Source organism: Mesoplodon densirostris, chromosome 1 (assembly GCF_025265405.1).
Source record: "Mesoplodon densirostris isolate mMesDen1 chromosome 1, mMesDen1 primary haplotype, whole genome shotgun sequence".
NCBI classification, from domain to species: Eukaryota; Metazoa; Chordata; class Mammalia; order Artiodactyla; family Ziphiidae; genus Mesoplodon; species Mesoplodon densirostris.
The window spans coordinates 143214006-143765143 of NC_082661.1; the positions used below are offsets into that span (position 1 = coordinate 143214006).

At 39.4% G+C, this 551138-nt stretch overlaps 6 protein-coding genes and 1 pseudogene across 23 annotated transcripts; 3 read left to right on the forward strand and 4 right to left on the reverse strand.

The window, feature by feature from the left end:
• Nucleotides 1–892: 892 nt before the first annotated feature.
• SRP72 (signal recognition particle 72) lies at nt 893–28078 on the reverse strand. Its single transcript, XM_060109176.1, has 19 exons — nt 27920–28078; nt 25676–25796; nt 23222–23345; nt 21546–21689; nt 21355–21466; nt 19762–19793; nt 18375–18499; nt 18224–18281; nt 15798–15929; nt 14796–14924; nt 13547–13619; nt 11526–11590; nt 10146–10241; nt 9180–9283; nt 8975–9052; nt 8609–8746; nt 6087–6124; nt 3362–3521; nt 893–2315 (listed from the first exon to the last, which is right to left on the reverse strand). Exons 1-19 carry the CDS (start codon nt 28026–28028, stop codon nt 2138–2140), a joined length of 2016 nt encoding a protein of 671 aa, XP_059965159.1. The 5' UTR covers nt 28029–28078; the 3' UTR covers nt 893–2137.
• Nucleotides 28079–32518: 4440 nt separating this feature from the next.
• On the reverse strand, nt 32519–84495 carry PAICS (phosphoribosylaminoimidazole carboxylase and phosphoribosylaminoimidazolesuccinocarboxamide synthase). Of its 4 annotated transcripts, none has more exons than XM_060109196.1 (17): nt 84114–84495; nt 79023–79109; nt 77043–77426; nt 75820–75909; nt 71002–71073; nt 69808–70179; nt 69417–69482; nt 67214–67350; nt 62994–63060; nt 58296–58493; nt 51823–52001; nt 44004–44183; nt 43794–43907; nt 42857–42940; nt 41732–41912; nt 40071–40229; nt 32519–35111 (listed from the first exon to the last, which is right to left on the reverse strand). In XM_060109196.1, exons 1-17 carry the CDS (start codon nt 84493–84495, stop codon nt 34945–34947), a joined length of 2919 nt encoding a protein of 972 aa, XP_059965179.1. In that variant the 3' UTR covers nt 32519–34944. The 4 variants fall into 4 exon arrangements, with proteins under 4 accessions (XP_059965179.1, XP_059965171.1, XP_059965198.1 ...); XM_060109188.1 differs by having other exon boundaries at nt 77043–77477; XM_060109215.1 differs by lacking the exon at nt 77043–77426.
• Nucleotides 63705–101368, forward strand: PPAT (phosphoribosyl pyrophosphate amidotransferase). Its single transcript, XM_060109229.1, has 11 exons — nt 63705–64013; nt 86347–86413; nt 90852–91058; nt 92066–92178; nt 92282–92427; nt 92952–93024; nt 94069–94220; nt 94700–94827; nt 95787–96008; nt 97210–97330; nt 98956–101368. The coding sequence occupies exons 1-11, from the start codon at nt 63886–63888 to the stop codon at nt 99219–99221; spliced, it is 1623 nt and encodes a 540-aa protein (XP_059965212.1). The 5' UTR covers nt 63705–63885; the 3' UTR covers nt 99222–101368.
• Nucleotides 101369–108346: 6978 nt separating this feature from the next.
• On the forward strand, nt 108347–144984 carry AASDH (aminoadipate-semialdehyde dehydrogenase). 4 transcript variants are annotated; one of them, XM_060109282.1, is made up of 16 exons: nt 108347–108591; nt 108709–108796; nt 111333–111607; nt 111699–111819; nt 115394–115719; nt 125263–125455; nt 132476–132717; nt 133088–133194; nt 133724–133896; nt 134316–134508; nt 135525–135640; nt 136734–137526; nt 140206–140369; nt 141572–141694; nt 142536–142667; nt 144362–144984. In XM_060109282.1, the coding sequence occupies exons 2-16, from the start codon at nt 108785–108787 to the stop codon at nt 144752–144754; spliced, it is 3363 nt and encodes a 1120-aa protein (XP_059965265.1). In that variant the 5' UTR covers nt 108347–108591; nt 108709–108784; the 3' UTR covers nt 144755–144984. The 4 variants fall into 4 exon arrangements, with proteins under 4 accessions (XP_059965265.1, XP_059965291.1, XP_059965273.1 ...); XM_060109308.1 differs by having other exon boundaries at nt 108347–108796; nt 137178–137526; XM_060109290.1 differs by lacking the exon at nt 108709–108796.
• On the reverse strand, nt 110219–425757 carry CRACD (capping protein inhibiting regulator of actin dynamics). Of its 4 annotated transcripts, none has more exons than XM_060109251.1 (10): nt 296405–296489; nt 296068–296216; nt 211748–211919; nt 181290–181454; nt 178326–178394; nt 175901–176083; nt 172456–175246; nt 156601–156791; nt 155514–155676; nt 110219–110648 (listed from the first exon to the last, which is right to left on the reverse strand). In XM_060109251.1, exons 1-10 carry the CDS (start codon nt 296414–296416, stop codon nt 110551–110553), a joined length of 3993 nt encoding a protein of 1330 aa, XP_059965234.1. In that variant the 5' UTR covers nt 296417–296489; the 3' UTR covers nt 110219–110550. The 4 variants fall into 4 exon arrangements, with proteins under 4 accessions (XP_059965234.1, XP_059965243.1, XP_059965226.1 ...); XM_060109260.1 differs by lacking the exons at nt 110219–110648; nt 296405–296489 and adding exons at nt 150793–153517; nt 425351–425757; XM_060109243.1 differs by lacking the exon at nt 110219–110648 and adding an exon at nt 150793–153517 and having other exon boundaries at nt 296405–296488.
• Nucleotides 216297–216819, forward strand: LOC132499444 (coiled-coil-helix-coiled-coil-helix domain-containing protein 2-like; annotated as a pseudogene).
• An 8592-nt stretch (nt 425758–434349) lies between the features above and the next one.
• On the reverse strand, nt 434350–522206 carry CEP135 (centrosomal protein 135). Of its 9 annotated transcripts, none has more exons than XM_060109370.1 (26): nt 521975–522206; nt 518405–518561; nt 516320–516510; nt 515041–515208; nt 512465–512606; nt 510472–510556; nt 500474–500602; nt 498340–498555; nt 495645–495710; nt 493000–493138; nt 489563–489786; nt 485842–485994; nt 484787–484939; nt 480063–480140; nt 473328–473479; nt 467029–467144; nt 466800–466954; nt 466319–466374; nt 463995–464163; nt 463029–463139; nt 462560–462745; nt 456537–456746; nt 455200–455402; nt 454178–454282; nt 451792–451902; nt 434350–434369 (listed from the first exon to the last, which is right to left on the reverse strand). In XM_060109370.1, exons 2-25 carry the CDS (start codon nt 518542–518544, stop codon nt 451803–451805), a joined length of 3447 nt encoding a protein of 1148 aa, XP_059965353.1. In that variant the 5' UTR covers nt 518545–518561; nt 521975–522206; the 3' UTR covers nt 434350–434369; nt 451792–451802. The 9 variants fall into 9 exon arrangements, with proteins under 9 accessions (XP_059965353.1, XP_059965362.1, XP_059965306.1 ...); XM_060109379.1 differs by lacking the exon at nt 434350–434369 and adding an exon at nt 440745–440774; XM_060109323.1 differs by lacking the exon at nt 434350–434369 and adding an exon at nt 444352–444625.
• Between the last annotated feature and the right edge of the window lie 28932 nt (nt 522207–551138).

Genomic DNA, 551138 nt, shown 5'->3' on the forward strand with positions numbered 1-551138 from the left:
GCTATGCTTAAAAACTGAAAAAATGTTTACTCCTCAATTTGTTTATATACAGATATCAACACTGATGAATTTTCAGTCAAGTTAAAACTGGGTTCTGTCAATCCCATTAGTTTAGTTTTCCAGTTTTAGGGGGAGAGGCAGGGGATAATTTTAGATACTCAGCTTAAAAAATTCTTAGATATACTAACAGAAGTCCTCTGTAAAATGCCAACACCCCAGAACACCTTAATCCATACTCACCGCTAGATTATTTTATTTTAAAATGTGCTATAGTGAATGGATGTATCCATATTGGCTTTTATAAATGCACACACACAAAGACACACATATATATATACACACAAAGTATATAGGTCATTGGTTAAAGACCTGTCCAAAAGAAGAAATAATTACTAGAAAGTTAATGTAGTTGTTTACACTTCATTTGACAATTACAATTTATTTGAACTGAGGTTTCAGTTGCTTAATAATGACTGATAATAACGACTGGCAATTACAATGACTTAAATAGAGAACTATAAATTTCTCTGTGTGCCTTGGGTCAAAATTTTCATTGGCAGATAATTTTCACCAAAATTCTGTAGCTTAGTTAACCTAAAAAATGATTATCCTTCACCACAGAAATTTAATGGAATCCTAAAATCATAAATTTACTAACAATTATTTTTGTAATGGGGTTTATATTCAGAAGGAATAAATATCTGTCACTTACCAAAAGACTATTCTGAGAGCTCAAAAAGTATAATGCCATAATAAATCATTCATATATGAAGATCTCTTGTTTAGATGCTACCACAGTTTATGTTAAACAGAAAGGCAGCACCACATTTCTTACTCTTGTAAAGGAGAAAAGCCTTTAAAAATACTCTTTGAAGAAGTTTCAGTAGATATGTTCAGAGTCAAACACAGCAGCACTTTATTAATAAGGACAGAGCAATATGATCACAAGGAAATACTCGTAAGTCTAAACTGAATGCTATCTTGGGCAGCATAAAAGGAATACTAACAAGTGTAGGTATCCCAGTGTGTCTGTCTCACACCTGTCAATGGGAAGGTGACTCGTAAGCAAGGCAAGAACAGAGCGACACTGATACCACACACTGACTACAATACTTCATTACTTTGAGAAGGGTAGTGAGTGGTCATACCCCCAACTAGAAAGAGGAGTCATTTGAGACCTATCAATTGGGCCAACAGTTCTGTTAAGCTTTAATACTGCTTATTCCTGAACTCTGGTATTGACTTCCTCTCTATGTAGGAAGTCAATGTTCATGCTCTTGATAGGGGCTGTTTAAATCTTTCTGATTTCTGTCAAATCCATCTGACCTCAGAACACTGGGTCTAAGAGTCAACTTCTTGCAACATCGATGTCTTTCCCTTGAGATCTTTAATAGTGCTAAATCAGCATAATGTTATCATAATTTGAAAATGACATGGGGGCACAAAAAAGTCCTAATTTATATACATGTGTATATATCTATATACATACACATACTTTTCATTACTATATATATATATAGCATCCCATATTCCAGTATCACATGGCAGAGAGAATTTACAGTCAGAATAATCAAGACATTTAATTTAGTTTTCCTGTGGCCACTCACGTAGTGAACTGAAAAATACCAGTGTATTGATAAGGTCCCCTTTTATTACATGCTATTTCTAAGCAGATATTTGGAATGCTCAGAAGACTCCACTTTCAGTCTCCTAAGGCCTCCTAAGACATAATTTAAAGTGGGACTTGACAGAACAAATATCTTTGCACTCTAGTTGAAACAGAAGTAGTTTCTGTTTATATCCTAGGGAACCTTGGATAACATGCCTTGTTTGTGAAACTGAAAAAAACAGCAGATCAGCACACAAAGAGAAAGGATGCAACAGATATCAAAGTAGGTAAATGCCCAACTATTCTGAGCCCTCCTCATCTGTGCAAAGCAAGGTGGTACAAGTAGGCCAAGTCTGACTGGGCAGAGTTTGAAGAAGATGCTTTTCTGTTTGATGCACAAGAAAACAATTTTATGAAAATGTGGGGATGGGAGAGGGAGCAGCTCTGTGCTTCTTGCTGTGTTACCTTTATTATGTTCCCAGTGTCACTGAGACTAGTTTAAAAATAGCCTGCAAAAGAATGTCCTAATCACCAGCCACCTTTTCCACCTTTCTTCTTTTTCTGTTGCTGTTTCTTTTTTGTTGCTGGAGCCCCTGCAGGTTTCTGGTGTCTTGGGGGTATGATATTACTTGTAGATGTAGATGCTGTTGCTGCGCTGCCAGGTCGTGGGGAGGTGGGTGGGCTGCTCACAGTTTTACTGGCATCCCTGAAATCATCAGATCAGGAAAGTGTTGGTCATTCATATATTCAACAAAGGAAAAGGCTATAAAAATGTACGTACACGGATTTCACTTTCCACCTCTCACAATCTCCCACACACATTTTCTTTTTCTTCCTTTCTTTCTTTTTTGGCCGCGCCACACGGTATGCGGGATCTTGGTTCCCTGATCAGGGTTGGTATGCGGGATCTTGGTTCCCAGACCAGGGATGGAACCCGTGCCCCCTGCAGTGCCTCCGAGCTCGGAGTCTTAACCACTGGACTGCGTGGAAGTTCCCACACATATTTTCTTTTTTTTTTTGCGGTATGCGGGCCTCTCACTGTTGTGGCCTCCCCCGTTGCGGAGCACAGGCTCCGGACGCGCAGGCTCCAGACGCGCAGGCTCAGCGGCCATGGCTCACGGGCCCAGCCGCTCCGCGGCATATGGGATCCTCCCAGACCGGGGCACGAACCCGTATCCCCTGCATCGGCAGGCGGACTCTCAACCACTTGCGCCACCAGGGAGGCCCTACATATTTTCTTTTAAGGTGCGTTCCCCAACTCCCTATCCGTTTTTCTTTTGAATAAAATTTTTACTGTGTTCTAATTTTTAAAAATGTAATTGATGGTACATGTCAATTTTTAGAAAGCTTAGAAAATAAAGAAAAAAACTTTTAACGACCTATAATCCTACCATGTAGAAAGAACTGATTTAGTAACATTTTAAATTCTGCTTTCTAGTCAAATTATTTATTTATACCTGTTTCTCTAGATATTTAGTTAGTTGAATTACTCAGTGTATATAGTTTCCTTTTGAAGGTACTGTAATCCTAACATCTGCAATATAATCCTACAGTTATAGTATTTACAATACAACCAAGCCAGAAACAGCACGTTTTCTTTCCTTTACATAAGCATATTACAAAACATTTATTAAAGATATCTGACTATACTTCTCATACTGAAAACATATTTCAAAAATTCTTAATGATGACCCTGAGTCAATCTCAGAAAGAAGCAACCTATGCTCTGAGGACTGGGAAGCAATGACTTACAGTTCAGATGAAGCTCCTGCAGTTGCTCCCTGGGTCCCTTTTCCAATCTGATCCTTCTTTTTACCCTTCTTTCTTCCTCGGTAGTAAGAACGTTCACGCATTGGTAGCCATCTTTCTGGATCTGGGGTCACTTTTGGGTCATAATTTTTAGGCAGTTTTCCTGTGTAACAATTAATTGATAAAGAAATGAGAGATCTGTCCATAATGTTTTCGAGATAGTTTGTTTAAACACTGTGTCCAAACCTGGGAATAAATAACGTTAAAACTGATATAAACTTATCTGAGAAAGTTTCATTTGTATAATCTAGCAGGGGAAAAAGGACTTATTTCTAAGCATGACACAAAATTCAGAAGGCATAAAAAGATTTCATAGATGTATCTGTATAAAAAAATTTAAATTTTCATTTGGTAAAAGATAATTTTTAAGAGAAATAACGAAACAAGAACACATTTGCGTACTATGTAACAGAGTGAATTAATATTCTTAATATAGAATGAGTTCTTGATAATCAGTAGGTAAATCATGTAAAGAAAATGCGCATAGCTGTAATTAGAGTAAGCCAAGAAAAATAAAAGTCATTAACCATGTGAAAAGATGCATGACCTCACTAATTAAAAATAATAAGGATAGGGCTTCCCTGGTGGTGCAGTGGTTGAGGGTCCGCCTGCCGATGCAGGGGATGCGGGTTTGTGCCCTGGTCCGGGAGGATCCTGCATGCCGCGGAGCAGCTGGGCCTGTGAGCCATGGCCGCTGGGCCTGCGCGTCTGGAGCCTGTGCTCTGCAGCGGGAGGGGCCACAACAGTGAGAAGCACACGTACCGCAAAAAAAAAAAAAAAAAAAATAATAAGGATAGGGGAATTCCCTGGTGGCCTAGTGGTTAGGATTCCAGGCTTTCACTGCCATGGCCCGGGTTCAATCCTTGGTCAGGGAACTGAGATCCCATAAGCTGTGCAGCATAGCGCCCCCCGCAAAAAAAAAATTAAAAGATAAAAAATTCTATATTAAAAAGCGTAATATGCAGTGTTTGTGAGACAGTGGGCAACTCTCAAACACTATGGCAGAAGTATATACTAGTATAGCCTCTGTAGAGAGCAAATAATTGGCAGTACCAGTCAAAATTTATACTTTTAGAAATTTATCCTGCAGAAACTCCTAAGTCACAAAGCTATATATGTGTAAGAATACTCTCTGTGATATTCTTGAAAACAGCAAATTCTATATTTAATAATTTGGAAAAACATCTGCACAATATAGTCTAAAGTAGAAGATTAAAACAAATTATCTTGATTTGTTTATATCAGTTTTGCAAAAATATTAATTGAGCATGTAAATGTGTATGTGTTTCTATATACAAAAAAAGTTAAGTAATTATCTCTGGGAGAATGAATTTGGGGTAGGGAATTTTCCATTCTTCATGCCATTCTATAATGACAGAAGTCTGTTACCTTTATTTTGTTTTTATTTTCTTTTGTTTTTATAATGAGCATATCTCTTGTAAATTAAAAAAAGTACTCATCTGGAAACCACGAAAATAGAAAAGAAACTGAAACTGGAGGTTACTGATACCTATAGTTATCAGCTATTTCCTTGCAGTATTACTAATAAATAAAACAACATGAAACGAATACTTTAGTTTTTACCAGTTTCCAAGTACAGTGATAAAAGTGAAGAACTAGTAAGACTTGTAGGTAAAGACAGTGGAGTGAATGCAACATTGGCTTCTGCACTATCCAAAACTCCACTAAAATAGTAATAAACCCATTAAAAGGAAGAATAGGAGAAAAGATATTTTCAGTAAAATTCTAGAAGCTGGAAAACAGATGGAGGAGTGGTAATAAATTTAGCAGATTTGGGAAACCTGAATCCTTGATTTTGCAGTAAGCAAAATCAAGAAGCAAACTGATTTATACCACAGATTTCCCAAAGACTTGGGAACAGGTAGGTGGTTCCAGGGATATCCTCTGACTAGTTGAAGCCAAGCATGGTAATTCCACCCTCTCTTGCCTTGGATTAAAATACGTAAGCCAATCAATGCATGGCATTCCTCTGGTTAATGGTTCAGGGCTCGACACTGACCTATATTGGCCCAATCAGGTTAATGGGAAAGATTTGCCAAATGCAGAGGCTCTCTTTACATCCTGCTGGATATAAATGACAAGTATATATGGCTCTGTTTCCAACAAACATCTGATTACTCTAATGGGATTCATTTTTGTGTACAGGAGAACAAAGAGATACAACTACTGGATAAACTAACCCTGATACAACCTTCCTCTACACTGCCAGTTTCATAAACAGTAAATTTTCTTAAGCCAGTTTCACGGAGTTCTACGGTACTTGTAGCCAAAAGCACTCTAATGTAGAAGAGCTTACTGTGTGCCAGGCACTGTTCTAAGAGCTTTACATGTAGTATCTTATTTAATCCTATGAGGTATATACTATCATATTCCATCTTACAGATGAAAAACTCAGGAAGGTATGTTAACCTGTTCAGAGTCACAGTGAAAGAGCAATGTTACTAGAGCAACAATTTGAATTCAGGCACTCATAAACTTCAGAATTGCACTCTTTAAAGTTATAAATTTAAGTAAATGTTAGCTATAGTCAAGACAAAAACTCAGTTTCAAAGATATGAGAATTTATGTCTGAAGATTTCTATGTAAGGCCAAACTCAAGCTTTTACCTTATAGAAAGAAATCTAAAGATTAAAAAAAAAAGCCTTACCCTTCTTTTTTTTCTTCTTTTTTTTCAAATCTCCCTGTCTATAAAGAGAAGAAAAATCATTATCATCATTGTGATAAAATATTTATAGCGCATTAAGCATGTGCAAAAGAGTGAGCTGGGTACTTTGTCACAAAGGTGTTTAAGATTTGGCGTCGCCTCACCAAAGCTAATAAACCAGTTGGGATATTAATTCAGGTTAAATTTAATCAAGCTTCAAACACCGTTACTTTTTGCAAGGTGCTTTAGAAAAGAGGGGTGACAACTGTTTTCAGAAAATAGATATCATTTACACTGGCACATATTAAGTCTATGTAAAAAGGTAAGAAATCTGTACAAGCACAAAAATCTATTATAGTTCTGTGCTAAGTTACCTTATACTTGGCAAAACTAGAAAACAGATCATTTAAACTCTTTGCCAGAAGAACATGTAAAGGTATCATACATGCAAAGAATATTTCTGGGAGGATACGCAAGACAAGTAACATTGGTTGTGGCCTTGGGTGGGAAGAGGGCAGACAGGGGTGGGAGGAAGACCGTACTTTTTTAATCTTTCAGGCTTTGAACCTTGTGAGTTTATTGAATTTTTTAAGTAAGTAAAATCTTAAGTACACTGACAAAAAATAAATAAAGGTATTGAAAGAGCATAAAAAGTCAGGGGAATACTTCAAAATAACTATTAAGTACTCTGACAGCTATACTCTGACAGCTACAGTAGAAAAGAGGAAGACATTTTAAAAATCCCTCTGGATATACTCATGTGATATACCTCTACGGGAACTATGAAACAGTGAACTAAAAAGATAAGACAGCAACAATGTCTGCCCAAATTTCATTCTACCAAGTCATTCAATTGTGAAAGTTCTTTTAGGGTACCCTGAAGAATAAGAAATGCAACATACAGCATCTTACTTTAGAGCTTCATCTCTCACTCAGACTATGCAACAGTCTTCTGAATTGTCTCCCTACAAATCATACTACACAGCCATATCTGCAATTTCCCAAAGACTCTCTGCCATTTCTTACTTCTTTGTCTTTGCTCACATTTTGCCCATCTCATCCTCATCTTCCTCCAGAGTCAACACCGTCTCCTCCTCCATGAAGCCTCTCCTAACCTCCCACTGTCCCCAGGAAGGACTAACTATTCCCTCTGGTGTACTCCTCTATGCTTGCACTATCACAGCACGTGCAACCTTTATTTCAAATACTGCTTAAGTGTATTTCCTTCTGCTAGACTGAAGTTCTTTTCAGGGCAAGGACAATGATTTATTTTTGTCACCCACATAGTGTTAACTTCAAAAGAAACTACACCTTTTTATATATCCAAAAGTCAACATAAAATAAAAGGCATTAATAATGCCTAATGAAAATACTGTGCTGAAACTGAGAAGCTTTAAAGTCAATGTACATCTTAATAATTGTCTAATGGAAAAGATAAAGACGATTAAAAGATTAGAAAAGAACTGTATGTTCTTACTAATTACCCAGCCCTGTTTTGGAAAAGGAAAAAAAAATACTGAAAATATTTAAATACACATTGTATGAAAATCTCCTAAGACCTGGCTTGAATTCATTATTTTGGAGTTCTTGATAAGGCTTGAAATTGGGATCATGATAAAATGAAATGTGGAACAATGTAGTATCTCTGAGACTCTAATTTCTTATTTAACTTTTAAAAATCTATTAAGAGGATGGTAATACCTTTTTAACAAACACAGAGTTCATAATGAAGTCAATCATATACTGTTGCTGATATATATATATTTTTAATTATGAAAAATTAGATTTCAAAAGTCATTCAAAAAAAAGAGAAAACTGAAAAATTATGAAAGTCACAAAACTGGGGAAGTGCTATATCTCTTCCGTTCTCTATTCATCCTGAGTCAAAAATAGAATCTTAAAACAGTTTATTTAGTAGGCCTCTGCTATTTTTGAGATGACAATGTACGAAAACAAGAAAAGAATTGGAATTTGACTTCTTATAAGTTACTGAAGCTGGCTAACTTTCCTCCAAATCAGCAAAATAAACCTTATCTGAAATTTGGTCTAGAATTCTAAATGATGTACTAAATGTACATCAATATCTCACAGGTAAATAAAGTAAGACACATCCAGCCTACGGAATACTCCTCATAAAAAGAATAAAATATGTCTACATTGAGAATATGGAAAAATCTCTAAAAGACTTATTAAATGAAAGAAAATTCAAAGACAGTTAAATACAATATAATCCCATTTCTATATAAAAAAAATCTAATCTAAGAAAAGTATTTCTACATCAGCTCTGTATGCAAACACGAAGAAAAAGATCTGGAAGTAAACACACTAAATTAGTATCAGAGGTAAATTGTGGGTGGGGAGGAGGAGGGGAAACAAGGACAAAAAGCTGGGCACAGCACAAGAGAAGGGAAAAGAAACAGAGTGGACTTAAACTTTATTCACATGGAATTTTTACGAGAGTGCATTTTTTATTCCTTATATAACTTAAAATCAGCATTAGAGAATGTTACAATGAAAAACATTACCCTTGCTCCTTTGGTTGACTATCTCCAGCAACTTTTCCACCCTTCTTCCGAATGTACGTAGCACCAGGAGAATTTTCAAGAGCCTCCACATCTACTTTTAGAGACATACTATCTGATGAAGGCAAGTGTTTACTAAGGCTGGGATAGAACAAGAGTTCAGGAACACAATATATACACATATATATGTTTGGATCTATCACTGTATTTTTCAGGCACATTGATCAATAAATTCTCATTTTTGCTTTTACTAGTTAGAGGAGGGGTTTTGTTTGTTGAAATTTATAACAAAAAAGCCCTGGTCAAAACAGGTAAGGGAAGGGATTTATTGCACTACTTGGGAGCTGTCTAGAACAATCAAAAGGATACGCTTTTGCCTTCTCAGGATCTACAAGTGAGTAAGCAGAAATAAGCTGTGCCAGGGTGTGAATATCTTTTGGATTTTGTCTAAAAGAAGAAATAAGAAAGTCACTAAACAGTTTATAAAACTGGAGAAAGTAACATAAACAAGCAAAATAACTCTCTCATATCAAATAAAACTTGGATTTCTGCACCTCCACCTTTCAGAGCTTACTTCCATAGCTGTTCTAGGTCACTAATTGCCTCCTTCTTCCGTCCATATTTGAGTTTGAAGTTTGCAGCTTCTCTTATCAAGGACAAATGAGCAGGAGATTTGGGCTATAGGTTCAATAAAGAAAGAAAAAAGTTTTAAGCTAAATATCTAGCAAGTCAATGAAGTTATATTCATTAGATCTTTAAAATGGACCTATCTGTTAGATTTCTCATCTTAAGTTTTACTGAATGCACAAAACAACAAAAAGAAATTCACACACACACACACACACACACACACACACAGAGGGATAGACAAATTAGTACAAGTGAAGACCAATTTATGCATTTGGTATACAACCCATCTCTATTTAGATTGTCTTGTCTACAACTAGAAATATTGCATAACCAAATCTTAAAGTTACGTCACTATAGTTCTCAAACATTAATTTGACACGATACTTCCTAGAACACTGATATCTCTTCACTGCTAATAGTGCTAACAGTATTAATGCCCCCTGCATGTATGTATATCTGTAGGTTGGATATTGCCTATGCAAAGACCCATACTGGAAAAAACGAAGATGTTTCTATTAGATAGAGATATACAATTATTCTATGTACTGCCGTTCTACCAAGTACTACCATCCACGGGCTCTCTAGCCACTAAAGATGAGCTCTCTTGTACACAAGCACATACAATTAATATTCTTATTTCTTGAGATTACACATACAAACACACATACATACACTCAGGAAGGAGCTTCAGAAAATATAACTGAGCTTTTTTTTTTTTTGGTAGCCATTTCTTTCTTCTAATAACTTTATTTGGATCTGGTATACTTAAAAACTGAGTGACAGTCTAACAGCATTCCATTTTTTAAACAGTGAGTTGAAGTGTTTCAATTCTTAATTTTGAGTTCACTGCTGCAGCTTTTTATTCTTATGCAAAAATGTACCCTCATAACATTTTACTCCATCTTTTTACCTGATGGTTTTGATACCACTGGATAGCTTGTGTGAAGACCTCAATGGCACTGTCAATATCTTCCTCATGGCTGTACATTGTCACTAATGCAGACACCTACCCAGTCAAAGGTATAAATTAGTGAACAGAATTCCTCCTTCCCTCTCAGAATAAACTTTTTGAAAATGAATAACGTTAAAGAAACAGCAAATAAAGGTTGTTAGGCTCTGTGCTAGTACCTAATTCATCATAAAAATTGCTAATGCATAACTAGAAATACCATGAACAACAATGGTGTTTTCCAAACACAAAGGTGATTATCTGTAAAAAAAATACCTCCCCTAAAGCTCATTCACAAATGGTTTGTTACCAGTACACAACAAGGTAAATACAGAAATTGAGAAGAAGCACTTAGAAAATTAGTTTATATGATCACTGAGGTGCACACACTAGAGAGGCTAAACTTGCATGTGGCCTCCACTACATGAAGCCAGTGAAAGCTTGCCTAGTGTGCTGGAGGGACAGCAAAGAGGCCCATGTAACTGGAGTGGAGTGACAGGGGGAGGAGCCATAGCCAGATGAGAACAAAAAGGAAACAGAAACAAAAAGCCAGATCATTGAGAAAAATCAATAAAATTAACAAACCTCTGGCTAGACTAATTAGAAAAAAAAGATAATAGGGACAAAATGTCCTACAGATATTAAAAGGATAAACAGGGAATATCTGAACAACTTTCATGCCAATAAATCCAACAACCTAGATGAAAGATTATTGTTAGCCATATATTATATTTGATTCTAACATAATCACAGCCCGGTCTTAAAGTATGATTCTTCAAAAGAGAAAACACTACCATAATACTATTATACATTTATTGAGTGCCATTTGTAAACAAGCTGTGTTGGAAAATGAAACAGTCCCTGTACAATAAATGTACATACCACCACTACAGAATGTCTTTACTTCGAAACAGATGTGCTCACAGCTATATTAGTGATCTAAACCTGTGATGCTTGAATAATCAGAGAACTAAAAACTAAATTCGTAGGCCATTATTACCAAATTGTTTTAACTCAAAGAAATCACACTGAAGACATGATAAAATAATAGGCTAAGAAATTCCCTATATATGTCTTAGGATATTTAAGGTTGGCTTTCAAGTGGTAATATAAGGCCTAAACAGTTCCTGACACATTTGACTAAATAATAAATCAATGCAAAGCAGAGCATAAAATGTAATTAAATTTACACCAGAAAGCTATTATTTTAACTACAACTTCTACATTTTGAATAAAGAAATAAGCAGAAATTAAAGTGAAAACAAAGAAATATCAGACATAGCAATGAACTATTAATTCCATTACTTTTTCAGTCTTAAAATATTTTAGTTATAAACTCACCATGCCTGGTTTATGCTTTAACTCCTCTATGCTTCTCAATATCAAACATGCTTTGGAAATATTACCTTAATAGAATAAAAACAAAATCAGCATCACATTGAAGAAAGCATCTCACGGAGGAAAAAAAAGATAAAAAATTTAAGAGTCATATTTGGTAACATCTCTAAACACTCAAGCTTTGGGATCTTGGGAATATGTATTCTATTTATTCATTTTACAAACAAAGGAAATTAAATCCTAAAGAAACAATGCATCTTGCTTATGCCCACAAAGTTAATGGCAGAGCTGCTACCAGAAAAGGAGTCTCCCAGCTTCCAATCTTTTGAGTTCTGCTTCTCCCTTTTCAGAGTGTAACTTAAAGGTAGGAGTCCTTCCCTAAAGGCCTTGAAATTGTTACTGTAGATATGAGTGCAATGGATAGTTTCCTACAATGTTAAAGTCTGATTTTCTACTCATTGCAAACCTCAATAACAAACCTTCCAAAGTCTTTAAAGACAAAACAAAACAATAACCATGACAGACTCATTCTCAGTAATATTAGTATGATAAATAATCCTCACAAAAATAAACTGAAAACTGGATGAGAAAACAAGATACAGAGGAAAGCAAGAAAAAGAAGAAAGAGAGGTGGGAAAAGGAAAAAGAAACAAAGGAGGAAGATAAGAAATGTGAAAGTAGGGTAGCTATCAGGTCTCAACCTGATTTTCATTACTACCCCACTGAGGTGCCTTTTTAGACATTGATTTTTCCTAATTGCCAACTCCTCTCCCCTCTACCCATGAACTTTTCATTTTAGCCATCACAATATCTAAGATTTTTTTCAATCCTGTGCACCAAACCAGTGATCACCCCCACTGAGAATGTATGGTCTACACCAGAGCTGTCTGATGGAACTTTCTGTGATGATGGAAACATCCTCTATCTACGCTGTCCAACTACCCACATGTGGCAATGAAACTTCTGAAATGTAGCCAGCACAACTGAGGAACTGAATTTTAAATTTAGTTTAACTTTGGGACTTCCCTAGTGGCCCAATGGTAAGGAATCCACCTTGCAATGCAGGGGACGCGGGTTCTATCCCTGGTCAGGGAACTAAGATCCCATACGCCACAGGGCATCTAAGCCCATGCGCCACAACTACTGAGCTCGTGCACCTCATCTGGAGAGCCTGCGTGCTGGAAACTACAGAGCCCACACCCTCTGGAACCCGCACACCACAACTCAGAGCCCACATGCATTGGAGCCTGTGTGCCACAACTAGAGAAGAGAAAAACCCCTCACGCCACAACTAGAGAAGCCTGTGTACCACAGCAAAGAGCCTGTGCACTGCAATGAAGGATCCCACATGCTGCAACTAAGACCCAACACAGCCAAAAAAATAAATTAATTAATAAAATAAATAATAAATAAATCTTTAAAAAATAAATTCCGTTTAATTTTAATTTAAAAATAGCTACATATGGATAGTGGCTACCAGATAGGGACAACACAGCTCTAGATACTCAACACTGGTTCAAAATTATAAACAAAAAATTGTCAGTTCTCTGTAAGATTCAAAAACACGAGTTCTCATTAAATTTCCTTGCCTCTTCTCTACCAAAGATATGGGTTATAGAGTATAAATGAAGAATAAAGGGCTAAGAAATTTTGAAAACTAGGAAGCAAAGTAACTCTTAATTCATGCAAATACTACCAAGTGACAGATATGAGCATTTCTACACATGACGTACACAGGAAATTCAAGTACAGAACAGAGGAATTCTATGCTTCTACAGACTTTCAAGGCATGGATTGAGAAACAGTCTAACAATTTAGGAATTAATCCAAGAAAAGGCCTCCTAACTTATTACTAAATCTGTTGGAGTTCACACAATCTAGCTTAATATTTGAAACAGCATTATGCTTCAGTATTATGCAAAAAGTTTTAAAAATCACATAGTCCACAACTACTTCAGAATCATTCCAATCATATGTTTTCTTTAACAGGATTATTTTAATCATAATGAAATAATCATGAATACCTTGGGAAAGTTTCAGCTGTGCCATGGTCAGCTTAATTTCAGCAGCGTTTTCTGGATGCTGATCTGCAAATTCCTAGAATTTTTTTAGTTGGGGAAAAAAAATCACATTTACACAACTAAGCGCACATATTCTAATTACTTATTTCAGCCTCATTAAATTTTTCTTAATTAATTAATTACTTTATTTATGACTGCATTGGGTCTTTGTTGCTGTGTGCAGGATCTCTCCATCACTGTGAGAGTCCATCACAGACTCTCAATCACTGCGCCACCAGGGAAGTCCCCTCATTAAATTTTTAAATCCAGTTTTGAAACATTAAACTTCTGGTTTCAGGTCAAAATTTTAAATTTGGAAAAATTTTATTCGACACCCACTTTGCTTAAAATTGTGCTCTGAGGGCTTCCCTGGTGGCACAGTGGTTGAGAGTCTGCCTGCCGATGCAGGGGACATGGGCTCGTGCCCCGGTCCGGGAAGATCCCACATGCCGCGGGGCGGCTGGGCCCGTGAGCCATGGCCGCTGAGCCTGCGCGTCCGGAGCCTGTGCTCTGCAACAGGAGAGACCACAACAGTGAGAGGCTCGCATACCGCCAAAAAAAAAAAAAAAAAATTGTGCTCTGAAAGAAACTGCAATAATGTCAAGTCTCTAGGAAGTCGCCAGTAGAGAAATAATAATTAAAATTACTACATAGGTTTTTCTTTTTCTTTTTTTTAAAGAAAGATACTCAAAAAAAAAAAAAAAATGACGACTCCTTACTGAGGATCCCTGCTTGGCAACTTTGCCCCTCAGGATGGTCCTAATTTTATGCTGTCCAACTTCCCAATGTAGTCTACTTCAGGAAATTCGAATGTGATTTAATGTTTGGTTTAGCTTAATTAAAAACCAAGTCAGTATCTCTGTAATCGTTTGAGGTTTTGGATTGGGACTTACTAGAAAATACATTATTGAAAAAGGGGCTAAGCATGTTCTGGTATTTTAAGTCTAAAACAAACCGTTAACTAGTGTTACATCTATCTCCAAATGAAAAGCATTCTTCGGAGTTTATAGCAAACATTTACTAATGCAAATTTATATAAAACAAAGCTGCTGCCCAAGAATTAACTAAAGTGACACTCTGGCATGTGTACAGTGGTATATTACCTATTAGTTTTCCCATGAAATTTACAAGCTTGTATATTATTATAATAATGAAAATAAAACAAGGCTACAACTACCTGACATCTCATTAAAAATGCAAGTAATTGTTTTACCTGAAGCAGCTCTATGGCTTTTGTGTGCTGCTTTTCACGGCAGAGCTGGGCAGCTTGGATTAACACAGGAAGGAGATGCTCAGGACTTTGGGACTGTAAACTGGCAGATATTTTGCGACATTGTTCTGCCTAAAAGACAGTATTTCCCCCCCACAAAAATAAGCTGGTTAATTAAATCAAACATTAAGTGAATGACCAAAAAGAAAAGAAGGATGGGGAGGTGGAAGGAAACCAGTTGAAACAAAATAGTAAGTGAAGAACTACCTAGGGTAAGAGAGGTTGTTTACAGTATCCGCAATTTTTTCCTGAAAGAAAAATATTTCCATTTACTGAATGTAAGCTATGAGTTCTTAAAGCATTTAGGAAAGAATAAGTCCTAAACATTCATTTGGATGCTTAAATTGCAGAATTTTGTTTAAAAAAAACCAGAACACATCAAGTGTCAGCCTTTGCTTCAAAGCAACAAAATGTACAGGTATTTCTTGCTACAGTATTTAGGAACAACTTGACTCAGTTCTAAATAATGAAAATGTTACTGCCTCTCAGTCCCCCACTGAAAACCTCTGCTCTAGAAGGGTATAAAATCATAATTTAATTAGAATTTACACATATTGGAGTCAGAATTGCCCTTCTTATTTATAACTTGATGTGATTACGCACAAACTAAAAAGATGGGTCTTAAGTTTATAATCATGATCAGCATCTTTGATGATTTTTCCTTTAATTCAGAGAAATTAGAAATAAGGTAATGAGAGAATTTTCTCATTTACAGCAGTGAATAGTGTTTTCTTCTTAAAAGCCACCACTGTAGACCTTTACAAAGAACTGGGCAAATTACTTACTTAACAGATAAAATCTATGATACATGACCTTCTGAAGACTACATGAGCCTAACACAAAATATAAGCAAAAACATAAACAGACTGGACTGATACACCCATTATGCCTCATGTGCCATACTCCAAAAGGTTTAGCCAGGGGAACCAGAGGTCTGTTGCCTACCTGGTTTGTGTACATAGCAAGTAAAGCTTTGTTAAATTCTATAGCTTGCAGTTGTTTCTTGGAAAGCTTAAACTCCACTCCTTCTGCATTGGTTAATTTCACCTTCTTCTTGGAGTCAAAGACGTTTTGGTCCTGACAAAGAAAAGTTCATTCACCATTAACAGCAATCTCAGACTTCAACTCTTTTAACACTCCAAGGCCTTATTCCTCTTTCATTTCGTTATTTTATGTAAACACAACAAGAGAGCTTGGAAGATAATACACCTACCTGGCTGGGGTGCCTATGCTCCTAAGGTACATATAAATTTGGCTTGCTTTCTTGGTTTGGTTTTATCTTTCTACTATTAATTGCTTTTTTTAGCTTTTTGATGAAAAGTACAAAGGGACTACACAAATCTTACAGTGGAAATTAAGACTACAACGACACCTAAATTTGTAATTTCTACAAACTATCTTTAGAATTTAGATGACAAATGAGGAAAGTAACTTATTCCTCTCTGACATATTGTCATACATAAGCAAATGGAATGGAATAAGAATGGAAGACAATTAAGTCACACTGCACCCTGAGAAGGACAAAAAGGGCATCTAAGTGTCTACTATGTGCACAGTATTCTAACTTTGTTAAATATTATTTGCAAATATGTTACCACTGTGCTTTTTAAACCATGTCTTCTACTAGTTTAAAGACTAAAAGGAGGCAAAGAAGAAATCTAAAATAAATTCTACTTTTTACTGTGAAGCTCCAAACCAATGTGAAATTATTTTAAATGTACAGCAAGAAACTGGCTTTCATATAAATCAATCCTCAAGAAACCATATTTCTAGTTGGTACCCCTATGTCACTATTTTAGTACTTAAACTCACCATGCATGCCACTGTCAGACTTCTCTTAAACTTTACTACCATGACACTTATTAACATTTTTGATTTTTCAACGTCTCCCACACCTTGATTATTACTCAATGTAACCTTTTTTTTTTTTTCTTAACTAGCCAGCATGTATGTATCCTCATATCTTTTGCTCTCTCACTTTCCCTCCATAAGTCATTTGCTTATGCTGTTGCTTAACCTTCAAACCATATCCCTCCTTCATGGCTCTACTCAAATTAGCCAACCCAGATCTTCCTTCACCAAATACTGTAGTTACAAAGTATATAACAAGAAATTTAAATGTGCACAATTTTTTTCAACACTAGTTTTTTTTATACTATGTAATGATCAAGACCACGTTTCATGTTTATTTTTGCATTTCCTATTGCATCCAGCACCATACTGAATAAAAAATTAGAAATAAATGTTAACTGAAGAAAAATTCAGTGTATAAATACATTTAGATTGAGATATTTAGTACTTCACATACCCTCCTCCCCACAATTATATATCAGATAAAAACAATTTGTCCTCACTGGCATTTCAAATTGTTCATACACATAGGCAGGTACATCTTGCTGCTAAGAGTCAAATGCCAGCATCAATTTTTGGAAACCTAAACCATGTCAATGGCCTACAACATCCTATATCTATTACCCCCCAATGCCATTATCCTATGTCTGAGAACCCTCTGAATTTCTGCTATAGGGGGAGAGAGATACCACAGAGGCCTAAAAGGAGAGTGCATTGGAGTCAGAGACTAGAATCTGAATCCAAGTTCTACCTCTTAGTGGCTGTGATCTTATACAAATCACTTAACTCCTTTTAGCCTAAGATTACATTCCTATAAATTGGAGACATGTACTGCCACCTAAAAAGATAATTGTGAGGATGAAATAAGCTGGCACTTGGAAAATCACATAGCCTATCAAAAGAAACTAAATGTTACTTTTCTAATTTTCTGTTGACTTGAATTTCAAATCTGAACTTGAAATATCTTCCCATTAGAACAATGTTCCAAAAGGTGGTTAATCTGACTAGTACAGTACTCTTTAGGATTGTTTATATACGTGCTTGTAATAGTTTACACAGGGCTTGCAGGCGGGGTGGCAGAGAAAGAGAGAGAACCTGTCCATGCCTCCTTTCCCCCAGAATAAAAACCACTGGAAAGAGAAAAACTATATACGGAAAACTCATATTCAGACTTACTAGATGAAGAAATCAAAGTCCAAACAACTTATTTCTCTAATAAGTATTCTCCATATAACGATAATAATGGGAAATAATATTATAATTATATTAATAATTATATAGAATAATAATTTTAAAAAACAATGGGAAAAGGGTAAGATTTTAAAGTCCAGGGTATGTAACTACAAAATAGTTTTATTATTTGAATATATCTTGCAGAATCATTATGAGAGTTAAATAAAACTCTCCATTGTGATTTTGCTGCAACTGGACTCTGTCATGGAAAAACTTATCCCAGAACAAGGCTGGGGTAATATGCTTCCAGCAAAAAATAGTGTAAGAAAACCATGGATATTCCGTACCTTGTTAATTGTAATGATGTTATTTGCAATCACAGCTAGCAATGCTACATCTGTTGGTCTGCGAACAAAAAGCAACAGTCAAAAAGGAATAAACCTTTAAAAAGAAAACTCATACCCTATAAAAGACGCTTCAATTTAATAACCCACTTACTTTAGTTTTATTATCTGATTGTAAAGTTGCAAAGCCTCCTCTGTATGACCCTGAAGCTGCATAATATAGGCCATCTGCCCGTGGATGATGGCCAGTTCTGCCTGTGGGTCTTCTTCAGTCCCATCCTAAGCAGAAAAAGAAATATTTTTTTTTTCCTTTGAGTTCTCCAAATTGATCCACATATTAACCAAGTGATCCAAACATTCAGAAGATATATCATCCTAAAGAAGACATACAATTTTCAGGAATTTTCTTGTAGAGTCAGCTTGTTAAAATTTAGGAATAGCTACCAAAAGAGGGAAGCTTAAATGAGAATGGCAAAAAGACAAATTCTGGAAGGACATGGCGACAAGCTCAGGAATACCATTCACTGATAATTTTTATTCTCTAAAAAGCTAAGACTTAAAAAAAAAATGTGAAAAACAGCATACAACTTTTTACAATACCCCTAAATTCTGGAAACAATTTTCTCATAAGAAACACATTTTCAAAATGCTTCACTCTTAATTCTAAAATAATTCTAATCCAAAGACTACAAAATTCTAAGTAGTATCTATCACTGTACAAAGAACTTCAAAAGCTGAAACTAATTCTGTAATTAAAGTAGCAGCTCTCTTAACTGATAACCCAGATCAATCTATATTTTCCATTCCTTTGGAGAGGTTGACTGATGCCCACGTAGAGTGAATGCTCAAGGCTAGGAGGCTGCTATTTTTTGCCATACCAGGCGATCCTACTCTCACCTGGTAAGCATATGTTCACCAGGAGGTCAGACTTGTTTGTTTCCAATCCCATTATGCCAGTTGTGTTTGATAAAGAAATGATAAAACTTAAGTATTGTAGTAAGACAAGAACTATGCATGAGAAAAGAGACTTGCTTCGATGAAAACTATGCTGAACGCTCAGAAATATTTGACAAAGGTGAGTTCCTAAAGAAAATTACTATCTAATTAGGTATGAGCCAGAAAATGAAGAAAAAAAAAAAGGACTCTGTAATGAAACTAATTCACAACTGTCTTTAAAGTATTGTTACACTTAAGAAAAAAAACCTGGAGATCATGACTGTTGGATTATGTATAGTTTATGTAAGAAACATGCATGGAATTCCTATGAATAGGACCTTACTCAAAGACCTGAGCCCTACATCTAAAACAGGAGAATGAATTTATATGAATTTAAAATGAAATGCATAAGGCATATAAAATTTTGTATTGTAATTTCTCACCCTAAGAGAGTCCATCAAATAACTGGTCAAGAGGGTTTCTGTGATTCTTATCTAATGAATCAATATCATTTCAAAAAGTCAATAAATACTACAAAGAAGGCTCCTACAAATTTATATTAGCAGAAGTGTAAAATCTGGGTTTAACCACAGTGGAATACTTACAGAGTCTTCTGATAATGAACGGCGGCAAAGATCTATAGGAGAAAATGGTTTTAAAATTAATATTGCTGGGTAACTCTCGTTTCTTTCATGTTCCAAAGAACAAGAACTAAATTCTTAGGCAGAAGATTTAAGATAATTTTAATAACAAGCAAATTTGGAATTTATCGTTAACATCAAATATATTACATAAATATTATCAATCCTTGATTACTCTAGCTCTTTGGCATTTTCTTTCACTTGTAATCCCTATGTTAAAAAAAAGTTTAAGGGAATTTAAAATATATAAATGTAACAAATGTTGATTGCAAAAAATCAATTATAGAAAAGTATAAAAATAAGGACAATAATCCTGCCACCCAAAGATAACCACTGAAACATTTCAGCTATTTTTTTTTAATGTAAATGCACAGTTACATTTTTAAATAAAAGTGGGATAGTCTACTATTTTGAAACCTCCCTTCCCCCATTTAATATACTGTGGACATCTTTATGTTATAACACATTTACATTTACATTATTATTTTTAACATGATTATTGTTAATGACTGCATGGTAATCTATTCTGTGATTATAATAAAGTCTTCTAATAGGACAGAAACTCATGTTTCTAAATTTTTGTTCTTATGAACATCCCTTCAATTAAATTCATATATATATATATATATATATATATATATATGGATGGATGTTATCTAATTATTCCCTTATTTCCTTAAATTTCTAAAAATGAAATTCTTAGATCAAAGGGTATGAAAATTTCAAAATCTGCTATAGCACCAAACTGCCCACTGCAAAGCCTCTATTACTTTTACATTCATACCTGCAATATATGAGGATGTCCTCCCATACCACTGTCAATACTGGGTATGAGCCAGAAATTATAATTCTTAAACATATTTTTCTCCTCATGATGCTCTAACCTCTGCCCTTATTTTAACCATCAATATTTAAGACTAAAACAGACCGTTTCACCATTTTTCCTTCCCACCATTCATTGCAGTCCCTACAACATCACTTTTATAGCTTCCAAGGGAAATGTATGGAGAAGAAAGTCAAAATGTTTCAGGAGTTGAGACCAGACATAAGTTCTCTAATAAATTATTTTCTTTTTCACTTAATTAAGAGCTTCAAAGCATGCAGATATTGTATATAGAAACATACTAAGTGGAGTTAAAATGTGCTTGAATAGTGTTATCAATGCATAAATGTGGCACACCATATTGTTACTATATTTGTGTACTTGTTTAATACCAATAATGATGATAATAATATTTACTGAATGCTTACTAACTCAGTTAATTTACATTTAACATTCACAGTAAGTTGTTCAAAAACCTACTCCTCAAAACTCAAACTTAAGGTTTGGTGTGGTTGAAAATGGACAAGTAGACTGGCTTAGGAATAACATAGTAACAGAGGAGAGATAAGAGTCAAGAACCCAAGAGAAAGGCTAGATGGATTTTGAGAAATTTCCACTACATCAATAATTTCCATTTAAAAACTTCCCAAAGTTTTTAACTTTTTAACTTTTGGAAATACTTTGCAAAGTTATATGCACATTACATTTACGTATCATTTTAACAAACTTCCAACCTTCAGCTTTTTGCAGGATTTTCATTGCCTGGTTCAGCTGGCCTTGTCCTATCAGTGCACATGCAGCATTGTAGCACAGTTCGTGTGTGCCTTCTTGGAGACCCAAGTTCTCCTGTCACAGAGCAAAATACCAGTCAAACACTAGACAGGAATATTATGTCATGGCTGTATAAGTACACAGAGATACTCACTGGAACTACTTTCTCCCAGTTACTCTGAGCTGCAACAACTGCTGAAAGGTTTGTTTTTCTCTCCTCATCATAATCATCTTGAGAGTTTCGGACAAGATCTCTATACACAGCCAGGCATTCATCATAGCGTTCTAATCGGTACAACTGAAGAGATAAATAGCAAGTAAAAAATCAGAGAAGACAAATATTGTGTTACATCCCTAACACCATATAAACCCTTTTTTGGATCCACCATGTAAGAAACCTAACTCAGCATAATGTGGGCAATTATTGTTTTTCCTTTACAATTTTTCAATTAGTTCTGTATGCTACTAATACTTCCCGAAAGTTACTTGCAATGAATCTCTACTATATTGCATATTTGTAGGCATGATTCAGTTAGAAAAGCCATTGTACTGACCCCCGTCTTGAGGTGAGGTAAGTGTCTAAGTGGGTTGTGAAAGAAAACCATTCTGTAGAAATCAACCGTTACCTAAATCTGACTTACAATGAAAAAAATTTCCCACAAGTTTACTAAGCCCCAGTAAACAGGAACAAAATTAGATGTTAACAAAAGGACTTACTATTTCCTAGTTCACTATACTGAAACTTCATTCCTCTTTTCCAGAAACCAATTATTGTATAGGGTAGTATCAAGTATACACAACATAATTCTTGCTTATTTCATTCAAGTTGTTCTTAAAGGGTGATAAGAACTGCCACTCTGGGTAAATTAGTCTACATGTATGGCAGAGATGGGTGCCTTTCATCAATATCAAAATGCTGGAATCTACCCTAAGCTAACCCAGTTTACATGAAAAGTTCTTTATAGACCTACAGTCCATGAACTTGCCCAAGTCTTTGTTAAACCAACACTACCTTTTGGGGACAATATATTCAATACATTATTTGCCCTAAACTAACTTTTTTTTTTTTTTTTTTTTTTTTTTTTTTTTTGCGGTATGCGGGCCTCTCACTGTTGTGGCCTCTCCCGTTGCGGAGCACAGGCTCCGGACACGCAGGCTCAGCGGCCATGGCTCACGGGCCCAGCCGCTCCGCGGCATGTGGGATCCTCCCAGACCGGGGCACGAACCCGTATCCCCTGCATCAGCAGGCGGACTCTCAACCACTGCGCCACCAGGGAAGCCCTAAACTAACATTTTAAAAAATTTTAAGAGGGTTTTGCTAGTTCTAATATAACATTTCTGTCCTCTTATGATAAACAACCCTATTTTACATTAGGCTTAATTGTATGTCTCAAAACTCTTTTAGAATAAGATATTTCCAGGGATTTCATGAACCATCTGAATTCATCCAAATTCTTATTCATCACGATTTTCTTTATTTTACACTTAGAATAAAATATCAGTTAAAAACTAAAAAGACTGTTTCAAAACTGTGTAAGTGTATAAGCTTACTGGCCTTCATCTTTCCAACTAAAAAGTCCAAATTTCATAGGATAGTTCTTAATTTTCCAATTACCCTTAGGAAGTCATTCGTTCATAGAACACTATACATGCAATTGTTCATAGGAAGATCAAGGAGAGGGAATATGTTCAAACCTCAAGAACTGGTTTGGTGGCAAGTTTTATGGAGCATCAGGATGGGCTGGGGTTCCTCATCCCTGCTCCTTGCTATAGGTAGAATCACGTTCACGCAGGATGACTGTCAAACAGGGATTTTAAAGCAGTAATTACCACTTGTCCATAAAGCTCCTTTAGTTTGTCTGTCTGCTGGTTGGCACTTTCTATTGTCTTCAAGGCATTCTCAATTCTGTTCAGCCTGTACTCACAGTATGCCTTCTCGAAGGAAAGAGAGTTACTGAAAAAGGAAAAACCAATGTCTGATTATTAGCTAACACTGCAGAGCACCCACTATAAGCCAGCCACTGCTCTAAGCACACTTGATACATATTATTTAATCCCCATTAACAACAAATGACAAAGGTTAGCGACTTGTCTAAAATCAGACAGCTCATAAGTGGCAGAAAATATTACATCCATTTCCCTAGGCTTTCTTGCTTTCATGGATATTCTTATTAGAATCACTGGCCTCTGAAACGAAAATATAAGAATGAAATCCTGAATTGGCTAAAAACTGTTTCAGATATAAAGACAATCTGAACATTGTTTTAAATGGGTTGTTACAGAAGTTTCTTAAATCCGTTTAAGAACCTATGATAAGCCATATAATGCTACTCTAACTTGTCAAGAAGCAAATAATTAGCAAAGAAAAAGTAACTAGAAATCTTAAAAGAACATAGCACTTGTAATCAAACAACTGGTGAACAGACAACTACAAAAACACTACTTACATACATAGACTTAAAAATTCATCTACATTAATGTTGCATATGAAACATTTTGAAGTTTCAACCATAATCTGTGAGGAAAAATAAACATCAAGCAAATGGCAACATCCTTTATTCACCTAACAAAAAATTATTTGAAAATTTCCCTCTCTCACAAAATGACCAAAAATCAAAACACTGAATTTTAGCATAAACATGTTTACTAGTAGAAAGCAGTGTCCCTTTTATTACCCTTTTATTTTTAATAAAGTTTAAAAATTTGTTTTTAATCTGTAATACATGCAGTTGGCCCAAGTAAAAAAAACCAAAAAGGTATACACTGAAAGGGTTTTACTCCCACTGTTATTCAAATCTACTCTGTTCCCCTCACCTCCTACAAGTAACTATTTTTATTCATTGTTTCTCCATTTATTGTTTGTCTTTGCAAATACAAAAAAATACACATGTAAATTCTTTTTTTTTAAATTTATTTATTTTATTTATTTATGGCTGTATTGGGTCTTCGTTTCTGTGCGAGGGCTTTCTCTAGTTGTGGCGAGCGGGGGCCACTCCTCATCGCGGTGCGCGGGCCTCTCACTATCACGGCCTCTCTTGTTGCAGAGCACAGGCTCCAGACGCGCAGGCTCAGTAACCGTGGCTCACAGACCCAGCTGCTCTGCGGCATGTGGGATCTTCCCAGACCAGGGCTCGAACCCGTGTCCCCTGCATTGGCAGGCAGATTCCCAACCACTGCGCCACCAGGGAAGCCCACATGTAAATTCTTATATCCTCCTTTCCTTATACAAAAGGAAGTATACAATATACTGTTCTGTACCTTATAAACATTAAACAATAAATATGCTGCAACCTTCATTTCAACACACATTTCTTTTGGGGCTCAGGCATAACTGTAAAGAAAAATGAAATTACAGTACCAATTCAGATTATAAGTTCACGTTTCATAAAATGATAAGTTAAATAAGTAAATGAAAAAGATTAAGAATAATAAAAAACTGCTGTAGGGCTTCACTGGTGGCACAGTGTTTAAGAATCCACCTGCCAATGCAGGGGACACGGGTTCGAGCCCTGGTCCAGGAAGATCCCACATGCCTCCGAGCAACTAAGACGGTGCGCCACAACTACTGAGCCTGCGCTCTAGAGCCTGCGAGCCACAACTACTGAGTTCATGTGCCTAGAGCCTGTGCTCCATAACAAGACAAGCCACCGCAATGAGAAGCCGGCGCACTGCAACGAAGAGTAGCCCCCGCTCGCTGCAACTAGAGAAAGCCCACATGCAGCAATGAAGACCCAACGCAGCCCAAAATAAATAAATAAATAAAAAGTAGATTGAAAAAAACGGCTATATATTCTAAAGGCTGCTAAAGAACTCTGACACTGAAAGATCATGGCCTAAAATCATACTCACCTAAACAATTCTCAAAGGAGGTAGGCACAGAGGTCAGCTAAGACTGCCATACCATCCTAGAGGCCTCGACTAATACATCCCTACCCTATATGTTCTGCCCTCTCTGCTCTTTTTTTAAAATTAAACTTCTGCTGAGTTGTTCTCCCTATGTCTTCCAAGAAATCTTGTGACTCTTGTTTACACCCCACATCCCTCCAGTTTCCCTTCTTCTTAGTGGTTCAAAGGGAAGACAGGGGTAAAGAAAAGGCTCCTTAAGGCAGAAAAGAACAAAAGTTACTATGGCTCTTTCCAGTTTCAGAAGCACCATTGGCAGGCAAAAGGAAAAAAGAGGGGAAGGAAAGAAAAAGGTCAAAAGTCATTGAATAGTGGGGGAAAAAACACGGAAATGGTTATAGCTATGGTAAACATGCACAAACAACTAATTAAATCACTTACTTGGCAAACACTTTGGTGTGAGTATTGATGACATTCAAGGCTTCCTTGAAACTTCCATTCTGGATAAGGCACACAACTTTACAGTGTAGGGCAGTTACATCATCCTTGTTGATCTGCAGTACTAGACAGCAATTTTAGGAAAGCAATTTTTAAATCCATCCCCTTTCCACATTTCCCATCTCAGGAAGCTACATTTCCAATTTTATTGCAGCAGAAATGATTAGTTAAAACATTTTTTTAAATGACTGATCTTTATTTTTAAGTTAAGAAGTGACAATAAGGAGAGTTAAGGTAGACTTTCCAGTGAGATAGCTTCCCAAGATGCATGTACCAAAAAAGTAAAGTGAGATAAAGAAGCAAGAATGAAGTTGTTTTCTACTGCTTTTTCATCTTGCAATGCATGCTATATCCTACATATTTCATTACTTCACAGGGAAAGAAAAAAGTTCACATAAAACTTGGCAGCAAATGACTTAGGTTTGAGTACAACCTTGTCACTAAATGCCTTGAGGTCTTGGACAAGTCATTTGATTGCCAAATCTCAACTTTCTGATCTGCAAAACGAGTATGAAAGCATTACCTATTTTACAAGGTTATTAAAAAAATTACATGAGAATATTTTGAAAAAAATCTATAAGCTGTAAAGTATACAAACATAATTTGTTTTGCTGGCAATATTTCCAAACACCATTCAAAATTTCCCTTTTCAGCTAATATAACTAAAGAGAAGTGCAAGGAAGGAGTCAGATGCCCAAATTTCAATGCTAAACATCTGTTCGGTGTCAAAATGGCTAGGATCACTCCCCTTGCACCTGGGCAACTATAGGAATTCAAATCTCAGTCTAAGAATCAGAGTAATTTCTATCAATTAAGAAAATAGGGCCTCCCTGGTGGCGCAAGTGGTTGGGAGTCCGCCTGCCGATGCAGGGGATACGGGTTCGTGCCCCGGTCTGGGAGGATCCCATATGCCGCGGAGCGGCTGGGCCCGTGGGCCATGGCCGCTGAGCCTGCGCGTCCGGAGCCTGCGCGTCCGGAGCCTGTGCTCCGCAACGGGGGAGGCCACAACAGTGAGAGGCCCGTATACCGCAAAAAAAAAAAAAAAAAAAAAAAGAAAATATATATTGGAGAACTGACAGGCCTTGCTGATTAAACAATTCCTGCACAATACTTACTACATTGCTGATTAATATTGGTTGCAGGCCTACCAAAGGCCAAAGTTAATTCAAAACAAGTTTAACAATCAAATAATTATCATTAGTAGCTATTCTCCTCAATGTCTGAAATCACCAAAAGTTCACTGTGGGCACAATCATTTCTTTTCACATTAACCCAGCAATAGTTTGCTGAAAATTCACACTTGTACGTTACAGACATACCATGTATGTTATTACTTCTTTCAACAGTCAAACCCTGTCCTGGTAATTACATTTCCAAATCTAACAAATACAGGCAACACCTTCAATAAAGAATTTAGCACGACAGAGAACATTAAAAAGCATGGCCGTATTACAGTTAAGCAGTAAAGGATAAAAGAATATAATGAGTTGAACCTCACACCGAAGACAGTTCACTCAAAATGATCAGTTACCGGGCAAAAAACAGGATTAACATTTGTCTTTGCAACGTTATTGCAAATGTTAGTGCTTTCACACACACATTTTCTGGTCTAAGGACGCTGGAGGGATTCTATCTGTGGGAATGACAGGCCTGACATCCAGATCCAGCCCTTCCCTCTACCCCGAGTCTGTACAGCTTCCACCTTGTCAGCGCCAGCTTCCAAATTACGTGTCCCAGGCAGGTTCCTCCCCCCGCTGCGGCCCAAGAGAAAAAGCTCCCTCAGCAATACTGTCTTGATCACTCCGCTATAAGGAAAGCGAAAAGGAGGCAGTGTGGAGGTTTTGCGAAATAAGGCGTGAAAGCAACGGAGTAAAATAAGAAAGCAGTTTGGAAGAGACGTCGGGAGCTGCGGTCTCTTTAAATCCCTCCCTCGCTTTCTGCGTGTGTGCGGGGCGGGGGGGTAAAAACGGAAGTACACGTGGCTCTAAGCCACCCAGGACCCAGGGCTGGACATGGGGAGCGGAGGCACCGCGACCCGCGCCCGCTGGGCGTTCGGGCCCCAGCGGCGGGCGGCTGGGGTCTCCCTTCCCGCTGTCTGCTCGGAGGTGGTCGAGCGCTACGGAAGGAGGCTGCATCCTCCCACCGGCCCGGGCCCGCCCCCGCCCCGGCGCCCGCCGGGACACTTACTCTTGTTGACGGTTTTGAGAGCGCGCGTGAAGTCGCCGTTTTGGCCATAACGGTTCACTTCACTCCAGAGCGCAGGTACCGAAACCCCCCCACTGCCGCCGCTCGCCATCTTGGAGGAGACGCGGGACGACCCCTTGCCCCGGAAGAGGATCTTGGAGGTGGCCAAGCGGAGAAGGAAGCCGGTGGTTGCTAAGCGTTTCGCAGTCGGAAGCGTCTTTATTACTGAGGTGGCGTCAAAGACCGCAGTCTTCACTCTCGTACCTAGAAATTTGTGAAGATAGAGTCGATACACCTTTCTAGAAGCGGGTCTGGAGGAACGAGGCGTCGGACCCCAGGAAGGGGTTGAAAAGGATTCACCAAACAGATTTGGCTAAAAACAGCGTGCGTTTCCGGGGCGACCGCTGGGGGCGGAGAAGTGTCCAGGTCCCTAGAGGCGGAGCTGGGCGAAGGTCTATGGAAAATAAATAACAGGTCTATGGCGTGGTAAAATACCAACTAGAAACCGTAGGGGGTCATCTGAAGGAGTGGGAGAGAAGGGGAGGGGGAGAGACGGCTTCTTGCTGCCTGGGAATACTTCATAGAGGAATTGGTATTTGGCTGGGATTTTGAAAGGTGATTAGGAAAATCTGGGGTTGGTTCTGGGTAAAGTTCAGTCAGAGAAGCGAACATGAGGAAAGGCAAAGAAGAAGAAAAGAATCTCCAAGTGCAAAGCACGTTTGGTGAAAACCCCCTGGCTACCCTTTGGGCTGCATTTCAGGAGCAGTTGGCAATAAGGCTGGAAGGGTGATGTGTTTTGGTGTGAGAATACCCAGGTTCAGTTCCTGGTTTATGTGACGCTCTAGATGTCTGACTTGTGAACGTGTTATCAGAGTCCCAGTTTTCCCGGCTGTAAAATAGGGATAATATATAATTGTTATAGGGAAAAACGATACTTCCTCCACCCTGTCATAGTAAGCACTCAAGTAACACACAGATATAGGGGATTTAGAGTTTTTGTAAGACCTTAAATATCAAGATATGCTTGTCCAAACCGAGTACCTACTGAGTATTCTTGATGAGAACGACAGGACATTTTATTGAACGCCAACTCTGCAGGCTCATTTCTGGTCACGATCCTACCAGTTCCTGCCTCTTCCCCCCTCCTCTCTTTCTCAGCAAACTAGCTAATACCTTTTCATCCTTCAGTATTTCTGTATCCTTCTGGTTCCAGGTTAAAAGTTACCTCTTTGACTTTGCAGACTCTGACAGGTTCCCCATTACACTCTCTTATGGAGCTCTCTACTTCTGAGCACTGCTCATCGTTTAAGGCCTCTCTCTCTCCAGATGGACTGTAATTTCCATGAGGCCAAGGACTATATTTGCCTTGCTCACTGCAGCATCCCTAGGATCTAGCACACTCCCTGGCATATAGTTGGTACTCAACTTTTTAACTGAATGAGTTTTTGCTTATTTCTCCCTTAATATGTGAGTTCCTTGTGAGCAGAAACTATGTTCAGCTCATGGCTATATCCTGTGGTGCCTGGCACATTTCATGTCTGGTTAATATGTACAATGCAAAAACAGCACTCATGACCCAGTGAGCTCAGGAGGATATAATCTCTGTGAATTAGTAAAAATCATGAGAAGGGCTGTGGACTTCTACTAGCTGTGGAACTGTCATGTATTTCAAGCTAATTATGCCTGGATTTCAGAGGGTTTAAGGGAGTTCTGGAAGACATTTGGTATACCCAAAATTTTATTAGAATTTTTCTGAGGAAAGATTTTGTAGCTTCCATTGGATTCTCCAAAGGTGTTTATACCAACTCCCCTCTCCCCCTCCAAAAGCTAAGAACCACTGCCTTAGTAGTGCATTTCTCTTTTCAGAACATTGACTTTATGTAGGATTCAGTTTTGATTTCTATATCAGTCTGATCTCATATACTTTGTAGCTTCTAGAAATTTCCTCAGAATTCCTCTGCTGTGGATTCCTGTTTCTCTTTCTTCTGTCATTTTTAATGGGGTTTTGTGGCAAACAATATATAATTGTATGGATTTAATTTGTCCCTTTTGAAACAGGAGTCTTCCAAACCAGAGTGATAAAAAAATAATTTATTTTACGCTGCGTTGGGTCTTTGTTGCTGCGCACGGGCTTTCTCTAGTTGCAGCGAGTGGGGGCTGCTCTTTGTTGCGGTGCGTGGGCTTCTCATTGCGGTGACTTTTCTTGTTGTGGAGCACAGGCTCTAGGCGCATGGGCTCCAGTAGTTGCAGCACGCCAGCTCAGCAGTCGTGGCTCACGGGCTTAGTTGCTCCACGGCGTGTGGGATTTTCCTGGACCAGAGATCGAACCTGGGTCTCCTGCATTGGCAGGCAGATTCTTAAACAGTGCTCCACCAGGGAAGCCCCAGAGTGATGTTTTAAAGCATATACCCGATGTCACTCTTCTATCCTCAGGATAAAGTCCAAACTACAAAGCCTAGCATGTAAGGTCCTTTATGATCTTTTGTTACTGTCTACTCCCCTTGCATGTTATACTCCTCTAATATTTAGTTATGTATGGGTCCATGTTGCCATACCTATGGGAATTTGCACATATATTCATTCCACAAATATTTATTGAGTGCCTTCTAAATGCCAATGTCAGGCATTATATCAATACTAGTCGCTTGGGATACAATTAACAACAAAAAGACAACCTAGTGTACTCATGGAATGTATTTTCTAGTTGGGAGAGAGAGGCAATAAACAAATATATACCATGTTTGGTGGTAATAAATTCTACGAAGAAAAGTAAGGAAAGGCAAGAGGGATTGAGGACAGAGTGCAAGGAGTTACTGAAGCTCAAAGAGAAATGTGCCCAAGGAAATCTTTTCATTCCCATTCTACTGCTATTTTCACTGTACCACAGTGCTGGGTTAACAACCCCACCCCAAGTGTTTGAGGTTGTGAGGAGTTAAATGCAAAAGGCACCATTAGGGCTTCCCTGGTGGCACAGTGGTTGAGAGTCCGCCTGCCGATGCAGGGGACGCAGGTTCGTGCCCCGGTCCGGGAAGATCCCACATGCTGCGGAGCGGCTGGGCCCGTGAGCTATGGCCGCTGAGCCTGCGCGTCCGGAGCCTGTGCTTCAAAACGGGAGAGGCCACAACAGAGAGAGGCCCACGTACCGCAAAAAAAAAAAAAAAAAAAAAGGCACCATTAAAAGTAAGCGTTTCCACTGGGTTTCCAAGGACTGCTGGGCTGAAGATGGCAGGGAGAAATTGTGGATGTTCTATGGCATGGCATGTTTTATTTAAGTCACATTATGCTGACTCTCTGCCCTTTTTTCCTCTTTTTAGAAATTAAATCAGCCTTGGGAATATCAAATTCAAGGTAATTTTTATGGAATCAACTCCACTCATTCTATACAGTCAGCCAAATAGATTTTTACATAATGCATTCATGTGCTAGGATATACTTTACATATATTGACTCATTTAATTCTCATAATCACCTTGAGGTAGGTAGTATTAGTCCCACTTTACACACGAGGAAATTGAGGCACAAAAAATTTAATTAACTTGTTGAAGGTCACATCTTCTCTCAACTGGACTACAGTAGCTTCTTAACTCATCTCCTTGTTTCTCCTCTAATCCACACAACAGCCAGAGAATACTTTAAAACCTGTTGAATACATCATGTCAGCCCCTGCTCAAACTTACCAATAGTTTTTCCTGACACACTTCGGTGTGGTCTGTAGGCCCTAAGTTATCTAGCCTTTGCTTACATCAACATCTCCTTCCACTCTTACCATTGCTCACAGAGCTCCAGCAATATTAGCATGTTTGCAGGTCCTCAAAAAGGCAAAGCTGTTTTACTTTGTTTTTCGTCTGGGAAACTATTTCCCCATATCTTTGCATGGCTTCCTCTTTTACATCATTGCCCTGCTCTCCTTAAAAACCTTCCTTTTACCCCATCACTGTCCTCTCACCTTGGCTGTTCTTCATGTGCACTTATACTTTCCTGAATCTATCTGATTTATCTTTTATGGTTTGTTATCCCCAATAAAATGTAAATTTTGTGAGGGCGAGGGCCTTGTCTCTGTTCAGTGTTGCTTTCCTAGGCCTAGAATAAAATAAGGCAAAACATGTATTTCACACATGGATGAATGAATAAAGCTTCACACAAGAGCTTATCCTTGCCTTTTATTTGGCTGCTTTGTTTAAATTTCAGAAGGCATTAAAGCAATTCTAAGTGTGGCTTTAAGACATAATGTTTAAGTACAGCGTTATTCGGACACAATTTTTCTTCCTCTATTTAACTATAAGCCCACAGAAAGTATAAACACCCAAAGATGGCAAACCAGGTAGGTTTGTGTAAATTACTTTTTATAACAGTTAAAATACTTTCAAACAAGTATTTACTCTAGCACTGATGAACTATACTACTGAGGGTATATGTACTCTATTAAGAAACTAATAATGACCATTAATAAAGGTCAGTCCTATCTACGAGTCTCAATCAGTGTTTGAAATTTTTATGTACTGCATAGAAACAGGTGGAGCTTTTGCTAGGTAGGGATAGAAGAGTTGAAATAGCAGCCAGTGACTATTCAGAGACTAAGTTCAAAGCCCAAGTTCAAAGATGTTAAAATCAAATCTTTTTAATTGTTCTTGTGATCTAACTTTAGAAAACAAAGCAGTACATGATTTTTATAATTCCCCCATTTCTAACAGACAGCTAGGCATTAGCACATCAGAGCATAAGACAATGTAAGGGAAATAAACTGTAGAATTACATTTTCTCCTCTTTGGGAGCTTACAATCCAACAGAGAAAGTACTTGTAGCCACTGTAGCTGGAAGGTTTATCAGGGAAGGTTTCATGGAAAAAGCAAAGATGAAGCTCTAGTAACTAACAAGTAGATTTTAATGACAAATGAGAACATTCTAAGAACTAAAGGTACAGATATGCAACAGTCTGAAAAAGAGGAAAGCAAGTTCCCTTGATGGGTTACAACAGCAATTCTTAACCTACAGACTATGGATAGGCTTCAAGGAACCCAGGAACAAATGGAACCTGTTAGTAAACATACTGTGCAATTTTCTAGGGAGAGGGTCAACAGCATTCTTATTTTCAAAGGAGTCTATGTTGCAAAAGAAATTTATTTAAGAGTTTTTGTTTTAAGTCCTTGGACAATCAACCTCAAAAAGGTTGGGTTAAGAATGAAGACCTAGGGCTTCCCTGGTGGCGTAGTGGTTGAGAGTCCGCCTGCCGATGCAGGGGACACGGGTTGGTGCCCCGGTCCGGGAAGATCCCACATGCCGCGGAGCAGCTGGGCCCGTGAGCCATGGCCGCTGAGCCTGTGCGTCCGGAGCCTGTGCTCCACAACGGGAGAGGCCACAACAGTGAGAGGCCCGCGTACCGCAAAAAAAAAGAAAAAAAAAGAAGACCTATTATCAGGCTAATACAGAATTTGACCCTTGCTTGAGGTTTATGTACAGTGGATGGGTAAACGGTAAATTCAAGACTTAGTGATGAGTTAGAAATGAAAGGTCAGAGAAAAACATCAAGGATAAAATTAAGCTTCTGATTTGGGACAGTGAGTGCAGCCAGATATAGGCTTGGTGGAAGATGAGTTAAGTTTAGAGCATTCAGACAGAAATGGACAGCTGAAAATACAAGTCTACAGACATTCACTATAAAGAATTAAAATTATCCTACCATTATTTGTAAACAATGGACTCAATAGTAGGAAACATCAATACTTAAGGGAAAGAGTAAAATATGAGGAATGATTAAGATTGAGGTTGGGACAACTTGGTGTATAGCCCAAGAAAGGAAGTTAGGTCAATCATACGCCACAGAGATCAGTGATGAGATGCCAGCTTGTTAACAGTTGAGAGGGAAGTGAAAAAGCGTAGACCAGGGTAGGCCAGTGGCAAAAGTTTTAACAAGATTTCATCTGTAGTAGAGATTCTTAACATTTTGGGGGGGACACATCTTTTTGGTAAAAATTGATTGCCCCCTTCTCATAGAAGTGAACATATACATAAAATTTTACATGTAAGCTTAAGGGGTTCATAGACACCTAGATTAAAGTTTAATGATCTATAAAATCCTCAAGGCTGCATAATGTAACACTGATATTTCCAAATATGGTTTATAGACTCATGATGAACTATCATACCTCTCAGTAACAACTTCTCCTTTAGAAGTGCATTTTGCTGGGTATACTACCTAGACTTAATACTAGAAAGAAACTAGTTATGGGTATTAACTGGGAGATTCCAATTTTTGAAAATGAGGGTAGGCTGGGGATTGTTAGTCTGGCTAAAATATGTGTTATCAGAATTAAAAGAATTTTATGACCTACAGAGCCAAGTAAGATTTACTAACTCATTTGCAATGGCAAAGGTGACTCTACTTTTTTTCCATGGGAAATTGCCCTGACCCTTAACAGAGAAGTTCTCAGAAGTCTCTCCATGGTTTCCACAGTGCCCCTTCATCTTGTTTCATGTCTTTCTTACCCCCAGCATCAATCTCAGCTTTTCTTTAAAAAGGCAATATCAAACCCAAACATCATCTCTAGCTATAGCTAGAGATAAATACAACATCATTTTCTGACATACTGACTGCAAATAAAAAACCATGCCCTAGAGTTTTGTAAAGATCATAATGTGAAAGAGGACTATATTGCTCTTAACCACCCTAAGATACAACCATTTTAAGTTTCTAAAACTTACGGACTGAGATGTAGAAATTAGTAACTTTACAACTCTATAATAGGACATTATTATCATTTAAGAAATATATTTAATTATACTGCCTACCTAACTGACCATATGTGGGTAAGAGATTAATTTTAAATGTATAGTAATTTCACTACTTATAAAGAAATACTAATAAATATGGACATTTATTCTACTAATACATGAATCTAGAGAGGCATTTATTCACTTATGAATTTTGTTTTCTCTGATTGATTTAAAATCTTTTCATCTTGCTTTTTTTTTCCTGCAGCTAAAGTAGAAATTTACAGTTTTTCTCCTAAAAAATGCAATGATGTTCTTTCTTATAAATTGCCCTCTCTGATTTTCTTGTCAGCCTGCTTCAAGGAAATCCAGGTGTTCAATACACTTGCTCGCAGTTTGGCCCAAATCAAATGGTTGTTTAATCCAAATATCTGAGCAGCAAACTGAGCTGATCCTTCTGGAGAAAGTATGGTTGAACAGCCAAGACCTATTCATAAAAGAAAAGACAGAAAATTGAGCTGTAAATTAATAATGAAAATACCACTTACCCAACTATTTTATACTCTCAGAAGCCCTGCTAGCCACAGACAATACAGCTACAATATTATCCTTGTCTGAAGTAAGATCTGTGGAAGGAGTTTCCATCTTTACTCTTTAGAGAGATAAAGTGATTATAAGATGATAAGTAATATTTATCAGCCAGGAACAGATATTTTATATACAACTATCACTCTTCTCACTGAATCCACTTGCAAAGAAATTTACTTTTTTCAAAGTTCTTTTCACATACATTATCCCTTTAAATCCCTGGTGAAATGAAATAGAAATAAAACAAGGAATGAGGTAGAATCATCTGTTCTTAGACAAACCTGAGGTATGTTAATTGTTTTGGTAATTTTCTAGTTATTCCTTTTTTTTTTTTTTCTTGCGGTACGCGGGCCTCTCACTGTTGTGGCCTCTCCCGTTGCGGAGCACAGGCTCTGGACGCGCAGGCCCAACAGCCATGGCTCACGGGCCCAGCCGCTCTGTGGCATGTGGGATCTTTCCAGACCGGGGCACGAACCCGTGTCCCCTGCATCGGTAGGCAGACTCTCAACCACTGCGCCACCAGGGAAGCCCTCCTTTTGTTTTTTCACTTGAATTATTCTAACATTTTTAAGCAGTGGAAAAGTCAAATCCATAAAATAACTTTAAGAAATATTATAAATAAATTCAATAGTAATAATATCTAAAAGACAGTAGACTAAGAAAGTAACTTCCTCGGGGGCCACAGGTTTGCTCAGGGAGTTTCTTGAGGTGGTACTATTATGTCTGTGTCATTAGAGTCAAGGACTAAATATAGATTATAGATCCAAAAGCTCCAATTTCCCTAAATACTCTTGGAATTCATCAGGCTCTTTGACTCTCATTTTCCCCAATAAGAACAGGCTAAAGTATAAATCACAAGACTTAATTTGTATTAATAAATCAACTTACACAGCTCTGCTACTTACTACATAACCAACATCAGCCAAATTAATTTTAGTGTTCTTATCTGTAACATGGGAATGATAACTAGTAGCTACCTTATGTGAGGATTCAGTGAGTTAATAAGATAAAGTGCTTGGAGCAGTGCCTGACACATAGTAAATACTCAATGAATGTCAACCATTAGTAGTAGTAGTAGTAAACTAGGTAGAGCATTCCACTCTAGCAACTGAAATACCTGTGCCTACTGCCCATGACTCACTTTCTGATGTCAAGAAAACCTAATTAGCAAAAAATTAAGTTACCTGGTGAGCATGCCATAAGAGCGAGAGGAATGGAGTTTTTAGGATCTTACACAGGCCACTGTGAAAACATTCCTCAAAAGATTCTCCCCAATTCTAATGATCAGAATCTAAAAATATTCTAGGTTCTGTCTCTCCTTGGATATTACTAGGTAAAAACTGCCACACATTTGCTCAAAATTCCCTTTTCTAAGCTCCATGGATAATAATATCTATACTATTCCTCTGGCATAAATTTGGGTATAGTTTCATCTATAGTTATAGATTTTTAACTTGGGAAGTTGATATAATCAGATCAGTCTAGCTAAAGATAGATTAGTCACAAGATGTATGTATCTCTGAAACCTATAAAAACAACAGTAAAGGGAATAAAGAAAATAAACATACACAAAGAGATAACAGCAATAACATTTTGGCAAATGGAGTAGTAACTAACTTAGCAGACCAAGAAAATTTAATCCTAACTAGAAGCAGGGAAAGATGAGAAGCAACCTGACATTACAGAACCCACTCAAAGGTTGAGGAATTGGTGACACCAGATACCTTTTAGGGGAGGAATCAGGTTGAAAATGGGGCTAAAAAGAAGAAGACTGAGTGAAAGTCAAGAAGAAGTAAGGCCATCAGATCCTCCTCCCCACTCTATGTACCTGAACAATGGCCCCTTCTGCACCGTGGCAGAGTTTTAAATTCTTCTGGAGGCAAAACAGACTTTAGTCCAGACTTCTGTGCCAACAGGGCACAGGTGAAGCAAGGAATGCCACAGTGAAAACATGGGATTAAGTTTGCACACGTTAAGAAACTCAGGCAGGAGACTGAGACTGAAAAGGTTCTCTGGGTAATTCTGGCCAACACATGAGAAAAGATCAAAGACACTGATGTGAGGGGTTAATTCAAAGAATGACCCTACAAGATCACTCACAGTGGAGGCCACTTTTGACAAGCCCTACCCACTTGCAGAGCTTCCAATTGGTTTTTTATGACACTTAAAAAAAAAAATTTATATTTATTTATTTGGCCGTACCAGGTCTTAGTTACGGCGCACAGGCTCTTCGTTGCCGTGTGCGGGATCTTCATTGCAGGATGTGGGATCTTTTAGTTGCAGCATGCATGTGGGATCTAGTTCCCTGACCAGGGATGGAACCTGTGCCCCCTGCATTGGGAGTGTGAAGTCTTAGCCACTGGACCACCAGGGAACTCCCTTCAACTGGTTTTTACAGTGCCATTCTTAAGCAAGAGAAAACAGCCAAGGCTTATTAGCAAACAGCTATGGAAAGGAACTAATATGAAAGGAACAATAATAATCTCAGAGAGATAAAGGAGGTTATTGCAAAGATTAAACAAGAAAAGGATGTTTGGGGAGGTGGTAGGGGGAGACCAGAGAACAAAAAAGAGCTGTAAGAAATTCAAAATACCACGTTCAAAATGAAAAGCTCAACAGATGGGTTGAAATGTAAAGTTGAAGAGATCTTCCAGAAAGTATGGCAACAAGAATAAGAAAACAGGGACTTCCCTGGTGGTGCAGTGGGTAAGACTCCATGCTCCCAATGCAGGGACCCCGGGTTTGATTCCCGGTCGGGGAACTAGATCCCACATGCATGCTGCAACTAAGAGTCCACATGTCACAATGAAGATCCTACGTGCCGCAACTATGAAGTCCGCATGCCACAACTAAGACCCAGCACAGCCAAAAATAAAATAAATATTAAAAAAAGAAAGAATAAGAAAATAAAATAGAAATCAAGGCAGTGAAAAGTAACTCCAAAAATGAAAGAGAAAAGAAAACAGAGGCGGAAGGAAATTATTAAGTAATTCAAGAAAATTTCCCAGGACTAAAGAATCAAAGTTCCAGATTAAAAGAGCCCACTACAAGCTCAGGATGAAAACACTCACCAAGACGCATCTTCGTGAAATTTAAGAATAATGGATTGATAAAAGATCCAAGAAGTTTCCAGAAAGAAACAAAATTCATAAATGACCTAGAACCAAAATGGTGGAAGGGCCCTGGAGTTCTCAATAACTCTGGAAGCTAGAAGACAGCAGAGTAATGACCTCAAAATTCTGACAGGGCTTCCCTGGTAGCACAGTGGTTAAGAATCCACCTGCCAATGCAGGGAACACAGGTTTGAGCCCTGGTCCGGGAAGATCCCACATGCCACGGAGCAACTAAGCTCATGCACCACAACTACTGAGCGTGCGCTCTAAAGCCTGCGAGCCACAACTACTGAGCCTGCCCACCACAACTACTGAAGCCCGCATGCCTAGAGCCTGAGCTCTGCAACAAGAGAAGCCACCGCAATGAGAAGCCCGCACACTGCAACAAAGAGTAGTCCCTGCTCACTGCAACTAGAGAAAGCCCGCAAGCAGCAACAAAGACCCAATGCAGCCAAAAATAAATTAAATAAATAAATTAAAAAAAGAAAAAATTCTGACAGAAAATAGTTTTCAACCTTGAATTCTATTCCTAAATTATCAAATCAGACTGAGCTGCAATAAAAACGTTTTAGGTATACAAGGTCTCAAAAAGTTTATCTTCTGTACCCTTTCCTCAGGAAGTTCACTAGAATGCTCTCCAACAAAAAGTAAACCAAGAAGGTAAAGATATGGGACCTAGGAAACAGGAGATCTGAGATTAGAGAAAGGCAAAAATGAATGTCCAGGATGCTGTAGAGAGAGATCCTAAGACGAGCAGTGCAGCAGGCCTAGAGAGAAGCCAGTCCATATGGGAACATGTCAGAGGGCACCCTTACTTAACACATATCAAGAGCGGATTTACACTTACACGACTGTGAGAAAAATATGAGGTTTATTAAGTGATAAGCAAATCGACTCTTACTGAAACAGTATTGACACTTAGGCCTTATAGATCAGATCATTATCTTGGACCATGATGAGCACACAACAATACTGTTATTTTATGAGATCCTGCTCAGCCAGCCAACTGATGAAACTTCCTTGGTTTTAATTATTCTAATCCCTAATTTTTAAATATTTTATTTCCTCTACAGAAGTAACAATCACATTTACAAAAAACAAAACAAAACAAACAACAAAATACCATGAATGATGTATTCTTGGGTGGGGAAAAAAACCAAAACCAAAACCAAATCTGAACTTGATCTAATTACAGATTTTACCACCACTTTACAGAAAATAGGGGATGGAAGAGCATGTTAAACAACACCCAGGAATGTAATCAGCTAAGTCCAGAATGCAGAAAATTCTATAGGAGAAATGAAAGAGGAAAAAAAAAAGGAAGATTAAAAAAGACTTAAGAGATATATCAACTAAATGCAATATAAGGGCTATGTTGGATCTTAATTTGAATAAACAAACTGTAAAAACAAATGAGACAACTGGAAAAATGAACACTAATTGGAAATTAGATTTTAAGAAATTACCATTAATTTTTCTTAGGTGTGAATATGGTATCATAATTATGATTTAAAAACTAGAGTCTTTATCATTTAGAAAGACATACATAAATATTGAAGTATAAAATGCCATAATCTCTCAGATCTGCTTTAAATAATCCAGCAGGAGAGGGCTATAGATGCAACAAGATGTTAATTCCTGAAGCTGGGTAACGGGTATGTGAGATTTCATTATGTTATTCTCTCTACTACAGTGCATATTTGAAACTTTTTAGTAAACGTTTTTTAAAAATTCAATTATCTTACCACTGGGTAATCGAAGAGAAGACCACACATCCTGAGCTCCCCAGTCTGGAGTGAGGGGAGGACAGCTGATAACTGGATATGCTGTGTTACCAGACATCACTGGTCCTAAACCATTGCTTCTGCCTGCCACTGCCACAAATACAGTAGGAATGCCATCCCCTAGGCAAATTACAAGTTTAAAATTAGGCTAAGCACTCAAGAGATTTAAAGATAGGTTTAAAAAAAAAAAAAAGGGCCCATGTGTAGTAACTCCTTGAGTTCTTTAACAGTAGTCTCCAGAAAAAGCACTATACTGACACTATTATTAAATATATATTCAAAATATAAGGTTCACTCTGCCACTTACTGTATATCAAGTAATGAAGTAGCAAGAAGTTTGGCCATCTTTGAGATCTGTAGTATAAAGGAGGTATAACACCAGGGTGTGAGTGAGGGAATGGTTCAAAGGCCCCTTCCACTATTGCTGCTTTGGCTCGCTGAAGCAAAGGATGACACCACCTGAAGCGGCATCTGTCCTGGTGTCTTTCAACCAACAGGGTATGGGAGACACAATTAATAGAGACTAGAGGTTTAGTGACACTTTTTTTTTTTTAATTTTTCAATTTTATCTTATTTATTTTTTTATACAGCAGGTCCTTATTAGTCATCAATTTGATACCCATCAGTGTATACGTGTCAATCCCAATTGCCCAATTCATCACACACCCCCCACCCCCCACGGCTTTCCCCCCTTGGTGGCCATACGTTTGTTCTCTACATCTGTGTCTCAATTTCTGCCCTGCAAACCGGTTCATCTGTACCATTTTTCTAGGTTCCACATATATGCGTTTAGTGACACTTCTTGAAATAAGAGTTGAGGAACTGAATTCAATAATATAGTACCCAAATATTTAAGACCCTTCAATATATTTTTAAACATACCTCATAAATATTTTATTCTTTCATAAATTCATAAGTTATTCCTTTGTTTCCTACAACAGTGATTCCTAACTTAGAATCCAAAATTTTACATTTGCATTTTTCTGGAGGAAGAGATCTGGCTTTTATTAGCTTATCAAAGAGGTCTGAGACATTCCCACCCACCCCCTAAAAAAGAAAACCCTCCAAAATTCAGTAACTATGCTCCTATAGCAACTACCTTCAGAAGGAATACTCAACCAATATTTTTTCCAGTTGAGAAACATTGCAATCTACAGGGCTCCATATTTTAGATGCTATCCCATCAAGACATTTCTTTTATATACTAAATTCTGAAATTATTCCTTAATTTCATGTTTGAATGCCTCCCAGGAAATGCCTCCTTAAAGATACTTGAGAGGATCTGCTGCTTCAACCCTAGGCCCTCCTTCTGTAATTGACATGGGGCCTATCTTCTGTTGGAGCATATTAGAAATGATGCTTGAGGGGATTAGGTAAAGACTAACGCTAGTCTTCATTTTCCTCCCATGCTTGCATTTTCAGTTCTTTCTCCCTGGTCCATTCTTTTATAAGCTCCTAGAGCACCTTAAAACTTTTGGAGATAAACATCATGAAAGCCTAGAATATCACATTTTTTCCCTTGGAATGTGGTGAAACTATTTTCCAGCATTATTAGTCTAAACATAAAATTTGGGGCAAAATCAGGAGAACTTCCTGAAACGCTCTAGTTATTCTACATTTACCTTCATACTCAGCTTTAATCCTCAGAGTTTCATCTGGTCCTTTATGGGCAGATGTTACCCTAAGTTCACAGGGAATTCCAAAATTTCCACAAGCCTTCTTAATTTTTTCACAGTGACTAAGATCAGAGGTTGAGCCCATCAGTACTATAACCCTGCACTGACTTTCTGGTTTCAGAAGCAGCTGGAAAAGAAAAACATGAATATGCAAAAGAAGGCAAAGACAAAAATGAATAAATATAGGAATGAGTACTGTAAGAATAGTCAGTTTACAGAGCTATAGTTTATAGTAAAATTACAACCTGCCACAATATTTCCTTTAATAGACCAAATTTAAGACAGACAAGCAGAACAAAATGATAGATTTATTTTTCAAAATAACCTCTCTATACAAAGGAAAGTGGTCTTCATAACTAAGACCTAATGAGTAAGATTTTTTAATCAGATAAATTGTTTACTATTGTAATAAAAAGCAAGGATAAATACTCAAACCTTTTAATTAATATTCAGGAAGCTACAATATAAAATATGTCATTGAAGATTTTTAGTACATTCTGTTCAATAGGGGTTTTAAGGTATAATTTGCCATAATAGAAGTCATATTATAAATCTTTTTAAGTTAGTTGCTTGGAATTCAAAATGCATGTTCCTATGGAAATGATGTTCTAAAAAGTAGTTACTACCCTTGGATAACCATAAAACCCATTCAATTTCCATGGAATTATACTAATAATAATACCATAAATTTTAGAGTGACATTTTAATGTCACATGGAGTTCCAATTCTAAACTCTTGCTAGTGGAACTCTGAGTAGCAGTGGAGAGGTGGGTAGGACATGTAAGGCTTCTCCTATAGGGGGCAAGGAGGAAAGGATTCCAGATTTCCCCAACAGGATTTGGGAGATGAGGACTGGCCAGTTTCATAGCAGGGAGTTCCAGTAAGCCAGTGAGGATAGTTCAGCTGGTACATTTTTTAAAGGTGCTCCTTTCTTTAAAGTCACTGGAAAAAAGAAAAGTACTGCACCCTCTCATTTTTTTCTTTTTCTTTTTGAAGCAAGATTTTCTTGGAGAAAAACATACAATAAAAAAAAAACATAAAATCAATACTGATTTATTACAAAAGGTTTACCTCTACTCTTTCTGCAACCCACTCAAAATTTTTCTTTACCATCTGCAGCCCTTCAGGAGTTACTTCCTTGAGGTCACGATACGACTAGAAAATAAGATAGAAAGTTTAGAATACAACTACTAGATGTGCATGAACTCCCCCTACTCCCTCCTCCAAAAAACACCCAGCAACTAGCTCTAGTAAGCAGAGATGACTGATGTGAGCCACCATTATAGAGACTCACTACCTCTCACCCAATTCCCAGACCTAAGTCAATTCAAAGAGCCAGAGTTTTCTGATAGAAAAGAAGACTGGGTAAAGTATTCCATTAGTAATATTCTTCCTATCTGAAATTATTTGGTTTCTGAGTTTTGGGTACAGATTATGAAGAGTTTGCATAGCAAAGGATATATCTGAGTCAACAAATTCAATTCCTGAATTAGACTAGAGAAAGTTCAGATAGTGATGTATACTTATATTTTCATTTGAGTTACTACACCAGCAACTACAATTAGCTGCCCTGACAATTCTTATGTATTAAGTATAGAGAGGGTCTTGCCCTAATTTTGTTTTTCATAGGAAAGAGCAGATATGGAGCCTGATAAGATCTGCAAGACCCGAGATCCAGATCTGCCACTTACTCTTGTAACTGTGAAGATATCTATCATCTTAGAGCCTTAGTTTTCAATTAGCCAAACAAGGATAATACTTCCTCTGCATGAGTCTATTAAAATAATAAATGAGAAATCTGCTTCATAAATGTAAAGTATCACTCCTATCTTTTTTCCATGATATATGAAACAAGAGATATTTATCTTTAAAAATAAATAGCAATCAACAACTCAGGTTCATATCATAAGTAACAATAACTGACTTTTCTTTTCCTCCCATCTTCCTTTTCTCCTCTATCCCAGCCTGATCTCGCAAAAGATTAAAGAAAACCTGAAGCATTACCTACCTGTTTGTCTTTTTGTTGGCTTCGATCTCCTGATGGCCAGAGTCTCCAGGAATCATTATCAATAACATCAGCAAGAACAATTTCTTTGGTGGTTACATCAACACCAAATTCAATCTAGAAATAGCATATCACCAAAGAGTTTTTCAAAATTACTACTAAAGACATTTCTCGGTTATAACCTTTACTTTCAAAACTCCATTTCATTTGTACCTTCATATCAACCAGTGTACAGTTCTGGGGCAACCAGGATTTCTCCAGTATTTCAAAAATAGCCTGTGTAGCATGACTCATGATATCCACTTCAGTTTGGCCTATAACAAGTCCAGCAAAGCAAAAATTTGCAGCAATTAGCTGTTCCTCAGACCACTGTGGATCATTATTAGCATCATCCTGAGAAAAAAGTATAGAAGTACAATTAAATACAAAAATTTTGAACTTTTCAGATAAACTAAAGTCCTTTTTCCCTTGAGCACGATAAATTCCTCAGAAATATTCATTTTCTCTAAAGATTTAATGTTTGTTTAAAATACCCTTTAATTCACAGCAATCATTTTAAACTCTTCTATTTTCAATAGCTACTTTAAAATTCAAAATTTTGGGGTAACTTATTCTATGTCATAAAGTATTTGTAAAGAATTTGCTTTCCATATATAAATAATTTAAATACAAGTTTCTGATTTTTATCTTTCCTTAATCAGAGGCAACAGAGATGGTAAGAAGGCCAAAACACATTTTAGTCCACCAAAATTTTTCCAGAATGCAACTTTCATAATCCCCTGACCTTACTTTTGACAAGAATTCATACAAGACTATAAGTTCTCAGGGACATTACTTGATAATTCAAGAGACTTCGTGCAAAGTAAAGAGATGCGTGAAAAAAAAAATACTTTCATTTTATTCTAAGTAGTGTCCCAACTGAACATGAAATTTTTCTTTTATGGATTCTTGATTTGTATAATTATAAAACAATGCTTTAAGCTGTGCAGTTCACTGAATAAAAGTGCAACAGCAGGGAATTCCCTGGTGGTCCAGTGGTTAGGACTCTGTGCTTTTCTGCCGAAGGCCTGGGTTCAACCCCTGGTTGGAGAACTAAGATCCCACAAGTTGCACAGCGCAGCCAATAAACAAACAAACAAACAAACAAACAAATAAATAAAATAAAAAGCAACAATAACATCGCTTCTGAAATAGAAGAAATATACTTAACAGCGTAAACAAAGATGAAAAGAAAAAAGCAGTTTCAATAAAGAAAACCAATAAAAATTCATGACTGTTGATTCCTACATCCTTTATTTTATGTTTCTGCTTATAAGAAACATTGAGAGTAACAGTTTTTCTGTATTAGAATATAAAAAGATCCCTTGGGAGTTCCTTGGTGCATATTGGTTAGGATTCCAGGCTTTCACTACTGTGGCCTGGGTCCAAATCCCTGGTCGGGGAACTGAGATCCTACAAGCCACATAGTGTGGCCAAAAAAAAAATAAAAAAGGCCCCCTTATTAGCCTTTACTTCAAACTTTTCAATAATAGATTTAAAAATTTACTACATTGTTACTTTTCTTCCTAATAACTGCTAATTGTACTTTTTATTTACTTATTTTTTAACATCTTTATTGGAGTGTAATTGCTTTACACTGTTGTGTTAATTTCTGCTGTATAACAAAGTGAACCAGCTATATGTATACATATATCCCCATATCCCTTCCCTCTTGCGTCTCCCTCCCACCTCCCTATCCCACCCCTCTAGGTGGTCACAAAGCACCAAGCTGATCTCCCTATACTATAAGGCAGCTTCCCACTAGCTATCTATTTTACATTCGGTAGTGTATATATGTCAATGCCACTCTCTCACTTCGACCCAGCTTACCCTTCCCCGTCCCCGTGTCCTCAAGTCCAATCTCTACCTCTGTGTCTTTTTTCCTGTCCTGCCCCTAGGTTCTTCAGAACTTTTTTTTTTTTAAGATTCCACATATGTGTAAGCATACAGTGTTTGTTCTTCTCTTTCTGACTTACTTGACTCTGTATGACAGACTCTAGGTCCAACCAACTCGCTACAACTAACTCAATTTCGTTTTTTATGGCTGAGTAGTATTCCACTGTATATATGTGCCACATCTTCTTTATCCATTCATCTGTTGCTGCACACCTAGATTGCTTCCATTTCCTGGATATTGTAAATAGCGCTACAGTGAATATTGTCATACATGTCCCTTTTTGAATTATGGTTTCCTCAGGGTATATGCCCAGTAGTGGGATTGCTGGGTCATATGGTAGTTCTATTTTTAGTTTTTTAAGGAACCTCCATACTGTTCTCCATAGTGGCTGTATCAATTTACATTCCCACCAACACTGCAAGAGGATTCCCTTTTCTCCACACCCTCACCAGCATTTATTGTTTCTAGATTTTTTAATGATGGCCATTCTGACTGGTGTGAGGTGATACCTCATTGTAGTTTTGATTTGCATTTCTCTAATGATTAGTGATGATGAACATCTTTTCACGTGTTTATTGGAAATCTGTATATCTTCTTTGGAGAAATGTGTTTAGGTCTTCTGCCCATTTTTGGATTGGGTTGTTTGTTTTTTTGATATTGAGCTGCATGAGCTGCTTGTATATTTTGGAGATTAATCCCTTGTCAGTTGCTTTGTTTGCAAATATTTTCTCCCATTCTGAGGGTTGTCTTTTCATCTTGTATATGGTTTCCTTGGCTGTGCAAAAGCTTTTAAGTTTCATTAGGTCCCATCTGTTTATTTTTGTTTTTATTTCCATTACTCTAGGAGGTGGGTAAAAAAGGATCTTGCTGTGATTTATGTCATAGAGTGTTCTGCCTATGTTTTCCTCTAAGAGTTTGATAGTTTTTGGCCTTACATTTAGGTCTTTAATCCATTTTGAGCTTATTTTTGTGTATGGTGTTAGAGAGTGATCTAATCTCATACTTCTTCGTATACCTGTCCAGTTTGCCCAGCACCACTTATTGAAGAGGCTCTCTTTTCTCCACTGTATATTCTTCCCTCCTTTATCAAAAATAAAGTGACCATATGTGCATGGGTTTATCTCTGGGCTTTCTATCCTGTTCCATTGATCTGTATCTCTGTTTTTGTGCCAGTACCATACTGTCTTATTACTGTACCTTTGTAGTATAGTCTAAAGTCAGGGAGCCTGATTCCTCCAGCTCCATTTTTCTTTCTCAAGATTGCTTTGGCTATTCAGAGTCTTTTGTGTTTCCATACAAATTGTGAAATTTTTTGTTCTAGTTCTGTGAAAAATGCCAGTGGTAGTTTGATAGGGATTGCATTGAATCTGTAGATTGCTTTGGGTAGTAGAGTCATTTTCACAATGTTGATTCTTCCAATCCAAGAACATGGTATATCTCTCCATCTGCTTGTATCATCTTTAATTTCTTTCAACAGTGTCTTATAGTTTTCGGTATACAGGTCTTTTTTTTTTTTTTTTTTTTTTTTTGCAGTACTTGGGCCTCTCACTGTTGTGGCCTCTCCCATCGCGGAGCACAGGCTCCGGACGTGCAGGCTCAGCGGCCATGGCTCACGGGCCCAGCCGCTCCGTGGCATGTGGGATCCTCCCGGACCGGGGCATGAACCCGTGTCCCCTGCATCAGCAGGTGGACTCTCAACCGCTGCACCACCAGGGAAGTCCTATACAGGTCTTTTGTGTCCTGAGGTAGGTTTATTCCTAGGTATTTTATTCTTTTTGTTGCAATGGTAAATGGGAGTGTTTCCTTAATTTCTCTTTCAGATTTTTCATCATCAGTGTATATGAATGCAAGAGATTTCTGAGCATTAATTTTGTATCCTGCAACATTACCAAATTCATTGATTAGCTCTAGTAGTTTTCTGGTGACATCTTTAGGATTCTCTATGTATACTATCAGGTCATCTGTAAACAGTGACAGTTTTACTTCCTCTTTTCTGATTTGGATTCCTTTTATTTCTTTTTCTTCTCTGATTGCTGCGGCTAAAACTTCCAAAATTACGTTGAATAACAGTGGTGAGAGTGGGCAACTTTGTCTTGTTCCTGATCTTAGTGGAAAGGGCTTCAGTTTTTCACCATTGAGAACGATGTTTGTTGTGGGTTTTTCATATATGGCCTTTATTATGTTGAGGAAAGTTCCCTCTATGCCTACTTTCTGTAGGGCTTTTATCATAAATGGGTGTTGAATTTTGTCAAAAACTTTTTCTCCATCTATTGAGATCATCACATAGTTTTCATACGTCAGTTTGTTAATATGGTGTATCACATTGATTGGTTTGCATATATTGAAGAAACCTTGCATTCCTGGGATAAACTCCACTTATCACGGTGTATGATCCTTTTAATATGCTGTTGGATTTTGTTTGCTAGTACTTTGTTGAGGATTTTTGCATCTATGTTCATCAGTGATATTGGCTCGTAGTTTTCTTTTTTTGTGACATCTTTGTCTGGTTTTGGTATCAAGGTGATGGTAGCCTTGTAGAATGAGTTTGGGAGTGTTCCTCACTTTGCTATATTTAGGAAGAGTCTGAGAAGGATAGGTGTAGCTCTTCTCTAAATGTTTGATGGTATTCACCTGTGAAGACATCTGGTCCTGGGCTTTTGTTTGTTGGAAGATTTTTAATAACAGTCTCAATTTCAGTGTCTGTTTTTGGTCTGTTTATATTTTCTATTTCTTTCTGGTTCAGTCTTGGAAGGTTGTGTTTTTCTAAGTATTTCTCCATTTCTTCCAGATTGTCCATTTTACTGGCATATAGTTGCTTGTAGTAATCTCTCATGATCCTTTGTACTTCTGCAGTGTCAGTTGTTAGTTCTCCTTTTTCATTTCTAGTTTTGTTGATTTGAGTCTTCTCCCCCTTTTTTTTTTTTGATGAGTCTGGCTGAAGGTTTATCAATTTTGTTTATCTTCTCAAAGAACCAGCTTTTAGTTTTATTGATTTTTGCTATCATTTCCTCCATTTCTTTTCATTTATTTCTGATCTGATCTTTATGATTTCTTTCCTTCTGCTAACTTTGGAGTTTTTTTTATTCTTCTTTCTCTAATTGCTTTACGTGTAAGGTTAGGTTGTTTGAGATATTTCTTGTTTCTTCAGGTAGGATTGTATTGTTATAAACTTCCCTCTTAGAACTGCTTTTGCTGCATCCCATAGGTTTTGGGTTGTCGTGTTTTCATTATCATTTGTTTCTAGGTATTTTTTGATTTCCTCTTTGATTTCTGCAGTGAACTCTTGGTTATTTAGTAGTGTATTTTTTAGCCTCCATGTTCTTGTATTTTTTCACAGTTTTTTTCCTGTAATTGATATCTAGTCTCAGCATTGTGGTTGGAAAAGATATTTGATATGATTTCAATTTTCTTAATCTTACCAAGGCTTGATTTGTGACCCAAGATATCATCTATCCTGGAGAATGTTCCATAAGCACTTGAGAAGAAAGTGTATTCTGTTATTTTTGGATGGAATGTCCTGTAAATATCAACTAAGTCCATCCTGTTTAATGTGTCATTTAAAGCATGTGTTTCCTTATTTATTCTCATTTTGGTTGATCTGTCCATTGGTGAAAGTGGGGTGTTAAATTCCACCACTATTATTGTGTTACTGTCGATTTTCCCTTTTATGGCTGTTACCATTTGCCTCATGTATTGAGATGCTCTTATGTTGGGTACATAAATATTTACAACTGTTATATCTTCTTCTTGGATTGATCCCTTGATCATTCTGTAGTGTCCTTCTTTGTCTCTTGTAATAGTCTTTAAAGTCTATTTTTGTCTGATATGAGATTTGCTACTCTAGCTTTCTTTTGATTTCAATTGCATGGAATATCTTTTTCCATCCCCTCACTTTCAGTCTGTATGTGTCCATAGGTCTGAAGTGGGTCTCTTGTAGACAGCATAAATACGGGTCTTGTTTTTGTATCAATTCAGCCAGTCTATGTCTTTTGGTTGGACCATTTAATCCATTTACTTTTAAGGTGATTATTGATATGTATGTTCCTATTACTATTTTCTTAATGTTTTGGTTTTGTTATTGTAGGTCTTTTCCTTCTCTTGTGTTTCCTGTCTAGAGAAGTTCCTTTAGCATTTGTTGTAAAGCTGGTTTGGTGGTGCTGAATTCTCTTAGCTTTTGCTTGTCCGTAAAGGTTTCAATTTCTCTGTCAAATCTGAATGAGATCCTTGCCGGGTAGAGTAACCTTGGTTGTAGGTTTTTCCCTATCATCACTTTAAATATGTCCTGCTACTCCCTTCTGGCTTGCAGTTTCTGCTGAAAAATCAGCTGTTACCCTTATGGGGATTCCCTTGTATGTTATTTGTTGCTTTTCCCTTGCTGCTTTTAATGTTTTTTCTTTGTATTTAATTTCTGATAGTTTGATTAATGTGTCTTGGCATGTTTCTCCTTGGATTTATCCTATATGGGACTCTGCACTTCCTAGACTTGATTGACTATTTCCTTTCCCATATTAGGGAAGTTTTCAACTATAATCGCTTCAAATATTTTTGCAGTCCCTTTTTTTCCCTATTCTTCTTCTGGTACCCCTGTAATTCGAATCTTGGTGCGTTTAATGTTGTTCCAGAGGTGTCTCAGATGGTCCTCAATTCTTTTCATTCTTTTTTCTTTATTCTGCTCTGCAGTAGTTAATTCCACTATTTTATCTTCCAGGTCACTTATCCCATCTTTTGCCTCAGTTATTTTGGTATTGATTCCTTCTAGAGAATTTTTAATTTCATTTACTGTGTTGTTCATCATTGTTTGTTTGCTCTTTAGTTCTTCTAGGTCCTTGTTAAACATTTCTTGCATTTCCTCCATTCTATTTCCAAGATTTTAGATCATCTTTACAATCATTACTTTGTATTCTTTTTCAGGTAGACTGCCTATTTCCTCTTCATTTGTTTGGTCTGGTGGGTTTTACCTTGTTCCTTCATGTGCTGCATATTTCTCTGTCTTCTCATTTTGCTTAACTTACTGTGTTTGGGGTCTCCTTTTCGCAGGCTGCACATTCATAGTTCCTGTTGTTTTTGGTGTCTGCCCCCAGTGGGTAAGGTTTGTTCAGTGGGTTGTGTAGGCTTCCTGGTGGAGGGGACTAGTGCCTGTGTGCTGTTGGATGAGGCTGGATCTTGTTTTTCTAGTGGGCAGGACTGTGTCTGGTGTTGTGTTTTGGGGTGTCTGTGAACTTATTATGATTTTAGGCAGCCTCTCTGCTAATGGGTGGGGTTGTGTTCTTGTCTTGCTAGTTGTTTGGCATGGGCTGCCCAGCACTGGAGCTTGCTGGTCGTTGAGTGGAGCAGGGTCTTAACACTGAGACAGGGATCTCTGGGAGAGCTCTCACTGATTGGTGGGGCCAGGTCTCTGGTGGTCCAATGTCCTGAACTCGGCTCTCTTACCTCAGAGGCTCAGGCCTGACACCTGGCCGGAGCACCACAACCCTGTCAGCTACACGACTGTAGAAAACAGTAATTTTTTCTTTAATCTTTCTATTGGTTTTCCTTTTAGAAAACAGGCAGTTCAATCTCGTTATGTGAAGGCCTCACTCTGGCTTCACCTAATAGGGTTCAAAGAGTACAGGTGATTTGGATCTGGTTCTTGTGTTCATCTTCTTTTTTTCACCCAGGCTTCCCACCAACCTGTTCCTGGGAATTCCCTGGCTGTCCAGTGGTTAGGACTCCAAGCTTTCACTGCCGAGGGCACACCGTCAATCCCTGGTTGGGGAACTAAGATCCCACAACCCGCCTCGAAAAACAATAAACACCTTTTCCTGAGGACAAAGTGTCACTCCATGCTTCTGGGAAAGGCTCTCCCAGTGACTCGTAACTGCTAATTTTAATCTGTTCATTTTGTTAGTCATGTTGGTCCAAAATAAGATAAGCAGATTTTCAAAGGTTTTCTTTTAAAAATCTGAATTATCATTGCTAATTAAAGTGTACATTTTGGACAAATATTTCTGGAATGACAACTGTAGTATCAAAAGATTTGACAATATTTAAATCTTTTGACTTTGTAATAAACTTGTTGCTATGTTATAGTAAGACAGGGAGGTATAAAATAATTACCTTGAAAAACATCTCTACTTTAGGTGGGTAGAACTTATATCCTTCCTTGACACCAGGATTTCTTTTGAGAAAAGAACCAGTTGCTATTCTTCTACAAACCCATTCAATTGGAATCATTTCACACTTAGGTGCAATGAAAGCTGTCTCTCCACATTTTCTGGCGAAAGCAGTTTTGATACCTACAGATTGATGACAAAAAGAAAAAAAAGCATTAAAATTGTATTTCAAAAGGGAGATCTGAGGCATAATAAAACTCTACCCTTTACAAAAAACAAAACAAAAAGCCTATGTAGCCAAATGCATTACCCTTAAATAGCACTATCAAAAACAAATGTAATTTTTTTAAAAAAGGCAGACGTAGGAAAAAAAAGTATTAATATGGCTTTCTTCTGCTTATCAAAATATTCAGGTATATTTCATGTTAATGTTGCAAGGCAAGCTGGATCAAAAAATTTGAGTCCCAATGTTTTTACCATCATTCATCTGTTCAAAAAATACTATATCCTCTGCCACTGTGCACCTAACTTTGTACAAGGCACATGACTAAGTGGCACGAAATTATCTCTATATCAGATCTGGTGGCAGAATTCTCATTCTATGGTCCAGGATTATATGGACCTTGTAAAATGTTAATCTATTTATCATAATCAGATACAGCCCTAAATTCTGGACAGCCTTTTTCTCTCAATATTTAAAGCAAAGAGTCCTTGAAAAAAGCATTCAACAGGTAGCAGCAGGAACATGGAGGCCAATTTGGCCAAAAGCAAAGAAAATATTTGCCCGTCCTCTGTTCACTCTTACGCAAGCTGTCACTGGAAAACTAAGATAAAGAGCTAGTTTATGTGGCGGCCTTGGAAAATAACCACCTCTCTTATAGTAGTTACAATGTATTATAAGCTCTATGATCCCGCAATTCCACTCTAAGTATATACACAAAAGAACTGAAAGCAAGGTATCAAACAGATATTTGTACACCAATGTTCACAGTATCATTATTAAAAATAGCCAAAAAGGGGGAAATAACCCAAGTGTCTAACAACAGATGAATGCAGTGGACAAAATGTAGTTTACACACAATGAATTACTATTCAGTCACAAAAAGGAGGGAATTCTGATATATGCTACAGCATGATGAATGATTCATGAAAGCATTATGCTGAGTGAAATAAAGGTGAAAATTGTATAATTCCACTTATATGAGGTACCTAAAACAGGCAAATTCATAGCGACAGAAAGTAGAATAGAGGTTATCAGGGGAGAGTTATTGTTTAATGGGTCAGAGGTTCTGTCTGAAATGATGAAAAAGTTCCGGAAGTTGATAGTGGTGATGGTTGCACAACATTGTCAGTGTACCTGAACGCCACTGAAGTGTACACTTAAAAATGGTTAACATAGTAAATTTTATGTGTGTATATTTTACCACAATTTTGCAAGACCTACTTTAGGTTAGGCATTATAAATTTATTTTCTTTTTGCTTAATCCTCATAGCACCTGATAAGGTATGATGTTCATCCAAAGAAACAGATAACAACGCTGAGACACAGAGACACAGGATTTATGTCAGCTAGTACTAGGTAAAGCAGGGTTTCTAACCCACACTGTCTGAACTCTTTAAGCTGCTCACTTAACCACTATGCTATACTGCCTCTCCTAGACGTGTTATTACATCATAGCACTAATGTGAATTAAAGTATCTCCTGGAAACCTGCATGGGTTTAACATAATAATGCTAATCTTCGGGCTACAATATTAGTACCTCCAATCCCCGTCTAAACCTCTAATAAGATCAAATTTTTCTTATCAGGAAAGGAATGAAGATCTTTGATCTTATGTATGTATCTATCTATCTATGTACATATGTATGTATCCATATGTAAAGGGAACCTACATTTATGGAAACCCTGCATCATGCTGAGTGTTTTATTTATTTATTTTAAAATATTTATTTTAAAATATTTATTTATTTATTTTGGCTGCACCGGGTCTTAGTTGCAGCACACGGGATCTTTAGCTGCGGCATGCAAACTCTTAGTTGCAGTATGCGTGTGGGATCTAGTTCCCTGACCAGGGATAGAACCCAGGTCACCTGCATTGGGAGCATGGAGTCTTAGCCATTGGACTACCAGGGAAGTCCCCGAAGTGTTTTACATATTATCTCATTTAACCATACATAAAATTTTTGAGGTAGCTGTTATTATTCACATTTTACAGTGAAAGAAGTAGAGGCTCACAGCAGTTAAGTAACTTAATAAGTTAGGTCATGCTGCCAATCCGTAATGGAGCCTGGACCTGAAATGCACTATCCAGTTTTTAAACCTGTACTGTTTTCTCCACATTCCCTCTGGGTTCGACCAGGAAGATGCAATTAAAACAGGGAAAAGAATAAATTGTGGACTTCCCTGGGGGCGCAGTGGTTAAGAATCCAGCTGCCAATGCAGGGTACATGGGTTCAAGCCCTGGTCTGGGAAGATTCCACATGCCGCTGAGCAACTAAGCCCGTGCATCACAACTACTGAAGCCCACACACCTAGAGCTCGTGCTCCACAAGAGAAGCCACCGCAATGAGCAGCCTGCTCACCGCAATGAAGAGTAGCCCCCACTTGCCTCAACTAGAGAAAGCCCTTGGGCAGCAACAAAGACCCAATGCAGCCAAAAATAAATAAATTTATAAATAAATAAATAAATAAATGATATGCTGCACGAACAGCAACTCTGGGAAAGAATGTTAAAAGTGTCAATATTTAGGCCATTTTAACCTTTAATGAATAATTGGGCTCATGGGCAGGCAGATGATTTAAATCAATCCTTAACTGGAGGTGGTAAGTACATGTCTGGGTTTAAGAGCTCTTCTTTTTTAGGTTTGTTACCTAGTAGTCATATTTGCTCAGCTGTCTATCAAGCTTGATAGACTAGTATCCAAATCTATTGTTCAAATATACACAAGTTATTGTTACTCAGAGGAAAGTCCTCCCCTATACCTAAGGGAATCAAAACCACAGAATCAACTTATGGTAATGATCTTGTACATTAAAAAAAAAAATTGCTACTAAGAAAAAAGAGAGATTCAGTTTAGATGATATAATGATTGCTTCTAATATAGGTGTTAATCATTAAAGCAAATTGCATGGCTTCATACGGTGAGAAAAAGAAATCCTCCCATTAGTCTCAGTTGTTTACAAAATTCAAAACTCCTATCAAGACTACTAAGAAAATGTAAATGTCATTTCACATTCTGAATTACAATGGCCAAGTATGACAGCGCTGGAGCCATCCCTCTATTAAGGTTGCCCAGCTCCCCACCTGTGGTTTAACAACTGCCAAGACTGTTAATCATATCACTACTATCACACCAAAACGTAATCATAGAGCATTTCTGTGCAGGAGGGAACTGAAACTTAAAAGGTTAAATTTTGATATTTTAGTAATGAGACTAAATTCAGGAACTTTAGGTACAGCATGTATAATACAGTCTTTTATAGTTTGCTCATGAGTGACAAAGAGAAAACTAGAATTGTGATTTACCGATTCTCATTCTGGTGCTTTTTCCATTTGAATTTCTAGAAATATCTTAATTTGGAATATATGCCTGTTTATAAAGAAAGCAGTTTTATTTTACATTTTTAATAAACTTATTTATTATTTTTTTAATTTTAATTTTAGTTTTGGCTGTATTGGGTCTTCGTTGCTGTACGCAGGCTTTCTCTAGTCGCAACGAGCAGGGGCTACTCTTCATTGTGGTGCACGGGCTTCTCATTGCGGTGGCTTCTCTTGTTGTGGAGCATGGGCTCTAGGTGCGTGGGTTTTAGTAGTTGTGGCTCGCAGGCTCTAGAGCACAGGCTCAGTAGTTGTGGTGTACGGGCTTAGTTGCTCCATGGCATGTGGGATCTTCCCGGACCAGGACTCGAACCCATGTCCCCTGCATTGGCAGGTGGATTCTTAACCACTGCATCACCAGGGAAGCCCCAAGAAAGCAGTTTTAAATAGACCACTGATGGTCAACTAGACATAGCACTTAACTACTAGCAAGTAAAAATTATATAAGGCTTAACAGAACTCTTAATCCATACCCTAAAACTAATCATCTGTTTAAGAATTTTTAAAACCTTAGATTTTCCACAGTATATAAAACCTGGAAAACACCTTTCAGCATTTCTTGTGAACCAAGTAAGTTTTAGCTATGTTAAGTGTGCCAAATAGATGATTGCTGGAGTACTTCACGTGGATGACCAACCTTCCCAGCTGCATGCAGGACTTTGAGAGTCAAAACTGGATCACCCTAATTCACCTGTCCTTAAGCCCTGGCAAGTACACTGAATAGGTGCCTTATTAAATAAGCAAATAAAAACTTGGGCCTGTACTTATCCCCCATCACTTAAATGCATATATATAATCCCATAGATGGGTACAATTACTACGGGGACATAGAAGCTAGTTGTATTGTTAACAGCTTATAGTGTCTAGTAACTATAAACCATTTTAATGTGTATGGGGAGGAGATAACTTGTGAGGTTAAAAAATGGGGCACTTGGGGCTTCCCTGGTGGCGCCAATGGTTGAGCGTCCGCCTGCCGATGCAGGGGACACGGGTTCGTGCCCCAGTCTGGGAGGGTCCCACATGCCACGGAGCGGCTGGGCCCGTGAGCCATGGCCGCTGAGCCTGCGCATCCAGAGCCTGTGCTCCACAGCGGGAGAGGCCACAACAGTGAGAGGCCGGCGTACCGCAAAAAAAAAAAAAAAAAATGGAGCACTTATTTGTACTGCAAAAGAAACCTAATATTAGTTTGATGCCGTCTCTAGAAATCTACTCAGTCATTGGGAAACCACCAATCAAGGAGGCCTTGAAGTAAAAATCCTGGGTTGTATTACTTATGAACTGAGGGAGGTGCTTTAAATTTACAGCAATATTTTCACCCTCAATGCATAGAGGGATTTATGATATGGATGACAATTTAGGTTGTCAAGTAAACGTATTTTTTACACATTAATTAAAAATGTGAAACAAGGTACTCTGGAAGAGGCAAAATTACTCAAGTACCTATTCTGTATTGACGGAATGGGTTTAACTTGAATTACCTTGTTATTTTGTGGAAGGCAGATCTATCTTCACTGGAAACAAAGGTATTAAATTCCCCTTTGGATTTAAGAAAGAGTAACTAATTAATTTTAATTACTAATAATTAAGATTAATGCTTACTGGAAAATCTAAGAAATGTGAGGGCAACTGGGAATATTGGAAGTAAAAGGAGACAATGATATTAAACTGTAAAATTAGAACTGGAATGAAAAAGAACAAAGCTTTTACTTTACAGATAAGGAACTGGAGGCTTCACACGTTGAATGATCCAAGGCACAGGGTCTCTTACACTGTAGGCAAAGAGCTCAAATCTTTTGCTGGCTGAGATTTTATACACTACAGACCAATCAGCTTTTGCCTGAATCCCTGCAGAAAAACCGTTATCCTAATTTCCCTTCTTTCACTCCAAACACCCTCCACAGAATGTTTTGATCTGAATTTCATCTTTTGAATAGATTTCTCTATTGGAAATCATCTTCATTCAGTTTTAGAGCAGGAGGTAACACTGCAGATCTTGATCTAGTCCAAATCTCTCACTTGGGGAATGGCAGGATGAGAAGGCATGGTTGCAGTCTTCAATTACTTTTTAGGGCTTTCAAGTAGAAGAGGGATTTGAAGTTCTGTATAATCTCCAATGGGTGGAGCAAATTTATATAGAATTTTAGGGACTAAATTTCAATTCGTTAGAGCTGCCAAACACCAGAATGTGCTTCTTTCACAGGTTAAGTTCCTTAAGTTCCTTCATGCTTCATGAAAGCCTCTCCTAAGATTTCCTAGCAGAGGAAAGTTGCAGAAATACATGCCAGACAAAGACTGTAGCAAACTGCTAAGATTCCTTTTTTTTTTTTTTTTTTTTTTTTGCAGTACGCGGGCCTCTAACTGTTGTGGCCTCTCCTGTTGTGGAGCACAGGCTCCGGACACGCAGGCTCAGCTGCCATGGCTCACGGGCCTAGCCGCTCCGCGGCATGTGGGATCTTCCCAAACCGGGGCACGAACCCATGTCCCCTGCATCGGCAGGCGGACTCTCAACCACTGTGCCATCAGGGAAGCCCTAAGATTCCTTTTAACTTACTGAATGATACCACTTAAGTACTTCCAAACCAAGTAAAGTGTTACAGTGAAATTTAAGTTTCTGGTTTAATTTAAATAAGTTTAGCATGTGAGACATCCCCAAACATGTTGTTAAACCAGATAATGCCATCTCCCCATTAAAGAGATCAGAGTGGTACAGGAGGCTGTAGGGGGAGTCACTTACCTACTTCCTATAACAACTGAAAAAAAAAAATCAACTGGTTATCAACAATTATTTACCCCAATACTGTCATTTCCCAATGAAAAGGACCAGTATGTATACGTGAGAAAGAACATGAAGGGGGAGGCTACTGGGAGAGCCACTCACCTGCTTCCTGTAACAGCTGAAAAATATAACTGGTAATTTTATTTGAGATTGCAGCTTTTCCTTCAAGGTGATTCTTTCTGGCTGCATTTCCTGCTGTAATCTGGTCCTTGGACTGCAGGAGGACTTTTCCTGGACTATCCAACAATTCATAGACTTCTTTTGTTTTACCCTCATAGAGTTTTTTACCAATCTTCAGTACTGTGGAAATAAAACAGAAACATCGGATTTCAGGAAGTTTCGTAGAGAAGATAATTTAGAAGACTAAATTGTCTAGAACGATGAATCAGTGAACATAGCATAATTAAATAATTTTAATAAAAATGAACTCATCTGCATAGAACCTTACACTCTACAATTTTCAATGCATCATCACATTTCATTCATAAAATTTTGTGATGAATTTTAATTATGTAAATAATTATATAGATTAGGAAACTAAGTATCAAAAAGTAGAGGTCACACAGTTAAGAAATAGCAGAGCCAGAAAAAACCATGTCTTCCAACATCTAATGCTGTGTCGTGCTCTTTTCGCTATCAACCTGCCTCTCTCACAGCAGAACTGAAGTAGAATTAGTTAAAATACATTAAAATTAATGCAACAACATGAGTAGTTTCATATATGTTCTCACAATACAATAACTAAACTAGCTTGCAGGGAAAAAAATGCTGTATTTTTCCCATCTTCTGCTTTCCATGGCAGGCAAAATGGGAAAGTTCAGCCAGATATGTTTCTTGATTTCAAGTTAATGTGCAGGAGGGGGCACCTCCACCCACTGAAGTTAGCCCATTTGGAAGCATCCCCCATCCCTGATCCCCTCTCCTCACTAACAGCTACAGAAAACTGTGAAAAGTAAGGACAAGAGAATCCAATTTTGATCCAGGTCATCACACCTAAAGAAAAGTAGACTTGGGTCATTAGAAAGAATGATTTCGATGAAGATCAGAGATAATAGACATTTAAGGACTTAAAATTTCCAAGAGGAGAAATCACCTCTCATTCTCCCAGAACATCAACTCATTCTCAGTATCTGCATTTTTTAGTGTCCATGTGCCAGGTACTAGGGATGTACCAGTAAACCGAGTTCCTGCTCTCAAGTGACTGGAGTCTGAGGGAAGCTGAAATTAAACATCATAATAAGTATAATGTGAGAAATACAGACTATGGGATCACAGGTTCATAGCAGGATCACTTAACCTAACCTCTGATGTCTAGAGGTCAAAGAAGGAAGTCTAGAACAAAGTGAGGATTAGGCTGAGATCTGAGGAATAGTCAAAATTTAGCTGGAAGACGGCAAGGGGTCAAGACCAGGGGATGAAAGAGCACCTGGCAGAACTTCAGTATGTTTGGAGCACTGTGTGTGTGTACATTGCTGTTGGGTGTGAAGGGGTGGGGAGTGGGATGGGGTAGCAGCTAAGGAGTAGAAAGGGAAGGCAGGAGATAAGCCTGAGGAATTGGGCAGGGGTCACATCACCAATTAATGAAGGTAACGATTAAACAGAACAGATACAATTCAGTTTAATAGTTGCCACTGCAGGGTACCTAATTCAGTTTAATAGTTGCCACTGCAGGGCACCTAATTCAGAGGATGAATTCCCATCCTCTAACTGTAATGTCTTGATTCACTGACAAGGTTTAAAAGGTCCTTCCAAGAATGGAGTCCCAGCTCAAGGCTCCAAATTCAGATTTCTCTATTCCCTTCCTTGAACTCCAACTTTGTAACTGAATCTCTATATCCTCCTCTCAGGCTTCTAACACGCTCTTCCCTAGGCCTGAAACACTGTTTCCTTCCCTTCCATTTCACTACTCACCCTTGGGGTCTCACAAGCCATGGTGATTGAGTTTACACTTTATCCTAGGAACAACTATAAAGCTTTTAAGTACTTCAGTAAAATGACAGAGTTTCTATATTAGAAAGACCATTATGGCTGCTGTGTGGAGAATGAAATGAGGAAGGGGTGGGTGGAAGAAAACTAGAGACTGAGAGACCACTTACGATGCTGTGGCAGCAATCCAGGCAAGAAATGTCCTGGTCTAAAGAAAAAGCAGTTGGGTAAGACTCAAGATATTTAAAAGGTAAAAGTTTTTATAATAATTGATTCAATATGGGGGATAAAAGAAGGGAAAGTTAAGATGTTGCCTGGGTTAGAAAATTTATACCTACTGCTCCTCTCTCTCAATTTATTTGAAGTGGTATGTACGTATGTATGTATTTGTTTATTTACATATGGCCTCGCCGTGCGGCTTGTGGGATCTTATTTCCCCAACCAGGGATCGAACCTGTGCCCCCTGCAATGGAAGCAAGGAGTCCTAACCACTGGACCGCCAGGGAATTCCCTGAATTGGTATTTATTACTTAATTTTTAAACAGGGTAGGAATTTCAACTAATGGATAGAAATAACATAACATTATAGGAGACATTTGCTATAAGTGCCAAAATGCCTGCTACAAATTCATAGATGAATTCAGAAGATATCAATGAGGACTGAGAATAATTCATAGAGCTGACATTTAAGAGTATTGAAAAGTACAGAATTTCCACAAAGAGGTAAGAACATCTAGGACTGTGCTGTCCAATAAGGTAGTCACTAGCCACATGTGGCTATGAAACACTTGAAACGTGGCTACTCCAAATTGAGATGATGTAAGTTAAGCATAAAATACACAGTGAATTTCAATATGAAAAAAAGGTTTGCAAAAATCACAATTTTTTATATTGATTACATGTTGAAATGATACTACTTTGGATATATTGGGTTAAATAATATATATAAAAAATCATTTCACCTGTTTCTTTTTACTTTTAAAAATGTGGCTACTAGAAAACAAAGTTACATATAGTGTCACATTATATTTTTCTTTTTTTTTTTTTTAGTTTCTGCTTTATAACAAAGTGAATCAGTTATACATATACATCTGTTCCCATATGCCTTCCCTCTTGCGTCTCCCTCCCTCCCACCCTCCCTATCCCACCCCTCCAGGCGGTCACAAAGCACCGAGCTGATCTCCCTGTGCTATGCGGCTGCTTCCCACTAGCTATCTACCTTACATTTGGTAGTGTATATATGTCCATGCCTCTCTCTCGCTTTGTCACAGCTTACCCTTCCCCCTCCCCATATCCTCAAGTCCATTCTCAAGTAGGTCTGTGTCTTTATTCCTGTTTTACCCCTAGGTTCTTCATGACATTTTTTTTCTTAAATTCCATATATATGTGTTAGCATACGGTATTTGTCTTTCTCTTTCTGACTTACTTCACTCTGTATGACCGACTCTAGGTCGATCCACCTCAATACAAATAGCTCAATTTCGTTTCTTTTTATGGCTGATTAATATTCCATTGTATATATGTGCCACATCTTCTTTATCCATTCATCCGATGATGGACACTTAGGTTGTTTCCATCTCCGGGCTATTGTGAATAGAGCTGCAAAGAACACTTTGGTACATGTCTCTTTTTGAATTATATATATAGTGTCACATTATATTTCTATTAGACAGCACTGTTCTAGAAGAAACAGCAAGAACAAACATAGAGAAGAGTAAACTTGGTGAATTAACCTGCCTGGAATGTAGGCTTAGGATTCATAAGAGAGAAAAACCTAAGTAAGGGTTGAAGAGGTAGGAAGGAAGCAGTATGCAGGATGTGAATGAAAGGTTCTTCAGAATGGATTTCAATAGCTTTCGCATTGCCAGAGAACATTTTTGGGCAATGAAGTGCCATTTAGAAACCATAAAAGTGAAAATTTGGAAAAATTAACCTGCCAAAAAAAAAATGCAAGATGGAAGGAAGTGGAAGAGCAAAGATTTTAGAGATCTGTCAGTTTAGAGGTATGGCAGGGAAAATTCTGGTCTAATGCATTGATTTTATGGAGTTGTTACTTGTTATCAGGACCATTTTGTTTAGTCTATAGTTTTTAACCTAAATTTAATTTTTCTATGTGGAAGAGAATGTAGTGACCGGACAACACAAGAAATTTGGTTCACCGTAAGTTTAGAAATAGAGTATGGGGGCTGGGGGACAACGTTTTACAGTAAAAATAGCACAAACAATCTTTCCTGAGGATCCTAATCACGAGTGGCCAAAATGATTATATAAATATGTAATATAATAAGTGCAAAGTGAAGGAAGGAAATTTTTCCCTGGTGTTTTTGTAACTCTCCAAAGCCATCACTGGCATAAAAAGGCTAAACACACACACAAAATCTGCACAGAAAATAGCAAATTTTTCAGAAGGTTCAATTATTAACTTTCTGGAATAGCAGGTTATTATTAGCCTCACAGGAAAAAGCAAGACTTTGGTTTCAAGAGTCAACACTAGATGCTCCTGCGATTGTTTTGCAACATCTACTGATTGCAAACGCGATTTCCAAGCACCTCTCCAACCCCTGGCCATTTCTCTTCCTAATGACCCTTTGCGCCTTTTCCCCATCCCAGAAGCAGTTCTGGATGTTTCAGAAAGTTCGGAGGCCTGGGAGTGCTTTGTTTCCGACGCACCGCTCGGAAGCGCCTGGGCCACGTGCCCGCTAGCCCAGTGGCCTAGCGGGGCGGGTGCAGGGAGACCGGGTTCTGCCCGGGGAAGGCTGCCGTCGGGGCCGCGGAGCGCGCACGTGACGGCGTGAACCCTCGAGCTCAAGGCAGAGAGGCAGGAAGACCGTGGATGGCAGGGAGTCCCAAGTCCTGGGGACGCCTGTTACTCACCCTCGGTTGTCGCCATTATCCGGAGTGGTCTGGAAGCAGCAGCAGCTCTAGGAAGAGAGGCAGGAGTCTGGAAAAGAGGAGTGATCAGAGAGGCTCACGGGGCGGGGAAGGGAGGCACGGCCGATAGACACGCCCCCGCCAGGGCCGCGTAACCCAGAGTGCCCCCTCGCGGTCTCTTCGAGCACCACCGCGGTGACGGAACCTCGGGGGTCTCTGCGGATCGAGAGAACTTGGACTCTGGGAGCTAGCGCCTCCCGCAAGGCTTCCCGCCGCGCAGGCGCAGCGACGCGGATCGTACCCCGCCCTGCGCGGGCGCAGTTCCAGGAAAGAGGAAAAGTGGCGCGCACTGGCGGCCCCTCCCCACCCTACAGCAGCTCGCTGACTTGGCCCCCTCCTCGGCAGCGAGAGTGGCTCAGAGGTTGGAGCATACCAAGTAGTGACGGCCTGGGGGAAAGCATGTGGAGAGGGACATACAAAATTTACATCCTCTAGGACAGAAATGACGTTAACCCCGCTAGTCTCATCATCTCAGTCTTGGGTGTTGGAAAATAACGGAGATTTCCACGTGCAGAAAAATGATCTTCCCCCAGGCCTCCGGTGGAGGGCTAGCTCCACCCCCACAGGGCCTTTGACTCCGCCCCTCAGCCGCGGAGCCTCTCCCTCCGTCCTCGCTCATTGGGGGGCCTGTAGGGGCGGGGAAGGGTGGCGGTGGGCGAGCTAATCACTCTCACAGGGAAAGCACGCGCCGCCGCAGTAGCGAGGGTCGAGCCGCTGGTTAGGAAGCGGCTGCAGCTGGTCTGAGCTTTTGAGGCTTACAGGCCGAACGAACAACTGGTTGGTGCTTAGACCCCTGCCGCAGAGGCGGGTCCCTCCACGTGCTTTCGGCGGCGACATGGAGCTGGAGGAGTTGGGGATCCGAGAGGAATGTGGCGTGTTCGGATGCATCGCCTCAGGAGAGTGGCCCACGCAGCTAGATGTGCCGCATGTGATCACTCTGGGACTCGTGGGGCTGCAGCACCGGTGAGCGACTGGGTGAGGGGTGGGGATGGCGGCGCGTGTGCTTCTCCATCTGCCCGAGCCGCTTCCCGCGGCCGGAGTTGGCGATCTCGCTGGCGCTTGAGGACCGGAGGCCGGATCTCTCTCTTACCTGAACGGGTACCTGCCTGTGGCGTCCACCGATTGCCAAGGAGTGCGCGGGGGCTACCTTGCCTCCCTGGATTTCAGCCTGTTCCCCGCAACTCTTCGTGCTCTTTAGGGGCTCTCCCCTCTCTTCTGGTGTCGTGCACCCCTCCTTGGTCTGGCCAGTTTATAAGGCTCCGATTCGCTTGGACTAGCCCAGTCGGGGTTCTTTCTTGACTGCTTGCGGGTTTTAATCTCCCAGAGCCTGGAGCTGTTCTTGTGATAGGCTTGTGTGGGGTGACTGCTGGTCCAGGACCTACAATACACCTTGAGGTTTCGCGCGGAGCCTGCAGCCACCACAAGCTTTTGTTTGCAAGGGCAGAGCTACTGGGCAGATTGTGTATTTGAACGTAGGCATAGCTGTGGGAACTTAGGGATTCAAACCCGGGGAAGCTGAATTAGCTTGGTGTTCAAAAGGAACTACCGGTTCTAGATCTCATCTGAATTAACAGAAAATAACCCAATCGCAGGGAAGAGTGCATCTGCAAAAAATTCATTGGTAAACGTTTTAGATAACGAATGAAAAGGTTGGTAGTAAGGAAATGCCAAAATAACTCCCCTCTTTAAAAGAGAGAGAGGTCAAAAAAAAAAAAAAAAAAAAGAGGGAGAGGAAAGTAGTTCCTGTCTGACAAGATACACATTGACTTTGAAAAACTGATAGATCCTTTGAGTTAAAAAATAACTGCTTCTGTGATCTTTCCATTACCTACTAACTGAACTAACTGGAAGTTGATATAAACAATTTCCTTAAGAAATATAAACCTAAGTTTGGCATTATCACTGAAAGTATTACAAAGTTTCCATAAGGCACTACCTCAGCAACAACTTCTAGAACAGTTAAGGAACTTGGCAATAACGCTTATGGTCAGTATGGGAGCAATATGTATAAATGCATTCCAAATGATTAGCTTTCCCTCAACAAACTTAAATTAGAAGTAGTCTCTTTGGTTTTTTCAGGGTCCTGAATACTTGAGTTTGAGTTTCACATCTTGTGTACTCCCTGTTTACTAAGAGCTGAGAGTAACTTAGAATCTGGGATGAATCAAAAAGAATATTTCTAGTTTGACTTACTCTAATCTTGGATAATTGTGGGTTAACCATAATAGAAATCTTATTTTAAAATACATTTACATTATTGAGAGGATTATATATAATCCAAGGAAAAACTAAAAGTTATTTCGTATGGTAGTCCAGAGCAACATTAGTTTATAACATTCTTCGGAGAAGTTATTGTGGATATTCTGTCATGGGAAGAGGTATAAAAAACAAGGGATCTTTAGAGTTGCCTGGTGGTCTGTGAGAAAGAAATGAACTGACCTTGAATTTTTTTTTAACTATTTATTTTTTAGCTAAAATAACTCAGAAAGTTCATCCCAAGATCTCCTCTTTAAATGTGTGTGTAAAGAAGAGGGGGGTGATTTTTTTTTTTTTAATGAATAACTTCATTCCTAACTACATGCACTTTTCTGTAGTGACTTTTAAGTGAAAGAATTATGGGATTAGATAATACAAGGTAAGGGCAATAAAAATGTGATTACTACATGATGATAGAGAAAATTAAATGGATTCTATCAGGCTGCTTATTTGATGGAGCAAGTATTTGTTAAACTTTAGTATTGAAAATTGACCTTGTGATATTTTCAATAACAGTGGCAAAAAAAAACTAGCTTCTGGGGAAGAAAGATGTTAATGGAAAACTATTTAAATTTTCCCTGTGTAGGCATAGAATCATTAAGGTTCACTGAGAGGGCTGGTTCTTGCCGATAATCCTATCCAATTCAAAATTTTAAATTAGCAAAAGTCCTCACCCTTTAGGGAAACTGATTCTAAGAATATGAAACTTCTTTATGCCTAGAAGATAAAATCTTCTGCTTCTCTAAGCTCGTAAGTAGGGGTCGAAGGTTAAGAAATAATGTTTTTAATGGAATGGTTAAACAACAGGGTCTTACTGTATAGCACAGGGAACTATATTCTATATCCTGTGGTACCAATAATGGAAAAGAATATGAAAAAGAATGTATGTATATGTATAACTGAATCACTTTGCTGTACAGCAGAAGTTAACCCAACATTGTAAATCAACTATACTTCAATAAAATAAACTAACAAAAAATGTTTTTATATGGCATTGAATCAAGGAATGTCAAAATTAGAAGCCTAGATAGATTGTTATAGTTTAATATAGAGTTAGTTATATACAGTGTACACTGGCAAGTGGTGGTTTGTTGCAGAAGGCTCTGTCTACCTCCTCACCCTCCTCCACTCAATGGCTAGTTTTAAAACAACAGCAACAAGATTCAATTGATTTTTTTCCCCATTTTTGATGAAGGGATTTATCCCTTACACGTTTTCTTCCTAAGACATGGGATCTAGAAGGTGAAATTTCTATCACTTTTACATTGTATTTGGTTCTGTTTTTGTCTTAGGCATAGACATTTAGTGTCAGGGATAACAGAACACCTGAAAGTTGTAATGTTATGTATTTTATATATAAAAACAAATGGACTATCAATTACTCGACAGTCATGTACTGGATGCTTAATTCAGATGGGTTTGTCCAGAAGTACTTCTTTTTAGTAGTCTGCTATTTGCAGGTTTATACCATAGCTCTACTTTCTGTCAGGGGGACTTTTCAATGTTAAACTAACTAGTTGTCCTCTTCAGCTGTAAAACTGTGTGTGCATGCTTGTTCATGCCAGATTCATATAATCACCAAGTGCTTTTTCAGCCCTAAAAATATTAGTTCAGTGGTTTGCACAGTTCTGGACAAATCACACACCCCCTCACAGATCAGAAATCTTCATCTTTAAACCACAGTCACATTTTATGGAGACTAGAATGACATGGACATATTTGAAGATTCCATAAAAGGAATTACTAAAATTTCATAGATATACCCCATGAATCAACTAGTTAGCCTTTCCTTGGTTAGTTAGGAGATGAAAATGCCTTTCAGTGAATTATCATTTCCCTGGGTTAGGAAATGAACCCTACAACTGATAAACATTTTCATACTTTTTCTAAAAATTTATGACATTTACCTGATGAAGTTGGGTCACGTAGGGGGTCTCCTGACTGCAAAAACATTCTGTACAACCTTTTGCTTCTGTTGTTCTTTGAGGAAACTGATTTGCAGTGATCTCAGGAGCAGTTTTCTTGAGAGATACTGCCACTGGTTCTGCAAACAGAGTATATAGCATATCACTAGAAAGGCACTTGCGAGATAGATGCACTCAGACCAACCTGGGGAATTAGTTCCCAGTTATCTTCATTTAGTTTGTTGGAGAACACAGGAGTAGATTATCAGAGAACTTGCTTTGAGTTGCATATTAAGGCTGGAGTTAACTTTTTTTATTTTTATCTCTTAGAAATAATGACCAAACATGTTACATTCCTATAGTGTTTTACACTCCCTTAGTTGGAAAAGTGACTTATCCCCAAAAGGGTCTTAAAGTACTACTGCTTTGTTATTCTAGTGAGTATTAGGAACAGCCTCTTTAACATAAGACTTGAAATCTAGTCCCAGGTTTGCTAGTAACAGTTTGATCTTGGTCACGTCTCCTTAATTTCTGAGTCTGGTTTCTTACCTGTTGGGCTAGACTTACGTATTTTAAAGGTCCAGTGCACAAATTCAGTGTATTGGGAATGATACTTTTGTGTGGTTAATCCTTAGCAGTTTCCCTTTTCAATAGCATATCCATTAAAGGACATTAAGAGAAGGCAAACATGGGGCAACTCGTCTGATTTGTAATTTATGTCAAAAAATGGAGAATAAAATCTTCAGCTCACTTGAGGTATAAGCATTGTTGGCAGGGCTGGGGGGCAGTGGATTCCTGCTATTCTCTAATACTTCATTCAAAAAATATTTGTTGAGCTCTTCCTGTGTGTATGCAAGGCACTGTGATAGACACTAGGAATACTGTACTACACAGGGCTGATGTGGTCCCTGCCCCCTGACAGAGAGGCAGTGGAGCAACAGCTCAGACTTCTTTATGCCTCCATTTCCTCCTCTGTAAATTGGGGATGATGCTAACACCAATACCTCATAGGTTTGTAGTAGGGATTAAATGCGTTAATATATAAAGTGCTTAGAACAGTGCCTGGATATATGCATATCCAGTGACCCTGCATCCCACTCTTGGGTGTATACTCCACAGAGATGCATACACATGTTTATTGGGAGACATGCACAAGAATTTTTATAGCAGCATTATTCATAGTAGCCCCAATTTGGAAACATTGGATAAAGAATGTAGTGGGATGTATGTTCCTATAATGGAAAATTCTACAGCAATAAAAAAGAACAAACTCCTGCTACAAGTAAAATCATGGATGAATCTCACAAACAATGTTGTGTAAAAGAAGCTTGACATTAAAAAATACATACTAAAGAAAAAAACATACTGTATGATTCTAAAACTAATCTGTGGTGATGGAAGTCAGAATATTGATAACCGTTATGGGGGCTAAGAGGATGATTAATGATGAAGGGGGGCCTCTAGGGTACTGGTAATGTTTTATATCTTGACTTGAGTAGTAGTTCCATAGATGTCTTCACTTTGTAAAAACTGAGCTCTTTAACTATTTTTGTGAACTCAAAACAATTCGATAAATTATAAATCTATATGCTAAAGTTGGATCATCTTAGAGATCCAGAGAGATGCAGTCATTTGCTCCGTGTTGAATTTTTCGAGTAAAGGGAGACTAGAACTCAGGTTTTCTGAGTCTCAGACCAGTGCTTTTTCTTATATTCTCCGTTTTTCTTCTCTATGCTATACTATATTATGTTACCTTTTCTGATACTTATAATGGGTCAGTTTGCAATTACAGCTCCATAATTAGCTGGCTTCTGCGTTTGGCTTATTTGTAGAATTATCAATACTAAAATGTTACAGCCATTGCTGGCTACCTTTGGAGGAAACCAAAATTCAGAACTTACTAGTTTGTGGGGGGTTTTCCTTTTACATCCTAGTCTTCTAATAGCAATCACTGGAAAGTAATTTAAAGGCTCATGATAAATGCATAGGTGTGCAGAAATTTCTGATCTGGGAAAGTTTCTGTTTACTTTCTTACTTTCACTCTTAATAAGCTATGAAAGAAATCATTTTTCAGCATTTTTTGCTCTCACACAGCTCATAAACAATATAGTCTAATTTGTCAAGGACAGGAATAAACATCTACAGAAAAAAAAGCTACAGAAGTTTTTCTCAGTGTGAAAAAAGTTGGCATTTCTCAGACTCTTACCGTCTTCATGTGCTTTTCTCTTGATTCTCAAAGTTCTTGGGTTTTTGGTATGACTTTCAAATAATTCTTAAACGAGAACATAGGAGAAGAATCATTATATGACATCGCCTAAAATACATTAGTCTTCAAGCATTCAAGTACACTAAAGTTAGAACATTTAAGCAGTTGGACAGATGAAGAATGAATTTAAGAATTAGGAATGTTTTAGTACAAGATTTGAGAAAACATTGAAATTCTTAATTTATATTAGGTATGTGATTTATAATAATTTAGGGGGTCATTTGAACATAAAATAGTGTTAGGAATTTATTATTGAAGAATTTCTTGCTAAGTTAAATGCAAAGAGGAAAGTTTATAGTATTCATTTTGAAAGTGTCAATTCCAAGGTTACCATGTTTCCATTTTGCAGTTCTGAGAGATGGTTGTCTTAGGAGACCATCAACTTCTTCATAAAATCTCATTTTCCCTTGAGGGTTGCCATTTTTCTTTTGTAAAACTCTGTATTCATATTTTAAATTTTTGTATTTGGTATGACATTGTTTCCAGTCTCTGTCTATTCCAAACTGCATTAGTCTTCTGGCAATTTCCTCAAATATTTCTTTGTTTCTTGTGGCCCCTTCAAGCATTTGCTTAATTTTTTCGTCAGACCATATGTTTATAAGTGCTCTGACCTCATTGTCACACCAGTGTTTTCCAGCCTCTGTGTTGCTCACTGTTATAATCTGTAAATGACTTTTAGCATCTTCTAAAGGAATATGATTACCTATGAATCGACATGAGTTACAATTATTCAAACTTTTAGATACATCCTGTATTTGAATATCATTCATTTAAAACAACCTGGATTGATGTAAAGCACTGAGAATTTCAGTATAAGGATCATTTTTTTCATATATTCATATGCAAACAAAATATTTTTTAAATTATAAGGCAGACTAATCCCCAATATTAGTGAGAATAATTTAGCTGCTTTTCATCAATAGGTATTCTTCATTGGATATTTATGAATATGGAGAGTCTCTGTATTTACAGATTTTTTTTAGTAAGAAGTGGGAATAGGGACTTCCCTGGTAGGGCAGTGGTTAAGAATATGCCTGCAGGGGACACGGGTTCGAGCCCTGGTCCGGGAAGATCCCACATGCCTCGGAGCAACTAAGCCCGTGCGCCACAACTACTGAGCATGCGTTCTAGAGCCCGCGAGCCACAACTACTGAAGCCCGCGTGCCACAACTACTGAAGGCCGCGCACCTAGAGCCCGTGCTCCGCAACAAGAGAAGCCACCGCGATGAGAAGCCCGCGCAGCGCAACGGAGAGTAGCCCCGGCTCGCCGCAACTAGAGAAAGCCTGTGCACAGCAACGAAGACCCAACACAGCCACAAATTTAATTAATTAATTAATTAACTTAAAAAAAGAAGTGGGAATAGACATTTTCTTTACTCCCTACCATTTTCTCTACCAACTCAGGTATAATGAGGCATTTGGGATAATACATAATAGAGATCTTCCCTGTAACTATTTAAACTGGTATATATTAGATTTTCAGTATCAAAAGAACATTTAAAATTCAACAATGTATATGCTGTACCTGACCCAGTGATACTGTGCAGTGCTGTGGGGCTGCCCACCTCTTCTGAGGCAGTACTTACAGTGTCTTCCTCTGTCAGAAAACAAACAGTAACAATTTAAATTTGTTGTTCACAGAACCCTAATCTCCTTTTGCAATTGAAGATTGTGCTGAAAAAGTAGTAAGACTGGATCCCAGCATCAACACTGTAACCTCAAAGCCAGAAACATTTGCCATCTGTAACCAAACTTTGAGATGCCCTTATAGGATTCACCACCAACACCAAAATGTTGCAAGTATTCTGCCTTAAAAGTCTCAAGGCGGTATGCTCTGTTTGGGAGTATGAAAGTGCTTTGTGATCCAGTTTGGTAACATTTTTCATTGTTACATTTTAATGCCTGCCAAAGTGCTCTTACATCTCTTTTTCATTTGATCATCATTTTAACTGAGAATGATCCTTATTGCAATACATATAAAGGAATGAAAGACTCTAAGATTTTAAGTGGTTTTAGCAGTTTTCACATTCAGATGTTAACAGCAGACAAGTGATAAATATTTTAAGGAACTTAAAATGCTTAACCCGGTAAATATAATAGGGATTTATTCTAGTGGACCAGTCAGCATATGTTTAGGATGTTTACAAGTCAGATATTTGTAATTTGGGGACAGCTCCTCATATGGGTATGTTGGATTGCTATGTTGAAGTACAGCAATGCTGTGACAGTCTTCTTTTATCCCAGCTGTACTTTCCTATACACTGGGACATTTAAAAAGAAAATCTATATTACTATGATTAGGTGTCTAGTTGCTTGCAATGATTATTGTAAAATTAGACAAAGGTTTGTATTAGTAGATCTGCGAGGCAAAAATGTAGCTAAGAGGGCAGTAAGCATATGCAGCAATGGGTATGTGGAGATTTTATAAACCATAATATTCTGTTACTTCAAGGATACTGACATTGGTACAATCTGCCACTATGATTCTGATTTCCCAGATCTTATTTGTACTCATTTGTGAATGTGTGCATGTGCACTTGCAGTGTGTATTAACTTCTATAATAATTTTATCACCTATGTAGCTTTGTGTCTTTACTATCAAGGTCAAGATACTCAACAGTTTCATCAAAAGGTTGCCCTTTTATAACTACACCTACCACCTCCTTCCTTGCCCAGACCCTTCCTCTACCCTTGCCCCAGTGTAGGTATTATGGAGAAATTTTGAGTAATTAGTTCTAGACAGTAAAATGTCATATCTGGGGGGGAGAAAGGAATCCCTAAATTTAGTATCTTTTAAGGAAAGAGGAGCATTTAGTTTCTGTTATGTCCACCCCAACTGTGTGTACAGCAATTCAATTCTGACACTAACTGCCCAGAATTAGCATCAGACTCTGCAGTTTTAAGGACTCAAATCTTCCACAAGACTGCCTTTACTTCACATGTCGGCCACACTTCTGGCTGCCTGGCTATAAATTCAGGGGGTGCCATGACCTCCTCACGTTTGATAAATTTGCTAGAATGACTCTTGAACTTAGGAAAGTGCTATACTTAGGATTACAGTTTAATCGTAAAAGAACTCAGGAACAGCCAAATCAAGAGGCACGTAGGGCAAGACCTGAGAGGGTCCAGGATGTGTCACCCTCCCAGCGTATCAATGTGTTCATCCAAGAAGCTCACCTGAGCCAGAGTTTTCATCAACATGATTGATTTATGGCATGACCTACCTCCTAGAGGTCAGGCTGGGCCAAAATTCCAACTCTGATCACAAGGGTGGTTTTTCTGGTGACCATCCTGAAGCTATCTAGAAACCCACCCTGGATCACCTCATTAGAATTTAAAACAAAAACAACAAAAAACCCCCAAACACTTCTACCACTAGAAATTCCAAAGGTTTTTGAAACTCTGTGCTAGGAACTAGGGGCAAAGACCAGACATAAGCTTTATTTTGTCACAGCTTTTTAAAAGTTTATTAAAGTATAAACAGTAAGAATTAGAAAAACGACACCTTTTTAATTAACAAGTTGCCCGTGTTTAAATTCATCAGCTTACCTACGTCTTAGCTTTTTTTATATACTTATAATTTTTTTAAAAGTTTTCAACACTGTTTCATATGACTAAAGCACGTTAGAATATATAATAATTTTACTTCTAAGTTTATCCAAATTGTATACAAAATATACAGAAGTGTTTAAATATTCCATTTTAAAGAAAACTATAGACTAATCTTCAGTCCGTTAAAAGAAATAAATGAATTGGAGAAAACAAAATGCTTGGAATGCCTTCTGAGATACTAACAATAGATACTTTAATGCCCTCTGCTGGCCATCACATTGCTAATTTTTGTGAAATTGCCAGGATAGTGAATATTTTAATTTTGGAAATACATTTTACTACAGCCAAAAGGAAAATAGTTTTAATATTATTCTTAAAAGAACCATGTAGTCTTTCACATGTGGTTTTTAGGCTGACGATAAGAGTGGCCTCTAATAGGATATATGTGCCGGTCTCTACCCCTCTGAGTTGATCTACCTGTGACTGTCCTATACTAGAAAGCAGTGACTTTGGCCAGAATGCCAAGGTATTGAGGTATTCTACCTCATTTAAATAGCAACTGATATGGAGATTCATTAAGGCAATTTAATTTCTCCATATTCAGAAGAGACAGGTAGCTAGCTGATAAGACTGTCAAACACAAATTTCCCTTCAGACAACCAGTCCTTTCTCCCGCGGTAGCTTTCTGATTCCTTTTATCCTCTGTTGCCTATGCTCAGGCAGGGAGAAAAATAAATTTATTTTAGGTCCAAAGAAGTAGTTATTCAGTTTTCATGGGCCATTTCTTTTTACTTATTTACTTAGGCATAGCCTAAGAGTTCTATGATTCTTCCCAGTGATTAACTTCTTCATATTTCGTTGGTCATACATTTTTTAAGTGCTAATTTGCTGGAAGTAGCTGATTTTTCTACCCCAGGTGGAATCAAATTGGATTTTATGTATTACTGTCTTCAACCATCTGCTGGTATTATTCTCTAAAACCATGACAACCTGGCGGTGCTTGATGATCTTCTCTAAAAATACAGGTGCCTGAATCCACTCTACAACACACACTAAACCAAAATCTCCAGAAGTTCTAAGTTGGGAATTAATTAGTTATCCAGAATTCAGGGGTCCACAGCTCTAGCTGGATTTTTATTTGAAATACGAAAGAAGCTTATAGTATACTTTTAAGGTAGGAAAGTGTTACTTTTGGGAGATCGGTTTTATGACCAAGTGTCAACATTATCAATATGGAGCAATGGCAACTCCGATAATAATATTTATTAGTAAAATGTATAAAAACAAAATGAGGTGACCTCTACCTATTGATGTGAACTTTTTTCCTAAAGATAAATATCCATGTCTTTAACCTCAACAGAACAATCTTCCAAATAGTAGACTGGCAACTTGTGCATCAAGAGGTATATATTGCAGGTGTGCCTAAAATTCTTGACTATTTAAATTGTTTTCATATGTATTTAGCTGCTGAGATCCATGTGGGTTTATACCTTTGCTTTTATTTTCATCTGAAAGTTTAAAATAGTATTTCTAGAATGACTGTAAACATCCTGTTTCATATTTTCTAAATATATTCCATACTAACATGTAAACATACCAAACAACTTTTTAAAACCTATCAGTTTACATCTGACTTAATATTTTCCTTTTACATATAAAAAATTACCTTGAGGTGTTGTACTTAAGTGAGTTTTCCAGAGGACTAACAAGCTTACATCTTCTGAATGCTAAAATTTTTAACTTTTTTCATGGAAATCCTCTGCCTTATTAAACAGTATACGTAGTAATCTGATTTTAACTCCATTGCAGTGATATCTTTAGAATCCTTAGGAGCACAGAGCTTCGTTTACGTTTGTTGTCTCACTCTAGTCAGCTGCACATTCCTGTCTAGTTAGTCTCCTTAATTTCTCTCCATTTATACCTGTCAGTGTTCTGGCAGCTATCCTTTCTCCCATCAAGCTTTTTATCTGAAGTTTGCCAAGACCGTGGGGCACCTGATTTTTTAATCAGCATTGGTCTTTATACTTTCCAAGGCTATATGAAGCTTTGGACTGAAAGACTACATACAAGGTCTGTGATGGCTAGGCTTCTGCTTGGGGGCTTAGTGATCCCCTCTTCCCCCAATTTTGGTTTGTATAAAAGGCAAACCATCCGATAGGAAACACACAGTCTTCATCCCCTTACTACCCTATACCACAGGGCAGTGGTTCTCAAATTTGAACATATATCAGAATCACCTGAAGTACTTAACAGATTGCTGGGCCTCACCTTCAGAATTTCTGATTCTGGATGGGGCCCAAGAATTTGTGTTTTGAATAAGTTCCCAGATGATGCTGATGCTGCTACACTTTGAGAACAACAGCCTTAGGGAACTTTACTGTCATTAATAATTTCCACCTTCCATTTCTGTATTTTGGAAATGTATTATCCAACAGTACTTCATAATGTTATAACATTCTCGTATATGTTCTTTTTTTTAATAGATCTTTATTGGAGTATAATTACTTCACAATACTGTGTTAGTTTCTGTGGCACAACAAAGCGAATCAGCCATATGCATACACATGTCCCCATAAAACTCATCATGAAGGCCTCACCCTTATGACCTCATCTAAACCTAATTATCTCCCAACGGCCCCAGCTCCAAATGTAGTAACAGCGGGGGTTAGGGCTTCAACATATGAATTTGGGGATGACACAGGTCAGTCTGTATGTAGCAGCATCTTATAATAACATCTTATGTATTTTGTCACAGACCAAAAAAGAAAGACAAAACTGAATACTGTTTTACCTGTGCCAGGGCTTTGTCTCATATCTGTCTCTCTTAGGCCTTCTGACATATTACTGACCGAGTCGTCTTCAGCTGCATCTCCAGCAATGACTGTATGAACATAGTGGGATATATGGTGGTTTGTTTTTTATTCACTTTCAGATTTGTGTTTTAAGTTCTGATATATTATTTTCCCCTTTAGAGTGAACCTGATACTAAAAACTGTGGTTGTTTACTTTTCTGTAGCTTAGATTCCCCATCCTTAAACATATTTTTTAGTCTTAGGTCACTATAAATATCTGGTGTTACAAATCTCTTACTAGGTCTTCTGACATAAAACTGACAGTCACCTTCAGCTGCACCTCCAGCAATTACTATATGAACATAATCAGGCCACTGCTGTTGGGCTACTTGATCACCAGCTATTTTACATTTTAATTTTAATGGGGGAGATGTATAGTTCTCCAGGAGACCAGTTTCTTTTCTTGTCCACCAGTGAAACATTTTAGGGCTTCTCACCACCATTTCCCAGTCCTTACTCTCTATCATTTCCCTCTCTTTCCCCTAGACACACACTCATACTCTTAAGAATTAGGACTGCATCATTTAATGATAAGATCTAGAAACATTATGTTTGGTAGAGGTCTTTAAGAATGTCTTGTCCAGTCTGCCATTTTACATAGTCAGGTCGAGAGGAGAGACTTGTGAGTTCAAAGTTCCACAGAGACTGAGTTAGAACTTGGATTTCCTGACTCCTGGCCTAGAACTCATACCGTTTATTTCATGCTGTCTGTCATGTCTTTGTGTATATTGCATCTAAATCCTTTGGGTTAAACTTATTTTGAAGAACTTTATGATGTGTCCCAGGACAACTCAACTCACACTTACATTCTCACAGGTTTTGTATTTTTCTAAGTTTTTCAATGCCCCTTTTCTGTTTACTCATGATTTTACCACAACTAGTATGAAAATTTGCTTTAACTTCTGCCATCTGGAATTGCATTTTTGCTTTATTAAAACTGGTCTTTTTAAACTTCTAGAAATTCACATTTCTTTCCTCCTGTGTAACTCTGTACTGTTCTGTGTTCTAATCAAATATACGTGAAATCTGTTTCATGATAAATTGAGCAATTAGCTTGTTGAATAACATTTAATGAAACCTATTTAACTTAGACTGTATTCATGTATTGACATTTTTTTATATGGTAGCATGATGTTAAGATTACTTTTCTTTGACTTCCTACCTGTCTGATCCTCTTCCATTTTTACATTGGCACATCCTGTGGCTTCCTTTCCATCGTGGGATTCCTGTTCTTGTGAGTTTTCTGTTTTACTGTGTCCCAGAATAGCATCCAACTCAGTAAAAAATTTCATACTCTTAGTCATGCCTAGGTCTTGAGCCATTCTTACAATCTTGTATTCATGTTTTAAGTTTTTATACTTTGTTCTGCACTGCTTCCAGTCTCTCTCTATTCCGAGTTTCTGAAGCTCGGCAGCAATTTGTTCAAATATCCTTTTATTTCTCACTGTTCCCTCTAGTTGTTGTTGTATGCCTTTATCAGACCAGATGCCTATTAGAGCCCTGACTTCTGGCACAGTCCAGTGTTTTCCTCCTTCATTTGCTACAGCTGGAATGAAAGTTGGATTATTAGGGGGTTCCATTATTGGTGTAGAGTTACCTGTACCGGGTGGGGAGGGAAAGAGATATATGGGTTACACACGTCAGCTAAGATAAATAATTGGATGCAACATTAGTAAAGGAAGTAATTTTCTCTGTAGGAGATGGAATGCAAATCGTAGCTTAGCTTTTCTCTTAAACTAGTTGGGAAATGGAAGTACAGAACCTGAATCTGTTCCTTACCGTGACAGTGACTGGCTTTAATAAAGCTGTGTTTTTAATTAGTTACATTTCGATCAACTTTCTTCTTTATCGTTTCTTTCTCTTCCATTCCACTCCTTTAGTATGTGGGATGTATGTATATAGTGAAAGTTGAATATATAATTTTGTAATATTTATTTGTTTATTATTATAAACAAATAAATTATAAACAAATAAAACAAATAAATTATATTTATTTGTCAAAAGCAATAAATATAATTACATAAGAAAACAGCTTGTCGAAGACAACTTTTTCATGATAGGTGTGAGCAATTTATCTCCTTCCCATGCTTTTTCTTTATTTAATGTTTTCCATTTGCTGCATATCAGAATCTCCTAGGGAGCTTTTATAAACCACTGCCCTCACCCCTCATCCCTAGATTGTGATTCTAGTGTGCCGTTCAGGGTTGAGAACCAAGACTATTCATGAATGAAGGGCTTGGAAGAGGCACATTAATAACTGGTGCTTCCTACTCTTTGTGAAAATAAAAGATGTCCCATTGGTTAAAGACCAAATGCCAAAGTGAAATATTATATTCTTTTAATGCAAGGAAATGTGCCAGAAATTTCCTAATGCATTAGGCAGAATGTCTCCACTTAGTTATAAATACTTTAATAACTTTGTATTACATCTCTGGTACAGTTTTGCAACTCGTTTTATGGTAATGGCATTACTTGACATTATATTGGTTATTTAACAACCCATTATCTTGTTTTTCTCAGATTTCACGTTTAATAAAAAGGTAGTTCGGACCTCAGCACCCATAACATTACTCATTAAAAAACACTATAGTATTTACTTGAGGTAGGGAGTTGTTTTTATTTTGTGGTGTATTTAATTTCTTTTCTTTAAGATGCTTTTCAGTATTTTTCCATACTTGGATTAACTTTCAATAAGAATTTAGAAGAAAGAAGGAGATTTATGTTGACTTTTTGGGTGAATAAAATCATCCTTGACTTCATTATGGATTTGATATTATTTACTTTCATATATAAAATTCTGTTTTTCTTAGACCCCAGGAATGCTGAAGTCATATGCTCATTAAATATTAAGCACTTACTATGTGTAATTTTGGCCGTCAGATTCCTTACTATATTTAAAGAATAAAGATTGGAGGTTTGAAGGCTAATATTTTCAGGCAATTTACATTTTGTTAAGGAAATTATTTGTTTTAGAAATGATTTTTTTTTGTATAGGTTGGTAAAAAAGAGGGAAACATAAATTAATCTTAAGTGTTTCTACCAGGAAAACTCATCCATTTTCTCAGATTTGAAACCAATCTTACTTTCCAATTTGAAATTGGATCAGTTTCACTATATATTTGGCCCACCATACCATACCTACCTAGTTCCATTGGTCTGACATGAGAAACCAAAAGTAAAGGATTTCCTGGAATGTCTTCCTTGTCTACTGATGTAACTGACATTTTGCCTGGAAAGAGAGAATTCCTTTTAGAAATAAGTACGAAGGAAAATTAAAATTGGATTATAACTGATAATGCTAATAGTTTGAGTTGAATTTGTTCATATTCATGAAGGATTATAGATTTAGGGTAGATGCTTTTTGTAATAGTGGTATAATATGGTTTAAATATTTATGTCCATAAAGAGAAATCTAATTTCTTCCATCACATTGACATTTTGAACTTCCACTAGAATTGTTTGCTTATTTTATAAGTTTCTAGAGATGGTTGTAGTTAGTTTTCAAATTAAATTACGTCTTTAAAATGAGGTATTTTCTTTTTTTTGTATTTTAGGTGCTTTAACATAGTCGGCCCTTTAAGTGATACTGGTAATGTGAAAGAGAAATCCTGCAATGAGATAATCAGAAAATCTTGTTTTATTAGCATATATGGTCAAATAGCTGAGTTTGTATGTATCTTATGTAACTAGTTGATTGATACATACTAAACTTTCCAGAAATTAATCTAAGTTTTGCTTAAATGGACCAAGGAATGTACCATTTAAAAGAACCATGCGAGCCTTGAAAAAATGAAGACATCCCTCCTTGATCTCCTTATATCATTTCCACATGTTTTTCTAATTTTGTTTTACTGAGTAACAGAAATAGCATTATATTTTACATTAGGAGATCAAATATTAGGTATGATTTTGATGGTGTAAACGTTCATTTTAAAATCACTATTCACCATTATAATTACAAGGCATTCCATTAAAGAATAAGAAAATGAATGCTGTTTATCATCTTAAACATTATACTGGGGATACTTATATTAAAAAAAAAACAAGTGAGGGCTTCCCTGGTGGTGCAGTGGTTGAGAGTCCGCCTGCCAATGCAGGGGACACGGGTTGGTGCCCCGGTCCGGGAAGATCCCGCATGCTGCGGAGCGGCTGGGCCTGTGAGCCATGGCCGCTGAGCCTGCACGTCCACAACAGGAGAGGCCACAACAGTGAGAGGCCCACGTACCGCAAAAAAAAAAAAGTGAAAAATAAGGGAAGTATCAGTGTTTTCAAATGGCATAATTATATAAATTTAAAGCTCAAAATAAAAATTGTCAGTTTTTAAATCAAGTTTCATAATTATTTGAGGCTAACTTGCAGTTAGGGAATGTTTTGGATTTAGTTGGGAATATGGGAAATAAAAATCTGAAGTTACATAAGAATTCTCTTTAGAGAGAAGAACAAAAGATATTAATATCCCCAGGTAATTTAACAGCTGAGCTTGATGAGAACAGCAAGGAAAGGTAGGGTTTGCTATTCTGTTATCTGCTTTAGGGCCTACTTTTGTTTACTGAAAAGGTCCTGGAGCTGAACATACAGGTGGGGGGAAAAAAAGAAAAGCTCTCTCCCCAACTTCTTCAGGGGATTTCTCTTTTTTTTCCCTTAGGTTGGTCATTCCTAGCATGAATCCCAAAACTGTATGTAGGGGCCCCATGCCATGGAGATTTTAAACTGAAACTCTTAAGTCATTATTCCTAATGCATTTGTATATAGGAAGAGGAGGGAAAGAGAGCGGAAACTTTCTTTCAGTGAAGGAATATGATTTGGCTGCAGTCAGCCAAAGGTATTCTGAGGTTGAAGATAATTATAATTTCCGGAACATGAAGCGTCTTAGAATTTGTATTTGGGTCTTTTGCGAAGGCTCAGTCAGACTACCTGCTGCCTAACAGAGGGGACCAGATCCTCTGTCCTTACCCCTTGCATGAATGAGGTTGATCCCAACAGTAGAAAAGGCACATTCATTTCCTTCCCTTCCTCTTTTTACCACACCAATAAAAATTCTGCTGCTTCCACCAAAAACACCAGAAGACATTATAAATGAATTAGACCTGGAGAAAGGAGAGCTTTCTAAGCCTTAGAAAAGAAACTATGTGACTATGTTAAAACTTTCAAATTTTGTGGGTCGCATAAAAATCAGCCAAACTTGTAAGGCCAAAGAGGTCACGCAGATTTTTCGAAGACCTCAATTGACATGAACAGTCAATTTGTAAAACTGAATAAATATGTAGGAAAATGTTGCACAGCACTAGTAATTAAACAAATGCAAAGTAAAAGTTATTTATTGCATACACTGTTGTACTCAGTTCTTTATTAAATTAGCATACTCCATTATTTATTAAATTAGCGAAGTCTCTCCCCCTTTCAACCTCACTCCATAATCTTACTTGACAGGGTTCTATAAAAGGGATAGTCCCATTGTTAAATTACAATTCTTTTGGAAAGCAGTTATTTTAGCAATATGTTTCAAAGTAATTATACCCACCCCCCGACCAGAAATTGAATTCTGATAGTCTATCCTAAAGTAATAATTTTAAATATGGACAAAAGATAATTGATTGTAGGGAATTCCCTGGTGGTCCAGTGTTCAGGACGTGGCACTCTCACTGCTGGGACCCAGGTTCAATCCCTGGTCAGGGAACTAAGATCCTGGAAGTCGTGCGGTGTGGCCAAAAAAAAAGAAAGGTAATCGATTGCAGCATCCGTTATATAAGGGGGCAAAGACCCAAACTCTGGTATATGCACTCAGTTAAATATTATGGAACCATTAAGTAACATTTAACCCTAAATTATGGTCAATTCTGGGTATAATTTAAAGATTATTTTAAATGTAAACAAAATGCTAATTTTTTTGTAATTTTATAATTTAAAAAATTGTATAAAAACAATCAGTGGCATTGTGGAAGATAATGTGAGAAGGGGCTGAAAATTAGGGAGGCCAGTTAAGAGGTTATCCTAATATTCCATGCGATGATGAAGTTCTGGATGGTGGTAATGAAAATGGAGCAGAGAGATAAATTTATGAAACACGTCAGTAGATTTTTTTTTTAAGGACTTAGTGACTGACAAAAAATCAAGGTTGGGCTTCCCTGTTGGCGCAGTGGTTGAGAGTCCGCCTGCCGATGCAGGGGACACGGGTTCGTGCCCCGGTCCGGGAAGATCCCACATGCTGCGGAGTGGCTGGGCCCGTGAGCCATGGCTGCTGAGCCTGAGCGTCCGGAGCCTGTGCGCCACAATGGGAGAGGCCACAGCAGTGAGAGGCCCGCGTACCGCAAAAAAAAAAAAAAAAAAATCAAGGTTATCTCAAACATTTCTATTTAAGTGACCAGAAATACAGTGATAGTAAGGTGGAAGCAATTTGTAGGAGGATCAGTTTTGATGGGGGAAGAGAGTTGGTTTTAGAACTGGGTGTTTGACATACCCTAAACATACATGGTTAAGGTTTATTGTGGGCCCTCTGCTTATGAGTGAAATGGGGAGTTTGGAGCCATGCAAGTAGCTGAAAGGGCTAGAGGATCCCATTAAGAAGTGGAGATATTACCATCACATCTTCATTACACCAACCTGTGGTTAAATCAGGGTCTTTCAGAAAGCTCAGTGAGTGATTTACTTATTGTTAATCAATACTTAAAGCATTTAGATGATGATGAGTGCAGAGTGATTAATTGAATAAAATAATATAATTACTGTTTAACTTGGTAATGACTGCAAAGCTTTCTCAGAATTTGGTTTGGTATTAGAAGTGTAAAGGCAGTAAGTTGGGTGGATTTTTTACCAAAGGATTTTATTATTGAGCTTTAAACATGAAGTTCAGATAACCCAAGTTAACTCAACTGTAATCTCTCATCTTTAACCCCCCTTCTTTGGTACCTTTATTATACCACTTACCACTTTCTTTTGGGTTACATTTATTCACAGTTCCCTCCTTTCTGTGGTTACATCCATGAATGCATGTAACTCACTGCTTTGCACACGGTGTACACAGACAGTAGGTATTAAACAGATTTTGAATTGAATTGAACAACTCTGTTCTTAAAAATAGCTACTCTAAGATTTTGACTATGGGAGAAATCTCATTACTGCTGTTGATTTTTCCCAGTTTGCCTAGTGATACGTTGGGCTTCCACAGTGAGCAAATTCTATGTAAATAGTGTTGGGTTTAACAACACAGCAGCTCAAGAACCTTGTTTTAATAAGGCATATATTACTTTGCAGATATTGTATTTTTTGCAGATTAAAGGTTTGTGGCAACCCTGTGTCAAGCAAGCCTGTTAGTGCCATTTTTCCAACAGCATGCTCGTTTTGGGTCTCTGTCACATTTTGGTAACTCTCAAGATATTTCAAACCGTTTAATTGTATTATGGTGATCTGTGATCAGTGATCTTTGATGTTACTGCTACAACTCACTGAAAGCTAAAATGATGGTTAGCATTTTTTTAGCAATGAAGTATTTTTTAATTAAGGTATATACATTGGGGTTTTTTTTAGACCTAATGCTGTTACACATTTAATAGACTACAGTATAGTGTAAACATACTGTATATGCACTGTGATACCAAAAAGTTTGTGTGACTCACTTTGTTGGGATATTTGCTTTATTGCAGAGGTCTAGAGCTGAACCCACAATATCCCTAAGATATGCCAGTATTTAAATCATTTAATCATAAATCATTTAATCTATCAAATCTATTTGTTTTACTTACTGTTAAAATGGAGATGTTCTTCCAAACAAGTAATGAAGTTCTTTATCAGTTATTAGTATTTTAGTGCTTTTATTTATAAATTTAGGAAAATGGGAACATAATATAGAGCAGAAAGTTCTGTCTTATTTGGAGCTGTGGGAAAACAACAGTTGAGCAATTTTTTTTTTCACGACTCTTATAAAATTAAGACTTAAAATATTTTCAGAACCCAATCCATTTTCCAAAAACTGCATCAACATGGGTAAGGAGCAGTTGGCACTAGCAGTTGGTGTCATTTTAACGCGTTTTTTCTGTATTTTACAGATTTTTTAAATGGTTGGCATTAAACTCTTTTTTGAAATTAATTTTTACCTTGTGCAAAATAGCATATACATAACAGGTCAGTTATTTTTCTCAACCTTGATATTTCAGGCTATATTTATCATATGGACTCAAGTCTGGTTCTTTTACAGTTTGTTAGGTAAAAACAAAAGAATGGTACTTTTTCTTTTTACCTTCAGTGATCTCTGGGGCTGTACTTTGGCTCAGCGTTGCCAGGCACCTGTCATTTGCATCTTCCTCTGTTATTTGTGTGGCAGGTTCATACTGCAGGATCGCATCCAAATCATGGAAGAACTTCATAGTTTTACAGCTGTCTCCAGAGTTGTGGGCATATTTAACTGTTCTGTATTCATATTTGAGATTTTTGTACTTTGCCCGGCACTGTTTCCAATCTCTGTATACTCCTAGTGCTTGCAGCCTTTTAGCAATGTAGATAAATATTCCTTTATTTCTCAGTGTTCCATAAAGTTGTTTTCGTATATTTTTTTCTGCCCAGATACTTAGCAAAGCTTTAACCTCTTCCTCAGTCCAGTGCTTTCCTGCTCCACTCTCCATGTTGAAAGTGACCTGGAAATGATTCACTATTTCTAGCCAAGGTTTTGTTTCCTAGGAAACCAGACGGCTGGTTGTCAATAAGCTCTGAAGAGCTGAAAGGATCTAGTTTAACTGGTTCAAGCTGCCTGAGGGGAGTAACTTGAGAAACTGCCAAATAAGCAGGCTTTGTGATTAAAGAAGCCTGGACCTAAATGATTCCTAATGTTATTCATTTCAGCTTTAAAAGAAAAATTACCCTTGAGACAAAAGGGAAAGAAAACTTTTTTTGTGTTTATTTCTAGTTTACTATATGATTGTTGATTTTTTGTTTGTTTGTTTTGGAAATGGTTGGCAGAGGTTCTTTCTGCCCTGAGGTTTATGGCTAACATTTTTATTTCTCCTCTGATATGAATCACTTAGTCTTTGAACATTGGTTAACTACAAACCACATCATTTCACTAAATAAATAAATCCTAAGTCACAAATTATTCATTTATATCGGATGTATAGTATTATGCATGTCTGCTTTCAGCATAATAGTTCATAGTATTTAAAGCATTGGTAATTTAGTAAAATCACTTCAATTTTAATTTTTTAGATTTTTACTTTGCAAGTACATTTAATATTGTAGTTTTTCTTGTCATTAAAATGTCTAAACAATTACAATTTTGGAAAAGATCCTTTTTACCAAATAAATCATGTATTAGTTGTTAATGTATATATACATATTATGGTAGAGATTTACTTTTTATTTCTACCCTGATATATATTCTTTGGAACAAAAATTTGTTAATAAACATCTAGTATTTATAGCACTTGTTCAGAACTATTAAAAATTGTTGAGCACTTTGAACCTTTATTGTATCTTTTGAGTTTGTACTCCACTGTGGTGCAGGTCCTCTAAGTCTTACGAGTGTGTTACCCTACCTAGCTAGGAAGCCTAGCTTCTGGCTTTCTTTGTATCATCACCTAAAAATACTAATGCAGGAAATGAGATACAGAGTGCCTCATCAGCTTGGGGTTTTTTGAAGTAGCATTTATTTTCTGAAGACAAAAGTGATAGATATTTGACAGAAAAAAATTTGATGAGTGCAAAAAGCAAAACAAAACAAAAAAATAAATTTTGTTCATAATTCCAGTACCCACAAGCATTTTACCTGCTATTTTATTTGGAGCTTTTTATTTATATCTACATACTCAACCTTATTTAGAGGTCACATAATACAGAGGTTAGAAGTACAAGTTTTGAAGTCAGATTGTCTGTGTTCTAATCCTGGCCATGCCACCATTCTCTGTGTGACATTAGACAAGTTACTTCTGTTTCTTTAGTGTTGTCCTTTTCTGTAAAATGTGAATGGTGGGCTTCCCTGGTGGCGCAGTGGCTGAGAGTCCGCCTGCCGATGCAGGAGACACGGGTTCGTGCCCCGGTCCGGGAAGATCCCACATGCCGCGGAGCAGCTGGGCCCGTGAGCCATGGCCGCTGAGCCTGCGCGTCCGGAGCCTGTGCTCCACAAGGGGAGAGGCCGCAGCGGTGAGAGGCCCGCGTACTGCAAAAAAAGAAAAAATGTGAATGGTAATCATAGTACCTACTTCAGAGGATTGTTTTCAAAGCCTAACAAATTAGATCATTCATGTAAATGCTTAGGACAGTGCCGGGCATATTAGTCAGAACTCAGACAGTCTCATCTGCTGCTATTGCTAATTGTTGTCATTGTCATCATCATGAGTGGAAGTGCCACTAGTGCTAGTAGCATTTAATGTGTTGTAAGACTGAGTTCATGGATGTTATTGAGAAAAGTATGTTTCATAAAAGTTATTAAGAAGCTTATCCATGGGGTAAATTTAACAGCTGATACCTTTTTATATTCACAGGGGTCAGGAGAGTGCTGGTATTGTGACCAGTGATGGGAATTCGATACCAACATTCAAAACACACAAGGTATATTTAAGCATTAAAAAATGTTGGGTATAAAGGTAACAATAGCCCGAAGTTAACTAGTATATAGTGGTGAGGGGAGGAACTTTGAATAAAAATAATTTGTAATTAGAAGTATAGTTGACCCTTGAACAATGCAGGTTATGGACGCTGACCTTCGTTCAGTCCAGTATCCGCATATATCTTTTGACTCCCCCAAAACTTAACCACTAATAGCCTACTGTTGACAGGAAACCTTAACTGATAACATAAACAGTTGATTAACACATATTTTGTATATCATATGTATTATATACCGTTCTTACAATAAAGTAAGCTAGAGAAAAGAAAATATTATTAAAATCATAAAGGAGAGAAAATACATTTACAGTATAGTACTTGCCTTTATTGATACAATAAGCTTATGTTGTCTTTTTACAAGATAAATTCTGTCGGTACCTATGTTAATGCAGTCTTAATACAGAACACTGTAGATGTTATATGTATTACTAACACTAGACCTCAAAAATGAAAAGATAATGTGAAAAAATTCATATTTATAGGTATAACAATTCATGCATTGGTAACAAAGAAGCAGCAATATGATTGCTTTATGGTTGCCTAGCCTATACACTAATAAATGAATCGTTATAAAATATCACTCACTTTATGCCTGTGTAAGGATGGGCTATCCACTTTAATACCGGTCTTGCACATGATGTTGTACACAATGACTACTTAGGCAATGGTGATGTTGGTGACACCAAAATGTCTCATACGGTTTTTGCTGTACAGTTACTAGATTTTCACAAGAAGACTCTCACACATCCACAACAGATAAGTTTATTAACTGTACAGTATGTTGATGATTCACTCTTCGTTAAGTGGAAGTGGGTCATCATAAAGGACTTCATCCTGGTAGTCTTCATTCCTAATGAGAGGCTGAGGAGGAGGAGGAAGAGGAGGGGTTGGTCTTGCTGTCTCAGGTGTGGAAGAGGTGAGAAGGGGAGGCAGGAGAGGCAGGTACACTGTATGTGACTTGATGGAAGTATGTCCTGATTTCTGTCTGACTTTTTTGCTTTTTTTATTTCTCCCAGAATGTTTCTATGTGGTACCAATCGTTCCACGGTTTGCTTTAGTTTCAGTGCCTGTATCATAGAAGGGTCCATGTTGTAAAGTCCAAAAATAGTCTTGAATAATCGGAACCCTACTGCCAGAGTGTCAGTTTGTTTCTGGCACTGCTTCTTCTGTGTCTTATTCCTCATCATCTGGCACTGGTTCGAAAGCACTCATCTCCACCAAGTCATCTTCTGTTAATTTCTCCGGTATGGTGACTGTTAGCTCTTGAATTTCTCCAAGATCCCTATCTTCACCTTCAGCCCCCACATTTTTATTTATTTATATATTTATTTTTATTTATTTATTTTTTGCCATATCCACAATCTCTTTCATGATTTCTTTGACTGGTTCTGTTGTAAATCCTGGGAAGTCATGCACAACATCTGGACAGAGTTTTCTCCAGCAGGAATTTATTGTTCCAGGCCTGATGGCTTTTCCAGCTTTTTCTGTAACAACCGCAGCATCTTCAGTGGTGTAATCCTTCCAGGCTTTCATGATGTTCTTTCTGTTGGGTTTGTCTTCCATGGCGTAGACAGTCCTCTCCATAGAGTACCTTGTGTAATGAGCCTTGAAGGTCCTTATGATCCCCTGATAGGGAGGCTGAATTAGAGATATGTTTGGGGGCAAGCACACCACTTTGACCACTTGGGTCTGACCATGTTGAACTCATGGGGTTCTGGATGGCAGGGGCGTTGTCCAATATCAAAAGAACTTTAAAAGGCAATCCCTTACTAGCAAGGTACTTCCTGACTTCAGGGATAAAGCATTGATGGAACCAGTACAGAAAAAGTGTTCTTGTTGTTCAGGCTTTCTTGTTGTACAACCATGTGTTAAAAGACTAGTAGCCGGACTTCCCTGGTGGTGCAGTGGTTAAGAATACGCCTGTCAATGCAGGGGACATGGGTTCAAGCCCTGGTCCAGGAAGATCCCATATGCCGCAGAGCAACTAAGCCCGTGCACCACAACTACTGAGCCTGCACTCTAGAGCCTGTGAGCCACAAGTACTGAGCCAGCATGCCACAACTACTGAAGCCCGCATGCCTAGAGCCCGTGCACTGCAACAAGAGAAGCCACCGCAATGAGAAGCCTGCGCAACGCAACGAAGAGTAACCCCTGCTCGCCACAACTAGAGAAAGCCCGTGCACAGCAACAAAGACCCAACGCAGCCAAAAATTAAATAAATAAATAAATAAATTTATTTATTAAGAAAAAAAAAGACTAGCAGCTGCTGTTTATCTTTTCCCCTCAAGGCTTGGGGTTAACAGCTTTATAGATAAGGGCAGCCCTGATCCTAAACCCGACTATTTGCACAAAACAGGAGAGTTAGCTTATCCCTTACTGCGTTAAATCCTGGTGCTTGCACTGCTTCACTTTCTTACTGATAAATGTCCTTTGTGGTATTTTATTTCCCACAATAGGTCACTTTTGCGTTAAAACCTGTTTTTTTTTTGCGTTAAAAACCTGTTCAGGCAGATATCCTTTCCCTCAATGATTTTCTTAATGCTGTCTGGGAACTTGTCTGCTGCCCCTTGGTCTGCAGAAGTCACTTCTGTTATCTTGACATTTTAGTTATTTATTTATTTTTAAATTTATTTGTTTGTTTGTTTATTTTTGTGGTACACGGGCCTCTCACTGCTGTGGCCTCTCCCGCTGCGGAGCACAGGCTCCGGATGCGCAGGCTCAGCGGCCATGGCTCACGGGCCTAGCCGCTCCACGGCATGTGGGATCTTCCCCGACCGGGGCACGAACCCGTGTCCCCTGCATCGGCAGGCGGACTCTCAACCACTGCGCCACCAGGGAAGCCCTATCTTGACCTTTTTAAAGCTAAATCTCTTCCTAAAAGTATCCAGCCATCTTTTGCTGGCATTTAATTCTGCAGCTTTAGATCCTTCACCTTCCTTTTGCATTGCCATCATATAATGACTTCACTTTTTCTTGAATCATATTAGATAGGTATGCCTTTCTTATAGCAATCATGCACCCACATAAAAGCTGCATTTTCAATATGAGATAAAAGGGTATTTCACAAAAAGTGCAAGGTTTTTGTACCTGCTGGTATAGCTGCAGCAACGGCTTCACATATTTCCTTTTCTTTTTTTTATGGTCTTTATGCTGGATTCATTTATCTTGAAATGGTGGGGCAGCCGCAGCTGCAGATCTCAATCTACAGTAGACATCAAGCAATTCAACTTTTTCTTGCAAAGTCGTGACTGCTTGGGAGCACTTGCAGCATCACTAGTGGCACTTTGAATGAGTCCCATGGTGTTACTCAAGGTTTACGGTATTGCAGTAAACACGAAGAAAAATATGCAGGAACTGGGAGAGGAGACTTTTTACTGCAATAGGCAACTTGAGGTAGAGCTGAGGGGCTCACCCGGAGAGGGCTAGTGTCACATGGCATTTTAAGTCGGTACTTGCAGCACTTGAGCTCCCTGCAATATTAACAGGAGGTGGCTCCGAAATTATTACGGTATTACAGTGCAGACTGTGGTTCATTTTATGCAGTTATGATGTAATACTGCACCTTTATGTTTGTTTACATTTCTCGAAACAGCAAATAGCACAGTTTATGGTTTGTGTTTGTTGTGTGCATAAGTTTTGATAAATGTTAACATTTTATAATAGGATTGTGTATATTTTGTGGTAGTAAATGATAAAATAGACTAGTATCTACATATATTTTATTCATGACATACCCATCTTTTTCTTAATTTTTTTCAGTTACTCTAGGCTACACGGTTCGTCTGCCAAGTATTTTTAAATTGTTGCAAATCTCCAAAAAGTTTTTCTGATATATTTATTGAAAAAACTCCATGAAAAAGTGGACCTGTGCAGTCCAAGCCTATATTGTTCAAGGGTCAACCACTTCTATTTGTCATTTCTATTTTTATTTCTCTCCCAGTGATGGTTTGCTAGACTGACTCAGACAAGTCATTTATTTGAATACTTTAACATGCTTTAATTTAAAATTACAAATAATTTAGTTTATTGTATTTGACAAATGTTAACGCTTAGTACATCTGTTCTTCAATGTTTTATCAAAAAGTATCTTATAAAACAAGCACTTCAACATTGTGACTGCATTAAATACCACTGAAATGTTCACTTTAAAATGGTTAATTTTATGTTATGTGAATTTCACCTCAAATATATATTTTATTGCATCACAGTTCTTACAATTAGGTTAGTTTCCCCCCCCCCCTTTTTTTTAAGATTAGAATTCTGAAGCACAGAGAAATTAAGTGAACTGCATTTTCTAATTTGGGATTGTCTGAGCAAAGGCATATAAAAATGCTACTAGTGTTTTTTTCCCTAAAATGAGCTCTTACTTTGACTTTGCAAGGGAATGGGTCTTGTAAATCACGTCTTTACTGAAGACAATTTGAAGAAATTATATACTTCAAATCTTGGAATTGGACACACGAGGTACGCCACTACAGGAAACTGTGAATTAGAAAATTGCCAGCCCTTTGTTGTTGAAACACTTCATGGGAAAATAGCTGTGGCACATAATGGCGAATTGGTAAATGCTGCTCGCTTAAGGAAAAAGGTAAGGTTTTTTTTTAATGCATTTTCATGGTTGTAATAAATTACTGAAAAGAAGTTATTGAGGAGCTTGGAAAAGGGTATTACCCTTTTGTTGCTATCTGTTATCTAACTGCAAAGAACAACTGTATCAGAATTAGCTGGAGTACTTGTTATGATTACAGATTCTAAGAGATTCCCCCCCAGAGTCTGGGGAGGGGCCGGTTGCTGAGTCTGCATTTTAATATGCTCCTAAGGTGATTCTGATGCACTGCTTTGGAGTTGAGATCTGGAAAATTGATTTAAGTATTCCCAGAACTTTGTCCTGCCCTCTTCTTAGCCTCTGGCATTGTCATTACAATAATACAGTTTTTTTGCTCCTCAATGAAAAAAAATTTTTTTATTCAGACAATTTAAAAAATATAAATATGAAGTAAAAATTATTTTAAAACTCACTATTTAGAGGTACCACTGGAAGTTCCATTCTAAACAATACCCAGGTCATTATTTTTCGCCTAACCCCTTACCCAGATGCTAGACTTCACCTCTACACATTTTGCTGCATCAGGGATGATCAGTGAGGATGGGTAGCCACCATCACCACCACCAAGAAACCTGAGTTGAGAGTCTGCACTGCAGTGTGCCACTCTTACGGGAATGTGTCCTATCTGTCGAGTGTCGAGGGCTGAAAAAGTTAGAACCATAACCCCAAACCCTCATGCCTTCTCCGTCCCGCTCCTCCAGACACCCACTGCAAGTCTACATTCCATCAAACTTAGTTTTCAAAAGCTTTCCTGTATACCTTCTAAAACACTATTTTTTTTCCTGTTTGAAAAGATTCAGAGACTTCCCATTGCCTCCAGCAGCGATTCTCCATTATTATGCATACATACCTACCATTGGTAGGATGCAGGATTCCGTAACTGAGCATCTACACGATGCCTGATCTCTTCCTGTGATGGCAGGCTATTGGGTGAGGGGTGAGTTAAAGCTTCCCCTCTAATGACTGCAACTTTTCTCCTTTCCAACTAGCTTCTGCGTCACGGTATTGGTCTGTCAACAAGTTCTGATAGCGAAATGATCACCCAGTTACTGGCGTATACCCCTCCTCAGGAACAAGATGACACCCCAGACTGGGTGGCAAGGTAATGGTAAAAGTAGGCTGAGTGTGCAGGTCTGGTAATGAGAGCTTGCTCTTGCATGTGTTTGTAACTAAAATTATTCATTCAATTATTTAATTGATTCCAGGATTAAAAACTTAATGAAGGAAGCACCCACGGCATACTCTCTGATTATAATGCACAGAGATGTGATTTATGCAGTACGAGATCCTTATGGAAATCGTCCTCTGTGCATTGGTCGTCTTATTCCTGTATCTGATATAAATGATAAAGGTAATGAACTTCAAAAGAAATATAATTTTATAATGCTTTCCCAAGTCATTGTCCTACTATTGGCACACCCTGAAATCTGTAGGTATAAGGAGCTTATTGAGTAAAAGCTAGGTAAAAAAGAAAAAAATGGCACTTAGTTTTCAAAGTACATTTCCTTGAATATTTCTGAGCTGAGCCATTTTTAATATATTTAATGGACATTCCTGCTTTGTCCTGAGTGGCCTATTCATATCCTTTGCCCAGCTTTTTCATTTGTGCAGTATGATTTCAGCGATTTTCCTTTTGACTTATGAGATGTCTTATTCAAGCCATGAAACCATATTGTTTGAAGGAATCTTGGGATTATTAATTTTATCTTTGGTTCTAGTCAAATGAGGAACCATATGCTCTTAAAGTCATAGTAATGGATATTCTGTGAGCTCTTTTACTTATCTATTTGGTGTTTAACTGTTCTCTTGAAATACGTAGCCTCTTTTAAAATTTCTTGAATTCAGTAATTGAATCGATTGTCTTATGATTTACAGAAAAGAAATCTTCAGAAACAGAAGGATGGGTGGTGTCTTCAGAATCATGTAGCTTTTTATCTATTGGTGCAAGGTAAGTTTTATCTCACTCAACAGATCAACTTTTTCCACATCAATAAAAAAAATTTTTGTTGTTTCTGATGTCTGCAAGAATACATGTTTATAAATGCAGTTCCTTTTGTACATTGTGCTCAGCAGTTGCACTAACATTAATGTCCCAATAATACCTTCTAAACCAGGAACTGGCATCCTGTTTTCAAAATACCATGAGACTTATTTTAGAAAGGAAGAATCTCCTCAACAAGTAATAATTACGAGCAAAAAATTTAAGCCAGGATAAAAATGTTCTCTTTAGCCTTCATGCTTTTAAAAATCAATAAAATATAGGGCTTTTGGGCTTCCCTGGTGGCGCAGTGGTTGAGAGTCCGCCTGCCGATGCAGGAGACACGGGTTTGTGCCCCGGTCTGGGAAGATCCCACATGCCGCGGAGCGGCTGAGCCTGCGCGTCCGGAGCCTGTGCTCCGCGACGGGAGAGGCCACAACAGTGAGAGGCCCGCGTACCGCAAAAAAAAATATATAGGGCTTTTAATTTCTTAAATTCTAAATTTGAATTTAGGAGTAACAGATTTATGTAAATTACTGCTGGAGGAATACTACTTTTCTTTTTTTTAATAAATTTATTTATTTATTTGTTCTTATTTTTGGCTGCATTGGGTCTTCGTTGCTGTGTGTGGGCTTTCTCTGGTTGCAGCGAGCGGGGGCTACTCTTCGTTGCAGTGCGCGGGCTTCTCATTGTCATGGCTTGTCTTGTTGGGGAGCACGGGCTCTAGGTGCGGGCTTCAGTAGTTGTGGCTCACGGGCTTAGTTGCTCCGCGGCATGTGGGATCTTCCCGGGCCAGGGATCAAACCCGTGTCCCCTGCATTGGCAGGCGGATTCTTAACCATGGCGCCACCAGGGAAGCCCAGGAATACTACTTTTTAATTTTTTAAGCCAATATACTTTATATTAAATTGAGCCATTTTTCCTTTATAAGGGAAGGGACTCTGTGTGCTTTATAATAGATAATTTGCCTTAATTTGACTGGTTTATTTATAGTCTTTAATATTGTTTCCCAAGATATTACCGTGAAATCTTGCCTGGAGAAATTGTGGAAATATCCAGACATAATGTCCAAACTCTTGATATTATACCAAGGTCTGAAGGAAACCCAGTGGCTTTCTGTATCTTTGAATATGTTTATTTTGCAAGACCAGATAGTATATTTGAAGGTAAGTAAAATATCTCTAACTATTGATATAAATCTATTATTTACCTCATTGAAACATGGCAATTCTTGGGCCCAAAGGCTTACCTGGCTCTTTGAAGGCACATAGTTATATGTTGCGAATTTTGGGACTGAGCTTACAAGTCATAAGATCACAGTTTTTCCTTTTCATCTGACTCTTGGATTTTGTTTTCCTTTTAGGAGTAAGGATTATGATTTTCAGATATGTATTAAGGTTAATTCTTTTTTTAAAGAGTGAATTCCCCCAGTTTATGTGTTTCCACTTTAGCGTTTTTTTGTCTTGCTTTTCTTTTTCTATTTATTTATTTATTTATTTATTTATTTATTTTTGGCTGTGCTGAGTCTTCGTTGCTGCATGCTCAATTCTATAGAGTTCTAACAAGCTAGTTTCTTAGAATAGTGATATTATGCTGTGCTATATTATACTAAGTAAAAATTTATTTCCTTTTCCAAACATTCCAGACCAAATGGTTTACACAGTAAGATACCGTTGTGGTCAGCAGCTGGCAATTGAAGCCCCTGTGGATGCGGATTTAGTTAGCACTGTCCCGGAATCTGCTACGCCTGCTGCCCTTGGTTACGCAGCAAAGGTATTTTCTCTTAATTAACACACAGTGAATTGCTCATTTAGCACTGAGATTAGAAATCCATGTATATAAAGAGAAACTCATCAGTTTATTGTAAGGAAAAGGAAAGTGTTGGTTCCTTGGCAAGAGTTACTTATTTTCCAGCCTTTTCATCCAGTGGCACTATTTTTTAATGGGTTCACAAAAAGTTTACCCAAAGACTAGGAAAACGACCCCCTTCATTTTAAAAAAATAATATCATGACTATGTGTAGAATTTAGTGGTAATATTTGCTTATTATTAAGTACCCTCACAAGCCGCTGGTGTATTTATTCCCTACTGAGTGTGGGTGATAATAAAGTTGTTTATGTTAATTTTGTATAATGTTCTTAGTACTATGCTTAATTTCATTTTTCATGACCAGGTAGAATATGTAATTATAGTGATCCTGGTGTATAATACCCAACATTCACTACATTGGAAAGTTTAGTTTGTGAATTTTTAAAAGAAATAATATGCATTCATTTTAGAGAAGTATTACCTTGTTAGATGGATAAGTCACCTCCTGTCCCTCAGAAAGTATCTCCTTAGCCTACTGGTTTTAATTCATTTCCTGCTGACAATTTTTAAATATGTGAATTTTTCTGACAGTGATTTATTCTTTGTCATGTGTTCACATTCTTGGTATTCTTTTCCAAGATAGAGAAATAATATGTGTTTAAGAAAGAAGCATTACAAATTCTAATAAAATGAATTGTTTTTCCTACTAAGTAGAGGACTTGCAGTAATTTTTCTTTTTGCCTTTTCCCTACAGTTTAAATAGTGGAGGAAAATTGTAATCTGATGATGGAGAGCTCAGAATAACAACCATATTTAAAACTTTTTACATAGATGTTATAATGGAAGCATGACCTAGAGAAAACAGAACCCTAGAGTTCTCTGTATATGTACTGCTCATTGTCCTCTTATTCCTTCTCTGTCAGTGTGGGCTTCCATATGTGGAGGTGCTATGTAAAAACCGGTATGTAGGAAGAACATTCATTCAGCCAAACATGAGGTTAAGACAACTTGGTGTTGCGAAAAAATTTGGAGTATTGTCGGACAACTTTAAAGGCAAAAGAATTGTTCTTGTAGATGATTCAATTGTGAGAGGCAATACCATTTCACCCATAATCAAATTGCTCAAAGAATCTGGTGCAAAAGAGGTAAGTAATATTAAAACACCTATCCTAAAGCACCAATAATTACAACATGATAGTCATGAAAATTTTATGTTAAAATTTTTATAAACTTAATTTTAAAACTAATAAACCACAAAATAGAATACTTTTAAATTTGTAGAGTATTGATTACTTTTTCTTTTTGAAGATATGGAAGCAATCCTAGTGTAATAAATTTGACACATTAGGTTATACTTTCAAATCTCAAAGCTTATCCTAACTACATAGTTCAGTAATTCAAATTACTGAAATGAGATGTCATTTACAGCTAATAGTTGATCAGATTTAGAAATAAAATCTATTGTGGAGAAAATGGTATAGAAAGCAGTATGACAGTCTATTTAGAAAGCAAGTTCAGATCCATTACAATAGTAAAAAAGAATAGACACAAATAAACAAAAGAACTGGAAATAGCTCATATATCTACCAGCAGGAAATAATTTAGTAAATCAATACATCAGTATGATGAAATATGATGCAACCATTAAAAACTATAATTATGAAGACTGCAAAACATGGGAAAATCTTTGCTGTTACAAGAAAGGTAAAAAGTAAATGTGGACACTGATTACAGCTGTGTAAATGTTCCTGACAAAAGGCAGAAAATAATGATAGATAAAAAAATAGACAAACATAGTTCTTTGTAGTAGTAGTAAGGTTTTTATTATATCCTGGTAGATGTTATTTTTCTTTTTAAAAAGGTAAAATAAGAGGTAGGCAAAAGTGCCATTCAAGTGTTAGAGGAAAAAACTGAAGGTGGTCCTAGGAATATAATAAATGAGAAATGACAGATCAGAAGAAAGAAATGTCCTTGTTAGTAGGTGACAGAAGGAAACAATGGGGATCTCTGTAAAAAGAACCCTTTACAAGTGGCTAACATTTTGAAATTCTTGTCAGGACACTTTGGAGTCTAGGACAGGGCTGCTCAAGTAGGATTCTTGGTAATGAATTAATTCTAAAAGTAGTTCTGACTGAACACTGGAGTTCTATATATATATCACATGATTTTCTAAGATTCTTTTCCACCTATTAGAGTGAATAAATTTTTTAGTATGCTTTATTACCCGTATGTTGTTAAAGTATTCTGTAAAACAATTTTATGTTGTATTTGTGAATGACAGAATTTTGCATAATTGTTCACAGTGAATGTCAAACTAATTAATGTGTGAAATGATTTCTTTCCAAGGTACACATTCGCGTAGCTTCACCACCTATTAGATATCCATGCTTCATGGGAATAAACATACCAACAAAAGAAGAGCTTATTGCCAATAAACCAGAATTTGAGCATATCTCAGATCATCTAGGTAGGTATTACAATTTCTATAAACTTTTATCTTTATTCATTTATTAACAGAAAATCCAAGCTTGTCAATCTTTACACTTTTAATAAAAAATAGTGTTCAGTATTTATTGAAAGTAAATGTTGTATGTGTTGAGCAGATCAATAGTGAGAGAGCCTGATATGTGTGGACACCGTAGTGAGTGCTGTGATGGAGAGCTAGGCTAAGGTGAGATCAGAGAAGAAGAAAGGCTTTCCTAGTAGAGAGAACTGCTAATCAGTTAAAGCCTCCCAAAGGTCAGATCAGAAGAAAAACAAAAGTAATTTCACCACAGATTCTAATAGAATAATTTGGCTGTGGGTACAAATCAAAAAGTGAAAAGCTTATATAGGCTTATCTTTAATAATGAGGTCAGAAGTCTTGGAGATGGAGGTTATCCTTGATAAGACATTTGCCTTTCAAATTCAGGTGAGGTATAAACTATAAATATCACATACATGTTCATCCATGTATGGTACCTCCACACTGATTGTTTACTCTCTAGCTGCGGCGAGCGGGGGCTGCTCTTCGTTGCAGTGCGCGGGCTTCTCATTGCGGTGGCTTCTCTTGTTGCAGAGCACGGGCTCTAGGCACACAGGCTTCAGTAGTTGTGACGCACGAGCTTAGTTGCTCCGCGGTATGTGGGATCTTCCTGGACCAGGGCTTGAACCCGTGTCCCCTGCATTGGCAGGCGGATTCTTAACCACTGTGCCACCAGGGAAGTCCCCAGTTAAATATTTTGAATGTCACCCAACTGATATATTGTGAGCACTCACTCTTTGCCAGGAACATATCTATATTATCATAATAACATCACAAAACTGCTACAATTAGGCAATATTTCCCTTATCTGATAGCTGAAAAAAAAAGGCTTAGGAAAAGTAAGTGACCTTGAGCTTAAATTTGAACCCAGATCTTCCTGACTTCAAGGTCTGTTATTCAAGAAAATGACTCCTAAAGCCTTTTGAAGCCATTCTAGACTTGAATCCTCCACTGCTATTTTAAATTGTTATCCCTTAAATTCCAATTTAAAATTAAAAAAAAAAATAAAGGCCCTGAGTTTTGATTCTCCAGCCACCACCACCACCACCCCGCTTTTTTTTTCTTTCTTTTCGCGGTATGCGGGCCTCTCACTGTCGTGGCCTCTCCCGTTGCGGAGCACAGGCTCCGGACGCGCAGGCCCAGCGGCCATGGCTCACGGGCCCAGCTGCTCCGCGGCATATGGGATCCTCCCAGATCGGGGCACGAACCCGTATCCCCTGCATCGGCAGGCGGACTCTCAACCACTGCGCCACCAGGGAGGCCCCCGCCTTTTTTTTTAAGAGAGGCTAATGGAGAAAATTCCCTGGTGGTCCAGTGGTTAAGACTCCAGCTCTCACTGCCAAGGGCCTGGGTTCAGTCCCTGGTCAGGGAACTAAGATCCCATAAGCCACACAGCCAAAAAATAAATAAATAAATTTTAAAAATTTTTTTAAAAAGAGAGAGACAGGGGCTAAAGGAGAAATTTTTATTTTGGCTTATGTTTTTCTGTTTGTAATTATTCTCTGTTAAGGCAATTCTTCCTTTCCAAAGGAAGTCTCATGACCTTTTTCCCTGTCTTTCCCCCGTAGGAGCAAACAGTGTTGTGTATCTGTCAGTAGAAGGACTGGTTTCATCTGTACAAGAAGGGATAACATTTAAAAAACAGAAAGTGAAAAGGCAAGATATTATGGTTCAAGAAAATGGGAATGGTCTGCAATGTTTTGAAAAGAATAGTCATTGTACAAAGGAAGATGTTATGATTCAAGAAAATGGGAATGGTCTGGAATGTTTTGAAAAGAACAATCATTGTACAGCTTGTCTGACTGGAAAATACCCTGTGGAACTGGAATGGTAGCTGCTAGGGGCAGACATGATGTTTCAAAACACAAAGTTAGTGGAGAAGTTATAGTGGTTACACCTCCATTTACTGTTACTCGGTACAGTGTGAAATGCCACATGCTTGTGTTATAAGTTTTGAGATTTTTTTCTGAAAAGGGTACCAAAGTGCTATGATTTCTTTAGTAATCCTAGATAAATATTTTGGTATTATCTAGGAACTTGGATGATCCTTTCAGTTTTATTTAGTAGTTTAGTACTTTTATTTTTATAAATCGTATACATTTAACTTCAGATCATCAACAGTAATGCAACGAATCGGTAAATTTCTGTTTAAGAGAGGATTGCCAGGTACTCTGCTCTCCCACAGGTTCTTAGAGAATTTTGTGGAATGTTTGAGAGTTATGGAAATTCAGTTATAGAATATTTTCATAATTGAACCTTGCTAATTACATATAATACAACAATATGTGGTATTCTTTTTTTTCGCTCAAGCATTGGCTAGCCTTTTTCACCTGGTCAGAGAAGGCAGGTGGTCAGTGGCATTTGCCAGGTCCATGCTTTAAAGAGTTTGCAAGAGGTTAGACTAAGGTGTTGTGATGCAAACAGGACATGTGAGTTAAGTATAACATTTCATGCAAACCTTGAATCCATTATACCCCAAAGTTACCTAGCATCAAGAGTTCTCTTTAAAAAAAAAACAAAAAACAGAAGAAACACCTTTTTGTGCCTCACTTTCCCCACCTGTGCAATGAGGTGCTTATATTACTAAATTAAATAACTTGCAGCAGTTATTTTGGTGGTTAGAGCCATCATTCCACCCCTCAGTTTTAAGACAGTGCATGATTATTAGCTTTTGAAATGTTTGCCGTTGGTCTGCAATTGAGATTTCAAGAGGGAGACATAGAGCAGTAATTTGCAACCTATCTTTGAGATGCTCTGAGAATGACTGTAAAAACATGGCTGTGCAAAGTATTTTCCTACATTTGACTAGAAAGTATGATCCATACTACTTAGTGCCCTTATAGTAGAAGCCCAGCAAGTAACCTGGTACATTTGAAGTAAAAAATAATTTTAGATTCTAACAAACCTTTTATCCTTAATTTGATTATATGCTTTTTTAATGAAGTGCTTGATCACTTGCAAATATACTTTGTATGCAATGAGATGATCAAGTAGAAACATTGTAGGGGCCAATTTTACGGAACAAGGGGACAACAGCTTTTTTTAATTAGCATGCTCATCTAATTCCGAGCATCAACGTATCACTTTTTCTACTTTGTTTTATTGGGATCTAATGAATTAGATTTTTTTAAAGGTTTTTGTTTGTTTTTTAACATCTGAGATTTAAAACTTTAAAATGACTTGCCCTCAACCCTTGTTTATGTAAGATTTTTAAAACATAAAAGTGTTTGTTTCTGTGTTATTACCATGATTGGGTGTACATAGTGTCCAAATCCACCTAGAATTGTAATATTTATTAATAACCATAATCTTTTGTCTTCATTTGGTATTTAGTCTCATGTGTTGTATCATGGCAGGCCAAGAGAAAACGTTGACAGCTCTTTAAGCCCATGTGCAGCGGGCAGCAGTGGGTCAGATAACCCTGTGGTGGTACCACAAGCAAACTGGCATCTGAATAAAGCCCTGGGACCATTTGTGTGTATAGCCTCTTGCCTTAAGTGTATTCCTCATGGCAGCATATGGAGGAGGCAAGACCTTATGGGTCAGTTTTGAACCAGCCTTACTTTGATTTTTTTAAAAACAAGAGACTCAGGGAAAGTACTAAACCAAAATCTCTGATTTGACTTTTGTGTTTTCCATAGTTTTTATTTTGTTTTATTGAGATGCTTTTATAAAGGAAAATGGTACTGTGACAGTTTGGTAATTCTACAAATTTCTTACTCTTTCTCCATCATGGCCTTTTATTTCACAAGTTTCTGAAGTGTGAATTACAATTTTATACCAGTGTAATCTCAAATGTTGTTTAACTGCTTTAAATTTTTATAGATATTGTAAACTGCAGAGCAAATGAGAAATGTGTTTTCACAGGATCTATATTGTGAACTAAACTAAGCCTACTTTTTGTGACTTCCTTGTGATGCGTTGGTGACAAATATATGTAATGAGTACATTTAAATATGTGTGTGTACTTTTTCTAAATAGTGACTTTCAGGTACTGCATTATGGTGACAGTCACATCCAGGATCCATTCTTGGCACCAGCTACTCATATCTTATTTCTCTGGTTTGGGCATTTCAGTAAATAGACCATCTCTTACGAACCAGGCAAAACTGCTGGTTGAGTAGGAGGGACAAATAAAGTAAATAGAAATGCAGTGCTAAGTAAGCGCTATGTTAGTTCCAAGTTCTGTGGAGACACTAGCAAGAATAGGGAAGGTGTCACAGAAGAGGAGGCTTAGATTCCCAAACTGCGTGTGTGTGTTGGGGAGGAGTACTTTTTAAAATAAAAATAAAGTAGGTACATGAATAAACTGTGGTACATCCAGCCAATGGAATATTATTCAGTCTGAGAAGAAATGAGCTGTCAAGCCATGAAAAGATGTGGAGGGAACTTAAATGGATATTACCAAGTGAAAGAAGCCTATCTGAAAAGAGTACATACTGTATGATTCCAACTATATGACATTCTGGAAAAGGCAAAACTATGGAGAGAATAAAAAAGATCAGTGGTGGGCTTCCCTGGTGGCGCAGTGGTTGAGAGTCCGCCTGCCGGTGCAGGGGACATGGGTTCGTGCCCCGGTCCGGGAAGATCCCACATGCCGCGGAGCGGCTGGGCCCGTGAGCCATGGCCACTGAGCCTGCACGTCCGGAGCCTGTGCTCCGCAACGGGAGAGGACACGGCAGTGAGAGGCCCGCGTACTGCAAAAAAAAAAAAAAAAAATCAGTGGTTGCCAGGGGCTGGTGGGGAGAGAGGGATGAATAGGTGAAGCACAGGGAATTTTTAGGATAGCGAAACTATTTTGTATATTACTATGATGGTGGATACATGTCATTATATATTTGTCCAAATCTGTAGAATGTATGACACCAAGAATGAACCCTAATGTAAACTATAAATTTTGGGTGATAATGATATATCAGTGTAATGATTACCTGTAACAAATGGACCGCTTCCGGGGGGGATATTAATAACGGGGGAGATTATTCTATGCAGGGTGGGGGGCATATGGGAACTCTGTACCTTCTGCTCAATTTCGCTATGAACCTAAAACTACTTTAAAAAACAGTCTGTTTAAAAATAAAGATACCAGGGTCCTACCTCTAAAAAAAAACTATCAAAATAATGCATGCATATAGTTAAAAATGAAGAAAATAAAGAGGTCACTGCCCTCTCCAGTCCTCTGTAGTGCATCCACATTTAAATTTTTTTCTGTTGTTAATCTCTATGTTTTAAACAATTAGCTCATACTATTTACTTCTTACTGTACCAACTTTAGATATTATCTCTATTTCTTCCCTGGAATCTAGCAAAGTTTGCTCTGACAGGTAGACTTAAGTGAATCATATTAATATGATTAACTCACTTGAGTTTCTGATGCCTTTCTTAGGGTTTCAAGTAGGGTGTAGTCAACTCCTCTAAGGAAAATTGCCTTCATGTTTCATAAAGAGGTCAAAAAGAAAATCCAGCCCTCTCAGAAAAAAACTGCTCACTCAGACATTTTAGAGAAAACTGCAAAAAATGCCATGTAAATTTATGTTTTTGTGTGCAGAAATAGTCTTCTCATGTAGCTGAGAATTTGTTGGATGGCAGGAACCAATGCTTTTAACCTTTTTAGAATTTCTTTTTTTTTAACATCTTTATTGGAGTATAATTGCTTTACAATGGTGTGTTAGTTTCTGCTTTATAACAAAGTGAATCAGAATTTCTCACTGCACTATGACAAACAGAAAATGATTACACAACAGAGACCCAAGTGGGTGCTTGCACTGTACCTCAATCATTGAAGATTGCTTGTTTGGCTCCACTGATGGGTATGTTAGATGTGATGGTTAATTTTATGTTTCAGTTTGACTAGGCTTTGGTGCCACGTTGTTCAAACACCAGTCTAGACGTTGCTTGGAAGGTATTTTTTTTTTACCTGGGATGAACATGTAAATCAGTAGACTGTGAGTAAAGCAGATTACCCTCTGTAATGTGGGTGCGCCTCATCCAGTCAGTTGAAGGCCTTAAGAGTAAAGACTGAGGTTTCCAGAAGAAGATAGAATTCTCAAGACTGCACCCTAGAAACCCTGCCAGAGTCTCCAACTTGTTTTAAGACTGCAACATCATTTTTTTTTTTTTTTTTTTTGGCCACGGCACACAGGATCTTAGTTCCCCAACCAGGTATCGAACCCATGTCCTCTGCAGTGGCAGCGCAGAATCCTAACCACCAGACCGCCAGGGAATTCCCTCTAGAGAACTCTAACGGGCTCACTCTTGCAAAGAGCCTAACTTCCCTCATCCCTCCGTTCTTTCACAATCACCTGACAAAAATGCAAAACCTAAATGAACCCATGGGCAGCTGAGCTCCCTTAGAGTAAATCACACACCGCTGTCCCAACTGTGACGTGGGCTACAGTGCTACCAGAGCACATGACAGGGACCTAACCTTGTCTTGGTGTAGGGTCAAAGGTTTTCAAATATTTTGTTGTTGTTATTTAGAAATTTTTTAAGCGTATTTATTTTTTACATTTATTTATTTTGGCTGCGCTGCATGGCATGCGGGACCTTCCCTGACCAAAGATCGAATCCGTGCCCCTTGCGGTAGAAGCACAGAGGCTTAACCACAGGACCTCCAGGGAAGTCCCTCAAAATTACTTTTGAAATAATTTTTATTTTCAAAAGAAACAATGACATTGACAACTGAGAGATGAGTTGGGAAGTAGCTGAAGAGAAGCAGTGAAATGAGAATGTACCAATAAATGTGCAAAAGATCAGCAAGGTACTGGGGCAGGCATTTGATACTTGTTAGGAATTGGAATGATGTAGTAAATAGATGGGGAACAGTAAAAAGATAGTTCAGGAAACAGGTGCAAAACACATGAATCTGCTGTCAAGAAGGGATTAAATGAAGGCAGACTTGGAAATACTGCAGCTGTTACAGGTTCTATGAGAAGTGTAAGTCACCGTTTGGGAAGGCTTGTACCCTATTTAAAAGCTAATAAGCCACTTTGTTACTGTTTCATGGTAGTGGACATGAGATTCCTGGGTCAAAGAGAACTTCATTACTCATGGCAAAAGCAGTAGCCGGAGCTTCATGTCTGTCAATTCTCCATGCCTCCTAAGTCCCCCTCGGGTAACTAAGGCAGACATAGATGGATGTCTGCACACACAGTGGGTTGCGTTACAGGAAAGGAATACTAAGTTTGGGGGGATTCATTCCTTTTACAGGAAGTGGAAGAAAGCTTGCTGCTTGGGGAAGACATTACCTCAGCTCTGAAGATTGATCACCCCGAACAACCCTGAAAAATGACCTGGGTAGAGAGCAGTCAGTACCTTGCATTCTTTGCGTACCCAGCAAAAATTTGCAGAGACACTTGGGGGCCCATGGCAAATTGCTCTTCCCAGCAGTATGCTAGGTTTATGGGATGGGGGTTGGAGGAGGATGGGTAAATTCTCATACAAGGCTTGAAGAAAGGCATTGAGGAGGTGATGTTAGAACTGTCTTCATAAGAGGAATAAATGTTCATCAAGCAGGTGTGGGGAGGGAAAGGGTTTTTTCAGCCTGTGACTCAGCCAAAGCACAGGTGTGGAAACTTGATAAGGGTTTGGTAGGCTCAGAAGACTTACTAGGGTCTTATTATAGCTGGATGTTACAGTACCAGGTGTGGGGAATGTGGAGCATGGGGTGAGAAAGCAGTAGCCAACTGTGAGAGATTAGGCTAGAAAGATAACGAACTATCTTGTTTACCTTGCTAGAGTCTGAGTGTCATGCAGGCAATGAGAGGCCACTGAAGCTTCTTAAGCAGCTTCTTAAGCTCTGGTGTATGTTTTAGAATGATCACTCTAGATTACCAGGTAAAAATGAACATAGTCTTCTACATTTGCTCCCTCTTAGGCCCCCTGAAAATGACAGTGAAGGGATTTTTACAGTCACAAACTCTTAAGGATAGAGGGAAAGAGATAACAGAAACAAAAATTTTAAAGCAAAAGCAAAGGGCTCGGGCTTCCCTGGTGGTGCGGTGGTTGAGAGTCCGCCTGCCGATGCAGGGGACACAGGTTCGTGCCCCGGTCTGGGAAGATCCCACATGCCGCGGAGCGGCTGGGCCTGTGAGCCATGGCCGCTGAGCCTGTGCATCCGGAGCCTGTGCTCCGCAACGGTAGAGGCCACAACAGTGAGAGGCCCGCGTACCGCCAAAAAAAAAAAAAAAAAAAGCAGGGCCTCCCTGGTGGCGCAGTGGTTAAGAGTCCGCCTGCCGATGCAGGGGATACGGGTTCGTGCCCCGGTCTGGGAGGATCCCATATGCCGCGGAGCGGCTGGGCCCGTGAGCCATGGCCGCTGGGCCTGCGCATCCGGAGCCTGTGCTCCGCAACGGGAGAGGCCACAACAGTGAGAGGCCCACATACCGCAAAAAGAAAAAAAAAAAAAAAGCAAAGGGCTCAGGGAATTCCTGGGCGGTCCAGTGGTTAGGACTCTGCACTTCTACTGCAGGGGGCATGGGTTCAATCCCTGGTTGGGGAACTAAGATCCCGCACGCCGCATGGCGTGGCCAATAAATAAATAAACTCATTTTTTTTTTTTAAAAAAAAGCAAAGGGCTCGGCTGATTTGGAAAAGCTAGACTAAACCAGCAGTGAGCAAAGCCAATAAGCAATCCTGTTTACATCATAGAGAACCCTTAAAAACTGAGAAACTGGCTTTTGGAAGCAGGGGTAAAGATGGTAACTCAAAGGATTGGAAATTCGCTTAGGAATGAGTTATACCCTTATGCTACCTCCCATCACCCTTAAGCTTAACTCTGAAGGCCGTTTTGTTTGGGAGAGAGTAAAACAGGGGGTCATTGTGTTGGAGAACATCAGGCACCTGGAATAGAATTAAGTGAAAAGTTTTATACTGAATTCTGAGACCCTCCTCCCTCCCCTGCAGCCCTTTTCTCTCACTTGATTTTCAAAACACTTGCTCCACAGATTCAGAGCTTCCCATCAGCTTTTAAATGCCCACTTTTAAATATGATCAGATAATCAATGATTATTACCAGACACCCATGGAAGCCTCTAACATGAAAGAATCCAAAACCAACAGGAGAAATAGAGACTGCAAGGGGGGAAAAAAAACTAAAAAAAAGCTATCATTAACATCAGAATTGAAAAATGATATTTTCAATAATGAAACGGACATTATCCTGGCAGCAGTTCAGAGTCTACTGTAGCCCAGCAAGACTGGAAGGGCTTTAGGGAAACACTGACCAAGAAGACCTGAACTAAGATAGCAGTAGTGGAGATGACGATGTTATCATTTAAAGAATGCAGGTCGGGGGCAGGGGAGGAATGCAGATTGCAGGCCCCTCCGTCACTAGAAAATGAATTCAGAACCTCTTGGGATGGAGATCCAGGGATCTGGAATCTGTGTTGTTTAACATTACCACAAGTGATTCTGATATAGCCAACTGGGCATTGGTCTAGAGGTTGGGGAGTAGAGGAAGTAGGATCTAATTGCATACAGGAGGGTAAAAAAGAAGTTGGGTGGGATTGGATATCTAGGGTTTCACTGGGTGGATAATGGTGTCATTCCCAAATATAGAAACAAAGAGACACCTTTGAGTGGCCCCTCCCCAAATAAAAGACCCATAGTACAACCTGGTGAAAGTCTCATGGGCAAGTGGAGGTATCTCTTGCTTGGATTACTGCTACAGTTTCTTGCCACCAACACCTAAGGACACAAAAGCATCCTATGCCTTTTCATGTATCGTTTATTGATGCCCGGCTGCCTCCTCAGTCCTTCCCCTAGCCAAAACAAAACCAAAACCCTGATCACTTTGTAACTGAGCAAGGGATCCTGCGTGCTGGGTGCAGAAAGCCAAACTCTTTGACAGCAGGTGTTTGAAGCAAAGTACAGGTTTATTTGCAGGGTGCCAAGCAAGGAAGTGGGAGATAGATCTCAGATCCACCTCATCTTGGTCTTTGAGTTAGGGACGTTTTAAAGGGGAAGAACAAAGAAACTGGGGTTAATCACAGTCTTCTTACATTTCTTAATCATGGTTTTGTGAGTCAGGTTGTCTCCAGTTTATGATTCTGGCCAGGTGATACAGGTCTGTGAGCTCATCTTGCCTTGGAGAAACATCCTGAGTTTGTATGTTAATAATGATGCATATATCTATAACAGCAATTTTAGTACATTAACGATGTTATCAACAACAGCAGTCTTACTCATCTGACTTTGATTAGTGTTCAGTTAACACAGGATTGAGGTCAGAGGGGACAAGAAAGGGAATACAGTTGTGGAGGGAGAGATTAATCATAAACTCAGTAGGGAGGACTCGGTTTCAATTTCCTCTCTGCTACCGGCACAGTAGCTTTAAAAAATATCACTATTACTGCTGTTGACACTTTAGATAACTAACTTAAACGCCTCCAACTAAAATTCCCTTAAAAACAGATTTTTATTCAGCGTATAGCTTAAGTAACTCTCCTCAGACCTGTTTTCTTTATAGCTCCTGTTGAAAGTTGAAATATTCTTAGTTATCGTTTAAATTCATCTCTTCCAATTAAAATGTCAGCCTACTTATGACAGGGACTTCGTTTGCAGGCTTTATTGTTGCACAGTTCCCCACAGTGTAGGGCAGATTATAAAAAAAAGTCCAACGCATGAAGTCCAGTCACTCTTATTTCACAATGATTTCATCGCTCTTCACGTTAACTCTACGTAATATCTTTATCCCCACTTTGTGAACGAGGAGACAGCTGCTTGGAATTAAAGTTTCTTAGCAAATATGAAAGGGTACGACTCCAACCGGGTCAACTTCAAAGTCCTTGCAAACCCTGTCCAAAACCCATCAAGACCAGACCAGAGATCTGAATGAGAGCAGCTAGCAAAGCAGCCAACACTTCTCTCGCATTGGCTCCGCAGCTCCGGGAAGGGGCGGGGCAGCAGGACGTTGCCTGCCCCGGGTCGCTCGTGCTGACGTCAGCAAGGCGACGGGGAAGATTTCTAGGAAGCCGAGAGCTTGGAGTGCTGCGCGGTGGGCCGGCTTTAAGGTGTTGGTTTATTCGCTGTGTGTGAAGAAGTGTTGGGGTTGGATTGTCGGGAGAAGGTCCGGATGGGCTCGGACCTCCCCGCTACCCCCTCACCCCTACGCCTTCTGAGTGGGTCTCGGCAGGAGGTGGTATCCACTGGGGACACGTGTGAGGGAGCGAAGTACGAAGACACCTGCGGCTGACTGCGCACAGGTTTGCTTAGCTTCCGGGCAACCGCCTGGCCTCGGAGTTGAATCAGTGGTGTCTGGAGGGATGGAGTGGTGCAAAAGCTGAACTTGACCCGTGTGCTCTCCCCTCACCCTGCCTTAGACCCTCTGCTCCTTACTTCGAATGGAAATAAGCCTCCCCTGTCTTGTTAGCGTGGTTTCGAAAAGCAGTTGAAAAAATGTGTTGGAAGGTATGAAGTGCATTGTTATTAAACGTAGTTGCTTAGTGAAAGTTAAGAAGCCGGTGGATACGGGAAAATAAAGTTTTTAGATTATTTATGTCTTTAAAATAGCCAATAACCTAGGAAGAGCCCCTGAGACTTCTGATGACTATAAAGTAGCAGCCTCTACAGCTATGAAGTAGCAAATATCTTAAAACTTAATGATCCCATTACATATATAATCTGTTTATCAGATTTTGCTTCCCCCCCGCCCCCTTCTTACATGGTCCCAGAGATGTTTGGGCATCCAGTTATTATAGCATTCTCTATTGGAGCGAATGTACTTATGATTCAGTTAATGAAAATGAAAACCTTAGACAACAAGAATAGATTTTGCCTTAATTCTCTATAGCAGCCACTGGGAAACTGGCAATTAAAAGTTTAAAAACATCTTAATTGTATAGCTATGTGTGGCGAATCTTGTAATTTGTCATAAAAATGACTTTTTTAAGAAGAATTTAATCCATTTTATAATCTTGTCTCTTTGATGTCAAGGGATTTTAGATTATAGTGTATTAATCAGATTGTCCTCCTGTGGAAAATTAACTGCTGGATGTGTTTTTGCATTAAAACAATGCTTTTTTTTCATGTAGACTATAACTTTTTGTTAAAATGCTTTAGTATAATACATTCTGTAGTATAGGCAATTTGTTATTCATTTGGGGAGAGGGAAGCAGAAGGTCCCCTTCTGCACTAACTGCATCTTGCAGAATGGACTCATTCCCATAATTTTAGTGCATGTTATGAAAAGCTTTCCTTATATTTACGTAATGGTCATTTGTGTGTATGAGGAAAGCTTAAAATATTTATCTTGTGCATCACAGAAAGAGCTAGTATTTATAGAAAAGACTGTAAGTACTAAAGTTATTTTATATTTAAAAATTTTGTGTTTAGAAATCATATCATTTCCAAACCTTATGGGTGTCAGCAGTTATTGGTTCATTTTGCTCTCTTTAGAAATGTTTTATTTTCTGTAATTTATATTGATTAAATGACATGGATGAATCAGTAGGGAAATGAGTTCAAATAAGTATAAACAAATAAAAAACTTGAATAATTAAAATAGACTGTTTGATAAATCTTATTTGCTTTGAAATCCAGAAAATAAATTTCACAGCAGGAAAACAAAAATCACCTTTACCTTCAAGGAAATACTAGGAGTTGTGAAGTTTTTTTGTTGTTGTTCAGTCATCCGTAAAATTTCTTTGATGAAATACTGTTTCAGATTTTCTTTTTTTTAACTTAAAAATTTATTTATTTATTTTATTTATTTATTTTTGGCTGTGTTGGGTCTTCGTTGCTGCGCGCGGGCTTTCTCTAGTTTCGGTGAGCAGGGGCTACTCTTCGATGTGGTGCTCGGGCTTCTCATTGCGGTGGCTTCTCGTTGCAGAGAATGGGCTCTAGGCATGCGGGCTTCAGTAGTTGTGGCGTGCGGGCTCAGTAGTTGTAACTCGCGGGCTCTAGAACGCAGGCTCAGTAGTTGTGGTGCACGGGCTTAGTTGCTCCGAGGCATGTGGGATCTTCCCGGACCAGGGCTCTAACCTGTGTCCCCTGCATTGGCAGGCAGATTCTTAACCACTGTGCTACCAGGGAAGCCCCAGATTTTCTTTTTATAGAATCTGCATTGAGAAGCCCAAAGAACATTGTATTGATACAATACTTTATTGAGTCATAATACTATATTTAGAGTCTAAATTTAAATGAATTTATTGACAATTTAAAAATCAAACTAGAGGGAATTTCCTGGTGGTCCAGTGGTTAGGACTTGGCGCTCTTGGGGCCCTGGGTTGGATCTCTGGTCGGGGAACTAAGATCCTGCAAGCTGCCAAACAAACAAACCAAACAAAAAAACAAATAAATAAATATCAAACTAGAGTATGAAGAGCTTACTTCTTAACAATTATAAAAGTGGCTTGCTGTGTTATAATAATAATAAACACAGTTTTTATATAGAGGACTAAAACTGGATGGATGTAAGGGTTTTTTCTCTTCTTTCTATCAGAGGTTGGTTTTGCTTTCACCTAAATTCAGTTCCTAAAAGCAGACTTCATTTGCATTAGTCTTTTCAAAGTTACCATACAGGATTGTAACCACTTTATTTTAATCAATCTGTAACAACTGAAGAAAAATGAAAAAATTAAGCATGTTGTACTTTAAATTTGGTTTTATTTTGGGTAATTATTATTATTCATTTCTTTTTTACTTTGTGTTCTGTTTTGAGAGAATTCTACATTTATGCTTGTTTCATCCTCATCTATGTATATACCATTCCCCTCTCAAATTTTCTTCCACCTCTGACAGGGAGTTAGGTTGCTTGTATCAAAATTTCAACCTCGCCGTTCTCAGCAAAGTTACCATAGACAGTTGGTAGTTCAGAGATTCTTTAACTGTGTGTCTTTGATGTAGTTATTTTTGTGAGGAGTGATTGTATAGAATTTTTTCTCTACTCCCCGCCCCCCAGCAAACTCCCTAAAACTCCTTGTCTCCCTAACATTTCTGGAAATAGGTAGAACTCTCTGCTACCAGTGATGTTCAGATAAACTTCAGTGAAATGACTCTTCAGGAATTGGTGCATCAGGCTGCCTCCCGTTATTCGGATAAAATAGCTGTATGTTTTGATGAATGTAACAACCAACCTCCAGTTTATTACACCTACAAGACTGTGGTTAATGCTGCTTCAGAATTATCAAATTTTCTGCTGTTACATTGTGACTTTCAAGGAATTCGGGAAATTGGTCTCTACTGCCATCCTGGGATAAACTTACCCTCTTGGATTTTAGGGTAATATTTTTTAGAACTAAAAATTTGATATCTTAAAGTAAGATTATTTTCAACAGATATTCTGTGCTGACTCTGTACTTTATTTCTTTAGAATTCTCCAAGTCCCTGCTGCTTATGCACCTATTGATCCAGATTCACCACCAGCATTATCAATTCATTTTATGAAAAAATGTAATCTAAAGTATATCCTTGTTGAAAAACAGCAAATTAATGTAAGTGTGGATATCCAAGTTGTTTGTTTGTTTGTTTGTATTTTTATGTGTTACATTTACTTTTCAATTGAAGGGGTCCCATCCCCTGTCTTGATTTCTAAATTCACTAACTGAGCAAAATTTCTCAGCACTGTTGACATTTTGGGTTGGGTGTTTGTTGTGAGGAGTGTCCTGTACATTACAGGATGTTTAGTAACCCCCATGGCCTCATCTAATAATTGCCAGTAGCACCCCCTAGTTGCAACAACCAAAATTGTCTTCAGACATTGCCAAATGTCTCCTGGAGGCACCCTCCACCCCGCATGCTCCACTGAGAACCACTGCTCAATGGCATGGACATATCTTCTAGCCTCATAATAATGTATTGTGCATTGTTTTGAATTTACTTTCTCTTTCCAAAGTTGTTTTTATAGTAGGAAACTTTTATAATACTTGATACTTTTATCTTGGTGTATTTATGGCAACTTACAGTGGTCAGCAACATTAAAGAACTGTATCCAAGCTTAGATTTTGAAAAAGAGATTGGCACTTAACCCAGACCTTTCTGGAAAACTAAATTTATTTTATTTTTTTATTTTTAAGTGACTGCCAACCAGAGATCTAGCCAAGAAACACTGCTTTAGGGGCAAGAATTGGTATTATATGTTAAGCAGGGTACCCCATGTTTCATTATTATTTCTTCATTTCTTGTTTATAAAATATTGTTTTACCATGGAGAAAACATTATAGAAACTATATTCAATTTAGCCTATTATTACCGATTACCTATATGAACCATTTTATATTGGGGGTAACTTAAATGCATTTTACCTATTTGTGTATATGTGTGTGCATCTATATCTGTAATATATAGCAGTAAGACAATTCAAAAGCTTCAGATATTATATGGAGGCCTTCCTAGAGAATAATGGGTATTAGAGTAAGGCCTCCAGAAAGAGGCAATAAAGTATTAATTTAGTTAATAAATATTTTCTAAGTACACATATATCAGTGTCTGGCCACAGTTTTCTCTTCTGTTCCTCACATTGGTTATTTGTTGATAATAAGTTAACAAGACTAAAATGAGGATGTGATCTTCATTTTTTTAACAACCTTGGTGAAAGTTTTATAGACAAGGTGGGTGGGTGGGAGAATTAATTGTCAATATCAAGCTATTCCTCATAACTGCATATAGGAAGGAGTTGAGTACATAGCAGGAAACCCCACAGAAAGTACCTTGCTTTCTGTTCCATGATTTTGATGATGGTGTAAGTGTTCTTCCTTCACTTAACACAGGAGCAATCAGTGTATTTATTGAGCATCTACTGTATGCCCATGATCCACTAGAGTAGTGGTTTTCAGCTGGCCATGATTTTACCTGCCAGGAAACATTCTCCAATGTCTGGAGATTTTTTTTTTTTTTTTTTTGGCGATACGCGGGCTTCTCACTGTTGTGGCCTCTCCCGTTGTGGAGCACAGGCTCTGGACGCGCAGGCTCAGCGGCCATGGCTCACAGGCCCAGCCGCTCCGCGGCATGTGGGATCCTCCCGGACCGGGGCACGAACCCGTGTCCCCTGCATCGGCAGGCGGACCCTTAACCGCTGCGCCACCAGGGAAGCCCTGGAGATATTTTTTATTGTCATGATGGAAAGGGGGTGCCACTGGCTTCTAATGGGTAGAGGCCAGGGATGCTGCTAAAAACCCTACAATGCATAAGACAGTCCCCACAAAGATTTAACTGTTCCAGAATGTCAGTAGTGTTTAGATTGAGAAACTCTGCACTAGAGACTGGGTGTTTGGGAGGGCATTGGTATGTGAAAGCAGCCTAAGATATGATTCTTGCACATCAGTTGCTTATATAGTTGGAGAGAAAAGGTTAGTACTTCCAAGGTCTGCATAGTGTGATATTGCCCTAAGCAAAGTATACGTAGCCCAGTAGAGATAGGACAGTTTTAATGGAGGAGGATGGTTTTTGAGCTAGGTCTTAAGAATATGTGGGCCTTAATTTTTTTTACATTACAGGATATACCACACCTTACACCTAAAACCACAACACAAACACAAACAGAAAACTCCTGGTCCTGGGTTGTGATCTTTTCCTCTCATTTAAATTGATTTCTTTATTGTGAAAACTTGTTATGCTTCATTAAGCTGCTGCTTATCAACCTAAAAAGATATACTCTAAGGAAACTTCTGTATTAATCTATTTCCATCTACCAAATAACTGAGCCAGAAACTCAGCAATCTTCTCAGGCTCACTCCCTATCCAGAAAGTCATCAAGTCCTATTGATTCTTTCTTCATAGACCCTTTCTGTCTACTTCTGCTGCAACAGACCATTCAGGCCCATACAGCATATCTGAATTGTTATGAGAGGTTCATTAAAGGCTCTCATTTATCAGAGTCTTGCATATCAGTCTCTCCTTGACAAGCAAAGTCTAGCCTGTGCTACTGCCACTTTCAGTTGGATCCCATCACAGGTTAAGGTCTAAACTCCTTGGTGTTGAGTATACAGTTATTAAGGATTAGCATCTCATCTCCTATCAACAGCACTACTTATCTTCTCCATCTCCCCCAATTCTGCAGCTTATTGGAATGTTTACTGTTCTCCATAACACCAGCTTTGTCAGGTCAGATACTGTGTATTGACTTGTTTGTTTAAAGTACCCCTCTGTATTTGGAGAATAGCTACTTATAACACAAATATTACATATGAAGAATCAATCTCTGACCTTCCAGGCAAGTTAAGTTCAGCCTTCTCTGTTCTCATTCATGGTTTTTTTTTTTTTTTTTTTTTTTTTTTTCCTTTTTGCGGTATGCGGGCCTCTCACTGTTGTGGCCTCTCCCGTTGCGGAGCACAGGCTCCGGATGCGCAGGCCCAGCGGCCATGGCTCACGGGCCCAGCCGCTCCGCGGCATATGGGATCCTCCCAGACCGGGGCACGAACCCGTATCCCCTGCATCGGCAGGCGGACTCTCAACCACTGCGCCACCAGGGAGGCCCGGTTTTTTTTTTTTTTTGATTGATTGATTGATTTTGGCTGTGCCGTGGTATGTGGGATCTTAGTTCCAGGACCACGGATTGAACCTGTGCCCCCTGCAGTGGAAGCATGGAGTCTTAACCACTGGACCACCAGGGAAATCCCCTGTCCTCATTCACATTTAAAGCATATTTCATTATCACACCACATTGCACTGCAGTTGTGTGTTTTTATGTCTCTATTTTAAAGATGAGTTTGAAAGTAAGCACCTCACTTTACTCTTGGAGGTTTCTCATTTATCTTTTTATTCTTGGATATATAGCAAGTACAGTTGACCCTTGAACAACTCAGGGGTTAGGGGCACTGACTTCTGCACAGTGGAAAATTCACCCATAACTTTACAGTTGTCCTTGGTACCCACATCCGCAGATTCAACCAACCTCAGATATAAGTGGACCTGTGCAATTCAAACCCATGTTCAAAAGTCAGCTGTACTTAAAAAAAAAAAAAAGCTATGTTGAATGAGTAAATGAATACTTAATATTATATATACTATATAAAAGAGAATGCTTTTTAACATATTAATGTTGTAAAACTTTGTTCCCCATTAATATAGAAATTCAAATCTTCCTATGAAACATTATTGAACTATGATATGTTTACACTAGAACATAATGACCTAGTACTCTTCAGACTTCACTGGAAACATGTTGAGGTGAGCTTGATGCTAAATAATAGCATAAGAAGAGAGACATATGAAAAAGAAAAAATGACAAAGAGTGTGAATTCTGAGAACAGCAGTGAAGAAAAGTCAGAAGAGCACATGGATGTGAGGCTAAAGCATTGCTTGGCCTATGTTCTCCATACATCAGGCACCACGGGGATACCTAAGATTGTCAGAGTCCCTCATGCATGTATAGTGCCAAACATCCTGCACTTCCGGTAAGTTCTATCCTTAGAATCCTTCTTCAGAACTTGTATTTTAAAGGGAAAAATGAATTTTGAAATACCTGTTATTTATAACTCTTGTTCCTAAATGGACAGTCCTAAGTACTTGGGTCTCTTGTTTCAGCTATATCTGAACTTTAGTTCTCTGCAGAGTAGGGCTTTAGCTGTTTGATCCAGACTTGGAGCCAAACAACAATCAAATGATATGGCTGGAAGCTTTGCTTCTTAATTATTAGTAAGAAGAGAGGAAACATATTCCTGGCAGAGGTACCTACAGAGGTATGGGAGAAAGAAGGAGTTTGGCTTGCTAGAGTGCACTGGGCAGAGCTGAAGAGTGGGTGGGTAGGAGTCATATGACCTGAGGGGGCAGGCATCTGGTGTGCTTTGTTGGAGAAGTTTGAACTTAATCCAAGGAACCATTAAAAATTTTTACATTTCATTAAGTTTACTCTTGTAGCATCGTTGAGTTGGTTTTACTGTTACGGGAAATGAGAAATCTCAAAGTTGAGATTCTCAACTTTTTTCTTTTTTTTTTTTTGCGGTACGCAGGCCTCTCACTGTTGTGGCCTCTCCCGTCACGGAGCACAGGCTCCGGATGTGCAGGCTCCGGATGCTCAGGCTCCGGATGCGCAGGCTCAGCGGCCATGGCTCATGGGCCCAGCCGCTCCATGGCATGTGGGATCTTCCCAGACCAGGGCATGAACCTGTGTCCCCTGCATTGGCAGGCGGACTCTCAACCACTGCGCCACCAGGGAAGCCCGAGATTCTCAGCTTTTGAAAAAAGGAGGAAATAGAGGAGGAAGGGAACCAGAGGGGAGTAGGCTTAGAAAATCAGAGGAGGAAATAGAAATAGAAATGGAAACCTCATAGGACACATCTGTAATTTTATGTCATTATAAGTTTATGTAATTAAAAATTTTTTAGTAACCACGTTTAAAAAGTAAAAAGTGGGGAGTTCCCTGGTGGCGCAGTGATTAAGAATCCGCCTGCCAATGCAGGAGACATGGGTTCGATCCCTGGTCCGGGAAGATCCCACATGCCGCGGAGCAACTAAGCCCGTGTGCCACAACTACTGAGCCTGCACTCTAGAGCCCTCGAGCCACAACTACCGAGCCCGCGTGCCTAGAGCCCATGCTCTGCAACAAGAGAAGCCACCGCAATGAGAAGCCCGCACACCGCAACAAAGAGTAGCCCCTGCTCGCCACAGCTAGAGAAAGCCCATGTGCAGCAACGAAGACCCAATGCAGCCAAAATTAATTAATTAATTTAAAAAAAGTAAAAAGGGAAATTAATTTTAACAATATATCTTATTCAGTATACCCCAAATATCATTTTAATATGTAATCAATATAAAAATTTAGTGAGGTACTTTACATTCTTTTTTTTTTATTTTTTAAATTTTTGGCTGCATTGGGTCTTCGTTGCTGCACAAAGCCTTTCTCTAGTTGCAGTGAGCAGGGGCTACTCTTCATTGCCATGAGCGGGCTTCTCATTGCAGTGGCTTCTCTTGTCACAGAATGTGTGGGCTCAGTAGTTGTGGCTCGTGGGCTCTAGAGCGCAGGCTCAGTAGTTGTGACGCATGGGCTTGGTTGCTCTGCAGCATGTGGGATCTTCCTGGATCAGGGATCGAACTGGTGTCGACTGCATTGGCAGGCAGTTTCTTAACCACTGTGCCACCAGGGAAGTCCTACGTTCTTTTTTATATCTAGAACGTATTTTATACTTAAACATCTCTATGTGGACCAGTCACGTTGTTAGTGCTCAATAGGCACATGTATCTAGTGGTTACCATATTGGATGCCCAGGTCTAGAAGGAAGGAATGGTTAAATGCTACAGAGGTGTCTGTTGTAATTGGCAATCTGTTTTTTGTTTTTGTTTTTAATATTTTATTTTATTTATTTATTTATTTAAATTTTTGGCTGTGTTGGTTCTTAGTTGTGGCACGCACGATCTTCATTGTGGCATGTGAGATCTTTTGTTGTGGCGCATGGGCTCTTCGTGTGGCTTGTCTCTAGTTCTGGTGTGCAGATTTTCTCTCTCTAGTTGTGTGTGGGCTCTGTAGTTTGCTGCACGCGGGCTTCTCTCTAGTTGAAGTGCGCAGGCTTAGTTCCCCCACCAGAGATTGAACCGGCATCCCCTGCATTAGAAGGCGGATTCTTTAACACTGGACCACCAGGGAGGTCCTGACAATCTGGTCTTTAGTGACTTCACTTCTCTAATTACCAGGGCTGAAGACAGTACAGGCTGGAGATAAGAGAATGAGAGATAAGGAAATGGAGACAACAAAAGTAAAGTGTTATTTTCTAGAAACTAGTTTTAATAGAAGAGAAAGGATTCTGGGAGGGTGTAGCTTTTTTATCTTTGTTTTTAGGTGGGGGAGACTTGTAGGCTGAGCATAAAGACCTGGTAGAGAGGTTTGGTTAGAAAAATCAAGTAGTAGGAATATGGTAAAGGAGTAGGATACTTTGAGATGGGAGGAGATGATATTTAAAATACTCTCTCTTCTTTAGAGAGCCTTAAAAGGATAAGAGGGATAATAAGTTACATAAATTCTTTATGTAATAAGGAATGTTAGAGGAAGTTGATGGATTGTAACTTTAGAAAGAAATAGGATGCAATGTCCTATGCTAACATTATGGGAAGTGAGGTGGGAATGGAGATATAGGCAACTTAAAGAGAGTGGAGCTGAGTTGGAATCTAGGAGAGGTGGGAGAGACAGCTGACTAAGAGGCACTGGGCCTAACAGGCAGGAATTTTCTGTAAGGTGAGAGTAAATACGTGCTCAGTGAGGGATGAGGGGCTAATTTGTGAGTAGAGTGTACAAAGTTCTTGATAGCTATTTTGTGCTTGAACTTAATGAAATCTATTTGCTTATTAAACCCTTTTTGGTTTACTTTTAGGTTCACAAGTAAGCAAAGTGCTAAATAATTGGATTCTGAAAGATGAAATGTTAAGATATCCAATTTAGAAATTGAAACAGTGATGTTAAATTTTCTATTTGATTTGGACTTAAATCACCAAGCTAGGGAGTACCAAATTTCAGCTGACTCCCCAAATATTATCAGAATAACCTGTTAGTAAGATAAAGCTGAGTTTATTGCTTATATTGGTAGGAGAGAATGCTGCCTACCTCCAAGAGTATGATGGTCTCAGAGGGAGAAGGGCAGGATCTGATTTACTGAGATTTTGAAGTAAGATAGATCTTTTTTTTTTTAATTAAGTAATTTATTTATTTTTGGCTGCATTGGGTCTTCGTTGCTGTGCAGAGGCTTTCTCTAGTTGCAGCGAAGCAGGGGCTGCTCTTCTTTGCAGTGCGTGGGCTTCTCGTTGCGGTGGCTTCTTTTGTTGCAGAGCACAGGCTCTAGGCTCGTGGCCTTCAGTAGCTGTGGCTCGCGGGCTTCAGTAGTTGTGGCTCGCAGGCTCTAGAGCACAGGCTCAGTAGTTGTGGTGCATGGGTTTAGTTGCTCCACAGCATTTATGTATTTATTTTATTTATTTTTGTCTGCATTGGGTCTTCGTTGCTGCGCGCAGGCTTTCTCTAGTTGCGACGAAGGGGGGCTACTCTTAGTTGCGGTTTGCGGGCTTCTCATTGCGGTGGCTTCTCTTATTGCGGAGCATGGGCTCTAGGTGCACAGGCTTCAGTAGTTGTGGCTCGCGGGCTCTAGAGCGCAGGCTCAGTAGTTGTGCATGGGCTTAGTTGCTCCGCAGCATGTGGGATCTTCCTGGACCAGGGATCAAACCCGTGTCCCCTGCATTGGCAGGCGGATTCTTAACCACTGCACCACCAGGGAGGTCCCTAGATCTTTCAATACAGGGCCTTAATTTAAGGATTGGGTAAGGTTTGTGATATAATAATGATGGATTGGTGGAAATAGCAAAGGAACTTTTGAGAAAAGAGGTTCAGAGAGTCTTGGGTTGTAAACTGTTTTTGATGCTTTTGTTAAAGAGATGATTTGGTTTTCATTAATGAACAGTAAAGTTATATGTAACTTCTGTTTTCTTGGTTTAGAGTCTCCTACAATAATAAAACTGTGCTAATGAAGACAATGTAAATAGTAAGTCCTATTAATATAGGCAGTAAACTCAGTAAACTGTGTGAGGGTAAACCTTTTTTGTTTTGTTTTTTTTAGCTGTGACAGTACTACTCTCTGAAAGCAGATTATGGGACTTTGATTTGCTGTTTGTCTTTTGCTTTATCGTTTTAATAAGAACCTGTGAGAAGAATTGTGTTGTTGATGCCCACAGGCATTTTACAAAGACAGATATGGTATCTTCTGTAGTGATAACATGGAATTGATCTTCCCTTAAAATATTTACTAATCTTTCTAGATTATGCCAAAAAAAGAAAAAAAAGCTGAATAGTTGCTCTTTGATAGCTGTGCATCAAATATGTAGTCCTTAGTTGTATAAGCATTTGTGAGCTTTTAGTTTTTAAGGAACTATTTTGTTTTTTGTGCACAATTACCTAGTTTGATTGCAGAGTCAGAAATGAAATGGAAATTTAAAACTCCTTTTGTTTCAGTCAGCCAAGAAAAGTAGCTCAGTGAAGTTAAAAAAAAGTAAAAAGAAAAAGAAGTAGAACTTTTCTATTATTTTAGTGTGGCTTTTTTTTTTATATTTTTTAAAATTAATTAATTTATTTATTTATGGTTGTGTTGGGTCTTCGTTTCTGCACGAGGGCTTTCTCTAGTTGTGGCAAGCGGGGGCCACTCTTCATCGCAGTGCGCGTGCGGGCCTCTCACTGTCGCGGCCTCTCTTGTTGCGGAGCACAGGCTCCAGACCCGCAGGCTCAGTAATTGTGGCTCACGGGCCCAGTTGCTCTGCGGCATGTGGGATCTTCCCAGACCAGGGCTCGAACCCATGTCCCCTGCATTGGCAGGCAGACTCTCAACCACTGCACCACCAGGGAAGCCCAGTGTGGCTTTTTTTTAAAGCCCCCTTTTACTTCTGGAGCTTGATGACTTAAATATAGTACTCTGAAGGAATGCCCAACAAAACATATCCTTTTTATATATTTGTTTAGATTATTTATCTTGTTAAATATATTTTTGTAATCATATCTTAAAGAGAACTACATGGACTTCCCTGGTGGTGCAGTGGTTTAAACTCCACCTGCCAATGCAGGGGACATGGGTTCGAGCCCTAGCCCGGGAAGATCCCACATGCTGCGCAGCAACTAAGCCTGTGCACCACAACTACTGAGCCTGTGCTCTAGAGCTCACGAGCCACAACTGCTGAAGCCCTTGCACCTGGAGCCCATGCTCCGCAACAAGAGAAGCCACCACAATGAGAAGCCCGCACACCACAACAAGGAGTAGCCTGCTCACTGCAACTAGAGAAAGCCCGTGCACGGCAACGAAGACCTGATGCAACCAAAAAAATAAAGAGAACTATAGTTATTTTTCTTGCTGAATTATCTTCTCAGTTGACCTTCTTAAAATAAATTGTTGGACAGACATCTTTTCTAATATTACATATCTTGAATATTCTGTTGAAATTAATACAGGAACATACAGTTGTAAAGTCTTTTAAAAATTATATTTAAGTCTATTTTTTTTTTTTTTTTTTTTTTCTGCAGTACGCGGGCCTCTCACTGTTGTGGCCTCTCCTGTTGCGGAGCACAGGCTCCGGACACACAGGCTCAGCGGCCATGGCTCACGGGCCCAGCCGCTCTGCGGCATGTGGGATCTTCCTGGACCAGGGCACGAACCCGTGTCCCCTGCATTGGCAGGTGGACTCTCAACCACTGCGCCACCAGGGAAGCCCCAGTACTATTTTTTTTTAGTTGATATTTATGACTTTGCACAAGTTACTTAACCTCCCTGAATTTCCTTTTCCTCCATTTTTAAATGGTGTTAATAACCATATCTGCATCATAGGGTGGTTGGGAAAATGAGAAACAATAAGTTAGATATACAGCACCTAAGCCTCAGAAGTAGTAAGCTCAACATATATTTGTTCCATTCTATCTCTTTTCTTCTTTAAAATCTATCTCTTTTAACTTTTCCTATACTGAATACTTCTTAAGCTACGTTCTTTAAATTAACTTCCAGATTCTCCATGAATGCTTAACACTGCCCACTTTTGTTCACAGAATTGAGACCAAAAAAAATGATTTTCAGGGCTCAAGCATTATTGAAAGCCTGTTATAAAATATGTTCTCCCCTGAATTCTAACTAGGAAACCAGACAATATTTGTGAAGAACAAGTCCATTAAAAATTGAAGTTTGAGGGCCTCCCTGGTGGCGCAAGTGGTTGAGAGTCCGCCTGCCGATGCAGGGGATACGGGTTCGTGCCCCGGTCTGGGAGGATCCCATATGCCGCGGAGCGGCTGGGCCCGTGAGCCATGGCCGCTGAGCCTGCGCGTCCGGAGCCTGCGCGTCCGGAGCCTGTGCTCCGCGACGGGGGAGGCCACAACAGTGAGAGGCCCGCATACCGCAAAAAAAAAAAAAAAAAAAAATTGAAGTTTGAGTGTAGCTTTTATCATACATTGATTTTTTTTAGCTTACCTGAGACACAAATATATAATTAGATTAAATTATAATCAGATTTAGGGCTTCCCTGGTGACACAGTGGTTAAGAATCCGCCTGCCAGTGCAAGGAACATGGGTTCGAGCCCTGATCTGGGAAGATCCCACGTGCCATGGAGCAACTAAGCCCGTGCGCCACAACTACTGAGCCTGCACGCCACAACTGCTGAGCCTGCGTGCCACAACTACCGAAGCCCCTGTGCCTAGAGCCCGTGCTCCACAAGAAGAGAAGCCACCACAATGAGAAGCCCATGCACCGCAACGAAGAGTAGCCCTCGCTTGCCGCAACTAGAGAAAGCAGCACAGCAGTGAAGACCCAACGCAGTCAAAAATAAATAAAATAAGTTTATTAAAAATATTATATATATATATATATATATATATATATATATAATTAGATTTAAAAACCTATATTGTTGGGGAAGAAAAACTTTTCCTCTACCCTCTTAAGTTCAGTATCTGGGAACCTGTGAATTAGACTGACCAAAGACAGATTAACAAAGAAAAAATGTTTATTTATATACATATGGGAGCTAACAAAAGAAATAGCTCGCTCATTGTAGGGGAGACAAACCTTTACCTTTGTCAATGAAAATTCAATTAACAAATTAAGAAGAAAAAAGGGAATTTTATTTGAGCCAAACTGAGGATTATAACCCAAGAGAGTCTCAGAAAGCTCTGAGAACTGTTCTGCCTGTTAAAAGTCGAAGGCACACTCATACATTTTCCGGACAAATGATCATACACCAAAATGACATACTGATATTTTATATAAAGTTCTCCAAAGATATATATAGTCCAGGTAAGCATGTACAAAGGGAGTTGCAAGTCATTATGACCCCCTACAGTGTTGGGAAAGAATGCTGTTCTTTTAAGAAGTCACATTGCTAGCATCAGAAGAAAGGGGGGAGAAATGATCTTTTTCAGTGGAGGAGGCATTCACATCTTTGAGGAGGCTTGGTTAATGTGTAATGCAGATGCACGCTGCACAGTTGGGAAGGAGGTTGGGGAGACCCAAACAGACACAGGGAATTTTATGTTTAAATTTTCTTGTCCCGCCTTAAAACGTAAATTTTATTTCATCACTTTTTACCCTCTTAGGGTTCTATTTGGCTGGGTCTGAGAATTAGATTGACAAAAGAAAAGTCAACGGAAGAAAAGCATACATTTAAGTATAACAAGTTATATGTGACACAGGATCCTTCATAGGGAATGACCCAAAGAGATGACGAGACTATATTAGGTTAAACAAAGAGAGGCAGTTGTGGGAAAGTGACTAAACGGTGTGGGGAGGCTAAAGGAAGACAAGAATGATTTTAACCAGGTTTGTTTTGTATAGCGTTCTCTTGCTTTCAGCGTCTCATCCTTGATATGAAGAACATTACTTTCTTTCTGGTATAAGGAGGACATCTTTCATGTGGGAATTTCATCTGCCTTTATGAAAAACAGGAAGGTCAGAGTGTTTTTGTTTTGCTGTTTTTCAAGTGCCTTTCACTCAAAATGGTCAGTATACCAGAGCTGCATATTTTGGGATAGCATGTTCTGAACTCCATCATTAAATGCTTAAAGTTGGGGCTTATCTACCTAACTTAGTAGGGGAAAGGGAGGGGAAGAAAAGCTTCTATGGGAAATACAAATTGGTTTGTTTAGGAAAGACAAAAGCAGATAAGAAACTTTGTGGTAATGTTGGCCTATGCGTATGAGGGTAGTTTCATCATGTCGTCAGGGCCATAAAACTCCCCAGTAGAGGGGGTTTATGGTGGGTTTACTCTTGGTGTACTTTTGGGAGTAAAAGTCACCCTGAAGATGGAATTTATGGTAGTCTCATTCCCCAGAAGTTTCTGCTATCAATCAGATAAGGGAAGCTCCAGGAAGGCTTCTTTCTGCATCTGTTGAATCCAAAATGTCTTCAGCTTAAAATAATCTTCATACCAACCCTGGGGTTCCAAGTGGGTGCCCACAATACCATACTTTAAGATATTTTGAACTTAAGGTAATCCCTGCTTTTACATAGAATGAGTTTTGTGTCTTTAAATTGAAGAGTGTTATAGGCTCATCGCTGACCATCCATGCTCTGTAATACCCTTACCACATATATTCTGTTCTGCTCTTTGTTGAGTTACTGAGAGAAAATGCCATATAGTGGGAAAAGGGAGTCAGAGGTCTCTATTAATCATCATTCAATAAGTAGTATAGAATAAGTCAAGATTCTACCTGAAAAACAGAACTGGGAGTATATATCAGGGATCTATTACAAGGAATTGGCTTACATTTGTGGGGCTGGTAAGCAAGACTGAAGTCCATTGGGTAGACAATTAGGGGTGATTGTGAACAGACTGGAACCCCATGGGCATGTGCTTGTCCACAGGCAAGTCAGGAAAGAGGATCCAGGGGAAAGGGAGAGTAATTGCTGAACTAGCTAATTGCTGATCCAGCTGCTGTTTGGAGTCTCTTCAGAGAAAGTCTAAACACTCTCTTAAAGGCCTTCCAACTGAGTAAATCCAGCCAATGCAGGATAACCTCCTTTTTGATTAAAGTCACCTTATCAGGGACTTTAATCATATCTACAAAATCCCTTCACAGCAGCACCTAAACTAGTGTTTGATTGAATAAATGGGAGAAGGTGTGTGTGCTATCAAATGACAACTGTCCGCCTTCTGTCCTCCAACTGTCTAGAGAGAATACCCCTTGTCTTCTACCCTAACAGGAAACACACTGTCAATAGAAAGGGAATTCTGAGGACTGTAATTCAGTCCAGTCAAGTTGACGCATCAGAAGGCCATCACATACGATAAAACACGTCATGGTAAAAAGTGGCTTTGCTTTAAATGGCTTTTAATCCTTACATTTATAAAGACGAGTTCTAGAATTAATAGCACCATTTTGGTTAAGAGAAAAAAAAAATCTGGCCAACATCTGGAAACTTAATGGTTGTAAATACTTCTTTAGGATATGTGTTTACTAAATGTTAGGCATTTCTCATAATTACATTCTGTTTTGCCTTAGGGTGCTTTTTGAGATCACTCAGGAAGATGTTTTGTTTCTGGCTTCACCTCTGACCTTTGATCCTTCTGTTGTGGAAATATTTGTTGCTCTATCAAGTGGTGCCTCTCTGCTTATTGTACCAACTTCTGTCAAAGTGCTCCCGTCAAAATTAGCTGCTGTTCTCTTTTCCCATCACAGAGTGACCATTTTACAGGTACATTTTAGTAGCAAATGAAATGCTTTGTTTTTAATTATTCAATATTTTAAGTGTGTTAGAGAATATTTTATATTCTTATAGCTCTTTACAATGGATTAATGATAATCTAGTTAGATTATCAAGGGCTGTCTTCCTGATGATGTCACTTTTTGTTTGTTTGAGAATGAAAAAAATCAGTTAATTCTGTCTAGAAAATTATTTTACTATGTACTTTGTACATACTATAATAACTAAAGGAACTTTTACTCAAATCTGTTGGGATATGCCTCTCTTGTCTTAAAGTTTTGAGTTTATTGTGTTTCCCACTAAAAGCTGCTTTAAGTAAGTTAAATTATAATTGACTTAGAAATTTAGATTTTCTGATTTTTACATCGGTATGTTTTATTTTAACCTAAAAAAATATATTTTTTAAGTTTGGTATTTTTGAAGATTTAAAAAATATATATGTGGAAGTATGTAACTTGTACTCTAGCCTTAAGATATAACATTGCAAGTGGTTAATGAAACTAGAGAGAATTAATAAAATTATATGCATATCATGATAAATGAAAAGTTTTTTAAATGAGACTTGAGAGGATGTTAAATTTCTTCCCAGAGACAAAATTTGATGCTGACTTTCTTTTTAGGAAATGTGTTTTTCATCCTATTAAAAAAACCATTATATGTAAATGAAATGAGTATAGCAATGCAGTTTTGCTAGGTATCAGTGGTATAAATTCTCATCTGTTGGTGAATCATTCTATGAATCTGGGCAAGATTTTAATAATACAACTTTTATTTTCCTGTAAAATTCAAGGAGCATAATTTTTCAGGGAATATTTTTTAAGTACCTTAATAGTGTCTTATACCTCTTTAAATCTGACCCTGTTGCTTAATGTTAAAACACAATCTCAGATAAGTTTACTTTAGCAGTGGTTTTTAACTTTTCTGGGATCATAGATCCTTCTGAGAAATGGATACACATTTACTAACTCTGTTCCCAAAATACAGCAAATTTTGCATATAGTTTCATTGTGATTTTATATAACTCACAATACATATTTACTTGGAATATTATGAGCAGATCACATTTGACTTGGTTTGAGTAAAGAAGAGAAGCACAAAAGCTGACAGGCTAACCTTTCTTTTGTATAAGACACATGTCTTGTAGTGAATTTTAGCTTTATTTTATTATCAGCATTCACCTTTTCCCTCCAGAGTCAATTTCCTACCAAATAATATGTAAGTCATCAAGGAGATACATCAAGGAGATACATTTAAGAGCTCCTTGTACAGATTTTATTTACAAGTAACCTTGCCCAAACCTAATTGGATATTAAGCAAGGATCTTAAAAGCTCTCAAAGAGAATACATGCTACTAAAGTTTTGAAAATTGGAAAAAATAGAATATCTTGAGTTATTGCAGGGAAGAAAGGCCCCAAAGTGAGATGGACTAAGCTTTTAAGGAAATTAAGAACCTCTTTATCTCAGGAGTAAGAGTTTTCTCTTGCAAAGAAAGGGCCAGTGTTTGGTTTCTTACAAACCTAAAGTATATTTGGGAATTTTTTGCATACTCTGGGAAACAAAGTTATATTATTTAAACTTGATGCCTTTTAAAAGTGAAACCTTTTAGTTAGATCAAAATCTTAGGTTGCTGTCTACCAAAGTGTCAACATAAGTGTTTTTCATTTTTACATAAATTTTTACTTAGACAATCTGGAATTAAACTATAACATTTTCTATCACTTTTTTCTGTTATTTGCTAAGTCCTGTTTCCCTATGCCTAAGATGATTTGGTAGCAAAGGATGTTGAGTTGTCCTGTGCCAGTAAATTGATCATTTCAGTTTATGAGTATCTGAAAAGTGTTACTATGCTTTACCTTGCTGAATATTCATAGTTGTGCATTCATTTATAGAGTTCAAAATTGAAATTATCCTTAACACTAGAAATTAGGCCAGAATGTTTCAGATTTGCTTTACTGAAAATGGAGAGCAGGACCATTCAGTTGTCATTTTGACAAGAGATTTTCCTTATGATAAAAGTCTTGGGGGCTTTCCTGGTGGCGCAGTGGTTAAGAATCTGCCAGCCAATGCAAGGAACATGGGTTCGAGCCCTGGCCCTGGAAGAACCCACATGCCGCAGAGCAACTAAGCCCATGCACCACAACTACTGAGCCTGCACTCAAGAGCCCGCAAGCAACAACTACTGAGCCCACGTGCCACAACTACTGAAGCCTGTGCGCCTAGAGGCCATGCTCCGCAACAAGAGAAACCATGACAGTGAGAAGCCCATGCACCACAACGAAGAGTAGCCCCTGCTCATCGCAACTAGAGAGAGCCTGCGCACAGCAATGATGACCCAACACAGCCAAAAATAAAAACAAACAAATAAATAAATAAATTTGTTTTAAAAAAACCCAAAAAACTCTTGGTGGAACAGTTAAGAGCTTGATTTAGGATCATTTCAGGATAAATAGGGTGACCACTGTAATTTATTACCAAAAACTTGGAATCCTGAGAGTGAATGAAAGCACTAAATTCCCAGACAGTAATCTGGAACAATAAGTACATACTGGGATATAGGGTCATCCTACTACTTAAATATTTTGACAAGCCATGACCTTAAATAATCTCCCCAAATTAAAATTCAGGTTGTCCTTTTAGCTTTTATTGAAAGAAGCCATTTTAAAATCTTCATTCACGTAACCTCTGGCTATAGCCAAGTGAGGAGATTGGCAGATATTCTCCCCAAAAAACAACTATAAAGCTGGACAAAATTGACAAAAATAACCATTTCAACACTTTAGAAATCATCTGTGGCATTCTAGCCAGCAAGAAGGGCCTACAGCTCCAATAGCCTGAGGTTGCTATGGTGAGGCGGGCAAGCACATTCCTGACTGACCTTGAGGCTATGTGCATGCACATAAGAGACACAAAAAAGCCCATGGAAAATAAAAGCTGGATCAGACTTGAAAATGACCTAACTTTGAATGAGCTCGCCTATCCACACACAGATCCACCTATACAGACAATCTGTCCAGTCACTGGTTGACAGCTGAGCTATGCAGACATGAGGCGACACTTAGGAAGTAAGACTTAAAAATGAAAACAAGGGGCTTCCCTGGTGGCGCAGTGGTTGAGAATCTGCCTGCTAATGCAGAGGACACGGGTTCAGGCCCTGGTCTGGGAGGATCCCGCATGCCACAGAGCGACTGGGCCCGTGAGCCACAACTGCTGACCCTGCGCGTCTGGAGCCTGTGCTCCGCAGCAGGAGAGGCCGCGATAGTGGGAGGCCCGCACACCGCAATGAAGAGTGGCCCCCGCTTGCCACAGCTGGAGAGAGCCCTCGCACAGAGGCAAAGACCCAACACAGCCAAAAATAAATTAATTTTAAAAAATGAAAACAAGAATATGTATTTTGGGATTTCCCTGGTAGTCCAGTGGTAAAGAATCCACCTACAATGCCGGGGACACAGGTTCGATCCCTGGTCAGGGAACTAAGATCTCACATGCCGCGAGACAACTAAGCCCGCACGCCACAACTACTGACCTCGCGCACTTCAACTAGAGAACCTGCGTGTCGCAAACCACAGAGCCCACGCACTCTGGAGCCTGCATGCCACAACTAGAGAGAGAAAAACCCTCATGCCAAAACTAGAGAGAAGCCTGCACACCACAATGAAAGATCCCATGTGCTGTGACTAAGACCTGATGCAGCCAAAAAAAAAAAGAATATGTATTTTAAGGAATTCCCTGGTGGTCCAGCGGTTAGGATTCCAAGCTCTCACTGCCAAGGGCCAAAAAAAATGTATTTAATTAATTTATTTTTTGGCCATACCATGCAGCTTGTGGGATCTTAGTTCCCCCACCAGGGATTGAACCTGGGCCACGGCAGTGAAGGTGCTGAGTCTTAACCATCGGATCGCCAGGGAGTTCCCAAATACCTATTTTAAAAGCCAACTGAGCAGTGACATCAGTGACCATACGGGGGAGACAATTCACATTTAACCCAGGCAAGTTACAAACAAAGAAATAAACAAGCAAATAAAAAACCAGCAACAAAACATTTCATAATGATAAAATGGTCATTACATCAAGAAGTACATTGTTGGGACTTCCCTCGTGGCACAGTGGTTAGGACTCTGTGCTCCCAATGCAGGGGACCTGGGTTCGATCTCCGGTCAGGGAACTAGATCCCACATGCATGCTGCAACTGAGAGTTCACATGTCACAACTAAGGAGTCCGCCTGCCGCAACTAAGGAGCCGGCAAGCAGCAACTAAGGAGCCTGCCTCCTGCAACTAAGACCTGGTGCAAAATTAATTAATTAATTAATTAATTAATTTAAAAAAAAGAAGTATATTGTTATATCAAGAACATGATATCTGCCTGAAAATAGAGATTCCAAATACATGAAGCAAAAATGGACAGAACTGAAAGGAGAAATAGACGACTCAATGGTTTGAAATTTTAGTACCCTACTTTCAGTAATTCATTGAAAAACTAGATAGAAATCAATATGTATATAATAAAGAAGACTTGAATAACATGATCAACCATATCCCATATGTAGAGCACTCCATCCACCAAAGGCAGAGCACACATTTCCTAGGATAGGTCATATTCCAGGCTACAAAATAAGTCTCAGGAAATGTAAAATGTGTTGATGAAAAATTAATTAGTCAATCTAAGAAAGGAAGAAAGAATGTTCTGTGAGCCAAACTGAGGATTATAACCTGGCAGACAGTCTTTCAGAAAGATCTGAGGACCCTTCTGCCTGTTAGAAGTCAAAGCACAGTTATATACATTTTCGAGACAAAGAGTTATACATCAAAGTGACATATTGATAGTTTACATAGTCTAGATCTGCACATATAAGGCGAGTAGTGGGTCATTGTGATCCGTCACAGGATTAAGAAAGGAATGTTATCTTCTAAGGAATTACCTTGTTGGTTCGAGGAGAAATTTGCTTTTTACAATGTAGCAGGTATTTCTGTGTCTTCTAAGGTGGTCTGGTTAATGTATAATGCAGATGCACATTGCACTGTAAAGCGAGGGCAGTGGGGCCCAAATGGGCAGAGAGAGAATTTTATGTTAAAAAATTTTTTTTTGTCCTGCCTTAAAAATAATTTTATTTCATCAAATATGACTAAGTGGGATTTGTCCCAGGAATGCACATTTGCTTTAACATCCAAAAATCCACTGGTGCTATATACTAGATAAAGAATAATGAACAAAAAGCACATAATTATGTCAGCAGATACAGAAAAATTATTTGGCAAATCCAATGCCAATGATAAAAAAAGAAAGTCAACAAACTAGGAATAGAAGGGAACTTCCCCAACATGATAAAGGATGTCTACAAAAAGACTACAGCTAACATTATAATTGGATAAAAGACTGAATGCTTTCACCCTAAGATTGGGAACAAGGCAAGGATGTTTGCTTTTTCACTTCTCTTCAACATTATTCTGGTTGTTCTAGCCAGTGCAATAAAGCAAAAAGGAAGAAAGAAATTAAGCACCCACACTGGACAGGAAGAAGTAAAACTATTTGCAGACGACATGGGGGAACTACTAGAACTAATAAACAAGTTCAGCAAGGTTGGAGGGTACAAGATCAATATGCAAAATCAACTATATTTCTACATTATAGAAAAAAAGCCCAAAAATGAAATTAAGAAAATAATTATATTCACAATAGCATCAAAAATAATAAAATAGGAATAAATTTAAAGAAGAGTAAGGCTTGTACAATGAAAACTATAGAACATTGTTAATAGAAATTGAAGAGCTAAATAAATGAAGAGACATTTCATGTTTATGGATTGGATGTCTCAATATTGTCAAGATTGCAGTTCTCCCTATAAATTAAACCCAGTCCCTATCAAAATCCTGATGGACTTTTTTGGGGGAGAAATTGACAAGCTGATCCTAAATTTTATATGGAAATTCAAAAGCTAGTCCTGATCCATACAATAGAATAAAAAGTTCCTATGGTCTGAGCGTTTGTGTCCCCCAGAATTCAAATGGGGCCTTTGGGACTGCTTAGGTCATGAGGGTGAAGCCCTCAAGAATGGGATTTAGTGCCCTTGTAAAAAAGACCCCACAGAGCTTCCTATCCCCTTCCACCATGTGAGGACACAGCAAGAAGTCTAACCTGGAAGACAGCTCTCACCAGAACCTGACCATGCTGGCACCCTGGTCTTGGACTTCTATCCTCCAGGAACTGTGAGAAGTAAACTTCTGTTGTTTATAACCTACCCAGTCTACAGTATTTTGTTATAGCAGCCTGAACAGACTAAGACAAAAAAGAATGAATTATTGATATATACAACATGAATCACAAAGTATTTTCACTGAACATAGAGCAAAAGATGCTAGGTCAAAACAGAATACATGTTGTATGATTCCATTTTTATAAAATTCTAGAAAATGTCAGCTGATCATCAAGTGACAAAAAATAGATCAGTGGTTGTCTGGAGGAGAGGTCTAGTTGAAGGGAAGAATTACAGTGGTACATAAGTGATTTTAGGGTTGAAGGATATGTTCATTATCTGGATTGTGGTGATGGTTTCACCGATAATATATCTCAAAATTTGTGTTGTACACTTTAAATATGTATAGTTTATTGTATGTCAATTATATTATCTTAATAAAGTTGTTTTTTAAAATCTTTATTCATTGTTTTGCTTAGGCACTTCTTAACACTTTTATTTACTTTTTCTACATAGAAATAATGGGAAAGGAAATGTAAATTCATTTTATAGATTTTTGTCCTTTAAACCTTTTTGTCTAAACTGCATAATGAAACATAATTAATATTTGCTTTTTTTTACTGAAGCAAAATTTATGTCCACATTAAAAAGGTAATGCTGCTTCAGTAGTGTTCCAAATATGATTTGCCATTTAATAAACACAGCCTTAATTTCCTTGTGAGCTCCCAATGTTAAGCTTTGGACTAATCACTACAGTGTGTTGTTTTTTTTTTTTTAAAGAAGTGAAGGGAAAGAAATAATTTATTTTTAATGTATCTACAGGCAACACCGACATTGCTTAGAAGATTTGGATCTCAGCTTATCAAGTCAACTGTTTTATCAACCAATACTTCTCTTCGAGTATTGGCCCTTGGTGGCGAAGCATTTCCATCATTAACTGTTCTCAAAAGCTGGAGAGGAATAGGCAATAAAACACAAATATTTAATGTTTATGGTATCACAGAGGTATCAAGTTGGGCGACTTTTTACAGGATACCAGAGAAAATTCTTAACTCTACTTTGAAGTAAGGGTTTCAGTTACTTCAGGGTAGGGTAGAGAGAAACTTATTTTTCCAGTATCTTAACACAAATAGTATTTTTGGTAGGCACTGGAGTAATATTTTATAAGCACTATTTTATCTAGAATTTTAAGCTGGGAATCCAGAACCTTTCTTATTTTAACTGGTGCTACAGATCCTGCTAGAGGTTTTTGTAACTAAACAGCAATGAATAACATGATAACTTTTCCACCTAACCTTTTCCTCTTGTCAATCTTTGAATTATAACAAAAACTTTTTTTTTCTTTATTTGGTACAATGTGATTTAAATACACTGGTAAATATTCTATTCAAATGAAAACTTTTAAATTTGGTTTGGGTTGTTGTGTTTTCATAGATGTGAATTGCCTGTACAACTGGGATTTCCACTGCTTGGAACAGTAGTTGAAGTCAAAGATACTAATGGTTTCACAGTTCAAGAAGGCAATGGCCAAGTATTTTTAGGTTGTTTTACATTTGTTGATTGGGAATAATTTCTTTTTTTTTTTCAAGAAAAAATATCTGATGTGTCAATTTTATTCTTTCCTCAATTATTAAGTCTAGTATTCTTTTCGGTGATGGTAATTTTTAATCTCATCCTCAGAGTCATGAAACATTTAATTAGTTACCATAATTATTTCAGATAACAATGTCTAATACTCTAAGAGAAGATATAAAAGTAATTTAGAAACTGTAAATTGGTTGTTTGTATTTCTGTTTATAGCCCAAATTCTATTTAATTAGTATTTTAAGAATGTTTTTAATCACATGTATTTTTAGGACTAGATTGTGTTTCATCCCTTTGCTTACTTTACTAAGGTTCTTACTGTATATAATTTTATCAGATAACATTTAAAAGTGAGTCCCCTTTTTTATATAAATATTCAAACTTTGAAACTTAGTAACTGAGCTTTTGGAGATGTTCTGATTTCATGGTTTGTAATATATTTTCCATGAATTTAAAAAATTACATTGTTGTTTATATCTTGTGAAGGTGGCAGAAATAGAGTATGTTTTCTTGATGATGAAATGACAGTACCACTTGGCACAATGAGGGCCACAGGAGACTTTGTGACTATAAAAGATGGAGAGATATTTTTCTTGGGACGAAAGGACAGTCAGATCAAACGTCATGGCAAACGTCTTAACATTGAACTTGTGCAACAGGTAGAACTGTTTAAATATTAAATATCTATTAATATATGTAGGTATTAGAGGCAGCCATAACTACTTTTCTGTTCCAGGGTTCTCTGTCAGTATTATTTAAACCTAGAAGTATTATTTAAACAGTAGAAGATATGGATAATTCATTGTGCACTTTGTTCTCAGCATGAAGAGTTGTTTTTTAAATAAGTGACAAAGTGGATTTTGATAACTGAAAATAAGTTGACTTATTTTGCTCTGGGAGCTATTATTTTTGGAAAACATTAAGAACCTTGTGTGTTGGTAATAGTGATAGTAGGAAACAATTTTTTAAAAATCTCTAGTGAATTCCAGATTTTAATTTGGCTGTATTGAATACAGAGTATTTAGGAAGTTTGTTTTTAAATGTCCTTATTGGCAAATTGAGATAATCTCTCTCATAGGTTGCTGAAGGTCTTCAACAAGTGGAATCTTGTGCAGTTACATGGTATAATCAGGAAAAATTAATTTTGTTCATGGTGTCCAAAAATGATTTAGTAAAGGATTACATCTTTAAAGAACTGCAGAAACATCTTCCAAGTCATGCAATCCCGGATGAGCTTGTGTTGATTGATTCTCTACCATTTACATCTCATGGTAAAATAATTTGAAGCAGCTATGTTTCAGTGCCAAATGATACTAATTGTATTAACTAGTTTAAAGGCCACTTAAATCCTTATTATTATAAGTAATACTAATATATATTGTGGTAGACCCTCTGTTAAATACTTTGTATAATTAACTCATTTTATCTCCAGAAACTCCTGTGAGTATGTGGTATTATTCCCATTTACTGATGTGGAAAATAAGGCTTAAGAGGTTAAATAATTTCTCCAAAATCACATTGCTAGTTAGTAGTAGAGTTGAAATTCTGTAGGACTGTTTGACTTCAAAACATGTGCTCTTAATCACCATATTCTATTACTTTCCCAGTTTCATCTTTACTTAATATTTCAGAATGTGGTTATTGCTCAGTAAATAGTACCATTTCTTTAGCTTTTTAAATGAGAGCAACATTAGCCCCTCCTTTCTTTTTTTTTTCTTTTATTTAAAATTATTTATTTTTTGGCTGCCTTGGGTCTTTGTTGCTGCATGTGGGCTTTCCTTTTATTTTTTCTTTTTTAAAAATTATTTATTTTTGGCTGCGTTGTGTCTTCGCTGCTGTGTGCGGGCTTTCTGTAGTTGCGGCGAGCAGGGGCTACTCTGTTGTGGTGCACTAGTGTTGCGGTGCACAGGCTTCTCATTGTGGTGTCTTCTCTTGTTGTGGAGCACGGGCTCTAGGCTCGCAGGCTCCAGTAGTTGTGGCGCACGGGCTTAGTCGCTCCGTGGCAGGTGGGATCTTCCCAGACCAGGGATTGAACCAGTGTCCTCTGCGTTGGCAGGCATTGGATTCCTAACCACTGCGCCACCAGGGAAGTCCCTCCTTTCTTCTTATCTGCTACCCATTACATTCTGGGTAGCATGGGACTGTCTTCTTGATTATTGATTCTGCATGACAAACTATTATATAGGATTTCTAACCTTAACAATGAAAAATGTGTGTATTGTGACTAACAAAGACATGAAGGGGTCAAGCTGAAATTTAAAAATTGTTGTTTCTCTTTTATATTAAGGCAAAATTGATGTTTCTGAGTTAAATAAGATTTATTTAAACTCCATAGACTTGAGATCTGAGTGTAAACTCAATGGAAAAGAGGAACTTTGGGAAAAATTGCATCATTTGTGGAAGGTACAACTTTTAAGATACAAATTTGTTATTATCAGGAGGTTGTTGTATATCTTCAGGGAATGTAGCATCCTAATAAGTCTGATAAAATTTTCTAAGAATATTACTGCTGTGCAGATGTTAAGTAGTATAGCTTTGTTTTATTCAATTTGTATTCAAATAAGGGTTAGTTAGGTTCTCTACTGCAAGACTAGATTAAGCTCCCTATATAGAAATTTACTGGAAGTGAGGTAGTCATAAAAGGCACGAGTAAAAAAAAAAAAAAAAAAAAGGCACGAGTAGACAAAACCTCTCTTGACATAACTTTTCCCTAAGATGGTCAGTCAAGTGCAGTAACACTTGTCAGAGTTGAAAAAAATAGCCGAATCTTGCTGTACCACAATCTGTGGTATAAAGGCTTAACATAATTATTCCAGAAGAACTTTCAGTAACAACATGTATGTTTCTGCTTAAGGGAATTTATATATATATATATATATATATATATATATATATATATATATATATATATATATATGTATGTATATAACAATTAAAAATTTATTTTAAAATATATATTTTATTACCTATGATTTACAGGTCAGTATAATTTTTCTTAGATAAAATTTGGAGTTTTCTAAAGGGTTCTAACAAGAGGATGTAACTGTATAGTCTTGTCTGAAAATAGATATCTAGATAAAAGTAATATCCACTTCATTTTTAGATTCTTGGAAAATAATTTTGGTTTATGTGAAGTTAGTGAAAATAATTATTCCCATATTATAGAAATATCAGATATTGTTAATATCTGATATTAAATCAGGTGTTTTTATAATTCCATTCCCTATTGTATGGGTAGAAAAACTGCTCTAAAGGGAAGTATAATTTGCAGTTCTAGGGTAGTTCGTGACAAAATTGGTAGCATAATGATGGTCTCCTTTACTATACAGAAAATAATTTTAAAATTTATTTAAATTGTTAAAAAATTTATTTTGTGTGTGTTTTGTGTTTATCTCATTAATGTAGTTACCATCATCTATATATTACCTTTAAATGCTGAATTCTTTTGGTTTTAGATCTTTAACTTCACCATATTTCTCACTTCTCTAATCTGTAGTCTGTTCTGAGTCTCTCAGAAGACCCTTTGAAGGTTCCTGATGAGTCACTCTTCTTAAATAGTGGAGGAGATTCTTTGAAGTCCATACGGCTCCTCAATGAGATTGAAAACTTTGTTGGCACGTCAGTACCTGGGCTTCTAGAAATTATTCTTAGCAGTTCTATTTTAGAGATTTACAATCACATCCTTCAAACAGTGTTTCCAGATGAAGATCTGACATTTAGCAAGAATTATGCCACAAAAAGAAAATCCAGTGATGTTAATCAAGAGGAAACCAGTGGAAAATCTTTACATCAGGAATCTGTCATGCCTTTAAATTGTGACGAGATCAATGCTTTTATTGCACTGAGCCGAGGGAGTCAGATTTTGTCTCTGAATACTACTAGGTTTTTAACTAAGTTGGAACATTGCCCTTCAGCCTATTCTTCTGATTTAATTTCACAGACTAACATTCAAAATATGAAAAGCTTAAATCCTCCAGCTCTTATTGGGAAGTCAAAAGATATGTCCTGTGTTGCAAAAGTTTCTGAAGAGGAAACATCTGTGATGGGGGCTGAGAAAATGGAGTTTCATGTGAGGTGGAGGTCAGACACAGGCAAATGTGTGGATGCTTCACCTCTGGTTGTAATACCAGCTGTTGATAAGTCATCTGCAACTGTGTACATTGGCTCGCATTCTCATAGAATGATGGCAGTTGATCTTTACTCTGGAAAGGTGAAATGGGAACAGATTTTGGGAGATCGCATTGAATCCTCAGCATGTGTATCTAAGTGTGGAAACTTCATTGTAGTGGGTAAGTTTCTGAATTTGAGGTTTATAGAGTTAAATTTAATTACCATATGGTAATGCTAGTAGGGCCAAGTTAAATTTTAAAAACCTACGTATAGTAGGTTTGGTTGCTGTCAAAGAATCATAGTTAACTACATGCTGATTCACAGTGTGGGCCTTGGGTCAGAGTTTCTGGATTTGAAGCTAGCTCTAAAGCTGTTACCAGCTCTGTGACCTTCAACGAGTTGCTGAACTTCTTAGAACTTCAGTTTTCTTATGAGTATATGGGCATAATAAATAAAACATGGTGCTGCATCACAGATTATCCCCAGACTTAATGGTTTAGAATAATAAACATTTTTTAATTTTTTTATTGGGATATAGTTGCTTTAATAAACATTTATTATCTCACAGTTTTTATGGGTCAGGAATTTAGGAGGGGTTTAGCTGAAAGTTCTGGCTCAGTGTTTTTCCTGTGGCTGCAACCATCTGAAGCCTTGACGAGCTGGAAAAATCTGCTTCTAAGATGGCTTACTCACATTGCTGCAAACAGAAGACTTCAGTTTTTGCTGGTTTTTGGCAGGAAACTTCAGTTTCTTGCCACATGGGCTTCTCCATAGGCTGCTTGAATGCCCTCACAACATGGAAGCTAACTTCCCTCAGAGTGAGTGACCCAAGAGAGTGATTGAGGAGGAACGCAGTACTTCTAGTGTCTAAAGTTGTATACCATTATTTGTGCTTTATTCTGTTATTAGAAGAATGTCATTAAGTCTGGCCCACACTCGGAGGGGAATTAGCTTCACCTGTTGAATATCTCTTTGAGTATCAAAGAATTTGTGGATATATTTTAAAACTACCACAATAATCATAGAGCTTTTGAGAGGATTAAATGAAATAATTGCTTGTGAATCCTTTAGTACATTGCTAGGGACAGGCTGTGCTCAAATAATAATAGTTAACTACATGCTGATTCACAGTGTGGGCCTTAGGTTAGAGTTTCTGGATTTGAACCTAGCTCTAAAGCTATTACCAGCTCTGTGACCTTCAACAAGTGTTAGCTACTACCTTCTACTCAGTTTCATTAAGGTGTAGGTGACTTTTACTTTACAAAGATATGGGGGTCTAGGCGTAATGTCTCCTCAACTACCACTCTCTTTTTACCCCCCAAACTACCTCAAGTTTTACTTCAGTGCTCATGGCATCCGTTTACCAAAGCTTTTCAGACTAAGTGCTTAGGAATATATCTCCCTACTTATGTTAGCCTGGCTAGAATCTACTTGAATCTGAGTTTGATTCTTCTGTATTGAAAACCTACATTTTGAAAATTATACTACAGGAAACTTTCAGTTATACATGTGAATGATCATGAGTAATCCCTATCCATGAAAGTCAGCTCATTGAGGTTACTGTTTGCATTCCAAGTGTCTAAACCCAAAGCCTCTGGCACATGGTGGTCACTTAGTACTTTTTTTCTCTTTTTAAAAAAATTTCCAGTTTTATTGAGATGTAATTGACATAACATTTTATTAGCTTAAGGTATACAGTATAATGTTTGATATGTGTATATTGCAAAATGATTACCACGGTAAATCTAGTTAGCATACATCACCTCACAGTTACAATTTTTTTCTTGTGATGAGAACTTGTAAGATTCACTCTCAGCAATTTTCAAATATACAGTTCAGTGTTGTTAACGGAACTGTTAAATATACAGTTCAGTGTTGTTAAATATTTGTTATTAATATAATATACAGTAAAACCCTTTTTAGTATGCAGTTTTATATTTTGACAGATACATGCTATCATGTAACCACTACCACAATCAAGAGTCCACTGCTCCAGGGACTTCCCTGGCGGTGCAGTGGTTAAGAATCTGCCTGCCAATGCAGGGGACACAGGTTTGATCCCTGGTCCGGGAAGATCCCACATGCAGTGGAGCAACTAAGCCCGTGTGCCGTAACTACTGAGCCTGTGCTCTAGAGCCCATGTGCCACAACTACTGAAGCCCGCATGCCTAGAGCCCATGCTTCACAACAAGAGAAGCCACTGCAGTGAGAAGCCTGTGCACTGCAACAAAGAGTAGCCCCTGCTCCCGGCAGCTAGAGAAAGCCCGTGCGCAGCAACGAAGACCCAACACTGCCAAAATAAAAAATATATGTATATATGCATATAGTAGCACTTCACTGTGAGCATTACATGAGTTAATAGATATAAAATTCTTAGAGTAGTACCCTTCACAAGGTAAAAGGTCAGTAAACATTTGATCATTGTTAATGTTAGCATTTCTGGAACACCTACTATGTACTGGGCATTTATCCTAATTATCACAGTAACCCTGATGTAGATGTATCCACACTCAGCAGAAAGATAATCTAGGCTCAGCGATGCTAGGTAACTTGCCCAAAGGATGGCCATGACAAGATCTGAATCCAGGTCTGTCAAAGCCTGTTTCTGCTGCAGCATGCTCATGTTCATTGTTTTCCTGGTAGTGAAGCACTTTATGGTACTTTTAAAATGTAAGGTGTACCTACTAAATAGGTTTTTTATACGAATGGTTGCTGCTTTGCTGAAATGTAAATTGAGCCAAACGTAGAGCCTAAGTACACATGAAGAACATCGAATATATATTGTCATGATTTAAGCCAAATAATTATTTTCCAGTGACATATCTAAATCTCATCTTTTGTATTTTGTTTCCCAACAGGCTGTTATAATGGGTTGGTTTATATTCTGAAGAGTAATAGTGGAGAAAAATACTGGATGTTTACTACTGAGGATGCTGTCAAAAGCTCAGCAACTGTGGATCCAACCACAGGACTTTTTTACATTGGCTCTCATGACCAGCATGCATATGCTTTAGATATATATGTAAGAATTCAATTCATCAATTTCATACCATAAGCATAGATAGAAGAGTGTGAAACTATCAGGTGGTGGTGACTAGGGGAGCAGGTATTAACTATTCCCAAGTTTGTGATCTGGGAAGATTAAGGGGTTAATTAACAGCCATAATATCTTAAGACAGTTTTAACTTCCTTACAGAATTTTCACAAATAAATTTGCTACTCAGGGTTTTGAAATATAAGGAACTTAGAATGCCATCTTGACAATAGAGAAGAATCACAAAAATATCAATAAGACCTGATTACACAAAATTTTTAAATTTAAGAATTATAAAATTAAAAAGAAATAAGTTGGGAAAAGTTTTTGAAACAAGTGTGACAGTGTTAAAATATTTATAAGTATAAATTAAGAGCAAATACAAATTAATAAGAAAAATATAAAGTTCCAGATAGAAAAATAAACAAGGGATATAAATGCACAGGACCCCAAAGAAGAAATAGCTAGTAAATGTATTTAAATATTTCATATGTTTAAGAATCTAAGGAATGAAAATTTAAAACTTTGAGATAAAGAAGCAAATGTTATTAGAGGGTAGCATTAAATGCTGATGAGAATGGTGGGAGGTAAAGCCTTCGAGGAAAACAATTTGACCATAGGTAACAATTTCATATCCTTTGATTCAGTAAAATTCTTCTAGGAATCTGTCCTGGCAAAATAATCAGTAACATGGACAGATATATGCATGAAGGTATCTATTTCCAAATTGTTTATAACACCAAGCAATTAGTTCAAGACGATTTTCAATGATAAGGTAGAGAAATTATTTTGTGTTCATATGGGATATGATCCATTAAAGTAATATTTAAAGAGTTTTACAAAATAAGTGAGCTAAATTAGATAAAAAGTGTATGATATTCAGAATGATGATCTCAAGTATATTAAGCTGTGTGTGTGTATGCGTGTACCAAAAAGATCAAAAGGGAAAATGCTAAAATGTTAACAGTGGTAATCTCTGGGCATTGGCTTTTGTCATCTTTTTATACTAACTTGATTCTACACAGTGAGTATATATTATTTTTAAATGAAAAATAAAAATTATATTAACTAAGATAGACATAACATCAGGAGGGACACGATATGTATATTTTGTTAATCACCAGCAGAAACCAATTAATTTGCTTTCTTTTTCTTTCTTCTTTTTTTTTAATTTGCTTTCTTATTTGCAGAAAAAGAAGTGTGTTTGGAAGTTGAAATGCGGAGGAACTGTTTTTTCTTCTCCTTGTTTGAGCCTGATTCCATATCACTTGTATTTTGCTACACTGGGAGGACTTTTACTGGCTATAAATCCTGTAGGCATAAAAGAATATTTTTGATTTTATTACTTATTTTTCTTTAATATTTTTTATTTTTGCTTTGAATTCTGAAAATTTGAAGTAGATCTCAGTTAGATATAGTCCATACATTACTGAACCAGAATTCATTAAAAATGACTGACAGGAAGTATAGAAAGATGAGAAAAATCTAAGTTCTGTGTATGTCTTTTATCAATTTTTTATTTTATTTTAATTTAATTTAATTTTTTTGGCTACGTTGGGTCTTCATTGCTGTGCATGGGCTTTCTCTAGTGGCAGAGAGCAGGGGCTACTCTTCATTGTGGTGCATGGGCTTCTTATTGCAGTAGCTTGTTGCGGAGCACAGGCTGTAGGTGCTCCGGCTTCAGTAGTTGCAGAGCCTGGGCTCTAGGCATGGGCTTCAGAAGTTGCAGCGTGCGGGCTTAGTTGCTCCGTGGCGTGGGGATCTTCCTGGACCAGGAATCGAACCCGTGTCCCCTCCTTTGGCACACAGATTCTTAACCACTGCGCCACCAGGGAAGTCCTATCAATTTTTAAGTTGGCAGACTGTTCTCAGTCCTGTCAAGAACTTCATGTCCATTCTAAGGATGGAGTTTATGTGCTAGTTATTTCTTTCCTGGTTTTATTGCAAGTTTTTATCTTAGCATTCATAAGTAGCACTAATTAATTTTATAGCTGTGTATATGTGTACTAGCTTCATTTATAATGTCAGCATTCCATTATAGCATTTTCTGGTGTTCATAGCTTTACCTCTGGGAGATTTATGAGTTTATTTTATAAAGGGTAATTGATTAGTAGAATGATTTAAATGCTGTGAATTGCTTTTTGCCCATGACAGGCTACTGGGAAGAGAGTTTGGAAATATTCCTGTGACAAGCCACTCTTTTCTTCTCCACGGTGTTGCCTACAGTATATTTGTATTGGCTGTGTAGATGGGAATTTTCTCTGCTTTACTCACTTTGGAGAACAGGTAAAAATTTCTAGTTCTGTTTTACTTACATTTCTCAAAGGCATAGTAGCTGGTGACAACTGAAGTAAAATTTTAAACATTATTCAACCCATTGTGTTGAAAACGAATTCTATTTTAATTGTCAAACCATGGGTTTTTAAATTTTTGAATGACGCTATAATAGATTTAAAAGATTCTATCCAAACATTGTTTTACTTTTGCCATTCTCCTCTCACAATTTAAAAAATGTTATCAGTTTTTTTTTTTTTTTTTTTTTTTTTTTTTGCGTTACGCGGGCCTCTCACCGTTGTGGCCTCTCCCGTTGCGGAGCACAGGCTCCGGACACGCAGGCCCAGTGGCCATGGCTCACGGGCCCAGCCGCTCCGCGGCATGTGGGATCTTCCCGGACCGGGGCACGAACCCGTGTCCCCTGCATCGGCAGGCGGACTCTTCAACCACTGCGCCACCAGGGAAGCCCAGGTTATCAGTTTTTAGCCAACTTTATTATAACCTCTATTCCGATTGTGAACATTGAAATAAACTCCTGCTTCTTCTATGAAAACCTAAATCTGTTACATAACTCAATTTGCATTGTATGGAAGTTCCATCTTCAACTTCATGATCGGCAGGGTAGGCTCCTTCTGAGTTATAATAAGTCTTTCGTTGGGATAATAATCTCTACTTCTTTACCCATAAGTGACTGTGGCACAACTTCTGTGTTTTTGATTTTAGGGATTATTTTGTGGACTTGAGAGTGTACTAGCTCCAACATAAGTTAGCCCATTGCTGGCTAGAGTTGACTCTGGGTGCTTTTTATTCTACATTCACCCCTCGTAGCCTAGCAGTTTCTTTTGTTCTGTGTGACAATTACTTTGTGATGAAATCTTTTATTAAGTTCACTTAATATTTTTTATTTACAAAGTAATTTGAATATATTCTCACCTTTGGATTTCTAAAAAGAAGGAGCAAATGCTATTACCCCCCCCCTTTTTTTTTTTTTTACCTTTTCTGAATGAACCAAAAAGATTAAAGTGATTTTGTCCAAGTCAGGGACAGAATTGAGATTACAAATCATATTTCATGAATATACCCACTCTTTTTATTTTGCTTTCACTGTACTCCTATTACTATGGATTTGTAAACACTATCTTAGACTTATGCTTTTTCTTCCTTGTGTGTTTTCTTTAAAATATGACTGACAGGTTAATCTATAGTAGCTTTGAAATAAGCAAACAGTGTATATATCTACAGGGTAGACACACAACTCATAGCTCTTTGTTTAAAGCTTTAAATTATTGCACATAAACTTTTCCTTTCAGCCTACTTACACCCTTATTCCTCCATTAGGAGACCAGAATAAGATACAGTTTTTAATAAGATACACTGAAAACTGTGTAGTTTTTTCTTTGAAATAAGTGTCTCTGAACATATTAGTAATAACTTTTGAATGGGGTTTGAAATGAATTTTACTTCATAATATTATGAATAGTGGTGATTTATGTAATAAGGACACTGGTGGGTTTTGTGCTAGATTTTACCATTGGGACAGAGGTCTAATCTGAGGGTGCTACTTTTGGGAGAAAGCCATTATTTTCTCTATGTATAGTTACCATTCAGTAGCCTGCGTCTCTCTCATTTTATTAAGAATTTTGAAAAGCTTTACAGAACTGTTGAAATGAGATGAATGAATTATTTTTGCCTTTATCACCCTTCAGATTTGGCAGTTCTCTACCAATGAACCAATCTTTTCATCCCCATGTACCTCAGCATCAGAGCAAGAAATATTTTTTGGTTCCCATGATTGCTTTATCTACTGTTGTAGTATGAAAGGTCACCTCCAATGGAAATTTGAAACTACTTCAAGGGTGTATTCAACACCATTTGCTTTCCATAACCACAACCGTGGCAATGAAATGTTGCTGGCAGCAGCATCTACTGATGGGAAGCTATGGATCTTGGAATCTAAGAGTGGAGAGTTGCAAAGTGTGTATCAGCTTCCTGGAGAAGTTTTCTCTTCTCCTGTGGTCTGGGAATCAATGCTTATTATTGGATGTAGAAATAATTATGTTTATTGTCTGGATTTATTGGGTGGCAATCAAAGATATTGAAGTACAGTCCTTGCTAGAATATATCTGTGAGATGTTTGAAAATATTTTACATTATGGAGCATGTGGATAGTCTTATTTTATGTTAAAGATTATATTTTGTTTAAGAAACTTGTCTATTACACTTTATTGGAAAACAACCGTATTTTACTTCCTATAGGGGTAACAAATGCTTTTAAAAGGAATTATAGAACAAAACACATCAATATGTTAAGTGACAGTTTCTTTTAATTAGGCTACAGATGTTCTACTTGGTTTTTTATAAAAGACTTCTGGAAAAAAATATCAGAATATACTTGGTGGGTTAAAAAATTAGTCTGTGATGTAATACACCATTCACTCATTTATACTGAGATTCATAACAAAAGATTTTCAAAGAAAGGATCTATTTATCAAATTAGTTTCCATAATTTAAAATTTTTTATTATTTTTTTAAATAGTTATTTATTTGGTTGCACCGGGTCCTAGTTGGGGCAGGTGGGCTCCTTTAGTTGTGACTCGCGGGCTCCTTGGTTGCGGCATGTGGCCTCCATACATTGCTCCTTAGTTGCAGCACGTGGGCTCCTTAGTTGTGGCTCACGGGCTCCTTAGTTGTAGCATGCGAATTCTTAGTTGTGGCATGCATGTGGGATCTAGTTCCCTGACCAGGGATCAAACCCAGCCCCCTGCACTGGGAGCAGGGAGTCTTAACCATTGCGCTACCAGGGAAGTCCCTGTAGTAGTCTCTTATGATCTTTCATATTTCTGTGGTGTCAGTTGTAACTTCTTCTTTTCCATTTCTGATTTTATTGATTTGGGCCCTCTCTCTTTTTTTAATTGATGAGTCTGGCTAAAGGTTTATCAGTTTTTTTTTAATCTTTTCAAAGAAGCAGCTTTTAGTTTCATTTTATTGTTTCTTAAGTCTCCTTCATTTATTTCTGCTCTGATCTTTATTTCTTTCCTTATACTAACTTTGGGTTTTGTTCTTTTTCTAGTTTAGATGTAAGGTTAGGTTGTTTGAGATTTTTCTCATTTCCTGAGGTAAGCTTGTATTGTCATAAACTTCTCTCTTAGAACTGCTTTTGCTGTGTCCCATAGATTTTGGATCGTTGTTTTTCATTTTCATTTGTCTCCAGGTATTTTTTAAAAATTTCCTCTTTGATTTCTTCAGTGATCCATTGGTTTTTTAGTAGCATATTGTTCAGTCTCCACGTGTTTGTGTTTTTGCAATTTTTTTCTTGTAGTTGATTTCTGGTCTTCTAGCATTGTGGTTGGAAAAGATGCTTGATATGATTTCAATTTTCTTAAATTTACTGAGGCTTGTTTTGTGGCCTAGCATGTGATTTATCCTGGAGAGTGTTCTATGTGCACTTGAAAAGAATGTATTCTGCTGCTATTGGATGGAATGTTCTAAATGTATTAAGTCTTATCTCATCTAATGTGTCATTTAAGACACAGTGTTTCCTTACTGATTTTCTGTCTGGATGATCTGTCCATTGATATAATTGGGGTGTAAAACTTTCTTACTATTATTGTGTTACTATTGATCTCTCCCTTTATGTCTGCTGGTATTTGCTTTATGTATTTTGGTGTTCCTATGTTGGTGTTTATATATTTACAATTGTTATGTCTTCTTGAATTGATCCCTTGATCATTATGTAGTGTCCTTCTTTGTCTCTTCCAACAGTCTTTATTGTAACATCTATTTTATCATATATAAGTATTGCTACTTACCCTGGCTTTCTTTTGATTTCCATTTGTGTTCAATACCTTTTGCATCTCTTCACTTTCAATCTGTGTATGTCTTTAGATCTGAAGTGAGTCTCCTGTAGGCAGGAAGGCGGGATATATATGGGTCTTTTTTTTTTTTTTTTATCCATTCAGCCACTTTATGTCTTTTGATTGGAGCATTTAGTCCATTTACATTTACAGTAATTATATGTATGTTCTAATTGCCATTTTGTTAATTATTTTAGGGTTTTTGTTCCTTCTTTTGTTCTCTTGTGATTTGATGACTATCTTTAGTGTTATGTTTGGATTCCTTTTCTCTTCTTTTGTGTATCATAGATATTTGGCTTGTAGTTACCATTAGGTATTTATATAGTAATCTGTATTTATACATGATTGTTTTATGTTGTTGATCTCTTAATTTCAAATACATTTTAACAATCCTGCATTTGTAGTCTCCTCCCCTCACAATTATTATTTTTGGTATCATATTTTACCTCTAGTTGTTTTGTGTATCCCTTAACTGCTTATTTTAGATATAGATGATTTTACTACTCTTTTAACCTCCCTGCTAGCTTTGTGCATGGATGATTTCCTACCTTTACTATATGTTTGCCTTTACCAACGAGTTTTTTCATTTCATAATTTTCATTTATCTAGTTGTGGCCGTTTCTTTTTCATTAAGAAAAGTTCCTTAAATATTTCTTGTAAGTTTGGTGGTGCTGAACTCTTTTAGCTTTTGCTTGTCTGTAAAGATTCTGATCTTTCCATCAAATCTGAATGAGAGCCTTGCTGGGAGTATTCCTGGTTGTGGGTTTTTTCCTTTCATCACTTTAAATATGTTGCCCTTCTGGCCTGCAGAGTTTCTGATGAAAAGTCAGCCGATAGCTTTATGGGAGTTCCCTTCTATGTTATTTGTTGTTTTTCCTTGGCTGCTTTTAATATTGTCTCTATCTTTAATTTTTGACATTTTAATTATAATGTGTTTTAGTGTATTCCTTTTTGGGTTAATCTTGTATGGGACTCTCTGTGCTTCCTGGACTTGGATGTCTGTTTCCTTTCCCAGTTTAGGGAAGTTTTCAGTTATTATGTCTCAGATATGTTCTCAGTCCCCTTCTGTCACTCTTCTCCTTGTGGGACCCCTATAATGAGAATATTAGTGCACTCAATGTTGTCCCAGAGGTCTCTTATACTGTCCTCATTTCTTTTCCTTTCTTTTTTCTGTTCAGCATCAATGACTTCCACTACTCTGTCTTCCAGCTCACTGATCTGTTCCTCTGTATTATTTAGTCTACTGTTGATCCTTCTAGTGTATTTTTAGTTTCAGTTATCATGTTCTTTATCTGTTTGGTTATTCTTTAGATTTTCTAGCTCTTTGTTAAAAACTTTTAATTTTCACTCTGTGTATCCATTCTTTTCCCATGTTCTCTGATCATCTTTACAATCACTGCCCTGACCTCTTTCTTGGGTATTTGCCTATCTCCACTTCATTTAGTTTTTCTTGTGGGGTTTTATCTTGTTCCTTCATCTAGAACATGTTCCTCTGTTGCCTCATTTTGCCTAAGTTGCTGTTTGCATTTTTATGTTTCTGGTAGGTTGGTTATGTTTTCTGACCTTGGAGAAGTGGCCTCTGTAGGCGACGTCCTATGTGTCCCAGCAGTGCATTCCCCTCTTATCACCCAAGTTATATGCCCTGGTGGTTTTCTGCTGTGAGGGCTGTGTGGGTCCTTCTGTTGTGGTGAGCTATGTGGGCCGTCTGGTAGGCTTGGTTGGCCCCTGTTCAGGTTGGTTGCTGAGCCCTGCCCTGTGCAGAGGCTGCTGGCCACTGGTTGGCATGACCAGGTCACAGGGTGGCTGACTGCAGAACCCCAGGGGCCCCAGGGCTAGTGCTGGCTCGTTGGTGGGTAGAGTCAGGGTCTAGAAGACACCGAGGCTGTTGCCCATCCTATGGTGGGTGAAGCCAAGTCCTGGGGTTAGTGCTGGTCCACTGGCAGGCACAGCCAGGTCCTGGAGTCTGGATGCAAGGCCAATGGTCCCAGAGCTGTTGTCAGATCACTGGGGGGAAGGGGGAGGGGCTGTTCCTGACACAGTTGGGTATGGGGTTTGGGATGTCCCAGAGCTTATGTTGGCCTGCTAGTGGCCAGGGCCAGGACCCAGGCCCAGATAGTCCCAGGACGTGGTCTGGCCTACTGATGGGCTGGATGGGTCTGCAGCCTGTGGGATTGTGGTTTTCTTGCATCTGGTGTCTGCCCCCTGGTGGCTGAGGCTGGTCCAGAGGCTAGAACTGGCTGCCTGGACAGCACGGCCAGGGCAGGGCTGGGTCTTGGGGCTAAAAACCAGAGGGAGGATTCGACAGTGGCCCTTGGCAACACCAATGTCCATGTGGCGGAAGGAACTGCCAAGAATGGCTGCCACCAGTGTCTATGTCCCCAGGGTGAGCTGCAGCTGCCTCCTGCCTCTTTAGAAGACTCTCCAAGATCAGCAGGTAGGTCTAACCCAGGCTTCTATCAAATGACTGCTTTTGCCCTGGGTCCTGGAGCATGTGAGATTTTTGTGTGTGCCCTTTAAGAGTGAAGTCTTTCTTTCCCCCAGCCCTCTGGGACTCCTGAAGGTAAACCTTACTGGCCTTCAAAGCAAAATGCTCTGGAGGCTTGTCTTGCTGGTGCAGGACCCCTGGGCTGGGGAGCCTGATGTGGGGCTCAGACCTCATAGTGCTTTGGGAGAACCTCTGCAATGTAGTTATTCTCCTATATCTGGGTCTTCCTTCCAGGGGTATGGGACTTGACTGTATCACAAATCCTACCCTTCTACCCAACTTGTTGTGTTTCCTTCTTTATGTCTTTAGTTGTAGAAGATCTTTTCTGGAAGGTTCTGGTCTTTTTCATCAAAGGTTATTCTGCAAATAGTTGTGATTTTGGTGTGCCCATGAAAGAAGGTGAGCTCAGGGTCTTTCTATTCCACTGTCTTGGCCAGTCCCTCCAGAATGAATTTTTAAAAGAATATTGAGTCTCTTGCAGAATTACAAAGAGGGCTGGAGCTATATACAGCCAGAAACAATGAATGCCTGAAATCATCATATCATTTTGGCCAGAAGACAGCTGCTGTCCTTGAGGCTCTAAATGCTTATTACCTTATGGCTGACCCCACTAATGCTGGACACTGTTTCCTACCACTGCCAGACTTCCTCACAGTCCCCCCATCTTTTGGTCAGTTGCTCCCAAACCACAGTCCCTTCCAATTTGAAGTGAAACATGTTGTTATGCCCACGAGAGAGTATAGGAAGGCACCTAACAGGCATTTCAACTGTGGTAGGAGGTGAGTGCTGCCCTCTACCAAGACCCATAAGGTAGAGATTTCCGCAAACACAGAAAGGGGATTGAGGCCATGGGTGGCCCAAAAGAACATATCTTCTGCCAGGTTTTAGACCCATGCGGATTCATCTTTAATGTATTAACCACCTGGAGCTCTTGCTAAATGCACATTCCAATTGAGAGGGCTGGAAGGAGTGGGGCTTGGCTTAGCCACACTGGAGACTGAGGCAAAAGGAAAAATCAGTAATACTGACCCTGTCTTTTTTTAAAATTTTGATATTTGTTCATCATGGAATTTGCATTAACCTTGATTTTTAAAATATTGCATTAAAATAGCATTCCTCTTGATTACTTGATTTTTTGGCACCCAAGGCAAGTGCCTTGCTCATGTCACTCACTTTGCCCTTGTCTGGCCTCGTGAGTCAGTAGGTCTGGTCTGCGGCCCTAAGCTGCGTTTCTCACATGCTCTCGGCTTGTGCCCATGCTGTTGTTCCATGGCCCACACTTTGAGTAAAGAGGTTGTAGGATCATTTTGTGTGAGATGCCAGACCATTCAATTCCAATTTAGGATTGAGATAAACATTTGTCCCTACTCATTATTTTTCTCCAAAAAATATCTAGTTAAAAGTATAATAAGGTACCATATAAAATGCCTTGAAATTTTTCTTTCTCAACAAAAGCTATGTATAGCTACAAGCTTTCTATAGATGGTCATTGAAATCAGTAAAAACTTCAGCTTGAAATTCCATCAGTGCTGAAGATCTTGTGGGTATTTTTTTATTGAAAGATCTTTTTCCTTCAATAATGGACATTTTACATTAAACCTTTATACAACCAAAATCTCAAAATAATAATTAAATCACACTAAGGTATTTTTATTGTTAAGTCTCTACTTCATTTTATTGTTGATAAAAATATTGCAAGACACTTGTAACTCTAATGTTTCTGCTTTAAAATAAGCAATTAAAACTAAACATCACAAGAAGAGACAATGAGTACATAGTACAATTTGCTAATAACTGGCTAAAATGATAATTTAATAGTAATTAATGTATAAGAAACAATTGCACTTGAAAAATTTAAAAAGTAAAGAAAAACCTCTAGTTTTGTAATATGTCTTATGAACAGAGGTTAATCATCTATAACATTGCCAGAAGTGTATGTTTGTTTAAATTAAAAAAAAAAAGCTTGTGTATTTAACTAGCAATCATTCATTTCTTTTAAGTCTTGAATTTTTTATATGCTTTATAGAATTTCCCCCGTAGTTTGTTGTTGATCAGAAAAGACTGCAACACAGCTAAAGCAAAATAACACTTCATTGGTATTTAGTGCAAAGTAGGAGTAATTTTTACATGAAATATTAAACATGTAGCCTTTAGAAGTTGTTGGAAGTAAGTGCTATGACTTACTTCCAGTATACTTTCCTCAGTATACTCTTAAAAAGATTTTTAACTGAGGTATTTCTCCTCCTTTGTATGGGATCAGTGGTAGGTAAGCCAGTACAGAGTTGACTTGTCTACCATTCTTTGTTAATGATCTGATTTATTCACCTGTTCTCTGCCATTACTGTGATATTATTCAAAGCTGACAGAATGACAGAAAAAGACAATGCAGAAGAATTAATGTAGCAGTATAATTCCAGGGCTCTAGGTGGAAAGATTCCTATTAAGAAGTGTTATATTAGTGAGGAAATCATTGAAACTAACAAATGTCTACATATTTGATTTAGAAATGAACATCACTGTGGAAAACATGCAGTGGAATATTAATTGCTTCTCATAGCCATAAAAAAATTAACGTTCCATTGATTCTTAACATTCTGAAGGTCCACTATATATATTAATTCCAACTTGCAGAAGTACAACTATCCACTTCACCACACATGCCAGCTGCTACCATGAGGCTGAGCCATCGTTTCTAGAAAGAAAATGCCTTGTATATGGTAAATAACTTTGCTATCATCCTTTCTTTAAGGTACATAATAGTGTAACAGCACACTGTCTATTGAGTAAGCATAGAGGAAAATGATACTAATAAAATACTAATGTGTTTTTGTAGGAGAGGAAAAAAGGATGTAATTCCTTCCCCTGTTGCACTAGGCAAAGGATTTGTACTTAGATTTTGAAGTCAGGATTGAAGAAAAAGGTAATATGCCAACACCACGAAATGTAGGTTAGTACCAGCAATGTGTGAGTTTGCTGTATGTCTGTGTGTCATGTAAAGCAAATTTAGGGAAATAAAAGTGAATATATGTGGCTTTTAAATTGCCAAGTCCTTTTTTTTTAATCACATGTATAACAACAAGGCCACTTAAAACTCTGAGATGTTTTTAAAGGTAGCAAGGTGAATGCTCTACATTATAAATGCTATTGAACATTTGACTCTAAATATGAATTACTTGATTATGGTAAAGAAAGAAACTTCCCACAGGAAGTCCTTTAGTACAAAGGCTTCAAATCTTGTCTTACTGTTAACTTTCCCTAAAGATTTAAAAGATTTTCAGAGACATGTAATGTCAATAGACTCTTAAACCCTGTAAGAAATGGCTGGTTTGGGGGGTTGTTTTATTATTTTTCCTGTCTCACCTTTGCTGCTTTGGGTGATATGAGCCTCCCCTTCAGAGTTTTAAAAACTAGATTACACTAGAAGCAGTGTGTCCCACACTTCTCAACCTCTGTGATATACCGGAAGTCATCTGAAGAGTTTTTACCACAATATACACATCTGGCCCCATCCTCACAGGATCTCTGATGATTGAGTAGGTCTGGGATGGAGCCTGAACTTCTTAAGAACAACTGCACTAGACGGGGATTCTCAGAGACAGAGAATTTGTAGCTTTTTTTTTTTTTTTTCTTTAATCATTTTAAATAAAAATGTTCCCTAGGAGCCAGCTGGGCCAAATGGTTAACGTGTCCTTGAGGAGAGTTGTGGTATAACGGGGCCTGTAGCTCAACAGTGCAGTAGAAGACTCAATGGACTCGCTATCTGTGTTACAGTTTCCTGTTGGGGCAAAATCATGAGAAGCAGACATGGGCAAAGAGTTGGGAGCCAGACTTTTACTTAAAATTCCCAGTTACTCACTGCATTCAGGCGAATGGGCACTCTTGTTTATATAAGATCCTTTCACTATTACTATAGAAAAGGGTAGAAATCCCCAAGCACATGGTAAATGGTTTGGAACAAAGAAACAGGAGTACAGAATCAAGAAAACTATTACAAAGATTGGCAAAAGTACATGTTCTGAATGGTGTGTGGGTGTATGTGTGTGGAAGGGCCATGGAATGGGTGTGGCAGGCGCTCGTGAGAAGTTCTCAGTCTGGAGATTTTGCTTCATGTGGTCCCTAGGACGGATTTTTCTCTTTAGAATTAATTAGGAGGACCTCAAGGCACCAGGACCTAGGGCTGTGCAAATACACTCTTTACAAGGAACACCACCAGTTCAGTTTCTGAACATTATTTTAGAGCCTATAAAACATGCTGCTTTTCCCTAGCTTCGTTTCTTTCTTTACCTCATATAAAAAATAAATAAATAAAAAGGGCAAGAGAAAAGCCAATAACTGGCAGTAGGAATGGATAAGAGTCACTCTTTACTTAATAATCTGTGGACAGTCGCTCCAGGCCTTGGCTTTCCTTTTGGCCAAAGCCAGCCAGGCTGGTTCTGTTGACACGGGGGCAGCGTCTGGGGTAGAGAATCTCTTTGTGACTTCTTTCACCAGTGGTGCTGGGGGAGCCGAATCAGAGATCTCCACTAGATTGCATTTTGAAGGAAAAGGAGAGAGGAATAAGTCAGAGCCATATTTTGATTTAGCAGAAGTATGAGATTCAGAAAGGAAAAACCAGTGAAACACTGGGTATCTTTGGCGAGAAGAATTAGAGAAAGAAAGCTACGTGATCATAACTGTTACATACAGAATTACGGTGATCACAGTGCAGTCGATTCTAATTTCAGAGAATTTCTAGAAACCTAATTTTCTCTGTGCACAGAAGCTATGCCTGTGTGATAATAATAAGAGGTAAATTCTGTGATTCTAAGCATACAACCAGTCAATTTCATGAAGAAAAAGCTTAAACCAAGTAGTTTGAAGTTTGAACCTGCTAGCTGGTGAGGTTAAAGCTACCTCCTCTACCAAGCATGCCCTGGGTCCCCCCTCCTTCTGAGGCCCATGGATCCTGCCAGCTCTTATCACTCAGATTCGTCTAACAATTCCTTTGCATCCTATCACTATTTATCAGACCTTAGAGGCTTTGTGTGGTGAGCATTCCCATCTTATCTTTGGGTCTTATTGTAGGCAATGGCCTACAAAATACTGAAAATACAAAAACTTCAGAAGAAGGCTTGCTTTATTAAGGTGGAGCCAGCTCTGAATTGCATTAACCCTTTGGTGCTTCTAAGAAATCAGGCAGACAGGTTGATCTCTTTGACTTTGGAGCTTTCACTATTCTGCAAGAATTCTCTCTTGACACACACCAATATGATGTTTAGAATCCTTAATTCCTGGGTATAAGATCAAACGAAATAATGCCCTTGGAGGTTCTTGAGAAAATGCTCCAAAGTGGTTTTCAAATATAAAGTTTTTTTCTCCTCACCAAATAGTAAATATAGCTTTAATAGTGAGACCTCTTTACATTTCCAGACCTCAGCTAGCAGGTATCCAAGGCATAAAAAAATCTTGGGTCTGGAAGTTGGGTGTCCTCCGAGGAACAGGGCTGCCTAGTGGGAAAACAGATGCCCTAATAACCCCTGAGAGGAAGTTCTTTCAGACTCTCCATCCTCCAAGTGATATGTAACACGGAAATAGTTACAAACATTATTGGATCATTTTATCTTTTAACAGAATAAAGAGTTGTTTTTTTTAATGTGCATGTGTCTCCTATGTGTCATGAACATATAAACACTGCTGTTGTTAATTAACATCAAGGACTTAGAGCACAACAACCTTGCTCTGTAAAGTCACACCTGGGTCAGAAATTTGCTGTCTGAAATCACATCAGTGAGAAGGGACCAGGGACCACCCCACTTTTGCCTGGAGCATCTGAGCCACTTAGATGACCATGATTCAGAGAAACAATTTCCATTTCCAACTGGAGCACAGCTCCAGGTAGGGGTTTTCCAATACAGCTTCCTCACATTTACCTTAAGTTTGTGGTGTCAAAGGAAACAGGCTCCTGAGTCCACTTTTCAGCTCAGGCTTGATATCAACTACTTTGCTTTGAGTCACTGCTTCATTTAAATTTTACCTAAAATTCACCCTTCCCCCTGAATCCTAATATAATCTTATCTCTTGTTTTGTTTAGAAGGTTCTTGTGGTGTGCAGTCTTCCTTGCTGCAGGAAGTTAATAAACCTAATTTTGTTGGACTACAGGCAGTGGAGTTGGAGAGGGCTCATATCACCTTGTTAAAGGTTCAGGAATTTAACGAGTCACTTGATATCACATTAGTAGCTTGAAATTAGCCATGGTTGGGAGTATTTACACCACAGCAAATACTACAAATCAGAGGTCTCTCCACTCCCTGAAGAACTGATTGTTAAAAGTTTATCATCACACCACTGATTGTGGGTGAGTTTCTGATGATCTTTATCAGGCGAGCTTTATCATTGTCAGAGTTGATGAATGGGGCTGTGAGACAGCTTGTGCTCTGAAATGCCTAAAATGCTGTGCTAGTTATGACACGAGGAAATAAAACACACCCTAAGAAGAAAAACCTTTAAGTACGGTTGAACAGAAATGGACCTGTTCTCTACCTGTCACAGATGTAGGAAGAGTGTTGGCCTTTTTCAGCTGTTCTCGGCGCTCGAGCCTGGACGCTGTTGTCTCTGGCTTCTTCTCTTCTGGCTGAGCGGTGGACTTGTGCAGGGAACCAGCTCTGCCGACACTGCTGCTTCCAGGCTGCGGGCTGACGCTGACCTGGGAGGACAGAGAAAGTCAGGGGGAGACTGACCATGCAAGGCAAGGCCTTGGAGGCTTCCATTGGCCAGCCCCCCGTTCTCTGCTCCCAGAGGAGGGGCCAGACTGCACGGGGGAGCAGTGTGTGCTCAAGCACGGAGCCGCTCAGTGCAAATGTCCCAAAGAGGGGATGCTACATACTTTCCCAGAAGAGCCCTTCAAATTAACTATACCGTCAGGGCCACAGAGCAAGATTCCTAATTTCCTCTCGACTCACTGCTCAAATAAAATGCTTTTTGTATTTCTCATATAACCTATGTGAGCGGATTCTGCCAAATCAGGCTAACCTAAGAGCATAAGGAAACCAAATTTCTAACCTAAAACACCTCCTTGTCTTAACAGTGGTCAGCTTGTTTATTGCTCTACTGTCTAAGTATTCTCCACCACTCTAAGCTAGCCTTGTTTTGTTATTGTTGTTGTCTTAAAGTCCTCTGAACTAAAAGAGCCAAGCTGGGCCTCCCTGGTGGCGCAAGTGGTTGAGAGTCCGCCTGCCGATGCAGGGGATACGGGTTCGTGCCCCGGTCTGGGAGGATCCCATGTGCCGTGGAGCGGCTGGGCCCGTGAGCCATGGCCGCTGAGCCTGCGCGTCCGGAGCCTGCGCTTCCGGAGCCTGTGCTCCGTAACGGGGGAGGCCACGGCAGTGAGAGGCCCGCATACCGCAAAAAAAAAAAATAAATAAATAAAATAAAATAAAATAAAATAAAATAAAAGAGCCAAGCTCAGGAATTCCCTGGCGGTCCAGTGATTAGGACTTGGCCCTTTCACTGCCGGGGCCCAGGTTCAGTCCATGGTTGGGGAACTAAGATCCCACAAGCTGTGCAGCGCAGCCAAAAAAAGAGCCAAGCTCAGGAAAACAAAGTTAAAGCTGAAGACTAAGCTACTTACGTTTTCTTTGGAGAGCTTTTCTGCCTGTTTGGCCTCCCTGGCTTGCTTCCTCTCCTCTCGAGTCGCTTGCTGCTCCCGAAACCCCTTCTGCTTTTGCAGTGCCAACGTTATCCACAGTGGCTGCGCGGTTTCAACTTTCTCCGCAAGTTTGGAGCCGTCTAAAGAGTGTCTGCTCTGAAGCGTCGGCTTTTCTGTGGGAAAAAAGACTGTGATATTGTGATGTACAGTAAGAAATACATATTTGGTCTTTGTCCCTGTTTCTGGCACAGAACTAAAACCCTTGCAGTTTCCTAAGTGATGAAAGCATAAAGGTGTCTTCTGTTCTGCTAATAAGGTAACTTTTGGAAAGCACCTAAAGATGGAGGTTGGTTGCCAATAGAACCAATCATGTGATTAGAGGGCTAGAACTTTTAGTCCCACCCCCAAGCTCTCGGGGAGGGGCGAAGGGTTGGAGGCTGAGTTCAATCACCCATGGCCAATGATTTAATTGATCACGACTATGTGATGAAGCCTCCATAAAAAGCCAAAAGGACTGGTAAGGAGAGCTTCTGAGTTGGGAACACATGGAGGTGCTGGGAGAGTGACTAGCTCCAAAAGCATGGAAGCTCTATGCCCCTTTCCCCATTCATCTCTTCCATCTGGCTGTTCCTGAGCTCTATTCTTTATATATAAACATATATATATATAAACTAGTAAGCAAAGTGGTTCCCTGAGCCCCTCTAGCAAATTAATTGAGCAACGTAAATTTGCAATTGACATTTAATTAGTGGGGGCAGTCTGGTAGGACTGAGAGAAGTGAGTTGAATTGACACCAGCTGGTGTCAGAGAATTGTTTGGAGGTGTGGGCATCCACCCCCCACATCTCCCCAACAGAGTCAGTAAAAAATCAGATGTGCATTGAAACTAACTACTCACTTGTCTCAGCCCCTCATCCCCTAAAACTTGTGACAGTCATCAGGCCAAGAAATAGTCAACTATCCCTTTCTAACACAAACACGGTGCCAATACCTGAGTGACTGCACTGGGTGGGAAAGTAATATCTTCGATCAGTGGAAAAAAAACAGGAGCATGTGTCTCCCCTCAAAATGGAAGAAAAAATAGTCTCAAGTGTCAAAAAACCTCAGGCCTACAGAGGACCCAGGTAGTTATTTGATTCATTGTCCTGTTTTTATCTATTGCTTTTTAAAATTTTTTTCAATGGAAACTTCTCCATGTCCCCACTCACCCCCCGCTCCATCCAAACAAGTGGAATCCCAACGTATGAAAGAGGAAAAGGGGACACTGCAGCCTAGTGGGGCTGCTGAGGGCACCAGGACTCTGAGGAACACAGTGGGAAGCTGTGATTTTGGTCCAATGCCCTCATTTTTTTTGTTTTAAATTTTTATTTATTTACTTATTTACTGGCACACTGGGTGGCGTGTGAAACTTCCACAACCAGGGATGGAACCCGTGCCCCCTGCAGTGGAAGCACGGAGTCTTAACCACTGGACCGCCAGGGAAGTCCCCAATGCCCTCATTTGATAGATTTGAGTACTTGGGTCCATAACCATCAATTGCAGTGACCACGGTCACCCAGCAGTTAGCGCACGGGCTGAAGCCTGAGCCTAGGACTTCTGACTTCCAGTCTGTGCTTTTATTGTGGTGGACTGTCTTGCCTATGCAACTGGGGGCAACAAACTTCCCAGGTAGATGGGGTCAAACACTGAGTAGTAACTGGGCTCTGGAATTGAGCAGACCTGGGTTTGACCTTACGTGACCTTAGAAAAGCTACTTAACCTCTCCAAGCTTTCATTTTCTAATCCATAAAATGGAGATGAGAATGGCACATGCCTCATCAGGCTGATGTGAAGATTAAAAGAGGTCCTCGGTATGAAAACATTTAGAATAGTGCTTGGCATGTAGTAACCGCTCTACAAAAGTGAGTGTTCTTGTTACTCATGTCTGTGAGACAATGATCCCCACTCCCCTTCTACTCCCCAGGTAAAAATTACGCACTTTTAGAGATAACCATTCTGGCATTGGCACTGAATCCTTTACTATCTCCAAGGGAAAGGGCCCATTCTAGTCCTGTTCTTTGAAACCAAACAGAAGTCTACACTTTGATCCAGACCTTACCAAACAGGGCTTTCAGTTAAGTGAACTTCATATTGAGGAGAAAGAACCAAAATAAGTTCGAATTGGGAATTCAAGCACAAAAATTCAGGCAGATCCTTAATTTTCTACAACTCTTAGATCTATAATACTGTACAAAGAATTCATATAATGAGCCTTGCGAATTGTAATATTCCTAACCAAATAAGGATTCGGTTATGATCTAACATAGGAAAGAAAACTGACACATTTCAGAAGTATTTTTTTTAAAAACTAAAACTGAAACTGAATGGAGTTTTTGATTCGGTAACTAGAAAATCAAAAAATATTTACCACTTCGAGCATTCTACTTAACTGAGAAGCTTTACGTACATTGGAACGAAATGAGTTTCACCTTTTTACTCAAGGGCTGTGTAACACCTGTGTGTAAAATGGCTGAAAACCAAATTCCTCAGATCTAAGTGATTTCCATTTAAAGCAATTATGTAAAAGAGAGTCTCACCTGAACTTGCTTGGGAAGGTCATTCAAGCAACAGGCCAGTTTCCTGCCAACAACTTTGACTGGGTTTATCACAAGGGTTGAAATACCTTTAAAGCATAATTGCCTAAACTTATAGTTGACTAAAATAATTTGAAAAGATAAATCTCTAGCCAGATTTTTATCTTCTTAGATCTGTAGTTTGAATAGTACATCCTGGAGTTATGGACCAGACTCTTTGAAAGGCTGTAACATAATATGTATTAAGGGCCTAACAGGTCTGGATTGTAGTTGGGGATCAATAAACAGAAAACAGGATGTTAAAATGGGACTCATGCCTGAGTTTCAGCCAGGGATGCCCCAAAAGGTCATAACAAATAATTAATGGCACTTACTCCCGTGTTCAGAAGTGATGTGCTTGATCACCTACTCAGGACTAGCCAACGAGGTGACCAGAACAGCCACCTCGAGGTCCTAGGAAAATCAGAGCTGAGGCAGAAGCAGCCAGAGTAGAGAATTTCTTTGAAAAACACTGTTGGAGCATGGTGTGTTCCCACGTCCTCTCCCCAGCAGAGAAAAAGGGGCTAAGCCAAGTGAGAGGATCTCTAATGAGACCACTCAAGACAAACTCCTGGAGTCTGTGGGGCACAGACTTGAGGTTCTGTTCACACCAGGAAAAGTCCAAAGGCAAGGACAGTGGCTGCCAGGGGCCTGGAGAAGAGGCGTTTGTGCTGGGAAGACATCTGTTACTGAGTGATGCTTGAGGTTCAGGTGCTAGTCATGTGGATGGGAGAGAGAGGGGCAGTCTGGAGGGGAACCAGGGACCCAGGGCTGCCTGGAGGAGGCACCACTGAAGTAAGGGAATTGCAGGAGGAGAAGTGAACGTTGCTGCCTCACCTCTCTCCCTTCCTTCGCTCCAGCTATGGAGCCTGTTTCTGGGCCAGGAGGAAGGGCAGAAGTCGACCATGCCTGCATCCCCACTTTAGGCGTTTCAGCCCTAAGCAGGCCAAATTAGGAGGGAGACACTTAGTTTGAAATACTGTTTGGAGTTTGATTATGACTGGAGGCAGCATATTAATTACTAACATGAGATAGTTGTTACTAAAGGTGCCGAGAGGACTTTTTACTATCAAAAAGTAACTGAAAAGATAGAAAGAACTCCAACTCAACAACAACTAAAAAACCCAATTAAAAAATGGGCAAGGGACTTAAACGGACATTTCTCCTAAAAAGACATACAAATGACCAACGGCGTATGAAAAGGTGCTTATCATTCATCATCAGGGAAATGCAATCAAAACCACAATGAGGTATCACCTCACATCTGTGAGAATGGCACGTGTGTGTGTGTTTATCTCCCAGAAAATAACAAGCATTGATTAGAATGTGGAGAAATTAGAACGCTTGAGTGATGCTGGTGGGATATAAAATGGTGCAGCCACTATGGAAACAGTAGGGTGGTTCCTCAAAAAATTAAAAATAGAATTACCATGTGATCCAGCAATTCCACTTCTGGGTATTTATCCAAAAGAATTGAAAACAGGATCTAGAAAAGATATTTGCACATCCACGTTCATAGCAGTGCTATTCACGAAAACCAAGAGGTGGAAGCAACCCAAATGTCCATCAACAGATGAATGAGTAAACAAAATGTGGTGTATACATACAATGGGATATTATTCAGCCTTAAAAAGGAAGGAAATTCTAATAGATAACTAATGAGAACCTATTGTATAGCACAAGGAACTCTACTCAGTGCTCTGTGGTGCCCTAACTGGGAAGGAAACCCAAAAAAGAGGGGATACAGGTATATATATAGCTGATTCACTTTGCTGTACAGCAGAAACTAACACAACATTCTAAAGCAACTATATGCCAATAAAAATTAATTTAAAAAAGGAAATTCTGACACATGCTACAATATGACAAACCTTAAAAACATTATGTTTAGTGGAAGAAGCCAGTCACAAAAGGACAAATACTGCATGATTCCACATATATGAGGTATCTAGAGTAGTCAGATTCATAGAGACACAAAGTGAAACAGTGGCTGCCAGGGGCTGGGGGAGATGAAAACGGGAATTGATGAATGGATATAGAGTTTCAGTCTTGCAAGACGAAAAAGTTCTGGAAATTGGTTGTACAACAATGTGAATGTAGCATTACTGAACTATACACTGAGAAATGGTTAAGATAGTAAATTTTACATTATGTATTTTTTACCACAATAAAAAAAACTTGTAAAAGTGACTGAAAGAATTATGCCCAAGATATTATCCAAGAGATGGGGGGAAAATGAGCAAAACAGCCAAATAAAAAAAATGTAAACAAAACAAGGTTTTGCTAAATTCTATGGAATTTTTGAACAATTTTTGAACAAATATATGACTATGGTCATTCAGTCCAAGAAGTAACATTAGGAACATTTATGTAAAAAGTGTTTCTAGAGGCTTAATTACAGCATTTTACAAATACCAGGTGAGAATTACAGCAAGAAGTCCTAGGGTAACAAATGGGAAGATCATTTAACCCGGAAAAGAACTCCTCATCCAGGTTTTACCACTGTGAGGAACAGGCAAGTCACCTAACTTTTTGGATGTTGATGTCCTCATCTGTAAAATGGAGCCAGGACAATCCACACGTGCTGTGCGATTAAATGAGATGGTGTAAACAAAAGCAGTTTGTAAGCGATTAAGCACAAAGGATGACTGTTGTTGAAATTTTCCAGAACAGTAAAATCCCTAACTTCAGTCAAGGTTTTAAAAGACAGAGAAGTTCTTTGTTAATTGCATAATTTTTTAATGGGGGAGTTCAAAGTGTCTAATTAAAATTTTATTTTGTGACAATGCTTAAACCTATTCTCTTTCATTCTAAACTCACTGGATGAGGAGAACCACAGCCAGCCCACTGAAGTTCCCCCCTCTAGGTTCTGGGGAGATGAGCAAGTGCCTCCTGGCATCTAATCACTGCTCCTGTAGGTCACTTCTTGGAGAAAGGACCACTTAGTATCTGTTCTACCCACTGGAAGGAGGTGAGAATCTCAGAATGAGATGATATCTGGCGGTATCTATAATCAAAGCATTGGAGGACAGACACTGGGGGATTATCTTTGCTATTTCCATTCCCACTGGAGTGGGTTCAGTCAATGCCTTCCCAGGGCCTTGGCCCATGTATTGGTCCTTGCTGACCTCCACCTAGGGAATGGAGACCTCTTTCTAAATTGGTGTCTCCAAAAAAAAGTGTGTGTGTGCCTTAAAGGATGTGCAAGGCAATTCACTGAGAGTGAAGAAAGAAAAGATTAAAATTTCTATTTACCTATTTTAAAATCTAGAAATAATAGAATCGAACTTTTCTAATACTGAGTACCCAGATGCAGACAACCTCACTCAGCCCATGTATCAGAAGGCCGTGTATAACAAATGGTATGTTTAAGGACTCTGGAGGCAGGGAGGGATCGAGATGGCAGAGTAGGAAGATGTAGAGCTCTCACCTCCTGCCACAAACACATTAAAAATACATCTACATGCAGAACACTTTTCATGGAACACTAGCTGGAAACCAGCAGAAGAACTCCTATACAACCAAAGCTGCAAGAAAGATTTCCACAGGACTGGGTAGGATGGACAAAAAGACATAGGGTTGGGACTCCTGCCCCTGAGAGGGATCTGAAAGGAAGAGCAGGTCTGTATGGGTGGACCCTTGCCCTGGGGAGCCAGCAGGTTGAGCCACAGACTGGGCATCCCAATCCTAGTGTTGTACATGGAGGAGACAAGTCCCCTTGGCTGCCGGGAGAACCTCTGGGACAGACAGAAGGGCTGGAGAGGCCTAGACTCTACTCGTGAGGAGTGTGCATGCACTGGCTGGTCAACAATCATGGTGGAGAGAACTCTGCACTGGTGGCTGCCACCTTGCTGCACTCCCCAGTCTGAGCTGGGTGAACACCCCAGCCCCACTCACTCCACACCACCGCTTGGCGTGAAACCTGGGCCAACTGGCCCCCTGGGGAAAGACTCAGTCTGGCTACACAGAGACAGACTGGGGACCCTGGGTGTGATCCGGTGGGGTGGTGGTCACTGTCAGTGTGCGCTCAGGCGGCCCTACAGAAGCATGCTGCAGTTTGTCTCCCAGCCTACCAAGAGCTCCCCACCCGCTCCACACTGCAGCTTGGCTCTGGATCTGGGGCAGACAGGTCCTAGGATAAACCTGCCACAGAGGCAGCCCGGATTTCTGGTGGCAGCACAGCTATCTCAATTCCTGCAGCCACAACACCCGGGTCCCCAGCCCCAGCCTACTCCACACCACAGCCTTGCACCAGATCGAGGATGAACACAACAGGGGAAGGGATGTAACCCTGGGCTGCATCTGAGCAGAGCCATGGACGCCTACAGATGAGGTGCACAGGTCCTCTGGACGTGTGGGCCTCACTTGCTTCAGCAATCCCCTCCTTTGGGGAAGGGCATACACTAAAGGGGAACAGAGCCTGATCGAGCCCAACCCCACAAGGCTACTCCAACAACTGGGGAGCAGACCTTGCTGCTAACAGGGTGGCAAGAGTCACAGAGCAGAGAGGAAGTCCCATCTCACACCCTGCATAGGCTTTCGATCCCCCAACACCAACGACACCCTTTCTCAAGGTGATAACGGCCAGCACACCCTGAAGAAAGGCATGGCTGGCATCCATATCAAACCAGGCCTCATACCAAAGACACTGGACACATATAATCTACACAGGGGTGCTCCCATGTAAAAACACTCCTTCAAGACCACAATAGATAATGTTCCTCCTACATGCACAGAGAGAAAGTAAAATGAAAAGGCAGAGGAACTACTCCCAATTAAAAGAGCAAAAGAAACTCCCTGAAAGAACAAATAATGAAACAGAGCTCACCAGTCTACCAGACCCCAGTTCAAAAAGGTGGTAATAAAAATGCTAACTGAATTAAGAAAGACTATTAATAGAAATGCAGATCACTTTAACAGGAACTAGAAATTACAAAGATGAACCAATGAAAAATAGATAATTCAACTGCCAAGATTAAAAAAAAAAAAAGTAATCTCAATGCAATGAATAGATGACCAAATGACACAGAAGAATAAGTGACCTGGAAGATAGAACAATGGAAACCACCCAATCAGAACATGAGACAGAAAAACAAATGAAAAAAAAAAAAAAGAAGAAGAAAGCAACTAGGATTTCCCTGGTGGTCCAGTGGTTAAGACTCTGCACTTCAAATGCGGTGGTGGGGGTGGGGGGCCTGGGTTCAATCCCTGGTTGGGGAACTAAGATGCCACATGCTGCGTGGTGTGGCAAAAAAGAAAAAAAGCAACATACAAGACCTATGGTATATATAAAACTTGCCAGCCTATGCATAATAGGGGTTCTAAAAGGAGAAGTGGGAGAGAAGGGGATAAAATATGTATTTGAAAAAGCTATGGCTGAAAACTTCCCAAAGTTAAAGAAGGAAACAGAAATCCAGGTACAAGAAGCTCAGAGGGTCCCAAGCAAGATGAATCCAAACAGAACCACAAGAAGACATATCATAATTAAAATGGCAAAAGTTAAAGAGAGGATTCTAAAGGCAGCAAGAGAAAAACACTCATTTACAAGGGAATCGCCATAAGGCTATGAGCTGATTTCTCTGCAGAAATTTTGCAGGCCAGAAGGGAGTGTAATAATATATTCAAAGTCCTGAAAGGGAAAAACTTGCAACCTAGGATACTCTTCCCAGTAAGATTATCATTTAGAATAGGAGGAGAGATAAAGAATTTCTCAGACAAGCAAAAACTAAAAGAATTCAGCAATACTAAACTTACTCTAACAGAAATATTGAAGGGTCTTCTCTAAATAGAAAAGAAGCAAGAATCTGTAGGAAAGGGAAAATCATGATAGGAAAGGCGAACCTAGAGTAAGGATTGAAGATTACCTAAATAATCCAGTACTTACTCTAACAAAGAAACAAAAAAAATTGTAAAAGCAATTATAACTACAATAAACAGTAAAAGGATAAGCATGAAGATGTAAAATAGGACAGCAAAATCACAAAATGTGAGGGAGGGGAGTATAAAACTAGATCTTTTAAAATGTATTTGAACTTGAATGACTATCAGTTTAAAGCACGTAGATACAGTTATGGGTCAACATATAGGAACTCCATCATAACCACATATCAAAAACATACCATAGATTCATGAAAACCAAAAATAAAGGAACTGAAGCATACTACAAAAGAAAATCATCAAACCACAAAAGGAAAAAAAGAAGATGAACGAAAAAGAACTATAAAAACAATTGGGAAACAAAGATTAAAATGGTAATAAGTACATGCCTATCAATAATTACTTTATGTCAAATGTCAAAGGACTAAATGCTCTGATCAAAGACACAGAGTGGCTGATTGGATAAAAAAAATAAGAACCTACAATATGCTGCCTACAGGAGACCCCCTTCAGGGCAAAAATCATACATAAAGTGAAGGGATGGAAAAAGATATGTCATGCAAGTGGAAACAACAAGAAAGTGGCGGGGGGTTGGGGGGGGAAGGTGGGTCGGTAGCAATACTCATATCAGACAAAACAGACTTTAAAACAAAGTCCATAAAGAAAGACAAGGGCATTATATAATGATAAAGGGATCAATACAAGAAGAGGATAGTACACTTGTTAACATATACTCACCTAATATAGAAGCACCTAAATAAATAAAGCAAATACTAACAGACATAAGGGGAGAAATGGACAATAGTACAATAATAGTAGGAGACTCACACCCCACCGACATCAATTGTCAGACCTTCCAGACAGAAAATCAACAAGGCAAGAGTTCCTAAATGACACACTAGACCAGTTGGACTTAAATGATATCTACAGGACACTATATCCAAAAAAAGCAGCATACACATTCTTTTCAAATGCATGTAGGAAGTTCTCTAGGAAATATCACATACTAGGTCACAAAACAAGCCTCAACAATTTCAAAAGGACAGAAATTACATCAAGCCTATTTTCTGACCACAGCAGTATGTAACTAGAAATCAATTACAGAAAGCAAAATGGGAAAAGAACAATGTGGAGACTAAACAACATGCTATTAAAAACTAATGGGTCAATGATGAAATCAAAGAAGAAATCAGAAAATACCTCAAGACAAATGAAAATGAAAACACAACTTAACAAAATCTATGGGATGCAGAAAAGACGTTCTAACATGGATATTGATAGCGATACAGGCCTTCCTCAATAAACAAGAAAAATCTCAAATAAACAACCTAACCTACCACCTACAAGAATTAGAAAAAGAACAAATAAAGCCCAAAGTCAGTGGAAGGAAGGAAATAATAAAGATTAGCGAGGAAATAAATAAAATAGATTTATAAAAACTAGAAAAGATCAATAAAACCAAGAGCTTATTTTTTGAAAAGATAAACAAAAATTGACAAACCTCTAGCCAAGCTCAACAAGAAGAAAAGAGAGGACTCAAACAAAATAAGAAATGAAAGAGGAGAAATAACCAATATCACAGAAACAAAAAATCATAAGAGAATACTATGAAAAGTTATATGCCAACTTAGAAGAAACTGGACAACTTAGAAGAAATAAAAAAAATTCTAGAAAAATTTCTCAGCCTGCTAAGACTGAGTCGAGAAGAAACAGACAATTTGAACAGACTGAACACTAGAAGTGAAATAAAATCTGTAATTTAAAAACAAAAACTCCCTACAAAAGTCAAGGACCAGATGCCTTCACTGGAGAATTCTACAAAACATATAAAGAACTTAAACTGATCCTTCTCAAACTATTCCCCAAAAATTGAAGAGGAGGGAACACTCCCAAATTCATTCTACGAGGCCACCGTTACCCTAATACCAAAACCAGACAAAGACACTACAAAAAAATTACAGTCCAATATCTTTGATGAATATAGATGCAAAAATCCTCAACGAAGTATTAGCAAATGAATCCAATGATACATAAAAAGGATTGCACACCATGATCAAGTTGGATTCATTCCAGGGTCACAAGGATGATTCAACATACACAAAAATCAATGTGATACACCACATTAACAAAAGGAAAGACAAAAATCACATGATCATCTTAACAGACACAGAAAAAATATTTGACAAAATTCAACATCCATTCACATCAAAAACTCTCATCAAAGTGGGTATAGAGGGAACATATCTCAACGTAATAAAGGCCATTTACGACAAACCCACAACCAACATCATACTCAACAGTGAAAAGCTGAAAGCCTTCCCACTAAATTCAGGAACAAGACAAGACTCTCACCACTTCTATTCAACATAGCATTGGAAGTACTAGTCACAGCAATCAGACCAGAAAAAGAAGTAAAAGGTATCCAAATTGGAAGGGAAGAGGTAAAATTGTCACTATTTACAGATGACATGATACTCAATATAGAGAACCCTAAAGTCTCCATACAAAAAATATTAGAACTAATAAATGAATTCAGCAAGGTAGCAGAATACATGATTAATAAATAGAAATCTGTTGTGTTTCTATACACTAACAATAAACTATCAGAAAAAGTTTTTAAAAATCCTATTTAAAAATCACATCAAAAAAATAAAATACCTAGAAATAAACTTAACCAAAGAGATGAAAGACCTATATGTTGAAAAGTATAAAACATTGATAAAGGAAACTGAAGATGATTCAAAGAAATGGAAAGATATCTCACACTCTTCGAGTGGAAGAATTAATGTTGTTAAAAATGGCCATACTACCCAAAGCAATCTACAGATTTAATGCAATCCCTATCAAAATACCCATGACATTTTTCACAGAACTAGAACAAATAATCCTAAAATTTATATGGAACCATAAAAGACCCAGAATTGCCAAAGCAATCCTGAGAAAAAAGAAGAAAGCTGGAGGTATAACCTTTCCAGACTTCAGACTATACTACAAAGCTACAGTAATCAAAACAACATGATATTAGCACAAAGAGAGACAATAATCAATGGAACAGAATATAGAGAGCCCAGAAATAAACCCACACACCTACAGTCAATTAATCTACAACAAAGGAGGCAAGAATATACAACAAAGAAAAGACAGTCTCTTCAGCAAGTGGTGTTGGGAAAGGTGGACAGCTACATGTAAAGAAACTAGAACATTCCTTCACACCATACACAAAAATAAACTCAAAATGGTTTAAAGATCTAAATATAAGAAATGACACCACAAAACTCCTAGAAGAGAACACAGGCGAAACATTCTTGACGTAAATTGTAGTAATATTTTCTTAGATCAGTCTCCTGATGCAAAAGATATAAAAGCAGAAATAAGCAAATGTAACCCAATCAAGCTTAAAAGCTTTTGCACAGGGAAGGAAACCATCAACAAAATGAAAAGTCAGACTACGGAATGGGAGAAAATATTTGCAAACAATGCAAACAATAAGGGGTTAATATGCAAAATATACAAACAGCTCATATGACTCAGTATCAAAAAGGCAAACAGGGACTTCCCTGGCTGTCCAGTGGTTAAGACGCCATGCTTCCACTGCAGGGGGTGCAGGTTCGATCCCTCGTCAGGGAACTAAGATCCTGCATGCCGCATGGTGCGGCCAAAAAATAGAAGGAAAAAAGAAAAGACAAACAACCCAATCAAAAAATGCGCAGAAGACCTAAATAGACATTTTTCCAAAGAAGATATACAGATGGCTAACGGGCACATGAAAAGATGCTCAATAATCCTAATTATTAGAGAAATGCAAATCAAAACCACAATGAGGTGTCACCTCACACAGGTTGGAATGGCTGTCATCAAAAAGTCTACAGATAATAAATACTGGAGAAGATGTGGAGAAAAGGGAACCTTCCTACACTGTTGGTGGGAATGTAAAATGGTGTAATCACAATGGAGAAGAGTATGGAGGTTCCTTAAAAAACTAAACATAGAACTACCATGTGATCCAGCAATTCCTCTCCTGGATGTACATGTGGTGGGAAAAATGAAAACTCTGATTCAAAAAGATACACGTACCTCAGTGTTCACAGCAGCACTATTTACAACAGTCCAGACATGGAAGCAACCCAAATGCCCATCAACAGATAACTGACCGGGCTTCCCTGGTGGCACAGTGGTTAAGAATCCTCCTGCCAATGCAGGGGACACAGGTTCGAGCCCTGGTCCGGGAAGATCCCACATGCCGTGGAGCAACTAAGCCCGTGCACGACAACTACTGAGCCTGCGCTCTAGAGCCCGCAAGCCACAACTACTGAAGCCCGCGTGCCGCAACTACTGAAGCCCATGAACCTAGAGCCCTGTGCTCTGCACCAAGAGAAGCCACTGCAGTGAGAAGCCCGCACACCGCAACGAGGAGTAGCCCCCACTTGCCACAACTAGAGATAACCCGCATGCGGCAACGAAAACCCAACACAGCCAAAAATAAAATAAGTAAAATAAAAATAAGGATTAAAAAAAACAAAAAAACCCCACAGATAATTGACTTAAGATGTGATATATATGAGTGTGTGTATACATAGTGGGATACTCAGCCATAAAAATGAATGAAATATTGCCTTTTGCAGCAACATGGATGGACCTAGAGAATATTATGCTTAGTGAAAAAAGTCAGAGAAAGACAAATACTATATGATATCACATGCGAAATCTAAAAAATAATACAAATGACTGTATACAAAACAGAAACAGATTCACAGACACAGAAAACAAACTTATGGTTACCAAAGAGGACAGGGAAGAGGGAGGGACAAATCAGGAGTAGGGGATTAACAGATACAAACTTCTATACATAAAATATATAAGCAACAAGGGGATTATATCCAATATCCTGTAACAACCTATAATGGAATATAACCTGCAAAAAAAGCGCACAAAAAAGGAATCACTATGCTGTACACCTGAAACTAACACAGTATTGTAAATCAACTATACTTCAATTTTTAAAAATTGGAAATAAAGACAGACAGACAGACTCTGAGGGGAAGCTGGGAGTGCTGTGATGCGATGCAGGGAGAGGACTTGCATTCTTGTCCTCATTTGTTTTGCTTATTTGCATTGTGAGTTTCAGCAGTTCAGTGATTTTATGGCATATCATATTTTCTCTGAACCAGATGATCTGTTATGAAATGGACAAATGGTGTAAAGAAATTCCAGTAAACAAAGCACAGACTGGGATATACTACTAATAATGCAAGCATAGCAACACAGCAGAGCTGTCACGCTCTTTGCCTGATACTTGGTGAAGAAATCAGATCTGACAAGAAGGTGGCCAAAGAAAATAAAAAGCAGCACCATGATTTGCAATGTGGATTTACATCCATTGTTTTCTCAGTGAACCTCATCTTAAGTACATATGGTGCTCCACGGGTTTTAGCTAATGATGGTATTATATGTATACAGTTAACACATAAATTGGAGGTCCAGGCTTAACGTTTTTATCCTGATAAGGTGTTCAGTTAAACAAAGTTGGTCAGCCCAGGCCTGCAGTCACAGAGCGTGTAAAACCCTAATGGTCTTAGGTAGAGACTACCACATGGTCCTTGCTCTCATGCTTCTTTTCTACCAAATAAAGAAAAGTTCAATTAGCAGAGACTGTTAGCCCAGAATCTGGATACTGAGAAAGAAAACAGGGGCAGCAACAGTTTTTGGTAGAAAACTGTAAGAATCTCTCTAAGAGAAAGAAGCGGTACAGAGCGTTATTTCTCTGGGAGAAGACAAGAGAGTGATAGAGCGGGTCAGGCTGTGAGAGAAACTCTGATGATACCACCAAAGCTAACAGCACAAAAGCTAATGTCAAAACTGAAAATGGGGGTTCCGGTTCAAGAGGGTGACATAGGAGGATCCGGAACTCCCCTCCTCCCAGACACACTGGGTTTACAGCCACATACAGAACAATTCCTTCTGAAAGAAATCCAGAAACTAGCTGAGTGACTTCAACACATCAGGGGAACAGAAAAAAAACCCACATGGAAATGGGTAGGAGAGGCTGAGACACAGTCTCGCCATAAACCCCATCCCCAGCAGAGTGACCCACAACCAGGAAGGAATTCAGCACTCCCCGTTTCTCTCTGAGGAGCAAAGGGTTTGGACCCCACGTCTGGAACCTCATCTGTTAAGACTTCTACCTGAGTGACAGGCCCCCCAAAACATCTAGCTCTGAAAGCCAATGGGGCTTATCTCCACGAGACCCACAAGGCCATAGGGAAACTAAGGCACAGATCTTAACAGGCTTGTGGGGACTTACCGTGGCTATCCCCCCAGAGCCCAGTGCAGAGGTAAAACAACAACAAAAACCTGAAAATGGGTTCCTCTTCGGCAGGACAAACAGAAACCAATAGGGAGATACGGTCTGGACACTGCTGATCAACATGCTGGTCCAGGAAACCAAGCAAGGCTTGGTTAAAAAGGACGATAGCGTCTTCCACAAGGCAAGTAGCCAAACCAACATCTCTGGGAAACAGCTCTTTTCTCTGCAAAAATCACCCCAAACCTAAACAATTACCTAAATCTTCCCTAAAAAACCTGAGGGGAGAATTTTTCTGAGAAATACGAGTAACTTCCTGGGCTATGAACCACACCTGACCACCTACTCTGCAAAACAGAAAAGAAAAAGTATCAGATGAAGGTTCTTGGGGCCCCAAAGCCAGTCCAAGTGATCACCATGCTGCCCCAAAGGTCCAGCATGAAGAAACACTAGGGACAGTCAGGAGTAACGGTCGCTCTAAAATTTCCGTATCAGAGGGCTTCTCAGTGGCAAGCTGGTGGGGTCAGGATGCATATGTGGGCATTGTGCATTAAACTGAGACAAACTTGATTATGCACACAGAGGCTCCTTAGGGGGGCTGTCCAAAGCCCCCTAACTTCCCACGTGGGTGCCGCTAGTGCCCAGAGACAGAACACAGACACTGGTCTAGGAAACTCCAGTCTTCGCTGTCACTGCACAGGCCCCTCATAAAGATTAATGACATCTGCATTAACTTGGACCACGTTTCAATTTCCACTGCCAATCGAAAGCGAATCAGTCTGTGCCAGCACCTCCAACTTATTACTTGGGTAAATAAGGATCATTAATGGTGTGAACTGCAGACATGCAACAGCCAGTCCACATTTCCAAGACTGTAAAGAAAAGTAAAGAGCCTCGCTATGATCCATGAGTGAGGGCCCCTGGGGAACGGGGCACCAGCCTCTAATTAAGGAAGTGCTCCTACGCCAGCTCCGGGGGCTACCTCCGGCCCTGGGCACGGACAACAGGCTCGACAGAGGCAGAGGTTTTGCAACCTACGGTTACGCACCTTTCCTCCCCGCCTCGGGTGTCGCAGAAGGCTTTTCCTGCCGGGCGGCAGATGGCGCCGGGGAAGCTGGCTTCCTCTCTGTTTCCACCTCTTCCACCTCATCCCGCTTCTGGTCCTTCCTCTCCTCAGTCGGCGGGGGTGAGGGCGTCCGGGGGTGCCCGTTGTCCCGGCCCTCCTTGCATGGCTCGCCGGGCTCCGGGTCAGGCTTCCCCACCCGGCGAGCCAACAGCTCCACCAAGTAGGGCCTGCTCAGCTTGGAGATCGGGGAGGACGGCGGAGTCTGGCCCGCGGGCTTGGGAGCCAGGGCTGGCTTCTGGGCCAAGGGCGTTCTGTTTGCTGCCCTGTCCTGCTCTGGAGCCGGGGGCTGGCTGCTGGCTGCTGGGGGCCCAGGCTGGGCTGCAAGAGGAGAGTGGCTGGGAGCACTTTCAGCAAAGTCCTTCCAGGGGGCCGCGGCTTGCTTCCTCTCGTGGGGGAGGGAAGGGCCATGCTTGAGGGCCGCAGCCTCTGTCTCTCTCTCTCCAGCTGTGCTCCCCGGAGCTGACGGCGCCCCATTGATACTGTCCCCCGTGCTGCTGTGCCTTTTCTTCTTCTTTTGTTCTGTTTGTTGGTCGCAGTGGAAACGCAAGGAGTAGTTGGTCCTTCTCAATTTTATTCCAAAAGGGGAAGCTTTATCCTCCCCACCTGGCATCACGGGCTCCAGCTTTCCTACTCCACCTGTGGTCTCGCTGTCCGAAGTGACCATGGGTTCTGCTTGGGCCACTGCTTTCTGTGGAGGGTAAGGAAGGCTTGGAACAAGGAAAGATGGAAGGTCTTTGGCAAATTTGCACCCCTCCGTGGTGTCCATTGGCTTCTGGTGCACCCCCGGTTTCTCTGCACCCTTCATGGGCTCCTTAGTATCGGCAGCAGGGAGCTGGGGCCGGGCCTCTTCGCTGGGGCCTGGCGGGGATCTCTTTCTAACGCTTTCCGCTTCTGTGTTCTGTTTGGAGGTCTCCCCGCCCCCATCAGAGAATTTCTGCCAGGCAGGCTTAATGGAGAACTTTGCATTTACCGGCGGGGTCCTCCGGAGGTTCCCGCGGGAATCACATCGGCCCCTGGGCGTGTGTTCATCACCTGGCCGAGACTGGTCTCTCTCGCCACGCTGGTCACTCTCTGCGTTCTTCAGGATTCTGGACCGAATGGAAGCCCATTCAGCGAGCGCGGCCACGCTGCTCGGAGACTCCTGTGAGGGCCTGGTCTTCCCACTGCCTGCCCGGGGGTCGCCTGGGGCTCGGGGTGGGTTCTCCAGGGCGGGCACATCCACGTGCTTCTTTTCTTCTGACAAGCCCAGGAGAGACTTGCACGCCGTGTCCTTGATCTGGCTCAAGTTGACGGCCGGGCCGCAGAGCTGGGCTCCCGTGACCAGAATGGCCGTGTGTGGTATGCTCAGGGACGAGGGCAGGGCGTGGGAGGCCGGGCTGGCTTTGGGGGCCTTTGGCTCTTGGGGACCAGAGGCAAGCCCCTCATCTTTCATGGGCTTCACGGGGCTCAGATTGACTTTGGGGAAGAGAATCTGTTTCCCTCCGGATGACACCTGGAAAGTGTAGGGTCTGGGCATGGTCTGCCTCTCATCTACCTCCTGCCATCTGAGCTCCTCCACCTTTCTGTCTGTTTCTGGAGCGGCAGCTTCTTTCTTCTCTCCTGGAGCCAACGCCTCTTCCACCTGGGCCTCTTGTTTCTGGGGCCGCTCTGCGTTGGTTTCTTCCCTCTTTTCCTGCCATCCACAAGGATGATCCCCGGGAACATCCCCCTGCTCTCCGGGCTGCTCGCCCGATGGCTCGGTGGCCTCTTGGTTCTGCTCCACCCAAACACTCGGTTCCTCAGAGTTTTCTGTTGGCTTCTCGGGTGTCAGGTGTTCTTGTTCTGCTTTCTCTGCAGTGTCACTCTGAAGTGGGCTCCTCAAGCCCCTTTTGTGGTCCAGCAGCGGCTGATTCTCCTCTTCCACTCTCGGTGCTTCCGGAAGCTTCTTTTCCGCTTCCTGCCTCCTCTTCACCTCCGCGTCCTCCTGCCGTCTCTGCGCCTCCAGCTCTTCCTGCTTTCTGAGCTCCTGCATCCGTTGTTCCTCCGCCTCCGCCTCCTCCTCTCGCCGCCTCCGCGCCTCCAGTTCCTGCCGCCTCTCCTCCTCTTCCCGCCGCTGCTTCTCGGCCGCCCGCCGCCCCTGCTCCTCCAGCCTTCTGAGTTCCTCCAACGCTCTTTCCTCCTCTTCCCGCCGCAGCTTCTCGGCCTCCTGCCGGCTCCGCGCCTCCAGCTCCTCCTTCTGCGCGCGTCTCTCCAGGCGCCCCGCCTCTTCCTGCAGGCGTCTGGGCTCCTCCGCTCCCAGGCGCCTGGGCTCCTCCGCTCCCAGGCGCCCTCCTTCGTCTTGCTCCCTCCGCGCTGGGCCTCGGAGGCCTGGCTCTTCCGGACTCTGCGCCTCCTCTTCACGCTGCCTCTTTGCTGCCTCTAGCTGGACTCCTTCCTCCTCTTCCTCCCCTTCCTCCTCCAAGAGCTCCTCCTGCCTTCTTTTCTCCTCCCAAAGCCTCCTCTCCAGGTCCTGGAGCCTCTGCTCTTCCAGGCGTCGCCTCTCTGCCGCTTCGGCCTTTTGCCGTTTGCACTTGGCCTCAAGTTCTTGCCAGTATTCTTCTTGGCGTCGCTTCTCTTCCTCCGAGTCCAGCACCTCTGGCTCCTCTTCATGCCAGACTGGCTTGTCTTCTCCAGGGTGCCCATTCTGGTCTAGGGACAGCTGATGCGGGAAGCCACCTTGCTCGTTCTTTCGATCCTAACATTGGTAAGGGAAACAGAATTAGCTTTCCGTGTGCACAGGCTACCGTTACAATCCTATTCACAATGTGGGTCGCCCTCCTAATCTCAAATGTAGGGGCAACGTTCCCCTCTCTACGCACAGAGACAGGTAACCTCGGGTATCCCTCACACCAAGAGTAAACTGAGGGTGGGGCAAAGAATTTCATCTTTGTGTTTCCTCTCTACATGTCATCCTCAAATTCCTTTTTTTAAAAAAAATACACGTGAATAATCATAGGAAAACTGGTAGTCCAGCATTAGAAAGGTGAGGAAAAATGAGATTTGCGCTTCATCAATGTCCCCTGAAACTTGTGACTGAGAAGTCTCCTCTAATCAAACTGAAGAAGCTTTGGCTAAGCCGTGGCACAGGAAAGTGGGCCACCCGTCTGTTGCAAAGCACACAGTGTCCGGAGCCCCTCGGAAGGCAGCCTCTCTGAGGTCCACCAGCCACTGGCGGGCAACAAGTCAGAAAGGGTGGTGGAAAGGAAATGGGCCCCTTCACCCTTGTGCCTGAGACACAGCCATCCCCGACAGGGACAGACCGAGTTCCTTCCATAGGCCCCTCACAGCACCATCCTGCTAGGCAACATTAATGCCCAGCCAGCAAGGGTGTCTGCTAGGCCATACATACCCCGACAAGTCGCCTGTGCTTCCTTGACACCCTCTGGTTTTTTGGCTTAATGGACAGTTTGTGCTTGGCGGCACTGTTGTCCAGGCGGGCGATGGCCAGGGGGATGGCATCTAGGTTGACACTTTCGATGGTGCCGGCAGAGGAGAAGTGCCTTTTTGGCCGAGACGTTTTAACTGGAGCAGCCTACAGTGGAGATTGAAATGTGAAGTCAGTCTGGATCAGAGAACAACCTGCAGGGAATCCCGGGATAGCAGCACTTGTTGGAGCCTGCACCTTGCCCAGCCTGGCCCAGGAGATGCTGGCAAGTGGACGGGGCTCGTGGGCACAGTGAAGTGAACACTGCTTTTATAATCAAGAGACGTTGAGTATTTGTTTTGCCAGTGATAATCTGTATTAACTTGTAAAGGTCATTTAATCTTTCAGGGACTAATTTTCCTACTCTGAATGGTATGGGGGTTAGATTAGATCAGGGGTCAGTAAGACACAGTCAAGGTGGTCCAGTCCTGCCTGAAAACTGTTTGGGTGAATAAGGTTTTCCTGGTACAGAGCCACACCATTGCCCTTGGCTGCCTTTGCACTAAAAGGAAGAGCAGAGCAAAGCAGAGTCTGGTAGTTGCAACTTATGGCCACAAGGCCTAAAATAAGTAGTAGTTTGCTAAGCCCTGGACTAGCTCATCTCTATGCTAAGAACTCTGTAATTCTAAGAACCTTCTACTACCACAGACATGGTGTGTACATACCTCAGCTCCTACTTTAGCCTCCTCAAACAGGGAATGTATCTTTCTGGGCTTTGTATCAATCCTCTTTATGCCCAAGTAGCAAATCTCATTTGGTAAGTGCTCAATAAATATTTGCTAAAAGAATGAAGGAACAATAAAGTATAATAACATCTCTGCCTAGGGCATAAAATTTCTAATCAGCAAAAATGTTTTAGCACGATCATGCCAAAGTCACCGAGCACTGGTGCACTGGAAGTGAAAAGGAGGAGGCCTGGGTGAGAAGGTGAAAGGCAGAAATGTGCTACACACAGGGGAAAGGCAATTCTGCAAAGGATGAACCGCAGAACTGCTTGCGGCTCTGTAATACAGGTGTGGTCACTTACAAAGCGCAACCTCAGACCAACCGTATACATTTAGGTAGGTCAGAGAGACCGAGGCTCACAGTCCACGCTGAATCACGTGCTAAGGAGCCACGCCTGTAAGTTCAGAGTATTCACAGGCAAGCAGCGAGGCAAGGGCTCCTGGCCACGGCACGCCACCGCACAGCAGAGGGCGCTCACGGCCCTAACTGCCTTCTCCAGCGGCTGAGATACAGGCTCAGCATCAGCGGAGGCCAGGGTTCCCCTGTTTTGACTCTGTCCGTGCACAGTAAGGGCAGAGTCAATGGGGTTTAGCTGGTGGCTTTGCTTTTTGCAATTATCTTCCATATTTATGCACAAAGATAAAGGAGTCAGCTAGCTCCAAGAGCAAAACGAACGCTCAGTAAATACTAATTTATGACAAGAAGCACGGAAGTAAGGAAAAATAATCCCAGCCTTTGGTCTCCTAAGCTTTTATTTATCTTTATAAATAGGTGTCTTTATAGGCTATCTTTATAATAGGTGTCAAATTCTAAACTACTGTTGAAGAGAGATGAATTAAACATTTATTTCCATCCCCTAATGGATGCGTGAGTAAAAGGAGTTAAAGCCAAATGTGATAGACTGAAGACGCAGATAAAGCATTTCAAGTTGAGATTTAATGCCATGTTTCGTTTCTAGTTATTCAAGCTGGGCCTCTTCATCTGGGTGGTGGAACTGTCTTGAGTCATTCCCTTCAGAAGACTCAGGGACATGCCCTGTTCTCACCGTACTGTCTGCCAGACCCCGGGAAGACCCCTGGACCCCTGTGCAGGTGAAAGGTCCTCATGGGAGCGGACTGGCCTCTGTGGAAGTGGCGCACGTGATCTCCACAGGGCTCCCTAGGCTCCTGCAGGTAACGTCCCAGGTTTCAGTGGAACGTGTGTAAGTTAAAAACCAAAAATACACACAAGTAGAGAAGTGCTAAGGTCTTTTGTGGGGCATCTCTAAATAGGAGACTTTTCCTCACACACTCTTTACCTTCAGGTGTTTTTGAATGTTTTTCTCAATGGCTTACCGGTGTCTTAAAATCCATGCTACACCTAGGAAAACTACCAACACCTGAGACTCCAAACACAGGCGTGGCGGGAGCGTGGGTCTTTTTCAGAGCAGTGTTCAGTTCCAGCAGTTACATCACCATAGAAACAGATGCTCCAACATCTACCACTGGTTGCATTTTGAAGGAATTTAAAGTAATGGACAAAGGTAGCATTTATGAATGGAAAAGTGCGGCAGCAGATCGCCCAACAAAAGGAAGAATGGAAGTTAAAGTAAGGAAGCTGGATACACAAGTTCAAATCATACTACCTTCTCTTCCATCTCACTTCCGGCTCCAGGCAGATTCAGAGGACCCGGAGAACTTGGCGTCTCACTGGACTGGAACAGTAGAGAGAGTGCTCAAGTCAAACGCCAGCACAGGAAGTCCTGGGCAGACAACCAGACAGTGTCCGTGCAGGCAAGTGCCACCCCCTCCTCCACGCAGGGGCGCAGCTGGCTGCAGAGAGCCAGCAGGTTCACGGCGGGGACTCTGCTCATGTCCGGACTCCACCAGGGCTCCCGAGGCACGGTGTGTGCTCCCCTCTCCCCCGAGTTCAACACATCTCCCATCCGGGTGGTCTCCAACCTCAGTCCTTGATGTGTTTCCCCAATGATGAGAGAATCTCAGGTGCTGCCCTGATGCCACCCTACCTGGGAAGCAGGGCCCCAGCTTCAGAGCTCTCAGCTTTGCTGGCTGCCTTCCACCCCATGAAAAGGAAAGAGGGCCCTTCCAGGGGCACACAGGGGCTGGGCTGAGGAAATGGATGACCAGAGGAGGCAAGAAAACTTGGAAGGAAGGGAGGAAGGGAGGGAGGGAGGAAGGAAGGAGAAGAAAAAGGCTGATGATTCACATCCCAGTCGCCCTGCCTGCCCTGGGTACATGCACATCACGTCATCTGCACCAGGTATACCTTCTGTCTTGTATCGCCCATATTTACAAAAGGGTCTCATTGTCTCTTACAGAGCCATACCATCAGCTTGCCCCACCTCAGTCCCTTTTCTGTACCACACTTAGAAACACCTTTAGAAAACACAAATCAGATTATCACTGCCCTGCTTAAAACTACTCGGAGGCTTCCTATTACTTTTTGAACAAAATTCACCCCTTCTCCTGTGGTCTACATGATCCAGCCTCTATACTGTGCTCTACCTACCCTTTGCCCTCGTCCCCACTGGCCTGCTTTCTGTTCCTCCTTCAGGACAAGCTCAGTCCCACCTCTGAGCCTCTGTACTTGCTCTCCCTTCTTCCTAAAACACCCTTCACCCCTCCGGTTCTGCTCATGGCTATTCTGACCTCCTTATCTAAAGAAGCAAGCTCTCTCCAACCATATTACTCACTTTTCCATCACCCTGTTTTATTTTCTGTGCAGCATTTTTATTAATCCAAAATTATATGTATCTATTTGTTCACTTGTTTGTTGTCTGACTCTCCTCTCATTAGAATGTAAACTACACAGAGGCAGCCCCTTGTCTAATCCAGCCCATCTCTGCGATGCCCACAGCTGGGGGAACACCTGCTGAACGAATGACCCCCTTTCTGCCCCAGGCCACAGTGCCCTGCACTTATTAGATCTTTAGTAAGAGGGAAGACATTTGCTTTGGTCCATAGGAAATCCCTGAATCAAGGCTGATGACCCATGCAGCTGCCCAGCACCCAAGAGGCTGGAGAGAACATTGTTGGACCAGTGGGAGAGATGGGCCCCATGCCTGCTTCACCACCACCCACAACTGTGGGCGCCAGGAGTCATCAGGGCCAGGGCCAGGGCCAGGCAGAGATGGGCCACAGAGGAGACTGTCCACCTTTTCTTTCCTTCTTTCCTTTGCTCTACAAGTCACTTATCTTTTGTTCTACTCTTATGACATATTAGCTGATAACAAGCATGACTTCTTCCTGGGGCATCTTTTTTTTTTTTTTTTTTTCTTTTTGTGGTATGCGGGCCTCTTACTGTTGTGGCCTCTCCCGTTGCGGAGCACAGGCTCCGGACGCGCAGGCTCAGCAGCCATGGCTCACGGGCCCAGCCGCTCCGCGGCATATGGGATCCTCCCAGACCGGGGCACGAACCCGTATCCCCTGCATCGGCAGGCGGACTCTTAACCACTGCGCCACCAGGGAGGCCCTTCCTGGGGCATCTTAATAACACCCAATGTCATTTCAGGCACCATGGTAGGCACAGCGCAGAGAATACTTTCTTTTTTCTTTTTTTTTTTTTTTTGCTGTATGCGGGTCTCTCACTGTTGTGGCCTCTCCCGTTGCAGAGCACAGGCTCCGGACGCGCAGGCTCAGCGGCCATGGCTCACGGGCCCAGCCGCTCCACGGCATGTGGGATCTTCCCGGACCGGGGCACGAACCCGTGTCCCCTGCATTGGCAGGCGGACTCTCAACCACTGCGCCACCAGGGAAGCCCGAGAATACTTTCTTTTAAGCATGGGAAGACTCAGAGCCTCAGCTAGAGAACAGTTTATCTAGCTACTGGTAGGACTTTTCTTCCTTTTCCCATAAGGGGCCTGAGGGTGTCCCTTCTGCTGCTAGAGGGACTCTCATTTCAGGATATGCTCAGAGTGTTTCTTTCAAAGTGTCAAGAGACCAAATTTAGATAGGACAGTGCTGGACCCGTGTGACTTTCTTTCCACACTAAGTAGACTTCAAGCTGGTCTGTTTGATATGTTCTGTCTTATTGAGTACCTATTTCTTTCCTCACTTCCCTTTAAATTAGTCCAATTCGACAAGTAATCATTCAGTGCTCGTAAGTAAGCAGTAACGATGTCCTAGGGAGACAGAGACATGTAAGATCCAGTCTGTCCTCAAGGAACTCAACGTTTAGAGATGCAGAGAAAATAGTTACGTGGACACAGATGCAGACGGAGTACAGATGTGTAAGAAGTACTAAGGATGCGCAGTGACGACACAGAGGAGATAGTGCAGCTTGGAGGTGAAGCCGGGCAAGGCTCCCAGAAGAGGTGGGTCGGCCCGAGTCTCTGAGAGTAAGTGGAAGACACTGGGAAGAGCTGGGGCAAGGGGCACGTCTCCCCTGCCTCCCCCTCTTCCAAGCTGGCCCCCCTGCAGATCAAGGCACTGGCCCGGGAGGTGCCCTCCAGCCCTGGGCTACTCATCAGGAAAGCTTCTCCCACCTTATTCCCTACACTGCGGACCCCAGGGTTACTGATGCCCCTGTCCACTTCCCAGCACCCTCCTGGGCTTATCAGCAATCAAGTCATTCCCTGGAGGAGCCTTACTTTGTTCTCGGTGTCTGAGAGGATGACGTCCTGCTGAGTCACAGTTTCCATGGGACTGGTCAGGAACGGATCCTCTTCCAAGCGAGCCTCGCCACTGTCTGCCTTCTTCATGGGAATGGCATTGGGTGGTGGCTGCCCAAACTTGATGTTCTTGCCCAACTGTCGCTGGAGAGAAACAAAAGAAAGACGTTCTGAAGCAGTGAAGCGGTTCACAATAACCACAGCCAGATTCCCCATAGCTAGCAGGCACTGAGGCATATTCTGTACACGACTGGTTTCCAGACTAGACACCATGCCAGTAAACCCTGATGCAGTCCTGTAATAACTGAATCTGTTTCCCGGTATTTCTTTCCCACCTCCGAGCCGTGAGCTTTTTCATCCAGCCACCTCTTTCATGGAGATGCCAACATTTCCAGGGGGGTAGAGAGACCGTATTTCTGATCCAAAAGTTGGGTATGACAAAAATTTTTTGATTAACCTATAAGTTTATTTATATAAAAGTCTTTTAAAGGTACAAAAATTGGACAGAAAATAGTTTCATGAGATGCAAAAACCACTGGGGGAAATCAAGACCCTTGTGGTTGCACAAAGAAGGGAACCCTTCAGCACTTTTGGACATACTCCCCTTGAATATTTATATTTCATCTACCTTCCTCACCAGCCCCTAGCTTGAACATCCTGTTCGGGTTACAGTGGGTACCACTGCCAAATGGAAGAAGGCCCCAGGGCCCACAAGTCTTTCCATGATTGATGCTGAGTTCACAGAAAAGATGGAAGCAATCTTGTCCTGCCAATAGGACGGCCTCTTCGCCTTGCTGCAGCTACCCACTGTGCCCTATGGGTCAGAAGGAACCAAGTGGGTAAGGGACAGAGAAGGAGGCCAGAGGAAGGGCCAAAGAGGGACTGATCACTGGTGGGAGGGAGCTGAATGGATGGGGAGAAGGAGGGAAAAACAGGGGATAGAAATTAGGAAGATAAATAGTATTCAGAATTAGAGAAAAGCCAGATTAAACAAAGGAATTATATTCCCTGAAGAAAAATATATAAACATAATAGTTGTTAATAAGAGGCAAAATATTTAATGGGCTAGATATATTAGATATAAAATATTGAATGGGTAGAGAAAGCGAATGACACTCAGGAAGGAAAAGAGGTAAGCCGTGGTCATCTGAAAGACTACTGTACTGAATCGAACATATTGTACAGACTACTGCCTTTAACTACATCAGGGATTCTCAAGCTCGGCGCTACTGACATTTGAGGCCAGATAATTCTTTGTTGTGGGAGCTGTCCTGTGCACTGTAGGACATTTAGCATCACCCCAGGACAGCAGATGCTAGTAGCAACCCCTCTTCAACCTGTTTAGACAACGAAAAATGCCTCCAGGCTTTGTCCAATGTCCCCTGGGGGCTAAAGTCACCTCCAGCTGAGAATTACTGCTCTAGATCTAGGTACTTGGGTTTCACAGTCTTTTTATGCTTCAAAGGAAAAAAAAAATAGAGACTACATTATCTGATATTTATCTCTAATGTGGCCAATATTTAATCCCACAAAGCTGCAAAAAGCCTTAGCAATCACATTATCCAACCCCCTCACTTTACAAAAAAAGTCAGAGGTCCAGTGGGGAGAGGTGACTGGCCCAAGCTTATGGAAAGAATGAGTGACCCCAAAGGGACTTGAATCCATGTCTTCTAAACCACATTCAATGTTATTTTCATTGCACTCCACTGGTTCTCATAAATTTAACGTCGCACTTCCTTCTTCTTTTAGGGGCAGAAAGAAAGAGAGGATGCAGCATTTTTACTACCTCACTGAAGTTTCCCAGCAGAGGACTCCCTTGAGGGAAATACGCCCCTTCTCTCTCTGAACTCCAGGGTATCAAATCCACCCACCTTCACTCAGCTCCCCCTCGGCCTTGCATGGTGGATGGTGAGATTGCAGAGACATGAGAGCGATGAGCCCCAGGCCCCCCTCCCCACATCCCAGGGGCACGCCCCCCAGCATGCCAAGTCAGGAGCACAGAGAGACATGGACTCGTATTTGATCTGCTGGTATCCCAGCCTGAGCCTGGCTCCCCTGGCACCCCAGGGAGGGAGCACACATCAAAAGCCCGAGTTCAGCCAGTGAAGTACAGCTTGAGCAGCCTAAAAGGGTTTCGGGGAGGAGAAAGCTGAAAAAGGGTATCTTCTAAAAACAAGTTTAGCAGGAAGCGGCAGTTAGTATCTACTCTAAGCAGATCAATAAGCAGGCACAGTTAGAACAGCCGATGGTGTCAGACGAGAGGACATGGTGTAACAAAGCCACAGGCCCGTCTCACTTGCTACCCTGTGGGAGAGGGACGGGGATGTGGGCAGAAGTGGCCAGAGGGGTTCCAGCATCCTAGTGACAGCCTGAGCAGGGATTCATTCTGGGACTCCCAGCCCAGCCTTTGGTTGACCAGTTATCCCTTCTCTAGGAGTGCTGGCCAAGAGCTGGAAACTTTTCCCAATCACCTTAGACCGAGACCCCCTGCTGTCAGGGTGTCCCATCTACCAATGCTCTTGAATGTCTAAGATGAGGGTATTTCCTCTACTTATAATGGAAAGAATAACCCGTGAATGAGCTTCCAAGGAGAACCTGGCTTAATACCCTAAATGCCCTTTAGTTAGGATTTCTGCCACCATCACAGAAAAGAATGAATATGCTGATATTATTCTTCATTAGGGCACTTTTTAGAACACTGACGTTGGTCCACCCTGATGCTTAGGATAAAAAAAAAAAAAAAGAAAAAGAAAGAAAGAATATGGCCAAATGTAATCCCAGTCTGGATTGAAATAAACTCCAAAGATGGGATGGGTATCATGGCTGCCAATGGAAAATGAAAGAGAAAATGGGAAAAAAATATTAGATGCAATAGGAACAGGTGAAATAAGGTACATGGGACAAAGCTGGGAAATGGAGAGAGTGATATTAAGAAATGAAGTAGAGAGTTAAAGAAAGAGGCAACTTGAGAGGAGGGTGCAGGGGGCAGAGAAGAGGCACAGGAAGAAGCTGCAGCCTTGGTGGCAGGTACAGCAGCTGAAGGGAGCAGGGTGGGGTGGGGAAGGTGGGTGGGAAAGAAGGAAGAGGAAGCGGGAGGGAGGGAGGGAGAATGTGTGTGTATACCAGAGGGTTGATTTATGTCACAGATATGGGCATCCTGGCAAAAGAAACACAATGCTGTCGCCTTTGAGAATAATGATGAGCATCTCCATAAAACAGCTGGATTTAAAATCCCTCTAGAGAAAACAAGTTCGGGCTGCTGGCTAGGGAGCTTGGGAGGAGGGCGTGGGATGGAGGAGGGGAGGACCCAGGTCATGAAAGAAATTGGGCTTCCCTGGTGGCGCAGTGGTTGAGAGTCCGCCTGCTGATGCAGGGGACACGGGTTCATGCCCCGGTCTGGGAAGATCCCACATGCCGCGGCGGCTGGGCCCGTGAGCCGTGGCCGCTGAGCCTGCGCGTCTGGAGCCTGCGCTCCGCAACGGGAGAGGCCACAACAGTGAGAGGCCCGCGTACCGCAAAAAAAAAAAAAACCCAAAAAAAGAAATGACGGCCATCGTCTAGGGAGAGGGCTGCAGCCTCTCTGTCCAGACAAAGGACTGTCTTCACAGACACACCCTGCAGTGGTTGGGGACGAGACAGTGGAACAGGCCAGGCCAGGGCTGAAGGTCCAAGGCCATGGTGACTGAGCCTTGGACTCTTAAGGCCAAGGCTCTTGCACCTGCCCTGTGGGGTTCCTACTCCAAATGCTTCCTTCAGTTGACTCGAAGGAGACTGGGCTGTTGGACACTTTGTGTGATTTACTGACAACTAAAAGGTGACTGCTGAAACCTATCTGGCAATCTCAGGTGTCGAGTGAATTGAATATGGGGATAAATGTGGCTTTTTGGTGACTTTTATTCTGCCCGCCATTCAGGCATTGTCATGGGAAGAACTGAAAACTGAAAACCAGTCTGTTGAGATGAGCTTGCCCCTAAGTTTTCAGGAAAATAAACTATTACCACTCCCTCCATATATAGATATATATATTTTACATACTCATGGATTCTTTATGTGTACTGAGATAATAGCCAGAGGGGAGGGTGGAACTGCTGTGCCTAAACTGAGTCCATGTTACTTGTGGCTATGAATGGAGTTACTGTTAGACTGGAATGTGAGCTAAAAGGGGCGATATTTTATTCACTCAAATGGGGCCATTTTGTTGTAATATGGAATGTTGGAGAATGATGTTATAGGAATGCACATCCATATTTATGAGACTTTTCTCCTATGGTGTGGAAATTCCAAGCACATCATATTCTGCAGCTCTCACACTGCCAGTTTAGATTTCCCCAGACTTTTCACAGCCATCCTTCAGACCATGTCTGTAAGAACAAGGCAGAAGAAGAATAAAGTTGCTGTCCTCTTGAGCGAACTACGTATACTCCCATAGTTAAAATGAATTTAAAAGAACAAGCAAAATCAAAAGCTCACAGATTTAAGGACGTTCGCTCTGTGCAGAAGTGGCTAAGAGCAGCTATTTATTCTTTGTGTCCTCGACAGCTGCATGAGGTGCCCAAGTCCTCAAAGGTAAGACACTTTGGCATTTTAAAGTGAAATCCAGCTCAGCAGGAGATAGCAGCTACTGAATATGGAGGTTTTCCCTCCTGAGCTAAACAGTCCGTGGACTAATAGACTAAGCATTTTCTGACAAAGATCTGGTATAATTCTAAAAAATCACTTGCAGGCTTAGACTGTGATGTTCCTGAGTCTTATCATCGATAGGTGCATACATACTTCACAGCCTGGTTTGATCTGAAATAAACAGCCACCTCCCTATCTGTGCTCTGGGCAACTGTAGGGAACATCAAGGTCATTGTGGTCCAAATGCAGTGAAGTGCAGAGCTTACAAAGCCACTCTGTGCTATAGGAGGTGAACAGTGATTTTGTATAAATGGCAGATCTTAATAACTGGAGGGGCCCTTCAGATCATCCATCACGTGCATCCTCTTATTTTTCAGATAGGGCACATGAAGGTCAGAGAGGTTAAATGACCTGCTCCAAGGCCGCACAGCTAGGTGGTGGCAGAGGCCTGGCAGGGGCTTTTTATTTCACCCACTGGCCATAGAACAACTGACTGTTATGGATAGGGTCCTCAAAAAGGACACCACTGTTGTTTCTGTCCCTGTAACTGTCCTATATATTAAAATCTGTTCTCACTCTGCACATGAATTATTTTTATACTCAGGGGAAAAAAGTAATTTTTCTTTTAAAGGTTCAGTTGCTTGCCACAGAAACTTTGGCAGGTGGTAGATTCACTTTGTTCAGAAAAGACGTTCAGAAAAGAGTAGGCTTATTTATGCTGTATTCAGTCATTCTGTACTCAGCATCAGCAGACAGATACTAACCATCACGGGTGCAACATAGGACAGTTTGGCTGAGATGACTACGTGTGGACACTAGGGGGCAGCCTTTCCAAGTGCAGTCATTACAGGCGTGGCTCCGGTTTCCAAGGACTAGGAAATTTCTTAAGCCAGAGAAAAATGGCATTTTTTTTTTAAATGACATTCCAGTAGAAATCTCATTTCAAAAGAATGTCTTAATAATGGTGGCAAATCAGCTTGCTAGGACATTTACTGTCAAATAGGTGTTAGCCATTACTTCTCTCTTTTTAAAATAAACATACACACATACACAAAGACAATTTCAGACATAAAAAACATACATGCCTCTGACGTAACTAAACACCCTCATTCCATGCTGGAGTCTACGAGGGGGCAGTCTTTTATGCTGCTTACTAAGCATCAATACCAGCATAACGTTTTTATGGAAAAATGCAAAGCATTCATGCAAGTTAATAAAGTTAACTACTATTTCTACGACTTACCAGGAACATACTGCTTAGTCGACTGAAAAATAAAGCACAGTCTTTTGGGGGTGATACAGTTATATCTTATGTCACTCCAAAAATCACATTTGCTATGATAACGGTCCCCATTTCCCTCTTCGAAGAGCAAAAGTCTCTTATTTTATTGTTTAAAAACATAACTTTAGAGCTGTAAGGAAGCTTGTGAATCCATGCAGCAGAAGCAAAATTAGGCAGACCTTGTATGAGTAGATAGTGTCCAAAGGAGAGCACTTAAATTAGACAGCTATTCTGGTTTACTCACATTTCTTCTCCTGTTTTAACAGAATTGTTGCTTCAGGGAAGTTAGTTGTTTTACATTTTATTAGTTATGAGATCAGATACTTTAAACTTATGGCTTACATCATTAAGACAAACAACTGGCATTCACATATTTCTATTGAGTTTCTGTATTTTCAATACTGAGGAATTATCTATTTTTTACAACTCCAAACCCACTTCTTGGAGTGGCAGTGGCAGGTGGTGTGACATTACAAAGCTGATACCATTTAAGATGACAGACTATTATCGAATTTTTAAAGAACTCCTTGAAAGCCCTTGTAAAATACAGTTGTTTTGTAGACTGAAACCTGTAAGTCATTCCCCTTAGAAAGGGAGTATTATGAGGGTTCATTACTTCGTAGCAATAATACTCCAGGAAATAAAAGACTTCAAGAAGGAAAGGTAAGGAGGAAGGGGATCAAGGTTTTCTTTGGCCGTCACACCCTTCCCCCTTCTCCAGCTTATGAAAAGAGACAACTTACTTTTTCTTCTGAGTCTATAGAACGTGTAGCAGTACAATCAGCAAGAACCAAGAACGGGGGAGCTAGTTAGGAAAGCTGAACTTTGAAGGAAGTGCCTAGGTTAGTTCTGAGGGCAGGACTATGGCCTTGGGCAGTGGTGTGGTAGGTACAAAGATCTAGGCAAGTTTGGGTGTGGTTTCAGGGTGTTGGGAAAGGCTATTTCCCACCTCACCATATGCTATATTCAGCTGAGCGTGTGTGGAATATGTAACCAAACAGAGATCACAAAATACATAGCTAATAACCAGTAGAAACAAGAATATTTCAAGAAAATAGAAAAATCTGAGTGTCAGTAGCTATACAAGCCAGCTGTCCCCTTTATTTTTTTATGTTTTTGCTGGTTCATTCACTCATTCATTTATTGGTTCATTCGTTGTGGTAGACTTAGATGGAAACCAGCAGACTAGAGCCCCCTGTTCATAGTCTGCATTGCCTCCAACCACCCCCAGCTCAGAGAAGTGCTTGCTTAGGCACTTCTGTCGGGTGAGTGAATTCTACTGAGCACTCGGGCAAACCTACTTGGTCAGATCCCAAGGGTCTTTGCTCCCCTTGCTTTTCCTGGATTTCCCGTTATTTCAATCTCATTTAGTAAAAAATTATTTTATTATATTTTCATTCTTAAGGAGTTACCATCTGAGTCAATTTTATGTAGGAAAACTGCCCAACTCTGCAGTGTGAACAGGAGCAAAGCTGAAGAGCTTCACAGCACCCCTCTGAGACAGGGTGGCTCAGGGCAGCCAGATTTACAAACACAACAGAATAATAAAGAGTCTCACCATTCACTGTCCAAGTATGGAGACTTGGAAAGGGAACACTTGCTGTGCATACCCTCAGCTGACAGTCAACCCTGTGCTCAGGGATTAATGGCCAACACTTAATGGTTAGGAGCTCTTTCCTCTCACCCAAGTTCTGCAGCCTCTCTAGGGTACTTGTCCTCATTAAGTCCAGTTAAAAATGAGGGAACAACTTGAGAGAAAAAGAGAGGGGGTGTTATGTAGGTGGGTACAACGGTGATAGTGAACCTCTCACAGGTGGACAGAGGCTTCCAGAAAACGGAGTGAGGTTTGAGAAAGCAAACATTCTCCCCAAGAGCTACCCCCTGGACCTCCCAATCCACTACTCAAGGCCAAGTTAGGAACTTTCCCCACTTCCCTCCATAGCTGGGCCCCTTCCCTATGGCTCTGACCTTCCAATCTCAAGCTGTCTTACCTGAAGAGTTTTGACTTTGCCCAGGATGTTGTCCTGTGACATTGCTTGAACTGTCTGCTCACTTTCTGCTCCCCCATCAGGGATAAAAATACTGTCATGGGAAAACGCCCGGGTTCCCACAGAATAGTTGAAGGACCTGGAATGCAAATCATGTGCTTCATTTTATTAGGATGATAAGATTCCTTTTGGCAATTCAATTTCCTTTTCTTCCGGATTTAGGGGACTCCACCCACATCCCCTGTCTCATTCAGAAAGCACTTCCAGCATGGTGTCCTTTTCTGTGAGAGGTCAGCCAAGTAGCTGGGTAGACAGAAGGGTCCCACTGGAATAAGGGAGCATGTCTCCAACACAACAATGTTTCAGAGCCACTCAGTGGGAGAACTCAGACCGCTACTTGTTTGTAGAGAACCCAGGACAGAAGGCACTTCAGAAATGTTAACTGTAGGAGCCTTTCTCCTGATGAGCTGTCACTATCAGTTTTAGCCCAGTAAAGTCTTGTCAACAAGTACTTTTTAAGTAACATGCAGATCTAGAAGTAAGAGGCAAGAGTTTCTTTCTTTCAGATTGCAATCAAATTGGAAGAAAGATATATACATCTAAAACAAAGACTTGATGAGGACTGGAATTGCTATAGGGACGACAGGAATAAAGAGCCTCTCTGTCGAGACTCTAGGAATTCAGAGAAGAGGAGGAGAAATGTGTGTTAAGGAGATTCTAATGGGTGTCATGCATTGGGCAGCTTATAGGTGGTAGGCACCCAACAATAAACACTTTTCAGTTGAAAGGTTGGACTTCAAAGGAGTCTGGACGTCAAGGAAATCTGGACTTCTACCTGACTGTGAGGTATAGGCTGGGTGAACTGCAGGAAGAGGAAGCAGCAGACACCAACTGTTCCTTACTTGATCTTGGAAATTAAGTTACCTCTGGGAAGGAACACACAGGGGCAGAATCACACACTCCCCATAAGGCAAGGCAGGCACATTTCCATGATGCCAGGCACACAGGCAGCTCTCTCAGGGGTGAGAGAGCCCCACTTCTCCCTCTCCCCTCCCCAGAAAGGGGTTCCACCTGGAGGTTTTATCAGTGACCTAGGGCAAGAAAGAAGAGGTAGTACTGGGGGAAATGGGCCTCCAGCTGTACCTCTGAACTGAATTACAGAAATGCAGCAGGCAGGGTCCTGACCAAGTTTAGACCTACTTGGAAAGACTGAGTACCAAATTTTTTCATCGAATTTGCCAAATTACGAGCAGCATGGTAACAAAGCATATGAGGTTTAGAAACAGAAGACTTGGATGTGAGCCTCCTGGCTATGTGATCTTCGGCAATAATAAGATATATATATTAACATTTATTTATTTATTTTTGGCTGTGTTGGGTCTTCGTTGCTGCGCGCGGCTTTCTCTAGTTGCCAGGAGCGGGGGCTACTCTTTGTTGTGGTGCGTGGGCTTCTCTTGCGGTGGCTTCTCTTGTTGCAGAGCATGGGCTCTAGGTGCGCGGGCTTCAGTAGTTGTGGCACACGGGCTCAGTAGTTGTGGCTCACAGGCTCTAGAGCACAGGCTCAGTAGTTGTGGCGCACGGGCTTAGTTGCTCCGCGGCATGTGGGATCTTCCCAGACCAGGGATTGAACCCGTGTCCCCCTGCACTGGCAGGCAGATTCTTAACTACTGCACCACCAGGGAAGCCCCCAGCAATAATAATAATAACCACCAATCCCTACTTTGATGAAAACACTGTGCTGAGAGTTTTACTTTCATTATCTCATCACCAATATTTTGTGGCAAATAAAACTTAGGGAGTAAATAACCTTATTTAAAGTCGCCTAAATAGAAGTTGTAGCATAAGAAACAATTCAGATCTGCTGAATACTATCCCAGGCCAGGCAGCTGAAGTGTTTTAAAGTGGTGGAAGGTCTCTAGTATTCCTTCCCATGAGTGAGATGGGGTTTGGGCGGATCAGTGGGAGAGGAAGACAGGATGCCAATGCCATGTGGGCTGGAATATGGGAGGGCTGGAGACACTAAATAGCTGGAATAATGGGTAAGCCTTCGGCTAAATAGCACAAGGCACTATATAGCAGCAACCCACTTTATGAAATGTGAGGCATTGTTTCAGGATATGAATATGAATATGAAAAGGAAATTAAATGTACCACTATCTCCCTGTCCTCAGAGACTTTGTGACCTTTGCTACAAAATGAACTTCCAAGTTCACCTAAAGATGCTATGAAATAAACTTTCCGTTCAAAGTTATGGATCAAACCTTTTAATATGGTGTCTAAACTTTTTTCTCAGATCCCTGGCCATGATTCAGATGAAAGAGGTAACTGACTTCATTTTCTACACAGTGTTTTTACAAATGGCTTATATACGCACGCAGGCTCTCACATATTCTTATAAACACATATATGGACAAGTCCACTTTAGATGCTTAAGAAATGCTTACTAATGTCTCACAGCTGTATGTACATTATACACCAGAGCTAGGCCAAGTTCCCTTCCAGTTTCCAAGTCAATCTTTTGACTGATTCATGAAATTTAACTCTCTGCTCTAATTCTTTTTTCCAGGAAGGCTAAGAACTGACAGTTTCCTGCTCTTCTGTGTTGCCCCAAATATTCCTTGTTGCCAACCAGGATTTAATGTCCCCACATTCCCCACTTCCAGATGACCTTCTGAAAAATAGAGAAAATGAATAGTAATAGTAGTAGTAGTGATAATTATAATAATAGTGGTAGTCACAGTGGTAATATTAATACTGGCTAAATGTTACTGGGCACTTGCTATGTCCCCTCCATGTGTGCTAACTTCTTTAATATAACACCTAAATCCTTGTGATATATAATATTTAAACCTTATGTGGAAGGCACTATTATTAAGCCTATTTATAGATGAGGAAACTGACGCTTAAAGACAATGAGTGACTTGCCATAAATTGAATGACTGTATACGTGTGAACCTGTTTCTGGACTGTGTTCTACGGGTCTATTTGTCTGTTTTTACAGCAGTAATACCACACTGTCTTACTTACTATAGCTTTTTAATGAGTCTTGATATCTAGCAGTTTATGTTCTCCAGCTTTTTTTTTTTTTCCAAATGGCTACTCTTGTCTCTGCATTTCTACATAAACTCACACACACACACACACACACACGCACACACACAGACTGTAATGCACTCCTAGGATTACTTTTGTGATGACATTGGATCTATAGATAAACTTTGGGATACCTGACATCTTTACAATAGTCAATCTTTAAATCCATGAACACTGGATATTCCTTCATTTATTAATATTTAGATCCTTTTTACTTACTCTCAATAATGTTTTGTAGTTCTCTGTATAGAGGTCTTTTACATATTTTGATAGATTTATTCCTACATATTTGATGTTTCTAAATCTACTGTAAATGGTATAGGCTAAAATTTTTATTTTTCTAATTGTTTATTGGCAGAATATTAAAGTATCACTTGGTTATTGATTACTGATGTTATAACTAGGCTTAGCTAAATTTATTTGTTAATCATAATAATATGACTGTTGATTCTTTTGGATTTTCTATGTATACAATCATGTTATCTATGACAAAAGAGTTTTATTTGTTCATTTTCAATCTCCTTCTCTCCTTCCTCCCTTCCTTCCTTTCTCCTTTCCTTCCATACTGCAATTAGCTAGGATCTTCATATGAATTTAAACAGAAGTGGTAATGGTGGACTATGTCATATTCCCAAACTGAACAAAAAAGTATTCAATATTTTACCTTAAGTTATGATGTTAGCTATAGAATTTCTATAGATGCACTTATATTACTGCTTCTTTGAAAAGACAAGCAGTCTGTCTCCTATAGCTGAGTTTAAGATTTTTCTTTGTCTTTGGTTTTCTCAGTTTTAGTCTGTTGTGGCTAGGTGTGAATTTCTTCTAATTTATCTAGCTTAGGGTACATAATACTCCTTAAACCTGTGGCTTGGTGTCTTTCATCAGTTTGGGAAAATTATCAGCCATTATTTCTTCAAATACTGCTTCTGCCCCGTTTTTCTCTATTCTCCCTCTGATTCTCCAATGTTAGACCTTTTCAACATGAGCCACATGTCTTTCATGCTCTTTTCTGTATCTGTTGTTCTTTTTACTCAATATGATTCAGTCTGGATTTTACTACTGACCTAGCTTTTAGCTCATTAATCCTCTGTAGTGGTGTCCAGTCTGTTGTTAAAACTACCTACTGAGTTCTTAATATCAGTAGCATTTTTCAAATCAAGAATTTCCAACCAAATGTAAAATCGATAGCTCATGGGAAGCAGCCGCATAGCACACGGAGATCAGCTCCGTGCTCTGTGACCACCTAGAGGGGTGGGATAGGGAGGGTGGCAGGGAGACGCAAGAGGTAGGGGATATGGGGATATATGTATATGTATAGCTGATTCACTTTGTGATACAGCAGAAACTAACACACCACTGTAAAGCAATTATACTCCAATAAAGATGTTAAGAAAAAAAAGAATTTCCATATGATCCTTTTTAACAGATTCTAGTTCTCTAGTGAAATTATCCACCTTGTCAACTATTTTGTTGAATATATTAACCACAATTGTTTAAAAGGCTCTGTCTGAAACTGCAATATCTTAGCCCCCTTTGGGTCTATTTCTATTATCTTGTTTTCCTCACAGTGTGATTCTTAACTGCCTGGTAATTTTTTAATTGAATTCTGCACATAATGCACAAAAAACTATAGAGGCTGGGTTCTCTCCTTTCAGAGAGGACTTGCTCGCTCCTCTAGCAAGCAGCAAAGGAACAAAAACACCTCAATCCAATCAGAAACCAAGCTGATCTTGGCTGGTTAGCAATCTTTGTCAGGCTCAGACTACCTCTGCTTCATCCCCACTTGTAGGGTACAGGCCTCCTGGAGTCTTAACTAAGAATCTGTGTTATTTCCTAAGGCCCTTCTCCTTGGTGGATTCTCAAACTCCAGTTTTTGTCTTTCCAGCACCATAGACTGCCCTGTGTTTCAGCCTGCATTCCTGTGCAGCTGTATCAACAGATTCCTCAAAAGGAAAACTGTTGCCTAGATTTAGGTTCATTCTGGGCTTCTCTGCTCTTGGGGGGAACTTAGTCCCTCAAGTCCTGGCTGTCATGGTAGCCTCAAACTCTAATTTTTGTGTTCCCAGCTCCATGAGATTGCCTACAGCTCTGCTGCCTTCTCCTCCTCTTGGTAGCTACCCTGAGCCTTTTTGGTCTCTTGACCTGCACCTGAGAGTCAACTAATGCCAACAGGAGAGAAGCAATATGCAGAAAGTTGGTCTCAACTCAGTGGGCCTCCCTTCTCTCCAGGATCTCACTGCTCAAGTCTGGTGCCTTAGCAGCAATCTGACACCTTCAAACAGATGTCTCTGTTTTAATATTTTATATGTATTTCCAGTTGTTCTTGGTGGGAGCACCGATTTGCTACAAGCTACTTCATCATAGTCAGAAGTGAAAGTAACTAAATAATGTTTTGATATTTATTAAGTCTCTACACATGACAGAACCTACTTTTTGATAAGGCCATTGTTCTTAAGAGGACTACTTTTCAAAGTGATAAAAAACATTTGTACCTTTTTCTTCCTGTATTTGGTTTTTGTCCCTTTTTAAAGCTCTGAGAAGAAACAGTGCAGGAGAATGGTCATTGGTTTATTAGTTACACTAATGAACACTCTCTTCTAAATAATTCAGTTTACATAATGCAAGTGAACATTACATCCTTGGAACTTTGTGTAACTTTAGATCTTTGGTAATCATGGTTACCAATGTCGGCTCCAAACAACTCTACAATGTAGATTTATTTCCTTTTCTCTGAAGAGGAAGCTGAGACAAAGAGTGGGTAAGAATGTTGCCCAAAGTTCCAGATTTTGAGGCAGGGTTGGAATGGAAACTGAATAGCCCACGTGTGGCGATCTCAGCTTGAAATTATGTTCTAATGAACAAAGAGTTTGGTGGGAATCTTTGTCCTTAACCAGCTGGGAACTATAAACTACATGATTAGGAGATGGAGGGGCAATTTACTACAAATTGTACCTTAGCCGAGTTCACCTGGACTTCTTTACTCTTGACACTTAAAGATCTTTCACAAGTGATTGCACAGTAGGCCAATTCTCCCCCCTTCCATTTATTATGAGTGGGTCAAGAGGCGAGGGGCCTCTGAGCCTCAGTGCCGCAACTTACCCTCAGACTATCTGCTCAGATGGAAGAAATGGGACTTGCTGTGTGGGAACCTTTTCTTGTGATGCTTAGAACACGGAGTAGCCTCTTGATCGATTGTGAGATATATAAAGACCTCTAAAATCCCCCAGATTTTTAACTTGTAACTGAAGGATTGTCCATACAGTCATTTAACAGACATCTTAATGTAAACAAGATCTGAGGTCAACTGTCAAGCACATGTGGGAAAAGCAAACTCTAGAAGGAGAGGAAAAGAGGCCCACTTGGGAAATTTGGGACAACACTGGGCTCTGAGGAACAGTTTTCACAAGCTTAGAGAAGAATCGCAGAGCCATGACTTACAGACACCAGAAAAATGGTCCGTTAGGACTTAGAGGTCCAAAGAGCAGAAGTTCCTGGGGCCTTTATGCAAAGAAAGGTTTTGTTGTTGTTGTCATTGATGATAGTGTTATAGGCAGAGAGGTTGGGATTCCAAACATCTAATCAGAGGCTTCTAATCAGCCCAGGGAGGCCAGCTTTTCATCTTCTCCTCAACTCTTCACTGACTTCCCTGGTTATCTTTCCAAAGGCAGAGATGGTAGAACAACCTGAGGCTACTCTTTGGGCTTTAACAATCACTTTTAATAACTGTCTATCTAACTCCAATACTACACTCTCTTCTACCCACGGTGTCTCCAGCGACTTGGCTATCCCACTGTCTCTGCAAACTCAACATGAACAAAACCAAACTCATCAAGCATTTCCCACAAAACTCCCATCTTTCCTATTTCTGTGTTAAGAACATCCCTCAGCTTCTGTGCTATATTATTTTGTAAGTAAGGTCAGACCCAGGTTAGGGGAAAGGTATTGTGCAAAAGACCTTAGTGAGTAACAACTATTTGTCCTTTCACAGGCAGAAATCCTTCAAAAACAATACAGAAATCAATGAGTAGGACTGCAAATCCTGAGCTCCCAGACCCATTTTAGGCCTGCACTGGATTCTGCCTGCCACCCTCCTCCACGACTGTGCTTGGAAGCCCGGAGAGCTGCTCGTCACATCTCTAGTGGGTCTCTAATGGAAACGAGCACCAGGAGAGGGAGCTGCGAACCCAGGGCAGCGGCAGCCCTGGCGCAGCCAGCAGTCTCTGCTGACTCTGTGACCACGGAGGCCACGGCTGGACTCCTTCTGGTCCAAGAAGCTAAGGCCCTGGGAGGTGAAGGGAGAGACTCGGTCAAGACAGAACTGATACCAGGGGGACAGTGGCAGTAACACTCACTGGCCTTTCGACGGCCCTCAGAGGATCCTCTGCTTAGTTCTGTAATACGACGGACACCTGTAAATGGTCTCCAACTGAAGTCCTCTCCAAGTCCACTTCCTCTCCAATCCTACATCAATCTTCAAGCAATTACTTTGCCAGCTCAGAAACCTCTAGTGGTTCCTTTTTGCTAAAGTCCTACCAGATGAAGCTGTAATGGTTGCTTGGCATTTAACGCTCTTCATGTTTGGCATTTAAGGACACTGAACCACTCTGGCTCTATGAAACAGAGTCCACGCAGTGCAGGGATTTAGCGCTCAGACTCAGGCCACTGTGCTTCCTTGTGAAACCTGGTTCTCCCACTTCTAGCTGTGTAGCCTTGGGCATGTCACTAAACCTCCAGGTGCCTCCGTTTCCTTATCTGTAAATGAGGATGATAATAGGACCTACCTCATGGAGCTTTTGTTAGGATTAAATGAGTTAAGTTCTTATAGAAGTGTTACCGATGATTATCAAATGTTACCCTACTTCAAACATCCTGTAAGGCAAACCCAACCATTCAGTTCCCCTAATACCCTCTCTGGGCTCTATCACTGCATGGGCTCTTCCTCCCCATGGATGGACAGCCCAATGCCAATCTCTCAGTTCAGGTCCTATCCATCCTTCAAGGTCCAGCTCACATCTTATCAACCCCACACAGCCTTTCCTATTTCCCTGGAAGAAGGGGATCTTTTCTCCCACTGAAAGCCCTATGCATGCATCTCTTGTTACATACATGTCTATGTTATGGTTACTATCATCATGCCTTAAATGAGAGGGAAAATAAAAGTGCTTTGCATATTGTAAAATGCTCCACAGATGTGATTCTAATAATGATAATGGTATCATCTTGTCTCCACCACAGTACTAGGAGTTGCGTGAGGGCAGGGATCACATCTGTTATCTTTGTTTCTCCCACAGAACTTTACCAAATAAAGTTTGTGAATAAGTTTTCTTTCAATGGATGAGTAAAGGCTTAACACTGAAGGGTAGTTAACCGGATGTGTTTCCCATGGAGAGGTCACTGAGGGAGTGAAAGCATGATGCAAACATACTGATGGGAGGAGGGGGAACATTTTCTGATGGTGGGTATTGTTCAGGGAGGGCAGGCCTATGTAGGAGGCCATAAGAGAAAGTTCTGAGAAGCCAAAGGGTGGGCAAGTCAGGATGTTCAGCACCTTTAAAGGTTCCTTCCGGGCCTCCTTTTCAACTCAAACCAGGGAACTGCTCCAGGCTTTGTTTCCCACCTTCTATTTCATGCCTTCTCTCTCTCTCACCAAGTTTTTCAGGTTTCATTCTGTGTCAGTTATAGTTCTTTGTTGCAAGTTAACAGAAACTAACTTTGTCTCACTCAACCAAAAGAAAATCTAGTAGATGAACAGTGAGGGCTCAAAGGACAATGAAAGCTAGAGTCAAAGCTTGGAGAAAGACAGGGGTAAAGAGAGGTCTAGGCATCAGGAACCACAGCGGCCATCACACCGTGGGAAGAGCCCAGTTACAGGCTGCTCTCGTGGTTGTGTCCTTACTTCCCGGACCCACCTGCCAAGTCAAAGCCCTAGGAGACAAAGACTGATGGGCCAGGCTGGGTCACATGCTCATGCCAGGCTTCAGCGGGAGGGCATGTAAAAGATCTGGCCCTTTTGGCTTCTGTCATAGGAAGCAGGCACTATGTCCTGTCATAAGGGCACACAGTGAGGCAAAGTTGATTCCCTGAAAGGAAATGTGGGTGCTGTTGAGAAGAAGAACAGGATGCTAACAGCTGAATGACCAAAAACAGCCATCACACTATGCCTTTGGATCTCCTATTGATTCTCCTTTCCCACCTAGCCCATCTGCATGGACAGCTCATTTGAACATTTCTCTGGTGTTCTGATATCACTTCTCCCCCAAGAGGCTGCCTTTCTTTCCTGGTGGCACATGCTGCTGCCTGAGAGCAAAGGATGACACGCCCCATGCTCCTAGGATGTCCAAGCCCAGGTCCAGTGCTCTATGCCCATGCTTATCTGCAGAAGTGGTAGAGATCAGACAGAGGGTGTGTGATGGGCCTGTGGCCTGGAGCTTAGGCACTGGAAGGTGACAGTAAAGAGGGAAGGTGAGAAGGAAAGCAAAACAAAGTTATCCCTTAGACATGCTCTTCCATCCTTCACCCACTGCGCAGTTAGTGATAAGGAGCGCAGGGAGGAGTCAAGCAGAGCCATCTTCATTTTAAGTTCTGTTGTCTGGAACTACTGTTTGCAGTGGGGTCTGTTGTGAAAGGAACAATGAAAAGGGAGGGAAAGTTCGCTGGGGGAGGTGTTTCTGGGCAAGGTCTCCTCATGAATAAAATGTGACACAGACAGGGATGACCCCCTTTCCGTTCCTGGTCTGTGTCGTCTGCATGTGACACCTGGAACAGTGGCAGCCATCTTGGAGCTATGAGGAAACAAGCCTGAGGGCAAGAGCCTACTCCCTGAAAATACGAGAGAAAAAAAGGAATCAGACTGGATCTTGCTGATGTTGCTGGGTTGCTTCATTAATGGACCTTGGAACTTGGAAAGTCTTCCAGACTATCAGGAATCAGATAATATATTTCATTACTGTTGAAGAAAGATACCAGTAGAAGTGTTTTCTGTTACAACTGAAATCATCCTACCTGATACAGTCTTCTAGCCACTACTCTAAACTCTGGGCACATCTAAGACCCATTGACATCATCTAACCTTGGAGTATGGAGCCTACAGAGGGAAATTCTCCCCACCCAAAAAAGGAGAAGACTCTCTGCAGCTGCACAGTTAACACATGTCTCAGGCCAGCCCTCCTTTGTCCTTTGTCTTTTTTGGACAAGAATCATGTAATTTGGGACCATAGATATTGGGTAATTACCATGGCAATGATTAGGGATTCACTTCAGGAATAAGGAAATATAATTATAGTCCAATTGCAGCTTGTTTCCATGACAACAAGGGCAATTGTAATTGATCAGCACTTTTCTTCCTAAGCGGATCCGTGAGTCTCATTCAAATGAAATGCTAAAGAGCAATTAACTATCCTCATCAAACAAACTAGAGTTGCTGGAAGAGCCTGAAGTCAGATTACACATTGTGTGGCGTCTTGGAGGTTCATCCTGGACTCTGGTAGTTTATGAAAATATTTGGTACTCAATAGGCTATAGAGTACCAAATCACCTAATAATTACAATAGAAACAGGATACATCATAAAAAATTCAAGGGAGAGGAGGAAAGTTTGGAATCTTAAAACACAGATTCTCAGAACTGGAAGTCAAAGGATCATCTACTTCCGCCCCTTGGCTCAGTCCCATGCCTAGATCACGTGGGATGAGCAATCGTCTAGCCTGCCTCTAACATTCTGTAGGGGTTCCATGGGCTTCCATGCTATCTGTTCCACTCCTCAGATGCCCCACCTGGAGAAAGATCTTTTCATAAACATCTCTAGCCAGGCTTCCCTGGTGGCGCAGTGGTTAAGAATCTGCCTGCCAATGCAGGGGACACGGGTTTGATCCCTGGTCCGGGAAGATCCCACATGCCCGCGGAGCAAGTAAGCCCGTGGGCCACAACTACTAAGCCTGTGCTCTAGAGCCCGCGAGCCACAACTACTGAAGCCCATGTGCTCTGCAAAAAGAGAAGCCACCACAATGAGAAGCCCATACACTGCAACACCCGCGCACTGCAACAGAGTAGCGCCTGCTCGCTGCAACTAGAGAAAGCCGCGCACAGCAGCGAAGACCCAACACAGCCAAAAATAATAAATAAATAAAAATAAATAAATTTAGAAAAACACAAAAAAACCTCTCTAGCCACTGTTGGAATCAATTTAGTCTTGGTCTATGCTCTGGAAATAGAAAGCTAGTTATCAACAACCTCTTTATCTCAGTAGTAATATTATAAAAAGCTAGTTATCGACAACTTCTTTATCTCAGTAGTAATATTATGTCCTGCATTTGTAAAGTGCTTTTTTATAGCAGATAGTGTAATGTCACGTGCATTTTTTTGTCCTCATAATAATCCTTGAAGACAGCATATCTATTTAACAGATAAAGAGGCTGGCTTGGTTAAGGTCACACAACTCATGAGTGAAAGCACCTGTATTCACAAGAGGACCCTAGCTCCTGATCTGCTGCTCTCCCACATCTTGTATCTCCAATAATTGCCGAAACTGATTCATCATCCTTCTTTCCCCCAGACTTACTCAGCCCAGCTCTATTTGTTCTCCTGCTTAGTCCTAATTTTCATGCATTTCATGCTTTTGTACCTCTTCTCTACTCCCTGTTCAATTTCAGCACATTCCAGGTTCCTATGGATAGACGATAAATGATCAAGTAAAATAATTCTTTTCTGACTTCATCTTCTGAAAAGCAGCAAGGCCAAGGGACCTAAGCACACACGGTAATCAGGGAGCCTGAGCTTCACTGTAATTTCACTGGTGACATGCTGTTTCACTACACCAACCGTGTAATTTTCCTTTTCCAGCAGGTCAGAGGGACAGCGATACTCTTCATCATGATGGGAAACTGAAGGATGAATTAGACGAACACTGACTGGTACAGTGGGAAGAGTCAGTATGGTAACAAGGGCAGGATTCATGTACTCATTCATTCAATGAATAATTACTGAATGCCTGCTATGTGCCAGGCACAGTGCTAGAGGCTGGAAATACGATGAAGGGCAAGGCATGCAGGCCTGCTTTTACGGAAGCTGTGTGAACATTGGCGGCAGGGGTCCTGATCTAGGCTCAGGGGGCCAGAGAAAGCTTGCTCCCTCGAGGAAGGTGCATTTGCGCAGAAAACTGAACGATGAAGAGGAATTAGCTGGGGGAAGGAGGTGGAGATAGGGGTGGGGTTGTTCTAGACAAAAGGATTACCATGTGCAAAATCAGCTGACCTGGAGTCCAGTCATATCTCTAACACTAACAGCACTTGTGAAGTGAAGGTACTGGATCAGCACTAAAAACGACCTGAAATTTTAACACTGGTGTGCGCGCGCACGTGTGTGTGTTTGTCTGTATCTATGTGTGCTGGTGGCGGGGAGAGACTACTGAATAAGGGTCTCATACAATTTACATTATTGGGGGGGCAGGGGTGTGGGGTCAGCCAGAGGCACATATTTCAAGTAGGCAGCCTCAAACATGACCTGTATCTTTCCCCAGGTCCTCTCTCTGCTATCAAGATGTCCATGGACCCCCAATGCAGGGCACAAAACCCTCAAGTAAATGGGAGCAGCTGCTTACCCTTCCAAGCTAGGCTGTTACACTCTGCACCTATGTCCTACTTCAAAATTATCCCTTTCTGTTCCACGTCAAATTCCTACCTCTTATTTTAGGGTTTCAGAGGAGGAAAATACGCCCCTTGTCTCTCCTGCCAACATGAACTTAACCACCTCAGCCAGGTATAACCTCATCAAGGCTACATTTACTCCTTTCTTAAAAAACATCTTAAACGGGTAGGGTCCATGCAGTCCGCCCGGAGGACTCAACCCGGCGGCGGATCTGGCCGTGCCAGCGGCCCGGCGGATCTTTCCCGTTCCCCGTTCCTCCTGACCCCTCCCCCTCCCCTCCCTCCGCCCCTCGCCTCTCCCCCCGCGTCTCCGCAGGCGGGTGCGGGCGGGGGAGGGGGTCGCAGGGGGGTGCGCGGGGCCGGGGGTGGGCCCGGCGGGGGACTGACCCCTGGTTGGTGACCGGCAGACGCCAGGCGCATTTCCACTTCAGCGGTGCACTATGACCGGCTCCGGGACGGCTGTGAAGGCCGGCGGGGAAGGTTGCTAGCGGGGGCCTGTCGTCTCTGCAGCGGGCCCACTCTCCCCGACAGTTACAGCCCCCTGGCAGCAGGGTTATAAATATATATGCACACAACATAGGAGCACCTCAATACATAAGGCAACTGCTAACAGCTATAAAAGAGGAAATCAACAGTAACACAATAATAGTGGGGGACTTTAACACCTCACTTACACCAATGAACAGATCATCCAAAATGAAAATAAATAAGGAAACGGAAGCTTTAAATGACACAACAAACCAGATAGATTTAATTGATATTTATAGGACATTCCATCCAAAAACAGCAGATTACACTTTCTTCTCAAGTGTGCACAAAACATTCTCCAGGATATATCACATCTTGGGTCACAAATCAAGCCTCAGTAAATTGAATAAAACTGAAATCATATCAAGCATGTTTTCTGACCACAATGCTATGAGATTAGAAATGAATTACAGGGGAAAAAAACGTAAAAAACACAAACACATGGAGGCTAAACAATATGTTGCTAAATAACCAAAAAATCACTGAAGAAATCAAAGAGGAAATCAGAAAATACCTAGAGACAAATGACAATGAAAACACGACAATCCAAAACTATGGGAAGCAGTTCTAAGAGGGAAGTTTATAGCTATACAAGCGTACCTCAAGAAACAAGAAAACTCTCAAATAAACAATCTAACCTTAAACCTAAAAGAACTAGAGAAAGAAGAGCAAACAAAACCCAAAGTTAGCAGAAGGAAAGAAATCATAAAGATCAGAGTAGAAATAAATGAAATAGAAACAAAGAAAACAATGGCAAAGATCAATAAAACTAGAAGTTGGTTCTTTGAGAAGATAAACAAAATTGATAAACCTTTAGCCAGACTCATCAAGAAAAAGAGGGAGAGGACTCAAATCAATAAAATTAGAAATGGAAAAGGAGAAGTTACAACAGACACCACAGAAATACAAAGCATCCTAAGAGACTACTACAAACAACTCTATGCCAATAAAATGGACAACCTGGAAGAAATGGACAAATTCTTAGAAAGGTATAACCTTCCAAAACTGAACCAGGAAGAAATAGAAAATATGAACAGACCAATCACAAGTGATGAAATGGAAACTGTGATTAAAAATCTTCCAACAGGGGCTTCCCTGGTGGCGTAGTGGTTGAGAGTCCGCCTGCTGATGCAGGGGAAACGGGTTTGTGCCCCGGTCTGGGAAGATCCCACGTGCCGCAGAGTGGCTAGGCCCGTGAGCCATGGCCACTGAGCCTGCGTGTCCAGAGCCTGTGCTCCGCAATGGGAGAGGCCACAACAGTGAGAGGCCCAGGTACCACAAAAAAAAAAAAAAAAAGAAAGAAAGAAAAATCTTCCAACAAACAAAAGTCCAGGACCAGATGGCTTCACAGGTGAATTCTATTAAACATTTAGAGAAGAGCTAACACCCATACTTCTCAAACTCTTCCAAAAAATTGCAGAGGAAGGAACACTCCCAAACTCATTCTATGAGGCCACCATCACCCTGATACCAAAACCAGACAAATATACTACAAAAACAAGAAAATTACAGACCAATATCACTGATGAATATAGATGCAAAAATCCTCAACAAAATACTAGCAAACAGAATCCAACAACACATTAAAAGGATCATACACCATGATCAAGTGGGATTTATCCCAGGGATGCAAGGATTCTTCAATATATGCAAATCAATCAATGTGATACACCATATTAACAAACTGAAGAATAAAAACCATATGAACATCTCAATAGATGCAGAAAAAGCTTTTGACAAATTCAACACCCATTTATGATAAAAACTCTCCAGAAAGTGGGCATAGAGGGAAACTACCTCAACATAATAAAGGCCATATATGACAAACCCACAGCAAACATCATTCTGAATGGTGAAAAACTGAAAGCATTTTCTCTAAGATCAGGAACAAGACAAGGATGTCCACTCTCATCACTATTATTCAACATAGTTTTGGAAGTCCTAGCCACGGCAATCAGAGAAGAAAAAGAAATAAAAGGAATACAAATTGGAAAAGAAGAAGTAAAACTGTCACTCTTTGCAGATGACATGATACTATACATACAGAATCCTAAAAATGCCACCAGAAAACTACTAGAGCTAATCAATGAATTTGGTGAAGTTGCAGGATACAAAATTAATGCACAGAAATCTCTTGCATGTCTATACACTAATGATGAAAAATCTGAAAGAGAAATTAAGGAAACACTCCCATTTACCACTGCAACAAAAAGAATAAAATACCTAGGAATAAGCCTACCTAGGGAGACAAAAGACCTGTATGTAGAAAAGTATAAGACACTGATGAAAGAAATTAAAGATGATACCAACAGATGGAGAGATACACCATGTTCTTGGATTGGAAGAATCAATATTGTGAAAATGACTCTACTACCCAAAGCAATCTACAGATTCAATGCAATCCATATCAAATTACCAATGGCATTTTTTACAGAACTAGAACAAATCATCTTAAAATTTGTATGGAGACACAAAAGACCCCGAATAGCCAAAGCAGTCTTGAGGGAAAAAAACAGAGCTGGAGGAATCAGACTCCCTGACTTCAGACTATACTACAAAGCTACAGTAAACAAGACAATATGGTACTGACACAAAAACAGAAACACAGATCAATGGAACAAGATAGAAAGCCCAGAGATAAACCCACGCACCTATGGTCAACTAATCTATGACAAAGGAGGCAAGGATATAAAATGGAGAAAAGACAGTCTCTTCAATAAGTGGTGCTGGGAAAACTGGACAGCTACATGTAAAAGAATGAAATTAGAATACTCCCTAACACCATACACAAAAATAAACTCAAAATGGATTAGAGACCTAAATGTAAGACTGGACACTATAAAACTCGTAGAGGAAAACATAGGAAGAACACTCTTTGACATAAATCACAGCAAGATCTTTTTTGATCCACCTCCTAGAGTAGTGGAAATAAAAACAGAAATAAACAAATGGGACCTACTGAAACTTAAAAGCTTTTGTACAGCAAAGGAAACCATAAACAAGATGAAAAGACAACCCTCAGAATGGGAGAAAATATTTGCAAACGAATCAACGGACAAAGGATTAATCTCTAAAATATATAAACAACTCAAGCAGCTCAATATTAAAGAAACAAACAACCTAATCCCAAAATGGGCAGAAGACCTAAATAGACATTTCTCCAAAGAAGACACACAGGTGGCCAAGAAGCACATGAAAAGCTGCTCAACATCACTAATTATTAGAGAAATGCAAATCAAAACTACAATGAGGTATCACCTCACACCAATTTGAATGGGCATCATCAGAAAATCTACAAACAACAAATGCTGGAGAGGGTGTGGAGAAAAGGGAACCCTCTTGCACTGTTGGTGGGAATGTAAATTGATACAGCCACTATGGAGAACAGTATGGAGGTTCCTTAAAAAACTACAAATAGAATTACCATATGATCCAGCAATACCTCTACTGGGCATACACCAGAGAAAACCATAATTCAAAGAGACACATGCACCCCAATGTTTGTTGCAGCACTATTTACAATAGCCAGGTCATGAAAGCAACCTAAATGCCCATCGACAGACAAATGGATAAAGAAATTGTGGTACATATATACAATGGAATATTACTCAGCCATAAAAAGGAACGAAATTGAGTCATTGTACAGTCGTGGATGGATCTAGAGACTGTCACACAGAGTGAAGTAAGTCAGAAAGAGAAAAATAAATATCGTACATTTATGCATATATGTGGAACCTAGAAAAATGGTACAGATGAACCAGTTTGCAGGGCAGAAGTTGAGACACAGATGTAGAGAACAAACGTATGGACAACAAGGGGAGAAAGCGGCAGGGGGTGGAGATGGTGGTGTGATGAATTGGGTGATTGGGATTGATATGTATACACTGATTTGTATAAAATTGATGACTAATAAGAACCTGCTTTATATAAAAAAAACTAAAAAACAAACAAACGAAATCTTTATTGAGACGCAATTCCAATACCATAAAATTCACCCTTTTGAAGGGTACATTTAAATGATTTTTAGTATATTCACAAAATTGGGCAACCATCACTGTCACCTAAGTTTAGAAGATTTTTATAACCCCAAAGAAACCACGTACCCATCAGCAGTCACCCCCACCCTACCACACACCTGAGAACCACTAATCTTTCTGTCTCTGTGGATTTGCCTGTTTGGAACATTTCATATAAATGGAATCATATAATAGGTGGTATTTTTTTATTTGGCTTCTTTCACTTAACGTATTGTTTTCAAAGTTTATCCATGTTATACCATGTATCAGGATTTCATTCTTTTCTATTCCCAATATTCCATTGTATGGATATGCACCATGTTGTATTTATCCATTCATCTTTTGATGGACATTTGGATGGTTTCTACTTTGGGTCTATTATGAATAATGTTGCTGTGAACATTTGTATACTAGTTTTTGTGTGGAAATATATTTTCATTCCTCTTGGGTATATACCTAGGAGTGGAATTGCTGGGTCATATGGCAATACTATGTTTACCATTTTGAGGAGCTGTCAAAGTGTTTTCCAAAGTGGCTGCATCATTTTACATTACCAGCAATGTATAAGGGTTCCAATTTCTCCACATCCTCACCAACACGTATTGTCTGTCTTTTTTATTATAGCCTTCCTAATGGGTGTGAAGTGATCAGGTCAGAACCTATGTCCCAGGGAGGGGATTCAGAGGGAAAGGCAGATTATATGGGCAGAGATCCTCCCTGGGGAGTGAGGGGTTCAAGCCACATATTGGGTGCCCCTGTCCTGGGGTCCAACACAGGGGAGACAAGCTCCCTTGGCTGGTTGGAGGGCCAGGGGGACTACCAGGAGGGCTGTGGGAAGCTTGGACTCTTCTCAGGAGGAGTAGGTACATTGAAATGCAAAAACCCTAATCTCGTATTTTGCAGTCTGTTTCAACTTTATTAGTCAAATGGTTTATTTGTGGATTCCTTAGGATTTTCTATATACAAGATCATGGTATCTGAAAATAGATAGCTTTTATTTCTTCCTTTCCAAAATTGATGCCTTTTATTTCTTTTTCTTGCCTAACTGTCCTAGCTATAACCTATGGTATAGTACAGTACAGTGTTGAATAGCCATTCTTGTCTTTTTCCTGATCTCAAGGGGAACACATTCATTCTTTCACCATTTAGTATAATATTAGCTGTGGATTTTCATAGATGTCCTTTATCAAGTTGAAGAAATTCCTTTCCATTCCCAGTTTTGAGTGTTTTTATCATGTAAGGGTGTTGGATTTTGTCAAATGCTTTTTTCTACACCAACTGCGATGATCATGTGGTTCTTGTCCTTTTTTATTAACATGGTGTGTTATATTGATTGATTTTTGTATATAAAACGAACCTTATACTCCTGGCTTAGATCCCATTCGGTCATGGTGTAGAATCCTTTTTTATATGTTGTTGGATTCAGTTTGCTAGTATTTTGCCTGGGATTTTTTATGTCTTTATTCATAAGAGCTATTGGTCCGTAGTTTTCTTTTGTGTGTGACATTTTGGTGTTAGGGTAACACTGGCCTCACACAATGAGTTGGAAAGTTTCCTCCTATTCTATTCGCGTCACACTCATTCTTGTGTGAAAGTCTCTGCTCATGCCATTCCTGATCTGAAACACCCGTGCCTTGCCTCTCAGCACTCCAAGTCCTGTCCCTTGTTGGGAGACAGCTCAAGTTCTCCTCATTCCTGAGCCCCTTCCTATCTGCTCCAGCCCCACAGTGAGCTCACCCTCCGTGGAGCCCCTTCGATTCTCACCATGCTTACAGCTGGCGCTTACTGTAAAGTGCTGTAGCTATTCATAATCACAGTAAATGCCAGGTGTTAGGCAGAAATTGGAAGTAGGACAAGTGGTGTCCCAATAAGTAGCAGAGCCTCCATCAGGCAGCCAAAGGCAGGAAGACACCTGAGCCTGGTGACCCAGGATGAGCGGGACAACTCAGGGCCATATGACTAGCTCCCTAGTATGGCCGCAACAGAACACAGAGGCAGAATAGCAGCAATGCACTCATTACTGCTTGAATAGTGGCTCAGCAACTTACTAGCAAGTCATTCTCTAGCCCTAGTTTTCTCATCTTTGAAATGGGAATAATAATGTCAATCTCAGAGTCACGGTAAATATTACAGGAATTCACCTATGCAACACACATTGTATTAAGTTTAATATGTGGTAGCTTTAATATACACCAATGGATATTCTCTGTGAAACAAAAATTTGTGGTTAAATCTTGGAAATGCTGCAAACTACATCCCTCTTCTTGGAAATTCCCAGGGCACACTGGCATAGTAAAAGATCTTAAAAGTCCCACGTAAAGAATCCTATTTAATTCATTTTGGTCCAGGATTTCCCAGATCTCTTTGTTAAACTGACCCTCTCCTCCTTTCAAATTTAACATCTATTTAACACACTTTGGGAAACACAATATTAGCTGTATTTAGTTACTAAAGGAAGTCACATTCAATTGTTAAAAACTGATCACGTTTTACTGTTTTGCTTTTCCCATAGGCATGTATAATTTAAAAGTAGTAGCCTAGGAGAAATAAAGGCTTCTAACCTAGAGAGAACAGAATGCTTTGAAACCCAAAGGCAATGAGAAATTTCAGGCAGAAGGAGATCAATAAAGAGCTATTTTTGGCCATGGAGACATTTCTAGAATTACAGATTCTTAGAATTTTATAGCATGTTAAAGTTCAGCTCCTTTAAATTCTCACCTAGTGCAGAAATTGCCCTTCATCAGTTCCAATGCCCCTGGCACATACCCAGCCTCCTCATTTTTAAGCAGCTCTAGTAATTAAGAAATTTTCCCTCACACTGGGCTGAAATCTGCCTCCTTGGAACCTCCACCAGAGATCATGTTAATGGAATTTTGACTTTTGTGCTTTAGTGAGAGCTGCCCATTTTGGAAATAGCAAATAAAAGGCACAGACATTTTTTGAATCCTTACGCAATGTGAAGTAACATATCTGTTAATTGAACAGTGAACTGAAAATAAGAATTGTTGGAAGCAACATTTTTCACTTTCTCCATCTGTAAATAGGGAGAATAATCAGAAGTTCAGCTATACTGTAAGTGATGCATGTAATATTTACTTTGTGGGTGGAATTATTTTTCAATTGGAAGTTTCTGAGTAGAAAGAGGGAATATATATTTTAATCAACTTCTATTTTCCTATTTTTAAACTTTTAAAAACATTTAAAGAGCCTTTTTTAAACTCATCATCTCAAGTTTATCCTTCTAGCTTCCTGTATTATACAAATAAGTATTAAATAATTAAAATATAGCATATGTCTCATAAATATAGGTTTATCAATAAGAACAGGTAACATTACCTACATTTAATGGAAATGTAGCTGTTTGATCCAATGTAGATTTCCCCAAGGCAAATCTTAAAATCTTTAAATTTTAAAACTTAAAACCTTAAGGAAAACCCCAAGGGGTAAACAGAATACCACTTAAATGGGAAGAGAACAAGGGTCTAGGGTCTTCTAAGAGTCTAATAAAATTCAGCAAGAAATCAGAGACTTGAGAAAACCATAACCTGCTATTAAAAGGACAAGTTGTGTTTTCATAGGACAGTCCTTCCAAAGGAGAACTTTCCAGACTTGATCTCAGATTTTGCATTAAACTGCTACTTGGTCACATTTTAGTATCTGTACCTCATTCTGATGCTGTGAAGCAAAAAGATTCACACTCCTGTTTTGCAAGGGAAGAAACCAAAGTAATGTCAAACCTGATTCGTGCTGGACAATACTCAATTCTATATTGATACTGACATACCAACAATTGGGTTAGTTTGGTGCTAGCTGTGTTCTCCTTTCAGTGAAATTGTTCTCTTTGGTTCAATTCAATAGTTTCCTTAATAAAGACAATGGAAAACCAATATAGGCCTGTGGAGGAAAAGAGTCAGCATTACTTAGGGCTAACAAATGCTGTTGTGGGCACTGTAATGCTTAATGTGCATGGCTTGCCTGAGGATTCTGTAACCTGGGCTCAACTGTAGTTGACAACACTATACTCACAGACAGACCACCGAGGCTGTTTTCGTCTTTGTCCTTCAAACACAGTGAGAATATCACAGGTTACATCATCTATGCCTTCAACACGTACTAGGGCAACTTAATGCAGTAACAGTCATTCACAGGAAACACTTTTTGAGTGCCTAAGGTGAGGCTGAATAAAACCTGGTCCCTGGCTTCATAGAACTGGCAGCTGAGAGAGACAGACTAGCCTATCAATCATTTCCAGAGAAAGTAACAAGCTCTTTGCGGGAGCCAGGCAGTCAAGGGCAAACAAATCAGAGCGGGTAGTGGGAAAGGGCTTCTCAGAGGAGCTGACTTCTGAGCTGTCAGTAGCAGAACGTAACCATCTCTGACTTCAATTCCCAGCACTCAGGTGAGAAAGTACCTCCTTACCCTGCTTGTCTGAGTTCTTGACACGGTAACAGCCAGATGTAGTGCCTGTGCTCTAAGAGGAAGAGAGAGAGAAAAGAGGAAAGAGCAACGAGAAGGAGAGAGAGAGAAGAAGGACGACGAGAGGGAGACGGGAGGGGAGGAGAGAGAGAACAAGAAGCAGAAACTAGGGCTTCCCTGGTGGCGCAGTGGTTGAGAGTCCGCCTGCCGATACAGGGGACACGGGTTCGTGCCCCGGTCCGGGAGGATCCCACATGCCGCGGAGCGGCTGGGCCCGTGAGCCATGGCCGCTGAGCCTGCGCGTCCGGAGCCTGTGCTCCGCAACGGGAGAGGCCACAGCAGTGAGAGGCCCGCATACCGCAAAAAAAAAAAAAAAAAAAAAAAAAAAAGAAGCAGAAACTAAAAGCCCCATTGTAGGTCGGTTTTGAAAGTTGCTAGACATGGCCAGGGGGGATGAAGGGTGACACCCTGTGCCCCAGCAGTTTGCATCCTCAACGCAGGTGTAAAACCTAGTGTACGAACCACCCTTCCGCCTTGCCAGGCAATGGGACAGGGGAACATGGTCTCCTCCAACCCAAGGAGCTTGGGTTGAGCCAAGGCAGTGAGCTGCTGCCTTCCTCCCCCCGTGAGGGCAGCAAGATGAAGGCAGACATCTCTATGCTGTCCCACAAAGTGAGGCCAGACACGTATGCTAATTCCCCGAGGTAACGTCTCCGCACAGAGCGCACCACGCACCGCAGTCCTCCACCCTCCCAGAAGTGGAGCCCATGAGGATGCCGCTCTGTCTCCTTCGGGATCCCACTCCCCACCCCGGATCTCCGCTGAAGGTCAGAAAAAACAGTGCGAGTGATTACCTCAGGCTGTCCTCCAGGGTCTCCTCGTCCGAAGAGAAGGTCCCATTGCTGACACTCGGGGGAGAGCGACACTTGCGCCCTGCAGACGCCTCCCGGGCCGCCGACGTGCCTTTCTTTTTCCTTTTGCCAAACAACTTCTTCAAAGGCTGGAATTTGCCTCCCTTCTTCTTGTCTGTGGATTACAAGATAAACACACGCTGCAGTTTGACAGGACCTAGAGCGAATTACCACCGGGCTGCGAGCCCGGGGCAAAGGGCGGCCCAGCTGTTGGAGCCAAGAGCCACCCGGCCGCAAGCCAACGCCGTCTTTGGGCAGCCGGTGCGCGCAGCAGCCGCAGCAGCGGGCGAGGCGGGCCCCGGGCATGGGTCCTACGCGCCCCCCCCCCCCCGGCTCTCGACAAGCGCCCGCGGGCACCACGAAGGGCTTCCAAGCTTCATGGTGGTCGGCAGGGCATCCATCCCCTGCACGTGCCACCCAAAGCTGCTGCCTGCTTTCTTTTAACAAAGCAGATGGCCAGGGCCCCTTTCCACGAAAGAAGCTGAGAAAAACACCTAAGTCAGACAGGTGGTTAAAAGATTTATATATCTAAGTATGTGACTTACATATATATATATCATCTCCCCTGAGAATCACTCTCTTTCAGCCTTTGTTAGGTAACAGAAGATAACTGCTAACTCATGGCATAAGCTTTGTCCCCAATTCCCTCCATCCCCATGTATTTCCAGTTTATTCCTCTTGTCTCCTTTTAAGATCTACTATGAAGAGCCCCCAGAGGAGCTGCTATGAACATCTTTCCATATATTACTCGATCTAGTCAGGACCCAGGGTCACTGCCAGCACTTTCTACAGATATTTTCGGTAATACCTTTCAGTTCTGCTCCTTCAGATACAAGTCCCTCCAAATTACTCCATTCCTACCCCAGAAAAGAAAGTGTAAATCAGCCTCTACTAGGAGAAGTATCTTCTCAGATCTTTCCTTTTCTTTAAGAAGCTTAAAGAGTCATTTATCCAGTGGTCAACCTTTTTTTAAAATTATTTAACCCTTACTATGCACGACTGCTCTAAGACCTTTACAGATATTAACTCAGTTATCTTCAAAACAACCCTGGGAAGAAGATATTACTAACATCCCTATTTCACAGATGAGGAACCTGAGGCCCAGAGAGATGAAATTACTTGTGTGTGTCATGGGAGACATATCTTAGAAGATGAAGTCAGGAGCTTTGAGAGAAAAGGAGAGATGAACACTCACAATGTGTATAGAAAAGTACTTGCACAAAACACACAGGTACGAGCCCGCAGCTGGGTATCAGAGCCCCCAGATCTCTGCTGGCCAGAGTCTACAGAGAGATCTGGGTATAAAAATGAGGTTAATGATGTTCAGTGTAGTCATCCCATTTCCTCTGGTGATCTGCAGTTCTGGCCTTACTAAGAGTTCACAGAAAATCTGACGTGAGGAAGCAGAAAGTATAATCACCAATTACAGAAAGATAACAGTATGGGGCTTCCCTGGTGGCACAGTGGTTGAGAGTCCGCCTGCCAATGCAGGGGACACGGGTTCGTGCCCCGGTCCGGGAAGATCCCACATGCCGCGGAGCGGCTGGGCCCGTGAGCCATGGCCGCTGAGCCTGTGCGTCCGGAACCTGTGCTCCGCAGGCGGGAGAGGCCACAACAGTGAGAGGCCTGCGTACGGCAAAAAAAAAAAAAAAAAAAAAAAAGATAACAGTCTGGAATCCTTAGTATAAATACAAACACACCTTCAAACTTCATCGGTCCCTTAAATAACATACTGTATCACCCTTAAAAGGAAAGGAGATTTACAACATAGCAGATGCCCCCATACATAAGGCACTGTGCTAGGCATGTAGTCCTCAGAATTAAATTATTTAAAAGACAAGGAAATGTGCAATATAATTGAGATCATATCATTTAAAAATGGTAAAAAAAAAAAATTGGAGGGTTTAATTTCAGAATGTCTGTATATTTTCAAGTTGTTATTTATTCAGGAGTATAGCCCAGAGATTTTCATGAAACCTACTTTTGGTTCCCATCAGTAAAATCTCCAAAGGCTAACATAAAAAATTATAATCAGTAGTTTTTGAAGACCACCACAGAATATTAGTGAAATGTTAGAAGAATTGATTCTATATAAAATGAGTCAATTTAAAAAATTTAAATTAAAAGAATTCTATAAGGTGCCACAAGTATCATTACATTACTATAGAATTGGTCTTTGGCACTGCCTGATGAAATAAGTGAGTACTTTCTCTACAACTGTCAAAGGCTCAAAATATGTAAGTGACATCTGATTTCTAAGTTTGACAGCATCATGGTAAATGGTCAAACAGTAACTTATGCTACATTTCACTTATTTCTGAGGTAAAATTCTTTTTTTTTCCTTTTATATCAATTGCTTTTTTCCCACTGTAGAAATACCTAACCCCAAATTCTCTAATCAGAAATGTTCTAAAAGACCATAGCAAAATTCTAAAAGTATCAGTTATGATAACATCATTACCTCCAGCCTGGGCCCACAAATTTAGCTTTTAAGCTAAGTAGAGAATTTTAGAATGTTAGAATTTATTGATGGGGGGAAAAAAGTCATCTTTTTCTCTAAAATCAAGGTGGATTTGGTGGGGTTCAGTTGAGCTGGAACCAAGAGAGTTAACTATAATTAAAGGCAAATTAAATTACAGTTTCTTGCATGGGTATTTAACTGATGGGTGACTTGGTCTACATGGTCAGCCAAGAAGGCTGATGAGGGCCTTTGTAATGCTCGGCGTCTTTTTTTTTTTTTAATTGGGGTATATTTGATTTACAATGTTGTGTTAGTTTCTGCTGTACAGCAAAGTGAATCTGCTATGCAAATACATATATCCACTCTTTTTTAGATTCTTTTCCCATATAGGCCATTGCAGAGTATTAAGTAGAGTTCCCTGTGCTATACAGTCGGTCCTTATTAGTTGTCTGTTTTATATATAGTAGTGTGTATGTGTCAATCCCAATCTTCCAATTTATCCCTCCCCCCATTATCCCCTGGTAATCATAAGTTTATTTTCTACATCTGTAACTCTATTTCGGTTTTGTAGATAAGTTCATTTGTAGCCTTTTTTTTACATTCCACATATAAGCGATATCATATGATATTTGTCTTTCTCTGACTTACTTCACTCAGTATGAGAATCTCTAGGTCCATCCATGTTGCTGCAAGTGGCATTATTTTGTTCTTTTTTATGGCTGAGTAATGCCTCAGTCTTTTTTTTTTTTTAATTTATTTTTGTCTGCCTTTGTTGGGTCTTTGTTGCTGCGCGTGGGCTTTTCTCTAGTTGCGGTGAGCGGGGGCTACTCTTCATTGCAGTGCACGGGCTTGTCCTGTTGCAGAGCACGGGCTCTAGGCGTGTGGGCTTCAGTAGTTGTGGCACATGGGCTCAGTAGTTGTGGCTCATGGGCTGTAGAGCGCAGGCTCAGTACTTGTGCATGGGCTTAGTTGCTCCACAGCATGTGGGATCTTCCCGGACCAGGGCTTGAACCCATGTCCCCTGCATTAGCAGGAGGATGCTTAACCACTGCACCACCAGGGAAGTCCTGCCTCAAGTGTCTTGAATGGGGGCAGCCACCAGATAAAATATTTGCTGCACTGGTCATATTGGGGGGGGGCGGGGAAGAAAGTGAACAGACAGTCTGGGAGAGGACACCAGGGTGTGGAAGCCTCAGCTCGGAGAACTTGGTGGGCTTCATGCGAGTACAGAATGGCCTCCTTCAGGTGACCTATCTGTAGAGCTGGCCATTTGAGGACTGCTTGTAATCCAGGCAGCCTAGCACTTTGTGCTGCATGTTATATGGGCAATCACTTGGCATGAGTCCACACACATCATCCTGGAAGATGTGTCAAAGTCCAGATGTCAGATAGCGCCCGCCCTTCTCATAAATTACTTGGGAAAGGCTGCTTCATCAATGCCTTACTTATTACCCGGAAGGTAAAAGAACAGTAAAACCTACCTGAACTCTCCATCCAACAAACAATCCTCTTACCATGAGAAATAGAAAGATTCTAAGTCCTAAGAACACCAATCTTTCTTCAGAGGAGTCAGAACACAGAAGCTTTTGTTAGAAGTCTGCTTCAAAGTCTTAGTGTTTGGTGACATCTCAGTTATAAAAAAAAAAATTTCCCCCATTCTCATTTCCTAAATTATACATTCCTGTCAGAAATATCTTTACATTTTAAATAAAATTTAAAAGTTTATTTTTATGATTATTTTATTACTGACTGTGGCAATTAATTATTTTTCCAGGATTAACTTTAGAAAAAACTCAGTAATTGCAACGAGGTCCACCCAACATTCGGACAGCAAACTGTGACTTAGCAACATTAATAGGGAATAACATTTTATAAATCAGGGAAGGAGTTATACTCTTATTTACTTGATTCCCCAATTTTCTTCTCAATGTTTAGGTCTAAGCTCTTTTATATCAAAAAAGTGAGTACTAAGAAGCAGCCCAGGTCTCCTCCGAGTCTCGCTCTTCTAGACCCCGCTTCGCCGCACATTTAAGATGCCTCGTGGAAGCCGAAGCCGCACTTCCAGCGTGGCCCCTCCGGCCAGCCGGGCGCCTCAGATGAGAGCTGCACCCAGGCCAGCGCCCGCCGCTCAGCCACCCGCAGTGGCTTCACCATCTGCTGTTGGCTCCCCTGCTGCTGCTTCCCAGCAGCCAGGTCTGATGGCCCAGATGGCAGCCACTGCAGCCGGCGTGGCTGTGGGTTCTGCCGTCGGCCACACTCTGGGTCATGCCCTCCCTGGTGGCTTCAGTGGAGGAAGTAATGCTGAGCCCTCAAGGCTTGACATCACTCACCAGGAGCCTCGGGGAACCTAGCCTGCACAAGCAGCAGCAGAGTGGCCCATGCTTTTTTGAGATGAAACAGTTTTTGGAGTGTGCCCAGAACCAGGGTGACCTTAAGTTGTGTGCAGGTTTCAGCGAGGTGCTGAAAACAGTGCAGATTGGCGAACGGGTTAGCTTCATCAAGAAGTTCCAGTTGGAGGTATGAAAAATCATCTCTCATGACTACGTTGGTTTAGCATTAAAAATATAATTGATAGTGAAGATATAAAGTGTGAAGCCACCAGTTAAACCTCTCCTTGATCATTAATAGCTTTTGTGCTTCAGGATTGCAGTGGAAGAGGGTATTCTCACCATATAGAAGCTCACGGAGATGGTATTAAGTTTGGGGCTGGGTGCGTGTTTGTGTGGCCTCTTAAACATGCTTTTGTTTGTGAATTAATTAGAATAAAGTGATTTTCTTTCCAAAAAAAAAAAAAAAAAGCAAGTACCTAAATTTTATGAAGCACTCGCAATTCTATGCTACAACCACCATTATGAAAACTTGAGCATGTGTCTGCACATAGCCACTCGATAAACTATTTTATGATCAGTTTATGATTTGGGGGCTGTAATAACTGTCTGTCTCCCCGGAATCAACTGGATTAAGTGCACGGTCATCAACAGCAGCTATTTTTCTTGACAAATAACACCAATTGTCATTGTGAATATATTTGTACAGATGGGGCCTAAAAGATCAAAGCAATTTTCACAATGCAGTAAAACAGAGCTCTTCTGCAATGCTATTAATATTCCAAAATACAACGGTCATATAGAAGGAGTATGGCTTCGCAAAGTATTCTCTAACATTAAAGTATTTAGAATGGCATTTTAGAAGTTTACAACAGAAATTTACTTTTGTTGGCTGGTTGGGACAGTGGGGAGAGAAGGGGAGGGAGAAGAAAGAAATGTTATTTCTACTAAATTTGTTTTTTTAATGACTGCAGCTCTAGTTAGGGGTTAAGTATGTAGGCCCCAGAGATGAGAGCAGTTGGCCTGAATCCTGATCCCATGTCTTACTAGCTATGAAACATCTGCTTACCAGCCTCTGTGGAAATTGACCATCTTAAATGGTAAGATTGAGTTTATAGGAGAAAAAACAGTGGGTATCACATTTTCTTAATATTTCAGCATTTCTCTGCCATAATTTTTCACATGAAAGAACCTATATCTGCACATACACTGCTTCAGGGATCACAGTAATTTTCATTCTTTAAGTACTGAATTGAATTAATTTATTTTCATCATCCAATAATTACTTTAGGGAGTTTGTTTTCATTTTAAAAAGTACTCAGCATCCATTATTTCATGGATATAATTACATACCATTTGATGGCTGCATCATCATAATTGCTAGTTTATATAGAAGATTCTAAAAATTAAAAATCACTGGGCAAGTCAAGCAAATCTGATTCATTTTCCATTTGTCATAAGAATGCACTTCTTACATTTTCATTTCTAAACCTAAAATAATAAAAGCATACAATTTCTCTGCATTGGATTTATATGCTACACTTCCAAATGAGAAACAGAATTTCCTCTCATAGTTCATCTGGAGCATCATAAACGTCTTAGTCTGGAGTTTCTCAGAATGTGCTCTGTGGGTCAGTACCAGGTTCTTATTCAAAGACCAGTACATTTGAGAATCCACGTAAAACAAAGTTAAACATGCTTCTTTACTATGGGACCTTTCAGAGTCTTTAATATGCTGATAGCATTATTGTGCTCCAGAAGAGCAGAGAATATGCAGTGCTGCCCAAACTTGACTTTCTGGACATCTATGATGACTAGTGTTCCTCTGAACACACTCGGGGAAACAATGTCTTCACTATTTCTTTCAAATACCTTTTAGTTTCTTTAGGTATCATATATTTTATACACACTAAATTCCTCCCCTAAATTCCGGAGCACACTGCTCAGTAAACATGAGTTTACATTACTAGACTGTATGTCTAGCAATCTTTTTTAACTGAACAGTTTCTTCTCTAAAGTATTCTGATGTTCCAGGGCTAAGAAAAGCACTGCAAAATTCCTCTTAAATTAGTAAAATTATAGGATTCAGGCAACTGCCGTGTACCATGTCCTAACACAATGCCTCACACAAAACAGACACTCAGTATACAGATGGACTGTTCCCTATTCCCTTAGAGCTAGACATGCTTTAGAAATCAGAAGTTTTCAGATTGTAGACAGGCATATTTAAACCCCAGTGGGGTCTGTGACAGCGCTTTACAATCAAATGCAGTGTTTCTGGAAAACATTTATATTCACCTTACTTTTTGCTAACAAATGAATTTGCGCCAAACTTACAAAGAACCTTTGGGAGTTTGAAAATACAGATAAAGGGTGGTGATCTCTTTAGGCAGCACCGTCAGCCCTGTAATCACACTTGTTCTGAAAATGCAAGTTTGTTCCAATGTGATTGACATATGTTATCCCATCCACGAGAAACACTGAGTGCGGAAAACTGCACTCAGCTGAATTGAGGTGTGTAGGAACACACAAACGCCCCCCACACATACACCTCAAATGTCTACCAGTTCCCGCAGATTGCCACCTGTGTTATGAGATAAACCCAAGCACATGTTGTATTACAGCTTTCTGTCCAATTTTGGGAAAAAAACCCTTCCACAGCCTCACGATAACTCACAAATTGCAGCCTTCCGATGCTCTAGTCCACAAGAAAACTTTGTCTTTGTCAAGGTAAAGTACATTGGAGTATTGTTTTAGTTCATCATCATTTAACATGTGTAAAACTGTGCTACAATTTTTATTAGGTGCCTACCCTTTTAAATAAGTCACAATGTTTTGTGTTGTGCTGCTATCCCATTTTCCCATTAGCCCTTGGTTTTCACTTTGTGATTCTGCATAGCTCACTGATTTTCAGCAATACATATGTCATGTTATAGCAAAACTGACTGTACATGCTAAGCAGAACCTACTGAAATAGGTTTGTACTGTACTTACTAGGTCTAAGCAAGGATCACTCGTTTCTTTGGCCCTTTGTTTCTCCAAACCACATTAATTGTTCATTTTTCTGGTTTTTCCCACTGGACTACCTCAGAACCCCATTTTACATGTTTCACAACAATTCACAAGAGAAACCAACTAATACTGAGAAGCAGTAACAGAGGCAGATACGATTTTTCATGTGAAGTCTCAGTGTTTGGCCACATTTCTCCCACATGCTAGAAGACGTGTGGGTGGTGGTTCTTTTCACTGCCAATTTCTGCCACTTGAGTTTCAGAGGATGCTGTGAATCAATGCCCGACTCTGAGCGGAGAATACTGGCAGGGGAGCTGCCTGATACCTTGCCCTGCATATTTGGTGCAGCAGCCAACTACCTCAACAAAGGCTACCTCTATGCAAGGGCTGAACGCCTTAAATTCACTTCAATTCAACACATACTGTTGAACACCCAGCACCTGTGGGATCGGTGAGGGGCCCAGCTGGAAGCACTAATGGGTAAAACAAAAGCTTTAGGGATATCTGAGGCTGTATCAGTCAGGGTTTAATCAGAGAAACAGAACCAGCAGGAGGTGTTTTTGCACGGGCATGTGTGCATGTGCATAAGTATGTGCATGTGTGTGTTTGTGTGTGTGTATAAAATACATTAAGAGATTTATTGCAAGAAATTGGCTTATGCCAGGTGTAGGCTGGCTAAGCAAGTTTGAAACCCATAGGGCAAGTCCTCAGGAAGGGCAGGTTGGAACTTGCTGCTGGTTCACAGGTGGAATTTCTTCTCCCAGGGAAGCCTCAGTCCTGTTTTTAAGGCTTTTCAATTTATAGACTCAGGCCCACCCAGATTATGCTGTATAATCTCCCTTGCTTAAAGTCAACTGATTATGGACTTTAATTACATACAAAACATCTGCACAGCAACAGCTCAATTAAACAATATTTGTGTTTGATTAAATAACTAGGGAGTATAGCCTAATCAAGCTGACGCAGCAAAATGATCACACTCCACCCTCTGTCAACCTGGCACTTGTGCTCAGCTCCTCAAACCACGCTTCATTTCCACATAAATCCAATAACAAAGTCATACTTCCACTGACATGATACAACTATCCTATGTACATCTGAAAACACACTAACCCGTTCCCCAGAAGAAGATGTGAAGTCCTTGGGTGATGCTCACACTTCTCCTGTAACTTATGAGACATAGAGTTATTATTAATACATCTTATGTTAGATGATAAGGAGATAAGAAAAACATATTTGGTTAATATATATACACAAACATATTCATAACAAAATAAGGAAGAAATACTCATAGCTATCATGGGTTGTTTCTGCCATGGTCATGTGGTTGTACCTGGTCTTTATAGCTATCTTCTTCCACTACCCATTCCACATTTCTTTTGCTCTCGGCAAGGACCTCAGCTGGTTGTGGTTCTTTGCCTGGTGAGTTGACTCAAACCTGCATTCCTGAAGAACTTGGTCCATTAGCTGTCCTGAACTGGGTTGTTGTAGTTTTTGATTACCGCACAGGACATGGGAATGCTAGTATGCCCTAAGGGACCTCCTCTATTTCAGAAAACCTCTTCCTTACCTCCATTATATAGTAGCAGCAATTTTCCCTTGGTAATCAGAATCAATCACTCCAGCTCATACAGCAACCCTCTTCCTTGCCTGTTGATTGAGAGGCATGAGGAACCCAAAGGAGCCATGTGAGAGTCTCAACAACTAGTTCAGGTGAATCATTGTTGTGCCTCCTAGTGGAAGCATTCCACCTATTGGAACTAAGAACTCTAGACAAGCAGAACCTAAGGTCAAGGGAACAGAAAGAAAAATTTTCCTACTGGATCACTAGGGGTAAAAGAAAATGGAGTCACTCCCATTTCCACCCACTGATTCCTGGACCAATAAGCCTGGCTATGAGAGAAACAGCACCATATATTGGATACTGACTTAGGACATATACTGCATCCGAGAGGACATTCATTGTCCCAGCCCCACCAAGTATTGCTACCTCACTGGCACTGTAACTGAGTCTTCTAAAGGCTGTCCCACCACTATATCAAGCCAGCTGCTACAGGATGATGGGGAACATGGCACGACTTAATGGCTGAGTAATATTCCATTGTATATATGCACCACATCTTCTTTATCCATTCCTCTGTTGATGGATATTTAGGTTGCTTCCATGTCTTGGCTACTGTAAACAGTGCTGCAATGCACACTGGGGTGCATGTATCCTTTTGGACCATGTTTTTCTCTGGATATATGCCCAGGAGTGGGATTGCAGGATCATATGGTAATTCTATTTTTAGTTTTTTAAGGAACCTCCATACTGTTCTCCATAGTGGCTGTATCAATTTACATTCCCACCAACAGTGCAAGAGGGTTCCCTTTTCTCCACAACCTCTCCAGCATTTATTGTTTGTGGATTTTTTGATGATGGCCATTTTGACCGATGTGAGGTGATATCTCATTGTAGTTTTGATTTACATTTCTCTAATAATTACTGATGTTGAACATCTTTTCATGTCTTCTTTGGAGAAATGTCTATTTAGGTCTTCTGCCGATTTTTTGACTGGGTTGTTTGTTTTGATATTAAGCCGCATGAGCTGTTTGTAAATTTTGGAGACTAATCCCTTGTCGGTCACATCATTTGCAAATATTTTTTCTCCCAATCTGTGGGCTGTCTTATCATTTTGTTTATGGTTTCCTTTGCTGTGCAAAAGCTCTGAGTTTAATTAGGTCCCATTTGTTTATTTTTGTTTTTATTTCCATTACTCTGGGAGATGGACAGAAAAAGATATTGCTGAGATTTATGTCAGAGAGCGTTCTGCCTATGTTTTCACCTAAGAGTTTTATAGTGTCTGGTCTCACATTTAGGTCTTTAATCCATTGTGAGCTTATTTTTGTGTATGGTGTTAAAGAATGTTCTAATTTCATTTTTTTAACACATAGCTGTCTGGTTTTCCCAGCACCATTTATTGAAGAGACTGTCTTTCCACCATTGTATAGTCTTGCCTTGAGACACAAATATCTTAGAATCCTTCGCCCAATCAGGGAGGTCTATCAACATACTTCTTGCCCAGATCTCTCTGTCACCAATTTTCTAATCATATTCCTTCCAAGTCCCTGACCATCCTGCCGAACCACTGGCCACAGCCTATGGATTGTTATAGACTTATACCTTTGGCCATTTCTCCTCACAAAAAAACAAACAATCACATGCGCTGACTGACATTCTACCCACTGGAAGGATTTCCCTTCCCCACTGTCCTTCAGGGCTGCCCTAGGATGGGGCTAGAGCATTACAACTTTCAAGTGGTACCTGAATATCATGCAAAACCATCAATAACGAGCCCCAATTTTTCTCTTCCTCAGTCAACTGGTCATAGGGAACTCCCCATGAGGCCATAGGTGCAAGCTGGGAGAGACAAGGCAGTGAGCAGGAGTGGGGACCATGGGCATTTGGGCTACTTCTTCATATGATTTACTTGTGCCTTCAGGGCCTGCTTGAACCTGATTTAGTATATAGCACTTCCTTTTTATGATGGAGTGCTGCCATGCATGCCCAGCTTTATGGCTTAGTGGGTCAGGCAACACCCAGGTCATAAAGGGCAACTCAGGTCACATGGTAACTTGGTGGGCCATGGTTAAGCATTGAGTCTCTGCTAACACCCATGGGCAAGCCAAAAGCTGTTTCTCAAAAGGACAGAGTTATCTACAGAGGATGGTAGGGTTTTGCTCCAAAATCCTGAGGGTGTGTGCTGTGATTCACCTATAGGGACCACCAAAGGCTCCAAACACCATTCCTATCTGCCACTTAGACTTCAAGCAGCCCTGCATCTACTGGATCATATGGCCCAAAGGGCAGAGACGCTTGCGCGGCAGCCTGGAACTGCTGCAGAACCTTCTCTTGTTCTAGGCCCTACTCAAATGAACAGCTTTCAGGTCCCTTGGTAAATGGGCCCGAGACCCAGGTGAGGAATATGTTGCCTCCAGCATCCAAAGAAGCCAACTGGGTGCTGGACCTCTTGCTGGTGGTGGGAGGGGCCAGATGCAACAACTTATCCGTCGCCTTAAAAGGGATATCATGACATGCCCCAGGCCACTGGCCTCTAGAAATTGTATTAATATGAAAATCCCCTGAATTTCAGTGGGATTTATTTCCCATCCTCTGGGCATGAAAAGGCTTTACCAGTATGTCTAGAGTAATTGGTCTCTTCTGCTTACCATGTCCAATCATCATGTTTGCAAGGTTGTAGCCTCTGTGATATTATTATGCGTCACTTATTTCTTTAAGAAAAAAAAACGAGTTTTAAAAGATTCAGTGGTCTCAGTTTGCTATTCTTTCAATATTGAACTGTTAACAGTTCAAGTTCAAAATCTTTGTCTTTACATTGGTACCTTCATTAAAGTGAGAGCAGGGTGGTACTCATAAACCAGAAAAGGGCCCTAAAGAATGTAATGCTTACTGAGTATTGATGAGTGGAGGATATTTAGTAACTCGTGTGACTATAATGGGTTTAACTGGAAATGAGCTAAGTGGTTAGGCAGTTGAAAATTCTGAGAAAAAAATGTAGTCATTATTGATAATAGAGATTCAATTAAGGTTAATTAATTAGTTACAGATTTCAGAATGATTTGACTAATAATTTTTTTAAAATTTATTTATTTGGTTGCTTGGGGTCTTTAGTTGTGTATTTTCATTGCGACATGTAGGATCTTTAGTTGCAGCATGCGGGATCAAGTTCCCTGACCAGGGATCAAACCCCGGCCCCCTGCATCAGGAGCGTGGAGTCTTAACCACTGGACCACGAGGGAAGGCCCTGACTAATAATTTTATAAACTTAAGGGCAGGTGCAGTTTTAATCCCCACAGGATAAAAGGTGACTTGAGGGTCAAATTCTCAAACCTTGCCTGAGTATGTAAAATTCTTAGGGATGTAAGACAGAAGCCACTAGGTTCTACTATGTGAGCATCAATTCTTGATAAATTTAGCAGGCATTCTCAATGGTACTAGTGGGAAATGAACCAAGGTCAAAGTGACATTCATGGGTCTTGGAGCCACTGGGCTAAGTGCTTGTTGCTTACTGAGTCGATGACCTGTGAAATACAGACCCAAGTGGAAGCAGAATGAAACCGCTAGTGTTCAAATGGTCTAGGAAAGGAATACAACCTCACCTGGTCCTCTGTGCCTACCTATGGGTAGAGCTACTCTGATATCATCTCTGAAAACAGAAAAAAATACTGTTTTAAAAGATTTTCAGATGAAATTATATAGTCTGTCTCAGTACTCCAGGTTGGGTCAGACAGTCCGGTCAGGCTATACTTCTTTGATCTGAACGCCATTCTTTTGCACTAATACCAAGTTTCTTTCTTTTGGCTCCTTACTCAGTTCTCACTGGAGAGCACTCTGTGGGGATGAGGCAGTCCCTTGAGAATCACTGCCCTCCCACCAGGTTTCTCACGCCCAGACTAAATCTTGGACAATAGCTCAGACAGGTAATAGATTCATTCTGGCAATGTCTTATTCTGGAGAGACAAAAAAGACACAACCAATACCTGTTTTGTAGAACCTTTCCATTAATTCGTGCACCAGATACTGGCAGAATAAATGACAACCTAATTCTGAGATTCCAAGGGTCAGTGATTTAAATTAACACTCGTATCTTGGATGTGTTACCTCTTTGACTAGTAACCACTGGGTTCGCGTGATGTGGAATCAGGGGGAAAAACCCAAAGCTGTCCTTTGCCTTTTATGGTTGGGAATCATTTTTGTGAGGAAATCTAGGTTCTGTGGTGACAAGTGTCTTAGAAATGCAAATATTTGCCAAACAACTCACTGTCCAAAGCCTTCAAGGAGAGTCACAGGAGCTCTACAACAAACATCAAGAAACCTCACAAAGGTCACTCCTGAACCACAAACATTATGGCTTTAATGTTATTACCTAAATGCAGCCCTCTGGGCAAATATTTCTGCTTTTTGGGTTGTCTGTTTAGCATCACCAAGTCCAACAGTGGCTAAAACTGTGATTTTTGTGTGTGTACTATTTCTCAACAATAAAGAGACATGCTCTTCATCTCAACAGGTCATGAGAATGTGGGGAAACAAGCCCCAGAATCTTGAAGATCTGGGTTTAGTCACCGCTACCATTTTCTTGCTTCTTGGGACCTCAGTTTCCACATCTGTAAAATAAAGAGACTAAACTATATACTATCTAAAGTCCCTCTCTGTTCTAAAATTCTATGAACCATTTCTTTAAAAAGTTAGGGAAGTTTAGAATGTATTCTGGCTCATAAAACCTGTAACTATTTTCATAAATTATTTGTTAATTATATTCATTATATTTTCTCCATTCCTGGTTTGTCTCCTAATTACATGTGTTTTGTTACATCATGCTTATTTTGCAACATTAAGGACCTTCAGGGTTTGGAAGAGGCAATATAGTCTGTAAGTTGGCAAAGAGAGCCAAGTCATTCCATTTCTTTGTGTCAGAATCCAGGTTCCCAGTCCTAGGAATGACAGTGCTGATAGAGAAGGAATAGTGCCACAATCCTAGAACCCGAATCCCCAAACCGCATCACCCAACTGCCTTCCTGGGTCGGACTCAGTGAGGTTTTCTAAGAAAAATGACTACTATGAGCCTCAACTCTGGGCAAAACATGTGGACCTGCCTTGAGACACACTTCTAAGATATCAGGGATTACATTAGCCACTCAGGGTTCTTTTTAAGTTCTGAAAGGCAAAGTCAGATGGGTCCCAAACAATCTCAGATTTATGGGTCAATGATACAAATGGAGACAGCTTTAGTCAATGACCAATTCTGCCCCAGTATATTCAGATTTTGCCAGCCTTGCATTTGCCTGTTTTTCTCAATTGTATATTAAGGAATGTACACCCTATCTGGATTCTCACTCTACCTAATAATCCCACAACTTTATGCCCTGTCTACCAAACTCAGTCCATCTATGGAGAAGCAGTGTTATTCTTTCTAGCACAGGTCAGCGCTACCTCTGCAAGAGCCCTGTTTCCATGGTGATCAGTGCAGATCTGGGATGATGACTAATCAACAAATATTGACTGCAGTCTGCCTGGGTACAGGGCACTGAGCTGGCATTGGCATAACACAGGAATTCTTGAGTTCCTCACACCAGCTAATACTCAAAATTTAGGAGGAGAATAATTTGTTTTTCAAAAGTCACAAAGTTTTCAAGATTCTGGCCTCCTATGAGAAAAAGTTGGAGTCTGGCTAGGGGAAAAACCCCTGATAGCAGTTGATAGGGTTTTCTCTATCCAACAATCCAAAGGTTTTAGTGGTAGTGGTGACGGCAGTATGTGTGTGTACTGGGCGTTGAGCTGAAAAGAAGATGTAAAGTCTTCCCTCGAGGGCTTGTAAAGCCAGGGAGGTTTGGTCTAAGGGGAATCCTAAGGCCAGTGTCCTTCAAATAGTGGGTGACAGCCCATTTAGCAGATCCATTTAGTAGATCAATTTAGTGGGATTTAGAATGCTTTAAAACTCAGTAGAAAAGAAAAGAAGAGAAGAGAGTGGAGTAGAATACAAAACAGGGTGAGTACAATTTCATGAAACTTATGTTTCTAGTTTATATATGTGTGTTTATGTCTATGGGTATTTATGACTTTATACACACATATGTTCTGATATAAGATATATTTCTTGCTCTAGATCAAGTCATAAATACTTGAGAAATGCTAATAAAAAAATTAACACACTTCCCAGTAAGCTAGGCATGCATTTCGATGCAAGAGTCAACAACTATTTATCGACACAAGCCATTGCATTTGGCAGGCACTCTGGCTAAATGAGAGAAGGTAATGTATGCAAAAACAAGCTAAGAGCTGCCAAAGTGATTAAATAAGCTCCCTGACACTGCCAAAGTCAGAGCTGACGTTCATACTGCTGAAATCTCTACTCTGGCTTTGATCATTCTGCTTCTCAAGCAGCAAAACTCTATCTCAGAGTTGACCAAAATCTTCCATTTCTTAATTTAAAAAGGAAGAAAGCTTTATTAAACTTGAGTCTTTATGACTGTTGAGCTTGGTTTTGGAGCATAACTTTAAAACTCCTAATTTGGGGCCTAACTTTAAAAAAGGTATTATGCTTTACCTTTTGTATATGCTTTACCTTCAATATAAAATTCCTTCAATAAAAAATTTCATGCAGGAAATCAACTCTGCTTGCACCACGTTCATTGCTGCCAATTCACATCACTTTATTTTTCAAGCGCCTTTCACAGAACAATTTCAAGGGGTTGGGAGTGACGGTTAAGTCACTACTTGCTTTCCATGTCAGACTAGAGAAGCTAAGTTAGCTGAACAAGGTCAGATGCCAAGTGAGTGAAGAAAACAGGTCCCCAGACTCTGAGCCTGATCTCCAGCCACCTAGCCAGCCAGGCACTCAGATCAGAAGACAGCCTATTGAGGAATACTCTATTCCTCTCCATCACTTTCGTGAGGATTCCCTTCCTAGACCAATATCTATCCTTTCCTAGACCCATATGAAGCGCCAGGGTATTAGGCAAAAGACTGAAGAAGGTCCTTCTGGAGCTGTTAAACAGAAGTGATGTATTAGGCTACAAATCATGTGGGAAATTTCAGAACTTGTTGCTCAGCCCCCCAACCACATAGGATGAAGATATGAATGGATTCAAGGAATCTTTAGATATACTCATGAATGATAAATTCCCAGCAGTTACAGGGGACACTTAAAAGATATTTCAAAATATGTTTGTAATGAAATGAAATGGCTAGCAGAGGGGGTAGATGCTATTTTTTCCCATAAAGAATGAGACTACTAAACTTTGTTAAACTTTGGCTATGTGCCAGGCTTAAAGTTTTACATGTAATCTCACACAACCACTCTGTAAATTATTATTTTTCACATTTTATAAGTGAGGAAACTGAGGCTCAGAGAGGTGAAACGATTTGTCCAGTGCTACATGGCTAATAAGTGGCAGTGCTGAGATTCAAACCAAGTCTGTCTGATTCCAAATACCACGATCTTAACCATTTTGCTGCATTCCCAACGTGTGTCTTGGTGACACTACTTAACTGAGTGCTCACTCTACATGAGGCAGATGAGCTCCAGGGTCAGATACTGGGTTTGAGTCTCAATTCACTTACTAGCTATGAGACTCTGGGCAAGTTCCATAGTCTCCTAAATTTCTGTTCTATTGTCTGTAAAATACGAATAATAATACAAAGCTGACTGACTTCTAAGGATTAAATTAAATACTGCATATAAAGTATTTAGCAGAACGTCAGCATGTAGTAAGTACTCAAAAAACATTAGCAATTACAGTGCTAGTTAGTATTAAGAGATTCACTGAATTGATGAATGGGTATGTCTTGACCTTTATGTGGCATTTCTTAGTTATTACTAAAAAGAGAAAAGATGAGGAGAAGGAGAAAGGAGAGGAGAAGAGTGGGAAATAGGGGAGCCAAATGGGAGAAAGAAGAAAATAAAGAGGAAAAAAGAATGTTAAGAAGTACTTAATGAGAAAAAAAAGTTAAAGAGCTTTAGATACTTTTCAGAGTAATTCAGATTTACTCAGAAAATGTAAATAAGGTTTCTTGATCCTGTTTCACCCCAATCCCAGAATACATTAAATCTCACTGGCACGTGGTAGTATTATAGATAGTGAAAGTAATGCTAACCCTCTTTCAAGGTGCCTACGATTCTAGACAAACATATAAACAAGTAATGTTTGTAACATACAGATATACAGGCAATAATAGACATATATACGGTTTACAATTAAAGTTCAAATAACCATGAGGTGAGGCATTCTCTTGTTTCCTAGGAGGGCTAGAAACCAACCTATATCCTAATAATAGCACTAACTCTGCAGGTCGTTGCCAGGCTCTGGGGTAAAAGGCAAACAGACACATTCCTATAGGAATCCTCCCCCCTCCAACACAATCCAAGAGGACTCTGGAAATGGAGGCTTTAGCAGACTCTGAAAGACAACTATCAAGATAGGGACCTGGTGTGTTTCAGTGAAATATTGTGCCTCTAAATAATGCACTGAGTCTTGATTGCATCTTAATTTTTAAAAATTCATGCTGATGTTTTTTCTCCAAGCAGACTGTAAGCTCCATGAGGGCGGTGTTCTCTGCTTCCTTGCACCCACCCCTTATGTGACCCACCTAATTGTGGTGGAAGCAAGGAGGCACTTAATAAATATTTCCTGGCTGAGCTGTACTTCTAGCTCACTGAAACTGAGCAGATTAATTACCAAAGGTTTAAAACACAGAGTCTTTCATGCATGAGCAACACCAGGTCCCTCAAACGTGCATTTTTCCTAGTAAGGCGCCAGCTCTGACTCAGGAGGAGTTATTTCGAGAAATATTTTCTAATGACTTGAATGAAGGAAGCTCTCTGAAAACAAATCGCACTGTGCCACCCTCTGTGACGCTCCTGACTTTTCAGTGGGAAACAAATCATGCTCCTGGTCTATCTGCAAGAAGAGCCTGCATGAGACCAATAAGCTGAGTATTCTCTAATGGGATCCCACAGCCCTGCCACTGGGAAGAAATCCCACGTCTGGGGCTGCTGGGATGTTTTATTCATTTACTTATTTATTTGGGGAAGGGAGTACCATATAGAATTATCCTCAGCCTCATGGAATCCACTCTCGCATATTATTTATCTTGATAAAGTACGGTGGGATGCTGAAAGCAGGAAGCAACACATGCAAAATCCCCTTCCAAATTTCACGACAGAACTCTCTGGTGAGAGTTCCTCTCCCAGTTATTGACTGGAAGGTCCCCAACTATGGGAAGAGAGGAAAGGAGTTGAGATCCCTCATGTAACTCTGAAAACCAAAATGGGCTTTTCTTTAGATGCCGGAGTCACCACGAGTGACCACCAGCTGCCACTCAACGACTGCCAGATCACACAGCTGGAAAAGTGGCTGATACATGATCACTCATTCACAACACGGAAATAAAGCCAGGTGAGAAAAGACCATGAGGAGAACAGTGCTTCATTGTACAGGATGGATCTAGCAAGAGAGACTCAAGAGTTTCAAAAGATACTGACTGCATCTGGGCCCCGACTCTCAGCTGATGAGACAGAAACAGAGGAATAGTTTGCAAAAGGGTCTCAAGCCACAGTGGTTTTTAGGCTTTTAGTCTTTCCCACAACCCCCATGACAGGTGATGGTCACAGAGCACAGAGCTTGGATTATGGGTAACTCCCTGCCTTAGCAATAATGCATCCTTTCCCCTCACATACAACAAAACTTAATAAAATGAAGGTAAGTGGGAATGGTTTGCAGACGGCTAACTCTGAATGCCCTCAGACTTTTTTTGAGAACTTAAGGCCCTGACTAGTAATAACAGAGTGCTTAGGGGATACACCACTATAGAAAGCTGTTGGATGGAGGCCAGAAGCTGGAGGCCATGCTCTGATGTCATTAAGGGTGACACTGGTGCCTATTTTTCCCCCCATTGCCCAATTTCAGACGGCAAGTCCAGGGCCCTTTCTTCACATTCCACGCACTTACATTCTGGGCTGACTAAAGCCTGAAGTTTCCCAATCAAACAAATGAGACTCTTCCAGCTGGCAAATTACCCCAGAGACACTGCAATATGGGGGGATGCATGGCCCGCCCAGTAGGGTATGTAGGGTAAAACCTTCCACAGCACGACTCAGGTTAGGTACAGGTTCTGTGGAGCTGGCTTTTGACGTGTAAGGAGAAAACGGCCAGCGGAGGACTCAACTCAGGATTCTGTCCCTGACAGTTACTCCAAGAAACACTGTGTGAAACGGCAGAGGTGCCCTCCACGCAACTGTGCCTGCTTTCCTTCCTGACCCTGAAGTTATCTGTACGCCGAGCCGACTAACTTCACTTACCTTCACCTCCCACATGTGGCCCCAGGTGAAGATAGGTACATAGATATATAATCTTTTCATTAAAGTAAGGGAGTTGAGAGGGAAGAGATTAGATATTTTAGTTCCATTCAGCATTTCCTAGTTTTAGAGGATAGGAAAATGGTATCTCAAGGAAGTTTCACTTCCCCTATATCTGGCAAAATAAAGATCTTCTGAGCATTGCAGACAGGAGATGCGGCCAGGCGCTCAGGCCGGCAGGTCGGGGCTGGATGTCATAGTCTTGAGTACCCACAGGGCTCTGCCAATGCCTCCTGCCCATCCTCCTCTCCATCATGTCTACCTAGAGCAAATGCCAGACACGGCCTCTGAGCAAAACAGACTGAGGCATCAACATGAGAAACACATCATAGTCTATCTTTTGCCTGAATCTTATTTAAAAGAAGAGAGAAAGAAAGGAATTAGATGTATGCTAAGATAACAATAACCTTCAGTGCAAATTATCTGCTACCTCCACCAAACATTGGAAGTTTGATTTTTATTTCACTTCAATGCAGGGCAATAGGAGAGTGAATGTTTCAGAGAGATTACGGGTAGCAAGGTATCATTAGGTATTCTGCTCTTGTATCTGACTTCAGGAAACACTCTCCCAGCCAAAGCAATGACTCATCTGCTGCTGCCATTGTTACAACAGGAGCTTGATTTGCTGCAGCAGGGCAAACAATGTAACACTCCTCAGAAGAAAAGCTCTGCTGTAGCATTTCTGAAAGATTAAAGTCAGTGCAGAAAATGGAAAAACACTAACACCCTTTTACATTAAAGAGAGATGACCACAACAGGACTTGAAAGTACCAAAAGCCTTAGTTCAGAAAATCAGCAAACATTTCTACATGTTTGTTTCTCATTGTTGCTGTTTTGTCTTATTTTGTTTTTTGGCATGTAATGAAATATTATATTATAGAAATCAGGCCCAAGGAGATTTGGGGAGAATCTGAGGTTATACTACACGGACATTCTAAAGAAATGATGAAATTGCTAGCAACTATATGCCAATGATAATTGGTAGAGAGTCTTTAAATTTAGATTCATATTCTCATTCACCCAACAATTATTGCCTATCCACTATGAAAAACTCTCTATAGAAAGGACAAAGATATCATCAATATAAGATAGGAAATGATATGCCACATGGGAAGGGGATGGTTATTTCAAGGAGGGAATGATCATTTCTAAGATAAGGAAGGCTTTCTGGTAGAAGAGGGAAAGGAACTGGCCTTGAGGATGAATAAAAACATGGAATGTTCAGAAATCGGGGTGAAGGCTTTACGAGTAATGAGCACAGAGATGAAGGTGAGAAAGTGTAGGGAGTCAGGGAGCAGTGAATAGTTCAGATTGCCGGAGGCAGAGGAGACTTAGAGAGGAGAGCTACCAGATTGGGAGGCCAGATCCATGGAAGGTCATGACACAGACTAGACACACAGATACATGGAGAGTGGGTTCAGCCTTCCTGAGCTGTAAGCAGGAGTGAAATAAAAACTTTAACAGGACAGCTACAGGGCTGGGACATCCCACTTCTGGGCCTGATATTAACTCTTTAGTTCCTGTAAAGGATTGAATGGGTTAGGATAGGAAGCGTTAGGACAGCTAGGGTATGGGGAGGGGTGGCGCTGGGGGGCTTGGAAGAGGTTACCATTTACCAACAAGTACAGAGTATTTCATAATTTTAGCAACTGATACAACCAGACCAATGTATGCCAGCTGAATTTCAGTTCTAAGGTAAGACAGATAGATAGATAAAGAGAGAGACAAATAAATAAATAAATACATGCCAAAAGCTAACTAAAGCTTCTGTTTTTCAGATCTGTGGACTGGATCTCTACTTGGATATCCCATAGATACCTCAAACTCAGTAAGTCTAAAACTAAACCCATCATAGTCTTTCCTAAGCAGGTAACATCTTATGATCACTTCAGGAAACAGCATCATAAACTACTCAGGCACTCATGTCATGATCTGGGAATCATTATCAGGCCTATAACATCATTGCCAGCATATGAACCCACTTCCTAGTTTGGGGGAACCATCATTGTGTGAATTTTGATGGAAGCCAGGTCTACTCTCTCTTTCACACTCTATGTCTGTCTTCAGAACCTTCTAAAGTTTCCAGAACGTATCAATTATAAGGTGGTCCTGAATCTCAGGCATTCTCACATTTTTCCAGTAAGGCCATCTTCCTATTCCCTGACTTCGATCACTTTACATACATAATATTTTAGGGATATAGTTGAAATACAGTGAAACATGTTCTTAAAATATTATATTAATTTAATTATGCCTATGTTAAATTAAGTAATATATTAATCTGGAAATACTCTATTATTCAACTATGACATTTTATAAATCAATAATAAACAAACTATGTTTGATAATTTCTTTAATAATCCTTCTCACTATTTCTCTTCCCACTCTTTCTGAAACTTATATTAATAATATGTTGGACTTACTGGAATATTCTCCAGTTTTCTCACTTTTTCTCACCATTGCCCATCCTTTTTTTTTTTTTTAACTTTCTGGGAAATTTCTGCAATTTCATCTTCCAAACCTTTTACTGAACTATCTACTTTGTAAATGATTAATTTCCGAGAGTTCTTTCTTATCCTCTGAATGAATAGCATCCTACTCTTTTTTCTCATAGGCACTGTCTTTCTCTTATCTCTTTGAGGATTTAACTATGTTTTCTTTGAAGTTTTCTTCTGTTCCCTGCATTGCTTCTGATGCCTTTGAGTTCCTTTTTCCTGTTTCTTCACTCTGGTCTCTGCCTTTCATGCTGGATGCTTTAATCAAATGTCTAGTGATTCTTAGCTGTCTATTCATATTTCATAATGAAGCATGAAAAAGCTGTTTTGAAGCTAGCATATGATATGAACTGGTAGGCTTCACTATAAAGTATTTGAGCAAAAAGCCAGGTTGATTTTTTTTTCAATATATAGTATATAGGTTACAGGCTAAGTTGCTACAACAAAGAGGTCCCCAAATACAGTGGCTCGTACACATTAGGAGTTCACTTCTTTCTCTTTTAACATTCCATAGCCGATGGTTGGTGCTGGACAGGCTGCTGCTGGTCTATTCTTTCTATTTTGCTGTTCCACTGTCCCCTAGAGTCTTGCCCTTGTCCACATAGCTGAGGCTGTCTCACCAGCAACACATCCACATCCCACCCTTGAAGGGAGCAAGAGAAAGGGGAGGACAAACAAGTTTAAGAGAGTGAAGCAGAAGCTGCTCACAGGGCTCACAAGAATTTAGTCAGTGGTCGCACCTCGCTGCAAGGGAGCCTGGGAAATGTAGTCCCCGCCTAGGCAGCACTGTTCCTTACCAAAACTCAGAGGTATTCTGCTGGGAAAAAGGATAAAAGGGAGAATAGATACCGGGGGGCTTTAGAGTCTTTTACAAATCAGGGACTCCCAAATGTCAGGATCCCCAGGTATTTCTTCTAGAGGTGGATCGTCCAACCTCTTCCCTGTCATATCCAGGCTGCTGGCATTCACTGTCAAGTGTACAAACTAAGGTTCCTTACTCTATCTCCTCTGTGCCTGATATCTGAGTCCAGAGGTCCTCTGGTTTACTTCCAGAGGATAAACTGCTGATTTTATGTGAGGGTGGAGGGGGAGGAGGCCTGGTTTCCTGTCCATTGGGAATGGGGGTGGGGAACTGGGGTACAATGGCTCCTTGGACACACTTTCTTCTAAAACCCCTATTCTCAGCCTCCCACCCCTCCCATTTCCTGTGGTCCCAGACGCCTTTATTTCTGAGCTTTTCAGGAGTTCTCTTTAAACATCTTTATTGGGGCTTCCCTGGTGGCGCAGTGGTTGAGAGTCCGCCTGCCGATGCAGGGGACACGGGTTCGTGCCCCGATCCCGGAGGATCCCACATGCCGCGGAGCGGCTGGGCCCGCGAGCCATGGCCGCGGAGCCTGTGTGTCCGGAGCCTGTGCTCCGCAACGGGAGAGGCCACAGCAGTGAGAGGCCCGCGTACAGCAAAAAAAAAAAAAAAAAAAAAAAAAAAAAAAAAAAAAAAAAAAAACAAATAAACATCTTTATTGGAGTATAATTGCTTTACAATGGTGTGTTAGTTTCTGCTTTATAACAAAGTGAATCAGCTATACATATACATATATCCCCATATCCCCTCCCTCTTGCGTCTCCCTCCTTCAGGGGTTCTTTGGATGCCTGAAAATGAGGGAACCTAAGTTTGACTTTCCTGTTCTCTTACCATTCCTCTGCCACTTTTCAGTCTTCAAAAATTCTAGTTCAAGGTTACATACATCTCCTAGCGTCATCAAAGGTGAAGTCTGAATTTCTGCTTCTTGTCCACTTTATTATTTCAGGGAATTGAAAAAGGAGAAGGAAATGAAAATGGCTTTCCTTTACTATCTTGAAACTGGAAATATTTTTTTCCTCTGTACATGATGTTATCACTGGAAATTTTATCTCAAGCCACAAATATCCATTTGCTTAAAATAAGAACAGTTTTATTTTTCCGTTCATCCTGTGGGTGTATACTCATGATCTCCACAAAGTAACCACTAATTGTATTTCATTTTAAAGTGATCTTTAAAAGGCTTATTTGCAATGATATCCAAGATGTGCAGTTGTGAAGTCATTCCCCACCCCTGCCTCCAAATACTTATTAAATCTATATTGAATTTCTTTGCTTCCTTTGTCAAATGACCTCTATAAGCATGCAAACCAGCAGTGACATAGGTAGTTCGGGGCTATTGTGTCTTTCCTAAACAAGTCTTTGTGGTTCAAAATAAAGTAATTGCGAGAGTGTCTTATAATGTAAAATGGTTTTACAGACCTGAATATAAGGCAACTCTCTTTATCCTGAAAGATAATTTTTGCGAACAAAACTTTATATAAAAACTTTATAATCTGGCATGAAAGAACTGGACTTTTACTTTCCTATTTTTTGCCTATGTTAGATTATGTACACGGTACACAGTCTTCAGCTTCTTTCTCTGGCTAACTCGTACTCATCCTTCAAGACTCATTTCAGGTGTCAGCTCCTAAAGAAAGGCTTCCTTGACTGCCTCCCAGATCTCTTCCAAAGGTGCTGCCCCTCTGTTTCCATATCACTCAGTGCTCCCCTAAATTGCATTTACTGTATTGTAATTCCTGGTTTGTCATTCTCCTCCACTAAACTGTGAACTCCTGGAGGACAAGGTCCATGTCTTATTTATCTTCACATCCCCAGCACCTATAAACCATGCCTGGAACATAGCAGTTGCTGGTTATATATTCGCTTATTGAATGAATAAGAGAAGTGCTGGTTTCCAGTTGGAAATAAAAGTCTCTTGATGAAATGAGGGGAAGAGGAGTCAGGAGGGATCATTCCCTTTGGTTACTTCCATTCAGTCCTTCCCTCAGTGGCTCAACAAAACTGAGCCAAGCATAGAAACCGTCTTCAGTAAGACTCAATTGAATGAAATTTCAGGAATAGAAATTTTCCTCGGAGAATTAAGCCAATGGATTGCTGGTCAGATAAAAAGATGCATAAACGTGGGGCTTTGAGTATTTGTTTTAGTCAAGGCCCTTTTGTTGCAATGGACGGAAACCCATCCAGGTTAAAAAGGGGGCGTGGGGCGAGGGGGAGATTGGGACTGCCCTGGCAGTCCAGTGGTTAAGACTCCACGCTTCCACTTCAGGGGGCGCAGGTTTGATCCCTAGTCAGGGAGTTAGGATCCCACACGTGGGATCCTGTGCAGTGTGGCCAAAAAATAAAAAATTTTAAAAAGGGGAATTAATGGACTCAGAAAACACAAAAGCCCTATAATGTGCAGCCATATTGGAGAGAAGAGCCACAGAGGGTAGGAAAATTTCGTGAGCACTGGGTTATAGTCTGCCCTTTTCTATATGTCAACCAGATACGTGGAAGAAAACGGCATCTGCTCTAGCATGGACTCTGACTCCTAGGCTGAACAGCGGACTGCAAGGTTGGAGCTCCTCTACTGCTTTCATCCACTGCAGCTGCCATGATGTGACCCATCCATCAGGCAGACAGTGTGGCGGGACGTCTCCCAAGCCATGGGGGATGTACCTATGGACTTAATCACAGCTGCGTTAATGCAACTCTTGGGGGGTGGGGGGACATAAGTTTCTGAGATGTAGAGGAATGGGCTGGAGGAGCAGCAAATACAACCTACGAAACTTCTTTTTAATGATCAGCCATGTAGCTGGCTAAATGCAAGAGCAACTCTGTGGCTGAGCCCAGCCACCCAGTCCCCGGCTTAAAGTCGTGGTTGGTCTCCCAGGACCAAGCAAGCAAGGAAAGAAGCAAACAGAGCAAAACGTGAACCACACATACTCAGCAAGACGGTGTTGATGATATTTGTGTAGTTTACCTATCCCTCCAGGGACTGTCTCTTGGGGGTGCCCCACTCCCCTACCCCAGTCTGTGTTAGGTGCTCCCTCCCTAGCCACCGAGTGCTTTGTCAGATCTTTGGCGTATCTCTCTCAGGATATTTATCATCTGCATCCTTGTCAATCTTCCCCACTTCTTGAGGTTGGGAATGATAGCATATACCTTTTGGTAGGAAGAAGGGTATACTTTTAATAAACGAATATTATGCCATATAGCTCTGTATTTCTTGGAGCCTAGTATAGACCTGGGTCATGTTAGATGAATGAACAGTAAAAAAAAAAAAAAAAAAAAAATCAGGGCCTCCCTGGTGGAGCAAGTGGTTGAGAGTCCGCCTGCCGATGCAGGGGATACGGGTTCGTGCCCCGGTCTGGGAGGATCCCAAATGCCGCGGAGCGGCTGGGCCCGTGAGCCATGGCCGCTGAGCCTGCGCGTCCGGAGCCTGTGCTCCGCAACGGGAGAGGCCACAACAGTGAGAGGCCCGCATACAGCAAAAAAAAAAAAAAAAAAAAATCAAGAATGAAATGAAAACATCTGGAATGTAACTGTTTTTTAAAAAGTTCTATAGGATTAATAGTTTCTCATGACTTTCATCTGATTTCACACATTAATACCAGCAGAGCAGATGTCCATCTGTCCTTTAAAAAGTGTTCGTCTTCCAGAAGTCTGTAAGTTTTGAGGTAATTATAAGACAAAACTTTATTATGGTCTGGTGTCCTTAACACAGAGGAGACTGGGGCAGGGAGCGGGGGTGGGGTCCACGACATCCTCAAGCAGAGGGCTAATCAACTCTGATGGTGGCTGATTTTGTTTTCACAATGGTTGATTTAACCTGAAAATAACCATCTTATTTCTAGATTTAGACACTTTTTTCCCGGGTGCAAAGATGACCTGAATTTGCTCCAGGTTCAGTTCTGCTTAAATGCATTTAGATGGCATGTAGGCCATTGCTCATTTCAGCTGAACTTGGGGGAAAGGGAAGTTTTGATGGTTCTCTTTATTATTCTTTGATGTCGATGTTTTACATTAAAGGTCAATTTCCACATCTGTTAATTGAACATGGTGACATCCTTCTCCCAAGGCTACGGTGAGGGATAAATGAGACGACATCAGTTCACCACAGTACCTGGGACATGGCAGGATTTTGGTATATGTTTGCGGATCTGAATCCGTTTAATTAAATAAGGATTCTAGTCCAAAGATGTTTTATTTTTTTCCTCATGGAAGGCAACTTTCTTACAAAGAATTTCTTTCTTAGGGCGCTGCCACAGAGAAAATAGAACGTTTTGATAAAACAGTGGGGAAAAAAAAGTCTGAAAAACAGAGGATCTGGAAGTTGTTCCCATTTCCCTCTAAGCTGTTCCACGCCACTCAATTCTCTTCTGTTGAGAAACCCGAGGCCTTCACTGTGCTATTTCTCCTCTGCTTCAGGAAGTGAGGAAAAGCCAAAGAGAAGTCAGAGAACATGTCAGACGGTGTCTTTCCCTCCCTTGCCTGCTGGAGCATCAACTCAGAAAACCACAGTTCACTCCGGACAGCCTTGGCACCACAGGGCCACACTGAAGTCGCTCTGACATGTTAGGGACAGATTTAGAAGAGGACACCGTCAATAAGGGCAAAGCACTTCAGGGCCCTGGGATACAGGATGAATCAGACAGTACTGAAGTGTGAAGCAGAATGGCAGTAACCCCTACCTTAACATATCTGTCACATGTTTGCCTATCTACCTTCAGCACCCTTGTCCAAGACACTCTCATTTTTGCTTACCGACCCCAGCCCTTTCATAGTAGCCAAAGGATCTTTTAACAAGTAGGTCAGATAAGGGCCAGCAACTTCATTGCTGGCTCACCTGCTCTGGCCTTGCCTGCCTCTCCAGCTTCATCTTTGCTCACTCCCCTCGGGGAACATGGATATCCTTTCAGTTCCCCCTTTCTTTGGGTCTTTGCCTCCTCAGGGAAAACCCTTCCCCTAACTCTCACTGCCTCGGTATCTCCTACTCTTCTTTCAGGTTTCAGCTGAAGCGTCACTCCCTCAATAGCATTTCAATAGACCCCCTACTTGGTGTTTCATGCACCCTGCACTTTTCCTTCACGACATTCATGGCAACTTACAATTTCATATTTGTTTTTGTGACTCTTTGTTTCTTGTCCATTGCTACTGGCAGAGGAAAAGCTCCTGAGGGCAGAGAGTCGGTTTTACAAACCACTGTGTATCCAGGACCCAACACAGTGCTTGACTCATTGTTGAGTAAGTGGAAGCAAAAAGGCGTCTGTTAACCACATATTCTTTTGTTGGGGATGTATTCTGGAGTAGTACTGAAACCTTTTCTAAGAGATATTATATAGTTAGGATCCTCTTTATAGAGACAGGGCTCCTTTTCACAAAATTTCTACCAAGACATTATCTTCAACCCATCACAGTTCCATATAGTGGCTTATTTTCCATCACAGCCACACCCATCCAGTGTTTAGTATCAGTTCAAAGTGCTGAATTACCTGACATAAGCTTTACATTGAGTTCATGGAACTCTGACCTTGGGACTCTTTGTGACTCAGTTTCCCTATCAGTAAAAGGAGGGGGTTTGAAGAAACTGCCCTCTGGGACTTGAATTTAAAATTAAACTTATAAATAAGATATTATGACTATCTTATTATTTCTGGAAAATGTGAGAACAGGCAGCTCACAAGATAAATGAAAATGGCCAACAGTAACCAAAAAAGTAAATTAAAAAAATGAGGCATCATCTCTGCTGATCAGATTGGCAAAGATGAAAAATATTAATACTCTTGTTTAGCATTTCCTTTTTCAAAAAAATAATTTTCATCACTGTACAATATTTGAAGTGGCTGTTTGGCACTGTGTATAAAAAAATCTTAAAAACATATGTAGCAGATTATATTTTCCAAAGATGGCCACACTAATATAGCCCATCGTCCCATTATGCTTTTCTGACAATGTGGTGCTGATGCCCCTCCGCTGAAAGGTGCCAGTCTATGTGCCCTCTGCAACCTGCATGGCCTGTACAATGGAAATGATGCTGCAGGATTCCAAGGCCAAGTTAGAAAAGGCCACACTGCTTCTACCGGTGCTCTACTGGGACACAAGCCTTTGGAGCCCAAAGCTGCCATGTGAGAAGCCTAGCTACCCTAAAGCTGACATGCTAAAAAGACTACATACAGATGGAGAAAAATGCCCGGGGAGTCCCAGCTGTTCCAGCCCCCAGCTATTGAACTCTTCCCTGCCTAGTACCACACAGGTGAGTGAAAGCCTTCAGAAGATTCCAGCCTCCCTGGCCAATGTCAAAAGGAACAGAAATAGGCCATCCTAACTGAGCCCTGTCCAGACTGCAGATTCATGAGTAAAATAAATACTGTTTTAAGTACTAAGTTTTGGGTAGTTTGTTATATAGCACTAGATAACTAAAACATTATATATACTGCTCGGTTAAAAGATATCCATATTCAGGGCCTCCCTGGTGGCGCAGTGGTTAAGAGTCCGCCTGCCGATGCAGGGGATACGGGTTCGTGCCCTGGTCTGGGAGGATCCCATATGCCGCGGAGCGGCTGGGCCCGTGAGCCATGGCCGCTGGGCCTGAGCATCCGGAGCCTGTGCTCCGCAACGGGAGAGGCCACAACAGTGCGAGGCCCGCATACCGCAAAAAGAAAAAAAAAAAAAATCCATATTCACATATATATATACACACACACACATACAAATATAGAGTTCTGCAGTAGTTTGTTGTATATTACTAGATAACTAGAACATTATATATTATATATAATATATCAGAATATATCATAGTATATATTGCTGCATTTAAAGATATCGATATAGGGCTTCCCTGGTGGCACAGTGGTTGCGAGTCCGCCTGCCAATGCAGGGGACACGGGTTCGTGCCCCGGTCCGGGAAGATCCCACATGCCTCAGAGCAGCTGGGCCCGTGAGCCATGGACACTGAGCCTGCGTGTCTGGAGCCTGTGCTCCACAACGGGAGAGGTCACAACAGTGAGAGGCCCACGTACCGCAAAAAAAAAAAAAAAAAAAAAAAAGGTATCGATATAATTTACACATCTGTATTTATGCATCAGTCTATCTATATACATACAGGTGTATAGATATAGGTATCTTTTAACCTAGCAATTTCAGTTCTAGGAATTTATGCTAAGAAAATACTTAGAAAATATACAAAAATAGCTCCATAGCATCATTTAGAAAACTAAATATTTTGAAGCCATCTAAAATGTTCAGCAATAGGCAAGTGATTAAATATATGACTTTATACTCATATGATCAATTACTAAGCAGTCACCAAAAAAGTGATGATGTGAAGCTGCATTTGCTGACAAGACAGTGAGTCATGAATCAAAAATTATAATTAATCAAATTATTTGTGCCTAAGGTCCATTTTTCTTACCAGTTTTTTTTTTTTTTAATATTTATTTATTTATTTATTTATTTATTTGGCTGCGCCGTGTCTTAGTTGTGGCGTGTGGGGTTTTCTTTGCGGCATGTGGGATCTAGTTCCCTGACCAGGGATAGAACCCGGGACCCCGGCATTGGGAGCGCCGAGTCTTAGCCACTGGACCACCAGGGAAGTCCCTTACCAGTTTTTTTTATAGGACCTTATGTGCAAGTAAATGGACCTTAGGTGTAAAAATCTAGATTAATCATATTCATCAGTGGCTCATGCGTGGCTCTTTTTAAGTTATTTATTCATACAAAGAGATTAAAGCATATTTCCCTGCACCCTCACCAGCAACTAACTACCTCTCTCTCTCTCTCTCTCTCTCTCTCTCTCTCTCTCTCTCTCTGTAATGAGTAGAAAACAGTCTCAGTGCTATGCACTTTTTTATATATCTAAGATATAAACCACTTGTCCTATGTTGCAAATATTTTTCCTGTTTGCTTTTAAACTGTTTTCATGGCATATTTTGTAGCACAAACGTTATAATATGGTCAGATTTTATATGGTCAGATCTATCAATCTTTTCCTTTATAGTTGCTTAGACCTTTGTTTTAAAAGCTAAATACACTGTTAATGATTAGCATTAGCGGGTATGGGAATGGTTGAATAGATTCATCTGGACAGGATTGTCCTTTCTACACTGAGCACCTGAAGTATGACCTTTGGTTAATACTTTGCTGCCACTGTTAAGGAAGACTGTATACTTGTGTGATTATGAGTTCTAGATGAGTGGTTTGTCGATACCTTTGTTCAAAAGAGAGAAATTCCATTCCTCAGTGAACTTAGCTTTACTGACAGGGATGTGAGTTGGTATTTAATGAGTCTATAGCACTACAAAGCATGCTAATCTATTTCTTGTTCCTCCAAGGGAATAAAAATAACCTTCAAAATAAACTTTCCACAGACATCTCATAAAATGCAAGTTTCTAAGTTCTATAATTTTTCACTGTTCCTAAACAGAATCCTTTAGTGGTTTATGCAAATCCAGGCAGCTCTAGCTTAGATGTCTTATCTGCTTTTGATGAAAGCCTTGACTTGACAAATACCCTAAGATTTATTGTTTTATGGCATCTGGTCAGATATGAGTTAGTAAGAGATTTTATAATTCTTCCCCCAATCCCACTGTATCTTTTCAAACACATAATCTTGCATTTTTATCTATCAAATGAAAATAGGGTGAAGCACTTTAATTATTTTAAAATCCACAGTATGAAGACACCTTAAAAGTCAATTTTATCCTAAGTCTACAAATGTCAACGAATTGTTGAAAACATGATCTAAAACACAATAGGACGCTACCCTTGAATAAGATCAGAGGGTGGAGCGAGGGCAGTATGTGCTTATTTCCTTATTAATGCTTGGGAAAAATCAGAAAGCTCCCTTGGCTTTAACAGTACTACCATGGTAATTTCTAAGTCTGTATTTTCAGCCTTAATCTTCCACCTAACTTCGAACTGTCCACCAAAACTTTTCCACTTGTTGTGTTATATACAATGATGTCATGCAAAACCAAATCAATCAACATCCCTACCATTTCCCAGCTTCTGTCAATGGCACCACTAGTGCTTGAAATGTTGTAGTCACCTTTGCCCCTGCCTTTCCTTCACCCTATCAAACCTGTTGACTTTTAAACCACTTATTCATTCAACAAACATTTATTGCACATCTATTCTTTTTTATTGTAGTAAAATATACATAACATAAAATTTACCATTTTAATCATTTCTAAGTATACAGTTCAGTGGCATTAAGCACATTTACACTGTTGTGCAACTATCACCACCAACCATTTTCAGAACTGTTCCACTACCCCAAACTGAAACTCTGTACCCATTAAATAACTCCCTATTCCCCTAGCCCTAGGCCCTGGCAACCACCATTCTTTCTGTCTTTATGAGTTTGAACACTCTAGGTATGTCATGTAAGTGGAATCATACAGTATTTGTCCTTTTGTGAGTGGCTTCTTTCACTTAACATTATGTTTTCAAGGTTCATTCACATTGTAGCATGTGTCAGCATTTCCTTCCTTTTAAAGACTAAATAATATACTACTGTATGCATATCCCACATTTTGTTTATCCATTCACCTGTCAATAGTGAGAAGCCTTCAGTTTTTGCATGTATTTTCCCAACATCGAAGACTGTCCTTTCTCCATTGAATGGACTCGGCACCATGGTTAAAAATCCTTTGACCATATATGTGAGGGTTTACTTCTGGGCTCTCCATCCTTTTTTTTTTTTTTTTTTTTTTTTGGCCATGGCACATGGCTTGCGGGATCTAGTTTCCTGACCAGTGATTGAACCTGTGTCCCCTGCAATGGAAGCACGGATGCTTAACCACCAGACCGCCAGGAAAATCCCTCCATCCTATTTTATTGCTCTATATGTCTGTCTTTATGCCAGGACCACACTGCTTTGATTACTGTAACTTTGCAGTAAGTTTGGAAATCAGAAAGTATGAGACCTCCAACTTTGTTCTTTTTCAAGATTGTTTTGGCTATTCAGAGTAGTCTCCTGAGATCCCACAGAGCCTGTAGGATGGGTTTTTCTATTTCTTCAAAAAAAGTCATTGGGGTTACACATCTACCACACGTACGGCAGTGTTACTTGTATTTATTCCTTTCTTTCCACTTTCATCAGTCACCTTATGAATATGCTACGATTGCCTCCTTGTTGGTATTCCTCTCACAAACTCTCCACACTATAATACATTCTACTGGCTGCTACAGATAAATAGCCCTAAAACATCACATTTTTATATTACTCATTGGATTAAAGACCTATAGTGCTTCCTAGTGCCCATTCATACACCTCTTCTTGGCATTTAAGACCCTGCATCATTTGTCCTTGATCTGCTTATAATCTTTATTTTCTACCACTTCCTGGCACCAAACCTTCACTCTCATCATTCTGTTTTCCTTTCCCCATGCTCTCCTATCATCTGAAATAACCTCACTCCCCCACTCCCCCATTCCACATTTTTATATAACCTCACCCATCCTATACGGCCCATTTCTAGCCCTGTATCCTTTATTAAACCTTTAGTGACAATACTGTCTCACCATGATCACTTCTTTTCTAAGCTTTTTGTCCTACAATTTTCCCTTTTTACAAAAATAATACTTTATTTGTAGCAAACTGAGTTTAAAATTGGTAGAATCACCACACAAAAACTTGTATACAAATGTTCACAGCAGCATTATGCATAATACTTTAAAAGTAGAAACAATCTAAATGTCCAACAATTGATGAATGAATAAACAAAATGTAACAGATTTCCATACAATGCAATATTATTTAGCCATAAAAAGGAATTAAGTACTTATTCATGCTACAATATAGATGAATCTTGAAAACATTATGTTACATGAAAGATGCCAGTAACAAAAGGCCACATATTGTATAATCACAATTATATGACATTCTAGAAAAGACAAAAAGTAGAGGGACAGAAAACAGATCAGTGATTGCCAGGGGCTATCGGGAGGGGAGGAAATGGGGAGTGACTGCTAACGGGTATCGGTTTGTTCTTTGGGAGATGAAGATGTTCTAAAATTGATAGTGGTGATCACTGCATGACATTTTGAATGTGCTAAGAAACACTGAATTGTATAGTTTAAAAGAGTGAACTTTATAGTATGTGAATTATATCTCAATAAAACATAAAAATTATGGAATCTACAAATAAGTTACTGGAACTAGTAAATGAGCAGCAAGATTGCAGCATACAAGATCAATATATAAAAAATTGACTGTATTTCTATGTGACAATAAGCAATTAGAAATGAAAATTATGAAAACAATACCATTTGTAAAATATAACATACTTAGAATAAATCTGACAAAAGATGTGAAATCTGACAAAAGACTTGTACATGGAAAAAATATAAAACACTGATAAGAGAAATTAAAGATGACCTACATAATTGGTGAGATGTATCATAGCCACGAATTGGAAGACTCAGTATTATTGTCAATTCCTCCACAGATTGACCCACAAATTCAACATGATCCCAATCAAATTCTCTATGGGTTATTTTTGTTGAAACTGACTGATTCTAAAATTCATATGGAATGGCAAAGGATCTAGAAGATGAATAAAATGGGAGAAATAACACTGCCTGATTTCAAGTCATAAAGATGCAGTTAGCAAGACAGTGTGGTACTGGCAAAAACAAAGAAGTAAAAGATAAACAAAAAAATAAATAGAACAGAGTCCAACCCTCGTATACATTGTCAACTGATTTTTTTTTTTTTTTTTGTGGTATGTAGGCCTCTCACTGTTGTGGCCTCTCCCGCTGCGGAGCACAGGCTCCGGATGCGCAGGCTCAGCAGCCATGGCTCACGGGCCCAGCCGCTCTGTGGCATGTGGGATCTTCCCGGACCGGGGCACGAACCCGTGTCCCCTGCATCGGCAGGCAGACTCTCAACCACTGTGCCACCAGGGAAGCCCATGTCAACTGATTTTTTTTTTTTTTTTTTTTTTTTTTTTTTTGCGGTATGCGGGCCTCTCACTGTTGTGGCCTCCCCCGTTGCGGAGCGCAGGCTCCGGACGCGCAGGCCCAGCGGCCATGGCTCACGGGCCCAGCCGCTCCGCGGCATATGGGATCCTCCCAGACCGGGGCACGAACCCGCATCCCCTGCATCGGCAGGCGGACTCTAAACCACTTGCGCCACCAGGGAGGCCCTCAACTGATTTTTGACAAAGGTATAAAGGCAATTTAGTGAAGAAATGTTAGTCCTTTCAACAAATGATGCTAGAAAGTTGGATATTTATATGTGAAAAAAGAACTCTGACTCACTCTCACACCATATACAAAAATGAACCAAAAATGTAATATAGACCCAACTATACAAGCTAAAACTATAAAACTTCTACAGAAAAACAGAGGAGAAAACCTTTGACAACTTGGATTAAGCAAAGATGTCTTAGACTTGACATCAAAAGCATGATCTATAACAAACTCATAAACTGGACTTCATCAAAACTAAAAACTGTTCTTCAAAAGACACAGTTAAGAAAATAAAATGATAAGCCATAGACTGGGAGCAAATATGTACACATCATATATCTGATAAAGAACTTGAGTCCAAACTATATAAAAAATTCTTGCAACTAAATAACAAGAAAACCAGTTACCCAATGAAAAAATGGGGAAACATTTGAACAGACATTTCACCAAAACAGACATAAAATGGTAACTAAGCACACGAAAAGTTCAACAAAATTAGTTACTAGAGAAATGCATATTTTAAGCCACAGTGAGATACCACTACACACCTATTACATTAGCTAAAATTAAAAGGACTGAACATACCAATTGTTGGCAAGGATGTGGGGGAACTGTAACTCATATACAGCTAGTGGGAATACAACTCTGGAAAACACTTTGGCAGTTTCTTAAAAAGTTAAGCATACATCTACCAAACACTCCTGGGAATTTCCCCAAGAGAAATGAAAACATACCCAAGAGAAAAGAAAGACTTACACTAGAATATTCATTCATAGCAGCCCCAAACGGGAAACAACCTAAATGTCTATCAACAGACGAATGGATAAACAAAGTGTGACATATCCACACAATGGAATACTATTTGGCAATGAAAAGGAATGAACCATTTATACATGCTATAACATAGATGAATCTGAGTTGCTCAAAATAATTATCCTGAGTTAATAAGTTAGACAAAAAGGAGAACAAACATACTGTATGATTCCATTGTATAAAATTCTAAAAAATGTAAACTAATATAATGTGACAGAAAGCAGATTAGTGGTTGCCTGGTGGGTGGTGGGGGAACAGGAATGGGAATGGAGGAAAGGGGCAGGAAGGGGGAGGGTTACATATATCTCTGCTGTTGGAGATGGATTGTTTTCATTTTTCTCCATGTTTATAAATTTATCATAACTGCCATAAATAGCATTATTCACCTTTAGTATTCCTTTATGATGCATAGTATATATTCAATAAATGTTTTTTAGTGAATTAATCATTGGGTGATCAATTGTATAGCTGCCTGATTGTAAAGTCTGAAAAACTAAATTGCTGGGTCAAAGAACAGCCAGATTTTAATACTTTTTATACAATGGCAAATTTTATTCCAGAATGATGCCAATGGTTAAGTGGGTTTGTATTTACCTATTCCATACCATAATTTACCCATACACACAAGCTGCTGATTTGTAGATGAAAATGCTCACTCTCCTTTTGATATACAATTACTTATCTATTAATGAGTTTGAATTTTTTATTGTTTATTTGCTTATTAGCCATTTTCACTCCTTCTTCTAGCTCTTTTTGCACCAAATTTGTATAGCACACAATTAGCACTATATTATATATTTTTATTTGTATTGAATAATTTGGTACTTTATCATCTTACCATACAATGTGGTTATATATGTTGCTGTTGTCCTTTGTGTATCTTAATGCAGAGGCATGACAGGGTCGCTTATGAGATGCCGCTGTCGGTCTTATAATCCCAGCATGCAATATTATTATTCACTAAGTGTTTTTCCCATGCTGTATACAGAATATATTTGTCTTTTTTCCCTTTTCCTATATATTTTTATTCAGATTTTAAATTAACTGACATAGGGACCATACTAATTATACATTACCAGTATAAAGGCAGATTATGTAACCCCGTTATATGTAATTAGTGGATGATCTAACTCAAAACATAAAAGATTATCAAAGGACAGGATGAAGTGTTGCTCTGATATGATTCCAACTGTGGTTCTTGCAGCACTATTTTTAAGTGAGTTAGAGCACAATCCTTTATCATCAGTTTTCTCCCGTATAAAACGTGTGCAAAATCAGGATAAGGGCATCAACTTTGCGGAACATCATAAGTAAAACAGTAGAATGACTACCAAGAGCCCAGGACGGTGCCCCTATTCACAGATCCTCCTCGTGTGGACTATTCATTCTATCCTCTCAACAAGTGCTTGAGTCCTATCAGCTGCTGAGGATATAATAGTGATCAAGCTAGACAATGTTTCTGACCCCCAAAAACTTAAAATCTGCTGTGGAGAAAAGAAAAATAGACAATTATAATATAGTGTGATAAGTGCTATAACAGGAAACTATAGTGACATCAGAGTACATCCAAGGGGTACCTTAATCAATAGATGCATAAGAGATTCCATTCTACCTTTTTTTTTTTTTTTCTTTTTTTGCGGTACGCGGGCCTCTCACTGCTGTGGCCTCTCCTGCTGCAGTGCACCAGGCTCCTGACGCGCAGGCTCAGCGTCCATGGCTTACGGGCCCAGACGCTCCACGGCATGTGGGATCTTCCCCGACCGGGCCACGAACCCGCGTCCCCTGCATCGGCAGGCAGACTCTCAACCAGAGTGCCACCATTCTACCTTTTTAAGTGAAATATGATTAAATCCTTAAAGTACTTAACAGTGATTTACTATTAGATGACCTATAATTTAGAAAACTACAGGAGATCTTTCAAATTTTTATATATAATATACATATGGAAAGCTCATATGTCGTAAGTGTACAGCTTGATTAGCTTTTGCAAACCGTTACAACCATGTAACCAGCCCCTAAATCAAGAAATCAAACAGTGCCAGCATCCAGAAGCCCTCCCCATGCTCCCTAAACTGGCTTCTAACAGCACAGATTGGTTCTTCCCGGAACTTTTAAATGGAATCATGTGGCACGCACTCTTTTGTGTCTGGCTTTGTGTCCAGTTGTGGATTGTGCATTATCATTGCTGTTTTGTATTCCTTGTGTGAATCCACAGATCTACCTCAACATATGTTGATAGGCTGCTGGGTAATTTCTACTGGGTTGGCCAAAAAGTTCATTCAGTTTTAAGTAAGAATAAAAGACACATTTTTCATTTTCATGAAGAACTTTATTGAACAACGTATTCACTAACTAAATGAACTTTTTGGCCAACCCAATAGTTTAGGGCTATTATTAGTATTGCTCCTACAACATTCCAAAACTTGTCTTTTGGTGAATATAAGTATGCATTTCTATTGGATATTCACTACGAGTGGAGCTGCTAGATCCTACCTTGTGCATATATTCAGCTTTAGAAAACAGGCAACAGGAGCTTTTAATATCACAGAACAGGCAGAAATATAACTTTTACATTTGCTTGGGATTAACTTAACAAATAACTTGATTAGTTACTATTTTCTGAGCACCTCCTGTTGGCCAGGCATTGTGCTAGGTGTTTGTTATATACTGGCTTTTGCCTTGCAGCCCTTAGGAAAACATCTCTGCTCTAAGATTAAATAAAAAGCCAGGATATAAAACTGTGTGTGCATATATACTCAAAACTATGTTAAAATATCATGGTATACAGGAAAACAACCTGGAAGGAACATAAATCATCAATGTAAGAATGATTGTCTTTATTAAGTAGATGATCTATTAGCAATATTTTTCTACTCTTCTGTATTTCTAGGACTACCAGCCATATAAAATTTCACATACGTTTTGATCCAAATCCATAGAATACCTAACTGAAGATAGTATGGTGTTCAGAAGCTACAATATTCTCCAATCTGCAAGGAACCTAGTGAAAGTTGAATGACTGATGGAGAATTCTATGTCACACGCTTAACATGTGCTTACATATGTTCTTACATTTTGTTGCAAAGTCGTAGGCTCACAAAAAATCAGAATTGGAAGAGATGGTTTCAAATACTTTTAGCTCTGCAAGGCTTCATTTGAAAATTTACATGGAAATCTAATGTATAAAAGTGAGAGACTTGGAGCACTTGGAAGAAGTCTTGGGAGCCAGAGCCCACCTTGCTTATTTAGCACTCTAAGGAAGATGGTCTTAGGCGTCAAGAATCTTTGAGAGAGACTGTTTGAAACCATTGATCCAATTCAATCCATTCATTTTCTAGAAAAAGCTGAAACAAGGCCATAAAGCAAGATAGCTACAGATCTTCTGACTTGGAGTCTAATATTTTCCAACACACCACTGCATTTCAAGCAGACTCTACACTCTCCGAATTGCAGGAGCAATGCCTTATACCTCCGTGTCTCCGATCCAGGCCAGCACAGACAGGCAGCAGTGCTTAGAACATCTTTTTTAATCAAACAATTGATATATACCTGCTATTCAACTAGAAAAGGCCAGATCACCACCCAAGGTGAATTATATACAGAAAAAGCCTACGCATACTTTTTACAAAGGAACTAAGGATCCTTTCAGTCTCCCTAACATGCTCAGTGGTACCAAGAACATTTCCCAATACTAATAAGAGGAAGATTAAGAAGTTAAACAATAAAGCAGCTGGGGTTATGAAATGGACTTAAAATCAACAGCAGGAAGAAGACCTATATTGAAGAAACTCCTTCCAGCACAGAGCAATTAATGTGGTGAACAGATGGGAAGGGAAGTGGACTATTTTCAAGCTTTAAAGATAAAAAAACACAAAGAAATAATAAGCAGTAAGCCCCACAGTGCAGGGGCAAACACGAAGGCATGTCTTTCTTTTTTTTCAAAAGATATTTGTATTGCTATAAAAATATTACTATACTTGCTCCAAGTTCTATCCTGTTAGTTGTTTTTCCATCAATAAAGGAACTGAGTACTGGAAAGATGGAATAACACAACTAGAGAGAAAGTGCAGAGCAGAGACATCAACGGAAGCAATGGGGATGAAAATGAGCTCCCGAATTCTGGTATGTGCCTTCCCCTAACTGAGTTTATGAAAGGGCAAGCTTCCCTTTATTTAGAAGATAGCATGTAGTACTTTTAGAATTGAAGCTTATAATGATGATCATGAGGTGGCATTTGTATCGGCAAAGAAGTATCAGGGTATATGTTCAATGAAGTCTTACCGTGGATTCTTAAAATTGTGTTTGTGTTACTTCTCCATTGGTAATCCATACACAGCACAGTACAGGTTCTCTTCAGTGATTCACGTGCTACTGAAACAAGCTTGTCTCCTATGTCTCATTCATTACAAATCCCTTCGCTCATACCTACAAGTGCACTCCTCCTGGATCAACACTGTCGTAATATTATCGCAGTGTCTGGCATTTGTAGAGAATGTTATGACGTTCAAAACACTTCTCCCATCTATTTTTTTCATTTCACCCTCATGACATCTCTGTGTACTTGCCATTTGACAGATAAAGAAACTTAGGCTCAAGGACTGCAAGTAATGACTTCAAGGTCTCAGAGTTAGTAAGTGGCAGCATTGAAATAGGAACCTTGAACTTCTGATTTTTAGTCCATCATTCTTTAATAACAACTAACTTTCCACTAAACTACATTAAACACCATCAAATGTTCCCTACTGTCCTCTTGATAAACTCCTCAGCCACAACGTGGCTTTCCAGTTCCTCCCCACCCGGATGCCTTGCCCTGGCTAACCTTCTCTCCCACTCCCCTCCGATACACTCTAGCTGCTTGCTCGTAACAATACCCTCCCTGGAATGTCCTCCCGTCTTCATTTCACCAAACTCTACATGGCTTTCAAGGCCCAGCACAAGTGTCTGGTAGAGATAATCTTCCACCAAAAGCAATTCATGTCTGAAATGCATATTTTAGCATTTCATTATATTCAATATAATTAGCAGTAAACCACAGTTATTAAATTATTTGTTACACCATATTAGTTAAATTATTTTATATTTAATTGTTTAACATGTCAAAGTCTTGTTTCTGTTAAAGACCAAATCCTTTGGCAGTAAAGGGAGGTATCACATGCTTTGATTCATGGACATGTACCAATGGCTAGCACAGGGTAGACACTCAATAACAAAAGTTGATTATTTGGGTTTTGTTTCAACAAAGTGCCTAGTGTTGTGTAAGGACATAGTCACTGCAATGACTGGGGTTAGGAGGATAAGTTAGAATTTCAGTCTTAGAGGAACTGAGGTACCAGGAAGCCTCCAAGGTAGAGATCCAAGCCCTGAAACTAAGTACACAGTGAAAGCAGAACAAGTAGCAAGGCTGACTTGATGCTCCTTATATATTTTCTGCTTAAGAAAGAAAATTAGCTTCAATACTGAGCTAGGACTGAACTATGGGTGGAGGTTAAGTAGCTCCTAAGAGACACAGAAGGAGAGGAAGACAGAAAAAGGGAAAGAGAAAAGGTGACAAGGTAGACCATTGGTGGGCTGTGTGCCATAAAATAGGTACCTTCTGTTGGACAGTTTGTATGATATATAACGCACCTGCTGCTATCATGGGAAGTAGCACTCACTTCAAGAATCCATGTAATTCTCTAAACAGACTTGTGGTTACCAAGGAGGAGGGGGAGAGGGAGAGGGATGGCCTGGGAGTTTGGGGTTGCTAGATGCAAACGATTACATTTAGAATGGGCAAACAACAAAATCCTAATGTACAGCACAGGGAACTATATTCAACATCCTGTGATAAACCATAATGGAAAAGAATATAAAAAAAGAATGTCTATATGTATATAACTGAGTCACTCTGCTGTACAGCAGAGATTGGAGCAACACTGTAAATTAACCATACTTCAAAAAAAAAAATCTATTCTCTAAAACAAGGTCCAGCCCAAACTTGTTTTTGTAAATAAAATTTTATTGGAACGTAAACACACCTGTTTGTTTAAGCACCATCTATGGCTACTTTTACACTATGAGGATTGAGCTGAGGAGGTGCAGCAGAGCTTAAAATATTTGCCATCTGGCCCTGTACAGAAGCTTGCCGACCTCTGCTGTAAAATCTGGTTCTGCTTTTTATAAGGAGATCACATAACAATTTTTGACAAGGGAGACCCAGAAGTGTCAGTAGGTTCAGAAAGGCCAGAAAGTTTCCTTCCTTATGATCCATTGCTCTGGTCTATGACCCCATCACTCGACCACTCTGTCTTACTTTATCTATTTGTGAAGCTGAGGTTATTCTTCCCACTCTTGGGTCTTGGATCTGAAGTTTTCTGGCACGTGTGCACTGTGTCTAACTATGATTATTCCCTAATGCTCATGTTCATATGAAACGTTAGGGTAGACAAAGAATGAGTTCTTCATGCAATAGTCAGTAGAAGGAGTCAGAGCAACAACTTGCTTTATCTGACCATAAGGAAGTAGCATATTTTTTGAGTTAACAGAAGTATACCCTCATATTATGTTTACCACTTTTAATGGAATCTTAAAGTCTTAGCAACAGCCTATAGAAAACGTAATTTAACCTCTTTTTGCTGACTCAGACTCATCATAATGAAATTTGTTACACTGTAGGCCTCTGGGACCACCAAGGAAGGGCAGTTAATTGAGCTAACACAAAGAGCTGAGAAAATTGATTTTATAAGTTCTTGTATCTGCTTTTCTCCTTCCCTTATTCTCAGAAGTCATCCTGTGGATGCCAGGATTGGAAGGTGATCTATATCAACCACCAATCTCATGCCACAATTCCTAGATTTAAAAAAAAAGTGCCTATCTAATGGGATGGTCCGTGTCTTAGTCCATTTGGGCTGCTACAACAAAGTACCACAGACTGGGTTGGGGGGGCTTATAAACAACAGAAATTTGATTCTCACAGTTCTAGAGGCTGGAAGTCTGAGATGAGGGTGCCAGCAGGCTCAGGTGAGGGCCCTCTTCGGGGCTGCAGACTTTTATATCCTCACGTGGCGAAGGGGCCAGGGAGCTCTCTGGAGTATCTTCCATGAAAGCTCTAATCCCACTCAGGAAGGCTCTGCCCTCATGACTGACCACTTCCCAAAGGCCCCACACCTCCTAATACCATCACACTGGGCATTAGGATTTCAACAAATGAATTTTGGGGGCACATAAACATTCAAACCATAGCCATCAGTCAAGTTTACCAAATCATCAAATATTTACAATATGCCTCCTCACAGTTTTAAATTCAAAGATAATTAAGACATAATTTCTGCCTTTATGAAACATAAGATTCCATCCTTGGTAGAAAGCCCCATGTTCTCATATAAGATTGTATGTGGATAAGAAGGCCTCATTTCACCTTTTCCTATTTTGCTCTTTCAATGATATCTGATAAAGTCAGATATCCTCTTTTAGGGCCCCCCACACACAGTTATTATATTTTCTGATGACAGTGAACAATGTCTAAATGGATAAGGAGAAAGTTCATGAACAGTCAGAACACTTGCTTTTCATGGTCAGGATTTTGCCTCACAACAAGAGCTTTAAGATGTGGTTTCCAAGAATAAATTCTATCTTAAAATGGAGATTTCTCTGTATTACACTGGAATATCTCAAAGAGTTGTTTTACAACTAATGTTCTGACCTTGAATTACTTCCTAAAGGTCCAAGAGACATTAGGGAGACTCCAAAATGAGGCTCCTGCTGCTCTAACCTGTCATTCCTGCCTCAGTTTCACAACGATGAGCTAAAAGAAAGTCCTAAATATTTCTACCTAATAAAGCATGGTTAGTCCAGCTATAAGATTATTTCTTTATAAAAAGAATTTAACAACCCCAAGACTCAAAATCAAATATAATACAAGGAATAAGGGGGAACCAGGAAAAGAGAAAAATGGAAGAGAGAGAAGAGAAAAATAAAAACAAAAGAGAGGTAAGAAGAAAAGGTTCCAGGGAGGCAGAGGGAAATGGAGGTGAAAGAAAAGAGTATCAAAAAGAGTAATACACACATCCACCTGAGACTGACACAACATTGTAAATCAACTATACTCCAATAAAATGTAAAAAAAGAGTAATACACAGTCCACCTGAGACTGACACAACATTGTAAATCAATTATACTCCAATAAAATGCAAAAAAGGGTAATATACATGTCCACCTGAGATTGACACAACATTGTAAATCAACTATACTCCAGTAAAATGTAAAAAGGAGTAATACATAGATGGGCTTCCCTGGTGGCACAGTGGCTAAGAATCTGCCTGCCAATGCAGGGGACACGGGTTCGAGCCCTGGTGTGGGAAGGTCCCAAATGCCGCAGAGCAGCTAAGCCCATGCACTACAACTACTGAGCCTGTGCTCTAGAACCCACAAGCCAACACTACCGAGCCTGCATGCCACAACTATTGAAGCACACGTGCCTAGAGCCCGTGTTCCACAACAAGAGAAGCCAATGCAATGAAAAGTCCGCATACTGCAACGAAGAGTAGCCCCCGCTCACCACAACTAGAGAAAGCCCGCACGTGGCAACAAAGACCCAACACAGCCAAAAATAATAAATAAATAAAATAAATAAATTTTAAAAAAAGAGAGTAATACATAGAAGGGTAAGATTCAATCAAGATGTCTATTCAAAAATTACAGTGTTGAGAGAAGATCACAAATGAAGAGCTATTTACCTATGTCCCTTAAAAGAATAAGAGTATGAGGAGCCTACTGTTTAGATGGAGAAGCATGGCCTAGCACATGTATCCTCTGACACCCAACTCTCCCTAGATCTGATACCAGTTGACCACAGCTGGCACCCAGCTCCAGGGCAAAGGAGGCAGTTGTGTCACCTGCTGCCAGGTAGTGCTGGAAACGTCGGATTTAAGCCAAAGCAACTATGCAGTAAAATAGTACTAGCAGCTGAGAAAAAAACAGGTTTGAACCAGGATTAAGTAAGCGAAAGAGTTAGCCAACACAATAGAAAGGAATTAGATGAATAAAAGACTGGAAGAGAGTGAGTTAAACCATACTATTTATAGACGATATGATGAAAAACCAAAGAAAGTCAACTGAAAAAGTACTAAAATAGAAGAGAATTTCTAAGTCTGATGGCGTATGGATCAATGGCTTCATAAACAACAAAGAGAAGATATAACGGATGAAAAGTCCTTAATTATAACAACAGCCAAAACAACAAAATACCTAGGAATAAACTTAATAAGAATTTGAAGGGATTGTATGAAGAAAACTTCAGGACACTTCTAAGGGACAGACACGTGATCAAATGGAAAGGCATACCATGCTCATGGGCAGGAAAACCTGACATCATGAAGACATCATTTTCCTTAAATTAACCTAAAAGAAGTCAAAGTCAATTCCTATAAAAAAGAATAATGAGCAAAGCTCTGAAAAAGAAGAGTAATAAAGGGAAACTAGCTCTACCAGATATCAAGATGTTTTATAGACCCTCAATAACTAAGACTGTATGAAACTATTGCATGAATACACAGATCAATGGAACAGAATAGAAACCCAGAAAATAGACCCAAATACATTTGGGAATTTAATATATGATAGAAGTGTCATCTTAAATCAGTGGGGAAAGATTGGTTCAAGATGGCGGAGAAGAAGGACATGCGCTCACTCCCTCTTGCGAGAACACCAGAATCACAACTAACTGCTGAACGATCATTGACAGAAAGACACTGGAACTAACCAAAGACACCCCACATACAAAGACAAAGGAGAAGCTGCAATCAGATGGTAGCAGGGGCGCAATCACAATAAAATCAAATCCCGTAACTGCTGAGTGGATGACTCACAAACTGGAGAACACTTATACCACAGAAGTGGACCCAATGGAGTGAAGGTTCTGAGCCCCACGTCAGGCTTCCCAAACTGGGGGTCCGGCAAGGGGAGAAGGAATTCCTAGAGAATCAGACTTTAATGGCTAGCGGGATTTGATTACAGGACTTTGACAGGACTGGGGGAAACAGAGACTCCACTCTTGGAGGGTACACACAAAGTAGTGTGCACATCGGGACCCAGGGGAAGAAGCAGTGACTCCAGGGGAGACTGAACCAGACCTACCTGCTAGTGTTGGAGGGTCTCCTGCAGAGGCAAGGGGTGGCTCTGTCTCACAGTGAGGACAAGGACATTGGCAGCAGAAGTTCTGGGAAGTACTCCTTGGCATGAGCCCTCCCAGAGTCCGCCATTAGTCCCACCAAACAGCCTAGGTAGGCTCCAGTGTTGGGTTGCTTCAGGCCAAAAAACCAACAGGCAGGGAACCCATCCCCACCCATCAGCAGTCAAGCAGATTAAAGTTTTACTGAGCTTTGCCCACCAGAGCAACAGCCAGCTCTACCCACCACCAGTGCCTCCCATCAGGAAACTTGCACAAGCCTCTTAGACAGACTCATCCACCAGAGGGCAGATAGCAGAAGCAAGAAGAACAACAATCCTGCAGCCTGTGGAACAAAAACCACATTCGCAGAAAGATAGATAAGATGAAAACGCAGAGGGCTATGTATCAGATGAAGGAACAAGATAAAACCCCAGAAAAACAACTACATGAAGTGGAGATAGGCAACCTTCCAGAAAAAGAATTCAGAATAATGATAGTGAAGATACTGAAGTACCTCGGAAAAAGAATGGAAGCAAAGATCGAGAAGATGCAAGAAATGTTTAACAAAGACCTAGAAGAATTAAAGAACAAACAGAGATGAACAATATAATAACTGAAATGAAAAATACACTAGAAGGAATCAATAGCAGAATAACTGAGGCAGAAGAACATATAAGTGACCTGGAAAACAGAGTGGTGGAATTCACTGCTGTGGAACAGAAAAAAGAAAAAAGAATGAAAAGAAATGAAGACAGCCTAAGAGACCTCTGGGACAACATTAAACGCAATAACATTAACATTATAGGGGTCCCAGAAGGAGAAGCGAGAGAGAAAGGACCCGAGAAAATATTTGAAGAGATTATAGTCGCAAACTTCCCTAACATGGGAAAGGAAATAGCCACCCAAGTCCAGGAAGTGCAGAGAGTCCCATACAGGATAAACCTAAGAAGAAACATGCCAATACACATAGTAATCAAACTGGCAAAAATTAAAGACAAAGAAAAATTATTGAAAGCAGCAAGGGAAAAACGACAAATAACATACAAGGGAACTCCAATAAGGTTAACAGCTGATTTCTCAGCAGAAACTCTACAAGCCACAAGGGAGTGGCATGATATACTTAAAGTGATGAAAGGGAAGAACCTACAACCAAGATTACTCTACCTGGCAAGGATCTCATTCAGATACAATGGAGAAATCAAAAGTTTTACAGACAAGCAAAAGCTAAGAGAATTCAGCACCACCAAACCAGCTCTACAACAAATGCTAAAGGAACTTCTCTAAGTGGAAAACACAAGAGAAGAAAAGGACCTACAAAAACAAACCCAAAACAATTAAGAAAATAGCCATAGGAACATACATATTGATAATTACCTTAAACGTGAATGGATTAAATGCTCCAACCAAGAGACACAGGCTTGCTGAATGGATACAAAAACAAGACCTATATATATGCTGTCTACTAGAGACCCACTTCAGACCTAGGGACACATGCAGACTGAAAGTGAGGGGATGGAAAAAGATATTCCATGCAAATAGAAATCAAAAGAAAGCTGGAGTAGCAATACTCATATCAGATAAAATAGACTTTAAAATAAAGAATGTTAAAACAGACAAGGAAGGACACTACATAATGATCAAGGGATCAATCCAAGAAGAAGATATAACAATTATAAATATATATGCACCCAACATAGGAGCACCTCAATACATAAGGCAACTGCTAACAGCTCTAAAAGAGGAAATTGACAGTAACACAATAATAGTGGGGGACTTTTTAACACCTCACTTACACCAGTGGACAGAACTTCCAGGCAGAAAATTAGTAAGGAAACACAAGCTTTAAATGACACAATAGACCAGATAGATTTAATTGATATTTATAGGACATTCCAACCAAAACCAGCAGATTACACTTTCTTCTCAAGTGCACACGGAACATTCTACAGGGTAGATCACATCTTGGGTCACAAATCAAGCCTCAGTAAACTTAAGAAAATTGAAATTATGTCAAACATCTTTTCTGACCACAACGCTATGAGATTAGAAATCAATTACAGGGAAAAAAACATAAAAAACACAAACACATGGAGGATAAACAATACATTACTAAATAATCAAGAGATCACTGGAGAAATCAAAGAGGAAATCAAAAAATACCTAGAGACAAATGACTATGAAAACACGATGATCCAAAACCTATGGGATGCAGCAAAAGCAGTTCTAAGAAGGAAGTTTATAGCTATACAAGCCTACCTCAAGAAACAAGAAAAATCTCAAATAAACAATCTAACGTTACACCTAAAGGAACTAGAGAAAGAAGAACACACAAAACCCAAGGTTAGCAGAAGGAAAGAAATCATAAAGATCAGAGAAGAAATAAATGAAATAGAAACAAAGAAAACACAGCAAAGATCAATAAAGCTAAAAGCTGGTTCTTCGAGAAGATAAACAAAATTGATAAGCCATTAGCCAGACTCATCAAGAAAAAGAGGGAGAGGATTCAAATCAATAAAATTAGAAATAAAAAAGGAGAAGTTACAACAGACACCACAGAAATACAAAGCATCCTAGGAGACTACTACAAGCAACTCTATGCCAATAAAATGGAGAACCTGGAAGAAATGGACAAATTCTTCAAAAGGTATAACCTTCCAAGACTGAACCAGGAAGAAATAGAAATTATGAACAGACCAATCAAAAGTAATGAAATGGAAACTGTGATTAAAAATCTTCCAACAAACAAAAGTCCAGGACCAGATGACCTCACAGGTGAATTCTATTAAACATTTAGAGAAGAACTAACACCCATACTTGTCAAACTCTTCCAAAAAGTTGCAGAGGAAGGAACACTCCCCAACTCATTCTATGAGGCCACCATCACCCTGATACCAAAACCAGACAAAGATACTACAAAAAAAGAAAATTAAAGACCAATATCACTGATGAATATAGATGTAAAAATCCTCAACAAAATACTAGCAAACAGAATCCAACAACACATTAAAAGGATCATACACCACGATCAAGTGGGATTTATCCCAGGGATGCAAGAATTCTTCAATATATGCAAATCAATCAATGTGATACCCCATATTAACAAACTGAAAAATAACAACCATATGATCATCATAATAGATGCAGAAAAAACTCCTGACAAAATTCAACACTTATTTATGATAAAAGCTCTCCAGAAAGTGGGCATAGAGGGAACCTACCTCAACATAATAAAGGCCATATACGACAAACCCACAGCAAACATCATACTGAATGGTGAAAAACTGAAAGCATTTCCTCTATATCAAGAACAAGACAAGGATGTCCAATCTCACCACTCTTATTCAACATAGTTTTGGAAGTCCTAGCCATGGCAATCAGAGAAGAAAAAGAAATAAGAGGAATACAAATTGGAAAAGAAGTAAAACTGTCACTGTTTGCAGATGACATGATACTATTCATAGCAAATCCTAAAAATGCCACCAGAAAACTGCCAGAGCTAATCAATGAATTTGGTAAAGCAGCAGGATACAAAATTAATGCCCAGAAATCTCCTGCATTCCTGTATACTAATGATGAAAAATCTGAAAGAGAAATTAAGGAAATACTCCTATTTGCCATTGTAACAAAAAGAATAAAATACCTAGGAATAAACCTTCCTAGGGAGACAAAAGACCTGTATGCAGAAAAGTATAAGACACTGATGAAAGAAATTAAAGATGATACCAACAGATGGAGAGATATACCATGTTCTTGGATTGGAAGAACCAACACTGTGAAAATGACTATACTACCCAAAGCAATCTACAGGTACAATGCAATCCCTATCAAATTACCAGTGGCATTTTTTACAGAACTGGAACAAAAAATCTTAAAATTTGTATGGAGACACAAAAGACCCCGAATAGCCAAAGCAGTCTTGAGGGAAAAAAGTGGAGCTGGAGGAATCAGACTCCCTGACTTCAGACAATACTACAAAGCTACAGTAATCAAGACAATATGGTACTGGTACAAAAACAGAAATATGGATCAATGGAACAAGATAGAAAGCACAGAGGTAAACCCACGCACCTATGGTCAACTAATCTATGACAAAGGAGGCAAAGCTATAAAGTGGAGAAAAGACAGTCTCTTCAATAAGTGGTGCTGGGAAAACTGGACAGCTACATGTAAAAGAATGAAATTAGAACACTCCCTAACACCATACACAAAAATAAACTCAAAATGGATTAGAGACCTAAATGTAAGGTCGGACACTATAAAACTCTTAGCGGAAAACACAGGAAGAATACCCTTTGACATAAATCACAGCAAGATCTTTTTTGATCCACCTCCTAGAGTAATGGAAATAAAAACAAAAATAAACAAATGGGACCTAATGAAACTTAAAAGCTTTTGCACAGCAAAGAAACCATAAACAAGACGAAAAGACAACCCTCAGAGTGGGAGAAAATATTTGCAAACAAATCAACGGACAAAGGATTAATCTCCAAAATATATAAACAGCTCAGGCAGCTCAATATTAAAGAAACAAACAACTCAATCGAAAAATGCGCCGAAGACCTAAGTAGACATTGCTCCAAAGAAGAAATAGAGATGGCGAAGAAACACATGAAAAGCTGCTCAACATCACTAATTATTAGAGAAATGCAAATCAAAACTACAATGAGGTATCACTTCACACCAGTTAGAATGGGCATCATCAGAAAATCTACAAACAACAAATGCTGGAGCGGGTGTGGAGAAAAGGGAACCCTCTTACACTGTTGGTGGGAATGTAAATTGATACAGCCACTATGGAGAACAGTATGGAGGTTCCTTAAAAAACTAAAAATAGAGTTACCATATGACCCAGCAATCCCACTTCTGGGCATATGCCCTGAGAAAACTGTAATTCAAAAAGACACATGAACCCCAATGTTCATTGCAGCACTATTTACAATATCCAGGTCATGGAAGCAACCTAAATGCCCATCGACAGACAAATGGATAAAGAAGAGGTGGTACATATATACCATGGAATATTACTCAGCCATAAAAAGGAATGAAATTAGGTCATTTGTAGAGACGTTGATGAATCTGGAGACTGTCATACAGAGTGAAGTAAGTCAGAAAGAGAAAAACAAATATCGTATATTAACGCATATATGTGGAACCTAGAAAAATGGTACAGATGAACCAGTTTGCAGGGCAGAAATTGAGACACAGATGTAGAGAACAAACATATGGACACCAAGGGGGGAATGTGGCGGGGAGTGGTGGTGGTGGTGGGATGAACTGGATGATTGGGATTGACATATATACACTAATATGTATACAATAGATAACTAATAAGAAAAAAAAGATGCTTATCAAAAATAAATAAAAATAAAATGAATAAAAACATTCAGATAAAAAAAAATCAGTGGGGAAAGATTGATCATTCCATAAATGTTGGAATTACTGGATAGCCAACTGTAAAAAGATAAGTTTGTAACCATACTCACACCATACACCAAGAAAAACTCCAAGTGGGGCAAATATTAAAATGTTAAAAATGAAACCATAAAAGTGCTAGAAGCCACAGAAAAAGAGACAGCCTGGTATTGTCTGCCCCTAGCTGGAAGAGCACATGACCTATGAAGCAGTCTTGGGAAAAAATCTAATCTAAATCTGACAGCACTTTGATCCAAGTACCAATTTACAAAAAACGCAGAGGACAGAGGAATATATAAACTCCACTGCAGGGATGCAATCAGCAAAATCCAGACTGTGGGAGACTCTACAGGACACTCACAGTGCAGAACTCCAGTGAAAACAGAAAGCACTGTGTGCCTGGCATACATATTTGTTATAAGGGGTGAAAGAATATAGATTAGTCTCTTCTTATATATACATGAAAAAATCTCTGGTGAGATTCACATAAAACTACAAACAGTGGTACCATGGTTGGGGGGGGGGAATTGACATGAGAAATGGGGTGGGAAGAAGAGTTCACTTTATACCTTTTAAACTTTGGTATTTTTGATATATGTAAATTCATTACCTGTTTAAAAATTAAATTAAAGAAAGATTAAAAAACCCAATGAACTTCAAAAAAAAAAAAAAAAAAAGCAGCAGCTCTTAACCTTGTAAAGACCATGATAAACGCTCCTGAGTAGAAGCTCCTGAAGAGGTTAACAGCAGGCAAGAGGAAATAAGCACCTGAACCAAGGAAATGTGTCTTGCTTTTCTCAATATGCTATTGTAATAGTTTCCAAATTCATTTTCCTGACCATGGTTTTGGGCCTTTCAATCCATGCTCCATGTGGCTGTCAGAATGATCTTCCTAAACTGCAGATCTGTTCATGTTCAAAAACTTTCAGTGTCTCTCTTACCCCACAAGTTTAGCTCCCTAGCATGGCACAACATTGACATCTTTCATAATCTAGCCTTAATCTACTCCCTTTCCAGGGATTTGCCCTGTCTCTTCTTACTACAAACCCTCAAACTCAAGCACACTGGATTACTGGCTGCATTCTGAATATATCAAGCACTTTCTTCTTTGCCATGGTTATCCATCTGCCCGGAACTTCCTTTCACTTCTCCATCCAGTGAGTGTTTACTCTCTACCCCTCCTTTGAGACCTAACTAAAATGCTACATCTAGGAAGCCTGCCCTAACTTCCTCCAAGCAGGACTTTCAGGGACCGTGTTCCCCTTGCACTCATCTCCCCCCTTCCACTAGGCTCCCAGAGTCCTTTGTTCAAACCTCTAATAGAGTATGTGTCACTGCATTCTGTAACTATTGTTTCTTCTAGTCAATATTTAATAAATGAATAATCATGCCTTACAGCCAACCAAACTCCTTCTCCAAGAGTCCTAAGCTCAAAGAACAAATTCAAAAAAAAAAAAAAAAAATCAAAAGCCAGGCTTGCAAAAAAATTACTAGGCCATTAAAATGAATTTATTGGCTTGTCCTCATTGCAGATGGTCCTGAAATCAACATCCTGTATTATTCACACAGCACACCAAGAACTGCAGTGAGGCTTGTGCCCTTCCTCCAACAGGCTCCAGCAGGCTATCCAACTCCTTCAAATAAGGGTAAGTTTCCCTTTGGCATAAACCAACTAAAACCCTGCCATCTCATTTCTTAGGGAGAGGAGTGAAGTTCAAAGAGCTTGTTTATGGAGAGCCAAAAGTTGGTCACAAGAGCAGAGACTAGAAATCACAAGTCCTCCTAATTAGACTCCTGTGCTGATCTCCTAGAAAGAAAAGGAAGCCTGTGATCTGATTACTTTTTTCTTGCATGTTCAGGATATTTGAGATTGTGGGGAAAGTAAATATTTGGCTTCAGAAATACACGTGAGCGGTAATAAAGATACAGGTGTGGCTACTGATCAAGGTACTGGAGGAGAGGGGGTAGCAGGTAGGTGCCTGCCTACCATAGCCATGGGTGGGTTTCTGAGAGCTTTTACTCCTCCTTTTCTTTCTTTCACTCAAATAAATCTTTTGGTCTCCTTTCTCATATTTCTTACAACCGAATTTCCCCAATTCGTTTCCTCATTTTACCTCCTTGCAGTGTAAGCCTCAGTGCACCTGATAATCATTTATGTTTTCACAGATTACGTTGAGTCTCTGACCCAACACCTTTTAAGACTTCCCCAAGCACAACATTTGGGCACTGACCTAAATCATTACTATCTGTCTCTTCTTGTGTAGCAGTGACTCTGGAATCACAGGACTTTAAGTTGGAAGGTCACCTAATGATCTAATGCCCACACAGTACAGTCAGTAAACAGAAAGGTGAATTTACTTGTCCAAGGTCACATTAGTTAATTGCAGAATCTTGACCAGAGTCTGTTTCCCTAATATCCGGTTCACTGTTATTTCTATCACATCAAGCTATCTTCATTCCTTCCATTCTACTTCCTTAATCTTAGATATTATATTCAAATTTCTGTTTCATAACAAACTGTGATTGAGCCCACCAGGATCTTCAAATGAAGGAATTTCCTGATACTAGAAACATCTTCCTGAATTATATTCAAACTCCTCTTATAACAGGGCGTAGAAGTGGTGGGGAAGAGAAGAACTGGGGTTGGGGGAAGACTCATGTTATTCAGCTTCAACTAGAAGAACTCATCTTCAGTCACCTACCAGTTCGAAGGTTCTGAGGTAACCTGCTATTATCAATTCTTTTACAACATCTTGTATTCAGTAAGTTGTATTCAGGGCAGTGAAGGTCAAAAGGCAGCCCAGGCTCCACTGCAACTACTTGGCCAAATATCAGAAAGATAGTAGATTTAAATGCTCCATGTTACAGCCCCAAATAAATAAAAGGAACCATATCACTATAAAATAAATAATTCTTGTGATAGTCTTCCTGCAATCATCCAAAAGTCTTTTAGGGAACAAATTATTTATAGCTATTATAAGAAGAAAATTTCTGCATATTCAAGTAGACATCTGTTATGAGTTGAATGGAGTCCCCTCCAGAAAAGATTTGTTAAGAGTCCTAACCCCCAGTGACTCAGAATGTGACCTTATTTGGAGACAGGATCTTTACAGAAGCAATCAAGTTAAAATGAGGTCTTTAGGGTGGGTCCTAATCCATATGACTGATGTCCTTATAAAAAGGGGAGATTTGTACAGAGACACACATAGAGGGAAGAAAAGGGAAGACGATGTGAAGACACAGAGAGAACATCACGTACAAGCCAAGGAACACCTGAAGCTACCAGAAGCTGCGAGAGAGGAATAAACATTCTCTCTCACAGCACTCAGAAGGAATCCAACCTGCCAACACCTTGATGTTGGACTTCTAGCCTCCAGAACACAAAGAACAAAACAATCAATTTCTGTTATTTAAGCCACCCAGTCTGTGGTACTCTGTTATGCCAGCCCTAAGAAATAATAACAACATTTGAGGACCAGTGGGTTTCCAATGAACACCTGCCAGTGCTGGCAGGAATCAACCTAGGTTGCCAGAGGGAATACCTCTGAATGTTAACAGAGGTATGTATATAGCTTAGCTTACTGCAGAAAATAAATCCAAGAGTTTTTCCACTTTAGAATATGTAATTTACATAGTTATGCAAAGGCCAATTTTAAATGATGCTTCTCTGTAAATATCACACTGCTACTTTTGCCAAACCAGGGTACAGAAAGAGGTCACACACACAGAACCCCCACACACAGAGTATATTCCTGTATTTGGCCTCGAATAGACTGAAAGTTCCCACAGTTGCTAGGACAATGATTCCAACAATTCCTGTCAGTTTAGCAGATGAGATTGGAACAGCTGCATCTTCAGTACACATCATTGTCTTAAGAAGATGCTCAGAGTGAATTACAATTAAATTACAGAGCTGTCAAAAAAGGGTTATAATTATAGCATTTATTCACCACATTTACAAGGCCAGACATACACAAAAGGAACTGAAAGCTCAAGAGAAAAACAAAAAACCCACTCCACATTCCTTACCTCAGCAGGAAATCTGGTTGAGGGGAGAGGGGAAGATGAGTTAGTTACCATGCAAAGAGCCCATTTACCGCGACAACAGTGCTTCCTGCTTCCAGAGGGTCTTCCATGCCAGAAGTCGGAGGCACTTTAAGACATCTGGTGGTAACACATATCTCTTTTACAATTGGAAAAAGGAGGGCAGCAAGGTTGCCATGACTCACCCACAGTTACAGACAGCAAGGGAGGAACTGGGACCAGAACCAAAAGGAAGGAGACTCCCGCCAGTGGGCTGCACAGGGAAAGCAAAATCAGGGCAGCCAGATCTGACCCCTTGTTTTGCTGTCATCTAGATGAGGATACTAATTTATCCAGCAATTATTTATCATGAAGCTTGGAGAGGCTTGAAAATTGTCCTTCACTTCTCCTGCCAAAACGACACAAGGTAAAAGACAGGAAGAAAATCCTCAACTGCCATTTATGCTAGGAGTCAATTCTGCTACTAATCAATAATGCATTCAGAACCACCGGAAGAATGGTATAATTCACTTAGTCACCTTCAACCTCAGCGTCCAGAAGACAAATAGAGGTAGTAACGCTTATGCAGTGAGCAAACTCCTTGAATACACACAAAAAATTGCAAACTAGAACACCATGCATGGTTTCAATCCAGCAATCAACAAATATCTATTGCACTCTTTCTCTCTGTGTAAGAGGTTGTGTGTAGACTTTTTCTCAAGACCTCATACATAGCTAGCTGAAGAGACAAGACACATAAAAAGTTAAAGCAAAACAAGGCAGCACACACAGAATTTGAAACTACAAACTCAGTCATATAAACAATATCAGAGCAAGGAGAAAATTAACTGATTCTTACCAATCTGTTTCTCACCTTTTCTTTTCTGAATATGATCACATAATGGTGGCTCTCTTAGTGCCTTCAGGTTTTCTTGTGTGTTCTAAAAATTTATTTCACTTGGTCCTTCAACTGAACCTGCCTTTCCACTAGTCAGTGGTACTTCCCTTATATATAAAATCCCAATCGCATCCTCCAATTTAAATACTTGCTTGGTGGCAATGGAATGAATCATTGGGAAAAAAAGAAAAGATCTCTTAACAGTGCTACTGACAAAAAAAAATCTATGACTTTATAAGAGTTGTTCTCTGAATTAAGATGATGATAACAAATATATGATGTTATTTTCCTATCCTGGGCCCAGGGCAGGTACCACTTATTGATCATGTAATTATTTTCCTGTTCAGTGCAAATACAGAACTACAATCCTTCTTAACAAGCCACAGGTAGCCACTGGCATATAATCAGAATTGCCTAGTGATACGGAAGCCATTTGCAATTCATGTCAGATTTTGCACCTAACTTCTTTTTTTTGTTGTTGTTTTAAACATCTTTATTGGAGTATAATTGCTTTACAATGGTGTGTTAGTTTCTGCTTTATAACAAAGTGAATCAGTTATACATATACATATGTCCCCATATCTCTTCCCTCTTGCATCTCCCTCCCTCCCTCCCTCCCTATCCCACCCCTCTAGGTGGTCACAAAGCATCGAGCTGATCTCCCTGTGCTATGCAGCTTCTTCCCACTAGCTATCTATTTTACGTTTGGTAGTATATATATGTCCATGCCACTCTCGCACTTTGTCCCAGTTTACCCTTCCCCCTCCCCGTATCCTCAAGTCTAGTGGGTCTGCATCTTCATTCCTGTCTTGCCCCTAGGTTCTTCAGACCATTTTTTTTCTTTTTCTTTTTTTTTTTAAAATTCCATATATATGTGTTAGCATATGGTATTTGTTTTTCTCTTTCTGACTTACTTCACTCTGTATGACAGTCTCTAGGTCCATCCACCTCACTACAAATAACTCAGTTTCGTTCCTTTTTATGGCTGAGTAATATTCCATTGTATATATGTGCCACATCTTGTTTATCCATTCATCTGTTGATGGACACTTAGGTTGCTTCCATGTCATGGCTATTGTAAATAGAGCTGCAATGAACATTTTGGTACATGACTCTTTTTGAATTATGGTTTTCGCAGAGTATATGCCCAGTAGTGGGATTGGTGGGTTGTATGGTAGTTCTATTTTTAGCTTTTTAAGGGACCACCATACTGTTCTCCATAGTGGCTGTATCAATTTACATTCCCACCAACAGTGCAGAAGGGTTCCCTTTTCTCCACACCCTCTCCAGCATTTATTGTTTGTAGATTTTTTGATGATGGCCATTCTGACTGGTGTGAGATGATATGTCATTGTAGTTTTGATTTGCATTTCTCTAATGATTAAGGATGTTGAGCATTCTTTCATGTGTTTGTTGGCAGTCTGTATATCTTCTTTGGAGAAATGTCTATTTAGGTCTTCTGCCCATTTTTGGATTGGGTTGTTTGTTTTTTTGATATTGAGCTGCATGAGTTGCTTGTATGACTTGGAGATTAATCCTTTGTCAGTTGCTTCGTTTGCAAATATTTTGTCCCATTCTGAGGGTTGTCTTTTCGTCTTGTTTATGGTTTCCTTTGCTGTGCAAAAGCTTTGAAGTTTCATTAGGTCCCATTTGTTTATTTTTGTTTTTATTTCCATTTCTCTAGGAGGTGGGTCAAAAAGGATCTTGCTGTGATTTATGTCATAGAGTGTTCTACCTATGTTTTCCTCTAAGAGTTTGATGGTGTCTGGCCTTACATTTAGGTCTTTAATCCATTTTGAGTTTATTTTTGTGCATGGTGTTAGGGAGTGTTCTAATTTCATTCTTTTACATGTAGCTGTCCAGTTTTCGCAACACCACTTATTGAAGAGGCTGTCTTTTCTCCACTGTATATTCCTGCCTCCTTTATCAAAGATAAGGTGACCATATGTGCGTGGGTTTATCTCTGGGTTTTCTATCCTGTTCCATTGATCTATCTTTCTGTTTTTGTGCCAGTACCATACTGCCTTGATTACTGTAGCTTTGTAGTATAGTCTGAAGTCAGGGAGCCTGATTCCTCAGCTCTGTTTTTCTTTCTCAAGATTGCTTTGGCTATTCGGGGTGTCTTGTGTTTCTATACAAATTGTGAAATTTTTTGTTCTAGTTCTGTGAAAAATGCCAGTGGTAGTTTGATAGGGGTTGCATTGAATCTGTAGATTGCTTTGGGTAGTAGAGTCATTTTCACAATGTTGATTCTTCCAATCCAAGAACATGGTATATCTCGCCATCTATTTGTATCATCTTTAATTTCTTTCATCAGTGTCTTATACTTTTCTGCATACAGGTCTTTTGTTTCCTTAGGTAGGTTTATTCCTAGATATTTTATTCTTTTTGTTGCAATGGTAAATGGGAGTGTTTTCTTAATTTCACCTTCAGATTTTTCATCATTCGTGTATAGGAATGCAAGAGATTTCTGTGCATTAATTTTGTATCCTGCTACTTTACCAAATTCATTGATTAGCTCGAGTAGTTTTCTGGTAGTATCTTTAGGATTCTCTATGTATAGTATCATGTCACCTGCAAACAGTGACAGTTTCACTTCTTTTCCAATTTGGATTCCTTTTATTTCTTTTTCTTCTCTGATTGCTGTGACTAAAACTTCCAAAACTATGTTGAATAATAGTGGTGAGAGTGGGCAACCTTGTCTTGTTCCTGATCTTAGTGGAAATGGTTTCAGTTTTTCACCATTGAGGACAATGTTGGCTGTGGGTTTGTCATATATGGCCTTTATTATGTTGAGGAAAGTTCCCTCTATGCCTACTTTCTGGAGGGTTTTTATCATAAATCATTGCTGAATTTTGTTGAAAGCTTTCTCTGCATCTATTGAGATGATCATATGGTTTTTCTCCTTCAATTTGTTAATATGGTGTATCACGTTGATTGATTTGTGTATATTGAAGAATCCTTGCATCCCTGGGATAAACCCCACTTGATTATAGTGTATGATCCATGCAACTAACTTCTTAATAAGCTAATTATGTTATATAACATATACTGCTCTGGGTTCAAAATATGAGAAACAGAATGATCTCAGAGATGAGTATGACAGAGACTGGCAGCTGTCAGTCCCCCAGTGTCCACTCTCCCTTTCTTCAATGACATTAAACTCCATGGTTTTCAGTGAGGTGCCTGGCTGTCCACTATGAAATTTATGGCTAAGGTCTGGCTAATGAGATATAGGCAACTTCCAGGATGTGTGCTTAAAGGGAAGGCATATGGTGTTTTTCTTCCCCTTCCTCCATCTTGGTCCCGAGAACATGGACATGGTAGCAAGCCACCTTGGACCACATTGGTGAGGAACACACACTAGGGATGGCCGAGTAACAAGGGAGAAGGAACTTAGGTCCCAGAGTAGGGCCACCGTACTGTCCTGAACCATCTATCCCTGAGGTGTTACAAGAGAGAGAAATACATTCCCATTGTATTCCTGTTATTTGGGGTCCTGCTCTTCATGGTCAAGCTTATATCCTAACTAGTAAAATAAACACATATTAATTCACACTAACCTAGAGATCCAATTCTTTTATCAGAAACAAAGCAGTATGGAAGAGTAAAAGGAAATTCTGCTTTCAAATAAAAATCAAAGGAAATATTCTCCTCGTCTGCCTTAAATACTTTTAATGGCAGGAATCTAATATTCCTATAAATTCCAGATCTATCTATAGGAAAGGTGAGCAAGAACACATGCACACATATTATGTATCTTTGTTTATAAATCTGTTCATATAGAATAACTCTAAATTCACAGTTACAGTACTAAGCCACAGGAGTACCGAAATCTGTTTCAAAACCATAGACCCTGAATTTCTGCCATCAGAAATGGCAAACAAATCAGAAGCAAATGTGAGGATCCAAGCAGGTAAATAAAAGAAAGTTTTTTTTTCTGTAATAAGTACTGGACTTTTTTAGTTTCCATCCCTCTCCCCAACACACACAGACACATGTTCCCACACTCACACACACATATGCACTCACACACACAAACATTTAAACAGGTTATAAAAGAGTTTAGCAAAGTTCATAGGGGCTTAGTCTGTTTTGGATGATTTTCCCCTGTGCCCCCTCAACCCATTCCTGGGCTTGACTGCAATCTGAATACCAGGCTGCATGGTCCGATAGCAACTCAGCATGGCCCTTCTGCTGCTTTACTGTGATTTCATGGGAGGAACATATGCAGGGTTTTAAACGGCCAATATGAACAGATTCCATCTCCCATAACTCTTTCTGCATGTATGCATTATTTACTTTTGGTGGGTGTGGAAAGAAGGGAATTTGACGTCCTTTTAATTTTTAACATGTCAAAACCCAGTCTGAAAAAACCATCTCAAGCACCTGACTTCACTTGTTTTTCTCCTCTCTTACCTCAGTCCTCACGTTTCCCTGGCTTACTCTAAAGCAGAGCTAGCCAGGAATCACAAAACACTGTAAAGAGTATAATTCATGTTTCTTTTTATATTTCATTCATTTCTTTTGTTTAAACGCATACCATCTTAGGGGTGAGACTGAAAACCCCACCAACTTAAAACAGAACGAGGGGAGAAGAGTCTAATGGATCTGTACCTGCTACTAAAGAAACTCATGCAGCAAAGCTAAGTAGATGAATCCCAATAACACATGATTTGTAATAATAAAAAAGGAATTCTGGAAATAAGTGAGCAAAACCAACCAATAAAAAGGGCAAAGAAGTTTAGCCTAGAGTACAAATCCAAGAAGCCTCAAGTCAAGGGATTTGGATGGTCATGTGGGAACAATTAAGGAGAAAGGACGTTCTAGCCTGTTGACCTTGCCATTCTGTGACAAGGGATCAGCCAGGTTTTTCCCTGGGCAAGGCGACTGTGTAGGATTATGCAGGTTATTCCCTGCATGAGGATACCCAGTCAGGCATGCTGGAGGTGAATGAAATCCAGCTTGCCTGCCACTCACCAAGTGCTGAGCCCCAGCACAGGGCTGTGTCTGCAGGAAGGAAGTGCAGTCTTTTCTGAATGTGTACAAGGTGTCAGATGGGCTACTTGTGCCCAGAAAGGACACTGGAGGATAGCAGAAAAGGCCCCCGCAATGTATGCCACTCTACCATAAGGATTATTTTGAGCTGAAGGCAACTGAGAAAAAGCAGACACAAGAAAAGATCTCTGTGTCCCCCTATTTGCCTAAAAGCAGGACTTAATTTATAAAGGTGTCCCCCCTCTAACTCTCTACCAGAAAGGACAAAAGTTAACCACCAGAGACAACTTTAGACCTGTGTCAGCCCAGAGATGGCACCAGAGGAGTCTGTATAACAAACCTTACTGACTGGCTCTTATTCCTTATCCATTAGTTTCCCATATATTTGCTTTCTAACAATTTGCTGTCCCTAGACACTCAAAGTCCTTTTCCTTTCTCTTGTCACTTCTCTAAAAATGTATTGTTATTTTGCTAAGGTGCTATACAAGCCCAAGTTCTAACCATCCCTTGGAACTACTCAACTCTGGGCACTCCCATGTGTAAGTGTTTTGCACATGTTAATAAACGTTTGTTTGTTTTCCCCTTGTTAATCTGTCCTTGTCAGTACAATCTACAGGGCCCCGGGTGGAGAATCAAGGAGGGCAGTAGGAAAAAGAATGTGTTCCCCCACTACAATACCTGTTCTTATCAAAGAACAGTTTTGTTCCGAGGATCAGAAGGCCGGTAGCCCCGTACGATGTTAAGTACTACATGAACTGAAAAAAGGAAAGGAGGGGCTTCCCTGGTGGCACGGTGGTTGAGGGTCCGCCTGCCGATGCAGGGGACACGGGTTCGTGCCCCGGTCTGGGAAGATCCCACATGCCGCGGAGCGGCTGGGCCCGTAAGCCATGGCCGCTGAGCCTGCGTGTCCGGAGCCTGTGCTCCACAACGGGAGAGGCCACAACAGTGAGAGGCCCGTGTACCGCAAAAAAAAAAAAAAAAAAAAAAAAAGGAAAAGCCTTCTGTCAGTAATAGGAGACCTCTGGTCAGGAGGTGAGGCTAAGGTGAGCAGAGCCAGCTTCGTGGGCAGGCAAACTGCAGTTCCAAAAGGCCACCCCCCCAACCTGTTCTAATGCTTTGCCTACACTGTCTCAAAATTCTTAATTTTTGAACAAGGGGCCCACATTTTTGTTTTGTCCTGGACCCCACAAATTATGTGCCATTGTTAAGGTGAGGATGGCATAGTAAAGTGCTGAGGAGTCAGAAACTACTCAATGCTCTGAAACTAGTTAGAAACTACTCAGAGCCTGTGGGAGCACAGCTCACTATGCAATTTTGGACTTGGGGGTGAAGGGAGGAAGGAATCTCGAAAAACTACTGACCAGAACTGCCTGTGATATATGGGCTGATCATGAGGAAGGAATCGGGGTCTGGCATGGCAAAGGGGAGACTTAAGGAATACTACCGGGGTGAGAAGCTTAGGATAGTTAACTCTGTAATCCAATCTCTCCTCCTACAAGTATATCTTGAGGGTTCGAGTCCCTCAGAGAATTACTCTCCGGGTACCAAATAACACAAGGACTCAGGTCACTGATGGTTCTTTCCATTCTCGCCAGCTCCTCAATGATTGTTGGTTGGCTGCCAGCACTAACAGCAGGAGGGGAGAAACAAAGGGAAATTTCTTTACTGCCTGGTTTGATCACAGCCACTTCTACTCTCTTCTTTAATAACGTGAAAATGTAGGACTTGCCTGTCACACTTGTCTGTCACCTGAGCTCCCTTCTTTTTTTACCTTTCAGCATTTCTATCCTACTCTTTTAATTCTGATTACAACATGCAATATTACCAAAGCTAATTTTCTACAGGAAACATTCAGGAAACTTCATTAAGATTGTATGCATCCCACCTCTAATTCAGCAATTAGACAAGGTGGTTAGGGTGATGCATACACTCATTGTGAAAATAAAATCGTTTTGAAATTTCAAATTGATGGCATAGATGAGGTTTTAAGACTTAGCCTACTATTATCTCTACGTGATACAATTACAGGTAATTTTTATTATCTTCTTTATATCCTTATTTTTTTCAAAGTGTTTTATAATATTTTACTTTTATGATTAGAAAAAACTAAAAATTATTTCAAAAGATTTAGCCTGAGTAGACACTATTTCCATCTACTTTAGAACATCTTTTTCCATAAACTGCTGATATACTAATTAGAAATCAATGCTAGCTAGTCATTAAAGCTGGCTTCTTAAGGAGTTCCACCTGTCAATACTTTAACAGCCTGGCTCGAATTGTTGCATTCTTTCATCTGTGAGAGACTTAAGAATGTCACTTAATTTTCCAAATTTGGGGTTTGAAAAACGCAGGGGGAAAAAAAGTAAAAATCGCTCATAATCCAATCAATTGAAAAATCATATAAAACCAAAAGTAAAATATCCCTCAACCCGTTTTCCTACACATAAACAGACTTACCTACAAATGCATTTATTTTTTAAAAATTAAAAAAATTTTGAGTGTGTGTGTGTGGTACGCGGGCTCCTCACTGTTGTGTCCTCTCCCGTTGCGGGGCACAGGCTCCGGACGCGCAAGCTCGGCAGCCATGGCTCACGGGCCCAGCCGCTCCGCGGCATGTGGGATCTTCCCGGACTGGGGCACGAACCCATGTCCCCTGCTTCAGCAGGTGGACTCTCAACCACTACGCCACCAGGGAAGCCCAATTTTTTTTTAATTTAAAAAAAAAAAATATTTTTTAAAAAAATAAAAGGGGTGTTATAATAGTTCCACTTTTTTTTTTTTTTTTTGCGGTATGCGGGCCTCTCACTGTTGTGGCCTCTCCCGTTGCGGAGCACAGGCTCCGGACGCGCAGGCTCAGCGGCCATGGCTGACGGGCCCAGCCGCTCCACGGCATGTGGGATCCTCCCGGACCGGGGCACGAACCCGTGTCCCCTGCATCGGAAGGCGGACTCTCAACCACTGCGCCACCAGGGAAGCCCAGTTCCACTTTTTAAAAAAAAACAAATTTATTTATTTTTGGCTGCACTGGGTCTTCATTGCTGCGCCTGGACTTTCCCTAGTTGTGGGGAGCGGGGGCTACTTTTCGTTGCAGTGCACAGGCTTCTCACTGCGGTGGCTTCTTTTGTTACAGAACACAGGCTCTAGGTGCGTGGGCTTCAGTAGTTGTGGCACACGGGCTCAGTAGTTGTGGCACAAGGGCTTAGTTGCTCCGCGGCATGTGAGATCTTCCCGGACCAGGGCTCGAACCCGTGTCCCCTGCATTGGCAGGCGGATTCTTAACCACTGTGCCACCAGGGAAGTCCTAGTTCCACTTTTTCACATGTACATCTGAACTGGGAAATACATATATTATACCATTTCCATTTTATTGTCTGTCTGAACCATAATTTATTTAACCAATTTTCCTATTGCTGAGCCACAGACTGTTTCAAATTTCTTGTCATTGCAAGCATGGCTTCAATGGACATCTCTGTACATGTTTTTATATATAATGATATTACTTCTGCAAAATTCTTAAGAGTGCTATTCTTCAATTAAAGATGATAGTCATTCTAAATAAATGCTATCAAATTAGCCTCTTAAAAGACTGAACCATTACACTCTCATAGTATAAGTGTCTCATTTCCCATGTCCTTTACTGCATTTAACATAACCCATTTTTTTCAATTGTTCTTACTCTGATTCCAGAAAAAAAATGTTTTCATTCACATCCCCAGAGTATCTTTTCATATGTTTTTTGGCCATTTGTGTAACTTCTGTAAATGTGTTCAGATCCACTGTCTATGTTTCTACTGACTGTCTTTCTCCTATTGTTCACTCTTATATACTTATTGTCCGATGCTCATTGAAATCACTCCTTCACAATGCCTAGTACTGAATCTGCCCTTAGTTTAAGGGGACATCATCATCTAAGGACATTCCAGCTTTATTAAATAAGTTAAGCTTTTAATGTTTTCATACTGTAGCACAATGGAATAAAAGACATCTGTTCACTACTAGTGACCAAAAGTTTAAAGCTTTAACAGTGCATTGGATGCTCAAATACCCAGAGAAATAGCATCACACCACAGCATACACAGCCATGAAGTTATTTCTTCACTTGAATAATTTCATGTGTACACACAGCAGTAAGAATCACAGCACACTTCGTCACACTGGGAGCAGCTTAAAGAGACAAAGCCATCTACTCTCAAAAGAAAAATTTTGAATAATGACATAGAACACTCTCATCATTCTTCATAAAAATATCTCGATGCTAAAAAATCTAAAATAAAATGTACCAAAAATGACAAGAATTTAGTCAGAATGGGGAGTTTGAAGGATATTTTTCTTTTTCTTTATATTCTCTAAATGATAATTTCATCATTTAAAAGTAAATTTTAATTATGAACTTAGAGTGGTAATGGTTGCGCAACTCCATGAATATACTGAAAAACAGAATTCTACAATTTAAAAAGGTAAATTTTATGATATGTGTATAGTATCTCAATGAAGTTATTTTTATATAAGTAGAATTTTAAAGTTAAAATACTACACTGATTGATTTTTCTGTGAACCTAAAACTGCTCTAAACAATAAAATGTATTTTAAAAAAAATACCTAGAGTATCCTGTATTAAGTTCCCATTAATTTCATGTTGAAAACTCTGGAAGACAGTAGGATGCATAAAGCTATAGCATTACAAGCCTCTTTGCAACCCCTTGTTCTTGGCAATGATATCTGATGAGCAGGTGGAGTGGCTTCTTAGAGAATCAGTGAAGGCAGTGTCAGCGTATCCAAAACTTCTGGGTGACTTTTATCCTAAGGCAACTTATAGAGCCTGCATAAGAGTGATCCACACTCCCATCATGCTTATTAGTATTAACACTGTTAATATTGGGAGAGAGGGACACACAGTTTTGAGGGCATTAGCCTGCTGTGGCCTCCTTTGCCTGGCAAAGCAATAAAGCTATTCTTTTCTATTTCACCCTCCCCCCCAAAAAATATTGGGAGAGACATAGCCATTCCTTCTCTTTCTATTCTGGCTCAGCTTCTGGGGTCCCAGCTGATGATTACGTAAAATTTCATTGAGTAGAACTATTTCACAGGGAAAAAAAAATAAGTTCTAGGTTAATTAAAAAGCAGCAGAGAATAAATTAATTCCATTTATCACTAGCACAACGTAATGGATGAGAGCACCCTGGGGCCTGGTTATTCTTTTAGAACGTCCTATATGAATGCTAAGCCAAAAAGAAAGGAGAACTTGCAACAAATATTGCATCTAGGATGCTAATCAAGAAGCCAGAGTAGTCATCAAGATACAAGTGAAACTGTTTTACTCAATGAATGTGATAAAAATAGACTTCTGCATGTTTTAAAGGTTCCACTCCTTGAAAGGAAATAATAAAATCCATTTTTATTCCCAAATCGAGAGTGGGGGACTTCCCTGGTGGTCCAGTGGTTAAGACTCCACGCTCCCAATGCAGGGGGCCTGGGTTCGATCCCTGGTTGAGGAACGAGATCCCCCATTCATGCCGCAACTAAAGATCCCACATGCCGCAACTAAGACCAGGCACAGCCCAATAAATAAATAAATATTGAAAAAAAGAATGGGAACAAAAGAATATTTCCACATTATGGCAGTCTGGTCAATGGATAGAGCCACTATCCTCACCCTGGGAGTCTAAAAGTCAGAAACTTCCATTAACTTTCAGTGATATGAAATCCGTTCTTGGAAGTTCAGGGAGGAGAATATTTCTTTCTGGAAGGGAACTCGAGGCGTTCTTAGGGAGTGAGGCATAAATCACACCAGTATCGGTCAGACTTCGAACTAAGGGCATAAAGAAACGTTAGGTTCTCTCTAACCAAGCCTCTCCCTCATTTCCAAATTAACATACCACCAAAAAGCATGAAAAAGATTTAAACAATATTTGCCACAGAATTCCAGCACTTCTACTTTCAGTTTGGCACCTTGACAGTATTTTTGTGGGCCACACCTCATTCTAGTGGCTGTATTTTCCAGATCATCTTCCCAAGACAGTGTAACTTAGGAGGAGCATCTAGGACTGGACATAACTTCCTTTAGGATTTGTCTTTCCTGCTATGCCTCATGCTGGGGGGGCTGACCTCCCTAAAAGGTCACTCAGCTCTTGGAAGAGCTGAGAAGGAACCCACCAAAACACAAACAAAAACCTGGGAGCTGATAAAATACAAGGAAATCCACTCGACGAAGGAAAACGGTGGGAAGATTTTGACTGAAGCTAAGTGATCTATGGCTGCTCAGGTTTTACTAAATTTGAATCACCAATCAGCAGCACAAAAATTAGTGCCCTAAGATAACACTTTGGTCTCATTTTAAAGTACTTTATCTTCTCTATGCCGTTTTATTTTCCCCTTCAACTTTAAGGACACCAATCTTCTATTCTGCCCTTTCTTTTTTTTAAGTCAGCATGGGAAAGGGACAAATTTTCTTTTTCTCTCCTGTGTACAATATACCAATGGCTCTAAGAAAAAATGATCCCTGTGAAGTAAGGTGGAGTACAGTGCCCGGCACACAGGAGGTAAAAAAAAAAAAAAAAAAAAAAAACCTCCTGAAGGTACAGAATGAGAGCATGTTTATGTAGGTTTCATGTATCTTCTTTGCCACAGGTTCTAAGCAGCTCAGCAAATACTTTTTTTTCCCTTTCCTTTTCCTGTATTATATACTACCCCTACCCTGTGCAAGGAACAGATAGATAGAAATATCTTACAGTATTACAGGAGTGTAGGAATGAGATCATTATAGGTTTGTTTCTTTCCCAATTAAAGGCTAGAGTCAAAGACCTATGATATCACAAATTCCCTCAGGAAAAATTGCCTTCTCCCATCTTCTTATGGAGGTTCATGGTCAATGGGCTGAACAATTTCTTATATTTCAAAGAAATGATAGCTTAAAATAGATGGCAGGTGTACTGCCATTCTATATATGGCAGTATACATACATTTTTTTCTAATCTAAAAATGGAATCTGGTTTATTTGTCGGTAAGAGAAATTTAAGAGACCGACACTTTTATACCCCAGATAACAACACATAATTGTAGAACTATGTAGATGAATCACACAGCAAAGTGAAATTGTGATTTCTAATGAGGTAAGATAAATAATGTTGTCAAGGCAGCCATCTGATCAAGAAAAATAAAATACATTTCCTAAGAAAAATTTACCCTACACAATACGGAAATAGGGAAGTCTAACAGACCTTGCAACCTCCCTAGAAATGTAGTAAAAGCTTCACAGTATGAGTCACAGGAAGTTACTCTCGGGACAGGCTTTCACAAACACACTGTAAAGTCATATTGGCCGGATGGGTTTGTATTGGGGGTAAAGAGGGAGAAGGGGAAGTTTAGTGCAGGCATCATGCAGAATGTCTTCCAAAGGTCTCACTTACCCCAACTGAGATTTCTACTGTCTCAAAGAGAAAAGTGTATAACATCCAAGGAATCTATTTTTAACCTACTATTTTTTTTAAAGGGAGAGAAACTGCTCTGGATAAAATAAAACAAAATAAAAACATAGAACACCCAGGAAATTAACCAGCAAGAATGAACTAGTATACACATATCCTTTTTTTCTCTGCCAAGGAAAGTAGGGTAAATCCAATTATTGGCAGTTTCCATGTAATTCATTTGAAGGAATTTTGAGAAAAAAAAAAAAAAGAAATTGAAGGGGGAGTTGAGTCAAAATGTTCTGATTACTAGCAATAAAAATAGATGTACTTTAGGGTTTATTCAATGCACTATATTATAATGCTTATTTATATGGTATTATTGAAGGAAGAGGTTAACTAAATGTTATCCCTATCAGTATCAAAATTTTTAAAAACTAAAATATTTTGAACAAAAATTTTTCTGTGAAAGATTATACATTGAATAGAATATAAACTGTTCTTGATGTCTCAGGGCTATTACTACTAAGCTTGGATGCAATAAAGTGATATCTTGAAGAGAAACTAAAGTAGACAGGATGGTCTGTCCCTATCAATGGCCCATCTGCCTTAAAAAATGTTTGTGCCTGCTCTAAAATAAGTATTCTGCCTCCTTCTTTCACATGTTTAAATGTCACTCATTAGGTGGGTGAGTCTGATTATCATACTTCCTTCTCCTTTCTAATTTATTGCTTCTTGTGCCTGTGAGTTAGGAAGTTAGATCATCCACCATGATAGAATTATACGTAAAGAGAAAATCACTAGGTGCTGAGCGAAAGCCTAGGAAGCTCCCCCAAGAGTTTAGAGGATGAATTGGCAACTTTTTTAGCTGCCTTTGCTTTGCTTCCCTTACATCTGGGTGCTTCCCTCTCTCCAGACAGTTGAGATTATTACACGGGTTATTTGTGGTTAATCCACTAAAAACAATAGGGAAAAGATGGCTTCTGTCTCTTTAATTTGCAACTCAATAGTAGCCACTTTGTACCATACCTGAAACATCAGCACTCAGAGACTCAGCATGGACATTCTGTATAAGTTTAATTTCCTCCATGGCCATGATTTTGTTAAATGTTACTGAAATAAAAAGTACAGCATACAATCTATGAGCACAAAGCTTCTGAAAGTGGAAAAAAAAAAGTGGCCCACACTTACATTACCAATTCTGTTCTACATCTTCCACTTCAGCAAAAGAAAACACATTACCTTTCATCATGTTGATGCATATAATATGTAATAAAATGGAAGAGGTGGAGGAGACAAAGTGATACCTGTAATAAAACATTGAAATTACTTTTGCATTTCACAATCTACAAAACTGCCAATTCATTGAATTACAGTCTCCATCAAATTGCTGACCCCTGCCCCCAGGGAGAAATGTACTGTATTCCTCATACCTGAAAAGGAAAGGTAGGATTAGTTCAGGGATGCTTTCCTTTTTAGTAGTAATAGAGCCAATGTTTATGCTGGGTAAAACGACATACTTTCCAAACTATGCGTAAAAAAATATATCTTGCCAAATTTACAGCCTTATCATATCTCACCTCTTCTGTTTCAAAGTGCTCTTTAATACCCAAGATTTGTATTCTGATATTACAGTCTAATTTCTCTTAATATTTTTAAGATAAGAGAAAGGGTTTAAAAAACACCATCAGCATCATCATGATGTTTTCTTTTGTTCCTGCATTATTTTCCAAGTAACTCAAAATTGTTTGCAAATATTCATCCTCATAGAGGTATTGGAGAAAAAATTATCCTGGATTGACAAACTAAGGCAAAAATAACTTTTGAAACATTTACACACTTATACAAGGTCAATGTTTATCCTCCTGCTTTGCCAGATATAACACATTTCCATTTTAAGTTCTCTTTCTTTAGAAAAATTAAATTCCATGAGCTTTTCTAGCTTATGCCCACAGGTTCCTCTGGCCATCTTTCAACTTGGTATAAGTAATCTCCAAAATTGTCTTAATATCATAATGTCATATATATCTTTTTACCTTTATTAAACTTTTTCAAATACCAATCACATTTCTGAGGCATTCATTTATCTGCATTTCCATAAATTTTAAACTTTGGATCTTTGTAATTTGCATAGTTTTTATCAGCTGTTTCTTATAATATTTTGCCATGAAGCATTCGTGCATCTTTTTCCTACATATTTAGAGCCATCTTTTGACTATGCTCCCTTCTATGCCTTGAAACTCCCATATCCTGGCACAGTGGCTGCATTAAGCAAGTTATATATTCTACCTACTTCTCCATCACAGTATGAAGTATTTTCTTAAACTCAAAATACCCTTTTCATGACCCACATCACCCACAAAAAACCTCAAGTAGAAAGATGAAACTGAATATTTCTCTTACACCATTTTTTAAAATATTTATTTATTTATTTAATTTGGCTGTGCCGGGTCTTAGTTGCGGCACGTGGGATCTTTGTTGCGGCACGCGGGACCTTTAGTTGCAGCACGTGGACTATTAGTTGCAGCATGCATGTGGGATATAGTTCCTTGACCAGGAATTGAACCTGGGCCCCTGCATTGGGAGTGTGGAGTCTTAACCACTGGACCACCAGTCACCTCTTACACCTTTTATCAACATTACAACACAAGTCTCTAAAGTTATTACTTCCATCCCTCTCTTATGGTTACTGAATTTACTGATATGACAATTAGTCTCAACCTAAATGTCATCTCTCTATTTAGACTTGTCTAGGTCTATCCAAGAGGGTCAAACCATAGGAGGAGGTCAAACCACTTTCAGAGAACTATCCCTATTTCGCATGGTTTTACTTTTCATTTTGCTTATCTCTGAAACCTAAGCCATAATATTAACAGTTCTTTATTCAATTTTGATTCCTTTTATGTATCTCTTAGCTGCTTCCTTAGCTTCATTACTCTGTTAGTGGTAAACTTAAATTCCGTCATCACTGAAGAACTGGATTTTTGAAGCTTCACTACATTTTTCTTTGTTACCCCTGTCATATTGCTGTGAATGCCACAATATTGCTTTTTTAAAAAATTTATTTATTTTATTTATTTTTGGCTGCATTGGGTCTTCATTGGTGGGCACAGGCTTCTCACTGCAGTGGCTTCTCCTGTTGCGGAGCATGGGTTCCAGACACGCGGGCTTCAGTAGTTGTGGCACGAGGGCTCAGTAGTTGTGGCTTGCAGGTACTAGAGTGCAGGCTCAGTAGTTGAGGTGCACGGGCTTAGTTGCTCCGCGGCATGTGGGATCTTCCCAGACCAGGGCTCAAACCCATGTCCCCTGCACTGGCAGGCGGATTCTTAACCACTGCACCACCAGGGAAGTCCCCACAATATTGCTTTTGAATTCAGTTTCCTGGGGCTGACTTATAAATGTCCTGTGTTCCACTGGCCCGGAATCAGATACATGTTTTCTTTTATAGGATCTATTGCCACTGCATACTGCAAATTACTGCCTGTGGATCTGTGTTTTACAATCTACCCAACCGAATGTGAAACTAGTGAAGAGTTGGGAAAATATATCAATATAGTTCACTGTATATGAAAATGTGTTTCTAATCATTTTATGCCTACCCACACTGACTTTTACAGTGCTCATACTGGTATATTTTCCCATTTAATCCAAGTCCTCTGCTACTTACTGAGGGCCCATGAAGCCCACATAATTGAACTACACAAATTGGGGATAGAAAAAAGAGGCATAAATCGTATTCTGTCCTCGGCAAATTTATAATCTCAACAGAGGCAGGATAGAGAATGCTCCAGTATTGGAATACAAACAAAAGAAAACTCTTCTTCCTAATATTCTAAAAGTAGCCTATGAGCATTCTTTGATTAAGTACTTGCCAATTTGATTATCTGCAAGTGATTTTTGAGATTATGTATACAACAGTGGCATACAACAAGTAACAATATGCAATTTAGTTGAAAAATGATTCTATAACTTAGAATCAACATTGGAATCTCAATATACTTTTGTTGTTCTCTATTGATAGTGCATATGTTTTTTGATGGAAAATTTTAGTATAACTGTAGTGAAATTAACAGTTTGGGAGTGAAGAAAATCTCTAGACATGTCCTTTGAAAATCTCAACATACCATACTCTTTTTCTTTTCTCATACACCCCTTCTGTGTCAGTTTTTTAAAACATAATTTCCTCAAAATGAATCAATATGCAGGAAGGGACTAACTCTGCAACCATTTTACTTGGTGAGCAACAAACATTATGACAATATGCCACATTACGTGTGAGGGCTGGGGACTCAAAGATTAATCAGACATTGTCCCTGCCCTGGAGGAACTCACTGGCTTATGAGACAGTGTTGTCTGTGAGGGGTGAGGGGAGGCTGACATTAGTCAGTCTTACACTGCTCCCTTTTAATGACTGAGATTATAATTCTGTGTGGAATTTTGAAGACCTTTCATGCCTGTAGTTTGCAAGAAAAAGTTCATATTTTTGAGACTAGGCAAAAGTATTCTCATTCTACTTATTTGCAATCAAACATCTTCCTTTGATAACTTGGTTTCCTCTGACCAGGACAACGTTTATGGATTTTTTTCCCCAAAGTCTTTTAAAGCATGACACATGTTAGACTTCAGTTCATAACTCTATCCCTTGGCCAGCTTTCTTTTCATCTCTAGTTTCATTTTTCCACTTGTCCTCATGGTCAACTCTTCCCACAAGTCTTCAAGCATTCTTAACCTTCTCATAGACCATGTTTCTATTTTAACACTTGCATCATGCCCTACTTAGTGACTACAGTATTGGATAGACGTTGCTGAAGTCTACAGGGCCGTGGGCAGGACATGTTTAAAAGTAAGAGTACCAGCAGACTATAGCCTCCTGAACAAAGAGTAAACTCATTACAAATGATGTATAATAGGTTTGTATTTATATACAGTTTAAAAGGTCTTGAAAAACTCTGAAGTGAAAAATGATGCTAGTGGGCAGTTCTATCATAAAATTTGTCTGATGTACTCTGAAAACAAGGGCTATATACCTGGGACTGCGAGAGAAGAGTGTAACCAGATTTGGGTGCAGGAAGGCCATCAGTGATCTTTATTGTTATAACTGCTGAGGTTACTATGCAAAGAGTTCACAGTTTAATCCATGGTTGTGTATCGCAGATGTGAATTTGTTTTGTACCACAACTCAGAATTCACTTTCCCTTAGAAGTAATGTTATACATGGTGGTGGGTATTCCACCCAGTTCTCTGTTGGGGAATGAAAGGCTTATTCCCCTAAGTGCTGCAGTGCTGCAGACACATGTCCCGGGGTAGGTAGAATAACGGCCCCCAGAGATGGTCACTTTCTAATCCCCGGAACCTGTGAATATGTTACCTTCCATGCAACGGAATTTTGCAGAGGTGATTAAGTTAAGGGTGTTGCAATGGGAAGATTATCCTGGATTTTCCAGGTGGGCCTAATGCAATCACAAGCACCCTTATAAGAAGGAGGCAAGAGTGTCAGGAGTCACAGGAAGAGATGTGATAACAGAAGCAGAGGTCAGAGAGGGAGAGAGATTGGAACATACTACTGAAGGCAAGCAGAATATGTCACCCTAAAATATGCCATTTTGACACAGTGATTATTTAGAATTAAAGTTACTTGGGAAACAGCCAGTACAAGAAGGGCACTTTGACCCTCCTGTGTCTCCCCTAAAAGTGGGAAATAAATCTCCCATGTGAAAGGTACCTTCCCTGCACCAGAGGATGGAAGGCATCCTTATCACCAGATATAGGGAATTCAGGGCCAAGAAGGCTGTACAAACAAGCCTTGTGACTTCTTCACTAACTTACTATTCCAAGCCCAAACCACTTTGTTTTGTCAATTCTTCACAAATTTATTGTTTCTTTGTCTAAGAGGTATAAAAGCTTCCTACTTTGGTGACTTGAGTCTCATTTTTTTTTTTTTTTTTTTGCAGTACGCGGGCCTCTCACCGCTGTGGCTCTCCTGCTGCGGAGCACACGCTCCGGACGCGCAGGCTCAGCGGCCATAGCCCACGGGCCCAGCCGCTCCACGGCATGCGGGATCCTCCCAGACCGGGGCACGAACCCTCGTCCCCTGCATCGGCAGGCGGACTCCCAACCACCGCGCCACCAGGGAAGCCCGAGTCTCATATTTTTATGGGACTCTCATATATACAAAATTAAATTTGTTTTTCTCCTGTTCGTCTGTCTTATGGCAATTTAATTATTAGACTAGCCAAAGGCCTAGAAGGGAAGAAGAGAAAAATTTTCCATCCCTATGCTACGTGGCCAGCTTTGAGGATGGAGGAAGGGGCCACAAGCCAAGGAAGCCAGGAGGTCTCTAAAAGCTAGAAACGGCAAGGAAAGGGATTCTCCCCTCCAGCAGACAGAAGGAGCACAGCCCTGCTGCCTCACATTCGACTTCTGAAACCAGAACTCCTCAATGCTTACAATTAGAGAAGTCTTACAACAGGAATCCTGTTTAACTTTGTTGAGAATTTCCCAAAGTATGTAACCATAGACATTTTAAGGATTATTTTTTAAACATTCTTGAAAATAACTGTTCACGGAACCTATTTTAGGAAATAATGGTTTAAGGATTTATGCTATGGATGATGGCATCTGGAAGGGATGCAGACATTCTTGGATACATTTAGTGAGAGTGAAATTCCATCCACTGTCTCCATTCAGTGAATTATTACCAAGTGTCTGTTATGGCTTTACGTTGAGATACGTATTGGGATGAGGGAGGAAGGGATGAGATATAAAGACATAAAGAAAATATCACTGAGACTTCCCTGGTGGTCCAGTGGGTAAGATTCCATGCTCCCAATGCAGGGGGCCCGGGTTTGATCCCGGGTTGGGGAACTAGATCCCACATGCATGCCGCAACTAGGAGTTCACATGCCGCAACTAAGAAGTCCACACACCACAACTAAGAAGCCCCCATGCCTCAGTGAAGATCCCTTGTGCTGCAACTAAGACCCAGCACAGCCAAAATAAATAAATATTAAAATATATATATATATCACTGACTCCACAGTAAGTGTCATCTAGTAGGGGGTATGAGATATTTACCAAAAAATTATAAACCAGGTAGAAAATGTTAGGTTTTGCGTGTGTATGGGTGGAGGAAGGGATGACGGTGCAGTGAGCTGCTGTGGATGTTTGGAGGACAAAAAAAAGAACCACTTCTGGAAAGAGGGGGAGCTGTCAGAGAATGAAGTATGGAAGATCTGGCATATGAATTTGAAGTCCTTTAAGGACAGCTAGGCTGATGACAGGAAGAGCAAGAGAGAAGAGGGGTAGCCGGGGTAATCAACCTTAGCTGTTACAGGCACTACCCAACTCAAGAACGACATGGGGAAGGCAAGACAAGCCTAGCTAAGCCACCTCCTTATCTGTGCAATAATCAGAATTATAAATTGGGGTTCTAGTTCTAGGAAATTCTAAAGTCCCACAAAACACCAAAATTTATCACAAATAAATGAAAAAAAAAAGTGATAGAGGTTCTTAAAAGACTTGCGGGGCTTCCCTGGTGGCGCAGTGGTTGAGAACCTGCCTGCTAATGCAGGGGACACAGGCTCGAGCCCTGGTCTGGGAGGATCCCACATGCCGCGGAGCAACTAGGCCCATGAGCCACAACTACTGAGCCTGCGCGTCTGGAGCCTGTGCTCCGCAACAAGAGAGGCTGCAATAGTGAGAGGCCCCCACTTGCCACAACTAGAGAAAGCCCTCGCACAGAAACGAAGACCCAACACAGCAAATAAATAAATTAATTAATTTAAAAAAAAAAGACTTGAGTATATATAACCAAATGCTTAATATAAAATTTAAGTCTGTCTTAAATGTTCCTTTGGGGGGTATTTTTCCACATGGGAAGGGCTCTCTGAGGCTTCTTAAAATATATGCCAGTCAGGGCTTCCCTGGTGGCACAGTGGTTGAGAGTCCGCCTGCCGATGCAGGGGACACGGGTTCGCGCCCTGGTCCGGGAAGATCCCACGTGCTGTGGAGCGGCTGGGCCCGTCAGCCATGGCCACTGAGCCTGTACGTCCGGAGCCTGTGCTCCGCAACGGGAGAGGCCACAACAGTGAGAGGCCCGCGTACCACACACACACACACACAAAATATATATATATATATATGCCAGTCAAGTTCAGACTAAAGGTGCTTTTTCCTTTTTCTGGTAAATCTTCTGGTGGTAAGTATAGCTCTCCTCAGTGTTCCCTGGGCCTCTAAACTTCTAAACTTCAGTTCAGGATTACAGTCATCTATTTCAAAAAGTTTCAATGTCAATTCTGCGTGCATGGAAGACTTTGCTTTAGTAGTAAACGGTAGAGAAGGCGCATTTCTGTGCTGATGTTAGCTTCCTGTTTGGCGTGCATTTCAGGCTCTTTGGAAGCAGAAACTGTCTCCCCGTTGGTTCTTTGTAAGCCTCTGCTGCAGAGGAGTTGCAGCCATCCTGTACACGTTTGCTACAATGGTGAGAGGCTCATGGAAGTGAAATCTTGGCTCCAACTCGAACTCGTTTAAGGAAATGAAATTTTGAATTTTTAAAACTTATTTCAATAAGGAAAAGTAAGATTAAAGCAAGTGGCGTTTTAGGGGTGAGGAAGTCAGCAGAGCTTTATTTTGGTGGGGGAGGGGCTTTAGTCCCTAGAAGAAACAAGCCTGTCACTTTCTGGAAAGATGCCTATTCTTTCCCAGGGCTATATCCAAAGCAAATCAAGCAGAATCATTTATTTCCTGAAATTTCATTAAAGAAGGAAAGGGCAGGATTTAGAGGATCAAAGAGCCCCTCCCAAGAAACATATTCACATAGGTGTGACCTCTGGAGACTGTGTGCCCCCCTTGTTTGTCTGGCAAACACCTTCTCATCTTTCAAGACAGCTCCAATGACACCTCTGGGAGGCCCTCTGGTTCCCTTTGGCAGTTGTTTACTCTGCCCTCTGTGCTTCCAGGCACTCTGTGCAAAAACTCTCTCAAATATCACTCATAGCATTTTATCCGGTTATCTGTTTACATATCTGAATTCAATTCAATAAAGTTCTGCTAGGGCAATGCTAGATTCAAAGGCTCAAAGGCAGGAAGGACTCTGGCCTTTAGAAGCTACTTCCTACCATAGGTGACAGACAAATATACAACTGCTTAGAGTTCTCTGTAATAGCAGAAGAACAGAAGGCAATGGAGAGAAAAGAGGAAGGAGGGGGTGACCAGGATCTCCTGGGTGGCAGGGTCTAATTTCATATCCTTAGCCCTTAGCACAAGGTCTGGTGCATAACAAGTTCCATACATGTTAATGAAGGGAGGGAGATGGGGAGAGAGGAGAGAAGGAGGGAGCAAGGGAGGGAGAGAGGGAGGGAGAGAAGGGAGGGGAATCAACAAAAATGCCCCACCGTATTCCAGTCACTGCTGTACACTGTCAAAGCCATCAGTTACTCTAAAGCGGTATTTTCAGGCTCCTGGAAGAGATATTTCAGAGCAGACAGTTGATGATTCAATTTTACCTAGCACAGAAAACAGTACATGATAATCACCAACTGAGGGAGACAAGTCATAATTTGTCCCATATTTAACTGTCATCCCACAGAGCATGTTAATAACCCTCCCAGGGGGTCTACGGAAAAGAAACTTGCATTCACTAAACCACTAGCACTACACCAATTATTTCTTGGATTCTGCATTATTAGATCAGCAGGCTCTTTTGCTCCCACAAAAGGATTTAGCTAGGATTTTCGTCCCCTTAGGACCTTGTTTGCCATCCAGTTCCCCATTTCTCTGCCAGCTTCATCTGTGCAACTCATCTTGGGTTACCTCTGGCAGATGGAGAGAGGAATCTAATTACAAGCCTCTGCTGTCTGCATCCCAAAGCCCTCCCCCAACAGCCTCTATTTCATCAGGAAGAGAAGGGAGGAGGGAGGATGAGCAGCCTCCCTAAGAGAGGAGAGTGTAAAGTATTTCTCAAATTTTCGTCTTCAACGGCTGGTATCATTTTACTCCCTGAGGGGAGACTATGCTTTGTTGTTTAGGCCAGCCATATAATCTCTAGTATCCCGATGCCACAATATCAATTACAGGTTCATTTGGATAATGGGATAAATTGGTGTCCAGACTGCTAGACAAGACATAAATTGGAGGTGGTGGGGCGCGGTGGAGGGGAGAGGATGCTGGAGGGGATTGAGGATATAAATGAAATAAGGTAAAGTCGAATTCTTCATATCCTTGCAAATTAAGTAGCTTAATTCTGAACTGTTACTTGTCTCATGAAGAGAAGCTCACCAGAAACCAAAGTGAAGCAGATATTCCTGAAGAGGTTTTCTTAGGTCCTAAGTAGAGAGAGGTGAATTCTCCCATAGCACCCCAGCTCTCCCAGTGTAATGCTAAGAGCAGACAGGAAAAATAAATGTCTTGTAATTTAAAATACATGTTTTACCAGACACAGAAAGTCATGTATCGTAAGATTCCATTTACATGAAATAGCTAGAATAGGTAAACTCATAGAAACAGAAAGGAGACTGGTCGTTTCCAAGGGTTGAGGAGAGGGAGAAACGTGGAGTAACTGCTTAATGGGTGTGGTGTTTGTTTTTTTTTTCTGTCATGTGAGTTTATTTTTTTTTATTTTTTAATTTTTTAAATTAGTCTCTGCTTTATAACAAATTGAATCAGTTATAAATATACATCTGTTCCTGGGTGTGGTGTTTTATTTGGGGGTCATGAACACGTTTGGGGACGAGACAGAGGTGGTGGTGTACAATATGGTGAATGTACTAAGCGCCACTGAATAGTTCACTTGAAAGTGGTTAATTTTACATTGTGTGCATTTCACCTGAATAAAAAAAAATATTTTATAATGAGATGTTTTCTAATTAATGGCCTAACTATTTCTCATTGCTCAACAATCTACCTGGAAATAGGGAGGATTTTATTTCCTTCCATAGTGAAAAGAGGGATTAAATAGGTCTCTAGGTTCAAATATTTGTCACCTTTTGGTTTTTCTTACAGAAAGTCTAGTGTTTTCCCAGAATGTCTGTTGCACAGAAGTAATTCCAACCCACTACCCCTGACTTGCTTGGCCCTGTACCATCAGCAGCAGTGACCGGTGTGGCTGGAGAATCACAAGTGGATTCTTGTGGGTGCACCTGTGTTCACTAGCCCCTGCGCCCCCTGCCGGCCCGTGTGACCCAGCCTTGCTCTGGGGAATGCCCTTCTGTGGTGGTGACATCAGACAAAGACTATGGGCCATTTCAATTCAGTACCAAATTACAAAGAACTTGCTCTCTCCACACACTTTTACAATCAAAGAAAATTGATTTTAACAAAGAACAGAAGCATCTTTGGAAGAAACGCAGTTTTTTTTCCCCTTCTTTTTGACACTAAGAAGAACATATGCTTCCACACACAGATCAAAAGCGGTCAGCTGTTAAGTGGAAAGAAAAGCCCAAGAACTTAGGAGGAATAAAAATATTGAGAATAGAGGTAAATAGAAGGGAACTTGAAAAGAAACTGCAAGATTATGTAACAACAACAAAAAAAATGGCTAACAATCACATTTAGGAAAAGCAGGTATGGGACTGCCCAGTCTTACCCAACACCTTCTGCCTTGTGCCCTATGCCATGCAGTCAGGGCCACGGACTAACAGGCCTCCCAAACCGTCACCCAACCAATTTTCTAAACCACTCAATTGGTCTCCCGCTCTACTTCTTGATGTAGCTTTAATCTTTCTGGTTTTGCCCTTATGACATTTTTTCCAACCATGGCTCGGTCTCACCTCCTAGACCTAACACTTAGCTTTGAGTGTTTGGTTTCATTGACCAAGGTTTAGACATTCTTCTGGGACTCCTGCCTTCGATAGCTTCATGCATTCAGCCTGGCCCAGGGATGTTGAAACAGAGTCCCCCTAAAACTCCTCTGCTGAGTTTATGATTAACCTCTCTATCCAAAACTTTACTTCCTGTCTTTTCCTGAACCTGTTCCCCTTAAGACTGAGGAGTATCAAAGAAAAAGGGAGACTGAAGCTGTATACAAGCCCCCCTGTGTCTGTCCTTTGAAGTAAAAGGCTTTTGCTTTAGTCTTCCAGGCCTCCCTTGGGTCTCTAAAGGCTGGCTCAAGAATTAATGATTATGAAATGTGAAGACGCAGAAACAAATAATAGCTGTTGGGCCAGGAAACTGGTAACAATTTAGACTATAAATCCAACATATCGCAGAATCACCAAACTCCCAGTTCCTTGAAAGATATAGATAAAGGCCTGACACACATTCCTAAGTTGTTTTTACAGGAAGCAGCCCCTACCAGATGAAAACTGTGACCACAAGCACATAGGCCCCAGACTGGTTGAAACCAGAAGGCTGATGAAGCTTGAAACTTCACCTTGATGCCAACCAATCTGAGAATTGTCCATGAGCTGATATGCACCCTGAAGCCCCCTCCCTCACACTGCCTTTAAAACCCCTTCCCTAAAAGCCATCAGGGATTTCGGGTCTTTGAAGCATGAGCTGCCTGTTCTCCTTGCCTGGTGCCCTGCAATAAATGCTGTACTTTCCTTCACCACAACCCAGTGTCAGTAGTTGACTTTGTTGCGGGAGGGTGAGTGGACCCAGGTTTGGTTCTGTAACAATGTCACTCCTCCCTGTGACTCACGGAAAAGTGTTCAGTTCTGTTTTGGTGTATCCTTCCTTTTCTTGGTGTATACCTCAAGGCTAAGTCTAAAATAAGGTTCTAATATTGATTTCAGGCTCACAAATGGCTAGATAAGCTGCATATCAAGAAGAAATGTTTAAATATAATGAGAAAGCAAAATATATTAAATGCTTTCAAAATCCCCTAATTCTATTGCAATATGCCAACTGACTCAGAGAGTCTTATTTTTTCCCTATGTTGTGTGAGAAAAAAACATGTGGTCCTGTCACAAAATGTTCTACATGCCACAGAAGTTGTAGCATTATTTTTCTGGAAAAAATCCTAAAAGAGGGAAAAAGCATCTGTTTCCTATGTTTGTCATGCTATGAATGAAATGGAAAATGGGGAGTGGGTTATGCAGGGGCATCTACTTTCCCTTTGACAGCAATGCTGAGGTAGAGCGTCAATTTTGGGCTATCTTATGGTTAAGCAGCATGGATGAGGACTGCAATGTTGTATGTGTGTAACTCCTGTCTTAAGCTGAGCAATTCCCTGTCACCTCCATCCTGACATCACTGCCACGCCATGATAAAATCGCACTGATAAAGCCCATGATAAAATCACACTGACCAGGCTCTTCTGCTTACTGACTCTGACCTTGGGCAAGTCATTTAAGCTTTTGGAGCCTGTTTCTCCACTTTCAAGATGGTAATAGTAATGCCTATTATTTATTATTTAAGGTGCCGTTATGGTTGAATGTGTCCCCCCAAAAGATGCATTGAATTCCTAACCCCCCCAGTACCTCAGAATGTGACCTTACTTGGAAATAGGGTGATTGCAGATGTCATAGTTAAGATAAAGTCACACTGGAGTAGGTTAGACCCTTAATCCAGTATGTCTGGCGTCCTTATAAGAGGAAGGACAGCCAAGGGAAGACACAAACCATAGGGAGAATCTCACATAGGGAGATACAAACACATAGGGAGAATGACTGTGGACAGAGAGACTGGAGTGATGCAGCTGCAGGCCAAGGAATGGCAACCAATGCCAGCCATCACCACAAGCTCCAAAGAGGCCAGGAAGGATGCTCCCCTACATGTCTCTGAAGGAGCACGGCCCTACCTTGCTTTTGGACTTCTAGCCTGCAGAAATGTGAGACAATAAGTTTCTGGTTTTTTAAGCCACCCGGTTTGTGGTATTTTGTTACAGCAACACTAGGAAAGTAATACAGTGGTGGAAGTGTAATTTACTTATTGTATGTGTGTGTATTTTAATTGCTGAGGAAAGACACTTAGAATAAACCAGATAGACAAGAAGAAAACAAGGTAACTTTTCTTATGTATCTAAACCAAGGAAATGACATTATCTCCTCTGGAGCTGACATTGCTACTCTCCTTCCCACACACTCTACTCTAGCTAACTGGCCTCCTGGCTGTGCCTATAATATCTGACCATGTTCCCTCCTTAGGGGCTTTGCATCAGCTGCATCTCTGCTGGGAACACACCAGGGCTAACCCCCAAATTCCTGTCATTCCTCAATAAGGCAGACCCTGCCACTCCATTTAACCCTGCAATCTGTCCTCCCACACACCCAGCATATTCCCAATTCCCTTTACTTGGCTCTACTTTTTTCTTTTTTCCATATTCTTACTGACTTCTAATAGCCTAGTAATTTATTTAATTCTCTATCGCATGCATTATTTATTATCTTTCTCCCTCTGTGATAGAACAAGCTCCAGGAGGGCAGGGATCTTCACCCTGTTCCGTTCATTGATGAGAACAAGCATCTAGAACAATACCTAGTTCATAAGAGGTGCTCAACAAAGATTTCTTTTAATCCATTATTTATTTTTAATTAGCCACTTTATAGAAGCTGTACGTGTGCATCAAAAAACATTAGAAAAAATTAAAAACTTCAAATTCCCTCCATCCAATAATATCTCCCCAATCACGATAAACCAAAACGGTTTTTATCTCCTTTTAAGTGATTCCCTAAGGAATCCTGTCTCTTGAGGAAAAATGTCATGATAGGAATAACACCCATTTTCCAAGGCTTGGTATGTGGATTAAACCAAACAATACTTAATACAATGCTTGTGGTAACAACTAACACAGGTAGTTGTTATTTTCTCTCCTTTGATCTTGTCCTTAACTTCCACCCTTCCCCCCCTAACTTTCAAAAAGTAGGTGACAGATATCTGCAGCAAAAAGAATGGTGTGATGTTGTTCTTACAGGGGGGCAGGTGAGGAATGCCTTCCACTCCCGGCACTCAGGACAAAACCCCCAAATTCACAGTACTAAGCTCTACGGTCCAAATGCACCATGAGACACAAGGCCACCAACTATTCCATAGAATTTTACAACAGCAACCAATAACAGTCATTAACAATAAACAGTAACAATTATACTTTTATATTGCACTCTCCCATTTGCAAAGCATTTTCATATGAAGTTTTCTTTTATAGATGAAAGAACTGGGGCTCTGAGAATTTACATGATTTGTCCAAGTTTACACAGCTGGTAAGTAAAAAGACTGGGAATTAAATCTAGAATTAGAAGATCATCAGTGACAAGGATCTTTTAACTTGCTATTTAGTAGTGAACGTACTATCCATTTTGAGTCCCATTCACAAAAAATGAAATATTATTTAGTATTTTCTTTGTAAGCTACTTCCTTCCCCATCCTCTAAACAAATGACTTACCTCTCTGAATAGCCACACGGCCTTTCCTTGTTAGAGAGCTCTCCTCCAAAATTTGCTTCTTGTAAAAAGGAGACTTCACCCTCAGTGGTACGTGTGCCAGGAAATAGAGTACATTGTTGAGAAAGCCTGGGAATCACTGCTCTTGTGAACTGTTGAGAAAAAAACAAAACATCAAGGGCTTTATATCATCAGTTCTCTCTGGGGACACCTTTAAAATAAATCTTATCCATTCTTTGGCAGAAGTCGTTACAAAAGAGGTTTTTGTTTTTTTTTTTTTGAGGTTTCCAATTAAGTTTAGTAATATATTTTTAAATGAATTTATTTATTATTTAATTACATTTGGCTGCATTGGGTCTTAGTTGCTGCGCACAGGCTTTCTCTACTTGCGGCGAGCGGGGGCTACTCTTTGTTGCGGTGCGCGGGCTTCTCACTGTGGTGGCTTCTCTTGTTGTGGAGCACGGGCTCTAGGTGCGCGGGCTTCAGAAGTCGCGGCAGGCGGGCTCAGTAGTTGTGGCTTGTGGGCTCTAGAGCGCAGACTCAGTAGTCATGGCGCATGGGCTTAGTTGCTCCACGGTATGTGGGATCTTCCCGGACCAGGGCTTGAACCCGTGTCCCCTGCAATGGCAGGCAGATTCTTAACCACTGCGCCACCAGGGAAGTCCTAGGTTTAGTAATATTAAATTTGCATTCCTTAGCCTAAGTTTATTCTAGGGCCTTTAAAGCATTTATTATAAACTGTTCCCACTTTTGAAGGGACTGAAAGAATCACATTCATGACTATTGAGGCTCCCATCCTTCCAATATACAGAATTCTCGCATTTATTTTTCATGGTAATTTAACTAAAATTCAAGGAGCTAGAAGACACAAAGTCAAACTAGCAGAGAAGTGAAGGCAGTAATCATTAGATTATTTCCTCCCCCAGAGGTAATAAAGCACCTTTTTATTCAAATACCAACCACTGTGTCAACTAGGTTGATGGGCTCCCCGTGGTCAGGGCACACACTATCCCTTCTAAACATATGGAATGAAAACCATGATGTAATGACTGTAAATTTTAACTGGAAAGGAGGTGGGAAGTGTCCAGGAAACAATCCCAGATTCAAATATGCCCTTTGCAAAGCCCAGGAAAAAAAGACAACATTCTGGGGCAATGATACAGGAAGAAATCACTTCAACTGTCAGGATGACAATGGCTGTTGGGCCCTTTTGAGGAGTTCACAGTGTGGGCTTAGAGAAGGATTCCCAGTCATGGCTATGAGGGACGAGCTTGTATCAGACCAACTTCCACTGAACACAGCTAGAAAAGCTAGATAAAATTATTTTTAAAACCTATTTGGGGCTTCCCTGGTGGCGCAGTGGTTGAGAGTCCGCCTGCCGATGCAGGGGACACAGGTTCGTGCCCTGGTCCAGGAAGATCCCACATGCCGCGGAGCGGCTGGGCCCGTGAGCCATGGCCACTGAGTCTGCGCGTCCGGAGCCTGTGCTCCGCAACGGGAGAGGCCACAACAGTGAGAGGCCCGCGAACCCAAAAAACAAAACAAAACAAAAAAACCTATTTGAAGGTACTGGAGTGCTACAATGGCAGCCAGGACATGAGAGGATGTCCTGAGAGGACATGAGAGGACAAGATCTTGGGAGAAGGGAAATAAAAATGTGGTAAGTCATCATACTACTTTTCCTCTCAAGAAATCTACTGATCTTTAAGAGGCACAGGGCAAAATTGCTGAGAAGCCAAGCAGAAAGCAGCTGCTTAGAGGCCAGCTTTTGGCAGGTTCACAAGGCTGAGGAGACTCCAAAGAGAAGGGAAGTCCAGAGAAGCAAGCTCAACATTCTGCCCCTCTAAGCGTTCGCTCATTGATAAATGACATAACCCAAGCAGAAGACAGCAGCTAAGTGGCTGAGGAGTTAAACAGAGCATTTGACGGTTTCATGATGCTGGAGGAATGAAAATTAGACTTCAGGGCCCACCAAAAAAGGAAGAGCCCAGGTAAATAACCCATGCTTTCAGTTAGGATCCCTTAAAGGGCTACATCCTAGGATGAAGTCCTTAAAAATACTGGAACTGAGCCTCAAATCAGTTCAGTCCCTCGTTAAAGAGGTCTGCCTTGCTCTAACTGCTTATCAGAAGCAAAAGCCAGCCTCTGGAGAAAGACACCATCATCCACAGTCTCTCTGATTCGTTATACATAATGTCCTGAGTTCAATCAACAATACTAGGCATACCAGGACATAGGCTTAAGAGAAAAAGAGACAATGAAAACAGACCCAGAGGTGACCCAGATAAAGTCATGGCATATGGTCTTTAAAATACCTATGATTCATATATTTAAAAATTGTAAAGATTATAAAATATTTTAACACACATCTCTCAGTAACTCACAAAACAAGCAAAAAAAAAGTAAGGACACAAAAGATCGGAACAACACAATTTACAAACTAAACCTTAGTAAGTTTATTTAGAATACTGCACTCAACAACTGATTACGTAGTGTTTAAGGTACACACGTTAACATTTATGGAAATTAACCACATGGATCATAAAAAGTTTCAAGAAATTTCAGCAAATGGAAACCAGAGTACTTTTTTGAACCTATTATTTAGAAGTAATACAGATTCACAGGAAATTGCACAAACAGTATCATTTTTTAAATTGAAGTAAAATTTACACACAGTAAAATAGACTGGCTTTAAGTGTACAATTTTATACATTTTGATAAAGAAATCCAACTGTGTAATCACCAACGAAATACAAATATGGAACATTTCCATCACTCCAGAAAGCTCCCTCAGGTGCCTTTTAGTCGACCCCCACATCCCAGAGGCAAGCACTGTTCTCATTACTATTACCACAGATTAGTTTTGCCTGTTCTTGAACTTCATAAAAAAATGGGCTATAGTATGTACTCTTTTGTGTCTGGCTTTATTTATTCGGCATAATGTCTCTGAGATTCATCTACACTGCTGGGTGTCTCAAGAGTTCACTCTTCGTTATTGCTAAGCAATAAATAGCCCATTGTATGAAAATACCACAACTTTTTTTTTTTTTTTTTTGCGGTACGCGGGCTTCTCACTGCTGTGGCCTCTCCCGTTGCGGAGCACAGGCTCCAGACGCGCAGGTCCAGCGGCCATGGCTCACGGGCCCAGCCGCTCCGCGGCACGTGGGATCCTCCCAGCCCGGGGCACGAACCCACGTCCCCTGAATCGGCAGGCGGACCCTCAACCACTGCGCCACCAGGGAAGCCCCCACAACTTTTTAATATGTTCCCTTATAGATGGATATTTGGTGGTTTCCATTTTAGGGTTATTATGAGTAAAGCTGTTATAAATATTCTTATACAAGTCTTTCTGTGAATATATATTTTCATTCCTCTTGGGTAAATACCTAGGAGTAGAACTGCTAGATTACAGAGTTGGTGAATATTTAACCTTACAAGAAACTGCCATTTTCCCAAAATAGCTGTATCATTTTATAATCCCATCAGTAACACATGAGAGTTCCAGTTTACACAGCCTCATCAACATTTGGTATTGGCAGACTTTTAGTTTGTGCCATTCCAGTGCGAGGTTTTGATGTGCATATCTTCTTTGTGCAGTGTCTGTTCAAGTCTTTAGTCCATTTTTTTCAAATTGTGTTTTTTTTTTAAATTACTGATTTATTAGAGTTCATTTGATATTCTGATGCCAGTCTGCATCAGGTATATGTATTACTTATATTTTCTCCCAGGCTGTGGTTTGCCCTTTCAATTTCTAACAGTCTTTTGATGAGCAGAAGCTTTTAATGCTGATGAATCTTAACTTATCATTTTTTTCTTTACATTTAGTGCTTTTGGCATCCTTTAAGAAATCTTTGCCTACCTCAAAGCCTAAAAGATATTCACCTACTTTTTTTTCAAGAAGTTTTACAGTGTTAGCTTTATGTTTATGCCTCTGATATATCTCAAATTAATTTTTGTTTGTGCTGTAAGGAAGGAGTAAGAGGTTCATCCCCCCCCACTTGTTCCCCTTCATCAAAGTTTAATTGACATATATTACAGTACATTTTCAATTAAGCTAGAAATCAACACAAAAACTTTAACCAGAGAAATCTCAAATGTTTGAAAATTAAGCAGTACACATCTAAATAGCATGAGTCAAAGAAGAAATCACAAGGGTAATTAGAAAAAAGTTTGACTTAAGTAATAATAAGATGATGACAAATAAAAAGCAGTGAAATGCAGCTAAGCTATATTTTAAAAGGTAAGAAACCAATAATTTGTATATCCATATCAAGGAATTAGAAAAAGAACATAGAAATAAATCCGAAGAAAGAGGAAATAAGCAATAACAATAAGAGCAGAAATAAATGAACTAGGTAGAAAACAATCATAAGTAGAGAAAAATCAACAAAGGCAAAAAGTTGGTTCTTTGAAAAAGATAAACACTGATTAACCCTTTAGCCAGTCTTCAAAAAGCAGAGCCAAAGCTTCTCACCCCAACTCTATGACCTAAGAATCTTCTCCCTACAACACTGATTTCAGACAGAATAAGTCTCCTCATCTCCCTTATTGTTGGTCCCAAAGACACAAGGTCTATTTTACTTGTAAGAGTTTTGCTTTTATTCTTTACAGAGAAACAAATAGAGAAAAACAAAAATAAACACAAAGATGTCGCAAAGCTTCCAGAATTTCGAATATGAGCTCTGTCAACAACGTTATGAGGTGAAAACAACCTTGACCTGATGTTTGATGAGACATCAGCCCCCAAGATGTGAAGCTGCCAATACGAGTATTTGAAATATTGATTTACATCCACTATCATTAGGAGTGAACTTTATTCTAAGTGCCTTAAAAGGGCAACTAACAAAACTGTATAGCCAGTGTGATTAGCAAGACATTTTACAATTAAATCTACAAAATGTGAATACAAATCTATTTTTCACTGATGTTAAGTCACTATGATACTCAATACAACACTCAGTAATAATTATTTTTAAACAAAAGACAACAAGCCACACATCATCTGTGAAATATTTGTTCTCCCTGCCTCTGTAAAAAATGATTTAAATAATAAACAAAAATCAACCAATGGTATTAATAATTTACTAATTAAATAATGCACAGATGAAAATTGGCAATCAATCAAATTCACTCCATAGTCAACAGGTGAAGAAAACGCTGGTAGAGGTCTGAGGAAATAAATATTTAAAAATTACTTGACATGCAAAATTTATCATACTATTGGATGAAATACAGATGTTTGTCTCAATAATGAAATTCAGAAAGAACTATTTTTTTAGTAAGCCACTAAAGAAAGAAGTACAGCAGAAGAAATAAACGTTCTAATAATAAATGACTTCTTTAATAAAAACAACTGTTTTATGGAGAGCCTGTGACATAGATGGAGTGAAGAAAGGAGTCCAGGAAAAGATAATAGCAGCTGTGAAAGGCATTTGTTGCATCATTCAGAGGCAAACTATTACATAAAGGAGGTTGACTCCGGAAAAGCACCAAGTTCGACGAATGTCAATGGCACGGTTAATTTAGTAGAATCATTGTAAAACCTTGTCATAACATGGGGTTGAGCATGAAAATCTTTTATACTACACAGTGGTTCCTTGGTTATTTCACACCACTGCACCAAGAAGACTTGTCCAATTTTAAGTTGACTCACGTTTGTTCTTTTCAAGTAGACGTGTTCTAAAATATCCTGACTGCTTCAGTGAAGGCAACTGTCAGCTGTATGCTTCAGAAGAGATGTTTTTTGGTGGGGAAAAAAAAAAGAGAACATGTTTATTCTTTTTTTTTCCCTCCAGATTTTCTAAATAGAGTTCAGCCTGATAAGTTAGTTGTCATTTACTTTTCTGATAAAGTTGATGCTTTAATAATGAGCGATAGATAACCACTTTTCAAGGAAATTGACTCTAAAAAGAATACTTTGAAAATGGGTGTTTGGAGAGTTTTCCATCAGGTGATTTTGTTGTTGCTGAAAACCATGGAAGTCATCACCTTCAGGAATCATCCTTAAATGATGATTCACACTCTCTTTCTCATACTTCCCACAACGAATTGTCCCGAGCTTAATTTTCTTGTCCGACAACTAACTGATATACCTTTAAAATACATCAAGACCACAACCACTTCTCATCAGCTACGATGCTCCCAGGCTAGTCCCAGCTACCATCATCTCCCTCCCAGATTACAGCAGCAGCTTCCTCGTTGATCTGCCTGCATATATTCCCCCAACTCCTTCACTGCACCATTGCCCCCAGCAGCCAGAGTCATTCTATTAACAATCATCTGCTCAAAACCATCTAATGGTTTCTCATATGTCTCAGAGTAAAAGTCAAATTCCCTACAATGGCCTACAAGCCCCTATGTGATTGGTCCATTACACTATTACCTCACTGACGCATTTCTTCTTCCCCTCTTCTTTACTTACCCCACCCCAGCCCCAACGGTGCTATGACTCAAAGAAGCCAGGCACAGGCTGCCTCAGGGCCTTTGCACTGGCCGCTCCCTTTGCCTGTAATATTTCCCCAGATACCTTCCTGCACCTCCTGCAGATTCTTACTGAAATATCACTTTCCCATGAGGCCTTCCCTGGCGCCCATCTAAAACAGCAACTACTCCCAACACTTCCCCCTTCATTGCTTTATTTTTCTCTTTAATGTTTATCATCATCTAACATATTTTAACTACACTTGTTTATCTGTTATTGTCCATCTCCCTCTCCCACTGAATGAGGGCAGGAATTTTGTCTGTTGTATGTCCACTGTTCTAGCTCCAAAGTCTAGGACAATGGCTACCAATAATACTTAAATATGTGAATACTTGATGCTCAAAGAATGAGTAGCTTGTAAAGACCTTCATATGTACACACTTTTAAAAACTTGGAAACAGAATTTTCTAAATCTTTCAAATGAATTTTAATGAGTTTTAACTCTTTGTTAGAAATATAAAAATGTAATACCTTAATAATAATTTGTAAGAATAATTGTATGGCATGGGAAAATAACAATTATTAGCTGAATTGAAACAAAAATCTTGGCATAGTTGTTGAATGTGATTGAAAAAAATATATTTTGATTCACTAAGTGCAGCCAATGATGTCATTCTTCTATTTGGATCAATACCTCTTTATGAATTATCTTTTTTGGCTGTTAAAACTCAATTATCGGGGCCTCCCTGGTGGCGCAGTGGTTAAGAGTCCGCCTGCCGATGCAGGGGATACGGGTTCGTGCCCCGGTCTGGGAGGATCCCATATGCCGCGGAGCGGCTGGGCCCGTGAGCCATGGCCGCTGGGCCTGCACGTCCGGAGCCTGTGCTCCGCAACGGGAGAGGCCACAACAGTGAGAGGCCCGCATACAGCAAAAAGGAAAAAAAAAAAAAAAAAAAAACTCAATTATCAAAATAAAATGAACTCATAACCACACCATCAAATGTATCACACAGCGTTAAACCAAAACAAAACAAAGCAAAAAATGATATATATTCAGTTCCTGTGCTCTCATAAAGCAAAGGGAATTTTTTGAAATGTTAATCAATAAAATAAAATTTAAAAATTTTATCTTTATCTCACCCTTTAAAAATTTCAATTTCATGAATGTTTTATGATATTCAATATATTCAACACTTATAAACAAACATTTTTTTGTTTGAAGGAAGTAAATCTTCATTTATAGCTTGGAAACCTCTGTGCTAGAGAGTTAGGAAAGAGGGAAGAGGCACATCTTGCCCTAGCTGAGAGAAACAGAAAAATCATCAAATAATTACCACCATGTTGTAAGTATCATAATAAAAGGTCCTTTATGACTTGGCCTCTGCCCTCCTCTATAGCTTTGTCCCTCACTACTCCCTAAATGGCTCCAACTCTATAAAGTTTATGCTCCAGCAACACCTAATTTCTGGTAATTTCTCATGCACAACTCTTGATCCTGGACTGCTTTGCATGGGTCTAGGGTTGCCAGGAAAATACAGGATGCCGCATTAAATTTGAACTTCAGATAAACAATAAATAATTTTTAGTGTAGGTATATCTGATGCAATATTGGCGTCTCCTGCATTTTATGTGGCAATTCTACGCCATGGAAACCCACAATTACGGCCCCTAACTCAGGCTGAATTGGAAATCTTTCCTCAAAAAGGTAATAACTTGAGATGATACCTGTCTTCCATTTCCTTTTCTTAGGGTGTACAAACCCTTAAAAGGATAAAACATTGATGGCAATTTAATATTAATAATCTTGGAGGATATCTTTGGCTACTTAATAAGATTTCAGATTAAAAGTGGAGTGAGGGGGCCTCCCTGGTGGCGCAAGTGGTTGAGAGTCCGCCTGCCGATGCAGGGGATACGGGTTCGTGCCCCGGTCTGGGAGGATCCCATATGCCGCGGAGCGGCTGGGCCCGTGAGCCATGGCCGCTGAGCCTGCGTGTCCGGAGCCTGCGCGTCCGGAGCCTGTGCTCCGCAACGGGGGAGGCCACAACAGTGAGAGGCCCGCATACCGCAAAAAAAAAAAAAAAAAAAAAAAAAGTGGAGTGAGGAATCTTAACATAATACAGTATCATATTGTAGTTGTCAGGATTCATTTATTGCATGTAACAGAAACTGACTTAGGCAAGCTTGAGCGAAAAATTATAGTTATTATAAATATAATCTATTATAATTATACTTACATATTTACACAGAACTTTTGGGATAAGTGTACAGATTGGCTGTGGAAAAAAAGTTTAAAACTTGGACCTACAGACCATTTCTTGTATCTGCTTCTCTCCTTGTATCTACTATTTGTTTTTCTCTCTACAGGTCATTTTTGGTACTCTATAAAGCAGGCAGAAGATGGGTCATATCACCTTTTTTAGATCTCTTCTTTTTAACAGTACAGCCCAGATTAAGGTTAAAATCTCTTAATTCCAATTCAAACTGGACTCTGATTGGGCCCAACTGGGGTCAGTATAATTTACTATAACCTGAGAGTCAGAGTTAAACACTGTGTAAAAATGGGTGCCAGGGAGTCATCCCTGGAGAATGGAGGCCAAGGAGTTGTAATTCCCAAAGAAAAAGGAGTTGAAGGCATGGACATTTGGGAGAAACTACAAAAGGGCACCTAGCACATACATCCAATTGTGGGCTACACACAACACTCACGTCCACCACCATCACCCTCCCCATCATCACCTACTGCCATCTACAACTACGACCTCTACCACCTCTACCACCGCCTTCACATGGTGCATATCAATCTCCTCCTGTCAATCTCCACTCTTTTTATCAAGCAGGTAATCCTTTCCTGGCTTTAAGGAAGAGGTAAGGCAACTAAAGACTGGGGTCTTTGTACTGTATATGCCTCCCAGCAAGAGTTTGGCTCCACTGAACCAGCTTCATGGAAGCCCCTGTACTGTGTAGGCAGCAATTTAGAACTCATCTTTCATCCCACATTGAACACTTCGGTTTGAACCCCCTCCCCATCTCTATTTATTTCCTTTGTCACATCCTCAGGAGGAACTTTGCAGAACCCTTGAAATGTTAACAGTTTGTGTGCAATTCAAGAATGACTACATCTGGGTGTTTCCAGACACAAGAACAAAATCAGGAATAATGAGGCCGTATATATTTGGTACCATACCCTAGGGCCTGACTGTGATCCTTCAGTGGACCTAGAGTATGTATCCCCAGGTAAACTCCTTTGAATAAACTGAAATGTGGACATTTGCCATTTGCCACGGCCATGTGTAGGATGTTTCACAGCCCCTGCTGGCTGTGCGGTCTGCCCCCAAAAAACAAGTGCTAAGAATCAGTTCCCTGTATTTCAAGCTCTCAGTCCAGCAGTCAGGAAGACTGGGTGTCAGGACCACATCTCCAGGATTCATTTACTTCTGCAAGTCATGATGCCTGTGACCTGCCACTTGAGAACAGATTGTAACAGAGAAACTGCAGCTGAATTTCTTGGAAGGTTTCTGCCTAGACTGGTAACCATGATGCTGGGTCTGGCCAGGTAGAATTAGGTTTCTGTCTGAGCGGCTTCAGCTTTGCAGGCAGACACAACTTCGAGCAGTGTATTCTCAGCCCATTCTCAATAGCAACTGGCAAGAGAAGTGGTGACACCAGTTTGGGTGACTCTTAGTGGACAGCAGGACCTGAGTAGTGATACCATCCTCCTTTTCCTCTGTAAGGCCCCCAACCTGACAGCAGGGTGCAGTAGAAATGATCTGGACTTCAGGCCAGGAGAGCCATATTCCAGTCTTGACTGGATGTGAAATTACCTTGTGCAGTTCAAAAAAACTGATATAAATGACCTCCTTCCCTCTCTCCTCCATCTCCATGCACTAGCGGGGAGGAGAACAGAAATTCTGCTCCTTCATCTCTCGCTTTCCCAGTCTCTTACCCAACAGAACTTCTAGGAATTGCGCAGGTACAAACGATACCCCTAAAGCTGTGTGGTTGGAGATATAAAAGGGAACAATCTAAAGCCATTAGCACCTGGAAACATCTTCACAGATGTCCTATCCACAAGAGTCAGGCTCAAGGATTGAAATCCACCCTTTCCCCTTCCCAGATCTTATAATTTTCTACTATTCCTCTGCACAGAAAACACTTAGCTAAACTACAAGTTTGGGTGACCTGTAAGGTTGCTGCTACTATTAATGGTCATGAATTAATAGTTTCCCTTTCACTGTTAAACTTCAGAGGCAAGTGGTCTACATCTTTTATTTGTCTCAGCATTGTTCTCTCCTTAACCCCCTCCCGCAAATCACTCCTGATCTCACTGTTCTACTCAAATTGTGCTTCTGAAAGTCACCAATGACCTCTGAGTCCCAAACAAGTCTGTGCTCAATTCACATTTGTCTCGACACTCACCACCCTCCCATCGGCAGCCCTTAATATGTGATGCCGCCAACTGGACATCACTGCTTGAATTTGTCTGTTTCTTTAGGTTCCTTGAAAACTGTCTTCCTGATTGCTTTTAACCTTCTACATACTTTTTCCCTTCTGCTGATAAATCTTCAAAGCAAAGCAAATATTACACAGTTTTTCTAAGACTAACACCTGTCATTTTACTTTTTCATTTCCGTCATTCTCCATGCCTAGTTTATTTTTTTTAATCTTATTTGTTTCTTTCCTTGATGCCTCTTTAATCTGTTTTCTCTGTTAATCCAGGCTCTCATCTAGTCACGCCTGACTTGCTCAATATCCCATTATTCGGTTAGTCTGCCTCTGCTATGCCCTAAACATTACTGTCATATTAATTCAGGAAAGTCTGCTTGCATTAAGTTACTCCCTTTCTACAAAACATGCAATGATTCCCCATTATTTATTTCAGAATAAATTTCTAGCTGAGTCTGGCATTCAAGACTCCCTCACCCAAAATCCTGGCCCCATTTAATCTACCCAAGCTATTTTTATTACCTAACATCTACCATCCCCCATCACAAATTATCTCTTGGACAAATCAGTGTCCTTGCATCTCACAAATATCTAGGATGAGTCTCAACTCTAAGCCTCCCTTACTTTCAATGAGCAGCAGAGTAAAACACTTGGTTTTTTCTGGACCTTCCATTTAACATTCTCACCACCACTGTGATTCATGGTCACCATTTCCAACAGAGCCACAGCACACGCATACCCCCCAGCAAAGAGCTTGCAATCTTCAGGGCTAACTGGATTCTACCAGGAACTATTACTCCATGTGTATGGCAGGGAGTGGCAAGCCAAGTGTTGAAGAGTCCTCTGTGTTTGTAAAGCAAGTACAGACAGAACCTGGGCATCATAGACTGAACTCATTCAATTCTTTGAAGTAAAGTAGCTCCCCAGATAAATACCTCTGCTGGTTGTTTGAATTACAGATGAGTAAACTAATCTGTTTCTTTATCTGTAACTTCTTAAAGGCAACTGTTCAAAAGCACATCTTAAGGAATAAACTGAAATCTCTCTGATATTTGGTTGGAGAATAAATGGCTGTTTATTTCCTATATTCTTAAAGGAAATTCTAGTGTTCAGGCATGAGAGGATAGACTTAGCATGGGATCACAAACTTGTTCACCTGTTCACCAGGTATGGAAGGTAGAGGTTTGAGAGAGATGGCCAACAATCCTTTTGAGAGTACAGTACGTACTACTACTTAAGCTAATGCTAAGCAGCCATGGTTCTTGATCAGATGATAAAAATGATTTATACTTTAGACATAATTCCAAGACAACAGTTCTCAAGTGTGTAACCATCTTGATGGCTCTCCAGAATTTCCAATTCTCCTATTTTCATTTTCCCATCTCTTTTTCACCTTGTTTTATCTTGTAAAGTACTTTTTGACCCAACTCAGCTTTGGTCTCCTTTGATGGGATTTGAGAATACAGTAGAGAATCTTCCCTGATTTAGCTACAAAGAAACTTTCTCCCTATTTGTTTGCTCTCTAGCAGTGGGAATAGACTTCCAGTGATCCACCCACACTCCAGCCCCTGATAAATCTTACCCGTTTCAGTAATGCCTTTTTTTGTGGCATTAACATAGGTAGTCTTTAACCTCCCAAAATATGATTTTATATATTAGTTTGTAAAGCCAGTCTCTGTTTTATATGTTGGTTTTATATGTTGGCTTGTAAAGCCAGTTGTGAAAATGCTCATGGTCTTTTCCCTATAGAAACCATGTGATAAATGGTTGTTAGGATCTCAGGCTGGTTTTGTGACTAATTATCCACACCACTGCAGTAGTATGAGAGGGATCCAAAGTCTTTCTGTTTCTGTGTTCCTGAATTCCGTTGGTCTCAAGGAAGGTGGGTAAGGATGGTTTCAGCTTCTTCTATGTCTTTCCAGGGCTTCTCTGTATATATAATATACATGTGTATGTCCTCAACTCTTTTTCCCTTTTTCTTAACACAAAAATTAGATATAATACATGCTGTCCTACATATTTCTATTTTCCCTTAACAACTGAGGCGATTGCATCAGTACAATGTAGGTTGGCGTGGTTTTTTTAAATAGCTCTATGGAAACAACATGGCTTACCAAAAAAAATTAAAATATAAAGGTATTAATAATTTAATAAACTGTATAAAGTAAATTTTAAATTCCATTTTTCACTGTAAAAGCCACCACAAAAGAAAAATCAAGGCATTAACAAATTATCCACAATCCCACTAAACTATGTTGGTTTAGTTCTTTTAAGATAGTGTTTTTAAAGCCTGGTGGGGCTTCCCTGGTGGCGCAGTGGTTAAGAATCTGCCTGCCAATGCAGGGGACACAGGTTTGAGCCCTGGTCTGGGAAGATCCCACATGCCATGGAGCAACTAAGCTCATGTGCCACAACTACTGAAGCCCACGCACCTAGAGCCCGGGCTCCGCAACAAGAGAAGCCACCACAGTGAGAAGCCCGCGCACCGCAACGAAGAGTAGCCCCCGCTCGCCGCAACTAGACAAAGCCTGCGCGCAGCAACGAAGACCCAACGCAGCCAAAAATAAATAAATTTATTAAAAAAAAAAAAAGTCTGGCGGATGGACTGTTCACACCAGAATCACATCAGGTGCCTGTCAAATAGGCAGATTCCAGGGCACTCTCATACACTTATTAAATCAGAATTTCTGAGTATGGGGCCTTAGCACTGCAAGATTTACAGTTCAAGTTTGAAAACTGGTACTTGAAGGCCTTTGCTCTGCCTTAAAAGAAAAGATTTAATTATAGGTGACATGCAATTCTGTATTCCCACTTTTTTCAATATTTAAAGCTAATGTTTTATAATAAGCATTTTTCCATATTACTAAATTGTCTTCACTATCATCATATTATTTGCTTGCTTACTACTCCATTTCTTAATTTACTTATCAGTTCATCTGTTGTTGGACTTTTAAGATCATTCAAATTTTACCTTCACATTTCTTGCTCTTTCATATTGTCCTCTGAAACAAGTAAGTAGTTGAAAGTCAAGACTGATACTTACAAACACATCATTCACATACAGCTCATCGAATACAATTTCGCATTTGAGACAAGTTTACTGAAGCCCGCCATGTCCACAGTACTGTGCATTTACACTGGGGGCCAACCAAGATGAGGAATTCAAGACTCTACCTATCAAGGAGTTTAAAATCTAGTAGAGGGCTTCCCAGGTGGCGCAGTGGTTGAGAGTCCGCCTGCCGATGCAGGGGACAGGGGTTCGTGCCCCGGTCCAGGAAGATCCCACATGCCGCGGAGCGGCTGGGCCCATGAGCCATGGCCACTGAGCCTGCGCGTCCGGAGCCTGTGCTCTGCAACAGGAGAGGCCACAACAGTGAGAGTCCTGCATACCACACACACAAAAAAAATCTAGTAGATAGTTTACAATCTGGAAATAATCAGCCAAAGTTCTATTTAATGTCAGTCCTGGGAGGAAAGAGAAACAACTTAGGCAGTTGGAATGTCCTGACCCAGATGGCAGTTTTAATGCCTCCAAGGTAGCTACTCCTATGATCCCTAGTTTGCAGAGGAAGAAACTCCAGCTTAGATTAATCAAGCAGTTTGCGCAGCATCACACAGTAAGTGGAAGAACTGAGATTTGAACCTGGACAGTATGACTGTAAGGCAAGGATTGGCAAACTTTTTCTGTAAAGGACCAAACAGTACATGTTTTAGGTTCTGGGGCCAGACGGTCCCCGATGCAAGTACTCAACTCAGCTGTCACAGAGAAAAAGCATCCACAGAGGATACTTTAATGAACGGGTGTACCTAGGTTCCAATAACCTTACTTGCCAAAAACAGGCTCCTGTTCTAAGATATATAGTCTTTATTCCCAGGCTATTCTGCTTCCTCATTCAGCCAGTCTGATATATTGAGCATCTTCTCCATGCAAGGTAAACGCACAAATGAAGCCACAAATGAGGCTGCAAAATGAATAAAATGAGTCTCTGCCCTCCAAAACTCCAAGGTGAGAAAAAGATCATGTAACTTTGAGTAAGACATTTAACCTCTGTCAATGACTCCATTTTAAAACTATAAATATTGATAATATTTCCTTCATACAACACAGATGTTGTGAAGATTAATGAGACAGTTCACGTATTCTGATTTACTTAGCTGAATGATTTTTTCTTATGATAAATTGATCCTTGCTCTTTCACAGTCCTAAAGGAGACGAGTAAATAAACCAATCTATCCTTTGCTCACGTAGGAAGGAGTCCCCTTACGTTAGTAAACTAGCAATTTTTAGCTAGTATTGCAACACTTTATTTTTATGAAGCACTTTTAAATTTTATATGTAATTTTCTACTGGGACCAAACAGGTTTTTTTTTTTTTTAATAAATTTATTTATTTATTTTTGGCTGCCTTGGGTCTTTGTTGCTGCCCACGGGCTTTCTCTAGTTGCGGCGAGCAGGAGTTACTCTTTGTTGCGGTGCACAGGCTTCTCATTGTGGTGGCTTCTCTTGTTGCGGAGCACGGGCTCTAGGCATGTGGGCTTCAGTAGTTGTGGCTCACGGGCTCTAGAACGCAGGCTCAGTAGTTGTGGCGCACGGGCTTAGTTGCTCCACGGCATGTGGGATCTTCCCGGACCAGGGCTCGAACCCATGTCCCCTGCGTTGGCAGGTGGATTCTTAACCACTGTGTCACCAGGGAAGTCCCAACCAAATAGTTTTTAAACTTTTATTTCTTAACACAATAGAAAGGAACACAAAGGAAAAATGGAAAGGAACACAAAGAAAAAAAAATATGTGTAATTCAGAAACACTGTGATGTGTGCTCAAAGTTACACATCCACGATATCCTCCCGTTGTTTAGATTTTCTGAGTTATAAAAGTTCTTTGCTTGTACCTCACGGTCATTCTGACACTCATGGAGTCTTGGTAAAAACAGTCAGGAAGAGTCAGTCATTTACTCTCACAGGGTAATTTTTAAATTGCTCAAAAAAGTATACACCCAGAAATAAAAAGGGAGGTGACTCCCCTGGTGGTCCAGTGGCTAAGACTCCACGCTCCCAATGCAGGGGGCCTGGGGTTCAATCCCTGGTCAGGGAACTAGATCCCACATGCATGCCACAACTTAGAGTTCACATGCCACAACTAAAGATCCTGCATGCTACATCTAAGACCCAGCACAGCCAAATAAATAAATAAATATTTTTTTAAAAAAAGATTAAAAGAAAAAAATAAAAAGGGAGGAAATACTGATACATGCAACAATGTGGATGAATCTCAAAAGCATTATGCTGAGTGAAGGAAGCCAGACACAAAAGACTGAGTACTGTATGATAACCTTACATGACACTTGGGAAAGGGCAAAACTATGTAGGCATATTTCAGATCAGTGGTTGCCCAGGCTGGGGACAAGAGGAGGGGACTAACGGTAAAGGGACATGAGGGGACTATCTGGAGTGATAGGACTGTACTGATTGTGATATGGCCACATTGTTCAAAGTGCACCTGGAAAAGGCTGAAGTTCACTGTTTATAAACTAGACCTCAATAAACCTGTCCAGAACTGCTATAGAGAGTTCCTCGGGCAACGATAAATGCAGAACAGGCCCCAAAGTTTGCAGTCAATTGCTCTTCAGGTTAAATTCTGAACGGGAGCTAGCACTGGGAGCTGGGCCAGACGCACTGCATTTGCTTCCTCTCAAAGACAGCCCAGCACGCACCTGGGGCAGGGCCAATCTCCGAAAGCAACTGGGAGGAAAGAGAAACAGTGTGGGCCGTTGGAAGGTCCTGACCCAGATGGCAGTTTCTGGCCATTCTTCACAGACTCCTGAGAAGCTCCTGTTTCCCTGTGTTACGGAGGCTGAGGTAAACTGTACCACTTTCTCCTATGTACAGACTGACCCACATCTCTACCTCAAACTGCCCAGGAAAAAGAAAAGTGCCAATTGCAGACACTTGTGTGGTCCTATTACTGCTCTCAATAATGTTTCTAGGACTAGTCATTTAAGGAACACCCACTGGGGATTCTGCTGAGCACCTGACATAGCAGCAAACCAGACTGAAGGCGCTGCTCTCAGGGAGCCTGCATTCTAAAGGATGGCGAACAGCTCACATTTATTGAGTGCTTGCTGTGTGCCAGGTGCTATGGGGACTGACATGGAATTGATACAACTATGGAGTGCAGAGGCTATTATTACCACGCCTATTTAAAATTTAGGAGCCTGAAGCCCTGCAAGCAACGTAACTTGTCCTAAGGTGTGCAGTTAGAAGGTAGCAGAATCTGGCTTGAAACCCAGGCAGACTCACTCGCTCAGTCCATGCCCTTAGCTACACTGTCTCTCTGAGTGGTGGACAGATCAGCAAAAAGACTGTCCTTATAGGGTCCCAGAATGTCTGTACTAGATGTCTTGGGAAATATCTGTAAACACTGAATAAAGCTATCTAATTTACATAGAAAGAGTGCTACGTCATGAGATAAAAGCTCAAATATCACTAATAGACAATTTACAAAAAAATAAATAAATAAATACTAATTAACATACCTACAGAAAAAATGATTACCTTACAATCAAAGGAATAAAGCAATAAAATGAGATGTATGTTTTGCTTATTAAATTAGCAAGCAAAGAGTTCAAATGCAGACAGCTAAGATGAATGCACTGCTAATGGAAATGTAAATTAATACAGTTTGGAAGGCAGTTTGCATTCTGAACCATAAACATATTAATTCCTCTTAACCAGTTTTTCCACTTTTATGACTTTATCTTTAGGAAATAATCCAAAGTATGGGAAAAGTTATGTGCAGCAAAGATATTTGTTGCAGTGAGTGGGATTTATAAATTTATGACAACATTTATTATTTATACAATATATTCTTTATATAATTTATTCAATTTAGCAATCCAATCATAAAAAGTAAAATAAAACCTACACATCTCTGATCCAAAACTGTGCTTTGCAACAAAGTAGGTCTCTATAGTTTCACCTGCCCTGGGTAGGCTGTGGTTAATATCAGCTAAAAGAATGCTTAAGCAGAAGTGTGTCAAAACACAAAGTATCAACAGTTTCAAAAGGAATATATTTCATTTGCCAGAAACGCAAAGAGTCTGGTGGGCATAGTGATAAAATCATTCTCGGGCCCCAAATCACATCAAACTGTGCGGCTCTTTTTTCTCATCCCCAACTGCCAGAAGAAAATAGAAAGAGTTTTGGGCTTCCCTGGTGGTGCAGTGGTTGAGAGTCCGCCTGCCGATGCAGGGGACACGGGTTTGTGCCCCGGTCCGGGGGGATCCCACATGCCGCGGAGCGGCTGGGCCTGTAAGCCATGGCCACTGAGCCTGCGCATCCAGAGTCTGTGCTCCGCAACGGGAGAGGCCACAGCAGTGAGAGGCCCGCGTGCCACAAAAAAAAAAGAAAATAGAAAGAGTTTTTTCTTTCCACAGTCTCTCCTAATTTTACACATTGCTTAAACATGTAAAGGTATGCAAAAGCAAAACACTATTTTAGTCCTTCCTGATAGAATCACTTTCATTAAGTGATCTTCCTATAAAACCAAACATCTCATGCTGTGTTACCCCTAGAAATCCAAAGGCTGAGAACTAGTTATTATAAATACCAGGAATAATGAACAATTCTCAGCTAATTATTTTCTTTATAGACATTAATAGTTTTTTATAAACTATAGGTTTTATTTAGGATGAGGAATATCTCTGTAGTTATCTTACTATATCCACAACCCCCAGGTAAAGCCTTTGCCTGGAGCCCTTTATCTTCCTCTACATCTTCCTCCTGCACTAGTGAACAGCATCAGATGCAATGAGTAATGAGTAAATCTTCACAAGGTATTCTGGTCTAGTTGGTGAACTGCAGGAAGTTCAAATGGCAGAATCTCAGAGGGCAAAGGGCACTGACAGTGAAGCTCTACAGGTAGGTAAAGGCGAACAGACTAAAAACGTTATGTGATAGGTGTGCATATGCGCATCAAATCATTTCATTTTCTAAAAAATTTATTTTATTTATTTATTTTTTTGGCTGCATTGGGTCTTTGTTGCTGGGCACGGGCTTTCTTTAGTTGCGGCAAGCGGGGGTTACTCTTCCTTGCGGTGCGTGGGCTTCTCATTGCGGTGGCTTCTCCTATTGCCGAGCACGGGCTGTAGGCACGTGGGCTTCAGTAGTTGTGGCATGTGGGCTCAGTAGTTGTGGCTCGCGGGCTCTAGAGCACAGGCTCAGTAGTTGTGGCGCATGGGCTTAGTTGCTCCGCAGCATGTGGGATCTTCTCAGACGAGGGCTCGAACCCGTGTCCCCTGTGTTGGCAGGCGGATTCTTAACCACTGTGTCACCAGGGAAGCACAAATCATTTCATTTTTTTTTTTTTTTCTTTTTGCGGTATGCGGGCCTCTCACTGTTGTGGCCTCCCCCGTTGCGGAGCACAGGCTCCGGATGCGCAGGCCCAGCGGCCATGGCTCACGGGCCCAGCCGCTCCGCGGCATATGGGATCCTCCCAGACCGGGGCACGAACCCGTATCCCCTGCATCGGCAGGCGGACTCTCAACCACTGCGCCACCAGGGAGGCCCAAATCATTTCATTTTTATAGCGCCTGGGAAAGGTAAGAATAACTGTCCTCATTTTACTGGTGAGGAAACCAAGGCTCCCAAGGTTTAAGCAGATTGCCCAAAGTCACATAGCTGACAAAGGGCAATTGCAGAATTCAAACCTGGATTCAGTGCACAGTCTCTCTCTATTTGGTGACCTTAATGATCTGTCATGCAGTACCTGTCTTCTGTAGAAGAGAGACACATCTTCTGTAGACTCTGCTCATATAAATATGAACTTTATAAGTAGCTTGGTTTAAAAATTAGGTAGCAAAACAGTATAAAACTTTTCCCTATTCAAAATATAGGATGGTTAAAAATATCGAAACACAGCAGTGACTTAGCTATGAGTTTTCTTGTATGGCTGCTTTTGCTAGATTTTCTATAATAAGCATTAATTTTTATACAAAGGTAAATTCGAATAAAAGTTATTTTTAATAGTTTAATTTTTTTTTTTTTTTTTTTTTTTTTTTTGCGGTACACGGGCCTCTCACTGTTGTGGCCTCTCCCGTTGCGGAGCACAGGCTCTGGACGCGCAGGCTCAGCGGCCATGGCTCACGGGCCCAGCTGCTCCACGGCATGTGGGATCTTCCCGGACCAGGGCACGAACTCGTGTCCCCTGCATCGGCAGGCGGACTCTCAACCACTGCGCCACCAGGGAAGCCCAATAGTTTAATATTTTTAAAGTCCAAGATAAGAGCACAGGTGCTAAGTAGCACGACACCTGGGAGGCGGGGGTTAGTTAACAATGGTGACACAGCATTTGGACAGCGTGACTACATTTAGAAAGATTTTGTATACCTTTACTAAAGAGACCCTCTCCCAAGAAATAGGAGAAAATGTACTAGAGATAACGGCAGTAAGTGCTAGAATATTTTTCCTCCACTGTGAATATTAATGACAATTTTCCTTCCTTTTTCATGATAATTTCATAACAGGATTTTAAGAGTGAGTCTTCCCCTAGAGGGGTGAGCTATCATAACACTAGAAAGTAATAACTGCTACCACATAACATACAACATGCAACTACTTCTGCGTAGAGGAGGGGGCATCAGTCCACAGAGAAAATGACTTTGGGCTGAATATGAAGAACGAGTCAGAGTTTTGCCTGCTGGGAAAGCAAGAAAGGAGAAAAGAGCCTTTAAAGGTTCAGAGGAGCAAGAGTGCAAGCTTGTATTTCTCTGGAGTTCAAATGATATTACTGAAAAAGAAGCTGTGCTCTAAAATCTGTCCTGAAATGGTTCTCTATCTTTCATCAATATGCAAATTTAGAATTCAGCCAGAATCCTTAAAGAGCTCATTGATGGCGGTGCTAACTCAGTGACATCACCCTGATGGATGTAGCACTTTGCTGTCACCTTGTGACATACATTCTTCTCTCCTGTTGACATATCATCACAAAGGTGACAGCCAGCCATAAAGATAAGGCATGATTTCCCCTTAAAACAAATATCAAGTAGACAAGCTGTAGGTCTTTATGCAGAGATTTATCCTGTTCTACAAACCACTAACAAAATAGTTGCCAACTGAGCTGAAATGGTCACAACTCCCCAAAATGTCCTTTTTTGAGAATAACAGGCAGAGCACAAACAAGGTCTACCTTTATCCAAGAAGGCAAGAACTTACTGGATGATCTCTGCTCTTTCCTTTGAGGAAGTTAGAAAAAAACATTAATTTATTTATAGGATGGGCCAAGAGACTTTCAGGAAAAAGCACTACTTTAGCAAACTGAAAGAACACAAAAGTAGGCCACTCATCTTCAGAAAGCTACACCTGCCTGAGCCATACACTTTAAAGAACTTATTTATACCATAGGAACCAAAGAGACAATGCAGAGAAACAGCATATGTTATTTCTACTTGGTCTGTGGAAAAGAGATTCTTCCTACTAAGTGTCAGCAACCCAATTTAGATGCCTTTGTATAAGTAGTTGTTTTGGGACTATAAGAATGCACACATGTGTATTTATTTATAATTTACCTCATTCCATAGGGATTTGGCATGGCTTTCAGCAAGTACATGTGTAACCAAATGACAGTAATATATTAATAGACATTTTAAAGTCCAGACAGGGAAAACATAAGTGAGAGCAGAAATTCAAGACCACTGAAATGAAAGACACAAATATACGTGCTATAATTATACTCCAAGTTTGACTCTGGGGCTCCAGGCAGTCAAAATGAAAGAAGGGGCACAATTAGCCACATCATTCTCATAAGCAGAAAGGAGGAGGCATGAAACACTTAAAGAAAGCAAAGTGTTCCTAGCCTGAGATTTTAAAAAGAAATTCTCGGGCTTCCCTGGTGGCGCAGTGGTTGAGAGTCCGCCTGCCGATGCAGGGGACATGGGTTCGTGCCCTGGTCTGGGAAGATCCCACATGCCGCGGAGCGGCTGGGCCCGTGCGCGTCCAGAGCCTGTGCTCCGCAACTGGAGAGGCCACAACAGTGAGAGGCCCGCGTACCGCAAAAAATATAAATTAAAAAAATAAATAATTAATTTTTAAAAAATAGAAAAGAAATTCTCAAATGGAATGTTCTTTTGGGTGCGGGGGAGAAGGGACTGAACTGAGACCCTAGACGCTGCCCTCAAAACTTCTGTAATAAAGGCAGTAACTGATTTTGTTTTTATTTCCTTGTATCATCCTTTGATTTTTTTTTTTTTTAAAAACACAGGACAAAACATTAAAACTTAACTCTGTGCAGGGGATTCTTTGTGACTAAGGTGATTTTGCTCATCAGTGTTATCTGCTAGCAGATTGAATGATAGGACTCAGGAGTTCAGAAAAAGAATGGATGGATGACATTTCTTCCCATCAATCTTTCAGAGAATAGACACTCATCCATCCATCATTTGTCCATTCATTTCTTGAGCTTCTCCTAAATGCTGGGAATCAAGCTAGGTGCATGGATTCAGAGGCACAGTAAGACACAGACCCAGTTCTTGAAGAACTCATGGTTTGGTAAACTCTGATTTTCAAAAATATTTTTTGTCAGGGACCTTGTCTCCACAAGTTTTGCCTATAACTCTTCATGGCAACTTGGAAAGAATGAGACATAGAAGAGTATTTACCATGCTTCACAAAAAGCATTCAAAAAAACCCCACATAATTTCAAGGTAATGCAAATAGACATCTAGTCAGAGTGTCATGAAAGAATGAAAAATAATTGTCTAAGAGTACTTGTAGCCTTAATTTAACATTAAAAGATACAGTCTTGATGGTTTATTTTTAAAACATTAACTCATTTTCCTACAGAAATCTCGAAGAATTAATTTTTTTTAATAGAAAGAATGTTTTAATTCAATGATAATGAATGACTAATCATTATATGCCAATAAATGTACCTAATAATCAGCTAAAATTTAATCTCTGAATATTCAAAGATTAAAATAAAAGCAAAGATTAAAAAAAAGCACTTGCTACATGATTTCACCCTGCCCTTTAATTTTTTTCTTCCACAAGGCTTATCATATTCACTCATTCGTTTAACAAATATTTATTGAGTACTTATTATTTCTAGGCACTGTTCTTGGCACTGGGTTATAGCCATGAAATCACTGTCTTTATGGAGAACATACATTCTAGCAGGTAATGATATATATCAGGCAGAGATCTAAACTTATTAGATATATTAATTAATTTAATCCCCACAATAAGCCAAGAGATAAAGGTATTACTGTTTCCATTTTAAAGATTAGAAAACTAAGGCAAAGTAAGGTTAAATACCAAACTGACACAGTGAATGCATGGTAGAGCAGGGATTTAAACTCAAGCAGTCTGGCCCCAGAGTCCGTGTCCCTAAACACTGCAGTGACTGTCCCTAACAGCAGGGGCTCAGGAAATATCTGTTGAGTGAATCAACAGAAGAGAGGGGGACAAAAAGGTCAGAGAAGAAGTCAGGAAGAATGTTATAAAGATTCATCAAATCCTTACAATTTTGCAGAAAACCTTAATGGTCACAAAGTACTTTCAAATGAAACATTACTGAAGCTTCATGACCATTCCATGAGGTATATATTTTGATCCTTTTTACTCAGAGGAGACAGAGCCTGTCCCCAGGTCACATGGTTGGTAAGTGGTGATGTCTCCTGGGCTCTTTCTAATGCACCTCAGAGGCAGGAGTGGCAAACTCAGCTTGAGGTGCCAAGGAAGGTTTCCCAAGGGAAGAGACATTGAGCTGTGCACTTAAGAGAACCAGTGGGATTTTAATGTCACACTTCTAGCAGATTAAGAAAACCAAGAAAACCAAAGTGCTAGGCAAATAGTATGAACTCAATAAATACATGAACCAAGTATATTTATTTCCATAGGTTCACAAATCAGAATGCTGATATGAAAGACAAATTGGAATGGAGAGAATTCTCAGGTCCTTAAGAGATCAATGGATTGGTCCATCTAGTTATCACAGTTAGTATCCCTTTAAATTTTTAGTTCCTTGGAAATATACTATACCTAGGAGAATAACCACTAATTTAACATTAATCATTATGCAGCACAGTCCTCAAAAAGCACACACAAAATGTTTCAATCAACAACTTGTGCTCATTCTCAAATTTCCTAGAGTGAGGATGCCTTCAAACCTAGATGCCTGGGTTTGAAGTCTGGCTCTGGTAATTACCAGCTGTGTGGACTTGGGCCTCAGTTTCCACACCTGTAAAATGGGAGTGATTAATAATACCGATCTGATAGGATAATTTTGGGATTCAATGAGTTAATAAATGTAAGGCACATGAAAAAGTACCTGGCAAATAGCATTTGGTAAATGTCTGCCAATGTGGTACACTGTACTACTGTTTCCAAATACTCAGTTCCTTTTCTGGTTCCTCAGGTATCCACAGGATGTGCCCTGATATCTCCACTGGTTCCATGTGGTTCGCAGGATGCTATAGGTGGATTACGTATCCCCAAACCACTGACAATGGGCTTCGCCATGTGACTCACCTTGGCCACTAGCCTATGAGTAGACATGACATAGATAATGTCTGATCAGAAGTTTTAATGGGCAACACATGTTTCCACTGGCTCTCTCTCTTTGCCATGAGCACACCATGTCCCAGAGAGAGGCTGCTCCTTTGGCCTGGATCATGGAATGAAAAGACACAGGGCGCAGGAGCAGATTCAATGCCAATCTGCCAAAGACACGTAATGTGGGCAACAAATAATCCTCTGTCCTTGCAAGCCACTGAAATTTGGGGGCTATTTGTTACCACAGAACAGTTGACTAAAACAGCTATTGTTATCATTATTATTGGATTAGATTTCTATTTTAACCAAAAAAAATTAGCTCTGAAAAACTTTAAAAAATCAATAGGTAAAAATCTCAAATCTTCACAACAGATCTCAATGGGTCTAACTGTTACGAAAAGCTCTTAGAAAAGTGAGTAACTGAGTTCCTATTCTTTACTGCTGATTGTTTTCCCTTTACCTAGTAACCATGTCCCCTGACAAAACCTTATAGATAGTGACGAGCATCTCTGCTGAGCTCAGTTTTCCACTCTGCATGTAAGTACAGTACATCCTTCTTGGAAGCCATGATTTACACAAAGAAAGTTGGGAGACTAGCTTTCAAAAGCCTCTCTTATAAGCTCTACAACCTTGTAAAAGAAGCTGTTTTTCATTTTAAAGGTAAGAGAACACATTGATGCAGATTTCATCATGGTTTATTAATAGATTCTCACTGATTCTGTTTTCCTGTCTCAGCCTTTTGTAGTTTTGGGAAAATTAGCTTCTAAAAATCATTTTATTCTCTTACATCAACAATAGCATTTAATCTTCTTCTCCATACCTCAAAAAGGGTGCATTTCCTCTTTTAGGCAGTTGCACTGTGTTCATTTCTGGTGGCACTGAGTACTGAACCACTGTTACTTTCTTCTAACACTCTGTTAGCACTTGGGCACAGGCTGCTATTCTCCTGAGCCTGCAGTCTAATGGGGAAAAGAAAACAACAAGCAAGTAAAGAACCAAATGCCTTCAGAGCGTGTTAAGTACTATGAAGAAAAGAGGGTGTTTAGTAGAGAATAATGAGGTATGGGGCGAGATGAACTTCAGTGATAATCCAGGAAGACCCATCTCAGGAGGGGACAGTTAAGGTGAGACCTGAAGGCTAAGAAAAGTGCAGCTGTGTGAAGGGCATGAAGACACATGTTCAGATGAGGCCTTGAGGTAGAAAAGAGCTTAGAAGGTTTAAGGAACTGAAAGAAGGGACTGTTTCCCTTGCTCTCCCCATTTCAGCAAGAGAAAGAGGAACATGAGATGGAGTTGAAGAACAAAGCAGAAGTAAGAGCATGTGGAGCTTCATGGGTTTGGACTGTATCCTGAGAGGGATGAGAAGACATTACAGTGTTTTAAGCAAGGAAGTGACCTGGTCTGATTTGCACTGATAAAAGGTGTGTGGAAATGGACTTGAGTGAAGCAAGAATGAAAGTGGAGAAACCAGTAAAGAGGCTACTGTAAACATCCAAGAGGAAGGAAAGAGTGAGCCAGGAGGAACTGGAGAGAAGTGGACAGACATGAGGCATACACCTCCTAAAGAGGTATATGCACAAAACTTGCTGACAGTCTGAATCTGGGTGTGGTGGGGAAGAGAGCAAAGACTAAAGGCTGACATCTAGGTTTCTTGGGCCTGAGGAAGGAGGAAGATGACGATGCAACTGAATGAGATGGAGATGCCTAGGGGAGAAACCCATTTAATGGGTAATGTCGGGAACTGTATTCTGAACAAATAAAATTTAAGATGCCCATTAGCTACCCAACTGGAAATGCCAGATAGGCAATGGGATAGACAGGGATGAAATTCAAAGGGGAAATTTGAGCAAGCAATAAATTTGGGAGGGGTTACCTATAGGCAAGGAGGGCATTCCCATGGGAGGATGACTTAGCATGGAGAGTCGATGCCAGAAAGTAAGGAAGTAGTAATAGAGGGTGAATGGTCAAAAGACAAGCCAGCTTGAAGTGGCTCTCACTGGCCAAAAATACTTATTTATTACAAAAAGAGAAAAGAGTAATTGTATGATGGAGAAGCTCAGCAGTCACCACCTTAACCAAGTGTTTATCAGCTGCAGCAGTAATAAGATGAATCAAAATCATCTGCCACTGGATAGGATGCAATAAGAACATAGTAGACCATCTTCTGTGATACTCCTGGAAAGATATCTAACTTGAATTTAATCATGAGGTAACAACAGACAATCATAAACTGAGAGATATTCAACAAAATAACTGGACTATTATTTGCAAAAGTATCAAGGCCATGAGAGTCAAGACAAGAGTGGTTCCAGATTGGAGACCAGAGGAATGTGGCAACTATACACAGTATGCGTTCTAAACTGGATCCTTTTACCATAAAGGACGTAAGTCAGACAGTTAGTGAAACCTGTAGGGGGTTTGTAGATTGGATGGTCACAATGTTATCAAGTAAGCTTTCTGATTTTGTTGGTTATATCATGGATACATAAAAGAATGTCCTTGTTTGTAGAACACACAAACTAAAGTATTCTGGGACATTACGGTATCATGTTGGCAAAGTATCCTCAAATGGTTCAAGAAAAAAGGTTACTTGTATTGTACTTGCAACTTTTCTGTAAGTTTGAGATTGTTTTTTAAAAAATTAGTTCCAGGGCTTCCCTGGTGGCGCAGTGGTTGAGAGTCCGCCTGCCGATGCAGGGGATACGGGTTCGTGCCCCGGTCTGGGAAGATCCCACATGCCGCGGAGAGGCTGGGCCCGTGAGCCATGGCCGCTGGGCCTGTGCGTCTGGAGCCTGTGCTCCGCAATGGGGGAGGCCACAACAGTGAGAGGCCTGCGTACAGCAAAAAAAAAAAAAAAAAAAAAAAAAAAAAAAAAAATTAGTTCCAGTAATATAATCTACATACCAGATTGTATACACTAAAAGTCTAACCTGGACTTCCCTGGTGGCTCAGTGCTTAAGAATCTGCCTGCCAACGCAGGGTACATGGGTTCGACCCCTGGTCTGGGAAGATCTCACATGCCTCAGAGCAACTAAGCCCATGTGCCACAACTACTGAAGCCCATGTGCCTAGAGCCTGTGCTCCACAAGGGAAGCCACCGCAATGAGAAGCCCATGCACCACAACGAAGAGTAGCCCCTGCTCACTGCAACTAGAGAAAGCCCACATACAGCAACAAAGATCCAATGTAGCCATAAATAAATACATACATACATACATACATAACTTTATACTAAAAAAAGTCTAACCAATACCAGGTATTTGTGAGAATATGAAGTAACGGAAACCCTCATTCAGGGCTAATGAGACTGAAAACTGGAAGAACAATTTTAGAAAAATGTTTAGCTTTATCTCAGAAAATTGAAGATACATATCTTTTATGACTCAGCAACTGCATTCCTAGAGAATCTCTTGAATATGAGGACCAGGATGTTCATAGTGGCACTGTTTTTAAGAATCAAAAACTGAAAATAGCTTATATATCCATCAATAATAAAACAGACCAATAAATTGTTTATATATTTATATAGTGGAATACCATACAGTGATGAAAAGGAATGAATTAGAGCAACACTCATCCACAAGGATGGTTCTCAAGGACAGTGCTGAATGAAAGCAGCAAAATACAATCATTTAATAGAGTCCAAAACTAGACAAAACTAAAATATATTGTTTAGGTGGTAAAACTTTAAGTAAGAAAGTGATTATAACAGATGTCAAGATAGTGGAGGCAGGGAGGGAATGAGTTACGATGGGGAAGATGCAGCAGAGAGTTGGTTTCTAGAGGCTGGCACTGTTCCATTTCTTGCCACTGGAGTGATTCTATCAGAGCTCATTTTACTATGATTTGTTAATGTGTACATGTATGATTTGATCACTTTCTGGATATATATAATTTTTAATAATTTAAAAATTACTAAAAACAACTGCTTACATTTACTGAATGCTTACTATGTATCAGCTACTATACTGAGCATATAAACATGTTTCATCCTATTTAAATTTTCCCAGCCTATGAGGCAGTACTATTACTATATTCTCCATTCTACATATGTTCAAACTGAAGCTGGCTTCATCAGCACTAACAAATGGGGATGTGAGGCTGACTTGGAGCTTGCAAATTTAACCACTGAGTTATGCTCTCAAGTACTGATTTGATTTTTCTCTATTTTTTGATATATGTTATTAGAATTTGGATTTATGAAGGATTTCTCTGTAAGTTTCCAATAGTATTTAGTACAGTGCTTTAAAACTGAGGCTTGATAAGTATTGTTGAGTAGCTGAGCCATTTGTTATTTCTAATAGAACCATAAACTATTGTGTAATGTGCTGAGATATTTTTTAGTCCTTCCATCAATGCTGAGAGCCTGAGTTTTAAATTATAAGGCAGAAGTCTTTAAAAGCTCATTGAAACTAGAAAAGCATTTACACTAAAGTAAAAGGCAAGAGGTTTACATGATTTTGACAGCAAGAATGCATGTAAGTACATTAAAACACTCTCAAAGAGACCAATGGGCATGAGATAGCATTCCACTACAGCCCATTTGAAGGAATTATGTGTAACCATAAAAATTCAAACTCACTCTGAAAACCAGGTTTTTATACTTGACAAAAATCTACTGAGCCAAATTCACTATATCGTATTTTCAAAAGAAATCATAGCTTTTGATTTTCTTCACTGGCTTTGGATTTATGTAACGTCTTCCTCCCTAAAAAACTCCACATTTTTTTTGCCCAAACATTATCCCACTCACTTTCCATTTTTCAGGAGTTAACATTTCCAAAATTTACAGGTAAATAAATATAGAACTTTTAAAAAAAATAACTTTATTTATTTTATTTTTGGCTGCGTTGGGTCTTCATTGCTGCGCGTGGGCTTTCTCTAGTTGTGGTGAGTGGGATCTACTCTTCGTTGCAGTGCACGGGCTTCTCATTATAGTGGCTTCTCTTGTTGCAGAGCACGGGCTCTAGGCGCACAGGTTTCAGTACTTGTGGCTCGCGGGTTCTAGAATGCAGGCTCAGTAGCTGTGGCACACGGGCTTAGTTGCTCCATGGCATGTGGGATCTTCCCGGACCAGGGCTCAAACCCGTGTCCCCTGCATTGGCAGGCAGATTCGTAACCACTGCACCACCAGGGAAACCCAATATAGAACATTTAAAAGAAACTTTAAAAGGCAACGCCCAAAAAGAAATCAATTTTTTTTTTCTATTTGAAAGATTTACCAATCTCAAGCTGTAGGACTCGAGGAGTTTGAGAATTGTTATCTTTCTTCTTGAAAGGCTAGAACTTTGTACTGAACTTTCAGTACAGTTCAGCAATAGGTTTCATCCCTTATGTGACTCTTAGGTAGGGGATCAGGGAGAAGAGTTAGCAGTCATGGTACTGGCGAAGAGAAGAAAAAGATTGCTATGGGTTCTTGCCATGGACAGAAAATATATGTTTAAATACATTCATAAAAACCTAAGGGTAGGGCTTCCCTGGTGGCGCAGTGGTTGAGAGTCCGCCTGCCGATGCAGGGGACACAGGTTCGTGCCCCGGTCTGGGAAGATCCCACATGCCGGAGCGGCTGGGCCCGTGAGCCATGGCCGCTGAGCCTGCGTGTCCAGAGCCTGTACTCCGCAAAGGGAGAGGCCACAACAGTGAAAGGAACGCGTACCAAAAAAAAAAAAAAAAAAAACCTAAGGGTAAACATTATTACAATTGAAGTAGGATTTTTTTTTATTAGTTTCTGCTTTATAGAAGTAGGATTTTTAACTTATGAGTCTGATCAATTCAGCAAAAGATAGGAAAGAAAATTAAAGGAACAACATGAAATCATAATAAATAGAAGATATTAAAAAATGCAAGGGATAATAACAAATATAACCTTCCTACACTGTAAGATGATGTAACCACTTTGGAAAATAGTCTGTTAGTTTCTCAAAAGGTTAAACATAGGGTTCCATATTATCCAGCAACTCTACTCCTAAGCATATACTCAAAAGAAATGAAAGCATATGTCTACACAAAAACTTGTACATGAATGTTCATAGCGGTATCATTATAATAGCCTGAAGTGGAAACAACCAAACATCCATCAACTGATGAATGGTTAAATAAAATGTGAAATATCCATATAATGGAGTATTATATGGGAATAAAAAGGAATGAATTATTGATACGTTACAACATGGATGAACTTTGAAAATATTATGCTAAATGAAAGAAGTGAATCACAAAAGGCTACATATTATATGATCCCATTTATACAAAATGTCCAGAACAGGCAAATCTATTGAGACAGAAAGTGGATTAGTGGTTGCCTAGGGCTAGAGATGGGAGAGAAGTTGGGGGAAAATGGTAGTGACTGCTAGTGGATACAGGGTTTCTTTTCGGGGTGATGAAAATTTTCTAAAATTGACTGTGATGATAGTTGCAAAAATCTATGAATATATTAAAAGCCACTGAATTAATATACTTTAAATAACTTAATTATATAGCATGTGAATTATATCTCAATAAAGCTGTTAGAAAAGAAGAAATATGTCATTGCCAAAATATATGTAAATGGATTAAATTCCTCTATTAAAAGGGCAGGACTCTCTGGGGACATAATGTACAGCATGGTGACTATAGTTATTAACACTAATATATTGTATATTTGAAAGTTGCTAAGAGAGTAAATCTTAAAAGTTCTCATAGCAAAAAGAAAATCATAACTGAGTGGTGATGGATGTTAACTAGGCTTACTGTGGTGATCATTTTGCAATATGTACAAATATTGAATCATTATGTTATATACATGAAACGAATATAATGTTATATATCAATTATACCTCAATTTAAAAAAATAGTAAGCAGGACTCTCAGCATGGGTTAAAAATATCATATATTAGTGACAAGAAATACATAAAATAAAAATTGTAAAGAAATTTTGAAAATAAAGACTGAGCAAAAATATATATCAGACAAATGTAAAAAGAAAAAAGGGTGGCAATATTACTATTAGATAAAATATTCTCTGATCATGCTTATAAAAAATAATAAATTACTGAACACATTTATATTTAGTCAACTGTAAATTAAAATAACAAGCAAGAGACTTCCCTGGTGGTCCAGTGGTTAAGACTTTGCCTTCCAATGCAGGGGGTGTGGGTTCAATCCCTGATCTGGGAGCTAAGATCCCACATGCCTCGGGGTCAAAAAACCAAAACATAAAGCAGAAGCAATATTGTAACAAATTCAATAAAGACTTTAAAAATGGTCCACATCAAAAAAAATTTTTTTAATAAAATAAAATTACAAGCAAAATCTAATGAATCACTGGATACTAGAAAGCACTCTTTAGAATAATTCTTGGGTAAAAACAAAAGTCAAAACTGAAATGACAGGTTATTCAGAAATTAATGACAAAGGATATATAAATAATAAAATCTATAGGATGTAGTCAAAGCTACATGCAGAGGAAAATTAATAGCCTTAAAATGTTCTTTATGATAACCTTGAAAGCTGCCAATGAAAACACTAGGCATTTAACTCTAGGGAAATAGAAAAAGAACAAGAAAATAAGCCCCAAAAAGTAAGAAAAAATAATATAGTTAATAAATTAGAAAACAAAGAGGGAATTAATAAATAAAACTAAGAGCTCGTTCTTTGAAATCATCAAATTGTGTTTCACTGAATACCCATTCCAGGAGCTATTAATAGATGTTCTGTGGGGAGGAAAAGATTTTGTAGAAAAAATGTATGAAAAACACTGCTTAGTAAACCTTCCACTTAAGAATTCATAATGCAGATTAGCTTATTAAAGATTCTGAAAAATCCTAAAGCATGTAACTATTTCAAATAGTGGGATCCAGTCTCACAAAGTTATTTGAGCATGAATACTTTTACTCATCAGCGTTCTTTGGAATAGTGCTCCATGGAATACCCATTTGGGAAATGATGATATAGGTAAATTTCTGATATGTATAATCAAAAATAAATGAGAAGATATGAATATGGAGCATCTGGAATGGAAATGAGATTTAACAGAGAAATGGATGAGATTAAAATAAAAGAACTGTACGTAAGCTTTATACTTAAAATTTTACAAATATATACAAAACAGACAATTTTCAAGAAAAATATGCATTACCAAAATTTATTCAGAAAGAGGTAGAAAAATGAATCATCTAATAAACATGTAAGGAATACAAAAGGTTATGATTAAACACAAGTACAGTCAAAATCAATTAACTCTTCTTGGAACAGAGGAACTTCCTAATTCTGTAGCATCCAGTTACCATACTTTTCACTACTGCCATCCCTCTCTATGATTACCACAACAGCTTTCCAACTGGTATCCTCCTTTTCTATCCAGCAAGTGAGATTCCTCCAATAAAGAAATTTGATCATACCACTTCTCTGCTTAAAATCCTTTAATGACTCCTCATTAATCTTGGGAAGAAAATCCAAACTTCTGGACATATTCTACAAAGTTCTGTAAGTTCTGATCTGTAGGAAGCACTCTAGCCTCATCTCTCAACTCTCTCCTTCCCCCACTTTTGCTCCAGTCCTACTGAACACTTTTCCTTTTTTCAGAAGCACCATGTTCTCCCTCACCTTCGGGTCTTCCCACAGGCTCCTCCATCTCCCAGGGACACTCTCCTCTCCACTCCACTACTCTTTTTTTTTTTTTTTTTTTTTTTTTTTTTTTTTGCGGTATGCGGGCCTCTCACTGTTGTGGCCTCCCCCGTTGCGGAGCACAGGCTCCGGACGCGCAGGCTCCGGACGCGCTGGCTCAGCGGCCATGGCTCACGGGCCCAGCCGCTCCGCGGCATATGGGATCCTCCCAGACCGGGGCACGAACCCGTATCCCCTGCATCGGCAGGCGGACTCTCAACCACTTGCGCCACCAGGGAGGCCCTCCACTACTCTTTTGAATGGACATTCTTACTTAAATTTTGTTTTAAATGCTGGAAAGCATCTTCCAATTTCCTTAAATATGGGATAGAGGCTCCTCCTATTTTTCCCATGTCCTTATTGTAGCATTTACACAACACTGTTTTAATATCCTGTTTTCTTAACCCCATTCCTCAACAGACTACAAGCTCCAAGATGGCAGAGATTTTACTATCTTGTGTACCACTTAATCCCCAGTACCTAACAACATTCCAGGCACATAACAGAAATCCAATGTAAGTTTATTGAGAGAATGAATGAAATTGAACATTGATACCAAAGATTAAAAAGATAGCATCCATAATAAAACTGTAGGTCAATCATATTTATGAATATAGATGTAAAATCTGAAATAAAATATTAGCAAGTCAAATCCAGCAGTCTAACAAAAGAATACTATATCATGGTCAAGATGCATTTACTCTAAGACTACAAGGATGACTCAACATTAGGAAACCTAAGAAAAAAAACTATATAATTGTTTTGATAGATGATAAAGAACATTTGATGGATTTCAAAATTCATCATGATAAACTTTCAATAAATTTAAAAGAGAAAGATATTTAACTTGACGTAAAGCATTTATTGGGAGAGAACGGAAAATTCTATCTTAATGGTGAATCAACAGAGACAAAAACAAATAAGACAGGAGGCCTGTGAAAACTGCTATTATTGTTTTGAACATTTTAGCTGAAAGGCAGTAAGACAAAAAAGAAACAGTAAAAATACTGGAAAAGAGACAAAAGTCATTATTTTAGCTAATGACTATCTTATTACTACTTAGGACTAATTGGAAATTTTAATAAGTTTTCCAGTTACAAGATAACAACTTTCCCACATTAACTAGTTAGAAAGTATAATGGAGGGGGGAAAAAAGGTATCATTCATGAAAACAGCAAAAATATTAAATTCCTGAGAATAAACATAACAAAAAAATACAGAACTTAAAGGAAGAAAAATTTCCCGAACTAATCCCTAATTTGTTAAATCAAGTCCAACCAAGTCAATGAAATTTTTATGTCTGGAATTGGATACTATAATCTAAAATTCTTCTGATAAAATAAATAACTGAAAATATGTAAAAAAAAATTGTGAGAAAGAAATTCAATGAAAAAATGCTTGCCTTGTAAAATGAAATACAACGCTGAAATTTAAATAATGTGCTACCAGATAGGAATATCGAAAATAATCATGGGACCAAGCTGGAAAATATATAAATAGATGTAAAAATTACTGGAATTCAATACAGGTGACATATGGACTTTTAAATTAGTGTGGAAAGAATGTATAGCTTAGTAAATTCTCTTCTGACAACCAAATAAACATTTGGGAAAAATTAAGATGGATGACTACTTTATAAGTTATACCTAAATATTATCCCAGGTAGATTAAGAGAGTAAATATTTTAAAAACTCATTAGAATACTAAAAGAAAATGTTAGAGTGTTGAAAGATGTAGGCTTTTAGAAGCATGAAAACAAAGCCAAACACATGAGAGGAAACACTGGTAGATATAATTACATGAGAATTTACATTTCAACTAGTATAAAATACTTAGCACAAAAGTATTCTTTAAAAAGGTAAATTGGGAAAAGAATTGATAATTCCACGATTTCTCAAGGATATGGAGAAATGGATATTTTTCTTACAAGGTTGATAGTACAAAATTGTATAAACTTTCAGGCGCACACTCTGGAAATATTTTCACAAAAAAATAAAAATGAAGAAGTGGAATCAACCTACATGCCATCATTAGAGAAGTGATTAATTAAATTGTGGCATACCCATGCAATATAATACTATGTAGCCATTAAATATATATAGATCTACATTTCTTTTTGGAAGAACACCCACAATATATTAAAAAGAAAAAAGGTTTAAGAAATAATCTGTGTAACAAATCCTTTTGTTGTAAAATACTTACATATATATTAAAATAGACAATAAAATGTTAACAATGGCTACTTCTGGGTTTAAAAAAATGGAAGATTTTAAATTTCTTCTTTAAAACTTTTCTTACATCTAATTGTTTTCTTTAAATACCTATTTCTTTCATAATTACTGAAGGGTATTAAAGCAAACAATCAAAACGAGAAATTGAAATTTTCTGAACAAGAATTATCTTTAAGGAAATTTTATTCGAAGTTCTAGGGTATCTCTTGAAAGCTTTCATGACAGGTAAATCACTGTTAGATGACAGGTAACTACAAGAAAATATTTCCCACAAGTTTTAAAATCCTCTGTCTAGTATTTCAAGACCTTCCAACAACTGGCCAAACTTTATCTTCCAGTTGCCCGTGACTCCTTATGTAAACGTTCTGTCAAGTCAGTTTGTATTTCTTTAGTGGAAAATATACAAAAATCTGTTTGGTGTTTATCTCTGGTATGTAGATTTTAAACAATTTAAGTTTTGTCGTTAAATATTTGGGTTTGGCAATTCATAAAATCCTGCTTGGTAGCAGTTACCAGAAGTAATGGCAGGAAACTGAAGAGAAGTTAAACCTCATCCCTTCTCTGATTATCCCGGTCCACAATGATCTCCTCTTTCTCTGACTTCTGGAACAATTACTGTGTGTCACCATAACTTTCTACTTGTTCATATACTTTGGACAGTACTTTTCTCTTGTTCATTCATTCATTTATGCTTGGTTGTATGATTTACTGTTTTCCAGATGAACTCAGCAGCCTGGGGCAGGCATGGAGAAAAGCAAATATTTGGGATTCATTCAGGATTTGGCTTTTGCAGGGCTTGTATTATGGAAGGGCAAGAAAGTTCAGGATATTGCCAAGAGCATGGCTGATAGAATGGACTATGGACTCTTAATGTGGATGGGATAAAAATGAGGATGAGAGAGCTGACAGGGAGAAAGTGGATGTTTCAAAGATCTAGCCCTATGAAAGGCTCCCTAGGCTTTGCAGGATTGTTTTTCATTTACCTTTCATTATTTGAGACTATGGCTACACATATTCAGAGAATAGTAATATTTGTATGCACCAGTAATTATATAACTTAGGAATATTTATGTCATTCTGCTAGGAATAAGAAATAGAAATTCAATAGTAGAGAGAAGTTCCATCAATCACACTTATTAAGGAAAGATTTTTCTCTTTTTTTAACGGTGAGTATAATGCATGCTTCCGAGACTGAGCTTATTAAAAGAGCAAAACAAACACAAATAACAAAGGGCAACTATAGTAGAAGGTGACAGGCCACCAAAAAGAGCATGTTAATAACTAAGCAGTATTTATAGGCCAATGTACCTTCCCCAAACCCATTCAAAATCATTTGTAGTCTCTGCTATGATCCAGAGCAAAGTCTAAAGAACAAGGTAAATGTGATGCATAGTGACAGTGCCTGAGAGACTTCCAGCCCTTCTAGATCTCAGTTAAAATGAACCTTGGAGAGGTTCTGTGGACAGAAGGGATAAAGGGCAGGACAGCTGAGGCATAAAATGCAAAAAGGGGTTAAAATACACATTTCCCCAAAGAAGAGATGAAAATTGATTTTGTCTTCTGGTGACCATACTTTTAAATTTACTTGTTTATTTATTTTTGGCTGCACTGGGTCTTTGTTGCTGCACGCGGGCCCTCTCCAGCTGTGGCGAGCAGGGGCTACTCTTCGTTGCGGTGCATGGGCTTCTCACCGCGGCGGCCTCCCCCAGTGCAGAGCACAGGCTCTAGGCACACAGGCTTCAGTAGTTGTGGCACTTGGGCTCAGCAGTTGTGGCTCACAGGCTCCAGAGGCAGGCCCAGCAGTTGTGGAGCCCGGGCTTAGTTACTCCGTGGCATGTGGGATCCTCCCAGACCAGGGCCTGAAACCATGTCCCCTGCATTGGCAGGCAGACTCCCAACCACTGCACCACCAGGGAAGCCCTGGTGATCACACTTTTATAAATATACTTAATTACGCAAAACTAAATGACTTCACAGAAATCCAGAAAAAAACTGTTGAAAGTGTGTAAAATTTGTACTATGTAAAGCTGACTTAAAAAACCTGAATATCAAGTTGTATTTATGATTTTTATTTCAAAATCTTTATGCAGGTGGGCAAATATTGAAAGGGAACAGAAAAGTTTAATTTGCGGGGATGGTTATGGACTTTTCCCCTTTATTTATATATACATATATATGTAATTATATTTGTACAAAAAAGAAAAATGCAAAAAGAAACCCACATTTTTTTCTCTTATGTAAGAATTTTCACATTCACTGTATTCCCAGGCACATAAACCCATGTTTTACCTATATGTCAATTACCTCAGCATACTGAAGCATTTCTCTTCCTCTCATACGCTCACTGTTTCATTTGCAAGCATTCCTTCTGAGGTAGGTTGGAGATTCAGGGACTGTGATATAAAATGAAAACTGAACAGACAATGCCTCAGCATTCATTTCAGAACCTCCTCTTTCTTTCATTATCTATTCAAAAACAAAGGAATCCATATATATGTGTTAGCATACGGTATTTGTTTTTCTCTTTCTGACTTAACTTCACTCTGTATGACACTCTATAAGTATAGCTGATTCACTTTGTTATACAGCAGCAACTAACACAACAATGTAAAGCAATTATACTCCAATAAAGCTGTTAAAAACAAAAAAAGGAATTGCTCTAAGCTTTCCAGTTACTACCAGGTTTAAGGAGGATCGCTTTTCCTGTCTACATCCTTGCCTCTGGGGATAAAGTAAAAAGGAAAGAACAAGGCTCTTTGCCAAGCAATCATGAAAAAGAGAGAGACAGACACAAAGAGAGAGACAGACAAATAGAGAGACGACCCTACTTCAAGACTCAAAAAGAAGAGAAAGAGGTAAAGCAAGGTTTTTTCCCTTGCTCCTAAGAAAGCTTTAGAGGCATGACAGTAATATTATGACATACAATTACTATTAAATATTAAAGCAATTTCACAAGTCAAGTATCATAAGGAAAAGAGATTTGATCACTTAAAGATACTCGTAATTGAGTATATGGAAGAATCTTTTGGTGAAAACAAACTTCAAAATTACTTTTCTGGCTTAATTTGCACCCACTGATAAATAGACGCCATTGACAACTTCATTAGCACTTTTCTTTATGTCATCAGTAGTCTTTCCTTTCATTAGAAGTATTATACACACTGGCCTAATTTTGAAGTCTACTAAAGTTATGCTTATTATTGGAGGCACTGATAATCACAGCTTTTTGAAATCTGTTGAGAAAAAAAGAAGATATCTTCAGAAAAGTCTGAGAAACAGAAATCATCAAATGTGTTTTCTTTGTTGAATGAGAGACAAGTTATTTTCAGTCTTCTAGATCAAAAGATTTCAAATTAGAAGAGGACTTTCTTCTAGTCTTAGGTAGAGTCAAACCTTTTCAAATCTCATGTTTCAGACTCTTCTGATAGAGGATGATGAACTGTCCTTTTACACACAGGTAGTTCAAGTGCAGTCACATGGTACAGAATAGTTAATACATAAAGTCTGAATTCAGAATCAGAGACTGAAGTGTTATCATTCCTTCATCACTCAATCTATCTCTTAAATCAATGATTTAAACCTTTAGATCATACAGGCTTCCATGGTGGCACAGTGGTTAAGGATCCGCCTGCCAATCCAGGGGACATGGGTTTGAATCCATGGGCCAATGCAGGACATGTCCTGGTCTGGGAAGATCCCACATGCCACGGAGCAACTGGACCCGTGCACCACATCTACTGAGCCTGCGCTCTAGAGCCCAAGAGCCACAACTACTGACCCCAAGTGCCACAACTACTGAAGCCCACGCGCCTAGAGTCTGTGCTCCGCAACAAGAGAATGAGAAGCCCATGCACTGCAACGAAGAGTAGACCCCACTTGCCCCAGCTAGAGAAAGCCCACACACAGCAACGAAGACTCAACGCAGCCAAAAATTAATTAATTAATTAATTTTTAAAAAAACCTTTCGATCATAATCTCAGAGAAAGTCATGAAGGTCAATGTAGAAAAATTAGGGGCCATTGTCACCCAAACCTGGACTAGAACATCTAATCCTCTGAAAGATATATTCAAAGGAAAGGCTTAATGAGCTAAACTAGGCTTCATGCAAAAGCTCTCTGCTGAGTTCAGTGGAGAAAGGAGCCTTATCTAATTTTGCTACCCCCACGCTTAAATCAAAATGATCAGAACAAATGGGACCTAAGTGAACTCAGAAGATTTTGCACGGCAAAGGAAACCATCAACAAAACGAAAAGACAATCTACATATTGGGAGAAAATATTTGCAAACAATGGGACCAACAATGGCTTAAGTTCCAAAATATACAAACAGCTCATACAACTCAATAACAAAAAAACAAACAATCCAATCGAAAAATGGGCAGAAGACCTAAACAGACAGGTCTCCAAAGAAGACATACAGATTGCCGATAGGCACATGAAAGATGCTCATCATCACTAATTATTAGAGAAATGCAAATCAAAACAACAATGAGGTGCCACCTCACACCGGTCAGAATGGCTGTATCATTAAAGAGTTTACAAATGACAAATGCTAGAGAGGGTGTGGAGAAAAGGGAACCCTCCTACACTGTTGATGGGAATGTAAATTGGTGCAGCCACTATGGAAAACAGTATGGAGATTCCTTAAAAAACTAAAAATAAAGTTGCTATATGATCCAGCAATCCCACTCCTGGGCATATATCCAGAAAAAGTGTAATTCAAAAAGATACATGGACCCCAGTGTTCTTAGAAGCACTATTTATAAGACATGGAAGAAACCTAAATGTCCATTGATGGATGAATGGATAAAGATGTGATATATATACTCAGCCATTAAATAGAATGAAATAATGCCTTTTGCAGCAATATGGATGGACCTAGAGATTATCATACTAAGTGAAGTAAGTCAGAAAGAGAAAGACAAATACCATATGATATCGCTCATATGTGGAATCTAAAATATGATACAAATGAACTTATTTATGAAACAGAGGCAGACTCACAGACATAGAAAACAAACTTATGGTTACCAAAGGGGAAGGGAGGCGGGGTAAGGATAAATTAGGAGTTTGGGATTAGTAGACACAAACTATTATATATAAAATGGATAAACAACAAGGACCTGCTGTATAGCACAGGGAACTATATTCAATATCCTGTAATAAACCGTAATGGAAAAGAATATGAAAAATATGTGTGTATATATATATATATGCATAACTGAACCACTTTGCTGTACAGCAGAAATTAACACAACACTGTAAATCAACTATACTTCAATTAAAAAAAAGGTCTGAGTATCTAAAACAATACTCTTTAAATCCACACTCTTTCCATTTTTCTCATTCTTTAAAATGTTATCTGAATTGTGGCCATGATTAAGTAAGAGGGACCAGATTTTCCTTCTCAGCTTAAAACAGCTAAAAACTGGGCAAAATATATGAAGCAATGTTTTTCAGACACTAGATAACCGTCAGTGCAGGACAGCAGTCCCCAAGAGAAGGGAAATAAAAGAGGTAAGCCCTACAATTGCCCTAGTTTACTGATTGGAGAGAATCAGTAAACTATGGTGCAGGAGGAAGGAGACTGGGAGCAGCCCAGTGATATCTCTGAGTTGAGGAAATAGAGTTGAGAGTTAGGAAAACCAAGTCAGATGGCATTCAGGGACAGGGTAGTAATAAGGAGAAGGCTACAGAGAGAGAGGTCTGGAGATCTGTAGAGGATTACCCTGAATCTTTAGCCAAGTACTGATTGGCACATGCATGGAAGAAACTACCTAAACCACGGATTAGAGGGCACAGTAAGTGGAATTCACACAGGACCATGAATAGTTCATGTTCCCCACGGCCTGAATGGAAAGACCTTCTAACATATGAGCAAGGAGTACAATCCTCAGAGGGTATTGCCTGAGTTGTGGAAACAATTGAGCACTAGACTAAAGGCTTTTATGAGCTCACTTAACAAAGGCCAATAGGAAAATTTGAACAGATCAACTGTTTCTCAGAAGGTCAAACTGTTCCCCAGTTAGCTGCACCCTAGTACAAAGTCCAAAACTATTCTAAGGAATTTAAAAAGAACTATTCTAAGGAATTACAAAGTCCAGCACCCAACAACATCAAACTCACAATGCCCAGCATCCAATAAAAATTTCCAGACGTAGGATGTAGCAAAAAATATGACCAGTAATGAGAAGAAAAATCAATCAATAGAAACAGACTTGGAAATGACATGGACAAGAAGCTTAGTAGACAAGGGTGTTAAAATAGCTAGTAGCCTGAGGATTTGTTTATCAGACTCTAAGCATAAATAAAATATACTCAACATGTTTCAGAAAATACAGTCAAGTATGAGCATGATAGAGAGAGAAATAGAAGATATAAAGAAGACCAAATAAAACTTCTAGAGATAAAAAATACACTGGATGGGATTAACAGTAGATAAGATAGTGTAGAAGAAAAGATTAGCAAATGTGAAGACACAGCAATAAAAATTCTCCAAAATGAAATACAGAGAGCAAAATTACTGAAATAAAGGAAACAGACCAACAGTGAGCTGTGGGAAAGAGCAGTGGCCTAACATAAGTGTAACTGGAGTTTCAGAGGGGGAGAATAAAGGTAAGAAGAGAGAAAATTTATTTGAAGAAATAATGGTGACCATTTCCTGAAAACTATATATTCAGATCCAGTAAGCTAAACAAATCCTCAGGCAGAAAAAATACAAAGAAAACCATACCAAGATACAACAAAACCAAATTATTGAAAACCAGTGGTAAAGAGAAAAATCATTAAGGAGCCAGGAAAAAAAAAAAGATAGAGTATACACAGAAGAATAAACAATGACAGTGGATTTCAATAGAGGCCAGATAATAGTAGTATGAAATTTGTAAAGTCTGAAAGGAAAAAAAACTTGTTAATACAGAATTCTCTATCCAGTGAAAATACCTTTCAAAAATAAAGGTGAAATAAAATTCATCACCAGTAGTACAACACTACAAGAAATTTTAGGTAGAAGAAAAGTGATACTAGATAGAAATCTGAACTAACACAAAAGCACCAAAAATGGTAAATTTGGGAGTAAATACAAATACCTGTTTTTCTTAAATTTAAAGTATCTTCAACAGATAATAAAATGTTTAAGGGCTTCCCCGGTGGCCCAGTGGTTAAGAATCTGCCTGCCAATGCAAGGGACACAGGTCTGAGCCCTGGTCCGGGAAGATCCCACATGCCACAGAGCAACTAAGCCTGTGTACCACAACTACTGAGCCTGTGCTCTAGAGCCCGCAAGCCACAACTACTGAGCCCACGTGCCACAACTACTGAAGCCCACATGTTTAGATGCCGTGCTCCACAACAAAGAGAAGTCACCGCAATGAGAAGCCTGTGCACTGCAACAAAGAGTAGCCCCCGCTCACGGCAACTAGAGAAAGCCCACGTGCAGCAATGAAGACCCAGTGCAGCCAAAAATAAAATAAGTAAAATAATTTTTTTTAAAAAAGATAGTTAAATGTTTAAAGCAAAAATAACAATAAATTACAGGGTTTATAATCCCAAATCAGGTAGAAGTAAAACATACGATAACAATATACAAAAGTCAATGGGGGAAATAAAAGCATACTATTATAAAATTCTTATAGTATATGTGAGGTGATATACTATTACTTGGATATATAGTAAATTCTAGAGCAACCACAAAAGTATAACTAATAAGCCAATAAATGAAGATAATTAGAATCATAAAAAATACTAAATCCTGCCAAAAAAAAAATACTCAATGCCAAAAGAAGGAAGGAAAAGAAGAAAAGAGGACAAAGAACAACTGGAACAAATGAAAAACAAGTAGAAAGATGGTAGCTTCAACTGCAGTAACCAAAACAGCATAGTACTGGCACAAAAGCAGACATATATATCAATGGAACAGAACAGAGAGCCCAGAAATAAACCCACACACCTAGGCTCAATTAATGTATGACAAAGGAGGCAAGAATATACAATGGAGAAAAGACAGTTACTTTAATAAGTGGTGTTGGGAAAGCTGGACAGCTACATGTAAATCAATGTAATTAGAACACTCCCTCATACCACATAAAAAAATAAACTCGAAATGGTTTAAAGACTTAAATTTTAAGACATGACACCATAAAACTCCTAGAAGAGAATGTAGACAAAACATTCTCTGACATAAATCGTAGCAGTATGTTCTTAGACCAGTCTCCCAAAGCAAAAGAAAAGAAAGCAAAAATAAACAAATGGAACCTAATCAAACTTAAAAGTTTTTGCCCAACAAAAGAAACCATCAACAAAATGGAAAAACAACCTACGGAATGGGAGAAAATATTTGCAAAAGATGTGACCAACAAGTGGTTAATATCCAAAATATACAAACAGCTCATACAACTCAGTATCAGAAAAACAAACAACCCAATCAAAAAATATGTAGAGAACCTAAATAGACATCTCTCCAAAGAATACATACAGATGGCCAACAGGCACATGAAAAGATGCTCAACACTACTAATTATTAGAGAAATGCAAATCAAAACCACAGTGAGGTATTACCTCACACCAATCAAGATGGCTATTATCAAACGGTCTACAAATAATAAATGCTGGAGAGGGTGTGGAGAAAAGAGAACTCTACTACACTGTTAGTGAGAATGTAAATCAATAAGATTGATAAAGCTCTACCCAGATTGATGAAGAAAAAATGAGAGAAGACATAAATTATCAATATCAAGAATGAGAAAAGAGATATAAGTACATATTTTAAAAACATTAATAGAAAGGAAAAATTAAATAAAATGGACAAATTCCATAAAGACATAAGCTATAATAACTTCCTTGGAAACAAACAGATAACTTGAAAATCCCAATAGCTATTAAAGAAACTGAATTTTTAGTTAAAGACATTTCCACAAAAAGACCTCTAGGCTCAGCTGCCTTCACTTATTTTTTTCTTTCAGTTTTATTGAGATATAATTGACACACAGCATTGCATAAATTCAAGATGTACAATGACTTGACTTTTATTAGATGATTATTACAATAATTTTAATTAACAGCTATTATCTTCTTTAGATACAAAAAAGAAAAGAAAAAACATTTTTTTCCTTATGATGAGAACTTTTAGGATCTACTCTCTTAGTAACTTAGCACTTATTAATTCCACCTATCATTTAAAGAGGACATAATACTAATTCTACAAAACTTTTTCAGAAAATAAAAGATGAAGGAATACTCCCCAGTTCATTCCATGAGGCCAACATTACCCTGACACCAAAACCAAAAATACTAAAAGCAAAAAACAAAAACAAAACAAAAACACCCTATCTACCTATCCCCTTCATGAATGTACACACAAAAAAAACTTATCAAATAAAATCTAACTATATAAAAAGGTTAATACAAAGACCAAGCTGGTTTCATTTCAGTACTGCAAAGTTGCTTTAACAATCAAAAAGCAATCAATTTATTTTACCATATCAACAGACTAAAATGGAAAATATACATCATCATTTCAATAAATAAAGTAGTTAACAAAATCCACATCTATCCATGATAAAAGCTCTCAGCATACTAGGAACAGAAGAATAAATAACATCTACAAAAAATCTATAGCTTACAACATATCTAATGGTGAAAGACAATGTTCTTACCCTAAGATCATGAACAAAGCAAGGACGTCTGCTCTCACCAATTCTATTGAACACTATTAAGAAAATCACAGCCAGTTCAATAAAACAAGAAAAAGAAATGGCATACAGTTTGAAAAGGAAATAGTAATGTTGTCTTGATTTGTAGATGACATTACATTAGCAGAAAATCCTAAGGAATTTATAAAAAACTACGAGCACTAATAAGTATGCATAACAATATTACATGATACAAGATCAATATAGAAATAAATTATATTTCTAGACACTAGCAACCCACAATTTGAAATTGAAATTTGAGAAACAATGCCATAAACAGTACTATGAAAATATGAAACACGGGGAAAATGTGACAGAAATATGCAAGATGTACACTGAAAACTCTGAAACATTGCTGAGAGAAATTAAAGAAGACCTAACAAACAGAGAGTAATCATTCATGCTCATGGATTGGAAGACTCAATATTGATAAGATGTCAATTCTCACCAAACTGATCTAAGTGATTTAATGTAATCCCAATCAAAACCCCAAACCCCTGCAAACATTTTTTTTCTTTGTAGAAAAGAGAAACTGATTCTAAAATGTCTATAGAAATACAAAGGACCTAGAAGGGCAAAAAATAATTTTGAAAAGGAACAAAGTTGGAGGACTTTATGTGTTTTCAAGACTTATTATAAAGCTACACTACTCAGGACAGTGTGGTATTGGTGTAAAGACAGACCTAAAGATGAACAAAACAGAACAGAGAATCCAGAAATAGACCCATACATATATGCCAACTGATTTTCAACAAAAGTGTGAGGGCAATTCAGGGATGATATGCATAAGCAAAAAAATAAATAAACCTTGCTCACTCCTTACTCACACCATAAACAAAAGTTAACATAAGACGGACAACAGACCTATGTAAGAACTAAAACTAAAACTTCTAGAGGAAAACATAAGATAAAATCTTTATTTTGGATTAGGCAAATATTTCTTAACAGGACACAAGCACAAACTAGAAAACAAACAATACAGTGGACTTCACCAAAACTAAAAACTGCTGCTCTTCAAAAGACACTGTTAAGAAAATGAAAAAAGCAAGCCGTAAAGTGGGAGAAAATATTTGTAAAGTATCTATCCAACAAAATACTTGTGTCCAGAATAAGCAAAGAACTCTTATAACTCAATAACAAGAAAAAAAGCCCCCAGTAAGAAAATGGGCCAAATGTTCGAATAGATACTTTACTAAAGAGGATACACAGGGCTTCCCTGGTGGCACAGTGGTTGAGAATCTGCCTGCCAATGCAGGGGACACGGGTTCGAGCCCTGGTCTGGGAAGATCCCACATGCCGCGGAGCAACTAGGCCCGTGAGCCACAACCACTGAGCCTGCGCGTCTGGAGCCTGTGCTCCGCAACGAGAGGCCGCGACAGTGAGAGGCCCGCGCACCGCGATGAAGAGTGGCCCCCGCTTGCCGCAACTAGAGAACGCCCTTGCACAGAAAGAAAGACCCAACACAGCCATAAAAATAAATAAATAAATAAATAAATAATAAAAATAAAGGAATTCCCTCAAAAAAAAAAAAAAAAAAAGAGGATACACAGATGGCAAACAAGCACATGAAATGTCATTCAACATTCAATGTTCAACGTCATTAGTCATTAAGCAAATGCAAATTAAAACCACAAATAGACACCATATCCAGTGGAATGGCTAAAATTTAAAAAGACTGACAATAGCAACTACTGTGGAGCAACTGGACCTCTCAAATACTGCTAGTGAGAATGCAAAATGGTACCGCCATTTTGGAAAACAGTTCATCAGTTCCTTACAAACTTAAACATATATGTACCATACAATCCAGCCATTTTACTTCTACATATTTTTACTCAAGAGAAATAAAAGCATACATCCATACAAAGAATGGCACGTGAATGTTCATGGCAGCTTTATTTTAAATTTCCATCAATGGGAACATAAACAAAATTATATACCCATACAATAGAATACTACTCAGCAATAAAAAGGAATAAGCTGATATATACAACATGGATGAATCTCAGAATTATTATGTTGAGACTAAAAACAAGAGTACATACTGTATAATTTCATTTAGATAAAATTCTATAAAATGCAAATTAGGGGCTTCCCCTAGTGGCACAGTGGTTAAGAATCTGCCTGCCAATGCAGGGGACACGGGTTCAAGCCCTGGTCCAGGAAGATCCCACATGCCGCGGAGCAACTAAGCCTGCGAGCCACAACTACTGAGCTTGCATGCCACAACTACTGAAGCCTGCGCGCCTACAGCCCATGCTCCGCAGCAAGAGAAGCCACCTCAGTGAGAAGCCCGCGCACCACAATGAAGAGTAGCCCCCGCTCGATGCAACTAGAGAAAGCCTGCGTGCAGCAATGGAGACCCGATGCAGCCAAAAATAAAATAAAATAAATAAATTTATTTTTTTTAAATGCAAATTAATTTATGGAGACAGAAAACATATAAGTTGTCTGGAACGGAGGTGGAAGGAAGGATGATTTCAAAGGAGCATGAATATACTTTGCAGGATGAAATATTCTTAATTGTAGTGACAGTTTCCTCGTTATTTCCCTAAGAGAGTAGAATACAGTTCAGGTGTATTCATATGTCAAATTTCATCAAATTGCACACTTAAATATGTGCAGTTTATTGTATGCCGATCCCATCTCAATAAAACTGTTTAAAAAAACAAATACCCTGAGCATTCAACTGTTCACTGTTCCTTCAACAAGCAGTTTCACATTTCCTTATTCCCAACTCACTCAATAGCTTTTTAAGTGGCGTTGGCATCCATCCATGAAATACTATTTTAAATAAGATCCTATTTTCCTCTACTAGAAAGTGGAGGTGGAGGTGATGGTATCCAGAAACAATAGAGCAAACACCTGATCAACACTAAGGGAGAGTGGAGGGAGCACTGAAAGTGGACGCTGGATATTTCCTCGTTCCTTTCTATGCCATCTGCGTACCCCCTTAACCTGGAATTGCTTTGGACCTCTCAAAGTTAACCTGTTCTTCTTTGCCAAATAACACACTGTTCCAAGAAACTGCTTGAATTGCCACATGGCTTTTAGCAAAAACATAACTCAGCTTGTGTTCATAACTCAGCTATTACTACATGCTAGTCAGAAAGAAAAAAAAAAAAAACTGTGTGAATCTGTTCTTTCCATCTGAATCACAGACACAGCTCAAGTTCCACCATCTCCAGGCAGTCAGCCTTCCCTGACCATTCTAGGACCCTCTGACATCCCTTCTCCCTGATCTCTGCTCTAGGTAGAATTCTCTGTTTGTGTCATGCAGTTTATCATTGCAGTTGTCCGTGTTCTTACCTAGTGTAGAGGGATTTCTTCTATTCCTCTCCCCAAGTTTCCAGATTTGCCTATACCATGGGAACTTCTGCCCACAGTTTTTCTCTCTTAGGGAAGTAATGAGGAGGAAGTTTTCACTCTTACCATTTCTCATATTTCCTCTCCTTAATAGACATAAACCATCTAACTGGGGAGAAGGGCAGTGCTCAGGCATGACCGAGCTTCTGGTTGGCCCCTTTTCTCAGACAGAGCCTCTTGCACATAAGCAGAGCACATCCTCCTCTGGAAGGCAGCATGCAGTTTCGCAGCTCATGTGCCTCTGAACGAAGAAGACACATGAAATTGAGTAGGAAGGAAAAAACTTTGTAGGCCCCATAGGTCCCAGGCACATTCCTCAATCCAGCTTGATCAGCAATTCAGCTGATGAGATTTTTAATCTCTACCACCAACAGGCATGGATGAGAGGTATGATTAATTAATCTAGAATGCCTTTCCTTCTTTCATTTGATGGTCAGAATGTCTACCCTTCTAGACTAACTTCTTATTCATGGAGTCTTTTGCAATTCCCGAGGTCTTGATTAATCATTTTCTAGTCTTTGCCCCAAAGTACAAGATTTATTCTGCCTGGCATTCTAGTAAGTTGTATATATCTTTTTCGACACTTAAAGTATAAGTTCCTTAAGAAAAGGGGCTATGTCATAGTTATCTTTGTATCAATCCGTGCAGTTTCATTTTATACACATTTAATCTAGATCACCTTTGTAATTACCTGTTTACTGTTTGTTTCAGGCAGATTATAAATTCAAAGAGGCAGGGAGTCAATTCTCGTTAACTGCTGTATCTCTTCCACTGGCACAGGGCTTGATACCGAATAAATTCTCTGTAAATATTTGTTGAATTGAATTACATTTTCTCTCACACATTTATAATCATGCCTAATAAATATTTGTTGATTGATTGCTTATTTGATGGAAGGGTGAGATGCAGCAGATCAATCTAAAATCAAAGTGCCATCTTTTAAAAATCCAGAGTAACTAAAATCAAAATATCAACAACAATAAGTATGCACTTCCTTTGAAGATAATGTTGAAATGATGAAAATTATTCCCTTTCCCACACTACATACTGTCTTTTGGAGTTTTCATACCTATAAGTTACTCATCTATTAAGAGCGCCCATTCAAAGGGTAAAATCCTTACCTCATCACTGATTGCTCTCGTCTCTAAATGATCAATTTCTAACGAAATAAAGGTTTTTCACATTGCAGGTATAAGAAAATGCTGAAAATAGAATCCAGCCAATTTAACAGAGTTCTGAAATAGTGACTCAGCATACCAGTGCAAGCTACAAGGGCAATCAGACCTCCAACTGCTTTCTGCTGTGTTGTTTCTATTGCAAAACTGTTCAGTATTAGAACTCTCTGCTCTCCACAGCCAGTGGCAATTGGTGCCTCTTGGCCTCACAGAGGTCCCTGGACGTTTCTCCAATAGCTCAGTAGCACTATATAGCATTTATTTTAGATGTTTGAATTTAGATGTATTAGTTAATTGATTAAAAGGCAAAAAGAGAAAAATAAAGCTCAAGAAAGTGCCTAATAACTTAAAGAAGTAAGTACGTAGTAAATGACTACTGACCATCCAGTCTTATGATGGGTCCTCTGGGAAGAAAGTGTCTGTCCTCTAGAAGTCCACAGGATGTCTGATTTATACTGAAGCCATCATACAACAATATGAAGCAGAATATAAGGAAGTGTGAGTGACCGTGGTACAGCCAATCAGAGCAGAGGAGAAGGGTAAGAGGGGTGTTTCATTGATAAGCTGAGTCTTGAAAAAAATGTAGGATTTAAACTGGTAGAGGTGAATGCAGGAAAGGAGGTAAATCCCCAAAGTCACACTCTACTTGCAAGAATACTTTCAAAAGTTCTTCCTCAGAGCAGGTAACAGTCCATTGACAGATATGGGTTACAAAATCAAACCTGATTAAGACTCTCCTGAGTAGCTTCTGAGTGGGTCCCCGTTTTAGAAAAGCCCCTGAAATTGCTGCAATCACTAAGGCCAGGAAAAGGGCACCCCACAGTTGATACATACTCAACAGAGCATTTACTATTACCATTGAATGATTACTATTTTACAGCAGACTTTCTGGAAGATGTCACCTACTAGTAAACTAGGTACACCTGGGTGACTTGTCTGTCTTTCTCTTTCTGACTTACTTTACTTAGTATGATAATCTCTAGGTCCACCTATGTTGCTGCAAATGGCATTATTTCATTCTTTTTCATGGTGAGTAGTATTCCATTATATATATATATATATATATAAATATAATATATTTATCCATTATATACACACACACACACACACACACACACACACACATACCACATCTTCTTTATCCATTCATTTGTCAATGGACATTCAGGTTGCTTCCATGTCTTGGCTATTGTAAATAGTGCTGCTATGAACATTGGGGTGCATGTCTTTTTGAATTATAGTTTTTGTCTGGATATATGCCCAGGAGTGGGATTGCTGGATTGTATGGTAACTCTGTTTTAAGTTTTTTAAGGAACCTCCATACTGTTCTCCATAGTGGCTGCACCAATTTACATTCCCACCAAGAGCATAAGAGGGTTCCCTTTTCTCCACACTCTCTCCAGCATTTGTTATTTGTAGACTTTTTAATGATGGTCATTCTGACCAGTGTGAGGTGGTACCTCATTGTAGTTTTGATTTGTACTTCTCTAATGATTAGTGATGTTGAACATCTTTTCATGTGCTTATTGGCCATCTGTATGTCTTCTTTGGAAAGTGTCTATTTAGGTCTTCTGCCCATTTTCTGAACGGGTTGTTTGGATCCACTGAGTTTTGATATTAAAAAATTTAGGTAATTGTTTTTAATTAAAAATTTTTTTTAATTTAGGGTAATTTTAAGATGGTTTTAAGCCAAGATTGGCATAAGAATTGGTTGTTAACAATGGGAGATTAACCAGATGATAATTAAATATATTAGGACATTTATATTCTTTTAAATTTTGTTCCAAATAACTTTCCTACAGGTATTATATTAATTATTATTTTTAGTAATTGGAGACCTAGCATTTTTGATTGGAGTTTATGCTTATAATTTTCCAGAAAAACACAACTTATATAAGTATGTTCTCTTGGAATCAGTTGTCTGCAAGACTATCCTCACTTTAACCTAACTCACAGTCACCCTCAAGGTGCGGCTCCATAGCAGGTCCCTTCAGGACATCTTCCATAAAATCAAGGTTAGCGATTTGTTTTCTCTTTGTCCTTCTGGAGCACTGTATGCATAATTCTACTGGTTTTGTGTCTGTCTCTTACAGGCAGGGATTCTGTCCTATTCATCTTTGTATTCCCAGCACCTAGCACAGTGCCTGACGCATAGGACGTTCAATAAACTCTTGTTAAATTGCTGAATCACTGCCCTCTAGTTTCCAGTTTGGATCCCGTAGCCATGGCTAGGCACCAGCATCCACCTGGTGGCAGCAGCCCCATGGTGCAGAATAGCGAGGAGGAAGTAAACAGTCTATGGAGAATTACTCTTACAAGCCTAAAACATCTGCAAAGCAACAATAAATCTACATATACGCCAAATTCCCCACTTTCCCTCCACCTCCTCCCCCACCTAAATATCTAAATCCATACAACAAAAAGCCAGTTCATACAAAGTTTTAATGCTTATCTGTTTTCTCAGAATCAATCAGATGCTTGTGATGAACATTGCAAGAAAAAAGTTTTGTAAGTAGATAAAACAATTCAGCAATACTGTTAGATTTTTTTAAAACAGATTCCCAAAATAACTATGCTTGACATATTTTCTACAGAAAAATAAATACTAGTGCAAGAAATTTTATCTCAGAAGTATTGTTGACTCAACCTTATTTATTTTAAAGTATCTTTAGCACTAGTCCAGTTATCACAGAATATGGTCTTTGATTGTTTTTCAATGCAGAAGAGGACATTTTATGTGGGAGGTTCAGCAACTTAAGAAATATTTGTATTTATATCTTATTTGAACTATTATTTTTATCCATATACTGCATAAAAATAAAAACTGAAACACCTTCCTAATTGCCTTACCAGTTCGTTTGCATCTCAAAGGAGCAGAAAATGATCCAGTCACCCTTGTCAAGAAGGATTTATGGGGATGGGATGAGGGATCTGCCCAGTAAACAAATCAATTACAATATCAGGCATCAGACTAAAGGATTCCAGAACCAGCAGTGACTAAGGATTCCCTTACACACAAGAAGAGAGAAACAGGAACTCCGTTGCACCCTGATAAAAGCTCTGTGATCAGTGTTCTCAAGGGTCTGCAAGTCATGCTTTGCAGACTATTTTATACTCTATGAAAAGCAGTAAATTAAAGTCATCTATTATTTTATAGACTCTCTGTGTAGCCTGTTTGGGTTAAAATCATTCCCTGGTTTGCCTACATTTTAAGAAGCCTGTATTTTTCCAGCATTATTTAACTTCCAGCCCTCTCTATACCACCATGGCCCCCTCTACACACACACAAACCAGAAAATATTGTTAAGATGGGACATTGTGACAACTTCCATCTTATTTTGATCAAATCCTACTGCCTGCTTGTACTTCAGTCAATCTTCCACTACAAGAAAACATCAGCGAGAAAGTGGCAACATTTCCCTCTTCCACCTATTGTGATACCAAGGACACTGTAATAGAAGTGTCCCTTTGTTCAAACAAAGCCTACAGACAGCCACAATCTGTGCTGCCCTGGAGCTGGCTTTGGCTCTCTGGGGCAAGGCCGAGATGTATTGAGGCTTTCCAGATAGAAGGTCACAACGGTGTGTTGAATAGCATGGTTTCTGCAGAAATCCTTAAAAACTACATTAATCCTAAAATACTGCATATGGCTCAGAGACAACTGAGACATGCTAATAGAAAATACCCGGTGATCAATGACAGCATTTCATAAAGCCAGCCACACGCACCCAGATACCTATCTTAGGAGACCCTTAGGTAACAGGTGCTGTACCAGAGGGAAAGCTCCCGTTCATAGGGAGAAGAGTTCCATCACCCATTCGTGTCCCAAAACGTTGTGTTGGCCTCTGCCTCCAAAGATATCAGCCACCTTTCACACTAATATTAGAGTGAAGAAAGCGGAATTATAGAAAACATAATTTCAGTAACAAAGAATTCTACTCTTTTGAAACTGGAAAACTCAGGTGCCCTGCTTCCATGGACTCTCGTCCTTAAAATAAAAACCCACTCCTCCTCTCTTCACTCTACAAGGCCACTCTTTTTATTTGAAGATCTTTTTCTCACTACATTCCAGAACTTTTTGTGAGATATAAGTGGGAGCAAACCAGCTGTTTTTCATGAGGATAAAAAACAAACAAGCAAAAACCTCTAGGCTCTGGTTTATTTCTGCTAGTGTATAACCTTAAGGAAGTCACCTAAACCTTCACAAACTCCAAGCTTCCTTATACGAACATAATAGGGCAGGGTTGGAACACAACCTAGGATCTTATACAAGGGGGGTTTCATAGAGATAACTGGGCTTTAGAAGTCTAAGAACCCAATAAAATTATATGTACAATGTTTGTGTATGAGCATTTTTCCTGGGTTAGCAGCCACTTTCATCAGATTTTCAAAATGGGCTGAGACTCAAAACTGGCAAAGACCCACTGGTTAAGACAGTTTCTAAGTAAAAAGTTGTAAAGTGAAGAGCCTATAACTCTGATTCTTCAGTAACAACAGAGCAGGTAAAATTTTAATTGGAAGAGAAAAGAGCCTACAAATTTTCATCCTTAGAGAATAAACAAATGTCAGTGGAAATCATACTCCACTGACAACGCTAAGGGATCTGTGATGAAGGGGTTGTCTCAGCACTTGGTATCTTCCCTGGTATCTCTAAGGGCCTGGTATCTTCCCTCCACCCTCAGCAGAAGATTTAGGGCCACATCAGAAAGGACACGGAAAGAAGCAATGAGAACACCGAGTGCCCAGATCTTGGTTTTTAAATACCATTCCTCACTACAGAAATGGGAACCCTTGAAGAAATGGCTGAGTTCTAATCTGGGGAGGGGAAAGTATGAGGCGACCCTGAGATGTCTTGTGGGGCAAGGAAGTGCTGGAAGACTAATGGGTCATGTTAAAAGCTGACAGGAGCTGGTGTGAAGGGGATCCCATGGGACAAATCTAGGCAATATGAACATCAAAAAGGATGACAGTAAAAGATTATAAACATTAAAACTTTTAATCCCACGAGTATAAAATGAGGAAATAAAAAGAGGGTGTGGAATCAGAGCATATCAAAGAGAAAAATAAGGAAAGTTTTTCTTTACAGAAGAATGTCAACTAACAAATGAAGAAGAAACAATAAAATTAGAAAAATCACCATTTTGCAACCCCCATGTAACCACTGATTTAGGCACAGATCATCAATGGATATAAAAATCACTGGGCAATAAGATATTTACATGGTCTCAAAGTATCACGCAACATATTCCTTAACACCAAAGTTTCCACTTCTTGAAACTAGACTTTAAGAATAAACACAGCATTGTATATTCTAATTAAACTGTATCCTAGTTAACAGAAATTAATGTTATTGAAATCTGTGAACTTATTAGTTTTCAAAGAATTAGAACATATCAGTTAATCCATACTCAGCATCATTTGATAATTATTTGAGGATTCAGAAGGCCTTCCTGTACCTTTCTGTGCCTCTTTATTATCAGTATGAACATAAAAGATAAAAGGATCACTGCTCAGAAAGAGGTCCCCAATAGCACACTGGGATCATCAAACTAGCTGTTGTCCCTCTCAGCTTCCCAGTGGCCAGTGGTTCCACTTAGGGATATCACAGTCCACACTGTTCTACTATCCTCTCCTACACTTCAGGGAAATGAAAAGCAACTCTTTCTCACCCAAAGGTAGAGAAAGACAACATAGAAAATTCTAAAGAACAAATGAATGCCCATCATCAAAAAATCTAGAAACAATAAATGCTGGAGAGGGTGTGGAGAAAAGGGAACACTCTTGCACTGCTGGCGGGAATGTGAATTGATACAGCCACTATGGAGAACAGTATGGAGGTTCCTTAAAAAACTAAAAACAGAACTACCATATGACCCAGCAATCCCACTACTGGGCACATACTCTGAGAAAAACATAATTCAAAAAGAGTCATGTACCAAAATGTTCATTGCAGCTCTATTTACAATAGCCAGGAGATGGAAACAACCTAAGTGTCCATCGCCGGATGAATGGATAAAGAAGATGTGGCACATACATACAATGGAATATTACTCAGCCATAAAAAGAAACGAAACTGAGTTATTTGTAGTGAGGTGGATGGACCTAGAGTCTGTCATACAGAGTGAAGTAAGTCAGAAAGAGAAAGACAAATACCGTATGCTAACACATATATATGGAATTAAAAAAAAATGTCATGAAGAACCTAGGGGTAAAATGGGAATAAAGACACAGACCTACTTGAGAATGGACTTGAGGATATGGGGAGGGGGAAGGGTAAGCTGTGACAAAGCGAAAGAGAGGCATGGACATATATACACTACCAAACGTAAGGTAGATAGATAGTGGGAAGCAGCCGCAGAGCACAGGGAGATCAGTTCGGTGCTCTGTGACCGCCTGGAGGGGTGGGATGGGGAGGGTGGGAGGGAGGGAGATGCATGAGGGAAGGGATGTGGGAACAGATGTATATGTATGACTGATTCACTTTGTTATAAAGCAGAAACTAATAAAAAATTTTAAAAATTTTAAAAAAACAGGCTGAAGAAGGAAAAAAAAAAAAAGAACAAATGACCATGTTTCTTCAACAAGTTGTAAGAGGGGGGAAAAAAAAGGAAGAGAGGGAATGTATTTGGATCCTGACTCAAACAGGAAAATTTGAACACTGCTAGATATTAGATATTAATTAATTAATTTTAACTTTTAGTTGATAATGTGATTGAGATCACACTTTTAAAAGAGTCCTTTTTGAAAAATAAATAAATGAAATAAGAGTCCTTTTTGGATAAGATACATACTGAAAACTTGCAGCTAATACGATGTCTGAAATTTGCTTTAAAATATTCCAGCGAGGGTGGCAGCAGGGTGGGGTGGGATATAGAGGGAACAAGAGTGGTCACTTGATAATTGTCAAATCTGGGTAATGTGTTTGCAAGGGTTCATTATACTATCCTCTCTACTTTTGCCTATGTTTGGAAATTTCCATCATTAAAAATCTTTTTTAAGTAAGGAAGCCCTATTAGTCATCGGTATGAACAAACTGTGGTTAGTCGGGATGTGTTCAGATTCTGGATTTATGTATAATTAATTTTACTTCAGTAACCATTTACTGACTGCCTGCTTGGTTCTGGCATTTCTAGAACTAGGTGATACTCAATGGTCCTTTTAAGTACCATCGAGAGTGTAATGCTTAATAGTGCAGCGTCTGGAGCCAGATGGCCCAGACTATAATCCCAGCTCTGGCACCTACTAGCTGTGTGATATGGATAAACTGCTTGATCTCCTTATGCCTCGGTTTCCTAATCTATAAAATGGGAATAACAAGAGTACCTGCCTCAGCAAACCTGTGTAAAGTACTCAGAACAGTGTACTTAGAACATAGTAAGCACTCAACAAATGTTAGCTATTAACAGCATTCACCAGATGATCATATTACAAGTAAATCTGACTTCTACTCCACTGCCATAGAAAATCTCATATAAAACACTGTCTTACTTTGACAGCTATCAAACACTTTGATACCATTCCAGATTTCCTAAAATTTAATAGATGTGGCATTTGGTGGTGACACGTCTATGCTTATAACAGTTTGAGGAAACATTATGTTCCTTCATATTAATTGACCAAAAAAGATATCAAGATGCAGAATAGCAAGAAGTCACCCCAGCTGCCCTTTAGTAAATCAATTTATTTGGAAATACATTTTGTCCTCAGGCAATACATCACTGAAACTCATCTGCACATATGAGGTCAGACCAGCATAAGCAGGGCTGGAAAATGCAAATCAAGATGATTCACCAATAACATTTTCTACTATTGAGATTTTGAAATATAATAAAACTAAAGCTTAATAAAAAGGGATGACCTCCCGCCTCTTCCCTGACAGCCAGTGTTTGATGAAACTGCTTATGTTACTGAGGATGAGGAATGAAGGTCAGGAGGGAAGATGTAGGAGATAATGCAGGCAACTGAATCCGGGACAACTGAATCCGGGATAGAGGTCAGGCTCCACCTGAGGAGAATGTATAATGCATGTTCATCAGCGTAGGCTGCAATAAATGGAGACATGAAAGAGAAATCAAAACAACTCAAGACGCTGATCAATGGTGTCCAAAGCGCAGGGCAGTGGGAGTGGTCTGCTCTAATATATAGAATTTAAAAACATGGATAAACTGATGAAAACCAAGTGCGTGTTTTATTATCATCATGCGCTGGCAAATCAAAACAGCGATGAAACATTCCTCCCCCAAAAAGTCTTTCGTTAGTCTAAATTCTAAACCACTACTGCAGTCACTGTCAAATTTTAATAAGATACATGTAATCTTCAAATTAGCATATTTTTCTAATTTTGTAACTCAAACATTTATTGAATATAGAAGTTAGGCAAATGCCCATTTATATGCCCGTGGAAACAGATTCAGCTACAAAGATTCATTTTCAGAGTAAATGAATTTGTAATGATTCAGAATTGTTCAATCTGGCTTCACAGTTCATGTAACCCTTGACATGCCACATATTCATGCACTGAAACAACAGATCCAAATAAACAGTGATAGTCCAGTGACTGTCATGAAGAAACAGAATTTTAGTTACTTCATTTCTGTCATTTAGGTGACCATCTGACATTGTTAATTTCATTTAAAACACTGAGACTTGAAAGATGCAATATTTTTGTTTGGTAAGTGTAAAGTTTATTTTATACAAGAAATACTTTAATGAATATAAATAATACCTTTATACTTGGAATTTATTATTGTTTATAACTGGTTTTTTAAAACTAAAGGATATAATAATTCTTTAATGAAATGATTATTTACTGATAATGGGCTTCCCTGGTGGCGCAGTGGTTAAGGATCCACCTGCCAATGCAGGGGACACAGGTTCGAGCCCTGGTCAGGGAAGATCCCACATGCCGCAGAGCAACTAAGCTCGTGGGCCACAATTAGTGAGCCTGTGCTCTAGAGCCTGTGGGCCACAACTACTGAGCCCACGTGCCACAACTACTGAACCCCATTAACCTAGAACCCATGCTCCATGACAAGAGAAGCCACCGCAATGAGAATCCCATGCACCACAACAAAGAGTAGCCCCCGCTCACCATAACTAGAGAAAGCCCACGTGCAGCAACAAAGACACAACGCAGTGAAAAATTAATTTTTTAAAAAGGGCAGGACAACTCAAATCAGATAGATAATTGTCTTTCACAAAAGAAATATGAAACGAGACCCAAATTGCTAATTGCTGGAATTAATGCTACTGAATCATGATTCACAAATGAATATTTATAACTATTCTAGTTACTGTGGCATACTATCTACCTTATTTTCATATCAGATTTTAGGATCCTTCAGGCAGGAAATCAGAGATTGGAGCTTTATAATCAGAGTTGAAAGGACACTTGATTAATAGGTAATGAGCAGCTACTCAAGATTTTTAAGCAGAGACATTGTATATTCTGAGATTTAACCCTTTGTACTGTGTGAATTGATGTCAAAAAGGCTAAAAGTTTTCTAAAGTTATTTCATTGACTGCTTATTAATAGAGAACAATTTGATAATTTCTTAGAAAATTAAATATGCTTTCCTAGTCTATTTGTGGTTAATTTTCTTTTCTTTTCTTTTCTTTTTTTTTGCAGTACACGGGTCTCTCACTGTTGTGGCCTCACCCGTTGAGGAGCACAGGCTCTGGATGCGCAGGCTCAGTGGCCATGGCTCACGGGCCCAGCCGCTCCGCGGCCTGTGGTATCCTCCCAGACCGGGGCACGAAGCCGTGTCCCCTGCATCAGCAGGCAGACTCTCAACCACTGCGCAACCAGGGAAGCCTTAATTTTCATTTTTAAAATTATGGTGAATCAGTCCTTCAAACAGCAAACATAATTTAAATGTTTGCTCTGTGTCTGGCACTGTGCTTGCTGGTGGTGGTTGGGTCTTTCAAAGACATATAGGACCGAACTCTCTGGTATTCAACAGAATGGTAAACATAAACAAATAATTATGGAAATGTGACTAGTGAGATAAGAGAGATACATTCAAAATGCTACAGGGGCAAAAAGAATTAGCTCAGAGTAAGTTCCAAACCTAAACTACTTTGAAATCTAGACAGAATTCTGACAGGTATGTTGGAATTAAATATATAACCAGTGAAAGTTGATTTTGCATGGACTTTCTCTTCACATTCAAGCAGTGTGATCATTTTGAACAGTTTCATCTTCATGAAACCTATTTAATAAATTAAGCCTATTTAATTAATTCACCACAAAATCATGAAATAAATGTATTAAATAAATGGGCACAATGAAAATGGCAGATTAAAGTGAAGTCAGAGCAGAAGCAAGAAGAACTACAATTCTGCAGGCTGTGGAAGGAAAACCACATTCACAGAAAGATAAACAAAATGAAAAGGCAGAGCACCTTGTACCAGATGAAGGAACAAGATAAAACCCCAGAAACACAACTAAATGAAGTGGAGATAGGCAAACTTCCAGAAAAAGAATTCAGAATAAAGACAGCGAAGATGATCAAGGACCTCGGAAAAAGAATGGAGGCAAAGATTGAGAAGATGCAAGAAACGTTTAACAAAGGCCTAGAAGAATTAAAGAACAAACAAACAGAGATGAACAATACAATAACTGAAATGAAAAATACAGTAGAAGGAATCAATAGCAGAATAACTGAGGCAGAAGAACAGATAAGTGACCTGGAAGACAGAATAGTGGAATTCACTGCCACAGAACAGAAAAGAGAAAAAAGAATGAAAAGAAATAAAGACAGCCTAAGAGACCGCTGGGACATTAAACACAACAACATTTGCATTATAGGGGTCCCAGAAGGAGAAGAGAGAGAGAAAGGACCCAAGAAAATATTTGAAGAGATTACAGTCAAAAACTTCCCTAAGATGCGAACCCAATGTCCAGGAAGCACATAGAGTCCCAGGCAGGATAAACCCAAGGAGGAACACACGGAGACACATAGTAATCAAACTGACAAAAATTAAACACACAAAAAAATTACTAAAAGCAACAAGGGAAAAATGACAAATAACATACAAGGGAACTCCCATAATATTAACAGCTGATTTCTCAGCAGAAACTACAAGCCAGAAGGGAGTGGCATGATATAGTTAAAGTGATGAAAGGGAAGAAACTAAAAACAAGATTACTCTACCTGGCAAGTATCTCATTCAGATTCGACAGAGAAATCAAAAGCTGTACAGACAAGCAAAAGTGAAGAGAATTCAACACCACCAAACCAGCTCTACAACAAATGCTAAAGGAACTTCTCTAAGTGGGAAACACAAGAGAAGAAAAGGACCTACAAAAACAAACCCATAACAATTCAGAAAGTGGTAATAGGAATATACATATCAATAATTACCTTAAACATGAATGGATTAATGCTCCAACCAAAAGACACAGGCTCGCTGAACGGATACAAAAAAAAGATCCATATATATGCTGTCTACAAGAGACCCACTTCAGACCTAGGAACACACACAGACTGAAAGTGAGGGGATGGAAAAAGATATTCCATGCAAATGGAAATCAAAGGAAAGCTAGAGTAGCATATTCATATAAGATAAAATAGACTTTAAAATAAAGCATCTTACAAGAGACAAGGAAGGACATTACATAATGATCAAGAGATCAATCCAAGAAGAGGATATAACAATTATAAATATATATGCATCCAACATAGGAGCACCTCAATACATAAGGCAACTGCTAACAGCTCTAAAAGAGGAAATTGACAGTAACACAATAATAGTGGGGGACTTTAACACCTCACTTACACCAGTGGACAGAACAGCCAGGCAGAAAATTAATAAGGAAACACAAGCTTTAAATGACACAACAGATCAGATAGATTTAATTGATATTTATAGGACATGCCATCCAAAAACAGCAGATTACACTTTCTTCTCAAGTGCACACAGAACATTCTCCAGGATAGATCACATCTTGGGTCACAAATCAAGCCTCAGTAAATTTAAGAAAACTGAAATCATATCAAGCATCTCTTCCAACCACAACGCCATGAGATTAGAAATCAATTACAGGGAGAAAAAAGTAAAAATCACAAACACAAGGAGGCTAAACAATACATTACTAAATAACCAAGAGATCACTGAAGAAATCAGAGGAAATCAAAAAATTCCTAGAGACAACTGACAATGAAAACACGACAATCCAAAATTTATGGGATGCAGCAAAAGCAGTTCTAAGACGAAAGTTTATAGCAATACAAGCCTACCTCAAGAAACAAGAAATATCTCAAATAAACAATGTAACCTTACACCTAAAGGAACAAGAGAAAGAAGAACAAACAAAACCCAAAGTTAGTAGAAGGAAAGAAATCCTAAAGATCAGAGCAGAAATAAATGAAACAGAAACAAAGAAAACAATAGCCAAGATCAAGAAAACTAAACGCTGGTTCTTTGAAAAGATAAACAAAATTGATAAACCTTTAGCCAGACTAATCAACAAAAAGAGGGAGAGGACTCAAATCAATAAAATTAGAAATGAAAAAAGAGAAGTTACAATGGACAATGCAGAAATACAAAGCATCCTAAGAGACTACTACAAACAACTCTATGCCAATAAAATAGACAACCTGGAAGAAATGGAAAAATTCTTAGAAAGGTGTAACCTTCCAAGACTGAACCAGGAAGAAACAGAAAATATGAACAGACCAATCACAAGTAATGAAATTGAAACAGTGATTAAAAATCTTCCAACAAACAAAAGTCCAGGACCAGATGACTTCACAGGTGAATTCTATCAAACATTTAGAGAAGAGCTAACACCCATACTTCTCAAACTCTTCCAAAAAACTGCAGAGGAAGGAACACTCCCAAACTCATTCTATGAGACCACCATCACCCTGATACCAAAACCAGACGATACTACAAAAAAAGAAAATTACGGACCAGTATCACTAATGAATATAGATGCAAAAATCCTCAACAAAATACTAGCAAACAGAATCCAACAACACATTAAAAGGATCATACACCATGATCAAGTGGAATTTTTCCCAGGGATGCAAGGATTCTTCAGTATATGCAAATCAATCAATGTGATACATCATATTAACGAACTGAAGAAGAAAAACCATATGATCATCTCAATAGATGCAGAAAAAGCTTCTGACAAATTCAACACCCGTTTATGATAAAAACTCCCCAGAAAGTGGGCACAGAGGGAACCTACCTCAACATAATAAAGGCCATATATGACATACCCACAGCAAACATCATTCTCAATGGTGAAAAACTGAAAGCATTTCCTCAGGAACAAGACAAGGATGTCCACTCTCACCACTATTATTCAACATACTTTTGGAAATTCTAGCCATGGCATTCAGAGAAGAAAAATAAATAAAAGGAATACAAATTGGAATACAAAAGGAATACAAATAAAAGGAATACAAATTTCTATGTACAAATACATAGAAAATCCTAAAGATGCCACCAGGAAACTACTAGAGCTAATCAATGAATTTGGTAAAGCTGCAGGATACAAAATTAATGCACAGAAATCTATTGCATTCCTGTACACTAACAATGAAAGATCAGAAAGAGAAAGTAAGGAAACAATCCCATTCACCATTGCAAGAAAAAGAATAAATACCTAGGAATAAACCTACCTAAGGAGGTAAAAACCTGTACTCAGTATACTATAGGACACTGATGAAAGAAATCAAAGATGACACCAACAGATGGAGAGATATACCATGTTCTTGGATTGGAAGAATCAATATTGTGAAAATGACTATACTACCCAAAGCAATCTACAGATTCAATGCAATCTCTATCAAATTACTAGTGGCATTTTTTACCGAACTAGAAGAAAAAATCTTAAAATTTATACGGAGACACAAAATACCCCGAATAGCCAAAGCGGTATTGAGGGAAAAAACTGGAGCTGGAGGAACCAGACTCCCTGACTTCACACTATACTACAAAGCTACAGTAATCAAGACAATATGGTACTGGCACAAAAACAGAAGGATAGATCAATGGAAAAAGAAAGAAATGCCAGAGATAAACCCACGCACCTATGGTCAACTAATCTATGAAAAGAGAGGCAAGGATATACAGTGGAGAAAAGACAGTCTCTTCAATAAGTGGTGCTGGGAAAACTGGACAGCTACATATAAAAGAATGAAATTAGGGCTTCCCTGGTGGCGCAGTGGTTAAGAATCTGCCTGCCAGTGCAGGGGACACAGGTTCGAGCCCTGGTCTGGGAAGATCCCACATGCCGCGGAGCAACTAAGCCCGTGAGCCACAGCTACTGAGCCTGCGCGTCTGGAGCCTGTGCTCCACAACGGGAGAGGCCATGACAGTGAGAGTCCCGCGCACCACGATGAAGAGTGGCCTCCGCTCGCTGCAACTGGAGAAAGCCCTCGCACAGAAACGAAGACCCAACACAGCCAAAAATAAATAAATTAAATTAAAAAAAAAAAAAAGAATGAAATTAGATCACTCCCTAACACCATACACAAAAATAAACTCAAAATGGATTAGAGACCTAAATGTAAGACCGGACAGTATAAAACTCTTAGAGGAAGAACACTTCTTGACATAAATCACAGCAAGATCTTTTTTGATCCATCTCCTAGAGTAATGGAAATAAAAATAAAAATAAACAAATGGGACCTAATGAAACTTAAAAGCTTTTGCAAAGAAAGGAAACTACAAACAAGATGAAAAGACAACCCTTAGAATGGGAGAAAATATTTGCAGATGAATCAACAGACAAAGAATTAATCTCCAAAATATATAAACAGCTCATGCAGCTCAATATTAAAAAAAAACAAACAACCCAATCAAAAAATGGGCAGAAGACCTAAATAGACATTTCTCCAAAGAAGACATACAGATGGCCAAGAAGCACATGAAAAGCTGCTCAACATCACTAATTATTAGAGAAATGCAAATCAAAACTACAATGAGGTATCACCTCACACCAGTTAGAATGGGCATCATCAGAAAATCTACAAACAACAAATTCTGGAGAGGATATGGAGAAAAGGGAACCCTCTTGCGCCATTGGTGGGAATGTAAACTGATACAGCCACTATTGAGAACAGTATGGAGGTTCCTTAAAAAACTAAAAATAGAATTACCATATGATCCAGCAATCCCACTACTGGGCATATACCCAGAGAAAACCATAATTCAAAAAGACACATGCACCCCAGTGTTCATTGCAGCACTATTTACAATAGCCAGGTCAGGGAAGCAACCTAAATGCCCACGAACAGACGAATGGATAAAGAAGATATGGTACATATATACAATGGAATATTACTCAGCTGTAATAAGGAATGAAATTGGGTCATGTGTAAAGACGTGGATGGATCTAGAGACTGTCATACAGAGTGAAGTAAGTCAGAAAGAGAAAAACAAATATGGTGTATTAACGCATATATGTGAACCTAGAGAAATGGTACAGATGAACCGGTTTGCAGGGAAGAAATTGAGACACAGATGTAGAGAACAAACGTATGGACACCAAGGGGGGAAACGGCGGTGGGGGTGTGTGTGTGGTGTGCTGAATTGGGCGATTGGGATTGACATGTATACACTGATGTGTATAAATTGATGACTAATAAGAACCTGCTGTATAAAAAATAAATAAAATATAATTCAAAAATTCAAAAAAATTTTAAATAAAATAAAGTGAAGTCAGCTATAGGATGACGGGAAAAAAAGGGCATCATCTGGTTTCTTGTGCTTTGGAGAAGGGCATAGACAGCAATGCCATTAACAAATTCTGGAATAGAATGAGCAGATCGAATGAGCAGCTCATAAGTTTATTTTTAGACACAATGAGTATGAGATGTCTATGGGACAATAATATGCACAAGTCCAGCAGAAGTTGGAAGAGCAGGTCTGGAGTCGTAAGAGAGGCAGGGCTTGCTGATTTAGCTTCAGCACTCATCAGCTGAGAGATGGGAATTAGAATCAGCAGGTTGGATGAGATTGGCTAGAGGGAGTATGTGTAAGTGGAAGAGAAAAGACTAAGAATGGAATGTGTTTATACATGGTTTCATATTATTGCTTAAAATTTTACCTTGCCATAAAAAGCATAAACTTTCCTAATCTACAGGTCCCTATCTTTTACTTCTTTCATCCAGAGTAGCTGTTAAGAGCATGGGCTCTGAGAAAGGTAGTCCTAACTGCCACTAGGAGCTCAGTGATCATGGGTAAATTTTACAGTCTCCCTGGGCCTCAGTTTCCTTATCTGTATAATAGGGATATCGCAATAACCACCATGTATGGTTTTTGTGAGAATTAGATGAGGTGATGCGTGTAAAGTGCTTAGCACAGTGTCTGGCACAGAGAAAGCACTCAATAAATGTTAGCTACTATGACAGTGGCAATGAAGAATCCTCCACAGAACTTACTACAACTCTGGCCATATGACAGGAACTTAATAAATATTGGCTGTACTGTTCTATGTTTTTTAACATCTATTTTAATTTCTCAATGGGTGGCTCATATAAAGAGTATTTTGTTGATTTGAGTAAAACATAATTCACTATATAATAAATACAGACTCAGTGAGCACAGGGAACTGTATTCAGTACCCTGTAATAAACCACAATGGAAAAGAATATGAATATATATATGAATATGAATAAGAATATGAATATATATATATATATAACTGAATCACTTTGCTGTATACCAGAAACTAACACAACATTGTAAATCAACTATACTTCAATTTTAAAAATATATAGACTGAGTGTATTCTCTGATTATGTACATACAGTAACATACATTGTTACTATATAAAAAACTTGATTGAGAAGTTACTGCATTGAAAGAAATTGCATTCTTGTATTCTTTTCCTGTTGATATTAGTAACAACCTTCTGCCTCTGATCCTTTCCTACTTTAAACATTCCAAGAATCCATGAACAAAAATAAGTTTCCTAATCATCCACTACAAAAGGATGAAAATGTTAAGGTAGAAATAACCAATGGGTCCTCAAAACTTCCATAGTTTATGGCTCCATTACTCCACTTATAAACTGTACCACAGTTAGCCATATGCGAGTCTGTTTCTTCCCATAGATTTGTAGGCACCCTAAAGTCAAAGCATGTACTGTTTTCATCACTGTATCTTCAGGACCCAACCCAATACTTAGGATGCAGTAATGTTCTGAATGAATGAATATATGAATGAAGAAACAAACAAATGAACAAAAGAATTCAGGGGCATGCAGGACAGGAAAAGGGATAATTTAGACCGTACAAAATAAGGAGGGTGGGCCAGATGATCTCTGCTGTCCCTTCTGGTCCAGTTGATGCTGAGCCTATGGTTGATGGATCTTTTAATAATGGCATTACATATGTCCACTGTCATTCATGATGAAAATCTGTCAGTTGAATAGAATCAAATGATACAGAGGACAGGCTTTGTTTTAGTTGTTTCAATATTCAAAAAGTATTGCTGTTTTTATGAAAAAGCAATTTTAAAAATAAAAATCCAGTCACTTGGAAAAAGCCAAAAAGATATGTTATGGCACATATTTTTTAATTGCTTAAGTTTACGTACAATAAGGAGACTAAAAAAAGATAGGGCAGAGATTTGACAAACTTGGTGGTGAGAACAGAAATTACTGCAGCAGAGTCTATGAATATCCCAGCCTTTTAAGAAACCTACTATTAAGCAATCTCTTTCTATGTCCTATATCACCAACGTGCAGCACAGAGTGGAATTAGAAGGACCTCAGATTGGATTACAGCTCCATTACTCTGACCTTGTAAAATGAAGACAAGAACGTCTACCCCATAGATATGAAGACAATGATACCCACACTGGTTGTCTACAGGGTCTATCCTGCCACGTCTAGGCTCTAGATAAAATTGGTTCCATTTATTTTCTTCTTAGAAAGTTCCTTTTCCCCTATGCTATTATGAAACCAGAACATCAGTGTCAGGCTTCCTGAGTCAAGCAGCAGGAGTCACATCCTTTGTGCAACTGGATAATATCTATATACCCACCTGAGAAAGAAAATTTATTATAATCTCTGATAAGATAGAACTGGTACAACTTATCACCTTCCACACCAGACAGAGAAGATGACTAAGCTTGTTGGTTAAAGCAATTATTCAAGAGTGCAGGCAGAGGAAAACAAGGAGCAGCCAACACCTAACACTGACTGGCAAGGAGACAGATTAGCTGATGTTTTTGATTCTGAAAATGGGTCACTGTATCGCCAGCAGTAACCTCGGAATTCTAATGACTGCAGAACCCAGTCTGCGAAACAGAGAATGCTGACCAGAGAACAGAACAGTGCAGACGAAAACAATGAACTTTGGTAGTTCTGACTACATTAGTATCACATAATTTGCAAAGTGTGAAATCACTTTGTTTCTAGCAAGAATAGGTCTTTATTTTTAACATCTTTATTGGACTATAATTGCTTTACAATGGTGTGTTAGTTTCTGCTTTATATCAAAGTGAATCACAGAATAGAAGACCTTAAAATAGCATTCTCCCAGGTTCTCACTTCCTCTTCCCTCTTAAAATTACTAACTGGAGATAGTAAAACATAGCAACAGACTGGGAAGTCAATGACCCAGGGGGGGTTCCTGGTTTATGCTTCATTACTTTAACTTCTTTGAATCTTCATTTCCTCAGTATAAGTTAGGTGAGGTTGGACCACCTATCTCTGAAGGATTCTCCAACACTAAAACTCCAAGTCTAGGTGCACTCTGATTTTAAAACAAACTTTGTTTTATCTTACTAGCAACACCAATCTTATATTTCTATAATAACTTTACCATTATCTCACTGGAAAAATAAATGAGCACATATATGATTCTATTTTTTCCCAGTAAGATAAGAACAGCAATTACTATCTGAGACCTGGAAGTAAAGATGATTTGTCCAAAAGTCACCCTAATATTCTGGGATTTAGAAAATGCAGTCATTTTTTTAAAAAGCCAAAATGAATAGGTCCAGAGTGAAGCAGTGAAATAAAGGTATTCTTAAAATTCTTACAATTCTAAAATATTTGGTTCTGAAATGGGCCCAATCAGCTCTAACACAGGTGTGAACAATGCCCAGTGCTTTATGGGAGCAGGCAAAAAGGAGGACCCTCTGATCCATCAAGTCTCAGTTCAAATGCCACACTCCCTTCAAAGACCTTTCTGGACCCCTGCTCACCCCATCCCCTCTCCGTTAGAATTACTATCAATCGAACTCCACTGACCTCACACAGCACTTTTTATCAATATCTTTTATAGCACATACAGCTTTCTTCCTAGATTACAAATATTTATGCACATATTTTATCTCCTCTATTTTAAGTTCATCACATTGCTTGTAATAATAAATAAATACTTGTAAGATCAATGATTCTCCAGAAAAATGGCTGTTTTTTTACTAGAATGCACAGGTAAGAAATATTTTACATTGTGACCCAGTACACATGTACTACGTATAAATATAAATATATAAATGAAACAATAGATAGCTAGTGGGAAGCAGCTGCATAGCACAGGGAGATCAGCTCAGTGCTTTGTGACCACCTAGAGGGGCGGGATAGGGAGGGTGGGAGGGAGATGCAAGAGGGAGGTTATATGGGGATATATGTACACGTATAGCTGATTCACTTTGTTATACAGCAGAAACTAACACAACATTGTAAAGCAATTATACTCCAATAAAGATGTTAAAAAAAAAAAGAAAAACCAAAAAAAAAAAAAAAGAAACAAGTATTTCACAAATACTTGCCCTAATCAAGTTAAGATACATTCTGATATTCTCTATTCTTTTCTATTTTAGTCTGTTTCATTTTTTTTAATCATGGTAGCAACTGACTAGATTTATGTTTATGAATCTCTAATGAATCTCACCCTACAATTTGAAAATTAGTGCTCTATGAGAGTTATTGAAAAAGAAAAAAAATTAAAGGAATATCTATTTTCTGAAATTCATTTTTTTAACAAAATTATATCATCTTCATTCTTGGGCTCCCATCCTTTTTTCTTAATTAGTTTTTACTGGAGTATAGTTGATTTATTAAAACTCATTTTATACTTGGACTACCCAGAAGTCATTCATGATTTACTTATTCCTCACCTTCCTACAGACGCTGAAAAGCTAAATACTTATCTTCCCAGGTTCCCTTGCAGCTATGCACAGTCATGACCCATTTCTGGCAAATGAAGCATAAGCAGAGTCACTGGAGTGCCTTTAGGAAAGTTTTCTAAAGGGGCCAGATTCTCCGGCCATGCCCCTCAGCCCTTTGACCTTCTCCCCCTTCTTCTTGTCTGAAACGTGGAGACAACATGTGGAGGTGTGATGGGCACCTGACAAGCATGGGAACAAGACCTACAACGAGGAGTGGAAGAAGAGAAGGAACCCAAGTCCACGGTATCATCACAGAGCCACCAGATCAGCCATGGGCTGCCCACCCCAGACATTTTATTATGGCAGATAAACAACAACCTTACTTGCTTAAGCCACTGTTAGGTTTTTGGTTATTTATAGTTGAACATATTCCAAAAGATCCTACACTCAATAAACCTTTTTTGGATTCAATGATCCTCCATGGGAGGTAAATTTTTTAAAAGGGAAGGGTATCTTTTCTGAAATTTATTATGCAGGGCCTCCAATGCTTTTATTTATACAAGAAAGGCTTTGGAGACCTCCAGTATAGAAAATGCCTACAGTGATCAGTTCACAGAAAAGAATTCTTTTTTGTAAAAATTTTAATCATGTATTAGTTTAATTTCACCCCCAAGCACAGTGCTAGTCACTGAAGATACCACAAAGACTAGAACCCTAAGAGGCTTATAGTCTGGTGCAAGAAGCAAAGAGATAACAGGTCTGTACAATATCATGAGACAAATGCTGCGATAGGTGTCACCAGGGCACTGGGAGGGAACCAAGATGAGGCAGAAGGGATTCACATGCCATTCAAAGTGTCACAGGCAATAAAAACTAGCAAACTTTGTTCAATTGTCTCAGCAACTTCATTTCTCCTCTAAAAATGCACTGAACAGGATTATTTGTAAATGGAATAATGTGGAGAAATATCTTCCCGTTGCCCCCAGTGAAACCCTTCTATGATCGCTAAAAATGTCCCATGGAAAAGAACTTCATTTTTTCGATTAAATCTCCAAATATCTTTTTGCAAACTAGGAAAAATACTTAGTGCCTATCATCTCACATCACACTTATTTTGCATCTGTCAAATGACCAGTTAAACTGGTGCCATTGTGGGTGTCAAATGACTTCTATTTTAGCACTTTGAAAAGATCAACAATCAAAGATAACTGATATTTTTATTAATCATCACATCCTAGAACAACAGACAGCTGACTAACCAGAACAGTAAGACAGTAAATGTTGTCAAATTAAAAAGATAAAAATAAAAATTTAAAACAATGCATACTAGAAACAAGGATTTTTATTAATACAGCAACTTAGCTAATCGAATCAACCTATTAGAGCAAAGTCCACATTAAGATCACAGTGACCTCAATACAGTAGTTTCAACATTACAACAAGACTCTGGACAGACAGATAGATCCACTTAAGTCTATCTATTTTTTCTTTTCTTTTTTTTTTTTTGGTATTAGACCCACACCTTTACTCACAGTGGCCGTTATTTTCAAACCAAAAATTAATTGAGCCTAATTACTAAGACTGAAGCTAACCTAAAAAAAACCAGTGACAATACAAATAAACACCATGCCTGATCCCCAGCCAGCCAGAAGAGATGGGGGTGAGGGAGAGTAAGGACTGTATTAAACATAGATTTCAAGCAACATGGTTTAGGTGCAATATTAGCCCATAAGTGTCTTTTTTTCTGAAAGAAAACAAAAGGTTTTCAAGAAGGTTTAGGTAAGCAGGACAATTGGCAAATTGTCATGTACACAAAGTCAGTGCCTCCTCTAACTATAAATCCTTCAGCTGCTTTTTATCCCTCTTAAGGTTGCCATTCAGAACTATAAAAATTCACTTCTTAGGGCAAATTAAATATTTTAAACTTTTTGAATAACTTACATCTGGAGGGTTAGTTTCCACTTCTATTCACTTGTTTTCCTTTTTTATATTTATGCTTCCTTGACTCCAAAGTTAGTTTACAAAATCCAAAGGTAGTTTACAAAATCAAATCATTCTGCATGGCCTATTACACAAGCCATGTCTTCCCATCCCATTTTTCCCACTTCCCAGAGGCAACCACATTCAAGTTTTTTAGTTGTTTCTTTTAGCACTGATCTCCGTATCTTCAAATGCAATGTTTCTACTCTTGGTTTTTTAGCTATGAAAGTTTATTATCTTTTGCTTCCCCATTATGGAAACCAACCCTCCTCCCAATCCACATCCACACACCCCGCTACTTCCCATCCTCCCAATATAGTTATACCACCATTTTGAATGGTTCTATATTCAATGTCTACGTTATTACCGCGTAAACACTACTTACAGCTGAGCCAAATGGTACACTAATGATTATTCTTCTTTTCTTGAAAGCCTCCTATTCCTAACCCCACCCTCAATGACTGTCTTATCTTTTAGTTTTCTTTATGTATTTAACACCAATTACTTTTGAAAATGCTCCACAAATTGTTTAAGTCTTCCCTTAATGGGTTAAATCAAGATTTACATCAATTTCATCTTCTTGGAGACACGGCCCCTGAATATTTCTGACCTGCTCAAATTTGGACTACTTTGCTCTCAAGGCCTCCCACAAAGCTGTCATCTTGAGATTTTCCTTCATTGTCATCCTGAAGATTCCCTTTGCCTCACTTTTATGTTGAGTCTATTATTTCTTGCTTTTCATGTTTTTCTATCTTTTTTGACACCCTCACTTCTACAAAGCCTATCTTCTAGTAACTTCCTGGGAAGTAAGATTTTTGAGACCCTGAATACCTGAAAATGTATTTATTCCACCCTCATTTACTGTTTACCAAAAGACAGCATCCTAGGGTGAAAATACTTCACTGAATTTTGAAGGCTTTTGCTCCATATTCTTACTGTATTCTTTCCACTGCCTTATTATGTCCATGGGTTTCAACAGTGCTGTTGAGAAGTCTGATGCCATTTTGATTCTTACCTTTGGGTATGTATCATGTGTTCTCTCTTTTCTCTGAAAGCTTTTAAGACCTTCTCTTTATCCCCAATATTTTGCAATGTCACACCAGTATGCAGAGTAGGTCACTGGCAACTATTATGCTGAGTGCTCAATGAGCCTTCTCAGTATGGAAACTCATGTCCTCCAGGAAATTGTCCTGAAATACTTCCATGATGATGTTCTCCCTTCCATTTCTCCTTCTTTGTGGATTCCCTGCGATTGGGATGTTGGGCCTGCAGTACTGATACTCTAATTTTCTTCTATTTTCTATCCCTTTTGTCTTTTTATTATATTTTTAAATTTACCTGTGGCATTTTAATTTCATCTTTTTCATATTTAATTTTGAAATAATTTTAAATTTAAATAAAAGTTGAAAAATTTTACAGAGTTTATACATACCTTTCGCTCAGCTTTCCCTAATGTCAACAATGTACACACCCACCTTAAAACTAGCAAAACCATAAAATTAACATTGGAATAATACAATTAACTAAAGTTCTAACCTTATTCAATTTTCACCAGTCTTTCCCCTAATGACCCTTTTCTGTTACAGGGTCCAATCCAGGATCCCACATTGTATTTAGTTGTTACGGCTCCTTAATCTCCTCTAATCTGTGACAGGTCCTTAGTCTTTCCTTATCTTTCGTAACCTTGACACCTGGGATGAGTACTAGTCAGTTAACAGTATTTTGTATAATCTCTCAAGTTGAATTTGTTTGATATTTTCTCATGATTGGATTGAGGTGATGCATTTTTGGTAAAAATACCAGAGAAGTTGATGTTGCATCCTTCCAAGGGCATTGTATCAGGGATACTTGCCTGATACAAAAATACATTGTATTTTCGGTGGTATTAATCTTGATCACTTAGTTAAGGTGGTGCCCGCCATGTTTCTCAACTGTAAATACAATAATTTCCCCTTTATAATTGGGAAAAGGTAGCAGGCAGGCAAGCAACTAACTAGCCCATTTTAACCAAAAGTAAGTGCTCTGGGTTAACTTGTTACTGTTTTTCCTGTATTCCATCGAAAACAAACAGAAAAGCGCTCTTTTCCTTCTGAAAACTTCAAAAATAAGTAGTTGTCCAGGGAAAGAGGACTCCCAGCATCCTTAGATCTAACATAGTCTGGGGATCTACAAACATAGTGTTTATGTTTATGTTATGGCTCCTTTTGTTAAATAAGACTAAAAATTTGGCAAGTAGCTAGAAATGGTCTAATGTTTGAATCTTAACTTGGACAAACATGCAGGTACCTCCCGAAGGAGAGAAGGATTCACATACAGTGTGTCAGCTCTGTCACCCATAATGTCTTCTCCAGCTCAATCAACCCAGTTTTGTCTTGCCTCCCAGCAGTAAATGCCCATCTCAGCTAGGACACCAGTTGTGTTCACCTTCTCTAAGGTAGAATGAATGTCTGGGTTCAATGATCTGAAGACGAAGCTCTAATTTGGAAACTCCATAAGTGAAAAGGACATCTCTTTCCACGACAAGAGGTGCCCCTGAATAGACCAAAGGAACTGCCAAGGGCTGGTGGTCCCTGCGGAGGTCAAAAACTAAAGACGTGACAAGTTGGAAAACTGAAAAGAGGGAAAGAAGAGATGAAAAAAAGTGTCAGGTTAGAAACAAGAAGAGAGAAGAAAAGGAATAATAATACTAGTTAAATTTACTAAGTACATATGTGCCACTGTTCAAAGTGCATTATGAACACAGCAACAGCCCTTTAAGGTGGGTACTATCACTGCCTTCATTATACAGAGGGGAAAATGGAGGCAATAAGAGGGTAATAACCTGTCCAAGGTCATACAGTAAGTGGCCAGTCCAGGATATGATCCCAGGCCATTTAGCCACTATTGCTCTTCAAATATTATGTCCACAGCCTCCATTAGAAGTTCACGTACATGGTTGGCAAGTTCCACCAATTATCTCTGGTGCCACCCATGGCCCTAATATCTTAAGTTGCACAGCCTTAGTGCGGAAACAGAGCTCGGCCTTACATACGCCTTGTGCTTTTCTAGTAGATATATTATTTGTGCTTTTGCACAAGGACAACCATCACAGTTCAATGGTGTTCATTAAATATTCTCAGGTTCTTGTACAACCCAAATGAGATCTGATTATTAAAGACCAAGCTATTACAGAGGAACCAAGAAAAAAGAGGAAAAAAAGAATAATGATTTCCCTTACTGCACTCAGATAAGCCAGCCTGCTATTTGCTTTAGGGAACTATGTGACCTGCTCTGACTAGAAAACAGCTTTCTTATGGCTGCTGAGAAAACTTCCACACAGCTAACACTGAAAAGGTTTGCAGACTGGAATAAATCAATCTTGCCAGCCTAGGAACTTTCCAAATATACTATTCAGATTGACAGTGTCAGAAAGTCAAGACAAGTACAGATCTCCTTCGATAAGGATGTGTTTTTAAACACAAGCAGTCTTCAGGGTTTCGTTTTTATAATTCTGTAGAGTAGGATCCACTCTTGGGATGTGAACTTCATGTCTCCTCTCACTGTGCTTTTTGGCTGTTTACAGTTTATAATTCTGAGGATCCCATGGGCCTTTCCCGACTCCTGCAGAAGTCTAAAGGACAGAAAGGGTTTGGCTTAAAGATGTGTGGCCTGGGGACAAATGAGATTATAAAGAGCTTTAAAAAGACAAGACGCCCAGACTTGCAGGGACAGCCTGACCCTTGCATCCAGGCCCCCAACTGGGAGATCACAAAGGATGCTGCTGAGAAAAACGCCCTAAGTACCATTTCAGCCTGGCCTGAAAGTCCTTGAAGAGAGACCAAGCTCTAAAATAATAACTTCCACATACACCCAGAAACTTTCCAGAAAGCAGGTTTTAATGAGGACAAGAGCTTGGGGATGGAAAAAAGATTCTGAAGGAAGTCAGATGTCACAAGAAGGATTACTTGGAGGCACTAGCCCAAAGCTCAGGAAGAAAGAATTAGATTTTCCGGGGATGGATTTGCAGAGTTTCAGGAGTGGAAAGAAGAGAGTAGGATTAGATGTGATATATGTCCAACAAACATCACAGCTATTCCACATTGAGAATCGTATTCTAGCTAATGTTCAGACTCAATAAATTTTGACAGAAAACAAAGGTATTAACGGTTGGAAAGGACGCTGTCTCATCACTGAAAAATGACAACCTAGGTTTGCTATCGTGAAAGGCATCAGATAATAGTAATAACTATAAATAATTAATAACCAACACTTAATATAGAGCTTATTATGTGGGAGGCAAGCTCTAAATCTATAAACTCATTTCTATTACCCATTTGACACACAACCATATCAGATAGGTCCTTTAATGACAGATGAGTAGGTCCTATTATTTTATTAGAAATGAGAACAGATTTAAGTGTGTACTTTGCTCCTAACACATGAAACAACTCAAGCTCACTGCTCCAGTTATTTTTACTTTGTCAAAAATCAAAATAACTGGATATTCATGATAACTACCTTAAAGTGTCCTTTGAAAGGTCAGTGATATACGACAGGCAAATATCTTCTATTCTGTAGCAAAAGACATGACTTGGGGGCAGGTAGTTTTATTTAATTAGCTTTGATGTTCTTACTCTGCATTCTTGCAACATCTTAGTTGCTCTTTGCTTTTTTTTTTTTTTTTTTTTTTTTTTTTTTGCGGTACACGGGCCTCTCACTGTTGTGGCCTCTCCCGTTGCGGAGCACAGGCTCCGGACGCGCAGGCCCAGCGGCCATGGTTCACGGGCCCAGCCGCTCCGCGGCACGTGGGATCTTCCCGGACCGGGGCATGAACCCGTGTCCCCTGCATCGGCAGGCGGACTCTCAACCACTGCGCCACCAGGGAAGCCCTGCTCTTTGCTTTTAATGAAAACACAGAGCTCAAAGAATGTGTTCCACTGAGAGCCCTGAGTTCCCAAGGCTGTGAGCACAAAGTGAAGACTTGCAAAAGTTCTTAACTCCTTGCCTAAGAAATAGATACCAGAGCTAAATAGAAAATAAGACAATTCTTAAAAACGTGTTTGCTACCAACTACTAAGTGAACAATGCTAAGAGAATTTATTTCTTTTGATAATGAGTTAGGAATAACATAGAAGAATTATAGCTATTTAATGTTTTTAATAGAGTTATGGACATGCCTACAAAAAGGTAGAGATGTCTCCTCTCCTCTTCTATCTTAGGCAATGCTGAGTTTACAAAAGACAAAGAATAGAAAGTCTAATAATAAAAGTAAGCTTTCTACTTGGATGTAGAATCTCACCACTTGGACTTTGCCAGGAGTTCCATTATTCTTTAAGAATTAATGTAATGAAATGATTAGTCATATATAGAAGCCACTTTCGTCTTGTGCAAGTAAAAGTAATCATTTGGGAGGAGGGGAACACAAAACGGCTTCTTATTCTTATACTGTGCACTCATTTTGAGTTCTTCAAACCAGAATCTTGGAAGGAAAGGCCCAGCTAAGATCTACTCAGAGGTTTCCCCCTCTAAGTTAATAATACAGGCTTCTAGACTAGAAGTGACCCATCCTACCACGGTCCAGATCCTCTTGGGTTTGGAGTTTAGCCAGCCAACCAGCTGTACTGGAAACCCTCAAAGGGAGCTCAAATGGCCCACCCTAGGGGCTGCCTGATTAGGTACCTACTGATCTAGTGCTCCTTTTCCCAAGGACCAATTTGGTTTTTTTCCTTTTTCTCCTCTTCTGCCTATCCTCTTACCATATCCTTTAAGCCATGAGGGTAAATCTTTAATACAGTCCATCTGGTTTTGCTCTCTTCCTAAAGAATAGGGTTTGGCGGCGTAGGGTTAGGCTGAGAAGGAAATGGGGGAGTCCAATTAGATACAGTTTTGCCTCCAGGGAGTTAGGTAAGATGAACTTCTTAAAGACTCTGAACATTTATTCATTCACTTATTCTACAAATAGTTATCAAGTTCCAACCATCTGTCAGGCACACTGCTAAAAGCTAGGGATAGAATGGTGAGTGAGCAGAAACAGATGCAGGCCCTGACTTCATGAGACTCAAGGACCGATGGGGAAAGAGACCTTCATAAACAATCATACATGTAAATGTAAATCTGCAGCTGTGGTGAGTGCTGTGAAAGGTACAAGGCCTTGAGAGCATAAAGGAGGGATGTGGTCTAGTAGGAAAGCTCAGGAAGGCTTCCCTGAGGAAGTGACGGCCGGAGCTGAGAGCTACAAGCAGAGAGAACCAAGGGCCCTGTTGAGGAAGGGGGCTGGCTGGGCAAGTGTGAAGCCAAAAGCAAGCCTTATGGCGAGAAGAAAGACAGTGAGGGATACAGGAGAGCTGGAAGAGGCAGTGGGGGCCCCATCCAGCAGACTGAGCTAAGCGGCTCTGACTTTCCAGCAAGCAGTGGGAAACCAGAAGGGTTTTCGACAAGGAGGTGATGACTCAGGTTTGCAGAAAATTCAGATACAACAAAATCCCATATGTAATCCGCCCACAGTCACCAATTAAACTCTCCTGATCGGTCAGTTTAGACCTGGACCCTATTCGCAACAACACCAAAAAGGTCATTCATCCAAACACATGATGTGGCTATTTGGCATAACAGAAAGAACAGTCGACTGGGAGTTTTTGTCTGTTTGGGGGCAAAGAACTAGTCACTACATTTCTCTAGTGTATCCCTTTGTTTCTGCCTTTTTTTAATGAGGAGGTGGGCACTGGACCACTTAGTCCATTCTGGCCCTGGGACTCTGATTGGAAAAAGGAAAAAAAAAAGATATACTTTTAAAAACTCAAGTGGCCAATAAACATGGAAGAGATGATAATATTCATACATAACTAGAGAAATTAAAATGCATTCGATCCTCACAAAAATCACTGCCAGCAAGGATGTGGAACAACAGGAACCCACGCTATTAAACAGGAGTATAAATAGGTACAACCACTTCGCAGAACGATTGGGCGGTATCTTGAAAAGACTGAAAACGTACACAACTCATGACTTAGCAGTTCCACCCACAGATACCTGCCCTAAATAAACTTTCACACATGGGAAGTCTATGCACAAGGAAATATACACAAAAATAGTTATAGCAGCATCATTCCTGAACAAAGTAGAAACAGCCTAAATATTAGCAAGAGAATAGAGAAATGTAGTATACTCATAAAAGGGAAAACTCTACAGCAGTGGAAATGAATAAGATGGAGCAATGTATACAGCAACAAGGATAAATCTCATAGACAAAACTGAGTGGAATAAAAACAAATCGAGAAGTATACATTTAACATGATATCTTTACATAATGTTTAAGACATACACAATGATGCTATATATTGTTTAGTAATATAGTCATTTTTAGTAAAAGTACAAAGATACACGGTAAAACTAGTCACCTCTAGGGGAAGGGAGGGAAATATGACCAGGGGAGGGCTCTAACTCAGTTTGTAATATTTTAACTGCTTCAAAGGGGCGGTGGATACACAAGGTAATTATTATGTTACCTTTATGCCTTTTTGTATATAGAAAGTATTCTTAACAACAACAACAGAAAGGATGGGAGGAAGGGAGGAAGAAAAACAGGTTGCTTTTCTAAATCAAATGTGTCAAAACAGTAGAACTTGATTACGTATATACATATACAGCCTTGAGAAGAAAAGGAGTTGGGCTCGGCTTTGAGCCAGAAAGTGAGAGACCTGGGCATGGAGGTGCCCATAGGTAATAGTGCTCCCCTGAATCAATCCTCTAAGCACTCCAGGTGGTAGTTCCCTCGTTTGTAAATCAGGAGGTTGCAACAGAGGATGCCTAAGGTCCTTCCTTTCCAGACCTAAAATCTCATGGTTTTCTACTATATTCCACCTCCACAAGCCCCATCTTAGCTGGGGCTCTGGCACTGGCAACAGGGAGGCTAAGCCCTGATTTTCCCAACTCAGATCATTTGTAATCTAAATTAAGCCTTTAAAACTTGCATTTAGCTTTTTTTTTTTTGCGGTACACGGGCCTCTCACTTCTGTGGCCTCTGCCGTTGCGGAGCACAGGCGCCGGACGCGCAGGCTCAGCGGCCATGGCTCACGGGCCCAGCCGCTCCGCGGCATGTGGGATCTTCCCAGACCGGGGCACGAACCCGCGTCCCCTGCATCGGCAGGCGGACGCTCAACCACTGCGCCACCAGGGAAGCCCCTAAAACTTGCATTTAGCTTTTTATCTATAAAATCATATGTTTTTATTCTCTTGCTCACACCTGATATGTGTATTAGTGTGCTAAGGCTGCTATAACAGAGTACCACAGACTGGGTGGCTTAAATAACGGAAATTTATTTTCTCACAGTTTTGGAGGCTGGAAGTCCATGATCAAGGCAGGGTTGGTTGCTTCTGAAGCCCTCTACCCTTGGCTTGTAGATGGCTGCCTTTTCCCCATGTCTTCACATGGTACTTCCCTCTGTGTGTATCTGTGTCCAACTTCGCTCTTCTTATAAGGAAACCAATCATACTGGATTAGGGCCCACCCTCATTTTAACTTAATAACCTTGGTAAAGACTTCATCTCCAAATAGTCATATTCTGAAATACTAGGGGTTAGGACTTCACCATATGAATTTTGATGGGGGACATAATTCAACCCATAACAATAGGAAAGCCCTAAATCTTCCTACTGATAGGTTTGTGGGAAGAAGTAGCAAAAACTTACTAACTTACCACTAATTTAAATTTGTTAGCTACTCTAATTCTATAACTGTTTACTTCTTGTCACTAAAATGTCACACATTTATCTTAGTTGCGGCATGCATGTGGTAGTTCCCCAACCAGGGATTGAAGCCGGGCCCCCTGCATTGAGAGCATGGAGTCTTGCCCACTGGACCACCAGGGAAGTCCCACTATGTCTTTTCTTTTAAGAAAAACTCATTCATTTTCCAGAAATAATTTGGTTAGAAAAACACCACACAACTGGTTTCCAAGAACTAACGTCTGGTGCCAAAAATGACATATATATATATATATATATATATATATATATATATATATATATATATATATATATATACACACACATATATAAATGTGCCATATATGTCATTATACATATATGTGTGTGTGTGTGTGTGTGTATGCCATTTCTCCAGCATATCATTTCACTAGACTCTGCTAATGGAGACATGGTCATTTCAGAGTTAGTCCACAGCAACACATATGGCATTATATGATGTGTAGTTGGCCAGTTTGTCCCACTTCCAGCGTGCTGCTCACTTAATTTAGCCCAGTGAGTGTCAAACTGAACTCTGTTGGCTTGGCATGCAGAAGTCTCAATGTCTGCTAACCCACACAGAGCCTCCTTTCTTGAGCCTGTAATCATAGGAAAGAGAGCCAGGTCTCATTAGGGCAAAACCATCAAAGGACATGGGGAGTCATGGAAACTGGCCATTCTGGAACAGTCAATATGCCAAAACCTTAAATGACCAGTGTGGGCAGCTGAAGGACACTATTCCTTAAGCCACAGACATGTCTATTTTTCACTTGTGGAAACTGTGGTTTTAGCCAAGACATACCTTACACCAAAGACAGGTGAGTACATCATCAAAGCATGTCCCCAGAGAGCAGGTACTTAGAAGATCCAACTTCATTTGGAACAACAAAGGAGCCAGAGGAAACAGAGAACATCAAATACTAATGTCAGATCCTGGTCCTAGAAATGGTACTTGAATAAGATAGTCACTAGCAGACAGATACAAATCCAGCAGAACCATTCTTCTCATGGAAGATGAAGGTCCAAATTCTCAAAAGAGAATTTGATGATTCAGATAGAGGCCCAAGGTTACCTAAACCTTCAAGTGAAACTAAACAGCTACCTGTTCCTCAATAAATGGTCACCGAATCTATACGATCACTGTTTCTCATGTAATTAACAGGGCAGAAATTCAGCAGAGAGTTCATGCTGTTTACCTTGATAAAGAATAGCTAATGGTAAAAAAAAAAAAAAAAGCTAATGGTGGCAGCATTAAAGTTTAAATGTGGAGTCTCTTGGGAAACAAGCTGTTGACCCCTGGGAATTATCCTGTTGACACCTTAAGTTCTCATTATAATTAAGTGCAAGAAGTGTTAACTATATCAGTTTTATTAAAAATGAAGCAACAGTGCTCTAAATCTGTGACAACTAAAATTATTCTTAAAGGGTGGGTCAGAATAAGCCTCAGTAATTAATGTTCTTTTTAAAGTTGATCACACTTTGTAGAATTTCCCAAAACCATAATAATATTTACTTACATTGTTACCAAAGCAGTATAAGTATATGCATACATAAAGAGTTAACATTGAACTTATGTCATCATATGTGAAAACAAAAAACTTCAAAAGTTTTTCAAAGTTTCATATATATGAAAATATGAAAAATCAAGGCAGATTTTGCAACCTGTCCATAGCAAAATCTATCACACTGCTCTACCAGAAAACCTTAAGTCCTTACTGTTTTTCACATTATGCTTTAAATGCCAGAAAATTTTACTACAATTTCAAAGAAACTTTACTCTACGTATGCTGCAGTAAAACATTTGTCAAGTAAATGTGCAAAGCTAGCTCAAAGCACCAGAACTTCAAACCAGAAAGTCTAAATTCATTGGATTTGCCAAAGGGCATTTCGAAAGTATTTTAAAGAAGCAGTAAAAACCAGCAAAGCACTTAGGGCTTTAAAAACTTTTTTTTTGAAAACTAAACATACATACAAATGTTTTCATTTTAGTTCTTTCTTTTGAATTTTTTTTCATTTTAGGGTTCTTTGGAGAAATTTAAGCATTGGTTTATAGAGTGTTAACAACTGAGGGGAGAGTAGGTCAAAGAGGTAATTGTTTTAAATAATTGCCAACTAAAAATCAGATCAAAAATGAAGATGCCACTTCTCTAAAATGATCAATAACAGCAACCCCTCCATCCAATTCTCTATCACTTCCTTTTTTCACTCCAAACATCTCTAAAAGTTTCTTGACCCCTCTGTACTCGCAAGTCGTTGACCCCATACCTTTTTCACCATCATTCACTGTTTTCTTGTCCTCAGATTTCATCTAAGCCAGTTTCAATCCGTGGTCTATCATAACCATCACTTCCCTGCACACACCTTTACCTCGCTAACTCCTCTTCTCATTTCATCCTATTCACATGTCAAAACACCAAACCCAGGGCTTCCCTGGTGGCGCAGTGGTTGAGAGTCCGCCTGCCGATGCAGGGGACACGGGTTCGTGCCCCGGTCCGGGAAGATCCCACATGCCGCAAAGCGGCTGGGCCCGTGAGCCATGGCCGCTGAGCCTGCATGTCCGGAGCCTGTGCTCCACAACGGGAGAGGCCACAACAGTGAGAGGCCCGCATACCGCAAAAAAAAAAAAAAAAAAAAAAAAAGAACAACAAAACACCAAACCCAGCGAAACCCAATCCTTACCTCTTCCACAACCGTGCCAGTGTTTTTGAACATGGCTAGAAAAATACAGTCAACTAGAATGACGGGTCAAATTTTCAATTCATGGTCATGAACCTCAAGCAGCAGAGCCCTTAGTGCGGTCAGAAAATCCTAGTATAGTACCATACCATCCATTCTTCCACTGTCATGGACAACCATTCCATACCTTTTCCCTTTCCTCCAACATCCAACAGGGCCTCCCCGCACCCTCACTCTCATCTGGTGGAATAGAGGCAACCAGAAAAGAACTTCCACAAGCTCTCAGCACTGAATCTACTTACCTGCCTGTAGCTGGGCCCACTTATGGTATTCTCTCTTCTCTCCTATTACTATGGATGACATGTCCATTTCCCTAAGACCAACCCCTCCACTTTGTGCACTGGACCCCATTCACTCTCATCCACTCAAGGGGAAACATCCAGCAATTCTCCCCCTTCTCCTACATCATTAATTTTCCCACTCTACTTGGACATCCACTGGCACATATGGGAGCACAGAAACATACTATATTTCCCATCTTAAAAAAATAACTTTCTTGGGCTTCCCTGGTGGCACAGTGGTTGAGAGCCCGCCCGCCAATGCAGGGGACGCGGGTTCATGCCCTGGTCCGGGAGGATCCCACATGCCGCGGAGAGGCTGGGCCCATGAGCCATGGCCGCTGAGCCTGCACGTCCGGAGCCTGTGCTCTGCAATGGGAGAGGCCACAACAGTGAGAGGCCCGCATACCGCAAAAAAAAAAATTAAATTAAAAAAAAATAGCTTTCTTGACTCTTGTTTTCCTTTATAGCTTTGCTTCCATTTCTCTGTTCCACATGACAGTAACCTCAAAAAGTTGTCTCTATTTGCTGTCTTCAATTCAACTCCTTTTATCCCTTAAACCTATTCTAATCAATTTGTCGCCACCAACATTCCACTGAGCTGCTCCTGTCCGTGTCACCAATGATCTTCATACCACTAAATCCAATGGTCAGTTCACAGTCCTCATCATCCTTGACTTCTCAGCAGCACTGGAGATGGCGGGTCATTTCCTCCTTTCCTGAAACACTGTCTTCTTCAGAACTTCATCATCACTGGCTCACCAGAGGATTTCTCAGTTGAGTCCCCCTCATATCCCAAGCCTTTAAACATTAAAGTGCTCGAGGGCTCAGTCCTTGAACCTCTTGCTTTCGTAATTTATACTCACTCTTTGGGTTACTTCATCCAGCCTCATAGCTTTAAATACCAATTATGTACTGATGCTTCCCAAATGTGTATCTCCCCCCAGATCTCTCCCTTGAATGCAAGCCTCCTGTAGCCCTCTCTGCCTCTTCTACATCTCTACTTGAACGTCTAATACACATCTCAACTTACTTTGTCCAAAACTGAGCCTCTGGTCTTCCCCTCCAAACGTGCTCCTTCTACAACCTTCCTCATCTCAATAAATAGCAACTCCACCCTTCCAATGGCTCAGACGAAAAAACTCTGGTGTCACCCCTGACTCCTCTCTCTCACCTCCCACATCCAATGCATCATCAAATCCTGTTGGTTCTACCTCTGAAAAATATGAAAGATACAAAGACATATTTCAAATCCGACCATTTCTCACTACTCCATAGCTAACATCATCACACCTCCAACGGATGAACAAGAGCCTCTCACCTGGTCTCCCTGACCCCTCACTGTTACTCTCCACACAGATGTCAAAGTGATCCTGATAAGTCAGGTTCTATTCCCCTCTGTCAGAACCCTCCAATGACTTTCCACCCCTCTGAGGTAAAAGCCAAAGCTTCTGCAATGACCTACAAGGTATCAGGCATGAGGGTATCAGGCTACTTCATCTCCCACTACTCTTCCCCCAACTTACTCCATTCCACCCACATGATCTTGTTCCCTGAACAAGCCAGGCACACTCCCACCTCAGAGCCTTTCCACATGCTCTGTCCTCAGCTTGGTTCATTCTTTCCCATTATAACCACACGCTACCATCTCAATTTCTTCAGGTCTTTGCTCAAATGCCACCTCCTGACTGAGGCCTCCCTAATAATTCTACTTATAATTGTAACACTCCCTATTCCTTTTCCCTGATTTTTCTCTATGGAAGTCATTGATATTTCTCCACTGCAGTACTGATAGTACTGATAAATTACATGTTCTTAATTTTTAGTTTATTATCTGTTTCTTCCACTAAAATGTAAGTGCAGGAGAGCAGGGATTCTTGTTCACAGTTATACCCTCAGAGCCCAGGAGAGTTCCTGGCATATTATAGGCAGTAAGTATTTAGAATGAATGAAAGAATGAATGAACATATTAATATGATTTAAACTATATACTATAATATGTTTTAAATTTTGATATAGTCTAATTTATCAATCTTTTTCTTTATTACTTATGCATTTTAATGTCTTATTTAAGAAATCCTACTTGACTCAGATATAACTTTATGCCATTTCTTTAAAAAGAAACAAACAGGGACTTCCCTGGAGGTCCAGTGGTTAAGACTCCACACTTCCAGTACAAGTGGTGCAGGTTCAATCCCTGGTTGGGGAACTAAGATCCCACATGCTGCATGGTGTGGCCAAGAAAATTAAAAAACAAAACAAAACATAACATAACAGAAAATAAAATGAAACAGTACAAATTATAAAGGAAGGAATTGGTAAGTTGCTTTACTTCTTCCTAAGACAGCATAAATAAAGCTAAAAGACAACAAAAAGATGGAGGTAAGATCCAAAATATATAAATACTTCCTTGAAACTAGAAAGAAAAAGACCATAAGAATTGAAAAATGGACAACACTGATGATGAGGCAATTCACAGAAAGAAGATTCAACAGGTCAATAATTCTAAGAAAAAATGCTCAGCCAGACTGCTGATCAGAAAATGCAGATTGAAACAACTGTGAAATACCATTTTATATTCATGAAATGAGGGGAAAAAAATCAAGCTATCTGCTAATAGTAAGTGGTGGTAAGGATGCAAACAAATTGTAACTTTCACACTTTTCTGGTGGATGTATAAGTGGGTATACAAAATAAATTATATTTCTTTTATTACAGGAAATTTAAGTTTTAAGATTTCTAGTAGACAATTCTGTTAAATGTATATAGATAAATGTACATGGAGTTATGGAATACACATAAACGAATATACATAAAGTCACTATATAAATTCCTTCCATATTTTCCTATGCCTACATTTCCAACTAAAACATGGCAGTAGCCAATAGAGTCGAGTCGCAAACATTATTATGACTTGTTAGGGAAGAAGGAGAAAGTTCTTTGTGACACAAGGATTCAAAAGAAACAAGCAATTATTGGAAGAAAAGGTATATGTAAACCAACCCAGCTTTTACTGCATTTCAAACAGTTTCCTTCAAATACAATTTTAAAATCTCTCAGACATTTAATAAAACAGCAAACCAGTTTTCCAACATTATACTCAATAACTGTTACTTGAATTGAACTAAACTTTAAGGAAACCTTTCCATGTTATGCAATCAACTCCTGGTGACCATCTTTACAAAGAGGCAAATTGAGTCCTCCAAATGATATCATTTCAAGGTGTCCTTAATTCAAACCAAATTATCATGACTGGGTGTCCCAATCTGAAGCTTAGAAACTGCCAGCCATGGTGCATATATTACTGACAGGGAAGGAAAGACCTTTGTGTTTCTGCCAACAAAAAGAAAGAAAGGCATCAGCATTTTCTTCTAACCAATCACTATCTAAAATGGCATTAGGCCAGAAGGGCCTCTGATTACCTACCCTTCTTGAAGCATAAACAAGGTCTTCAGGATTCTGATATTGTCACTTTTGTAGAACAAGAGTATCAAAAACATTCAGAAGATAAGGCATCGCTTTGGCATGGAACCTGGCACCAGAATTCCTATTCAGGGCTTCCAGTGGAAGAACTTACCTACCTTGTGGAGAAAGACAAGAGCATTTAAGGGAAGGGAAGTTGGCCTGGTTGCAGGAAACATGAGGCCGGCCTCTAGGTGCCTAAGGAGCTCCAGAGGGCCACTCTGGATATAATGTAATCCCTTTGCTTGTAAAATGGGAATAATTATTTTCATCATATGATAAAGACCTCAGAAACCTCACGTGAAAAGAATAAGACAAAAATGCAAATTAAAATACTGTCATGAACTTTCTCAACACAGTCACTCTCTGAGTTCCAAACATATTCCCAAATACCCACAGGCAGGTATGACTAACTTATGTCACATCAGAAAGTGAGGGAAGGAACCAACATTTATAAATCAGAGGCTAGTGGGATTTCCCAGTGCCAAATACACAGTAGACACTTTACCAAAGCTGATTTAACCCTCAAAACAACCCCACAAGGTAGTATTTGCCCCATTTGATAGATGAAAAAGGACTGAGGAGAATCAAATAAATTGTCCATAGTAAAACAAACACAGAAACTACAACAAAATCCTTAAGTACTCAAACCCCCATCAGTCTGAGTCCAAAGCACCGGCTAATTCATCTACACCAGTGCTGTCCACCGGAAACATAACACAAGCCACAGATGCATTTTTTTAAAAAAAATGTGGATCTACTTCCTTTTTTATTTAATTTATTTTTTTATTTTACATATTTTTATTGAAGTATAGTTGATTTACAATGCTGTGTTAGTTTCAGGTGTACAGCACAGTGATTCAGTTATATATATAGACACATATTCTTTTTCAGATTCTTTTCTCTTATAGGTTATTACAAAATACTGAGTATACTTCCCTGTGCTATACAGTAGTTCCTTGTTGGTTATCTATTTTATATATAGTAGTGTGTATATGTTAATCCTAACCTCCTAATTTATCCCTCCCCCACCCCTTTCCCCCTTGGTAACCATAAGTTTGTTTTCTCTGTCTGTGGGTCTATTTCTGTTTTGTAAATAAGTTCATTTATACACAGATGCCATTATTTATTTATTTATTTATTTTTGGAGCAGATGCAATTTTTAATCTTCTAGTAGTCTCATTAAAAAAGGTAAACAGGGCCTCCCTGGTGGCGCAGTGGTTAAGAGTCCGCCTGCCGATGCAGGGGATACGGGTTCGTGCCCCGGTCTGGGAGGATCCCATATGCCGCGGAGCGGCTGGGCCCGTGAGCCATGGCCGCTGGGCATGCGCATCCGGAGCCTGTGCTCCGCAACGGGAGAGGCCACAACAGTGAGAGGCCCACATACCGCAAAAAAAAAAAAAAAAGGTAAACAGAAATCAGTGAGATTTATTTTAATCACATATTTTATATACCCAATATGTCAAAATATTATCAACTCATTGTGTAATCAATATAAAAAAATATTGGAAATGTTTACATTCTTTTTTTCATTCGAAGTCTTTGGAAGTCTGGTGTATATTTTACACTTATGGAACATTTTGGTTTGGACTAGCCACGTTTAGTGCTCAAGGGCCACTTGTGGCTAGTGGTCACGGTACTGGGACAGTCCATGTCTATACCCCACTGATTTCCACAAGCAAAGAAACTGTTCCTCAGGGCCCAAGACTGACAAGTGCTCTCCATCTCACAGCTGGTGGCATGAGGGGCGAGTTCCTGGAGGTATCATGTTCCCTTCTTTCCCTGGGTCAGGTGCCTCTCACCTGAAAACTTCCCTCTTTAGTGATGACTTTCCTGACCCAAAGTCACTCTCCACCCCACCCTGGCCACCTTCTTCCACCACATCCTCTTTTACTTTTCTTCATGGCACATATCACTAACTAAATTATCTGTTCATTTATTTGTTCACTGTTTATTGCCCATCTGCCCACCCTAAAATCTAAGCTCTGTGATAGCAGAGCCTTTTCCATATCTTTCATCACTGCTGCCAAAGCTTGGAGCAGTGCCCGACACATAGAAGGTATTCAAAAAATATTTGTTGCATTAATGAACTGTTATAGCCAAAGGGCAGAAATTCTCCTTCCCACCAACTAGGAAAGGCATTTACCAAAGAAACAATGTCATATGGAAGTCAGTTTCCCAGACTAGCCCACCAAAGTCTACTTAAGCCATAATGTAACTGAAATCTAGGAGGAAATAACAGTACACGGGACAATGTCAGCAAGTGGCTTAGTAAAGAGCAAGTAAAAACCTCCAAGGCCCAGGTCATTGTAATCACTTTACTTTCCCAGATCCTGGTATAATCCCTGGGACCCAGCAGGCCTTCAATATGAATAAATGAATCCATTCAAAGAGGAAACAGTAATCAATTCCAGCTACACTATGGGTTAGATCATCATGTGTAGGTTATCCTGGGAATCTAACCAACAATTACAAAACTGTGTAAAAATATGCTGTAAGTGGCTTTCCCTGATTCCTTGATTTGGGTTAGGTCCCCATGCTATACACGTCTGTATTACAAAAGACTGCTCTGGTGTCATCCAACAGAAATTCAACCCAAACTACCTTAAGTAAAGAAGTGATATTTATTGTAAAGATTCTCATGGAGAACTCTAACCAGAAACCCAAACACTGCGAGAACTTTCTCTCCATCTCTGGTACCCACACCTCTGAGTATCAGGTTCATTTCCTCCCATTCTCTTCCTGTGGCTTCCTTCCCTCATCCAGGCCTTATGGTGACCCTAAAGGCTCCCATGCTTTCACATTCCTGTTTAGACACCCAGAAATTCCTTGGCCTTTCTGTCTCTGTTCCATCTTCCAACATTCCTGGGGAAGAATAGTTACTGGCCCAGTCTGAGAGGTGCTCACCTTTGAACCAATCAACTGTGACTCCCAGCATTGGTTCAACTTGTAATAACCATGTAGATGGTTGGGTATAAGAGGTGATTCCTAGAAAAGGGGTGCCAGGTAGACAAACCCACTGTAGTCCATTACAGCCCTCTAAACCCTGCATTTCCTCTTTCACTATATTCATCACACATAAGTACAACTACTGATTTAAAGTTTACCTTTCAGATTATGCCATAAGCTCAAGGAAGGCAGAATATGTCTCTCTCTTGGTCTCTATCCCCTCACCGGGAGTAGTTTTTCGCACGTAGATGCCCTTCAATATACTTCTGTTAAATAAATGAAACTATTTTAAAAGGAAAATTTAAGGTGAAGACATACAGGAAAGGTAAAACTCCTCATTGAGAACTTTTTATATAAATTAATGATATCAACCCATGAAATAAATCCTCCTCCTTTATAAGCAGACACCTGCAGCAATTCGACTGGGAATCCAGTGTTGCAGACCATAAAACCCTATAATACCCTCACCAAAACCACTTTGTCTGAATGACTCCTGTACACACTAGCTAGGTTCCCTACAGGAAGTAGTGCCCATAGGCGGCAACTTAACAGTAGACATTCTATCAAGAAAAGTGATAGGGCTCCGGAAAAAAAAGTCTGCAAAGCGAACCCTCAGGTAACAAAAGCAACAACAGAGCAGTGCGGGAGAGGGAAGCATCGTGTTTACAGCTTAACAAAAGGACGGATAAGCAGCCCTGTGTCTGGAGCAATACAAGCTCCTTTCACTTAGAAAGCGACCCAATTTAGCTGGCATTTGAAATCCTACTTTGGAGCGAAGGTATGAACTCTTCAAGACATGTACATTTGTACTCCCAGAGTTTTGTAGGGCATTCTAAATGTTGTACTTTACTGGTGATACTAAGTATTAACTCACTGACTCCTCAAAACTAAAGGAAAATATCTCTAATACTGCAAAGAAACTTACATAATTTGCCAGAATTTGGTCTCTGAGGTGTACCCACATGTGTAAACTCAAATGAAAAACTAAGTTACAAGTCCTATTTGCATAACCCTTACAAAGCACTCCCACATGCTGTATATGGTTTGAATAAAGGCTCAGGGGGAGGAAGTAACTTGGCATGAATCAGTTTGGCTAGAAATGCCTAAAACAATACTTCAAACTAGGCCTTTGATACCAAACCCATTGTTCTTTTTTTTCCTTCCAGTTTTATTGAGATATAATTGACATACAGCACTGTATAAGTCTAAGGTGCACAGCATAAAGATTTGACTTACATACATCATGAAATATCACCACAGTAAGTGCAGTGAACATCCATCATCTCACACAGATACAACATTAAAGAAATAAAAAAAAGTATTTTTTTCCTTATGTGGAGAACTCTTGGGATTTACTCTCTTAACTTTCATATATAACATACAGCAGTGTTATATGTATCACGTGGTACACTCTATCCCTAGTGCTTATCTTATAACTGGTAGTTGGTACCTTTTGACTGCCTTCATCCTATTCCCCCTCCCCCCACACTCCATTGTTCTTTCTACTGCCTCAAAAATCACAGGTAAATTCTAGTAAAGTGAGTATTTCTTAAATTTACGACTGCAGGTTATTTGTTTCACTCTGGATGCATAACTAGCATGTGTAAATACTAACAAAATCCCAGCTCTCCTGCTACACAGCTATGCGACATTGAGCAAGATGTTTATTTAACTTCTTTTGAGCTTTAGTGTCCTCATCCATAGAATGGGTATAATAATGTCAACTGCATGCGGTTATCATAAGTGTTAATTGAGAGGGAGGCTCTGGATTCAATGAGGAACAAACAAGATTCCTCTGTCTTGGAAGAGTGCACAGTCCGCGAGTAAGACATAGATACCAACAAATAACTTCAATAATAGTAGTAAGAGAGGGATGCACAATGTGTGGGATCAAATATGAGCTGAAGTCCATGAAAAGGAACAGTTGGGACTTCTCTTGTGGCACAGTGGATAAGAATCTGCCTGCAATGCAGGGGACACACGTCCAATCCCTGGTCCGGGAAGATCCCACATGCCGCGGAGCAACTAAGCCCGTGTGCCACAACTACTGAGCCTGCACGCCACAACTACCGAAGCCCGCATGCCTAGAGCCCGTGCTCCGCAACAAGACAAGCCACCACAATGAAAAGCATGTACACCGCAAGGAAGAGTAGCCCCCGCTCACCGCAACTAGAGAAAGCCTGCATGCAGCAACGAAACCCAATGCAGCCAAAAATAAATAAATAAAATAAAATAAGTAAATTTATAAGAAAGAAAAGGAACAGCACAAGAAAGAGCATGGAAACATGAAGGAGTATAGAGCTCCCTGAACTCCAAGAAGGTGGTATTACTAGGCAGCAAAGGACAAAGAATGTCAGGAAACAGGTCTGGAGAGGTGGAGGTGCCAGATCTAAGGAGTTGGGTTTTATTCTGTAGATGATGGGTTGCCACTGAAGAATTTTAAGGAGTGTGACATGGTAACAAGTGTGAATTTTAGATATGGCTACAGAGGGAAGGATGGATTTATGGAGGACAAAACTAGAGAAAAAGATGGCAGAGAGAGGTGATGAGGGCCTGAATTAGTGATGTGGTAGCAGAGAAGGAGGGATACAGAGGAGAGGCAGTGATGGGATAAAATCAGCAGAGCTTACTAAGTGACTGGAAGGGGAAGGGAACGGACAAAGGAGAAATGTCGAGATCTAGGAAGATGTTCGTGCTTCTGGCTTGGGAATGTTGGTTAATGGAGACAGGGAACAAAAGAAGAGCTTCGGGGGCTTCCCTGGTGGCGCAGTGGTTGAGGGTCCGCCTGCCGATGCAGGGAACACGGGTTCGTGCCCCGGTCCGGGAAGATCCCACATGCCGTGGAGCGGCTGGGCCCGTGAGCCATGGCCGCTGAGCCTGCGCATCCGGAGCCTGTGCGCCGCAACGGGAGAGGCCACAACAGTGAGAGGCCCACGTACCACAAAAAAATAAAATAAATAAATAAGAGCTTCGGGTCTGGGGGAGAAGGTGCTGACGTTAGTTTTACACAGACTGAATTTTGTGATGCCCATGGGGAATCTAACTAGCGGTGTCCAAGAAGGCATCTGGATAAAGGAGTGTTACGTTTAGGAGGAAAGGCTGGGACGAAGATGCACATTTGGCAGAGCAATGCCTCAAGAATGAACGAAATCAGCTCAAGAAAGCACGTAGGAGAAGAGGGTTTGGGAAAGCACCTGGGGAAGGGAAACTGCCACATTCAAGTGGTGGGCAGAGTGTGAGCCAAGAGAGGACACCACGGGAAAAGGAGCAGAGAAGCATGAGAAGAATCCAAGAAACCTGGTAAGAAGGCATCTCAAAGCGTCAATGGCTAACAATGTCTCTGTGACAAACATGCTCAGTTAGAGAAGGAGTGAAAAGGCATCCATTCTATGTATCAATGCCCAAATCACTATCATCCTTCCGAAAGAAAAAAAAAGGCGGAGTGCGTTTGTGTGGAGTAGGGGGAACGATTACCAAATTACTAGGTGGAGGAGAGAACAGAAGGTGAAAAAGTGGAGTTCAGGCTTCTTTTTCAAATGTGCCTGCCTGAAAAAAGTGTTCACAGTGGTTCTGGAGTCAAAACCCCAAGGTCATAATCAGACCCCAAGGTCATAATCAGACCCCATGTTATTAATGGAGGCTGGGACAACTCACTAACTGTACCACCAACAGCAACAGTGCAGAAAGTTGGAAGAAACTCACTGGGCCTTGCTGGGAGAGTAATATGGCTGGACAGTTCCTGACCACCATGGAAATCAGATAAGAGGGGCAGGGAAGAGGAGGAAACAGGAGTGGGCACTGGATTGGGGTGTACGGGTGGGGGAAGACGTGGAGTTTGGAGTGCACGGTCCAGAGCGCCCACTTCTGGGTCTTGTGCTCCGGGAAACCAAAATGCCAGCACATCCCAGTATGGGTTAAGGGGTCTCTTTTTTTTTTTTCGGTCCGCGGGCCTCTCACTGTTGTGGCCTCTCCCATTGCAGAGCACAGGCTCCGCATGCTCCGCGGCATGTGGGATTCTCCCGCACCGGGACACGAACCCGCGTCCCCTACATCGGCAGGTGGACTCTCAACCACTGCGCCACCAGGGAAGCCCCTAAGAGGTCTCTTTAAATAGAACTTTGGACTGTTGGTTAAGTGTGAGCAACAGGATGCAACTCTATCAGAAAGGAAGGACTGGGTATTTCTTAACATTCATTCCCACCCCCATTGCCATCCCCTGCTCCCTCCCAGCCACTCTCTCCCAAAATTCAGAGCAGCTGGGGTCAGGCCTGTTTAATACTTATTTCTTTGCTTAGGCCTCCAGGGGCAATAAAATGGCTGCTTCCTTTTAGTAAGTGAAAGGTCACATCTCCATCTGCAAAGAAAGCTATTCCTCTAACTAGTTTGCTTCTCTGGGCAATTTGTATGCAATAAGAAATCTGTGGAGTGCTACAAAGGGTAAACAGCAATATGCTTGGAAAGTTGAAGAATAGGACTTAGGAGTGAAATCAAATTTAAAACAGAGAAAATTACAAAACGGAAACTGTATCATGAATAAATACATAATATTTAAAATAAAACAAAAAGCAAACAAGCAAACAAAAACCCTTGCCTCCAGAATCTCCTCTCTAGCCTGGTGTTCCTCAGAGCCTTACATCTAAAAACTGACGGTTCAAACTCCTCCTTTTGACTTTCCCCTGTCCTTTTCTATTATATATTTGTATATCAATAGATTGGGGTGGGCAAACTAAGGCAAGGGAGCCAAAGTCAGCCCCCAACCTGCTTATGTGTGGGCCGGGAGCTAAGAATGGTTTTTATATTTTTTAAGGGTTATACCAAACAAATAAAACCAAAGTAGAATACTCAACGGAGACCATATGTGGCCTGGGAAGCCTGAAATATTTACTTTCTGGTCCATTACAGGAAAAGGTTGTCCCCTGAGTACTATGAAGACTTTGGTGCCCAGCAGGGCAGAGACTTTCCTGGAGCGACACAGCTGTTTAGCAGGAGAAGTTCCACAAGAATCCTTGGCTCCGAGCCCCGGGCACCCTCCCAACCACCGCACTGTAGAGCTGATAGGACTGTCAGCCAAACACAGACTTGCAGTAATTCCCACTTGAAAATAAAAAGGGGAGACTTTAAGGTTTCTGAGAGAGCCACATAAATAAACATGAGAGATTCTACTACTATTTTTTAAGGACCCCTGGTTGAGGGTATGAAACGGGAGGGAAATATTTAGTGATGGGCAACACACATCCCTCAGACTCTCCCTTTCTACACGCACCTTTTCCTCTAACGGTGCCTCCTGAAATCTAATCTCTGTCCCCTGGATAAGAATGTTTATAGAAAAGATATGTCAGGAAGTAGGATTTGTTCCTGGCCAAGCACCACTCCACTCAGACCTACCCGCACTCACGCATAAAACCACACTGTGAAACTATGTGACAATCACACTGCCTGCAGTGAAGGCTATGCCCCAAGAAATTTTTCACGTGGCTTAAGTGGTAATCCAAGTCAAAATGTCTTTCTTTTAATATTTAAAACTGTGTCCTACATAATTCATTTACCTAACTTTTGATGAAGTTATGTGTAATAATCAAACTCACCTTGAAACGGCCAAGGAAAATTCACATGGTACTGACCCCTGCATAAATCTTTCCATACTAACCAGACTATTTTCCGGTTTACCTCTCGGTCCTGAATGGCCATTCAGAAACAACTCATCTTGGAGCAGATACTTAATATCATTCACTAAGGGCTTCCCTGGTGGCGCAGTGGTTGAGAGTCCACCTGCTGATGCAGGGGACACGGGTTCGTGCCCCGGTCCGGGGAGATTCCACATGCCGCGTAGCGGCTGGGCCCGTGAGCCATGGCCACTGAGCCTGCGCGTCCAGAGCCTGTGCCCCGCAATGGGAGAGGCCACAGCAGTGGGAGGCCCGCGTACCGCAAAAAAAAAAAAAAATACATATATATATATATATATATATATATATATATATATATATCATTCACTGAGAAAGGGTGGTGATAATTTATCTGCCTTTCTAAATCACAACACATCCCCAGTCATCTCATTAGACATTTCTCAGTGCCCGTGGCCTCATTCTATCCTGGAGCTGAGCAGAGCTGACCCTGATGATGAGAATATTATGAACACCATCATAAAAAACCTAAAAGGCAAGAAGCTGGGACAAGAAGATAAATGCAGATTTCATACTGAGTATTATTTTCAAATGTTAAAGTAAATTTTAGAAATCTAGTCCAGTTTTTTCAAAAAGATACTAGGACATCATCATAAATAACAGAACCCAAGTATAATGTCTTAACTGAGTGTTCTTTCATGTCTCTTAAGAAAATATTAATAATTCAAAAGAAAAGAAAAAGGAAAGATGGAGGGAAGGAAAGGGGATGGATAAAAAGAAAAATCCTCAGCCCAATGTAGTTCCTGACTTTTCAGCCCAGTGTAGTTTCATGGCTTTTAAACTCTCTCAATTACTTTTATTATTTGTAATAGTTTCACTGGTCTTTTGGGGTGAAGCAGACTGGAGGTCCCAATAACATACCTCCTTTTACAGTACACCTAGCATGTTTCTTGGTCTTCTAATTACACATTTATCTAAAATCCCTGTTCCTCTTATTTCCTTGTTGAATTGATTCATTTGTAGGTCCTTACAGATTTCTAGTACACACATTTTTAACCAATATCCAATTTTTAAGAAAATTAACAGTGAGTCTAGGATGGCTATAGATCCTACTTACAATAATCAAACAAAAAAAATCTCAAATTGTTTTTCTATTCTAAATGGAGACTATTTATTACGTCAAGAAATGTAGGTGGGTTTAGGGTATGGTATGGCATGGTATGGAATGTATGCATGTGTTTACTGTGTATTTGTTTATGTGTTTATTCCCGCAGCTCAGCTTAACCTGTTAATTGATGGTTAATTTCTCACTTTTTCCACTAAGAGGAAGAACTCCTTCTGGGAGCCTCTTTTCTTTACAAAACAAATAATTGTGCATTGCTACTGATTTATTTTTCAGGTCATATTCAACCTGCTGCTTAGCTAATAACAAACTGTAAAAAACATTTTCATCCTGGAAACATTTCAGGGTACAAGATCCTTTCTAATAACAAAGAATGGAATCAAGGCAATTTCCTACTTTTGAAAACGATTTGGTCTCATTTGCTTTTGGTTGGTGTCTTGGTGTCACTTCCACAGTCAATTACAAGAAAGAAAAAATGTTGTGACCTCTTTACAAGCCTCCAGATCTGTCTTTGGCTCTTAAGGGTAGAAAGCAGGAGAATGCAGAATCTGAGTGGGAATGTGTGTCCTTAGTGTCTCTAATTTTGAGCATCTGTCTCTTTTGTCTGTAAATTTTCTTTCTGTATCTTTCCATCTCTGTGTCTTTCTCTGACTTGCTTGTTGCTCTTGTTTCTATTTTCCACTTTTTTTTCTTTTTCCCAAACTTCCTGTTCCACTTCTGCTGACAGGCCAGCATGTAGAAAATACAATACATTTATAATGGTTTTTCTCTTTTTTTCAAATTTATTGAATAGAATGTGATGTCTCTGTTCTTGGAAGCACTGGGAAAAATCTTTTGGTTTTTACCAAATCTTAAAAGCCTACCCCCTAAGCCCTATCTATTCCTACCTCTGTATCTGAAACTCTTGGCTCCTTTTCTCTAAATTCCATCCTTTCTTCAAAGTTCGCCATCATTTACCCAGTTGCTTAAGCCAGAAATCTAGAAGTCATCTTTGATTTCTAATTTCCTCATAACCCATTTCATTTTTTTAAAATTCTCGTATAGTTGATTTATAATGTTGTGTATTATACTGATTCAGTTATTAACTGAATATATATATATATATTCTTTTTCATATTCTTTTCCCATATAGGCTATTACAAAATATTAAGTATAGTTCCCCATGCTATACAGTAGGTCCGTGTTATTTATCTATTTTATATATAAAATATATAACATCCTGACATCCCACTTCAAATCCATAAGCAGATGCTGCAGGCTCTACACCCAAAACACATGACAAATCTATCCACTTCACCCCATGCCCCCTACCACCCTCCTGTAGAAGACACCATAATCCCTCACTTGGACTTCTATAGTCGCCCCCTGTTTAGCACCTCTGCTTCTGCTCTTGCTTTCCTTAAATACATTCTTCACACAGTGTCCATAATGAAATTCTACAACAGAAACCAGCTCATGGCCCTGCTTTAAGGCCTCCCATTGTTTACCACTGCAATTAGCATTTCATCCAAACTTATCAAAAGCCCCACAGGTCCATATGATCTGGGATCCCTACCAACCCTCCTGATCTCATCTTCTTGTTCCTCAAACATACCAAGCTCCTTCCTGCCTGGGGTCCTGGGCACCAGTTACCCTTCTGCCTGGAGGGCCCAAATGTTGCATGGCTGCTTCCTTCTTGTCATTCAAGTCTCAGTTAAAACATCACCACTTCCAAGCAGCCCATGTTGACCAGCAATCTAAAGTAATCTCCCAAGGTACTCTATCATACCACCCTATGTTAAAGTTCTGCAAAACCATTATCAAATATTTCTTGTTAAATAGGTTTTTTTTGTTTACTGTCTTGTTCTCCCACCAGAACATAAGCACTTTAAAAGCAGAGAACTGGTAAGTCTTGTCCTCTACTGTATGCCCAATATCTAGAGAGATCCCAAGAACTTAGTAAGATCTCAATAAACCTTTTTCTATTTTTATACAATTTTTAAAGGTTACTTTCCATTTACAGTTATTAGAAAATATTGCTATATTTCCTGTGCTGTACAATAAATCCTTGAATCTATCTTACACCCAATAGTTTGTGCTTCCCACCTTCCACGACTCTTGACCACTAGTTTGTTCTCTATATCTGTGAGTTTACTTCTTTTTTGTTATATCCACTAGCTTGGTATATTATTTTAGATTCCACACATAAGCGATATCATATAGTATTTGTCTTCCTCTGACTTATTTCATGTGGCATAATGTCCTCCAAGTCCATCCATGTTGCTGCAAATTGTAACATTTTGTTCTTTTTTGTGGCTGAGTAGTATTCCATTGCATGTGTATGTGTATGTGTGTGTGTACACACACACACACACACACATCTTCTTTATCCATTCACCTGTTGATGTACACTTAGGCTGCTTCCATATCTTGGCAATTGTAAATAATGCTGCTGTGAACATTGCTGTGCATGTATCTTTTCGAATTAGTGTTTTTGTTTCTTCCCAATATATGCTCAGTAGTGGAATTGCTGGGTCACATGGTAGTTCTACTTTTAATTTTTTGAGAAACCTCCCTACTGTCTTCCACAGTGGCCGCACCAATTTACATTCCCACCAACAATGTACAAGGGTTCCCTTTACTCCACTTCTTGCCAACATTTGTTATTTGTGTTCTTTTTGCTGATAACCATCTGACAGGTGTGAGGTGATAACTTGTGGTTTTAATTTGCATTTCCCTGATGATTAGCGATATTGGGCATCTTTTCATGTGCCTGCTGGCCATCTGCATTTCCTTTTTGGAAAAATGTCTTTTCAGGTCTTCTGTCCATTTTTAATCAGGTTGTTTGGTTTTTCTAAGGGGGAGAGGTCTTTTTTTTTTTATTGAAGTATAGTTAATTTACAATGTTGTGTTAGTTTAATCGGGTTGTTTGTTTTTTTGATGTTGAGTTGTATAAGCTATTTATAAATGTTGGATATTAACCCCTATGGGTCATATCATTTGCAAATATTTTCTCCCATTCAGTAGGTTGTCTTTTCATTTTGTCAATGGTTTCCTTTGCTGTGCAAAAGCTTTTAAGTTTATTTAGGTCCCATTTGTTTATTTGTACTTTTATTCCCTTTACTTTGGGAGGCAGCTCCAAAAACTATTGCTGCAGTTTATGTCAGAGAGTGTTCTGCTCTCGTTTTCCCCTAGGAGTTTTATAGTATCTGATCTTACATTTAGGTCTTTAATCCATTTTTAGTTTATTTTTGTTTATGGTGTTAGAGAATGTTCTAATTTCATTCTTTTACATGTAACTGTCCAGTTTTCCCAGGACCACTTACTGAATAAATGAACAAAAACCCCCACAGTCTGCCCGAAGTTGCTCCTTACCACTCTAGCCTACAATGATAATTTCCCTTTACGACTTCAGAGCATTTATTTGACTCTTTATGTCTTGCTACATCTCTTATACTGATGCTTTCAATAAATACATGATTTAACTTTTCATGTCGCCATTATCAACCACAAATATTAATTAACTTAAATATTAAATATGTACCTCCTATAGTTGAATGAATAGAGGCAGGAAACAAAAACTATTTTGGTCAGAAAATTAATTAGCCTTTTTACCTGAGCATTCTACCTCAAGGAGATCTTTGAGTTTCTGGCAGTCATGCTGTACAGGTGCTCAGATCATTAAAAATAAAACTATACTTGATACATTCTCCATACACCATCCAGGTGGGTCTTAGGCAAAATAGTACTAAGTATAAAGTGGTGTTGATATGAAAGAATTTGCACAGAAGATGTCACATAGGTGTTTAATTTGATCTATGGTAACTAGATAATTGGGGCAAGAGAAAATAAGTGTACAGATCTAGTATAGCTTGAGAAATGAGACATTTTCGGAATTTTGTTTTTAGAGAGAAGGGCATCGCTGCTCTAAACATATCATTTATCTTCATTAATAAAGGTCTGGTGCACTGCTTGCTGGTCACAAAAGGGTGGATGCCTTTAAAGGCAATAAATATTTTAAGTCTTGTCACCTTGACTTTGCCACTGAAACTCTCTGTTGATGAGAGAGGGGCCTTTATTTTGTAACTATATCTTCTAGAAAACTGACCTTACTAATGAGTTGGCAAACTACCACCAGCTACCACAGCGTATTCCAGTTCAAAGGAGGTTCCATAAAAGTGGGAGCCACTCTTTAGTTTATAATCAGAGATTATCTGACAAACAAAACAAGACTTCTTTAATCACCCATGCAGTAACGCGTGTGTGTAACATCACTGTAAAAAAAAAAAAAAATGAAAACGTATGTAGGGCTTCTTACGCAGAGGTGACATCTGATCTCTAGACGCACACCACAACAGGTCCTGAAGGTGAAGGAAAATCTGGTGCAATTTAATATCTGATCCAGCATATGTGGTCGCTTACAATGTAAGATGATTTATGGAAATCAAACTTAGAATTGTTTAAGCCATCGCTGAAAAAGAATACAGCATTCTATGGGCCAGAACCCAGGATCATATTTCCAGCAAATGCTACTATTTTAAAAGAATTCCTTCCAGTTTTCTTTTTGCCACCATTTCTTTTAACATCGTTCGGAAAAGTACATTTAAAATATTCAATACTCAGCTAATAACACAAATTATAAGCCATTAGAAAACAGCGCTTCTGAGTTGCAGTTTTCCTTATCCTGTCTCCTATACCCCCTCTCATCTCACTCTTCTAGCGCTCATGTTCTGATCACTCAAATTATTAAACTGTTCAAATGGTAAACTGACACTTGCCTTCTGTTGCTGGGGAAAAGACAAATCTGTTATTGCACAAAGTTGCGGTTTTTTCATTTTAAGGAAGAGAAAGAAGATTAAAAGAAAAAGTTATTATGGGGACATGAGAAATAAGTTTGGTTTGGACCCAGATGAAATCAACAATTACTAGACAAAAAAAAACAAATCTTAAGCATCTAACCCATAAGCCATGTCTATTCCTACATCCTCTGAAAGGGGTAAAAGAAACCAAAACAGTGTGACGATTCAAATATGAAGTAATTAAAAAACATTTTTTAAAAAATCTTCCTTCCAAAAATGAAATCAGAAAGGAGACATCTTTGCATATAGACCTTTAGAGTTGATGGTAACCTTCAGTATACACAGTGCACTGAAAAGTCTATTCAGCCTCGCTCTGAAGTTGTTTTGGGAAAACCTCCAGCGCCTGGTGACTGGGCCGGCATGGTGCCTTTAAATGGCTTCCCCTGCCCTGGCAAGACACGCTGGACTTCACATAAAAGGAGCCTTCTACCACCAGCCAAGTGTCTGCAGACTTCGTTTTCTGAACAGCCCAACTTCACCTGCCCAGTTTTTTCGCTCCATTCCCTGGACGGGCTGTGCCTCTCAGAGTTCCATCTGTGGATTCTTCCCTTGTAACTAACAGAACCCAGTCTCTCCCAGGTCTCTCCCAGCCACCGTGCTGTCTCACCTTCTTGGTTGAATGCATTCCATTAATTGCATCCGGGGTAAACTCTCTCTGCCAACCAGGCTAAAAGACACATTTTCCCCATGTACTTCAGCAAATAACCCCGCTCCAGGCCTATCGTGGCGGCCCAGATGAGAGCCAGACAATGAAAACTCAAGGGAAAAGGAAACTTGGGGTCTGTTTAGCAAAAAAGGAACCAAATGGTACCCTGTTCTGTGTCTTCTCCTTAAAAACTTATAACAATTTAGTCAAATGGGAAATACTAGGTTTTTAATCTGGATGTTAAATTAAGTACAAATACAGAGAATGACAAAGTAATTCGCTCTAATACTCTGATACAATCATCACAGGCTTTTCTTTCATTTTATTTTGAGTTATGAAAACACTAGAGCAACAATATTAAAGGAAATTCTGAAAAAGGAAAAAGAAACCTACTGATAATTCCACAACCATAAAACACCAACTATTTACTTAGGGATATTCTTTTTCAGTTTTTTTGCCACATACATATTCATCTTTGGACCAGATCTTTCCATAGGTTGGTGCCTTTGTGTATTTCTTTCCCACTTTTCATCTGGCAAATTCCCAGTCTCCTTTCAAACCCAGCTCATATATGATGTCCTCCCAAAATATCTCCAGGAAGAGCATCTGCTGGGCTCGTCAGGCCTCACAGCATCCTCTCCCTATCTCTGCTGTAGCACTAAACCTGCTGAATTCATCTGACCCTGCAGAATTCATCTGTTTTCATGACCAGTCGTGAACAAATTGCATGCTCCATGAGAACAGAGGCCTCCCTTAGTCAACTTTATATCCCAGGACCTAGCCCACCACTTGCAGGTGGTACATGAAAAGAAGGAATGAAACAATTACAATTGTGTTGTACATACAATTTGGATTTACTTTGGTTAGCTTCATGTTGTATCATAAACATTGTCCAATACCCATCTCAAGCAACTGCTGAAGGCAGAAGGAATCTGTTTGTATCACAATCTCCAATAAGAAGTTACTAGGAAACTATAAAAGGACTAATAGGAGTCTTTTTTTTTTTTTTTTTTTTTTTTGCGGTACACGGGCCTCTCACTGTTGTGGCCTCTCCCGTTGCGGAGCACAGGCTCCGGACATGCAGGCTCAGCAGCCACGGCTCACAGGCCCAGCCACTTCGCGGCATGTGGGATCTTCCTGGACTGGGGCACGAACCCATGTCCCCTGTATCGGCAGGCGGACTCTCAACCACTGCACCACCAGGGAAGCCCTAGGAGTCTTTTTCAATGAGGTAGGTAGCATGAAATCCTCTGGGGAACAAGTCAAAGTTGAGTCCATTATACACATACACACACACATACATACATGCATGCACACATATATGCCACACTGGCAGAATATGAAAGGGACCTACAGTACATGCAGAGCAGACCCCACTAGTATTCTTTTGTACTTAGAAACAAAACCACACCCATTATGACAAATAATTCAGATGAATTACTAGAGAAGCAGCATGGTATCGTTGAGAAAGAGCTGAATTTAGATGCTAAAAAACTAAGTTCAAATTATTAGCTATATGATCTGATACATCCATAAACAAAATATCCTGGCACTCTGCTGGATGCTGGAAATTCAGTGATGAGAGACAGAGTTCCCATTCACAGGGCTGCCAGTCTGATAAAGGAAACACAACAAACAGGCAACACAGTTCAGGTGGTTGGCACCATGGTGGGGCAATAGTACTAAGAAGGTTAGCAGGTCAGGGAAAGCTAGGTCCTGAAAGAGTTTAGCAGAGAAAAGAGGTGGTATGTAGGGAGGCAGGGAAGTGTCTTTCTAGGCAACAGGAACGACGTGTAGAAATGCCCACAGGCATCTATAAGATAGGAATCTGAATGCCAAAGCACTGCATGGAGCAATTCTGAGGTTCAAATTAGATACTGGTGTGGAAGGGTAAATTCCTTTGTGAATGGTACTTATTAAGATTATAAAACTGAAAAACAATTTTGCAATTTTTTAATAACATCGAGAACTGGAAAGAAATAGATGTGAATTTAAAAGAACATAAAATAGAGTAAGTTATTCTACATTGGTGTTTCTCAACGCTTTTGTCATGATTACCCCCCTTTATAAGTCTGCTAGGGATGCCATAACAAAGTACTGTGGCTTAAACAACAGAAATTTATTCTCTCACAGTTCTAGAGACTAGAAGTCCCAGATCAAAGTGTCAGCAGGGTTTTCTTCTAAGGCCTCCCTCCTTGGCTTGTAGATGGCCACCTTCTCCCTTCGTCTTCACATGGTCTTCCCTCTATGCTCAACTTTGTACTAATGTCCTCTTCTTAAAAAGACACCAGTCATATTGGATTAGGGCCCATCCTAATGACCTCATTTTACCTTAATTACCTCTATAAGGCCCTATCCCCAAATTAGTCACGTTCTGAGGTACAAGGGGTTAGGACTTCAACATATGAATTTGAGGGAGAAGCACCCCCCAAGGAACCTTTTAAGACATTTTCTTCCCTAATCACTCCCCTCACCCATGAAATGTAAATATCTGCTTATATATTGTGGCATTTTGGAGGGTCACAAAGCATTGTTATATCTAAGATTTTAGCCCCTCCAAGAACCAATTTTTGTGCCCTTGAAGGCAGTATCCTCCCTGTTGAGAACACATGCTCCGCATTAAAAAAAAACCAGATCAAGGGACTTCCCTGGTGGTCCAGTGGTTAAGACTCCCCATTTCCAATGCAGGGGGTGCCAAGTTCATCCCCTGGTTGGGGAACTAAGATCCCAAATGTCACACAGCACAGCCAAAAAACAAAACAAAACAACCAGATCAACATCCAGCCAAAGGGCATGAGATGGTGAATTATACTGAGCTAAAATGCCATGTGACCCCAATGTGGCTAACAGGATGATTTTTACTTTTTTGTTAATACTTTTCTGAGTTTCATACATTTTTTACAATGATTATGTCACATTCTCTTTAATCAGGAAGCTAAGCAAACTATGTTTTTTTATTATCTATTTGGTGTCAAGACAATTCAATGGGGAAAAGAATGGACAATTCCACATCCACATGTAAAAGAATGAAGTTGGAGTCCTACCTTACACCATATACAAAAATTAACTAAAATGTATCAAAGACCTAAAGAGATAAAACTATAAAGCTCATAGAAGAAAACATAAGCATAAATCTTCATGACCACTGATCAGGCAACGGTTTCTTATATTTGACATGAAAAGCACAAATGATAAAAGAAAAAATAGATAAATTGAACTATATCACAATGTAAAACTTTTGTGGTTCAAAGGGCACCATCAAGAAAGTGAGAAGACAACCCACAGAACAGAAGAAAATATTTGCAGATCATATGTCTAGAATATATAAAGTACTCCTACAAAATAATTTTTAGAAAACCAACCCAATATAAAATTGGCAAAGAATCTCAATAGACATTTCTCCAAAGAAGATATACTAATGGCCCGTAAGCATATCAAAAGAAGCTCTAAGTCATTAGCCATCAGGGAAGTGCAAATCAAAATCACACTGAGATACCACTTCATAGCCACTAGGACAGTTATAATCCAAAACACTCTCATAATAATAAGTGTTGCAAGGATATAGAGAAACTAGAACCTTCATACACTGCTGGTGGGAATGTAAAATGGTACAGTCACCTTGGAAAAGTCTGGCATAAATAAATAAATAAATAAATGAGATCTAGAGAAAACCAAAGATAGTGAAATAGTTATGGGAACTGAAATGCTTAAGAAAAAGATAAGGGAATCAAGTTCATGCTGAATTTCCTGAGAAAAGCAAGAGGCTAAGTCACCCAAAATTGAAGGCAGATTTGAAATGTATGGAAAAGGTTTGAAATAGCTCCTTTGAAAACTGCGTGAAGCAAGAGGGAGGAGATATGGGGGATGTATGTGCATGTATAGCTGATTCACTTTGTTACAGAGCAGAAACTAACACACCATTGTAAAGCAATTATACTCCAATAAAGATGTTAAAAATAAATAAAAATAGGGGCTTCCCTGGTGATGCAGTGGTTGAGATGCAGATGCCTGCCGATGCAGGGGACACGGGTTCGTGCCCCAGTCCGGGAAGATCCCACATGCCGTGGAGCGGCTGGGCCCGTGAGCCATGGCCGCTGAGCCTGCACATCCGGAGCCTGTGCTCCGCCACGGGAGAGGCCACAACAGTGAGAGGCCCGCGTATCGCAAAAAAATAATAATAATAAATAAATAAATAAATAAAAATTTTAAAAGAAAAAGAAAAATGCATGAAGGAGTCAAGGGCAGTAAAATAAGTCACTGAAAATTTTAATTAGTATTTTATTGGGAACCTTTTAGTCCTGACAAACAATGATGGCTCAGTCAAGGACTGGCAATATAAATGTGTAACTAACAGTGAAGAGGACTGGAGGCAGGGGTGCAACAGCTGAGGTTGGGGGTGTCTTTAGGGTGTTAGGAGGGAAGTACTGGTGCATATTGACACGTTTGCTCATGGAGCCCAGGCTGAGCATGAGGGTGAGTAAAACGAGGAGACTGATACACTGGGCAAATGGGAGGGGGTAGAAAAGGGGAAAAACTCAGAATGAAGGCAGAAAAGAAAGACTATCACTATGAGGAAATGGTGGGACTGAAAGGCAAGAAGACTGTGGTCAGAGAAGGGGGCTCCATCCGCAGGGTTTGGAGCAAGAAGTCCAGAATGCTAGCAGGTGGGGATGAGCTCAACGTTCAATCCTGAATCCTAGCTGTCTCTACCCTTTAAACAGCACAGAGATATGCAGGGATATTGGACAAAATGAGATCCGCTAAGGCCAAGGTCCAAAAGTTCCAATCTACTCAGAATGAGAAAGTGTGTATTTATTTCTTCTCTTGTTGCAAGGTTGGTGAGTGGTATGGAATTTATATTAAACTATTCTTAGCTCTGGGACCATGCTAACACATTCATCACAGCCGAAGGAAGGAGGTCAAAGAACACTGCGAGACTCTATAACCTGAGGCTAGGTACGGAAATGGCTCATTTCTTTTACATTGAAACATTACTTGGTGCAGTAAAACTCTGAAATATCCTCTAAGGAAATACTTCTTTCCTTATTACATTTTTAAAGATCCTGGCTCTCTAACCAATCAAAAACAAATACTCTATTTGGAGAAACTATTTTTAAACAAGTTTGTGTACAAACAAAGTCATACATATATATGTACACGCACATTTATACACATAAAAAATTCCCTAACTGTAAAATTATTCCAGCAAAGCAGTTTTATGATGTTTCATAAAACTTTTTTAAAAAATAAAGATTCAACTGCATCTAACAATAACTCTTGTTATCTTACAAGAAGACAAAAATGCCCCCCCCCCAATTCTATACCGGCTGAAACTATTTGTGCAATACTGGGGACATGAAATTTACCCATTCTTGAGAACTGAGATGGCACCCTGGGATTGGAAAGAGGACATGATTAATAGCTCTATTCTTGTTTTTATATTAATCTATTCATCAATACCAATTTTACACTTGGCGTTGATCTCATGCACAAAAAGTGGGCTCTTCTATGCACCCCTCTTATCAATTAAAGATGGAACTATAGGGCTTCCCTGGTGGCACAGTGGTTACGAATCCGCCTGCCAATGCAGGGGACATGGGTTCGAGCCCTGGTCCGGGAAGATCCCGCATGCTGCGGAGCAACTAAGCCCGCGAGCCACAACTACTGAGCCTGTACTCTAGAGACCACAAGCCACAACTACTGAGCCCATGTGACACAACTACTGAAGCCCACACACCTAGAGCCTGTGCTCCACAAGAAAAGCCACCACAATGAGAAGCCCATGCACTGCAACGAAGAGTAGCCCCCCGCTCGCTGCAACTAGAGAAAGCCCATGCACAGCAACAAAGACCCAACACAGACAAAAATAAATAAAAATAAAAACAAATAAATTTATTTTTTAAAAAAAGATGGAACTATAGTGGTTAGCATCTTTGCATCTCTACAGACATGTCAGGAAACATCACTAATTCTAAACTTCTTAAAAACCCTCAATCTCCTAGAGAACTATTTCTGTTTTGTTTTGATTTTACATATTAGACTTAAAGACAAGGGACCACATACTGAAAACTTATGCTACCTCCTCATGCCGTTTATCCACCTATCACACTGTAAAGACAATTTCCTGAAAATCTGTATTGCAAGTTTTTTGCTTACTTACTCAGCCTCAAATACCACCACAAATTCTTCGCCAGCTTGAGAGAACCAGTAAGTACACAGTTGGGACTTCCCTCGTGGTGCAGTGGTTAAGAATCCTCCTGCCAATGCAGGGGACACAGATTCAATCCCTGGTCCGGGAAGATCCCACATGCTGTGAGGCAACTAAGCCCGTGCGCCACAAAGGCTGAGCCTGCGCTCGGGAGCCCACGAGCCACAACTACTGAACCTGTGTGCCACAACTGTTGAAGCCCACGTGCCTACAGCCCATGCTCCACAACAGGCGAGGCCACTGCAATGAGGCTTGCGCGCCACAGCAGAGTGGCCCCCACTCACCACAAATAGAGGAAGCCCGTGTGCAGCAACAAAGACCCAACGCAGCCAAAAATAAATGAAAAAAAGAAAAAAAAAAGAAGTACACAATTATGTTTTCTTCCCATTGTCCTAAGTATGAGTTTAGGGAGAGTAATAAAGGAAATTTTCTTCATTTTGACATTGAAAACCATAAGCACCACCACTGTAAGCTTCAGGTGGTAAACAAACAATGACCGTTCCAGTCAAAAAGGCAGATTGAGAAAGTTGGATACAGCAGTTGCAAACAGAAGATTTATAATTTAAAAAATCTTGTAGGTGGAAATGTAACGGATAATCCTGTCCCCAAAAGAAATAACAAGAGTGAAAGTGTATCTGGTTACTCACTGAACTAGTGTATAGCTTTTCTCTCACCAACATAAGAGACACTAGGACAAACATACAATTAGCACAGGAGGAGATACAACAGGGAAAAGCAGGTGAGCACCACGGGCAGAATATCACTGCTGAATCAAAGTGGATCAAAATTTGCAAGAAAACCAGAACAGGGGGTTATCAGCAAAGTTTTGGGAAGCAACATGGAGGAAAAATATATGAATGACCAATACTAAACTACACTCTATGTCAGATGCCCTGGCTGTACGAAGCCCTACATTTCTCAGTATTCACTCATGGCTTTGCCCACTGGCTTCGCAGAAGGAGCACTTGTAAACTCTCAGGGAACCTGAATCCAGATTGTGACTCAGAGACTTCATCTTGTCTTCTCCTGGAAGCTTTAATCAAACAGCATCAATATTACCATCTACTTGAAGAGCTGAGTTTGTGGCTTGCTTTTTAAGCCTCTTTCACATACATGTATTAACTTTTACAGTTAAGAAAACATGTAACCACCATCAAGAAAGTGAAAAGACAACCCTTAGAATAAGAGAAAAGAGTTACAAATGATGTATCTGATAAGTGATTGATATCCAGAATATATAAAGAATTCCTACAACTCAACAACAAAAAAAGCAAACATCTCAATTCAAAAATGGGCAGGGCTTCCCTGGTGGCGCAGTGGTTGAGAGTCCGCCTGCTGATGCAGGGGACACGGGTTCATGCCCCTGTCTGGGAAGATCTCACATGCCGCGGAGCGGCTGGGCCTGTGAGCCATGGACGCTGAGCCTGCGCTCCACAATGGGAGCGGCCATAACAGTGACAGGCCCGCGTACTGCAAAAAACAAAACAAAACAAAAAAAAAGGGCAAAGGGGAGAGGGGTTCTGGGAAGACGGCAGAGAATCTGTCTCCCCACCTAGAAAACAACTGCACTGGCAGAATCTGTTAGATGTAACTATCTGGAATTCTGGAGTCTGCTGAAGGCTTGCAATTTCCAGGGGAAGACCTGGGCTGTAAGTTGTGGTTAATTTAAGTCAACTTCAGCTCTTAGCACCATGGCAGTTATCATCCCCCACCCCAGCCACATGGCAGGCAGCTGTGCATGGTTACTGGAGCAGCTTGCACACAGCCTGAGACAGCCAGGGTGGGCAAAAAGGAATCTGTCCTCCAAATACTTGGGAACTGTGCTGTGATTGTTGATTGCTGCCCCTCATCACAGAGGTGCAGACAAAGGGGCTGGCAGCCATTGTTGTATCTCTTCCCATTGTTGTAAGTCCCTCTCCCTGTGGCTGAAGTGACTTATGGGAATTTACAAGTCCAGTGCCCTTCCCCCCACCACCACCATTTTTCACTTTTTCCCCTTTTGGGAGCCAGATATTGAGGACTAGGACATTCAAAAACAACTGCATATATGGGGAAAATTAGAAAGTGGCCATACATACTCTGGGAAAGGTTCAGAAAAGATCTGAGAAGACATTAAGTTTACACTTCAGACTAATTCTCAGCACAGAGACAGCCTACAACAATCACAACAATACAAAGTAACAGAAAATAGCAAATCCCAGAGAAGGTAGAGAATCTGATTTCCAGAGTTAGATTCAAATGTCCAATGTTCAACAAAAAAATAACATGGCTTACAAAGAAACAAGAAAGCAAGGTCCATTCAAAAGAGAAAATAGGGCTTCCCTGGTGGCGCAGTGGTTGAGAGTCCGCCTGCCGATGCAGGGGACATGGGTTCGTGCCCCGGACTGGGAAGATCCCACATACCACGGATCAGCTGGGCCCGTGAGCCACGGCTGCTGAGCCTGTGTGTCCGGAGCCTGTGCTCCGCAACAGGAGAGGCCACAACAGTGAGAGGCCCGCATACCACACACACAAAAAAAGACCTAATGGCATATATACTAGACAAAGACTCTAAAACAAAGACGCTAAAACAACTATCTTAAAGATACTCAAGGAACTAAAAGAAGATGTGGAGAAAGTCAAGAAAATGGAAATGTCAAAAAAGAAATACAAAACTTGAAAAGAAATTCTGGAGCTGAAAAGTATAACAGAAAGGAAAAATTCACTAGACAGATTCAAAGGCAGATTTAAGTAGGTAAAAGAATGAATCAGTGAACTTGAAGATAGAACAATGGAAATTAATGAGGCTGAGGAACAGAAAGAAAAAAGATTGAAGAAAAGCAAAGAGAGCCTAATGATAGGACACCATCAAGCTGACCAACATATGCATCATGGGAATCCTAGAGTGAGAAGAGAGGGAAAGGGACAGAGAGAATATTTGAAGAAATAATGGCTAAAACTGCCCAAATTTGATGAAAGACATGAATATACAAATCCAGAAAGTTCAATGAATTTCAAGTAAGATGAACTCAGAGAACCACACCAAGACACATTATAATCAAACTTTCAAAGCAGCAAGAGAGAAGCAAATCATCACATACAAGGAATTCTCAACAGAAAAAGACCTGAGATTACCAACAGATTTCTCATGGGAAACTTTGGAGGCCAGAAGGCAGTGGGCTGGTATATTCAGTGTGCCAAAAGAAAAACAGTGTCAACCAAGAATCCAACATCCACCAAAATGTCCTTCAAAAGTAAAGGAGAAATTAAGACATTCCCAGATAAACAAAAGTTGAAGGGGTTCATGATCACTAAACCTGACCTGCAAGAAATGCTCAAGAGAGTCCTGCAAGGTGAAATGAAAGGACACCAGACAGTAACTTAAAACCATATGGAGAAATAATGATCGCAATAAAGGTAACCATATGGGCAATTATAAAAGCTAGTATTATTGTAACAATGGTTTGTAACTATGCGTTTTGTTTGCTTTCTATATGATTTAGGAGACTAATCCATTTATAGAAAAAAATAATTATTAATATAAAGCTAGTATTACTGTAACTTTGGTATGTAACTCCAAATCTTGATTTCTACATAAGTTAAGAGACTATTGCATTTAAAAGAATTAATAGAGTATGTACTTTGTCATACAATGTATATAAAGATATAATTTTGTGACAAAAACAACCAAAAGGGGTGGGGACAGAGCTATAAAGGAGCAGTTTTTGTGTGTTATTGAAGTTAAGCTTATATAAAGTCTAATTACAATATTATAAATTTAGGATGGTAAATGTAATCCCCATGGTAACCACAAAGAAAATAACTATAGAATATACACAAAAGGAAATGAAAAAGGAATTTGAACATTTCACTAAAAAAATCAACTAAACAAAGATGACAGTAATGCAGGAAATGAGGGATAAAAACATCATAGGGCAAATAGAAGACAAACAGCACAATGACAGAAGTCCCTTCTTATCAGTAATCACTTTAAACGTAAATGAATTAAACACCCCAATCAAAAGACACAGACTGGCAGAGTAAATAAAAACACATGACCCAATAACAGGTCCCCTACTTATGAAGGCTCAGTTCATAATTCTTTGAATTTACGGCAGTGCTAAAGCAATATGCATTCAGTAGAAACTGTACTTTGAATTTTGTTCTTTTCCTGAGCTAGTGATATGCAGTACAATACTCTCTGGTGATGATGGACAGCAGCAGCGAGCTGCAGATCCTAATCAGCCATACAATCACGAAAGTAAACAACCAATACACTTACAACCATCCTGTTTTTCACTTATAGTTCAATAGTCAATGACTTATATGAAATATTCAACACTTTATTATAAAATAGACTGTGTCACATGATTTTGCCCGACTGTAGGCTAATGTGAGTGACTGAGCACATTTAAGGTAGGCTAGGTATGATGTTCAGTAGGTTAGCTGTATTAAATGCATTTTTGACTTATTATAGTTTCAGCTTATGATGGGTTTACTGGGACATTACCCCACTGTAAGTCAAGGAAGATCTGTATATGTTGTCTATAAGAGACTCACTTGAGATCCAGAGATACGAACAGGTTAAAAGTGAAAGGATGGGAAAAAGATACTCCGTGCAAATAGTAACCAAAATAGAATATGGTGGCTATACTAACATCAGAAAAAAATAGATTTTAAATCAGAAAAAGTTTACAAGGACATTATAAAGTAATAAAGGGTTTAATACATCAAGGAAATATAACAATTACATAAACACTTAGGCATCTAAAGACAGATCACCAAAATATATGAAGCTAAACTGACAGAATTGAAAGGAGAACTAGATAGTTTTAAAATAGCAGTTGGAGACTTCAATATCCCACTCACAATAATGGATAGAACAACCAGACAAAAGATAGATAAGGAAAGAGAGGACTTAAACAATTTAATAAACCAACTAGATCTAACAGACATACAGAACACTCTACCCAACAAGTGCATGTGGGAGATTTTCCAGGATAAACCATCTGTTAGACCACAAATTAAGTCTCAAAAGATTTTAAAACACAGGTATTATACAAAGTATTTTCTCTGACCATAACAGAATAAAGTTAGAAATCAATAACAAAAGTAAAAGTGGAAAACTAACAAAATTGTGGAAATTAAACAATACACTTTTAAACAACCAATGGGTCAAAGAAGAAATCACAAGGGAAATTAGAAAATAGAGATGAATGAAAATGAAAACAACAACATACCAAAACATATGAGACACAGCAAAAGCAGCACTAAGAGGGAAATTTACAGCTACAAACACTTACATTAAAAAACAAGGGCTTCCCTGGTGGCGCAGTAGTTGAGAGTCCGCCTGCTGATGCAGGGGACACGGGTTCGTGTCCCAGTCCTGGAGGATCCCACATGCCGCGGAGCGGCTGGGCCCGTGAGCCATGGCCACTGAGCCTGTGCGTCTGGAGCCTGTGCTCCACAGCAGGAGAGGCCACAACAGTGAGAGGCCCGTGTACCGCAAAAAAAAAAAAAAAAAACAAGAGCTCAGGGCCTTTCCTGGTGGCTCAGTGGTTAAGAATCCACTTGCCAATGCAGGGGACACGGGTTCGAGCCCTGGTCCGGGAAGATCCCACATGCCATGGAGCAACTAAGCCCATGAGCCACAGCTACTGAGCCTGCGCTCTAGAGCCCATAAGCCACAGCTACTGAAGCCCACATGCTACAACTACTGAAGCCTGCAAGCCTAGAGCCCGTGCTCCACAACAAGAGAAGCCACCGCAATGGGAAGCCTGCGCACCGTGACAAAGAGTAGCCCCCGCTCAATGCAACTAGAGAAAAGCCTGCGCACAGCAACAAAGACCCAATGCAGCCAAAAATAAATAAATAAAATGAATAAATTTTTAAAAAAGAAAAAAACAAGAGCTCAAATCAACAACCTAACTTTATAACTTAAGGAACTAGAAAAAGAACAAACTAAACCCAAAACTAGCAAAAGGAAGGAAATAATAAAGGTGAGAGCAGAGATAAACAAAATAGAGAACAGTAAAACAGCAGAGAACATCAATGGAACCAAAAGTTGGTTCTTTGAAAAAAAATCTACAATATTGACAAGCCATTAGCTGGACTAAGAAAAAAAGAGAGAACACTCAAATTACTAAAATCAGAAATGAAAGTGGGGGTCATTAGTACTGATTTTATACATATAAAATATATTATAAGAAAGTAGTATGAACAATGGTATGCCAAAAGATTGAATAACCTAGATGAAATGGACAAACTCCTTGAAACAAAAAACTGACAGCTTCACTGGTGAATTCTACCAAACATTTAAAGAAGAACTAATACCAATCAAACCTCAAACTTTTCCAGAAAATTCAAGAGGAGGCAACACTTCCTAACCCATTCTATGAGGCCAACATAACCCTGATACCAAAGCCAAACATACTACAAGTAAAGAAGACTATAGACCAATATCTCTTAGGAACACTGATGCAAAAATCCACAATAAAATACTAGCAAGAAAAGAAAAATACCACATGATCATCTCAACTGATGCAGAAAAAACATTTGACAAAATCTAACACCCTTTCATGATTTAAAAAACACAACCAAATAGAAATAGAAGGAATAGAAGGAAACTACCTCAACATAATAAAAGCCATATAGTAAAAACCCGCAAACATCATATTCAATGGTAAAAGACTGAAAGTTTTCCTGCGAATATCAGCAAGAACATAAGGATGTCTGCTTTCACCACTTCTATTCAACATAGTACTGGAAGTTCTAGCCAGAGCAATTAAGCAAGAAAAAGAAAAAAAGGCATCCAAATTGGAAAGAAGGATGTAAAATTATCTCTGTTTACAAATGATAGATCTAGAAACTCATAAAGACTCCACAAAAAAAGCTGTTAGAACTAATAAATGAATTCAGCGAAGCAGCAAGATACAAAGTCAGCACACAAAAATCAGCTGTATTTCTACACACAAAAAATGAACAATCTGAAAAGGAAATTACAAAAACAATTCCACTTACATTAGCATCAAAAAGAATAAAATACTTCACAATTAACTTAACCAAAGAGGTGTAGACTTGTACAATGAAAACTGCAAAACACTGCTGGAAGAAATTAAAGAAGACATAAATAAATGGAAACACATCCCATGTTCATGGATTAGAAGACCTGATATTGTTAAAATGTTAATACTACTCAAAGCCATCTACAGACTCAGTGTAATCTCTATCAAAATCCCAATGATGTTTTTTGGCAGACATGGAAAACTCATCCTAAAATTCATATGGAATCTCTAGGAGCCCCAAGTAGCCAAAACGATCTTGAAAAAGAAGTACAAAACTGGGAGATTCACTTTTCTGAATTTCAAAACTTACTACAAAGCTATAGTAATCCAAACAGTGTAGTATTGGCATTAAGTACAGACATATAGACCAATGGAATACAACAGAGAGCCCAGAAATAAACTCTTGCATATAGGGTCAAATGATTTTTGACAGGGGCACTAACACCATTCAATATGGAAAGAACAGTCTTTTCAACAAATGGTGCTAGAAAAACTTGATATCCACCTGCAGAAAAACGAAGTTGGAACCTTGCCTAACACCATATACAAAAATTAACTCAAAATGAATCAAGGATCAAAATGTAAGACCTAAAACAATAAAACTCTTAGAAGAAATCATAGGACAAAAGCTTCACAATATTGGATTTGGCAATGGTTTCTTGGATATGAAACCAAAGACACAGGTAACAAAAGAAAAAATAGACAAATTGGACTTCATCAAAACTTTAAAATTTTGTGCATTAAAAGACACTACCCACTGAGTAAAAAGGCAACCACAGGATGGAAGAAAATATCTGCAAATCATATATCTGATAAGGGATTGATATCCAGAATATATAGAGAACTCCTAAAACTCAACAACAAAAAAAGCAAACAATCTGATTCAAAAGAGGACAAAGGAATTGAATAAACATTTCTCCAAAGAAGATATAGGAATGGACAATAAGCACATGATAAGATGCTCAACGTAACTAATCCTTAGGGAAATGCAAATCAAAACCACAGTGAGATATCACTTCACCCCTGTCAGGATGACTATTATGAAAAAACAAAAGACAATAAGTACTGGAGAGGATGTAGAGAAATTGGAACCCTTGTGCACTGTTGGTGGGAATGTAAAATGGTATAGCCAAACTGGAAAACAGTATGGTGGTTCCTCAAAAAATTAAAAATAGAATTACCATATGATCCAGCAATTCATTTCTGGGTATATATCCAAAAGAACTGAAAGCAGGTTCTCAAAGAGATATTTATACACCCTTGTTCATACCAGCATTATTTACTATAGCTAAGACATGGAGGGAATTCCCTGGCAGTCCAGTGGTCAGGGCTTTGCACTTCCACTGCAGGGTGCACGGGTTCAATCCCTGGTAGGGGAACTAAGATCCCACATGTCACACGGCACAGCCAAAAACAAAAAAAACAAAAAAAACCACCCATGGAAGTAACACAAGTTTTCACTGACAGATGAATGAATGAACAAAATGTGGTATATACATACAATGGAATATTAATTGTTATAACAAGCAATCACCAGTGAGGCTGTGGAGAAACTGAAACACTTGTACATTGCTGGTGGGAATTTAAAATGGTACAGTCACCATGGAAAACAATTTGGCAGGTCCTCAAAAGGTTAAACAAAGAATTACCATACGACCCAGCAATTCCACTCCTACCTATATATCCAAAAGAATAGAAAGCAGGGACTCAATCAGATACCTATTTAACAATGTTCATAGCAGCATTATTCACAATAACCAAAAGGTGGAAACAACCCAAATGTCTATCAACAGATGAATGGATTATTTTTAATGTATATACACACACACACACACACACACACACACACAGTGGAATCTTATTCAACCATAAAAAGGAATAAAGGTCTGCTATTTGCTACAACATAAATGAACCTTGAAAACATTATTCTAAGTGAAATAAGTCAGCCACAAAAGGACAAATATTGTATGATCCCACTTCTATGAGGTACCTAGAATTCATAGAAAATTCATAGAGACAGAAGGAAGAATACAGGTTACCAGGGGATGGGGGGAATGAAGAGTTATTGTTTAACAGATACAGAGTTTCTGTTTGGAATGTGAAAAAGTTCTGGAAATGGATAAAGGTGATGGTTGCATGACTTTTTTTGTTTTTTGGCCACACAGTGCAGCTTGCAGGATCTTAGTTCCCCGACCAGGGATGGAACCTGGGCCCTGGGCAGTGGATGCACGGAGTCCTAACCACTGGAGGACCAGGGAATTCCCCCCAACCTTTTTTTTTGCATAACATTTTGAATGTACTTAATGCTAATAAACTGTACACTTAAAAATGGTTAAGTTGGGACTTCCCTGGTGGCGCAGTGGTTGAGAGTCCACCTGCCGATGCAGGGGACACGGGTTCGTGCCCCGGTCCAGGAGGATCCCACATGTTGTGGAGCGGCTGGGCCCGTGAGCCATGGCCGCTGAGCCTGCGCGTCCGGAGCCTGTGCTCCGCAACGGGAGAGGCCACAGCAGTGAGAGGCCCGTGTACCGCAAAAAAAAAAAAAAAGGTTAAATTGATACATTTTGTTATAAATATTTTACCATAATAAAAAATATTTTTAACACTTGAAGGAAAAAAAGCAGAATATTGTAAATTCATATATAATGAGCAAATCAAATACTAACATGACCTGTTAGTACAGTGTCCAAACAGAATTCCCTTTCTTCTTTCCCTCCTTTCCTTCCTTCCTTGCCTTCCTTTCTCTTTCTTAAGCTATACCAAACAACAAAACATTCTAAGGAAGACAGATGCATGAGGGAATTATAATGAAAATTTAATTTAAAAAAAAATCATATTGCAACAGAGACTGGCAGAATGAGGTAATCCAGAGCAGGGATTATAAAAAACCAGCAGACAGAACCAAAGACCAGGAGGTACTTCTATCTTCGGTAAAAGCGAAAATGAAGAAAAGACAAAAATGTAGATGCAAGCCCCAAATTTGTAAGTCATTTAGTTCTAGAACAACTCCTTGTAATTATCTTAAAGGATAAGATGAGTTAAATAATTCAGGTGGGGCTAGTCTCACTGGCTGTGAACTACTAGGCAAGGAGACAAAGCAACAGCCTGGATTCCATGCCAGCGGAGGCCAGGGATCACATCTTACACCATCTCTGAAACTACAGTCTACCACTCTAGCTTCCCAACACTGCAGACATAATTTGTGGGAAATCAATTTAAAACTCTATGTGAGGAAAAAAAACAAACAAACCTCTGTGTGATTGGTCCTCACTAAATAGTAAGTCCAGATTTCCCAAGCTCATAGCTCATGTTCAACAACAAGCCAGTTTTAAGCATGCTCTTCTGCGGATTACTGCTCAGCTGTTTCACATCTCCAAGAAAAAGGTTTAGGGCCAAAGAAGAACGTTTGCATTCTTCTGCCTTTCACTTGATTTGACAAGAATCATCTATAAAATAAACTTTAAGACCTCAGGAAAGACTCAGCTTATTAAGGATTCTTTTAAAAAATCATGCCACTGTTACAATTATAACTGGCAGAAATGGTCTCCTAAGACGCATTCCAACTCTAATTAAAACAGAGCTTTCCCAGGACTCCCACTTAATTTTAATTTATATTAAAATGGAAGAGCCATTCAATATACTGAACAACCACCCTAAATCTAGTGGCTTAAACAGAAGCATCTTCCCCTTTTATAAGCCATAAGCTTTGAGATGGGTAATGCGCTGAGCGATAACGTGCAGAATTACCCATGCAAGGGGCATATTTCCAAAACACTGAAGAAACTGTTTTCTAAACTGCGATTATGCTGTACTTAGTCAATTATGCTGTACTTTCAAAGATGGAGCACTAGGGCTTCCCTGGTGGCGCAGTGGTTGAGAGTCCACCTGCCGATGCAGGGGACACGGGTTCGTGCCCCGGTCCGGGAAGACCCCACATGCCGCGGAGTGGCTGGGCCCGTGAACCATGGCTGCTGAGCCTGCGGGTCTGGAGCTTGTGCTCCGCAACAGGAGAGGCCACAACAGTGAGAGGCCTGCGTACCGCCAAAAAAAAAAAAAAAAAAAAAAAAAGATGGAGTACTAAAAAGAGTCTGTCCATCAACAGCCATACCGGTGGACCTAATGGAAACTGTAAGAACAACATCTATTTGGAAACTGACTTTAATCAATATTGAAGAGATTGAATTCCCGTAGCTTTTCACTTAATTATACCTATGATTTGAGATCTGGAAGAGATTCCAAAGAGTCCCATGGCTTCTTCCACTTCATCCAAAGTATTCTGGGCTGCTCTGTGGAAACTTCTCACTCCACTCACTCAGCTTGACTTTCCTTACAGCACTTATCACGACGTGACACTGTGCTATATACTATTTGTGTACTGTTTCTTGTCCCTCTCTCCCACCAGAATATCATCTCCACAGTACAGGGGCCCTGGCTGTATGTCTGCTTTTGTATCTCAGCACCAACAGCAGCACCTAGCACAGACCAGGCCCTTGGTAAGTCCCGTCTTTGTTTACTGATTGACCGGATAACTCTTGCCCCACCCTTTTGGGCTTTTTTGTTTGTTTTTGTTTTTTTGCAGTACGCGCAGGCCTCTCACCGCTGTGGCCTCTCCCACTGCGGAGCACAGGCTCCGGACGCGCAGGCTCAGCGGCCATGGCCCACGGGCCCAGCCGCTCCGGGGCATGTGGGATCCTCCCGAACTGGGGCACAAACCCGCGTCCCCTGCATTGGCAGGTGGACTCTCAACCACTGCGCCACCAGGGAAGCCCCCGCCCTTTGGTTTTATACACGAGATTATTCGAGGCCCAGAGGAGTAAAGTGACTTGCCCATGGTCACTAGACTAATTAGAGGGAAAGTTGGCCTTAGAGCCAAGCTTAACTCCCAGTCATCCTTCCAAAGTAGATACAATTATGCCACGCCCTGCTTTTGATAGCTCCTAAAAATTGTCAGTATGCTTCAGCCTTTCAAATCTCTCCAAGTTTTGCCTGATCCACTTCCTCTAGTCTTGTCTCCTGCCACTCCCTACCAAGCCTGAATGTTCCTGCCACCTCAGTATACCATGGCCTCATGCTTGCCATACCTTTGCTCACTCTGTTCCCTACCTCTGGAATACCTTTCCACCTCCTCTCCATCTGTCAAAATTCTACCCACCCTTCAAGACCCAGCTCAACTATCACATCCTCTGGAGGCAACCTCCTTATCTTTCTTCATTCTATCCTCCTTCCCCAGAACAGTCACCCCTTCTTCTGAGTCACCATAGCACTTGGACCTTCTATCACAGCACATTTTACATTCTTGTCTTTCTTCTTTACTAGACTGTGAATTCTTCATTTTTATATGCACTAGCAACTCCACAGTGCCTGGTATGAACAGCTGGATCAGGGAAAGAAAGAGAAATACAGGGGACATATGCTACCTTTCCATATTCAATATGATTCCCAACATGACAACAAGCCTCCCAGCACCCCCAACTGACTGTCCCAATGACCCAAATTAAAAAAAAAAAATTGGTTACAACAAGAAATGGGACGTGACAGCACATGAAATCAACTAGTGAATTGTATGACATAAATCATAATGCATTCATTCATTCTGCAGCAATGTAAAAATGCTACATTCTTTTCTCAAGCTAGAAACGACAAGAAAAGTTCTCATTCAAGTGACCTGTACTCCCCTAATCTTTGTTCTTTTCACGCTATGTCCATGGTGCCCAGCCCATGGTTCGAAGCACTCAACACACGTCTGCTGACGTGAGATAAACTGGATTTACGATGACTCAGGCTGCATGGGATGTGGATGGTCATGGTACTTTTCATTAAGCTTCATACCGCAGGACACAGTTACTTATCTCTGGCCTACTCCAAGGTAACCATTTAAGACTGCTATCTTGTTTTGTTCCTCTGATCAACTCCGGTTGTTTGCAACAGACGAAAAGCATAGAAAAATGATCATCTTGATATATTTTTATAAGCCACCCTTCTGGAAGTAATTGCCTATCTTCTCTCACCCTCCACACTGCCCCTAGTAAAAGGATAAGTTCCTGCACATTACTAGCTAGTATGGATGATGAGAGTAATTGAAGTGTCAAGAGGTTGCCTGACAAAGTTGCTGCTCATGAGTTGTCACTGATAACAAACTGATAGTGACTTACAACTCTGTGTGGGCAAGGGGGAGAAAAAGACAGACTAGATCTGAGCTGCATAATGTAAACATCTTTAAGATGTTAATCTGAGCTGCCTATGTTGATTAGTAAAACAAAAATCTCAACTAAAAATAACGAATTTTGTTCTGAGGTTTTCTTCCTTTCTATCTTTGCCAATTAAAGACTATTGTGTCACAAAATTGACAGGAAGCCCCCACTGAGGGCCACGGCTTTCGCACCACCTGATCCTGGCTATTTCTTCTTTGACTGGAACATCAGTCACATCCATGGTTAAGAGATAGTCACTAACAGCTCATAAGCTCTTCCTGTGGAACACCAGCTAAGCAATCTCTCTTCACTTCAGCTCTCCTCCCTCCAAAAGGAATACAGCCTGAAAAGCTTGCTGCTTTGTCCTCAAGGATCATTCAGAACTGTCTGAAATCTTCACAAAATATATTAAAGTATTCACTCAATTGAGCACCATATTTATTCCAGAGTTACAACTGTTAATGTCTAATAATTTAATGTGCTTTTCTCATAATTAAGTAAAGCCATAGGGCTTCTGGCCTATAATAGGAAGGTAAAACTGAGCCTAAAAATCAACACCATAAACAAAACAAAGCCCCCCCCCTACACACGCACGCACACGCGCACACACACACACCTGGCATAATACCTAATATGCAGTGACTCAGGCACAGATCTTGCAACATATGATAATTGCCATGCACTAAATGGTCTTTTAATGGTTCAAAGGGTTCCCATCTTCCTGAACACCTAACCTATTAGCAGGGAGAGATTACAGGCAATGGAAAGAACTCAGCTCAGTTACTTAACCTCTGAACTTAGCCTTCTCATCTGTAAAATGAAGGGTTGGTCTAGAACAACACCACCCAATAGAAATATAATGCAAGCCGCAAATGTAGCTTTGAATTTTCTAGTAGGTACATTTTTAAAAGTAAAAAAAAAAAAAAAAAGTAAAATTAACTTTAATAATGTTTTAGTCAATCTAACGTAGCTAAAACATTATTTCAACATGTTATATTTTTACATTATCCATGATTTATTGTACATTTTTTTCATACCAAGTGTTTGAAATCCAGGGGCTCCTCCCAGTTTGGACAGGCCACACTTCACATGCTCAATAACCACATGGGGGACCAGTTTCTGTACGAGACAGCACTGGTCTAGATGACCTTGGATATTTCTCTCGACACTAGAAGTAATTTTAACAAAAAGAATAAGAGATTTGGAGATGAAGGTACGCTTAGAAAAACTATAAAGTGTTTTCCGGATAGTCTCAGTCCATTCGTTCTCATTCAAAACGGTGTTTTGCTTTTCTTAACTTTTATTTTTTTAATTCAAATGGGGTTGGATCTGTAAACAACTGACTAGGTGGTCTGATCTATTACTGTCAGACTCACCCTGCTCTCACTAACAGAGCCACTGTCCGACAAACCTATAAGGAAAGCTAACATTCAAGACAATGTATAACTGCTAAATAAATGAGACTTCTAAAACCTCAGAACTAGAAAAAACCACTGTGAAAAATGGGACTTCAACAGAAATGACAAAGAAAGTTATGGGACAACCATGTTATCTTCCACATATTAAGATAATGCTAGGAAACACAAATGTGCACGTGCTTTTGGAATTGATTCTCTAATTACTCGACATCCACTGAGGAAGATTCATGCTACTCCTCCCACACCGTCTTGCTTATTAGTCCCTTTGTGATCAATGATCTGCCTTCGCCAGATGGCTGGTCTGGGTTAAGAGCACAATATGAGATCAAAGAACAAAGCAAAGCTAACTGGCCTTCCCGGGAATTGAACCTGTGACCCTGACCTCATTAACTCTAGAAAACAGTTAACCCATCACAAACATGTCTGGGCAGCTGCACCCTAAGTAGTGCCAAGCAAGCCCACTGCATCTGTCACAATAATACTCTGGTAGAGAAAAAGTCACTCTACATTTATTAAGGACTTTTCAAAATGAAGAAAAGCTGGAATGCAATCATTGAGGGCAGCTGGAATTCATTGGCAGTGTCTTACCAGCTCTGCTGAATCTGTCGCAAGCTTCCCTAAGAACGACAGCAGTGGCCCTGGCCTGAGACCACAGATGGCTTTGACAATGGGGTCCTGATGTTTCCTCTTCCAAAAACCGTGATCTTGGGGCCATGGACTTTCCTTTTTTTTCTCCCAAGTTGGGAAAGTGTGGGTTAACAATTACATACAAGAACTTTCACAGATTATTTGTTGACTCCGGCTTATCCCAGATTTAAACAATAACTGAGTTTCTCTGTTGCCCCCGCCTGCTCCCCTTCTCCCCTATTAGTGCCAGCCAATCCCTGACCAGGGGAGTGGAGACAGGCCAGTGGACCTCTGGGTGGCTTATTCCTACTCTCCCTGGTAAAAAGCCCAACACCTTTTTTACAAGTGCTCCCTCCTTTCTTGTTAATGAGAATAATTCTTAGCAGCTGGTATCAGCTCTAAATTCTACTCTAAAAACCTGTCTCTAGTGAGCTGAGTACTTACTTCCAATTTAAATATTTCCCAAAGTGTTTCAGGGATGCAGCTTCTGTATCTTTTCCTCAAAGACACATTTTTAAAATAGTACCAGTTTCAGAAGTAAGTTTATTAAAATTTCCACGCAAGCCTCAAAGAATACTATTTGAAAAATTCAACAAACATCTGGAAGAGCTGGTGAAGATTTTAAAATCTGAAAATATTTCTGCATTTCATTTTTGACATTTTAAATGGAATCATCTTTCCACATGCAAACTCACTAGAATATAAAAGCTATTACGTACAGTTGTTCTATTTGGCTTCTTAAATATTTCTGGTAACATGTGACTAAAGCATTCAACATCTCTTAAATGTTTTGACTCAGTTTTTTCATTTCCACAAAGTTATTTAAGATAATTTTTAAATTTATGGATTAAGAGCTTGTAATCTTGCACTTCTCATGTAACTGTGGAAATCATACATATAAGTAGATCCAAAATATGCCTATGTATCTGCCTCAAAGGCACTAGTACAGGTACATATCTAAATTGATTTTGCTCTTTTTATCTCAAAGAATTTTCACATCAAGAATAAAAGTAGTACAAAATGTAATGGGAACCCAGTTTACTTGCCTGAATATAAAAACATTACAGTGACCATTCAATAGCTGTAATATTTCTTTTTTTTTTTTTTTTTTTTTTTTTGCGGTGCGCGTGCCTCTCACTGCTGTGGCCTCTCCCGTTGCGGAGCACAGGCTCCAGACGCGCAGGCTCAGCGGCCATGGCTCACGGGCCCAGCCGCTTCGCGGCATGTGGGATCTTCCCAGACCGCGGCACGAACCCGTGTCCCTTGCATCGGCAAGCGGACTCCCAACCACTGCGCCACCAGGGAAGCCCCCTAGCTGTAATATTTCTTGATGCTCATAAAAACTATACCAATCCACTAAGGGTCAAGTGTTAGACAAAAGGAATAAATTAATAAAATAAGCATAAAACATAAGCTTATGACAACTGTACACAATTTCGTCAGGGGCAAAACAAGTTTTTGAGGGCTCATCTAAGGATAAAATCTGATGTCCAACAATAAATGAAACAATATACTCACTTTTATCTAATCTTAACAGAAATTGATGGTTTATGAAAAATATGTGGTTTCACATAAACCATGAAACTGCTGATCTTTGTCTAATATAGCATCATGATCTACACAAACTCTGATTTTAAAAAATTGTCAGTTTTGAAAATACCAACCTTAATTCAACAAATAAACTAGTTAATCATACCAGGGAAAGTTTAAAGCTCCATACACAAGGAAGCTATAATGCAAAAGCAAGAGCGTATTTATATATTTTTAAGCACCTGGTATTTATCTTATTTATAAGATACACTCCTACGCGTTCAACCAGACACTGAAAAAGCCTGAATCTGCCAGACATAAGTGTGAAAGAAACAGTGAAATTTGCCTTTCCATTGTCATGTAAAATTATCTATTTGTGTTTTTAAAGTACTCTTTATAAAATATATTTCCTAAATTCTTTCTCACAATATTTTTAAAAGAGGAGGAAAGTCCCAGAACTACCAAAAAATTAAAATTAAAATACTGCTAAAAATTTAAGAAACATTTGCAAGGAAGTGAAACACAAAAACAAAAAATTAATAGTACAGTTAGTGGTGGTTTCTGACAAGTACTTTACAAAATAAATACTTTCACTGCCTGGTGAGTTTGAAACAAATCAATATACTATAAAGTACTCTTGTAGCTCTTAAGTCTTCATTTTGTGCCTTAACAAAAGCCAACATTCATTTGTAATGAAATCTTTTTATAGTGACACAGCTATTTCATGTCTCTTCTGAATATATATTAAACCTTTGGGTGCACAATAAAACTAACCAATTGAGTGACTCTGTCATAAAAACCTGAGAAGTTATTCCAAAATGTTTACATCAAAGACCAGCCAAAGTCAAAATGAAATACTAGTCTATGCAGTATACTTTCTTACTTTACTAACTTGAAGATTTTCTTCAAATGGGTCCTTTCAAAGGAAACTACAAAAGATGCACCACAACCGGTAAGTTCTCAATATTACCATTCAAATTTATGCAAAAGAAGGAATGATATGTCTTCAGAAATCACTGTGAGAGAACCTCAGAACACAGTGTTGAGGCTGAAAGAGCAGAGAGCTTTGGGATCAAACAGAACAATTCTTGCTTCAACTCTCACTAACTTTGTGACCTTGTGCAAGTTCCTAAAACCACTTTGAGTCAATTTCAATTACCAAATGGAAACAGAAGACCTTCTTACAAGGCTGTCATGAGCACTAAATTAGATAACATACAAAAACAGACTGCTTAGCACAGTACCTAGATGGTAATAAATACTCAATATATGGTTATAATTACTAAGAAATGTTTAAAAACCTATTTTCAGTGTAATTTAATACTTAAATTCCAAAAGATGCTGTAAATCATTAGAGGGAAAAACATAAAGATTCAATAACAGATTTTTCTTTAATGCACTCATTAACCTGATTATCCTTTACATTAGTGCTTTTCAAATTGCAGGTCCTGGTGCATTAACAGGATATGAAATTATGTAGTGTATCTCAACCAGCATTTCTAAATAAAACAGAATGAAAAATATAAGAATGCATTGCACAAGGAAGTCTGAGCACTGATTAGTGAATTTTTTTTAATTAAACACACCTGTAATGTATCTGTATACTGGATGGCAAAGTAAAACTCATCTCTTATTGTGCCAAAAAAAAAAAAAGTTTAAAAGCCACTGCTTCATTACAATAATGAGAATAAAAGTAATTAGCTGACACTGAATGCTTAGTTTCTACTAGACACTGTGCTAAGCATTATGCTAAGCACATTGTTTCATTTGATCCTCCCCCAAATCCTGTAAGGTAGGTAGGTACTATTACTTTCACCATTTTACAGATGAGAAAACTGAGACTTAGAGAGATTAAGTCACTTGCCAAAGATGCAGAATTAGTGGCTGGTAAATCCAGAGTTCAAATTTAGTCACCTGTCTCCAGAACTCGCACATTTAACCACTTCACTAAGTAGTGGGTTATAAGATATAACTTTTCCTTATGTAAAAGTTATTCAAAAGGTAGACTTTAATAAGGCCTAATTCAAGAGAGATTTTCTGGAGGTGCAGCGTATCTTGGAGAAGACAGTGTGATTCAGAGATGAAAGCACCAGGCGTGAGGTCGAGCTTCTGTCCCTGGCATTGTTGCTTCAGTGGCGAGGAGTTGGCAAGTCATTTAATCTCGCTGTGTCTGGATTTCCTCACCTACAAAACGGGAATGATAGTATCTGCCCTGCCTCCCCACAGGCCATTGTGAGAAAGTATTTGTACATATAACAAGTGAAATGTTCTATTGTGCCACTCAGTTACATGAGATGATCATTAACATGACCCAAGGGGCCCCAGTCTTCATAGAAACATACATCACACATGATCAAAAAAGGAAGGTCAGCAGGCTTTTATTATAAACTGTGTGTGGAAACAGTCTGTACAGTTCTTGGTACACAGTAGGCCTTCAGTAAATGTTCATTAAACTAACAGAAGTAAACCAATTCGACCTGTATGCATATTTTATCCATTTGCATTTTATTTTTCATTAATTCATTCTTTCCTCAACTATTTATTGAACACTTAGTATATACCAGACTGTCCCTTACCCTGGAGAATTTCGTGTTAATTTCAATTAATTTTCCCAAAATTGTGTAAGAGAAAACTGTAAAATACAGCTTCTTCACCTAGCAATAATAACTTACATTTATTACATTGCTTTATAGTTTTTGGAAAGAACTATGTGGAAGCTTTTGTTTCTCACACCAACTGCCTGTGTCAAGTCAGTATTATTATCTTCCTGACTCCAAATTCAGTGCTAAATGACTGCTAAGTCTTTAAATGAAAGTTTCCCCATTTCTGAGATGACTGTAAATATGGGATTTGAAGAAACTACCTTTTAATTCTGGAAAGGGGCAATCTAGTAGCCTGATTTTCCTCCCTTCACATGTCTGAGCTGAAGTAATGCAACCATATCGCCTACAAAAGATGCATTTTTCAGAATCCTTCTTAAAAAACCTGCCTTTGAAATCTTTTTTTTTACAGCTAATTTTCTGTTGAATATATTGAACTAGGATTCAGTTTTCTCATAGCATAAAGGAAGGAGTAGTGGAAGTGTCTTTCCTTTGTTGACTTTTTTAAATTACTCAAAATTGTTGTTTTCAGATTCCTGAGTCACATACAACACCAAATAATTGTTAGCCTTTTTATATATAATTCAACAACTACTACAGGTGATTTTTACAGGGAAACGATGATTTAAAGACAACTTGATGAACTGAAAATTTGCTACATGATACTAAGAAACCTTTACTAAAATTGCCTTATCCTTTGTATTCTAACCACTCCCTCTCCATCACCACCACCCCCAACACACACGCACTCCCTCACCTACACCAGATCAGGTTCCGGGCCATTATTCTTAAAACCATATTAAAATTTCACAACACACGGTGGTAGTTACTAGGTTTTCTGCCCCATGCCACCCCGCCCATCCACTGAATCAATGTCTTTAAATATATATATTTTCTCTGAAAATGCAAAATTCAGAAGATGATTACGATGCCTCTATTCTGAGACTATCTCAAATGTAGCCGTCTGCCCTTCTGTTTACTGATAAGCCGGAATAAAAGCCATACCCCACCCACCGTCTCGGTAGGGTTAGGAGGTCCAATCTCGCCACTACAGAGCTCTGCAAGAAAGGAGGGTTATAGAACCAGAAAAACCTCTGGGAGGAGATAAGGAAAACACATTTTACACCACTGGCAGCGTGCAGTCTCCCGACTTAAGCCCTTGTAAACAGGGAAAACCTTTGTCTTGCCTCAGCCATCAAACTGGTGGCTCATCAGAATTGGAGCAACAAGAGTTTGTGCGAAATGGCTCGGCAGAGGTTAAACAAAGCAATGCAGCTCAGGCCCGGGGAGAGGGCTGAGCCGGGTCAGCGTCCGAGATCCCAGACGGCGAGGTCTCGCTTTGACCCCCGCCGCAGTCGGGACCCGAGCCGGGGACCCCGGGACAGGCTGCTGCGGCGCGGGAAGGACAGAGGGAATTAGAAGGTCCCACGCTCTCGGCAAGTTCCGGGAGCACAGCCGGTCCGCAGGTTCCTCGAGTGGGATCCAAAGCGGCGCACACCACGCGCGGGTGCCTCAGGGAGGGTCCGCGCAGAACGCGCAGGGACACCGCCCCAAAGTCCACGGCCGGCCACGCCGAGCCCACGCCCCCAGGGCAGAGGCAAGGTCGGGGATCCCGGGGCGCCGCGGGGGCCTGGCCCGCGGGTCGCGAGGGGAAAGGAGAAGCCCGCCCGCTGCACCCATTGTCTGGCTCTGGCCGCGGGCCGGGAGGGCGCTCACCTGAGGTCCCCGCCTGGAGCCGGGGCTGGCAGAGGGGCTGGACGGCGACGGGCGGTCCCGCGCGGGCGGCGGGCGCGGATGCACAGTCCGCGGCGCTGCCGCAGCACCAGCAGACTCCTCAGCAGCACCGGCAGCGCACCCGCCTCTCAGGCGGCCGCGGCCTCCATTGCTCTCCCCGCCGCCGCCAGCGCGCGGCACTGCGCTGCCGGCCCCGCGCGGCGTGGTCACATGCTCCGCCCGCGCCTCGGGCGCTCGGACCCGCGCCGCGGCCCCGCCTGGCTTCGCGCGTGGACCGCTGGGCCCTGCTGCGGGGCGCGGGGAGCCCCGAGTTCCCTTTCGCGCCCTCCAGGAAAGACAGGCTCCGGACAGCTCCCTTCCCGGGGGAGTAGTGGGGGTGCCCCAAAACCGGAGCCGGGCACAGGGAAGGGCGTGGGATTGGTCAGTGCCCTCCCTACCACTGCAGGGATGTCCCGGCTGAACCCGTGGCGTCGGAGGTTACTGTGGTGAGCTCCCAGGGAGGCTCACGTGGGGCAAGAACCGGAGACCGTAAGTCACCACCCCACGGGATGCAAGTCTGGCCCCTGGTACCTGGATGAGCCAGAGACTCACGGGAACGACCTGGACTCCAGAAGGAGTTGCGCCCTGCAGAGCCCAGACAGTGAGAAATGGCACTGGACTCCTGAAAGTCAAGTTGAAAGATGCTACACAAATAGAAAGGCTCAAAATTGCTTTGCTGAGTCGCTGTACTTCTGAACAGACTGACACTGACATTGGGCATTATTATCCCTAGCATAATTAAATATTGACTTTGATATTTTAAGAAAACTATTTATCTTTTCCTTTTTTGGCCTAACTGGAAACACTAAGGTTTTTTCTCCATATGTTTTGCTATGACTATTTCGATGGAACTTGGAAATCCGTTTCTAGTGATCTTTTCCTTCTCTATGCATGCAAAGATGCTAAAAACAATTTTGTATCATTATTAATCAAGAAGTTGAAAACAAAGCAAAAAAAAAAATCTTCTGTGACAAAAGATGCAGAAGATGAAGGGTAACCCTAATAGGTGCTCCATCTTGAGTTGGATGTCCCAATGCCAAAACCAGGGCTACTAATTTAAATGCAGGTGCCTGACTTACAAGAGCAACTTTGATAGTGGGAGAATAGTGCATATTGCCTTATCCAACTGAGTTTTTCTAGATAAACAATTAACTACAGAATATGGTTGTGTATTTTTGTAAATACAGATATCATTGTTCAGTGCTTGCATATTCTAAATGATGTCTGCTTTATTCCAAATAAGCATAATGAAGAGTTTTATATAGGCTTGAGCAAGTTCTCTTTGATTTGATCTAGTAGCAGTAGAAATTCTCAGAAGCCAAAAATTAAATCTGTGTAGAACATATAACTGGGGTCTTTTTCTTGACATATTATAGTCTTGCCAAGGACATGAATACACACACTATAAATATTCAAATTTACATAAATCAAGTGTAGGTCTACTGTCTTTTAATTTTGCAGGGCAAGGAATACCAAATTATACACCCTTAAAATATTGAAAGAGTTCTAGAGAATTTATGCTTATGTTAGAGTTCTCTAGCTCTAATGGACTTTGTGTCTCATGGGCCTCAGAAATCAGCAGCTATCAGGTACCACTTTTGACAGGTGCTGTTTTTTCCCTCACTTTTCAAACACATTGGTTCCTAGTTACTACATTCAGGGCTATAATAACAATGTGGCACATCAAACCAGGTATCAGCCCACTAGTCCACTTTTGACATGTAACACATGGATTTTCAGAGACCATAATACGATACAAAAGAAAGATGCAGGGCTTCCCTGGTGGCACAGTGGTTGAGAGTCCGCCTGCCAATGCAGGGGACACGGGTTCGTGCCCTGGTCCGGGAGGATCCCGCATGCCGCGGAGCGGCTGGGCCCGTGGGCCATGGCCGCTGAGCCTGCGCGTCCGGAGCCTGTGCTCTGCAACGGGAGAGGCCACAACGGTGAGAGGCCCGCGCACTGCAAAAATAGGTAATAAATAAATAAAGATAGGAAAAATCTAAAGTAGTAGAAATACTGTGGTGTAGGAAGTATCGTGATTGTTCCTTGCAACTTCTTCAGAACCTTGCTGTGTTCCCAACAGCCTTAACCTCCAAAGTGAGAAAATTGAAGTATAACATCATTTTGAAAATTTCTACTAGTCAAGGATAAGGTTAGTAATTCCCTTCTGACCACTCCAGGGGATGGGCTGTTGTGAATATTCAGAGTTCAAGGTGAGTGAGGTGGACTTATTTAAAAGACTCAAAGGGCATGCAGTGGCTCTTTGGATGGGGTGACACTCAGAATAACACCTACCCTATCCATAGTACTGGCTTTGTGTTCTGTGCATGGGTTTTTGGATAATTCACTTAATTTCAGATGTTTCTTCAGGTCTGTAAAATGGGGGTACTTGTTGCATGTTACATATCTTACATCTAAATTACAAAGTTATTCCTGTCATAGACCATAATAGAAAAGAATATGAAAAAGAATGTATATACATGAATAACTGAATCAGTTTGCCATACAGTAGAAATTAAAACATTGTAAATCAACTATATTTCAATAAAATAAATTTTAAAAAATAAATTACAAAGTTATAATGGTGTCTAAAAATAAAGTAACAGCAAAGTATACTAGGCAAATACTAATAAAAAGAAAGCACATGGAGACAACTGGATATTAATACGCAAAAGAATGAAACACCATCTCACACCATATACAAAAATTAATTCAAAATAGATCATAGACCTAAAAGTAAAAGCTAAAACTGTAAAACTCTTCAAACAAAATATAGGAGTAAATCTTCACATCCTTGGCTTAGACAATGGTTTCTTAGCTACAACACCAAAAGCACAAGCAACTAAAGAAAAAATAAATAAAACAAGACTACATCAAAATTCAAAACTTTTGTGCTGCAAATAATATCATCAAGAGAGTGGGACTTCCCTGGTGCTGCAGTGGTTAGGAGTCCGCCTGCCAATGCAGGGGATGCGGGTTCGAGCCCTGGCCTGGGAGGATCCCACATGCCGCGGAGCAGCCTGGCCCGTGCGCCACAGCTACTGAGCCTGTGTGCTGCAACTGCTGAGGCCTGCGCGCCTGGAGCCTGTGCTCCGCAACGAGGAGTGGCCCTGGCTCACCGCAACTAGAGAAAAGCCAGTGCACAACAATGAAGACCCGATGCAGCCAAAAATAAATAAATTAACTAAAAAATAGAGAGAGTGAAAATATGACCCACAGGGTGGGAAAATATACAGGTTTCCCCTGCTATCTGAAAGCAGAGCATTCTTATGAAGACTTTCATAATCCAAAGTGATGTAAAGCAAAGAAGCAATTACCTTAGGACACAGCTTGCTAACAGATGCACAAAATAAATCAAGGTAAAGCACATAAACAATAAGGTTCTCCTGTATAGCACAGAGAATTATATTCAATATTCTATGACAAAACATAATGGAAAAGAATATTTTAAAAGATTGTATATATATGTATAACTGAATCACTTTGCTGTACAGCAGTAATCAACACAACATTGTAAATCAACTATACTTCAATAAAAAAATAATAACACAATTTTAAAAAGATAAGGCATAGATACAGACACAGTTCAAACTATGGCAACTTGATGCTGAGATGCTAAGTGTAGTTTCTGGGGAAATAGCTTGGCAGTGCCACTCTCACTGCTTGGGATGCACATCTTTTCTATAACAGCTTGCTGTAAAACACTGACCACTATTTTTGCTTTTTGACTTTTTCTGTAAAAGAGAAAATCCTCTTTGGATTTCTTTCAGTTAGCAAAAACAGGTACTAATACAATGACGCGGCATAAAGCAAACTTTTGAAAATCCGGGGATACCTGTATTTGCAAATCATATATGTATCTGATAAGGGACTTGTATACAAAATATAAAAAGAACTTGTACAACTCAATAGTTTAAAAGAGAAATATCCGGGCTTCCCTGGTGGCGCAGTGGTTGAGAGTCCGCCTGCCAATGCAGGGGACACGGGTTCGTGCCCCGGTCCGGGAAGATCCCACATGCCGCAGAGCGGCTGGGCCCGTGAGCCATAGCCGCTGAGCCTGCGTGTCCGGAGCCTGTGTTCTACAACGAGAAAGGCCACAACAGTGAGAGGCCCGCGTACTGCAAAAAAAAAAAAAGAAAGAAATATCCTAATTTTTAAATGGGCAAAGGATCTCAATAGACATTTCTCTAGTAAAGGTATACAAACGGCCAATAAGCAAATTAAAAGATGCTCAACACCATTAACCAACAGGGAAATGCAAATCAAAGCCACAATGAAATACCACTTTACACCCACTAGGATAGCAATAATTAAAAAGATAGATAATAACAATTGTTGGTGAGGATGTAGAAACATTCAACCCTCACACATTACTGGTAGTAATGTGAAATGGTGCAGCCACTTTGGGAAATAGTTGGCAGTTCCGAAATATGTTAAATATGGAGCTACCTACCATATGACCCAGAAATTCCACTCCTAGGTACACACCTAAGAGAAATGAAAGATATGTGGCACAAACCATGTACAGGAATGTTTATGGTAGCATTACTTATAATGGCCAAAAGTGGAAATAATCAAAATGTCCATCGACTCATGAATGGATTAAACAAAAGGTGGTATTATCCATACAGTGGAATATTTGGCAATAAAAAAGGAGTGAAATACTGATACATGCTACCACACGGATGAACCTTGAAAACGTTATGCTAAATGGAAGAAGCTAGGCACAAAAGACCATATACCAAATGATTCCATTTATATCAAATGTCCAGACAGGCAAATCTATAGAGACAGTAGGAGATTCATGGCTGGGGGGAGGGGGAGCGGGGAGAATGGAGAGTGACTCTTAATAGGAATGAGGTTTCTTTTTAGGATGATAAAAATATTCTAAAATTGGTTGTGGTAATGGTTGTACAACGCTGTGAATGTACTAAAAATCATAAAATCATAGAATTTAAATGGGTGCATTTTATGGAGATATATAAAGTATATCTCAATAAAGCTGTTCAAAAAAGAGTAGAAAGCATAAGCAGCAATATTAATATTTGATAAAAGAGATTTTAAGGTAAAAAGTATCAAATGCTAAAAGGTACAAGTGAACAAAAAACAGGGTTGAAAATTTACGTATCTAACAATAGAAATATTGAATTATTTAAGCCAAAAACGGAAATAAAAGGAAAGGTTAAAAATCTGCTGTCATAGTGAGAGAGCTTTTAACTTTTCTTAGAAATTGACACATCATATAAACAAAGATAACTACACAGAAAATTAACAAGCTTGATCTAAAAGATGTCAAGAAATGTGTATCCAACAGAAAACATGCACATTCCGTACAGCACCATGTGGCACAGTCACAAAACTTTACCAAGTCTTAGCCCCACACACCCCCAAAAGCTCAATAAATTAAAAAAAAAAATCCTTGCAGACCACATTCTGTGATTAAAATTCAGTACATTAGAAAGTTGAAGAAGATCCTATGTCCTATGTGAAAATTTTAAACTTCCTTTTAAATAACTCATGTTAAAAATAGGGTGGTTCACCAGAACCTTTCTGGTTCACCCAAAACAGTCCCAGCTTACACTTATTATCTGGACATAATATGCATATTTCACTCACGAAAGTATCCCAGTTTGGATGGTGAATTATATAGTGACCCCAGTTAATGAATAATCCAGAACTGAAATAGGAATCTATTTAGAAAGCAATGACAAAATACCTTTGGGGGTACAGCCCAAGGTTCTTAGAGGAAACTTAAGAAAGATTAAAAGTAAACTAAGTATATAACTCAAGAATGAAAACACATAAAGGCAAAGAAAGCAGAAAAGAGGAAATGAAAGCAGAAGTAATGAAATAAAAACAAACAGTAGATTTGATCAGCAAAATAAAATGTTGATTCTTAGGAAAAGGTCAGTCAGTGAAGAGACACAAAAAATAAGTGTTTCACAAGAGAAACAATTAAGGTATGGATTTTAAAAAATCTAGATGAAATAGATTTTCCAGAAAAACTGAATTTCCAAAAGTGACTTGAGAAGAGGAAGAAAATCAGAATAGATGAATATTGTAGGAGAAATCAAAAAGGTGGTCAAATGTTTTCTTCTAAAAAAGACACCTACCCAGGTAATTTCATGAGTCAGCTCTAACAAACTTTCAAGGAGTCAAAAATTCCCATGCAATGCAAAGGGTTCCAGGGCATGGGAAAGAGAAATTTCACTACCCATTGCAGGACATTATTGGCCAGAGACGTATTAATACGTGTTTTGTTACCCGAACGTTATTGATCAGAGACATATCAATACGTATTTTATAGAGTGATTAATTAACATCACCTTGCGAAGCTGTTAGAGCTTAAAATTGATCAAGAGTTCATTATACAACTTATGATTGTCGTTATCATTCATATTTTGCTCCGTTAGGTTTTTGTTCCAACCTTGTGTGTATTATAAATGCAAGTTTATTACCATAAAATTTTCAAAAATGACACCATGAAATTTTGAGTGAAGAATTTTTGAGTGAATTTTATGTAGATAGTTTCTCTGATTGTCTGAGTGACATATATACAAATGTCTCAGAAGATCATAGTTCTTCAGACGATGTGAATATTAGACCAACAGAAAGACAAAAAACGTTAGTGATTGATTCTGATACAGAAAGTGAAAATGAAACTCATGGTGCTGGAGAATGCTCCTTTGCTTCTACAGAAGAATGTATTGAAGACAACATTTCACGAAAATTAGAAGACTTTACAGGTGTGTCAGGTGTAACTACTGAATGTAATAACCCGCAAAGTGTTAGTGAAATAACAGAATTAATTTTGGGTAACGACTTTTTTTTTTGGCTTCGTTGGGTCTTCATTGCTGCGTGCAGGCTTCCTCTAGTTGCAGTGAGCGGGGGCCACCGTTAGTTGTGCTGCACGGGCTTCTCATTGCGGTGGCTTCTCTTGTTGCAGACCACAGGCTCTAGGCGCCTGGGCCTCAGTAGTTACGGCTCACGGGCTCAGTTGTTGTCGCTCGAGGGCTGTAGAGCGCAGGCTCAGTAGTTGTGGCGCACAGGCTTAGTTGCTCCACTTCAGGTGGGATCTTCCCGGACCAGGGCTCGAACCCGTGTCCCCTGCATTGGCAGGTGGATTCTTAACCACTGCACCACCAGGGAAGTCCCGGTAACGACTTTTTTTGAGTTGGTTGCTTCTCAAACAAACTTGTATCGCCAACAGAATGAAGAATCATATAAAAAGTATGATAAGGCTTTAAAATGGACTGATGTAGCCAACAGTGACATGAAGAAGTTTCTTGGATTAATAATTTTGATGGAAAAAATAAGAAAGTCACATTGGAAAAATATTGGTCAACTGATCCCTTACTTGAAACACTTATCTTTCCAAAGATTATGATGAGAAGAAGGTTCAAACAAATAATTTCTTCACTTTAACGATAGCTCAGAAACTCCACTTCCTGTGGACAGAATTTCAAAAGTTAAACCTCTTTTGGATTATTTTCTACCAAAATTTCAATTGATCTATATACCCAAATAAGAGCTATCACTTGATGAGGCAATGATAAAGTGGAGAGGACAACTCAGATTCAAAACCTATAACCTCAGGGACTTCAGTGGTGGTCCAGTGGACTCCACACTACAGCGCAGAGGGCCCGGATTCAATCCCTGATCAGGGAACTAGATTCCGCACGCCCCAGCAAAGGTCCTGCATGCTGCAACTAAGACCCGGCGCAGCCAAATAAATAAACAAATAAATATTTTTTTAAAAAATCCTATAATCCTGGAAAACTTACAAAATATGGAGCTTTGGCCAGGATGGTTAGCGAAAGTGAAACTGGATATATATGCAACCTTGAGATTTACACGGGTGAAGGAAAGAAACGGCAAGAAACAATATTATCAGTCCTACAACCTTATCTTGGTTCATGGCACCATAGTTACCAAAACAATTATTTCAACAGTGTGTCCACATCTGAAATGTTGTTGAAAAATAAAACCAGAGTTTGTGGGATTATAAGAGAGAATAGTGGTCTACCAAACCAATTAAAGGAGAAATCTAAAAATCTACAGAGGGGAGAAATGACATTTTTACGGAAGGGAGAAGTAATTCTTTTCATGTGGAAAGACAAGAGGCTAGTCCACATGGTGACAACTATTCATGACACCTCCATAGCATCTACAGGAAAGGAAGACAGGAGGACTGGCCATCAGATAACTAAGCCCACTTGTATATTAGAGTATAATAAGTATATGGAAGGAGTTGCTTGATCCTATCAATATCTGGAAAACTTCAGTATCCTCTGGAAAACTCGGAAATGGTATAACAAAGTGGGTTTATATTTGAGTAATTGCAGTTTATTCAATGCGTTTAAAATTTACTGTAGCCTTAATGCACAGAATAAAATGACTTACAAGCAATTTTTGTTAGCACTAGCTAGAGAATGGGTAACTGACCATTCTGGTGAATGTAATGGTAGTCCAACACCTGGTCCTTCTTGTGGAGTTTCTAAAAGAGCCCCCTGCAAAGATTCACCTTGTCGACTATCAGGTAAAATAAAAGAACATATTCTAGAGGAAATAATACCCACAGGACTAAGAAAAAAAGTGCCGCCAGAAAGTGTAGTCTGCTCTTCCAGGGAAAGTGCAGTGAAACACGGTATAGTTGTAATAGATGTTCTGTTCCCCTGCACGAAGGTGCCTGTTATAATGTCTATCACACTCTAACAAAATATTAAAATGCCTTAGTATGACATGTACGAAGTTTCAAATAAACACATGAAGTGCAAAAAATGTTGATATTTACTCAAATGCAGGTGTTTTAATATTCACTTACATAACACATCACCGGACACAGGCATTAGTTTCTGCAGAAATCCCCTGGTCAATAATGTGCTGGGAAGCAAGGATGACTATGACATCAAAGCTAGACAACACTGCTTTCACACAAAAGATGACTATGGGCCAGTTCCACCTATGAGCACAGATAAAAAATTCAAATTAAACGCAAAACCAGCGGTGCATTAAAAATAATATTACAGTTCTGGAAATGGATAGTGGTGATAGTACTACAACATTGTGAATGTATTTAATGCCACTGAACTGTACACTTAAAAATTGTTAAAATGGTACATTTCATGTACATCTTACCAGAATTAAAAAAAGATAACATTATAGGCGTTGGAGATAACTCTACAGAGAGCTCTCATTTCTGCATGTTTTTTTTGCTGAGGCAGGGACAGTTTTTGTTCTGAACAATCTTTTCAAGGATGCTTGTAAAGCTTTGGGAGGTAGAGACAATGTCACCCCAGAGAACAAGGCAGCTTTGTTTTCCGTCCAATATAAGAAAGATAACATCTCCTTCCAGGGCAAAGGTTGTGCAGGTTTGCTTGAAGCCCCTTATTTGAGACTGAGTTTTCCTAAATTCCAATTCCTCAGTTGGGATATAAACGCTGCATGTGCAGCATCCATCTAGGTCTGCCTGAATGCCGCCTGTGGGATATGGGGACAGAAGGAACTGGTGTAAAACTCACACTGCCTGCTGTGCAGTGATAAAGAGCTTCGTCCCTGACGCAGGAGTCTCTTGTCCTCTTCTGGTGCTCATGAACATGTGGCAGGCTACATGCCAGGCTGTGAGCAGAACAAAGTCTCAGACCACTCACAGTTCTCCAGTTTGGGCCACAAAAGGATGGGTGCTGACAGACATGGCTCTCTGAAGAGAAAGGATGAAGTTAGGGGACAGGAGAAGATTGTGCAGGAAATGACTGTAGTGAAGGCTCTCACCCAAGTGTTGAGTGAAGGTGAGGAAATAGGGGTTATTTAGAAGCTGAGCAATGAGAGGTGGGATTGAAACAAGCTGTTGGAATGGTGTTCTCCTGCTCAGGTGGGACAGGAAAGAGATGTCATCGTGACAACGGGCAGCAAGCCCTACAGCCCCAGTCAAAAGGCAATACACTGTGGCTGCTGGAATAAATGGTGTCAGCAATAAGGACATAGAACTTTGGTTCAGCCACTTGAAATGAGAAGTCAGTGCAAAGCTTTGCTTATTGGGGATGTTAACTGAAAAAAAAAGGTACAACCTAAAAGTTGGGAATTATGTTTTATTTGGTGGACCAAACTGAGGACTTATGCCTGGATGACAGCCTCTCAGATAGCTCTGAGGGACTGCTCCAAAGAGGTAAGGGAGGGACCCGGGTACATAAGGGAGGGGCCGGTTTTCTTTGCAACAAAACCCAGGTAGTTGGAACATCAAAATATGACTGTTAATTAAAGAAAACAAACCTCTCAAGTTAATGAATTTGGTGCTTTTCTAGGTATGGGAGGATGCAAGGGTCTGGGCTCACTGAAATCATTCCTTTGATATGAACCTTAGCTATCCAGGGCCAGGATCCTGCTTTTGTCCATCCTGAAACGCCCTCAGGGTGCAGTCACTGATGGCTTGATGGCCACAACATCATTTGCTTACTGATATGGCAGGAGACATTCTTCGTCCAAAGGGAGGAGCTGCTCTCTCCCTCTGCGCCCTCCAATCTCTCTCTCCTTCTTTTTTCTGACCTCAGGAAAGTCTTGTTACTCTAAGAAACCAAATGTTTGGGTCAAGGTCTCCTTGTCCCAAAGGAGGACTGAAGGCCATACACACTCTGTACAAATATACTTAGCAACCTCAGGGAGGGGAGGGACTCAAATTTCTATGGCTTCCTTGGATATAGGCACCCAAGTCACCATCCTACCTGGTCCATTGATGCTCAAATTTAATTGATGGGATTAGGACAGGGTTCTGAATGGGGAAGAGAAGCTAATTTGACCATGTGAGTGGAACTAATTCAATGTGCTGCTTTTGCCTGTACATCTGAATAAATAGTAGGAATTGAGGTGCTATAGGCTTATACTCCCATCCTGTAAGTATCAGAGGGGATTATCCCAATCAGGGAAGTATAGAAAGTAGAGATATGCTTGTGAGATGAACTCCCTGCCATTTGTCACTAGTGGGTGTGCCTTTACCCTCTGATTTCAAAGTTTTCACCCTATAGATGACATCCTATTGGTTGGCAAGTCAGAAGCCTCCATCTCAAGGCCCCTGACGATCACACCTACACTAGCGGGTGGCTGATAAACCCCAACAAAATTCAGAGGCTGGCTTTCCAAGTGAAGTTTCTTGGACTTAAATGGGCAGATTCACAACCCTCTATTTCTCTGGCACCCCAGGAAAAAGTGCTGTATATCTGCTCCGCCTACCATCTTCCTCCAACCAAACCTTTGAGGTTTAGCTTCTTGCTGGACTTTTGGGGAACTGGAGAGAGTATGTGCCCACTTGGGCTTTCTATTTGGTCCTTTATATCAGCTAACCCACAAATCAGCATTTTTTGAGCGGGGCCCAAACCAATAGCAATGAATGCTCTCTTTGTCCCCTACAAAGGGCCTACATTGCAGCCTGCAAAAAATCATACGGTCTGCCTGAATCAAGAAACTGCAGTGGCTGGCAATCTGACCTGCTGCTGTGTCTGTCATCCTGGTCCACATGCTATGAAAACAGAAAAACTCATCCACTCTTGAACCATTTATTTTGCTACGCCTAATGCCATCGATGGAAGCTCCCAGGCATGGACTCTGCCTTGTACATGTACAAACACACACACCAATACAATCTTTTAAAAATCTGATCGATACAAATTCATATGCTTCTCCTGACTGCTGAGCAGCTTTGGGTTATGCCATGTACAACTCTCAAGGCTATCACTACCCAGTGACATAGCCCAGGTTTCTCAACCAAACCAATGTGATGATGATCCAAATCAAGTTTCACAAACCCCAAACTGGAGTGACTTGTGACCTTTGGGCTATCTGTTTGTATGTGGGGGAGAGATGGCCATGGACTCTCCATTGTGGATGAGGGTTGCTTTTTTGCTCATCTATTGCCCCATTGGCAATGACACCAGAGATTAGCCAGTCAATCTAAATTGCATGAGTCATAATGGATAACAGAATGACTTTAGACCACATCCTTCATATCTAAAATAACACCCTCTGCTCCCCATGATAACTATAGTCGGCTATGTCTGGGATCCTGGAAGGCACAATTGAGATCAGTACAGCTGGTTAGCCTCTTCCTTCTGCTTTTGGAATCTTACTGGTATTAGCCTTAATTAATGCTATATGAGACACATTGAACAGGTTTGGTCCCAGCCCCTGTTGGGCATTTTAAGCAGGTGGTCAATGGAGTGGCATACTCAACTTCGGCCAAGAATGTATAGGATCAAGGGATAGAATATCCTTGGGAGAGGCAATGTGCCATACACCCCTGAGTATCCCTGTACATTCTTTCTTTTTTAAAATTTATTTATTTTATTATTGGCTGCATTGGGTCTTCGTTGCTGCATGCGGGCTCTTCTCTGGTAGCAGTGAGCGGGGGCTACTCTTTGTTGTGGTGCGCGGCCTTCTCATTGCAGTGGCTCCTCTTGTTGGGAGCACAGTCTCTAGGTGCACGGACTTCATTGGTTGTGGCACATGGGCTCAGTAGTTGTGGCTCAGGGGCTCTAGAGTGCAGGCTCAGTAGTTGTGGTGCATGGGCTTAGTTGCTCCACAGCATGTGGGATCTTCCCGGACCAGGGCTCAAACCCGTGTCTCCTGCATTGGCAGGCAGATTCTTACCACTGTACCACCAGGGAAGCCCCTCCCTGTACATTCTTGTTGTGGGTATGCAAAGAATGCAAGGCCCTGATTAATCTTCATCCAGGCCATTTCTCAGCATTGTGTTTGCAGTGAGCAACCTTGGGGGATGAAGTGATGCATCCTTCTGGGACAAAGAGCAGGCTTACTAATTGCTTGCTATAAAAGAGATGGATTAACTAAATTCAGTGTTCTAGGCTGCTATGTGAACCTCTGCATGCTTAGCATTCATCTGGGCCCCTCCACGTTGCCCCTGTGGGGATTGAGTAGGTAAGGAGAATCAATGCAAACATGATGCTTATGCTGCTTGCTGTGCCATGAGTAATAAAGGCCTCTGTCTCTGATCCAGGAGTCTCCTATTTTATTCCTGCATCTAGAAAACAGTAATAGATTAACTTATTAGCTTGCAACTAAGGTAAAATAAAATCCCAACCATTATATTTGACTGTCTCTCAATTTCTTTAGTACATATTTTTCTCATTGAGTTCTATTTTATTTCTTGTACCAAATTTCAGCATTTTAGTTTTCATTGCATTTATCCATTTCATATATTGGCATATGTTCACTCTTCATACTTTTATTTTCTTAATATCTAAAATATTTGTAGTTATTACCCCCCCTGTGTTTTGACTATATATTTGTCTTGTTTCAAATAAATTTCATTAATCAGTCCTTTTATAGATCCAGCTCTTAATTTTGTAAATCTCAATTTTTGTGGTTGATATTATTGTTCTCCAACTCATTGTTTTCTGTCCTTTATTATTTCTGTTATTTTTGGCAGGGGAGGAGCAGGGGTTACTGCTACTTTTTTCCAATCTCTTTTTTTTTTTTTTTTTTTTTTGCGGTATGCGGGCCTCTCACTGTTGTGGCCTCTCCCGTTGCGGAGCACAGGCTCCGGACGCGCACGCCCAGCGGCCACGGCTCACGGGCCCAGCCGCTCCGCGGCATATGGGATCCTCCCAGACCGGGGCACGAACCCGTATCCCCTGCATCGGCAGGCGGACTCTTAACCACTGCGCCACCAGGGAGGCCCCCAATCTCTTGATTTAAATGCTTGCTCATTTGTGAACAGTTTTATTTCCTGATTAACATATTTAAAATTACAGGTTTTCCTCTAATTACTCATCTTTAGCTGTGTCCCATAATTTTGATTTTAGTAGTTTATTACTTGATTATCAGTCTAAATTATTTTACTTTATGATTTTCATCTTTATCAAAGAGTAATTTAGAAAGACATTTTTAGTTTCCAAACATATTGAAGTTTTTTCTATCCTTTTGAAAAATTATTTTCTAATTTTATGCATTATGGTCAGAGAAATGATTTATATCATTTAATTCTTTTGAATCTGAGGCTTCCTTTAAGGGCTACTATATGGTCTATTTTTTCAAATGTAAGAGATATGCTTGAAAAATATGTATTCTCAGTTTATAGGGTGTGGAGTTTTATACATGTATGTACATATATAGCCATATGTTTATGTTGGCTATATCTTCTTGTTCTATTGCATTTGTTATTCTTCTTGTTGTTCACCACTATATCACACTTTTTTTCCACCCTAAGATTCTATCTTTTTAGATAATGAGATTAGTACTCCAGCTTTCTTTTGGTTCCCATTTGCCTGGTGAATCTTTTTCTTTCCTTCTGTTTTCAAATTTTTAAAAGCATATCTCTCTTATAACTCACAGTCTTTTTTAAAAATAAATTTATTTATTTTTTTATATTTATTTTTGGCTGTGTTAGGTCTTCGTTGCTGCGCGTGGGCTTTCTCTAGTTGCGGTGAGTGGGGGCTACTATTCGTTGCGGTGTGCAGGCTTCTCATTGCAGTGTCTTTTCTTGTTGCGGAGCACAGGCTCTAGGCACACGGGCTTCAGTAGTTGTGGCACACAGGCTCAGTAGTTGTGGCTCGTGGGCTCTAGAGTGCAGGCTCAGTAGTTGTGGCACACAGGCTTAGTTGCTACACGGCATGTGGGATCTTACTGGACCAGGGCTCGAACGAATGTCTCCTGCATTGGCAGGTGGATTCTTAACCAGTGTGCCACCAGGGAAGTCCCCTGTCTTTTAAATCTAATCTGATTTTTTTAAATTAATTAATTTATTTTTGGCTGCATTGGGTCTTTGTTGCCACGCGTGGGCTTTCTCTAGTTGCTGTGGGCAGGGGCTGCTCTTCGTTGCAGTGCATTGGCTTCTCATTGTGGTGGCTTCTCTTGCTGTGGAGCACAGGTTCTAGGTGTGCAGGCTTCAGTAGTTGTGGTGCGTGGGCTCAGTAGTTGTGGCTCGCAGGCTCTAGAGCACAGGCTCAGTAGCTGTGGCTCATGGGCTTAGTTGCTCCGCAGCATGTGGCACCTTCCCGGACCAGGGATCGAACACGTGTCCCCTGCACTGGCAGGTGGACTCTTAACCACTGCATCACCAGGGAAGCCCCTGATTCTGTTTATTAATGGATTTTATCCATCAATTTACAATTTATTGTGGTTACTCTTGCATAAGGATTTATTTCTGCCATTTTGTTTCATATTTTCCATCTACTGTACTTCAATTTCATTTATTTGTGGGTTTTTTTGTTTTGATTTTTTTTCTCTTTTCCTGCTTTCCACTGAAGAGGTCAAGTGTTCTTCTGCTGGTTTAAATATTAAATTACTTTTGAAAGAATCCCAAAATGACTTCGTCATTATTAGTTAAGTGGTCATGGGCAAGTCTTGCCTGTGCTTTCATCTGTAAAATGAGAATAAAGGAGAATATGGTTGTTGTGGGAATTAACTTAATTAATATATGTAAAACTCTTGCGAAAGTGCCTGGTAAGAATAAAGTTCTATGTGTTTACTGTTATATCATTTTGATAGTTGCTCTTAAGACACCTGTTTGTGTTACCCCTCCTTGTTGATTTCTGAAATATCGAGATTTGTAGGTTCTCCTGACAGGTATTTTACTTCTTCTCATGTGCCTTTCTTCTCTTTCTGTCCTCCTCCCCACTATCTAGCATGTTGGTATTATCCAGATTCTAAAATTTTTGGTCTTAATTTTTATAGATATATTTTCTTTTTTTTGTCCCTCCTCTTCTTTTTATTAATATGCTTTACCAAGCTATTTGATTATCTTTAATTATCACATCTCTTGCAGCATCTTCTATACCTACTTCTCTGATTACTTCCTTCAAGTTTTTTCAGTGTTGATCTTCACTTGACATTCTGAGACTCTGTATGCCTAAGAACATTTTTATTACACCTTCAGATTTGAATGACATCATAGTTATAAAATAGGTTCAAAATTCATTTCTTTCAATATTCTAAAAATACTATGTTGCTCTTGTTTCCAGTGTAAGAAGGTTGATGTTGTCTCAGTCTGTTGGAATTGCTATAATAATTTACCATAGATTGGTAAACAATAACAATTTATTTCTCATGGTTTTGGAGGCTAGAAGTCCGAGATAAGGGTGCCAGCATGGTCAGGTTCTGGTGAGAGCCCTTTTCTGGGTTATAGACTGCTGACTTATTATTGTACACTCATACAGCAGAGAGGGTGAGAGCTTTTTGGGATTCCGTTTACAAGGGTACTAATCCCATTCATAAGGGCTCCACCCTCATGACCTAATTACCTCCCAAAGGCCCCACCTCCTAATATCATCACATTAGAAAATAGGGTTTCCACATAGCAATTTTGGGAGACACATTCAGTCCATAACAGATGTAAATCTGATCCTTGTTCCTTTTTAGGTGACCTGTTTTCTCTCTGAAGCTTTTATAATTTCTCTCCTGTCTTCAATATTGTGTCTAAATGTGGGTTTTTCCTTCTCTCCTACTTGGCTTTCTCTGAGCCCTTTTAATAAAGACCTCAGACTTTATTAAAGTATCCTTAATTTGGGGACATTTATCTCCATTATTTCTTAAACTATTTTCTACACTCCTTTCTAATATGTCTCATTTCTAAGGCTCATTATTACCTGGATGTTGGCACTCCTACACATATCCTCTATGATGCTCATCTTTTCTTTTACATTTTCGATCTCTTTTTCTGATGCCTTCTGGAAGAAGTCCTCAATCTTATCTTCAAATGCACTATTTTAAAGCTATATCTATATCTAATCCTTCCTCAAAGAAAAATAGGAGCAGTATCAAACAACAAAACATAACAAAAAAGCACTAAGTGGAAATATTAGGTATGAAAAAGGTAATAGTGAAAATAAAGAACACATGGGGGTTGTGTGTGCCTTGATAAGAATGGTTTGACTGGAGTAATGGGAATAAATTGTGATTAGAATACTTCAAGAAGGAAAGGTGGCATGAAGTGAGTATGGATAACTCCTTTCAAGGAACTTTTGCTATAAAGAGTATGAAAAATGGAATGGTATGGTTCGAGAGGGTTTTAAAGTGGGAGATTAAAAATGGGAGGTATTTTTTGATGATGGCCATTCTGACTGGTGTGAGGTGATACCTCACTGTAGTCTTCACTTGCATTTCTCTAACGATTAGTGATGTTGAGCAACCTTTCATGTGTTTGTTGGCAATCTGTATATCTTCTTTGGAGAAATGTCTATTTAGGTCTTCTGCCCATTTTTGGATTGGGTTATTTGTTTTTCTGATGTTGAGCTGCATAAACTGCTTGTAAATTTTAGAGATTAATCCTTTGTCAGTTGCTTCGCTTGCAAATATTTTCTCCCATCCTGAGGGTTGTCTTTTCATCTTGTTTATGGTTTCCTTTGCTGTGCAAAAGCTTTTAAGTTTCATTAGGTCCCATTTGTCTATTTTTGTTTTTATTTCCATTTCTCTAGGAGGTGGGTCAAAAAGGATCTTGCTGTGATTTATCTCACAGAGTGTTCTGCCTATGATTTCCTCTAAGAGTTTGATAGTGTCTGGCCTTACATTTGGGTCTTTAATCCATTTTTAGTTTATTTTTGTATATGGTGTTAGGGAGTGTTCTAATTTCATTCTTTTACATGTAGCTGTCCAGTTTTCCCAGAACCACTTATTGAAGAGGCTGTCTTTTCTCCATTGTATATTCTTGCCTCCTTTATCAAAGATAAGGTGACCGGGCCTCCCTGGTGGCGCAGTGGTTGAGAGTCCGCCTGCCGATGCAGGGGATACGGGTTCGTGCCCCGATCTGGGAGGATCCCATATGCCGCGGAGCGGCTGGGCCCGTGAGCCATGGCCGCTGGGCCTGGGCGTCCGGAGCCTGTGCTCCGCAACGGGAGAGGCCACGACAGTGAGAGGCCCGCATACCGCAAAAAGAAAAAAAAAAAAAAAAGATAAGGTGACCATATGTGTGTGGGTTTATCTCTGGGGCTTCCTATCCTGTTCCATTGATCTGTATTTCTGTTTTTGTGCCAGTTGGCCATCATCAAAAAATCTACAAACAATAAATGCTGGAGAGGGTGTGGAGAAAAGGGAACCCTCTTGCACTGTTGGTGGGAATGTAAATTGATATAGCCACTATGGAGAACAGTATGGAGGTTCCTTAAAAAACTAAAAATAGAACTACCATACGACCCAACAATCCCACTACTCAGCATATACCCTGAGAAAACCATAATTCAAAAGGAGTCATGTACCAAAATGTTCATTGCAGCTCTATTTACAATAGCCAGGACATGGAAGCAACCTAAGTATCCACTGACAGATGAATGGATAAAGAAGACGTGGCACATATATACAATGGAATATTACTCAGCCATAAAAAGAAACGAAATTGAGTTATCTGTATTGAGGTGGATGGACCTAGGGTCTCTCATACAGAGTGAAGTAAGTCAGAAAGAAAAAAACAAATACCGTTATGCTAACACATATATATGGAATCTGAAAAAAAGAAATGGTTCTGATGAACCTAGGGGCAGGACAGGAATAAAGATGCAGATATAGAGAATGGACTTGAGGACATGGGGAGGGGGAAGGGTAAGCTGGGATGAAGTGAGAGAGTGGCACTGACATATATACACTACCAAATGTAAAATAGATAGCTAGTGGGAAGCAGCCGCATAGCACCGGGAGATCAGCTCTGTGGTTTATGACCACCCAGAGGGGTGGGATAGGGAGGGTGGGAGGGAGATGCAAGAGGGAGGGAATATGTACACGTTTAGCTGATTCACTTTGTTATTCAGCAGAAACAAACACAACATTGTAAAGCAATTATACTCCAATAAAGATGTTAAAAAGAAAAAAAAAAGAAAGTGCCTGGAATCTGAGTTCAGAGACTTCTCCATATCCCACTATGATAAAATTTGATTTGAATAAATTATACTAAACTTTAGAATTAAGAATATTTCTACCATTATACAAAATTACTTGTAAGAAATAGAAAATAAATTGACTGGAAAGTTTATTGGAAAATCTATGTCAAGCTCTATAATTTAAAATTATTTAAAACAAATTAAAAACATCTATAAAAGGTCAGGGGGCTTCCCTGGTGGTGCAGTTGTTGAGAGTTCGCCTGCTGATGCAGGGGACACGGGTTCGTGCCCTGGTCCGGGAGGGTCCCACATGCCGCGGAGCGGCTGGGCCCGCGAGCCATGGCTGCTGAGCCTGTGCATCCGGAGCCTGTGCTCTGCAACGGGAGAGGCCACAGCAGTGAGAGGCCTGCATACCGCCAAAAAAAAAAAAAAAAAAAGGTCAGAACATTCAGTATTTCAAGATAAAACTACTTTAAAAAATTGTATCATGGTTATGAAAATAACAATTATGGCAAACTATACATTTTTTAATTATAGAAACATTAAAAATAAAATATGTAACAAAATATGCCTTGCTGTTGCTTTGGGGAAAAGGTGGGGACAAATTTCTAAATTTTATTTACATATATTTATTAAAAGATTTTCCATATAACATTGTAAATAGTCCCATTTCTATTGTATTTTGCTGTAATACATGAATTCACACACAGGAGACAGAATACATAAAATTACATAGATGGTGAAAAAGTAAGCCACATCACACCAAATACACACTTAATTACTGCAAAGGGCATAATGAGAACATATAAGGAATATTAGTTTTAGAAAAAGAGTACTGCCCACCCCCAGGTACACATAAACACTCACACACAAACTCCACTTTATTAAACCACAGGAGGAAATAAAATGTATCATAAATAATTGGTCTTCCATTTTCCAATGCTAGTTTTTAAGTTCTTTTTCGATCATAATGAAATCTATTAAGAACAGGATTTTCTTCAAATGTGTATGGCTTAAACACGATTAGTTTTTGTATGACAATCTATTTTGTACTTTTGTTCTTTTATTAATATCTGTATATATCTAAATCCTTTAAAGTTACAACTTTGAAAATTCACTGAAAAAAGCTGTTTTCTATCTAATATGCCACAACAGGTCAGTGTTTACATACTATTCTAGAAGACTGATAAATTACAACACACAGGTTTAGAAGCAAAAAACTGGATATTGGGGCTTCCCTGGTGGCACAGTGGTTGAGAGTCCGCCTGACGATGCAGGGGACACGGGTTCGTGCCCTGGTCCAGGAAGATCCCACATGCCGTGGAGCGGCTGGGCCCATGAGCCATGGCCTCTGAGCCTGCGCGTCCGGAGCCTGTGCTCTGCAACGGGAGAGGCCACAACAGTGAGAGGCCCGCGTACCGCAAAAAAAAAAAAACAAACAAAACAAAAACAAAAAAAACTGGATATTATTGAATGTATAATGGAATTTTAACAAAATGTTTTACTGTATTTACCCCATATATTTATTGATACTTTTGTATTCAAAATTTTAGATTAGTACAGTGAGAAATTTTATTTACTGAAAAAATCCCAAATTTCTGTTCTATCGTTTTACAAAATTCTAAATACAGCTTTTAGTTTAATTTTGATAGCGTTTATATTATGTGAAGAGTCCATGTGGTAGCCAAAATAGTATAATATTGTATATAATATATGAATGTATCTTTTCTATCACAGTTCTTCTAGTTGGCAATAACAAATTATATATGGTAACCATTATTTTATCAAGACCTTTGCTATTGTAAGAATAGACCTGAATATGGTCCCCTCAATGACAGACAGCATATTGGTACATAATTAATTTTACATTTAGAAGAAAAAAGTTAAACATGACAGCATAGCATCAAAGTTGATCATCCCTTGTGAATGTATTAACGATATGGGTTATAAACACAGGCATGGAAACTAGAATATTTATATACATATATCATGGCTCATTAAGAAAAAGATTATTAAAGCACAATGTGAATAATACATCATATTAATTCACAGTATAAACACACTTTGAGAAGTAATTTAAGTCAGGAATAATAAAAATACAGATATAACATTAGTACTATTCATATATATTCTGTTCTGTCATATATATGAAAATATACACATAGATATATCTCTTTTAAACCAAATTTTAACATAAATATTCACTGATTTAAATAAAAGTTGACAGAGGTAGAATTTGTTTAAATGTTCATAATTTTCAGGAACAAATGCTTCAAATATTTCATTACTGTTTGTCCTTTAAAAAAATCCATATAGCCAACACATGAAAGCCATCATTCTGAAAAAGGGGGGAGGGGAAATGTGGATTAAGAAAAAAATGATAAAATTACTCAGTACTTTCACAAAAAACTGCAGTTCAGTAATGTTTTAACTGAAATTATAATCTCTAATAAAACCTTTGCCCACAATCAAATTATAGTTAATAGTCAAGAAGTATTGTTCTATATTTCAAAAAGATATTCCCTTTAAACTATTATACAAAAGCACTTCAAAGTATATGAGTACTAAAAGAATGATACACAGTGAAAAGAATGGGGTAACAAAGAATGTTAATTGAGAAAAATCGCTCAAAAGAAGGGACACTATGATGTATAGGTTTCATAAAATTACAAACAAGTACTGTAAATTATGTTGTCTGAGTCTTAAAATAGCATGTTAGGGATAGTCAAATATTTTTCCAAGTATTTTGACCTTATGTGCTATCTAACCACCCTCCCAATTAAAAAACACAGACATTAAAATATAAAAAAATCACACAATGGAAACACTGAGAAAGTAATTATTTTTTTCTATACCGAGGAAGACATACTTAAGAAATTATCAGACAGGTTGTCAAATATTGATGTAAAACATTGTTTATAAGAAAAAAAAGTTGGAAACAAACTATCGATATATGTTCCATAAGAGAATGATTAAATAATTCATGGAATATCCATGTGACCAACTGTTAAATCACTATTTTAAAATGGCATTTTTGAAAATGCTTTTAATGATAAGAATGCATGCAACTATATTAAGGGGAAAACCCCACAGAACAGAACAAAACAAAAAACTGATAAAAACTACTTTGAGTATGATTTCTATTAGAATTATACATATATGTCTATGCTTGTGTGTATATTTATTACAAATTAAACATAAGAAAGGAGTAGGCGCTTCCCTGGTGGTCCAGTGGTTAAGACCCCGTGCTCCCCTCCCAATGCAGGGGTCACGGATTTGACCCCTTGTCGGGGAACTAAGATCCTGCAAAGATTCCGCATGCCGCATGTCATGGCCAAAATAAATAAATAAATAAAGTTTAAAAATAATAATAATAACCCTTTTTTTTTTTTTAAAAAAAGAAGGGAGTGTACCAAATGGCTAATTGCTATTTTATCTGGGCTATAGGATTAAAAGTGATTTTGATTTGTACATCCATGTTCACAGCAGCATTTTTACAATAGCCAAAAGGTGGAAGCAACTCAAGTGATGAATGGATAAACAAAATGTGCTATATACATAGAATGGAATAATATTCAGCCTCAAAAAGGAAGGGAATTCTGACACATACTCCCTCCCTCATGGATAAAACTTGAAAACATTATAGTAAGTGAAATAAGTCAGTCACAAAAACACAAATACTGCATGATTCCACTTACTTAAGGTACAAAGAATAGTCAAATTCATAGAGACAAATTGTCATGGTGATTGCCAGAGGCTAGGGGAAGGGAAGAATGGGAAGTTAGTGTTTAATGGGTACAGAGTTTTAGCTGGGGAAGATGAAAAAGTTCTGGAGATTGATGGTGGAGATGATTTTTGCACAAGAGTGTGAATGTACTAACTGCCAGAGAAATGTACACTTAAAAATGGTTAAAATGATAAATTTGACCTTATGTATATTTTACTCCAATAAAAAAAATGTAAAAAGAAGTGATTTTGGTTATCTTCTTTATACTTTTGTATTTTATGTTTTCTCAGTGAGCATTTTTTAGATGCAATAATCAAAACAGTAAAAGCAAAACTGGATTATATATGTTAACTGTTAGAGACACTGTAAATATGGTTTGATATGAATATTTCATATTCATTTCTGGGTACTTATGGGGAAATCCCTTAAAATTAGTTTTGGTGACAACGTTAGAAAATATGAATGGAAATGTGTTACCAATTAACAACATCATTAGGATACTCTGGGAATTTGTTAATGGTTGTAGACATTTTCTAATCTACATCTACTAGAATGGCTATAATAAAAAAAATGGAAAATAACAAGTGACAAGGATTGGAAAACTGGAACTCTTAGACTGCTGGTGAGAATGTAAAATGGTACAGTCATGTGGAAAAACTTTGGCAGGTATTCAAAAAGTTAAACATAGAATTACCTTATGACCCAGCAACTCTAGGTACTCCCAAAAGATATTAAAACAGACTAAAACAGATACTTGTACACCAATGTTCACAGCAGCATTATTCACAATAGCTAAGGATGAAAACAACCTAGGTGTCCATCAACTGATGAGCAAAAGAACAAAATGTGCTATAAACACAAAGGAATATCATTCAGGGATGAAAAGGAATGAAGTTCTGATACATGCTACAACAAAGATGAACCCTGAAGACATTATTCTAAATGAAATAAGCTAGATGCAAAAAGACAAATATTGTATAAATTCACTTATATGAAAATCTAGAGTAGGCTAATTTATAGAGATAGAAAGTAGATTAGAGGTTATCGGGGGCAGGGAAGTGAAGACAGGGGACTAGAGAGTTATTGCTTAATAGATACAGAGTTTCTGTTTGGGTGATAAAAAATTCTGGAAATAGTGGTGATGGTTGAACAACATTGTGAATTTAATGCCACTGAGTTGTACACTTTACAAAATAGTTAAGAAGGCAAAGTTCAGGGACTTCCCTGGTGGTCCAGTGGTTAAGACTTCGCCTTCCAATGCAGGGGGTGTGGGTTCCATCCCTGGTCAGGGAAATAAGATCCCACATGCCTCCTGGCCAGAAAAAAACCAAAACAAAACATAAAACAGAAGCAGTATTGTTAACAAATTCAATAAAGACTTTAAAAATGGTCCACATCAAAAAAATCTTTAAAAAGAAGTAGGCAAAGTTCATGTTATATATATTTTATCATAATTTTAAAAAGTTTTCTAATTCATTACAGCTTTAGAGATTGCTGGAAAGCACTATGTTCTAGATCAGTGGTTCTTAAAGTATAGTTTGGGGATCCCTGGGAGTCAAGCCTCTTTTCATAAACTAAGGAATTACTTGCTTTTTCACTCTTATTATCTCACGAGTATACAGATAAGTTTTCCAGGGGCTATGTGAGGTGAAAGGCCAGTTAGTAAATAAATATTTCAGATTTGTGGGCCACAGGGTCACTGTCACAACTACCTAATTCTGCCACTGCAGAAAAGCAGTTTGAGACAATATGTAAACAAATGGGTGTGGCTTAATGAAGCTTAATTTACAAAAAGAGGCAGTGGTGTGGATTTGGCCTATAGGGGCCTAGTTTACCAACCCTTGATCTAAAATGCAGCTGTGAATCAAGCATGAAAAAAATGCTTGTGTCACAACTGCCAAGAGGCTTTATAATGAGAAGCAGAACCTCCATCTAATCCCATTCAAATTAATGCGGCAGCTTAGAAGTTGTGAGGACAAAGTGACTGCTGCCAGCACTAGGAAGTGGTCCTCAAAATGAAAGAGGAAAACAAATATTTTAATCAAATAAACAAACACAAAAGCAAAAGCACAGCAATCAGGAATCATTTAAACATAGGCCCTACAAATACCAATAAACCCTGGGGCATCAGTATATTAAAGAATAGAACATAGCTAATACTCTTATGAGGATTCTGAAGTCACCAAGGAAATGTTTAATTATCTCCTATAAAATTCTATTGAGAGAGGCCAAAAAATGAATAATTTTTAAAAGAACTGACTTTACTATTTCTGTCAATAAGCCTGCATTTTTCAGTCATCTACTTTTCAAACCCTGGGTCTGACATGCTTCTTGCCCATTCACTCCCATCTCCAATGAATGAGCACATCACTTTGACCCTTCCTCAGCCAAATGTGTCCTAGCTCTTTACAATCACTCTGGAAAACTGACTTACCATAACTACTCAAGCTCAAACACATGCATGTCCAGTGACCTGACAATCTCACGGCTCAGTGTATACCCAAAAGAAACGCACACATCTGTTCGCCAACATAAGGTATTAGAATGTTCACCGTAATTCTATCTGTAGTAGCCCAAACTGGAAATTATCAAATGCCCAACAAAAACAGAATGAGTAAATGGACTGTGGTATGTTCACATAATGGAATACTATACAGCAACAAGACTGAACCATCTAAAGGTACACAGCAGTATGAATGAATGTCACAAAGGTACTATTGAGAAAAAAAGCCAGAAATATATGATTTCATTTATAAAATGTCCAGAAACAGACAAAAGAAATCTATGCTTTTAATAACCGAGACAGTTACTTTTAGAGTAAGGCTTATGACCAGAAGGACACCCAAGAGAGGTCATGTTTTGTTTCTTGATCCAGGTACAGGTTGCATAGGTGTGTTCAGTTTGTAAAAATTCATTGAGTTGTATATCCTATGATATAGTACTTTTCTGTATGTATGTAATAATTTATCTTAAAATATCTAGCTTTCAATATTAAATAATATTTTCTATGTCTTTGTTCATACTTTCACTATCTGTTATTTGTACCTTGAGTTTGGCACTTCATCAAATATTACCCTTTGATATCTCATATTGTCATTTAATTTTTGTTGTGGATGTCTTCTCTCTCTCTCTCTTTTTTTTAATCTGCATTGGGTCTTAGTTGCGGCGTGTGGGATCTTCATTGAGGCATGCGGGATCTTTCGTTGCAGCGTGCAGGCTCTTCCTTGCAGTGCATGGGCTTCTCTCTAGTTGTGGTGCGTAGGTTTTCTCTCTCTAGTTGTAGTGGCGCATGGGCTTCTCTCTAGTGGTGGCGTGGTTTTCTCTCTAGTTGTAGCAGTGCGTGGGCTTCTCTCTAGTTGTGGTGCGTGAGTTTCCTCTCTCTAGTTGCGGTGTGCGGGCTCCAGAGCACATGGGCTCTGTAGTTTGTGGCACCCAGGCTCTCACTGAGGCGCGTGAGCTCAGTAGTTGTGGTGCATGGGCTTAGTTGCTCCACTGCATGTGGGATCTTAGTTCCCCGATCAGGGATCAAACCCACGTCCCCTGCATTGGAAGGCAGATTCTTTACCACTGGACCACCAGGGAAGTCCCCAGATGTCTTCTCTTTTTTAATTAAGGTATAATTTATGTACAATAAAATACACGGACTGTAAACGTTCAGTTCAAAGAATTTTTACAATTGTATACAGCCATGTAACCATCACCACCATGATACAGCACATTCCATTACCTCTGAAAGTTCCCTACCGCCTTTATAGGCAATCTCCTCTCCCCCGACACAGAAAACAACTCTTGTAATTTTTATAACCAGAGATAAGTTTTGTTTGTACTTGGTGTTACATACATACCTTTCTGATAATCAGTTTACATGTTCAGGAGAAGGTAAAGGAGACTTCAGAGTAGAACTAAGGGGTGGTGTGCGAAGACCGTGCCGACGCATCTCTTGGATTGCTCGTTCTCTGTCAACAAAGACAAAATAAGAGATTATACCAAAAAGTGGTAAACAAATAAAAGGTCCTGTTATTGTTATTAGTTAAGTAATTTCTACTCAATTGATTAATTAGTACTTCTACTAAATTTAAATCCTTTGTAGGGACTTCCCAGGTGGCACAGTGGTTAAGAATCCACCTGCCAATGCAGGGGACACAGGTTTGAGCCCTAGTCCAGGAAGATCCCACATGCCGCGGAGCAACTAAGCCTGTGTGCCACAACTACTGGGCCAGCGTTCTAGAGCCCGTGAGCTACAACTACTGAGCCCACGTGCCACAACTACTGAAGCCCACGCGCCTAGAGCCCATGCTCTGCAACAAGAGAAGCCACCACATTGAGAAGCCTGCACACCTCAATGAAGAGTAGCCCCTGCTCGCCACCACAACTAGAGAAAGCCCACGCAGCTACAAAGACCCAACGCAGCCATAAACAAACAAGCAAACAAATAAATAAATCCTATGTCTTTATATCATTTTTAAGTTGAGGATAAAAGATGTCAATTAAAGGAATATGTACTTTAAGAGATTGTTCAAAGCCCCTCTGAGTATAGATTTTCAAAGTTGGTTGGTTCCCCTCTCTGCCCCTACCTTTCTCACCTCTTCTTGCACATAAATCTAGTCCTCTTCCTTCTTCCTGTCTCAAATGCCCAAATGTTAGAAGTAAAATAACCTTTTTGTTATGTCTGGGTCTGCCCCACAAAGCATGATGACTGTGTTGCCACCTCTACTGTGGGCTATTCACAGTCCCTGGCCCAGACTTTCTGACTTGAGCTCTTCAGTACCTAGGATTTCTACCTAGATGGGTATTTCACAGACTTTTTTCATTATAATCCCCCTAAAAAAACTTTTTTAGATGCTCCTCCCCAAATTGTTCTCCTTCCGTCAATTTTAATACATCAGATTTTAATACATAGATACACTTAATATACTGTGGCCCTTCGGAGGGCCATAAATCACTGTAGTACCTAAGGTTTCTTTGCCATTCCCTCTTCCCCAAGAATCCATATTGTTCCCTGCAGTGACAATATTGCCTCTTTAAAAATGCATGATCTAGTTGCATGGTAAAGAGAAGGAAAGACATGGTCATGTGGGTCAAGGTTTCTTTGGGGACCAGGGGCAAGGAAAAAGGAGAAGAATTAAGGGAGTCTATAACCCTAGGCAACAGAGAGCTTGGTTTAGGACCCTTGAATTGAAGAGAATTTCAGTTGTCATTAATAAATGAAAATCATTACACATATACAGTTTAGTACATTCAGAAAATAGATCTTCTAAATTACAAGAAATTAACAACACTGCTTTCATGACACTGATGCAACCTCAGGCTTCATTTCTCTTTGAAATCACAAATATTGATTTCCTAGCAAATTCCATCTATAATCCAAATTGCACATCACTTAAAAGTTTTGAAGCAAATGGTTAAGAATAAGATTAGAGAACTCAAAATACTGACCTAAATAAGCAATCTGACCACTATTTGAGAATGAAATCTTAGGAATGCTGATGCCTATGGTATTAATACAGTAGGAAAGAATAATGGAAGAAAAGTAAATTGACAAATTGATTCACAAATTAGACTTGGATTTTAACTGTTAAAGCAGGTCTCATTCCTGATTGTACACTTGGAGATTAAAATTTTCAACATAATAAAGCAAATGAACTGAAATATAAGTGACTATGAAAATTCCTAAGCTGTAGGGAATATATTGAAAAGATTAAGAGCACAGGCTTTAAAATTAGACAAACCTGTTTGGATTTTAGTCTTGGCTCTGCTATTTACTATTTGCGTGACCTTAGTTTCTAATAATAATATAGGCACAATAATAGTTAATAGGATTAATCAGATACATACATAGTATCTGGCATATATTTGTTAAGTTCCCTTAAGATCATCAGCATCATCGTTTTTACGATGATTTGTATTTGGAATTTCCTATTGGACCATAATGTTTTGGGCTCTTGTAGAATCCTTACTAGCTTGCTGATTCCCTAACTATATCCTTTGAAATAATGCCCTAATTTTGCCCTGAGGAATGCTACAGCAAACATTTATACAATATTTGCTACTTTATTGTGGGGATATTATCTTCTACAACACTTGTTGCCTTTTTAGGAAGAATTACCAAAGAAATTTATTTTACATATTAATGCTAAGAAAAGTTTGCTATTTGTAAGCCATATTAAATCCTTTTGGAATAGAATAGGGAATAAATAAAAATGCTGTTCAACGCTAAAAATATATTCTTACCGTTCATATCTTTCAGTTGAACTCTGCCTTTTCAGAACATCAAGATCTGTTTGTAATTGTGCCATTTTAGCCCGAAGCATAGTGTTTTCCCGGCTCTGACTATTTCTTAAAAACAAATTTAGAAAATCAAATAAATAATAAATACTCTGTTTTATAGCATAAAGTGCTATGGAGTTTTGTTTTTGTTATTAATAAATACAAATGGAAGTGACACATAAGGATGAAAAAAAGAGAAGACTTTTCAACAATAATTCCATAAACGTCTGGAGCTTCTATCACAAAGTTTTCTTTTTCATTCATCTCATTTATTTAACGAACATTTACTGGGCTTCTAGTATGTGCTAGGCACTGCAGCAATGCTGGAGATACAAATGTGAGAAGACATGAATTGTAACATCAAAAAGTAAAGTATATTTATTGGCTCTTTCTTGACTCCTACCTCAGAAAGAGATATATTTCTAATTCCTTTTAAAAGTTAATTATTCCACTCATACTATCTACTCTGTGTTTCCTCCCTTCTTCCAAAAAGATATCCAAACTTCTCCATTATCAATCTCCTAAAAGGTAATCAATATCCTTATGAAGGTCAAATTTCATGGCCTTTTCAAAGTCTTTTTCCTAATCCACAGCATGAAACACAGCCAACTCTCCCCATTCTGAAATGCTCTCCCCTTCGCTGACTTCTCTCTTCATTCCTCAAATTTAGGTATTTTTCTAAAGTCCACTCGTTCACTTCCACGGGTACCACCTCTGTGGAGAACATATACAAATTACACCCCCAAACACGATGTCTCTTCTGAGCTAAACCCCCTGAGTTTCCCAAAGCAGCAGCCATGTAATCAAAATACTTTGCTTTGCACTCCCATCCCCCAGTCCCCCAACACTTCGAAAAAAATTTTTTTGGTTCCTCCACTATTTTTCTATCATTTGTTTTATGCTACAAATCTATAAAAAATTATTCATATTGAAAAATTATTTGTGACAAGCTATTTTCCTCACATAAGTTAATTCATGACGCTTACAATTTGCTTTCTGAAAGGGTTAACTTCTCTTTAAGTAGCTGGATTTCTGTATCCTTCTCGTGGGAAGTTAAATGGGAATGAAATTCTTTATCTCTATTTGTAGCCAACAATGATTCAAGGTTTTTAATCGTATGTCTCTCACTTGACAGTTGTTTTTTTAACAGCTCTGATTCTGATTTTACATTTTCTAATTCCACTGCAACCTACAAGAAAAACAAAACAAGATTACTTCAGTATAATTTTAGACTTACTCTGAAAAATTATCTGCAGAGCTATACACACATCAGTTGCTTCATTTTGGGTACTGATTAAAGATTCTGTAGTACTTTTCACATATAAGAAAAACATCTTATTTTCAAAATAATCTTTGCTATTTTTAGCAAAGACCTACCCCAACCCTCAAATAGTTTTCTTTCATGTTATCTTGTCAAGAGAGGGTAATTAACATAAAATCCTAAAATGTGGCCACCCTATCAGTAAGGAGGCCCTTCTGGTTTATTAAATATGTATATTCTGATTACATAGTCAAACCAGTCTTGAAGCTTCTCAGTACCTGAAAATAAAGTTACTACTAAATGAGTGAAAACTGGAAACACCCATGTTTAAAAACACACACTGGGTTGTTTAAAGTAATGCTTCGGTTTGGGAATGGGATGTTCCAGTTAACTCGACTTTTAAAATTAAGTAAGATTTTTATCAGGAAAAATATTCCACTTAGAAAGGAATGAACTGCTCAATTCTTCATATATGTCTTACTTTTAAGCAGAGAAAGAATGTATTGAGATATGTTCCTGTTCTATAATTAGAAGAATTATATTCTCCTAAATACCCATCTGCTTCAAAACAGCACCTAATTTTATCATCATGCTTGCCAAAGAAACCTTGACAAAGAATGTAGTAATCAAATTATTGTAGGGCTGAATAAAACAATATGCTACTGGGACTTCCTGGTGGTGCAGTGGTTAAGAATCTGCCTGCCAATGTAGGGTACACGGGTTCGAGCCCTGGTCCAGGAAGATCCCACATGCCGCGGAGCAACTAAGCCCATGCGCCACGACTACTGAGCCTGCGCTCTAGAGCCCGTGAGCCACAACTACTGAAGCCCACATGCCACAGCTACTGAAGCCAATGCACCTAGAGCCCGTGCTCTGCAACAAGAGAAGCCACCGCAATGAGAAGCCCATGCACTGCAACGAAGAGTAGCCCCCACTCGCCGCAACTAGAGAAAGCCCCTGTGCAGCAATGAAGACCCAATACAGCCAAAAATAAATAAATAAAACAAATAAATTTATATATAAAAAAACAATATGCTACAATATTATCTTTTAAGTTCTTACCCTCTCAAATTCAAGGTTTTTGGAATTCAATTGCTGGGTCATAATATCTTTGCCCGAATCAAGCTTAATGCAAAGTTCTCTAAGAGATGACATATCATTTAATACTGCTGCTTTCTCATCTTCTTGGTGTCTCAGCTCTTCTTCTAATCTAGATATGGCTTTTGCCATGGATGAGATCTGAGATTCATAAGCATGATGTGCATTTATGTGCTGAAAATAAGAAAACAGGTACAAAGTTAAAGTAACCCAGTAATATTAAAGGTTTGAATCTGTGTAGCTACAACATCACTTTATATAACTATAAAAGCCAATTTTTGCAATTTAAAAATTTTTCAATTTTAAGATACTCTCAGGAAGTTGTCTGCTATTTAAAGATGGCCTATTTAATGCTTAAAAAAATAAACTGTGTTTAATTATTAATCATGGTAACTAAGTACCTCATGTATGTATTTGGAAGATGCAAAGATGAAAATTACTGCTTTAGGGTTGTGAACATGAGAGATCTTTTAAGTCATAGTAAATTTTTCCTTTATAAACTCTCTTTGTTATAATAATGCTTTTTAAAGTAACATATATACTTATCACTCCTCAATTGCCTTTAAATTCTGAATTTCAAAAAGGAGTTTGCTTTAAAACTATATACCTAAACTCATATTTAAGTTTAATTCAACCTAATAATAGTATACAACTTTATAAGATTTTAATAACTGAAATAACGAGCAAAATTTGAAATACTGATAAACACTTCTTTCCTAAAGTAATATACATTTTAAAAAAAAGAATTAATTAATTAATTAATTTTTGGTTGCGTTGGGTCTTTGTTGCTGCACACAGGCTTTCTCTAGTTGTGGTGAGCGGGGGCTACTCTTCGTTGCGGTGCACGTGCTTCTCATTGTGGTGGCTTCTCTTGTTGCAGAGCACGGGCTCTAGGCGTGCGGGCTTCAGTAGTTGCAGCGCGCAGGCTTCAGTAGTTGTGGCTCATGGCTCTAGCGCTCAGGCTCAGTAGTTGTGGTGCACGTGCTTCATTGCTCCGTGGCATATGGGATCTTCCAGGACCAGGGCTCGAACCCATGTCCCCTGCACTGGCAAGGCAGATTCTTAACCACTGCACCACCAGGTAAGTCCCAAGTAATGCACATTTAAAATTTTTCACAATTTAAAATATGAGTGATAAATACAAACAGATATAAAATCTACTTCTAGAATTTAGGAAGAATTCCACATTTGAAAATTAAATTATTAAACAAGCTTTACTAAAATGAATCAACATTAAAAATCTAATACACTGCTTTGAAGATTTAATAAATTTCAACAATTGTAGAAATGTACTTGGATATTCCAAATATTAATGAATTAATTAATCAAAATTCCCCCAAAGAAATATAAATATGTAAGTCAATTTTATATACCACATAAGAACATGAACAATGACAAAGAACAAAAGAACTAAAGAATAGTTCCTCCTGAGAACTATTCTGAAGGTTGAAAAACATTCTTTTAGTTATTATACTCTTAACAGAAAAACTTACAGAAATAGTGTATTCGTTTCCTAGGACTGCTGTAGCAAATTACTGCAAATTGCTGGGTGGCTTAAAACAACAGAAATTTATTCCCTCACAGTTCTGGAGGTTACAAGTCTGAAACTTAGATGCTGGCAGAGTTGGCTTCTTCTGGCGGTTCTGAGGGAGAATCTGTTCCACGCCTCTCTCCAAATTTCTGGTGATTGCTGGCAATCCTTGGTGTTCCTTGCCTTGTAGACACATAACTCCAATCTCTGCCTTCATCTTCACTTGACATTCTCCTTGTGTCTTCTGTGTCCAGATTTCTCTTATCTCATAAGGATACCAAACATTGGGTTATGGCCTGCCCTAGTCCAGTATGACCTCATCTTAAATAGATTACACCTGCAAAGGTCCTATTTCCAAAAAGGTCACATTCACAGGTTCTGGTTGTTAGCATTTCAATATATTTTGGGGGGGGACCATAATTCTATCAACTCTCTGGCTCCCCCAAATTCATGTCCTTCCCATGTGCAAAATACATTCATTCTATCCCAACATTCTAGCATCAACTCTAAGTCCAAAATCTTATCTAAATCAGAATGGGTAAGACTCTGGGTATGGTCCTTCCTGGGGCAAAATTCCTCTCCTTCCACACACCTGTGCTACTAGAAAACAAGTTACCTCCCTCTGAAATAAAATGGTGGAAAAGGCATAAAATGGTCCCATTCTGAAAGGGAGAAAATAGAAGGAATAAAGGAGTTACTAGTCCAAAGTAAGCTTGCAGCCAAGTAGGGCAAATTCCACTAGATTTCAAGGCCTAAAAATAATTATCTGTGTCTTGATACTCTGTCCTCTGGACCTGCTAGGGCAGCCCCACCTTCTCAGCCCTCAGGTACAGCCCCATCTCTTGGCTCACGGTGGCAGTGGCGCTGCTTTCTGGCATCAAGGAAGAAATAGCCCAGTCCCCTGGGTCTATGGTAGTGTAGCAGGTCCACCAGCTTTTGAGCTGCCCTTGGCAGCCCTGCTGATCTCTGAGCCACCTTCATTCTTCCCTTTTCTTGAAGGAGAACATATGTTCATAACTCTAGTGGCCTGTTTTCTGCTAGTAGGATCCAAGAAGTTTAGCCTTCTTTCCTTGTATCCTGTTTCTGGCCCTTTCAGCCCAAGCTGGCAGTGTTTCTGGTGAGGTGATCGGTTGGGTCTATGAGTCACTCACCTACTCTCTTTGCCTAGCCACACTCTCAGCCCTGCCTCCAGAACACGCTATCTGGGTAGGCTAAGACTTTTCCAAATCATCAAGTCCCAGCTCTTTTTTTGCTTAGCAATTCCTTCTTCAATCTATCTCTTTCCTTCACATCTTACCACAAGCAGCAAGGAGAAACCAGGTTGCACCTTTCATACTCTGCTTGGAAATTTCCTCTGCTAAATATCCAAGTTCATAACTTGTAAGTTCTACTTTCCTAAGAGTATACCATAATTCAGCCAAGTCCTCTGCCATTTTATAATAAGAATTACCTTTTCTCCAGTGTCCAATAACATGTTCCTCAATTCCATCTGAGACCTCACTAGAAGAAACATTCTTATTTCTGGACAAATTCCATTCATGATGATTTATGTATTTTGTAAATAACAGAAGTTTTCTCTATAGCTTTCCTCTTTTTTCTGAGTTCTCACCAGAATTGCCTTTAATGTCCATTTTTCCACCTACAAACTTTTCAAGGTAGTCTAGACTTTTCTATCAGGCACCTCAAAACTCTTCCAGCCTGTACCCATTACAAAACTCTTCCAGCCTGTACCCATTACTCTTCCAGCCTGTACCCAATTCCAAAGACCCTTTTAAGATTTGTTACAAAAGCATCCCACTTCCTGGTACCAAAATCTGTACTAGTTTCTTAACGCTGCCATAACCAATTACAAGAAACTAGATAGCTTAAACAACAGAAATGTATTCCCTCTCAGTTCTGGAGGCCACAAGTCTGAAATCCAGATGTCAGCAGGATCGGTTCCGTCTGGAGGTTCTGAGCGAGAATCTTTTCCATACCTCTGTGCCAGCTCAAGTGATTGCTGGCAATCCTTGGGGTTCCTTGCCTTGGTAGACACATCATTTCAATCTCTGCCTCTATCCTCATATGGCATTCTCCTCTGTGTCTTCTGTGTCTGAATCTCCCTTATTTTACAAGGACACCAGTTATCAGATTAGGGTCCATCTTACCCAGTGTCACCTCATTTTAACCTTTTTAAAAATATTTATTTATTTATTTATTTATGGCTGCATTGGGTCTTCATTGCTGTGCGTGGGCTTTTCTCCAGTTGCGGTGAGCAGGGGCTACTCTTCGTTACGGTGCACAGGCTTCTCGTTGCGGTGGCTTCTCTTGTTGCGGAGCACGGGCTCTAGGTGCACGGGCTTCAGTAGTTGTGGCTCGTGGGCTCTAGAGTGCAGGCTCAGTAGTTGTGTGCACGGGCTTAGTTGCTCTGCGGCATGTGGGATCTTCCCAGACCAGGGCTTGAACCCGTGTCCCCTGCACTGGCAGGCGGATTCTCAACCACTGCGCCACCTGGGAAGCCCACCTCATTTTAACTTGATTAAATCTGCAAAGATGCTATTTCCAAATAAGGTCACATTCACGGGTACTGGGAGCTAGGACCTATATATATTTTGGGGGGCGAGGGGTGCATAATTCTATGCACTACAGATAATCAATACTTCCTTCTAAAAAATAAAGACCGACTACAATACTATACCAACAAAACAAAACAAAAGTAGAACTAATAGCCAACTGTTCCTTATCAATCTAACTTATTTAGGGTCCCTATATTTTAACTAAACTCAAAATTTTATTAAGAGACTTTTATTAGACTGTCTTTATGACAAAAGCTTATTTAAATCCACATGCAAAAGAATGAAGTTGGAACCTTACCTTATATCATGCATAAAAATTAACTCAAAATGGATCAAAGACCTCAACATAAGAGCTAAAACTATAAAATGCATAGAAAAAACAGGGGAAAAGCTTCATTATGTTGGATTTAGCAACGATTTCTTAGATATGACACCAAAAAAACAGGCAAGAAGAAAAAAATAGATAAATTGGACTTCATCAAAATTTAAAACTCTTGTGCATCAAAGGATAAAACTGAGTGACAAGGTAAGCCATGAGATGGGAGAAAATATTCACAAATCACATATCTAATAAGGGACTGAAATCCAGAATATACAACCAATTCCTACAACTCAACAACAACAGAAAACAACCTGATTAAAAGCTAGGCAAAGGATTTGAATAGATATTTCTCCAAAGAAAATATACAAATGGCCAATAAATACACAAAATATGCTCAACATCACTAATCATTAAGAAAATACAAGTCAAAACCAAAATGAAATACCACTTCACTCCCATTGGGATGGCCATTATTAAAACAAAAAAACAAAACAAAAAACCCCAGAAAATAACAAGTGTTGGTGAAGATGTGGAGAAACTGGAAGCCTAACATTGCAGGTGGGAATGTAAAATGGTGCAGCCCCTGTGAAAAACTGTATGGTGGTTATTCAGAAAATTAAACATAAAATTACAATATGATCCAGTAATTCCATGTCTGGGTATATCCCAAAGAACTGAAAATAAAGACTTGAATAGATACTGTACATCCATGTTCATAGCAGCATTATTTTCAATAGCCAAAGATGGAAACAAACCAAATGTTCATTGACAGATGAATGTTTAGAATGTGGTATATGCATACAATGGGATATTATTCAGCCTTAAAAAGGAATGAAATTCTGACACATGCTACAACATGGGTGAACCTTGAGATTTAAGTGAACCTTAGGCCTAAGTAAAATAATTCAGTCACAAAAAGACAAATATTGTATGACTCCACTTATAAGAGGGACATGGAGTAGTCAAATTCATAGAGAGAGAAAGTAGAATGGTGGTTGTCAGTGGGTGGGGGAGGGGAGAATGGGGAGCTAATTAGTATTTAATGGGTACAGAGTTTTTTTTTTTTTTTTTTTTTTTTGTGGTATGTGGGCCTCTCACTGTCGTGGCCTCTCCCGTTGCGAAGCACAGGCTCCGGACGCGCAGGCTCAGCGGCCATGGCTCACGGGCCCAGCCGCTCCGCGGCATGTGGGATCCTCCCAGACCGGGGCACGAACCCATGTCCCCTGCATCAGCAGGCAGACTCTCAACCACTGTGCCACCAGGGAAGCCCGGTACAGAGTTTTAACTGGGGAAGATGAAAAAGTTCTGGAGAAGGATGGTGGTGATAGTTGCACAACAATATGCATGTACTAATTGCCACTGTATACTTAAAAATGGTTAAAATGGTAAATTCGATATTATGTATATTTTACTTACAATATAAAAGTAATGGGGCTCTCCTAAGCAAATTATCAGAATTAATGACAGATTACTATTGAACTTGATTTTTACCAATGCTTAAACCTCACTTCAATAAAGTGCCTTTGAATGTTTTCTGTTTTACTAAATTCTGTCTGTGCAAGACAAATGAATATATTACCTCCTGAATTTCTTTTTCTAGTAGCTCCACTCTTTCTCGAAGGTGTCTCCTCTCTGTGTCAATAGAAAGAAGTTCCAGTCGAACTGAGCTGCTTTCTCCCTCAGCTTGATGGGCTTTGACCTCCCAGTCTTCAGCACGGTCATGAAGCATCTGAAATCTATCTAACAAATCTTGATTTTCTCTTTCCTGGTTTAACCACAATTAAATTGTTTCTAAATTAGTCATCATCACTCACTGGAATACCCATGTCATAACATATACACACATTGGGATTTTTGTTTTAATTTAGGAAGCATAAGCTATCTGTGCAGATACTATACTAAGTAAGATGTGTATGAAAATATACAAAGACAGTAGGCAATATCTCCACTTCCATATGTTAATACCTAATAGAGGAGAGAGCATAAAGAAACATGAAAAAGTTAAAAAAAAATCAGTCTTAAATCCAACCTAAACAATGTTTTTTCACCTTAGCAGCCATTAAGGTCTCCCATCGTGACACTTCAGTTATGTAATTATGAACTCTACTCTTCATTTCTTCTTTTTCTTGCACTGCTGCTTCTAATTCCAGTGAAATTTGCTATAAATCAGAAAATTGAAGACAAATCTAAAAATGAATGTAGCACCTAATGAGTTCTATTTATGTTCAAATAGCTCTTTCTGAATTTGGGGAATAAGTGAGAGTAGGAAAAAAGGAAAACTGTTCCTGACTGTTATTTTCACATGTTTTTCTTGACTGATCTTGTCTTTTTAACCAGATATTACCATATATCTCCCACAATATATGTGACCACATATCTGGTATTTAAACTAAGGGCTAGCTACGCTCAGGGGCTGACATTTAAAAAAATTTATATATCAGCAATATGCTCTATAATGAATAATTTTTAAAAATAAAATATTTAAAATAAGAAAACCATTGGTTTTCTTGGTGTAATCCTTTAATAAACCAGCACAAACAAAACCAATACCTTTTAGTACTTGCCATTCTAAAATATTAATTAATTAACTTACAGGCATATCTCTAAGCCACTGGAAGTAAATACGAATAATTAAAATCTATCATGGGTCTTTAAAACACAGCAACTTTGCCCTGGGAGTGATGCTGAGGTCCTCACCCAGTAGGGTAACACCGATTTCTGCCATAGAGAACACCATGCTCCCAGCTTCAGGATTCCTTGCAACAAAGCCCACAATGGTGAGGGGACTACAGTTGTACCCATTAGACACTCTGTAATATACCACAGTATTCTAAACCACATTTTAAAATAGCCTTCTAAACACTATTCTCCTTAAAGAATTATTTTTTTGTTGTTGATATTTATATAATTAAAATTTAGAAAGCATATTTAGAGCTTCAAAATTTAGCAAACAATGAATATATTGTATAACTGTATACTCTAAAACTATCAAAGTTTATGCATTGTGCTCATACCTGGTTTTCTCTTGCCACTGTAGCCAGATCATCCTGTAATCTTCTGTTCTCCTTAAAAGACATTTCTTTAGATCTTTCTACTTCATCAAGTTCCTTGTGAGCTGCATCAAGCTGGCGCCGGAGGCTGCTTATCTCACGGTCCCGATTAATCAATGTTTCCTTTAGGTGGCTGTTACATGGGTGGTGTAGCAATAATAAAGAAAGCTTTTTGGAAAATTTAGTTCATTTAAAAGAAAACTGTTGTACTCTGATTTAAGTATACTAGGAATGCAAGAAATTACAACTACTCAACCTATGGACTGGGAGAAAATATTTGTAAATGATGCAACCAACAAGGGTGTATACCAACAGCTCACACAACTCAATAACAAAAAAACAAACAACCCAAGCAAAAACTGGACAGAAGACCTAAATGGACATTTCTTCAAAGAAGAAATGCAGATGGCCAATAGGCACATGAAAAGATGCTCAACATTGCTAACTATTAGAGAAATGCAAATCAAAACTACAATGAGGTACCACCTCACACCAGTCAGAATGGCAAATATTAAAAAGTCTACAAATAACAAATGCTGGAGAGGGTGTGGAGAAAAGGGAACCCTCCTACACTGTTGGTGGGAATGTAAATTGATACAGCCACTATGGAGAACAGTATGGAGGTTCCTTAAAAAACTAAAAAGAGAGTTTCCATATGATCCAGCAATCCCACTCCTGGGTCTATACCAAGACAAAACTATAATTTGAAAAGATACACACACCCCTATGTTCATAGCAGCATTATTTACAATAGCCAAGACATGGAAGCAACCTAAGTGTCCATTGACAGTGAAATCTATAAAGAAGATGTGGTACATATATACAATGGAATACTACTCAGCCATTAAAAAGAATGAAATAAAGCCATTTGCAGCAACATGGAGGGACCTAGAGATTATCATACTAAACAAATAAGTCAGAAAGAGAAAAACAAATACCATATGGTACCACTTATATGTGGAATCTAAAATATGACACAAATGAACATATCGAAGAAACAGAAACAGATTCACAGACAGGGATTGTGGGTGCCAATGGGGAGGGGGCTGGAGGAGGGAAGGATTGGGAGTTTGGGATTAGCAGATGCAAACTAGTATTATAGAATGGATAAACAACAAGTCCTACTATATAACACAGGGAACTATATTCAGTATCCTATAATAAACCATAATGGGAGACTTCCCTGGTGGTGCAGTGGTTAAGAATCCACCTGCCAATGCAGGGGACACAGGTTCAATCCCTGGTCCGGGAAGATCCCACATGCCTCAGAACAACTACGCTCGTGCCCCAAAACTAGTGAGCCTGCGCTATAGAGCCCACGTGCCACAACTACTGAAGCCTGCGTGCCCTAGAGCCCATGCACTGCAACTACTGAAGCCCGCGCACCTAGAGCCTGTGCTCCACAACAACAGAAGCCACCACAATGAGAAGCCTGCGCACCGCCAACAAAGAGTAGCCCCCGCTCACTGCAACTAGAGAAAGCCCGCGTGCAGCAACGAAGACCCAATGCAGCCAAAAAAACAAAAAAAACCATAATGGAAAAGAATATGATAAAGAATATATATATATAACTGAATCACTTTGCTGTATAGCAGAAATTAACACATTATAAATCAACCATACTGCAATAAAATTTAAAAAAATAAATTACAACTACGGCATTAAGATACTGATTAATTAGGTGAAGCAGATGTTTTAGATCTCTACCAATTATTATGTGCAAATAAAGTCATAAAATAAATTTATTATTCCAAAAGTCAAGTAAAAACAGAAGACTTTCAAGTGTTAGGAGCAGAACATAAACGATTCAATTGGCAAACACTTATTTAATGTTTAAGTCCCCACTATTATATAATATGTAAGGGTGTATAAAATAAATACAATTAGTGACTTTTGTCTTGAAGTAGAGACCAGTCATAAAATGTAAAGTCTTGTAACAATGTTCAAAAAGGTTTAGATGTGGAATATATTTAACACTGGCTACTAGGGTAATCTAAGTTTTAATAATTAGGGCCTGCACAGGGTAATTACAGTAGAAATAAGGAGCAAGTAGGTATGTAAAAGAATAATTAATAAGACATAATTGTTTAGATGTGGATGACAGAGGAGGGAAGAAAGTTAAAGAGGATAACATTTCCATGCAAGAGACTGAGAAAATAACTGCTACTGGTAAAAATAGGAAAATTGAAAAAGAAATTTTCCTATTGCCAGATTGCTATTCAAACAGATAAAGCTGCATTCACTGAAAATTCCTAAAAAAACTGGATGCCGTTCCATTGATTACTTACTTCATAGAAGATTCATACTCTGAGACTGTTATCTTCATCTGAGTAATAGCTTTTTCCTATAGAAATTATAAAAATATGTAAGATTCTAAACCATTCATATAGAAATGTCTTCATTTGAATTGATACAATGTCACATTTATATAGTTTAAATCTAATTACATAAATTATGTTATAAAAGAAACCTCCAAGTAAACATATTTCCATGTACCAATTATATTTCATATATTGGCATATTTCTACCCACTAAGAATTTGAATTGTTCCTTGAGTTTACTCTAATCATATATGATAAAACTGTATTCTAGAAATAGAACTTTTAAGATTCAAATTATTGGTATAAAATGAAATTTAAACACATTAGGAGATATGGCCTTGGGTCTTAGGAACTTGTACACAGGCAGTAAGAACTGCATATCTAAAACAGAGAATAAAATACACTTTTCTGTTCAGATTCTGGATAACATTACTTAACAGTCACATACTTTATTAGCTAGGTTTTCATGCAAGTTTGCAATCTTTTCTGTCTTCTCATCTACAGTCTCCTGAAGAATGTCTTTTTCTTTGTCAATAACACCAATGGTCTTTTTCATTACATGAGCCTCTTCATTCTGTGAAGTCATCTTGAAGTGTAGTTTATCTGTAAATGAAAAAGAAATGTTTGTTAGACAAAGTAAATTAGGATTCGCAAAAACAAAATTTAAGAATACTTACCTATTTTTTCCTCCAGTATTTTAACTTGTGCTTGTGCTGATTCAAGTTCACTTCTTTTCATGGAAAGTTGGTGCTGATAGTCCTCAAGTGACCGCTGTAGCTGCTCATTTACTAGCCTAAAGAGTCAGTGGACAAAAACAAATGGTATTCTTTATCTCTGGTAGAAATAATTTTTTTAAATGAAAGATCTTAAAAAATATTTTTCTTATCTTTAAAGTTTCTTTTATTCCTTATTTTAAAGCTCTTCCAGTATAATCAATGGTATTATACTATATATATTATTCCTTTCTTCAAAACTGTTCCATCTTCCTCAAAATAATACGGTGTAAAAATCAAATTAATTGTATACTTTTTTCTAGAGGCTTCCTAGTAGTTTTAAAGCTTTTCTCAGTTTCCTAATATCAACCCTCTTTCTCTTAAAATCTATTTCCAATAGTCAAGGCAAAGGAAAAGTCTTGTTTTTACAGAATGGCCTAGCACTTCAACATCCTGACCATCCTGACCTGCAAGCTTTTAATTCTGCTTCCCATTCTGACTTTTTTTAATAGGTAGTCAATGGGAGGTCATAGTAAACAGGGGAATAGGTATTTACTGTAGTGCAATGAGGATTTAAGACTAAAGATTGGTTTCAGGGAGCAAAAAAAAAAAAGGGACATACAGCAAAAATAAAGACAATTTCAGACGAATCCCTTACTGATCAGTAAGATTAATTTTTTTTCAGAAGTAACAAGAATTTGCTCTCATGTCATCTAGGGTCTTTGGAAGCTTTTAGTCCTGGCCTAGGAATTCTTAGCCTGGCCTTGCTGGAAAAACATGGCTCTCACGTTAGGCTATTTATTGGGGACTTCCACAGGTTCCTTTTAGGGTTTGTTTGAAGATGAGATAGTAGAAGATACTAAAGGTGGCTTAGCTTAGAATTGCCTAATATGGAGGAGGCTGGATTCTGAAACCACTAGTAAGATGGGACATCTCCCACAGAAACGAAGAAGTTTTACATGCAACACTGAAATATTCTGAAACACAAAAGACATGACCCTGACTGCTCTAATAGCAAGTGAATGATGACCCAGAGGCAGGGAGGGAAGTCAAGGTAAGGCTGACTTCTTTAGAATTGCACAACCAAATAAAACCAAGTCAGAAAGACTCTCGGTTCAAGCAATTTTACTTCATAAAATCATCTGTGAGGTCCAGGTGACTCACTGTATTCAAGTTGCTTGTAAAAGCTACAGCTATTACTCTGAGGGATATAACTACACGGAGTGGAGAAAAAAGAAAGCTAATATTCACTGTACTGATAATTTACAGACATTACCTCATTTATTCCTAGGACAGTTCCATAATTAGAACCATTATCTTGATATTATAGAAACAAATAAAAACTTGTTCAAGATGGCAAAGCTATTAAGGCAAAGAAAATATATAAATCCAGTTTAGCCTACCCTGATATCAATGTTTATCTACTACATCACATTGCCTACTACGAAGAGCACAGGACATCTTCTATGTGGAAGGGAAAATGTCTGCCAGTAAGCTATAAAGAATCCTTTCAAAAATGGAATGAGGGCCTCCCTGGTGGCGCAGTGGTTGAGAGTCCGCCTGCCGATGCAGGGGATACGGGTTCGTGCCCCGGTCTGGGAGGATCCCATATGCCGCGGAGCGGCTGGGCCCGTGAGCCGTGGCCGCTGGGCCTGCGCATCCGGAGCCTGCGCGTCCGGAGCCTGTGCTCCGCAACGGGGGAGGCCACAACAGTGAGAGGCCCGCATACCACAAAAAAGAAAAAAGAAAAAAAAAAAAAAAAAATGGAATGGCTCCCAGAGTTCCTAATGAAGGACACTGAGTAATTGGCAGTGCTTGAAACCCTAAGTAGAAATGTAAAGATTTTTTTACATCTAAGTTCATTAGCAAAGTTAATTCCTAATCAAAGTAGGGTTGATAAATGAAGGCAGGATAACATCTTGATTGATTATACATATAAAGGAGGCCCTTAGTGAGTCTTAAAAATAGCTTTGCCTTTTCATATTCTAGTGTAGGCAGGCAAGGGAATAACAGAGATTCCACACAGACCTCGGTGGTAACTTTCTGACAGAAGGATTGCTGCTAAGATAAAGGTCTTCTTAACGAAAGAACTGAGGTATAAAGTTCATAGGAAAGAATAGTTGAGTGACTATCATATTATTTGTCGTCATAGTGTTTGGAAAGGAAAATTTGAGAACCTGTTGAGAATTAAGTTGCTAGGATGAGCTAATTTCTTAGCTTCGAAAGTGCTGTAAGCAAAAAGCAAAGGGAAGTGATGACTTCCCACCAGAGAGTGAAGCAATAAAACTTAGAATCAAAATTCTAGCTCTCTACTTACCAGCCATGTGGCTGGGTAAGACCATCTCTCTGAGCCTCAAATTCCTCAGTTTTATTACAGTACATGGATGTATACATGCTCTCATCTTAGGGGGCAAAAGTAATTACTTCTCTTCATGATGGAGTACATTTTAAACAAAGACAGCATCATAAAGGGTCCTTTATTCATAAGAAGTGTTCAAGTTGTAAAATGGAGCTGAAGATCCATCTAAGAGGCATAGGTTTGGAATTTTAATGGCCTCTTAGAAGAAAGAGAGATTGATATGGTATCACTGTTTTTTAAAATTAATTAATTAATTAATTAATTTTTGGCTGCGTTGGGTCTTTGCTGCTGCCCACAGGCTTTCTCTAGTTGCAGAGAGCGGGGCTACTCTTCGTTGAGGTGTGCAGGCTGCTCAGTGCAGTGTCTTCTCTTGTTGCGGAGCATGGGCTTTAGGTGCACGGGCTTCAGTAGTTGTGGCTAGCGGGCTCTAGAGTGCAGGCTCAGTAGTTGTGGTGCACGGGCTTAGTTGCTCTGCGGCATGTAGGATCTTCCCGGACCAGGGCTCGAACCTGTGTCTGCTGCATTGGCAGGCGGATTCTTAACCACTGTGCCACCAGGGAAGCCCAGTATCGCTGGGTTTTTTGGGGTTTTTTTTTGGTATCCCTGTTTTATTTCAGGTGTCTCCAAGACTCTATGGTTATGACCCACCGCTAACTGAGAAAGTATCATCTCTTGATAACTGAGAGAGGGGGAAAGGGATCAGGACTGGCTTTTCTTTCACATTTCTGCAAAAGGATGATGATTTATATCTGGTGGTCCTAGGTCCCTTGGCCCTTCTAAGTCCAGTTCCATGAGCTCAGCTGTCCTTACTTAGGGCCCTGGCTCCTCTTCCTGTCTTGGTAGAAAAAAATGTTAGGCATGCCCAGAAGATAATTCTTAGGCATCCTAAGGAATCTATGAGCCTTATCTAAAATGGTTCTCAATTAACAAATAAATACTTCTCAAAGGAGACCAGTTATATTTGGTTTTCTGAATATACAAACACACTCTACTATAAAAGCTGATACTTATTGCCATAATAATAACTCTAACTAGAGCTTATGGGCTCTTTCCAGGAAAATCAGCTAATGCATTTATTTGATCCTGGATAAGTACATAACCCTCTAGTTTTAAAGAAGGTACACAGAATAACTAAAGACTAAGGTGAAATGAAAACAGTCTGACGGTATTTTCAGCTGCAGGAATCTAAATGTTTAGAGCCTCATAGCTAGCAGTGGTAAGGATTAAGGCTATTGTCCTCTGCTGCTGCACCATGAGACTATACCAAAGATCCTCTATTTGGACAATTAGAGACTGTGCTTGATATAGAAAAGACTGTTTGGTGGCACTGAAATTTGATGAAAAATGCCTAACTCAGGAAGGGAAAGAGAAAATGGGCCCACCAGGTGGGTGAAAAGGAATATATGCTTTATCTATTTGAGTATCAGCTTCTTAAATGTCTTCATGTTAAGGGAAACAGAACTTGATGTGATTAAAGGGACAGCAAGATCTCTATTAAACATATCAAAAGTTGCATGAGGTTTGGACAAGGCGACTTTATTTCCATACAGTGCTTGGTATTATGTTTGTATTGGGTTCAGCTTTGGATGTGAACTTGACAGCTTCATCTCATGGTTCTAATGTTTACCGATGTATACTGATATGGAGAATGTGACTGACACACCTTCCTCAGAGACAAGTCTGATATTTGTCAGAGCAAAAAAATGTTATGGAATCCTGCAATCGCCCCATTATTACTTGTCTCTGTTTACAGACAAACAAAGGTAAAGAGAAAATTCTCCACAACCCATTCCTATAACACAGTGACTGGATTATTCCTAGGTGAGGGAAGTAGCAGGCTGGGTAAGAGAAAAGGGTATTAGTATAGCAGAGAAAATGCCAAAGTAGCTGCATGGTAGGGGATCCAAGGGAGGGCACTGAAAGCTCCGTCTTATAAGACTGGAAAGGGCATCCTGTGAGGGAAGGAAAGGGGAGTTATAGCTACAGTTTGAAGGAAAAAGCAAAATGGACTAAATGCAGCTCCAATCATCTGGACACAAAATGGAAAAGGATAGACTAGTAATTCTGGGTGATAGAAATATACCATGGTATTTGTACTTTGGAGTTGAACATAGACATGAACCAGAGGGGGAGAGGCCATTCCATTCAGGTAGCTCTCCTTCATAGGATGTATGTAGTGCCTTGCAAGGAAAAAAGAAAAAAAAAACAGAAAAAGAAGCTTCTACCTTAGTTCTTCCTTAATTAAACAAACAGCTAGCTCTTGGTCTTATTACATAGTTTGTTTTGATTTTGTGTGACAAATGTTTCCTAAATCTGGCCACTGTTCCTCAAGTTCATTGCCACTGTTTCACTCCAGACACATTGTCTCCATTGTCTGCCATCAGTCTCTTAAGACTCCAGATTCACCTTCCCTATTTTTGTGACAGTTCACTTCCTAAGAGGCATGGTAGGAAGTCACCCCCTTGGTTAAAAATCTGTTTGTTCTCCATGTTTATAAGATAAAATCCAGACACTCTTGGTTATCATACCAAGTTCTTTATTACCTGACTTCAACCTGTAGATACAGCCTACTTGGGCCATACTGACTTTTTTTTACATTTTTCAGACACATCACCTTTTAGACTCTGTATATAAATATTCTGATTTTACATTTCTTTGAAAGAAGAACGAGAAGAACAATGACATAGGTAGCAGAAAACTCTGTAATTTCCAGCAATTCTACACTAAGGAGTACAAATAATCTGAAGTACAGGCATACCTTGGAGATATTGTGGGTTTGGTTCCAGACCACCACAGTAAAGAAAATATGGCAATAAAGTGAATCATGTGGATTATTTGGTTTCCCAGGGCATATAAAATTATGTTTAATACTCACAAACATAAAAAACAAACTTACGGTTAACAAAGGGGAAGGGGGAAGGGGGAAGGGGTAAATTAGGAGTTTGGGATTAGCAGATACAAACTACTATATATAAAATAAACAACAAGGTCCTACTGTATAGCACAGAGAACTATAATCAATATCTTGTTATAAACCATAATGGAAAGAATATGAAAAAGTATATATGTGTGTATATATATAAATATATATATATATGCACATATGTATAAATGAATCACTTTGCTGTACACCAGGAACTAACACAGCATTGTAAACAACTATACTTCAGTAAAAAAAAATAAATTAAAAATTCAAAGCCATTAAAAAAATAAGTAAATAAAAGTTATGTCTGTACTATACTGTAGTCTATTAGGTGTGCAATAACATTATGTCTGAAAAAAACGATGCACATACCTTAATTTAAAAAACCTTATTTCTAAAAAATACTAACCATCATCTGAGCCTTCAGTGAGTTGTAGTAATAGTCAAAGCTCACTGATCACAGATCATCATAACAAATATAATAATTATGAAAAAGTTTGAAATATTGCAAGAATTACCAAAATGTGACACAGAAACACGAAATGAGCAAATGCTGTTGGAAATACAGCACCAATAAACTTGCTTGATGCAGGATTGCCAAAAAACTTCAATTTGTAAAAAACACAACATCTGCAAAGCACAATAAATTGAAGCACAATAAAACAAAGTACACTTGTATCTGTTAGGGAGATTTTAGAAAGAGGTAGGTACAAAAATTTGCCTGCAATCATATGAAGCTATGAAAGTCTTTAAAAGTACAGATACTCAAAACTTACCCAGATTCACTCAGTGAACAACAGGAACCTCCAGAGATCAGTCCCTAAATCCATACTTTACAAAAGCTCCCCAAGTGATTCTGCTACAAAGCCAACTTTGAGAACTACTGCTTTTCAAAGGCCTAGTCCAAAATGCCACCATTATGAACCTTATATAGCAACAAGCTTGTTCCCAGAAGAGAAATGAAACTTTCAATAAACTTACCTAAGTGAGTTCATCTCTGTTTTCTGATGAGATGAGTCACCAGCCACATGGCTAAGTTTTTGAGCTTGGAGTTTTACTTTTTTCTCTAAAGACTCTATTGTTTCTTTCATTTTTAACATTTTAGACTTTAATTCACATTTTTCGTTTTCAAGCTATAATTAAATTTTAAAAATTAATAGGTATATGTCTCAGTTTCTTTTCCTTAAGCACTCTTTCATAATATTTCTGGAAGAAAACTAAGGAAATAAATTAGATTTATTTTAAAATACTTTAAAAGTCATGTGTACACTTCAGGTTACAGATGTCAGAAGAGGCAAACACATTTTTCTCTCTCTCCTCTTCAATATCATTGAAATCAAAGAAAAGATACCAAAAAAGAAAGGCAAGAAAGGAAGAAAAGAATGTATCCATAACAGGAATGAAGGGAAACCATTAGCGGGCCAAAATTTTGAGAAATTTCTTAAAAAAAAAAGTAGCTAGGACTGAACTGAAGAAAAATCAGAGCAGAAAATACCGTAACCCAAACACAAAATGGACAAGATTTATATGAGGAACCTGTAACATCTTCCTGAAGAGCGTAAAACACAACCTGACTTAATGTGAAGACACACCATGTTTCTGAATGGGAACACAATATTGGAAACAGATTAAAATTTCCTGAAATGATTGTAAATTCAATAAAATTTCAGTAAGAATCCTGACACAACCTTTTTAAAATTAGATGGGTGACTCAGATTTCATTCTAAAATTTATTTAGGAAAAAAGAAAGTTAAGAAAAAACAGTAAAAATGAGGGGCGGGAGGAAGACTGCAGCTAGACTTGCTTTATGAGATATCAAAGTAAATGAAAAAGCTACTATAATTAGGACAGTATGGATTTCACATATGGACAAGCAGATACATCACAGATGTTAAGTTTAGAAAAGGCAGCATTTTAAGAAAGTGGGAAAAGAATAAAGTCTTTAAAAATAGAGCTGGGATAGCCACTAATTGGAGACAAAACATTAGCTAGATTCTATTTTATTTTATGTACAAAAATAAATTCTAGATGCAATAATGATCTATATACAAAATTCAAAACCAAGAAACATTAGTGATAAATTTCAGTCTCCCAGTTGAAACTGTAGACTGACCACACACATTTTTAACACCACTTCTTCTGGAAACAGTGCTAAAATGACAGTAAAGAAATAAGAAGGTTATATACTCAAAAGGACAGAGAGAACAAGAGAGAAAACAAGGGTGAACAAGTGACTTCAAAAACTTGTGGAAGACAAAGAGCAGAGAGTGGTTCAGAGTGGAAGAAAGATATATACAATCTAAAGCAGGGTCTGAACCTAGGAACTAATGACCTTTGAGGCCAGATAATTCTTTGTTGTGAGGGCCGTCCTGTGCACCGTAGGACGTTTAGCAACATCCCTGCCCTCTGCTTACCAGACACAAGAAGTACTTTTTCCCCTAATTGTGACAGACAAAAATTCTCCAGATATTGCCAAATATCTCTTAGGAGGCAGAACTGACCCCAGTAGAGAATCACTGACCTAAAATGGCCACAGTAGGGAATACCAATGAGTGCAGCCAGTTGACTTAGCCTGAAGAAGCTCAACACATGGAGACATGAAGCTGTGAGGTGGGGTCCCTCACAGGGAGAACTGAACAAGGAGATTGGCTGAAAGTCTATATACTGGGACACTCATACCCCAGTTATCTCTTTCTAGAAAGTTCTCTTGGAAATCAAATATATTTAAAAAGTCAATAGAAGGGCTAAAAGACAAAGTTGAGGCAATCTCCCAGAAAGTAGAACAAAAAGTCAAAGAGAAAATAAAGGAGAAAGGATAAGAACATTAGATCTCTTTAGGAAGTCTAAAACCAACAAATAAAGCTCCAGAGAGAGAAAACAGAAGAGTACAGTAAATTGAAGACACAAGATAAAGAGAAAACCCCAAATCCTTTCAGAAATAAAAACATGTCATGTACAGAGGACTCAGAAAAGAATAGCATCAGACATCTCAAAGAAAACTGAAAGACCAATGGAGAACAGTATTCAAAATTTTTAGGGAAAATAATTTTCCAATCTAGACTGCCATATGCTTAAGCCAAATCATAAATTATGAAAGTTCAATAAACACATTTTCAGACAAGTAGAGTACCAAAAAAATTTCCTCCCATGTATTCTTTTTCAGGAAACTGCTGGAGAAGATGCTATACCATAATGAAGGAACAAACCAAGAAAAGAAGAAAACATGAGGTTCAACACAGGAGAGGGGGACAGGGAAAGTCTTATGAGGACAGCTATGGAGAGACACAGTCCATAATGAATCAAGATAGAAAGCTCAAAAAGGGAGGTATTCGGGGGCAAAAGACCAGAACTGGTAAGTTTGAAAACTCAAAAAATATTGAAAGGCATGTGGCAGAGATGGAGTTCTTAATAAAAATTAGCAATGAAAAACAGAAAAGTAACAAAAAACAAAATGAAACAAAACAAAACAAAAGCAATTGTTAACTCCAGGAAAATGGTCTACAAGAAAAAAGGTAAGAGTAGTACTGTCCCACTTGGCTGAGCCGTAAACCACGAGAAGTCTTGGTAATATAAACAATAACTACTTAAGTGAGCAAAATATGTAATTAAACTATGTAATGGGGGAAGAAAAGGGGAGTGCTAATCCATCATCTACCATCACGGAGACTCACTAAATAACCTTAAATCAATAAAGATTAAATAGCACAAGCACATTATTTAGAAACAGGGAGGTAAACACCAGGAATGAGAGTTCTGGATGGTAATTTGTGGGATACGGAGGTGGGAAAGGAAAAAAAAATTTTTTGCACTCAAATCTTCCAGGATTCTTGTTCAAACAAGAGTAAATGTGTGGTATAAAGATTAAAAACAGGAACTTAAAAAATATTGGCTTAAAAAATATTACCTGAACCTTTGACACTACTGTGAGCAGTCTCCAGTGACATCCCCTAACTCCTGCCCACAGTGTCCACTAACCTGAGTCTTCTGTTTCTCATTTCTTGCTTTTCCTTAGCACACCACATTTGTATGAATCTCCAAACAATTTACAGTTTAGGTTAGCATGTTTTTGAACTTTACATAAGCAGAATCATACTGCATGTTTTCTTCAACATCATATTTGCAAGATTCATGCATGTTGATGTTTGTAGCTATTATTCATTCATTTTTGTTGCTCTGTAACACACCACGTATGACTTACCACTGTTTATTTTCCTCACAATTGATCTCCAGATTGTTTTCTATTTCCTGTCAGAGAGTAAACATTTTAAGTTTTGTGAGCCATATGGTCCTTTGCCACTACTCTACTGTAACAAAGAAACAGCCATAAGCAATGTATTAATAAGCATGGCTGTGTTCCAATAAAAACTTTATTACAAAAACAGACTGGAGACCAGATTTGGTCTAGGGGCCATAGTTTATTTACTTTGATCCAGGGTTCATATCTAGAAATGGATTTGCTGGCTAATAGAGTATGCCTTTGCTAACCTAGAACAATGCCAAGTTATTCTCCAAAGAGGTACCACCAGTTTGCACTCCCAGAAGCTTCACAAAACTAATAATACTAGCTATAACTTGTTAATTTCTGATGACCTGATGGATGTGAAATGATTTTGCTGTGGTTGTAACTGGTATTTCCCCTATTATTGAGGTAGAACATCTCTTTATATTTATTAACCATTTATAATTTCTTCTGCCATGAAGTGTCAATTCACATCTTCTGTTGAGTTTTTTTTAGGTTAAATGTATGGTAAGTTGTTCTCTGCATTAGTGGCTTGTCTTTTCAATTTATGGCTATTTGATAAACAAAGATGTTCTTGTCAATGTGGTCCTATTTATCTATGTTTTCTTTAAAGGAATAAACTTATTTGTGTCTTGTTTAGGAGCAAACACTGGCACCTGACACCTGCTAGCTGTGTGATCTTGGGCAAGCTTCCCCTCTGTTTCCTTATCTGTGAAATAAGGATAATATTAGCATTTACTTCTTATGGTTGTTGTGAGAATTAAAATTATATACATGAATATATATAAAATGTTGAGAATAGTACCTGACACACAGTAAATACTATATAAATGATTGCTATTATTATTATTTTGCCAAGGTAAAAAAGATTTTTCTCTTGTATTTTCTTCTAAAATTTGTAGCTATTTCTTGAACATTCAAGGCTGCAAATAACCTTGAACTGATTTTTTGGGTCTGGTATATTTTAGGTAGGATCCAATTCCTCTTTTATTTTTTATTTAAAAAAATATCTATCTATCTATCTATCCATCCATCCATCCATCCATCCATCCATCCATCCATCCAGACTGTGCTGGGTCTTAGTTGCGGCACATGAGATCTTCATTCCGGCATGTGGGATCTTTTAGTTGCAGCATGTGGACTCTTAGTTACGGCATGCGTGTGTGGATCTAGTTCCCTGACCAGGGATTGAACCTGGGCTCTCTTCATTGGGAGTGCAGAGTCTTTCCCACTGGACCACTAGGGAAGTCCCCAATTACTTTTTTATGTACATATATATGAACAATTGTCCCAGAAACAATAAATTACTGAATAATCCTCTCTTACCCCATTCATCTGAGTCCTCTACATATCAAATTTCCATATTTTGTGGATTTGCTCTCTACTGGGTTTTATCACTCTCTTAATCCCTGAGCACTACCACCCTATCTTAATGACTCTAAAGCCTTCATATCTAGTAAGACAAGTTCCACACCACATTCTTCATTAAAATTTCTTTGTGATTCTTGGCTCTTTGCTTCCATGTAAATTTTAAAATCTATTGTCAGTGTTCACTCTCACACACATCCACCTACCCACCCATCTTCAGCTGAAACTACATCAACTCTACAGATGAATTTGGGGAGAATTTACATTTTTCTATAAACATAATATCTGTCACCTTTTTAATAAATTAGATATATTTCTCCACTTATTTAGGTCTTCCTTAATGTCTTTAAGTAAGGATGCAAAATGTTTTCTATTAAGATCCTGCAAAATTATACAGAGGTATCTTGTATTATTTATTGCTATAAAAATGGTATGGATTTGCTTGGGATTTGTCATGCTACTGGAATTCACTGTACATCCTGAATCAGAGGATTCCTGTGTTTTCTATCATACCTAGAAAAGTATCAGTTATTATGTCTTCAAATACAGCCTTCTCCCATATTTTATTATATTCTCCTAGAATTTTGACTAAATAAATGTTGGACCTTCTCACTTTATTCTCTAAGGCTTTAACTTATTTTATATTTTCTATCTCCTAGTCTCTTTCCAATGACTTCTAGTACTTCAGATATATTTTCCAGTTCATTAATTCTTGCTTTCAGATTCTGGGCAGGCTAGAGTGACAGGGACCCTTCTACCTGAAATAACTAAAATTTGGGCAAAGTATATAGAACAATGGTTTTCAAGACACTGGGCATTAGGCAATGATGGATAGTGACCCCTGAGAGATGAAACAAGTGAGATGAGCCCTATAATTGTTCCAGTTTATTGCCTGAAGAATTTCCAGGCTGTGGCACAGGGAAAGAAACCAGCTGGACCTGGTGATTCCCCTAAGTTCAGAATACAGGACTGAGAGTCAAGGGAGGCCAAATCAGTTAGAATTCACAGGGCGGATACTGGAGGAGAAGTGCACAGAGTAAGAGCACCAGAGATCTATAAAGGGTGCCCCTTGAATCTTCAGCTAAGTAGAGCACAGCTCACAGAGAGCTACCCAAGGCCAGGGAAAGAACCATCAAAGAATTAGAGGGAATAGTACTGAGGGCTCATGCAGGGCCAGGAATTGGTTCTTTTCCCATCAGTCATTTGAAAACCTCATAATTCATGAGGCAACTGGTAGTGAGTGTACTCAAAAAGATTTGGTTTCAATAGTAAAACAAAATTAGTCCGAAACTAAATGCCATTCTAGTCCCACCTAATTAAGCTTAAAAGCAAAACCAAAAAGTAACGAGCTACTTCCACCTGACTTAAGTGTATCCCAGAACAAACTTCAACAGTGTTTCTAGGAATACAAGCTCTCCAGCAACCAAGAAAATAAAATTCACAATGTCTGACATCCAATCTAAAGTTACCAGGCATACAAAGAAGCAGGAAAATACAACCTATGAGGAAGAGGAAAAAAAATCAACTGGCCCAAAGCTGACAGAAACAGATGATAGAATTAGTAGACAAATAAAAACAGTGAAGACAGGGAAAAGGAAACTAGTCAAAACAAAACACAGAAAGAAAAAAAGACTATCAGAACACATACCAATTTGTTAAAAGCCCTATCTCTAGTGAGAGCAATAAGGAATGAAAATGATTTTCACTTTTTACTCTAAGTCTGTATTACATGATTTTTTAAACAAGAGCAAAACAACAATCATCACAGCTAACACTTACTGAGTGCTTACGATATGTCAGTAACTATACTAAGTTCTTGATACCTATTAACTCATTTAATTTTCACAAAACTCTAAGTATTAGCACCATTTCTATCTTACAAATAAAGAAATTAAGGGATGAAAAGTTTAAGAAACTTGCCTACAGGTAATAGGTGACAAAGATGGATTTGAATCTAAGTAGTCAACCTTCAGAGTACATACTCCTAGTCACTGTTATACAGTTTCTCTAACATATTATTTTGTAATTTTAAAAACATACCGTAAAATTATAATTAAAATAGTCATTCATACAACAAAATACACCCCAAATTCAGTTTAATAAATTACCTGGTGATTAACACATGTCAAATGTTCAACAGTTTTCTCTAATTCTGATTTTCCAAAAATACTCATTTCATGGAGATGCTGTAAGAGAATTTTATAGAAGATGTTCATTCACATCAGATAATAAAACAAAATTACCAAAGTAAGCAATGCAAGTCTACAGTACTATTTTATCTGTCTTTTTATAACATAGAAATGTTTTAGAAAGAAAATCATTAGAAATTTTATAAAAACAATGCTTTTGGTTGAAAACAAAAACACAAGAGGTTCTCATCTTTTATGCTTTACCTCCATGTATGACTATAACAGAAGACACAGATTGGTATGGGTTCATTTATAAAGATTTACACAGATCAATCCATTAGCACAACTATAAAGGGAAAAACCCAGCAGGTTAAGTAAGCTCAGGAGAATGCCCTCATGAGAGGAGATGAAAGAGGAACAGAGTATAAAGGAAGAACAGATGGGATCAGAAAGACACAGGAAGCAGAATACTACAGGGTCATGCAAGCGATCAGTTTCAACAATGAGCTGGTCAACAGTGTAAACACGAGTGTTGTTATTTTTGGTTATATTACCTTATCCAACTTTTGCTGATGCTAAGTCTAGGACAAGTGATATGTTGGTGTTCTGTGAGAATTTTTCGTGCAAATTCTTACTTCCATCCATGTTATTCATTAAAAATAAGTAAAGACATCTGATGTTTGGATTATATATTTCATTGAAAAGGTCATTGTGCAGTATGCATTTTTTTTGTTTATTAAATCATTCAACTGGTATTGAGTATATACTATATACCCAGCGCCAAGTAAGGTATTAGGAATACAGTAAAATGGATAAAGTCTCTGATGTCAGACATCATAGTCTATTAAAGACAAACCTTAAACAAGATATTAAAATAAAATCCATGAATATTCTGCTAGAAAAAGGAACTTTATGGTGACATATTGAAAGGGAGTCTAGGATCTAGGGTTCATTTCCTTTGTGAGGAAATGATGTTTAACTTGGCTATAAAGGATGAACAGGAATTAGCCAGGTGAGGGGACTGGAAGGGGTGAAGGATTTTTTCCTTAGAAAGTTGGGGGCAAGAAAAAGTCCATTAAGCCTGGCGTTGAGAAACTGAGGGGTGAGGAATGGGGGGGGATGAGCTTGAGGAAAAGAAGCTAGACCTTGAAGTAGGCAAGGGCCAATCATCAAAGTCCCTGAAAACAGTTAATGGATTTTAAATAGGAAGTGCTGTGATCGGATTTATATCTTTGAAAGATGACTCTGACTTCAGTGTGAAATACAGATTTGAGAGGCCGCTAATACACTAGTGCAGTTGAGAGAGAATAATGGCCAGAATAGGATGGTAGCAGGGGAACAGAAACAAGTAGGCTGATTGAAGAGAAACCAGTGTGAGCTGAGGAGCCAGATTCTTTGTGACTTCATTAACAGGTGATCTTGGACACATTATTATTACTGTTTTTTTAAAATTAAGGTATAGTTGATTCACAATATTATATGTCTTAGGTGTACAACATAGTGATTCACAATTTTTAAAGATTATACTTCACTTATAGTTTTTATAAAATATTGGCTGTATTCCCTGTGCTGTACAATATACCCTTGTAGCTTATTTATTTTATACATAGTTGTTTGTACCTCTTAATCTCCTATCCCATTTTGCTCCTCTCCCCTTCCCTCTCCCCACTGGTCACCACTAGTTTATTCTCTATATCTGTGAGTCTGATTCTTTTTTGTTATATTCACTAGTTTGTTTTATTTAGATTCTATATATAAGTGATAACATACAGTATTTGTCTTCCTCTGACTTACCTAAGCATAATACCCTCCAAGTCCACCCACATTGTTGCAAATGCCAAAGTTTAATTCTTTGTTATGGATGAGTGGGTACTCCATTGTGTGTGTGTGTGTGTGTATATATATATATATATATATATATATATACACACACACACATCTTCTTTATCCATTCATTTGTTGATGGACACTTAAGTTGTGTTCATATGTTGGCAACTATAAATAATGCTGCTATGAACATATATCTTTTCAAATTAGTGTTTTCATTTTCTTCAGATATATACCCAGGAGTGGAATTGCTGGATCATACAGTAGTTGCATTTTTAGGTTTCTGAGGAACCTGCATACTGTTTTCCACAGTGGCTGCACCAATTTACATTCCCACCAACAGTGTACAAGGGTTCCCTTTTCTCCACATCCTTGCCAACATTCGCTATTTGTGGTTTTTTTGACGACAGCCATTCTGACAGGTATAAGGTGATATCTTGTTGCGGTTTTGAATTTCATTTCTCTGATGATTAACGATGTTGAGCATCTTTTCAAGTGTCTGTTGGTTGGGCAAATTATTTAAACTCACTGTAACTCAGAGACCGCATCTGTAAGCATTACCCGACTAAAAAGGCAATTCTGAAGATTTATTGAGATAGCTCTTGTAAAAAGCACTCAGAACAGAGCTTCCCACATGGAAAGCTGCTTAATAAATGTTAACTATTATTTAAGAGGTAGCATCAATAGGACTTTGTGATTAAATGAGAGATAGGAGCTTTCAGGGAAAGAGGACTCAGTGCCTGGGTTCAACAACTGGGTAGATAGATAGTGGAACAACAGGAAACTACTAGAGAAGACTTAAAGACTGAGAGGATTAGTTCAGTTTTTATGTAAAAGACCTATTGTAAACACATAAATCCTGGCTCTTGTAATCCAGAAAGATTCTGGTCATATGAATGTCACTTTTTCTGAGTTTTTGGTACAAGTGCATTTTTTTAATCCTGTTTTTACATTCCTTAGTCATTTCAATGATATGGAAAAGGCTAAACCAGTAGCTTGTAGTAAAAGTTGCCATATTGCACACAAGTTTTCCATTTGGTAATTTTAACAATTATTTTTATTAAAAAAGTACTTTCTGGAAGGCAATATTCTAAAGGATCCCAATTAAAAGTATTTTGTAGGGGTAAAACTTTAACTGAAAATTTATGACATAAAGACTACCCTTATAATACTTAAATGTTTTTATTCTTAATCCTAGTGACTAATTTCTAAGCATTAATTCAATAATATTTATTGGAAGTAAACTATGGACTCTGTAATAGTAATAGTTAATATTGAGTTCTTATAATGTACTGAGCAGTATTAAGTGCTTTATGTATATTAAAATTTTGGGGGAGATTATGAAATATAAAATACTGCCCCTAGATATTATACCAAAAGCACAAGCAATAAAAGAAAAAATAGATAAATTGGACTTCATCAAAATTAAAAACTATCTGTGCTTCAAAGGACAATACTAAGAAAATGAAAAGACAACCCACTGAATGGGGGAAAGTGTTTGCAAATCATATATCTGATAAGGGGGCTGTATTGAGAATATATTGATATAAAGTATTCTTACAATTCAATAATAATGAGACAACCCCATTTAAAAATGGGCAAAGGATCTGAATAGACACTAAAGAAGATATACAAGTGACCAAATAAGCACTGAAAATAAGCACATTAGCTAACAGAGAAATGCAAATGAAAACCACAATGGATACTACTTCACACCCACCAGCATGATGATAATAAAAAAGATAGTAACAAGTATTGGTGAGGATGTAGAGAAATTAGAACTCTTGTACGCTGTTGGTGGGAATATAAATGGTAAAGCCACTTTGGAAAACAGCTTGGCAGTTGCTCAAATGGTTAGTTATAGTTATCATATAAATCTAGGTATATGTCCAAGATAAATGAAAACATATATCCACACAAAAAGTTGTACACAAACGTTCATAGCACCATTATTCGTAACAGCCAAAAAGTAGAAACCACCCCAATGATAAATAAAATATTTTCTATCCATAAAATGGAATATTATTCCACAATAAAAAGGAATAAAGTATTGATACATACTACATAATGTATGAACCTTGAAAACATAATGCTAAGCTACGGAAGCCAGACATAAAGAAACACATACTGAATGATTCAATTTATATGAAATGTCCAGAGTAGGTAAATCTAGAGATAGAAAGTAGATTAGTGGTTGTCTAGGCCTGAGGAGGCTGGGGAAAATTAAGAGTGGCTGCTATTGGGTACAGGGTTTCTTTTCGAGGTAATGAAAATCCTCTAAAATTGACTGTGGTGATGGTTGAACAAGGCTGTGAATATACTAAAACCAAAGAATTGTACACTTTAAATGGGTGAATTATATAGTAAAGTGAATATCTCAATGAAGTTGTTTTGCAAAAAAAGATAATGCCCCTCCACATGAAGGACTTCCTATTGAGATCAGAGGTTGGTTCTTTTCTATAAAGAACCAGAGGATAAATATTTCAGGCTTTGTGGACCATACAGTTTTTGTTGCAGTTACTCAACTCTGCCACTGCAGCACAAAAAAAGCTACACAAAACACATAAACGAATGAGTATTCCAATGAGTATTCCAATTAATGAGTATTATCAACGATGAAATCTGAGTTTCATAATTTTCATGTCTCATGAAATATTTTTCTTTTGATATTTTTTCAATGATTTTAAAATGTAAAAACCATTCTTAGCACACGGGCTATACAAAAACACAGCGTTCTGGATTTGGCTCATGTGCCATTGTTTGCCAACCCCTGATCTAGATTCAAAATAGTCATGTCACAGGAAAACATATAAAAAGACCTCCCCTTTTCTCAATAAATTATCTTTTACAAATAAGTCAATTAAGTCAATACGTACTTTTAACTTTTCTTTTAAAGCTTCTTTTTCTGCCATAATCCTTCTTAAGTCAGATAATGCAAGTTCTTTTTCCTTTTCCATAAGACTAACAGTATTATGGGAGACTGTGGTTTGGGTAGATTCTTGTCTGAGTGCAGATAATTCTTCCTGAGCCTTAATGTATTAAAGATATAAATTAAAAAACATCGGACATGCTCCCAGTTAAAAAAAGGCAAACTAAACGTATGCTACTTTTGCTCTCTTCCCAAATGCCACCAAAATGAGAGTAAAAGGATTAATGTAATAATAGTAATAATAAAAACAAAGGACAAGGAGATTGAGGGAAGTGCCAGCCACAAAATTTGGGAAACCAAATAGCAGATGGACAACTAGTAATAAACTAAGCAGTCCCAAGAAAGCAGAAATCTAAGCCAACAGTGGGAAAAGCCCAGAAGTGGATCAATTTGTACTGCAGAATCCCAAAAAAGCACCAGAAGTGAAAACGGCTTTTTCAACTTGGCCTCTTAACCCGTATGTCCTTCTCTCCCTCTCAAAATAGCAATAGGATTTCATGGGAGATTGGTATGGGAACAAATTTTGGTGATAAACACCATGCTTTGCTCAGACTCACCTTGCCCTCTAACAACTGAGGCTTTATAATTAGCCCAAACTGTATTGAATCTCCCCTCCCTATCCCTAGAGGCTAAGTCCTTAATATCCAATTAGTGAGTGCTACCCACTGTTTCATAGACATATCCCAACATGTCTGAATCCGAAGGATACACTTGGCTCAGAGTCAAGCTGAGACCCATTCAGTAGTTTTAGAAATAGGGAATTATCCCTAATTGACCTGACCCATAGATAAGCTAGAAAAGAGGAAGAATAAATATGAAAAAGCAATAGAAATCTCTGCTTTGGGAACAGGATGATAGCAGAAACTATTACTTATTAATTCTAACTCTGAAGGAAAATCACTAAGGTCCACATATTACAGTAATTTAAAGGATATATACTGGTACCATTGCAGTTAACTGGTGCTATATAATCTGTTGGCTTAATTATAATCAATATCTTACTTCATTATATAAGACACTTAGTTTATCTCTTTCTGCTGTCAATAATTTAACATTGGACTGTATATCCTCCATATGTTTTTCAAATCTTTCTAGCATATGCTGAAGTTCATCTCTTTCTCTTGTGATCAGATGAATTTCTGAGTTGTAATCACCCTGAAACATAATTCAAAAACAGAAGTTATCATTTGTTGTAATTATCACCATTTGGTTGCCCCAAGGATGCTGATGATGAGACTGACTGAAAGATGCTAACAGACAAAAAGAACACAACTTCCTTTAATGTAATTAAGGAACACAATTTTTAATCTATAAGGAGAGAAGGAGAGAGAGTGCTGGAGCACTGGGGCAAATTTCCTGGCCTTCAAGTTCCCAGCAAGGGACCCAGTTGCCACTGATACTACTTGATCAGATTCCATGAGATGTTTCAACTGTCATTCTCCCCGAATTGTTTATACTGGTGGTAACTAAAGTATAATCCCCAGAGCAGAAGCATGTAGCATCTGGGAACTTGTTAGGCATGCAAGTTTTGGGGCCCACCCCAGACCTACTCAATCAGAAACTTTGGGGACAGGGCCCAGTAACTGGTTTATCAAGCCCTCCAGGTGATTCTGATTCATACTGATTGTTGGGAATCCCTAGTTTATAACCCTCTCCAGGGGAGGAATTAAGAGTGTATGTGTATAGCTGCTCATCCAGTACAAGTAACTGTACAGCCTAGCACATTCCTCAGTGTCTTCTGTGACTGAATGGTTAAACAAGCCAAATCAAGGCATAATGGATGAGATTAGCTATATGGACACAAAAGACAAGATGTATTATAGGACAAAAGCAATCAGGGTGAGGACTTAACGTTTAAATAACGATAAAAGAAAATCTGTAACTTAACAGTATCTAAATAAAAATATCTTACAGAAAGGAGGTGGGCTGCCTATGTTTTAGAAAAGGAGAGCTCAATGAATAAGGATTTGACAGTCTATTTTCATTACTGTCTAGATCTCAGCTTAAGTGTCACTTTCTCTAAGGAGTCCTTCAGGATTCTCCAACCTAATTCAGATCTCCCTCAATGTACTTTCATAGCATTCTGAATCTTTCCTGTATTCTTTCCTCATTAACACTTACTATACATGAGATTATAAAGTTATTTACATGATTGGGTGTCTAACGTGTCTTTACCACTAAAATGTAAGCTCTATCAGGGACACAGTAGGTATCTGGTCTTACCACATCTTCAGCACCTAGCATGGTACCCAGTAAAATGAATGAATTCCCTACTTTTCCAAATATATCTTGTATGTAGGTATTTATATTTGTGTTAATAATTCCCTTTTACCACTCCATTGTTCCTAACACACACACACACACACACACACACACACACAATGCTAAAGACTGTGAGGACAGGAAATAGGTCTTCTTTATCTCATATTCTGGGTGTCTCATTCATAGTACATTCTCAGTATATGTCTACTGAACTGAACCTAACTTTCTACCTAGACCTGATGTGCTTTGAACCAGCAAATAATAAGGAAATGAAACATTTACTAGGAACTAGGTGTTATCCTGAACCCTTCTACAAATTATCTCATGTAACCTTCACAAGAGGCTGTAGTTACTTTCCTCACTTTGCAAATGAGGAAACGTGAAGTTAGGTAACTTGTCTAAGGTCATAAAGCCAGTGTGCAGAGTTGAAACTTCTATCAGGTTTCCAACTCCAAAGCACTTTCCGCTACACTATACTCAAAGCTCACATTTGGAACCCTAGTGAGTACAACGTGAAAGAGGACAGTGCCGTCCCTACACAGACAACAGAGAATCAATGGGTGTACTGTTGACAAAAATCATTGATATTAAAAATGTCAATATTTTTCTGAGTTGCTGCAATCCCAAGAAACTCTGCCTAACAATTTGCCATAAAGCAGGGGTTGAAAACTCACAGCCTGTACCTAATTCAGCTTTAGAGAGGTCTTTGTTGTCTGCCAACAAGTGTTTCTAAACATGTTTAAAATACCCAATTTTAGGTGGGAATTTACTCTAGTTCCCAGCACTCACAACTGTCTTACACTCCATCTATTTCACTCATGTACATCACCTATTATTCCCTACCATGCCTGAAATTTATTACTGGGACTTTAAAATGCTATCAATGTCCCAACTTTCTAAACTTTAGAAAGTGAATTCTTTATCTACGTCAGGTAACATTAGAATATTTCAAGAAGTAAATAAGTTGAAGCGGGGGGAAAGTCTCTCCTAATTTCACCAGTACCTTACCAGTATATCTCAATTTGTCTTTCAATTATGAATTCACACCAAGCAAACAAATCTAATATTTAAAAGCATTGAGGTACTTATCTACTCAGTTCTATTTAATAAATACTTGATTAAACTCATCAACCATCTTGTAGAAGATTGTCTGACACAATGAAGGTGATCAGTGATTTTTCCTGATCCCTAGGTATATATGGAGCTTGAAAAACAACTCAGTACACATAAATTAACTTGCACTGCATTTTCCACCAATTCATTGTGCTTGTAACAGATAACATAGCATAGTGTTTAAACTAAACTTTGTAAATCAAATTCAGCCACTAGCCAATGAGGTTAAAAAACAGTCTAATCAGAAAATGACTCAAGACCATTTGACAATGGACAGAGATCTTCAGGAAAAAGATGACATAATTGGTTAATAGAGCCAAGTCTGAAATCAAATGTTCTGAGTTTTAATGATTTTACTCCCAACTTCCCCTAATTTTATCTAGTGTGTACACAATGTTAGGGTCACATAAGCCTCCAGGACTCCTATAGCTCCAAAGCTTAAAATAAAGAAAAATCTAAAGAACCCAAATGATATTCATAAAATGTTGAAAATAATTAAGACCTAAAATAGAGACACATGCTTTTTTTTTTTTTTTTTTTTTACGGTACGTGGGTCTCTCACTGTTGTGGCGTCTCCCGTTGCAGAGCACAGGCTCCGGACATGCAGGCTCAGCGGCCATGGCTCACGGGCCCAGCTGCTCTGTGGCATGTGGGATCTTCCCGGACTGGGGCACGAACCCGCGTCCCCTGCGTCGGCAGGCGGACTCTCAACCACTGCGCCACCCGGGAAGGCCCGAGACACATGCTTTTAATCTCTTATAAATCATGGTTAACTTTAAGTAATATATGTCTTTAGACCACCGAGTTGTAAATGTGATTGTAGTGGACAAATGGGATGATCTGTCCAGCACTCACTGACATTTTGTACCTTCCCCTGTTGCATAGTTATCATGGAAGATGACTGGTCTGTACAATGTGGCCTGGCTTTCTGACTGGTCCAAGGTTGGGAATGGCATGAAGCCATATAAACAAAGCCACTCTGCTTCAAGAGACAAAATGCATCTGATACAGAAAGTAAAGGATAGAAAGAGAGGAAATGTCCAATAGCATGAGTTCCTGGTTCCAGTTTCTGGAAGCTCAGATGCCCCTGCACTCCTCCCATATATATAATGAGCTATTCAATCTTTCCTTAATTTCCAGGAGTCAGTATGCTTTGCTTTGTTCTTAAGTAGTTTTCCTAATTAATGCAGTGTTCCTAAAGTACAGGTCATGGAAGAAAACAAAAATCAAAATCAAGAAAGACTTCTTAAAAGCAAGTAGAATAACGTTACATTTAATACAATAATAAACCATAAAAGTTTGCTCATACTTTCTTGCCTTATCAATTACTCTCATAAAGAGATATTACCTTTTCTAGTGTCTTAAATACTGGAATTTTTACACATGTAGAATGACTTCGAGAGCAAGATCTTCGCTGTATTAAATGCTGGAGTCTTTCTAGCTCTTTCTTATAAAAATCTCGTTCATCTTCTATACCTTTCAGAAACGTATCTAAACGGGAAGGTGACTTGTCTTGTCGTTTTATTCCATGTTCTAGCCTCATCCTCTCAACTTCCAAAGTAAGTTCTCTTTCTGCAAATTAAAGTATAAAATATTAAAACAATGTTGTATATAAAATGTATAATCAGCCAAATAAATTATATCAATAACTTTTACAATGTAAGTTACTAAAAATCATTAGCTATTTCGTATATCACCTATAACTGCCAGATATCAAAGAGGTAAATGCTGAAAGGAGAAGAGGAAAAAAACAAAAGCAAAAATTAAAAGTTTAAATAAAATCCAATAAGTCAAAGTCCTCTGCTTTTGTCATATACAAGGATAGGTACTATTTAGTACTACACAGTGAAGCAGTAAATCACCACATGGCACATTCTGATGACCTGAAAATGCACTAAAAGAAAATTTACCTGTAAACAATTGATCATAATGTGGGCAATTTTACCATTAAGCTTGAATTTAATATAGTATATACACAAAGAGGTCAAAACAACTAGTCTTTCTTCAAATAAACACAATTATTAACTTTTACCATAGAAATCACCTTTTCAGGGGTCAAAAGTAGCCTAATACTGGCAATTTCATACAGTTCAATTTAACTGATATTCTTTACAACTCTAAGGCATGAAATGATTTTCAAGACATATTCTGATTCACTTCGCACTTCACTTTCTTTCATTCACTCCACAGATAATTATTGATTATTTACTATATGCCCAGCATGAGCTAAGGATACAAGTATGAAAAACATAGCCAAGGTCAAATAATTATTCTAGTTGTAGTAGGACAAGAGCTACAAAAGAACAGCATGCAATGCAATCTGGAGGATGAATAGGGGAATTCATTCTGAGGAGTGACCAGAGAGGTAAGAAAGTATGAGAGTGGAAGGAACAGGCAAATGTGTTAAATGCTAAGTCAAATAAATTGATGAATGGAAAAGTGTCCACTGCGTTTAGCATAATGGAGGTGAGTGGTGACCTTAACAAGCTGTTTTATTGGTGACGTGAGGACAGAGCCAACTGGAGTGGACTGAGGTGCTAAAGTGTAGTTGGTGATCAAGCAGAAAAGTATAGATGACTTTTTAAGACATTAAAGCTGTGATGAGAAGGAAAGAGTGGCTGGATAGGAATGGGTACAATTTTTGCTTTTAGAATGGGAGAAGGGTAAGCATGTTTGAATACCAATGGGAAAAAATAGTACAAAGGCTAAAGTTAGGAAAGGAGATAATTAATATGAAAGCGTTTTAAAATTAGAGAGAATGGGATCTAGAGAACAGATGGAGGCAGTGGCCTTTCATAAGAGGTACAAGCAACAGGAGGGAAGATAAAGATGGACAGGTTCAAGATCTGCGGACAGGAAACCAACGGAATGCCTCCCTGACGGCTTCCATTTTCTTAGGGGAAACCAAAGGTTAAGATCATCCTCTTAGAATGGGTTTACTGAGAATGAAAAACACTTGAAAATGTTCCCTGCAGAGACTGGGCAACTAAGCAGTAAGAAGTATAGAGTAACAGCCATAAAAAGAAATGAAACTGAGCTATTTGTAATGAGGTGGATAGACCTAGAGTCTGTCATACAGAGTGAAGTAAGTCAGAAAGAGAAAGACAAATACCATATGCTAACACATATATATGGAATTTAAGAAAAAAAAGTCATGAAGAACCAAGGGGTAAAACAGGAATAAAGACACAGACCTACTTGAGAATGGACTTGAGGATATGGGGAGGGGGAAGGGTAAGCTGTGACAAAGCGAAAGAGAGGCATGGACATATATACAGTACCAAACGTAAGGTAGATAGATAGTGGGAAGCAGCCGCAGAGCACAGGGAGATCAGCTCGGTGCTTTGTGACCGCCTGGAGGGGAGGGATGGGGAGGGTGGGAGGGAGGGAGACGCAAGAGGGAAGGGATGGGGCAACAGATGTATATGTATGACTGATTCACTTTGTTATAAAGCAGAAACTAATTAAAAAAAAAAAGAATTACACAAATAAATCTGTAAAAAAAAAAAAAAAAAAGAAGTATAGAGTAAGATTTCCGTACATCACTGAGGGGTGGGTGCTGTGGTTTGGGACCATACAAGTTACGGTGCCGTCGATACTGTCGGGTGCACACGCAAGGACTGCTTGGCTGCTAGTGTGTGAGTGCTTTGGTTGATCCATGGCTAGGTTTTGGGCAGGGGGATGTATTCAAAACACAAAGGAACGAGGGAGTTTCAGGTATTTGAAAAATTACACTGAAATGGCAGGATAGAGCTAGCATGAAAGGAAGTAAATTGCAAACTTTTATATGTAGGTCTAAGCACTTTAATAATATATTAACCCATTTAATCCTCACAACAACCTTTTGGGTTAGGTGCCATCATTAACCACATAGATATGGAAACTGAAGCACTGCTAAGTAACATGCTTAAGTCATACAGCTGGTAAGTAGAGAAGGTCAGACAGATTATCCACATGAATGCTGAAGAGCCTAGGATATTGCTTCTTCTTAAAATAGCACACTGGCTTTCTTTCACTACATGGAGTTTGATGGCACCAGGCTTCCACACGTGCCATCCCCTCTGCCTGGAAAATTGCCCCAGATCTTCATATGGCTGGTGTCCTGTCACTAAGCCCTTGGATGAGTCGATCTCTAGCATACCCTCCCATTGTACTTGAAAACTCTTATCACCTAAAACTAACTTCTTCACTTATGTGCTACTAGTTTGTCTCCCTAACTAGATTAAAGCCGCCACAAGAGCAGGGGCCTTTGTGTATCTCGTTTACCATTATGTACCCTGGCACCAAAACCGGTTCATAAACACTTGTCAAATGAATGAATGAACAAATGAATGAATTCTTACAAGTTCCTTAAACCAACTCATTTAGGATGGGGTACCTGGCAGAAAGCCTATTTCAAGTGTGTGTGTGTGTACTTTAAGGTGATAAAACTGCATTTACTTAAAAAGATTCTATACTTCAATTTTCCACTATTTCAGAATGGTCTTCCACGTAGTCTGAATTAATTATTTTACTGCATGCCTCAAAGAAGGATATATGTACATTGAAAAATATTCAAATGGGGTTCCCTGTACCAATTAGTCAGAATGTAAAAGGCCCCCTGTAAGGTCCTTGAGGCAGAGAGGTTTTCTACTGTATCTCAGTGCCTACTGTGGTTTCTGATACACAGCAAGCACTCAACAAATATTTATTGAATGAATGAATGAAAGATCATCTACTACTAAAAATAATACATTAAGAAGACATCACAATCACTTTTTAAGTTATCAACATTTTATATTTTACCTGTAACTGCAAAACTTTCAATTTTTTTGTTAAGTCTTTGCTTTTCTTGTTCAAGCTGATGAACAACAGTTTCCAGGTCTGATTTTATAAGGAGTTCATCACTCAGCCTCTCCTTTTCTTTATGACATACGTTTAATTCCTGAAAATTTTAACACTATAATTAAGATTTCTAGCAAATTTATAAATATAGCACTTAAAATAGATATTTGTAAGCACATTTATTTAAGAGTAATTCACATACCCACTTTTAGTCAGTCAAATATATATGGTTTCAATGAAAGTTAATTATCAATTGTGGCTAAAAGCAACAATAAAACCCAAATTCAACAGTGCTCCTTTCTAAAGTAGTAGAACTATTGGATTTTATTTTCTTTTAATTTGCTTAGCATACTGTCTTTTTAAAAAATGAATATGTACTTGTGCAATAAAAAATTTTTAAGTTTTTTTTATGTTTAAAGGAAAGCAGAAGTTAAGACAGTGCTCTAAGACTACCATAGGTATACATAAGTACAAAGGTTTCTCTCTCAGGATAAGACCAGTACCTGGACACTGAGGATTCATCTATGAATAGATGACTCTATGAATGTGAAGCACTCTGTACAGTGTCCAGCACATGGCAAGTACTTAATAAGTGTTAGCAAATAATATCATTAGTATTTACCTTAAAAATATGTAAAATGTAGTACCAATGGAAAAAATAAGAAGGTCAGAAAGTACAGCAACATCTTCCTGTCAGGCAATACTGAAACTTGGTCAGAGTTCTGAGACAAGCATTATGAATCACATATAACTGTATACAGTGTGCATACAAACAGCAGTGAACAAACAGCAAAAATCCCTGTCCTCACGGAGCTTACACTGTAGTGAAAACATCAAAACATCTACTTTACATTTATTGACCTCACTGGAGAATTTAAAAATATCTATGAAACTCAAGAGTAGACAACATTTAGCAGGTTTAGCTAATTCAATTATTCAATATTGAGCTGAACTGAATACCTGCAGTTGAATAAAACAGGAAGCAATTGCAATACACTGTTCATAGTGAGCATATAAAAATCAACAAGTATTTGAACACCTACTATGTGCCAGCATATCACAAATGTCTTTGTTTTTTTAATTTACCTTATGACTGCCACCAGAACATTACAGCTTGACTGTAAAAAGAGTATAAGTAATGAGAAAACTTGGAAATTAGTATTAGTCTTTTCAATATTAGTGGAAACTCATCCAATTTAACAGGCTATTAAAAAAAGTTCTTAACAATCTTTTGGATGACCACTTAGAAGTTTCTACCTGTAAGCAAGACATTCTTTCTGCCAGTTCTAGACTCTAAGACTATATGCTGTATCTAGGTTTATGCTGGGATGATTACTAGTTTTCTCATTTGAAGACCACCAGAACAAACAATGACTAGTAAAATGGTTTGTAATGCCAAACAAAATTATTAAAAGACAACTGAGTGCTTTTAATAAAAGTCAACAAAATTTTACAAAGTAACTATCAATTTTTAGTTTAAATATTAGTAAACTGACAAGTCATGAAGTCATTTAAAGAATATAAAATTCATAACAGGTTTTCCAAATTTAAGTGTAACTTGCTACCTATTATATATGATATTAAAGAATTATAAAAATATAAATGAAACTAAATATATACATACAATGGAATATTACTTAGCCATAAAAAGAAGTGATGATACATGCTATGACATGCTTGAACCTTGAAAACATTGTGCTAAGTGAAAGCCAAACACAAAAGGTCACATATTATATAATTCCATTTATACAAAATATCCAGAATAGGCAAATCTATAGAAACAGAAAGCAGACCAGTGGTCGTCAGAGGCTGAGCAGAGGAAAATGAGGGGTGACTGCTAATGGATATGAAGTTTTTTCCTGGAGTGATAAAATGTTCTGGAATTAGATAGTAATGAAAAAAAACACTGCACCTCCTATCTTCCTCCTCACTCTTTTGCCCATGCCAGCCTTCCCAATGGCAAGTTAAAGACTGACCAGACAGCCCCTCAGGGAGTGGATACAAAACTGTGGAAGCAGAGTAGCAATGAAACCCCTGAGAGATGAAGATCATTTTAATACCTTAAATTACTTTCCCACATTTTCCAAGAAACCAGTTCATTCATTTGAATCTCTGATGCCTTTATCTTACTCTGCTTACAATTCAGATGGCTTTCTATTGTCCACTAGAATAAAATCCAAACATCCTGCCATGGTTTAGAATGTCTTCCATAATTTGGACAAACTATGGTTGTGCTACTTTGTGCCTATACCAAAACCGCTGAATTGTTCACTTAAAAGAGTGAATATCATGATAGGTTAATTATATCTTAGTAAAAAAAAAAGTAAAATAAAACAAAAATTTTCTTGATGAAAATGCTGGCAATTCAATATAATAGCAGTCCCCAACCTTTTTGGCACCAGGGACCAGTTTCATGGAAGACCATTTTTCCACGGATGGGGGTGGGGATGGCTCAGGCGGTAATGCGCGTGATGGGGAGTGGCAGATGAAGCTCTGCTCGCCCACCGCTCACCTCCTGCTGTGCGGCCCGGTTCCTAACAGGCCACGGACCGGTACCAGTTCACGGCCCGAGGATTGGGGACCCCTGCAATATAACACCTACTTACCAGTTGAAGTTTTCCCATTGTTTCTTCAAGATTCCGCATTTCAGATAGCTTTTTTTTAATCTCTTTCTAGGAATAAAAAGCCTATTAGGTAAATACCTAAAAGTCAAGAATACTTATCACTAAGTCACAGTACAAATGAGACCAAGCCATTTTTCGAGCAGTTCATGTTCCCTCTCACCAGTGAGATCTGAGGCATTAGCCAGCCCTAGGCCTCAGTTTCAATGAGGAGGAGGCAAAGTTTAGGTTTCTCTTTAATTTCTTGGTATCGTGAATGCTTACAGGGACCTATCTGTAACATGAGAAACGAGAGGGCTACTTGAAAATCTTTTTCTATCTGTATACTTGTAGGACTTTTCTTGACCCTTGATTTTTAGGATTCATCTTGTGGCCCTGTCATTTCCGGACTTTCCTATCTTATTTGCTTTCTCACCACCTGCTACTACCAACCTGGATCCTCTATACTGCAACTGAGAGTGCTGAATGCCAAGATTAAAATATTATAACCTAATAGGCATCTTTTACTGAGCCAAGTTGTCATTCTTGATTACTGCCAATGGGACACGTGAAGCTGTGTTCAATATGTTGTATGCACAGCACAGAATATGCAAAAGGAAGTGGAAAAGGAGAGGAATGAGATATAGGAGTGCTGCAATGAAACTAAAGCCACAAAAGTAAAATTAAAACCGCAATAATTATGTTCTTCATTTTCAAGCCTGTCTTGACTATTCTGGGTCCCTTAAGATTCCACATGAATTTTAGGATTTTTTTTCCTATTTCTGTAAAAAATACCATTGGGATTTGGAGAGGTATTACACTGAATCTGCACATTGTTTTGCGTAGTATGGACATTCGAGCAGTATACAGTCTTCCAATCCGTGAACACAGGGTATCTTTCCATTTATTTCTGTCTTAATTTCTTTCAGCAGTGTTTTATAGCTGTCAGGGTACAAGTCTTTTGCCTCCTTGATTAAGTTTATCCCTAAGTACTTTCTTTTTTGATGCTATTGTAAATGGGATTATTTTCTTAATTTCCTTTTTGTATTTTAATTATTAGCATATAGAAATGCACCAGGTTTTTATGCAATGATTTTGTATCCTGCAAGTTTGCTGAATTTATTAGTTGTTTTTTTTTTTTCTTTTTAATGGAATCTTTAGGGTTTTCTACACATAAGATCATCTCATCTGGAAACATAATTTTACTTCTTTCTTTTAATTTCGATGCCTTTTATTTCTTTTTCTTGCCTAATTCCTCTGGTTAGGACTGCCAGTATTATGTTGAATAGAAGTAGTGAGAATGGGCATCCTTCCCTTGCTCCTAACCTTAGAGGAAAAGTTTTCAGTCTTTTGTCACTGGGTATGATGTTAGCTGTGGGCTTTTCATAATATGGCCTTTATTATGTTGAGGTAGTTTCCTTCTATTCCACTAATTAGTGGAGGTGATACTATAAAATTAACTCATATTATTCAACTGATGTAAAGTAGTGATCTTCAAACTGGGTTATACTCATTCCTGGGATAACATAAAGACTATCCAAGTATTATGTAAAACTATCATATATATATATATATATATATATATAAATAATATATTATTTACAATATATATTATATATATATGTATATATAGTTTTAAGGAATTAATATCTGGATTCTTAATTTGCACATACAGTCCTTCTTAAAAATTATCTACCTGAGAACTTGCTTGTGCTCTAGGTATCATGTGAGTTCTTCTTTCCCACCTCCCCTTCCACAACTGCCTTTTCCCCACTTTTCAAAAGAAGGGCATGCATCTAATGTAATTCTATCTCTACTTATAAAAAACTTCCAAAGCACCAGACAAAAAGATAAGCTGAAATGTTGGAGCTGGCCAAAGCCTTTGATTAAGACACTATTTTCTCCCATTATATCTTACTAAGAGATGTATTTCCAATAAAATTTTACTTTTTAATTTAATAAGTATTTATCAACATTTGTACTACAGTTGTCACTTTGATCCACTGATTACTAATAATTATAATGATAACACTATTTAGAGGAAAATACTAAATACTAACACTCTGAACCTTACAGTCACAGGACATTTTTTAAAATAAAAAATTTCAATTCATGTATTTTTTTAACTGCAGAGACATTTGATATGAGTTATTATAAAAAGATATTCAAGCATAAAATATGTTAAAATAGGATAAAATTTTGTGAGGATTTCAAGAAGGGTCATTTGGATTATACTGGCTATATTTAAAAGAATGATATGACAGTTTTAAGAGATCAATACTTACAACTGATTAGAAATTACATCCTTTGCATCTATTTAAACTTGAAGATGAAAAATGTTAGCTATCAACTTAAAAATGTGCAAGGACATACACAGTTTCAAAAAATACCTTTAAAGATTCATGAGCACAAAATGACCTAGAGGACAAACTTCAGAAGCCTGCTCACAATGCAGAGATAAAAGAACAGAGATGAAAATCTTGTAGGAAAAGAGGATAGAGTCTGGAGGGCTGTCCTAGGAAGAGATGTGCTTCAGAAAGACAAACAACTAGAAAAAGGGCAAGAATTTAGGGGATGTAAACAACACCTTAGAAAAACGTGAATTACAAAACAAACCAAAAGGCCCAAATAGGACATCAAAAGGTCTCAAGCTCACCATACTCTAGGAGAATTAATGAGCACCTCCACAACCTAGACACACCTTTGCTTCCTCAAGTTCTTTGTCGGCAGTCTCGAGCACTTCTTCTTTATGTCTTTCCAACTGCTGTGCTAACTGGTCTATTTCAGTTAATTCCTGGCAGAGTTTTTCATTTTTGTTACTTAAATTAACAACTTCAGTAGTTACTGTTTCCTTGGTTTCCATAAGCTCTTGTATATGCTTTTCCAGGTCTTTATTAGCTTGCTGAAGAAAGTCAACCTAAATTGAATTTGTAATTCATGAGGTATATAAATAGGAAAATTATTAAAATACTGAACTTCCAAAATATTTTAAAATACTATATTTTTTTAAAAATCAAAAGTTAAAACCCCAGCTATTTTACATTTGCAAACTTATACTGTTTCGATTTGCAAAACTGACAGTGTGTGGTTTAGTAAAAATATATATCCACTGTCTTCAATTTTCGAGCATGGAAGGAAAGGATAAGTAAGAAATTTGTGGGAACTTTTTCCCAATACAGAGTTTTAAAAATATGACAAGATTATCACTACAATGATAATATTAGTCTAGAGTGCTGTCCAATATAGTAGCCACTAGCATCCACACATGGCTACTGACCACTTAAAATGTGGCTAGTCCAAACAGAGATGTGCTATAAGTGTAAAATAGAAACAGGATCCCAAAGACTTAGTACAAAAAAAAGTAAAGTGTTGCAATGATATTTGATAACATTGATTACATGTTGAAATGGTAATATTTTGGGTATATTTAGGTAGATATGTTATTAAAATTAATCTCATCTGTTTTCTTTTTATTTTTTAAATCAGGCTACTAGGAAGTTTTAAATAACGTATGTGGCTCATATCCTATTTCTACTGAACAGCACTGCTCGAGAGTTACTACTGATATTTGGGGCTTACTCTATTCTGGTTGCAGTCTAGGCAGCAGTGACATCTAAATTTCTGAAGGTCATGGAAACAACCTAAATGTCCATCAGATGAATGGATAAAGAAGTTGTGGTGTGTAAATATATATACACACACAATGGAATATTACCTAGCCATAAAAAAAAATGAAATAATGCCATTTACAGACACATGGATGGGCCTAGAGATTATCATACTAAATGAAGTAAGTCAGAAAGAGAAAGACAAATACCATAGGATACCACTTATATGTGGAATAAAAAAAATAATACAAATGAACTTATCTACTAAACAGAAACAGACTCACAGACATAGAAAACAAACTTATGGTTACCAAAGGGGTAAGGGGACGGAGGACAGATAAATCAGGAGTTTGGAATTAGCAGATACAAACTACCATATATAAAATAAAGAACAAGGTCCTGCTGTATAGCACAGGGAACTATATTCAATATCATGTAATAAAACATAATGGAAAAGAATATGAAAAAGAATAACATATAATATGTAAAACTGAATCACTTTGCTGTATACCAGAAACACACACATTATAACTCAACTATACTTCAATTAAAAAACAAATAAATAAATTCCTAAAGGTCATTTGTCATGCTTCATAGAAGTCTCTTGTTCTTTCACTCTTAGGTCAAATGCATTACAAGGGAAACCACTATATAGGTAAGTGAAAACTATATGTTTAATTTTTTAATTTATTTTTAAAAATCATCTTTTTTATGTTATAAAAGAAATACTGTCATAAAATTTTTGAAAATGGAGAAAATCATAAAGAAGACTATCCCATCACACAAAAATAAACTTTGTTAGTGTATTTTGGAGTATTCTCTTCTAGTGTTTTCTCTCTCTGAATGCATACACACATTTTTTGTGTGCGTGTGTGTTCACCTAGTGTTTTTCTATTTTTTTATACAGCAGGTTCTTATTAGTCATCAATTCTATACACACACACATTTTTTTTAAAGCAAATTGAAGGTTACATTTTACCTATGGTTTATTCGCTTCTTTTAAATATTTGTCATTATGGTGTATATATTCCTACCTCATTAAATGTTCTTTAAAAACATGATTTTTCAATAGCTGCACCCAATTTTGGATACTTTGACTCTATCAAATTTTTTCCACCGTAAATAATAGCCAAGCAAACAACCCTGTCACCTTCACAAACCCATAGACCATTAAAAACACTTATGATTTTATATGCTCAGTGAAATAATTGTAATAAAAGTCATTACCTGAATATTTAAATGAGCAATAAGCTTTTCGTTGGCTTTATTTCTAGTCTCCAGAGAAAGGATATCAGGGGAACGACCCTCATCCAATGCAACCGATAGTCGTTCTATCTCTCGTTCTCTTAGTTCAATCTGAAGACATAAAGTCATGCTATTATTTTAAAAACTTGAGTTCTGAACTGAAATGATTAACACCTGACAAACATTTATTTGGATATACTTCCATTTTTCTTAGGTCCCACAATATATACAAAAGATTAACATTCATATATATACCCACACATAAATGGGATTATGAAATGCATTTATGCAGAGCAAAAATATACACAGAAAATATCAACCTAAGAATTGTCAACATAGGTTTTATAAGTATTTTTATTGAAGAGATTCTTCCTAATTTAATTTTTTTGTTTTGTTTTTTCCTCCTCTAAGAGTAGGCAATGTTTATATAAAAAGAAACTACTAACTACTGGAACTGAGTCTGAACTACTTCACTGCCTGGTGGAATAAATGTGGGATAAACAAATGAATGTAAAACACAAAGGAAAGTGATTTGCTACTGAAACTCAATATTAAAAAGGACATGAGGCTGGAGTGAATTTAATTAATTATCTATTATTTAGAAAACAACAGACTATGATTAAAAACATCACTACCAACCACAAATTCACATACAAGAATCTGGAAAAACCGGAACCTGAACCAAGATGGCAGAGTAGAATGACGTGCTCTCACTCCCTCTTGTGAGAACACAAGAATCACTACTAGCTGCTGGACAATCAGACAGGAAGACACTGGAACTCACCAAAAAAGATACCCTACATCCAAAGACAAAGGAGAAGCCACGTGAGATGGCAAGAGGGGCGCAATCACAGTAAAATCAAATCCCATAACTGCTGGGTGGGTGACTCACAGACTGGAGAACACATACCACAGAAGTCCACCCAGGGGAGTGAAGGTTCTGAGCCCCACGTCAGGCTTCCCAACCTGGGGGTCTGGCAATGGGAGGAGGAATTCCTAGACTTACAGACTTTGAAAGCTAGTGGGATTTGACTACAGGACTTCGAAAGGACTGGGGGAAACAGAGACTCCACTCTAGGAGGGCACACACAAAGTGGTGAGCGCACTGGGACCCAGGGGAAGGAGCAGTGACCCCAGGGAAGACTGAACCAGACCTACCTGCTAGTGTTGGAGGGTCCCCTGCAGAGGCGGGGGGGTGGCTGTGGCTCACCGTGGGGACAAGGACACTGGCAGCAGAAGTTCTGGGAAGTACTCCTTGGCCTGAGCCCTCCCAAAGTCTGTCATTAGCCCCACCAAAGAGCCCACCATAGGCTCCAGTGTTGGGTTGCCTCAGGCCAAACAACCAACAGGGAGGGAACCCAGCCCCACCCAACAACATTCAAGCAGATTAAAGTTTTACTGAGCTCTGCCCACCAGAGCAACAGTCAGCTCTACCCACCACAAGTCCCTCCCATCAGGAAACCTACACAAGCCTCTTATATAGCCTCATCCACCAGAGGGCAGACAGCAGAAGCAAGAAGAACTACAATCCTGCAGCCTGTGGATCAAAAATCACATTCACATAAAGATAGACAAGATGAAAAGGCAGAGGGCTATGTACCAGATGAAGGAACAAGATAAAACCCCAGAAAAACAACTAGATGAAGTGGAGATAGGCAACCTTCCAGAAAAACAATTCAGAATAATGATAGTGAAGATGATCCAGGACCTTGGAAAAAGAATGGAGGCAAAGATTGAGAAGATACAAGAAGTGTTTAACAAAGACCTAGAAGAATTAAAGAAGAAACGAACAGAGATGAACAATACAATAACTGAAATGAAAACTACACTAGAAGAAATCAATAGCGGAATAACTGAGGCAGAAGAACAGATAAGTGATCTGGAAGACAGAATGGTGGAATTCACTGTTGTGGAACAGAATAAAGAAAAGAGAATGAAAAGAAATGGAGACAGCCTAAGAGACCTCTGGGACAACAATAAACGCAACAACATTTGCATTATAGGGGTCTCAGAAGGAGAAGAGAGAGAGAAAGGACCCGAGAAAATATATGAAGAGATTATAGTCAAAAACTTCCCTAACATGGGAAAGGAAATAGCCATCCAAGTCCAGGAAATACAGCGAGTGCCACATAGAATAAACCCAAGGAGAAACACGCCAAGACACATAGTACTCAAATTGGCAAAAATTAAAGACAAAGAAAAATTATTGAAAGCAGCAAGGGAAAAATGACAAATAACATACAAGGGAAATCCCATAAAGTTAACAGCTGATTTCTCCGCAGAAACTCTACAAGCTAGAAGGGAGTGGCATGATATACTTAAAATGATGAAAGGGAAGAAACTACAACCAAGATTACTCTACCCAGCAAGGATCTCATTCAGATTCGATGGAGAAATCAAAAGCTTTACAGACAAGCAAAAGCTAAGAGAATTCAGCACCACCAAACCAGCTCTACAACAAAAGCTAAAGGAACTTCTCTAAGTGGGAAACACAAGAGAAGAAAAGGATCTACAAAAACAAACCCAAAACAATTAAGAAAATGGTCATAGGAACATACATATCAATAATTACCTTAAACGTGAATGGATTAAATGCTCCAACCAAAAGACACAGGCTTGCTGAATGGATACAAAAACAAGACCCATATATATGCTGTCTACAAGAGATCCACTTCAGACCTAGGGACACATACAGACTGAAAGTGAGGGGATGGAAAAAGATACTCCATGTAAATGGAAATCAAAAGAAAGTTGGAGTAGCAATATTCATATCTGATAAAACAGACTTTAAAATAAAGAATGTTACAAGAGACAAGGAAGGACACTACATAATGATCAAGGGATGAATCCAAGAAGAAGATATAACAATTATAAATATATATGCACCCAACATAGGAGCACCTCGATACATAAGGCAACTACTAACAGCTATAAAAGAGGAAATCGACAGTAACACAATAATGGTGGGGGACTCTAACACCTCACTTACACCAATGGACAGATCATCCAAAATGAAAATAGATAAGGACACAGAAGCTTTAAATGACACAATAGATCAGATAGATTTAATTGATATTTATAGGACATTCCATCTGAAAACAGCAGATTACACTTTCTTCTCAAGTGCGTATGGAACATTCTCCAGGATAGATCACATCTTGGGTCCCAAATCAAGCCTCAGTAAATTTAAGAATATTGAAATCATATCAAGCATCTTTTCTGACCACAGCGCTATGAGATTAGAAATGAATTACAGAGGAAAAAATGTAAAAAACACAAACACATGGAGGTTAAACAATACATTACTAAATAACCAAGAGATCACTGAAGAAATCAAAGAGGAAATCAAAAAATACCTAGAGACAAATGACAATGAAAACACGATGATCCAAAACCTATGGGATGCAGCAAAAGCAGTTCTAAGAGTGAAGTTTATAGCTATACGAGCCGACCTCAAGAAACGAAAAATCTCAAATAAACAATCTAACCTTACATCTAAAGGAACTAGAGAAAGAAGAACACACAAAACCCTAAGTTAGCAGAAGGAAAGAAATTGTAAAGATCAGAGCAGAAATAAATGAAACAGAAACAAAGAAAACAATAGCAAAGATCAATAAAGCTAAAAGCTGGTTCTTTGAGAAGATAAACAAAATTGATAAACCATTAGCCAGGCTCATCAAGAAAAAGAGGCAGCGGACTCAAATCAATAAAGTTAGAAATGAAAAAGGAGAAGTTACAACAGACACTGCAGAAATACAAAGAATCCTAAGAGACTACTGCAAGCAACACTATGCCAATAAAAGGGACAACCTGGAAGAAATGGACAAAATCTTAGAAAGGTATAACCTTCCAAGACTGAACCAGGAAGAAATAGAAAACATGAACAGACCAATCACAAGTAATGAAATGGAAACTGTGATTAAAAATCTTCCAACAGGGCCTACCTGGTGGCGCAAGTGGTTGAGAGTCCGCCTGCCGATCAGGGGATACGGGTTCATGCCCCGGTCTGGGAGGATCCCATATGCCGCGGAGCGGCTGGGCCCGTGAGCCATGGCCGCTGAGCCTGCGCGTCCGGAGCCTGCGCGTCCGGAGCCTGTGCTCCGCGGCGGGGGAGGCCACAGCGGTGAGAGGCCCGCATACCGCAAAAAAAAAAAAAAAAAAAAAAAAAAAAATCTTCCAACAAACAAAAGTCCAGGACCAGATGGCTTCACAGGTGAATTCTGTCAAACATTTAGAGAAGAGCTAACACCCAGCCTTCTCAAACTCTTCCAAAAAGTTGCAGAGGAAGGAACACTCCCAAACTCATTCTATGAGGCCACCATCACCCTGATACCAAAACCAGACAAAGATACAAAAAAAAAAAAAAAGAAAGAAAATTACAGACCAATATCACTGATGAACATAGATGCAAAAATCCCCATCAAAATACTAGCAAACCGAATCCAACAACACATTAAAAGGATCATACACCATGATCAAGTGGGATTTATCCCAGGGATGCAAGGATTCTTCACAATACACAAATCAATCAATGTGATACACCATATTAACAAATTGGAGAATAAAATCCATATGATCATCTCAATAGATGCAGAAAAAGCTTTTGACAAAATTCAACACCCATTTATGATAAAAACTCCCCAGAAAGTGGGCACAGAGGGAACCTACCTCAAGATAATAAAGGCCATACATGACAAACCCACAGCAAACATCATTCTCAATGGTGAAAAACTGAGAGCATTTCCTCTAAGATCAGGTACAAGACAAGGATGTCCACTCTCACCACTATTATTCAACATAGGTTTGGAAGTCCTAGCCACGGCAATCAGAGAAGTAAAAGAAATAAAAGGAATACATATTGGAAAAGAAGAAGTAAAACTGTCACTGTTTGCAGATGACATGATACTATACACAGAGAGTCCTAAAAATGTCACCAGAAAACTACTAGAGCTAATCAATGAATTTGGTGAAGTTGCAGGATACAAAATTAATGCACAGAAATCTCTTGCATTCCTATACACTAATGATGAAAAATCTGAAAGAGAAATTAAGGAAATACTCCATTTACCACTGCAACAAAAAGAATAAAATACCTAGGAATAAACCTACCTAGGGAGACAAAAGACCTGTATGCAGAAAAGTATAAGACACTGATGAAAGAAATTAAAGATGATACCAACAGATGGAGAGATACACCATGTTCTTGGATTGGAAGAATCAATATTGTGAAAATGACTCTACTACCCAAAGCAATCTACAGATTCAATGCAATCCATATCAAATTACCAATGGCATTTTTTACAGAACTAGAACGAACAATCTTAAAATTTGTATTGAGACGCAAAAGACCCCGAATAGCCAATGCAGTATTGAGGGAAAAAAACGGAGCTGCAGGAATCAGACTCCCTGACTTCAGACTATACTACAGAGCTACAGTAATCAAGACAATATGTTCCTGACACAAAAACAGAAGCATAGATCAATGGAACAAGATAGAAAGCCCAGAGGTAAACTCACGCACCTATGGTCAACTAATCTATGACAAAGGAGGCAAGGATATACAATGGAGAAAAGACAGTTTCAATAAGTGGTGCTGGGAAAACTGGACAGCTACATGTAAAGTAATGAAATTAGAACACTCCCTAACACCATACACAAGAATAAACTCCAAATGTTTAATGTAAATTAAACCTAAATGTAAGAGCAGACACTATAAAAGTTTTAGAGGAAAACATAGGAAGAACACTCTGACATAAATCACAGCAAGATCTTTTTTGATCCACCTCCTAGAGTAATGGAAATAAAAACAAAAATAAACAAATGGGACCTAATGAAACTTCAAAGCTTTTGCACAGCAAAGGAACCCATAAACAAGAAAAGACAACCCTCAGAATGGGAGAAAATATTTGCAAACGAATCAACAGACAAAGGATTAATCTCCAAAATATATAAACAGCTCATGCAGCTCAATATTAAATAAACAAACAACCCAATCCAAAAATGGGCAGAAGACCTAAATAGACAGTTCTCCAAAGAAGACATACAGATGGCCAAGAAGCACATGAAAAGCTGTTCAACATCACTGATGATTAGAGAAATGCAAATCAAAACTACAATGAGGTATCACCTCACACCAGTTAGAATGGGCTTCATCAGAAAATCTACAAACAACAAATGCTGGAGAGGGTGTGGAGAAAAGGGAACCCTCTTGCACTGCTGGTGGGAATGTAAATTGATACAGCCACTATGGAGAACAGTATGGAGGTTCTTTAAAAAACTAAAAATAGAACTACCATATGACCCAGCAATCCCACTACTGGGCATATACCGAGGAAACCATAATTCAAAAAGACACCCCAATGTTCATTGCAGCACTATTTACAATAGCCAGGTCATGGAAGCAACCTAAATGCCCATCGACAATGAATGGATAAAGAAGTTGTGGAACATATATACAATGGAATATTACTCAGCCATAAAAAGGAACGAAATTGGGTCATTTGTTGAGACGTGGATGGATCTAAAGACTGTCATACAGAGTGAAGTAATCCAGAAAGAGAAAAACAAATATCGTATATTAACGCAAATATGTGGAACCTAGAAAACCGGTTCATCTGTACCATTTTTCAGGGCAGAAGTTGAGAGACAGATGTCGAGAGAAAACGTATGGACACCAAGGGGGGAAAACCGCGGCGGGGTGGGGATTGTGGTGTGATGAATTGGGCGATTGGAATTGACATGTATACACTGATGTGTATAAAACTGATGACTAATAATAACCTGCTGTATAGAAAAATAAATAAAATAAAATTCAAATATTAAAAAAAAAGTACCTAGAAAAACCCCCACACTTTCAATCTTTGGTTTTCTTTCCCAAAAAATTTGAAAACAAAAACCAAGTATTCAATTTAACAAACAATTATTGAGCTTTGTTCTAAGTATACAAAGATGAATAAAACACAGTCCCTTACTTTCAGGAACACACAGCTTTACAGGAAAAGCAAGCAAGCTAACCAATAATTGCTTTAATATGTTATTCAATGGTAGAAAAATAGAAATAGGTATATGGTACCAAAGTAGTCAAGGGAATAAAGTGATTTAGACTCCATAATATAGTCATGTCTATCGAAATTAATGAAGGGCTTATCAAATAAACAAGTCTAAAAAACTTATTAATGATGCTAGGTAGAGAAGAAAGGAGGGATGTTCCAGGCAGTGACAGAGAAGCATAAAGCAACACGATATGTTTGAGGGAGCAGAAATGACTCAGTATGACTGTACTGTAATGTGCGAGGAAACTAATAGGTGGAGATGAGTCTGAAGAATTAGGCAGGAACTAATTATGATAAGCACTGAATACTCCAGTGGGAGAAATATTACTCTGGACTAAAGGATGAATTTGATAAGAATAAGACCAGAGGCAGGAAGACCTCTTTCTTGTAGGAATATATGAGAGATGACTAGGGCCAGTGGGATAGGGCAGAGCAGAAGTAGTGAGTTTAAGAAGCACTCAGAACTGACAGAGCATGGTGAGTGGTGTGTGACAGGAGGAGAATGAGATCTAGAAAGACTACAGAATGTTGGCTTGGGCAAATGCTGATGCTTCCAACCAAAGTAGAGAATATAGGAGGAAAAAGAGATTTGAGACAGATGTTGGCAAGTTCAGTACTAGGCATATGTGTACAGAGAGCATTCATCCAAGTGGAATTGCCCCATGTCAAGTTGGGTGTATGGGTCTGGACCTCAGCAGAGAGGTTTGAGCCTGAGACACTGGGGAGTCATCAGTATTCAGGTAATAAACTAAGAGAATGGATGAGACTATTTGAGAAAACACAGAGGGAGAGGAGACGGAGTCAAAGACAGAATCTTGAGAAACAGTGCTATTTTAGGGAGCAGGCAAAGGAAAAAAGCAAAGAAGATATTGTAAGAGGTTAAAAAAAAAAAAGCAAGAAAAGGAAAACCAAAAGAAAATGAAGCCATGGATGAGTTTCAGAGAAAAATTATGAATGATGTCAAATACCTCAGAGTGGGTCACGAAAATGAAGACTTAAAGTATCCTTCTGGAGGTAGCAATTAATGTCAGTGGTATCAATTAGTAGATCAATTTATAAAGTGTGGGACAGAAGCCAGACTGCAAAAGGTTACGGAGTGAACAGGAGGTGAAGAAGCAGAGAAAGAAGAATAAGATACTCTTTAGAGAAGTACTTATGAGGGAGAAGACATTAATTAGCAAGAGGGAAAAGTAGTTAAAAGCGATTTTTAAAGGGATATTAGTGATGCTCCTCACCGGACTGTTAAGAAGACTAAAAAATTTATAATTGTAAAGCGGCCATGTAAGCTTGTTAAAGAATAACTGATTAAAGCAATATCCTAAGGAGAAGAGAGGGAATGGGGCCAAGTGCACAGGCAGAAAGACTAAACCTTAAACAGGAAGAAGCACCACCCTACCCACTAAGTCTTAAGGAGAGCCTGAGTGTGAATATTGCTCATTTTAAAGGGGTAGAGATAGGAAATTGAAAAAAAGTTGATATCCTGAGAAGGAGGGTCTTATAGGCCAGGGAAAGAGCTTGAAGAGAACAGTAAAATCTGGAATATATGCTGAGAAAAACAGAACAAGTCCAAGCAAAAAAAGAAAAAAAACTGATAGGGAACAGAGTGGACTCAATCAAGATTGATAACCACAATAAATTGGTGGTTTCAATCAGAATGGTCAGGTTATTTTCTCCAAACACCCCAGCCACCTCATGCAGAGATAGTAAAGATTGGTCAGTTTATGTTCATAAAGTACTTGGAAAAAAATATGATGAAAGAATGACTGAATATAAACTGAAAAATATCAATACAATTCATCTCATGTGCATATTTGATATCTTCAACATCTCTCCATGAAGTAAGTTTTTTGGTTGACATTATAACAATTCCTTTTAACTCCATTTTATCCAAGTAATCTTCAAAGTACTTTATAAACTTAACAGTTACACCAACACATAAGTCACATCTATATTTGTATGTGCAGATTTCTTCACTCCAAAAAAACGTAGTCATGTGCAGAAAATGAAAAACATGTTACCCAATTTAAACTTCAGTAAGCATGTTAAGAAAGAAAGCCTATAATTATCCAAGTCAGAATTTAGCCAAGACATCAACAGAAAGTACGAAAGAACAAAGCTTGTTAAAGTTATAATCTAACTCTGCATCTATTAATTCCCCTGCTTCTTCAGAAAACTGTGTTATGGGGTACTAGTGCTTGTAGCAAAAACATGCAACAAATACGGCAACACAGAAAAGTAACTTTCAAAGAGCCTTATATTCAAAATGACAAAATCTATAGTAAGATTAAAAAATTATTTAAAATACCATTACAAAGCATAACACACTTGAAGAACATAGCGGTAAGACAGGAATAAAGACACAGACCTACTAAAGAATGTACTTGAGGATATGGGGAGGGGGAAGGGTAAGCTGTGACAAAGTGAAAGAGCGGCATGGACATATATACACTACCAAACGTGAGGTAGATAGCTAGTGGGAAGCAGCCGCATAGCACAGGGAGGACCGCCTGGAGGGGTGGGATAGGGAGGGTGGGAGGGAGAGGCAAAAGGGAGGGGATATGGGAACATATGTATATGTATAACTGATTTAATAAAAAAAAAATTATTTAAAATACTATTACAAAGCATAACACACTTTAATAAAATACCTCCTGAGATGCAAATAGTTAATATCATTATATTTGGGGAGACAGATGATTCACCTTAAAAAATCAAAACAAAACAAAAAACTACTATTCACCTCCATGCATAATGAAGGGAATGGACTGAATGCCCTGAAGCCATCTAAGCCATTCCATCTATTAATTCTAAATATTAACAAATTTATGAAAAAGAAGAACTGTATTAAAAACTCAGTATCGGTAATATCAAATATAACTTAATTTCACTTACAATCACACCTACTATGCAAATAAATAAAAATCCTACCTGCTTGTTATAATCTTTCAGTCCACTTTCCATCACTGCTGACTTTTCTTGTAACTGGTAGACTTCTTGCTGAAGTTCTTGAATTCTGAAACACATTTATAACTAATGTCAATATACTTTTGTTAAGAAATACAAAATAACAAGAAGTGAAACTTGAAACTAGATGCCTTCTCTTAAAAACCCTCTACTTTTTGTTTCTCAGTGAGGTTAGAGGTGCTGTGCCAAAGGGTTCCAAAGCCACAGCGTAGAGTACATCATCTTGCAGATTTAATTTTCCAAGAATAGATAAAAAATTGAGTGGTAAATAATTTGAAACTCAGATACATTATGCCTACTACTGCATTTTGATCCTCAGGACAACTCTTCCAGGTACAGTTGCCAATTCTCAGGTTCAGGGAACTAAGCGTCTAGTCCAAAATTCACAATATTATAAAGTGAAATAAGGGATCCTACATGACCCTGTATTTTCTAATGAACTATCCTGCGATCCTAGAAAAAAGAAAAATATTGAGAAATACTACTATTTTCCAGGTAACTACAGCAAAAAACCTACTTCTTTCCAGAACTCGTTAATTCTAAGAGAAACAAGATTTGTCTAAATTATCTGAATTCTGCAACTGCCCAAATGTATTTGTTTTACATCAAACTTTGCCATGCATTAACATAAATATGACACAACCACTTGCATACTGGAAAAATAAAGCCTGAAGCCAGGTCTGCTTTTAAGAGAGATTTTCCACGCAGTAAGGTGAGTAAGGCTAAACACTGCTCGTCCCTACCATTACTGGAACCAACATTTCCTACTAATCTAGGTGTAGGAGAGGAGTATGTATGCAACCACACTTATATATGCACAAATGACTCTGAATACAGTTAAATGTGCACATGCAAATTAAAACAAACAAGATAATCCAGAGACTAATGCTACCTATGATGGTTTGATAGAAAAGAGGAATGAAGAAGAATGTTAAGGTGAAAGAAAAAGACAGAAAATGATAACACATGTAGCCCCCAAAAACTTCTTGCATAATACTAACACATTGTCTAAGCCCCAGATTATAACTGTACCAGAAAAACGAAACACAAGATATTTCATGGGTAAGGTCAGATAACTATATAAATACAGGTACATAATACTGTGTGAGAAGAACTGAGCTAAAAGATCCTAATTAGTCCCTCAATCAATGTCTTTTTTTTTTTTTTGCTATATTGTGATTAATAAAGTAGAAAACTCCCCCATATTCTCTGCATAACCTACAAAGTAAAAAGCTAACTGCACTAACCATTTCCCCTAGTGTGTTCTGTATTTTAAACTGTTTCTGCAGCTAAGACCACAGAGGCTGTCACTAGTGCTCTCTCACTCCTCTGTACCTCTTACAATTTTCTTAATGGCATTTTGTGTATTTCCCTTGTCTCATCTTTATTATACTGGGTTATAAGCTTCTAAAAAGCTGCAACACCACCTTATTCATCTTTACATCCCCAGAACAGTTACATAGTGCCTTTTCCAGACAGCTTAATGAAGTTTTAATTAAAACAATTTATATCTGATTCCAATTTAAGGAAATATCAACATATAGAGCTAGAGAATCATGAAGCAGAATTTCAAAGCCAGTTACAAGTCTACTCATGTCTACTGGTATTTGACAAAAATCTGAAGTAATAAAGAGTCTGTAAAAGATTTACTGGGTGATGAAACTAAATGTCAAAGCAACTCTACTGAAATAGGCTCTAGATGGCACTAAATTGTTTTAAATCAAATATGGACAGAAACATCAGATATATGATCTCTTTGAAATCAAAAGTTTCAAAACAAGTAAAAACCTTCTATATTCAGAATACACTCAGAAAGCATTTACTGAGTGCTTGTACAAAGTTCTGTGCTAGGCACCAGAGATATGCTAGTTAAGAAGACAGAAGCCCTACTATGAAGAAACTGAAGGCGAACCAAGTGATCAATTAACTAAAGCCAACAAAGAATTATTTAATGCACCTGTTATCAGCCACTTGCAGGAGGTCTGCAATGTAAGGGTCATCTGGCTGAGGAACTGGATAAGAACTGACTTCAGAGGGAGGGACTGGTTCGTCAATTTGCATACGCTGGCGCCTGAAAGCAATACTTCTTTTCTTGCCACCTAAAAAAAGCAAATGTGTATTTCAAAAAAAAAAAATGTAAAACAAAACACTGTCTTAGAATTAAATATTTCAGAAGGTTAGCCTTTTAGTTATAAAGTGTGTCTCTAGCTCATATTACATACTGATAAAATGTTTTCTCCCTTATATATAAATACCCACCTGATCTTTAAACAATGCATTCCTGAAAACCTCAACAAGATATGGTTATAAAATAAGCTCTATTTTCTGCATGCTTGGTACATATGCCCAGATTTAATCTGTTCCTCCAGGAGATGAGGACCAGACTTCGGCAAGATTAAAAGTTGAGTGTGCCTTGTGGTATTCGCTATTATGAGCTCAAGAAATCAGCAGCAGAAAACTGTCAAACGAGGAGCTTAAGGTAGTGATAACTAAAATAAACATGCTTATTAAGCAATGCCAAAGGAGAAGATAACTGAAACTTTAAGAAGCAAAATTAGTATATAGCGGAATGTATACCCTGAATTAGTATAATTTCTTAATTAGTAAATTGTCTCAATTATCCTTAAAACCAGCAGGAGTAATTTATTTTTATGGTTAGATATATCCTGCCTTGGTCCAAGCCACATGGATAATTTACCTTTTCCAGTATCTGGCCAAGATTAGACATGTACTTGAAAAACTAATTGACCCTCACAAAGAACAAACATAACTCTCAACTTTGTCTTCATTAGAATCCTAACAAATTTTTTATACTCCTAATCTTTTGTTTTGAGGATGAAGAAACTGGGTCAAAAGTATTTAAATTACCTGCTTGTATACACACCTGAACAGGTAAACCATTTTCTTCTTCCCTTATCTCCTGGTTTTCCTCCTTGGTTGCTCCTCAGTTTCTTTCAAAGACCCTCTTCTTCCACCTGTGCCTTAAATGCCCATTTTCCTAGGGTCTGTCTTTGGTTCTCTCTTTCCAGTCTACATAATCTTATTAGATAATTCCTACCACATTCAGAGCTTCAATTCTCATGAAATTCCAATGATTCCCAAATGTGAATCTCCATCTGGGATCATACTGCTGAGAACAGATCTACATATCCCACTGTATACTAGAAATCTGTGTGAATGTCCTGTAGGTATAACATACTCAACACACCCTTTGTGGAGGGTGGACTCCTGTTCTGCTTTCCACATTCTCTATCTTAAGAAATACTACCATCATCCACCCACTCATTCCCTTCAAACAGAAATTTAGGAATTCCTCTACTTCCCAAGTCTACAACATTCAGTCACTAAATTTTAGAGGTTACACCTCCTAAATCTCTCTTGAATCTGTCCCACTCTTTTTTTTGTGTGTGTGTGGTATGCGGGCCTCTCACTGTTGTGGCCTCTCCCGTTGTGGAGCACAGGCTCCGGACGCGCAGGCTCAGCGGCCATGGCTCACGGGCCTGGCCGCTCCACGGCATGTGGGATCTTCCCAGACCGGGGCACGAACCCGTGTCCCCTGCATCGGCAGGCGGACTCTCAACCACTGCGCCACCAGGGAAGCCCTCTGTCCCACTCTTTTCTCAGAAAATCTATCCTCTTTTTTGTTCTCTTAATCTTCTAGGTACTTCTGAGATCTTCTCCCACATTTCTCCATCTTTTCTGCCTTTGGCTCATGGTCCTCCCTCTCCATCTCATTTCCTGCCATTTCAAGTCCCACTGATTCCTCCCCGACCCTGACCCCTCGGTTCACAATTCCTCAACTCTCATGAGTCTCCTCTTCACTCAGCTATAGGCACACAATAACATGATTACGCCTGGACTTTGTCACTGGTTAGAACTATGCCAGTGCCCAGCTCTTCAACTCTCTTCTGATGGCAATCTTCATTCTGACCAAATTACTTAAGTCTCTACCTAGTCTCATAATTCAGCCCTTTCCTACACCTCACTTACTTCCATAATCTTAATCCCACGGTTTAGACATCTCAATGATCTGGTTACTAGTACTGGAGATTGTTCCACTGACTTTATGCCCAGACAACCACCAGCTCTGCATATACCCCAACATGTCTTTTTTCTTGCTTCAGAACTACTGAGCATAAAGCTAAAAAAGAGTAAAATAAACTAAGAAATAAGAAAGTACATCATTTCCAAATTCTTTAATGAGTATGAATTACTTTTATAACTGAAATAATAATAATGATAAAAATAATAGAAAAAAGAATTTAAATTAATGATTAAGGAAATAAAACTCTGGGCACTGAAGCCAGACTACTTGTATCTAAGAAGTTATTATTACATAAATTTCTAAGCACATGTATAGAATATAAGCTGGATCTTCAGAAATAAATTTAAAAGTTTTTGTGACTAGCCAAGTACATCTTTTCAAATACTAAAGTCTAAGCATGAAAATCCAAAGTCCCATTTCAGTCAACAGTTCTAGTATCTTTAAAATATTACATGCGTACAATTTGTTTTGAGAGGGAACAGACTCACCTGGGGTTTGTACTATAGCTTGCCAATTCTTTTCTTGAAGTTGTTGAATTTTTTCATTCTTAGCTTTACTCTCTTTCTCCAAAAGTTTGAGTTTATGAACATATTGATTATTTAGAAATTTCAGATCAGCTGTTTCACGTGCACACTTTTTCAATGTGGTTTTCAACTCTTAAAATGAAGAAGATTCAAAGAGTATTTTACAATCTAGAAATTCTTCCATTTCACAAATACAAAAAGTCATAGTAAATTGAAAGGCTCCACCTGATTCTCATGTATGCTTTGTTAGAAAGGCTATACCTTTTCTACCACTGTTAAGAAACTGCAAATAAGTCACTAAGCACAAAAAGGAATTATATTTTTCTTCTGTGGTATGAGCCTAATATAAATCATGGCTTTTGATCCAGTAAATTGAATATGAAGCTAAGGGAGTATGAATTCACGCCAGGTATCAGACAGGGCTTCCTTTGAATATAAGAAGATTTTATAATAAGTTAGCCATATAATTACCCTTTGCCCAGTATCTTTGAAATCATTCTAATTCTACCTTCCAGATCAAAGACGGGATATTAAAGAATCAGAACGACAGATACATGGCTTTCTCTCAGTAAGAGAAAAACAAAAGTTATTTCAAGAACATTTCTTCAGTACCAGCATTTAATATTTTCTACAGCAATTTAAAAAAAACAAAACTTATTTATTTATTTATTTATGGCTGCACTGGGTCTTTGTTGCTGCGTGCGGGCTTTTCTCTAGTTGCAGCGAGCGGGGGCTACTCTTTGTTGTGGTGTGTGGGCTTCTCTTGTTGCACAGCATGGGCTCTAGGCACAGAGGCTTCAGCAGTTGTGGCACGTGGGCTTCAGTAGTTGTGGCATATGGGCTCGGTAGTTGTGGCTCACGGGCTCTAGAGCACAGGCTCAGTAGTTGTGGTCCACGGGCTTAGTTGCTCTGTGGCATGTGGGATCTTCCCGGACCAGGGCTCAAACCCATGTCCCCTGTATTGGCAAGTGGATTCTTAACCACTGTGCCACCAGGGAGGGCCCTCTACAGCAATTTTAATTCTAAAAATTTAATCCACATAAAGTAAAAATGAATACAGTTATGGAATGCAAACTTACTTTCCTTCTTGGAAACTCTTCAACACACCCTACAATATTTCAAGAGGTGTCAATAGGATGACTATCACATTTTCTAATCAACAGTTTTAAAGGTGGACTAGGCTTTCTTACATATAAAATGAAAAGGGCAAAAATATTGCATTTTAAAAATCACAAAATTTTACCTTTAATGTGTTGGCCTGATTGTTCCCTCAGTTTCATTAATTCCAGGTATAATTCATTATTTTCCTTATTCAATCTTGCATTTTCAAGTTTATAAGGTTCCAATACAAAATCAGAATTGGCACTTTCTTTTTCAGCTTTCACAGAAGATAATTTTGATTTCCGAAGACTTTCTGTTGTATGAACTAGATCACTAATATTCAAGAACAGAAAATGTAAATACAAGGAAACATTCCATTAACTTTTAATAACTAAAAACATATTTGTAAAAAGATTTAAAATAAATGTTAAGTGAGCTCAAATCTAAAAACAAACAAACAAAAACAAACACTAGAAGTCTTTCAAGGTACCAGGAAGTACTCAAAAATTTCTCAAGACAGGATTAAAGATTTTTTTTTAATATAAATTTATTTTATTTTTGGCTGCATTGGGTCTTCGTTGCTGTGCACAGGCTTTCACTAGTTGCGGCGAGCAGGGGCTACTCTTTGTTGTGGTGCACGGGCCCTAGGCACGTGGGCTTCAGTAGTTGTGGCACGTGGGCTCAGCAGTTATGGCCCGCGGGCTCTAGAGGGTGGGCTCAGTAGTTACGGCCCGTGGGCTCAGTCACTCCGCGGCATGTGGGATCTTCCCAGACCAGGGATCGAACCTGTGTCCCCTGCATTGGCAGGTGGATCCTTAACCACTCAGCCACGAGTGAAGTCCCAAAACAGGATTAATTAAAAGTTATGAAACATATACACACAGGCAGAATCATCTTTCAATCTCCCCTCTAACTCACCCCCGCCATGTCTAATTAGTCACCTGATCCTGTGGAATCTGTGAAACTTATTTGTTCATTCAGCAAACATTTACTGAATGCCTGCTATATGCTGTGTCAGGGACGCAACAAATAATGAGTCAGTTCCCGACCTCTAAGAACATAGACCAGTGGAATATTCACTCCATCAACATTTACTGAGCAGGAGACATGGTAAAGAACCCACTATCACAGATCTTATATTCTACTAACAATTTGTCAAAAGTTATAATACTATGTGATAACCTCAACAAATATTTCAGTGCCAACAATGTGTTCAGCCTGTTCTAGGTATGCCAGTTATAAAGTCAGTCTCTAGTTTCATGGAGTTTGCATTCTATCGGGAAGATAAAACAAGTTTCCAACAATGATAATAGCTAATAACATGCAGCAGATGTGACAGAGTCCTGCAGGCCATATGGCTAACTGAACATAAGGGCAAGGCAGGAGGGAGAGGAGAAAGGGACTTTATAGGCAGATAGAATAGCATATGGAGAGACCAAGGGAGAAAGTGAACACATGTTTAGGAGCTTCAGGTGGTTAATACATGGGAGATGAAGGTGTACGAGTATAAAATTACTGTGGAAAAAGTTTGTGTTTCCTGAAAAGTTAAATATACTTCTACCCTATAACTCCGAATTGACGATCTAGTACTAGATCATGAAGGATTCTGCAGGCCATGCTAAAGACCATAAAGTATCTTTCATCCATTCTCTCCTTTCCATCATCATCACTTATAGTCCTACTGCAAAAGCTTCCTAGGCCACTTCACTGCTCTAGTCTCAAATCACAGTAATAGAATTCATGCGGAAAAGAACAAAAATCACAAAGACTCTTTCAGTTAAAGTAACAGTTAAAGTAACAAGTAACAGCTAAAGTCATGGTCAACCACATTAGAGAAACATTATAAATGTAATAGTAATTAGAGACCAGTGACTAACATAATGTCAACTATATTTCAATAAAAAAATAAAGACCAGTGAATAAAGCAGTTACACAACTCCCAACCAGATCAGAAAATCACATTAAAAATTGTACTTTTACTCACAGACAAAACCTGCAGAAACATTCACTCTGAATAGTATAGTGTGAATGGTGACCCTAGAGTTTTGCAATGTGGAGGGCCTGAATTGATGACAGCAGAGTAGAATCGAAGAATAGAGAAACTTCAGATGACTTAAGGAGTTTAAAAACATCTACCCATTTCTCTACTGAAGGATAAAGTTCAATCAGAAACTAGATAAATGGGATTAAGGATCACACAGGTTTAGAACTGTATTTTCATCTTTACCTGAAAAGTTTTTCTACCAAAGGTAAACACTCCACTGTCAGAGTCTGGCGGTATCCCAACTGATCCAATCTTTTCCTAATATTAATATATTTTCTTTCTGCAGCTGTAGTCATCTTGTCTTCCAAACTAGTTTTATTCATTTCCAAAAATTAAAATCCTAAAAGAAAAGAATGAAACATCGTCATTCTATTATCAGCTATTATTATTGTTTCACATTAAGAAGAAAAGAATCTTTTAATATGAAGCAATTATTCTTTGTTTCTTTTCAGGTAGGCAGTCTTCTGGAATATTTAGATTGATTTAAATCCAATGTTTATGATATTCATGTTGCTGCATTAAAATAAACATCTCCTCATAAACCTACACGGAAAAGTTAAAACAGGGACTTCCCTGGTGGTGCAGTCGTTAAGAATCCGTCTGCCAATGCAGGGCCCATGGGTTCGAGCCCTGGTCCAGGAAGATCCCACATGCCGCGGAGCAACTAAACCCCTGTGCCACAACTACTGAAGCCTGTACGCCTAGAGCCCGTGCTTTGCAACAAAGAGAAACCACCGCAACGAGAAGCCCGCGCACCACAACGAAGAGTAGCCCCCACTTGCTGCAACTAGAGAAAGCCCGTGCGCAGCAACGAAGACCCAATGCAGCCAAAAATAAATAAATAATTTTTTTTTAAAAAAAGTTAAAACAATAAAGCTTCTAGGAAAAAAAAAAAATTTCCCAAGCCTGAGACAGGCAGAGAATACTTAGAAAAGCCTCTTTTAACAGCACTAAATACAAAGGAAAAACTTGATAAATTGGATTTCTTTAAATTAAAAAGTCTGCTCATCAAAATATGCCCTTTTATATGACAAACAAAAACAAAAGAGTAGGAGAAAAATATTCATAATATCTAACAAAGGATTTGTATATGGGATACAGAAAGAACTCTTACAATTCAATAATAAAGACAACCCAATAAGAAAATGGGCTAAGATTTGCAAAAGTTATCTGAATGGGAATAATCATATGAAAAGTTGCTTAATACCATTAGACATCAGGGAAATTGAAACCATAATGAGATACAATTATGCCCATACTAGAATGGCTAAAATTAAAGGTACAATACCAAATGTCGTCAAGGACTTGGAGTAACAGGCATCTTCACATTGCTGATAGGAGTGTAAAATCTCTGTGGAAAAAGCCTGGTAGCTTCTTATAAAGTTAAACATACTTCTATCCTATGACTCTCTAATTCTATTCCAAGGTATTTACTCAAGGAAATGAAAATAAGCATCTACAAAGAGACTCTACAAGAATATTTGAAGCAGCTTTATTCATAATAGCCCCAAACTGGAAACAACCTATTTATCCATCAATAGAGGAACGGTAAGTTACATAAGATACATATACTGTATGATTCCATTTATATGAAGTTCAAGAACAGGCAAAATTAAACTATATGCACAGAAATTAGAACAGCAGTGGCCTAGGGCTATGGGGGTGCGGGTGGAGCCTGACTGGTAGGGTTACAAGGGAGCTTTCTGGGGTAATGTAAATATTGTGTTGATGGGGACAGACATCACACCAGTGTATACATTTATCAAAGCTTTTCAAACAGCACACTTAAGATCTGTGCATTTCACCATGTAAATTTTACTTAGATTAGAAAAAAAAAAAAGACACAAACGCATAAGTATCTCTGTACATGTTTTTATCCTTGTCTTTTTAAATATTTATGAATATATTATCTATCAACCTGCCCTAAAATGGAGTCATCCAAAGATCACTTCTTTAGAAAAATGTGCTCTTTTCTAACTTGGCCAGGTAAATATGGTCCTAATACTCATATTTCTAAACCAAATAAAAACTTTGTTTTACATCTCTACTGTTCACAATTTATAAAACATGCAAGTATATGAATACATGCAAAATTTGATCCTCACAACTACCCTGTGAGGGAGACAGGGTGAAGGACACCCTCCCTGTTCAAAGATGAGGTAAGGCTGCCTCAAGAGAGTAACTTTTGGGACTTCCCTGGTGGCGCAGTGGTTAAGAATCCGCCTGCCAATGCAGGGGACACAGGTTCGAGCCCCAGTCCGGGAAGATCCCACATGACGCAGAGCAACGACGCCCGCGCGCCACAACTACTGAGCCTACGAGCCACAACTACTGAGCCCGTGCTCCGCAACAAGAGAAGCCCACGCACCACAACAAAGAGCAGCCCCTGCTCCGCAACTAGAGAAAGCCCCCGCTCCACAACTAGAGAAAGCCCGCGCGCAGCAATGAAGATCCAAGGCAGCCAATAAATAAATAAATAGAGAGTAACTATTTTCCCAAACCACAAGGCCACGAAGTAGGTGGGCATTCAGGTCCCCTGGGTCCTGATCCAGCACTCTGGTTTCTGTACTATGCTGCCTCAACTTACCAAATCACTCCTAAAATAGTACCTCTCCTTGATTACTCCTTTCTACAAATCTTTCCTTCTCCACACTCTTGCTAGCCTTTTCTTTGAATGGCGTCCCCATTCTATGCTAGGTTCTTTCTAGGTTCCTTCCACAAGAGGGACCTGACTGATGCAGGGTGCTCTAGAAAAAGTCCTGGAGACATCAGAAATGCACCTGTCAAATCAAGAACTAGTAGGGCCTCAACATTCAAACGTGTCTCCATTTTGTCTGGTACCCACTTTGGTTACCCAGAAATAATACTTCCTCACATCCTTCTGAGAGAGAGGGAGAATATGAATATGAATCAAAAAATCATCTACACACAGGACAGATGAAAAAGATTAAAATCCTCCCAACAAGGACAAAAAACACGTATTAGGCCTTCCCCACCCATAGGCTGCTGTCCTCCACCACCACCCCAATCTCCATTATCCAAACACTGTGGCTATACTGAAAACTGCTAGCAAAACTACATAAAAGGTAAGGTTGGGAGGTCCTCCACGCATACGTGTTTAGAAGCAGCCACTTGCTTAACTCTGGGGGGTTGACGTCTGAAAGCCAGTACATCTTATTTTTACAAAAATATCCTGTGCGTACATATGCACAGGGGCCAAACAAAACAAAACAAAACAAACCCCAAAACCAACCTTAACTGAGTTTACCTCGGGAATCCTCACTCATTTCAGAGAGTGGAAGCAAGAGGGGATGTTTACTAAGGTGCCGGACAAGGGTTAATAAACGACTCTCGTCCTACGCTTTTGGGCACTTTTGTTTTTACAAAGAGCCTGTATGATTCTTATACGAAAAGAGCATTTTAACTTTTAAATCAACCCATCAGTCAGTAGGAGGCGGGTCCGCGGGGGCCGCACAGACGCTCGCGGCGAGAGGGGTAGGAGGAAACAGGGGGCTCCCGCGGCCCCAGGCCGACCTCCGGGCCGCAGCTCCGCAGTCGGGTGTTGAAGGGAAGGGGTGTCAGCAGCGGGGCGGCGGGGAGTCTCCGCGCCCCGTCCGCCAGCCCGCCCGGGCCCCACTTCCTCCCGAGGCCGCGCGGCCTCCCTCCCGGCAGCGCCCCGGCCCGGCCCGCCGGGACCGCCCGGGAGGCGGAGGCACCGCCCAGCCCGGCCCTCCCACCCCGCGCCGCGCTCACTCGCAGCCCCGGCCGCTGCTCCCTCCGCCTGCGGTCGCATTCTTCCTCGCGCCTCGCCTCCCTTGCTGGCTCCTTCCGCCACAGACACCGGTTCTAGCTCCAGGACAGTTTGAAAATGGCGCGGAGAGACTATCTGGGCCGGCGCGGAGGAGGCGCCGCGGTTGCCTCGGTAACGGGAGCGGCACTCTTTTCGCCGGGCGCGGCGGGGACGCGCCCGACAGCGATGGCGGCGCTAGGCCCGGCCCGGAAACGCAACGGCCCGCACGGCGCGAGGCCGCGGCACCCCCTAGCGGCCGGCGAACCTCGAACCTCAGCGGGCGCCAGAGACGGTGTCATCCTCTCCGCCGTGTGCCTTAACCTTCTGGACGCGGGGTTAAAACCCTGCCCAACCCTGGTCCCTGCTGCGGATTAGCCTTCACCCGCTAAGGGGACGTCTACTCACCACGTAAACTCCAGCTTAAATAGCCAGTTGTCTGTGCAATTTTCCCTGAGAACCACCCACACCCATGTCCCCGATGTGTAGACCCTTATATTATATTCATCCCATTATGATGAGTATAATATCACTATGTTTTGATCCAGTGAGTTATAACTCATCCCGTCAAAATGTAATTATTTGTTTATATGTCTCTCCCTGCCTCCTCCAATTTTGAATTCCTTGAGTCAAGATTATTTTACTCAGCTAGTTTCTCTGGCACCGACCACAGTAAACATTTGTGAATGAAATCACATTTAAATCAACTGCTCATATATAGAAAACACATGGTCAAATCCTAGAATTCCATTTCTCACGTGAAAACTTCTAGATGATCAGAGAGGAGCTCATTTCCTCCTTTCTATTTACTACTCTCCCAAGTAGGACTTCCATTCTGAAAATGTACCTAATCTTTGGGTATCACCTAACTGCTCTGTGGGTTGTGAATACTTTGTACCCATTCATATATTGCTCTAACCGTTTTCACTGTGTGTGCCTTGTCTGTTTTCCCACGTGCTTTAATAAGTTGTTTTATGAATTGTGGGGCAATCCTGTTGGGGCCACTCTCAAAACTGATAACTGGGGGGATGGAGAGCCAGAAGCAGAGAGAAAAAAAAAATAACCTTTCACTGAAAGTGCGCTTACAAACCAAAAACAATGAAGAAATCTAATGCTAATGTTGGCTAATAGCCAGCAAAGTAAAACATCAAAACATGAATTCTCTCTAGATGAAATGAAAGAGTCTGATGAAGCCTTTAAAATGAATATGTGTAAGGTGATCTAGATCGAAATTTCTCGACATTGACACTTTTGACATTTTGGGCTGAATAATTCTTTGTTTTAGAGGGCTTGTCCTGTGTATTGTAGAATGTTTAATAACATTCTTGGCTTCTACCCACTAGATGCCAGTAGCATCCCCCAAGTTGTGACAACCAAAAATCTCTCCAGACATTCCCAGCTGTCCCTTGGGAGGATAAATCACTCCTGGTAGAGAACCACTGGTCTAGATAGATGGAAGGAATAACAACCATTAGAAAGAACAGGAATTGTTAAATGAAACAAGAACAGATGCATATGAAAGGGAGTCAATCAGAAAAATTGGAAATTAAAAATACAGTCATCAAATTTTTTTTTACATTACATGGGATGAACTGTAGATTAGATATAGTGAAAAGAATTAGAAAATTTACCTAGAACCTAGTGCAAAGAAATATATTTAGAAAGCAATTAAGAAATATAAATAATAGGGCTTCCCTGGTGGCACAGTGGTTGAGAGTCCGCCTGCTGATGCAGGGGACATGGGTTCGTGCCCCGGTCTGGGAAGATCCTACATGCCGCGGAGCGGCTGGGCCCGTGAGCCATGGCCGCTGGGCCTGCGCGTCCGGAGCCTGTGCTCCACAACAGGAGAGGCCACAGCAGTGGCAGGGCCGCATACCACAAAAAAAAAAAAAGAAAGAAAGAAAGAAAGAAATACAAATAATAGCTTGAGAGACTCAAAGAAGGCCCCAGAGCTAGGAAAGGCAGATGCCCCCCACAAAGGTGTCCACACCCCAATTTCTGGAACCTATGAATATGTTATATTACATGGCAAGAGGGATTTTGCAGATATAATTAAGGTCGTTAAAGGCCTTGAAACCGGGAGATTGTCCTGGATATTCCAGGTGGGCCCAATGCAGTTGCACAAACCCTTAAAAACAGACAAGTGTGAGCAGGACTTGACGGCTGTTGGGGGTTTGAAGATGGAGGGTGCAGTGTGATGAGGAATGCGGGGATCCTAGGACAGCTGAGGGAGGCTAAGAGCCCACAGAGAATCATGAACCTCAGCCATCCAGGAACAAGGAACGGAATTCCTGCCAACAACCTAAGTGAATGTGGAAGCAGATTTCCTCCTTTATTCTCTTACCTTGAGATAAAAGCCAGGCTACTGACTCTTTGATTTTGGCAGCAGGGCCTACCTAGACTTCTGACCTACAGAACTATGAGATAATCAATTTGTATTGTCTTAAGCTGCTATGTTTATGGTGACTTGTTACAGTAGGAAGAGAAAAACTAATTCAGCAAAGAAGCAATGTTTGAAGAGATAATCGCTGAGAATTTTCCAGAACTGAATCAAGGTACAAATCTTCAGATAAAAATTTTGCATCATTCTAATTAAAGATGGCAGATTAAATGTACACATTAGCTTCAGCCTTCCTCTCGCCCTCCCTCCCTCCTTCATCCTTTTAAAATAACAGTAAAGGTACTTTCATTAATTAATTAATTTATTTTTGGCTGTGTTGGGTCTTCGTTGCTGCACATGGGCTTTCTCTATTGGCGGCGAGTGGGGGCTACTCTTCGTTGCGGTGTGCAAGCTTCTCATTGCGGTCGGAGCATGGGCTCTAGGTGCGCGGGCTTCAGTAGTTGTTGCACACGGGCTCAGCAGTTGTGGTGCATGAGCTCAGTTGCTCTGCGGCATGTGGGATCTTCCTGGACCAGGGCTCAAACCCGTGTCCCCGGCATTGGCAGGTGGATTCTTATTTATTTATTTATTTATTTATTTATTTATTTATTGGCTGCATTGGGTCTTCGTTGCTGTGCGCTGGCTTTCTCTAGTTGCAGCGAGTGTGGGCTACTCTTCGTTGTGGTGTGCGGGCTTCTCATTGCAGTGGTTTCTCTTGTGGAGCATGGGTTCTAGGCACATGGGCTTCAGTAGTTGTGGCACGTGGGCTCAGTCATTGTGGCTCTTGGGCTCTAGATCACAGGCTCAGTAGTTGTGGCGCATGGGCTTAGTTGCTCCGTGGCATGTGGGTCTTCCTGGACCAGGGATCGAACCCTTGTCCCCTTCATTGGCAGGTGGATTCTTAGCCACTGTGCCACCAGGGAAGTCAAAAAGTACTTTTTAAAAGGCTTTAGAACCAAGAGAATAGTGGAGGAGACAAGATCAGTAAAATTTGGGGACTGGCAAGCAGTTGGACAGCGGAAAACAGACTTCTCAGCCTTGAAAAATCTGAATCCCAAACAGCAGTGGTAAAAGCTAAGAAGTAAGCTAACTACTCTGCAGAAACCCCAAAGACCCAGGAACTGGTAATATCAGGTAGCCCTGAGGGGGCTAACAGCAGCAGAGTTGTTCTGGGTAGTTTCCTACTGTCTTGCTCTGTAGGCAATCTGGAGCTAGTTCCATGTAGTTCTACCTTCAACAGGAGTAGATGCTTTGCCCCCTCACCTTCATTACTTCATTACAGGTCCCCCAGCAGGATGGATCAGTTGCAGGCTGAGCAAACTCTGTGGGTACAGACAGGAATTATTCATGCCCGCCATCAGCAAGCTATTTGCTGGCTGCTATCAATGTGGGGTACTCTCCAGATAGTAATGAGAAAGACAACTTGAGAAAGCTCCTAGACACAGTGATATACATGCACAGACTAACCTGTCTCCCAGAAACTCCTTGGCACTTGCTTGTTCAGTGTGTGGGGCTGTGGAAGGCAGGGATTTCCTAGGCTCTGGGCTTTGATATTGATTCTATTAAGTCCATCTGATCCCTCCCCTACTTTTACTCCCTGTATTAGTTTCCTCGGCTGACATTATAAGTGATCACAAACTGGGTGGCTTACCGCAACAGAAACGTAACCTCTCACGGTTCTGGAGGCCAGAAGTCCATGTGTGTCTTTTATAAAGGCACTTATCATTGGATTTAGGGCCCACCCAGATAATCCAGATGATCTCTTCATCTCAAGGTCCTTAGCTTTTCACATCTGCTAAGATCATTTTTCCAAATAAGGTAACATTTGCTGGTTATGGGGATTAGGATGTAGACATGTCTCTTGGGGGGGCTACCATTCAACCCACCACACTCCCCTAGTTTTTGACATTTTTATTTAGCCTGGGTGAGCAGAAAGACAAAAGACCATGTCATGTATCCTACAGAGCCTCACACTTGCGTAAGGTTTTTCATCTTTTGTTTCCTTTCTTTCTTCCTCCCTCACTCCCTCCCTTTCTGTTTCACTTAAAAGCTGAGAACTTTCCATATTTGCTTATTTGTTTAGTTATGGCTGAGGTGGGAGAGGGATGGAGACGGCTGTCCAGGTAAAAGTGAAAGAATTCAGCGAAGTGTAAAGGCATTATTCTGTCAGTGCTGTATAGTGAAATAGAGCAGCCCAGCAAAATAGGAGATAGCATCTCATTGGAAGTGAGATTATAAAGCCAGACTATAGGGCAAATATCACATATTATCAAATACATATTTTTAAACACTAGATCACATTCAGAGTGACTAGATGCTGAGTTTCCAAGAAGCAAAACGAAATTGCATCTGACTGAGTGAACAGCAGAATCTCATCTTGCATCTCAATTTCCCCTGGGGAGCATAAAATAAAATAGTGGGTAAAGCTGACTAGATTATTCAAATTGTGTTTTTCCTTTCTTCCTATTTTTATAAATCTTGGCTGAGAGCATTTTGCTGAATTTAAACGAGTGCTTTGTGTTAGAACTTTATATATTGTTATGGGTTGAATTGTGTCCTCCCCAAAATTCATATACTGAAGTCCTAACCCCCTCAGAATGTGACCTTATTTGGAAATTGGGTCATTGCAGATATAATTGATAAAGATGAATTCATATTGGCGTAGGATGGGCCCCTAATCCAATATGCCTGTTGTCCTTATAAAAAGAACACACTATGTAAAGAGAAAGAGACACATACAGAGAAAAGACAGTATGAAGATAGGGAGAATGCTGTCTACAAGGAATGCCGAATATTGCCAACAAACCACCACAGGTTAGGAGAGCAGCATGAAGCAGATCCTTCCTCACAGCCCTCAGAAGGAACCAGCCCTGCCAACACATTTATCTCAGATTTCTAGCCTCCAGACAATAAATTTCTGTTGTTTGAGCCACACAATTTGTGCTACTTTGTTACTGCAGTCTTAGCACACTAATACAAATATGTTTAACTACCAGTTGATGGCACAGAATAAGTGTCTCAGGAATTCATAAAAGAAAAAAAATCCTTTGAGGAAAAGAGCAACCAAAAGTTCATGGATCAGATGGAACTTGGAGTTGAACCTTGAAACAATTAGAACTTAGATGTATAGAGAAGAGGAACAGACCACTTCCAAGCCCTCTCTTTGTGGCTGTTGGCAGCATGGCTTAGTTTCTTCCCATGTGGGTCTCTCTGTAGGGCAGCAGGAGTGTCCTCACACCATGGCAGCTGGCTTTCCCCCAAGTGAGTGATCCCAGAGAGAGAGAGGTCAAGGAGGAATCTGCACTGCCTTTTATGACAGTCTCCGAAAGCACCCAGTCACTTCTTCCATTTTCATCAATCATCGTCACCATCATCGTCGCCATCATCATCATCATCATCATCACCTCATCATCATCACATCATCAGTATTCCATGGTAGCAAGGCACTAAGCCAGCCTATACTCAAGAGGAGGGGAATTATACCCCACCTAATGAACGGAGCAGTGTCAAACAATTTGTGGATATATCTTAAAACCATCACATTCCCAATAGAGGATGAAACCAGGTCAACAGGGGTAGGTTTAAACCAGATGATACACAGAGAGATATGTTGGTACATCTGCCTGACTGCCAGCAGCCCGAAGATGCTTATTTGCTAGTCCTTGGCTTGGTGTCCCTGAGACTCAATTATTTGCTGTCTCCCTTAGAAGGAATTGACAAAGAAAGTCAATTGGATCCTTCTAGCTGAGCCACTAAAGCTGATTTAATTGGAGTAAGGATTTGTCAAGCAAAGGGAGCAAATGTGAATTAGATATTAGGTTACTGGGCTGAAGAAAAGTTCACAGTTCATATTCAGGGTGAAATAGATGATAGTATCTGGAAGTCAGGTCCCCACCAGAATCAATGCTGTGTACTTAATCCCACCAACCACACTAGCTTAAACAGACTTGAGCAGGCTCTCCCATCCAAGAAGCCACTTCTCAATAAAGTAGGAAACATCTGGGAATTAGAAATGTCTGTCTGTGCTTGACTGCTCCTTTAAATCCAGTGTGCAGGTTAACTCTATGGGGTCCCCTTGTCCTGGGCTTCCTGGTGGAAATGTGTTCTTGAAGAGAACCAGTCCTGTCTTCACCCTCAAGAGAAACTTATATGAGGCTTGTCAGTTCAACACATTCTTAGTGAATGTCTACTGTATTTCTGGCACCCATGACCAACCAAGTTTTTAGAGATTTCAGGCATCTTCAAGGTGCAAATTTCTGTTTAGATTTATGCTCTGCCTCTTCCTACCGTATTCTTATCTATAGCCTTGCTTACTTTAGACTATACTTGAATAAGAAGCATTGCTGCTGAGGCAGCTTATTCAAAAAAAAAAAAAAAAAGTACTTCTTCCACAAGTCAGGAGCTCATCTTTAAAGCACCTTTAAATAAATTTTGTTTTTCCTTCTGATTTTGAGATGGAGTCAAAATAGATGGTCTTTTATGTATTTATTTATTTTAACTGTTTGGGTTACCAGCTTTTTGGGACTCTCAGAATTTACTATCTCAGTTCAAACATTTCCATTAGAATGCAGCCTGCTAGCACTGTTTACAACAGCCAAGACATGGAAGCAACCTAAATGTCTATTGACAAATGAATGGATAAAGAAGATGTGGTACATATATACAATAGAATATTACTCAGCCATTAAAAAGAATGAAATAATGCCATTTGCAGTCACATGGATGGACCTAGAGATTGTCATACTGAGTGAAATAAGTCAGACAGAGAAAGAAAAATATTGTATGATATTGCTTATATGCAGAATCTAAAAAAAAAGATACAAATGAACATATTTACAAAACAGAAACAGACTCACAGACATAGAAAACTTATAGTTACCAAAGGGGAGGGTGCGGGGATAAATTGGGGGTATAGGATTAATAAATGCACACTACCATATATAAAATAAACAAGGATTTACTGTATAGCACAGGGAACTATATTAAATATCTTGTAATAAACTATAATGGAAAAGAATCAAACATATAGATACATATATATGTATAACCGTATCACTTTGCTGTACACCTGAAACTAACACAATATTGTAAATCAACTATATTTCAATTAAAAAACAAAACAGGGCCTCCCTGGTGGCGCAGTGGTTGAGAGTCCGCCTGCCGATGCAGGGGACACGGGTTCGTGCCCCGATCCCGGAGGATCCCACATGCCGCGGAGCGGCTGGGCCCGCGAGCCATGGCCGCGGGGCCTGTGTGTCCGGAGCCTGTGCTCCGCAACGGGAGAGGCCACAGCAGTGAGAGGCCCGCGTACAGCAAAAAAAAAAAAAAAAAAAAAAAAAAAACAAAAACTCTCACCCTGCCACCTTTCTAAGAGTAGGAGGCTGGCAGAGAGGAGCTGAAATGCTTGATAGTCATTTGGCCACACTGAAATTTCCAAAGGGAGCACTTGCTAGTGCTTGAAACCAAAATCCCTGGACACTTCAAACTTAGAGAATCCCATGAATCTAGCACAGAATATCCATTCTTGCTCCAACGTACCCACTTACTCTCTATCTTAATGTTAAAACAAAACAAAACAAAGCGAAACCTCTAGCCCAGACCAAGGGTAATTTTACAGGAAACCAGAAGTGGTGGGGAGGGACACTGTAGAGATAAGGGGCAAGCAGTGTGGTGAGCCATCCTGCACCCATTGTCTGTATCCAAGTCACAGAGAACTGGGAGGCAGTGCCTCTCCTTCACCTGAAGATGGAGCCCATCTCTTTCCACCTGGGTGAGAAGACCCTCTGCTTCCCCAGGGATCAATCCGAAAGGTGTCCTGCAGAGCCTAGAGGACACTCTCATTTGCAGGTGTCCATTTAAAGCATCTTTTAAATATTTTATATATTTTTAAACACCTTTTCCTATCTTAGTGCCACCAGTGGCCCAGTTCCATCCATTCTGAATGGAAAAGCAGAGACTGCCAGTACTTTCCTTGGTCTTCTCTTCATCTCTGTTGATCTGGAAGTTCCCCTGCCTGTCCCATTCATCTCTCTGTTGTGGATGGATAGCAGAGGGCACCAGGCAGTCCTGTGTGACTCCTCCATGATCAGTTTTTTTGTGTCTCGTTTTTGTAACTGTCCTTCCAACCAGCAGGTGTTTGGAAATTAGGGAAAAAATTAAATTCTCACCAGTGGTTGCTGTTATAGTTAAATCAATAAAGATCTTGAATATTAAAAAAAGAAGAGCAGGAGAGAGAGATTTGGAGAGGGGAAAAAAGGAGGAGAGGAGATAACATGATGAGAAAGATACTTATGGGGAAGATGATTGCTTCAGTAATAACAAAGGCAGCAAACTGATGGGGACAAGGACAAGCAGAGTGGCATAGAGACAACACTGGAAATGAAAAGTGATATCGGGGGGTGGGTGGTGGTGGTGGGATGAATTGGGAGATTAGGACTGACATATATACACTAATATGTATAAAATAGATAACTATTAAGAACCTGCTGTATAAATAAATAAATAAAATAAAATTGAAAAAATTTAAAAAGACATGAAAATGAGCACTGAATAAGAAAAAAAGTGATATCAAAACACTAAAACAGTCACCGAATGTTAGATTTCAGAGCTTGAATTTTATCCAGTATATAATGGAGAATTACTGAACATCTTTTAAACTGGAAAATTGCACGATGAAATTAGTTTGGGGAAGGTTAATTTGGGTAGTAGAAGGATGGAATGGTGAATGGTGCAGAAAGCAATATTATCTAGGACAAGAGATTATTTTAACAATGAGATAAAGGCCTGAGGGAAATGTGAGAAATATTACAAAGGAAGAATGGGCAGGGCATAGTGAGGGGCCAGTCTCTAGAAGAGAAGGAGTGGAAGGAATCCAGGTAAATGTCAAGGTTTTGAGTCTCAGAGACTGAAGAATGTGCTGTCGTGCAGACCCCTGGGTATATAATCAGGAGGCCATCTTGAAGTGTGCTGGGGCAGGAAGGGGACAAGGGGTGGATGGTAAGCGTGGCCTGTAAGATAAGGGGCTTGAGGTGATATTGCTAAAGTGTCTTGGGGTGGCATTATAGGAGAGATGTTTGGTCTTTTTCCTCAGTCCTGGAACAGAGCATCTAAAGTCCTTGGAAATTCCTGAGTGACAAGGGTGAGAGGTACATCTTTTGTTCTAATGAGATGACTCTCAACAGGGCCCTGGGTAGCTTCAGGATGGGGCTGGTCACCAGAAAGACCAAGCCTTGATTAGAAGGAATTTTCAGCCCCAACCACAATCTCTAAAGAGGACAGAGGGACTGGAGCTTGAGTTAATCACCAATGGCCAATGACTTAAACAATCATGCCTACCTACCAGAACTCTGTAAAAACCCTAAACTATGGGAATTAGAAAGCTTCCAGGTGGGTAAACACATCAGGTGCTTGGAAGGTGGAGCACCTGGTGAGGACTCGGAAGCTCTGTGCCCCTTCCCCGCTTCCTTGCCCTGGGCATCTCTTCCATTTGGCTGCTCCTGAATTGTATCCTTTTTAATAAACTGGTAATAGTAAGTAAAGTGTCTTCTTGGGTTCTGTTCTAGTAAATTATCTAACCTGAGAGGGGGTTATGGGAATATCCAATGTATAGCTGGTCAGTCAGAAATATGGGAGGCCTGGGACTTGTGACTGGCATCTGAAATAGGGACAGTCTTGTGGGACTGAGCCCTTAACCTGTGGGGTCTCTACTAACACAGTAGTACGTAGTTAGTGTCAGAAATGAATTGAATTCTGGGACTTCCCTGGTGGTCCAGTGGTAAAGCATCTGCCTTCCAACGCAGGGGACACGGGTTCAGTCCCTAGTCGGGGAACTAAGATCCCACATGCTGCTGGACAACTAAGCCCGCATGCCACAACTATTGAGCTTGCGTGCCCTGGAGCCCGCACGCCACAACTAGAGAAGAGAAAACCCACACGCTACAACTAGGGAGAAGCCCGCATGCCACAGCCCAAGTGAGTAAAGAAAATTCACCAGGAAACAGCTGGGTGTATGCAGATAACATCTAGGAGAAACTGAGAGATAACTTGAGGTTCCTTTTTCAGGTTTCTGCTCTGTATATTCAAAACATATTCTGTGTATCTGGATGTTGCTAACTCACTCTACTGTAGTCACAGATTATCCTGTTTCCCCTTTTAGACTGTGAGCTCCTGACAGTACACAGAAGACTAATGTGTTCTTTTTTGTGCCTATAACCCAGGCAGAGTGTCTGGCACTTAACAAAAGATTAGGATGTATGAACTGAATTGAATTGAACAGAACTGAACTGAATGAACCAGGCCTTCTGATACAAGTCCAGTATAGCAGGGCTGCCTCCTTTCAGTGACTGGCCTAAAGATGGGGCTGAAATATCAACATTACTGTCAACGAATTCAGGTCCTTTTATTTAAACAGCAGGGACTCAATTTCCCTATTGCCAGAGGTGTATAGTTTGGCTGGCAAGTTCATTATTTACTGGCAGATAAGGATAATGGTTATGATAGTTCCAGTCTGTCTGGAGCCTTGCAGTGGAGCCTCTGTAGTGACTTGGCTACAAAATAATCAGGTGCTATGAAAAGCTATTCTTTAGCAGCAGAGACACTGGAAAATTACTGACAAGAAAGGGCGAGTCCCTTTTAAAAGCACAGTGCTGAAGCATCTTGATGATGGAATAGTTTATTTTGTGTGTCTACAAAGACATCAGAATGTTCATTTCATAATTTTAATGCAAGGAACTACACCTTTAATCACCTTTTGGAGTCAGTAAGCATAGAGATAAGAACGGGGGCTCTGCATGAATAAAAAGATTAATAAACACTAATATATATATTAAAAACCTTCTACATGCTCTAACCTTCAAAGGAACCTGCCAAAGTTCTATGGCCAAAAGACAAAGGATAAGCTGGGGAAAATGTTACAACTATTATCATAGACCTAATATATAAAAAGCTCCTACAAATTCCTAGTAAAATGACTAACACATGATAGAATATATCAGGAAATTAATTTTTAAATGAAAAAGGTATGAAAATGTAATTGTTCAAATAGCTCTTTATCATGTGACAAGAGACTCAAATTCACTGAAAATAAGAGACATATACATTAAAACCAACAGAGACTTGAAGGATGAGTAGGTAGTCAAGTGAAAGGTGGAGAAAGACAACAAGTGAAGATGCTAAAAAACTAATAACAACCATTGGGTACTGAGTGCTTGTTAGGTTCTATTTTAAGTGCTGTGTATGCTTTACAGGTACTATTTCATTTAATCACCATACTAACCCTATGAAGTAGGAAGTATTGGTATCCCCATTTTACAGATGAGATTAAGTAATTTACCAGGAATCACAAAGTAAGTGATAGAGCCTTGACTTTAACTCTGGAAGTTAAAACAACTCTGAATTTGGCAGACTATCAAGGAAGGGAACGCTATAGGACAATGGCTAAAAGGAGAATACTCAGATGATGATCAGTTAAACTTGGTGGAGACAGAGTTGTCAGGGTCCTAAAATGTCAATTAGACCAACTTCCCACATCAAACACAGATTTCTTTTGCAACCCCACCAACAGATGGCCATCCCAGCTGCCACCTGACAATGACAAGAGGACTCACTACTTTTCAAAGCAGCTCATTTTTTTTTTTTGCTGTACGCGGGCCTCTCACTGCCGTGGCCTCTCCCGTTGTGGAGCACGGGCTCCGGACACACAGGCTCAGCGGCCATGGCTCACAGGCCCAGCCGCTCCGCGGCATATGGGATCCTCCCGGACCGGGGCACGAACCCATGTCCCCTGCATCGGCAGGCGGACTCTCAACAACTGCGCCACCAGGGAAGCCCAAAGCAGCTTATTTTATTGCTGAAATCTTTGTTAGAAAAATTCTTCTTTATATGATGCCAAAATCTGCCTCTCCTTGTGTGTGAGCAATTTGTTCTGAGCAATCAAAAGAAAGTGAATCTTTTCCCTCATACGTGGGATGACCTTTCAGAATACTCAGATCCTTCCACCTATGCTCACATGACAGGGTCTCCAAGCCCATCACTTATCTGGCTACTTCCTCTGGAGCAGAAACACTGTAGTTTCTCAGTTTTCTTATTGAGATTTATACCCAGAAATGGTTGCATCAGATTAGAACTGAAGCTTGGGATATATTTGTTTCCCTTGCGATATCTGTACAGTACTTTCAACGTATCCTAATACTGTCTGGTATCACATTAGTCTTTTTAGCAACTGAGTCACATTCTCCAGTGAAGAACCAGGCACGAGCCTCTTTCTACAGCTGACCGGTTTTTAATACCAATATTTATGTATATTATCCTGAATGCAAATATGAGGTTTCTGGTGCAGAGATCAGTTTTTATTACTTACATCAATAACTATCCTTGCCCAAACCCCAGGGTGAGGTGAAGGGAGTCAGATGCTGCCGTATATGTACCGGGTTCTGTACTACAGGAGAGGAACTCCCCCCACAAATAAGAATCTGAGTTTATGTATGAGAGGAATAGCTCTCTTCCTTCCTCTCTTGAGAAAGGGAAAGAAAGCTTTGCTGCCTAGTTAACACTAATTTTCCTTGGGAAGATAAGGGAAAGGTCCTGGGCTCTGACCTTCTGGAATATAAATAGATGGCTGGGGGAAGACAAGTGAAGCCTCTCCTGGTTTACATATCCTGGGAGGTCTTCTTAGTTCCAGGTTTTGTCCCCATTTGAAATGTAAACACATACCTCCAGGGAGGTAACCCTTTCCAGAGTTTTCTCACTATCTATTCTGTCATAGTCATAATTAAACTTCCAAGCCTTGTTCTTTAACCCGGGTTCTGGTAAATCTTACTCAGAAAGTCTTAACTGTGCAGAAACATGAAAATACTCACTTGCTGACTTGGGCTGCAAATCTCTCTCTCTCTCTCTCTCACTTATCATGGGTTCCAGTGATTCACCCTGAGTGTCAGTCAACATGCATTTGGCTGCAAGTATCAGAATGCCTGACTAAGAACTGGTTAAGTAATAAAAGCATTTCGTGGTCTCACTTGACAAAATACCTGACAGAAGCGAGTCCTGTCCTGGTTGGTCGTTCAATGGAGCCATCAAGGACCTGACCACTTTTCATGCTTCCACTCTCTCTCCTCAGTGGGTGACTTTCATCCTCAGACCATTTGCCCCATGGTCACAGGATGGCTGCCACAAGTCTAAGTAACAGGTCCACATGCATCAGCACCCAAAACAAGAAGCGAGGGCAGGGAGCAGGGATTTCATGACAAGAAAATAAAAGGTTTTTCCTCATAGGCCTTTTTCTCATCAAAGAGAAATGTCTCCCAGAATCCACTGGTAAAGTTCCCTTTACTGGCCAGAACCGGGTTCCAGGGCCCCTCCTAGAGCAGTCACTGGCAAAGAAGGCCTAAATCAGTTATGACCTATTCTCATACCAAATTAGGGTTCTATTAACAAGTGTAACCAAATGTTAGAAGTTATCGGGAATTGCTGGAGGACTTCTCTCTTCATCTCAAATCAAGAGAGACGGCACTTAAAGAGACCACTTAATTCGTGTCCCCTTGAACAAAGGAGAGAATCCTGAGTTAAGGGCACCCTCTCAGACTTTGCTGTATCTTTTCCGCAATCAGGTATGAGCCTCATGTGAGAGATCACTGTTCCTGTACCAGATCCTGTGAATTGGGTCCCTTGGCATCAACTCCAGGCTCCTGGCATGCCTTCCTGTCTGAGAGACTGGAAAGCTGAGTGTTGTTTTTCCTGGATTGCCTGCAGCTGAAATTCCACCATCATCTGCACTCATGTGAGACACATTAGGAGTGGGATAAAGGAAGGAGAGTGGGGGACCGGAGGCATCCACTTGGCTGGGATGGGTGGTGGAGCAGGTAGCTTCAGGAGCTGTTGGCAGCATTGGCGGAAGCTTTCCTGACCACAAAGGAGGTGTGATCTTGGGAGTGGGAGCTGTTTCTAGAAGCTTTGCCTAGAGCCTGTTCCACTACCCCTTCCAAACAATTCTGTAAGCCTCCTGCAACCTGGTTGTAAGTCCATTTCCACTGAAACAATCTAGAGGGGTTTCTCTGGTCTGCAACTAAACCCTAACAGAAGAAGGTCCTGTCTAGGAAGGCTGGCAGGAAAGACAAGGCGTCTTCTGCTGAGGGAAGCTGGGGCTGGTGCCAGTTCGGGAGGCAGAGAAGAAGTAAGAGCCTGCTGGGAATTGAGATGCACTGACACTTGGCAAATGAGCTGTAGGTGAGAAACCCACAGAGCAGGGAGGAGGGTCTCCAAAGCATCTGCAACAACAAAGAAAGAGTCAGGTTTAAACACCTGAGAGCAGACGTTGGAGCACAGAAACACTGGTCAAGTAAGAACTTCCCTGCCTCTTCCCTCCTCTCCCTCCTGTAGCAATTTGGGTAGAGGAGCAATTGAAGTGGGAATGGGAAAAGAGGAAAACAAGGGACCACTTCCCTTTGTTTCTCTGCCAGCAGCGGACCCAAGCTGGAAAAGGGTGAGAACATTGACCACCAAGCCACGTTCAATGTTCTGCTTATGACAGGGAACTGTTGTAGTATTTTAATTACTAACCAAAGACTTCTTCTTCAGAGACACCAAAAAAGTCATGGGTTCTGCCTGAGTTATTATCCAGGGGCAAGAGGAAGAACTGGATGTGAGGAAATAAAACTTATGTTTTGAGCCGTTCTGAGCAAACTATGCTTACTATCTAAACCTCAAACATAAATAAACATGGTGGCTTCCTTTTTTCTCAAAGTAGGGGAAAAACCATCTGAAGAGGAAGATGCTGATACACAGAGAACCTGCCTTGCCTCACTCTTCCTAACTCACCAAAATTGGGTGATGATGAACAGAACTTTCCGAAATAGCCTCTAAACGGAGATTTAAAGCCTCCAAGAAATGGTGCAGATGTATAAAAATGTTCAAGGAGAGTTGTCGAAATCACTGGATGCCAAACTGGTGATATTTTAAGGAATACCCTTAAGTTTCCAGTTAATGAAATGCCAAGTCAAAATCAACCATGCTCCCTCGCTTGGCCCCTCAGCACATGTGCGCTGGTTTCCCTGGGAGGACCAAATCCTGGGTGGGATGCTCTATGGGTCTGATCTAATACATTAATTACTTCTGCTGCACAGAGCTCCCATAGCAGCTTCTTTTCATAGCATTTAATACCCTGAATTGTAATTGATTTTTAGACTGACTTAGCAGGATTGTGAATTTAATTCATACCACATCTCGGAAGTTTGGAGAAACTGTGGTCCCTTTGTTAACTGATCCAGCCTTCTTTCCCGGTCCTCACCTGCTGGTAAGGAGTAAAAACAATTAATGTTTAGATCTGACCCAGTAATTTAAACACTCCCTTTAAAGGGGGTTGTTAGTATGTCTAGGAAAATAAAAGCTCAGTCTGTCAGATTTCTCACCCTTTGGGCCAAGACGTGAACTGGGTGTATGCATGTGGGGAGGTGTGGAGTTGCCTCACCTTGTAGCTGAGGGAAGACTGTGGGCCTTGGGAACCTCTTCTACCCTTGTCTACCTGGTTGTTTTTACCGTCGCCGGCATTGCAGCTGCCTCTGGCTGGTGTGAGGCATGGGTCTCTCTTTCTCTCCCTGGTGGCGCTCTCTCTCTGCCTCCCTGGGGCTCCTCCCAACATAACTTATTCCTCTGACTTCTGGCTGTGACTTGTCCCAGCCCATCTCACAGGCCCTCACCCACCTCACTGGCACTGAGTCCCCAGCCAGATTCTTGGAGAGTCTTGGTCACAGGGGCGCCATGAAGAGAGTATAGCTGACTCTAAAGTTAAACCTCATGACCTCCCTCTGCCTGGTCATGCTGGCCCCACTAGGGTTGATATGAAGCAGGCTGGAATGAGGCCTCTTCTCCGAGTCTCAAATGGGGAGTGGAGATAAGCGCCCCCTTCCGCCTTTGACGTCTTCCCCAGCTCATACTACATGCCAGGATGCGTGTCTGACCACTCTGTTTCTCTCTTGCTCTTTCCTTCCCACAATCCTGGGGCTGAAGAGGAATGGCTCCCCTTCCCGTTCCTCTGTATCACACCTTCCTTCCACTATAGAGTAATCAGACCCTCTCTAAAGGGTGTTTTGTCTACCCCAGGTGAGAACTCTCTGAGCTAAGGCATCCAGGCTTAGTACCTAATGGATGGGGGCTGAAGGTGAATAAAAGAATTTAGAATATCCCCTCCCAATACAATAGCCTGGCTTTTGAACTACTGTTTGGCTGCACAATCTTATTTTGAAGGCCAGAAGCTGAGTATTAATTCTCTCTCCTTGCATTACATGTAAATTGCTTAGAGCAGTGCCTGGCTCCCAGTAAGCAATCAGTGCTCTCATTCTGTAACAGATCTCTTTGTCTCCTTCTGAGACTGGTTGATGTCTTGGGCCAACTAGAAAAATATGTGCTAGGAAAAGCAAAAGAGAGCAATTATGTTGATGATGTCTAAGATATTAACCTTATTAACATTTCATTTTACCATGTTTCAAATTTATCAACTAGTATATGCCTGTAGAGGAATTCAAACCATACAGGAGATTACAAATCGAAAGTCACAAGAAACTTCTAATATTTTCCCTGTTCTGGTCCCCCATTTTACTCTTTCCTCTAAAGATAATGACTGTAAGCATTTGGGTTGGATATTTTTACTTGCCCATCTCTACCATTACACTATGTACTTTTTGATCTTGTCTTTGTAGCCCCACAGGCCATTAGTAAGTGTTTGATGAATGAATAAATGATTGAATAATGAATTATCAAATAATATAAGTAAATGAAATGTCTTAAAAATTTGCTGTTATGTAAACTTGTTAAGATGCTAGTTTAGTTACTTTTTGGGCTTTCTTCATAGGATTACATCTGACTACAATAGAACAGCAATTAAATTATGATGCTTCATTTACAGTTTTCTTTTAAATGCTTCCCATTATACTAAAGGAACCTTATACTGAGTAATAGAATGAGGAGTTTGGATGATGACTAGGCAAATTCATCAAGGCTTTTGGGTTTTTGTGTGAATACCTGATACCATAGCAGTAATGTCCACAGCTTCATGGTTTATTTTGTTTTTGATGTGTTATAAAGTATAGCCAATACATACTCTGCTATCTAATGTGCTCAAGTAAAATGAACTGTGGCGATTGATCAATTGCATTCATCAATGTTTTAAAAGGTAGTAATATGATTCCTTTTTAAATTAAAAAGGACATAACTTTGGTGGCCTGATTAAAATGGCAGAAGAGACATACCAATCTAGTGAATAGATTATTGGTGTATGAATAAGAAATAGGACCCAGTTCATATCTAGTTTCCAGAATCCGTGTATGAGCTTCTTTCCCATGTCATTTGGGGGAATTCGAAACCAATTTCTTGGAAGTCTGGTTGAAGCTAGAAACTTTCTTCTGTGCTTTGTATCACAGGTTTGCGAAAGGCTAATGAAATAACATTAGCAAGTTACTAAAGACTTTGTGGGTAATGGCTTCACAGACAAAAGACTTGATGAGACTCCCTCTGTCCTGAGAACATATGTGTGTGTGTGCACACACGTGTGTGTGTGTGTGTATGTGTGTGTGTTGGTGGGTTGGGTTGGGGTGAGGAGTGGATCCCTGTTACGTGTTGTCATTTTTTGGGCCCAAGGATGTTGTTCCATTTCATCCACTCAACCTGGAGAGATGAGTCTGATTTCTCAACCATTGCAAAGAAATGCATGATTGATTTGCTTCTTTTTAAAATTGAATGCTTATTAGTACTGTGCTAAACATTTTACAAACATTATCTGGTTTAATCCTTACAATGAACCTATGAGAGGAGTACTACTCTTTCCATTTTACAAATAGGGATACTGAGGCACAAAGGCTGACTTACTTGAACAAGATCATACAGCCAGAGAGAGGAGGATTTGAGCCCAGTTCTCTCTGACTTCAGAGCCTGAGCTCTTAGCTCAATGTTACACTGCTATTTATCTTCATGGGTGCAGCCCAATGGGTGGGTGGCAGTAACTCAGTGATGCATATCCCAATTCCTTTATAAAGTCTTGACTTTATCAGACCACAGATATATCTAACTCCTCTGAGCTATTACAACACTTACTGTCTGTGTCATACATTTGACATCTATCATTTATTGTCTTATATAGTTTTTTGATTTTGTGTACATACATGTTTCAGTCTGTATTAATTGGGGATCTTTGGTTGCAAGCTACAGAAACTAACTTCAGCTAACTTAAGGGCTCCCTACCACTCCCTGACTGCAATATGGAAGAATACTGGGTGATTCACAGACTCAGAGGAAAACAGAACCACTTGATCTTGGGATGAATAGAAACCAGGACAACTTTGGAGATCTTTATAGAAGACATTTATGGGTGGTCTCTTTTGGTGTGACCATTGGAATGATTCAACTCTAAGTGCCTTCATCCCACTCAGCGTCACTCTGCCCAAGATTCAGATTCCTGGCAGAGAAAGAGAGTCTGATTGGTCCAGCTAATATAGTCATCTGCCTAATCTTTGTAGAGCATGGAGACTGTGATGGATAGTCTTACCAGGACCCAGAATGATTCTGCTATGATATAGAAGGAGAAACAGTTCAATTCATTTCTAGATTATTTTGATAAATTTTATACCCCCTGATGAACAGCAATACTATAATTTTTCAGGCAGAAAAAGAAAAAAATCTGTGGTCCAAAGACAAGGGTAAGAGGCAGGAAATTATTTAAAAGACAAGGGACCCTGAGAATAAGAAGAGAAATCACAATTCTTAAGGTGATGCCCTAGGGAGAGGTGCATAATTTCAGGCTACATCAGTAAAGGTTAAAGTATTCATCTACTACACTCTCATTAACTGTTCCTCCTCTCTCTTCTACTTAGAGAACTGTTCACTGTGATAAATGTTATGGTTTGAGCAATCTTACAGCAGATTACTCCTCCTGAATAAACAAATATGGAAATGACTTTTTATAAGCACAAGTTAGATATAGTACATTTATAGCTGTAGTTAATTTAAAGTAAACTTGGCTTTAAAAAGTAAGTAAAATTATAATGAGTAAATTTTAATACAAACCACTTCAAGACTTTTTGTTTTTTTCAAATTAAATTTAGGGCCTACAAACTGTCTTAGAAAAGCATGTGGTGTTTTGGATTAAATGTTGTATTATTCCACTACTTAGAAAGCCTGGGGCCTCCCTGGTGGCGCAGTGGTTAAGAGTCCGCCTGCCGATGCAGGGGATACGGGTTCGTGCCCCGGTCTGGGAGGATCCCATATGCCGCGGAGCGGCTGGGCCCGTGAGCCATGGCCGCTGGGCCTGCGCATCCGGAGCCTGTGCTCCGCAACGGGAGAGGCCACAACAGTGAGAGGCCCGCATACAGCAAAAAGAAAAAAAAAAAAAAAAAAAAGAAAGCCTGTTAGAAAGTTCTCTTTCCCTAAGTGCTACAATATTGACTGTCAACCTGACCTCAGAGTAGTTGCAGAGAATCGATATTGGCTTAGTTACAGCTTGGCAAAGTCTGGGGGAGTAAAATAAGAGCTGTTGGTCCAGAAAAATATCCAAAGATAAAGGGCTCTTTTAAACTATAGCAAATGAAAGAAATATTAAATTCTAATAAAACAACATAAAATTTCTTCCAAAGAACTCTCATACCTGTTTGCAATACTATTATTTAAATCATCTACAAAGCTAAAAGGATCATGATTGTGCAGTGAAAAGTAAATAGAAACCTCTAATGATTAATAGTAACATTCAGATAATCATTAAAGAAATTAAATTCAATACCCTAAAATTTCAAATAATTGTACCTACTCTCTCTACTCTTTATATACATATTATTTTTTGACATGTATCATTCCATGATTTACATTTTCTTTGATGGCTCAGGTAATTTTCCTACCTCATGATCCTACCGCATGATCTCTTCATATCACAACGTACCAAGAAGGAAGAAGACATAGAGGATAAAGACCCTGCATATCTTATGAACTTCCTCTTATATTAGGGTGGAAAACCTTTTCTAGGACCCCTTAGCAGATTTTTCTCTTACATCTCACTGACCAGAACTGGGTCACATGGATGCATATTCCTAAATTAACTACAGGCAAAGGAGAGCTGGATAGTCATGGCGGGCTTAGACCAGGGCAAACATGCTGCCATTATAATCACCCGGGAGGTTTGTAAAAACTTGGGCTCCACCTTCAGAGATTCTTATTTATTTGGCTGGGGTGGGGTGCAGATATCAGTACTTTTAAACATTTCCCCAACAACTGTAATATGCAGCAGGTTGAGATCCAAGGGTTTATGCCAATCTTGATTTTTCACTTTTTCTGGCATGTCCCTACTCTGTAAAAAGCAGAGTTCTGTTAGCAAGGAAGAGTAGGCAGACGCCACAGCCCACGGTGTCTATCAGAGGAATTGAAAGTAGATCTAGAAAACCCTCCTCCCAAAACGAGCATATCTGAAATCTACAGAAGACATTGTTTATTTAGGTCCTCCATGAATTTAATTCATCAAGTCTTTGTTGAACTTATATCACTGTGCAAGACCCTGTATAAAAACAGGGAGTAGAGCAGGTTTTCTTTTTGCTTTATCTTGCGGCTCAATTTCCTTAAAACAGTTCCTTCACTCAGCACCTAGAATGAACGTTATCTTCCACATCTAGTTACTGAGCACTGAAAGCAAGGGGGCACATTAAGCGCTGGGCTCAAGCAGTGAACAAAGCAGACAGAGCCTCTGCCCTGATGCAACTTACTTTCAAGAATATGGTCGTACTGTAGACATGGAAGAGAATCGTAAAGAAATACACGTGAAGGTTTCCTCCTTTCATGCATTAACGATTCAGGTCTCCCTGTTCACTTTTTACTTTTTACTTATTATTTTAAAAATATTTTTTATTTGGCTGCATGGGGTCTTAGTTGCGGCACATGGGATCTTCGTTGCCGCATGTGGGATCTTCCTTGCGGCCTGTGGGATCTTTTTAGTTGTGGTGTGCGGGCTCTTTTTTTAGTTGTGGCATGTGAACTCTTAGTTGAGGCATGCGGGATCTAGTTCCCTGATCAGAGATCAAACCCGGGCCCCCTGCATTGGGAGCTCAGAGTCTTAGCCACTGGACCACCAGGGAAGTCCCACTTTTTACTTTTTAAATTCAACATTTATTAAGTACTTACATGTGCTAGATAGATACTGGTAAACAGAACAGTCTTGATTCTAGTCATAAAGACTGCAGGCTGGGCTTCCCTGGTGGCGCAGTGGTTGAGAGTCCGCCTGCCAATGCAGGGGACACGGGTTCGTGCCCCGTCCAGGAAGATCCCACATGCTGCGGAGCGGCTGGGCGCGTGAGCCGTGGCTGCTGAGCCTGCGCGTCCGGAGCCTGTGCGCCGCAACGGGAGAGGCCACAACAGTGAGAGGCCCACGTACCGCAAAAAAAAAAAAAAAAAAAAAAAGACTGCAGGCTAAGTAGGGGAGATAAGAGACTGAAGAAGCAGAAAGACAAATAAACATATTTCATATTATGGTAAGTGCCATGAAGTAAAAGAATAGGCTCTTACGAGAGAATTACAGGGCAATGTAATTTAAAGGAGATTCGGAAAGGCTAACTGTTTAAAATGAAATGGAGACAAGTATAAAATTCAGATTAGAGCACATTCCTTCAATTTCTTAATTTCTTTTCACTACTTTCTCCTCTAGCTAACTAGGCTGGAACTTCTCGAAGGACTCACTATCTTGCAAGTGAAACTAATTGAGATGCTGATCTCACAGAAGCTGCTTTCTCAAGATTGTTGGGCAAGTGATTTGCTCATAGATCGTTGTTGCTTTGTCTTGCTTGCTGTATTCTCCATTGTTAGCACAGGCTTTCTCTGTCTTTTTTCACATATACCTCTCCCCGTTTCCATTTACCCCACTGTCTTTTGAATGCTCCCCCATCCTCTTTTGAAAATATGGATTACTCCTAAATGCATTTAGTACTATACTCAGTCAGGGATTAAGTGAGCATTATACCACGGTATCATGGTGCCACCAAATATTACAAACTGAGAACTCTTTTAAAACCACAAGCATAAATGTCAGCTATCTCCCAAAGGTGAAAAAACCCAAATTATCCTGATTTGTTCAGAGGTATGAATGATGTAACTCTACATCACTGTTAAGCTTTCCAACACAAACTGTGGGCTATAGACCAGTGGCGTTGATATTACCTGGGATCTTGCTAGAAATACAGAATCTTGGACCACACAAAATCTGCTGGATCAGAAACTACATTTCAACAAGATTCCTGGTTGTTCCCTATGTACATTAACATTTGAGAAGTGCCGATGTAGAGGATCCCAAAGCAGATAGTTATGAGAAAATAATCTTACTTCTTTGACACCACTCTAATATTGCATATTTAACCTTCCTGGCATAGTCATTTTTACTTTCTCAGCACTTTTTCATTTATTTATATTCTCTAAGTCAGCGGTCTCCAACATTTTTGGCACCAGGGACCGGTTTCGTGGAAGACAATTCTTCCATGGACTGGGGTGTGGGGGGATGGTCCAGATGGTAATGCTAGTGATGGTTCAGGCAGTAATGTGAGCGACGGGGAGCGGCAGATGAAGCTTCGCTTGCTTGCCCGCCACTCACCTCCTCTTGTGTGGCCTGGTTCCTGACAGGCCGCGGACTGGTACCGGTCCACAGCCTGGGCATTGGGGATCCCTGCTCTAAGTTATCATTTTCAGTAGTTTGTTTAAAAGTTCTCTGTTTCTCCTTCCCTATTCCATCTAGCATACAATAGTATAGATCTTTAAGATCCAGAAAACTATAGCTGATGGGAGTCATCCACTGCCTTTTCTTTTACCTGTCATACCACCTCAGGTAAAATTAACCTTTGCCTGTTAGTGGAGATATTAGATAGTGTTTGGTCCTTAGATGTAAATATATTTATATTTGTATCATTCCTGCTATCAACAGGGTAAAAGAAAGGCCAGCACTTTGAGAGGAAGGTTATTGTTGTGTGGAATATCAGCTCTGTTAATATTTGGCTTAGACCTTGAGCAAGTCACTCGATCTTCTTTGGCTCCAGATCATCATCTATAAATGTTCAAGTTTTATTATATATCAATAAAGATATATACACACATATATGTTTGATTTTATGTTTTTAAATTAAATGTTGAACTAATATAAAATAAGATTTATAAGGTATATGTAAGGTATAAAGTGTCATGGTACAATGAAATCCATGTAGCCACTACCTAGTTAAGTAAAAGAACATGACAATAGGCCTTTAAAATCCTGTCCCTGCCAGGTACCATAAACTTCCCTCTTGGTCCCTAATCACTCTCCAGAATTTTATGATCATTTCCTTGCTTTTCTTCAGTTTTACCACATTTGCAACTCTAAACAACATATAGTTTAATTTTGGGTTTTGAACTTTTATAATAATAGAATCATACAGTATGTATTCTGTGATTTTTTTTTTTTTTACCTGACATTATTTTCCTGGCATTTATCTGCACTGTTGTATGTAGATAAAATTCACTAATTTTCACTACTGTATTGGCATATAATGAATATACCTTAATTTATCCATCTACTGTTAATGGACATTTGGGATATTTACAATTTTTTGCTATTACAAACTGTACTGATAGGGTCTTTGTTAAGACTTCGTGCTAATGCCTAAGTACATGAGTCTCTTTATGGCAGTGATTCTCAATCCACACTGAGTACCAGAATCACTGGGGAGCTTTGAAAAACTGTAGATGCCTGCCCTCCACCCTGGCTCAGCTGAAATTTAATGTCCCAGGCATCCGTATTACACAAGCACACCAGGTGATTCTAACGTGTAGTTTGGATTCAGATTGACTGCGTTGGAGCACAGACTTAGCAGTGGAATTGCTGAGTCATGGGTTACACTCATCTTTAACTTTACTAGACAGTGTTAAATTGTTTAAGTGATTATACCAACTTATGCTTCCTCCAGAAGCATTTGTGTTCTGTTGACCTCACATCCTTTTAAATTTAATTTAAATTCAATCAGGGAAAACATTTCCCTGATGTCAAGTGAACACTTCATGTGCTTATTAGTCATACTGTCACTTTCTTCTGTGAAATGCCTGTACGGTTTTTTTTTTTTTTGGTCCTTTTTGTCTATTGGTTTGTCTTTTTCTATTTTGGCTGCACCGTGTGGCTTGCAGGATCTTACTTCCCCGACCAGGGATGGAACCTTTCCCCCCTGCAGTGGAAGCTCGGAGTCCTAACTAGTAGACTGCCATGGAATTCCCTGGTTTGTCTTTTTTGTTTTAAACTGATTTTTAGGAGTTCCTTATAAGTTTTGGATGCTGTCATATGTGTTGCAGTTATCATCTCTCAGTTTGTGGTCTGTTGTTTCATTTTCATGAAAGATGAACACAAATTCCTAATTTGGACATAGTCAAATCTATCAACTTTTTTCCTTTATGATTTGCATTTTTGCATCTTGTTTAACAAAATCCTTCCCATTCCTGAGATAAAAAGATACTCTCTTAATTTCTATAGTTTTACATTTCACAGTTAGGAATCCAGTCCATGTGGAATTCATTTTGTACATGGTGTGAGATAAGGGCTCGATTTTTACCTTTTCTCTTATGGACAACCTGTTCCAGCACTATTTATTCCAAGTCTATCTTTCCCCCACTGATTTGCCATGCCACATCTCTAATAAAGCAAGGGTCTCTATTTGTATAGGTCTGTTTCTGGACTCCTGGTTTTGTTCCACTTGTTTATTTATTTATCTTTGTACCAATACAATGCTGCTTTAATTATAATTCTTGATAAGGAAATTCCTTCTACCTCATTCTTCAGAAGTGTCTTAGCTATTAGCCTTTTGTTTCTCCGTATACATTTTAGAAACAGCTTGTTGGGTCCCATGAAAACCAACCGAACCAAAACAGTTGTGACTTTGACTGGAATTGCATTGAGTCTTTAATCTGCAAATATTTTGGGATTTTCCTGTTATCTTTCTGTTTTTGGTTTCTAGTTTAATTCCACTGTGATCTGAAAGCAGACATTAGATAACTTATATTCTTTTAAATTTATTCTGAACCATTTTTTATGGTCCAGAATGTGGTCTATCTTGGTGAATGTCCCATATGATCAGGAGAAGAATGTGTACTCTGCTGTTGTGGATGAAGTAGTCTATTGATGTCCATTATCTCCATTTGATTGATGGTACTGTTATGTCCTTACTGATTTTCTGCCTGTTGGACCTGTCCATTTCTGATAAAGGTATACTGAAATCTCCAACTATAATAGTGGATTCATTTGTTTCTCTTTGCAATTCTATTAGTATTCACCTCACATATTTCAATGCTCTGTTGTTAGGCATACACACATTAAGGATTGTTAGGTCTTGCTGGAGAATTGGCCTCTTTATCATTATATAATGCCCTTCTTTATCCCTGATAACTTTCCTTACTCTGCAGTCTGCTCTGTTGGAAATTAATATATCTACTCCTGCTTTCTTTCGATTAGTGTTAGCATGGTATATTTTTTCCCATTCATTTGCTTTTATTCTGTATATGTCTTTATATTTAAAGTAGATTTCTAGTAGACAACAAATGCTTGGGCTTGTTTTTTGATCCACTCTGACAATCTCTTTCAATTGGTGCATTTAGACCATTGACATTCAAAATAATTTTTGATATAGTTGGATTAATAGCTACCCATATATGTTAATGTTTTCTATTTGTTTCCCTTGTTCTTTGTTCCTAGCTTTGTCATTCTTTTTCTGTCTTTTGTAGTTTTAACTGAGCATTTTATATGATTCCATTTTCTCTCCTTTCTTAGCATATCAGTTATACTTCTTTTAAAACTTTTTTTTTTATTGTTTGCCCTTGAGTTTGCAATATACATTTACAACTAATCCAAGTCTTTCAAATAACCCTACAATGTGTCATGGATAGTAAGAGAAGCTTATAGTGATAAAATAATCCTAATTCCTCCCTCTCATCCTTTATCACTGCTATGATTCATTTCACTTATACATAAGCATATTTATATATGCACAAATAATTGAATACATTGTTGCTATTGTTATTTTGAACAAACTGTTATCTGTTAGATCAATTAAAAATAAGAAAAATAAGTTTTAATTTTCCCTTCACTCATTCCTTCTCTGATGTTCTTCCTTTCTTCATGCAGATCTGAGTTTCTGAACTGTGTCATTTTCCTTCTCTCTAAAGTTCTTTTAACATTTCTTGCAGGCAGTTCTACTGGCAGCAAATTCCCTTAATTTTTGTTTATCTGAGGAACTCTTTCTCTCTCCTTCACTTTTGAAGAATAATTTCACAGGTTACAGAATTCTAGATTTTTTCTCTCAACACTTTAAATATTGCACTCCACTTTCTTCTTGCTTGCATGGTTTCTGAGAAGTGGGATGTAATTATCTTTGTTCCTCTATAGCTAAGATGTTTTTCCCCCCTCTGGCTTCTTTCAGAAGTTTTTTTTTTTTTTATCTTTATCTTTGATTTTTCTGTAGCTTGAAAATGATATGCATAGGTATAGTTTTTCTCGCATTCATCCTGCTTGTAGTTCTCTGAGCTTCCTGGATCTGTGATTTGGTGTCAAACATTGATTTGGGGTTAATTCTAAGTCATGATTGTTTCAAAGATTTCTTCTGTTCCTTTCTGTCTTTTTTGTCCTTCTGGCATTCCCATTACAAGCACGTTATACCCTTTGTAGTTGTCCCATAGTCCTTGGACATTATTATTATTTTTAAAAAATCTTTGTTCTCTTTGCTTTTCAGTTTTGGAGGTATCTATTGTGATATCCTTAAGATCAGAGATTCTATTCTCAGCTGTGTCCTGTCTGCCAGTAAGCCTATCAAAGGCCTTCTTCATTTCTGTTATAGAGGTTTATCTATAGCATTTTCTTTTGGTTCTTTGGATTTCCATCTCTCTGCTTACATTGCCCATCTGTTCTTGCATGCTTTCTACTTTATCCATTAGACCTCTTAGCATATTAATCAGTTATTTTGAATTCCTGATAATTCCAACATCCTTGCCATATCTGAGTCTGTTCTAATGCTTGTTTTGTCTCTTCAAACTGTTTTTTTGCCTTTTAGTATGTCTTATAATTTTTTCTTGGTAGTCAAATAATGATGTACTGGGTAAAAAGAACTGTTGTAAATAGGTCTTAGTAATGTGATGGTGAGGTGTAGAGGGAGAGGAAGCACTCTATAGCCCTAAGATAAGGTCTTGGTCTTTTAATGAGCCTGTACTCTTGACTGTGAACTTTACATGTGCTTTTCAGTGCTCTCTCCCCCTTTAGGTGGAAAAGGATGACTAGAGTGGGCTGAAGTTGGGTATTTCTCTTCCATTCCATGTGGAAGGCTTGAGCCAACTGGAGTTGGGTATTTCTCTTCTCCCAGATCAGTTAGGCTCGGGTTAAATAATTTCTCCTGACAGCAGACTTTGTTAAGAGTAGAATATTCTGGCATATTTCAAATTGGTTCCTTTTTCCCTCCCTTTGCTAGAAGCACAAGGGAATTTTTCTCCAATATTCAATGTGAGAACTTGGTAGAGCTATAGGAGGTAAAACTCACAAGTTTTACCCCCAAAGACTGTGTTCCCCCAGAGTTTTTCTCTGACTTATCCACCCTCATCTCCAGCAACTTGTCAATTACAGTTGTTTTTCCTACTTTAGCACTGGTTCCTATGGAGGTTTCAGTAAGTTGTAATTCTCCCTGTTCTCCTATCGATCTCTCCAATTATGGCAGTGGTTTGCCCTGTGACCTTGTTTCTTTTACAGATCTAAGAAGTTGCTTTTAAGTTTTTTCCGCTTTTTACTTGTTGTTAGGATGGAGAGGTGACTTTCAAGCTTCTTACTTGCTGGACTGGAAACTGGAAGTTTGCACTGAATTTTTAAATTTGGGAATAACTCTCATTTCTACCATGTTATGTGTTCTTATCTGGAAACATGAAATCATCCTCTACTTATTTAAGCCTTTTAAAATATCTTCTAATAATTTTATAATTTTCTCCATAAAGGTCTTATACTCATCTTGTGTTAGTCAGCTCAGGCTGACTAACTCACCAGAGATCAGGTGATTTAAACAACCGAAATTTATTTTCTCATGGTTTTGGAGGCTGGAAGTTTGACATCAGGGTGCCAGAATGGCTGTGTTCTGGTGTTATCTCTCTTCCTGCCTTGCAGACGGCTGCCTTCTTGCTGTGTCCTCACATTGTAGAGAGAGGGCTCTGGTATCTCTTCTCATAAGGGTACCAGTTCTACTGGATCAGGGTCCACCCTTATGACCTCATTTAACCTCAATCACCCCCTTAAAGGCCTTATCTCTAATACAGTCACATGGCAGGGCATGGTTAGGGCTTCCATATAGTAATTTTGAGGGGACACAACTCAGTCCATAGCACATGCTTCGTTAGATTTAGTCCTAAATGCTGTTTTTAATGCTATTATAAATGGTTTTTTATTCTTATTATACTTTTAAGTGGTTTATGGTAAATGGACATGTAATTCATTTTTATATACTGATTTTATAAGAACTTGCTTTCATACAAATGATAGCATGATAGATCTAAGAATACTACCAAATTTTAATTTGAAAACTCTTTAGATTCATTGCTACACAGAGTCACATAATCCTCAAATTCCAAGTTTACAATTGATCATCACAAGATCCCTATCCATATATAGTTAGAGGGAAAAAGTTCTATACAAAAGTTACATTTGTAAGCAATACTGCATTAGTGAAAGCTGAAGAACTCCCAATGCATTACACATAGGATAACCACTC

Excerpts from the sequence above, each read along its gene's own strand:
- SRP72 (XM_060109176.1), bottom strand. The coding sequence starts at position 28,028 with ATGGCGAGCGGCGGCAGTGGGGGGGTTTCGGTACCTGCGCTCTGGAGT. Across the intron at positions 18,282-18,374 it reads AATCAGATAATAAAACTAAA|ACCAACAGATGTAGCATTGC; the intron begins GTAAGTGGGTTA and ends TTTTGTTCGCAG. Across the intron at positions 8,747-8,974 it reads GATCCTGAGAAGGCAAAAGC|CCTTAGTAAACACTTGCCTT; the intron begins GTATCCTTTTGA and ends GTTCTATCCCAG.
- PPAT (XM_060109229.1), top strand. The coding sequence starts at position 63,886 with ATGGAGCTGGAGGAGTTGGGGATCCGAGAGGAATGTGGCGTGTTCGGA. Across the intron at positions 92,179-92,281 it reads ACCCCAGACTGGGTGGCAAG|GATTAAAAACTTAATGAAGG; the intron begins GTAATGGTAAAA and ends AATTGATTCCAG. Across the intron at positions 94,828-95,786 it reads CCCTTGGTTACGCAGCAAAG|TGTGGGCTTCCATATGTGGA; the intron begins GTATTTTCTCTT and ends CTTCTCTGTCAG.
- PAICS (XM_060109188.1), bottom strand. The coding sequence starts at position 84,495 with ATGGAGAGTGGAGCAGGAAAGCACTGGACTGAGGAAGAGGTTAAAGCT. Across the intron at positions 63,061-67,213 it reads ACGTGACCCAACTTCATCAG|ACTCCTGCCTCTCTTCCTAG; the intron begins GTAAATGTCATA and ends CCTCTTTTCCAG. Across the intron at positions 52,002-58,295 it reads TCAGCTGTTACAGGAAGCAG|GTATCAAAACTGCTTTCGCC; the intron begins GTGAGTGGCTCT and ends ATCAATCTGTAG.
- AASDH (XM_060109282.1), top strand. Across the intron at positions 141,695-142,535 it reads TTTTACTGGCTATAAATCCT|GCTACTGGGAAGAGAGTTTG; the intron begins GTAGGCATAAAA and ends TGCCCATGACAG. Across the intron at positions 142,668-144,361 it reads TTACTCACTTTGGAGAACAG|ATTTGGCAGTTCTCTACCAA; the intron begins GTAAAAATTTCT and ends ATCACCCTTCAG.
- CRACD (XM_060109243.1), bottom strand. Across the intron at positions 211,920-296,067 it reads CCGTGTGGCTATTCAGAGAG|ACAAGAAGAAGGGAGGCAAA; the intron begins GTAAGTCATTTG and ends TGTAATCCACAG. Across the intron at positions 178,395-181,289 it reads TCTCAGACACCGAGAACAAA|TCCAGTGAGACGCCAAGTTC; the intron begins GTAAGGCTCCTC and ends CTACTGTTCCAG.
- CEP135 (XM_060109370.1), bottom strand. The coding sequence starts at position 518,544 with ATGAATAAAACTAGTTTGGAAGACAAGATGACTACAGCTGCAGAAAGA. Across the intron at positions 516,511-518,404 it reads TTGGTAGAAAAACTTTTCAG|TGATCTAGTTCATACAACAG; the intron begins GTAAAGATGAAA and ends CTTGAATATTAG. Across the intron at positions 467,145-473,327 it reads ACAGAGATGAACTCACTTAG|GCTAGTAAATGAGCAGCTAC; the intron begins GTAAGTTTATTG and ends CTGACTCTTTAG.